The sequence below is a fragment of the Drosophila elegans genome, unplaced genomic scaffold, assembly GCF_018152505.1.
Source record: "Drosophila elegans isolate 14027-0461.03 unplaced genomic scaffold, ASM1815250v1 contig_476, whole genome shotgun sequence".
In the NCBI taxonomy this organism is placed as follows: domain Eukaryota; kingdom Metazoa; phylum Arthropoda; class Insecta; order Diptera; family Drosophilidae; genus Drosophila; species Drosophila elegans.
In genome coordinates, this window is record NW_024545863.1 from 7,314,944 (window position 1) to 7,855,339 (window position 540,396).

General features: G+C 43.5%; 81 protein-coding genes across 146 annotated transcripts in view; 46 read left to right on the plus strand and 35 right to left on the minus strand.

The window, feature by feature from the left end:
* The first annotated feature begins 18,274 nt into the window (after nt 1-18,274).
* Nucleotides 18,275-28,693, plus strand: LOC108140634 (abscisic-aldehyde oxidase). Of its 3 annotated transcripts, XM_017263553.2 has the most exons (8): nt 23,424-23,671; nt 23,738-23,843; nt 24,581-24,735; nt 24,798-25,532; nt 25,589-25,822; nt 25,880-26,971; nt 27,033-27,741; nt 27,800-28,693. In XM_017263553.2, exons 2-8 carry the CDS (start codon nt 23,804-23,806, stop codon nt 28,597-28,599), a joined length of 3,765 nt encoding a protein of 1,254 aa, XP_017119042.1. In that variant the 5' UTR covers nt 23,424-23,671; nt 23,738-23,803; the 3' UTR covers nt 28,600-28,693. The 3 variants fall into 3 exon arrangements, with proteins under 3 accessions (XP_017119043.1, XP_041565054.1, XP_017119042.1); XM_017263554.2 differs by lacking the exons at nt 23,424-23,671; nt 23,738-23,843; nt 24,581-24,735; ... (3 more) ...; nt 27,033-27,741; nt 27,800-28,693 and adding exons at nt 18,275-18,362; nt 18,413-18,567; nt 18,630-19,370; ... (2 more) ...; nt 20,862-21,570; nt 21,623-22,436; XM_041709120.1 differs by lacking the exons at nt 23,424-23,671; nt 23,738-23,843; nt 24,581-24,735 and adding an exon at nt 18,495-18,898 and having other exon boundaries at nt 25,067-25,532.
* A 392-nt stretch (nt 28,694-29,085) lies between these two features.
* LOC108140358 (indole-3-acetaldehyde oxidase-like) lies at nt 29,086-33,973 on the plus strand. The gene is made up of 6 exons (XM_041709119.1): nt 29,086-29,328; nt 29,523-30,257; nt 30,792-31,025; nt 31,080-31,524; nt 31,575-32,612; nt 32,711-33,973. The coding sequence occupies exons 1-6, from the start codon at nt 29,116-29,118 to the stop codon at nt 33,841-33,843; spliced, it is 3,798 nt and encodes a 1,265-aa protein (XP_041565053.1). The 5' UTR covers nt 29,086-29,115; the 3' UTR covers nt 33,844-33,973.
* A 501-nt stretch (nt 33,974-34,474) lies between these two features.
* Nucleotides 34,475-39,050, plus strand: LOC108140357 (indole-3-acetaldehyde oxidase-like). 2 transcript variants are annotated; one of them, XM_041709533.1, is made up of 6 exons: nt 34,475-34,693; nt 34,888-35,622; nt 35,891-36,124; nt 36,187-36,631; nt 36,682-37,719; nt 37,779-39,050. In XM_041709533.1, exons 1-6 carry the CDS (start codon nt 34,481-34,483, stop codon nt 38,909-38,911), a joined length of 3,798 nt encoding a protein of 1,265 aa, XP_041565467.1. In that variant the 5' UTR covers nt 34,475-34,480; the 3' UTR covers nt 38,912-39,050. The 2 variants fall into 2 exon arrangements, with proteins under 2 accessions (XP_041565467.1, XP_041565468.1); XM_041709534.1 differs by having other exon boundaries at nt 37,772-37,953.
* Nucleotides 39,051-39,615: 565 nt separating this feature from the next.
* On the plus strand, nt 39,616-45,020 carry LOC108140678 (indole-3-acetaldehyde oxidase). Its single transcript, XM_017263624.2, has 6 exons — nt 39,616-39,865; nt 40,567-41,495; nt 41,617-41,850; nt 42,077-43,892; nt 43,957-44,577; nt 44,637-45,020. The coding sequence occupies exons 1-6, from the start codon at nt 39,826-39,828 to the stop codon at nt 44,816-44,818; spliced, it is 3,822 nt and encodes a 1,273-aa protein (XP_017119113.1). The 5' UTR covers nt 39,616-39,825; the 3' UTR covers nt 44,819-45,020.
* Nucleotides 45,021-45,784: 764 nt separating this feature from the next.
* On the plus strand, nt 45,785-47,158 carry LOC108140449 (allergen Tab y 5.0101). Its single transcript, XM_017263180.2, is given in 4 exon segments — nt 45,785-45,910; nt 45,971-46,371; nt 46,449-46,504; nt 46,507-47,158. Coding segments are annotated over 4 exon segments (819 nt in total). The 3' UTR covers nt 46,743-47,158.
* A 21,506-nt stretch (nt 47,159-68,664) lies between these two features.
* LOC108140409 lies at nt 68,665-69,870 on the plus strand. Its single transcript, XM_017263125.2, has 2 exons — nt 68,665-68,882; nt 69,141-69,870. The coding sequence occupies exons 1-2, from the start codon at nt 68,718-68,720 to the stop codon at nt 69,660-69,662; spliced, it is 687 nt and encodes a 228-aa protein (XP_017118614.1). The 5' UTR covers nt 68,665-68,717; the 3' UTR covers nt 69,663-69,870.
* A 13,214-nt stretch (nt 69,871-83,084) lies between these two features.
* LOC108140447 (ELAV-like protein 4) lies at nt 83,085-84,340 on the minus strand. Its single transcript, XM_017263178.2, has 2 exons — nt 84,193-84,340; nt 83,085-84,121 (listed from the first exon to the last, which is right to left on the minus strand). Exons 1-2 carry the CDS (start codon nt 84,204-84,206, stop codon nt 83,239-83,241), a joined length of 897 nt encoding a protein of 298 aa, XP_017118667.1. The 5' UTR covers nt 84,207-84,340; the 3' UTR covers nt 83,085-83,238.
* A 1,146-nt stretch (nt 84,341-85,486) lies between these two features.
* Nucleotides 85,487-92,785, minus strand: LOC108140521 (activating signal cointegrator 1 complex subunit 3). Its single transcript, XM_017263331.2, has 6 exons — nt 92,559-92,785; nt 90,823-92,507; nt 89,794-90,769; nt 89,317-89,725; nt 86,368-89,256; nt 85,487-86,306 (listed from the first exon to the last, which is right to left on the minus strand). The coding sequence occupies exons 1-6, from the start codon at nt 92,699-92,701 to the stop codon at nt 85,842-85,844; spliced, it is 6,567 nt and encodes a 2,188-aa protein (XP_017118820.1). The 5' UTR covers nt 92,702-92,785; the 3' UTR covers nt 85,487-85,841.
* Nucleotides 92,786-93,922: 1,137 nt separating this feature from the next.
* On the plus strand, nt 93,923-94,773 carry LOC108140525 (trissin). Its single transcript, XM_017263334.2, has 3 exons — nt 93,923-94,047; nt 94,111-94,201; nt 94,471-94,773. The coding sequence occupies exons 1-3, from the start codon at nt 93,996-93,998 to the stop codon at nt 94,649-94,651; spliced, it is 324 nt and encodes a 107-aa protein (XP_017118823.1). The 5' UTR covers nt 93,923-93,995; the 3' UTR covers nt 94,652-94,773.
* A 45-nt stretch (nt 94,774-94,818) lies between these two features.
* On the minus strand, nt 94,819-96,445 carry LOC108140522 (opsin Rh6). The gene is made up of 4 exons (XM_017263332.2): nt 95,703-96,445; nt 95,524-95,649; nt 95,180-95,460; nt 94,819-95,113 (listed from the first exon to the last, which is right to left on the minus strand). The coding sequence occupies exons 1-4, from the start codon at nt 96,282-96,284 to the stop codon at nt 94,993-94,995; spliced, it is 1,110 nt and encodes a 369-aa protein (XP_017118821.1). The 5' UTR covers nt 96,285-96,445; the 3' UTR covers nt 94,819-94,992.
* A 214-nt stretch (nt 96,446-96,659) lies between these two features.
* On the minus strand, nt 96,660-98,031 carry LOC108140524 (B9 domain-containing protein 1). Of its 2 annotated transcripts, none has more exons than XM_041709593.1 (2): nt 97,409-98,031; nt 96,660-97,076 (listed from the first exon to the last, which is right to left on the minus strand). In XM_041709593.1, the coding sequence occupies exons 1-2, from the start codon at nt 97,804-97,806 to the stop codon at nt 96,701-96,703; spliced, it is 774 nt and encodes a 257-aa protein (XP_041565527.1). In that variant the 5' UTR covers nt 97,807-98,031; the 3' UTR covers nt 96,660-96,700. The 2 variants fall into 2 exon arrangements, with proteins under 2 accessions (XP_041565527.1, XP_017118822.1); XM_017263333.2 differs by having other exon boundaries at nt 97,413-98,026.
* Nucleotides 98,032-104,415: 6,384 nt separating this feature from the next.
* LOC108140476 (A disintegrin and metalloproteinase with thrombospondin motifs 20) lies at nt 104,416-140,932 on the plus strand. Of its 3 annotated transcripts, none has more exons than XM_017263215.2 (17): nt 104,416-105,640; nt 131,659-132,115; nt 132,658-132,944; nt 133,102-133,613; nt 133,678-133,827; nt 134,148-134,306; nt 134,364-134,944; nt 135,015-135,185; nt 135,267-135,404; nt 136,605-136,828; nt 136,888-137,168; nt 137,227-137,428; nt 137,488-137,652; nt 137,724-137,897; nt 137,954-138,322; nt 138,831-139,586; nt 139,672-140,932. In XM_017263215.2, exons 1-17 carry the CDS (start codon nt 105,266-105,268, stop codon nt 139,768-139,770), a joined length of 5,100 nt encoding a protein of 1,699 aa, XP_017118704.1. In that variant the 5' UTR covers nt 104,416-105,265; the 3' UTR covers nt 139,771-140,932. The 3 variants fall into 3 exon arrangements, with proteins under 3 accessions (XP_017118704.1, XP_017118705.1, XP_017118706.1); XM_017263216.2 differs by lacking the exon at nt 104,416-105,640 and adding an exon at nt 117,130-117,653; XM_017263217.2 differs by lacking the exon at nt 104,416-105,640 and adding an exon at nt 119,564-119,914.
* LOC108140478 (actin, indirect flight muscle) lies at nt 140,905-148,891 on the minus strand. 2 transcript variants are annotated; one of them, XM_017263219.2, is made up of 3 exons: nt 143,175-143,246; nt 141,576-142,516; nt 140,905-141,501 (listed from the first exon to the last, which is right to left on the minus strand). In XM_017263219.2, exons 2-3 carry the CDS (start codon nt 142,498-142,500, stop codon nt 141,296-141,298), a joined length of 1,131 nt encoding a protein of 376 aa, XP_017118708.1. In that variant the 5' UTR covers nt 142,501-142,516; nt 143,175-143,246; the 3' UTR covers nt 140,905-141,295. The 2 variants fall into 2 exon arrangements, with proteins under 2 accessions (XP_017118708.1, XP_041565199.1); XM_041709265.1 differs by lacking the exons at nt 140,905-141,501; nt 143,175-143,246 and adding an exon at nt 146,584-148,891 and having other exon boundaries at nt 141,571-142,516.
* Nucleotides 148,892-148,999: 108 nt separating this feature from the next.
* On the plus strand, nt 149,000-163,463 carry LOC108140477 (putative uncharacterized protein DDB_G0271606). The gene is made up of 5 exons (XM_017263218.2): nt 149,000-149,669; nt 158,890-158,983; nt 159,051-160,179; nt 160,255-160,464; nt 160,957-163,463. The coding sequence occupies exons 1-5, from the start codon at nt 149,603-149,605 to the stop codon at nt 162,394-162,396; spliced, it is 2,940 nt and encodes a 979-aa protein (XP_017118707.1). The 5' UTR covers nt 149,000-149,602; the 3' UTR covers nt 162,397-163,463.
* A 5,093-nt stretch (nt 163,464-168,556) lies between these two features.
* On the minus strand, nt 168,557-176,558 carry LOC108140644 (ataxin-2 homolog). Of its 3 annotated transcripts, none has more exons than XM_017263566.2 (5): nt 175,959-176,558; nt 172,757-173,157; nt 171,751-172,693; nt 170,281-171,686; nt 168,557-169,502 (listed from the first exon to the last, which is right to left on the minus strand). In XM_017263566.2, the coding sequence occupies exons 1-5, from the start codon at nt 176,027-176,029 to the stop codon at nt 169,054-169,056; spliced, it is 3,270 nt and encodes a 1,089-aa protein (XP_017119055.1). In that variant the 5' UTR covers nt 176,030-176,558; the 3' UTR covers nt 168,557-169,053. The 3 variants fall into 3 exon arrangements, with proteins under 3 accessions (XP_017119055.1, XP_017119056.1, XP_041565220.1); XM_017263567.2 differs by lacking the exon at nt 175,959-176,558 and adding an exon at nt 175,672-175,792; XM_041709286.1 differs by lacking the exon at nt 175,959-176,558 and adding an exon at nt 173,639-173,737.
* Nucleotides 176,559-178,067: 1,509 nt separating this feature from the next.
* LOC108140549 (sodium-independent sulfate anion transporter) lies at nt 178,068-182,651 on the plus strand. Of its 2 annotated transcripts, none has more exons than XM_017263398.2 (6): nt 178,068-178,225; nt 180,017-180,681; nt 180,946-181,282; nt 181,353-181,615; nt 181,834-182,019; nt 182,079-182,651. In XM_017263398.2, the coding sequence occupies exons 1-6, from the start codon at nt 178,195-178,197 to the stop codon at nt 182,430-182,432; spliced, it is 1,836 nt and encodes a 611-aa protein (XP_017118887.1). In that variant the 5' UTR covers nt 178,068-178,194; the 3' UTR covers nt 182,433-182,651. The 2 variants fall into 2 exon arrangements, with proteins under 2 accessions (XP_017118887.1, XP_017118886.1); XM_017263397.2 differs by lacking the exon at nt 178,068-178,225 and adding an exon at nt 179,814-179,946.
* A 78-nt stretch (nt 182,652-182,729) lies between these two features.
* LOC108140546 (RIMS-binding protein 2) lies at nt 182,730-213,046 on the minus strand. Of its 13 annotated transcripts, none has more exons than XM_017263387.2 (19): nt 212,692-213,046; nt 205,792-205,957; nt 205,144-205,242; nt 204,853-205,080; nt 202,995-203,115; nt 202,495-202,934; nt 200,516-201,029; nt 200,345-200,456; nt 199,485-199,663; nt 199,176-199,382; nt 198,751-198,941; nt 197,432-198,119; nt 196,586-196,824; nt 195,405-195,485; nt 193,714-194,316; nt 192,793-193,146; nt 191,690-191,978; nt 188,982-189,049; nt 182,730-186,105 (listed from the first exon to the last, which is right to left on the minus strand). In XM_017263387.2, exons 1-19 carry the CDS (start codon nt 212,796-212,798, stop codon nt 185,353-185,355), a joined length of 5,439 nt encoding a protein of 1,812 aa, XP_017118876.1. In that variant the 5' UTR covers nt 212,799-213,046; the 3' UTR covers nt 182,730-185,352. The 13 variants fall into 13 exon arrangements, with proteins under 13 accessions (XP_017118876.1, XP_017118874.1, XP_017118872.1 ...); XM_017263385.2 differs by having other exon boundaries at nt 200,516-201,059; XM_017263383.2 differs by having other exon boundaries at nt 202,450-202,934.
* Nucleotides 203,595-204,780, plus strand: LOC108140547 (FGFR1 oncogene partner 2 homolog). Its single transcript, XM_017263396.2, has one exon. The coding sequence runs from the start codon at nt 203,722-203,724 to the stop codon at nt 204,517-204,519; it is 798 nt and encodes a 265-aa protein (XP_017118885.1). The 5' UTR covers nt 203,595-203,721; the 3' UTR covers nt 204,520-204,780.
* Nucleotides 213,047-213,582: 536 nt separating the features above from the next.
* Nucleotides 213,583-216,074, minus strand: LOC108140750 (programmed cell death protein 10). Its single transcript, XM_017263727.2, has 5 exons — nt 215,806-216,074; nt 215,499-215,676; nt 215,286-215,418; nt 214,809-214,973; nt 213,583-214,425 (listed from the first exon to the last, which is right to left on the minus strand). Exons 1-5 carry the CDS (start codon nt 215,869-215,871, stop codon nt 214,341-214,343), a joined length of 627 nt encoding a protein of 208 aa, XP_017119216.1. The 5' UTR covers nt 215,872-216,074; the 3' UTR covers nt 213,583-214,340.
* Nucleotides 216,075-216,164: 90 nt separating this feature from the next.
* Nucleotides 216,165-217,207, plus strand: LOC108140356 (copper homeostasis protein cutC homolog). The gene has a single exon (XM_017263050.2). The coding sequence runs from the start codon at nt 216,255-216,257 to the stop codon at nt 217,038-217,040; it is 786 nt and encodes a 261-aa protein (XP_017118539.2). The 5' UTR covers nt 216,165-216,254; the 3' UTR covers nt 217,041-217,207.
* Nucleotides 217,208-217,212: 5 nt separating this feature from the next.
* On the plus strand, nt 217,213-218,021 carry LOC108140355. Its single transcript, XM_017263049.2, has 3 exons — nt 217,213-217,451; nt 217,508-217,779; nt 217,834-218,021. The coding sequence occupies exons 1-3, from the start codon at nt 217,213-217,215 to the stop codon at nt 218,019-218,021; spliced, it is 699 nt and encodes a 232-aa protein (XP_017118538.1).
* Nucleotides 218,022-218,390: 369 nt separating this feature from the next.
* LOC108140407 (coiled-coil domain-containing protein 149) lies at nt 218,391-220,602 on the plus strand. Its single transcript, XM_017263123.2, has 6 exons — nt 218,391-218,605; nt 218,662-219,246; nt 219,309-219,416; nt 219,555-219,642; nt 219,700-219,838; nt 219,896-220,602. The coding sequence occupies exons 1-6, from the start codon at nt 218,540-218,542 to the stop codon at nt 220,464-220,466; spliced, it is 1,557 nt and encodes a 518-aa protein (XP_017118612.1). The 5' UTR covers nt 218,391-218,539; the 3' UTR covers nt 220,467-220,602.
* A 198-nt stretch (nt 220,603-220,800) lies between these two features.
* On the plus strand, nt 220,801-224,837 carry LOC108140768 (colorectal mutant cancer protein). Of its 2 annotated transcripts, none has more exons than XM_017263755.2 (7): nt 220,801-221,302; nt 222,141-222,390; nt 222,448-222,780; nt 222,842-222,981; nt 223,037-223,338; nt 223,400-224,110; nt 224,181-224,837. In XM_017263755.2, exons 1-7 carry the CDS (start codon nt 221,015-221,017, stop codon nt 224,311-224,313), a joined length of 2,157 nt encoding a protein of 718 aa, XP_017119244.1. In that variant the 5' UTR covers nt 220,801-221,014; the 3' UTR covers nt 224,314-224,837. The 2 variants fall into 2 exon arrangements, with proteins under 2 accessions (XP_017119244.1, XP_017119245.1); XM_017263756.2 differs by lacking the exon at nt 220,801-221,302 and adding an exon at nt 221,905-222,073.
* Nucleotides 224,838-224,928: 91 nt separating this feature from the next.
* On the plus strand, nt 224,929-226,009 carry LOC108140641 (aprataxin and PNK-like factor). Its single transcript, XM_017263564.2, has 3 exons — nt 224,929-225,459; nt 225,520-225,683; nt 225,738-226,009. The coding sequence occupies exons 1-3, from the start codon at nt 225,017-225,019 to the stop codon at nt 225,944-225,946; spliced, it is 816 nt and encodes a 271-aa protein (XP_017119053.1). The 5' UTR covers nt 224,929-225,016; the 3' UTR covers nt 225,947-226,009.
* On the minus strand, nt 225,961-227,099 carry LOC108140640 (translin-associated protein X). Its single transcript, XM_017263563.2, has 2 exons — nt 226,265-227,099; nt 225,961-226,209 (listed from the first exon to the last, which is right to left on the minus strand). The coding sequence occupies exons 1-2, from the start codon at nt 226,987-226,989 to the stop codon at nt 226,026-226,028; spliced, it is 909 nt and encodes a 302-aa protein (XP_017119052.1). The 5' UTR covers nt 226,990-227,099; the 3' UTR covers nt 225,961-226,025.
* A 50-nt stretch (nt 227,100-227,149) lies between these two features.
* LOC108140638 (conserved oligomeric Golgi complex subunit 2) lies at nt 227,150-229,683 on the plus strand. Its single transcript, XM_017263560.2, has 4 exons — nt 227,150-227,324; nt 227,378-228,448; nt 228,513-229,198; nt 229,258-229,683. The coding sequence occupies exons 1-4, from the start codon at nt 227,232-227,234 to the stop codon at nt 229,538-229,540; spliced, it is 2,133 nt and encodes a 710-aa protein (XP_017119049.1). The 5' UTR covers nt 227,150-227,231; the 3' UTR covers nt 229,541-229,683.
* On the minus strand, nt 229,558-231,526 carry LOC108140639 (3-hydroxyisobutyryl-CoA hydrolase, mitochondrial). 2 transcript variants are annotated; one of them, XM_017263561.2, is made up of 4 exons: nt 231,402-231,526; nt 230,460-231,338; nt 230,020-230,288; nt 229,558-229,758 (listed from the first exon to the last, which is right to left on the minus strand). In XM_017263561.2, exons 1-4 carry the CDS (start codon nt 231,402-231,404, stop codon nt 229,752-229,754), a joined length of 1,158 nt encoding a protein of 385 aa, XP_017119050.1. In that variant the 5' UTR covers nt 231,405-231,526; the 3' UTR covers nt 229,558-229,751. The 2 variants fall into 2 exon arrangements, with proteins under 2 accessions (XP_017119050.1, XP_017119051.1); XM_017263562.2 differs by having other exon boundaries at nt 229,558-230,288; nt 231,402-231,525.
* Nucleotides 231,527-231,918: 392 nt separating this feature from the next.
* LOC108140677 (cysteine protease ATG4D) lies at nt 231,919-235,126 on the plus strand. Of its 2 annotated transcripts, XM_017263623.2 has the most exons (6): nt 231,919-232,008; nt 232,203-233,160; nt 233,220-233,415; nt 233,489-233,565; nt 233,733-234,208; nt 234,269-235,126. In XM_017263623.2, the coding sequence occupies exons 2-6, from the start codon at nt 232,203-232,205 to the stop codon at nt 234,575-234,577; spliced, it is 2,016 nt and encodes a 671-aa protein (XP_017119112.1). In that variant the 5' UTR covers nt 231,919-232,008; the 3' UTR covers nt 234,578-235,126. The 2 variants fall into 2 exon arrangements, with proteins under 2 accessions (XP_017119112.1, XP_041565620.1); XM_041709686.1 differs by lacking the exon at nt 231,919-232,008 and having other exon boundaries at nt 232,049-233,160.
* Nucleotides 234,910-237,739, minus strand: LOC108140676 (protein O-mannosyl-transferase TMTC4). The gene has a single exon (XM_017263622.2). It carries the CDS (start codon nt 237,530-237,532, stop codon nt 235,403-235,405), a length of 2,130 nt encoding a protein of 709 aa, XP_017119111.1. The 5' UTR covers nt 237,533-237,739; the 3' UTR covers nt 234,910-235,402.
* A 121-nt stretch (nt 237,740-237,860) lies between these two features.
* Nucleotides 237,861-238,535, plus strand: LOC108140664 (trafficking protein particle complex subunit 6b). Its single transcript, XM_017263597.2, has 2 exons — nt 237,861-238,027; nt 238,093-238,535. Exons 1-2 carry the CDS (start codon nt 237,959-237,961, stop codon nt 238,480-238,482), a joined length of 459 nt encoding a protein of 152 aa, XP_017119086.1. The 5' UTR covers nt 237,861-237,958; the 3' UTR covers nt 238,483-238,535.
* LOC108140663 lies at nt 238,483-239,192 on the minus strand. The gene has a single exon (XM_017263596.2). The coding sequence runs from the start codon at nt 239,171-239,173 to the stop codon at nt 238,538-238,540; it is 636 nt and encodes a 211-aa protein (XP_017119085.1). The 5' UTR covers nt 239,174-239,192; the 3' UTR covers nt 238,483-238,537.
* Nucleotides 239,193-239,361: 169 nt separating this feature from the next.
* LOC108140661 (zinc finger protein 26) lies at nt 239,362-240,828 on the minus strand. Its single transcript, XM_017263593.2, has 2 exons — nt 240,421-240,828; nt 239,362-240,364 (listed from the first exon to the last, which is right to left on the minus strand). Exons 1-2 carry the CDS (start codon nt 240,748-240,750, stop codon nt 239,363-239,365), a joined length of 1,332 nt encoding a protein of 443 aa, XP_017119082.1. The 5' UTR covers nt 240,751-240,828; the 3' UTR covers nt 239,362.
* Nucleotides 240,829-240,870: 42 nt separating this feature from the next.
* LOC108140660 lies at nt 240,871-242,711 on the minus strand. The gene is made up of 5 exons (XM_017263592.2): nt 242,214-242,711; nt 241,733-242,100; nt 241,478-241,674; nt 241,256-241,417; nt 240,871-241,200 (listed from the first exon to the last, which is right to left on the minus strand). Exons 1-5 carry the CDS (start codon nt 242,623-242,625, stop codon nt 240,978-240,980), a joined length of 1,362 nt encoding a protein of 453 aa, XP_017119081.1. The 5' UTR covers nt 242,626-242,711; the 3' UTR covers nt 240,871-240,977.
* A 350-nt stretch (nt 242,712-243,061) lies between these two features.
* Nucleotides 243,062-245,538, plus strand: LOC108140662 (surfeit locus protein 4 homolog). The gene is made up of 4 exons (XM_017263595.2): nt 243,062-243,318; nt 244,041-244,304; nt 244,369-244,779; nt 244,838-245,538. Exons 1-4 carry the CDS (start codon nt 243,268-243,270, stop codon nt 244,922-244,924), a joined length of 813 nt encoding a protein of 270 aa, XP_017119084.1. The 5' UTR covers nt 243,062-243,267; the 3' UTR covers nt 244,925-245,538.
* Nucleotides 245,539-246,236: 698 nt separating this feature from the next.
* LOC108140583 (N-acetyl-D-glucosamine kinase) lies at nt 246,237-251,029 on the plus strand. The gene is made up of 5 exons (XM_017263465.2): nt 246,237-246,287; nt 246,856-246,964; nt 249,475-249,685; nt 249,961-250,186; nt 250,374-251,029. The coding sequence occupies exons 2-5, from the start codon at nt 246,939-246,941 to the stop codon at nt 250,958-250,960; spliced, it is 1,050 nt and encodes a 349-aa protein (XP_017118954.1). The 5' UTR covers nt 246,237-246,287; nt 246,856-246,938; the 3' UTR covers nt 250,961-251,029.
* Nucleotides 247,109-248,518, minus strand: LOC108140582 (serine--tRNA ligase, chloroplastic/mitochondrial). The gene has a single exon (XM_017263464.2). It carries the CDS (start codon nt 248,418-248,420, stop codon nt 247,167-247,169), a length of 1,254 nt encoding a protein of 417 aa, XP_017118953.1. The 5' UTR covers nt 248,421-248,518; the 3' UTR covers nt 247,109-247,166.
* A 34-nt stretch (nt 251,030-251,063) lies between the features above and the next one.
* Nucleotides 251,064-256,135, minus strand: LOC108140580 (cytoplasmic FMR1-interacting protein). The gene is made up of 9 exons (XM_017263463.2): nt 255,809-256,135; nt 253,909-255,740; nt 253,557-253,849; nt 253,382-253,494; nt 253,128-253,327; nt 252,534-253,069; nt 252,378-252,472; nt 251,935-252,321; nt 251,064-251,871 (listed from the first exon to the last, which is right to left on the minus strand). The coding sequence occupies exons 1-9, from the start codon at nt 256,013-256,015 to the stop codon at nt 251,659-251,661; spliced, it is 3,876 nt and encodes a 1,291-aa protein (XP_017118952.1). The 5' UTR covers nt 256,016-256,135; the 3' UTR covers nt 251,064-251,658.
* Nucleotides 256,136-256,266: 131 nt separating this feature from the next.
* Nucleotides 256,267-257,829, plus strand: LOC108140811 (SET and MYND domain-containing protein 5). Its single transcript, XM_017263816.1, has 4 exons — nt 256,267-256,383; nt 256,435-257,049; nt 257,108-257,285; nt 257,351-257,829. The coding sequence occupies exons 1-4, from the start codon at nt 256,348-256,350 to the stop codon at nt 257,701-257,703; spliced, it is 1,182 nt and encodes a 393-aa protein (XP_017119305.1). The 5' UTR covers nt 256,267-256,347; the 3' UTR covers nt 257,704-257,829.
* A 419-nt stretch (nt 257,830-258,248) lies between these two features.
* LOC108140785 (transmembrane emp24 domain-containing protein eca-like) lies at nt 258,249-259,657 on the plus strand. The gene is made up of 4 exons (XM_017263776.2): nt 258,249-258,464; nt 258,523-259,070; nt 259,129-259,300; nt 259,358-259,657. The coding sequence occupies exons 1-4, from the start codon at nt 258,338-258,340 to the stop codon at nt 259,570-259,572; spliced, it is 1,062 nt and encodes a 353-aa protein (XP_017119265.1). The 5' UTR covers nt 258,249-258,337; the 3' UTR covers nt 259,573-259,657.
* Nucleotides 259,589-260,749, minus strand: LOC108140786 (DDRGK domain-containing protein 1). Its single transcript, XM_017263777.2, has 2 exons — nt 260,576-260,749; nt 259,589-260,512 (listed from the first exon to the last, which is right to left on the minus strand). The coding sequence occupies exons 1-2, from the start codon at nt 260,664-260,666 to the stop codon at nt 259,674-259,676; spliced, it is 930 nt and encodes a 309-aa protein (XP_017119266.1). The 5' UTR covers nt 260,667-260,749; the 3' UTR covers nt 259,589-259,673.
* A 727-nt stretch (nt 260,750-261,476) lies between these two features.
* LOC108140467 (5'-AMP-activated protein kinase subunit gamma-1) lies at nt 261,477-325,137 on the minus strand. Of its 8 annotated transcripts, none has more exons than XM_017263202.2 (13): nt 324,841-325,137; nt 319,951-320,132; nt 319,412-319,566; nt 296,842-296,957; nt 295,799-296,432; nt 295,615-295,737; nt 288,345-288,381; nt 271,587-271,720; nt 266,756-266,804; nt 263,336-263,626; nt 263,087-263,265; nt 262,816-263,019; nt 261,477-262,607 (listed from the first exon to the last, which is right to left on the minus strand). In XM_017263202.2, exons 2-13 carry the CDS (start codon nt 320,093-320,095, stop codon nt 261,816-261,818), a joined length of 2,859 nt encoding a protein of 952 aa, XP_017118691.1. In that variant the 5' UTR covers nt 320,096-320,132; nt 324,841-325,137; the 3' UTR covers nt 261,477-261,815. The 8 variants fall into 8 exon arrangements, with proteins under 8 accessions (XP_017118691.1, XP_017118689.1, XP_017118690.1 ...); XM_017263200.2 differs by lacking the exons at nt 319,412-319,566; nt 319,951-320,132; nt 324,841-325,137 and adding exons at nt 299,212-300,978; nt 317,156-317,365; nt 318,163-318,323; XM_017263201.2 differs by lacking the exons at nt 319,412-319,566; nt 319,951-320,132; nt 324,841-325,137 and adding exons at nt 299,212-300,978; nt 317,156-317,365; nt 318,206-318,314.
* Nucleotides 306,370-309,080, plus strand: LOC108140469 (sensory neuron membrane protein 1). The gene is made up of 7 exons (XM_017263209.2): nt 306,370-306,575; nt 306,643-306,800; nt 306,884-307,031; nt 307,556-307,810; nt 307,876-308,382; nt 308,442-308,620; nt 308,690-309,080. Exons 1-7 carry the CDS (start codon nt 306,465-306,467, stop codon nt 308,994-308,996), a joined length of 1,665 nt encoding a protein of 554 aa, XP_017118698.1. The 5' UTR covers nt 306,370-306,464; the 3' UTR covers nt 308,997-309,080.
* Nucleotides 309,652-311,118, minus strand: LOC108140471 (leucine-rich repeat-containing protein 15). Its single transcript, XM_017263211.2, has one exon. The coding sequence runs from the start codon at nt 310,981-310,983 to the stop codon at nt 309,697-309,699; it is 1,287 nt and encodes a 428-aa protein (XP_017118700.1). The 5' UTR covers nt 310,984-311,118; the 3' UTR covers nt 309,652-309,696.
* Nucleotides 313,790-315,711, plus strand: LOC108140470 (insulin-like growth factor-binding protein complex acid labile subunit). The gene has a single exon (XM_017263210.2). It carries the CDS (start codon nt 313,994-313,996, stop codon nt 315,644-315,646), a length of 1,653 nt encoding a protein of 550 aa, XP_017118699.1. The 5' UTR covers nt 313,790-313,993; the 3' UTR covers nt 315,647-315,711.
* Nucleotides 325,138-325,731: 594 nt separating the features above from the next.
* Nucleotides 325,732-327,354, minus strand: LOC108140472 (solute carrier family 35 member B1 homolog). The gene is made up of 3 exons (XM_017263212.2): nt 326,985-327,354; nt 326,470-326,931; nt 325,732-326,415 (listed from the first exon to the last, which is right to left on the minus strand). Exons 1-3 carry the CDS (start codon nt 327,187-327,189, stop codon nt 326,063-326,065), a joined length of 1,020 nt encoding a protein of 339 aa, XP_017118701.1. The 5' UTR covers nt 327,190-327,354; the 3' UTR covers nt 325,732-326,062.
* A 487-nt stretch (nt 327,355-327,841) lies between these two features.
* LOC108140754 (ubiquitin carboxyl-terminal hydrolase 8) lies at nt 327,842-331,808 on the minus strand. Its single transcript, XM_017263734.2, has 8 exons — nt 331,569-331,808; nt 331,018-331,506; nt 330,788-330,950; nt 330,251-330,733; nt 329,755-330,195; nt 329,135-329,365; nt 328,619-329,073; nt 327,842-328,557 (listed from the first exon to the last, which is right to left on the minus strand). Exons 1-8 carry the CDS (start codon nt 331,661-331,663, stop codon nt 328,227-328,229), a joined length of 2,688 nt encoding a protein of 895 aa, XP_017119223.1. The 5' UTR covers nt 331,664-331,808; the 3' UTR covers nt 327,842-328,226.
* Nucleotides 331,809-332,233: 425 nt separating this feature from the next.
* LOC108140798 (putative tRNA (cytidine(32)/guanosine(34)-2'-O)-methyltransferase 2) lies at nt 332,234-333,489 on the plus strand. 2 transcript variants are annotated; one of them, XM_017263796.2, is made up of 3 exons: nt 332,234-332,439; nt 332,500-333,149; nt 333,206-333,489. In XM_017263796.2, the coding sequence occupies exons 1-3, from the start codon at nt 332,319-332,321 to the stop codon at nt 333,431-333,433; spliced, it is 999 nt and encodes a 332-aa protein (XP_017119285.1). In that variant the 5' UTR covers nt 332,234-332,318; the 3' UTR covers nt 333,434-333,489. The 2 variants fall into 2 exon arrangements, with proteins under 2 accessions (XP_017119285.1, XP_017119286.1); XM_017263797.2 differs by having other exon boundaries at nt 332,384-332,444.
* Nucleotides 333,490-333,516: 27 nt separating this feature from the next.
* On the minus strand, nt 333,517-335,739 carry LOC108140797 (little elongation complex subunit 2). 2 transcript variants are annotated; one of them, XM_041709541.1, is made up of 2 exons: nt 335,122-335,181; nt 333,517-335,045 (listed from the first exon to the last, which is right to left on the minus strand). In XM_041709541.1, exon 2 carries the CDS (start codon nt 335,004-335,006, stop codon nt 333,612-333,614), a length of 1,395 nt encoding a protein of 464 aa, XP_041565475.1. In that variant the 5' UTR covers nt 335,007-335,045; nt 335,122-335,181; the 3' UTR covers nt 333,517-333,611. The 2 variants fall into 2 exon arrangements, with proteins under 2 accessions (XP_041565475.1, XP_017119284.1); XM_017263795.2 differs by having other exon boundaries at nt 333,517-335,739.
* A 443-nt stretch (nt 335,740-336,182) lies between these two features.
* Nucleotides 336,183-336,990, plus strand: LOC108140659. Its single transcript, XM_017263591.2, has 4 exons — nt 336,183-336,284; nt 336,341-336,478; nt 336,585-336,741; nt 336,794-336,990. The coding sequence occupies exons 1-4, from the start codon at nt 336,183-336,185 to the stop codon at nt 336,988-336,990; spliced, it is 594 nt and encodes a 197-aa protein (XP_017119080.1).
* Nucleotides 336,991-337,030: 40 nt separating this feature from the next.
* LOC108140657 (acylpyruvase FAHD1, mitochondrial) lies at nt 337,031-338,463 on the minus strand. Of its 2 annotated transcripts, XM_017263589.2 has the most exons (5): nt 338,329-338,463; nt 338,097-338,199; nt 337,932-338,028; nt 337,450-337,596; nt 337,031-337,395 (listed from the first exon to the last, which is right to left on the minus strand). In XM_017263589.2, coding segments are annotated over exons 1-5 (690 nt in total). In that variant the 5' UTR covers nt 338,330-338,463; the 3' UTR covers nt 337,031-337,053. The 2 variants fall into 2 exon arrangements, with proteins under 2 accessions (XP_017119078.1, XP_017119079.1); XM_017263590.2 differs by lacking the exon at nt 338,329-338,463 and having other exon boundaries at nt 338,097-338,306.
* A 185-nt stretch (nt 338,464-338,648) lies between these two features.
* On the plus strand, nt 338,649-347,411 carry LOC108140656 (F-box/WD repeat-containing protein 11). Of its 2 annotated transcripts, none has more exons than XM_017263588.2 (8): nt 338,649-339,184; nt 340,934-341,156; nt 344,017-344,288; nt 344,357-344,536; nt 344,682-345,136; nt 345,384-345,570; nt 345,633-345,768; nt 345,868-347,411. In XM_017263588.2, exons 1-8 carry the CDS (start codon nt 339,128-339,130, stop codon nt 345,885-345,887), a joined length of 1,530 nt encoding a protein of 509 aa, XP_017119077.1. In that variant the 5' UTR covers nt 338,649-339,127; the 3' UTR covers nt 345,888-347,411. The 2 variants fall into 2 exon arrangements, with proteins under 2 accessions (XP_017119077.1, XP_017119076.1); XM_017263587.2 differs by having other exon boundaries at nt 338,651-339,184; nt 345,384-345,573.
* A 486-nt stretch (nt 347,412-347,897) lies between these two features.
* LOC108140767 lies at nt 347,898-348,871 on the plus strand. Its single transcript, XM_017263753.1, has one exon. It carries the CDS (start codon nt 347,957-347,959, stop codon nt 348,815-348,817), a length of 861 nt encoding a protein of 286 aa, XP_017119242.1. The 5' UTR covers nt 347,898-347,956; the 3' UTR covers nt 348,818-348,871.
* LOC108140766 (protein Peter pan) lies at nt 348,841-350,508 on the minus strand. The gene is made up of 4 exons (XM_017263752.1): nt 350,121-350,508; nt 349,695-350,059; nt 349,209-349,636; nt 348,841-349,152 (listed from the first exon to the last, which is right to left on the minus strand). The coding sequence occupies exons 1-4, from the start codon at nt 350,448-350,450 to the stop codon at nt 348,872-348,874; spliced, it is 1,404 nt and encodes a 467-aa protein (XP_017119241.1). The 5' UTR covers nt 350,451-350,508; the 3' UTR covers nt 348,841-348,871.
* Nucleotides 350,509-350,606: 98 nt separating this feature from the next.
* Nucleotides 350,607-355,389, minus strand: LOC108140755 (ras-related protein Rab-11A). The gene is made up of 5 exons (XM_017263736.2): nt 355,318-355,389; nt 354,938-355,132; nt 352,758-352,879; nt 351,735-352,083; nt 350,607-351,490 (listed from the first exon to the last, which is right to left on the minus strand). Exons 2-5 carry the CDS (start codon nt 354,975-354,977, stop codon nt 351,357-351,359), a joined length of 645 nt encoding a protein of 214 aa, XP_017119225.1. The 5' UTR covers nt 354,978-355,132; nt 355,318-355,389; the 3' UTR covers nt 350,607-351,356.
* Nucleotides 355,390-355,726: 337 nt separating this feature from the next.
* On the minus strand, nt 355,727-358,300 carry LOC108140804 (major facilitator superfamily domain-containing protein 10). The gene is made up of 6 exons (XM_017263803.2): nt 357,687-358,300; nt 356,939-357,280; nt 356,810-356,883; nt 356,396-356,571; nt 356,034-356,339; nt 355,727-355,978 (listed from the first exon to the last, which is right to left on the minus strand). Exons 1-6 carry the CDS (start codon nt 358,116-358,118, stop codon nt 355,887-355,889), a joined length of 1,422 nt encoding a protein of 473 aa, XP_017119292.1. The 5' UTR covers nt 358,119-358,300; the 3' UTR covers nt 355,727-355,886.
* Nucleotides 358,301-359,036: 736 nt separating this feature from the next.
* On the plus strand, nt 359,037-361,893 carry LOC108140684 (TBC1 domain family member 22B). The gene is made up of 6 exons (XM_017263631.2): nt 359,037-359,495; nt 359,561-359,756; nt 360,301-360,469; nt 360,523-361,054; nt 361,352-361,575; nt 361,636-361,893. The coding sequence occupies exons 1-6, from the start codon at nt 359,126-359,128 to the stop codon at nt 361,768-361,770; spliced, it is 1,626 nt and encodes a 541-aa protein (XP_017119120.1). The 5' UTR covers nt 359,037-359,125; the 3' UTR covers nt 361,771-361,893.
* LOC108140683 (exocyst complex component 6) lies at nt 361,795-364,772 on the minus strand. The gene is made up of 3 exons (XM_017263630.1): nt 364,618-364,772; nt 363,470-364,560; nt 361,795-363,411 (listed from the first exon to the last, which is right to left on the minus strand). Exons 1-3 carry the CDS (start codon nt 364,691-364,693, stop codon nt 362,305-362,307), a joined length of 2,274 nt encoding a protein of 757 aa, XP_017119119.1. The 5' UTR covers nt 364,694-364,772; the 3' UTR covers nt 361,795-362,304.
* A 322-nt stretch (nt 364,773-365,094) lies between these two features.
* On the plus strand, nt 365,095-368,787 carry LOC108140742. The gene is made up of 6 exons (XM_017263719.2): nt 365,095-365,354; nt 365,421-365,604; nt 365,656-367,000; nt 367,221-367,425; nt 367,487-367,659; nt 367,726-368,787. The coding sequence occupies exons 1-6, from the start codon at nt 365,231-365,233 to the stop codon at nt 368,617-368,619; spliced, it is 2,925 nt and encodes a 974-aa protein (XP_017119208.1). The 5' UTR covers nt 365,095-365,230; the 3' UTR covers nt 368,620-368,787.
* A 388-nt stretch (nt 368,788-369,175) lies between these two features.
* On the plus strand, nt 369,176-383,578 carry LOC108140696 (filaggrin). 2 transcript variants are annotated; one of them, XM_017263646.2, is made up of 14 exons: nt 369,176-369,690; nt 370,469-370,562; nt 377,755-378,170; nt 378,262-378,338; nt 378,412-378,583; nt 378,689-379,029; nt 379,353-380,475; nt 380,535-381,377; nt 381,436-381,579; nt 381,640-381,820; nt 381,885-382,001; nt 382,070-382,193; nt 382,295-382,449; nt 382,512-383,578. In XM_017263646.2, the coding sequence occupies exons 1-14, from the start codon at nt 369,671-369,673 to the stop codon at nt 382,734-382,736; spliced, it is 4,032 nt and encodes a 1,343-aa protein (XP_017119135.1). In that variant the 5' UTR covers nt 369,176-369,670; the 3' UTR covers nt 382,737-383,578. The 2 variants fall into 2 exon arrangements, with proteins under 2 accessions (XP_017119135.1, XP_017119136.1); XM_017263647.2 differs by having other exon boundaries at nt 369,177-369,690; nt 370,472-370,562.
* A 1,838-nt stretch (nt 383,579-385,416) lies between these two features.
* LOC108140814 (hematopoietically-expressed homeobox protein HHEX) lies at nt 385,417-390,218 on the plus strand. The gene is made up of 3 exons (XM_017263820.2): nt 385,417-386,529; nt 389,385-389,605; nt 389,905-390,218. Exons 1-3 carry the CDS (start codon nt 386,037-386,039, stop codon nt 390,154-390,156), a joined length of 966 nt encoding a protein of 321 aa, XP_017119309.1. The 5' UTR covers nt 385,417-386,036; the 3' UTR covers nt 390,157-390,218.
* On the minus strand, nt 390,167-392,913 carry LOC108140354 (doublesex- and mab-3-related transcription factor A2). The gene is made up of 3 exons (XM_017263048.2): nt 392,653-392,913; nt 391,168-391,686; nt 390,167-390,462 (listed from the first exon to the last, which is right to left on the minus strand). The coding sequence occupies exons 1-3, from the start codon at nt 392,911-392,913 to the stop codon at nt 390,265-390,267; spliced, it is 978 nt and encodes a 325-aa protein (XP_017118537.1). The 3' UTR covers nt 390,167-390,264.
* An 834-nt stretch (nt 392,914-393,747) lies between these two features.
* On the plus strand, nt 393,748-396,713 carry LOC108140599 (uridine 5'-monophosphate synthase). Its single transcript, XM_017263505.2, has 3 exons — nt 393,748-393,993; nt 394,053-394,569; nt 395,456-396,713. Exons 1-3 carry the CDS (start codon nt 393,841-393,843, stop codon nt 396,265-396,267), a joined length of 1,482 nt encoding a protein of 493 aa, XP_017118994.1. The 5' UTR covers nt 393,748-393,840; the 3' UTR covers nt 396,268-396,713.
* Nucleotides 396,358-402,276, minus strand: LOC108140600 (annexin B9). 3 transcript variants are annotated; one of them, XM_017263507.2, is made up of 5 exons: nt 402,191-402,276; nt 399,940-399,993; nt 398,522-399,230; nt 398,278-398,459; nt 396,358-396,565 (listed from the first exon to the last, which is right to left on the minus strand). In XM_017263507.2, the coding sequence occupies exons 2-5, from the start codon at nt 399,967-399,969 to the stop codon at nt 396,512-396,514; spliced, it is 975 nt and encodes a 324-aa protein (XP_017118996.1). In that variant the 5' UTR covers nt 399,970-399,993; nt 402,191-402,276; the 3' UTR covers nt 396,358-396,511. The 3 variants fall into 3 exon arrangements, with proteins under 3 accessions (XP_017118996.1, XP_017118998.1, XP_017118995.1); XM_017263509.2 differs by lacking the exon at nt 396,358-396,565 and adding an exon at nt 396,612-397,029; XM_017263506.2 differs by lacking the exon at nt 396,358-396,565 and adding an exon at nt 397,562-398,024.
* A 1,023-nt stretch (nt 402,277-403,299) lies between these two features.
* LOC108140760 (hematopoietic lineage cell-specific protein) lies at nt 403,300-406,046 on the plus strand. The gene is made up of 5 exons (XM_017263746.2): nt 403,300-403,318; nt 403,421-403,490; nt 403,671-403,873; nt 403,932-404,335; nt 404,413-406,046. The coding sequence occupies exons 3-5, from the start codon at nt 403,707-403,709 to the stop codon at nt 405,495-405,497; spliced, it is 1,656 nt and encodes a 551-aa protein (XP_017119235.1). The 5' UTR covers nt 403,300-403,318; nt 403,421-403,490; nt 403,671-403,706; the 3' UTR covers nt 405,498-406,046.
* Nucleotides 406,047-407,191: 1,145 nt separating this feature from the next.
* On the plus strand, nt 407,192-416,764 carry LOC108140671 (protein Malvolio). 4 transcript variants are annotated; one of them, XM_017263614.2, is made up of 12 exons: nt 407,192-407,310; nt 409,477-409,693; nt 409,754-409,938; nt 410,003-410,167; nt 410,236-410,374; nt 411,133-411,288; nt 411,351-411,509; nt 411,575-412,020; nt 412,082-412,197; nt 412,267-412,358; nt 412,562-412,632; nt 414,364-414,783. In XM_017263614.2, the coding sequence occupies exons 2-12, from the start codon at nt 409,478-409,480 to the stop codon at nt 414,449-414,451; spliced, it is 1,833 nt and encodes a 610-aa protein (XP_017119103.1). In that variant the 5' UTR covers nt 407,192-407,310; nt 409,477; the 3' UTR covers nt 414,452-414,783. The 4 variants fall into 4 exon arrangements, with proteins under 4 accessions (XP_017119103.1, XP_017119105.1, XP_017119104.1 ...); XM_017263616.2 differs by lacking the exon at nt 414,364-414,783 and adding an exon at nt 414,075-414,324; XM_017263615.2 differs by lacking the exon at nt 414,364-414,783 and adding an exon at nt 412,939-413,334.
* A 299-nt stretch (nt 416,765-417,063) lies between these two features.
* LOC108140444 lies at nt 417,064-418,195 on the plus strand. Its single transcript, XM_017263175.2, has 3 exons — nt 417,064-417,169; nt 417,222-417,705; nt 417,762-418,195. Exons 1-3 carry the CDS (start codon nt 417,112-417,114, stop codon nt 417,955-417,957), a joined length of 738 nt encoding a protein of 245 aa, XP_017118664.1. The 5' UTR covers nt 417,064-417,111; the 3' UTR covers nt 417,958-418,195.
* Nucleotides 418,196-419,387: 1,192 nt separating this feature from the next.
* LOC108140432 (protein takeout) lies at nt 419,388-420,654 on the plus strand. The gene is made up of 3 exons (XM_017263158.2): nt 419,388-419,535; nt 419,598-420,084; nt 420,261-420,654. The coding sequence occupies exons 1-3, from the start codon at nt 419,469-419,471 to the stop codon at nt 420,472-420,474; spliced, it is 768 nt and encodes a 255-aa protein (XP_017118647.1). The 5' UTR covers nt 419,388-419,468; the 3' UTR covers nt 420,475-420,654.
* A 111-nt stretch (nt 420,655-420,765) lies between these two features.
* Nucleotides 420,766-421,775, plus strand: LOC108140455 (circadian clock-controlled protein daywake-like). Of its 2 annotated transcripts, XM_017263188.1 has the most exons (4): nt 420,766-420,881; nt 420,935-421,253; nt 421,333-421,424; nt 421,479-421,489. In XM_017263188.1, exons 1-3 carry the CDS (start codon nt 420,812-420,814, stop codon nt 421,385-421,387), a joined length of 444 nt encoding a protein of 147 aa, XP_017118677.1. In that variant the 5' UTR covers nt 420,766-420,811; the 3' UTR covers nt 421,388-421,424; nt 421,479-421,489. The 2 variants fall into 2 exon arrangements, with proteins under 2 accessions (XP_017118677.1, XP_017118676.1); XM_017263187.1 differs by having other exon boundaries at nt 420,935-421,424; nt 421,479-421,775.
* Nucleotides 421,776-422,019: 244 nt separating this feature from the next.
* On the plus strand, nt 422,020-423,107 carry LOC108140415 (circadian clock-controlled protein daywake). 2 transcript variants are annotated; one of them, XM_017263133.2, is made up of 3 exons: nt 422,020-422,145; nt 422,220-422,703; nt 422,758-423,107. In XM_017263133.2, the coding sequence occupies exons 1-3, from the start codon at nt 422,073-422,075 to the stop codon at nt 422,978-422,980; spliced, it is 780 nt and encodes a 259-aa protein (XP_017118622.1). In that variant the 5' UTR covers nt 422,020-422,072; the 3' UTR covers nt 422,981-423,107. The 2 variants fall into 2 exon arrangements, with proteins under 2 accessions (XP_017118622.1, XP_017118624.1); XM_017263135.2 differs by having other exon boundaries at nt 422,033-422,149.
* An 81-nt stretch (nt 423,108-423,188) lies between these two features.
* LOC108140416 (protein takeout) lies at nt 423,189-424,174 on the plus strand. The gene is made up of 3 exons (XM_017263136.2): nt 423,189-423,274; nt 423,332-423,815; nt 423,883-424,174. Exons 1-3 carry the CDS (start codon nt 423,205-423,207, stop codon nt 424,091-424,093), a joined length of 765 nt encoding a protein of 254 aa, XP_017118625.1. The 5' UTR covers nt 423,189-423,204; the 3' UTR covers nt 424,094-424,174.
* Nucleotides 424,175-424,458: 284 nt separating this feature from the next.
* LOC108140353 lies at nt 424,459-425,154 on the minus strand. Its single transcript, XM_017263047.1, has one exon. It carries the CDS (start codon nt 425,152-425,154, stop codon nt 424,459-424,461), a length of 696 nt encoding a protein of 231 aa, XP_017118536.1.
* Nucleotides 425,155-426,817: 1,663 nt separating this feature from the next.
* On the plus strand, nt 426,818-445,787 carry LOC108140604 (dynein beta chain, ciliary). Of its 3 annotated transcripts, XM_017263515.2 has the most exons (31): nt 426,818-427,626; nt 428,515-428,667; nt 428,723-428,934; nt 428,996-429,237; nt 429,307-429,589; nt 429,651-429,916; nt 429,974-430,425; nt 430,612-432,188; nt 432,419-432,691; nt 432,956-432,985; nt 433,123-434,064; nt 434,185-435,231; nt 435,425-436,137; nt 436,367-436,719; nt 436,794-437,617; nt 437,854-438,215; nt 438,270-438,426; nt 438,494-438,613; nt 438,854-438,944; nt 439,032-440,170; nt 440,240-440,409; nt 440,474-440,971; nt 441,033-441,543; nt 441,601-441,771; nt 441,833-442,149; nt 442,209-442,623; nt 442,838-443,218; nt 443,410-444,030; nt 444,093-444,241; nt 445,005-445,137; nt 445,359-445,787. In XM_017263515.2, exons 1-31 carry the CDS (start codon nt 426,903-426,905, stop codon nt 445,521-445,523), a joined length of 13,491 nt encoding a protein of 4,496 aa, XP_017119004.1. In that variant the 5' UTR covers nt 426,818-426,902; the 3' UTR covers nt 445,524-445,787. The 3 variants fall into 3 exon arrangements, with proteins under 3 accessions (XP_017119004.1, XP_017119005.1, XP_017119006.1); XM_017263516.2 differs by lacking the exon at nt 432,956-432,985; XM_017263517.1 differs by lacking the exons at nt 441,601-441,771; nt 441,833-442,149; nt 442,209-442,623; ... (3 more) ...; nt 445,005-445,137; nt 445,359-445,787 and having other exon boundaries at nt 441,035-441,193.
* A 542-nt stretch (nt 445,788-446,329) lies between these two features.
* Nucleotides 446,330-449,344, plus strand: LOC108140607. Its single transcript, XM_017263518.2, has 3 exons — nt 446,330-447,764; nt 448,781-448,960; nt 449,076-449,344. The coding sequence occupies exons 1-3, from the start codon at nt 447,737-447,739 to the stop codon at nt 449,108-449,110; spliced, it is 243 nt and encodes an 80-aa protein (XP_017119007.1). The 5' UTR covers nt 446,330-447,736; the 3' UTR covers nt 449,111-449,344.
* Nucleotides 449,345-449,693: 349 nt separating this feature from the next.
* On the minus strand, nt 449,694-452,695 carry LOC108140759 (ralA-binding protein 1). The gene is made up of 4 exons (XM_017263745.2): nt 452,518-452,695; nt 452,302-452,434; nt 451,428-452,243; nt 449,694-450,920 (listed from the first exon to the last, which is right to left on the minus strand). The coding sequence occupies exons 1-4, from the start codon at nt 452,612-452,614 to the stop codon at nt 450,158-450,160; spliced, it is 1,809 nt and encodes a 602-aa protein (XP_017119234.1). The 5' UTR covers nt 452,615-452,695; the 3' UTR covers nt 449,694-450,157.
* Nucleotides 452,696-453,218: 523 nt separating this feature from the next.
* Nucleotides 453,219-454,505, minus strand: LOC108140418. Of its 4 annotated transcripts, none has more exons than XM_017263139.1 (3): nt 454,378-454,505; nt 453,856-454,014; nt 453,219-453,776 (listed from the first exon to the last, which is right to left on the minus strand). In XM_017263139.1, exons 2-3 carry the CDS (start codon nt 453,963-453,965, stop codon nt 453,515-453,517), a joined length of 372 nt encoding a protein of 123 aa, XP_017118628.1. In that variant the 5' UTR covers nt 453,966-454,014; nt 454,378-454,505; the 3' UTR covers nt 453,219-453,514. The 4 variants fall into 4 exon arrangements, with proteins under 4 accessions (XP_017118628.1, XP_017118627.1, XP_017118630.1 ...); XM_017263138.1 differs by having other exon boundaries at nt 454,373-454,489; XM_017263141.2 differs by lacking the exon at nt 454,378-454,505 and adding an exon at nt 454,264-454,334.
* Nucleotides 454,506-455,861: 1,356 nt separating this feature from the next.
* Nucleotides 455,862-491,676, minus strand: LOC108140551 (sodium/calcium exchanger 3). 8 transcript variants are annotated; one of them, XM_017263401.2, is made up of 12 exons: nt 483,974-484,183; nt 483,659-483,902; nt 476,156-478,341; nt 462,285-462,376; nt 460,980-461,018; nt 459,785-459,814; nt 459,043-459,191; nt 458,399-458,498; nt 458,212-458,334; nt 457,991-458,149; nt 457,753-457,924; nt 455,862-457,373 (listed from the first exon to the last, which is right to left on the minus strand). In XM_017263401.2, exons 3-12 carry the CDS (start codon nt 478,033-478,035, stop codon nt 457,169-457,171), a joined length of 2,949 nt encoding a protein of 982 aa, XP_017118890.1. In that variant the 5' UTR covers nt 478,036-478,341; nt 483,659-483,902; nt 483,974-484,183; the 3' UTR covers nt 455,862-457,168. The 8 variants fall into 8 exon arrangements, with proteins under 8 accessions (XP_017118890.1, XP_017118894.1, XP_017118892.1 ...); XM_017263405.2 differs by lacking the exons at nt 483,659-483,902; nt 483,974-484,183 and adding an exon at nt 491,336-491,676; XM_017263403.2 differs by lacking the exons at nt 483,659-483,902; nt 483,974-484,183 and adding an exon at nt 490,746-491,676.
* On the plus strand, nt 463,504-465,293 carry LOC108140552 (membrane-bound alkaline phosphatase). Its single transcript, XM_017263409.2, has 2 exons — nt 463,504-464,767; nt 464,825-465,293. Exons 1-2 carry the CDS (start codon nt 463,526-463,528, stop codon nt 465,161-465,163), a joined length of 1,581 nt encoding a protein of 526 aa, XP_017118898.1. The 5' UTR covers nt 463,504-463,525; the 3' UTR covers nt 465,164-465,293.
* On the plus strand, nt 482,080-483,304 carry LOC108140352. The gene has a single exon (XM_017263045.2). The coding sequence runs from the start codon at nt 482,513-482,515 to the stop codon at nt 483,302-483,304; it is 792 nt and encodes a 263-aa protein (XP_017118534.1). The 5' UTR covers nt 482,080-482,512.
* A 2,000-nt stretch (nt 491,677-493,676) lies between the features above and the next one.
* Nucleotides 493,677-521,742, minus strand: LOC108140511 (sodium/potassium-transporting ATPase subunit alpha). 6 transcript variants are annotated; one of them, XM_017263299.2, is made up of 10 exons: nt 521,660-521,742; nt 507,859-507,939; nt 506,344-506,475; nt 506,010-506,276; nt 504,161-505,942; nt 503,525-503,740; nt 499,179-499,273; nt 496,809-496,983; nt 496,154-496,386; nt 493,677-496,079 (listed from the first exon to the last, which is right to left on the minus strand). In XM_017263299.2, exons 1-10 carry the CDS (start codon nt 521,681-521,683, stop codon nt 495,959-495,961), a joined length of 3,126 nt encoding a protein of 1,041 aa, XP_017118788.1. In that variant the 5' UTR covers nt 521,684-521,742; the 3' UTR covers nt 493,677-495,958. The 6 variants fall into 6 exon arrangements, with proteins under 6 accessions (XP_017118788.1, XP_017118791.1, XP_017118787.1 ...); XM_017263302.2 differs by lacking the exon at nt 499,179-499,273 and adding an exon at nt 503,243-503,337; XM_017263298.2 differs by lacking the exon at nt 499,179-499,273 and adding an exon at nt 501,641-501,735 and having other exon boundaries at nt 521,660-521,741.
* Nucleotides 521,743-538,021: 16,279 nt separating this feature from the next.
* LOC108140351 overlaps nt 538,022-540,396 on the plus strand; it is a 21,613-nt gene continuing 19,238 nt past the window's right edge. The window contains exons 1-2 of the mRNA XM_041709092.1: nt 538,022-538,115; nt 538,660-539,409. Of these exons, the coding sequence (XP_041565026.1) occupies nt 538,037-538,115; nt 538,660-539,409 (829 nt within the window). The 5' untranslated portion in view covers nt 538,022-538,036. The remainder of the gene's footprint in view (nt 538,116-538,659; nt 539,410-540,396) is intronic.
* Nucleotides 540,120-540,396, minus strand: part of LOC108140579 — an 18,521-nt gene continuing 18,244 nt past the window's right edge. For all 5 annotated transcript variants that reach the window (XM_041709090.1, XM_017263460.2, XM_041709088.1 and 2 more), the window contains one exon: nt 540,120-540,396. This exon is cut by the window's right edge and continues 73 nt beyond it. In XM_041709090.1, the coding sequence (XP_041565024.1) occupies nt 540,306-540,396 (91 nt within the window). In that variant the 3' untranslated portion in view covers nt 540,120-540,305.

Sequence of the window (540,396 nt, forward strand, 5' to 3'; positions counted from 1 at the left end):
CCAACTGGGGCCAGACAAATATTGGAATTTGCCTTTCTGCCAAGCTTTCCGATAAGATTGCAAATGCACATGAATCTACATCTATACACAAGCTTTACATATTCGTGCGCTTGTTTGCCTGCCTTATTTATTTATGCTGGCCAAAACTTAAGCATTAAAAATTGAATTAAAGCCTCAAGTTTGCCTCTAGATCCTTTTGACTTTGCCGTCCGGTAGTTGGCAATTAGCAAAATTTCATTATTTAATTAATACATAAAGCAAATTGTTGTTCTCCGATGGCAGTCAGACAAATGCAGCACTTATCTCAGCTGTTGTTGCTGCTTGTCATCGTTGGCCTGTGCATTCAGGCAATTAGTTATTTAATATTTGCAATTGCCACACTGTCGAAATTATTGGCCTTATCCCCTGGGACAGACTGAGGGCATTGTCCATTAAGCGTAGAGCTGAGTGAATTTTTAATATCTTAATGAGTGGGATAATGAGGACAAAGTAAAATAAATGAACAGAAGATGGCTTGGTTACCAGAATAAAATTTTTGAGAATTGAAAAGCAATTTTCGACACTTAAATTTAAAAGCAAATTCAAGGTATTAACACAGAACTGTTAGTGTGAAGCTAGAAGCTAATAAACAAATTAAGCTAAGTAAACTCTAATTAGATTCTTAGTATTTCAAAGTTAATTTCAATAACTAAGTTCGTCTTTCACAAATAAAATAGTTAAATTCCATTTACCCTTCTAACAGATCACTTGACTCTAAATGCCCAACCATCCAATTTTTCCAACCCATTCAACCATCAGTAATCCACATCATTATCACGAGACGTATGACTTTTATGGAGCTCTCTCTGTTGATAGTTCCTTCGTCTGTCTCCAAAGAGACCTCTTCATGCTGTTCATTGTTCTCAGCTGTTAGTTTAGTGCTCATGGGGCATGCCAAAAATGTGAATAATAATTTTATTTGCCTTTCAATTTGCATACACTCGTGTGTCTCCGGCAGAGCTTTTTTCACTCTGTGGCTTGAGATTGTCCCTACAACACCTCCCCTGCAGGCCAGCTGGACTTTCAGCTCCCCGGACTCGCCTTCACTATTCTCCTTGCCGGTTTCCGTTACACTGAGAAAGAATTAACCAAATATTAATCACAGTAAATAATAATAAGTTTTGACCAAGGGCAACATATGTGAATAATAAGAAAATTTAATTAAGTATGTAAACTATAACCATTCGGTTTTTGAAATATTATTATTTTGTATTGTAATTTCAGTATTTCGTTTGTCAATTTATACACAAATATTTGTGCATCACAACCATAAATCTTAAGCACCTTATTTTCTTTTTATATATTTACAAAATTATTCAAATACAAAAGCGGTGTTTGTTATCTTTTACAGTGTACTCTTCACATTTGTGAATAAATCCTTAGCCCCCTTCTCCTCTCTGCTTGCGTACATTGTAAGCTTTTGGGCAGTTTGACTTTTCGTCCATCAAGTTGTTAACATGTGTTCACCACGGGCGGGGGTTTGTGGGTTGCAAGGGGTTTCTGGATGATTCGGGTGGATGGGTTTGGTGGCGGCTGGACAGAGCGTAGGTAGCAGTGTCGTCAAGTGTCTTTCGGTTTATTTATTCATGCACTTAGTGAGGCATTCAACGCTTCAGCTTCATTTCAACCGGACCTTTCGGATGGATTTCTCTCTGCTAATTGCCCAGTCTCGCCGGGAAAACCTTCCCCTCTCCACCCCCTCCTCCACCCTTGGTCTAGTCTCCTTCTTGCCAATCAAAGCTCAAGTGTTGTCAGCTGTCCTGGCCAAGAGACGTCCTTCGGCTGTCCCGTTCCGTTCCGATCCGTCCAGGTCCCCTGTCAAATCAGTGCGTGCCATTGTTGTTTATCTTCCAACTGTTGTCACACCCCCCGCTCACAACGTTGGAGTCTTCCCCCCGTCGGCTAAATGAAGCGTGTTCTTTGTATCTGCATCCGAACCTGAACCTGAAGTCCAACTTATCGAATGCTTCTGCTTCTGGTTCTGCTCCTGCCGCTGCTGGCAAGTCAACTTCAAATGACTACCATGCAAATGAGCCCCGACTTGACTTCGATGAGTGGCTGTTGCTGTCGTCGGGTTCCCGGACATTTATTGAAAATGCAAGTGCTAATATTTTGACAACAAAAACCGTAACTTAATTGCGAATTCATGTTTGAAGCTTGGAATTTACAAGACCGAGGAGTTCAGTAAATTAAATGGAAGCATATTGTTTGAATGGCTGCACATTGAACAGACATTTTTGGAATTTCGAAAGCTTTATTATAAGCACACCCTTTAGATAAAGGAAGCTTATTTCCAGTACTTAACCAGCGTGAGGTGACATTGATAATGAAATTTAATCAACAAAGGTTTTTGAGGCTGTTTTTGAACCCTAAATTACAAGTCCAACAAGTTTTATATAAGGCGATTTACTTAAAAACTGTTCAAATATATATGTAGAAAAAAGTTTAAATTTTTCAATAGATTTTTATTTTATCGTTTTTCAAAAATTCTTTCATGTCAACTATCAATCATGGTAAAACCGCGAGGGAAATCCAAAACCGAAGCCGACCTCAACACGAAACATCTTTCGATGGTTTCACGGCTCCAGTCGAACCCATTAGCTTAACCAAATGTCCTTTCCCACAACGGAAAAAACGCAGCCAGAAATCAAAGGCTAGACAACAAAAGAAGGTTTGTTTCCACAGACTAAATACCGCTACGCCCACAAATCACGCCCATCAGGCTAACCTCAGATACAAAAAAGCGAAAAAAACAGTAAAAAACATGCCAAATAAAACGAAGTAAAAGTACAGGCAACAGCAGAGAAGAAACCGAAATTGCAAAAAAAAAATGACAGGAATTTTACAGCCAGTCAATTATGGAAGAGCCAGTAGAGGACAATACGTTTGTACACTGGAAAAAACCAATATCGAACATTGATATGATATTGATATTGATATATGTTTTATATCTTATTTAAGATACTTTTTAAATACTTATAAGTATACAGTCCGTTAAAATAAATTCACAGTAGTTTTTACCTAAAAGTAATAAAAAAAACAATTTTTATTAAATTAAAAATGTAAAAAAAAATATTATTCATTTTTTGCGAATAAAGGTATTCTTAGCGACGAAAAGCAAAAGTTGGTATTGTTACTGTTCCTAACTGATGTTGCTGTTGTAAGTGTTGCTGTTGTTCCTGCTGTTGCTGCAATGGTAGTTGTAGCAACTTGTTGTTTTTGCTGGCGTGTTTGTAACCAAAACGCGCATTTTGTAGAGAAGAGAAGCTAAACGAAAAAAAAACATTGGGAGGAGGAAGACGACAACAAGGCGGGGCAAATCGACATATTGACAGACTAAATGGAGTTGTGGGTTTTGAGTAGTAAATCAAGTTAGCCACTCACACCGGACACACACAGACATTTCTGTGGGGGTACCAGACCCACACACTTGCCTGCATAAGCGAAAATTGCATACCGCAGAGAATTTACCATTCACAAAAAGCAAATCACAAAAGGATAAAATGCAAATATATACTCTATACCTAGTTTTAATACTCTAGTTGTAAAAAAAAAAAATTATCGATAGAAAATTCCTTAATATACTTGATTTATTTATTTCAATATTAATTTCAACAAAAATCTTATGTTCAAGAGTTTCCAATAGCTAGGGAAAAAACAACTAGGAAAGACAATTTTCTGATTCAAGCATTGGTAGAAAATAAATTTATTATATTTGAAAAACTTTCTATGAAAAATTATTTTGAATTATTAAATAACTCAAAACAATAACAAGCTGACAAACTTTAATTAAAAACCAAGCTACTCTAACAGAAGTTGGCAAAACACAGACAAAAACCTTACAACAAGTTGGCAAAGTCAAAGGGGATACTTCCCGATCCAGTGGCTAGCAAAATGTTTGGGGCGTTGCGGGCCAAGTCGGGTGGCATGTCTGATGTCGGTTGCTGCTGGTAGACTGAGACTGGGACTGGGACTGTGGCTTTTTGTTGTCTGTCAAGCAGAGTGGCCAAATATGGTTGTTAGATTGGCCAGAAGAGGGAAGGCGGAACACGGCAGGAGCTGGCATTTGCATATTTTTTTTTTGAGAGAGAGAGAGAGTGTGTGTGTGCTGCCGTCTTGTCCTCCTCTTGGGACCTGTCTTCGGTCACTCTGTTCTCTGGTCTAAAGGAGTTGTCTTTTTGGCCAGCCAGCCATGTGCTGCTGCTGCTGCCTTTTTGCCAGTTAGCTGGGAAATCAAAGGCAAAGTTCGTTTACTGCCAGCGAAGTTTGCTCGTCAATGTTGTTTGGGTTTTGCGCCCCGCGAGACAGCTTAGAATAGAGGATGTTGCCGCCGTTGATGTTGCTTCTGCTGGTGCTGCTGCTGTTGATGTTGCCATTGTCATTGCCATTCCTGCTTATTGTCTTTGGGCAAGCACTGTATTCGCAAAACCCCCTTTTCGGGACCCCCGGGGGAGTGGATGCCCTGTAACGATTGCTGTTTGCACGCAAATATGAAAATCACTGCTGCAGCAGCAGCAGCAGCAGCCACATCCATCGACAACATCGTCAATTGTTGTGGAAAATGTGTGTTTAGCCCGTGGACAAGGCTCCAAAAGTCCCACACTCAACTCGTCATCATCCTCTCCACATTGGGGAATATTTATGCAAAATGCCAGCCGATTCCATCCGACTGCGATTGACGCCAGACCGGAGTATTCATGGTTCACAGTCACATTTGATCCATAAAACATGAGTCGATTTCGATTTGCGATTTAATGCAATCAGGTTCTATGGTTCGAGAGTGTGGAGATAGAAAATCGGACGGGGAATCGAGGGGGTTGCGAAATGTTTGCTGATATATGGTTGTCTGTCCAAATGTGTGGCGCTCTGCAATTGGTATTGTCTCTTGTGGTAGAGCAAGTGCAGCAGCGTTCAATGGCATTTATTTCGGATTAGGTATGGTGATCGGATGACGGGAATGAATAGTGAGATCAAATTGGTAAGAGGTGGATTGTAAGGAACAGAAACTTAATAACGTTGCATCGATACTATTAAGAAAACTTTGTTGCCTTGTTAAATTACAATTTTATATTTATTTTATAAACAATGTAATTTAGAAATTATTTACTTCCCTAGAGCACTAGTTACTAGACATTTAAGGAAGATTATTGGAACTGAATTTGATGTCAATACCCTTTAAGCAAATTAAGGCAAATAAATTTGCCTTTTTTATCTGCCGCCTTTGAATAGTTCCCATGTGTTCTCGAAAAACGTTTGTTTAACCCTGTCCTCCTGCTCCAAAACACTCTTTGTTTGGTATGGAGCCACAACGAAAATCCTTTTTGCAGTTTTGACAATAACTTCATTAGCAACAAACCGACAATCACTCGACTTGACTGGGCCCTGTGTCCATGTGCTTCACTGTACCCCCTGTACACCCTAAACTTCACTCCGTTGTCCCTCTTCCAACGCCGGCGACGACGACCATTTAGCAACTTTTAATATGGGAGTGTGTGTTCATTTGGGTAGTAAAAATCAACAGCTCCTTCCAATGGACTGTCTGGATGGACTTTGGTTTCTGCTGTCGAACTTCCACCTTCTAAGGCCCTCATTCGGCACCCAAAAAGTGCAGCGAGCAATTAGGCAGAGGTCGAATGAGCACACACTGAGAAAAAAAATGTTGCACCTAAAGCTCTTTTGCATTTAGTCTATTTATTTTTGAAATTGCGTTTTTAGAACTAAGAAATATACAAAGTTGTTGTCTAAATTCTCAACGTCTACGTTCTGAATAATAATGACAACTTTGTTACTAACGAAAAATTATTGAAGATCTTAGAGCTCTTTTTTCACAACGGTCTAAGTTTTGTATACATGATGAATTTTGTTTTAGAGCATTCTTGACAATTCCACTTTTTCCAATACTCGCTAATTTTTAACAGTGCTATAACACCGTTCGATTCATACCCCTGAGTAGTTAACAGAAGTGTTCTTTCAACCTCAAGACTTGCTCTCGCCACCCGATGGTAGTCAAATATTTCTCAGCATTTATTGACATTTGAGGGGCGTGGTCGTCTGCAAATTTACTACAAATTGGCAATCAGTGTTAGGTGGAGAAGTTGCTGGGATGCTGGGAAGAAAGAGTCATCTTCACGTTCATTTAGCGTCGAGTGGGTGCTGCTTTTGTTCCGGCACTTCTAGTATCTGCACTCCGGGGTTCAGGGTTCAAGTGGCTCGGCTGGCCAACGGCATCGTTACTGCCCGTACAAGTTTCCAATTTAATTAGACAAATTTTTAATTGATATCATATGGCCAAAGCCCGCAATTGTCGGCGCCCGCGCCTCACTCCTCGGATGGCTCTTCAAAATAGTCCCCGAAAGTTTCCCGTAGAAGTTGTTAAGGAAATTGCGTTGCAGGAAGAGTGACGGCAGAAAGCCGGCAACTGAGGTCCTGCCTGCAAATGCAATTATTTGCGTCAGCCAGTATGGAAATTCTAAAGCTGGAGTTGGAGCTGAAGCTGAAGCTACACTCGAAATGTGAACCGCTGCCCCGGGCACTCAAACAATTCAAGTTTGTTGGGGATCTCTTGTCGAGTGATTCCTTGGAAGGTGTGAGCATAATGGAATTTGAATGTACTTCAAACGGCAGCAGTTGAGATGGCAGCATGTTAACATAGTTGGTAGCTCAGTGCCACTTCATAAAGTTAAGGGAAGACAAAAGAGTATCAGGTAATCTTGCACCTTACCAATTAGTTTAACAATGCCTGGTAGTTAAATTAAAATCCGGGTCTTGATAGTTTTTCTATGATGTTTTAAATAACATTTTTAGCCAAGGAACTGTCAAGCTTTTTGCACATTAAAAAAAGATAAGATAGTATACTTAACTATGAGTGATTTGCTTAATAATTATAAACTCTTAATTATACGTAATTTACTTATTTTTAATACTGGAATGAATTGCCTGACTGACTTACTAAAACATGAAATTAATAATACGTTTTAAAAATGAATATTTAACTAAAATAGCTTTAATATTAAGCCTATCCTGGCCCCTATAAAAAGGAATCTCTGGTCATTTATAGCAAAAAATATTCAAGCCGGCATTTCTATCAACACTGCCGGCAGGTGCCCAACTATTTAGCCGCCCCCTTGTTTCCAGTCTATTTCCCCAGAAGCCCTTTAAGCGCATTTTAGTGTTAAGTAAACAAGTGCATAATTAAGGGGATTCTAAACCAACAAAGAGAAGGATACCAGCCAGGCAGCGGGACAGGGCCAGCATTTAAAAGGCAAGCCGGGAAGTCCCAGCGCCCCCTTTACATTCGTTTCACTCAGCATTTCGCCCTTTCGCCGCGATGTCAGTGTCAGGCGATAGGCAAACACACAGGACCAAGGATTCGTGGGGACTGCTGGGTGGATAATGTGCCTGCAGGTCATAATATTAATTGTTTTTACCGTTCGGCACTTAAACGGGGCAAAGGGTTGTGCTGTTTACCCGTCTGTCTGTCTGTGTGTCTGTCCACTTTACAACCGAGCAAAATAAAGGAAGGGGAAAAACAAAGTGAAGCCATATTGAATGTCTTTGACAGCCGCTGGCACGCCCAAAAGTATGCTTTCCAATTTTGCAATTAATCGGACGCGTGTGCCAGGACCTTGCTTTGATTCAATTAGCCGGAGAAGCAAAAGGCGCTGTTGGAAAATCAAGAGCAGCAGCCTAAGCCACATGATCCAGGTCCTTGGCTTTGCTCCTGCGCGCATTCCTCCGCCTTTTCATTAAGTCGCCGAACTTCTATTAATTGAGCATTTGTGCGGCTTTGGGGACTGCCCACAGCGCCACTTGTCGCCGGCAATTGCCGTCAGTTGACGGGCCAAGTTTGTTATCCCAGACCTCGACCCCGCCCCCTTTTCCGGCCACATGTCCACCTTTGTGTCAACTACATTTCCGGCTTTGCCTGCGACTTAATTTGATTAAAAGTTTGCGGACAAACAAGGAATCTCCCCCAAACAGAACAGCCCCCAGCAAATAATTGATGGAAGTGGCAGCCCGCCAAAATCCAGAAACAAAAGAACTTGTTTCCTCATTGGACATTTTAATGATTTAATTGTCCAAGCAATTAGGTGGAAAATAGCTGATGAAGAAAGTTGAAAGTTCCAAGAACAAATTGAAGGTAAACTCTCGTAGACAATGTAAGCCCCAGGATGAGCGCTTTGTAAGGCTAATTAGGGGGGCAGTTTTGGGGGTGAAAGATAGATTGGAGGTGGAACCGATTAAAGTTCAATGCCTTCAATCAAAGTTTTAAGTCTCTGAGAATTTGGGAATTGTTGACTCAAAGAAGACTTTTAAAAGCTTGTGAGTGGTGGCATTTTCATATAATTGAGTTACATTTTTATGAATTCAACTGGAACCTATACAAACTTTTTGTACGGCATATGGTTTAGTCTGGTAATAATTTGTAATGTGTAAACAATTTAAACTGATTACATAAGATGACCAAGAATTTGTTTTCTTAACTTTCTTATATTTGAGTACACACAATTTAAAGAAAAGCCTTTTTTCTTGCAAAAAAGCAAACTAAGCAACCACATTGTAACATTGGCAAGCCAAATAAGAGAGTCCTCAAAACTTGTTATTCAAAAATGAAATCCAAAATTCATCTTCCCATGCTTGTATCATGATTTTAGTGCGGTTTTTGCCATTTAAGCGCCAAATAATGTTTTAAGATGTACCCACAATCCCCGTACAAGCACTTGCCATGCCCATATCTTCCTGACTTGCATATTCATGCCGTTGAAGTGGACTCGGCTTATAACTTTATGCACATGTAACTGACATTCAAGCAAGCGTCAAAACAAAAACACGAGCGAAAGACAAAGAAAACTGCTGGCAAGTAAGACTGTGCTGGAAAAACCCCAGGATGCGAAAGCCAAGAGTGTTTGTGCTCTCAACTCTACGACACTCCAGGGTCCTCCTGACAACTCATGGATTGTGAGGGGCCTGTGTGTTAGGATTCCGGGGGTTTTCTTGTTCGTGCATGGGCTGCTTAAATGTCAGGAGCACAACAAACGCGAATGTTAGCCAATGGGAGTGGAAGGCAATGTCAAGAATTCAAATTATCCGGTACAAAATAAAAAAAAAAAGGGAGATCTTCTCTATATCGTGTTTTTTGTGTGGCTCCGTTGCTATTACTTAATTGAATTGACTGCAAATACTTGCCTTTGTTTTTGCCAGGGATTTTTCTGGTCTCGACTCCTTTCTACTCGCTTTTCATTCGATGATTACAAAGCGCTGCCAGAGGAATTTCTCATTATTGACCACAAAAGTCGTCGCTGGATCACCGCTAACAATGTCTCTGTTACAAACGGCATTCCACGTCTCGCCCTCAGTGGAAAATCATGGGGGAAATGGAATTAAAAATCGTTTGATGGCAACACTCGATGGCTGGATTAATGTAAAATCCAGTACAAGTCTGCATAGATACTCGACTAGTTGCAGCTGAAAAAAAATTAATTAAAATCCGAAAGCCATCGGGGAATTGACATCAAAGTGTTTCTTTGTTCTGGCTTCTGGTTCTCGGCTCCTGAGCAAATACCAAAAACTTCAATTAATGTAAGCAAATGAAGCTCGAATCATTCGCACTGTCCAAGTGTCTGGAACAGTCAGTAAATGAAGTCGGTTGGAAGTGGCAAAAGAGTACAAACTGTAGATACGTATATCTACCTCCCCAATCCATTCCAATTTCTAAACTCATAGGCGAACACGAAGCGAAAAAATAGATAAAAGGAAAACTCATCACTCGAGCTAATTTAAGCTAAACAAAAGCACAACAATTTTCTCATTACATGAGCACACACATTTCATTTTCCGGCCGACCATAATTTTCCTCCATAAAACGTGAAATTTGGCACTTAAAGTGGCCCACACCACACCCAAGACGTGGATCCTCAATTCAGAATCCTGTCCCACAGGTGTTTCGACCGTCCGGACGTTCTTCAAATTAAATGAAATGCTTAAAAATGGCAACAATTTGATTTTGTCAGATTTTCCAGGGGGAAAAGGCCCCACTCACAGACACAGATACACGGGGCGGATACTTGACGGGAATGAGCGTAGGGGAGAATCATAGCTGAGGCACGTAAACATCTCGGGATGGTCGACCAACCCCTGAAACGCATGTTTTATGCAATATAGCCTCCCCTTGCCCCACTGACTTACCACAATCTCCACTCCTGCTTCGAATTGCACGCGCTGAGCTCCCAAGTTGCTAATTTAAGTGTAATAATCCTCAAAGCCATGGAAACGTGAGCCAATTTATATGCAGGCATTAGGGTAAGTATTGGCGTGGTTGAGCGGGGCTGTGAAGAGGGAGAGTTGAGATATGGCAGCAGGTCCATTTACCTGATGGTCAGATTTGTTCTAAATTACTGTGGAACTAGTTCATTCAAATAGATGGACAGTAGTGTTCTTGGTATAAATAAATAAATTATTCATGACAGGATGTAAACTATACGATTTTTAAAAATATACTAAGTTAATACTGTACAGTTCGTTTAGTCGGAGAAATAGATAATTCATTCATTTTACTTGAATATTTTAAAGGATTTTTTCAACTTAAATCAAAAATTCTATTAAAATTACTTAAATTAAATTCGTTTGTTTTAGCATTTTCATGTAACAATATTAAGTGAGCCCTAAAAATATTTATTTGTTGTTATCACAACAACAAAGTCTTTTATGTTGCCACCAAAACTATCAACATCCCAGTGAATTATGGAACTAGAGCCCTCAGCTCATGCTGAACCTTCAGCTCTATTGCCAATCTACATATCCCTCGGCTTTGGCTAATAATTGCTGAGCTCACGTAGAGGACGAAAAACCCGCAGACAATTGTTTATTAAGGCCCCCCAGTTTTCCACCCACTCTCGCCCAAAAATTATGATGCAAACAACCACAACAAACAAACCCCGTGTTCGTTGTTAAAATAAATTTAATATTGATTCAGCTTTTGTAATGAGAAACGCGACAGCATCAAAAGTCCACTTAAAGGCCGACAGCCTAGTTGGAGAGCATAGTGCGCTAATGTAGGCTGGGGGCAAAAGCACGGCGATGTTGTCCGGGGTTACCCGCCGTCAAATGTTGCTGTTGTTGCACTTTGGCTGCCCCGAAATTAAAAAGCATTTAAATTATGCTGATGACCAGAGAGAAACAGAGAATAATCGGAGAGGGGAGCGGTGGAGGGTTGGGTGGAAGAGTCCTTTCCCATACCTCGAATGGGGCACAGAGGGCGGCATTTCCTACTTGTTATCCCTAACATGGGGCCATTTCATTATAATGCCTGTGCGTCCATCGGGCAGACACCAAAAGCACTTTACACGTTTCAGCCGGCCCTTTCATTAAGTTTGGCATATAACATAAATGATAAACAAGAAGGTGACGTGGGGCGGGTAGAAATTACAATAGAGTACTTAAATTTCACATGCGGAGCTCTGGCAAATTTTTGAAAATTTTTTCCTCTTTATTACAGTGAGTTGAAGGGTTAAATTCCATTCCGTTCCTGGATTTATTTTTGGAATACGGGCTTCTGTTATATTTTCTGGCTGCTATAGTAGCAGAGCATTATTATTAAAATAATAACACAAAACTTTAAAATACGTTTCAAATATATTAAAGTTTTGCAGAACTCAAATCGATATACTATTTTCTTAGTAAATTAGTTTTATATAAAGTCAACTCTTGTTGTTTGTTTGTTTTTAAATTTCTCCTAGTTCTTTGGCAAAACCATTCCCCCTCTATTCTTAAGAACACTTATTTTCCGAGCAGCTCATTAGGCTGAAGTCAAAGTCCCATTTTGAGGACTTGACGAAGGTCACCCAACTGAGAGGACATCAAGGCTATGGCCAGTTGAGACTGCCGCACTTAACATTTAATTTTAATATTTAGACCGCCTGCAGAGTCAGCAAGAAAAGAGCAAAGGGTTTCAGAGAAAACTATCATCCTTTTGGCGAAGTCTTGCCTCCTATTTTTGATAAATCTCGGCAGGTGAGGACTGCTCCTCCATCCCTGCTGCTTACCCGACTCTCGGTCGACATTGAAATGGAAATCTGCCCAAAATTCCGGAATGCAATTAATTTCAACGCCAAAACTCATTAATATCCAGCGTGGAAGGACACTCGAGCGAGTCCTTTTTGTGTGTTAGCCCTTTTGCTATTTACCTTGGTTTATAATAAAGCAGCCAAAGGCTCGCTTCCTTTTATTTTCGTCGACAAAGATGAAAACAAACTCAAACTTGTTGCTCGCCTTGAGCTTTTCACGTAAAAAATTCCGCCTCTAACTTTATATTTACCCCTTTTTGTTTTTTCCTTTTGCGCTGCTTCCTTTGAAGCAATGGCAATGATTTATGGCCAAAGGCCAAAAAGGTCCCGGCCAGGAAATGAAGTTCAAGGCATCGTAAGTAGTTTCGGAAACGTCGGGGAAACGCTGAAGCTCAAAAACTGCTGGACGAAAGTGTAAAAACTCATCCTTTCCTTTGGCACTCGTCCTGGCTCGTTACCTTGCTCAAATTGAAAGGCTCACTCGGGGCTCACGCGAAAGGATTTGCAGTGGAGTCGCCCCTCTTAGGCAGTTGGAAAAAAGTTTCATTGTTGTCCCAGGATTTGGGCAAACAAAATTAAGCAGTCTGCAAGTTTTTAATTAAAAAAGGACGAGCGACGTGTGCCTTAAGCGACCAAGACGCGATGCGGGCCATTCCTTAAAAGTAAAGGTGGGGAAAGGATTTCTTTAAGGATGAAACTCCATTATATGTTTTCAAAATTCATTTATAATTTTTTTTAGCCCCGAGCAGTACTGTATGTAAGTATTTAAGTCTTAATCTTAACCAAATTAAACCCAACACAAAGTTGTTCTCGAGTTTTGAAAGGTAAACCCAATTGAGCATTATATCTAAAAACAATTTTTAGAATTAATATTGCTTAAATATGATCTTTAATCCAAGACACACTTTTTTCTTGCTTACAATAAGACATGAAACTTGGAAAGAGAAATCCAGCAACTGCGATAATGATGCCAACAAAATGTTATAAAATTGTTAACAAGCAGCATGGCATCTAAACAAAAGTAGTGGGTCCCACCTGTGGGTCCCAGGCTATATGGAAACATACTGCGTGGCTGTTGGCAGGAAATTTGTTTAATCTTCCAACAAATTGGCAAAGACACGCAATCCAAGGAAACCGAATCGCCAGTCAGGCCAATCGGTCGACTCGAGCAGAGTGTTAAGCCAAAACTTGATGAGATGCAAATGGATTTGCGAGATAAAGAGTGAAGCTGCAGACGGAGACTGGAAATGGTAGGAGGAGGATCGAGGACCAGTTCGCAGACGGAGACTGGAGCCGAGTCCAGACCCAAGCTCCAGACGTGGGCCCAGTCCATGCCGGCTTATTATTAACTGTATAATTTAGTGTGTAGGCAGGAAATTGATTTATTATCAACGTCAGTTAATTTTTTTCTCATTTTATAAATTAAGCAACTCCACAGCAGGCAGCATAAATCTTGCAACTATTCCTCGCCGAAAAACAACGGCAAAAAGTAAATCACAAATTAAGTTGTTGGCTCCCACAGTTAACAGGATCGAGGGAAAGGCAGTGGACTAGCCGCCCGAAATAAATAAAATAAAGCCAAACAGAAATAACGCCCGTCATCCGGAGATAAGGCCAGCCAACGTCTGCCTTCTTGTTCGGGTGACAAACTCCACACCACGGGAGGATGACTGGCATCCACTGAAATGGGAGGAGCAGGAGGAGGAGGAGGAGGATGTCAGGGGGACTTGGACGAGGAGCAGGAAAGCTGCGCCAGGAGTCATCCCGTCACAGTCACTTAATAATTTATCGGGCCTACTTTTTATGTGCGTTTCTGTCTCATTCACTTGATACTCTTACCGAAGATTACAGAATAGTATAAAATATAAATAAATAATAAAACCAAAAACAAAACTTCCTCGTGAATAGTCATGCCGAATCCTTTTATCTAAATTGGTTCCCAAACACTTTTGCTTGGATTCTAATCAAATTTTATGTTGATGTAATTCAGACTAATTTAAAAGGAAAAGCGTTAGGGAAATTAAAAATTCTTAAAGCTGATACAAGTTATTTCCAAAAAAATAAATTTAAATGTTATTTCTAATCATTTTTGTTCGTAGACTTGGTAATTAAAGGTTACATATTGAAACAAAAAACTTTAGAGTATTTGGCTTTCTACTGAATAGGAATCGAGTATACTCCGTCTTGTTTTATATTATCTTTGTATCTTAATGTCTTGCTGTTCGTCGTTGCCTGAGTTATCTCGGGTTTTATCTGCTAGGTAGGCGCCTTGCCAAGTTGTGCAAAAAATGAATATTTGTGTAGGCCCAGACAAAAACAAATCAAATAAGAGCCGAAAAGTAAGTAAGATAACTGGGGGACAGCTATATTTTAAATACGATATAGATAAAGATTAAAAAAACATGAAACTTTAATTATTTTATCTTAAGTGGACAATTAAGTTTTTTTTATATTAAACCTTTGGGTAATTGCGTACTTTTCCTGACTGCATTTTTACATTCGTTACCAACTCCACTTAGAACTAAATAAGAATTGCTGGCCTGCGATTAAATTGAACCCAATCAACTTTCGGTTGCTGATCGATACTGTCCGTTATTGTTATTGTCGATTTTACCATTGTTACAATTCGGACACGGAAGTGAGTGGGGAGTGCAGAGAGTCAGTGGACCCGTGACAAGTTTCCAATTTCATTTCGTCAAACTTTCGTCAATTTTCGGGTTCAGCAGCAAATTGCTATTAAATTGCCGCACAATTGCGAATGCCATAAATCGAATGGAATCGAAACGAGTCGAATCGAATCGAAAAGTGAAGTTGCCGCTACTCCAAGTCCGATTCCATAACCATGTCGGTGGAACCCGACCAATTCCCACTCTCCCGGTTGGAATTTAATGGCCTGGTTTTCCGCTTGGTTAACTCAATTTGCGTGGCTTCTTTCAATTAGGTTTCCGCTGTCTGCTTTGTTGGCTGCAAAGCTCATTTCACTTAAATATAAAATTCGTTATTTGTTTATTTGTCGCCAATGGAGCTGACTGCGGGGCAGTCAGCAGCCGAGGGTTCCGTTCAAAGAGTTTTTATGGATTTTCCGTTGAACTCGTAAAATAGAAATGTTAAATAGTGTTTTAATTTCCATTTGTCTGCCGCAAATGAGTTCGACGACAGTTTTTGGGCGAGTTGTGAGGGAGGCACGGCAGGTGCATGCCGGTCCAACCTTGTTTCGATCACAAACCGATCCCATTTGCACCTGGGTGACTCCATCGAAAGGTAACCCGAAACCGAAAGCGATACCGAAAAGACTGCTAATCAATAATGAAGCGCTGATGAATCAATTAAATGGCATTTCGGCCACAAAAACATATCCGAAGCGCAATCATTTAGCTCACCATCCATAAAGAAGCTGCCAACCAATGCAGCAAAAGTCATTAAAATGCGCCATCCCGAATCTCGAGCCAACATGAAACAGTCAAGGAAGCTGGCCCAAGACGATAAACGCGAAATTTTTTCAAGCAAATAATCCGAATTTAATGTGACATCCGACAGGCGACAAGAGACTCGCCGAGGAAAGGACCTCAAGACTGATCCGCAGTTCGAGCCAACAAGCCAATGAAAGCCAAGGAGTTGGCCAAAAACAGACCTCACAAACACTCGGATTGTATTTGCGAGAAGTGAGTAAAACTTGAGTACTCTTACTTGCAATATTGACAAACTATCAAAATATAAACGTGTTATCTAAAAACTAACCTTCTTTAGGGTTTTCATATTTCTATCCAATTTTAGCTTGAGTATTTATATTTGTATTTTTGAAATGTGGTGTGCTTCCTTTATATAAAAGTTATAGCTTAAATATAACTTTGTAGCTTGCATTAATCTTAATAAAATAAGTTTTAGTTAATATTTTACAGAGATAATTTACTAGCATTTGGGGGCTACAATTCTACAGCTATTTTATACGGGAATTCAAAAGTTTTAAATTAATTAAAAAATTGAACTATTTAAGAACAAAGCTTAACACAAAAGGAGAGATGGTTAAATAATGATTCTATACCAGTAACAATACAAATTCCGAATAAATTGCAGCTCAATTACCTCCTAAGCTAACTAATAAACCCGGCTTTACCCTGCCAAGAGGAGGATTCTTGATACCTGCTGGCAATTTCAAGTCTTTCTTTTGTCCAGTTTGATGTGACAGCAGTGTGCGCCGTTCTCCCCCCTCTTACTCCTTGGAAAAAAGGAACTCGTAAAGTCCCATCTCAACAACCCTGACACACACCAAATGACGCATTATTGAACTGTCAATGGAAGTGACAAAGGGTTAACAGTGTCACCATGGAGTAGTTACCCATTTATTTCTGTCTCCCCTACTTGGCTCGATATAAAGAAAATAAGACTGGTTGGATGGTTACCCGAATGAGCTAGGGATGATGGGGAGTCTAGTTAATGTCATATTAAATGAAGTATATTTTAGCAAGCACCAAACTTCACAATATTTTTGAAGTCTTAATTGATGCATGTGTCTAATTTAAATTTATACACATAAATAAAAAGAGTTTACTTTCGTGAGAACAGTATTCTTCTCCATATCGTATGCCTCCTTTTAGCAATCATCACTGTTATTCTCTGGTATGTTACAGTTGTGACACATGACTTTGCCAATACATTTTACGATTATCTGAAAGAAGTTCCACAACTTTAGACTTCATCTATTCACTTTTTCTTTCCCTATCTCTGAGCGAAAAGTTTCCCCACAAACTTTGGCTAATCTCAAGGCCCCGAGGCGAGCTAACATTTCAAGCTGGCATATTTATGGGATGAGCTGAGCAGCTTCTCACCTTGCCTTCCTGACCTGGGCTTGGTCTGGGCTCGAGCTTGGGCTTTGGCATTGGAATTGGCTTTGGCCGACTATCAGTGGGTCAGTGTCATCATCCGTGCCGCTTTGCTGAGCATCAAATGGCCGTTGGCCAATAAAGCCCAACACTTTGTTCGGGTGTGGGGCCGACTCGACTCCTCTGTTCGTGCATCATCTTTTGGGTCGGGTTCCAAGTCCATGGCTGAGATGGAGGGAAATGGAGGGGCTCACGTCACCTTTCTTGTTTGATAAGGATCCGCAATCGAGAACGAGAAGACAGGGCGAAGGCGTACGGTCGAATATATTGGAATTTTATTATGCATGACAGCTCCAGAAAAGAGAAGAAACAACAATGGACACTCCCCCAATAGCAACGGCAACAACAAGGAGCGGCTGGGTCGGTGTCGGGGTCTCCAGAAACCCCCTCCGCCGCCCTAACCCTCTGCATACCTGTTTGACAGCGGGTTGCCTCCGATTGCTATTACCAAAATGCTTAGCCATGTGAGAAAAGATTGCGTTATTCATATTTTAATTTTACTTGTTTAAGGTCTTCTCATAATTTTTCCCTCGATTTTTTGTTCGGTTTTGATTATTATTTTGTGTGTTTGGAAAACGATTCTGGAATATCGATAAGGTGCAGAGGCGGAACGGCTGCTTTGTTGTTGGATTGGTTCTTGTTCTGCATGTTTTGTGCATGATTATGTAACATTTTTTTGTGGCTGACCCGTCCAACGTCCAACCGTTCTCCGAAAGGAACCATCGATTTATATTTTGACAAATGATTTACCAATGAGTTGACAGTTTTTATTCGGCTTCTTTTCACCTCTTTTTTTTGGGCAGGGTTAATAAAAGAAACAACGAGGAGGCAACATGTATTCAATTAATTAAGTCGCGTCAAGATACAAAATCCGAAAAACGATAAGAGAGCCAATAATGAAAAACATTAATGCTTGTTAGGCATCAAGAGTGCATGATAAAAATGCTTATACCAAAATGTTTGCAAATCAAACTTTCAATGATGCCCAAATAAATAGAGCCTTTATTAGCCAGAGTTAAAATACTCTAAATACACTAATGGAATTAGTTACCTCTTCTAATCGGTATATCAAATAATAGAAATGGCGTTCTAACAAAAGCGAAAAATATCAACATTTTAGTTGAATGAAATCAGTAAAGCAGGAAAATGCAATTTTTAGCAAATTACTCTTTATTTAGCAGTTGACAAAGGCAAATATTGCACAAGCCTATGTCTGGCCAAATCCCATATTAGGAGGTTCTGAACCAGAAACTGTCAGTTTAGCGGCGATCGTTACTGCAGTTAGCAGTGACAGAAAAGGATTACAAATCATTTGATAAATAAAATTGAATTTCAAGGAAAATGTCTACTACATTTACCATTAATGGGCAGCCGTATACGGGTAAGATAGAAAATACAGGACATGCCTTACTTACCCATTTTTTGTCTCAGTCAACCTTAGCGATCTGCCACCGGACACAACTCTGAACACTTTTATCCGGGAGCACGCCCAACTTACGGCCACTAAGTTTATGTGTCTGGAGGGCGGATGTGGGGCCTGTGTTTGTGCAGTAAGCGATGGGAAAGGCACACGGGCAGTGAATTCGGTGGGTCAGAGGTCAGCCGGATCATTCCACCACTAACTACCACTCCTCCAATCGCTTCGCAGTGCCTCAAACTGCTGAATACCTGTGCCCAGCTGGAGATCATTACATGCGAGGGTCTGGGCAACCATCTGCACGGCTACCATCCGATTCAGAAGCGACTGGCCAAGATGAATGGCACCCAGTGCGGCTTCTGCTCCCCGGGATTCGTGATGAACATGTACGGACTGATGGAGCAGCACGGCGGCAGGGTGACCATGGAGGAGGTGGAGAACTCCTTTGGGGGCAACATTTGCCGCTGCACTGGCTATCGTCCCATTTTGGATGCCATGAAGTCCTTCGCCGTGGACAGCAATGTTGAGGTTCCCAGAGAGTGTGTTGAAATTGAGGACCTGCATATGAGGGCTCGAAACTGTCCAAAGACGGGGAAGTCCTGCAAAGGATGCTGTAGGCATACCAAACTAGTCTACGAGAATGGATCCCAGTGGTATTGGCCAAATACTCTCGCGGAGTTGTTCGAGGCGATGGAGAATATCGAGGACTCAGATGAGTTCATGCTGGTCGGAGGCAATACGGCTCATGGTGTTTACAGGCGATCCCCCGATATCAAGCACTTCATCGATTTGAATGGAGTGGAGGAACTGCATCAGCACAGCTCTGAAAGAGAGAAGTTGACATTAGGTGCTAATCTTACTTTGACTGAGACCATGGAGATCCTTCGCTCTACTTCCAAGCAATCAGGCTTCGAGTACCTTGAGGTGCTGTGTAATCACATCGACCTGGTTGCCAATGTTCCCGTTCGAAATGTAAGTGTACCTGTATCACGTAACTTTGTTTTAATGGCCTAACTTTTAGTTAGGCACTTTGGCTGGCAATATTTTGGTTAAAAAGCAACATCCCGAGTTTCCATCGGATATTTTCATAACTTTCGAAGCTCTGGATGCGAAAGTAGTTGTCCTGAAAGGGTTAAATGACGAAAAGGAAATTTCACTAGAAGAATTTTTAGGAGATGCCGATAGAAAAATTCTGCTCAAGGCTTTTGTACTGCCTGCCTATCCAAAGGATAAGTATATATACGACTCCTACAAGGTAATAGTAATCACAAACTGCGAAATAGGTTCTAAATGAAAATCTTTACTTCCCTGAAGATAATGCCTCGTGCCCAAAACGCCCATGCCTATGTCAACGCAGGCTTTCTTCTGGAGCTAGATTCGGACTCCAAGGTGAACTCTGCTCGTATTTGTTTTGGAGGCATTCGTCCAGACTTCGTCCACGCCTCAGACATTGAGCAGTTGATGGTGGGACACAGTCCCTTCGAACCCAATCTGGTGGAGCGGACCTTCAGCAAGCTGGAGAGCCTGGTCCAGCCGGATGAGGTTCTGCCCGATGCCAGTCCCGCCTACCGATCCAAGTTGACCTGCGGACTGCTCTACAGGTTCCTCCTGAAGCACGCCCCCAACTCGGAGGTCAGTGGGAAGTTCAAGAGCGGGGGCGAGCTGCTCCAGCGACCACTCTCCTCCGGATTGCAGTTGTTTTCCACCCAGAAGCAGACTTACCCGGTAACCGAAGCGGTGCAGAAGTTGGAGGGCATGATCCAGTGCTCCGGCGAGGCCACCTATATGAACGACGTGCTGACCACCACTAACTCGGTCTACTGCGCCTTTGCTGGTGCCACCAAGGTGGGAGCCACCATCGATCAGATTGACGCCTCTGATGCTCTCCAGTATCCGGGAGTGGTGGCCTTCTACTCCGCCAAGGACATTCCCGGAGCGAACACCTTCACCGATCCCAGTCTGGGCTACGAGGCGGAAGAGATCTTCTGCTCGGGATTGGTGCGCCACTCCGAACAGCCGGCGGGAGTGGTCGTGGCTCTGACTGCCGACCAGGCTCAACGGGCGGCCAAGCTGGTGAAGATCAGCTACAGCAATGTCAAATCGGACTTCAAGTTAAAGGCGACTTTGAAAGATGTCTTTTCCTCCGAAACTCCAGATCCCTCCCGCATTCTTCCCCTGGCCATATCAAAGTTGAAGCATGTCAAATTGTCGGACAAACCTGATTTGGAGGTGAGGGGCATCTTCGAGATGGGCCTGCAGTATCATTTTACCATGGAGCCCCAGACCACGGTGGTTATTCCCTTTGAGGATGGACTCAAGGTCTATTCGGCCACCCAATGGATTGATCAAACGCAGTCTGTGATTGCTCATACGCTCCAGATGAAGGCCAAAGACGTACAACTGCAGGTAGTATTGGTTACTTTGATGATTTCGGATTTAGTCACTGAGTAATAATCATTGCAGGTTCGTCGGTTGGGAGGTGGCTATGGGTGCAAAATTTCCCGAGGCAACCAGGTGGCCTGTGCTGCTTCCCTGGCTGCGTACAAGCTAAATCGTCCCGTTCGGTTCGTCCAATCGCTGGAGTCCATGATGGATTGCAATGGCAAGCGATGGGCCTGTCGCTCCGAGTATCAGTGTCACGTCAAGGCCAATGGCAGGATTGTGGGGCTTTCGAACGACTTCTATGAGGACGCTGGCTGGAATGCGAACGAGAGTCCTGTGCAGGGACACTCCACATTTACAGCTGCCAATTGCTATGAGTTCACCGACAGCAACTTCAAGCTCAGTGGACATGCGGTCCTCACGGATGCCGCCAGCTCCACTTGGTGTCGTGCCCCTGGATCTGTTGAGGGCATTGCCATGATGGAGAACATCATTGAGCACGTGGCCTTTGAGTTACAGAAGGATCCAGCCGAAGTGCGACTGGCTAACATTAGCAAAAAGACTAGGATGGCCACTCTGATGCCGGAGTTTCTCAAGTCGAGGGAGTACTATTCCCGGAAGAAGGAGATCGATACGTTCAACGCCAATAACCGTTGGAAAAAGCGAGGATTGGGCCTGTCCGCGATGTATTTCCCCGTCATCTACATTGGACAGTTTCCGGCCACAGTGGCCATTTACCATGCGGATGGCACGGTTGTCGTCACCCATGGTGGCATAGAAATGGGACAGGGTAAGGAAAAGAAACTGGTTTTGGTCTTCATTTTACACTGATATCTCGATAGGTATGAACACGAAGATAGCGCAAGTGACAGCCTACACCCTGGGCATCGATTTGAGCTACATCAAGGTGGAGTCCTCGGACACCATCAACGGAGCCAACTCGATGGTCACTGGCTATGCCATCGGCAGTGAGAGCATCTGCTTTGCGGTCCGCAAGATCTGCGAGACCCTCAACGCTCGTCTAAAGCCAGTGAGGAAGGCCAAGGCCACTTGGGAGGAGACCGTGCAAGCCGCCAACGCCCAGTTGATCAACCTGATTGCCTCGGATCACTACAAGACCGGCGACATGCAGAACTACCATGTGCACGGACTGGCCCTCTCCGAGGTGGAGGTGGATGTGCTTACCGGAAACATTCTGATCCGGCGCGTGGACATCCTGGAAGACGCCGGCGAGAGCCTGAGTCCCTGGATAGATGTCGGCCAGGTGGAGGGCGCCTTTGTGATGGGGCTGGGCTACTGGCTCAGCGAGCTGCTCATCTTCGAGGGCGACAACGGGCGGCTGCTGACCAACCGTACCTGGAACTACAAGCCGCTGGGGGCCAAGGACATACCCATCGATTTCCGCGTGGAGCTGGTGCACAATGCGAAGCCCGGTGGCGGAGGATTCATGGGCTCCAAGGCCACTGGGGAGCCACCCTGCTGCTTGGCCGTCAGCGTGATATTCGCCCTGCAGCAGGCCCTGCAATCAGCCCGCCAGGATGCAGGACTTCCGCGGGAGTGGCTCCGCCTGGGTGCTCCCACCACGCCGGAGACCTTGTTGCTCAATGCCGGTCATCAAGTCTCGGAGTACAAGCTGAAATAGATCTATTTCAAGAGCCGTCTTCTCGTACACTGTACCCACAAATGCGAGTATTTTATTTGCACTTCTTGTTGAATCTGCAATACAAATATATTCAACATATTAGAAATTGGTCAGTTCTTTTATTTAATTTTAATTTTCTTAAAGAAACAGACCTCGTTCAGCGTTTTTTGATTCACATTTTAACACCACATTTTTCTAATATTTAAAGCTTGAATTGCTAGTTTTTGCTAAAAAGCCAATTTACAGTTAAAGCTTTTAAAATTATTTATTTGTTCTGAAAACTGAGAGCTTTCAAATTTGCCAATGAAACCGAGAGAGAAAATGTGTATGTTTTGCCGGCCGGCTTTCTCATTCTCTTGTTTATCTTGCACTCTCTTTTATTTTTAGTGTACAAGAGATTCTATTCGGCTCTTTGTTTTTGTTTTTTATGGTGTTCGACGCAAATTAAAAGCAGATTAGTGAGTCTGCCTATTTTGTATAGGCATTATAACAGCCATCCAATTTTGAATAGGCAGTATGATATCCAGCCTAGCGTAAAATATAATTGTAGTTCTTTTAAAGCCCAGACAAATTACATATGTGCATTTGCAATAAAAATACATACATACATACATATATACACGCTTAAATTAAACAAAGGCCTGCTCTGATCGGTTTTTTTTTGCGTCAGCATAATGTTCTTTTGCATTCAGCTTTTTTTGGTACTCTAGAGTATAGTAGTATAAGTTTTTTTTCAACGTTACTCTTTTATTTTTATTGTAAACTTAAAAAAAATAAAATGAAAATACGTTTTTGTACAACAAATTTCGGAATGTATTTTGTTTTTTACAAAATCACTCTGTAAATTGGTAGGGTATGCAAAGCTCTCTTATGCCGAAGCTATGCCCCTTTTCCCCGATTTCATTTCAGCTATTCTTTCCAATATCGTGACTAGTTCACAGCTGCCAAAATCGACCGACGAATGGGGTGGCGAAGCAACAAGCTGAATCCGGCGCCGGCAGTTTTGAGGCAGAGGTTCGCGATCGAGGAGCAACCAGTCCCCAATCTGCAATTAACGTCGATCGTCAAGCTCGAAAATCTACTCAGACCGTTGTTAGCTTACACGGAGTGTGCATGTGTGTCGAAACAAACTTTTGTTTTGTTTGTCTACGGCAGCCGAGAAAATTGCAATCTAAAAATCGGAGAACGGGCCCAAGACGTGATTTTTCGATCAGTTGAGCAACGGCACTCGAAGCGACCGGAGCCAAAAGTAAGCAGCAAACGGAAAATAATGGAAAACCCCAGCCAGTGTCACAACTAATTGAATTATTTATAGAAAAAACACTTCAGCAGCTGACATTTGAGTTTTTGTTGCCCTGTTATTGTTGAGAACAGCAGCAGAATGTCGACGAAATTCACTATCAACGGGGTGTCGTATGCAGGTGAGCTAAATTCATAATAGTTTTCATTAACTCGTTATCGTTTTAAGTAAGCACATTTTATTTGTTAATGAGTAAGTAAATTTGTATTCACAATTCTATATCCCTAAGTGTCTGGCAAATAGTGATGTTTTTTTTACTTGTCATTGATCTATTAAGGGGTTATATACAGTTAGAGGACTGACTGTATTTTAAGACTTAGTATTAGAGAAAATATGAATTTGAAAAGGAGCTGCAACTAATCTCCGAAAGCTCCTCTCAAAAAACGCGTTTTGCGGTGACCACTATATCATTGGTCTGGATCCGCCGAAATTAAAAAACCAAACAGATGTCGTTAAATTATAGTCAAATCGAGCAATAGAAGGAATAACCGATTTCTCAACCCAAAGAAAATGATTTTTGAGCAAAATTTCGGTCTTAAATTGATTATAAAAAAAAATAATTATCGGAAAAAAAATTGCGTCCGTAAACCATCATTATTTCCGCTAGACACACGAGAATAAGGGCAGTAAGATCACATAAAGATAGCAAGCGTTACATATATGTATTTCGGAATCCAACAGGCAAATAAAATCCAACAGGCAATTAAAATTCAACAGGCAATTAAAGTGTACATTGTTTTCCCATTGCTAATGGATTTTTTAACGGACTTACAGACAGGTTTTTGTTGTTAGACTTGTAATAACTTTATTGTGCACAACTTCTAATCATCTCCCCGCTTCACCGCTTTTATTCCGCAGTGAACTTAACCAATTTTCCCCCGGATATAACTCTGAACACCTTTATTCGGGAGCATGCCCAACTTACGGCCACCAAATTTATGTGCCAAGAGGGAGGATGTGGCGCCTGCATTTGTGTGGTGCGCGATGGAAAGCGCAGCTGGGCCGTCAATTCGGTAGGAACAGGTCCCCAAACGCATTTCATCCAATTGATCGCTAATGATTCACCCACTTTTAGTGCCTCACTCTGCTGAATACCTGTGCCCAGCTGGAGATCGTGACCGCCGAGGGACTGGGAAACCAGCGCACGGGCTACAATCCCATCCAGAAGCGACTGGCCAAGATGAACGGCACCCAGTGTGGCTTCTGCTCACCCGGATTCGTGATGAACATGTACGGACTGATGGAGCAGCACGATGGGAAGGTCACCATGTCGGAGGTGGAGAACTCCTTTGGGGGCAACATTTGCCGCTGCACTGGCTATCGTCCCATTTTGGATGCCATGAAGTCCTTTGCCGTGGACAGCAACATTCGGATTCCGGCAGAGTGTGCGGATATTGAGGATCTGAAGGCTCGAAACTGCCCAAAGACAGGGCAGCCCTGCAGTGGCAGCTGTCAGCCATCCAATTTGGTCTACGACGACGGAAGTCAGTGGCACTGGCCCAAGAATCTGACCGAACTTTTTGAGGCCCTGGCCAAGGTCAAGGACTCGGATGAGTTCATGCTGGTGGCTGGCAATACAGCTCATGGAGTCTACCGCAGATCCACCGATATTAAGCACTTCATTGATGTCCACGGAGTGGAGGAGCTGCATCAGCACAGCTCAGAAGGGCAGCAACTGAAGTTGGGAGCTAATCTCAGTCTGACCCAGACCATGGAAATCATTCGCACCACATCTAAGCAAGCGGGATTCGAGTATTTGGAGGTCCTTTGGAATCATATCGATCTGATTGCTAATGTTCCAGTTCGAAACGTGAGTAAATATCTTCTTTTAAGAATGAACAGAATTTGCATTCCCTTCTCTTTCAGTCTGGAACTTTGGCCGGCAATATATCGATTAAGAAGCAGCATCCCGAGTTTCCATCTGACATCTTCATATCCTTTGAGGCCCTGAACGTTAAGGTTCTGGCCTTGAAAAGTGCCACTGAGGAAAAGGAAATGTCCCTGTCAGAATATCTAAGTACAAGTGATGGGAAACTGCTGCTAAAGGCATTTATTCTCCCTGCCTATCCGAAGGATAGGTACATATACGAGTCCTATAAGGTACGAACTTTTCATAAGCTTAAGATTATTTTGCTTTATACAACATCCCCTCCGTAGATCATGCCTCGTGCCCAAAACGCCCATGCTTATGTCAATGCGGCTTTTCTCCTGGAATTGGAAACCGACTCCAAGGTGAAGTCTGCCCGCATTTGCTTTGGCGGAATTCGTCCCGACTTCGTACACGCTACAGTGATTGAAAAATTGCTGGTGGGTCAGAATCCCTATGAGAGCAACATGGTGGAGCAGACATTCACCAAATTGGAAGACCTGATTAAGCCAGATGAGGTGCTGCCCGATGCCAGTCCCGTCTATCGCGCCAAGTTGGCATGTGGACTGCTCTACAAGTTCCTGCTTAAGCACGCTCCCGAAGCGGAGGTTGATGAAAAATTCAACAGTGGAGGCCAGATCCTACAGCGACCTCTCTCCTCCGGCCAGCAAGTTTTCCAGACCCAGAAGAAAAACTACCCGGTCACTGAGGCTGTGGAAAAGGTGGAGGGCATGATCCAATGTTCGGGGGAGGCCACCTACATGAACGATGTCCTGACCACTTCCAACACGTTGCACTGCGCCTTCGTGGGGGCTACCAAAGTGGGAGCCACCGTTGACCAGATCGATGCCTCGGAAGCCCTCCGGCAGCCCGGAGTGGTGGCCTTTTACTCTGCCAAGGACATTCCCGGAACGAACACCTTCTGTGAGCCCACTTTTGGCTACGTTGTGGAGGAGATCTTCTGCTCGGGATTGGTGCGCCACTCGGAACAGCCAGCGGGCATAATAGTGGCTCTGACTGCTGACCAGGCCCAACGTGCTGCAAAGCTGGTGAGGATCACCTACAGCAATCCCAGCTCGGACTTTAAGTTGCTTCCGAGCTTGGGAGATGTATTTGCAGCTCCTACTCCGGACCAATCCCGCATTGTGCCTGTATCCAATTCGGACTCAAAGATGATCAAATTCACGGATCAACCTGACAAAGAGGTTAGTGGCATTTTCCAGATGGGTCTGCAGTATCACTTTACCATGGAGCCCCAGACAACTGTGGCCATTCCCTTCGAGGACGGACTAAAGATCTTCTCGGCCACCCAATGGATGGATCACACTCAGTCCGTGATTGCTCATATGCTGCAGGTAAAGGCAAAGGATGTGCAGCTGCAGGTAAGGCTAACATCGGTTTTGCTATGTATCATATTGCAATAACCTTCGCTTTAAATTAAAGGTCCGAAGACTGGGAGGCGCCTATGGATCGAAGATATCCCGTGGCAACCAGGTGGCCTGTGCTGCCTCACTGGCTGCCTACAAACTGAATCGTCCCGTTCGATTTGTCCAATCGCTGGAGTCCATGATGGATTGCAATGGCAAACGATGGGCTTGTCGCTCCGACTATCAGTGTCACGTGAAGTCCAATGGCAAAATTGTGGGTTTGACAAACAATTTCTACGAGGACGCTGGCTGGAATGCGAACGAGAGTCCCATCGAGGGTCACTCGACCTTCACGGCCACTAATTGCTATGACCTAAATGGAGAGAACTTCAAGAACAACGGCAATGCTGTGCTCACAGATGCGCCCAGTTCCACTTGGTGTCGGGCTCCGGGTTCCGTGGAGGGAATCGCCATGATGGAGAACATAATCGAGCACGTTGCCTTCGAGGTGCAAAAGGATCCTGCCGAAGTGCGACTGGTCAACATTCCGGCGGGAAACAAGATGTCCGAATTGTTACCCCAATTTCTTGAGTCGAGAGAGTATGCACAGAGAAAGAAGGAGATTGAATCACATAATGCCAAAAATCGCTGGACGAAACGGGGACTTGGACTGGCTGTGATGGACTACCCCATCTTCTACTTTGGCCAGTATCCGGCTACAGTGGCCATCTATCATGTGGACGGCACGGTTGTGGTTACCCATGGAGGCATCGAAATGGGACAGGGTATAGTTGACAGTCCATGGTACAGGTGTACTTCCATTAATTTCCCTTTAATTTACAGGTTTGAACACAAAAGTGGCTCAGGTGGCTGCCTATACCCTAGGAGTCGACTTGAGCTTTGTCAGGGTTGAGTCCTCGGACACCATCAACGGGGCTAACTCAATGGTCACCGGAGGAGCTGTGGGCAGTGAAAGTCTGTGCTACGCGGTCCGTAAGACTTGCGAGATCCTCAACACTCGCTTGCAGCCGGTGAAGAAGAAGGATGCCAGTTGGGTTGAGACCATTCAGGCTGCCTACATGAAGTCCATCAACCTGATAGCCTCGGATCACTACAAGGAGGGCGACATGGAGAACTATCACATATACGGCCTGTCCCTAACCGAAGTCGAGTTGGACGTGCTCACCGGAAACAGTCAGATCAAACGCGTTGATATCCTGGAGGATGCTGGAGAGAGCCTGAGTCCGTACATAGACATTGGGCAGGTCGAGGGGGCCTTCGTCATGTGTCTGGGCTACTGGATGAGTGAGCAGCTGGTCTACGACCGCGAGACAGGTCGTCTGTTGACCAATCGTACCTGGAACTACAAGCCGCCGGGGGCCAAGGACATTCCCATCGACTTCCGCATCGAGCTGATCCAGAAGCCCAATCCGACTGGAGCTGGGTTTATGAGGTCCAAGGCCACCGGAGAGCCACCCTGCTGTTTGGCTGTGAGTGTGGTGTTCGCCCTGCGACAGGCCCTGAATTCCGCCCGCCAGGATGCGGGGCTTCCACGGGAGTGGGTGCGGCTGGGAGCTCCCACAACTCCAGAAACTCTGGTGGTCAATGCAGGACACGATGCAGCGGGCTTTAGGCTAAAGTAGATTTCTGGTTGGAAGGTCATTTTATATACTTTTTATACTTATTATTGTTGTTCTCCAATATATGTTTGAAATATATATTATACTTTAATACTTATACCACTGCTTGAGGTTTTTATATAAATATATCACCATTACAATATAAGTCAGAAAACAATTGGTGTTTGATTAGAATATATTCTCGAGCTAACTCTTATAATATGATTATCATTCATACGCGACATTATATCTATGATTTGCCCATTACTGAAATCTAATTTATCTTTTATTTGTTAAAAAATTGTTTTCCATCAACGTCTAGATTAAAAAAATGCTTATCAAGAAATCAACCAAGCAACACACTGAAAAACACAAAAATATTATTTCAAAAATGCAATATTTCGCACAGTGTCCGTTTTTATGGCACTTTAATCTGCTCGAACCCGTTTGGCCTTATTAACGCGTAATCTGGTTTCAGCTGCGCTTTGAAATAGAAACGCCTGGCCAAAAGAGCTCCATTCGAGCGACGACTCCGCGACGATGAGCATCAAATTCAACGTTAATGGCTTCCCCTACGAGGTGCAGGCGGCGGACTACGCCCCGGACACCACCCTCAACGCCTTCCTCCGGGAGCACCTCCACCTGACGGCCACCAAGTACATGTGCCTGGAGGGCGGATGCGGCTCCTGCATCTGCGTCATCCGCAGGCGCCACCCGGTCACCCAGGAGGTGCAGTCTCGGGCAGCCAACTCGGTAAGTGACTTTCTCTGTTCGAATTTTAATGGAAAATTTCTAAAAATAACATTTTCTTTAAAAAATATATAATTTTCAAATGCATGCATATTTGATATACTCTTATTCACGAATGATATCCATTAGAGAACTGAATTTCGATACAAGATCGACAAAGTTGCAACTAAGCTAATTTTTTGTCAACGTGATTTCAGTGTCTAACACTGCTGAACACCTGTGACGATGTGGATATCATGACGGACGAGGGACTGGGCAACCAACAAAGCGGCTACCATCCGATCCAGAAGCGCCTGGCGCAGATGAATGGCACCCAGTGTGGCTACTGTTCCCCCGGATTTGTGATGAACATGTACGGACTACTGGAGCAGCATCGTGGTCAGGTGAGCATGTCGCAGGTGGAGGATGCGTTCGGTGGAAACCTCTGTCGCTGCACTGGCTACCGACCCATCCTGGATGCCATGAAGTCCTTCGCGGTGGACAGCAACATAGAGGTGCCGCCCGAGTGCGTGGACATAGAGGACTCCTTCGAGCTGCTCTGCCCACGAACTGGACAATCCTGCAAGGGCAGCTGCTCGAGACCTCCGCTGAGGGATCAAAGTGGTAGCCACTGGTACTGGCCCAAGTCGCTGGCGGAGCTCTTCTCGGCCCTCGGCCAGGTGGGAAACGGAGATCTATACATCCTGGTGGCAGGGAACACGGCCCACGGAGTTTACCGGCGACCCAGGGACATCCTCCACTTCATCGACGTGAACCTGGTGCCGGAGCTGAGGCAGTACAGCATCGAGGCGGATCACCTGCTGCTGGGCGGGAATGTCACTCTCACCGATGCCATGCAGGTTTTTCTGCTGGCCGCCAAGATGCCCGGATTCGAGTACTGTGCTCAGTTGTGGCAGCATTTCAACCTGATTGCCAATGTGCCGGTGCGAAATGTGAGTAGAGCAAGCCATAAAATCCCAAACACGTTTTGGAGATTGACAAAGACGAAGATAAGCGAAAATAATTGTAGTTGGACATGTGAATGCTCTTTTTTCTTAAATGTATATAAGCATTCAGCTCAAAAATAATTTCAAATGAATTATAGTTTTTTTTTAAACATAGCTTCAAAGTAAGTTTTTAGAACACATAATAAATTAACTTATTTTTTGTTATTTATTCCAATGGCCGTTACGAGTTTACTGACAAAACCAGGCAACTCCTTACTGGTTAAGAGAAAACTTTTGCTTAAAAACTCATTTTACTTTCACAGCATAGATAGTAAATCAATTTAAGTAACAAAGACACAAAGAGAAAAGTTTTTCAAATTGACATTTGCAGAAATCATTAATATATATATTTTCTATTAATAGGAGTACAAAACAATTAAGCAAACTTATAAGTCATAGTATATACTTTTCAATATTTGTAAGCCTTTGCATAATTTTTTATTTGTATTTGATGATTTTCATTTACTATTATTTAAACAGAATGGCACACTGGCGGGCAACATAAGCATTAAGAAGCAACATTTCGAATTTCCCTCCGATGTGTTCATCACTTTCGAGGCTTTGGATGTGCATGTCCTGGTTTACGACAATCCCAGTTCCCAGAGGGTAATGACTCTCCTGTCCTATCTCAGCGACACAACACCAAAACTAGTGTTGGGTGGATTCATCTTAAAAGCCTATCCCAAGGACAGATACCTATTCAGATCTTACAAGGTGAACTATGAACTATGAAATGATGTTATAAATTTTGACTTTAATTCTTAACAGATCTTGCCAAGAGCTCAGAATGTCCATGCCTATGTGAACGCAGGTTTCCTCATTGACTGGCAGGATATACAGCGCAGGACTGTACGTTCTGCTCGTATTTGTTTTGGCAACATTCGACCGGACTACATACACGACGACCAAGTGGAGCAACTGCTCCCAGGTAGGGATCTCTACGATCCTGCAACAATTGCACAGATCTTTCAACAGCTGCCAGCTAGCCTTCAACCCGAAGAACGGCCACCGGAAGCCTCTCCGGAATATCGACAGATCCTGGCCTGCTCCTTGCTCTACAAGTTCCTGCTGGCCACCGCACCTAGAGAGCGAGTTCGAGAGCGATATCGCTCCGGAGGATTGCTCCTGGAGAGACCTCTGTCCTCTGGCAGCCAATCCTTTGAGACCATTAAGAAGAACTACCCGGTCACACAACCAGTGCAGAAGCTGGAGGGTAAGCATAACTACTAATAGTTATCTTTTTGTAACTACTGTGCGTTTCAGGTCTCATTCAATGTTCTGGCGAAGCCATGTACATGAACGATTTGCTGACCACCTCAAATGCGGTGCACTGCGCTTTTGTGACCGCCAAGCGGGTAGGAGCCACCATCGAGCAGATCGACGCCTCCGCTGCCCTCCAGTGCAAGGGCGTGGTGGCCTTCTATTCGGCCAAGGACATTCCTGGAGCCAACAACTTTGTTCCTGTGGATCAGTTTACCCCTGAGGTGGACGAGATCTTTGTTGCTGGGCAGGTCAAGTACTTCGATCAGCCCTTGGGAGTGATTGCTGCTCTCACCCATGATGCAGCTGTGTATGCCGCCACTTTGGTGGTGGTCACTTATGCCAGGGATCAGCGCAGGATCTTTACGAGCATGAACCAAGTGCTGGCGGAAAAGCAAACCGATCGCATTGTGTGCTTAAAGAAGGAACACCTGGAACCCCTCATGTCACCCCCGCTTGCTCCTGGCGATGTCCTTGGTAGGGGGATCCTTGAACTGGAATCGCAGTACCACTTCACCATGGAACCTCAAACGACTATTGCGGTGCCCTTGGATAGCATCCTGCAGGTATTCTGTGCCACCCAGTGGATGGATGCCACCCAGGGATCGATTGCCAAAATGCTGGGTGTGAGTGTGAACTCCGTTCAGCTCCAAGTTAGACGAGTGGGAGGAGCCTATGGAGCCAAGGTCACCAGGTGCAACATGGTGGCCTGTGCCGCCGCCTTGGTGGCTTCGAAGTTGAGAAGACCGGCCAGATTTGTGCAGACTATTGAGGCCATGATGGAGATCAACGGCAAACGCTGGGCATGCCGCTCGGACTACGAGTTCCGTGCCCGAGCCAGTGGTTTAATCATCATGCTGACCAATAATTACTACGAGGATGCCGGCTGCAATCTGAACGAGAATGTCGTGGACTTTCTTACGCTGCCAATCCTTCGAAACGTTTACAACCTGACCGACTCGAACTATAGGGCTAAAGGCAGTGCCATCAGAACAGATGCACCCAGCTCCACTTGGTGTCGAGCTCCGGGATCCGCGGAGGGTGAGTTTAAAACTATCAGAAACGACCATTATAAAGACATTTACATATGTGTATAACTATAGTACCAAGCTAATATGACATACTTTTCCCATTCGCAGGCATTGCAATGACAGAAACCGCTTTGGAGCACATTGCCTTCACTTGCCAACTGGATCCTGCGGATGTTCGACTGGCTAATCTTCAGCCCGGAAGCAAAATGGTGCAGCTGTTGCCCAAATTTTTGGCCTCCACAGAGTATCGCAAGCGTCGGGAGCAAATCAATCTGTACAACTCCCAGAATCGATGGCGCAAACGAGGTATCGGCTTGGCACTGATGAGCTTCCCCCTGAACACGACCGTGGCGTTCAATTATCCCGTAACGGTGGCCATTTACCACGAGGACGGATCGGTGGTGATCTCGCACGGGGGCATTGAGATCGGTCAGGGGGTGAACACCAAGGCGGCCCAGGTGGCGGCCTTCGCGCTCGGAGTTCCTCTGGATCAGGTGCGGGTGGAGGCCAGCAACACGGTCAGTGGAGCCAACTCCATGCTGACGGCCAACTCGATGACCAGCGAGATGATCGGACTGGCGGTGCGGAAGGCCTGCGAGACGCTCAACCAGCGACTGGCTCCGGTGAAGGAGCGACTGGGACCAAGGGCCACCTGGCTGCAGGTGCTCCAAGCGGCCTACTTGCAGTCCGTCTTCCTTATCGCCACGGAATCGTACAAGCTGGGGGACATACCCAACTACAACATATACGGGCTGAGTCTCACCGAACTGGAAGTGGACATTCTGACCGGAAACCACCTGATCCGACGAGTGGACATCCTGGAGGACGCTGGAGAGAGCCTGAGTCCGCACATCGATGTGGGCCAAGTGGAGGGAGCCTTCACCATGGGTCTGGGCTACTACCTCACCGAGCTGCTGGTCTACGACCGCCAGACGGGTCGCATCCTGACGAACCGCACCTGGAACTACCACCCACCCGGGGCCAAGGACATTCCCATCGACTTCCGCATCGAGCTGCTGCAGAAGAGTCCCAACCCGGTGGGCTTTATGCGATCCAAGGCCACGGGGGAGCCAGCTCTGTGCCTGGCCGTCGGAGTCCTCTTCGCCATGCAGCACGCGATCCAGTCGGCCAGGAAGGATGCGGGGCTTCCCAGGGAGTGGGTGCGACTGGGGGCTCCGACGACGCCGGAGACGGTGGTGCTGAATGCCGGAAGTCAGGTGGAGGCATTCTCAATCCAATAATGGAATTCATTTGAATCCGATTGATTTAGCTTCGTATATTTTTTGGAATGGCTATTGAAATCCGAACAACTAATCTTTAAATTTATCATACTGATTTTTTACCAATAAATAAAATGAGGGTTACAAAATATTTTATGTTCTTTTAGTTTTTCAAGGAAGATTTAAATCATTTTTAAACAATTTAAATAAATATCCATTAATCCTCGTTTAGCTTTACATGGAAATTAAAATGTTTGAAATTTTTTATTAATATTCAAATTTTTATATGCTGCATTTAGTGTAAAATATTATCTAAAAATAAAGCAAATATTGCTTCCTAATTATTTTTGATTGATATTTCTATAAGCTTTAACACTATTATTATATTGACTGCAACTGTAAATGTAAATCACACAAATTACCAAAAAACTTAAAAAATAAACTGAAAATCTTATTTGAAAATTTTGATTTCTTAAAATGAGTAAAGTTTATTAATATGCAATTAGCAGGGTACCAATATTTTGCACAGTGTCCGTTTTGATGGTATATATCTGCTCGAACCCGTTTATCCAAATTATAGTGTAATCAGGTTTTAGCAGCAATATGAAATAGAAACGCCTGGCCAAAAAAACTCCATTCGAGCGACGACTCCGCGACGATGAGCATCAAATTCAACGTTAATGGCTTCCCCTACGAGGTGCAGGCGGCGGACTACGCCCCGGACACCACCCTCAACGCCTTCCTCCGGGAGCACCTACACCTGACGGCCACCAAGTACATGTGCCTGGAGGGCGGATGCGGCTCCTGCATCTGCGTCATCCGCAGGCGCCACCCGGTCACCCAGGAGGTGCAGTCTCGGGCAGCCAACTCGGTAAGTGACTTTCTCTGTTCGAATTTTAATGGAAAATTTCTAAAAATAACATTTTCTTTAAAAAATATATAATTTTCAAATGCATGCATATTTGATATACTCTTATTCACGAATGATATCCATTAGAGAACTGAATTTCGATACAAGATCGACAAAGTTGCAACTAAGCTAATTTTTTGTCAACGTGATTTCAGTGTCTAACACTGCTGAACACCTGTGACGATGTGGATATCATGACGGACGAGGGACTGGGCAACCAACAAAGCGGCTACCATCCGATCCAGAAGCGCCTGGCGCAGATGAATGGCACCCAGTGTGGCTACTGTTCCCCCGGATTTGTGATGAACATGTACGGACTACTGGAGCAGCATCGTGGTCAGGTGAGCATGTCGCAGGTGGAGGATGCGTTCGGTGGAAACCTCTGTCGCTGCACTGGCTACCGACCCATCCTGGATGCCATGAAGTCCTTCGCGGTGGACAGCAACATAGAGGTGCCCCCCGAGTGCGTGGACATAGAGGACTCCTTCGAGCTGCTCTGCCCACGAACTGGACAATCCTGCAAGGGCAGCTGCTCGAGACCTCCGCTGAGGGATCAAAGTGGTAGCCACTGGTACTGGCCCAAGTCGCTGGCGGAGCTCTTCTCGGCCCTCGGCCAGGTGGGAAACGGAGATCTATACATCCTGGTGGCAGGGAACACGGCCCACGGAGTTTACCGGCGACCCAGGGACATCCGCCACTTCATCGACGTGAACCTGGTGCCGGAGCTGAGGCAGTACAGCATCGAGGCGGATCACCTGCTGCTGGGCGGGAATGTCACTCTCACCGATGCCATGCAGGTTTTTCTGCTGGCCGCCAAGATGCCCGGATTCGAGTACTGTGCTCAGTTGTGGCAGCATTTCAACCTGATTGCCAATGTGCCGGTGCGAAATGTGAGTATTTCTCTACATTATTTAAAAAAGTTATTCGCTGATTAACAAGCATTAAGATAAGTTAAGTATTTTACCCAGGCTAAAAATCATACATAAACAGAAAATGAATGCTATATGCGCAGCATATTTGTTTGTTGATGTAGTTGTTATAGGAAAGAATGATCTAATCTCAAGTTAATATATACTGATTGTTAAAATGTTGCACAAAACCTCTTTGAACTAGGTGTTAATTTTATTAATTAAAATGTATTGCTTATTGTTTGGACAGAACGGCACTCTGGCAGGCAATATCTGCATTAAAAAGCGGCATCCCGAGTTCCCTTCCGATGTTTTCATTACATTCGAGGCTTTGGATGTGCATGTCCAAGTATTCGACAATCCCAGTAATCACAAGATAATGAGTCTGCAGTCTTATCTGAGTGACAACACTCCCAAACTGGTACTGGGTGCATTTGTCTTGAAGGCCTACCCAGAGGATAGATACCTATTCAGATCGTACAAGGTGGTATATATGGCTGACCCCACAAAATTGTACTACATGTGATTTTCTCTCAATTAATCAAGATCTTAGCGAGAGCGCAAAATGTTCACGCATATGTGAATGCGGGATTTCTCATCGAATGGGATGATATTCAGCGAAAAATGGTTCGCTCTGCTCGGATTTGTTTCGGCAACATTCGGCCGGACTATGTGCATGCTGAAAATGTAGAGCAGCTAGTCCCGGGAAAGGCTCTCTATGATCCTGCAACAATTGCACAGATCTTTCAACAGCTGCCAACTAGCCTTCAACCCGAAGAACGGCCACCGGAAGCCTCTCCGGAATATCGACAGATCCTGGCCTGCTCCTTGCTCTACAAGTTCCTGCTGGCCACCGCACCTAGAGAGCGAGTTCGAGAGCGATATCGCTCCGGAGGATTGCTCCTGGAGAGACCTCTGTCCTCGGGCAGCCAATCCTTTGAGACCATTAAGAAGAACTACCCGGTCACACAACCAGTGCAGAAGCTGGAGGGTAAGCATAACTACTAATAGTTATCTTTTTGTAACTACTGTGCGTTTCAGGTCTCATTCAATGTTCTGGCGAAGCCATGTACATGAACGATTTGCTGACTACTTCGAATGCGGTGCACTGCGCTTTTGTGACCGCCAAGCGGGTAGGAGCCACCATCGAGCAGATCGACGCCTCCGCTGCCCTCCAGTGCAAGGGCGTGGTGGCCTTCTATTCGGCCAAGGACATTCCTGGAGTCAACAACTTTGTCACTCTGGGTCAACTGACTCCTGAAAGCGAGGAGGTCTTTGCTGCTGGACGGGTAAAGTACTATGATCAGCCGTTGGGAGTGATTGCTGCGCTAACCCACGACGCTGCTGTCCATGCCGCCACTTTGGTGGTGGTCACATATCTCAAGGACGAGCAGAGAGTCTACACAAGCATGAGCCAAGTGCTGACGGAGAGGCAGGCAGATCGCATTGTTTGCTTCAAGAAAGAACGTGTGGAGCCTCTTAAGCTACCCCCACTCGCCCCAGGCGATGTTGAGGGAAGGGGCGTACTTGAAATGGGGTCCCAGTACCACTTTACCATGGAACCTCAAACCACGATCATGGTGCCGATGGACGACATCCTTCAGGTGTATTCATCGACCCAGTGGATGGATGGCACGCAGGGAGCCATTGCCCAAGTGCTGGGTGTGAGTGTGAACTCCATTCAGCTGCAAGTTAGACGCGTGGGCGGAGCCTACGGCGTCAAGGAAACCAGGTGCAACATGGTGGCCTGTGCCGCCGCCTTGGTAGCTGCCAAGTTGAGGCGTCCCGTCAGATTTGTGCAGACGATCGAGTCCATGATGGAAACTATCGGCAAACGCTGGGCCTGCCGATCGGACTACGAGTTCCGAGCACGCGCCAACGGATCCGTCATCCTGCTGACCAACAACTACTATCAGGATGCTGGCTGTAGCCTTAACGAGAATGTCGTGGACTTTTTGACACTGCCAGCCCTGAAAAATGTTTACAACCTGAATGACTTGAACCTCCGGGCCAAGGGCAATGCTATTCTAACAGACGCCCCCAGCTCCACGTGGTGCCGAGCTCCTGGAACAGCAGAGGGTAATTACTAATGACCAAAATTTTACAAACAGAGTAATCTCATATATTCTAGCACACAGGCATTGCAATGACGGAAACAGCAATGGAGAATATTGCTTTCACCTGCCAACTAGATCCCGCCGATGTTCGTTTGGTTAATCTTCATCCGAATAGTAAAATGGTTCAGCTGCTGCCAAAGTTTCTGCAATCCACAGAATACCGGAAAAGGCGGGAGGAGATCAACTTATTCAACGCCCAGAACCGGTGGCGCAAACGTGGTCTGGGATTGGCCCTTATGAACTTTACACTGAACACCACCATTGCCTTTAACTACCCCGCCACGGTGGCCATTTACCACGAGGACGGATCAGTGGTGATTTCGCACGGGGGCATCGAGATCGGACAGGGGTTGAACACCAAGGCGGCCCAGGTGGCGGCCTTCGCGCTCGGAGTTCCTCTGGATCAGGTGCGGGTGGAGGCCAGCAACACGGTCAGTGGAGCCAACTCCATGCTGACGGCCAACTCGATGACCAGCGAGATGATCGGACTGGCGGTGCGGAAGGCCTGCGAGACGCTCAACCAGCGACTGGCTCCGGTGAAGGAGCGACTGGGACCAAGGGCCACCTGGCTGCAGGTGCTCCAAGCGGCCTACTTGCAGTCCGTCTTCCTTATCGCCACGGAATCGTACAAGCTGGGGGACATACCCAACTACAACATATACGGGCTGAGTCTCACCGAACTGGAAGTGGACATTCTGACCGGAAACCACCTGATCCGACGAGTGGACATCCTGGAGGACGCTGGAGAGAGCCTGAGTCCGCACATCGATGTGGGCCAAGTGGAGGGAGCCTTCACCATGGGTCTGGGCTACTACCTCACCGAGCTGCTGGTCTACGACCGCCAGACGGGTCGCATCCTGACGAACCGCACCTGGAACTACCACCCACCCGGGGCCAAGGACATTCCCATCGACTTCCGCATCGAGCTGCTGCAGAAGAGTCCCAACCCGGTGGGCTTCATGCGATCCAAGGCCACGGGGGAGCCAGCTCTGTGCCTGGCCGTCGGAGTCCTCTTCGCCATGCAGCACGCGATCCAGTCGGCCAGGAAAGATGCGGGGCTTCCCAGGGAGTGGGTGCGACTGGGGGCTCCGACGACGCCGGAGACGGTGGTGCTGAATGCCGGCAGTCAGGTGGAGGCTTTCGCCTTGCAATGAAGTTGTATACTGTTTGTCTTGAGCATTTTTGAATTCTGTACTTCGTTTTTAAAGGATTATCTCAATGAACTTACTTTGGATTCTGTTAAATGGTTATATCTTAAAACCGAATTTAAATACAAATTAACATATTCAAATACTTACATTCTTGTTAAAATTTCGTACACCTTATCTGGATAAATCTGAAATCGTTGGGAGTAAAACTCTTATTTTCATGTTTCGAAAGTTTAAAGTTCTCTTTAATTGACTTTATTTTCATCCAATTAAATATTTGTCGATTTAAAGTAATTAAAAATTGCACTGCATAGCAAAACAAAAACTTTTATATGAAGTTATTCTCTGGAATACGAGTTATGAGTTGAAAAAAGCTGTCGGCTCTTTCCAGTTCACTTTATGTTCACATCCTCTCCCTCTTTCGTTCATTCCAAGTCAGTATTCCATTAACTTGTATTGTTTAGAAAACTGGGCAAAACAAAATCGTCCAAACAAACTGTTTACTGATAAAGCGCTCTCCGCTTTGAGAGAGTGAGCGTAATTGGAAGCGGGCGATAGATAACGTTTTTGAGTGTTTTTATGCTCTAATGCTGAATGGTGAGCGCGGACGAGAGCACGGTAGTTAAGAGCGGGAGCAGGTGAACTTGAACTTGGAAAGCGAGATTCTCTTTCGGGGTCCGGAACGGACATATACGGGAGCCCAGAAGGCCCTACCCACAGTCGCTCGTAGATCGGCGTGGAATTCGCCACCAACGGACAACTAGACCTGCCTTCCTTACATGGTGAAATACCATTGTTTCCAGAACCCACTTGAGAACTAATTTTTGGAACATTGGCTTCAATTAAAGTCGAGAAAGGCTCCACTTAATTTCACAACAATTCATCGACGGTGGTTCGAGAACTTATATAACCAACAGATAATGGCTGGAACAATAACAATCAACGGCACTCGCCACGAAGGTGAGTATGCGTGTGTGGGCAGTTAATTGCCGATTCGATTGATGGGGGTTGTCATCTACGAGATTGTATAGAAATTCAACTTCAAAATACCTGCTTGTTAAAATAAATTGTGCAAAAAATAAGTAGCTATGCTAAGTGGAAAATCAGTAATATCAGTAATGCTGAAAGAGTAACAACAAGTCAATATTTTTTGGTCTTGACGTAAATTGTACTGTTTTATATTATTCATGATGACTTAAAGTGACTAAAAAGCTTTGTATAATTGGGCGTCATAGCTTGGACTTCGAGCTACTACAACTATCTAATACTGAAATATCATTTCACTAATTTGTAAGAATAGGTTTTCAAATGAAGGAGAGTTCTATACCCAGCACTGTTCATAATAATAAATTGTTTACTCACACGGAAAAGATCCACTTTCGTTTCTAGTAACGTAAATTAATAAACACAACTCAATTGGCTATAAGATATTAAATTTACAGACAAGCTTTTGCCTAATCGATTTCTTAACGTAAACAATTAAGAGTAAAAATTTGCAGTATGATCAGTCCTTACAGACTGCATAGGACAGTATTAATTCGTTTACGATATTAATAGGTATTAAAAAAGGTTGTTTTAACATGTTGTGAATACTAAAATAACCTGATAAGATAAGACCTCAAGTGTATGGCCTCTGATTCCCCATTTTCTCTTCCCCCTAGTAAATCTGGCTGCCCTGCCGGCGGATATCTCGCTGAACACCTTTATCCGGGAGCATGCCGGACTGACGGGCACGAAGTTCATGTGCCAGGAGGGCGGCTGCGGGGTCTGCGTCGTCACCCTAAGCGGACTGCATCCGGAGTCCGGGGAGCCGCTCACCTGGGCGGTCAACTCGTGCCTCACGCTGCTGAACACCTGCCTGGGACTGGAGGTGACAACCTCCGAGGGACTGGGCAACAAGCGGACCGGCTACCACGCCATCCAGCAGCGACTGGCCAAGATGAACGGCACCCAGTGCGGCTACTGCTCGCCGGGCATCGTGATGAACATGTACGGCCTGCTGAAGTCCAAGGGCGGCAAGGTCACCATGGCGGAGGTGGAGAACTCCTTCGGGGGCAACATCTGCCGGTGCACCGGCTATCGCCCCATCCTGGACGCCATGAAGTCCTTCGCCGTGGACAGCAACATCCAGGTGCCGGCTGAGTGCGTGGACATCGAAGACCTGAGCACCAAGCAGTGCCCCAAGACGGGCCAAACCTGCTCCGGCAGTTGCAAGAAGCAGCAGCCGAAGGGCAGTCAGCTGTATCCGGACGGCAGTCGCTGGAGCTGGCCAGCGAATCTGGGGGATCTCTTTGCCGCCTTACAGAGTGCAGTCAAGGATAAGCTCCCCTACATGCTGGTGGCTGGCAACACTGCCCACGGAGTCTACAGACGTCGACAGGATATTAAGGCATTCATCGATGTATCCGGCTTGGTCGAGCTCAAGGGCTACAAGCTGAGCCCCGACAACTCCTCCCTAACCCTCGGAGGCAATCTGAGCCTCAGCGAGACCATGGAGCTGTGCCGGCAGTTGGAGAAAACCAAGGGATTCGAGTACCTGTCCCAGGTGTGGCAACACCTCGATTGGATCGCCAATGTCCCAGTGCGCAACGTAAGTCAAATCAAATCAGAGTGGTGCTATCACCCGTAAGCCCTCCAGTCCTATCTAATCAGTCCCCTCAAAAATTGCCTTGAGTACACTTTGTTTATGAACATGATTTGCATTATTGCAGGCCGGCACCTTGGCGGGCAACCTGACCATCAAGCATGTCCACCCCGAGTTCCCCTCGGACGTGTTCATCGTTCTGGAGGCCCTGGACGCCCGTGTGATTGTCCAGGAGGCGGTGGACAAGCAGGAGACTGTGACCTTAGCCAGCTATCTTGGCGCTCCAATGGAGGGAAAGATTATCCGGGGTCTGATGCTGTCCGCGTACCCCAAGGAGCGCTTTGCATTCGACTCTTACAAGGTGAGTTTTATTGACAGTCAACATGGAGTGATGCAAGTGAATAGAGTGTCTTATCAATAAAAGTGCTAACAAGAGTTTATATTGCTATTTAATATTCCTAAATGCAAAAAGAGTATTGAATGCAATCTATTGATCCCTCTAAGACTTGATAAGCTTAAAGCAAGGCTTTCTAGCAGCATAGTAATTATTTTTTTTTTTTTTTTATTAATGGTCTTTTTCTCCACAGATTATGCCCCGTGCCCAGAACGCCCATGCCTATGTAAACGCGGCGTTTCTCCTGGAATTTACAGGGGACTCCAAGGTGAAGTCAGCCCGAATTTGCTTCGGAGGAATCAATCCCGAGTTCGTGCATGCCACGGCGATTGAGAAGTTGATCCTGGGAAAGAATCCCTTCGAGAACGGATGGGTGGACAAGGCCTTTGAACAACTTTCCACCCTGCTCCAGCCCGACGCCATTTTACCGGATGCCTCTCCCATCTATCGTCGCAAGTTGGCCTGTGGTCTCTTCTACAAGTTCCTCCTAAAGACAGCGGCCCAGCGCAAGCAGGGATTGGCCAGTCGATTCCTCACAGGAGGAAACCTCCTCGTAAGACCCGTGTCCAGGGGGGAGCAGAGCTTCGAGACCTTCCAGGAGCACTATCCGGTGACCAAGGCCACGGAGAAGCACGAGGGTATGATCCAGTGTTCCGGCGAAGCCACCTACGCCAACGATCTGCCCACCCAGCACAACCAGCTGTGGGCGGCATTTGTTACCGCCAAGAAGGTTGGCGCCAAGGTCACCAAAGTGGACACGAAGCCAGCTCTGGATCTGCCCGGAGTTGTGGCCTACCTGGATGCCAACGACATTCCGGGTCCCAACTACATTGGGCCCAAGATCAGGGATGACTTTTTCTTCGGCCAAGACGAGGAGCTTTTTGCCACGGGTGTGATTAGATTCTATGGCCAACCGGTGGGCATGATCCTGGCCAGCTCCAACGCCCTGGCCAATCGGGCCGCCGAGCTGGTGAAACTGAGCTACGAGGGCGAGGCGGAGGAGCTGCTGCCCACCTTGAAGCACGTTCTGGACCAGGTCGGATCCCAAGCTGGCAACAACAAGCGCATCGAGCAAAAGGTCAAGTCCACCATCGATATCCTCGAGCTGGAGGAGTCCTTCGACGTAAGTTCCTCCGGGCAGCTGGACATGGGTTTGCAGTACCACTACTACATGGAGCCGCAGACGACGGTGGTGCTGCCCTTCGAGGGCGGCATGCAGGTTTACGTGGCCACCCAGTGGATGGACCTCACCCAGGACATCATCGCCAACGTGCTCAACCTGAGGAGCAACGAGGTGCAGGTGAAGACGCGTCGCATCGGAGGAGGCTATGGCGGCAAGGCCACCCGCTGCAACGTGGCCGCCGCCGCTGCCGCCGTGGCTGCCCACAAGCTGAACAGGCCCATTCGATTCGTCCAGTCGCTGGAGTCCATCATGACCGGCTTGGGCAAGCGCTGGGCCTTCCACTGCGACTACGACTTCTTTGTGCAGAAGTCCGGAAAGATCTCGGGAATAGTGAGCCGATTCTTCGAGGATGCCGGCTACCTGTCCAACGAATCGCCCATTGGACACACCGTGATGCTGTCCAAGAATTGCTACGAGTTCAGCGACAACTACAAGCTGGATGGCTTCCTGGTCTACACCGATTCGCCAACTAACACCCCCTGCCGTGCTCCTGGTTCCGTCGAGGGCATTGCCATGATGGAGAACATCATCGAGCACATCGCCTTCGAGACCGGACTGGACCCGGTTGATGTGCGCTTTGCCAACTTGCTGCCCGCCCACAAGATGGGCGACATGATGCCGCGCTTCCTCGAGAGCACCAAGTACAGGGAGCGCCGGGCGGAGGTCATTGCACACAACAATGAGAACCGTTGGCGCAAGCGCGGACTGGGGCTGTGCATCATGGAGTACCAGATCGGCTACTTCGGACAATACCCAGCCACCGTGGCCATCTACCACAGCGACGGCACCGTGGTGGTCTCCCACGGAGGCATTGAAATGGGACAAGGTGAGTGTTTGGGTTGAAGGCCAATAAAAAACGCAGTCTTAAACTATGAATCTCCATCCGCCAGGCATGAACACCAAGATCTCGCAAGTGGTGGCCCACACCCTGGGCATTCCGATGGAGCAGGTGCGCATCGAGGCCAGCGACACCATCAACGGAGCCAACTCCATGGTCACCGGAGGAGCGGTGGGCAGTGAGACCCTCTGCTTTGCGGTGCGCAAGGCCTGCGAGACCCTAAACCAGCGGCTGGAGCCACTGCGTGAGGAGCTGAAGCCGCAGGACTGGCAGGCGCTCATCAAGGAGGCATACGACCGCAAGGTGAACCTCATCGCCAGCGACCAGTGCAAGCAGGGCGACATGGATCCGTACTCCGTGTGTGGCCTCTGCCTAACGGAGGTGGAGTTGGATGTGCTAACGGGCAACTACATTGTGGGGCGGGTGGACCTCCTGGAGGACACTGGCGAGAGTCTGAACCCCAACGTGGACATTGGCCAGATCGAGGGCGCCTTCATGATGGGCTTGGGCTACTGGACCAGCGAACAGGTGATCGTGGATCCCCAGACCGGCGAGTGCCTCTCGAATCGCACCTGGACGTATAAGCCGCCAGGAGCGAAGGACATTCCCACCGATCTGCGCATCGAGCTGCTGCCCAAGAGCCACAACAAGGCGGGCTTCATGAGGTCCAAGGGTGAGTTGGCACGATTGTGGTCAAAAAAACCAACCTAACTGGGATTCCTTTTCGTTTAGCTACTGGTGAGCCCGCCATCTGTCTGTCCATCGCGGTGGCCTTTGCCCTGCAGCAGGCTCTGCAATCAGCTCGCGATGACGCCGGCGTGCCCAAGTCGTGGGTGACCCTCACCGCACCGATGACGCCCGAGCACCTGGTCCTCCACTCCGGCACCGAGCCCAGCCAGTTCAAGCTGAACTAAGCGGAGCGGGAGTCGGAGTGAATGGCAGCGTATTCCAGAGCGTGGGACACGGCACGTGGCCGCGATGGGAACGCTCCGATAAGCACGCCCAGATAACCTGCACTTACACCCCCACTTAACCTGGCGGATCCGCCGACGGTAGCATAGACTAGCAGACATTGTGTTGTGTGCACAATAAATTAAAAACTTATCCAACGCTTAATCCAAATGACATTCATTGCGGCCCAGTCGACGGCCTGGGTCAACAGGAGCCCCTGTCCCTGTGCCTGTCCAGAGCTCCAGGCATTGGGAATTTACATTTTTCCGGGCTCGTTTTAATGCTTAACACCTCAACACCCCCACACCCGGACACACCCCGCGACGAGCTCTTCATTAATTTTAACATAAATTGTTGTATAGAAATTTTATGCCACGCGGAGCGTTAAGTTTGAGCTGGCCAGAAGAAGGGCGGAAGCGGTAAAAGTAAAAGTAAAAGGAAAAGGGGGCGGGGAAGAAGTTGCCTTGCGGTTGTGGCCGACGGACAGGCGTCTCTAATGGATTTTTCAAATATCACCAACTGCTGTGCTCTTAATGAGCACATCCCTAACAACATTGTTTGATTGACACACTCCACAGCCTTAACCGTTTCTATTTATATCGACTTGAAAGGCTTTAGAAGAAAACAGACACCCATTGTTTTTATTACAAAAGTTTCATATGGTGTACATAACAAACTTACTTAGAAAGGGTAACAATATCTCACGATTTAAGCTTTCAGGTGTGCAAAGACGCTGGAAACTATTGTATTACAAAATTTCATTAGAATTGTTTGAATATAATATTATGGGATATGGCATATAAATTTTGTGGAGCAGTTTTTCAGTTATATATTTTTCTTGGAAAAAAATTATACATACGTTTTAAGCTTTAGAGCGTAGCAATAAATAAGCGAACATTCTCAGTAACACTGGCATTCTTTGAACAAAAATGAAGCATTATTGGTTGATACTCGTAGCACTGCTCGAATGGAATTCCCTTGGATGGAGCGAGCTTATCGACTACTGTCAGATGCCCTACTGCGGAATGAATAACCTAGCCTGCAACAATCCATCTGTGAGCGGATAACCATAGCAAATGTAGAAACATAGCCCGTTTGATAGTTTGACCCAATAGAAATACAGCATAATGTGCCCGCCAAATGCCAGAACCATTTCCATGTCGAGATACCGAAATGCGATACTGAATGCCTTCAACGAGTTTCGCAACTATACGGCCAGTGGGCAGCAGAAGTATCTCAAGGCAGCCGCGGGCCGAATGTCCCGGCTAAGTTACTCCAACGATCTAGAGGATTTGGCCCGACTGGCGGTCATCACCTGCTCCGCCCACAAGTTCTGCCTTAGTTCGCCGGAGTTCTACTTCGTCGGAACCAATCTGGGATCCACCTCCTACCAGGGCAACTTGAACGACTACGAGGACCTCGAGCTGATGCTACGAACAATCCAGGACTGGACCAAATACGTGGACAACATCAATATGAAAATGGCCCTTTATATGCCGACTACGTTGGAGAAAAGGTATTCTCCATCAGAGAAGACACCCTCTTCAGAAACTTAAATACTATTTGCATCTCCTAATCATTTATTAATTCCAGTGGCACCGCCAAGGCCTTGCTGCTGTTAGCAGACCGTAATACCCACGTGGGCTGCTCGGCGTCCACTACTTCATCTTCGTGTGCACCTTCAGTACGGATCTTTTTGTGGAGCGGCCCGTTTACCGGATGTCAATTCGACCGGGAAGCGCCTGCAAGCGGCTTGATACCACTTATGTAGCACTCTGTGCCGTTGGGGAAAATTACGAAAATGAAAAGCCCTGGCCCAATGCTGCGGTCTTCCAGTTGCCCCTTGACATCTCCAAAGGTCGGCAAACTTATGTGCCGGCCAAGTAGACAACGCTTTAAGTAAACTTTTAAATTTGCCACACAAAAATGGTTTGAGTTTTGCCACCTTTTTAAGAGTGCTGATGGCTAGACAAAAGTACACGCCCCAGTGTAGCCAAACAAAATCTGCGCACAGAAACAAATAGTTAACACCCATGGACAAAAGGACGAGGAGAAGGAGGAGGAGCAGGAGCAGCAGGAACAGACATTTCAGGGCAGCCTCGATAATCACAGGACACATTTGCATATAAACTCGCTTCCGGGCTGATGTCCTTCGCATGCAAATGAAAACATTAGCGAGGCACACGCGCATCCTCATCCGCATCCTCATCCGCATCCGCATCTGCGAGATGCAGATACACGGACAGCGACAGATACAGATACAGATACTGCTACAGCTACAGATACAAATGACATTCGTCGCTGTCGCCTCTTCCCTGCTTAAATATATATTTCAATTAAAATTTTACACACGAATAAATGCAGAGCCACGCCCAGCACATTAGATGCCCCCGCGCGCGTGTCCTTCCGCCAAATCCCAGTCGCAATCCCGCCCAGTTCCAGTTCCAGTTTCAGTGCCACTTTCCGCCCCAACCACTTTTGATGATGCTGCGCTGGCAGTGTCCAACTTGTGTCGCTTGTTTATGAGCGTCTGAAGGCCACGAGAGCAGACACGGACATGGCCATAAAACGGTCCGAGGGAGTGGGAGGTGCCGTGTGGATGCGGATGGGGCTCGGGGATCAGTCCTGGCTGGCATCGTTGCATTCTGGGGCGGGCTCCAATGGAGCATGCTGCTGAATGTCCACGGAATTATTCAAAAGTTTCGCCAGGGCCAACAGTCAGCCGAGCAGATCCCATGAAGCGATGAGTTTGGCATTGTGACAAGATGAACTGGCTGTCCCAGAAGAGCCAATCATGGAGGCCTAGAGGGGAAGTGAAATTCGACATAAGCTGCTTTTGGGATGAACATGGGGGAAATTCGATTCCTACGGTCTTGATTTAAGTTCAGACAATAACTAGCTTAATGAAGAAAAATCTTTGAGAAGAGGTAGTCACAGACATAATGATCCTCAAAACTATATTAAGCTATTTAAAAGTCAGAAAGTCCTCATGACTACAGCTGTCTTATCCAGTCATTACTCTGTGTGTGCCCCTTTCTTATCCGGCAGTCTCTCAATGTCGCATTACGAGGGTTTCCATTTCCCGAGTCAACCATGAACTTGAACTTGCGACTGTAATAATAATAATAATGCAGATCCCGACTAACAATTTGTGCACCAACTCCACTCTCCACTTTCGGCTTTCATTTCTTTTTCATAGCCAGCGCATCCCCATTCCGTCCGTCTCCTTCTGTCTGCGGCCATTGTCTGGCTTGCATTTTGAAATTCTAAGCAAATTTGTCGACCCTGGGGAAGGGGGAAGGTGGGTGGTGGATCTGATTGCGGGGTGTGAGCAGGCGCAACATTTTATGAGCGTACCCGCGATGCAGCGAGTCAGATATGGCCAGGCAAACGTCTGCTGGGCGAGTACAGCTCCGTCTGTCCAACACCAACTGCTCCAGTTTCCCGGGCAACCTTTTCAATGGGTTTAACTCTTACACTCGAAAAAAATACGAACATTTTAAATCTAAAGTAAAATCCAAAATAATCTATTTTGAGCTTAAGCCACTAGGTTGGTAAAATTTATTATAATTTATAATTTAAATTAGCTCACTAGTAAAGGCTAGATATGTCAATGAAATAACATTTTTGGGTTCAACTAAAATCGAGTGAAAATAATTTTTCGAATAAGTGTAAATACCTGTTCGGCTCCACCTGTTTCACTTTCCAACCTTAATATATTCCTGTTAGGAGAAAAAATAAAATTTTAACCAATTTTTTTACAAGCTGTTTTCAAATGATAATTTCCAAAAAATAAAGTTTTTTTGAGATTTTGATTGCCGAGTTTTCGCTCGGTGCTGGTGGACTGCTGGTGGTCTGCAATGGTGTTGCGTCTGCTGCTGGCACACAAAGATGTCCCGGTGTGATTTATCGCCGGCAGAGCCGGGATAATGGCCACGTATTATAATATCTGGCGCGCCCACAGGGCGTATGCTTATCGGAGTCGACACCGTCGACAAGGACGGCGATGCGGCCGTCAAGGTCTAGACTCTAGACTCCTGTGGTGCAGCTGGTGGCAGCGCCAAGGATTTTCTGCCGCCCTTCCTCGCAGTTTCGTTTGCATTTCGCCAGAGCAGAGCGGAAAACTGCATGCAGTTTATTAAATAGGAACGGCACGGAAAAAGGAGGCTGCGATGAATTAAGTACATCATTTCGGGCTGGCGTGATTGTCGGCTGCCTTTGGCGCATATCCTGTGGGTAGGACACACTTGCATTGTCGAATTTCATGCCGCAGCGAATGTCTTCTCCGGCTCGGGCTCCGGCTCCTTCTCCTTTTCCTCAGCAGCTTAAATCGTGAGCCAAATACATAAAATCTACGCATGCATGTCTGCCTATCCCTGGGCATGTGTGAGTGTATCCTTTGCCGCATCCTTTTCCACTTAATGCCGACTGCATTGTGCCCAGATACACACATGGCTCTGCTTCGTATGTATTTGATATCATTAAAATTTTGAGCTTGCCACTGCAGTGGCAGTCGAAGAAGCAGCAGCACGAGCAGCTTGTCCTTGCCATTGGTCCTTCCCATTGTCCCTGGGTCCTTTCCATGGCCCATGATCCTTCGAGCGTCTGGCCAAACATGAATAGCAAAGTCTGGCAGTCGCCCCGAAAAAAGAACGAAAACTATGCATTTATGATATGTATTTTCAAGTTTATTTGTTCAACGGACTTTCCACTGCTCGAGCGGGTTAAAATATTTCTGCATGTATGCACAAGTCCTGGAAATAAGGAGAAATTCAGTTTGGATAAAGATGCCTTTCGTTGTCACAGCTTTAAAGTTTATTTAATGCTTAAGCTGTCGAAATAAGACCGGCTTTCGTTCATCAATACCTCAAAGACCAAGAAAAAGGCAACACGGCCAAAGTGAAGTTTAATTAAATTTAAATCCAAATGGGACTTAATATCCAGTCTGCTCGTTCATAATTAAAAAATACGCAGCATCCGATTTTTCAATAACCAAACCAAAGTGCCGCACAAAGGGGGAAGCCCAGAGCAGTCATCGCAGGATCCCCCTGCCAGGACGAGTATCCGATTCGGACGAGTGCGACTGATAGGCGACGACAAGGACATCGACGCCAGTTGCAAAGGACAAGCGGGCGTAACGCAATCTGTGGATGGGCAAAAAGGAATACGCAACCAAACGTACTGCCGCAGGACAATGATAGCAGAATGTGCTCAGTCCAACAGTCCACCAAAAAAAACTGTGTAAAAACCCACACAAAATAAAACCAATGTGGTGGTCATTTGCTTATATACCCTGTATAAAATTGAGCCATATAAGTGTACTACGTTCTTGAATATAGTTTGAAAGTCAACTGAGAAATGAACAATGCTTATAGGATTTTCCATATTTAACCTCACATACTCATATCAGTTTCAAATTTTACAATTTTACAACATTGAGATTTAAACTAATAACAAATAGTAGGTATGCAGCATATTCTTTTATATGCACATTTCTTAAATAAATTAAGAGGCAGTCAAAAGTCTACAACCGTGACAGCCTTACTAAGCCGCATTAATTGTTTTTCGTTTTTGCCCGGCTTTCTGAGTAAATTAAAAAGTAAATTTCAGCACAGAGGACGCATCTTCTGGTCCAGCCAATAATTCAATCAATTTATTTGCACTTTAATGACGGAATCGGCATCAATGGAAAGGGCTGGTTACTCGAGGGTGCATGTACTGCACACGCCATGACCGTAAAGCTTTCGCTGGCCGCCGGAGAAAGCGAGAATAAAAACGAAATCAATTATGTTGAAACTTTTTGAGCGCCAATACCGCTGGCTATGTTGTAATTAATACAAAATGCTCTGGCCCGAGACGGGAAACGGGGCTGATGAGGGTGGGGGGTGGGGAGGGGGAGTTGTATATCGTTATAGCCGGGGGCATGCCAAAAGTTGAGTCTTTGCCGCAGTGCCGTTGCCCGAAACTCAATTTGATAAAAATTTCATTTACAATTGCCGACGCTATCGTGGCATTGTGGCACGAAGGATGACCCCATCCCTGCTCCCCTCGAAAATGTGGGAGTGGACAGTTGGCCAGAGCTGGCAGGACTCGGCTCTGCCAATTGTTGTGTTTATTAATTTAATTTGACAGTCGCGAGTCCCTCGCACGTTGCCACTTCGCCTTGGGCCATTGCGCAGCAGCTGTGGACGCTTGTGGTTTTTCAAAAGGTTCTGAAAGGGGATTTTCTGGCGCTGGGGGAACGGCATCATCGTTTTGTGGCGTCTGTTGCGGTTGGCCTTAGTATCAGTTAAACCAACAGAGGGTTACCTCACTCCGGGCATTCTTGTATATTACCGATGGCAGGCATGAGTGGTTTATTCAATATCCGTTAACCATTTCCATACAGCCATTTGATAATCAGGCTCTAACTGCCATTTCATAATCGCAGAGGCAGTCATTTGAAGTCTCATTCAGCAGAACTGTTCAATAAATCAGCTGAACAAGTGGGATACTCAAGGGAAAGTATATTTAAAGATGCGAAGCTAAGTATACTCTTATAGTTGTTTACACTTGGACTTGTTTTAATATTTTTTTATCTTTAGTTTTTATGTATGTTTATGTATGTTTTAATGTTTAATGTTTTTAAAACCGTTTAAATATGAAGTAATAGAAATTAGAAGTAATTTTCATTTATTTTAAAGCTAACATTTTATGGTATTGTACAAAAATCTTGCACATTTAGACAACTTTAACAACATAGCCAACCATCCGTTCAGTTTTGTATTCCTTCAGATCTGCGGCTGTCTGAAACAGCGCACTTAGTTGTGAATTAACTTCGCACGTTTGCCGCATTGATTGGTCGGCATCGAGGTAGGTAGAAACCTGATAGCCAAGGCCTCATTCCTTCTTCCTTCTCCCGACCATTAACCAGAGTTAGTCCCGACCGGCTGGGCCAACACTCTTAGTTAAGCGGCGCATGTGGCTGGCACATTTGTCAACCGGCAGCGAAGTCGGCAAAACATCAACGCCAACGCAAACGCAGCAAAGCTGGGCAAAAACTTCAGCTGCCCGAGGAGCGAGTGTTAAATGGCAGATATAAATGCCCCATCCCCGCGGCCCACCTTTCTGGGCAATAAACAATTTATGGGTTTGGGAAGTCTCGCGCCGGCGACATGCGATGCATGCCAAGCGCCTTTGCAATTGCTGTCAATTGGCCTGGCAACATGTTGGCCGGGTCAAGACGGGCCAGCAAGATGCGACTGCGGCAACATGTTGGCATTTGGCATTGCATTTCAGTCCGACAACACCGTGAACTAGTTTCATGCTAGTCTTACCTCGGCTGATTTGTCTATCACTTGGTGGCAACTTTGTTGCTTATGCTATAGTGGCGCAAAACTTTGTTGCACTTGAACTTATGCCCCACGGTTATTTGGCTAATTATTCTCCCGGGCTCTTGGCCACTTTGTTGTCGCTTACACCTCCTCGAGTAAATTACAAACAAAATTCGGAACAACAATAGCGGCAGCAGCGAGAAGAAGAAGTACGATCTCGTTGAAAGTTTAACAAGTGTTAACTTTGCCATTCTCATTTTCATTTCTTTGGACTTTATTCTGTATTCATTCTGCAGATAAGCTGGGGGAAATGAGCAAACGAAAATGGCGTGAATGTTGGTTGGGCATTTGGGCGGTTGGACGGTTGGCTGAAACAAGGGGGACGTGGATTCTGTGGCAGCTGCCGCTGAGCAACTACAGTGAAATAATTTTAAATGACCACAAGTGTGTAATTAAAGTGCAGCGCGTAATAACAACCGCAGCAACAACTATTATAATGGAAAGGGAATCAACAACAGCAGCTACAAATGAAAACCATGGCAATCAGCTTTTCTTAGCTGGAGGGAAATTCGCCTTGGCTCAGTCCTCAAGGAGTTGAACTTTTGGTCGGATAATTCCCAAATTGGGATTTCGAGTCGGATTTCGACTGGCTTCACTTGGAGTTCAGCTGATACAAAATTTAAATTAATTAAATTCAATGGCTAAATGCCGAGTGTTTGCATTGTTTGTGGACTATAATTGAAACTGGGGGGATTGGAAAACGTGGCTGAGTTCGTTGATTTCAGAAAACCGATTTTAAGGCGAGAACAATTGAATTCATTTAAATTTGCCGTTTCCATTTGATATTTCTAATTATCAAAATGTTAAAATAAATCCAAAATAAATCAACCTAAAATCAATCTAATATTTGGCAATACTTCCGTACATCCCTTGCTATTTTAGCTATTAAATTTGCCGTTCCATGGCTATCAATTAGTTTATTATACAAATGCTACTTAATTTTTCGTTTATTCATCTCATGCGGGTGGCATGATCATGAATGAATGCGCATTGCCCAGTAGTTGACAAATTTAATTGCGAGTATTTGCATTTCTCTTTGATTGGGGTTGAATAACTCACACCGTGGGCTTAGTATCTTTTGCCGGGGCTGCCTGAAACATCCATTCGTCCAGCTCAACTTCCGGCCTGTGCTGCTGCTGTTGCAGCTTCCGCTCGGTGGCCAGAATCCCGAACTCGGAACCAGAATCCGAAAAACCCCTGACCAGACTATACGTGTGTGATCCATTGGGCAGACCGCGACCCGAGCATCAGGGCCACTTTTATGTGTATTTAAAATCGTTAAAAATAATCTGCAAATTGTGAATTTTTAATGCATTTCGCGTCTGCTGCATACGCCTTTATTTTCATAGCCAACAGGGGGGGGGACGTGGCCCCAGGGGCAATAATGGTGTCTGGTGGGCGAGTCGACGTCTGGTCCTGGACCTGGTCATCATCGTCATCATCATTATTATCATTATTATCCTCCACAGCGGCATTGTCGCAGCTCTTCCTCGACATCATCGTCATCGCCATCGTCATTGTCATTTGCATTTATTGTTTTTGTGCCTTTGTGTGCGAAAAGTGATCGGCGATTGCCTTGGCCCAGGATACTGGACCCTGGACACAGGACATGCATAAATACACATACACGAGGAGCTGCCTCCATAAAAGGATATGTATTTACATGTATGCATATGGTTATATGTCTCATTGTGCCTGCGCATGCATTGATTGCACAGCGGAAGTGTTGTGGCGGAATTAAAATAAATAAATGCATTCGCATTTCCCACTGCCAACTGCCAACGGTCGGCTGAATGTCCTGGGCAGGACTGGGATCTGGATATGAGGTCTGATTCTGGCTTGTTGCTTCATTTGTTGCACATTAAACAAGGCCATAAGTTACCGCCACTGGCACAGCAGCTGACAGCCTTTAATGGTCAAAGTAAAGAGGATAAAATCTTGGGCAAAAATAATATCTGTTAAGGGCTGAAGTTATAAATTAAGTATAAACAAAAATGTACAATTTAAAATCTACTTTAGATGCAACCCCTTTATATTTGTCAGGCACTTTCTAACTTAGGAAAATGAATTCTGAGCATCAATTCCTGGAAAATGCCTCATTATGTTGCCGAACTTATAGACTTTCTAATTAAAGTTCCTTGAGTGTTTTCCCAGTAAGACCGCAACAACCCCGTTTGCCTGTCCCCAAAACCATTTCACCCTAAACAGAGCTCTTTAAGGTGGAAACTTTCTCCGTAGTATTGATTTCAGGTGAATGTAACCGAATTTTGCGGCTCATTTAATCCGCAACACGTACATCTGAGGCGAACACGTATCTGCCAGATACGCTGGTCCCCGGACCCCGAAAAACCAGAGCCAGAATGAGAACCAGAATCCTGGCAGCCGAAACCAGAAACAAATCAAATCGAAGGCTGCCCTTGCTTTGATGTCTCATTAGATGGGCGGTTGCCAGGTGATGACGAAAACGACGACGACGGATGCTGGAGTCTGGATGCTGGGTTCTGGTGTTGAATGCCAGTTGGCAATCGGGACATAGTTACACGTATTGCAAATGTATCCGGATTCATATCGGTTTCACCTGATTTTGGCTCACAAACCGATACTTGTACTTGGCTTGTTTGTCTTTGGCTGGCGGTGAAGCGTATCCTATAATCAGCTAGCTGGTTTCGGATTACCCATTAAGATCATTTTGGTTTGCTAATTGCCAGCAGCAGGTCATGCGATTTAACCACCTGAACTCTGGTACTCGAAATACGACAGCCCTTAATGGCCGAATTAATTAACGTAAAAAAGTCGATGGCCGTTGGCCGTCAAACGGCCGCATATCGGAGGTTCGGAGAATATGAATATGGCCGGAATATACGCATATCCGAGTGCACTCCGCACTGAAGTGTTGCGGTGCGGCACTTGCGATAATGAACCGCTGGCCACATTTGCATATCGCCAATTTGCAATCCGTTTGCGGTTAAAATGTCCTGGCTAAACCCGAGTCCATGGACGGCGCCTTTAAGTTAAAGGGCAGCCACTTCATCAATGATGTATTTTCTCTATAAACACAAATTCCTCCTACAAATATCTTACCTCAACAACAATTACAACTTTTTCCTTGTTTTCCGGTATTCTCGTCGAGTGCGCAAACTTTTGCAGCCGGCCAAGGATGTTTTCAATTCGGCCGCATATTAAACAAAATATAAGGAATATATTTTTATACCACCCCCGTCCAGAAAAAGGAAAGTTCTGCATTTTTTGGGATCTAAAAGTTGTTTGCCTCTTGTGCTCGGCTACATGTTTCTCTTGCGGCATTTTTACTTTAATGCCCGGTGGTAGGAAAAGTTTACGAGAGCTCGGTCATCTAATAAACCAGGGCGGGACGAGCGGCGTTTCTGGACTTTGGCTAAAAACTCAACTTTTACTACAGCTAATATTGCCGCATAAACTTGGAACAGGTTGGCAGACCAAGCCCGGTTTTACGATCCCCACAGCACCTCAGCACGGCACGGCACGGCACAAAAATATGAAAGCCTCCTTCGACCTGACCGAGGATGCCTGCCTGGAAGGCATTCGCTCCTAGAAGTTGGATGCGTGACTTTGCATTTGGTTTTATGCGGCCCTGCGGCGAGTCCTTGGGGTCACATTAACATGTATTTTGTGCTAAAAGTGTTATTAGATTTTAGTTTCGAGTCAAGTGCGAGTCTGCGAGTCCTTGGCATTTCAGTCATTCCAGCACTAAAGTTTTATTCGGTCGGGCATAAAGCAAAAGTGCCTTCGAGCCGGGCAGCAAACATATCGCCGAGAGCTTTATGGCCACCCCAGTGGGTGGCCCATTGGGTGTGGGTGCCAACATGGGTGGTGGATCATGGACAGCAGCTGTGCGGATGTCACTTTAAAGCGTGCCAACACTTAACAATGCGATAAAGATAACACTCCTCACAACCCACTGAGTGATGTGCTTGGAAAGAGCCTGTTCTAGCGTAACTTTGAAGCGAGTGCCAAGCCAAACTACATCACGATTATCGCCCCGCGGGAGCAGTATTCAGTTGCAAGCGTAAGGCAATTTTAATTGCAAAACAACTTTTCTATCCCTAGTCTAGACGCCCAGCCACAAAGTGTCAATCATAAACAGATTCCGATTGCAGTTATTACAGGCTTGGCCGAGGGATATTTTTATTGCCTACACAGGTACAAAAACCACTGACAATTTTGTACTTAACAAATATTATTTACAAACAAATTTTATAAAATATTATATAAATATATATCTATTTATTTTTTTTAAATTGTCAACAAAGCCAGAAATTATGCAATAAGTGCAATCTAAATGCCACTGATAATTTTGTACCTAACAAATATTATTTACAAACAAATTTTATAAAATATTGTTGAAAGTTTTATGCGGCAATATATCTATTTCGAATTAACAAAAATCAACAAAGCCAGAAATTATGCAATTAGTGCAATCGAAATGCTAATATTTCTCTGTGTATTCTCCAACTTTGCTCTGGCAGTTAGAAAAGTAATTTAAAGCCGTCAAATGAATGCTGAAAAGCGAAAAAGAAAACCGAGTCTGAAATCAATACGATGACATTCATCCATTGGCTAGACAGTTTGGCCCTGAAGTGGACAGCCCGGCCAGAAGCTGACTTAATGCCAAAGGACAACGCTCGCTGGAAGCTGTACTTCTTTTTTTTTGGCGCATTGACACGTCAGTGTCATTAAAAACCGAAAACAGAAAACTTCAGATTAAATAAAAAAGTGATTATCCACAGAATAAATAACGTAATGGAGACAATGACCCGTGGTGAATGGTTTTTCATGGCGCATTATTGCTTGGATAGACATTCAATTCTTGGCTCTGAATCATGTCATGTACAACTATCAAAACTTAAAATTACTTTTGGCACTTAGGGCCTCACAATATTTTGAAATCTGTTGAAAACCGTTGAATAAGATTAGATTTCACTTCACTAAGCGAGTTTTTTTTGTGGAGGAGCACCTGCATAGAAAGTGAAATTTATTTGGTTATTTAATCTAAAAGTTTCGGTTTTCTAACGATGCCCTATCGCCTTTTAATTCGATTACGTTCTATATGTTTTCTTTCGCCCCAAATCTTTTATTCCTGGAACTTTCATCCCCAGTCCCCCACCTAGTCTTATAGATACCTATCTGGCGTGTAAAAATAACATCTTCCTTGGACCCCGACCCCAGAGAGAATGCAAATGATGTACACCCCGGTACAGATCCTGGGGAAATTCGTTTGAAGTCTCACTTTAAAAGTTGACAACATTTACATAGAGCTCGGAGTGCGTCGGGCTTCTAATTAAATTAAGAGTGTCCTGGGCGCAGGCGGTTGATATTCAATTTTGGCGGGCGCCAAGGCGTTAATAGCATTGAATTAGGTCGGTCGGGAGTGGCCCGTTCCGGACTGGGAGGTGTTGGCAATTCATGTTTACAAGTAATTAAGCAATTTCCATCCATTAGGCAAAAAAAATGAGCCACTTTGATGTCGCTCGAAAAGCCATAGATATAACATTCTTTTTCAGCCAACTCTTGATAAGAACAGAATGGATTTTTTGATGACGCCGAGGAGAGAGTGCCGGGGGCGAGGCCGCCACTAATTTGAGCTTTGTACGCTGTCAGACAGCATCATTTGCATCTTTTGCATCTTTTGCATCCCTTGCAGCTCCTTGTGACTGTGGGAGGAACCTTGGCCAGATTCCCACTATTCCATATTCGCCGACAGCTTGTGGCTTTGTGGGAAATATTTAAATGTCATTTGAAAAGCTGCGATAACGGCAGGGACAAAGCAGGAGCTGCTGCTGAAGCTGCAATAAAGTATCTGCCAGAGTGACGCTATATCTGTACGTGTGTATCCCTGCTGCGAGGACTTTTCTTGCATTTTGCATTCCGTTTTCTGCTGATATAGCTGATTCTCGGAAATGGAGATGCTGAAATGTGGTTGGCTGGTTGGGATTTAGTTCGGGGTTTGTTGGGGATATCCCTTAAAGCGCGGCTGACTTAGCTGCGAGCCCATTCAACCTGACACTTCGCAATCAGCTTTCGATTTCGCAATACCAGGCAGACGATCCCTACTCCAAGTCCATCAATCTTTTCGTGCTGGCTGCCAGCTTTCCACTCATTAGACGCAAATCCCCGGATCCCCTCCGAATTTAGCCCTATAGCGAAAGGAATTAGAACCAGCTTGAACCCCGACCGCATCAATCATGCGGCATAGGCATATAACGCTTTAAAGCCTCCAATTCACCCAAGTCGAGAGTGTTGTGACAAAAGCATTTCGCTGTCTGAGGTGAAAGTCTGGGCCCAATTGATTGATTGATGGATTGATTTGTCGCGGCAAGTTTATGAATGCGAAATGTGCATGATTAATGAGTTGTTCATTAAGCTGGTTAAGGTGACAGGATGGCCGGGATAAACGGGATAAACGGGACGTCGTGGCCTGTTGCTGCTCCTTGTTGCGGAGGATGCGACAGAACAAAATAATGTAACGCTACCGTGAACCTGTCACAATGTGGTGGTGCAGGAGGTGACGGGCAACGGGCGACTGGCAACTGGCAACCCTCTCGCCTGCCCATCAGATTGCCAACGTTATCCTTGACACACCACGTCCTGGCTGCCGGTGACTGGGGTTCTTTTTTTCCCCACTCCTGCCAGCCGAAAAATGAAGTGCAAAACAAAATCAAATATTTTGCTTTGCCACGGCCCACACACAAAAAACGAGCGAAAACGAATTTTCATAAATTGGGTTAAGTCCTTGGAGGATTCACCGTGACAGCGCGAACAAGTGGCAAGCTGACTGACGCTGACTGACTGACACCGAGGGTGGATTGGGTGGATTTGGTGGTGCGGTGGTGGCTCGCCACCCCTAAATGGCGGCGCAGTTTAAAGCCCGTTGCTGCCACCTCCACCTCCACTTCTGGTTACTGTGTTTCTTTTTTAAAGGATGCAAGAATCCTGCCACTGCTCGAGAATTGCCCAACAATGGTTGCCTAATTTGGCCTTTTGAGGCATTTCCCCTGTGCATTGCCGCGCACGCAGAACGCCGCCACCTCCGGGCCACCATAATTAAATCATATTTTGCATATCCCGAATCGAGCTCGATGCTCATTAACCGTTTGCCAATCAAGCCATGAGAATCAACGTTATTATTGAGACCACCAGTGGGGATTGGCAGTCAGAAAGTGAAAGTGAGGGCTGAAGATTGAGTGGAGGGGGCAGTGTTGCTGGACTTGAGAACACAAAGTTGTTAAAAGCTGGTAACCAGGATTACAGGCGAGTGGCTTGAATCGCATTTCTTCAAGCCTGATATCTTGAAGCAAAAAAAACAAATCGTATTATGCTTGTCAAAAAGCTCTCATGAGAGGCTTCTTCTTTTGGCCTAAAGTATTACAAAATATTAAAATGTAAGTGTATTGCAAGAATAGACATTTTTTTCGGAGGTAAGTTAAACCACATATTTTGGAATCTGTGTTAATTAACATTCACAAGCTTTTGAAAAGGGGAATTTAATAATTAAATAATAGATTAATTAATTCATTATAAACTTTATTTGTATATAGCTGCAAATATGTCTTAAGTAATTTAAAAAAATTGTGGAACTTTATTTAATAAAATTAATTAATTTTGCAATTACTGAAACCTTGCACAATATGGTTTCAAAGATTATTACAGCCTAAAAGTTTTTGCTTTTTAATTTTAAAATACAATTGTTATTATTATTGTCATCATTTTTGATTATAGTTTGTTTTGAAAATATACCATTGTAAAACTAGTTTCTTATATATATGTTTGCCATTGTTATTTGATATTTCCGGAATAGGGTGTTTGTGATATTTAAAAAACATTAACATTAAAAATTTGCATTTAATGACTTCCCTTACTTAGCCATTTAACATGTTTATTTTAGACTTTTTTGAATGATGGTTTCCAATTACATCCGCACACCGGCGTAGATAAACGTTTTCTTTTAATAAAAGAAAATGGGCATCGCAATTAATTACAAGTTCAAAGTGCAATTGCCATTATCCAGCCATTTAGCCGCTAGCTAGTCAGACACGTTCCGCAGAGGAAAAACACATTATGTGTAAAACAAAGCTCACGCACACTCTGGCACGGCCTAGACAGCCAAAATGGCTGTTGGCATGTCATAAATTTGCGGATTAACTTTTAACCAATTTACAGTGGAAACAAACAAGCTGCAAGGCCAAGATGCCGCATATCCTGTTACCCCATATTGAAAGTGTAATAAAAAGCATCTGTGCGCCACTCCACACGCACACACACAAACACACACAAGCACGCACATAAACACACAGCAGATCACACGTACGAGGGAGTCAAGTTTCTGATAGAGCAACAAGGAGCAGGACCAGTCCTTGGATTCCTCTTGGGCACCTCAATGAGCACCACGTGCAGCCCACTTCCGTTTCCGTTTGCTTGTTTTAAACTTCGACCGCCCTCCCCCTGCTGCGGGTAAATCAGGGGAGGGGAAGGGGGGGAGGTGACAGACAAAGTACATTGCTTACACAAAGCTTAACAGCGGCAACGACAACGCACAGCCGGCGGCAAGGACCCCTTTTCCATGCCCACCAGCACCACCGCCCATTGCGAAGGAAAAAACAAAGCAGTGCATAAAAAAAGTAAAAGTAAAGCTCTGTCGCATCCGCCGGAACAAGATGCGGAGCAGGAGCAGGAGCAGGAGCAGGAGCAGGAGCAGTAGCAGGAGTCGCGGCATCCAGAGCCACTCATTAAGCTGATTATATTGTTATCCTTTTTATGATACGTGCAATACGTGTGCGCATATGGCTGAGGCCCAGCAAGGACATCAGCGAATCCGCCAACTGTCAATGTCACCAGACGCCATACCCCAACAACCATCACCCATACGCCCCCCCCCCCATCCACCGCCCATCGAGCGATCCTTTGTCGTTGCCCTTCTCACAGTTAATTTTTGCAAGTGTAATTATATGGGTGGCTCAGCAAGGCGATTATTTTTATGAACCGGGATGCAGACAACAGCAAATTTATAAGGATCTTCCTGCGTGGAAATTGGCAAAGGAATGTAGGGAAAGAGTGGAATAATAAAAAGGTTTCGAGTTTAATGATTTTGCATGCTGATTCTAAATGATGCTAATGATTTTTACAGCGTAACAGGCTTTTCAAATTCACATGACTCCTGAATAAAAGTATAAAGAAGTAATTTAACATATTAAATGCAACAATTCCAAACAAATTTAAGCTCAAATTTAAATTACAAATAATATTAACTATATCTTATAAATACCAAACTTAAAGTGAACATATACAACACAAAGATCAAAACAAATAAATTTTGAAATTCCAAGTATCCTTTCACTGCATAATTAACTAAATCACTTTTGGTAACAATAAATACACCAAAATTACATGCAAATACTGTTCATCCTGCGCTGCTCAAAAGAAAGTTGAGTAAATTAATTTGGAAAACGAAATGGAAATACAAATGTAAGCAGGCGCGGCAAAGAAGTGAAAGCACACAATGCGAAAAGGGGGGAAATTTGTTGGGCAGACAAAGCCGGCGAATGCAAATGAAAGTGCACACAAAACGACGGGCGGATTTATATATAAACAAATGTAATTTAAATATGAATTTAAGTGGCGGCGGCGACGGCGAACCCGTGACGAGCCGGTTTGCAGGCGAGTGCCGCGGCAGAAGTACAGCATTGCGTATACGCCGCGTGCGCCGACAACGAGCCATGTAAACAAAACAGGCGGCTGCCAATGGAAAAGGAGTTAAGGCGGAGGGCAGGGATCAGGGGCCAGGGCCAGGGGGCAGGAGGAGAACTGCGGAAGGAAGCTGGCGTAGAAGCCAACAAAATTTCATAATCATAATCAAAATGGCATTAACAACAGCAACAAAGGCAATGCAAATACGAGCATAAAACCGACAACAGACGCGCCGGAACAAAGTGTAACCGAAAATGCCACAATAAAATGCGAAAAAAGTTCGCAGAGCAGCAACAGCAACTAAATAGTTGTTGCTGCTGTTGCCATTGTTGTGCATAATGCAGTTTCAATTTCAATTGTTGTCGCCAGCCAGGACTGCGGCAGCACGGTTCCTTGGAGCCCCACAAAAACAGAGTCATCACACCCATCATCATCATCATCATCACCATCATCATCCTCGTCGCAGTCATCGTCATTGCCATCAGGGCAGCCAAATTATGCTAATTAGATTAAAGCATAATTTCATGCAACTTGCAGTCACAGTCGCAGCTCCACTCGCAGCTTAGTCCGTTTTGGCCCTTTGTGTCTGCCATCCTGGCTGTTGTCGCTGAGTACTTTCGCCAAAGGATGTGTCAATTTGTCCCATGTTGATAGAGGATAATGTGATTACGAAACTGAAATAATTTCCACCAGATACGTTAAGGTGCATTTAATGTGTTAAATGCAAGAAAATATACAAAATGTCCACTACACCATTAAACTTTTAGTAACAGACTTTCACAGCAATGGAAAGACAGTTCCAATTTCAAATTGATTTGCGCATCCCATTTTCTCGCCAAAACTAAAGCTCATTTCGCCAAAGTTCTCGGAATGTGTCAGTGGAAAACAAATGATTGCAGACGAAAACTAAGGGAGAAGTTGGGAAAAGCTGCGAGCTTCCATAATGCCATCAAAGGTCAACACTTGATAAATAGTTGAGCTGCGCAAATCCTTGGCGATTCATAAGCGAACGCAAAGCGGAAACGGAAACGCAAACGCAAACGAAAGCAATAATAAACTTAGCAATCAACTGTCAGTGCGTAATGGAAACTTGGTATTTGGGGCTGCAGTTTTCCACTTTTTCTCCAGCCCCCGGCACTCCGGTGGAAAATGCAGTCGAGGAAGACAAATGATTAGCCGGGACTCACGTGCTTTTCGGAGGAGCACCGGATCTGGAACTGGGCTAAAGCCAGCTGCGTTATGTTCGGAGGGCGCGCGTGATCTTTGGCATATGTCGGCGTGCTTCGATATATCTATGGCTCTGGGTAAGTGGGCCGTAGGACCCGTCAGCCAGGTAAAAACAGGCAACAACTTTTGACCATTTTTCAAATTTCAGCAATGCCCCGCCCTGCTGCATGCCGCATGCAGAAAGTAGCTCGTTGGATTTCGGTGAGCAATTTCAATATGCTCGGCACGTTTCCGCATGGCAGCAGCAGCAGCAGCAGCAGTAGCTCCGGCAGTTGCTGTTTACGGCCATCTCCATCTCCGGACAAGCGTCGTGCATTACCTTGTGCTCGGCCACGCCCATCAGCCGGGGCTAGGTCGTAAAGTGCCCGCTACGAGTATTTACTCAGGACCCAGAAGTTGAGTAATGATGACCATGATGCAGCAGCGGCACAGAATGAAGGACGAGGAGTCAGAGGGCAGGCATGCTCGTGGCTGACGCTTATGCAAATATGAACAACACATGCCGCAGATGCTTTCAGTGCGGGCCAGGGATACCCATTCAAATAGCTGCTCCGAAAATCCTGTCTTGCGAGCGGGTCAATCGCAGATCACCAGATGCAATTCCCAGGGAAACCCGAGTTGTGACTGCAAATTATATTATTTTAAAATCTTGGTGGGCAGAAGAGAAGATTGGCAAGGGTGGCCCCAATCCATTTCCAAAATATATCACCAGAATCTTATATTCTGCACATTTGGCAAGAAGGGATGTGCAAGGAATGCTCACAATGAGCATTAATAAAATCTTTCACAACTTTTATTTAATATCATTTTTGGCATTTTTAGTGCCTTAAATTTCAATATTTTTTAAAGAAATTTTATAGCAAAATTTAAGTTTATTAGATTGAAATTGAAATCCCTCAGTTCGACTGCCGCAAAGACTCCCATGGCAATCCAATTAGATTAATGCAAGGCAGTATAAACAATTATGACTCCCATGATTGTTTTTCAATGGCTGACGACATGCGCTCTGTCCCCCGATCACCCCCCTGTCGCCCATGACACCCCCTCGACCATTAATCAGCAATGTTGTGTGTCCAAATATGAATTTAATTAAAGGTCTCTTTGTGACAATAAGCGTCGTCTGGGTCGTGTGCTCGGGCCCACTTTAAAATATTACCAATATTGTCAGCTCTCTGGTGTGACCTCCGCCTCCTTCCACTTTCCCATGCATTAGGCTTATTAGAAGGACACGCGTTCGGGTTTGCTTAGGGGCAATGTGCAGCGCATGCAACTTTCGGTTGTCAAGGTTGGTTGCCGGTTATCGTTGGAGGATGAGACGTCCTTCCCACCCCTGTCCCAACTTTATTTGCCGCAAACAGTTCACGCATCAAAGGACCTGCATCGCATCCATCAGAAAGGTGGTTGCTACCAGTGATTACCGACTTTTCGAAAATAAGATACACAGGGGAAAATACGATATATGACCCAATCTCTAAGGTCAATTTTGGTTCTGTAAAATGATCAAAATAATCCAAGTTTGTTTAGTTTTTAATAAAATAGGATTTATGTGAAATAATACATATAAAACATGATAAGGGACTTTGTATTTTTTTCCGTGTGTTTTCTAGAAGATGGACCAGGCAGTTCTTGTCCGGTTCCTTTTGATGATGAATTTGCTAGGGCCATCGTGCCGCTACCGTTCCAGTTGATGCATGCAAATCCCGATTATGCACAGGACACGCGTCACTAGGCATCACCCCTCTCCGGCCCTCCAGTCATATATTATATATCTCCTTCTGGGCGTCACGTGCGTCTGCGACAATATGGCAACAAACGTTTGATTGTCAGGGTTACCAATATGCGTGGTGGATTTCCTTTTTTACGCATCCATTGTGCCAAGAACTCCCCCGGAATTTATTGGCGTGGAGTGCCGACTCGGCAGAGTTTCCTTTTGATACTGCTTATAAACAGAAATAGAATCGACTCACAGACTGTCTGTTGCTATTAGATTCCAATCCGATTGTGAAGATACAGTCAAACGTCCACATCTCGAAACACCTTCTGCCTCTAAAAGAGCTCGAGTTTCATAACACGGCTTTCAGCTATGGAATTGAATTCATTTGCATTTTATAATATAACGAGCTCGACTTAAAACAAATTCAAGTTAAGAATAAAGCTGTTTGCCATTAAATTCTTTTTGGTTTTTAAACCAATTATATTTATTTTTATGGTGTAATTCTACTGATCGTATCTCCTTGCCATTGAGACGGCTGACAACTCTGCTAGGTCACACCTTCACATTGATGGCTGTAAACTCTGGACAACAAGCACTCGCCCTTTGTTTATGCAAAGCTTGAAAACGCTTGCAAATTATAAATCAAAAGTGACTTTTAATTAAAAGTTCAAACCTCTGTGGCAGTCCCTGGGAAGGGGGGTAGTCAGAAGTGGCTAAGATGCTGACGCCAAATGTCGTTCGTCCGCTGGCTTAATTTTGTTTTGCCAGCGCACCCTCATAAATCACAAAAAGAGCAAAAGTCAGGGGGACGAGGGACGAGGGTTGAAGTCGGGCCCAGACTGCCAGTATATTAATTGAAGGTGCAAATGCGACGCACTTGCACCCCCGAAACCAGAAAAAGACAGCGGCTGAAAACGGAAAACAATAAAGGATGAGGACGACGCGTCCTGGACCGAATGCAAAATACGCAACAGTTTCATTTTAGTTGGAGTTTTTCATGTTCGCCCTGGGAATCGCCGCCACAAAGGAGCGGAAGTCTCGATTGCAGTCGTCGGAACATAAAACCCACTTGCCCACATTTCCACCCCTCAGGGGTTGTTTTCCCAACCTCCGGCGTTTGGTGTTGTCTTGACGGCATTTTGCTTTCCTTTTCGGTGGTGGTGTCAAGTTCCTTTTGCGCCGTCAAGTTGAATTATCATAAGTAATAATCATAGCCCAAGTATCCGGGCAAGGTGCACCGAGGGGATGGGTTGGGGTTGGGTGTGTTTTGTTTTTCCTGGGCGGGTAAGGGGTTTCCCTTATTGGGGAGTTTTTTAGAGAGTCGCTCAGTTAATTGCGCGACTCTTAGGTCTTTACTGGGATTTCTGGCCAATCTGGGGTGGCTGGATTGTCACTGGGATTGCCAGCCAGGAGCTCCCCCCGATCTCCGATAATTAGCCAGGAGTTATGAGCTGTATCTCCATTACTGGAAAACAACTTAAAACAATAGTGCGCCTAAATCGCACCACGCCCACATGGCCCAGGAAGCGGGTATACACCAGTTCAACGGGGGATACAAGAACTACAAGGACACGGTGAGAGTGGTGAGTTGCCAAAACCAAACACCACAGCAATTGAATGTCAGTCACAAAAATGCAATCACAGTTTGACACAATTTTACCGAGGCGCCACTTCAACACGTTGCAACTGCAATATCTTTACAGTTACAAAAGCCAGCCCACACAGACACAAGGACACACACGAGGTCCGACACACGAACGACAACTCTGCAAACAACACAATGACAACTCTTTAACACATTTAACTTGGCAGTGCTGCTGATCATTCGATGGGAGTCGCTGTAGAGTTATCCATTTGCTGGTGCCCAGTAGAGTATCGGTAGTATCGCATCGAGATAGTACGCGATAATGTAAACTTATCGGAGGAGCATCGACTGCCTCGCATTACCCCTTAAAGATAACGTTATCTCTGAAGATTAGATTTGTGTAATAATAAAATTGTAGTCTGGCATTACAAAATGAACAAAATTAAGAAACGAATTGTAATTGCTTTCTTATTTCATTCGTAAATATGTTCTGTTAACAATACAATCTTCGCACACATTAATCCAGTTCACAAATTAAGCCCTGTAAAAGGGTACGCAAATATTTTATCAGACTATCGGTAGTTAGACATCGAACGCTCTCCGCATAATATTAACTTCAATGAACCACACCTGTTTTATGGCTCTAGGCTTATCTACCATACGATGATATTAGTGATTAAGATTAAGAAGTTTTTCATAGCTGACAAAAGCAAAGGATGTTATACAAACAAACATAATTATAGAGACATATATGTTATAGAGTTTACACGATGTGATTATTTGATTTTCAGCAAAACTGAAAACGGAAGCCTAATTAAATACAAATAAAATCAACGGTCTAATTTTTATATTAATTTGTTATCCAAGGGTATTGGAAGCTTCCATAACTCCTTATAATGTTGGATTCCTTGGATGTGCGTGCTCGAGTGCATTTGCTCACACTTGCACTTTGTGCCAGTACAAATACAAACAGTTGCCGCTGCCATTTTAGCCTTTTTTTGTTGTTGTTTGATTGCGTTTTTATCTTCGTCAGTTCAGCAGTACCTCCTGAATCTGGAAATCAGGACGAGCTGCAGTGTGCTGTGCAGGAGAAGTGCAACTGCAAATCTGAAAGGAAAGGGGCTGCAGCGATATTTTACTGCGACAACATTTCATCGCAAACATTGTGCAATTTCACTTTAAGCGACAATCGAATTTCATGTGATTTTTACAAGCACTTTTTCTTATTGTTCGACAAACTTTAGACTTCTCTTCAATGGAGCAAAAATGGATTGGTTAGTTCATAATATCGATAGAAATATGATTTGTTCAAAGGATGGGATTTTGTTGAGCTTTTCATCATATAACTATTCCGCTTATGTTTCTAATTGGAAAACTGTTTGTAAGGCATAAAACTAAAAATTCTATTGTTGACTTGACCAAGCGATTATTCTCCGTGTATCTTCGTATCACCAAACTAATAATCAAATTTTACATTCCAGACAAGGGGGACTTATTTTTAAAGCTATGGGTGTGGTGACAGATATTTTACGATTTACGATGGATTTCATATCAACAATTATTGATATATATTTATTATATTTATTTATATTTATCATATTTATTACCTTAAGAGGTTATATTTTTTTTTTCTTATTCACTGCCGTGTGTTTAATGATAAATCGGCGCACATTAGAAGAGCAAAGAGTGGAAGAACTTCGGAGGGTAACTTTATACTGTGTTTTCTCAGTTTGGTTTCTACTACCTTTCATAAATCAATAGCTTTAAATTAACCTTTCCAAACTGACATAAAGACTATATCTGAAGACTAAATAATTTTGTATACAGATCCTAAACCGAACAAGCATACCACGAGAGTCATAAAACAGACATACTAGAAAAACCTTAATTGATCAAGAATTCTTTTTTAAAACTTTGCGTGCAGATGTGTCGAAAGACACAAAAAATAATAAAAAATAATAAAATAAAATATGCAACTATAAGCTATGGAAGTACGATTTCGTAGAAAAGGATCTCTGTATTAGGAAGTGCACGTGCAAAAATCTATAGATAACTCAGTCTGATAGCGGTCTAAACCTTATCAGCGAAAGTGACTCATAGATATAAAACACGAACGTTTATTTACAATTTTTTCATTAATATGTCAGCGCAGCTGATAAGCACGTCATTAGAGAAGCAAAAGCTACTGAGGGATTGGCATAGCGCTTTAGTTGTCTAAAGGTTGCCACCGCGAACGGATCGAAATGCAGGCTCAAAAAAACGTTTTTACGATTTTGGCAGCCTTATGCATCTGCGGAAATTTATTGAGTGTTACCGGGAGTCGCTTGAGGATGCCCATGTTGCCTGCGGCACTCGAAGGTTTTAGCTGCCGAAACGACAGCATCGGTTTCAACTTTAACCTGAAGCGAGTGAGTAATCACACAATTTATAAAGTTTAAATGGAAATACTTTGCGGTATACAGATTCAATTGTATGTTAAAAAATAGTAAGAAAATTCTTTATTTAAAGTAGATTCATATTCTTTTACCAATACAATTTTCCCTAAGACTACTGTTCAGTTTTTAAACATATTTGAAATTTTTGAATAATGGTTTAAATCTTTATACTTCGTCATGTACAATTTTAAGGTTTGGATAAGCCTACTAATTTCCTCAATTTACTTTTAGCTCTCTGGCTACTGGTATGAGGCTGCCCGAGTGCCCAATGTCCAGGTGCTGGAGTGCCTGAATGTGTCCGTTCCCGCTGAGATCGAGGACAACACCCTGTCGCTGGACTTGAACTTCATCAGCACAGTTAACAATGAGTGGCACTTCACCGAGGACTCCGTGGACTTTCCCTGGGACAACTCGACCCAGTTCGGGATCTTCGACCTGCATTACGATACGGTCACAGTCACCTACAAGTTGATGTACACGGACTACAAGACCTTTGCCCTCATCTGCGGATTCGGCAGCATCTCGCCAGTGCCGCTCTTCAAGCTCTTCACTCGGCAGCGGGAGATCAACCAGACGATGATTGACTTGGTCCAGTTAATAGCCGAGCAAAACGGCGTTGCTTCCCAGATTGCGTGGGACAAGCAGTCCCCGGATGAGTGCAATGGATCCACCGGTCCAGCTCCTTTGGCCATTCTCATCGGCTCCATCACTCTGCTCTGGGGCCTCAGCTGGGGAAAACGAATTTGTACTTAGGCTATGTTATTTACTCACTTGTGTTGTTACAACTATCAGTACAAACTCTTATCAAATTCGTCTATTTAATTTCAAATGCACTTTGCTTTATTTGGGGTCATTAAAAAAATACGGTCGACGTTTGTTGTCTTTTTGGTCACGACAAACAAATTATGACATAATTAGACACGCAATTAAAATAAATTGAATCTATTTCTTACTAATTAAATTACGGGTCCTCTGACTTTAATATATAAATACCATTTTTTTTTTCTTTTTAAAAAACGGAAGCCCTATTATTCTGTATGGGTTTTTGTTTTCTATTCTCTTACCTATTTTTGATGCCTCCCTTCGGCTGATAATCGATTTGTATTCCGATTAAATCAGGCAAGCATATCTGAGGGAGATGTACCGGCGAAAGTGTATTTTTCTATGCACTTTTTAACGTTGATGGGGAGGGCACATCGAGGGCTTGTACTGCAATAAGCTCGAACAAGTGCAATAACGAAGCCCAAAACTCCAAAGGAAAATACTGTGAAATATGAACTGAGCTAGGGCTAAAGAATTTGTTGGTTGCTCGATTTTCTTGGCAATTTTCATTTTCATAAACCCAATGCAGCAGAGTGGGTGGAAAATAAAGAGAATGAAAATGCTTTAAGTGGAGATCGAACCATTGTTGGCTTCACTGCGAGAAGTAATGCAGGTTTGGTATTTATTTTGGAAAGTAAAGCCTTTGTCAATATAAGTAATTTTTATTTTGTTTAGTACGTTGTGAACTGAGTTTAATAATTTTAAAATTACACATTTAAATTTGGAATAATAAGTTTAAAATAAGATACAAATTTAATTTGCTATAAATCGAGTGTATTAGTTTCAAACCTAAAACTTGTTTCTTCCGTTTTAAACAATATTTTCAGGAACTTCCCTATTAAACAGAATTAGTATTGCTTTCGCTTTCAAAGCATTCTATGTGAAAGAAAAAATATTTTTTCCTCTGTGCCATTTGGCTTTCAATTGCCTCCGTTCTTGGGCGAATCAATGAAGTGCAAACCGTGGTCAAATGAGCCGGAGTTGGGCGTCCTGAGCGGGCATCGATGGCCAAGGCACTTTCATTGATTTGATGCGTTTGCGTGCCGCTTGCGGTGGTTGCATGCTTGACTTGAGCGCCACCCAAAGCCAACTGGACGAGGAGCTGCAAAGCTGTTTACTTGCAGCTAACCAAGTGAAATTGAAAGCCCTTTTGGCTCCGATAATTGTGTCCGGTCCTGCCACCGATTCCGCTCCAGCTCCTGCTCCTGCTCCTTCTCCTAATGCCGGTCCAAATGTTATCCCGTGTAATGGGATACTGGGATTGGGGTGTGTGCTCGTGCACCACATCATTACTTGGCCCCGAAATCGACGTAATCATGCGATGACGCTGCAAAAGTATCCGCAGACTCGCCAGACGCCCGGCCACGCCCACTTATAGCACACAAAACATAGTGGAAGGAACTGAAAGGAAAGGAAAGGAAAGAAAGTCGAGGGAAAGCCAGCTGAAAACGAAAGTTAATGTTGCACATCGGTGGAAGGGTTAAACGGAGCCAACAAGTGAACCCCAGCGTACGTGTTCCAATTAATTTTGACATTTGCTCTTAATAGATGTGCAACAAGGTTTCGATTTCGATTTCGATTGAGTTACGCCCCGAAATTGTGTTCATAAATAAGGTTCTCCTTCTCGAAGGCTCATAGATGAATAGGCTTCTTATCTTGGTATTAAAATGCTTAATAAAAAAGGAAAATTGCCTACTATTCGAACAGCGATGTGAAATACAAGTTTTACAAGGCTCTGCTTATTTCAGAGGAAATTTAATATTTCATTTAGTTTGTGTTAATCTAAAATTTAATAAGTTCACTACTTGAAAGTCTGCTTGTGTCTGGTTGAGCTTTCTGCGGATAGTTTTTCAAGCTACCCCATCCCCCACTCATTACGATTAACCCATAGCAGGCCCACAACTTGTGCTCTGCACCACGAACTGCTCAAAAATGCAACTATTCAAAATGCAAGCGCAAAAATCTGGCCAAACTTTGCGCATACTGCACACAATCGGAGCTAAAAAAGGGGAAACTAAAGGCGGGCAAAGGAGCCTTCGGAGCCGAAAAAAAACAAAGCCTGCTGCTGCACAAACATGCGAAACTATTAAAAACATGTCTTTGTCCTTTGGCCCGGGGTGCATATAATGAAATTCCTGGCTGCTTTGTGCCCACTTGGCGAGATGTCCCGGTCCCTGATCCGCTCCCTTCTCTATCTATATGTATAGGTATATGTATATATATGTCGCCTGGTGAGCCCGCTCTGGTTTTTTGCAGTATCAATCTAGGTGAAATATTAACAAGCGGGAGTCGGGACTGAAGTTGGCGCGACTGAGAGCCGAAAGACAGAAGGACGACGGCAAGGCAGCTCATAAAAATTCCTTAGCTGACGACAAAAGCTCAGGACTCGGAGTGTGGGGCCTGTGGAGAGCTTAAAGCGAACCAAAACAGCGTTGAGACAATAGACTCGAGTTAACTCAAATTGATTCGTCGACGATCCCGGCGAAATGAAACTCAACTCAGGCAGCGCCATTTTGTTGTGACTCCAAAGTTAGTTCCCTTTGCCATCCCCTTGCACTCGGCCGGCACTCCTTGTACCTTGATTGCAAGTTATTTGCAATTTTGTGCAAATTTAAAAGCAGAAAAGGGACAAAAATAAAGCAAAAACCAGCCAGACAGCACCCCCAACCTTTAGTCGTTGACTTTGGCACTGCACTTGAAAATTTTTTAAGTGTGCGCGAAATTTTTCATGCAATTTGTGCCGGAAAAGCGGGGTAAGGCGTTGAGCATTGAGAATGGAAAGCGGATGGGCCATTGTTGTGCCCAGGAGATTGGCAGACTCCTCCTCCGGCTGCTCAACTTGCTGGTTCATTTTTGCATTCGGGATATTAAAATTGACACTTCATTTGTGTCACTCACTGTGGCAGCGAAGTTTAAGGGATTTTAAATGATTTCCAAGCTCTTGTCGATTGCAGTCGATTGTGCAGCAATTTGCATTGAAGGAATCAAAGTGGAGTCGTTGTTGTGGTTGAGGCTTTGACTTAAGCTGGTTTGAGTGCTTCACTATTGGGCAGTGGAAGTGCACTTTAATGGAATGTGTCAGATGCGAAAGGATTAAAAAGTTCTTAACAAATTCCGACTTTAAGGTACTCTTTCTTTTTAATTAAGCTAGTTTTTAATAGTTTTGAATATAATGAAATGGTTCTGAGAACCCTGAAATGTTTTTCCTGTTTATTAAAAAGTTCAAAGCCATCGCAAAGTCTTCTTAGCCAGTCAAGTTATATTTCCCGGCGAAGGGAATACCTTACAAGGTGTCCCAGTCTGCTGTCTTTACTTACTAGAATCCTCCCTTTTTGGCCGAAAGGACGAGGCCCAAGAAAGATTTCATTAAGTGCCGGCCGTGGAAGTCCTGCAACATGCAACAAAGGAGCTGCAACAATGCCCCACCAACAGCAACACCAACACGAAGGTTGCACTTCAAGTCATTCAGCCTCGTACTGGCAGTGCAAACTTTTTAAGTGAATTTTTGATTAGATCGGGACGAAACTTTTTGTCGCACAGCCCAGTAAGTGGGGCTGGCGGGAGGGGGAGCGGACAGAGGGGTAACGGTCATAGATATAGTTGCCTTTCCAACTTAAAGTCACCAGTTAGTTGCGCCCTTTTGTAATTTGCGCAAAAGTATATTTATTTGTGCGAAAGGATAATAATAAAATATGCGCTCCAGATAGTGTTGTGCCAGTATTGCAAAGTTGTCCCTGCTTCAGCGTCCGGCCCCGTCCTTTCTAGACCCCTCAGATCCTCAGTCTGTGGAGGGCCAACGAAACTGCACCTACTGCAACTTTTCGCGAACAGTTCACAGTCTGTCTGGCCCATCCCCTGCATCGCTGAAGTTTTGCGCAAAAGTTAATAAAATTATTTGCCACAGACGTTGATAAATATGAAACAAGTCTCTGGTAAATGGCAAATAAATACAGCCAAGGCACCGAAAGGTTCGGGGGCTTTGTCTCTGATATGAAATATTTGCCAAAGTTTTATTGCAATTTTGTGCAAGTAGCTTTTAGTAATTGCTGTGCGGCTGGGAATGGTTTGAGTTCGAAACCGGTAGCTATACTTCTTTATACGATTTCTTGTAATAATATTTACTTAATATTCAATGGCATCTCTCTTCAATCAAATATCGAATAATAAAAAAGGAGAAATTCTTTAAATCGCCAAGCAAATTCCGCTCAACCCTTCTAGGATTTCCATGAGTTCGTCCTTTTTTGCTAGCATATGCATTCCGTGTAGTTATTATTCATTGTCGTGCTTCAGCAAATATCAAATGGAGTCCGGCGAGTGGCTGCCGGGGATTCTTGTTCCCTGCTCTTTCCGCTTCGCTATCCGCCGTATTTTGTTTTCCCCGTTACTTACACTTTGCACATATGACCGGGGCGGAGTGGATTGACGAGGATGGGGGTGTGGTTGCTTTATTGGCAACCCCATAACGACCTCGGCTCACAAAAAAAGGAAATTTTTAATCGAAACATTTGTAGCGTGAAATTGTCGTTATGTTTGTCCTCCTTTTTTAAGCAGCAATATGTTAGGATTTAAATGTGTGCACAGGAAAAGTATCGAATATTGATTGCTTTCTGCTTTATAGAAAATTTCAATAAATTTGCAACTCTGCCGAGCTGCGAAATCTGCTGATGTGTGACATTGATACGCCGGCGAAGGGCGAAAACAGTCATTAGACGGTCGTTAATCATAATTAGCTGGGCTCTGCTCAATCCGCTCAACCCGCTCAGCCCTAGATTTCTTTAATTTGTTAGCCAACAACTTTAAGAAGTAGACGAATCGAATTGCTGTCCATAAATCTCAATTTTCCACAAATTAAGCGACGATATGCCAGGCCGGCCAAACCGAAAGACCTGGCCAACTTCCGAAGCAGGTAACTGAAAGTCACACATCAAGCCCAACTATAACTCAACTCAACTCAACTCAACTCGGTAGTTTCGGCCTCTCTTCTCGCCCGGTGACATCTGCTCAATTTATCGTTATTTTTGGCCTGGTTCAAACAAAAAATCAATTTGCCCCATGATAAAGAACCAAGAGGAGCCAAAAAAAAAAAACATCCGTCCAAAAGAAGACAGCGGCAGAGGGAGCTGCAAAACTTTTGAAGCTGGCAAATCGAACTGTTCCCGTTCCCGTTCCCGCACTGGCAAATCTTCAGACTCCTGGAGCACTCCAGTGATTTATGCCCTGGAAACTGTTTTTGAAATGTGGCTTCAGTCTCGGCCGGCGAGCCTATTCTTCGCTGCTCAGTGCTCCACTGCTGGCCAAAAGTCAAGAAGGGAACACCGAACACAAAACTGTCCAAAGTGTACAAATTGGCCTGGCATGAGTTATTGATGATCTGGGCCGTGAAATGGATGACCGCAGCTCCTCGGCCTCCCAAAGGCAGCCAGACTGAATGACTGACTGAATGACTGACTGACGCTGCGACTGTCCTGGATGTGGGAACAAATGTCAGCCATTTACCAGAAAATAAGTTAAGTTCCACTGGGTCCCAGCTCCAAATGAGTGGGAGTCTGGCTAATTGAGGAATACTTTTATGTAAGAGGACTGCGTTGAGGAAGAGGGAGAGTGATCCATTGAATGGGAAGGTAACATGCCTAGATTTCCGTAGTTCAAATCTTTTTTTGAAGATTACCTTATTTTGTTGTTTGTAACTTGACATAGATTATTATAACATTTTGGAGCGCGAAGAGTTATCCAAAATAATATGTTAACTAAGCTCGATGAGTATATGGTAAACTTTAAGAACTGACTATGATCAAGATATAATATTTTTACGAACATTAAAAGCTTTTTAAATAAAATAAAATATTATATCTAATAAAAAATAACATTAAGTTACAACGCTTGGACTTTTTATATGGATTTATTCTTCAAAATTTTTTAAGGCATACATTTATTGGTTCTTTTTAACTTCATTATAATACCTCGGGTTTCGAAACTTGTCCAAAAGCGTCTTAACTAAACTCAAAATTTTGTGTAAGGTGAAGTCAGACTAAAATCAAGTTATATATTTTAAGAACTTTAAAAGCCTTTTTAAATAAAATAATATAATATATATAGTTAAAAAGTAATACAAAAAATTACAAGGATATCTTCAAGTTTGGATTTGGTCTTCAATATTTTTAAATATCGTTTTTCGGTTATATTTGTAAAATTGTAATTCCGTAAGCATAACTAGGTCTTAGTCCAAAACTACCTTGACCCCTCCTCACAGCGTTAACCTAATTAGCCCAAACCAACTCGGACTAAGACATAACTCATCCGCTCGGCCCATTAAAGCAAATTCCATAAAATATGCATGGGGTGCGCCCCCTTCCCAATTATTACAAGATCATAACTCATGTCAGGGCAGGTCAACGCGAACAAATATGCGAGACTCGCTTATCACGGCGACAAAATCGTGTTATTTAATGTTGTGCTAATTTCTGGCCAAGTCAACAGGACGAAAACACACCCCAGGTGAAAGGATGGGGGATTCCCCATCCAGGTGAAAGTCGTGACACTTTCGTGCGGTCGAACAAACGGAGGCTCATTTCTTGGCCATTTCCGTCAAGTGCCGCGTCTGCGGCTGTGGGACACGAACTATTTATAAATGACCAGACATTTAAGCCAAATGCTTCCGGGTTGGCCAGGCTAAATGCTTGAAAATTATGCTGCCTTGACATGAAAGGGCCAAAAGTCGTACAACACAAAAAATTAACGACAAGCAGAGTGTGGAAAACTGTAAGGTTAGGTTGCCTTTTAAATACGCTTTAAGTGTATAAAACTTTGTTTTAAAATGGTCTGAAACTAATGCTTAGTATTTGTATTTATATAAAATATTTCTACTTATTTTCTGAAGATTCAATTTAAAACTTTCTTCTATCAACAATATATTTTTCATTTTTAAATATATTTTTAGAATTTCACAGAATTGTTAATCAATATTCAAACAGTAATCCTGCACCCTTGACACAGCTCAGCATTAAGTATGCATACCCTTCCCCTTCCAACTTGCACAAGAAACGACGAGTTATGTAAACATTGTGGCCATGCACGGCCAGAAACCGCAGGACAGTGGCTCCTTGGTGTCACTGTGTCAATTGCTCGGCTCCTGCCCAAATAGCAGCTGCTGGCCCGCCCAAATCGACTCGGACTTAATTAAGTTACAACCTCGGGGCGACGGAGTCGAGGACGATACAATTTCACTAATTTCCGTGCAAGGCGACACCAACAATCAGCGGCCGGCGAATGTTAAATGCTCGGTCCACTAACTGGTCACGAGTTAATAAATATTGTCCGTCGGCGCACCCAGACGAAGGCGGGCAAACAGAAACAGAAACAGGAACAGAAACAGAGACGTTCCAGGCGTTAAAAGCCCCGAAATGAACGGTCAATATATGGCGGGGGGGGCATAAATAATATTTAGGGGTTGGCTGCCACCCCCCAAATTGCCACTTTCCCCATCCCGCTTTCGCTGATGTCGTCTAGCGTGTTTGAGCAGCATTTCCGCTGCGTTTTGTTCTGTTTGCTTTCAATTAACCAAAACTGGACATGGACATCGCTTCGCCCAATTGGACGCTGCCCTTTTTGTATTTATATGCCAGCCTGGTTTGGCTGATGGTCGCGAACTGCCTGCTAATTGAGTGCTTGCCAGACATTATGTTTTCGGAAACTGAGCAAACTGTCCGATGAAATATGATTGAAAGTGTAAATAGATATTTTATTAGCATGGGAATCTGCTGGGGGCTATTAGGTTGGGAATTAAATTATAATTTTTGTATAATGGGATAAAGATTTGTTTTTGATGGGCGTTAGATGCTTGTTTTGCATTGAAGTTTATTTTAACTTCTGCGGCTTTAAAATAATAGAAATTAATAATCCTTTGTTTGGCATTTGTAGCACCCCATAGCCCAACTTCTTGACATGTCAGTGCCCAGTTCATCATCTCACATACAACTCTTGTCGCCTTTAATTGTCCTGCCAGCTAATGAATCCCCGCTGACAGTTTAATAAGTCCAATGCTGCAAGCGGAATTGGATTTATCGGACACTTTCCAGCTCATCGCTTCGACACCGCTCTTTGGGGGTTTCAATGACCACTTCCCGGAACCGTAAAGACAGTCAGTCAGTGGTCAGTGGTCGGTGGATAGCCGCCAGCACTTCCAACCGACCGGCCAGGGATAAACTTCAAAACCCCACCCGGATCCTTGGGAAAAGGAGGCCAACTGTGGTCCGAGTGGCCAGCCCTTGCTTGACTTTTGCACCACCCACTTCAGCTCTCGAGCTCGTACAATAATCTTGATTTCGTGGTCAATTGAATTCTTAACTTTTCAAAGCCCGACACACAACAGCCAAGGATATCTCGAGGGCGTGTCCTGCCCACGGATGACAGTGCAAAGTAGCTGGCCAGCTGGACCAGCAGTTGGGCAGTTGAGCATCGCTTGCCAAATTGCGATTACTCAACAACAGAAGAGGCGGCTGACTGAGTAGGAAACGATTTGGCCATTGCCTACTTATTGGCCATTGATTTCTGAAAAATGGGCCAGGCCAAGAGGAGGCCAATTTGTGGGCCAATTTAATGCGTTATGATCTTTACGAGGGGAGCTGCTCCTTGGATCCTTTCGCTGGCCTTGCCTGGTGCCGTCGATTACATTTCGAGCCCCTCCACCGAGGCGAGACCGAGTCATTTGCCATAACACTTTGCTTCCACCCTCCGTCCCCTTCCATTGTAGTAGTTTTTGTTTCGTGTTCGAACATCTTTATGGGTAATTAAAACTTTTGCCCATTTTTGCCTGAAAGTTGGTTTTTGTTTTGCCCATTTCCCATCTGATTCTAAATCCCAATCCGAATACCAATCCCATTCCCAGCCCTTGTCCCATCCACATTCACTTCCTGTGTTCTAGGCAAATTTATTGCTGTTCAATAATACCAATTTTTGGCCTTTCTTTTGCCCGAGATGCCAACAGATGTGTTGGCGAACTATTTCGCCCAGAATAGTTTTCGGAGCACGTTTGTGTTCACACTCGAGTGTTCCACATTATTGAAATTGAAGCGCGGTAATGTGTCTGCAATATTTGGTCTGGGCTTCCCGTTCCGGCCAACTTTTGGCATTCCGCGTTTGGCAAATTATTTTCGCCTGCCAATGTTCCGCGCTTATCTTCCCAACTTTGGGGTTATTTGTGGCTCCGAACTTCGTGTAACGTTCCGCCAAGTGCATTTTCTTCATATCGATAAGAAGGGCTAATAGTGGGTGGGAAAACTCCATTCAGAAAGGTCTAGGCAAAGTATCAATACCAAAGAAATCAAATACAACCGAATATTAAGCTGAACATTATATTATATTATTAATTCCTTAAATGCGAGAAATTTCTGAGAGCAACAGATAATGCCCAAGCATTAGCTAAAGCTGAGTTTATTAAGCTGAGATGGAAATTCTCCTTAGATCTAAATATAGGCACTCAAAGTTTAAATCTGCTCAGCTCAGAACTGGGTCTGAACCCACTGAAGCATAGACCTGTGAATGAACTTATTGTCGTAATCAGCAGGCAGTCGTGGCCAACTCTTAACCCATTCTCAAACCATAGGAAAACGCCCAGCATCCAGCTTTCCGGCATTATCTTTCGGGTGGAAAGGGAACACGGCCTTATCGGCCAAATTTTCGAGTATTAACGCATCGTGGGGAAACTTCCGCTTGTTTGCCGAGCGGCTTAAAAGACTCACAAGCACACACACACACACTCACACTCACATACACACCAACACTCGCAACACACACCCACATCCGCCAGAACAAGACAAATTGCAGATTGGTAGACTCGCCTGCTCCGCCAACTGGGATTCCCCTTCGGGCGCGTGGAACAAAGGTAAATCCATATTTTATTTTGATTATTTTCCGGCGCCTCGGCAGGTGTCGATTTCGTATGATTTTTCTTTGGGGCGAAATTAAATTTAGCCAGGGACTTGCGCCGCCCCTCTCCCCCGCCCGCACACTCAAATCAGCGTCAATCAATTTTGGTCGCTTTCGTCAGAGAAAAACAAGCCTCAGACGCCGACCAAAAAGTCTCCCTTTGTGATGGGAAAAATTATTGAATTTGTCAACGACTGCCGCAGGCGGAGCCGGAGTCGAAGTGAGGGCTTTAAGTTTACCGGCCCAGGACCAGAATTAAAGAGCTGCGAGATTTATGCGACTGTTGTAGGTGTCAGGCAAACAGAATTATGTTTGGAAACGATTTTCCACCTTTGCCGTCATACATCATCAGGGGGTTGTGAGTTGTGTGTGGGCAAAACAACCCTCCAACGTTAACAAATTTCTTTGCGACGTTTTTAAATTTCGTATTTCTATTTTTTTTCATCTTTTTTTTTTTTGTTTGTGTGATGTCGGAGGGAGCGGCTAATGTAAATCGCATGTGTGTGTATGACCTACGCCTTATTTAGTGAAGCGCCCCAAACGCCAAATCCCAGAGCCAAGTGATTTGTTGACAAAGAAATTTTTTAATAATTCAGCAAAGTCAGGAGCGAGCGGAAATCTCATTCAGCATAAGTGATGATGTAATTTTCGCTAAAAATTGAAAAAATCTCCACGCAGGCAAGAGCGATTTGGGGTAGTAGCTACGGTAACCCCTCACGTAAAATATGTTGCAACAATATGTTGAGTTAGAGCTGCGTGTGTTGTGCTCCTGACGATGATGAATGGGGCACGCATGCACTGATTCCACTGACGGACTGGCTGACAATCCCGTCACGAATCCTGGCGAATTATATGACCCTTCGAAGGTCCTCGTAGCTACTTTATCATTTGGAAAAGGAGTTGACGTTGGAGTTCATAATGAACCGGAGAGCGAGAATCGTCAGGTAGCTTTTAAACATCTATGTATAGTGATTGTTCCTCACAGTTTTTATCTTTTTATCCAGTTTCTATTGTCATATTTACTGAAGTACTCAGAGAAATGATTTCCTATACTATTCAATAAATGGGATATCCATTACTCCAGGTTTGTTAACTAGAACTCAATAAAACAGAAATTGCAGGCGAGTGAACTCTGTAATAGTTAGCCATTACCAAACCTGCAATGGTTGAACACTTCCCCAAACTCAGGAAACACCCTTGATGATTCAATGTTCTCCGCAGGGGAAAGAAAGACTTTCTCGCCCCTTCAAACGTAATGCCCCCTTGAAAATGATAGTCGGAAGCTGGACAACTTTTAATGCCTGCTGTCGATGGTCATGTGCATAGCTCATTAGTTTTCGCCTAATTTGAAAGGCAGGCGTTAGGTTTGGATCGGTTCCTGGCCTGGCCAAATGGAATTCAATCAATTTCCATTTATTTCGATAGCGAGTGTCGCACCACCAAGGGCCACAAAAGTGGGGTCCACAAGCGGGAGCTGAAAAATTTCTTAATTATCCTGACGTGACGCTCGTGGGGGCGGCTTGGTTGACAAGCTTTTTAGCCTCCGCCGCTTTTTCCTCCCTTGCCAATTTGTGGGCAGTCTGTTTGCTTAATGCTTGCGGACAAAGCAAGACAAATGAGTCGGAATCGCTAAGGGAAAATGTGCAAGTAAAATACTTTAGGCTGGTGAGAAATGCAAGGAAAATCTGCTAAAGTAAGTCCTGGACTTCGCTTCTTGACATTCGAACATAATTTAAACGCATACAATTTGATTGAAAGCAAATCGCTTCTCCGAAAGTAATCCCAGTTGAAAACAATATGCCATAAATGTCAATACAACAATAAACTGAGCCATGGAGCCAATGGAAATCCCCAAAACATTCTCCATCAGAACCGCCCAAGGCGGTAAAGGATGAGAATAGTGAAAAGCGTATAATCTGCTTATCAAGGGGCTGCAGCCCTTTTTGTCCAAGGACTCCATATCCTGTTAGGGACGAGCGCCTCTCTGTCAAGGAAAATGAAATGAAAATTTTAAACAAAAGGGAAGTGAAAATTTGATTTGCATTTCTAGCATAAGATGAAGTTGAAATACAATTGTTCTCAATTTTAGGTTTCATTACGCCTTTGTCTTATTTTCTTTTTTAATACATCACAGGGCATTCAATTCACAAAAGAGCAATCTCTTCAACTTCCGTTTAGTTTTTGTTTGAAAAATTGGGTAAACAAATGCATTTGCATTTTTCTTTTCTAAAAAGTTTCGTAAATTTTCACATTTTTTTTCATTGTATGAAAAGGAGTCAAGGAATTTGCGGTTGGGTTTTTTGCTCAAAACAGTTGTTTCTTTCCGTTTAAAAGGGGTTTATTATGCATTCCGTAACATATATGTTACTTAAACGTGTAGCTCATGGACAAGGCAGGTAAAATAAAATAAAAAATAAATATACCTATGTCAAAATAAACATTTTTGGAGTTTTGTGGTATATGAATACTGACAATAAGCAATTAATATTCAGTGCAAGATATTTCTGTAAATTATTCCCTTTCAGCCAACACTTGATTATGCAAGACCATTTATACCTCGGGTACAAAAAAGTGCATCTTGCTTCGATAAATAAAGGGCACTTGTAAGGCAAAGGGAAGTGAACAGAATCTGTAAGTTAAATCTGAATGGACCAAAAGCTGAAACAAGAGCAACAGTCGAAAGGGAAACAAACTGAGGAACTGGACAAGATACCGAATCCAAGATGCAGAGGCTTTGCGCCTCAATTATAATGAGAAAAGCAAACGAATTGGAAATAATTTTCAATTCACTTGTTTCCCACCTACTTTCGTGGGTCTTTCCTGCTTATTCGGTTTGCGATCTTCAAATATTTATGCGCCCTTTGTGTTCATTATTTATTTGCATGCATCCCGAAATTGAAATCAGAAACAGAAACCCCGAATCAGACGCACCTTTTGGGCCAACTGGCAGCCCCTGGGTAAGTCGAGGGTACCAGGCGATTGATAAAGCCGTTAATGTTTTTAAGGGACCGAGGATCTCGTGTCTGTAGGAGTGGCTTGTTTGCCAACGATAAACCAAACTCCTGCGGCAAAATAATGAATTATTTATGTAAGCCAGAAAACGGAGGGCAGCCAAATGCATAACTGAATGAAAACGTTAAGGCAGAAATTAATTGGGCTGGACTACCTAAAGGAAGGCGGGTATAAATCCAAAATGCAGCTCACAAGAATTTGATTTGATGGTCAAGTGTTTCTTAGGCAAACGAAATAAGCATTTGGAAAACGAAATACAAAATAATGCTTTGAACTCCTTTGGCTAGTAATGATATAAAAGAATGATAGCACTTTTATATCTGATATAATAAGTGTATTAATATCAATATACAAAATCTAAAATGCATTTTGCAAAATATATTACAAACTATGTCATTTTTATACTTGATATGATATTATATATAATTATCAACATACATAATTAATATGGCGAAATATTGCAAACATTTGTTCTGAGTTAATTCTGAATATGACACGTAAGATGCATAGATTATATAGTGAAATGTTGAAATAAATTTCAATTGTATGATTGCTGGGATTCACAGGGATTTCAAACTCGTGGACGCTTGGGATCCCTCTCAGGCTCCGTCTCCATGCGGCGATTGGAGATCGGTGGAGATTTTAGACGTCGCTTGTTCTTCGGCTGGGTTAACTTGAACTGGAGGCCATTAGAGGTTTGGTTCGGACCACCACGGCCCTGGGAAGGGTGTTCCTTCAGTTGGCGCTCGTAGAACTTGACCGTGATGGGCCGGTAGGCCCCGTTGATGCGGCGCTGGTCCATGGCGAGCTTGGCCGCCTTGGCGTCCTTGAACTGCTCGTATCGCACGAAGGCCACGCCACAGCCCTGCTTGGTGACCTTGTCCCGCATGATATTCACGTCCAAGATGGGGCCGTAGGGGGAGAAGAGGTCGTGCAACCCTTGCTCATCCATGTAGTTCGGCAAGTGGGCCACGTACAGGTTGGCGTTCCTGTTATCCTGCCCCGAGGGCCTGGCGTGGGACACTTTCAGGCGCTTGCCGCGGATCTGGTGTCCATCCAACTCGTTCTGGGCCGCCGCCGCCTGGCGATTGGACACGAAGTCCACGAAGCCGTAGCAGCAACTTTTGCCCGTGACGGAGTTGCGGATGATCTTGGACTTGCGGATCTCGCCGAATCTGGAGAAGATCGCGTGCAGCTCCGCCTCCTTCATGTCCTGCGGCAGGAAGTTGATCATGAGGTTCGTACGGTCTCCACGTCCGGCGAATTGCGATACCTTGGGCGCCTCCTGACTTCCGGCTTGGAAACTGCCGTATCCGGCGTAACTCCATTGCACCATCTGGATTTTGGGCTCCTTGGAACCGGGCACATTAGTTATTTTTTGCTTCCGGCCATTGGTGTGCCGACCAGGTGGAGATGAGAAGTTTATGAATGACTTTATTCTGGAGCTGTCCACGCTTTCAAGCCATAAAATAAAAAATATAAAACAATTGCAAATTAAAAGTTTTCGCAAACACAAAACACCTACTTAGAAGAACCCATTTTCAATATTTGACAAAATCAAAAATAAATTGCGACTGAGTGAAAGCTCCTCACAGATGTAATTTTTGCTTTTTTTTCCAAAGCTTGCCAATACTGTCGCTGGATTTCTATATGTCAAAAGTTGTGTGGTGGTGGACATTGTCGAAAAAACAATGTTAGAAAAGGTAAGAATATTAATTAAAATATTAGGCAGGACTATTTAATTTCGAAAATAGAGTCGAAGATCCTAGTAAGATGTAGTGTTGTATATCATATCAAATGTTATAAAATAAAATAATAACAATGACATTATTCACCTAAACATTCACCTAATAACGGCAGTGCCTTTTCCTACTTTTGGAGGCTGGATGCAAATTAAATGAAATCAGCTGGATGCCATCGCTGATTGGGCTAAAAAGTTAGCGTGCCAAGACAAAATGAAACCCTTTATGTGCGCAAGGTGCAAAAGTTTCTGAAAAGTTTTCCACCTGTTATTTATTTGTTTGCTGATTATGGAATTTCAACGTTGCCGATTCGCGAAGTTGGCAGTACTGCACTGAGGAATGCGAAAACTGGGCAGGTGAAAATTAAATTAAATTGGATGTTTTCAATTGGGAACACTCGAACTTATTGAATGGGCTGCGTGGTGATCGGCCATCGAATATCCACTGAGTTTTCTGCCACGATTTGCCAAAGTAAACTTGTTCATTATTTATTTTTGTTTTATTTAGCCTCATATTAATTAATTTCCATTTCCGTTTTGTTATCCTGGCCACGCCGATTTTTACCTTCATGCTGACTAGACAATTAATCAAGTTTAATTACTCGAACGGTGCGGTGCGTTAGGAGGCCGCCGGCTCCTTATCCGCCCGCTGCTCGAGGACTCCCCCAGGAGATCAGCCCGGTGTGGTGGGCATCTGCATTAATCACCGGAATATGCTTACATTTCTCAGCGCCATGTGTGGGGGTGGGGGAGCGGGCCAGAACTGGGCAGGGCGCAGATAAAACTCGCCATTAAAAGACGCCTCACGTAAACAATACATCTGGACGAGGTGGGTCGTTTACATATTTTCACAGCGAATAGCTTAGCGGCGGTATAATTGTACGATTTAAAACCTTTTTTCTGTATACCAAAAAACTGAAGGACAAATGATTTACAGGGATATATTTTACCTGATTCTGGAGATTTTAATTCTTTAATCTTTTGTTAAATGTTTTTTAGGTCAGTTTATAACTTTTTTTCCCTTAATTTCACTTATACTTCAAACAGGTTTAGCTCCTAAAGCTTTTACAACTCCAAATCATTTAAATACAAATTTTATTAACTTCACATAATGGAAAATCATTACATCATAAATTCATAGAAGGTTATGCATGCTAGTTCTACATGGTTGTTTAACAATGGAGCTTCGTGTCGAAGCAAGTTACTAATAATAAAAATGTTATACATATTGGCGGATCACACAACAAATACGCAAGTTCAGTTTTCAGTTTGACTACAAACTTAAGGTGTGCTAACAGTGGCTGTGAAAAATGTTCATAGGTCATATGAACCAACGGGAAATTCATTTAGCATTTACTAAAAGTTAAGCCTCAAATCTACAGAATGCTACGTAATTTGTCTTAGCTATACCATCTAGACCCCATCCGGGATTCCTAGACTTCCTTAGCATCGATGATCTCGAAGTGCAGATCGTACTGCTGGTCGAAACCGATCAGACAGTCGGACATCAAGTACAGAGTGAGCTGCAGACGTCCGCGACGCGGCGTTGCCTGGAACGATATGCGGTTGGAGCAGCGCTGGCCGCGAATGGACACCCGCTTCATGGCCAGCAGCTCATCGCTGGCCTGGGAGCCGAGGGTCAGGAACCAGGCTTCGTTCTTGGGCTTGGGGTATTTGGGGCAGTGCACCGTGTAGCTTTGGCCGCCAGTTCTCCGCTGTCCACTGGCATTGAGACGCTGCAGATTCACTGTGAGGACGTAGTCCTCGTTGGCATGCAGTGGCATCCATTCCGCCTTTGTGCCGCCGGAAAGTGACAGCGGTCGCTTGGCGTACTCATCCTCCATATAGCGACCCTCTACCGATATTTGCAATGCTATCTCGGGCAAATCTTGAATAACCTGCAAGGTTTACATGGACTTTTTAGAGATTTATCCAAGGTTAAACGTATGGTAGACTTACCTTGTACATCTGTTCGATCTCGTGCTCCTCGAAGGCATCTCGCAGGGGTCTGGCCAGCACTTCGTACTCCCTTCGGCACAGCTCCTTGAGCACGGGCAGCGTCAAGTAGTCGTGATCATCGTGTGGTATGTTCAAAAAGGCGTCGAGATTGTCCTCGTTTACTGACGGGAGTGTGAGGAATTCGCTGCCGTCGAACCAGCGCGCCTGGATGACGCACTGCATCAGCTGCTGCACCACCAGCGTCGTGGACAGCCATCCACGTTCCGCCGTGTAGTCCACCATGGCCTGCATCACTCGGGTGGCATTGTCCAGCGCCGACTTTGTGTCCGTCAGGTAGTCCGAATTGGGAAGCGACTGGCGGCTGAAGTGGGCCTGGAGTAGCAGGAACGTCTTGGTGTACGGCGAGTCCCAGGAGGCGGACGGAGGCCTGAAGCGACTCATCTCGGCCAACTGCTCGTTGTACTTGTCCTCGTTGTGCCGGACGGGTTGCTGGTCGAACTCGTAGGAATCGGCAATGGCGAGCAGCACCTCCTTGGTGCTCATGCCCGGCTGCAGGTCCTCCAGAAAGTGCTTCATTGTGCGGTACGACAGGTAGTAGTAGGAACTGATTCGCCCCAGGAAGGTGGGCACCAGGCATCCGTCCCGCTCCACCAGACAGGCGGCCCCCGAAAGTTCGTAGACCACGCGCTCCACCAGGCTGGACATGAAGGCGTTCACATTCTCCGGCTCCACGCCCTGCAGCTGGTAGTACGAGGGATTGCGGAGCAGCCGCCTGAAGAAGTACGTCCACGTGAGGTAGTCCAGGGCAGCCTGCTTTGACTGCACCGTTCCGGCCACAATCTCGGCGTTGATGTGCTCCGGCAGCACTCCCAGCAGGCTGGACTCCACGGGGAACGGATCGTAGAGGAACTTCTTGTAGAAGTTCTTCTTTTCGTCGTGCACCAGGACCACGGCCACGCCTTCGTTGTCGAACTGCGGTCGGCCAGCGCGGCCCATCATCTGGAGCACGTCCGTGATGGGCATGTCCACGTACTTCTTTACCTTGCCGTCGAAGTACTCGGTGCCCTTGATCACCACCAAGTGGGCGGGCAAGTTGACGCCCCAGGCCAGCGTGGCGGTGGCCACCAGCACCTGGATCTTCCGGTTGAGGAACAGCTCCTCCACGCACTTGCGGTCCTGCTCCTGCAGACCGGCGTGGTGCAGCCCAATGCCGAAGGCCAGGCAGAACTTGAGGTTCTGGTCGCGGATGTTCTGCAGGATCAGCTCCATTTCGTGCTCGGCGATGTGCAGGAACTGTTTGGGATTGGAGTCGCCGGCCACAAACGTGATGAGGTCCAGGGCAGTGAGTCTCGTCTGTCGACGCGACGAGACGAACACGATGGTCGGCTCACACGGGGAGTAGGTGCGGATGGCCTGGAATGTGGGCCGGTTCATGGTAGCCATGCGGGGGCAGTAGTGTTTTCCCGGGAAGCCGTTGATGTGCACCTGCAGCGGCACCGGACGCACCGACGGCTTGAAGTTGTACAGACCCATTTTGGTGATGCCCAACCAGTTGGCCAGGTCCTGGGCGTTGGCCAGGGCTGTGGACAGTCCAACGATTCGGATGGACCGCCCCGTGTGGGAGCTAATGAAGTTGGTGCGCGAGACAATCACCTCGATGACCGGTCCGCGATCCTCGCCCAGCAAGTGAATCTCATCGATGACGATCAGCGACACATGCTGCACGTACTCGCGCGTCTGCCAGGAGCGACTGATGCCGTCCCACTTCTCCGGCGTGGTCACGATCAGCTGTGACTCCCGGATGGCCTGGATGTCTGGCGTGACGTCGCCCGTCAGCTCCACCACCTTCAGGCCCAGCGAAGAGCGCTGGAAACGCTGCTCCCAGTCCGAGATGCGCTCCTTGACCAACGCCTTCAGCGGAGCAATGTACACCACCTTGCACTTGGGGTTCTGGTTCAGGGCTCTGAAGATGGCTATCTCCGCCACAATGGTTTTGCCACTGCCGGTGGGAGCGCCCAGGAGCACGTTGTTGTCGGTGTGGTAGAGGCAGTGGAAGATCTGCGTCTGGATGGGGTTGAAGTGCGAGAACTTGTAGAGGGACTCGTAGAGGACGTTCTTGAGGCAGCTGACTGGCAGCGGGCGGAGGGGCAGAAGTTCCGTCAGCGGCGGATGGTGCTCCGGCAACACCAGATGCTGGAAGGACAGTGGGATGCAGGTGGTGCTGCCGAGCCAGCTGTCGCTGCTCACTCGGATGTAGTATTGCGGCGGCAGCGGCTCCTTCAGCGGGATGGTCATCACCAGCTGCTGCGCCTGACCGCTCATCACCAACTTCCGGGTGACCTGGAACAGCTCCGAGTGGTAAATGTAGTTGGACTCGGGATCCTCGATCCACAGCCAGAAGCTCTGGCTCGTCTTGCCGTGAACGCGATCGTTCCACGTGAAGCTGGGCCAGATGTCCACCTTGATGCGCAGCACCGTCCGGGTGATGGGCTGCAAACTGGCCTCCACCTCCAGCATGGGCAACTCTTGGGCCGAGCGGATAACCAGCTCGGCGTAGCGATCGCTTCGCAGCCACTCCTTTAGTTCCCGCTGCTCCATGTCCCGCAGTCGGTAGACACTCAGGCCGCGTCGCTCCAGCTTGTCGATGGTTTCCGCATTGATGGCTGGGAACTGTCGCAGGTGGCTGTCGAGGTCCCATTGCCGCCGCTCAAACATCTTGCACAGCTGCAGCATGCGCCCGGCCAGGACCGCATTATTCTGCCTCAAAACAATCGAGAACAGGGCCCTGGTAATTCTGCCTATGTTTGTGGTGATGTAGGACATGTCGGAGCTCAGTGAGAAGGACTTCACGTACCCATTGGACAGGTATGTCTGGATGAGAATGTTGACCTGGCAAGGAATGGAATAGTTATAAAAATGTAAGCACATTATGTAAAGTTTGGTGGTTACCTTGCCGTGGATATTCTCACTGCCTCCGTAGGGCTTTATCTTGCAGTAGTAGCTCCTCAGCTCGTCCAGCTCCTCCATCTCATCGTCGCGCACCTTGAGCTGCTGGAACTCCTGCGCCTGAGAAATCATGGCCAATATCTCAGCCTCGTTCATGAATGGCTTCATCAGCTCATTGAAAGTCTCCACAGTGTCGTACTTGATGTAGAAATGCGAGGCAGTGCGACCCAAGTCGGTTATATTCATGTCCATGGTGCGCTGGTTGAAGCGCATCATCCGAGCCTTGTCCAGACTCATCGAGGCAGTCATGATGAGAGCGCGCCGTCGGGCTTCTAGTGTGGGATCCTTCTGCAGTTCCGCATACTCGATGCCGTACACATGGGGATTGATTCGCATTCGCACAAACAGGTAACTAAAGAGTAGTATTCAACCAAAATAAGAATGATATTGCATGGAAAGTGCAAGTACAGATCAACTCACGTGTAACTGAGCCACTCGATTGCTTCCTCCACATTGGTAATGGTGCCCAGACCGATCTCCGCATTGAGATTGTCAGCCAGGCAATTGACAAAGTTGGACTCGATGGGGAATTGATTGGTCAGCAGCGAGAGATAGTGGTTCAGTTTGTCATAGCTGGTGATGATGGTGCCCACTCCGCTCTTGTCGAATTGGGGGCGACCGGCGCGTCCGAAGATCTGCAGCACATCGAGAATGCCCAGGTCCACGAAGCTGCCGTGCTTGGCATCGTAGATGTCCGTACCGCGGATAATGACGGCGTGGGCCGGCAGATTGACGCCCCAGGCGAGGGTGGCCGTGCAGACTAGCACCGAGATGTGGCCTTCGACGAAGTACTTCTCGACCATCTGACGGTCGGCGCGCAGCATGCCCGCATGGTGCATGGCCAGGCCGCAGGAGAACAGGTCCACCAGCTGCTTGTTCCGGCTCCTTTGAATCGAGCGCATGGCCAGGCCGTGGGCCACTGAGTCGTTGGGCAGGAATATGGCACTGGTATTGTTCTGCTGGGCCAGCTCGCGAATCACGTTCGCCGTTCGCACAGTGGCGTTTCGGGCGTGCACGAAGACCATGACTTGGTGACCCTCCTTCACCATCTCGGCGCACTTCTGGTAGCAGCACTGGTCCATGTCGGCGATCTGCTGCAGTGGCTTGACCGACTTGATGCCCACGAAGTTGGTGTCCAGCGGAACAGGGCGGAAGCGGGAGTCGAAATAGAAGAGGCCCTTCATGGGATTCACGCGCAGGAAGTGCGCCACATCGATGTAGTTTGGCAGGGTGGCCGACAGGCCAACAATGCGGATCATGGACTGCGAGGACTCCACGAGGCGGAGGGTGCGTGCCACCAGGGCCTCCACCACCGGACCTCGTTCGCCGTGCAGCAGGTGAACCTCATCAATAATTAGCAATTTTACCAGGCTAATCAGAGCCACATCGCCGCTGCCTGATAAGGAAATTGGGTATTACCAAACTCTCATTTCGATTAAGATAACTTACCCTTCCTGGTGACCACATCCCACTTCTCCGGCGTGGTGACCAGTATCTGGGTGGCGGCCATCTCCGCCTTGGTCAGCTGCATGTCGCCCGTCAGTTCGCGCACAACGATTTGCAAGGATTTCAGACGCTTGGAGAAGTTATCAACCATTTCGGAGGCCAGCGCCTTCATCGGCGCTATGTAGACGATCTTGAACTCGTCCCGGTTGATCACTCCCTGCTCCAGGTGACAGCGGATCGTGTGCACAATGGACAACATGGCCACGTTGGTCTTTCCGGCGCCCGTGGGCGCACACACCAGCATGTTCTCGTTGCTGTGGTAGGCCACCGGATAGACCACTGACTGGATGCGATTTAGTTCCTTGCAGTTGGCAAAGGCCAGTCTGCCCACGTCGTCCAGTTCCTCGATCTTGATGCGCTTGTTGCCGACAGTCAGCGGCGGAGGTTCGCTCGCCGGGATCTTGACCTCCTCCCACTGCTTGCTGTCCACCCGCTGGGCATTGTCGGGCAGGGTTATCCGACTGCCGCCAATGAAGCCGGCGTGCTGCTTGGCCAGCAGCTGGCTGTCGAACACATAAGGGTAGTGGATGGGCTGGTTGTGCGAGGAGTGCTTGTAGTCCGCCTTGGCCGCTTTGGTGCTGAGCAGCAATGGCTCCCGTTGGGCTGCCTCCAGCAGCTTCCGCTGGTGCTGCATGCGCAGTTGCTGGACGGACACGGCCACCGCACAGTTCGGGTCGTCCTCGGGCTCCTCGTCCTTGATGCTGCGCATGATGCGCTGCAGCTTCTTCTCCTCGCGGCGCTGCATCTTGCCCAGCTGCTTCTCCTGGGCCGACTGCACCACCACGGCGCTGGCCACAGTGGGCCGTCTTTCAGCCGCTGCTCCTCCACTGGCCGCCGTCTGGATGCGCTTCTGTTTCACCTCCTTGACGCGCCGGGATCGAGTGGCAAACTGATCCAACTGCCGGGCCACCTTGTCCCGATCCTGGAGCAGCTTTCCCACCAGCTCGAAGTGGTCGAAGCCCAGGAGCTCCATGAGCTCGTTCTGCAGCTCCTCACTGCTGCGCTTGGAGCCGAGAATGTCGCCCACGCGGTTCAACAGGTGCTCGTCGTCCAGTTTCTCGGAGATCCCCAGCAGGGTCTGCAGCTCCGGACTCAGCTTGGCGGCCTCGGAGCTCTTGGACGCCGACGGGGCGGACTTGCATTTGTACTTCATGGAGAACTTGTTGACGGTGCGGTTCTTGAGCAGGGCATCCGGGGCGAGGTCCGTCAGCAGGCCGATGTCCATCCACTCCGAGGGCGTGCACAGGACGTGGATGTGGGCGCCCCACAGGGGACCCACTCCGGGAGCCCGGCGTTGCGCCTGCTGCCAGCGTTTCAGGGCGGCCCGCTCGTGCTCCTCCAGCAGATCGCCGATGGCCAGGACGCAGTCGTGGATCTGGGTGCGCTTGCGGTCGAAGGTCTGGCCGAACATGGCGTGCAGCCGGTGCGTGGTGGCCACCAGGAGCACACGCTGCTCGAGGAGCAGCCAGAAGAGGTAGAGGGCGGCGTGCTCCACCACCTGTGGCTGCTCCTCGTAACCCATGCACTCCTGGACCAGGTTGCGCAGCTTCTGCAGCTGCACCTTGGCGGCGGGCTGCTTCGACGGTGGCACCTGGGCCAGCAGCTTGGCAATGGTCTGCTCCTCCTTGCTGCAAACATGTGGTTAGTGCAATTTCACAGCTGGTGAAATCATAACTTACTCATGGTTGTGGCTGTGTGTCGTCGTGGACGCGCTGGCAGTGGAGGAGGTTCGCGCCTGGCGCAGCACGCTGAAGCGGCGGCTCCGCGCCTCCAGCTCCGTTTTGGTGCGCAAGGATGCACTCAGTCGCGGCGGCTCCCACATATCCTTACTTTTATCCTTATTTATTTATTGTATTATTTTTTTTATTTTTTAGAGGTGGACACATCTATGCCAATATCGACATGCCAATATCGATGTCATCGATGTTTCCAAATACCGGTTCTATGGATGTTTGGCAGAGACTATCGATATTTACCAGTCTCCTCTATTAGTTCGACGCTTCGCTAACTTTCGCTGTTAGTTCGACGTTTCGCTAACTTTCTCTGTTAAAGGTGGATTAGCATCGATGCCAACATCCATGTTTGGCGGACATTATCGATATTTATCCAACTCAAACGACATTTTATTGCTTATTTATTGCTCACTCAAGTTCTTGCACAGTTAGCCTTGTTTCACTCCATTTCTGGAAGATTGGGAAACCGGATAGCTCGGACTCAAACCTTCAACTACTGTTAATTTAACAGCAACGAATGTAAGTAACAAATATTATGTTTAAATTGTATATATACATAAATTATATTTAATCAAATAATTTATTGTAAAAACAGCAGTTAGGCATTTTAAACATTATAGAATACAAAAGTTACATGAGATTAAAAAGTAATCTTTCAAAATAATCAAATGAATCGAAATTATTTTAGCTTTAATATTTTGTAAACCTAGTCTTTTTGCGTTGCCACATCTTAGAAAATATGTGCAATATCGTATATCATAAGCGGGAATTTAAAGCAAAGACGTTACAAAATAGCAGTGCACCTATAAATAAATTGCAAAGTTTATCTGTTGCGTATCTAAATGATTTAAGCCTAAAAAAACAATAATGCAACAAAAAGTTTTCGTTGACAAAGACAGAAGAAATTGAATTTCGTTTCAGCGAATATCGTAAATTTTGTAAGTATACATAGCCCCTTTTCTTGGTGCCTCTTCTAAACATTTTAAATATGCTTAACTTGTCGCTTGCCAGCTCGATTAAGAACTTTTACAACCTGTGTGCAGCTGCTTGGCTTTGCGGCTCCCATCCACCACAGCCCCAAAATAACCCCATAAACTTGTTGCGCAATCTGCAATTGTCTGCGAGCTCTTGTTTATTATGCACTGCGTGTACACATACTCGGTGAAGTAAGTCCTCCTGGTAATTCATCCACAGCCACATGCTTCATTGACCACTTTGAAAGCCAGAATCCCAGAAGTGGGCGGTTGTCCAGCGACAGGCGTGTATATAAGCTCGGCGGCCGGCATCTCGGTCTTTTCAGTTGCGATTTCTCTGGGACTCGGCACAGGACTCCAACAGAAGATCACATGAGCGGCACAAGCTTTTGAGCAAGTCCCCGACCAAATGACCAAGACAAGCATGCATTGGCTGGCTCATTTCCAGATCGTTTTGCTATGTAAGTCTAAAGCTAACACCTATAACAGGCATTTAACTTTACATTTTATTTATTTTTTGCAAGGCATTTGGTTGATGTGCCCCAGCTCACAGGCCATCAAATGCGACACTTGTGGCAAGGAGTGTGCCAGCGCCTGTGGCACCAAGCATTTTCGGTGAGTATATATTTTAAAAGAGTTTTCTTAACTCACTCAGATGGTCCACATTTGCCTAAAATAAATATTAAAGTAATCATAATTTGAAACCTTTAAAATTTCACAAAATGAAATCTTGTCGGTATTTAGAATTTTAAATTTTATTTTGGAGCTCCATTTGCTTAGATTTCCAGAGTGTCTTAAGTGATTTTGTAACGATTAGGGATTAAAAATGATTTAAAAATGAAGAGTTTTGAATTTTCAATTATTGCAACACGATTCCATCTTAGGACCTGCTGTTTTAACTACCTTCGCAAGCGAACCGACCCGGATGCACTGCGTCAGAGCTCGGACCGGAGGCTCATCGACTTCATCCTGCTGCAGGGACGGGCCCTCTTCACCCAGGAACTGCGAGAGAGACGCCACAATGGCACCTTGATGGACCTCGGCCTACAGACCTACTACCGCTGATCTCTCCATTTGTACTGATACGAAACTGGCCTTGACTCCGACCAACGATTCACACGATCCACTGGCTATTGAAATGCTTGAAATGTTAAATTACCAATAAAGGCACTAACTTCTTTGGGGCACTGTGCTGGATGAAGCAGTCTAGTAAGTCACGGCACTGGGTTTACTTTGATTTTGTATCAATTGCAGTTATATTTTTACGAGATTTTTTTTACATTTTCTAATGCCATCTTTTTTTGTTTTTTTTTTCCTTGAGGTGTCTTTGCGAAATGGTTGAGTCTTTGTATTGTAGATCTAGAGCTGTCAGTTCCCTACGTCTGCAGTCGTCGTCTCCGATGCGTCTAAGCCTGCGATTCGCTGATCTCCGCGGTGGCCTGAGTCCTCGAGTCCGCGGCGAGGTCGTCCTTTCCGCAGGCCAAGCAGGGCATCTTCTCCCGCAGCACCTGCTTGTACTTGGGGTGGCTAAGGATGTTTTAGGATAATTAATATATCAGAAACTAGTTAGCAATATGATGACTAAAAGCCCACCTCAAGCCGTAGACAATGGGGTTGCACACCGCATTGGCCTTGGCGAACACGGAGCCACAGATGGTGCTCAGCGGACTCAGGTGCATGGACTCGAAGATGCCCGCGTAGTTGATGATGGTGTAGGGCGTCCAGGCGAAGAACCACAGCGAGATGGTGGTCAGGGCCACCTTGGCCAGCTTGATCTCGATGGCCTTGCTCTTGTCGGCCTCGCTGTTGCGCAACGAGGCCACGTTCATCTTCTTGGCCTGCTCCCGCATGGCCTTCTCATGGGCAGCCACGGCCTGGAATGCAGTGTAATGTAGCTAAACCCATGCCCTACCTAGCCAGCCAGTCAGCCAACTCACCTTCATGATGTGCCAGTAGGAGAAGATGATGGTCGACAGTGGCGTGAGGTAGACCCACAGCGAGTAGACGATGATGTAGGAGCGGTTGAACCAATCCTTGGCGAAGTAGTCAGTGCCACAGGCGGTCTGAAAATTTATACGTATATAAGTGATACGTCCTATGGTGATGGCCGACTAACCATATTGCCCTCGGGAACGTAGCGGTTCCAGCCGAACATGGGCATCAGAGCCCAGGTTCCGCAGATGGTCCACACGACCACGAGTCGGAGCGCCGCCGCAGTGGCCGTCAGGGGCTTCCTGGCCATGCCCTTCACAATCACACAGTAGCGATCGTAGGCAATCAGCGTCATCGACCAGATGGACACGCAGCCGAAGAGCGAGCCGAACAGGCCGTACAGCTCGCAGAGGAAGGGACCCATGATCCAGGTGCCGTAGAAACCGTTCAGCACCACGGGCGGGAACATGGTGAACATCATCATGAAGTCAGAGAAGGCCAGGTTGACCACGAACATGTTGGACGGGGTGCGCAGCCCCTTCGACGAGGTGAAGATGTACATCACGACGAAGTTGCCCGCCAGCGACATAATGCCCAGAATGGTGATCACGAAACCAATGATGCCGAACCACATGGGCTCGAGGGGCGGCCACTGGTACCAGTACGGGTCCACCATGTGCATGATCTCGGCGGGCACGCTCTCCGCCAGGCTGAGGTTGCGGCCATCGCGCATGAAGCCGTAGCTGGGCGGACTCAGGCTGGCCATTTCGGGAGTATAGCTATAGTATAGTATGGTAAGTACAAGCTGCTTCGGTGGAACTTCGGTGGTTCAAATGGCTACTCTGCTGCGGAGCTACTCGCTGTCCATAGCAGGACGACTGACTCTCGGGACACGGACTCGGCGGCAATGGCTGCAGCGGGTCCCTTTGCCCGTCTTTATATGGCCACTTGTGTCCAGCCCGTCTTAGACTAATTGCCCTAATCCAATTACCAGGCACTTGGCCAATCCAAAGCCGCGCAATTTGCTGCGTCGGATTACGACTGGTCGCGTCACTACGCCAATTGTCTTAGCGGACAAGGTCAAGTTTGAGGCAGCTCCCAGCGGCGGGCCACCACCCACCAACCACCACCCACCCAGCAATTAGATTAACACAAACGCTTTACTGCCTCGCCAAGTTCACGTTAACTGACACACCACATCTGGGTTGGAATGCTCCTCCTCAGGAATGCCACTGGTAGCCCAGCTTGCGGGCGCCCCTCATCACGGAGGCCAGCTGGAACTGCAGGCTGCCGTAGGACTCCATGGACAGGCCCTTGCACTTCTGGCTGTCCAGCAGGACCTTGGGGTCCTTCAGCTCCGGCTCGCGGCGCAGCAGCCAGCTGGTGATGTCCGCCATCATGTTGGGGCACTTGGGCATCAGGATGGGCGCCTGCAGCAGCTCCGTCTGCTCCGCCGGACGACGAGCCCCAAACACAGGCAGGTGGATGTGGGCGTAGCCAAGCAGCACTTCCCGACCCGCTCCATTGCGTCCGAACACGCTCGCCAGGATCTGGGGCCCTGCAAAAAGAACGGGAGGGGGAAGTAAATCTTTAATTTCACATATACTTTGTTTTTACTCTTATAAATTAATTATAAATAAGGATCTGGAGCCCTAAAAAAGAACACTGGAGTCAAACAAATCTTTAATAGTAGAATATAGAATACAATTAAAAAATAGAGTTAGATGAAAAATGAAGATAAAATATTTTTATAATTAAAATAATTTATAACAGAAATGCATGAAAATCAAACCGAAAAATATCTAAATTACTACGTTTTTTTTCACCAGTGTAGGTATACTGCAAAATAAGTGTGTGTGCCATTTCAGTTGAACTAATACACATTTTTACCCACAGCCAAAGGGACTGGTGCTCTTGTAGGTCACCTCGATGGGCATGTTGAAGACGATCGGTTCGTTGAAGTGGCCCCTCCGGTTGGTGGCCATCTGGGTGAGCCCGTGCCGGGGTCCGGAGGACAGCTGCCAGTCGGGACCAGCGACCAGCTCGTAGCGCAGGAAGACAAACTCCTTGTCGGGACCCAGGGGAAACGTGGCCGAGACTATTTGGCCCGTGATGCTCAAACTGAAGTAGCTGGCAGTGGCTTTCGCGTCCATCGGACTGGGAACTGGAACACTGTTTTTGGCACTTCTGGACTTCTTTCTGCCCTGCTTGGGCTTTTGTTTATGTTTTTCAAGCGGCGGACTGGTGTCCTGGTTGCCCGGGAGACTGATGCCCTCGCTGGCACTCATGGTGGTGGTTCTCGACTCTCAACGGGGTGTGTTTCCAATGGAAAACTAAGTATTTTCCACCTGACAACTGCCACTGACACTGGCTCCAACTGAGTGTTGGAAAAGTTGCACAAATTTGACAACTTCATGCAGGGCTTTAGATATATTACAAATACTTTATTTTGCTTGCCCAGCATAAAGCCCATTCTATGGATTTATTAATACCTCATAGACTTTTTGCACACGCCAAATGTTTTGCATATTAAATAACACAAACAGAAATTGTCATCGTATTTCTAAACAACTTTTGATTATCGGGCTCATTTATGTTGGTGGAATTCATATAATTTCTTTATTGCTTTATATACAATATATAATTTATGATATTTAAGTGGGCTATTTAAAACAGAAAACCACTGCTGTTTCTGCTTTGTTTATGTTGATTGTAAGAAACTGAGGAATTCTTTAGAAAATCTCTACGCTAATTGATTGTAAAGTTGGATAGTCTACGACCTGGTCATGCCTAATAATAGTTTAGATAAAGCTCTGTGGATAGTTTCTATTAGTTGCTGATTTAATGAACTAACATGTTCATAAATCACATTAATAATATCTTTCGGTATGTATTGTAAGTACATTAGTCGTGTTTGGCCGTGGGTTTGCTTTGTTTCGTTAATTTAGTTAGGGAAATAACTTATTTTATTCCGGCGTCTGGTCATGTCGACGCCAGTGTAATTTAATACCATCGGAGTAACATGCTCGTTACTTGGACACTGAGTGGTTCTGACTTTTCGACCCGTTTCTGTTTTGCATACTTTGATCCAGCTCGGAATGTATCGCAGTAAGATATCTACGTGACAATTACAAGATAATAATTCATTTTCAGTCGGCAGTCGAGGCGGGGCTAAAGGTCAATTGCGATCGACATGGCTCGAGGCTCTGACTCAGGAGGGGTTCTTCGGCAGCCGTGTAATTAATTCTGTAATGGCCATTTAGCAATTTATAGCTGCCAACGCGGTATGCTTGTAAATCATTGTGACAATTGTCGGCGCTACCGAAACGGGAAGTCGCGCCTCCGATCACCGATCTCCGATCCCCGATCCCCGATCTCCGGTGCCGCTCCCTGCCAGCAAAATGTATTATGCAATGGAAAACTGGCCAGCAGCCAGCAGCCAGTTGGCCAGTCAGCATTTCCATACCTCTGGGCGTAATTAAAATGCGCCACAAATAATGTCAATGGTTCAAGGCGACACAACTAATCTAAACTCCTGGCATCTTCTCGCAGAGCCGCAGAACTTGAGAAATGGAGAACCACGCAGATGATCTTCGCACCAATCGGATGGGATTGTCGCTGCAGCTGTGGTGCAGCCGGTGGCTCAGAGTGGTGCAACAGCTGCGTCAGTCAAGTGGTGCCATGTGCTTACACTGTGAGAAGAAAATAAATAAATTTAGATTTTTTTTAAAGATTAAACGTAAAGTAAGTCCATCCATTTAAATTCTTTTATCTATAATTCTTTACATTTTTGGGATCGCTACCAAGATGTTTTTTTTTGTAAAAATATCTCTTGTAAGATATACTTTTTTCCGGTTTTTACTTTCTAGCTTGACTGAAGTGTTAATAAGTCTTTCACGAATTTCAATAACTTTAGATCCGTATTAATATATTTAATATATAATATACTTTAAATTAACAATTGTGCTACTTGAAACCGAATAAATCAAAAGAAAAATATCGCAACAGGCCACATAAACATGTTAGTTTAGTATAGATTAAAGGTCTACAAACATTTTACTTATTCATCATCATAATAAAACCAACAATTCACAAAATTTTATGATGTTTGTATGTTTTCCCCATTTTGAGAACTTACTCATGATTGTCGTACGATTTTTGCAAGCACAATGAGATTGTGTGCGGCATGTGCAGTTCCACGAATTAAGCCCCTTTGATAGCTAAATCAAAAGCTTAGGCTTAGGAAGCCAGCCAAAAGCAAAAGTAAGGCCATCACAAATCGACATCAGGCCATATTCTATAAGCCATATTCCATATTAACCGAATGCCGAACGCCGAATGCAATCGGAGAGAGTGCTGACACAGCGCAGAATCGACATTATTTCGACTCGAGTTTAGCATTACGGCATTATGCTCCGCTTCTAATACTGCAGAAGCGGAGTATGCCTGCAGGCACACTCATTTTTGCATAATTCATTACTCGTACCCATACTCAGAGCATTCTCAATGCAATGGCTGCATTCAATTACGTTTTCGGAATCAATGAACAGCAGAATTATTCAGAAAGAAATATAAATTTTGGGCCTTATGTAAAACCGATTCATATCCATTGAATGGCCTGGTGTAAATGAAAATGTTCAATTAAAGCATTTGGCCGTGCCATTGCCAGTGCCAGTTCCAGTGCCGGTGCCAGTGCATTGGCCACCCCGAAAAGGGGCGTTGCATTACTGAAAGCCGATCGCCGTGTGTTGAACCGCTTTTTTGCGCAAAGCGAATTTCAATTTCGGGAGCGGTTCAGCTGGGGCCAATTAGGGCCGGAACCAACTGCAGATGTCTAATGTCTTTCTCCAACTGACAGACAGTTCAAAGAGCCCGTTCAGATCCAGGAAGATTGAACTGTGCACGCGTATGTACTTGAATTGTAGTCCATTTTTATGATCTTGCCTTTCAGCGGGCACTCATCTTTTATGGCGATAGAGCGGTGCTTCTCCTTGTACTTCTGCTACTTTTAAAATGTTTTAATTTCAACTCACTCTGCGTATATTCCACATGATACCATAAATATTTGCAAGCCTTTGGGATACGTTTTGCATGCCATTCGGTCTCCATCTCAAGGAATAGAAGTACACTGATCATAATAATGGGTATTAAATAGGAATAAAATGTAAAAATCAAAAATTAATTTATTCAAAAGACAGCTGAAATTAATTCAATATATTATTATCCAACAATTTGTTAAGAAACATATATATATGTTGCGTGTTAAGTTTTCCTCAACACAGAAAATTCAAGGTTAGAATAAATAGTACAAAAATTGTGTGTTCTTTAAGGTGGCCCGTTTCCCCCTGTGCATCTATATATAAGTTAATATTAGTTTATGTTTGGCGCGTTGCGTGGGCGAGGTCTAGTCTCAGGGTCAACGCACGTCGGCCAGCTCCCATGGATCCCCATCCCCAACCACATCCCCATTCCCATTCCCATTCCCCATCTCCATAGCCATAGCCCGATTCCCATCTAGATCGGCAATCGCCATCTGTGTGTGCTGTCATTGTGGCCGGTCTATGCTGTAGTTGAATGGATGATATATGCCATACAGTTAAGTGAAATGTATCTTTGAGATACGAAAACTATGGGAGCACAACAAATGCCTCTTACGCATGTCTCGCGATTCCCATTCCGATTCCGATTGCGATTGCGATTCCGATCCGATTCGAACGAGTATTCCTGCCGCTGATTGACAGCGCAAGTAATTGAGTTTGATTTTTGCGAATTTCCAGAATTTAGACATCACCGACGAGGGCACGGAATTGCCGAGGGTGAGGAGGCTCTTTAAGAAAGGTTTGTGTTTAGTTAGCCCAAATATTTGATTCGATTTGATTGAGCAGCTGTCAGGGGAACTTAAAAGCCTGAGCTCTCAATAGTTGCAGAGGTTTGCGGATCGCTGGAATGGCTGTCTCGGGCTTTCGCAAGCTTTCGATCATTCAATCAGGATCAATATTTATCAATCAAGTGTGTGGGTGAGCGAAAATCGGCTGAATGAAACCGAACCACTCACGCACCAGGCACACTGGCACACTCACCCACAAACATACCATATGTATTCGCGGACAGACGCAATTGACTAAGAGGGCTGCGCGTGTTGGACGCACGGACGGATAAACAGACAGTCGGTCTGACATCGAACATCTGAAGATACTGAAGGTACTGCGGATTCGATACTGATCCGTAGTCTAGGGCCCTTCACAGCCTCTCGCTCGTTGATCTTCGAACCGCTTGGAGGCCGTCTGCCGATCGAAACTCACTTGCATCACATATCCGAAAGTGACTCTGCATCCGAGTTCGGGGATCCCATCTGATGTGTGGCTGTGAGGCAACAGCATCGCTGCTATTTTGGCGTTTTCTGCTAAACAAAAGTTTATGGCTGCGCGTGCTGCCGGCCGCCTAATGATCTGAATGCGTTAATTATTGAGATGATACAATGCGATGCTGATCTGGCCAGAGATGCCACACATAGATGGATAGACGCATAGATACGTTGCGGTCAGCTTCGGTGGGTTCCGCCTAGAGATCTCAGATCGCCAGTGGTTCGATCATTAGCATCTGAAAGGCAGCGCGGCGCCTCTTTGAGCAGTATTTCCTAATTTGGACAGCATGTTCACCCCTTATTAGTAAGGGATTTGCTAGACTGAACAATTAATTAGTGACCCGGTATAAAATATCCAGGCAAGAGGGTATTTATTTAGTGGATCTGTAAACAAATCACACAGGGCATGGCCAGTTCGGTCTAATGAAAACGCTCTTGCAGAACTCACTTGCCTCGAGACTTTTATGGCCCTGTGTTGTAAGATCTGCTGTTCTGGCTGCTGTTTTATGTTGGCTTCGTTCGGGAGCCGGCAGTTTGTTGTCGATTACAAAACAAGCGTTGCCGATTGCACAGTTGCTGCCCCATTGCAACGCCCCGCTGGCGATGGCTCTTCCCGGAATCTTTTGAGCTGTTTTTCATTTGCCGGAGGAAGGCACAGCCACAGCACACAGCACACACCCGTCCAAACGTCCATACCAGGCGTAGACACATATATCATATTTTAGAATACTTTAGAATTTTCGCTGCCGAAAGCCAGCGAAATGGATTTTTAATTTCCAACTATACTTTAATTTGGCAAACGAGCTCTCGTCTTTTAATTGATTAATTCTTATTGCTGCGTTTGATTAAGGAAAATATTTAGTATACAATAGGGTCAATTGCTACATATGGTAATTTGCCATAGAAGACATTTATATTTATGTGGCAGAGTTGAGTTCTCGGCGCACAAATAATGGAGCGGATCGCAACTATTTTTGTCCACTGACGCGATCAGTAGATTGATCTTGACCCACATCCAGCAGATGTCGCACGATCTTGGTATGAATGGCCCAAAATAATGCATCTTAATTGTCCATGAAAGTTTAGTACGTTGAAATTGTCTTGTTTTTAAAAGATTGCTCCCAAAGTACGCCAAAGTTCCGTAAAACACTTTCTTTGTCAAATGTGAGCTGGTCATTTTTGTTTTTGAATCATTTCATAATGCAAAAATCCACTATGACAAGAACGGAAGTCCGGTTTTGGATTTTCCTGGAATATCTTAAATATTTTCCTAAATTATGTTTCACAGTTGTCTATAATTATTTTTTATTTTGAAAAGATTCCTTAAATATTGGTCACAACATGACATATTGGATGGAGAATTTAATATAATTTACAACACAGATGGCGTATAAAAATAAAAAAATCTTCAACCGTTCATGGAATATCCCAAAATGTTTCAACTTCATAACTTTTTAGTAATGCTTCAGACTATTACATCACTCTTCATTTATTGATTCACAACTATACGTTAAATAACTTTTACTTTCCTTTAGTTAAATCTTATTTGGTTTTTTTTACATGAGCCAATGGTAGCGTTGAGAAGTGCTTAACATGATTAAGAAATCAGAATTAACTATAGTTCTTAACTAATAATAGTTATAGGTAATAGTCTTTTTCAAAAATCAGTACCGTTTTGTAAACTCACGTTTATTCCCGTTCAATAAAATTCCAAACAAAGTTTCATTATATAATGGTTGGAAATTGATTGATAGAGATTTGCGGGACACCCCGAGTCGAAAATTATAAAACTAATAAAACTGATCATAATAAATATAAAAAAATCAAACATAATCATAATCGCATAATCAAAGATGATCATTCAAGAGTATGATCAATAAATTAATAAATAAAAAAGATATAATATTTCTTATGAAATTACTTAATTTAAATTTTCTTCTATGAAAAAGGATAAAGTTTTATAATCAAATAACGATCTTTGTCAACTTTCCTGATTTATCGGCCATGTTAAATCGGATTCTGGATCATTCGCAATTTGGACCAGTCGGCCGGATGCGAAAATTGTTACTATGTCAAGATCTTATCTGTTTATATAAAGATAAGAAAATTCGTTACTCTAAAGGTTATAGAACCTTGCGAGCAGCATGTGCGGATTATGTGTGCGAAAGTATCGGATTATAATAGTAAAGAGGCACGTTAAGAGAGGGTTCGAGCGCTCTTTTAAGCTAAGCTCGCTGGAACTCTCTTTCATTCTTCTCTCTTTTTTTTTTATACCGGTATGTTTTGGTATGGGGGTACGTGGTTTAGAGAGCCGATAAGAACAATTTGGAGATGTGGAACTCCAGATTCTAGATTCCAGAATCCAGACTCCAGAGACCATTTCCTTGGGAATCTCAAGCTCACTGGGTTATGGTTATGCCATATCCCTCTATATACATATGTATGCGGCATATCGGCCGAAAGAAGAGAGCAGCTTTTATGGCTGTGTGAGCGATCGCAGATCGCTTGGCAAACTGCGACCGCTTGCCGCGCGGTCGCCGAGCGTTCGCATTCAGTCCGCAGCGGGTACTCAAGCGAGCCGAAACGAAACATCGCCAGATAGATTTACATTTTGTCTGGTTTGAAGCACTTGGTCAGCCGCCTCGTTCTCGTCTGTTTCGTTTCTTTGCGCGCGCGGCAATTTGGCAACTTCTTGAGTTAAATTCCTATACCCATTTCGATTCCGATTCCGAATCCGATTTCGACCTAGATCCTGTGCAGCCATGTCGGCAGTGGCGCAGCAATAATATGCCATCCGATCGGCGCGTTCTCGTGAACTCTGACATGGTGCTGTTGTTGAGCAGCTCTGGGACAACCTTCGCCGCCACCGAAAAGCCAGCAAAAAGAGCCACTGGTACTGCCGAAAAGAAAGCCAGCACAGAATGCCAAAGGTGACCAAGTTAATGGTGCAGCTCGAAAGTGAATGCATTTAGCGCGATGTGTGAAGTTTAAGTTTAACATTGGCCCCCGCCACGAATTCTGTGATTCGGCAAAAAGATTCATCATGAGATCGTACAATCGTATCTAGTATTAAAGTAGTTTATCTTAACTAATCGCAGCCATAAGTGTGAGTCGTTTTAGTACCCACGAGCCGTTGTCTACGCGTTTTTTTTCCGTTTTCGTTTTCAGTTTCGGCGGGTGCGGTGCCCACGGCAACGGAACGAGACAGTCGCATTTCAATTAACAAAATAAGCAAAGCCAAAAAGCCAAAGAGCCAACAAAAGTGTACACAAACGCACAGTGGATTGTGGTGCGATTTCGCGCGCATTTTTGCACGTGCCACACGGCGATTGGAATCGCCAAAAGTCCGTGTATCGACTCGGTTGTCTGTGCATCCGATCACCATGTCCCAGCCGGAAGCCGGTTCGCCGGGGACTGGCGGCCATCGACTGCTGGCCGAGCAGGTGGAACACCCGAAGTCTCCCGCTCACTCGTATGCCAGCACCACGCTCCGCTCCACCACTTCTGGCCACAGCATCCGTACCAACAGCACCACCATCTGCGAATCCCCCGGAGCGGGGGATCCCTTCTCCTACTCCGCCTGCTCCTCCTCCTCCGACGACGATGACGAGGGGGTGGACGCCCTTGAGCGCTGTCTGCGGGGGGCGGCAAACGACCTTGGGGATGCCGGCCTGCGGTACTCCTTCAAAGGACCACCGCCAGAGCTCTACTCGCCCAAGAAGGACTTCATCAGCTCGGGACCGCTGCTGGACAGACAGGTAGGTCCTAAGCCGAAGATATTTGAATTTTTATCGGGAGGTCTAGTCTTCCGCCTCGTGTTTCAGGGCGATCGAATTTGGAGACCGGCCTTTTGTCTTACGATTTTTCATTTATTTTTGTTTGTATTCCTCTCTTTTTGCTTCATCGAAATCGGCTGGCCAAGCGAAAACCAAATTCAAGTTAATTTATTGCATTGATTCCACATCGATGTGTCGAGTTCTTTCCTTTCTTTTATAATTTCGGTTGATTTGTCGATATTTTGGTGTGCTCGTCTCGTTTTTGTATGCCGCATTGTCTTCTTTTTTTTTTTTTTTTTGATTTTTGGGGCTCTCTTTTCGATTTTGATTAAATACCGCTGGGACACAAAGAAAGCGACGACGACGACGCCGTGGCCATCACATTTGAATTCACACGCTTCACTGCACACGGAAAAATAGATCTCGATGTGGATTTGATTTGATTTTCGGCGACCTCACAGTTCGACCGCTGAGTGCACTCTGTGCAGTCGGCATCACTGGCCCTTCGTTGCAGTTCGGAGTGCTTATCCACGCATACTCGAAATGAAAAACTATCTCAGGGGTTATTGTTCTCCATCTGACTGTGACTCACTGGACCCATCCATTTGCGTCAGGGACTGCTGATATTTTGGACGTGTGTTTCCGCCAATCCTTATCGCGATTGCTCTGCAGCAACAATTTTCGGGAAAGTTGATTCTGCAACTAAAGCACATGTCTCACCGCAGATAAGAGGTAAAAGTTATCTAAGCATTGGTGGCAGATGGATAAAAAATAAAAACAATTTAAGACACTATATATAACAATGCTGGTGAAAGAAAGACGCCCCTGCCTGAATGAGTTGCTATCGCAGAGTAGGTTGTACGAACGTTGTTTTACCCATTAGTCGGAGCAGCCAGATTTACATGCAAATGCAGCACACTTTCAAGTTCGCATTAGGGAAATGCCATTGCAATTACCCGAGCTGGGTGGAGACCGCAGATAATTGAGACTTACAAAGCCCAACAAGGCGTGAAAACTAGTCGTTCGGGACGTGTCAACAACAAATGTGGAAGCATGCCCGAAACATGGCTAACTCAACTGACTTACAGGCCATTAGAATTTTATCAGCGTGCGACGAGCGGGCAATGTAAAATTTGAAAAACAACACGAACTCGAACCCGGGACTCTTGAATACATAATACATAATGTTGGGTGCGAATTAGGAAGTCCGTAAGCCCGCCTATAAATGATAACGACGCGCTGCCGGTGCTGCTGGCCATGTGTAATGTATGTAGACCCCTTGGGACAGGATGGTGTGTTCTGTCTATATTCTATTTTATTATATATACCCGACTTTTCGCTTTGGGAAGCACATGACAAATTGTGACATTTTCAGTGCGCTTATTTCGGAGCTGGCTGTGTACTGTGCACTGTTTTCGAAAATAGATTTTTCTAATTCTTTATGTGGCGCCTTGTTTTCGACGGGTCGTGGACACACTTGCTGTAAGTAATTCTCCCTGTATTAGGGTGCGCTCTCCAATTTGTATTTCGTCGACGAAATTTGCACAATGTGTAGAATTTGAATATTTATTTTTTTTTGGTTTTTGTTATTGTTTTGTTTTGCCTTTTTTTTTTTTATTTTTTGATTTTTTTTTTCGTTTTTTGGTGAGTCGTAGTCGTTGCTTTGCGCGTGTTTCTCTGTCCCCTTGGCTTCTCGTTATTCATTTTGTCTTCAATTTATTTCGTCTACTTTAAATAAAAATGAAGACAATTTTGAGCGTTCATTGACATTAAAAATGAGAAAAATAATGCAAAGAAAAGAAGTCTGAAATTGAACATTTGTCAGTCGCCAACATGTTTTACTGATCCCAGCGAAGTGCCACTTAATATGTGGGTGTTGACGAATTTCTGATGAGTATTACCACCCGAAACTCTAGATAGATGACCCGCAAAGGGTCTGCAGAAAATCGGATTGCGGCCTACGTGTAATGATCGTGAATTATTCAGCTCGGCTCTCAGTGATTAATGATATTAATAACCATTCTGAATGCCGATTCGTATGCAAATGAGAAGGGCGTGGACCTGCGGCCCTTTGAATGGACGGGGTGACAAATAATTTGTCGGAATATTAATGCCGTCAGTGAATAAAAAAGAAACGAGATACAATAGCAAAAAGCCGCGAAATTATTTCAACTAAAAAATGCCAAAAAACGACCAAATAATTTTAAGTGTGATGGCGGGGCGTGACTTTAGGGTGTTGTGCTTATGCTTTTCGTTGGTTATTTTCAATTTAATTTATATTTTTTTCGGCAAAAGATATATACGTGATCTGCATGCAAACACTTCTGCGAAGGCCCGCATCCCCTGCCCCTCCCCTCGGAAAACCACCCACGTTTCCCACAAGAGCAAAGTCCCAAGTGCTCATTTCCAGCAAACGAAAACTGTCAAAATGATGAAAAAATGTTTATAAAAATCTTAAGGTTTAATTAACTGCAGAAAGTCAAATGTAGTATGCTCTTTTTTATTATTCAGTTTTTTTAATAAGAAATAAAAATTTATTTGAGTTCTATTTGGCTGAAACCATATTATTGTAATTCTTTGCACCCATTAAAATGAGTTTTTGTTTTACATGTATAATATGAACTTAATTATTATGATAAAAATCTATATTTAGTCAACCTTTAAAGTATGAATATTTTATTTATTGGGTGTAATATTTGTTAACAAAATTCAAATTAAGCATAAGCCACAGAAAGAGTATGGGAAAACATCATAAAACCATTTCGCACCTGACAAGTGATTGCTCATTTTAATTAATTCTTTTTTAATTTATCAGTCAAGATTAATGTTAAACATGTTCAATCTGGCTAAGAGTTGGTTTTGGAAACCGAATTCGCTGTTGGCCTAGCCGGGGTTTCTGTGTTAATAATTTAAATATGGATTTTAGCGGCCTTTTTCGGCGGGGTATTAGCATAATTGGGGGCCGGTGTCCATCCCCGTCAGCCAAGCTAATCCACTCAAGGCGAAAACACCTCTAATAATTACCTATCCAATTTTTCTTCACATTCGGGTGATTTTTCTATCGATTTTGTATCTTGTGTCTCTGCCGGTCGTCGCAGGTCGTGAATGAATTCTTCAACAAATTATTTGAGTATTTTTGGTCAATACAAATTTGTTAAACTGACTCGTGGGCTTACATCAAACGCCGGAACCGCCCATCGAGCACAAGCTGGTTTCATCTCGACTTGAATGTCTTCGGGCCTATTTCAATGCTTTATTTGGTGTTTAGTCTAGGCCCCATCCCCATTCCCCATCACCATTCCTAGTAGGACGGGTCCGACCAGACGGACCAGACCGACCGACCCGACTTACCTGCCTATCTTAATGATTTTTATTTATATGCTGCCATTTGTTGTGAGCCGTCTTATCGCGTTTGTGACCATTTCGAGCCAGAGCGTGTAACATCGCTTTACATAAATCCATTATATTTTATTTTTAACGACACTCTTTTAATTATTTGGCCCGCTGGTGGCATCATCGCTCCCATCTTCACGGTCAAGGCAGCAAATGCTGGAGATGGAGGTGGAGATGGAGCTGTATCATCACGGCATTATCGATACTGTCTGTCGCTTTGCATATAAATTTGGGACTCGGAATCGGTCGAGACGAGGACGTACTCTTTGGGGCGGTGTGTCTTTATTCATATGCTAAACTCTTCTGAATTCAGAAGTCAGAAGTGGTTTGGCTGGGCCGACGGGCCCGGCATTTATTTGAAAGCAATTTGGAAACCTTGGGGCATCATCACTTTATCATCGCAGGCGGATGGGTGCAGCATAAGCCGAACGCAGTCCGCGATCTAAATACAAAAAGAAGGTTCCCTAATGGCATCGCTGTTTTTTCGTTATTGTTTTATTATTGTTCTCTGGCTGCTTTTTTATTAATATTTCAAGGAGGAGGAATTCGGATATCTGCTGTTCTGTGCTTTATATGTGTCTGTGGTGCCATTGTTTCGATTCCTCGGAATTAGACGAGGCATTGCGGTTCTTAAACTGCGATCTATGCGGGGTGTTATTCATACAAATATACCCTTTCGTTTATGTGGCATGATTTATGGAGCAAGTGATGGCGCATCACGTATACGCCCAGTGGTGGCTACCATGCAGTTCCTGGTCTCCTGGCTGACTTATGGAGTTCAACCACAGCCTCAGCTTCCATCCCAGACCCGTTCTTCTGGGAACCCCGAGCGATACCTGACATCTATAAATATAACGTATAATCGCATTATTGCCACACGCCCTCTGTTTGGTGAAATCGAATATTTGCCATCTCTCTGCCGCAGGGCATTTGCCTAACGGTTTCGACAACTGAGCGGCAACCTAAAACAAAACAGATCGTCATTTGCATAGAAAATCACTTCGAAGTCATTAACAAATCGACCTGTTTTATTTATTATTTATTTACATTTGGCTAGTGGCTTTATTTAAATATTTCCGCCTTTTAACATTGTATCCGATTTATGGTGATAGCTAAACAGGCTAATCCCGTCCAGAAACACACATGTTGGTTTTCTTACTCTTAAAGTGATGTAACAAGTATACTTATCTTAGATTTTCTAACCTTAAAGTGTATTTTGTTGCAGACAATGTAAAAACATGGTATCATAGGCGGCAATGCAGTTTGTTTATCACAGTGTTATCTTTACTCTTCTAAGACTCAAGATCACTCATGGCTTTTGTGTGCCTTGTGATTACCGTGTATGACAGGCTTATTAGAGACATACTTGAGAGCTGGTAATTTGTAGACAAAGGCTTCAGCCGGTATCAGGGGATTTCCAATTTGTATCTGTTTAATTTCACACGCGTCCCGCAATTTATCTTACGTAGACCTAGGACCACACACGTGCTATCTAAAGTTCTAGGGCTTTACGTGAACCTACTCGTAGATGCCAGCTCGCTCAGCTGGCAGGTGATAGATAGGTGTTAATTTGCAGGGATAGAAGTGCACGTCACGGCAAATTTGGTATTTACCCAAATGTTTAGCAATACAAAGCACACATCTAAAACCATGCTGCTTTTTTATAAGCGGCAGCTTACAGGGCATGTGAATACACAGAAACATTTATTTACAGAGAGTGTGTTTTTTTGCAATTGAAATTCATTGGTTCTTTCATTCAAAATATAAATACATCATCCTTTGAAAATAAAAAAACATGTTTAAATGCTTAAAAGATACGCTTGTTTTTTTTATATCAAGTTGCCAAAATATTTCCGCTCTATATATATAACTTTTATTTTTATATGTAGTTTTTATTGGCTCGGCAAGACAAGAATATCACACTATGAAAAAAAACAGGTTTACAGCCAATTTATGTTATGACAGTCTTTTAGTTAGTATGCGATATTGGGTTGAAAATATGCATAAAATATTTGGATGAGTGATAAAGTGCTTTGTATTCCGTTTTTTCTTTTACTGTGTACTTAAACCTAATTTGTGTGCGTGCGATCGATGTGATCTGCAAACGATCTACGAGGTTTTGCTAATTAATGCTGATAGCAACAAGTTCAGCTCCCTTATCTGTATTACGTTGCCTGACTTGCTGCACGTTGGCGTTCAGCTCAGCTACTCGGCTAGACAAACACGCTTTTTGTTTCTTTTTATAACATTAAACACAATTTAATAAAAATTATTATTTCTATTTTTGGCAGCTCTCACGAGCTGATAAGCATATTGAAGCTGGAAATTAATATTCTTTAACCTGTTTGGAAATATATTGGGCTGTTTAGACTCCCGAGAAAAACGCTCGATTATTATTTGATTGGACCTCCGTTTTCAACATCTACAAATTTAACATGTACTGAGTGAACTTGGCCCGTTCTATTTATTATTTACGCAACTGCACTTACCCATATGTTGAAACAAATATATTTTTAACACGTACAATTGTCTGTGTGCCGGGGCTATATCGCCCATTTCGTTTTTATATAAAATGCATATACTATACACTCAGAAAAACACAATTCCTTGATTTTAGGAACAATTCCCTAAGTTAAAGAATAATGGTATTATACAAAAGCCTTATTTTTAAGGCCATTTTTAGGTTTAAGTTAAGTTTTCTGAGTGTATAAACGAAAAACGAAATTCTTTTTACGCAAGCAGGAACATGAGCACAGTGATGCTCGGATTCCGGCTGCCAAATAGCCTTTGGCAATTAATACAGAGGCGTGTGTAAATGGAAATCAAATTTAGATTAAAATAAACTCCCTGCCATAATATATCATGCATTACGTACACTCAAACGCAAACAGTTGCTCGGCGCTTTGCTTCCATTTCCATGGGCAAAACTTAGCCTTTGCCGTAAAGATAGCGCGTCAAAGGTGGCAAAACGTAAAAATAAACTAAAAAAGCAAAAGCACCCTTATTAATTTTAGCACTCCAGACAATTGCCACAAATTTCGGCAAAGCAGGCGTGTCAATTGCTGTACAATATAAACAAATTACTGTGTTCGGTAGTAACAACTTCAGCCGTTGGTTTTCTTTTTTTTTTTGCTGCCGGCAGCAGGCGTGAATTTGTCAAATGCCAAAGACGATGATGGCCACTAGGTGGCGCTGCCAATGGTGGAGGAGACAACGTTTAGTGTGTAATTACGATTGTGTTCGCCAGCGAATTAGTCGCTTGGGCCAATACAAATACAATTACCCGCTCCCCTCCTTGTTATTGTACAATTAGTTGTATTTATGCTGCTGCTTGTGCGGCGACGGCTGTCGCTGTCTGTCATACAATAATTAAACGACCATTAGGCGTATTTAGCTCACCGCTCGGAAATTTGGGTCATTACCAAAGCAAGAAATCAGCCCAAACGGAGCCCCACACACGTGCTGACCGTCGATCGGATGTGTTTATTATGATTATAGTTATGATTATGTTATATTGCCTGTGGGCCGTTGCCTGTCTGGCTATTTCGCTGTTTGGCTATCTGCCTGCAGTCACCAGCCCACCACCCACTGGCCGAACGCATCTGGTCTTCATAAACATTATGGAATTCATTATTTAGAGCCTGTTGGCCGCCAAACCAATTTGCATCAATATCCACAGCCCCAGCAATATCAATGATACATATAAGCCAAAAGGCGAAAGTCCGGGGCTGTCATAGATTGCAGCTGTACGGATCGATGACTATCCTCGGTACTGGTCAGTGAAAAAGTAAATTAAAGTGTATTAAGATTTATGAGGGAGTCAAAACATAACACATAAAAATGCGTGGATGTAGGGAGATCTTAGACTTTATGCATCACCAATATAAGTACTTCTTTTAATTGTTTCTGAGCCATTGAGATCTTATTAATTCTCAAGGAAGGCACATTTTAGAATAACCTAAACACTTTAAACTTAATTGTTATAAAGCACGAATGATTATAAAAATAAATATTTACTACCAATTTATTATACAAATATGCATGTCTTACTCACTATAACTCTTAATTTTCTCTCAATAGGATATTATGATATATATGCTACCTATACAATGCAATAAAGAACTGCATCTTGATGCAAAATAGTTAGCACCTGTCTAAAGTGCCAGGTATCTAATAGTCGAGGTTGAGTATGAAACACTTTTTTGTTTCCAATTATTGAGGCGTGCGTGAACAATTCGAGGCGTGGGAACTCTATGGCTCCATGGGTTCTCGATTCACAATTCACAATTCGCAATCGGCCATCCGCAGATCTCAATGAACGTGGCCGCAAGCTGGTGGTGCTCTTTAGCGCCAAAACCCGGGTCTCCAGCGGTGGTGTCGAGGTGGCTTGCCCGGCTTTTGGCCCCAGGGCGCTTGTCCGTGTTTATGGGCTCACTGACAAACTGACAAACTGACAACTAAACTCAATTATGGCCTAATGAAATCGGCAATAGGCAAAAAAGAGACAGCGGCCGGGCCGAATAATGAGAACTGCCAACGCCCGGCCGGAGCTCGCAGAAACAGAATTAATTATTGTTAACCGTAACAGTTTTTGTTTGCAAACCTGCCAGGCATGTGTCAAGGAAATTGGGTCAGATTTGGTCGCTGGCCCAGGGCACCAGAGAATCGCAAAACTAGTTTGGGGCCCAAGTGAAAAGACTGGCGGGCTTGACAAAACATATCCACCCGCAAATGAACTCTTGTTCAATTTGTCATGCCGAGCGTGACAATCGAATCGGTATTCGATCGATGGCCACTGGCCATGCTAAGTAGATTGATGGCAGACCTATGCCAAATTAGAAAAATTAGAATAAGAACGTGGTAGCTGTTTGCTGTTAGCTGGTAGCTGAAAGCTGAAATTGGGGGTCATAAATACGCGCGGTTAACGAACGCCGTTAAACGGCAGAGACAATGCAAATCGATAAACGAATGTCTGGCAGTGAAACACATTTGTATGGATAGTATGACCCATTGATTTCGCAATCCATGGCTTTGCGAATCGATCGATCGATTGATCGAACGATACGATCGATGGATCGATGGATCGATGGGTCTTTATAATCCGGTCTCTAAGCAGATGTGCGTCGTCGAGAGCTGTGCACATAGTGCATGGTACACAGTACTGGGTTACGGCACACCTTCTGATCAAGAGTGGCCACGACTCTGAAGGTGGAGGAGCCAACTAGTTACTTGTGAAACTACGGCACTACCCACTAAGAAAACAACGTCTGTGACTAAGTTCGCGTATGTGGGTCTGTTTGTTCAACAAGAGCGTTCGTGTGTACACTCACCGCTTTTCAAGTACATCAACCTCGAGCGGATCTCGCTGGCTTACCAAATAGAATACACTTGTGCCCGCCATGCCAAACGGCATAATTATTAATATTCAAAAATATTAAATCGCGTCTATAAAATGCCTTATTTTCCTCACCTTCCACCTTCCATCTGCCATTTTCCCCCATCAGATCACAACGAAACAAAGCCTTCGACTGCACTGGTTAGCCCACTTGCGGGGCAAGCTTCCAAATAGGTAGTGATCCGCAGACGAATCGATAGACAGATAAAAGCCGAAGTGGTTTCATTTGCCAAATTTGCATGATGAGCTCGAGCGGTCGCTCCTTTTCTGGGCTAAACAGCGTGCAATTAAAATTAAAGCAATAATTGCCTCGCCATTGTTGCGAGCAATCAAACTTAAGTTTGGTCCCCCCATTAATAATACGTTTTCGTAGAGCTCCAAAAATCATTTCCTCATTTGTCGCCGAGGTCGGGCTGTAGAAAAGCACAATGGCGCGGCCCTTTAGGCAATTGTGTTTACCAATCTCTTAGGGACGATCGCTTTTTACGCATCCCCCAAAGTCTGTGAGGCAAACCATCTGCTGCCCATAATTATCGGACTCTAGACTGGGCCAATAGCGTTCGGATCTTGTAAACATGTCAAAGTGAAACCAAACTAATTGCCTGAGCACATCGGACAGCTGCAGGAATCTGTATTTAAATCTGGTGGATCTGGGATCTAACATATAAGATCGGCTGGGTGGCGCCCAAGGCCACTCGTTTTCGGATGACCAAACTTTCATAATTTGAATGTCAAGTGCGTTAGGCGTTGACTACTCGAACAGATGCTGCCAAATTCAGAGCGGACATTAATTTTAATGGCGTCTAATTGTCAGAAATAAAAACGGCCTCTCAATGGAGTCCACAGATCGCGTCTATTGGATACCGAGAATTTCGTCTCGTCATGCGCCCCAGTGGAGCTGTTAGATGATTCTTGTAAAACCCCTTGCGCACCCAGCAGCCAAAGATACAAATAATAATAGCAATTTCAACACATTTTGATGAGAACTGTCAAGAAAATTAAGAAATTCCAGCAGTACAGTGGCCATCAGCGTCTCGTTGCCGACCGCTCTCGCCTAGTTAATGAATATAATCTCTTTTGATGGATTGAACAGTCGCAGCAGCCCAAAGCCCACAGATCAAAACCCAACCCAACCAGGCCCAAAAGCCAAAGCCGAAATCTGAAAGCCGAAAACCGAAAACCGAAAGCCCCAAGCGCGGCTTTCAATGGCCAACTGGCAACGGACAACGGACAACTGACAACGGACAACTGCCAACTGCCATCACCATGAACTTGGCGCAGTTTTGTCTCTTACCCATTTTTCTGTTTGGTTTTCGGTTCAATTCATTGTCTTTGTTGTGTGCTTTTTGTTTCTCGTGCGTAATAATATAATACGAAAAATTTATTAATTTTTATGGTTTATATTTTGTTGATTTCTTTTCGGACCGCAATCAGTTGCGTATGAGAAGTGTCTCACTGGTAATCATCAGCGGCTTTTCGCAGCAGCTCGACTTCATGAGATACGTAAGCGCCCACTTGCAGATACCCTATAGAAACCAGAATATTTGCTTTTGCCCTGCCATCTAATCGCTTAAATGCTCGCTCGATTATCTCGGCTTAATTAGTTCGGCCATAGATTGGCCTTACTGGTTATCAACAATTAGCATTTTGGCAGTTTAAATAATTTAACAATTAGCAATTAGCTGGTCTTATCCGATCCTGTCGCTGGTTAATACAAAATGGTCAAAAATTCCTGATCATTTGGTCTTTGGGCCTAACAGTTCCGGTTCAAAGTTTTGGCCAGGGCACTTGCCAGTCTCAATTAACTTGGATCTTATCGGGGCCCAGCTCTCCCAAGGAATCCGCCTTATCGCTGGCTTCTTGGCAAAACCAGTTTTCCCCACTCCGGCTTCTTAACCTTCTTGGCTGCCAAACTTCATGGCTGTCGGTTCGCATTTGCTTTGTGGGCGCAAACGGAGATTTAATGAAGCGTTAATAAGTACCCAAACAGGCCCTTCAGGCCAGCCAGAAAAAGGGTCTTAAATACCTTCTTGCCATTCTCATTCTCAGTCCCATTCCCATTCCCCTCTGATGTGTATCGATAAAGGCCGGAATGTCATGTATGTTGTTAATGTTAACCCTCCAGGGCCCCACTTACTTGTATGATTGCTTTTGGCATTTGCATATGCCTTATTCCATATCCCATATCCCATGTCCCAAGATACTCCGTCCAATCGGCATGTGCTCGACCTATGTGGGGTATGCAAACACCAGGCCTAAGTATTGTATATGGATATGCCATGCTGAGCCCGCGAATTGTTAAATCCATCCAGTGTTCTCATTAGTGTTTGTACAGTTGTTGTAATTAAGATCGGCGATCGGCGAGTGCTGTTGTTTTCAGCCACAGACACAAAACTTCTTCAATCAGACGCCACGAACCCGTAATTATTTCAGCCCATTTTTCATTAAACTGTAATAATTCATTAGGGTATTATAAATATACAACATATACCATCCACAAATCGGATACTGCAGATGACAGCGGCAGCGCGCCCTTCCTTGTCTTGTACATTGTGTTGCTGTTGCCGTTGATGTTGCTGATGCTGTTACTGTTGTTGCTGCTGCTGCTGCTGATGCTGCTTTTGCGGCTCTTGTTGTTCTTGGTGGAGCAGCTGTGGCCGAGGCAAAAACCAGCATCTGCGCCATCCGCCTGCCACCAACACAAGTGATCTTTCAGTCGCTTGCGTGACGCAGAGCCGTTCATATTTGCCTGCTCCTCCAACGCGGATTCAGACGCGATCCAGAGTTCCAGCGATCCAGCAATCGCAACACCATTGACTATACTACATGTTTGCCGCAGAGCAAGGACCTCCTAATTTGTGGCGAGGCTTGGCCGCTTAAACGCCTTACAAATTGCGCAGGCGCAGCCGATGCAGCCTCAGTTTAGTGAACCCGAGACCGCGAGTTCGTTTCTTTTTTCGGTGTTGCTGTTGTCGCTGCAATTCTGCCGAGATCGTGGCATTGTGATTGCATGTTGGCGTTGCGTCTGCGCGACATTTCAGTGCTAAAACGGTGGGCACAGAGTGCAGAGAAAGGAAGTGAACAGTGAAAAATAGGCGCAATCAATTAGAGACAATGTATCGCAAAATGCTGGTTTCTAGTGGGGATTTTCCCGCAGAAAAGCAGCAGAAAGCACCTCCACCCACTGCATTCGTGGAGGTCATTAAGGTAGGCGAAAAGCTTTAGGGCTCTTCCCCATCAAGAGAATTTAAATTGTAAATCCACCAGCAGTAGCAGCCATTTATATACACAGTGGACCAGTGTTGTCGTAAATAGTCCGACTCTCAATTATTTTTTATGGTGGCCAAGTTGCGACCTCAATTGGCAGGCCATAAAACTGCCTGCCACAATGTCTAAATACTAATATTGCTCTCGTTGCCAAAGTTGCTAGCGAACTTATGCTCTCTAATCGCGCAGCATAGAGTTATTGCCTTGTTTTTAAATTCTGCAAGTAGTTGCAACAATAAAAAACACTTTTAGTGCCCAATTATGATTTGATATGCTACTAATTAGAACATCAAAACAATCAAAGGCAAAGCTAAGAGCTTTTTTTATTGGAGCGTTTGCCATTTAGTGAACTAGGATCTCCGCACTCAGATCATCGACCAAAACAAACCCACAGCTTTCGAGGTGCAATAAGACAAGAAAATTAAAAAAAAAAAAACAAATTAGCGAAATCATTGCTGGTTGAGCAAGTTTGATCATCATTAAAGCCAAAAATCTATGTTTTGTATATATATGTTTATAGCTTTTATATCGAATTAATGTCACTGATTCAGGGACAATGCCATAAATTAGAGTTAATTTGAGTGCAAATAACGCAGGCCAGTGGAAGCTAGAAAAGCCGTTTGCATAATAAATTGCATACTTCCTGGAAGACCACCACCAAGTCAATGGTCCGAAAATACCCGCCGAGATCAACGCTCCCACATGACGCACAGTGGGGTAAAAGGGGTCAAAAATGTAGATCAAGTCAACCAACCAAAGATACAACAACCAATACATTTGTTTCTAACAAGTTTAATGTGTATAAATGACATTATTAAAATTATTCTATTATATTATTTTATCAGGTTATTAAAACTAATTATTAGTTGGCATTTAAAGGGGTTTTTGATTTTTAAATTTCGTTTTTAGCATTAGCTCTCAAAAATGGAGCCTGTTACCCTACTGTGAGTCGGTTGGATCTCAGAATTATAGCCTTATGTCACAGAGTGCGGGCGAGGCACGAGCGTCTTTCGTGTGTCATAGACATTTGGCAATTAGAGCCAAAAAGCGGAACAGCCATCGGCCGAGAAGACAGACGACGTCAATTTTCAGAAAAGTCTCAGAATTTGTCAGGGGCGTTCCGATTTTATTTGGTCATAAATTCGCACGAATAGGGCGTTGCTGGCAGTGCCAAGCTAACGAAGCACAAAGCCACTCCCAGGCAGGCTCCAGATCCATTATTCTTAGCATTCTACATACCTCCCAGAGCCCAGACTTGCATTTTAGTTTGGGAACACCGCCAACCGCCAACTGCCAATTGAAACAATAAACTTTTCCGGCGGCGCCGAGGTCAAGTGCAGAGCGACGGCCACAGGGCGCCAGAATAGCTGGGATTCTTCCTCCTCTTGAGAGATATCTTCGCTATTTGCATCGCATTTATCAGATTGTCAAAAGCCGCTGCAGATGGTTACAATCGCGCACTGCGATATTATTAGTCGTTGGCACAGTGCGGCGGCCTGCTAGAATAAGTCGAATAGTAGATAAAAAGCATATTTGAGAATGCCTGTGTGTATAAATGGTATTCTAAAATTATTTTCGAGAGATTAAACTTTTCGACTAGAGGTGGGTGCGTGAGCCTCTAGATTTTTGGGAGAGGGAAAGCTCTTCTAAAGAGTTTTCGTATAAGTATTAGCTACACCTTGGCTTGGATGAAAAATCCCCCGGCGGTGCCTCACATTTCGTCTTACCTGCTCTCTTAATCATATGGATACGCACAGCTTCATCGTTGGATTGTTTACACAGGCCAAACGCTCGCTGAAAACTAAAGCAGAGCGGGAAAATGCCAACGGTTTCTGAAATCGTTTCGTCAGTCTATTTTCGAGTTTCGCACAGGATCTGCACAGCCGCTGCAAACGGCAAACGATCGCGAAATTTTCTATATGCCGAGAACTTTGCGAAAATTATAAATATCATAATTCGAGTGGGATAACTTAAATTCAAATGATAAGAGATCTTTTAGTGCAGCGGAAGTGCAAAAATAATTTCGTACACAGTCAAATTAAATTGCATAAGATTTATGTGGGAAGATTAATTTAGTTCCCAGCGAAGACAAACGAATTTTTAAAAAACTTTTGTATTAAACTATAAAAATTGTGAATAATTCGAGTGAATAGAAAAATCAAAGTGTGAAGAATTGTCGTTTCCGAGCTGTTGACTCATAGGTGAATATATTTTTGGCTTATTTTCTGATCTCTCTTGCACTAAATATAAATGCTTATGGAAGTTTTAACAAAAGACCTACCGCAACAGAAAATTCAAAAATTAGAACTACAATATTTCGAATATTTTTAAAGTAGATTTAAAATACGTAATTTCGAAACAAAAGATATGTCTTAGATATCTAAGATATCTTTCATCGGAAGGAAAAGTACATAAATTTCTGAATCCCATAACTCGTAACTAATTTTCTTCTGATGCTGAAGAGCAAAACAATATAATTTGCTTACACGTGCCTACTACTAGGGCCTACTTAAATTTATGTTTAAATTCTTGAGAGTAAAGCATTTGATAAATATTTTGTACTAAATGCCGGCGGGCATAAGAAATCTATTTTTAATAGATATTTTACAGGGCGAATATAATCGAATTGAAATTGAAGCAATGTTTATGCCAAACATTCACAGATTTCAGCGCCACTGTTAAAATAAAATGAAATCGAAGCACAATAAAAATCGAAAATTAAGTAAACATGCCCTTTACTAAAAATAATTATACCAAGCGAATTGCTGGCTCTGTAGGATGTGGGCAAGCAAAAAGAAAAAGAGCAAAATTATTTTGTTAACTTTTTTCAAGCGTCCGCGTAAGCAAACAAAATAGAAGAAAAATGTGCGTAAAGAAACTGTTGGAAAAATAAACAAAAAAATGCAAAAAATGTGCTAAAAAAAATTTAGACAAATGATGAGTGCGAGAAGCTTTGAGGTTAAATTTATGGGAAAATAAAATTTCCAATAGAAACGACCCGCCGAAAAAAAGCAAAAAAAAAAAGAAATGCATGGAAACAAGAGCGATCGAGGACGCCGATGCCGGGTCTAAAAATAGCTCAGTCAGTTTTTTTTTTAATTTCCCATTTTTCTTATGTTTATTTACCATGCTGTGTACTTTCTTTTTTGTTTCTCTTCTGTTGTGTGTATTTGTGCCAATAGACAGAAGCGTGTCAGAATTTTGATCTATGTATTTTTTGAAATTAACTCTTGTGTGCAGCGAATTGAACGTTTGTCGACTCGAGAACGGCCATAAAAATTATGATATAACACAGGCAGAAAACAACAACGAGGAAACAATAAAACTGCTTAATTAACCTACCAACAAAAGCAAAAGCAAAAGAAACGAAGCGAAAGCAGCAGCTAAATGCTCAAAAAAATGCAATAAAAAAATGTGATATATACAAGACATAAACAAAAAATTATAAAAATACACCAGCAATTTGACAATAAATAAAGCACAAGAAAAAGTATAGCGGCAAAAACAATGCCAATAAAATATATATTAAATATGTAAAATAAAAATAAATAGCAGACAACACTAAAATAATAACTGTGGCACATGTGGGCCGATCTGAGTGCTTGTCTGGGGAAATATTTTCCGTTTCTGTTGGATTTATTAGCTGCTACTAGACATCTTCGGTTTGACTTACACATCTAGATTCTAGAATCTAGATCCATGTGCGAGTGTATAAAGATATTTCTCAAGAATTTTCTTCCTCTTCGTGTGACAATTTTTTGTGCTTTTGGAATTAGGAGAACAGCCGGCGACAAATAAATAAATGTTTTGAATGACACCAAAAAAAAGAAAAATAAACCGAGCCAAGGCGTTAATTTTTAGCAAGCATCGCTGAGCCGTAAATAAATAACAAAAAATGTTATTATGGAATCCGAGCTAAGTGGCGGGTGTTAAAATCATCCAATTCTGCATTAGCATAGTGCATTGGTATGCGATTAGGAAGCACTTTTAGGCGATCCGAACCCCACATGGCTATCACAATGGAAAAGTCGTACTGCAAAAGCGTTAATAGACACATCTAAGTGTTGTTGTTTGCTGACAACTACGCAAATGCAAATGCAAAACAAAAGCCGTCAACAAAGCCGGAGAAAGAAACGTGTCGGAAGTTGCACGACAGCAGAACACGCTGATATTCCCATAACTCTCGTTAAACATTAATATAACATTTGTCTGATTACTTGCTTTACTTGACCTGTTCGTGTTTTCAGTCTTGTTGTTTATTTCTTTGCCTTGCCCCTCCTTTTGGAAGACCTTTTGTTGTTAATTTTTTGGTGCGACGCACGCTTTTCGATTGCGCTTCCTTTGCTTCCGTTTATTGTAAGATCGATTTAAATAAGATCCTCCCCTTTTGGTAGGGCCATCAATTTTAATTATCGAACATATTAATCAGTCGCAACTTTCGCATCATTAAGATTAATGATGCCGGTCAAGCTGGTGGCAACGGCAACGGCAACACCAACGGCAGCAGCAACATTGCCGCCACAGCAGCAAAATCAGCTGTACAGCAGCAACCATAGTGGGCAATAACAACAAATATGCAAATAGCGCACTTCGTTGAACTCGAACTCGAACTTGAGTGTATCGCCAAAAAAAACCAAGATCAGGCAGGGGATCAAAAGCGGAGCAAATGAGCTGTGGCAAACGTGATTAGATCGCCTATTAATTGCTTGTTTAATTAGAACTCAGATATGGGAAAACGAGCGTGGAACAGGGTTTTCCCCCATTCCGTTCCCATTCCCCGTGCTCCATGCTCCAAATTACCAACACCCAATCTCGATTCGGAACCATAAATAATGTCGCGTTTTGAAAAGTGCAGTGACCCGGCCAAATTTTGATATGCTCAGACATGCAGACGTACTCACACGTAGAACTGCTTATGCGGGTAAAATACTTGGCTCTGGCTGATTCATATTCATATGTCCCGTTGGAGGGCTTTCGGGGAATAAGTGAAACGGGAATCGCCGTCAAAATCAAATTCCCAAATGCAGTCGGGGGTCAGTGACGCGCCTCAAACGTCAGCCAGCCGTCAAATGTCGACGCTCCTGACGTATCTGGCAGATACAAAATGTCCGCGCGCCTCGCAAGCAATTTCGCAGGGATTCGCAATGAATAATTTATGAAATGCAGAGAAACTGCCTCCGAGATCTGAATGAATTGACAAAGGCACACAGAGAAAACAAATGTAACAATGCTATATGGAAGCTGAAGGTTTACAAATGCACCAACCAAACAACACGACATTTTTATTCAAATATTTACTTTATACGCAATGGAAAATATTATTTAGAAATGCTCAAAATTTTGCTCAAATACCTATAATAATTACATTCACTTTAATATTTTATTTATTTTATGTATTAATATTAATATAGAAATTTACATTTACACACTCTACTTTAAAAAGAAGACAGAGAAAAGAAGTTTAACTTAAGTTTTTAAATGCTGTCGAAAATTTGTATAATTTAAAATTTCATATTTTAGAAAATTTATAATATTAAAATAAAAATTTTTAGTGATTTATATCAGTATTATAAAATTAAATTTTCTATTACATCAATCTATTTTGCAATGTGATATTTATAAACACAAAATGTAATGGCTTTCTTGTTTCCGAGGAATTGTTTCTCACTGTGCAATTGTGACTTCTTCCTAAACTCAAACTTCGCCGTTGGCATGCACTTCGAGTCATGGGCATTCACTTAACTGGAGGGCCTGCTTATGGGGCGAAGTTGGCTGACTGACGGACGGACGGACTGACGGACAAAACCGACTGAAATACGAGCACGAGCCCAGCATATGCTCATGCAAATTTTCAGCGATTAAAAAGCCATAACTTACAGTATCAACGCAAAGCGTTGAGGTTAATTGACAGACAACCAGACAAACTCGCCCAGACACAGAAAGACATACAGATACACTTTTAGCCAGTGCTCTGAAATTAACACTGCACATAAAGAAAAACAAAAATGACAATAATTAGAATAAATGCGAATGGAGCTCGAAGGTTTTGCAAAGCTTTTCCGCATAGCTCGCGGAATGCAAGTCGCCAGACGGAGCACATGTTCTTCGGATTTCACATCTGCTGTTTCCTGGGCAAAAAGGGTCTCATTGAGTATTCGGCTTCGCCGGAACCGAATTTAGTGCAAACTCGAACTGCTGATGGCTGTTTCCGTGGAAGTTCCTTGGCTTTGAATTCTTGGCGCGACTCGGTGTCTTGTGAGATTCCCACAGACATGCTTGGTCAGGAGGAATGCGAGCCATTGAGCATCGACGAAATCGATACGGCCACTAAGCGGTATCCTTTCCTTCAAAACGAGAACAAGATTGATATTCTCCATTCCTTAGATCTTTTTAATCCGATGATTGATGTGGCGCCATTCCACATTGCCGAAGTGCAGTGGAATCCCGCTCCAGGTCTCCTTTTTTAAATTCTCTTAATGCCAAGTGACTGTGACTGCGACAGTGACAGTGACAATGACGAAGGCGCCCCCACTTGGTTTCAGAATACGGAACGCACTGGGGGTGATCTTCCAAATACCAATAGAATATTATGAAATTCCAGAGCCCATTCCGATTTGTTTGCTTTCAAAGCATAATATGCGGAATGGGAATGGGCATTCCAATCCATTTCTCTTGGCTCCCAGTTGGCTCTCGATATTGTACTTTGAACGAATCCCCACCAGGCCACCACAATTCTCGACTAGGCGAGCATATAAAATTAATGAATCTCACCTGCGGGTATGTTTTCTTTTGCCCGCCGCAAGTCTTAATTGCCGAAGTGAATTTTCCAATCCATAATTCCTCGGCGGTTCTTGTTCGTTCTATTCGAGCATGCTTGCCATTGCTATTTTCAATGGCTTTTTCAGGCGAGTGTGCCTGGTCAATGAGTCAGACCTTGGCCATTTACCTGTGAGTAACTTCGGGCAGAAAAATCACATAAACGTCTGACTATTTTCGTTTAATTAACCCAAATATTTCACTCATCATAACCGCGAAAGTGTAAAAATAGATTTATGGCTATTTATTGACTTGATGAATTAAACTGCCCTGCCTAATAAGTCAAGCAGGGAGGACGTGGGTCGCTCAATGGATGTGCACCAGTCCGATCGCGATGCACGTCACGTGATGCTCTTGGCCAGGGGCTTAGATGGGGCTGGTCCTCATGAAATACGGGCTGGTTGTCCCCCAGTGGTCACTCCACTGGCGCCATGGGAATGCAATTCATCAAACTGCTCGTTTGGCATTCAATTGGTATTGCTGATCGACTCAACTGTCGCATCAAAAAGGCATCCCATTCGAAATAAACGCCTTCATCTGTAATTTGCCAACGCATTGTCGATGTCAAGGCGGGGAAGACCCCTCCGATATCCAATCAAACTAACGACCGCGTCAACACAATGTTTACATGACTGCTGAAGCTTATGCTGATGATGATGATGATGATTTCGATCGGCGCTGGCGACAAGGATGAGTTTGAGTATGGGTATGGGTATGGGTATGGGTATGGGTATGGGTATGGGTATGGGTATGGCAGGGGCTCAATTGAATTGTCAGACTGGGACTCGTTACTCAAATGCATAATCAGAAACAATTAAAAACACTGCACTGCCAATGCCAAGCTCAACAAGATTGTTTAAGAACAACAGAACAGCAGAGTCTGCGCCAAACAAAAGCAAACAGTATGAGATCGTGCCACTGAATCACTGGCATTTCAAGTTTATTCACATTTCCTTGCTTGCAAACACAAACTACTGGCTAAATTTACCCCTGATTGTTTGTTTGCCTGCCAGCAAAAGCGAGAGGATAACACATGGTCAGCCGGCCGGCTAATATATTTCCGCCAAGGCGGCTCATATCAGAAATAAATCTCTTGTATAGATATGTTTATCCAAAGTGCTGCATACACAAAGGCGTTTGCCAGTGCATCAGGTATTCCGTGTGCGCACCTCTGCTCTTTGTGATATTTTTGAGTTTTTAAATATTTATGAGTCGCCGCCAGCCCACAATGCAAACAGATACACAACATTGCCGCCGTGTCATTGACATCGGCGGTCACCAAAGACAAGGACGTCGATTTGGCCCTGCTCAGTTTCAGCCGTTCGGCGGATAAGACAAGATCGTTAACGCCAGCGAAATAAGCACTTTGTTCTGATAGTGCGGGGAAAAGTTCTGCGCTTTTTTTTTCGGAATTTATGGCATACCTGATGCCAATCGCGTTTGTTTAGACTCAGCTCGGCGATTATTTAACCCAATAGCGCTTTTTAATTTGCAACCTCAGCGAACCACATAAAAAATAAACAAGAGAAATGGCTGCTCTTCCGCTGCCCTGCGATCCACTCACATTCCTCCGAGTTGCCAGGCCATTTAGGCGCAATCCACATCCACACCTTGCCGCTGCGAATGGGCCATCTGTTCTGTGCCGCCCACCACCCACCGGTTTCGCAGAAGAGCCGCCTTCCTTTGAAGTGGCGGGCAGTCGAGTAAATTCGGTTAATTTACAGCGTTTTTTAAATCATTGCCCCGAATTTAAATTTCTGAAACGAAACGGCTCTCTTAATTGTCTTGTGATTGAGGCTCGGATTTCGTATTTCCGAAGGTGTGCCAGGTGCAGAGCCTGTTCCCATTCCCATTCCCATTCCCACTCCTCGCCGCGGGGATTTCATCTCGAGCTGTCCAAATAAACACGCACACACTTTGTAAGCGCCGGAGAGCAAATAAATATTTGTAATTTATATGTTTCTGACCGGCGTGGGCAACACACCGCAGATACAATAAATAAGTCGGGTGTGAGAATGTGTTTCGAAGGCGTAAGGCTGCATGGAACCGCGAATGCACTGCACTCCACCCGGCCAAGGTTTAAGTCAGGAAATCGGCATAACCAGTTTTGAGAACCCAAATCGGAGAATTTATGGCAAACATTTAAACAAAAATTCCTTAATTTACCAACTAATTACAAGCATGCTGCTGCAGCGCATAACAAATTGCCAAATGTTGGCACATTGCGCATTGCTCATACGCAGTGTGTGCCCATAGAGATATATTTGCTTGTCTACGCTTTTATATCGCACGCCACTCGCAAAAGTGTGCCGAATAAATCAAAAGCAAAGCCATTAAACCGTGTATTAAAATAAAAAACCGAGTAAACAAACAAAACGGGCTTAAATCGAATGACAAAACCCCAACCCAATGGCCGGGTTACAATTTAATGGGCTGTAAAATCTTAACGACTATTTCGGGACAAGTGCAGCCTGCAATCCCTGAGTCATCCGCTCTTCCCACGTTCCAAAATAAACAGATCGAAGTTGCCCAATGCTGCATACATAAATGTAATTATTTAAACTAATCTCTTCGATCGCCATGGGGACGGTCGGTGGGAGCTCGCCGGGCCAAGTTTTTTCTGTTTCTGTTTTTTGCACACATTTTATGGAACGAAAGCTAAACAATGTTGATTATTTTATAGTTTTGAAACGATCGAATGTGTATATCATAGGATTTCAAGGTTACCACGCAGCAATTAACTTGGTCTTCGGCATGTGCCATGTGCTCCTCGGGCATAGAAAGCATACACTGGTAAAAAAAAGTAGTAAATCCATATAGTTTAGTACTCAATTAAAATATTATTAATATCTGAAAATTAAATTTCAACTGAAGGCACTTTAAACTCTAATAAATTGCATTTTGATCAAATAGAAACATGTTTAATATGTTTAGTTAAATATTTTAATATCTAATCATGCAGTTTAATATGGATAGTATTTCATAATATGATTTCATCTAGAAATTGAGAAGTAAGATATTTATATTTACTATTCCCCTTTTGTCTCAGTGCAGAAAGGGGAGAATGAGAAGGAGGAGGCATGGGTGGCAGTAAACAAACAGCGCTCCAGATCTCTGCAAGGAACACACCCATTGCCCTTGAGACGGCTGGGCCAACACATGGCAAAAAGCAGGCGTTGTCCAGCCAGCCAGTCAGGCGACCAAGTGCCAGTGCCAGACGGCTGCTCGTCAAGCCAAATGGAAGCCGATTACGAAGCCGCTCGATTGGCCGATTCTGTCTAATGCATTTTGTAGCCCATTTTCAATTAAATTTTTGCACATTTTCGTTTTGGCCGAGGTTATTGATTGAATTTGCGATGATGGCTTTCAATTGTGAATTTGAAGTTGCCAATGCACTTCACCCGAATGTTGATTTCAATTTAGATATCTGAATGCAGCGCAAATGCATTTCCATGAACTATTTACTCCGAGTCTGTGCGGTCATAGACGGAATTAGCTTGGCGCGTGGGGGATTCACCGAATGCCCAAAGTTTATCCATTCCAATGGGGGACCAAGACTTTTTCCAGGGAAGACCATAGAAAATGATTTTATGGCCATGTTTTTCGCCGGCTGTTTACCGGGGTTTTTGTTTTCGTTTTGCCATTCGATTTTTGGCGAATTTCAAGGGCCAAGCGCATCTCGCTTCCCCTTTTCAATTCGCAAAAGGAAAATGGTAAAAACATTTCCACGAAATGTTTGGCTGCACATTGAAAATATTTACAAATACTTTCGCCGGTCGTGACCAATCTAATTCAACGTAATTCCTGTGTTTTTAAATAATTGCTTGACTGCAATTGTTCTTCGAAATATTTGCCGTCGTTTAGACGCATATATGAAGTCCACATTTTTAATTTAACGAACACTAGTACTTTGTTAGCTTTCTGAAATTTCTGATATCAAACTATGTGACGACAAATGATTATACATTCGACTAAACAAAAAACAAAAGTTTTTAAGGCGTTTAAACTAGCAGAAAATTTGGCGGGAAATATTTTGGAAACCATTTGAAAATCTTGTATGTATTTGGCAGTTGGCCATTTATATAAGGTTTTTGATTTTGTTTGTGGCAGTCACGCATCGCACATGCATAACGGCCCCAAAAAGCGCACGCCCATAAAGTGTACAAGTTTATTTATCATTCGCCAGCAGGCACTGTAAACACACGCGCCCCAAATTATACAAAGTGGAAAAGTTTTGGCAATACAAAGTAAGAACGCCAAAATGCATGTTGCAAATAGCATATAAGGTCAGAATGGCCTGGATATTAATAATTGTGGGAGGAGTGCGAAAACGTAATTGAAATCTCGATCGACGAATGCTGTGGATTATTCCAAATATGTGGCTACAAACGTGATAATTTGCAGTTGCGGTTAATTTCCTTTCCATTCGCGGTTTACGCTGCGCATGCGCAAACTCCAATTAAATCGAGTATACGTCGCGTTGGCCAAAAGCGGCGCAGGGCGCCAGCTTAGTCGGCCAGCACTGCAATTAAGTCATTAAATACAAATTAACAGCAAACAATTGCTGGCCAAGCCACAATCTCGGGCATTAGGCATTGGGCATCGTCCATAGCCATGTAATTAAGCATACGCCGCGTTGTCTGGCCAGACGGGCCACGCATTCGTCGGTTAACACCTCCGATTCCATCGGCCGGAGGTGGTTTACACGAGGGATCGAAGCTGCGGCCTTCACGGGGACAGACTGAACGGCGACGACCGCGGCTCTGCAGACTGTGTGTCGGCCACGGAGCATAAATTATGGCACTCGGCAATATAAAGCAATCGACTGACACACAAATCGCTTGTTTGTTTCCATTCCCAGTCAAGTGTAAACAGGTTTGGCTTGGCCAAGATGTTTCAGCCTCTGCTTCTGCCTCGGCCTGTTCCTCTGCCGCTGCCGACCCATCGAATTGGTCAATTAGTCAGAGCGTAGTAATAAATTAAGCAGCGTGGAAATGACCCATTCGAAAATATCCCAAAAACTACAATACAATGGGGGGCCCTAAAATAAAGAACGGCACAGGCACTTACAGGCCACTTAACCAGGCGACGCTCCGCTGGCAAAAAAGAGAAGAAGGCACGCAGTGCATTTGCATATTTATAAGGCAGCCCGAAACAAGTTAATAAGCAGCTCCCCCAACGCATGCATAACTAACCAGCGAGCGATAAAGCCGAGATCACCAGAATGGCGCTTTAATTAAGTATATAAAGACCCGGCGAGGCAGCGGATATCTTTGGGGCATCGCGGCATGCGCGATTTGCATTGCAAATTGTGCACAAGCATTTAAGTACTGGCTGAAGTTTATGATAAGCCTCACACCAATAGATCCAGATTCTGGTCGCCGGATTCGCCGAGCCAAGCCATCGATCTTTTCGCAGAACAACTTGACCGATAAAATCGGATCAGGGTAACCCCACCAATACGTTGATAACCCGGGCAATTAATCATTAACCGTTGATTATGTTTTGGAGCTCATTGAATGATTCGGTATACAAAAGTTTATTGAACCAGGGTAGCTATAACTAAATAAAAGTGATTGTGCCAAAAGTGCCTTTAATAAAACAATTAAAGTTTTAGGGATCTATGAATTACTGTCATATCCCTTAACAGGAACAAGCTATTCCTGAACAACAAGGTCAACATATATAAGCTGATCCTGGCCACTGTCTGGGGATATGGCATCCAAAGACGAGAAAATGCAAAAAATTCATCCCATTGAAATTTGGTATCCCTTTACACGTTGTTCTCCTTAGTTAGTAAATAAGTATGTAATGATGTACATTTAATTTTGCATTAACTTTTACAATAAAAGAAAAAGCACTCGATATTAACTGCGCTCAGAAGTAGGCTAATAATTATATGGAAAATAGCAAAACTAATTTCTAAGCAGGCTGATTTACTGACATTTATGCCTTTTAAAACGGATTTAGTCGCTTTCTGGGACAATCACTTTTCGATCGTGAAATGAGCTTTTAATGTGCCAAAGAGCACCGACTCTAAAACTAATGAGAATTTTATGGCACAATGTTCTAAGCAATTTGCAAACGCAATTAATTTGTAACTTTCGGTGGCAAGGTCAATAACAATTAACAATTTCAGGGACAAGTCTTTCTTTTTGTTCAAAATGTGCTCAGTTATAGTCAATTTGAGTTTGAGAAATAGTTTCCCCTTTTGCGGTTTCCAATTCTCATCAGCGCGAGAACCGCAAAAGTGCTTCATTATGCGCCGGAAATGTGATCAGCCGCTCCTCCAACGGAATCACACGGCACGCCAGATCGGTGTTTGGGCAGAAATCATAGTCCACAGACTTTTTGGCAGGCCACAGCAGAAGCCGTTGAGGCGACAATATGGCCAATGAGCATAACGAATGTGTCGGCGGTTGCAGAGTTCACATAGCTGCCATAAAATTATGTAAAACAGCTCATCATTTAGCGGCATTAGTTTGCTAATTTCGCGGGGGAATTTTAATTTGTATGCGCTGATGTATGAATTGGCTAAAACAATTTTGGCGGAGGTGCAAACAAAGAGCTCTCACATAAATCTACAAATTAGAGGCATTAAAATTTTGTTTGCCTGGCTGGGTACTGAATCTTTTTATTCGCATTTTTTTGTTTGGCTTCGCTTGGCTTCGTTTTTGCTTTTGTTTTATCTCTTGAGCACAAATTGCCGTTGGCACACTTTACACCTCAGCGTTTAAGCATTTATTTTAAACAAAATGTGCAAAAATGCGCGGTGCGAGGAAGTGTTTTCAACAGCTTCTCCTACGGTCTGGCTGCATTCAAAGGCCATCCGCCTGCCCGCTCCTCTCGGCCCCTGCATCTGAGTGCTCTGAGTGTCTCACAGGTGGTCAAGGTATCTGGCCGCCGGCGGCAGTTCATCAATAATTCCCTCAAAAGTCAATCACTCACATAGGCAGTTGGGGAATGTGGAGCGTGCCCAAGCACTTATCTGGCCAGCTTACCAACTTTTCCAGCCTTTCAAGGTTTGAGAGAATGCCGAATCGCATCTTCAGCTCGCTGGCCAATAATCTATAATCTGCGTAGAACACGACACACGAGCTAACCGGCCGATCCCCTTTCTCCATTGCAGCTCGTGCTGAAGAAGAGGTGTGAATGGTGGTTCTACAGTTGCAAGTGCAGCCAAAAGATGTCCACCCACTGGCGGCAGCACGCCTGTGTGTATGCCTGCAGCATCGCCTTCCTGCTGGCCATGTTGATCATCTTCTACGGCGTGCCGAGTGCCCACAAAGCGGCACGACTGGAGCTGCCCCAGAGCAGCCACAGCGAAAACCACACCCACAACCACAACCAGTCGCTGCCCCACCCCACTGTCATCACTATGCCTGCCCCACCAGTCACGTTGCATCCCAGGAACTTTGATAACGACACCCAGACGGAGCCGGGCGAGGCGGACGGATTTGAGGACCTGGGCGAGGAGGACCACAGCACCTTCGTAACGCCCACCAAGGTCTACAACTACAGCCTCAGCGAAGGCGATCTGCTTTACGAGTCGAAGCGGAACAGCGACCTCAACAGTTTTCTAAAAGGTGAGATATCACAAGACCATAGTCCAAAGATATAACCAATGGAAGGGGTAAAAGGGTAAAGAGGAAGTGAACTGATAAATTAGTTAAAATATATATCTGACTTTTGATAACAAAATTATATACCTATGTCGTATTAAAATTAAATATTAAATCATTATATTAAATACAAGGCATGATTAAATACTAACATATTTGAGTTAAAGTAAAAAATATAAGAAAAGCATTAAGTTTAATATGGCTTAGGCTCAAATGAAATTTTCAAATACTAAAATCTATTCCGAATCAAATTAAATATGTTTAACAAAATGTTAAATAAATAAAATATTTAAATTATTATACTTGGACTTACAACGTTTTTTACCAGTGTAAAAAAGCTATTGTGATGTAAAAGGGTAATATATTTTAAGACTTTAACCAATTTACCAGTAAAAGTGATATACAACTGTTATTGCCTTGGAAGGCATACACTATTTATAGTGTTCTTTGAATACTACACCTATAAATAAATTAATCCATTTTGGACAATTCCCATCCCCGAATAGACTCTTCGACGGCCTTCAGCATGACGGGAACGTATCGCAACAGGACGAATGAGATCTGGGACCCGCACCCGGAGTACAACCTCAATGTGTTCGGTCGCCAGCTGCACTTGGTGCTGCGGCAGGACGCCTCGTTCGTCCAGAACCACACACTGCAGCTGGACCAGGATGGCGAGCAGGACCAGGAGGCGGACTCAGAGCCGGAGCAGCACCACCTGGGCTGCCACTACACCGGCCACGTCGACGGCGATCCGCAGTCGGTGGTGGCCGTCTCACTCTGCAGCGGCATGGTAAGGCCAACTTGACCCTCGCTCACATTTCAGTTCAGCCACTCGCATCGCATTTACATTTCGCACAAAATATGCTTATCAATATGCCGCCGAATATGACTACTAATCAGCGTTTCCTCGTTCCTCCATTTCCTCGTTTCCCCGTTCTCGGCTCCAGACTGGTTATATCAAAACGAGTTTCGGCGCGCTCCTCATCGAGCCGTACAACCGGACCAGCAACGACGAGGTTCTGCACCGGGTGTGGCGGAAGTCGCAGCGCAACGCCAGACAGGCTGTCTCCAGCTTGGAGCTGGGCCTGGACGCCCTGGTGAGCCAGGTGGAGCGGGAGCTGCGCAAGCCCGAAGCGCCCAAGCTCACGCGGCGGAAGAGGCACTACACCGAGGTGGACAACCAGCTGTACACCGTGGAGGTGCTCATTGCCGTGGACTCCAGCATGGTGCGCTTCCACGGCGACGACCTGAAGCCCTACATCCTCATCCTGCTGTCGATCGTGTCCAGCATCTTCGGCGACGCCAGCATCGGCAACTCGATTCGGATCTCACTGGTAAAGCTGATCGTGCTGCCACAGACCAACGATCAGCACAAGTCTAGCAACGACATGCTGAGGCGCTTCTGCACCTACATCAACCAGTATGGGTATCAAAGGGACACCGCAATGCTGATCACACGGTGAGTGGGGATGGAGTGGGGTATAATTTAAGGGTATGCTAAAGGAATGTTCTTAAAACTCCAGCGAACCGATCTGCGGCAGTGTGCCGGGCAAAATCTGCCACATGCTGGGACTGGCCGAATTGGGCACCGTCTGCAGCGACAGGTCCTGCTCCATTGTCCAGGACACAGGGCTGCCCACCGCCTTTACCATGGCCCACGAGCTGGGACACATGTAAGTTATCCCCAAAGGGCAGAGATCTATCTAGTTTGATTTATGTTTTAAAACCATTTGAATTGTATGTTCCTTGCTATTAGTAGGAAGTCCCTACCGACCATTTTTGAAATTTAAAAAAAAAAATGTAATAGGCAAATAAGATATTATTTGCATATTTAAAATACATGTTTTTCCAAGTTTATATTTGTAGGTATTTTGTGTTACATTTTCATCTAATTTTGTTTTATAAATATAAAAGTAATTAATAAGTGTGGCTTAATCACCTTAGATTTTCGACATGTATTTACTATTTGCTGACGATCCTAAATATCCCCCAGCCTAAGCATGAACCACGACGATGACGACAAGTGCGTGCCCTACGTCACGCGGCACAACAACAACAAGCAGCTGCACATCATGTCCAGCGTGATGGGCATCCACATGCACCCGTGGTCGTGGTCGAAGTGCTCCCGCCACTTTGTGTCCGAGTTTCTCGAGTAAGTCCGTCTTGAATTGCTCTTCAATTGGGTTCCGTGACGAGTCTCTTTTCCCAGGAAAACCGAAAAGTCCTGCCTGGAGACCTCCGTGGGCGAGCACATACCCTATGGAACCAAGCGGCTGCCCGGGGAGATCTACTCGCTGGACAACCAGTGCCAGCTGAGCTTCGGCAACGACTTCGGCTACTGCCCCACGGACGAGGAGTGCCGGCGCCTGTGGTGCAAGCGGTCATCGGGCGGCCCCAACGAACAGTGCCGCTCCAGCAACTTGCCCTGGGCGGATGGCACGCCCTGCGGCAACAGCGGCCACTGGTGCCAGAAGGGCAGGTGCGTCTCGAACAAGCACGGCTACGGGCGCAAGGTGAACGGCGGCTGGGGCCCGTGGACGCCCTACACGCCCTGCAGCCTCACCTGCGGCGGCGGGGTACAGGAGTCGCGGAGGGAGTGCAACCACCCGGTGCCCGAGCACGACGGCAAGTACTGCACCGGCAGCCGCAAGAAGTACCGCTCATGCAACACCCACCAGTGCCCGGAGGGCAGCATGGACCCGCGCGAGCAGCAGTGCTACGACATGAACGGACGCGACATGAACATTCCGGGCGTCAACCCGGCCACCAAGTGGGTGCCCAAATACCAAAGTGAGTGTGGATCAGTGTTCCCAGGTGTCAGTGGTAATCGAATGCCTCCTATACCTTTCTCGATCCCCAGAGGACGCCTGCAAGCTCTTCTGCCGCATCGACAAGAAGGTCACCTACTTCATGCTGAAGAGCAAGGTCACCGACGGCACCTCCTGCGCGGTGGACAGCTTCGACAAGTGCGTCAACGGCATCTGCCGGCCGGCGGGATGCGACAACGAGCTCAACTCGATTGCAAAGCTGGGTAAAGAGCCCGATTTCTAACTCCAAGCCACTGAGTCACTGCCAATGGCAATGATAATTAACCGATTTCCGCTTTTTGCAGACAAGTGCGGCGTGTGCGAGGGCCGCAACGATACATGTCATGAAATTACCGGAAATCTGCTCGTCTCCCATCTCCGGGGCCTGAATGACGGGAATGATCCGAACAAGACAACCTACTATGTGACGACAATACCAAAAGGTGTGTACTCCCCCTTGTTCCCAGGTATTTGCGCAATCACATTTCTTAAATTAATTGTTAGCTAATAATTTCCTCAATGAATGCTAATGGTATCTGTTTGTGCCCCTTTGGGACTTAATGGGCGAGTCGCTTACCTACGTGTGCGTGGTGTGGTGTGGGCCCACCAAGTTTGTGGCCGGAACGGAGGTCGTGACTTGGGAACGGGGTGGTGGTGATAGAGCGGGATCAGCAGGTACCGGCGCCAGGTGAACGCACTGCACCGAATCACGTACGCCGAGATTGCGCTTTTCCGATGCCACGGCTATCAGCCGACACACGCGGGTCGCCTCGATGCGAAATTGGCCATTAACAATATTCCAATCAAAGTTCCTTATCTGCCTCTGGCGCCACCGTTAATCTTGTAAATTGCAGCCCTTGTGTAAAGACACTCGCGATCAACTGCATCATCAGTGATTTCAGATTTGCCTTAATAACCTTTTCCTTTATCACTTGGCATTGCGATTTCTTATCTGCTGTCCTGGCAATATTATTAATTCATTGCGTTTTCAATGCACTTCACACAATAACTTTTTTGACCAGTCACGCTATGGATGACTTCACTATAAAATGTTTATATAGTATAAATGCATGCATGCACGTTGCCAGAGGAAAAGAGACAATGAGCTCCTAAATTATTCCAAATTTACCCTTCAAACATTTTTAGTATTCTGTGAGAGTGCGAGCAATATAATTTCGGAGAAGCCAAATTAATATCAAGATTCTATCGATATATTTATGCACATTTTAAATTTAAATGTGTCTGATTTCATTGGCGCATATTTGCCACCGGAAATGCAATTTAGTCACTTAAATATTCTTTGAAACATCTAAATTTCTATTATGTGCGTAAATGTTTGAAAACATTGAAGCCATGATGATTTTCACCAGCATTTCATGATCTCGAGCTCCAGCCGGCTTACAAAAACTTTTAGCAAGTGGAAAGGTGGTTAAAAATAATCAATTAATTATTTTATATTCATTCAAAAGGTTAAACAGCCTGTTTTAATTGTGAACAGAAGACGACATCTCATCATCGTTTTAATTATTGTATGTCAAAAATGCAGACTAATGGAAAAAATGCTTACTTCTATGTTTAAAACAATTGACCACTTAATTTGATTTTTCTAACAAGGTATTAACGTTTTGTGTATTTAATTGCAGGTGCCTCCAACATAATGATTACGCAGCCTGGCTATCCCGAGCAAAACTTCATAGTGCTGAGCGATGACAGGCAGAAGAACCTGCTCAATGGTGAGATGGTGAAGACGTATCCCTTGAATTTTGTCTATGCAGGGGTAACGATGCAGTACAGCGGCTCCAGCAGCCCGGTGGAGCAGGTGAACACGACCTACTCATGGAAGCTGTCGCGTGATCTAATAGTTCAGGTAGTCCCTTAAAGTGAGCCTGGACATGGACAATTGATGGCATAGGTATTCTTTGGCAGATCATCTCCCTAGACGTGAGTTCCGCTGTGCGACAAGATGCCGTACTCATGTCCTACTCCTACACCATCGACAAGCCACCGACTCTGGAGGCAGAGGTGGAGATCTACCGCTGGGAAATGCAGGCGCCCACCAACTGCGATTCGCTCTGCGAGGGCAGGAGCCATCGGCAGCCGGCCTGCATCAGCACCACCCAGGGTCTGAAGGTGGCCCCTCAGTTCTGCGATAAGTCCGCCATGCCCAAGGTCGAGGAGCGAGCCTGCAACACGGAGTGCCGCCTCAAGTAAGTATTATATCATTAAGTTTATGCTTAGAAAATGTTATACCAATTGTTCTATTAGTCTCACTGTCACGAGCATTTCGGAGTGCTCCGCCGCCTGTGGAGAATTGGGGACCCGCGAGAAGACCTTCAACTGCATTCAGACATTCCCGAATATGCAGCGTTCGAATATTGTGGACATGTCCTATTGCAAGCTGAAGTTTGACGTGGCTCACCATGAGGAGTGTCGGGAGGGCTGCTGGATGCTATCGGAGTGGTCATCGGTAGGTTGAGATATTCCAGTCATCTGGGCAACGATCTTAAATGCTTCCATCCATTGCAGTGCTCCAAGTCTTGTGGCACTGGGTCACGGCAACGTGAGGCCCACTGCTATCTGCACAACTCGCGAGTCAGCGACGATCTTTGTAACCCCCGGACCAAGCCTCAATTAAGTTCTCTCATCGATTTCTGCAACACCAAGCCCTGCCCTACGTACACCGAATCTCCTGTAAGTCACTTGGACTATCCATAGACCATTTACTTTACTATATATCTATACCTTTTACCTGCAACCTTTAGAACGCCATAGCACTTAGTAGCTGGGTGACTGGAGAGTGGGGCGAGTGCAATGAGTGGTGCGAGAAGAGTCGCTCCGTGAGCTGTGCCAATCCCTACGGAACCGGTTGCGAAAGCAGGAAGCCCAAGGACGTGCGCAAGTGCTGCCACATCAAGTACACTAGCGAATGGACCCAGGTAAGCCCTAAATACATTCAAAAGGAAATGCGATATTGACTTATTGTTAACAACAGTGTTCGGTGCAATGTGGCGAGGGCCAAAAGTGGAAAAAGCAGCGCTGCACGCGAGTCTACAAGCCAGAAGTTCCGGGAACGCCCAAGCGTCGGGTGTACATCGATGAGTCCTACTGCGTGAGCCGCAACATACGGCGGCCCAAGCTGCGCACCACCACGAAAACCTGCCGTATTAACTGCAAGTGGAACGCCTCGGACTGGTCGCGGTGTCCTGCCGACTGCTCGGAGGACTACCAGACGCGCTACGTGCGCTGCGAGTCCTGGCAGGGCGACAGTGTGGAGGAGGGCCACTGCGACGCCAAGAAGCGCCCTTCGAAACGCCGCATCTGCAGCAACTGCATGCGCCGCCAGTCAAAGGTCATCTCTCAGGTGAGTGGATCACTAAGTCTTTAACTGAACCCAGTAAGGCTACTATAAGAAAAAACGAAATATCTTTAAAACTACATGACAATTTTTATTTGGAATTATCTATAATTCAAATTTATCTAAAAAAAAATGGTCAATATATTTTGTTGTCGACCGACCTTAAAATATTTAAATATGAACATTTCTTTATTATGAAAGGCATTTAATTATGAAGGGTAGTATTTTATGTATTTATATAATTATTAACCATTTTTAATGCAATATTAAGTTATTACACCATGAAGAAAAACCAAATTATCTATAATTCATTGTCTAAGAAAGATTGGCTACGGCTATCAACTGTATCACTTTTCACAGAACTTGTTTTTAAATGGGATATTGATTATTCGGGAATGCCAAAGAACTTGGTTTTTATTGTTAAAGTGTTACATACTTTCAGACACCTTTATAAAAACTTAGTGATTGTCTATATTTTCTTTGTTATTAAAAATCCCTATTTCCGTAATTTCAGTGCAACTGCGATGGGGTAGAGAAGAGGCGGGACATCTGCTACAACTCGCACAAGGTTCGCATCGCTTGCCCAACGCGATCCAAGGTGGAAAGACACCGCTGCACTCCGCCGCCGCAATGTCGGAGGAGGAGCGCCATCGGGAGCAGCATCAGCAGCAGGCCCAGTAATACCAACAGTATCAGGAGCAGCAGCAGCAGCAGCAGCAGCAGCAGCTCCAACAGCAGAAGTTTGAATGCCATCAGCGGTCTAAGGAGTCAGGGGAGACCCAGGAGCTGTGCGGACCTGCAGAGGATGCACGGCTTCAACCAGGACGGCAACTACCAGCTGGAGGTGCGGTCGCGGATCGTGCGCGTCTATTGCCACCAGATGAACAGGGCGGGACCACGCGAGTACCTGAACGTGGATCCGCAGGAGAACTACTCCATCTACTACGAGTACAGGACGAAGCAGACCAACAGTTGTCCGCCGGAGTCGCGGGACCACGAGTACTACAACGACCAGAACTCCGGCCGGTCGCACTTCAGCAAGCTGCGACTGAACATCACCGATCTGCGGATCCTGGACAACGACTTTGAGTTCGCCGAGACGCGGGGTCAGCCGCAGAAGCTGGGCTCGGCGGGCGACTGCTACAACCGCAATGGTCAGTGTCCGCAGGGCGACTTCTCCATTAACCTCAAAAGCACGGACTTCACCATCCGCCCGGGCACCGTGTGGACAAAGCATGGCCGATATTCGGTCATGAAGCGTGTCAGTGAGGTAGGTTGACAACATAAATAACATTCAATCATATTGTATTTTTTCAAATAAACCATTTTTCTTTACCAATCTGCTCCTTTTCTAGTTTGATAAACCCTCGGCGATGCGAAGAGGCTTCTGCGGTGGATACTGTGGGGGCTGCTATATAGCGCCTGATTCGGGCCTGTACCTGGACGTATTATGACGGGAGCCACTGACCTTCCCACGGTAATCGGGTCTACGTCCCGGGAAGGACCAAGGGTTAGCCTCAGCATCGTCATGTTCGAGGGTTAGCCCAGCCAAGTATTACCAACCAGAATACAGTCCCCGAGGCTCCGACAACTGAGCGCAGCACCAGAACCACTGACGATGGTTAAAAGTATTCTCGAATATTAGTTAGGATATGTATACCTTAGGAATCGTGTCGAAGTAGCCCGAACAAAACCGAAATTTGTGTACATATAATTTTATTTCACCCGAAATTAGAACCTAGTTATAATTGCCATGTAATGTATTAAGCATTGTAAATACCAGAGGACTTAAGAGCCTTTAAAGTAGCAAATAAGTGTAATTGACCAAAATACAATCCATAAGTCGGACGGTAGCCGTTAGGTAATTAAGGCCGCTCAGTTAAACCCGTATTTATGCTAACGATATACAGTGATGGGAAGTTCCAAGGTGCTCGTTAACCTATACTATGAACATTTTTCTTGACAAAGGAATGCATTTTTAATGAATTGTGTAGATTTCAATATTGATTCGGCTTGCTTTTTGCCGATTTTAAAATATACGAGTGCTAGGTTAACATATATTTACACTTCCCGTTTACCCATACCCTATTCTATATTCCTTTTAATCCAGCAATTTGTATTCTTTCGAGAAACAAACGAAAGTGGTACATTTTCCATCACTGAAGATTTCCGAAAACTAAGAGCTCGACTAAACTAGTGCAATGCCGGTCTGTACAATAATTGTATTAGCTAAGCTTTGCAATTAATTAGTTAAGAGAACGATTCGGAGATATTGTATGTGTAACTAAAACAAATACTCATATTATTTAGGACACCCCGACCGCACAAGCCAAAACCAAACTATTCATCTAATTAACACTGCTGAAGGAACATTTTCGATTTATAACAGTCACTGCCAGACTCTTAATGTTCAATCCACCATATACCTAATCCCTAATAGCCTAAGTCCCGGTACCAAGTATCCTCGCTGTATTTTCATTTAACTAGCTAGGCTAATGCAAAACCAATGTTAACAATTTATTTAATGTCAACTAAAGAATTTTTAAAGCTGTTACCAACCAATCGTCGTTCGTACACTGGGAAGCGGGTAATAGAAAAATGTATTTATTTAAAGTATTTAATATTTTTAATGGAAGATATATTTGGCTTTCAATTCACTGACTAGGGTTAAAAGCTCCGCATATACATTTTGTAATGTGTCCTCTGTTGTTAGTCGACATGGGGGCACAGCCGCGACTCTTACAAATAGTTGTTCAAAGTAAAAATCCTCTGTGCCATGAAGGCCATGAAGCTTCGATGGCTGTGAATTTGAATCTGAATCTGAAGCTGAAGCTGAGTTGGATGATAATTGTTGTGCGATGGGTTCGCTGCTTTTGTCTATCACTGTGCGAGCCGTGGTTGTTGAGAAGCTCGATGGGTTGTTGCTGTTGGTCGCTGCTGGTTGTTGCCTTTGAAGAGCTTTCGCAACGGGCGAAAGACTTAAAAGCACTTGCGGTGGACGATGCCGGGGCCGGACTCGTCGTACTCCTGCTTCGAGATCCACATCTGCTGGAAGGTGGACAGCGAGGCCAGGATGGAGCCACCGATCCAGACGGAGTACTTCCTCTCGGGTGGCGCAATGATCTTGATCTTAATGGTCGAAGGGGCCAGGGCAGTGATCTCCTTCTGCATACGATCAGCAATACCTGGAGGGTTGGAAAACCAAACAAAAAATAGGGCTTAGAACGGATTTCTCAAATGACTAGATTTACAAACTAACCAGGGTACATGGTGGTACCGCCGGACAGCACAGAGTTGGCGTACAGGTCCTTGCGGATGTCGACGTCGCACTTCATGATTGAGTTGTAGACGGTCTCGTGGATGCCGCAGGACTCCATGCCCAGGAACGAGGGCTGGAAGAGGGCCTCGGGGCAGCGGAAACGCTCGTTGCCGATGGTGATCACCTGGCCGTCGGGCAGCTCGTACGACTTCTCCAGCGAGGTGGAGGCGGCGGCGGTGGCCATCTCCTGCTCGAAGTCCAGGGCCACGTAGCACAGCTTCTCCTTGATGTCGCGCACAATCTCACGCTCGGCGGTGGTGGTGAAGGAGTAGCCGCGCTCCGTGAGGATCTTCATCAGGTAGTCGGTCAGATCGCGACCGGCCAGATCCAGACGCAGGATGGCGTGGGGCAGGGCGAAGCCCTCGTAGATGGGTACGGTGTGGGAGACACCGTCGCCGGAGTCCAGCACGATGCCGGTGGTACGGCCGGAGGCGTACAGCGAGAGCACAGCCTGGATGGCCACGTACATGGCCGGCGAGTTGAAGGTCTCGAACATGATCTGGGTCATCTTCTCGCGATTCGCCTTGGGGTTCAGGGGCGCCTCGGTCAATAATACTGGATGCTCCTCGGGGGCCACGCGCAGCTCGTTGTAGAAGGTGTGATGCCAGATCTTCTCCATGTCGTCCCAGTTGGTGATGATGCCGTGCTCGATGGGGTACTTCAGGGTGAGGATACCGCGCTTGCTCTGGGCCTCGTCACCCACGTACGAGTCCTTCTGACCCATGCCCACCATCACGCCCTGGTGGCGTGGGCGGCCCACAATTGAGGGGAAGACAGCGCGGGGGGCGTCATCACCGGCGAAGCCGGCTTTGCACATGCCCGATCCGTTGTCGATAACTAATGCACCCGCATCATCGTCACACATCTTGGCAGTTGATTATCTGCAAGGAATAGTGTGGGGCACTCTGTCAGTTTATTCTACTCATCGGTTGGAAAGCTTCAAAAGCCCTAGCCCCTAAAAAATGCACATTCTGATATAAATTTGTTTGTATCCCTTTAGAACAAAAACCATGCTATGATATAATGGAAAAACAAACCAATTTGTGCATCACAAAAAGTTCCTGATCACAAAATATAAAATAACTTTCAATTGATTTATTTTGCTTAAGTTTATTTTCTTTTAACTTTTTAGAATAAATCTAAATTATTTTTTTGAACTATTTAAATTGAAAATCAAAAATTTATATAAATTTTAAGGTATAATTAATTTCTCAGTTACCAAATGTAAGTTCCGTTTACTGTTGTCTCGTGTTATTGAATTATTTACTTGATCTTAAACGATCTAAAAATATCTCAAATGTTCAGTTCAGAGAACTCAAATAAAACCGACCAAATTAACCAGATATTCATTAAGATTCGATTACTCCTCACTTTAAAAATAGAAATTGAACTTTAGGAATGGAGTGAATTATAGCTAAATCCATTGACACAATAAATATAGTCCAAAATATTGAAGAAGTATGTTGATATCCTTTGGCTTTATGGTTTCGGTGATAATCCTTAATTTCCTCGACATTGGGGTCGCACACACACACACACCTTTTAGGTCAACGAAAGGAGGTAATTTGGATAAGCTCGCACGTTCGAGTCTTGTTGACGGCTAGACTCAACAACAAATGGCACGCCGTGCGGTCTGTCCTGCCTTTATATCAGGGCTCTCGTCGAAGCGAGTTGAGTTGGATGCCTGGGCGACACTCAGAGAAAGAGATGAGCGAAAAAGTGCGAAGCAATCAACTCGAATCGATCCATATAAGCAGTTTTCTTTCTTCTAGTTAGGTATGACAGAAGTTCGCCTGCAAATGCACACGAATGCGACACAATAATGCGCTGCACCTATTAAATTTTCTTAATTAATTATACAAATGAACCCAAAGGCAACAGTAATCCTAATTTCAAAAATAGAAAATAATGAAATGGTCTTATATATATATATATCAATTAATATTAACCAAATTATGTCAATTTTTATCTACAAAGTTTAATTCACTTAATCGAAAAATATAAATATTTTTAAAGTTATATGAAAATCGGGACTTGTAGTACCTTTTCAAAAATGCACTCCTAACATAATCTTTAATTACTCAATAAAATTGAAAAACCAAATAATACCAATTTTTGATATGCAAATACAAATTTACTTAAACAAAAAATATAAATATGTTTAAAGTTAAATGCTGATGACTATAAAAATGTATAAAGTGAGTCCAATTGGTACTTTATGTACCTTTACAAAAAATACAATAACTCCTTAATTTTCATTTTAATATCAATACATTTTTGACCATGTTTTTTATACAGATGCATTAAAATAATCATAACCACTATTTTAGCCCTGCAATCATAGCAAAAATAAGCAATAGTTCTTAGGACACTCCCGAGTCATTGTAGGGAGTGTCCCGAGAGAAAGCTCGGGAAAGATAAGAGAACGGTATGTACGAGTGATTAGCAGATGTGCGTGACAGTCGGAGAATCGACCATCCCAGCGGCAATCAGTGCTCTCGAGTGGGCAATTAGTCCCCGTTCCCAGCCCCGATCCTCCTGCCAACCCACAGCCTCATTCGCCGCACAGAGAGATCAGAAAATAGAAACGGACCTTAGAAGGACCGACGCAAGACAATTGGCATCCGCGACAGGGACTGGGAGGATGAGGATGGGGATGGGTATGGGTATGGGACATCTCAACGGGCACGCAGCGAGGCAAAACCGAAATAGACGAGCCAAGCAGAGCGGCACCTATAAATCAACATCAAGGTTGATCGAGATCTCCGCGCGCGGCGCTTGAGGAAGCTGCATTTGCAATTAAATTGGCGGCGCCGATGCAGCCACGAAGTTTCGAAATCACCGTGCCGACCATTTATCAGAGCAATTAACCATAGCCAGCCATTCCAACGTAAAATGCATGTCGCTCGGTATTTTTGTTTTTCTCAGTTGAATTGTATTTATCCTTTTATGTAGATTTGATTACTTTTTAGTTCTTTCTATTTTTATTTTTATTGCTTGGCTGCATGTATAATCGAATGCAGTTTAGCTAAAAATAATCTCTGATAGTTCGGAAGTGAATAAGTGGCATTCCCAAAGTTTTTATTCTGTAATTCATTTGGTTGTCATCGTTTGTTGAGCTAGAGGCTAGTGGATATGCGAAAATGGTGGGCATTTAAGTTATTACCTTTCTATTTTTCAATTAATGTTTACATCACTTAGGTCAGTTTTCTGAACTGTATTTTTGCTTACTCGAAAATGGTTTCTTACTTTCGGACTTTTAAACTTTATAGCCAAGATATTGATTGATTTAAATTAAATTTATATAGGTCAATATTTTCGTTTTTTGTTAAGTTTTTATATAGACTCTGTCATTAGCTTACGGAAAACTAGCTCAGAATACCGAACAAAGGATTTCTAAAACTTTTTTGGAACAATATAAATATGTAACACATCCCGATTCCTAACAGTTTTCTTTGCAAATCCATTTTTGACAACATTTCATTAAACCCATTTATTTTTGGTTATAAAATCGCTTTTTGTAAGTGAAAAGATCAGAAAAACTACATGGGAAAGACAATGTTTTTACGACTCAAAGATTATGAAGATTTTTCCCAAGCTTTTGCAAAATTTTTGCTGACAACACTTAAAAAAAAAAATAAGATTTCTTTTCTGACAAGAATAGATTTATTGTTTTAAAAAACGGTCAAAAACTTTAGTTTATATAGTGTTTGAGTTTATTGTCTTTAAAGGACTTCCAATAGAGAACATGAACAATTTTTATGAGATACATGTCTTTCACCAATGATTTTATTCAGAAAGGTATTTTATTTTGTTGCTACGAACATAACAAATGTTTTAAGTTTTACTGATAGTCGAGACAAAAACCAAAGCAAATAAAAAGAAAGCACACTTTTCGGCGTCTAAAAAGTTAGTTCCTCAACTGGCCAAACTGATTATAAAGGTGGCGACACAAAGTAACACAAAATGTCTTATATTTTGATGATTTATAAAAGTGTATTCTTTAGATTTGCTAGATAGAAAGGTAATTTACGTTTGGGCCTATAACTTCTTTAGTCAAATAAACTATTGAAATACTTTCAGCTCGGGCCCCCAAAAGCTCGACAGAACCCGTTTCCTGCTGGCACCAAGTCGGTGAAAGAGCGCAAAGCGAAAGCCAAGCGAAAGAAACGTGCTCCCCGGCCAAAACGAAAGACTTAAGACCCGAACCTGAGGCAGCGGGAGCGGCAGAAGTAGAAGCAGAAAAGAATAAGAAAAGCAAAACCAAGCCGAGCTCGAAAAAGAAAGTGCAAGTGGACGCGGATGCTTAAGTATTCCGTCAGCGGAGTGGGGTTTATTTTGTTACTTCGTCTTACACTTTTTGTTCTTCGCGCCTGTGTGTTGGTTTCACGGGCATATCGCACCGCTGGAGACTGAGACCAAGACCAAGACCGAGACCCAGACCCACAGCCACTATACCAATACCACTATACCACCACAGTCACCACAATCACCGTCACCAGCACAAAAGCAAAGTTTTAAAATAAAAAACCTGAGCCACGAGCGTGTTGGCGGTGACGACGCCGACTGAGGCTGCGACTGCGCAGCGACCGCGCTGCTTGACCCACTTTTGAGCACATACAATCAGAATGTTTCATGTTTCGATTTTATTATTTTATTTTCTGTTTCTCCTTTCGTGTATCTTTTCGATTTGCTGGTCAGCCACTATAGTACACTACTATAGTATAGGTGTGTGAGTGAAGTTACTTTTTCTTTTCTTGCGGCTTTGCTGCTCTCATTGTTCATGCTGCTGTCCGTCGTAGGCCTATGCGAGATACGTGTGTACATACGAGAACCATTTATTTCGTGGCATGACTTTCGAAAAATTGTTTTATATTTACTCCTCGCCTGTTGCTGTGCGGGGGGAAAATCCACCACAGATATTACTTTCAGATTTTTAACTTCTTACTCATTAAAGAGGGTAACGGAAAATCAAACTGGATTGATAATTTCAGGAACGCACCATCTGCTTAGCGACGGAAATCGGATTTTCGACTGCATGTTGATGTTGCTTCTGATGTTGCTGTTGCTTTAGCTGTTGCTTCTGGTGTTGCTGCTGTTGCTGCTGCTGCTGCTGCTGCGTTGCTGCCGGCAGCATGACATAAACTTTCGATTGTCTGCCCGTCACATAACTGTTACTCGTCTTGTGCCTCGGTTTCCCCACATTTCCATTTCCATCTTCTCGTTCTTTGGGCCATTTCTTCTTTCTACCACAGCAATTTGGTCTTTGGGCTTAAATGGGTAATTGGGTCAGGCCCCGCTGGCCGCTTTCTGGAAAAACTTTTCAGACTCATTTCACTTAAGATTCTTTGGCTTATATTTGTAGAAGGTCTCCGGACTCACGGGCTGTTAGTCATGCGGCAGCTGGGTCTTGTTCTTTACGAGACTTTATGAAATTCAGAAATCTCTTCTCTCCTCCGACTTTTTACAACTTTCGTGGCTTATTCTTTTTGTGACTGGGCGCTTAATGCGTTTGGCATCGTTTTCGGCTTCTTCGCTGGTTCTGCCTCGCCCTCTGCAAAGTTTCTTCTTCGTGCCTTCTTGTTAATAATTTTATGTTAATTATTAAAAAGTGAAAATACGATTTTGGCTTTTGGGGTCTCGGCTTTTGGCTGCATTAATCATTTGGCCGCGATACATCTTGGCTCGTTTCCTTTGCCCCAGCAGTGCAAACGGTTCTGGCCCGGCCGAGATTTATATAACGAACCGGCCGTCCCATTAAATCTATTAGCTCCCCATTTGACGAAGCTCATCGTTTGGCAATAAAATGCGTTTTCGTTTTCAGCAGAAACAAAATATTCCGTTGCTCATTAGCATGTAAATAAAAATTCGGGCCTATCTGTTGGTCGAAAGTCGTTGGATTGTGACACAAGATTGAGCACTGCATGACTAAACGGCCCTCGGACGGGTTCTGCATCCCTGCTCCGTGGGCCAAACTTGCAATGGAGAGATGATTTACATCTCTATAACAACGAGTCTATATGCAACAGTCGGTGGCTTTATCAGCCAACTTTCACCCAGCTGGGCGAGGGTAAAAGAATCGATCAATCGGCAACGGTGTGAGCTGACATGCATAGAACTCAGCTTTTACAACTTTACAACATTGAAATTCTCGCCGACAATTTATCAAGCTTGGGAAAATCTCGGAAGAAAGAAAACGCTGACAAACTGCGAGTAAATAGTGGCCTACTACAGGGCAATTCAATCCGAGTACAATGGGCTGGGGGGATTTCTGCTACTGCAGACATCTTCTACATTAGAAAGTTTTCTACAACTACCAGGAAAGCATCGGGCGTAAGACAAAAGAAACAGTTGTAAGTGCAGAGAGCCCGAGCCCCCTGAAAGCCAAGCCACCCAAAAGCCCTAGCAAGATACTCCAAATGGAGCCTGCCGAAGGCACAGCTTGCAACGCTTACTGCGCACGGCTTAGAGACCAGTGGAGGTACCAGCCACAATGCAACAAGAAATGCAGCGGTGAAAGATTTCCAAATGCAAGCAGCCACGATGGTCCAAGTTAATTTCTACCCGGCTCGTTGGGTGCTGCTCTCCACATTATTTCTGCGCAGGCAATTAAACTATAATTAAGAATCTAATGGAGTTTCACTCTCCTTGTGCGTAATTAGCCATGCGGTTTATGCAAAGAAAAGTAAAAACGTTGGCAATGGAGACAATGGATAAGCAGGCGGAATAAGATTGCCAGCCAAAACGTAGGCCAAAAATGTGCGACAAGAAGAAAAAAGTTTAAATTATATAATTAAACAAAAATCTTGACAAAAATAGACGAAAGTCGTCATTTGCAGCGGCGGAGAGGGAAAAGCTGAGCACTGTAAACTGAAAACCAAAAACCGAAAACCCGAAGCAGGCTCAGAAGCAGCAGCGATGAAAGTTAAAGTTATAAAAGCAGTTTGGGAACGCACTGGAATCGAAACGATGGTAAGCTGTAAATAATTAATCGTCGTCGTCGTCGTCGTCTGTGTGCGAGAGAAACAAGGCAAAGGCACCCAAGACGAAACTCTTACTCGGAGCACATGGCAAACAAACCGCGGACCAAAACAAAAGACTTCAACGAAGAACCAAACTTGAACGGGCCCCCGAGATGGTGTTAGTGCGCCGACACGTATACGTATACGTGTTGGGTGAGAGAAAGAAATGGTAAAAGCACTCCTGAGCCGAAGAACCAACGGCAGAGCTTCCACCTGGCGAATGTGTGAGTGTGTGAGTGCGGCAAGCGAAAGCGTCGCTGCCGCCGAGAAACGAAATGGAATGGCATGAAATTTCTTAGCGATCTTTGAGGATAAGCGCTGGTTTCACTGCGCGCTGCCGCACAGACGTCTACCGCGTTTCGAGGCAGACGTTACGTTCCAACGTTCGGCGCGCAAGAATCGCCAGCCAGCCAGACCGTAGAAAGTCGCGCCTGCGCAGAAACTACTACTACTACTTCTGCTACTACCAAAAACAGATAGAAAGAAATACTTCTAAAAACAAGATCATAACAAAAGTGCGGAAAACAGAGTGCAGCGAGTATCCAGCCCACAGCATCATGCTGCCCAAGTGCAATCAAAATGTTTTCTCCTCTTGACTCTGCGGTTGGAATTTAAGTTTCTCCCCCTGCCGTTTACGAAGACCACGAATCCGTTTTTATTAACTGCCTTGTGTTCTCTGCATATCAAAACGCAAAAGTGAAAGTGAATTTTCGGTGTTTCGGTGCGTGAGTGCCTCTCTTGAATGACAAATATTGATATGGTACAATGAAAACCAGGCAATTTCAGCCAACCAAATAAGCGTCGAGAGAAACTATCTAAGAAATACATTTATTTTTGTGCCCATTGGATTACGGAAAGTTGGCGACCAGCAGTTCAAGGATACCCAGCGGGATCGGAATAAATCTAGGACACAGCGCTATTATCAACAAACTACTCTATTTGGATATGGCTGCCAACGAGATTATGACACCCACAGTCAATGCGAATTGTCAATACTCGACCAGATATTGTTGTAAGTTGGCTTGAACTTGGGGTACCCACTAACATAAAGACGAACTTTTTATAATACTATCGAAAGTTCGACTGTACTATATTCCAAACTATCTTATGAACAAAAGCTTCTTGTAACCCTTCTTCTTCTAAGCTTCATCTCCCACATTGTTTACTAACCCATCAAGTTCTATCAATTAGAGGAGACTAAACTCCAATCACCCACACACAAGGGGCTTGGGCTTTTGATCCCCCATTGAAGCGCAGAATGCCCAGCGAAAGCAACAAACAAACAAACCGTGTGCATTCGGGCAACCTGCGCAGCAAGAAAGAAATTTTCAAAACAAAAAGCAAAAGCTGCTTTTTATAGAAAGTTTCCCCAGGAAGGGGCCCCAAGTGGCTGGAGTTGCAGCCAGTTTGGAGTCGCCCAGCACTGTGCGGTGTCTTACCGTCGTCGAGCATCGACGGCGACTAGCAGTCGTTGTCGTTGCCGTTGCTTCTGCTTCTGCTTCTACAGTATCTGAGTATCTGTATCTTCCGACTGGCGATACATCTGTATCTCTGGCCGTCCCTGTCTTTTGGCCTGGCTTTAGCTTTGGCTTTGGCTTGGCAGCTCGCTTCTGTCGTTGCTACGACACGAATATTAATAGGTGAAAGTTGTTGCTTCGTTTCTTCGTTTTTCTTTCTCGTTGAAGCCGCAGTCGCAGTCGCAGTTGCTGCTTCTGCTTCTGCTTCTGCCGACGTCGCAGCCACTTCTACAGCCGCAAAAAAAAAACAAAAATCCCTTTTCGGGTGCAAAATTTATGTTTCCTTAGAGTCGTCCAGTAATTTCTCTGCACTGCTAGTAAAATTGGCAAAATCTTTAGCTGCACAAAAAAAAAAAAAAAAAAAAAAACAATATATTTATAACTTTATTTCAATTTAATTTGAATATTTCTCTATGGAAATGTTTAAAACAGTTATTTCACCAGCAAATGAATAACCATTTCATGTCGAACAAATTTCTTTCTCTGTGGGTGAATGTTGTTGGTTGGCTTTGAATCCTGTCATAAGTTGACCCACTTTGTGGCGCATTTCATTGCCATGCAAATGGGCTTGATCGCAAACCAGAAACGAATATCCCTACTTCAAGCGCAGCCTTCAAGCTTGTTTACCATTACCAAACCAGCAGACATTATTCCCATACCCAATCCCAGTTTCTTACTGTCGTTTTGGCATTTTCATTTCCATTATAATTAAGCGCTTACATAACCCAGGTTTGTTTACAAACTCGGTTGGGCAGGTTCGCGTTTCGAGTTCAATGTCCCAGCGTTGGGTCTGCAGATTGCAACAGTTCCTGCGCGACGCGTGTGGATCTCTCTCGAAGCGTATACGCAATATTGTTTGCTTCTGCTCTAGGGCTCGATTCCGATTTCGATTTCGATTTGTGCTCTACACACATATGTATGTACTTATGAGTAGTTAGTTTCATAAATATTTATTATGCCCAGCTCTCTGGCACGCGCAATTATCGAGAATGACGCATCGGATTTTCTGTTGGCCAAAAATCGATGCCAAAACATTGCTGAAGTACATAACAAGAAAATAGTTTAAATGCTGGCGTTGGCGAGCAAAATGTTGGAGTGGAATTGGAATTGGATTGGAGTGGAGGTCGCCCAATAGTGCCGTTAGATGATAAACCGCTACAAATTATTTTTTACCCACAGACATACATCAATTTCTTTAGTGTTATTTCTCCGATTGTTTTCTATTTTCGTTTCGTACGTTTATTATGCAACCCGTCAGCTTGTATCTTGTATCTTGTCGTTCGTCTCGAAGCTTGACGAAAGTCACAGATGCGAAGATGGGCAGCGTAAGATGATCAGATCAGCAGATGATCAGATCGGCCCAATGCCAAATCTTGAAATCTTGAAAGTGAAAACACGGTGGCCTCAGTGCCCGAAACCATCGCAGAAACTGGCCCATTAGACAGCGCTCACTCGGGGCTTTCTACTCTGAACTTGCGTGAATTTCTCACATTTTTCCGCCCTGTCTAGTTTGGCTTCCTAGTCCGACACGTAGCCGCCGTTATGCAATTGCTTATTAATTCTTTTATAATGCCTGCACTGTGGGTTAGTGCTTTTTCGGCCGCCGTTTAATTGGCCATCCGACGTGTTGGCAGAAGTGCTGCTGGAAGCCAGGAAACGCTTCAGATGAATGCCCGTGGCTGGGGGCAAAATGCCTTTATGCAACTCTTAGCAACCGAAACCAAACTGCCCAGGGGCTCTCAAAAACCAAAACCGAAAGCCCATGATCGATGGCAGATACATTTCTCCGCCAGAGCTGCAATTAATTCGAAATTACCTGTGGAAACGGCCCATGATAGAATCGCACCCGCCGCAGACATCATTGTTTGCCAAAAAGAAAAGAAATATAATTGAACCATTTGTATTTCGCACGAACAGAAGAAGACTGCCGCAAAAAAAAGGCAAAGAAGAGAAAGAAATGCTTAATTTTATTTTTACATCCACCATTCATCTGGTTTTTCGTACCGTCGTATCTTGCCTTTCTTTTGCACTAACCATCGGACTACCGCAACATTGGCGCCCTCTGTGCAGCCGTCTCTTTCACACCTGAGCATGCCGCCTCTTTCGCCCGCAGTGTTGCATATTTTGATTAGAACTTTCACTTTAGGTCCGCTTCAATTGGGGCTGCTTTTGTATCGCTTTTCTTTCGGCCGAGGAATTGAATAATAGGTGGCGAGGAAGAAGTGACCCAGAAAGTGAAGATGCCGAGATGTCCAATCAGTGCTGATGAGTAATAGTTTCCCGACACATGGTGGGCTGTCTTGGCCCCTCGATAGAAAGTTACCAAATCAAGTTCGCGCCGCTGCTAATGCACAACCACAAGTCATCTCACTTGGAGTGGATAATTGCATGTGAGGGCGCTGAAATGATCAAGAAACTTCGAATAACAAATAAAACACATTTTGGCTAGCGTGTGGGGAAGGTTAAGTTTTTATGTAAGATGCCACAATTTAATTTGATTTTTATTTTCTTGGCTGGCCAGGCGGACAAGACATCTTGAGGTTCGCCAACATCAACCCAATAGTTTTAATAAATGATTTGTTGTTTGAATATTTTTCGTGTTTTTTACTGTATATTTACAGCCGCTTTGAAGCTTTGTTTCAATATCTGCCCTGATGTATCGACAGCACGTAATGCCATGCGTATATACCCACATAAGACACATGTAGGTGTGTATGTTGGCTCTTACCGCTATTTACATTAACATTAGAGCTTTAGGTTTACGGCTTCGTTGCTCGTTTTTCTTTCTTTTTGCTGCTGCCGCTTCTGACAGCGCAAAGTGAAAGTTTTTCGACTGTAACTTGAGCCAACTCAAGCTAAGCCGACAACGAATCGTGCGAACGCACCGAAATCAGGTGGCTATATCTGTCCACGGCGATTGCTGGTTGCTGGCCAGCCTCGATAAGAATATTAATGCGAGGGACTGAAATCAAAAGTGATTTTCTCGGTGACACATTTACCGCTGGCTTCTCGCTTTCAGATTATGCCCCACTCATTAGCCAGGCGTTAAATCATAGCGTCAATTACTTGGAAAACGCAAGCATGCAAATGTTAAATGGTAAATGTTTGCTGTTGGCCTCGCCACACAGACTCGGCCAGAAATCGCTCAGCCGCCGTGTTGCACTTTCGAAAAGTAAGAGACTCGGTAGAAAATATGCAGCAGCACTCCAAGTGCATGACAAACAGCGTCATTGGCAGAGGCAAAGAGAAAAATCTTTTGTAAAAGTTCATAAACCTTCTCGCCAACAATGGCATTACTACCACAACCACTACTACTACTACTACAAATACGACTTTGGCTTCTGCCAGTGCTGGCTGCAGCTGGAAAAGCAAAACAGCTAAAGCAAAAACCGAACTGCATACATGAAAAGTTAAACAAAATTTCCCAAAGCAAGCAACGGCAGAGAAATGCACAAAGCAGGCGCATAAAAAATATTTTTCCTAAATTACTTCTGACGATGTCGAGGATAATGATAATTGCCACGATGATCGTAATGCCGATGATGATGATGTTGCTGATCATGGTTATATGTAGTGCGGAATTTCCACAGTTGGTTAGCGTACATTCAACTGCAAAATGGAAAAGCAGAAAGCACAAAGAGAAAAGCCCGCTGGCGAAAGATAGAAAATTCCCCGCAACAAGTTGCTTCGCTTGGTTCCACGACTCCGTCAGTTTCGGTTTATATCATCCGAGGCTTTCCCGCTTTTCCAGCCTATTAGCAACTGCCCGTCGTCGTCTTTCGCCTTTGTTTGGCTTTGACTTTCTTCTAGGTTTTCGCTGGAAAAATCATAACAAACAAGAGTGTTTCTTTTACGGTTCGCCCGGTTGTTACTGCTATCTCCAGACTCATTTGTGCATCATTTGGGAGAAAGTAAAAGCCAAGAATTAAATGCCACTAGCCGTTGGCTGGAGCTGGAGCTCGAGCTGAAGCTGAAGCTGCAGCCTGGTCGATGACTTACACGGTAAGTGCAGCCACAACCGCTTGCCACACGGGGCGTATGCGCATTATAGCCGCTGGTCGCTGGTCGGTGGCGTGCGGAGAAAACACCGAAAGAAATGCAGCGGCAGAAGAAAACCGAACCGAAACTGCATCTGATGGAAAGCCACATGATGGTCGGCTGCAATTTCATTGCAATCGCAATCAGATTCGGATTCAGAGTCGAATTCGGAGTCTGGTTACCGTGGTTTTTGCCCAAGTTGAGACCCACACGAATTCTTGCATTCGTTTGGGCATCGCAACGAGATGGTGTGCATTTTCCAAATGGCTGGCAACGAAAGTCTCGGCAAAGTGCAGCAGTTTGAAGTTCAGGGTGAATTAAGCATTGAGTCAGCGAAAGGAAAAATACATGTATCAGTTAAGAAGGCAGGAAATGCAAATTAAAGACTATTTTTATAGAGCGTTCTTTTGGTAAAAAAGGCGCTATTTTGTTTGTAATAAAATTTAAATCGAGCAGAATTGGAAAGCCATCGGTACTCTCTATTGTCCATTCGTTTTGATCTTTGGAATTGTAAATTGAAGGTAGTCCAGAGCCATTAAGAATCGTACTCTGCCAATCCAGCTCCCATCAATCAATGTCGCCCAACAGACCTTATCTCTGCCCAATCTGGCGTAGAGTGGCATTCCATTAATCCAATCCAGTTCCATTCTCCGGCCTCTGCGATCTTCCTATCACTTTCAGTACGGCTATCGGGAGTAGGGCACGTCAAATGCTTCATTAATTCCCGCTTGCAGTCGGGCTATATGGAAAAAAGTTGGGAAAGACAGACGTACACAAATCCTGACCCAATTAGAAATTCTCACGCAAAGAGGAGACTGAAAGCGAAGAAACGCTGGACACACTGAAGAGGCCGAGCAGAAGAAAAAACGAAACGAAACGAAACGTCACGGTTAACAATTCCACGTTTAATCAAACAAACAAAGAATTAAGCAAGAAGAAAACTTGCCATCGCCTTCACATTTCTGCGCCTGTGTGTGGCCGAGTGGCTGTTGGTGAAAGAAAAAGAAAAGTGCAGGAAGCCAAATAAGCGTGGCAAAAAGAAAGCAAGCGAAACGAAACGAACGCGGCAGCACAATGGAACCGACCCAAAAGAAGCTTACCAACCGACAGCCATTCTAAGTAGCCATAGTCCGCGGCAATAAAAATTCGAATTCGAAGTAGCAGCCAATTATAAAGGCAACGTGATTGGACCCCCAAACATGCCCAAAAACGAAAGAATCATAAAGATCCCCGAAAGAAATGAAAAGACCCAAAGCCCATAAAAAGCATGCAGAGAAAAAATTTCTAATGCTTCCTTAATAAACTATCTTATATAGACAGCCAAAGAAAATAAAAATGTTAAGAAAATGTAGTTGAATACTTGGTATATATTGTGTTTGTTCTAAAAACTGGCTTGTTCTTATCTTCATGGTACGTTATTTTAAGGCTACCAAAAATAAAAGTATCCTAGGATATTTTTTTCATATTGTTTGATGATAACTATTATTTGTATAAAATGTTTCCTTTAAAACTAGCTTTAAATAATACAAAATGTTAAAAAAAAACTTATAATATTCAATAGTTATTTTATTTATTTTCTTTTTTATTTGCTTCTTATCTTAGATAATGATCTTGTTAAGCCAATATAAATTTAAATTGTCTTACTGTTACTATGATCTAGAATTTAACTCTTGCAGTATAAATTCTTCAGAGATCAGAACCGAGATAATGGAAGAATCATACTTATATTTCTTAAGTGATATGCAATTTTTTTTCCTCTGTATCATGCTTATGAGCTACGATGGGCCTGCATTTCCGAGCTATAGAACCGGTTCTCGACCCACGAAAGTGCTCCAAACGGAAGTGTAGCACGGCCAGCATAGCGATGGTGATGGTGATGAAGAGAGGCTGATAAAGAACCGTCATCGGGGCAAGAAGACTCGGCTTGAAGACTCGTCTTTGGCTTCGGCTATGGCTTCGTCCAAAAATATAGGCCAAAAGAGAAACTAACGGTAGACGTTGTTTCTTCGGCTGCTTGGCAAGCGAATTGGATTGTCTGCGCAAGAAGCGACCACAGCATCAGTATCAGCATCCGAGGATTTGGGTTACATAAAAGGGCGCAAACGGAAAGTAGAAACCGAAAGAAGCGAGAAGTGAAGAAGTGAAGAAGTGAGCCCAAAGGTCTCACAAAGTGGCCAAAACCAATACTTTCAAGCTCTCAAGCACTCAAGCACTCGAGCAACCACTCACACGCACACGCACACGCACACATATGATCGACGCATAAAACTTGTTGTGAAGAAAGTGAAACTTTTGTAAGCCAGCGCTGTCTTCTGTCTTCTTTCCTCTATCCCCTGTTCCCTGCCCCTTGGCCCCTGCCCCCGCGAGAAACCCCTGGATACACGAGTATATACATATATGCATTGTGAGCGGTCTGCGAAAGGGGAGCGTGGAACTTAAGCGTGTCACGATCAAGCGCGTAGAGCAACACAGAAGGTTGAGGTTGTTTTGCAAGCTGCCTGCGAATTTTTATTCCGACTTGTTATGTTTACTTATTTGGCTGGCCCAACTATTTTTGTTTCGTATTTCTCTCGACTCTGACGCAGAGATTTCTTAACGAGCGATCTTTTGGGTTGGGCTAGGTTATATTGCTGCTTGTGCTGTGCTCTGCTGTGCTGTGCTGCTGCCAAAACATTAAACGATCGAATGGGGGCTTGGGAATTGCTCAACCATCAGCAGACCGATGTCGATCTAATACCCTTGCCTTGACACAGAGCAGGCCAGTGAGTAAGCGAGTTTCACAAAGCCAGACCCCGGGAGACCGAAAATTAGAAAGTTCAGCAATGCATTCTTGCAATCGCTTCGAGGGAAAAACCAAACTATTTTTGATTACCTACACTTGAAAGTAATTTTTAATTACGAATTTATTCAAATTTTATTGGGAAAAAACTGTTATTTAAAATCAAGTCTTACAAATTTATACCCGAACTTTTCATTGAAAAATTTAAGAAATAAATAATAATATCTACTTCACTGAGAAAGACGTTTCTTTATGTATCAAAAATACGAATTCTGAATCTTAAAACTTATAAATCCTTTATAAAAATAAAAGAAATATAATTCCAATTAATATTCTAGTCCAAACAATTTGAAATGTAATGGAAATTACTTAATTTCCATTAAACTTGAGATTGAGTTGTGATATTGAGAAGTTTCTGGTATTTTTCGCAGTGTACTCTGCAGAATCCAGAGACCAAACTTTACTCAAGTTGCTCCCAGCCAAATCAAAGCAGCCGCCGTCGAGTGAGCTTTTTCTTAGATCCGGCTTTGAATGCTCGACGCTGCATCGGCAAACAATTTTCTCTCGGGGAAAAACACTTGGAAAGCCCAGCAAGGCTGAAAAACGAAAAGCGGCGCTTGTGCGACTTCTTGAACGCAGAGCAGCCATAGCACAGTCATAGCCACAAAACAAGAAATCAACCGCAGCCAAAGTCAAGAAAAGTTGGGGAGAAACACCAAGAGCCGAAAGCGCGCTGCCGACAGTCGACAGCCAAAGCCGAAAACTTGGCCCGAAGCGGCCAGCGGAAAAAGTGAACGAGTAGAAATTACGGTAAATAAATAAAGAAAGACGGCTAAGAGAAATAAGCGAACGCGAACGACGTCGTCATGAGCGAAAGTGAAATCTGCTAATGAATTCTTCAACGTTGAATAGTTTTCAGTCATTATGGACAACGTACAGCCGTTGTATGTGGCGTATACTTGATGGGTACTCGAGTGTGTGTGCCTGAGAGCCATGTAACCGGGCACAGTCAGCCATTCCGTTCCTCCAATCCAGCGATCACTTGACGGACCTGCGCATCTGCAACTGCAAACGGAGATGGAAAAGGCTGTACAGTGAACAAAAAATATACAATTATTTTATTTAAATTTTAAAATATCAACCATTCAAATTGGTATTCAAAAAAGGTCTTATCGATCAATTAGATTATTAAATTAAAGTAAATAAATAATAGCTTGGGCATTTGTGGGCTTTTATTGTAAACTATTGTTTCTTTATGCTAGGCCTCGAACTTTACTTTACTACTTACGTTATTGTTCATATTAAATCAACTTCTGATGCAAACAAAATTTCAACTGAAATGTAAATAAATGTTGGCAAAACTTGTCAATTCCAAATATTTCTTTGTGTGTGGCGGCCAATAGCTACTGACGCTGCTTTGGCTCTACCTTGAGCTGCAGCTTCGATTTTTTGGCTCTGGTCCGCGGGCTCAGCGGGTAAGAGTTGCTAGATTCGTTATAGCAATTAACCACAAAGCACACGGCGTACAGTCGTAAATGGCCGAACGGCAGGCATCGATGCCGATCCGCTGCCAGATGATTGCAGTGATTACCCGATTCCGACTGCAATTCCGACTCGCGGCTCGGGTTCATTGAAACCTGGTGCAGTTTTCTATAATTCGCCGCTGCCGACGCCGTTATGGCCAGAGGTCTTTATCGATGGAGCGCGGCTTAAACTTGAATTGCATTTGGCAGGTGGAAAGTGGCTGCCAGCCAGAGCAATGCCCCTCGATTGCTCTCCCTGATTGCAACGCGCTATCATCATCATCATCCTCGATTCTTGCCCAATGCCCTACTCGAAATAGAAATCGAAATCGAACTCGAACTAATTTTGTATTGTGTCTCTGTTTTTACTTGCAGGGGAGGCGGAAAAAGTCAAATCATTGATCAGATTGCGGGCGGAACTATCGCCTCTATTCACGGGCAAACGAAATGCCTCCAAATATGCCTGGGCGTAAGTAGTGATGCCGTTAGCAAGCCCATTGCTCAACTCCCAATAACTCTCGATTTCTAATCCTTAGCGTGGTGGAACGGGAGCTCAATGTGCCGCTGCCGCTGTCGAAGATCATCAAGAAGTGGAACAATCTGCTGCAGGAGTACAAGGCCATCAAGATGTCCGAGGAGCCGAAGCGGCGCGAATGGCCATTCTTCACCCTGATGGACGTGTACTTCAGCGACCAGGTGAACGATCCCTCGCTGCGTCTCTTCTCGTCCACGAAGACCCTGAAGGAGACCCTGGACGACAGCGTCTTCGAGGACGATCCGATCATAGCCTCGGCCATTGCGGCGGCCACCAGCGGGGCCTACATGGACATCGATGAGCTGATCCGGCGGCAGAAGGAGCGGGCCGCCCTGGCCGCCGAGCGCAAGCTGGCCGCCGCCGCCAGCGGAGCCAGCGGCGACTACAAGTTCGAGCTGAAGCCCATGCTCTCGAACAGTAAGTTCAACAGCAACAGCGACATGGCCAAGTTGTCCAAGAGCGTCGACGACCTCTCCATGCAGCAGTACAAGATCAAGCAGGAGCTGATGCGCCAGCGCGAGCAGGAGCAGCAGGAGAACATGGTCAAGATCAAGCAGCATGCGCGCCAGCAGCAACAGCATCAGCAGCAGCAGCAGCAGCAACACCACCAGGCCCAGCAGCAGCGATTCCTGGGCCACCAGCAGGCCCTCTCGCCTCATCCACACCGTCTGTCGTCCTCGTCGACGCCGCCGGCCCTGCAGCATGCCCTGCAGCAGCAGCAGCAGCACATGCTGCAGCAGCAGCACCTGCAGCAGCAGCTGCAACACCAGCAGCAACAGCATCAGCAGCAACAGCAGCAGCAGCAGCAGCAGCAGCTGCAGCACCACCAACTCGCTCACCCCCACCAGCCGCCCACTCCGCGCCCCAGTTCGCCACCAACCACGGCGCAGCAGATCCACATCACGGCCACCCAACACCAGGCCGCCCAGCAGCAGCTGCACCAGCAGCAACAGCAGCCCCACAAGCAGCAGCAGTCCTACACAGACCCCAACACCATCGACCAGTACCTTCTGTCGTGGAACAACTTCCACGGCAACATGTGCCGCGGCTTCCACTCCCTGCAGAAGGACGAGAAGATGGTGGACGTGACCATCGCCGCCGGCGGCAAGATATTCAAGGCCCACAAACTGGTAAACTAGCGGCTCAGCGCCCGGAACTCCCGCACTCATGCCCCACACCCTGGTTTGCTCTCATTATCGTTGCAGGTCCTGTCCGTCTGCAGTCCCTACTTCCAGCAGATCTTCCTGGAGAACCCATCGAGTCACCCCATCCTGCTGATGGCCGACGTGGAGGCCAGCCACATGGCCGGCCTGCTGGACTTCATGTACAGCGGTCAGGTGAACGTCAAGTATGAGGATCTTCCCGTCTTCTTGAAGGTGGCCGAGGCCATGAAAATCAAGGGATTGCACACAGAGGTGGGTTTTCGTAGACTAAGTATCAAACTTAGGGTATGCTACAAAAAGAAAGAGTTTGATTCGAAGAAAAAGAGAGTACAATCACATACTATCTCGAAATGGCTTTTTAAAATGCCTTTAGAAATAATGAAAATATTGTGTAATCACTAAATTTGAATAAAATTAGTCTAAAAAATGTATATGCAAATATTGAAAAATATCAAGGAATTGCACACACCTCAGATAAAAATATTATTTAAGAATAAAGTAAGAATAAAAATAAATCAAATAGGTACCCAAACATGTCAAATAGATTTTGAAAGGTTTCAAATTGAAATAAATTTTGACAAATTTATGATAAGAAAGGAAATCTAAGTTGACCGTGCTTTGAAACTGGTTTTCTACCTTAACTCTAAAACTTTCAAAATAGGAAGAGATTAAAAACTTCAATTTACTGCAAAACGTTGTGAAAATATTTTTTCTAAGTGCTCCTTTTGACTTTCACTTTCGCAGAAGAACCTGGACAGCGATGCCAGCGACATTAGTTCGCCGCACGAGAGCGACGGCACCGAGTGTCGTTATGAGCGCGGCACGCACAGTGTGAACATCACGAGCGGACACGCCGCCGGCTACGGCGGAGTACCGCCCCCGCAGCAACCGTCGCCGTCGCCCTCGCTCAACAACGGACCCAACCGCTGCCCCACGCCCCTCTCCAGCGGAGGCGGTGGCTCCGGCAATCCCAACTACGCCGGATTCCGGGAGCACATCAAGTCGAAGGCCACGCTGGCCGAGACCTTTATGAAGAATCTCAACAGGAACAACAACAACAACAACAGCAGCAGCAACAACAACTACAACCACTTGGGCGGCAGCAACGGGAGCCTCAATCTGACGGAGGCGGAGAGCAACTCGTTTGCGATCCTGCAGGCGAACAGCAAAAAGATGCTGGACTCGGCTCGGAAGCAGCACAAGTACCTGGCCAAGCGCAAGATCCTGATGCACTACAACACGGAGTTGGGTAGCGAGAAGCGGCTGAAGGAGATGGACCGGGATCGCTATCCGAGTGCCGAGCAGCACGATGACGCCTTGAACAACAACCACAGCCACGCCCAGGACAACATTATGGAGCCGATTATCACGACAATTGTTCCACAGACGCCGCCACCGTCCACGCACAACAACAACTTCAAGATCCGCCTGGTGGAGAGCCATCACCTGACCAACAGCAACCAGAATCAGAACCAGAATCAGAACCAGAATCAGAGCAACAACAGCAACAGCAACAGTAGTCCCCATTCGGGCAGCAACAATTGCCACGATGACAACGATGAGGAGGCCCTGAATCTGGTGCAGATTCCCAATGCCAACGGGAGTAGGGCCCGGGAGCAGACCCCCGCCCGCACCCCCTCCACGCCCACGCCCACGCCCGACATCCAGCTGATCAAGAGGGAGGTGGAGCAGGACATGTCGCCGCCAGAGACCATCCACAACAAGAACGGACACGACGAGGAGCTGGCTGCAGCTGCAGCAGGGTATGATCGCAAGTACGACGACAACAACAACAACCGCGGACTGGACATGGAAACGGACTCGAACAACAACAACAGCAAGCCGGGAACGGACAATAATGGGCTAGCACTGGCGCTGGGCAAGCACAAGATGCTGAGGAGTGTGGAGCAGGACCAGGATCAGGACATGGATCAGCAGGCGGATCAGGAGGCGGAACACGGCGGCAACAATTGCAGCAGCGACGACAACAACAACAATCACAGTCCGCACCTAGACCTGAGCACCATCAAGAACATAGCCACGGCGGAGATCCTGTGCGGATTGAAGAGCAAGGTGCTCAAGCTGGAGGAGGAGCAGCGCGAGCGAGAGCGGGAAAGAGAGCGGGAGCGGGAACGGGAACGGGATGCCTGCCGCAGCCACAGCGAGATCAAGAATGCCGAGTGATCACCCAAAACCCCAGTGGGTTCAACCCACACAGCCCCAGACAATTATGCATTTGATAAAACCTAACATAGAGAGGGACCGAACCTATGTTTGCTAATTATAGTTATTTATTATACCACTTAATATCGTTAATGTAATTGTAATGACCTGACCCCACATGAACATTGGTTAGTTTGGTAGGCCTAGCATTCTCCCAGCACACCATTTAGAATCCCTAGCAGCTAAGACTCACGAATCATTAACGTATCGAAGCGTATCGGTTTGTATCGTATCGCATCGCTGATCGAAATACAAATTTAATATTAGCACCTTGGAAATTGGCCCTGTTGCAATACGAGTTAAGCCCATGCTAAACATATTGATATCGTTTAATAATTATGTATGTGTAGAGCAGTATGTTGTAGATTAATACGCCCCAGCCGCACTTTCGATTTTCAGCGAACGCTTACCGTTCTCACATTATTTATACATATACGCATACCGTACTACGAATGTATCTCAACACCAATCACGCATGCATATAAACACCCCACACCCTATTCCTATTCCCCTTCCCCTCCCCCGCCCTCACATACTTACATTGCACCATATACCCCACGCGTATAGTAATAACATCGGCCCCGTTCAGACCATGTACCACTGGAACGGGCCATCTACAAAGGATCAAAAAGAAAGGAACAATATATGTATCTCGTTTTTAGTTTTAACTTGCCAGACCTTTTGAATGAGCACTACTCAGATAATTCGGTTGCATGCGATCGTATTTAACTCGGCGCGCGTAGCTTTCACCCTGAAGCGGTTCCGGATCTTGTTAATTGTTGTACATGCCCGTGTGCCTGGAACCCAGCCCCCAAACGCACGATATCCATCCACTGGGAGGGTATCGATCGATTTGGCACCGCAATCGCCCAACTCCAGGTCAACCAGAACCAACAATGCACAGTGTAACTCGTACAATATTTATTCAACTTCCTTACATTTAACAAAAATTGTGTAATGTTTTTGCTGTTGAACATTTTTTATTGTAAAATAATTAACGAATGAATAAAGAACCCAACACATTCAAACGCATTCTCTTTAATTGATATTCTCTACAATAAGAATACCAGTATTAAAATGGAGCTTGGTAATTATTTTCTAAATTTATAAAAATTTAATTTCGCTTAGCTTAATTTTTTCCGTTATTCTTTTGTTCTCGTAAGGCTTTTTAGCAAGTTAATAAAATTACTGTGTTTAAAGAAGTAATTTTCCTCAAAATGTTGAGAGATAAGCATTTGGCGAAGAGCTATGGCTATTTTAACAGTTAAAAGCTAGAAATGGTGACCCCAATCACAACAAGTACTTAAAACTTGTACAATTAAAACTATGTTTATGAGAATAATACCAGCTATTTCTATTTTATTTACTCCTCGATCTGATCCTTGTTTTAGGGGCAAGTTCAATGACATTGCTCGAATTCAGACGCAAGCCAAATAATTTAAAAATAAATAACCAACGATACACTGAAATAAATAATTTTCGACAGAGTTGTAGACTTGTAGCAAAGAGGCTCCTGTACAACAAACCCATTCACACCCATACAAGCGCAGCACACGGGTGCTCTCCCTCTTTTTCGCTCTCTTTTGGGCGCACATCCCTGCCGCGTGAGAGCCAGAGAAAGAGAGCAGTTTAGGGAGAGTGGTTGTGCAGCGCTCTCGTTGCGTCGACGCAGAGCCGTCGAAAGTGAAAAGGAAGAAACAAGGACGAAACTCATTTTGTGTATTTTCGGCGGTCGACGGGTGGGAGCGCGCCGCTTTTTTGCCCTTTTTTCGCGCGCGCACCCATCGGGCCGTTGTTGTAATTGAAAACTACACCGCGGCACGAAGGCGGCTCGAAGTCCTGCCCAAATCTTACACTCACGCATACGCGCACTGCGATACAGATACACACATACACACACACACACACACACACACACATATACACACGCACACCGGCGCGAAGGAACACGCAGACGAGCGAAAGGACGAAAGGCAAGCCGAAAAGCAAACGAGGACCGCCGCCGCGGCAGTTCTCTATGCTCCGCTCTGTGTGTGGTTGTAAAAAGGCGAAAACGTCACGAGAAAAACCGGTTAATATATTATTGCTAATCGAATGTAAAATGCACAATAAATAAATAAATGCGAGTGCAAAAAATCGAACAAACTGCACGGCCCCGAAAAGTGTGCATGAAAAGGTCGTAATAAAAGGCTAAGGTAGTGAAAAACCCAAGTGAAAGACAAACGGTGAAAATTTCCCCGGAATCAACCTACGCTCGCTGGCGTTTTTTTTTTTCGTAGTCATTGTTTTGAGGCCATTTACAAACGGCGCAAAAGGCACAAGATACGTGAAGCGAATGTGAAAAGTTGATACGCTTTCAAGCCACAAGCGATACGCTTGTGTCCACAGTATACAGACGATGCCGTAGTGGATAGAGATGCGCCATTGGCACATGTGCTGTCCAGAGGAGCACCCTGGGAGCACCCTGGGATTACCCGGTAGAGGTCCGAGATTAAAGCCCGTAATTAAATGCGCATTTAGTACATCTCGCCGTTGGGCGGAACTCCCAAAAAAGGATATGCTTCTGAAGGTGAAGACAACGACAGCGGCGGCGGCGTCGGCGGACGTCGCCCTGAAACAGGAACAAAGGCGAAGGATCAAGGAGCGGGAGTGGCTGAACAACAACAATCAGCTCTGGCTATAAATGAATTTTACGTATTTCGGTATACACACGACAAACGCCGACTAGCGCCAGGACCAAAGTCCCAGGACGATGGGTTTGAGTTTGAGTTTGTGCTCGAGGATGATGATGATGATGATAATGCTGAGGAAAAGGAAAAGGCAGAGGGAAATGGAAATGGAAATGAAATAGGAAGGGTCCTATTCCCCTTCCTATTTCTTTTTCAGTCCTATTCCCCTTTCCATGGGAAAATGAGAATGAACAGGGTGGGTGGCTATAGCCAAGTCGTCTGCGGTTGTACGAGTAGTAATACCCACACAGGCACAGCAGATGGCGTATAGAGAAAGAGTGCCAACAGGAAGAGGAAAAAGAGAAAGAGCTTAGGGTGTGTGTGCGTGTGCGGGAGAGAGGAACATAAGGGATGGTCTCTTACTTTTCATACTTATTTATGTGTATTACACTACTCGACTGCAAAAACTGCAGAAGACGCAGGAAGGAGAAAATGAGGAAAGGACCAAAGCAGCGAAAGAGCGGCAACAACAAACCGAGACTGGCCACAAATCAATCAACCGACCAGCAAACACACTGCACAGCAAACAAAATCGAACCATTTATTATCTAATTTATTTTGTATAATATCAAGAGCTTTGCTTATTTAGATATCAAAACTACGCCCTTAAAACTATATTGAAAATGTCTTTTTGTTATTATTATAAATGAGTTGTAATTAGACTCCAGTCTTCGCAAAAAAAAGTTTTTATTTTATTTTTTTTTGGTTTTATGCCGTCTTCTTGTTTTTTTTTTATTAAACTATAATTACCTATTATTCTAAATTAATTAGGATTTGTTTTGATAGAAGACTGTCATGTAGTTTTCGCAGTGTTTATTTAAACTCAATTACCAAAGATTCTTACTAGCAATTAATAGGGTGAGAACAGTCCTTCCCTTAAATATCTCGAAATGTATCTAAAATCGAATGTGCCTTGGGCCGCAGCTACATACACAAATTCAATTTCGAAAAATTCGTCCTTTTCGGCGGTGAAGTGGTGGTGGTTGTTGTTCCTGCCGCCGTCTGATCCTGGAAAGGGCATGTTAAGGGTGAACCGGCCGCACTCATACACACACGCACACACACACCTATATCTGCCAGACGGCATAGAGACGGCTGGAAACACACAGTTAGACTGGATGGCAGACGTTTAAGCCACGGCAGAGGGCGGTGGTCGACGTCGGCGCTGGCGTACACACACACTAATGGGAATGCAAATGCACTTACACATATGCAGGCTCGTCCTGCGATGCATATATGTATGCAACATGCAAGGAATTTCGGCTACTTAACCTACAGAACAAAGGAGGATACAGAAAAAATAAAACGCAAGAAAGTAGGACTGGGAAAAATAAGCCTGCGCAAGGCGCGTAAAAGGACACGCGCCACTCACACACACACACACTTTCAGACTAATTTAATCCTCTGGCTCAGTTGAATTCTGCTCCTGTTCCCTCGGCCATCGCCCCACTCAGCAGACGAATCACACGAGAGGCCGGAAATAGGAAAACTACAGGATACAACCTACCCACACCAGCACTCACACAGATACTCTCACTTACACATATACACACACACGAAAGCCGCTTATGTGTTACGTTAGTTACTTTACGTTGTGCGCTTAGCGACATGTCCATGGCGTTATTACGCCCTAAACGCACTACGTAATCGCCGGTTACGTGAATACATCGGAGTACGTTGAAGTAATACCCTCTTGTATCTGTGTGTGTGTGTTTGTGTGTGACGACGTTACCTCGTATCTTACTTTCAATGTCATCAAAAAGGGCTGAAGAAAGATATTTCTGCATTTGAATCGTATCACAGCCAGCTTTGATGGGCATTGCAATGAGCATCGATAGCATTTTTGTGACCGGTGAACTGCGACCTGTGACCTCTCTCCATGCCAAATCACGTAAACCGTATAACGAGATAAAAGCTCAACCAACAAGTGTTCGTGATCCGACATATAATTCTTACGTAACTCCTCAAAGGGTTGTGAAATGTTCCCACTATCTACTCATATCACAGCCATTTTGATGAGTTTCGTGCGAATTTCAGCAACTGGATAGACATAAATCAGTTTTTATAAGCGCTTGCTTCGCATCTTTCTTATACCATGTCGTTAAAATGCTTGTGACCTTATGTATTCGCAATCATATCACAGCCATTTTGACGAGTTTGGGTAAAGAAATCTCAACATTTAGGGAAGTTCGTTTCACATCAACCAGACGTCAACGCCCAAGAACCATCTGAAAATCAGTGATAATAAGGATACACACAAGTTTTAGATGTTTTTTTTTTTTTTTTTTTTTAGTTTTTGTTTTTATTTAAATTTATAATAATTGTTATTTTTATATTTTTTTTTCATTTAAGGAAACTTGAAGGTTTACAAAACAAAACAGACCACAACAGATGCTTCTAGATCGTACGAAATATAATCGAACTGATTTTTGACGGGCAAATTAATAATACGGATTGCTTTTCGTTAATTTTCTTTAATTTAGGGACAACGAAGGCACTAAAACCCAAAGGAAGCCTGGCTCAAGCTCTTGCTCTTACATTAACTTTAGATTGTAAGGATAGCAAGGAAATTTCTTCGAGAAACATCAAAACAATAAATTAAAGCGATGTCAAACATTTCTGGTAAATGCTAACGAAAGAAGTGTAACAAAGGCGGAGAAGTGAAAACAAAATTCAATTTAAATAAAATTAATTAGTTTTACCGAATTTTGAAAAGAATAAATTTGAAGCGCTCTAAAAACTCACATTCGTTTTTCATTTCCCTCAGGGCAAGCAAAGGGCATTCACGTCCATCCAGCTTTTGGCCTCGGGCAACTCTTCCCGAACCGATTGCACATTATATGCTAAAGTAACTCAACAATCGGAATGCTGTATGAAGCTTGGCCCTTTCCTTGCACCGGTGGAAAAACTATCTTGGAATGATGACTTGGGTTTTTGGTGTCTGTCGCTGCCGCTTTGCTTCTAGGGTTTGTGTTTGGGTGGGCGTGTGTGTTGTGTGTGCAGGGCTGGGCGTGTGTGCCTGTCGGGGTGTGCCGGTCGATTGCCAAAGCGGATAAAACTATAGATAGCTGGAGCGCAGAAGTACATCAAAGAAATATGTTTAAAACAATTTTACAAAATTTCGCTCTTATCTTAACTCGACTTTTAGCTTTTCTTCTTAAGTTTTTGATTCTACTTCATTTGCTTTTCGGTTTACAATGTGATTGTATCAATTTGGTAGCCAATCAATTTTGAAATTTTCGCCTCGGCTTACAGGACTTGTGCGGGGCAGGAAACGCTCCTTACAAACGCTCATTGTTCTCGTATTATAATTGATTCGACTGTTGCTTTTAGCTTTCTAAATTTTTTGTTTCTCTCCTTTGTTTTTTTTCATACGTTTTGGTTTTTGTATTAGTGATTGTTTGTTTCATGCTGTTGTTGTGTTTGGCTTCCGTGCGCTGTAGAAGTCTTGCAATTTCAAAAAATTTACTAGTTTCCTTTTGTTTTAATTGTATTTTATAATTTCCTAGTTGTTGTTGGTGTTTTCGGACTGTGAGAGATGTGCTACAGGATGAGCCGCTCGTGCACATGGCATAAGGATGTGGGTGGATGTGTGGCTTGTGTGAATTGTGGGGCGAAAATCGCTTGGAGCGACAAAGAAAGCCGCGCGTTTACTCGAGGTTGATGCGAATGCTGGTGCGGACTTGGATGCGGATGCGGGTGTGGTGAGTGCTTCATGTTGTGTGTGTTGAGTCTGTGTGTGTAACTGTTGCTTAATGACGGCTGCCCGTATGGCTCCCATTCGCTAAGGCGACATTACCAAGCCGGAGGAGCCTCCGTCTTCCTGTCCGTCTCCCCTCGCCTTCCAGCTTGCCAGCTTCCCTTGCTCCATTGCCCAGCTGGCGGTTTCTCACTGCGGTTGATGCTGCTGCATCACGATCTGATACTGCTGTTGATTCTGCTGCGGATGCTGCGGCGTCGGCGGCTGGAAATAGTGATTGGCTAAGAGCGACTGGGGGTGCAAGCACATCAGCTGGAAGGTGGCCGCCTGCGCCGGCGGCGTGTACGCCGGCTGGGGTCCCCCGCCGGCGGGGGAGGGCTGTGGCGGCGGATGGAACTGCTGGTGCGGCTGGCCCGGCGACGGCGTGGTCGACTGCGGCGTCTGCGGCATGAACTGCAGCTGCTGCGGCTGGTCCTGGTACACACGCATCTGCATCGGCGCATACGTATGCGATTGGAATTGTTGCTGGTGCGGTGGAGGGCCGTACTGGATGAACTGCGGTATCGGTCCGGTGGCCATCAGGGGCGCTCCTGTGGCCGTAGTGGCCGAAACGTGCATCTGCGACGCGGCCATTGGAGCTGCGGGAGATCGGATAAGAAATTGTAATAATTATCACAAACATGTCTAGTATACCTTTAAAATTGTGTGGACTTATTTCCAAATAACCTGCATTACAATTTTGGGTTTTAGTTATCAGTCATTTTTTGGTTATTTAATTTTATAGGTGATTTAAAAATTAAGAAATAAAACTAATTTAATCTTCAATACATACAGCATGTTATATCTTTAAAAGTTTAATTTTGAATTTATCTTTTTTAATAATTTTTAATAATTCTCAGCTGTTTTAATGATCATTTTTTATATCGTGTGGAATAATTTAAAAACAATTTGCATAGGGTTTTAATTTTATGTGATTTTTGAATATTTAATTTTGTAAGACTATTCTCTAATGGGTTTTAATCACTTAAATTATGTGGTTTAATTTTAAATTTATCTGCATCAATATTTTTCAAATCTAAGCCAATTTAATGATCCCATTTAAAATAAATAAAAAAAAAAGTGCAGCCAGTTTTAATTTATAATAACTAAACTGTACAGCAATTCATTTGCCAAATCCTTAAAATGGATTTATGTGTATAAATCTTAGTTATAGACTTAGTCTATTCCAAAATTGAACTTTTGATTTATAAGGATGCTCTTAGTTAACAGTTCGCTTTTAGTTTAAAACCTAAAGCTAGCTTTATATAAATATATAAAATAAAATTTAAATAATAAATTTTGAATACACTGACGAATCAGAATTATTTGGAGGAATAAATTCTTACTCCAATAAAAAAAGATCATATAATTACGTACCGTAGTTACCACGGCGTAGGCGCGGTGGCTGTCCGGCCTGCGGATGTGTGGGAGGCGGGAATGGGTGCTGCGGCTGCACCATGTAGATCTGCTGGTTGGTCGCCGGGGCCGGCACATGTCCTCCTGTGGTCGTATAAATGGGCACAGGCGTCTGCGGGGTGTGGGGGCGCGATGGATTCGGGGTGCTGGGCCCGCGGGGCGTGAACGGCTTGGCAGACGGGTTGAGCACATGTGGCTTCTTCACCACTGGCGTGGTTCCGCTGGCACCTCCGGCAGCGGCGACTGTGCCAGCAGCCACCGCTGTGGAACTGCTCGTCGCACTGGGAGCTGCCGGAGTGGACTTCTCGGATCCGGCGCCTGCAATCACCCCGGTTGTGGGCGTACTGGCTATGCCAGTGGGCGTTGTCGTGTTGCTGCTCGGTGCCGGCGAGACTTCCGGCTTGGGCGTAACCAGCTGCTGAGGCTGTTGCTGCTGCACCACCGGCATGGGCTGTGGCGGCGGCGGCTGCTCCATCAGAACCGGCGAAGTAATCACCACCGGCGAGGTCTGCGGTGGCGGCATTGCATGGTACATGGGCAACGGCTGTTGTGACGGATCCTGGATCAGCTGTGGCGGCGGTTGCTGCACTTGTGGCTGCGACTGGTGCTGCTTCGGCACATGCTGATGCTGAGTCTCCACCAACTGCTGTTGCTGTTGCTGCTGGGCCTTCTGTTGCAAGTGGAGCGGCACATGTTGCTGCTGGGGTGGCGGCGCCTGTTGAGGCTGCTGCTGAGGCACATAGTGTGGCTGAGAGAGGTGCGCCGGTTGCAAGTGCGTCGGCGGCAGCAAGACAACGTGTTGCTGTTGCGGCTGTTGCTGCTGCGGCGGCGAGGCAGATTGCTGCAGTGCACGCTGTTGCTGCTGCTGTTGCTGCTGTTGCTGTACTTGCTGCTGCTGCTGCTGCTGCTGCGGCTGTTGTTGTTGCTGCTGGGGCGGTGAATTGTTGCTGGGAGCCAGTTGAAAGTCCTGGCCAAATTGTCGCAGCTCCTGCATCTGGTTATCGCGCGTTCGCACTTGGCGCGTCGGTTGCGTGTTCTGCCCCTGTGACTGCAAATTCTGATGCTGCTGCTGCTGTTGCTGCGGCGGCGGCTGTTGCTGCTGCTGCTGCTGCTGCTGCTGCTGCTGCTGGGGCACGCCCGTTTGCAGCGGCGGCGAGTTGCTGTTCTGCCCGGGATGACCTCCATGGGAGCCGTGTATGGGCTTGCCCAGAGACTGGGGCTCACCGCCGTAATTGAGCGACGAGTTGCTCTGCGAGCCCTGGTACTGGCGCAGCTGGCGCTGGGGCAGCGGCTTGTTAGCGTTGGCGTTCGCATCGCCATTTAGCTTGGAGCCGCTCATGTGAGATTGGTTGCGGTACTGAGAAGAGCTGCGGAAATACGGAAGAAGTCAGTGCTTGGCAGAATGACTGAATCGCTTGTCGTCGCACTTACCCATGCATGATCTGCGAGTTACCCTGGTACGAGTACTGACCCGGCATGCCCATCGACGGCTGGTAGCCGCCCTTGCTCTGGCCCACGGAGTTGCCGTTGCCGCCCTGGGACACGGGCACGTTGCTGCCACCGGTAGGCACATTGTTGCGCATCACCTTGCCGCCCTGGGGCACTGTCTTGCGCTTCACCATCGAACCGCCGCCATACTTGCTGGACGTGTCCGCAGCCGCGTTGGCGGACGGGGCCGGACCCGCGCCCTTCAGGCCACCGGCCAGCATGAGTGCTGCCGTGGACTGCGTGGAGCCGCCTTGGCCCGCCCCGGCGCCCATGCCGCCGCCCTGCATCATCAGGTTGCCATCACCGCGAGTGTCGCGGTCACGGCCGCTGCCCTGCGAGGACATGCCAACATGCGATAGCTGCGGTCCGGTGATGCTGCGCGTCTGCTTGGTGATGTAGCGGTCGCTGCTCATGGTTTCCCGCAGCTGGAAGTCGGCGGTGCCGCGCGGCTTGTTGCCACGATCGCGGTCACGGTCCCTGTCCCGCTCCTCGCGCTCCCTTTCGCGGTCGTTGCGTTCGCGGTCACCACGATCGCCGCGTTGCTCCTGCTCCGCCGACGGACGCTCCACGGCCGCGAAGAGAGCCTCCTCGTCGCCGTTCTCCAGATCCAGACGGTCGCGGCACGTCGGATTGTTCTCGATCTCGGCGGCCAGCTTCTCGGCCTTGGCCTCGGCCTCTTTGAACTCCAGGGAGTCACCCTTGTCCAGCGGCACCGTGTACGAGGCCAAAGAGTCATCAAATGTGGAGGTCACGCCAAACGTGTTCTCGTTTTTGCGGAACATCTCGTTGGGGTCCCAGCCGTTGGCGGCATTATCCAGTTCTATGTCAATGTCGCCATTGGCGCCAGAGTCCCACGGTTCAAGCTCCTTCTCGTCCAGACGCGCACCTGCAAAATAGTGTTTGCTAAGTTAAGATATTGAGTACACATATATATTCAAATGGATCTCACCGTTGCACTTGTCAGAGATAGCGCCATCCGTCTGAAAAGCGCCAGCGGTGGCGTATTGCGAGTCAAAGTCCTTGGCCACGATGGTCACCACAGTTTCGGCCGGGAATATAATGTGATTTGGCACCTTGCCCTCCTCCGGCAAATTCTTGGACTTAATGCACGCCGGTAGCTCCAGTGCGATGTCAAAGTTGCCCGAGAATGTGCGGAAAACGCCCTCGTAGATGTTGCCCGACCGCAGGCGCACCTCTACCACGCTGCCCACCAGCGCCGTGGCCGAGTGCATGAAAAACGTGTTGTTGTAGACGCCCTGCGCCAACGGACGCACTGATCCGCCTCCGTTCCCGCCTCCTGCACCTGCCTTGTTGTTAGCGGGCCTCAGGCTGTTGTCGTTCGAGTTGTATCTGCGAAAAGGAGGGAAAACAGGAGAAGCGTTCACCACACGAGTTAAACTAGACGTTAGCGTTGCGGTTTGATGGCTGGGGACTGACTGAAATTGGAAATTCGATGGCGTTCAGGCAAGGTGGCGATATCGATTCGTTGCAAACTTTGAAATGACCCCCGCATCCCCGCATTTGTGCATTTTAGCTCACATTTTTTAGTACAACCAAGAGACACTATTTGACTGTTCAGATCAGACAAAGACACATTGGGGAATCACCTTGCTGAAGTTGGAGTCACTTGTTCAGTACCAGCATTAAGATATCATTTTTTGTTTCAAACAAAGACTATAGGGGAATCACCAAGCAATTAATTTATGATTTAAGTTGCGTGCCACTGTTCAAAGCTATTATGAAAAACTATGTTTTAAAATTTGAAATACAGTTAATACAATCAATTTGAAATCAGGCAAGAGTATGATGGTTTCTACGAAAAAATATTTACCAATATTTATAATAGTGAGTTTTTATTATGATACCGCTTTAAACTACTTCCTAATGATTTTCAAGTGCTATCGATATGCGTTCCGCGAAAGTAATCAGCCAAATGAAACCTCTTTGACCGGCTTTGTCGCTGTCGCAACCCGAACCGAACTCATTCCGTGGACGCCGTCCTCTGTGCTTTTCGGGGGGTGTTTTGGCATTGGTTGCGTGCGGACAGGATCGACGACCGTGAAATGCGCAACGCAACGCACAATGAACCCGCGGTGGGTGTGGGTGTGGGGATGGAAGCAGGGGCGGAGCGGAACCAAACGGAGAGGGGCTAGAGGGGGGTTCAAGCAGTAGCTGATTCACGGAGCGTGCACTGTGCACATTTTCGTGAATGAAAACAAATGATTGAATGCGCTCAAGAGTGAATCATGCGTGAGGTGAGGTGCTGGCAAGGCAGATTGGGGAACGAGGATCCGGGAAATAGGCTGCGACGGAGGCAAACTTAAAATGCAAGTGTGCATGGCCGAGCGGCGAATAAATATGCATAGACGTCGAGCGGAAAACAAGAGCGAGGTGGTGTATCGCTCGGCCAGCAAATTGTAAAGTGACCCAAATTTCAAACCCCCACTGAGGGCTTTTGGGGCTTTCGGGGGTTTCGGCGGGCGGCCAGGGGGGTTCGAAGTGTGCCAAAGAACGAAACGAAACTTAGCGCAGTCGCCGCACGTCACAGCAACTGAAAACTAAAAACTGAAAACGGCGAGCGGCAATCAGAAAGCTGCAAAATGCTGACAATGCAAGAAAATGCATTCGAAAAAAGGCAAGCAACGAGAGTAAAAAATGTAGTGCGCTACGTGAGCGAGTGTGCGTGCATCACTATCATGGGCATTGGTTGCCGCACAGTGGGCCTGAATCGCAGAGAGAAGCACCACTGTGCCAACCAGCTTGAGTTCGTGTTGCTGCACAGTGAATAATGAATAATGAACGCGAAATTCGCACAGTTTTGGGCAAAAGTATGACTCGACGAGCGAGACTCGTCTGATAAAGCAGCACTAAATGGCACTACAGTGGCCCATCAATGCTACTTGAAAACAATAATATCATATTTGGGAATTTTGTGTATTTACCCCAATAATAATTGATTTTTTAAGAATCTTTGAAATGAAGAAATTCATATATTCTCTTAAAAATGTAAAATATTTATGTTGATATCTTAATGCTAATCTTCCAAGAAGGCGACGGACTCATGATATTAATAATAACACTGGGTTATCCCTGTTTTTAGATTTTTGAATTAACAATGGTTTCAATTTCAAATTGTCACGTCGAGTTATCAACAATTTCCATTTCTGCAGATACTTCTAAAATAGATTAAACCTACCTACATACATATGTGTGTTTCTAATCTCTACTTCATCATTTAAAGAGATTTTGTAAACAACCGAAAAGAACTGACTGAACCGTGTTTTAAATTGCTAAATGATTATTCTATTTGGGTAACCTTTTCCATCAAGCACTATTTTATGTCCGTTGGATGGTTCTTTCGCCCAGATAATGATACAAAAAACTGGCCAACGTGCCGATACTTATGCACCGCACTGTGTACAAATGCGGATGGGGATGTTGATGTGTGTTTGTGTTTGTGGATGTGTGCGCTGCAGTCATATTTCAATTGAACATTTTAAGGGCGCAGCAGCAAGGGGAGCGAGCAGGGGAGGGGGCGGATGGGGGCCAGTGGGGGGTGAGGGGATTGGGGTTGGCATGCCCCTGGCAAAGGGGGTGGCGATATTCGACACATTGGTGCGACAAAACGGAAACCTTTAAACAAATTATGTTCTCTACTCGCATTTACCGTTGTGAAAGGGAAATGTAAACAAAGCATAAAAAGTTCGATGCTGAGAACACACACACTCACACACACAGGGGCACGCGATGGCCTATTATATAAGCGCCATTTGCATTCCAAAAAAAAATTTAAGAATGGTATTCCACGAGATGCTGCAGTGGCTAAGCAGAAAGAAAAATAAACGACACGAGACGCGCTTTCACCTTTATAATTTTTTCTTTTTCTTTTTTTAGTCAACCGGACCGGGAGAGAAAAGAGCTCTTTGTGGCGCTTTTGGATGTCGCGGGTTTTCAATTTGTCAGGGCAACGGCAACGGCGAACGGCGAACTGCAAACTGCGACGGCAAAAGCAAAAGCAATGGCAAAAGCAAACCAGCCCCAAAATGCAGTGGTGTGCGTTGGTGGCCCCTTTCGCCCGATGCGCCCCGACGCCCCCTGCCAATCGACGTCCCTGTCTCTTTTTCGCCAGTGCAGCTGGTGCTTCTTCTTACCTGGCGATGCCGCCGCTGGCACCTCCGCCACCGCCAGTGGGTCGGGTTTTCCGCTTGCTATTGTTGTTCATGTCGTCGATTGGATGGGATATGGGATTGGATCGTCGAATGCCGATTGCCAATTGCCAGGAGGCAGTAGTACCAGTCCCAGTACCAGTACCAGGAGTAGCGAAGAAGTGGCAGTCGAAACCTGGCGTTTTCTTTTCCCTGCCTGGGCTAATTATCCCGATTTACCGACTTTCCGATCGAACGATCCTCCTCCGATGGTCGCGAATGGGCGGGCGAGGCGTGGTCTAGCCAAAATATACTATTTCGGCGGCGTTTAGCACTGATACTTGGCTGCTAAATATGCTTTTGTTGCTAATTTTATTTTTTCCCTGCGTACTGTAGCGATAACGAGCAAGGTTGCTTGACGAGTTGCTGCTGTCCGCTGTCGATATTTTTTTTGCACATCCCTAGCGCTCGACGGCGTATTTGTTGGCAAACGAAAAACGGAAAACACTGCGAAACGGCCGACTAACTGCGCGGCGGGGGTGGTGAACGGTGAATTTTGTTTCGGTCAAAAACTATTTAGTTAATTTATTAACTTCAATTAGAACAGGGGTGCGTGTGTGCAGCCACAGAGTTCGGTATCGAATAGCTATCGCACCCACACTCGATATCGCGGAGCCTGCCAATTGTCTATCGATTAATTTGGTTCTAAGGCACACTTAAAACAGTGTTGGGCAGTGCTGGTGAGCGCGAATTTTGAACTATTGCTTAGATTACGCATTTTGTTTTGTTATTAAACTGCGCGATCACCCAAATATTTGCCTTGGATCTAGTTCACAAATATGGGCGGACCTATTAATAACCCTCGCTATCTTCGGTGTCTCACATAAGGTAAAAAACATCCGCATATTTACCATCTGTCCAGATAAGCGCCAGACACCTATCGACCTTGGTCGTAGAGGAACTCCTTTTCCGAGAAAGCTGGTGGCAGCTTAATCATTTCAAAGTCAGACAGTAAATCCACTCTTTTCCAGCTTATGTGCTCTTTTATAAGGTAGTAGTACCCGAGCTCCCGTATCAGATAAACTAATAACGATACAATCTCGTTTACAGCCGACCATGTCATATAAAGAAGCCGTTTATCTGCCAGGCCCACACGCCAAGTAGAGGGTCTCTGTAACGCCTGATAGAATAGTTAACACCTTCTGAAATTTCGCGGCTAAGATATGATCAACATCTGAGTCTTATAAGTACAATAACTTAAAAAAATGTATAAATTGGTTTCCATTTTGATATTTTTTATGGTGGGTACTTTAAAAGTATGCATGGTAATTTTTAAGTCTATCCTTATTAATTTCCGATCATATTTAATCTTTAAAAATCAATAATCATTTAGATTATATGTATATTAGATATTTATGTATACCAAAGATTAATATAACTTTGTAAGTGTTCGTAATTTTTTTTGCTTATTTTTGAAGGATTATGATAATTATAACATATGTATTAAGTAATTTAACAAATTTCCTTTCTATCTAGAAATCAGGCGTTCTTTGATTATTGTGATTTTCTAATATAACATATATATGTAAACGTTAAAAATAACCCTTTGGAGTAACTGTCACAAGGTGTCGCTGCTTAAGATAAGATAGGTAATTGGCTGATTTACTGAAGATCATTTGATCTGTCTAAGTCTTTATCCAAATATTGGTCCATCATTTATCAATTGAGATGCTCGGAATGCCACTTGGCCGGCAGCCAAAGGTGGAAAATTACTTCGAGTCCATTGGGATGATTCCCCCTGTGCCACTGCGCACTTGGAGTACGGGGAGTTGATAGCGATATCGCGGTAGTTTCTGTCACCGGTGCCGTTGACATTTCCAGTTATATATTCGTTTGTGCTCCAGCCGACGGATCCTCCAGCCGCCCAACCCGCCGCAATGTTTGCTCGCCCATCCGCCTGCCGAATGCGCGTTAAGTATGCCATTGTTGTGCTGATCTCGAGCTGAAAATAAAAGCGGACTGTTTGTCGCCTTTTTCTTGACTCTTTTCATTTTTCGTGTTTATCAGAAAAATCTGCCCGAGCCCACTTATTTATCATTCAAAAATTCGCCTATTCGGCAGTTTTCATTAGATTGCGGAGCGGTGCACTTGGCTCACTCAAGGGTATAGGATAATCAGTATCATCAGTGCTCCCGAATGTCCTTCAGCTAGTAACTTAAAGGCTTATGTGGATACGTGAAACATGTCAATTGTAAAGAAACTATCATTTGATGGTAAGGATAATACTTGGCTACTCATGGCCATCGTTTTTTGTGAAATGTGGAATTTATATAACAATTTATGGAGGACTAGACATTTTAACAATTACTACAGTTACCTGTCACCATTTTAGTGCAAATTCCTTGAAAATTCAGTGATTCATTGGTTCATCTCGTGATCACTTTATAATCGTTCCATTTACACTACTTCGCCGATTTTACAACCGTCATATATGCCACCCGCCGATCTACCGCTTTAATTAGCAGCGAACAACAGCTGGAAATATGCTCGACGTAAGCTGTTAAAAATTTTGGCCTATTGTTACAAATTAGCATTCATTTGGTGCTTCTGTTTTCGCCCATCATGACCGATAACACTTGTGTATAAAAATATTTAACTTGCCCAACCGTCAACCACAAATATTAACTTTTGCCGACAAAACAAAATGAAGAAATAACTCGAAAAGATTAATTTAGAGAATATTATATTTAAGCAGACTCTATTTAAAGAAGTAGTATTACAAATTAAATTGAGTTTAGAAGGGAAGTAAGTAAAAAAATAGATACATATTTTGCACATAGAAAACCTTAAGAAAAAATAGTAAGCCTTTGATGAAAGAAGAAAATAACATAATAAATGTAATATTATATATAGAAAATGTATAAAATAATTTAAATCTATAACTAAAATTGCTAGTTGCTTAGAAATATAAATTATTATTATTAATTTACTAATTAATTATTATTTTTAATAAATTATTGTTAACAATAGCATTGATAAGTTAAACCAAAAGTATGCTATTCCTTTTCAAAACCTTTGATAAAAAATACTATAATTGCTTTTACTCTATAACTAAAAATGAATGTTGTTTAGAAATAGAAAATCTATTAATAACATGCATACGACAACGACATTGATAAGTAAGACACTAAAATTTGCAATTCGTGTGAAAGGTAGCACCTATGATCAATGACTTGTACTATTAACTTAGATCTATAGGCAGAGAGATGACTAACAGTCTCCGTCTGGACCCAATACGCACTTGTACCTATCCGGATTTGTTTTCGATATGAGTAGCACTCAATGTGCTAATTTTTCGATTAACTTCCCGTGAATTTTAACTAAAAACCCTAATCACTTATTTTATTTTGACTCCACTCGGACTTTCTTTTGATAACTATATAAAAAAGTGGGTAACAAATTGATTTTAAATGGGATTTATATAAAGAGCGATTGAGGAAGATATAACAGGTTTTAGAGCTCGGCACATACATATAGAGCTCTACAATGATATGATATGAGTGTATATGACTCTCCAATAGTTCCCCCTCAATAACAGCTAAGAATCTCAGATATTTAAACAAATTACCGGACACAGTCAGAGCGAGAGTACGCAAACAAACATATGTGCTTAATAACGAATTCACACAATTAAAGTTTTGCGCTTTTTTTCGCTGTGCTGGCGGCTGAGCTCGGCAGCGAACAAGCCGGACTGTTCGTTTTTATTATTAAAATGCTAAAAAAAATCCCCCAGACAAAATCAAACAATTTCGGCTAGCAGAGCGATTGTACCTGGCCATTGGCGAAACTGAAACAGAAACCGAAAATCAGTACACAATGCGTTGGCCGCGAAAGCACACGTTCGGCTTGTGGCCCAAGGGCAGAAGTGGTCGAAATCGCCGGAATGGAGAAGTTGCCGAGCAACCCCAGGCCACAGTGGCCACCATTTACGATCGTAGGAGCTGCGACTTAGTTATTTCCGACTCCAAGGCCCACTAAGAATCGCTTTTTCGTCTCGATTTCAGCCAGCTGCGAGGAGAAGGAGAAGTACACGGCTCAAAATGACGAGGACTTCTACAGCCAGGCTCACACCGTCGACTTGGATGTGGCCAGCAAGTACTCCAAGCCGAAGGAGGCCCACTGGCTGGTGCGCCGCATCTTCTTCCTCAGCTGGATCACCAGCTACGATCGGGAGCAGGCCTTTGCGGACTTGATTGCCGGCATCACCTTGGGTCTGACCATTATTCCGCAGAGCATCGCCTATGCCGCCCTGGCCGGTCTCTCCTCCGAGTACGGTCTGTACTCCGCCTTCATTGGATCCATCATCTACGTGTTTTTCGGCACGATACCACAGGTGTCCATCGGACCCACCAGCCTGATGGCCATTCTCACCCTGCAATTCTGCGCGGACAAGCCGGTGCAGGTGGTCATAGTTCTGGCCTTCCTCGCCGGCTTGGTGGAACTGGCCATGGGAGTGTTCCAGTTGGGATTCATCGTGAGCTTCATTCCGGCTCCGGTGACGAAGGCGTTCACCTCGGGCACAGCAGTGATCGTGGTTTTCGCCCAGATAAAGAATCTTCTGGGGGTTCGCCTGAAGGGTTTCCCCTCGTTTGGAGACTTTTTCACTAACATCCGCCCAACGGATGCGGCCATGGGAATATCCTGCATGGTGGTCCTGCTTCTCTTAAGGGTAAGTAAAAAGTATAACAAAAATCATAAAGTTTTATCAAAATATAAACACTTTTAATTGGATTAGAATGATGAAAGAATAAATTAATAATAAGTTTATTAATTCAAAATACAAAACAATTTGCTTGCTACTGTATTTTTTTTTATTTTATTTTTTTTTATTTTTCCTATTCAAAGTTCTTTAAAATACTCTTACTTTAAATATAATTTTGATGGTTAAGACAACGATTAACTGACTAATTTGAGTGATCCTTTTCTTGTTCAGCTTCTATCGCAGGTGAATTTCAAGATAGACACGCCAGTCACGCGCCGTCTGAAGAAGATCCTGTGGTACATCAGCATATCGCGCAATGCTCTGGTTGTCTTCACCACCGGACTGATTGTGTTTATCTGGGTGAAGAAGAGCTCAATTGAGGCGGTGCCCTTTGCCCTTTCCGCAAAGGTTTCCTCGGCCATGCCCACGGTCAAGTTGCCGCCCTTTGCCTTCGAATACCAGAACCGCACCTATGTTTTCACGGATATCCTGCACGAACTGGGCAGCGGAATCGTTGTGGTGCCAATTGTGGCAGTACTCGCCAATGTGGCCATTGCCAAGGCCTTCGGTGCGTATGCGTAATATCGGGGTGTTCCTATGAGTTTGCCTCTATTTTTGCGTGTTTTGATTTGTTTCAGTTAAGGACGGCAATCTGGATGCCTCGCAGGAAATGCTGACCCTGGGCCTGTGCAACATAGCCGGTTCCTTCTTCAGTGCCATGCCCACCTGCGGGGCTTTCACCCGCTCAGCTGTGAGTCAAGCATCCGGAGTTCGAACGCCCATGGCCGGCATCTACACGGGATTGATAGTGCTCTCTGCACTCAGCATCCTGACCCCCTACTTCCAGTACATTCCCAAAGCTTCGCTGTCCGCCGTCCTTATAGCAGCGGTCATCTTCATGGTGGGTACTGCACTTATAAAAACAAATAGATCTAGAGTATAGATAATTGAGGTACAATATTTGTCCTTAAAGTTTATGACAATTACAACTATATTTTTCTAAACTTGAAAAACTCTAGATTATAAAATGAGCACTTAATTTTAAATTATTTTAAGGACCAAATTTTTCAAACTTGCAAAACCAATCTCTAGTTTTGTATCTGATTTTCTTTTAAACAGATTGATCTTGCTCCGGTTAAGGAGCTGTGGCAGACCAACAAGAAGGACTTCTTCAGCTGGGTGGGCAGCTTCATCATCTGTTTGGTGGCTGGCGTGGAGTTGGGCCTGCTCTTTGGAATTTTACTAAGCATGGTGTTTATTCTGCTTCGCCTGGGTAACCCCAAATTTGAGGTCACTTTGAAGCAGGTAAGGTTATCAGCACAAAACAAAACCATTTTAAATAATTATGTGAATCTTTCCCGCAGCATGAATCCACGTACTATGTCCACGTGGTGCCCCAGTCGGATGTGTACTACACCGGCGTGGATGCTCTGCGATCTGAGCTTAGGGGCGCCTGTAGCCTGTACCACAACGATTTCCCAGTGGTTCTCGATAGCGCACGCTTCATGCAGTTCGATGCCACCTTCAGCGAGATGCTGATTTCAGTGGCCAAGGAGATGGCCACCCACGATGTCCTGCTGATCCTGCAGAACATGAGCCTGAAGGTGCAGCAGATGCTGCCGGTGATGAGCAATGTGCGCTTCTGCCAGGAGGACAGCCAGCTTTCCGGCCACCTGCAGGCGGAAAAGGAGGCGCCTCTGCTGGAGGCCAAGCTGTAAGCATTCCTATCTGATGTCAGCCCTCCGTTCCAGTCTGTTTGATCCGGTTATGTCGGACGTCATAGGAATTATCTCCGGATCTACTACCGCTTGACGTTCACACGCAACTTGCACAACTTGACAGCGGCACCAGTTAGTTAACTACTTAGATTTATATGTTTAGTTAGCGTGTTTGTATATACTTATATGCATTATTAAAATATAGTTCTCTTCTACAAATATATCACATGATAGCCCAGACGAAAGTATTCTGCAAGCGGAGATAAACAGGTGCTCCAAAAAGACCATAAAGCACGCCTCGTGCCGCGACATTCAGATATATAGTCTGGCATACGTGTCGTATGAGTAATGCCATGGAACTGCGCTGAAAACTCAATTGACGCCTCATTAAATCAATTGAAATGCCGGTTGTTTTTTTTGAAATTGTTGTTTAATTATTATTTTTTCGCTTTTTTGTCGTTCAATAAGGAAATTATAATTTATAGAAAAAGTATAATAATACAGTATAACAATTTAGTTTGTTTTCATTTGTTTTGTTTATCCATTTCATATTGCATAGTACACTTTGCCATTATCATTGTTTTTTTGCCAGTGTGTTTAATGGGAATTTACGTTTTCATTTATTCTATATTGATCGCTTTGTTTCCGAGGAAATAAACTGTTGTATAGTTGTATATGTGTCTAGTAAATGATTATAGAGTGTGTCTGTGTGTCCTTCTGTCTGTATCTGTGTGTTTCCGGTCCGCCCCCGCATTCCGGATGCGATATTTGTTCCGGATGCGGCGGCTTTCCGGCTTCGGTGGACGCCGAAGTTAGGCTTGTAGATTGTAATTGTCTATCCGATGTGGCTGACTAATACAGTGACTTGATTGTAAGATTTAAATCATTTACGTGGGAAAAGTTAACGCTTGTTTCGATTTCGGTTTCAGTAAGTCCTTCTGGGTCCATCCCCTTCAACATTCCGGGCTATTTCCGATACCTAACATATATGTCTGCCCGCCTACTATTTGCCAGTTTACAATTTACAGTGTTTCCATGTGTTCTGTGTGGTAAGTGTGTGTCTAAAGTAATCATTTGCTCACAATTATTTCTTTTGCCGGCCAAGCACATGTACATATGCAACTCTATGCGCTCTTTAAATATGCCTTGTTTAATATATTTGTTTTGGTTTTGATAAATTTTGTCATTAATATATTTTATTTGTTTATCTTTATACTTTCCATTTCTTGAATGTTTGTATTTTCGTAAAGCAAGAGGTACGCGATGTATTTGTTTGTGTATGCTGAGTGTATGAAGGCTGAGTCAAAGCAATTTTCAAACATTAGGAAACAGCTTAGTACTTTCTTTTCTCGAACCGGATAAAAGCAAAGTTCCCCGAAAGAGGGAAACAGAAGTAGTCGTATGCGGCGTATGCAAGTAACTAACTATCGGTATTAGGTAGTATTAAAATAACGATCGAAAGGGTGTATTTTGATAGGTGTGGGGTAGACAGCGATGGAAAGTAGTGGCAAGTGTAAGCCGCCCCTAAGTTGATAAAGTAAGTGGGAAAGGGTCTTCTGGCTGAATTTAGTGAACATGTCTCCTGGGTCTAACGCTACGATCTTGTGCTTAGTACATTATATTTGTATTTGCCATTGGGTATCCCATATATGTATGTATGTAGGAGTGGATCTCTCTTGGTCTTTGGTTTGCTTTAAGTTACACTGATATTTATCGCATATGGCTTCTATGGACATCAAACACTGAAAGAAGTGGGGCGTAGAATAGATGTTTAAGTCGAGCAGTCGAAGGCTGGAATTGGGGTTCATAGGTGTTGGGTTTTGGGTGTTTCGGGACTTGGGATTTGGGATTTGGCTGGAACCATCACTTGGTTGGAAACGAGGGGAAAGTTCTCTTCTTGTGCTGGACTGGAAGTCAAGGTCTTGGAAGGTCTTGGAAATGCGCCCGATTGGAGGTTGGCTTGAATGCGAAATCGTATTTAGTATATGCGAATATATGTAAATATGTACCATATCGATTTATTTATTTAATTTAATGTATGCATTTTTGTTTTTTGTTCGGCGTCTTTCCGCTTGTCTGACATTGCTCAACATTCGTTTGTGTTTTGATTTATAAATGTAATTTAGTTTTCAATATACTTTAAATATATACATATAATATATGTATGTTTATGTTTATGTTCGGTTTAGTTTACCTTATGTGTTTGCTTTATCTTCTTTTTCTTCTCCTCCTCTTTTGGTTTTTATTTATAAACTGGTCAGCAACAGTAGCAAATTTAACAATGTGCGTTAACAAATAATTGTAAATATAATGTATGTATATAATATATTTCTCCTCCTTTCCTTGTATTTGTATATGTATTTTTGTATTTGTATCTGTATAATATATGTGTGTGTTCCGTATCTATGTGAGTGTGTATTGCATCTGTGTGTATGGATGTAGGTGTGGCTGCAGGTGGAGAATCCACCTGGCCTTGTATTATAGAGCTTTTCCTTTAGTGGGTAAGTGGAATCTTTATCGAGTTGCAGTCACCTAAACCGGCAGGCAATTTGTTAAATAATTTTACAAAAATTTATTTGGGCCTGTGGCTTTGTTTCTGTCCCGACTGTGCGGCCGATGCTGCTGTTGTCTGTCGGTCACTCATAATATTTCTATCAATTTAATTAATAAAAAATATTACCATTAGTACTATTAGTCATATCATATCATATCAACAACAACATATGCATTGGCCTACAGCGGACCGGGTATGGGTTTTAACTTTAGCATTGGTTTGTCTGCTTGCCTACTCCTCGTCAGTGTTTCTTTCTTCATATATATTAGCTTAGTAATCGTAATCAATAGCAATAATCATAATCATAATAGTAATAATAAGTCTAATCTACGAATAATATAACAGGACCCTATAGAATGACCGGGGTTATTTGCCAAAGCCGAACCCGAATTTTCCGAAGAGATCTTTGCCTTTCGATAGGACGTCGCCGCCGGGCGCCGCTGCCGCGATGCCCTTGAGCCCGCCCAGCAATCCGGCGCCCGGTCCTTGAGGCGGAGCCTGGGCTTGCGGTGGCACTTGTTGTGGCTGCTGCTGCTGCTGCATGCCGGGTTGCATTCCGGGTTGCATGCCGGGTTGCATTCCGGGTTGCATGCCGGACTGCATGCCGGGCTGCATTCCGGGCTGCATTCCGGGTTGCATGCCGGGTTGCATCCCCTGCTGCATGCCCATTCCGGGCTGTTGGGCACCGAAGGCGTTTGCTTGTTGCTGCGCTGGCTGCACACCGCCGGGTGGTTGCATTGGATCCGTCTTGGGCGGTTGCTTCGACCCAAATAGACCACCGGTGGCAGCCGAGGTAGCACCAGAGAGCAGGCTAGTCGCGCCGGAGAAGAGGCCGCCCGTCGGCGCCTGTGTCGTCACCGGCGGTTGCTGTTGCTGCTGCTGGCCCATCTGACCCATCTGACCCATCTGGCCCATCTGACCCATTTGGCCCATCTGCCCCATCTGTCCCATCTGCTGACCCATCATTCCAGGTTGTCCCATTTGCTGTTGTTGCTGCTGCTGCTGTCCCATCTGCGTCTGTTGCTGACCGTACTGTTGCTGCTGCTGCTGCTGTTGAAGTTGCTGCTGCTGCTGCTGTTGCTGCTGCAGGCCGACATTACCAACGCGACCGATCATCCCCTGCAAGGTGGCGTTGGTCCAAGGACCACAAAACACATGTTAGTTGGGCTTCCAATCAGGCAGTGGGCGCATTAAACGAATGGCAAACTAATTGTTAAGTATATATATGGTACGTATATTTATGGGGGTTTCTTAATATTTTCATGGAAGTCTTTCGACGCCCTCTCAAGTAAGTTAGCCGGGGATAGTTTGGTTAGTTTAGCGAGATCCTCGAGCATTTGCCGCCGAGTCACTTGAGATGGATTGGTTGTGTGTTAGTAGTAATGGCAGCTACGTTCGTTAACTACGGAAAGAGGCTAGTCAAAAACCGAACCGGACCCTCTGGGGGATCCTCGCTAGATGAAACTTAGTGTTCAGAGTGGACCCAATCAATGGACTCCAAGTCCCGCCAGCTCCGTGGGAGCGGGGGAAGCAGGAGGCTTGATTTCAGGCCTCAATTTAAATGAGTAACAGTAGCATTACGTGATTTGATTTTTATACACATCCGTTGATTAAAACAAAACAAAAAAATATGTAGAACTAGCAACGTTTCTCAATAGTTGTCAACTGAAAATTCAAAGGGCCTAAGGCCAAAGGACAACAAAAGAACTTGCATGGCAAAAAGAAAAAAAATGTTTAAAAAACTTTTAAGATACGCATTCTGACAACAGATTTCAGACAGTGCCGGAGCACTCTCGATGTCCCCGTTGTGGATCGGACTTCTATAGTTCTAAAGCTCTATTTATTTACACTACCTTGATTAGGAGTGACATGGACATCGCCTGACTTAAAAGTGGGCTGACATGTCGGAGGGCTTGTTTTGTGAGGGTGTCTAGGCAATCATTGAAATCATAAATATTCAGCGGTTTGTTATCATCCGGTATGAGTTCGTGTTGATGAACTAAACAAACCAAAATAAATTTGTTCTTTTGAGTCATTATTTGCCTATATTGTCATAGGTGTTTGATCATTGTTTAAAGCAAAAGCTAAATGCAAATCTATTCAGAAAATCATAGTTGACGAAGGTGAGCCAGAGGAAATCATATGAGGGAAATGTTGATAGTAATTTAAAGCAAATACAGTTGGGATTCAACCTAGGCGGGGAAAAGAACTAAAACGCAACTGACGAAACCAAAAACTCAAGGAATTACACATACAGTGAATCACATAGAAATTTGTACACATTACATCCAATATTCCATATAGTAGTAGTAGCAATTAATTAATATAATTAGTAGCGTATACCAGTAAGAAAACAAAAAATTTTTCATATATAGATATATATATATATATATTTATGGGTGTGTATGTATCACGTTTTATCAGCAAGACGTTTACTTGAGTGTGTATTTTGTATCTGGCATATGGTATCTGGTATTTGGAGATTCTGAGATAACGAGGTTCGGATACTGTGTGAATAGATTTGTACACATTTTTTTTTTTGATTATTATCACATTTTCCGGAATTGACTTTGGGTGCTCTCCAAGCTAATTTTAAAGCAAGTATATCTAGCACAATTCGAATTCAAATGCCATCCCGCAAAAAATAATGCTGCTTAAAGCATTTATACATTTCACATATGTTAAGATATGTGGCTCATCCAATTGTGTTTATGATCATGTTTTTATAACTGTAAGAAAAAACAATTTGTAATGCAGTCTTTTAATGCAGTTTCTAAATCACCCTCTCATTAGCTCAGAGTGAACCTATTCTGCCACTTTTTGAGGCTTTATTTATTTGCTGAAAAGATTAGGAAGTCTGTAAGCTGAGAAGGTATTGAACAAAAAACCAAAAAAAATCTTAACATAAATGAAGAAGCAGTGAAATATTGAGTTGAACAAATGATATTTGAAATGTATGTAAAACAAGTGAATAAAAAACTTAAGAGAAAACGATTTGAATGATTGTTGCTGTGGAAATTGTTGCTGATATTTGTTAAAGATCCTTGACAGATTTTATATACAGTCTATACACATATACACGATCTGTTTGTTTAGCTTTATTCTGAGTTTCTTTTCAATAATAACACCAACGTGAAGTGCGGTATTTGCAGGCTATGAATGCTCAACGATCTTGGGATATATTTTTACACGGACGAGCCTGTTGCTTATTCGTTTTAATGTTTGTATTTATAATGTCGTTATTGTCTTTGGATGTTAACTACAAGATAAACATGTTGCTAGCTATACATATGTACGATATAAATATATATATATATATATAGGTATATATAAATCGGTTGATTGGTATCGTTAATTGGAATTTTCATGTACTGTACTGTAAGCGTTTGAATCAGTTTTTGAATGGGGATACAAATAGACATAGTGAGATAGGTAGTAGCTATAGACATAGAAAGAGAAAAGAGGACGGAACAATGGACGATCGAGTCTAGAAATGGCGAGTGTGAAAGAGTCCGCACAACACAGCTGGCGCGTGTGCAGGAAAGCGATAGCAGTATGTCATAGGAAAGAGATGACGTGTCCCTCTTTTGTCTGAGTGTCGGGATAATACGTTGTTTCCGGGGCTTACTAATTTGTTTTTTGGCTTGCCCGAGAATCGGAACCGAAAAGTAATGAGTGACAGAGATAGTAAGTGAAGGCATAGGTACAGGTAAAGGTACAGTTAGAGGTAGAGGTATAGGAATGGGTAACTGTTGTTGTAGTTGTAACTGTTGTAGCAATAATAATATGGTAGTAGTAGTAGGTTGCATCTTTTTTTAGGTATTAGGTGAACAGTTGTGGTAACATTTGGCGTATTCTTAACTCTTTTTTTTTTTAGATTAGCTTTAGCACTTATTTTCACAAACAAACAAATGAAAATATTGTATATCTTTTCTTTTTTTTTCATACGTTCGATATATCAAAACAAAAGGAAACAAAAGAGAAAGAGTATTTACCTGCGTTTGGTGATCGGGGGCAGGATGGCCCGTGTTGTCTAACAGTGTAGGGGAAGCAGGGCGAGCATCTATAGCAACGAATATAACATAAAGACTTCACATTTACCACAGCAGACCATTACAAAAAATTATTTGAAAGAAGTTGTAGTAGTCAAAACGAAAAAGATCGTAATTTAAACTTAGGTCAAACTTAGGCATCGAAAACAAATCAAAACCAATTGAATTATTGAATTTAGTCGCGTTTTATCTTCAGATAGTTCGGAGCTGCCTGTTCGAAAACTGTGATTAATGTTGATTGGAAAGAATGGATATATATTTACTCATCTTCGCACGGGTGGGGTTAATCAAATAATCGTTGTTCTATATAATTCACCGCAGTTCACGAACAAATCAATGGACAACTCAAAATAAAAGGGTTAAATAAAACTAGTCCATAGACCCAAGGGTCTCACATCACTTCCAAATTTAGTACGGGCTTATTGAAAATGTTCTGTTTAAATTTGATTTGCGCAAAGACATAATTGAAACGAGAGGAAAAGGCGCCAAAAGGAATCAGATCGAATCGGATTAAAAAAAGTGAGAGAGATAGAGAGTTTAGTTAAATGGTAGCATTTGATTTGATTGTGATTATTGGTCCAGACGTAAGTAGATTAAAACTGTATTAAATATTACCTTCTTATATAGCCCTATTTTTCCCCCGATTGGGGGCTTCATGGAGTTTCTGAATTATATTCAGATTTCGGTTCTTTGGTTGCATTTGCTCAAGTTTTTGTATGCAGTTTACAAAGTATTTTATATATATATATATATATATAGAGGTTATATAGCATTTGGACGGGCACTTAATCGGCTTATACATATGACGTTTGATATAAGTAGTTATATGGAAATAAGTAGTTAAAAGTTAAGTTAAGTATTTTACAATATAAAATGTACATTAAATACAAAACACTGCTCGTATTTATTTAAGAATTAATATATTTTGGATTTGGTGCTTGGAGCCCTTGCTGATGCTGTTGTTGTTTTTGTTGTTATATCTTGAACAAAAATGAACATATATCAAATATATATCGAAGAAGCTAATTGGCAAACAAACAAGACCAACATTCAGAAAACCAGAAGGAAAGAAGTCAACGAAAAACAAACAGAAAATCCAAAATCAACGAGAGGAAACAACGCTAAAAGAAATATTTGATTCGAAAAGCAGATACTCGTACTCGTTGAACGTTATAGGGGATATATGGGGGATTCGGGTATCCGGGACTCAAGAGGTTCATAAGTACCATACTGCTGTACTCGTAGTTCCCTACTTCGATCGGATATGTCCTGCCACTGGCCACCACTAATCTCTGGCTTCGACTCCATCAGTGACCATCAGTGAATCAAGGCATTCTGGGTGACTTTTCACATTAGCACTACTTCTTCTTCGGTTCAAGGCACATTCAGATTTGGCTTGTGAACTATGGCACGGTGGTGATCAACTAGGCAGTCAATATCAATTCATTCGGCAATCAGGTGCAAGTAATTCGTATCGTTAAGGCAAACCATTGCTTCAATACTAAAAACCAAATGAAATCAAGTGAACCAAAAAAATCGAACTATTTTCAAATGTTTTTTAGTTGAATATCATGCAAGAGACCATCTATAATGTTACACGTATAGAAAAAGGCACGCAATACAAGAGAGAGAGAGACAGGATACCAAAATTAAGTAGAAAATTAAACAGAACATTGGTACAGAACAAGTTAAAGGAAGCTAAGTGAAGAGTTATATACAAAGGTAGGGCGGTATATGAAATGAGCATGATGTTATGGCCACGATATCTTCAAAAGATATCATCACTTTGGGATGTTAGATGATTGATCAACGGGTATGCATATACTGGGGGAAATATGTTATATTGTGTGTGTACAACAACAAGAACAACAACTATCTATTGTATATTTTTATTGGATTAGAAATATATCATTGGAATCCAAACAAAAATCGTAAAAAACAAGAAGAAAATATTTATTTATATAAAGTTGGAAAGATCGAACTGATTGGTGCTGAAAATTATTTAATTTGTACATTAACAAAAATCGCATTAAATATTTAGAACAAATTTGGGAGAAAAAAGTTGTACAAAAGATCGCTCGGAATCGTAATGAAAATCAAATTAGCGGCGTTCAAAATTAGAATTTGTTTTCAATTTGTAACTGTTTTGTTTCACTTGAAATTTTTGCGATAGAGAGTTAAGACAGAAAGAGAGAAGGAGTGAAAATATTCTCTGTGTTCGCTGATTTGTAATATATATCGTTTGGTAAACATAAACGAAAACAAAACAAACATTGGGGTATCGGAACAGAAATGGATTGCTATAGTATAGTATATATTATCCCGCTGGTGGAATTGTTTATGTAGTCTGGAAGAACCTGCATAGTTATTCATCATCTTATAAAGTGCTTTCGAGATTAAAGTACATGTTTTGTATTATTTTGTAGTATTGGCTTTCAAGTTTTTTGAAAACGAATCAACCGAAAAGGAACCGAAAACGTGAAAAAGAAACTCATGTAAGCCCGTAATAGTTTTTCGAATCGGTTTTCAGTATCACTGATTACTGATCACTGGTTAATTCGTATTCAATTCAAACAAAAAAGAACTCAAGAGAACGAAAACGTAAAATGCGAAAGTCCACTGGCATTTCGGTCTGCACAAAGCCTACTTACTTTTGCCCGGCTGGCCGCGACCGCCCATTCCGGGCATCATGTTGTCTCGTGGCGGGGGCGGCGGACCCCTCGCTCCTGGCCCCTGACCCCTGCCCCTCTGGCTCAGCCCGCCGCGGCCGGCCACTCCGCCTGGACCCATCTGGTTGTTGTACTGGTCGGGTGCGTCCGCCAAAAAGTTTGACGGCACCAGGCCGCGCACGCCGTCCAGCTCGCCCATGTAGAAACCGTCTTCATCCATATCACCATAAACGAGTATGATTTCGCCCGTCTTGAAACACAATTCCACCTGCTGCAATTGGGAAAGAAGGTTCGGTTGTTAATAATTATTTAAGACTTTTTTGTAATCGTTAGATTGTCAATTAAAGCAAAACTACTTTGAATTCATAAAAAATATCTTATAACGTTTAATTAAGAATCATAATTAGGTATCTTTTCTCAAGCTTTTTAGATATTTACTTAAGCTAGGCTAAGTATGTCATATCATAGGGTGTCTCAGCACTTATAGCTGTAGATGCTAGATAGTATTTTTAAAACCATTAAAAACCGTGTAGGTATTTTTTCATTTTAATCATAAACAAAATGGAACGCTATAGGCATAACTAGCATCTAAATCCCAAATCATTAGCTTATATAGTTTTAGAGATATCGACGTTCATATGGACAGGCGGACATGGCTAGATCGATTCGGCTATTTATCCTGATAAAAAATATAAATAATTTCCTCTACCTGTTACATAATTTTTAACAAATGCAATACACAATTAAACTCTGAGAGTATGGGGTATACAAATTACGCATACGCAATGTGAGCTCATTTGGGTGAAGTCAAACTAAATTTCGGGATTCACTCTACTGATTAATAAGATGATAAGCTTCAGTGGCATTAAATGCTTTTAGCAATAGTTTTCTTCTCAGTTTCTTGAGCTCTTACTATAGTCACTGACTCACTTCACTCGCCACAGCGGCTACAATATCTTGTTTGAAGCCCGGCATAATGCTGCCAAATAGACCACCCATGAGACCACTTCCCGCCTGACTTTCCCGGCGCTAGAGAAGGCAAACCGTAAGGAAAAACTGGATAACGATCAAAGGACTAGACTTACCTCGGCATCCACATTGGGACTCAACTCCTGGGGATCGTAGTCGTAGAGCGCGATCATCCGCTTCACCGGCATATTGGCATAGATATCGCCCCAGCGGTCGCGGCTCACGTTGCGCATGCTTTGCTGCGGAACACCCTGGCCGGGCATCACCTGGGCGGTACCGCCCACGCCCACGCCCGCTCCTACTCCCTGACCTTGACCTTGACCCTGGCCCATTTGGCCGGCCATCTGGCCACCGGCCGTCATGGAGGCGGTCGTGTCCTCCACCTCGGAGACCATATTGTGCGGCACATAGCCCCTGCGACCACGCAGCTCGCCCCAGTAGAAGCCATCCGCGTCCTTATCACCAAATACCTAAAGTTGAACAATAGAGATTGAAGGGGAGTTCCCAAAGAATGCACTCATTAGCAATGACCAAACGACAATCCGAAAGTGGTGATTATTGTAGTTGTTATGTGTGTTGAGTGCATAACACTAACTTAACGAGTATTTATGGAACTATTAGAAGAGAGAACAACGTCTACATAGTGAATTATAGAGTACTGTTTGGTTAGATAGTTGTGCGTTTGGTCAGTTCGGTGGGAGGGAGGGGTGGTGACTTGGTAAGGTAAATCTCAACGAATCTGATTCTGATGTGGTACTGGGTGTGAAGAGTTCGGGGCGAAGGAAAAACATGCACTGATTCAATCAATTAGCGCAACAAGCAAGCGCAGCCAATTCTGGACATAGATCGGTCGCCATAGCATCCAATTTGCACCATCGATTGGGTTTGCGGATCGGATCGGAACGGTTGGTGGGGGGTAGGGGGCTCACCACGGCTGGTTGCTCTGAGTCTGGGAGACTGAGGCTGCTGGAACTGCGGCTGCAAAGTGTCTTGGTGGTTCTGTGTGGACTGGGTGTGTTGGGGATCTGCGGGCTTACCTTGATCGTGTCGCCCTCCTGGAAGGGCAACTCTTCGTCGCAGCCATCGGGATTGGGACTCATCGTGGATGGGTCGTAGTCGAACATGGCCACGAAGTAGCGTGGTTTCTTCTGGGCCCCGGGCATCTGGCCCGCTTGTCCCGGCTGTCCGGGTTGTGTCTGCTGTTGTCCTGGCTGCTGGCCGGGCATCATCTGGCCCTGTTGCATCTGCTGCTGCTGTTGCTGCTGCTGGTTGAGCGGTCCTCGTGGTCCCATCATCTGGCCAGGCATTTGACCGGGCAAATGTCCTGGCATTTGACCGGGCATCTGTCCCGGCATTTGACCGGGCATCTGTCCTGGCATTTGACCAGGCATTTGTCCAGGCATCTGACCCGGCATTTGACCCGGCATTTGACCCGGCATTTGACCCGGCATTTGCCCAGCCATTTGACCCTGCATATTCAGCTGGCCCGGAACTGGTCCTCGAAAGCGTGGCCCGCCCATGGGACCCTGTTGTCCGTAAGGCTGTTGCTGCTGCTGTTGCTGCTGCTGCTGTGGTCCCTGCGCCCTTCCCGGAATCGGAACCATGCCCCGCTGCGCTCCTGGTGCCCCTGGCTGGTAGCCCTGGGTGCGTCGACGATCGCAGGAATTTAAATCAATTTAAATGAATTTAAAATTTTGTTAGCGTCATTATTTTTGGACTCTTTTTTGGGGTGTGGCAATTATTAATTTGTACTCTGTTTTTCATTCACATTGTCTTTAGAGAGGTTTTCGTTTAGCAAAGTGGCGGCGGCGTCTGCGTTTAGCTGGTTTGCTTTAGCGTTTTCTCTTTAGACAACTAAGGAAGTAAAGTACGAAAGCTGTATGTGTGTGTGTGTGTATGTGTATGTCTATGTTTAGTGTATGTTAATGGAGCATTACGAGCTATGGTAAATACATTTAGGAACTGAACTGAAGAGCCAAAGATCTATAGCTGATAGTCGAGTACGAAGCTATACGAGTATGTACTGAGGGGTTAGGATGTTATCGGAAGTAAGAAAGCACGGATTCGAGTCTGGAGTTCTCTGTGGGTGGAATCTGTGTGGGTGTGTACACATGTTTCTAGCATTAACTGCGCATTTACATACGTATTTACATATGTATAGTTAGTACGGTATTTTACATAGATCAAGATTAGATTTACGGATAATAAAGCAGTATTAGATGTAGTTAGCACTTGGACAGATAGTCGACAAGGATTTGCAAATGTTTGTATCTGCACCGTGTCTAAGGGCCTTTGAAAGTTTTTCGATCTTTCTAAAATTACTCAATGTAAGTCCAGAGATAGTCATGCAAGTTATACCTTTAATTAATTAAATCTTTTCCAATCTTTCAGACTTTTTGAATACTTACAGACCAGCCAAAATATTCAAATTTGTTCCCTAGAGGCATATACTTATGTATTTACTAATAAAATCAAACGAAAAAAACTACAAACAACTGAAACCAAACCAAAGACATCGTTTTTCTTCAATTTACAAGCTCAATTAGCCAGTTTTCAGCTATCAGTCTAAGCGCAATTTTCGGCTAAGCTAACCAAAGAAATAGGCATCGAGCACTTAAGGTATGTCTAAAATCTAGATACTTGTACGCAAAGTGTTACAGATACTTAAGACTAGTGTGGTGTGGCGAGGTGTGTGTAATATGCGAGAGATGTTGTGGGTAAAACTTACATTCTGGTTCACTTGAGTCTGTGTGGGTTTCGAGAAGAGGCCACCGAGCAGGCCACCTAACAAGCCGGAGCCTCCGTCGGGCTGTTTGTCGGTATCGAAGTATCGAGGTATCGAGGTGTACGGGTTCGATTTCAGTTTTCAGTTTTGGTTTCATATAATGAAAATGAATATGTACTTGTTTTGTTTAAAATTGTTCGTTGCATTGCGTTTTCCTTAAGACAATTGTCGGCATTTCCGCTCAATACTTAGTTAGACCTCTAGTTTAAATCTGAACAACTCAACATAGTTCAAAATCTTAGATATATTTTATTGTTATTTGGAAGTTGCAATTTGCTGCTGCAGTTTAAGACATGCTAATTGTGAACTATACTCGAACGAACTGAAAACCCAAAAACCGAAGTAACTCATAAGGTTCTAGCAAAAGTGGCATACTCTGGCATATCTCTTCAAACCGAAAAAAAGAAAGGTAAACTAAATTATAACAAACGAAATAGGAGTAACTTTACATACATACAAGTTCTTTGGGTGGGAGAAGGTCTCAATTCAATTGCTTTGGTTCTTATCACAAAGATCGGGGACTAAACTGTCTCGCAGCTCTTTGACATGTGAAATTTGTGTGAATTTTGTGCGATTGTCTTAACAATTTCTCTCAGTGTATGTATATAATAGGTTCATTTGCAAAACAAATCGACCGAAAGTAGTAGGAAAGTATATGAAAATAAAGGCAGTCCAAAAGATATAGGAGGATAAACAGAGAGAGAGAAAGTTATAAGGAAAATGTAGATGTTAAAACAAATAAAGATCAACATTAAACTCTTAAAAAGATATATACATGTGGGAAGTTCACAAAAGAATCGATGCAATGGAGTATTTATATGGGGGATAAGTGATCTTGGGAGCTCTGATTCAATCATTTTAAAGATGGTGCGCGGGTTTTACAAGCAATGGATTTCATTTGTTTGAATAGCAATCAGGTTGGGAGAGTATGTCGAAGATTTCATGAGAATATCTTATGTACACTCTTCGATGGTGTGTGGGCTTCGAGGTATAGATAAAACAGAATTTAGAAGAGTTCTTAACCAATTGCTTCGAAATGATCAAACGAAACGAGTTCACAGAACGTTATTTACAGTGTACGCGTGGGCGGACTCCAAGGCGTCGCACCTTCGCCGGACACTCACCTGGTGGCCCGGCTGACCCGGCTGCGGCTGCATGCCCTGCTGCTGCATCTGGTTGGGATCGTACTGGCCGTGATCCTGCTGCCCCATCATGTGCTGCCCCGGCTGACCTTGCTGACCCGGCTGGCCGGGCATCCCGCCCATCTGCTGCTGCATCCCGTGCGGTCCCTGCGGCAGTTGCGGACCCATGCCCATGCCCATCTGGTTGGGAACCCTTCGGGCAACGGCATTGCGCACAGTATCTGCGGAGGCACAGGGAAAATATGTAATTTATGTAATTTTAAGTCAATTAGAAAGTAAATCATATTTGTTCTAATTTCTACTGAAGTTTTATTTTGTTTCATTTTTTGACTGCCTATTATGTGGATCAAATAAGATTAAGTTTAACGCAAGTCTTCACAGAACAGTTTTAGTTATCTAAGGGAATGTTTCTCAAAATTTTTTAAGCAATAATTTCTACTACACATATACTCTATACTTCTCTTTTAATTTCTTATCTGGAATAGTTTCATTAAACTAAGCGAATTTTTCTCATAATTTTGTAAGCTGTATGGCAAACTTTCTATAATCTATACATTCTTGTCTTTCAATATAAATATAATAAAAGATTAATTGCCTTTATAAAGAGTGCATGTTATTAATAATTAATTAATTTAATTCCTAAAATAATCAATTAAATCTACTGACAGCAAATGAATAAATATTACAAATAACTTATCAATTAAATTATTTTTAGCAAACTGAACGGAATAAGCAAGCAAGTTAAATTCTAATGTTTTTACGAATTTGTACGAAATTGTATGAAGTTCTCTATCATTAATCAAATTTTATACTAAATTCTGCACTTACTGGGTATCAAGATGGGCGCGCTGTCCGCCGACTGGGAATCGCGTGACTTGGTGCGGATGGTGACGGCGCGCGGATTGAAGACGCCCAGCTTGCCGATGTCGATGAGGGCGTGGTCGCCGGTGGGCGAGTTGATGTCGGTGACCTTCTTACCATCGGCGTACACAGCGTAGCCGGTTACAGGCCCCGTCGAGGTGGGCCTGTTAACCGGCTGCCATGTCACCAGAATGGTACCGTCCTGCGGGCCGGCCTCGAGCTGGATCTCCTGCGGCGGATCGGGCAGTCCCTTAGTGAGGGTGCGGAAGTCGGCGTACGCCCCGGGCGCCTCCTCCTGTCCCGGCCTGCCGGCAATGCCGGGCTGGCCCACGTTGGCCGCATGCTGGCCCACGGCCCGCAGGTGTTTGGCCCGCACCGTCACCCGGTACTGGGTGCTCGGCGCCAGGCCGGTGATCGTGTGCCTATACATGCCCGGCTTGACGGTGCGCACCTCCACATTGTTCACACACACCACGTGCTGGTGGTTCGAGTTGGCCGGCAGCCACGAGATGACCGCCGAGGAACACGTTATGTGCGAGGCGCGCACCGCCGAGGGGCCCAGGTGGGCGGTGTCCCGCCCGATGATCATCGTGCAGGCGGCGTCCCTCGAGGTCTGCCGGTTCTGGGTGACACTCCGCACGCTGATGCGATGCGGCTGCAGGTAAGACACAATAGTGTTAGTAAGCTCAAATAAATGGAGAAAAGAGCTAGTGACAAAAGGCCCTATAAAATCAAGAATAAAATAAAGTTCTTCTTTCAATAATCATTTGATTTCGACATAGTTTGCCGATTTTGATGGTCTTTTTAAGTTCAGACATATTCACAAAAACTTGTGAGAAATATTCGGGACCAACTTGGACTAATTTAGGGCAATATTTCTAGTGACAAGTACCAAAAAAGGAAAAAATTTGATAAATAATATTTAAACTTATTACAAAATTAGAAAAAAGTGAATTATAGAAAAAATTAATATGTGAAAAGATTGAGTTCATTTGGGTTTACTATAAAAGTAATTTAATAAAATTAGAAGGGAACAACTTTATGAAAAAAGATGTGAAAGATATGAAGTAAGTAGTAACATGCAAAAATTAGGGAATGTGTGAAAAATGTATTTAAATCCGAATAAATCGTCTAAAAACAAAATGCTGACATTTTGTTCAAAGACGGTTTATTCGCAATCAAACGATCCTCAGGCTTAGAGACAGACTTAAGAATGCCACTGATGCAACAACCCTATTCTTGATTTTACAGCCGACTTCTGCTCCAGGTTAGGATGCGGATCTCACCCGCGTGGAGTCCACGCCCTCGATTAGCGCGCGTGTGCGTTCGTTGGCCTTCACGGTGACCTTGAGCACGCCGTCCACGTAGACGTGGTAGCTGTCGATGAGGTTGTAGCCCACTGGCTCCGGCGGCGACCAGCCAATGAGCACGCTCTTGTTCAGCTGCCGTTCCAGCGTCAAGTGCTTGGGTGCTGGAACTGCGGGGAGGAGCAAGAAGTGTGTCATTAGCCAGCTGAGATTGACCCAGGGACGCGTGTCTAAGCGGACTACTAGCAAAGCCTCTACGGCGGATTAAAGTCGGGGTTCGAGATCGAGGGGATCTAGGGTTATGCTCACATATTCATGCCATGCACGGCGACGCGTTCGAAGATCGCCACAAAAACCAAAAGATTAAACTTGACAGGACGGAAAGGGGGACCGGGAATAGTTACCATTGTCGCTGATGTCGTCCTGGTCGTGCTCCAGATCGGTGTGCGTCTCACTCAAACGAGCCAGGTCCTCGTGGGTGTGTGTGAGCAATGGATTGTGCGGCGGCAAGGAGGGCAGCGATGTGGTGTCGCACTGCAGCGACCCGGATCCGTCCTCGGCATCGCGCAGCGTCGACAGCACCGCCTGGTGGAACTCCAGGAGGTCGTCGCCTAGCAAGTACAGAGGAGTGGGTTAATAGCGGGCTCTAAGTGAGAAGTACCCAGATCGGGAGTGGTGTCTTTGAATGGTCAGTAGGCTAGTGGGCCACCCACCTACTAAGCGCTGCACAAAGGACGCCGGCACCAGGCCGCGTCGTCCGTCCAGCAGCTCCGCATCCAGGTAGCCACCTTGGGGCTCCCCGCTGGTCCACACCAGCAGATAGTCGCCGGCGCACAGGGAGAGCTCGCCCTCAGCCTCCCTGCAAGGCATGGAAAGGAATTCATTATGAACACTGTAAATGACAAGAGTTAATCTGGGATGTTCTTGAAGTTGATTCGGTGTATCATACAACCATTGGGAAGATCGTTTGGGGGATACGCACAAGGAAAATCGTTAAGTTATTGTAGTTTAAGTAAAAGGATTTTACCCAAAAAAATGAATTCTATAGTTGTTACAAAATTGTTATAACTGTTATCAAATTGAAATTCTTATTTTAATACCCTTTAATACCAATAGAACTTCTTCAACTTATAAAGACTTTAAAATACAAAAGTTCAAGCTATAAACTAGTTAATTTTTCCATTTACAAATGTTGGATATATAAGATTAAAAAGTCGAGTATGTAAAAATAAATTACGCATTCTACTAGTTGATCGATAAGACTAAAAAGAAATCACGTATACGACTGGTTAAATAACTTGCCAAAATATTTGAAATAAATTGTTGCATACTTTTAAGATGGTAAATTAGACGTCATATTAAAGTGGTTTTATCGATTAAAGTTATTCGGTTGAGTATAATCAAATAGAATTTCAGTCTGAGAACCTGAATATTTTTAATTATTATTAAAGAAAATAATAATAGGTTAGCATAACACTACAAAAAATATATTATGTCTAAAATGACTTTCATGACTTTATGCAATGGGGAAATGGCTATAAATATTATTTTTTAAACATCCCTTGATACTTACTCTGGAGGATCGTAGGGAAAGCGGGCTATGAACACGCAGCAGCGGCCTTTTCCAGGAATATCCAGCATGTCCACCTGCGGTTCGCTGGCGCCATTCAAGCCATGATTGCGTGCTGTTCACAGAAAACGTTGTTAGTATTTCAATTAAGAACTAGCGATCAACTAAACTCACTGTCCAAATCAAGAGCACCCAGTGCCAGACCGCCGCGGTTGTGCATCATGGAGACGCTGAGGCCGTCGGTGAACTCGTCCAGTCCCCAGTTGCTGGGCGGTATAGGTGAGCAGGGCGAGCTGCGGTTGTACCGCGTCAGCGGAATGTCGATCTCGTCCAGCATCTTCATCTTCGAGGCCTGTCGCAGGGCGGCGGCCGTGAACGGATACGAGGCGCTCGAGGCGACGTCCAGGAAGGGCGGGCCATAGGAGCTGCCCAGTCCACCGGCCGTCCCGCCACCGCCGCTCAATCCGTACAGCGAGGTGGCTCCGGTGATGCCGCCCACGCCGGGTCCCACGCCCAGGCCGCTCAGACCGGCGGCTCCCAGCAGGGCGCCGGTGTCCAGCAGGCCCAGGTTGGCCATGGAGGGGTGCGTCAGCGAGGAGCCGCCGCCGGCGCCCAAGGCCGAGTAGCTGGTCGAGCCGGCGGGCGGCAGGTTATGCGAGTTGAGTGACAGGAGGGGCATGGTTGTGCTCTGCAAATTGTACAGTTGTATTGTTCCGCGCTTCACGATTCAATTCGATACGAATTTAATTCCGTTTCAATTTCAGTGGCCGTTTGTGTGTTGTTTTTTTTTTTGTATATGTGTGCAATTTGGAATTTTCGGTTTGGTTTTTTTAGAATTTACAGTTATTATTTGTGGTGTATTTTAATTTTTGTACAGGTGTCGTTACACAAACATAGGATTTCACGCACACACACAGATACAGATGCAGACATACATATATATAGATCGATTGATTGACATTTTTCAGATCATAATCGGAGTTATGGCCCAGGGAAAAGAGATCGAGTCATCATTAAGTGCGGATAATAGAGAGCGAGAGAGAGAGAGAGAGAAAGGGAAGACAGAGAAAGCACATAAAACGGAAAGAGAGATCACAGATACACGTTTATTCGACTGCGATTGGCAAACGCATCTAGTAGAACGTCTTAAATGGGCATCTATGCATGAACAACTGAACATTTTGGTGGTGATTCTCGGCTGGTCATGAGTTTTTGGCTATGGTTTCTGCAATGAACTTAAGCCGTTTCCAAGCGAAGTTTCATGGTTGTGCCGCACGGCTAGCATCCAATCATCACCATCAAAAAACGTTAATCAACAAGTAACGGAAAGCTTTCAAATGTAACTCCTTCAAAACAAATATACTTAGTATGCATGTTTGTATGTCTGTAAATGCAGCAGATGCATGTGTACCCGCAGTTTAATATTTCATGAACTTTCAAATTCCGATTACATATTTAGCCATTACTAACTATTACAATCAGTTTTTAAATTCGAGTTCAAAAGATATTAAAAGAGTATCTGAGCTTTGTTATAAGTACAAGGCTAATTGTACATGGGAGATATATTCATGGGATATATAAACGACATTAAGGACATTTTAAAACTATCCTTTATGTCTTATTACAATGCAAGTGATTGAGGGACTTATGTGATGAAATTTCTACCATGCCAGCGAATGCGATTTAAATTATACAAAGGCATTATTCAAAGGAAATCGGATGCAGAAACAGAAACAGATACAGATACGCAAACGATCTAGTCTGAAATGGGTGAGTGTGATGTCGTGTCATGTGGTGGTTGGTGGGTGGCTTACAAGTGGGTGGCTCTGTACGTAAATGTTTATTTTCATCAGTAATGAGACTACAACCAAAACGCAATACGTGAGCTTTGCACAGATGGCTGGCGGCTGCCGCAGCGACGATCAACGAACTATATGCTATGCTATATGGATACTTAAACGGAATGAATTTACATATAACATATAACGCATTGCAATTGCACTGGCACTAGCTAGATGTGGCAAGCTTGAAAGCATATCGATCGGCAGCGGTAATAGCTGTAATTGCTGTTGTTCGTAGTTCATTGCGATTGAAAATAGCTGGTTTACCTGACTTAATGCCGTCGGCATAGCCTTCATCGTGTGAATATTTACCGGCAAGGGTGGAATGCCAGTGATTCCACTAGTTCCGCTCAGCAGCTTCTCTACGGACGTCTGTCCGGTTCCGTACTGCATCGCCTGAATGGCATGACTGCTCAGGCTCGAGGATATGCCGCTGATTGAGTTGGGCACCAGGGCCGATATGGATGACAGGCCGCCGACTCCGCCGCCCCCGCCCCCACCACCGGCCATGCCGCCCGTACCAGCGGCGGCAGCAGCGGCGGCCACGCTGTGCGAGCCGAGGCTGGTGCCGCTCAGGCTGGTGCTGGCCCCTCCGTTGGGCAGCGTGGAGGCCAGCGAATGCGGCAGGCTCGAGTAGCCGGAGGACAGGGCCGAAATGCCGCCCCCGCCCCCGCCACCGACACCGCCCCCGCCACCGCCACCGCCACCGCCTAGAACGGCCCTTTTGTAACGGTTCAGTTCTTCTTCGAGTTCTGCAATTTACCCATCTTAGTTAACTGCCCAAGCAAAGGCTTTGTCGCTGCAGTACTCACCACTCTTTGATATGGTTTTAAATTCGCTATTTACCGTGCTCAACATGGAACTGGGCGGAACTGACATGCTGGCGCTGGCTGACGTACGAGGCTGTTCCAGCTCGGCCAGCACGCGATTATCCTGCAACAAAAAAGGATTAAAAGGGTTTCAGTATATATGTAAAGAAACTATAGCCAACCCCACCAAGTATATAGCTCTTAAATCATCCTCACATTCTTAGAAAATTTCCAAATTAATTTCCAGTAAACCAAAAAAGGTGTATATGTATAAAACTATAAGTAGCTTCAAAAACCTAAATCTAAATATAATACTAAGCTACTCTATGAGCTGAAGGCCTCTAGCAGCTGTAGCTCTGACCATTTTTTGTTAGCTCTTAATTTTTATTTATAAGTAAGCATTATATAAATAAATATATAAAATAAGATGTATGCTTTTAAACTTCATCAGCACTGCGTTCGAAGAAATTAAACGTTAAATGTTATTTACTTATTCTTATTCATGTTTATAAAAAATCTACTTAAACTAATTAGTATTACTATAAGTGACATTCCTTTAAGTGAATATTTCCAAAACTGAATCCCAGAAGGCATTTGCACAGTTGTGCTTGACACTTTCCTCAACTTGCCTTGACAAGTGCCAAGTGCATGGAAAAGATTTTTACTCGGAAACAAAAATTCCAAATTGAACGTTAGCGATCCAAACAGCCCGAACGATCGGATTGTAAGGATGGACGGTCTGAAGTTCTCCACACCCGGTGGCGTTTTAATCAATGGGGCCAAGCACATGACAGAAAATCTAGGAGAGCTGGAGATAAGGACCGACGAGCTGCTGAACGAAGCGGAGCATGTGAACCAGGATTTGGCCAACTGCCGAATGTTCCGCGAAGAGCAGCTGCTGAAGCATCTGGCGACGAACAACAGCGACGAGGAGCAGATGGAGATGCTGCGCGACAATATGGAGCTGAAAGTGACCGCCGAGGAGTTCCACCAGGGTATCGAGCTGATCATGGACAAGTACCGGCAGCACTGCGAGGGCGACATGTTCGTCGATAGCTATCAGCTGAGGGAGCGCTACATGGCCCGGCTGGAGCAGGTCGTCAAGGAGCAGGACGCCCGGATCGAGCACATGGTGGAGGTGATCAAGCTAACCGCCGAGCTGGAAGATCGCTCCAGTGACGAAAACCAGGGCATTATACGCCAGTTAATCGGCGAAAATGAGCAGATGCGACGTCAGCTGCAGATCAGTAGCGCCGATCAGATCTTCCACCAGGGATCTCTCGGTTCCAGCGAGAGCAGCACCCAGATCGAGCTAAGCGCGTCCACTGATCCCGACGCCTCCGGCACGAACAGCATCAGCAGTCTGGAGAGCTTTCTATCATGCCTCTCGCCGGTCAACATGGATGATGACGATTGCTCCTCCAGCAGCTCGTTGGTGAGTCAGCTGGAGGTTAACCGCTTCATCGAGGAAGCTCTGGCCGAGGATCCCATGGAGCTGCCGCCCATTCAGGCGGAAAAGGCAGAATAGGGATACCAAACTTGCACACCCAACACCTAACACAAACATTAAATATTGGCACTTGCGTTGATTTACATAGTCTTGACGTTGGACCCTCACCTTTGAAATAAATTATAGTTCGGGATGGGAACTCACTTTTAATTTAGATATCTTTAGTGAATTCCCCATCCGAAATATAATTTATTCAACACCACACTTTCTGTATGATGTTTTCCCACTGTTACCTGTTGCTGTTTGTCACTTTCATAAATATATATATATACCATTTTATAACGTTTGGTTTTCTTGTTTAAATGCTGTAAAACAAGTCTTATGGGAGATTAGAAACCACCAAGTTTGTACCTGCTCTATCTTCGCCATTATGATATCAATCTCGGAGCCTTGGTCTTGGTGACTGATTGTCGGTGCCCAAGTGACGGTGGAGCTGCTGGCCGATGTAGGAATGGTTGCGCCGGTCCCGGACGACATACTGCCCATTCCGGAGCAGGCCGAGCGGGATGCCTGTTTGGCCTTCAGGGCCGAGGTCAGTTCGATTTGCAGCTCCTCGCAGCGCACATTTTCCAGTGCAACCTAGAGGCAAATGGTTTAGTGGGATCAGTACATATGGGATATTGGGTTATATCAATCAGTCACCTTCTTTTCCAGTTCACGAGCTCTCGACTGCAAATTCTCCACCGCCTCGGCATCGGGACGTGCGCTTCCGCTTAGATTGCGTATTTGTGCCAGGGTTTCCTGCATGGAAAAACAATGTTTTTACTTTATAAAAATATTTTAACTTTAAATAAGTATAATTCTATTAAGCCCATTAGGGTACGTTGCATTCGAATAATTTTAAGAAAAAAAAATGCCGAATACAATGTTTCAACTCGAAATGTCTATGTTATGTCTTTGCTTTAAAAGTTTAGCCGACTTCCAATGCGAAGTTACGAATGAAATGTCAATGCAATTTCTAAAAAAAATTTAAAAATATCAGAGCTGCACATAAGTTTTATTTCTAAAAACAGTAGACTATTCCACCAGTGCTAAACCCCCCGTATGTTTCCCCAAATGTTTTATTTTCAAAACATACCATGTATAAAGTATTTATGGAATATAACAGGGATATTTAAATTTTGTATTCTCTTTAAGATTGAAACTATTCCTTTAAGAAAGCTTTGAATTAATAGCGTGTCCTGTTTTGGCATTCAGTCTGATAGACCTTCAAGATTCGTTATATTGATAAATCAATTTGATCATAAATAATATTGTACAATTTATGATCAAAATGAAAAAGGCACTCACCTGATGCGCCCGCTCGATCTCCGTGCGCCGCATCTCCGCATCGCGCAGCTGCAGGCTGAGGGCGTCCAGCATCCCGTTGGGGGCGGTGCCAGCGGCCACGGCAGCGGCCGCCGACTGACGGTGGTGCATCGACTCGTACGGCATGCTGTGGCTGCCCCTCGGACGACTGCAATGGAAACGATAATCGCACATCAAAATCAGAATGGGGCCAGACCGGAAAATCTGCAGCGAGCCGAATGGCCGAACTGCCGCTGAGCCTCAACTATAGCTACACTTGGTCCCAATAAATAGTTGCTGTTTTTATTATCCTTCGCGTGACTTCCTTGCTTATTTATTCATTGGCCTGGTGACTGTGAAAATAGGTCAGCTGCCTGGCTTTTGGCCACAAAGGGCACGGCAAGCACGTGTCCCTCTGGTGTGTAGCGAACTTTGAACTGTGGGTTAATTGCCTGCCTGACCGTATTTATTGTTCACGCACAGCCCACAAAAGCTGAGATTGGGCAGCCTGTTCAGTAGAATGCTTATCCCTGCCGGCAGCTGGGCAATCTCTCAATTTGCAATTAATGCTGTCGCTTAGAGGCTACTCTGGTTAATGGTCATCGGTTAGATTTATGTATGCAATCGAAGTAAGTAGTCAGCACAGAAATGTGTATTATTTGATATCTCTTCCGTTTATATGGTTCAAAATTAGATTGATATTTCCGTCGAGGTTTCCATTTGCTTGCAACCAAAGACGTCAACTGAGCCAAACAAAATATTACGCATACGCCACCGAAAGCATTTAAGTCAGTTGCATTACTCATACGCCGCCCTTGTTCGATGAGACAATGAAAGGCGCCAGTTTGTCTAGACGGCGGCATGACTAGATATAGCTATCAGCATCGATTCAATGGAGGAAATACAATAAGAAAAACAGTTAAAGTTTAAAAAGTTTTCCAACCCTCTGGAAAACTTTTTAAACTTTAACTGTTTTTCCACAACTGAAACCCTAACCCAGTCATTAAATGCAGGATATATAAAACTGAAATCCATTTACCGGAGCAGCGCCGCATCGATAAATTGTTATTAATACATCAAAGCTCGCATCCATCGGAAAGCAACCATACACCTCCCACTGCACCACCAACTCCTGTGGGCCGTCAATGCCACTGTTTATGGGGTCCGATGGCTGGGCTGCCTGACATTTAAAAGCTATGACAGCGTTTATCCACTGCTGATGATGATGATGCTGCTGATATTGCTGCGTTGTTGTGGCTGCAGTTGCTGTTGCTCTTGCCTTGCCTTTTGGCATTGGTGTTGACTGAGCCCCGCCCTGATGGGCGTGTGCATGACAGCATCTAGCCGGAACCAAACGAAAGTCTTTGGCATTTGCAAAACGCCTTCCGGCACCAACCACTGCCCACTAAAACGATTTGAAGGCTATTTCAAAAGGGCGGATGAGCACCTTGTTGCACCGATATCACATATGTATGTATATTCCTGCAAACTGATAAACTCCCATGGGTTTAGCAGGTGAAAAGTTGGTATTAATACTGAAGTCACAGAGAACACAGAGAACCAAATATTAGAATGAATTTGGAAATGTAAAGTGGTTCGGGGTTTTGTTAAAACAACATCTGCTTATATAAACCTTTACGTTTTTAAGAACTTCAAAAACTTAGTTTTCAGATTCAGAAAATTTTAAGATATTGAAAAAATCCAGTTTAACAAAAAACTATTCGCACATCAAGGGCACTATTTACGCTTTTATCTCCTCTCAAGTTTGCATACACATAATCTGTGTCTAAATTTCTTAGTCACATTTTCATACTCATACTCATCTCTCAGTTCTGTAAAAGGTTTAAAAGTCGCGTGAGGATGGATCGATTTGTTATTCCAGCACATTAATTATCTCATTAACTGACAATCATAGCGGCTTGATATCCTGTCATTTCACTTTGCACTAAGCACTATACACTAAATGCCATAAATATTAAGTACTCACTGACACAACTGCAGTGCAGCGCGACTTGGATGTGAATGTGAGAGGGAAATGGAAAATGCGAACTTAGAAAAGCGAAAAGCAAAAAAGAAAATCCAAGGCAAAAGCACAGCCACTAGTTGCTGTTATGCACTGTGTGTGTGCGGGTGTATGCGTGTGTTACAATTGCAACAATAGCAAAAACAAGTAGAAACACATTTGCCCTACTACTGTTACTGTTACTTTGCCGCTGTTAATGGCTCTAGTTTATCTTTTGGGTGTGCGACGGAGATAGCCGTGAGTAACTGTGTGAGGGAGTAAGCTATATAAGCGGCGAGAGAGCCAGAGAGAAAATGTCCCTTCCGAGAGGAAGAGAGTTGGCGCATGGGCAAAAGGACTTGACCTGTTAACAGTGCTGTTACTGTTAAACCTTAACTGTTAGCATTAACAGCCAGTGTGGCCATGTTTGCTCAGTGTGTGTGGGTGTGCCTATCCTTGTGTGGGTGTGCATGTGGGCCGCAGGATTTTTTAATTATGATAAAGCGCATTGCGAGCATTTCGCAATAGAAGTATATGTGGGCGGCAAAGGCCTCTGTTGGTTGATGTGAGTAGTAAAAGTGCACCAAAAAAAAACACAAAAACAAATCTTTAAAAGTAGCCAAAGCTTCCACTAAAGTTATAATACTCTTTAAAAGGTTAGACGTAAGCACACATCATCATTTTTGCGCCTCAAAGTATGCAATAAAATATAAATTATTTTATAAATACTTCTGATACCCTATTTAAATTTCTACTTAACATACAATAGTTTATAGAAATTACTGCTATTGAACTAAAATGTATACAAAAAAATTTGACTATTATTGGTTTAACTTATGTTTTCTTGGCCACCGTTTAGCTGTTTCTTTCTTGACAGCAGGAATCTTTTTTGGTTCCGTGTACAAGTTTGTGAGCAACTGAGCAAAAAGAGTTTTTTCTTATATTTGGCGTGTCCTGTGTCCGGCAGTATCCCTAGATTGCTATCCGGCCGCTGTCGTTTCCTTGTTTGTCTTCAAACACAATAGCAGCCCTAGCTACTTGCGACTTCCATCGAGTTCCCTTAACTCCTTCCTGGCCGCCCAGCGCTAGTGTCTGTCTGTGCCTGTCGGTGACTATTTTAAGCACCACACTGCTTGCCGCACACTTTCGGGGGCTCGAGCAGTGCTTGGCACCATTTATCTCCATACACACTACCCACACTACCCACACATACAGGCGCGCACCAAGCGACATGAGCATACGTCACAGTCGACTTGTTTGCCATCCTCTCAGTACAACATTAAAGTCACCATCAATTAATTATCATCTGGTTAAAAGGTCAATTTTGTCAAGCCATTAACATACCAAATCTTCCATCATTTAGGCTCCATCAGTCAATAAATACACAAGAAAGATAAAAATTCATCAACTCAGAAAGTTTAGGTTTAATGAATTTAACTTCCCAAATTTGTCCTTTTTGCAAATTAGGTATCTATGACTTCAGTGTACCTTTAAAATGTTATACATCGATTCAAGACTTCTTTACATTAAGAATTGAAGCTCAAAGCTTAATTACAAAAATTAAATTACAAATTTATCTCCTTTCAATTCTATTTTTTTATAAACTCATTAGTAAACCCACCACCAATGCACCAATAAGAAAATATTTACTTAAATTGCTAAAGGCAAATAAAGCAATCTAGTTGACAATTAAACATTTAACACAGACTCAGTGCGTGCTGCAAGAAGTAGGCATTGATGTCTGCCGCCACCGAGAGGAGGCTTGAAATTTTAATGAGTTCTTAAAGTGCAGATTAGCTCAAACATCAGACTGCGCACCAGGCAGCCTCTCAGGAACCCACCAAACCACCCGAAACTGGGTTGCGGCCTGGCGCTGCTTTACACTCTATTAACCCACATTCTGGCCAAAGTCGTTGCGGCCATCGGAGTAAATTAAATGGAAAATTCCCATTCACTCGGAACTGAGCCACGTTATCTAATAGGGCGAGGAGATACCGGGAGCGCTACGCCAGTATCTTAATTTTCGCACAACGTGGTGTATGCGTAATATCATATACAAATGTCAGGAATAAAGTGAACAACTCGCAGTTTAAACAATATTCGGTGAAATTCCGTGGTTTAAAAAGCTAGAAAGAATGGAGACAAGGAGAAAAATGTCCAGCTCAACTTTTGTTGGCTACTACGAACTAATTTAAAAACTTTGTTTCGTTTTTCGGTTTTTGGCGCTTCAACTTTGATTTACTCCGAAGTGAAGTTGCCAGAGAAACCAGGGAAAAATAACAAAGAACAAAACTGAACTACGAAATTGCTAATTTTACCTTGTATATTGACGGAAAAGTTTGCAAAGAAAAGCAATTAATTAGCATCTGGCGTCGGTTGCGTTGACAAAGTCATCGAAAACGCAAAAGTTGGCAGTCCAAAACTAACATTTACTGAACATTTTCATTTCAAGATCGGAGAAGGTTTAAAAGCACCCTTGCCTACGACTCGATGCCTTAATGAGCAGTCGTTCAATTAATTGAATTCTCACACACTCGTCGTAACAATTAAGTGCTTCTAATTGCAGCAATTACAGTTAAGGAAGCCAAGAGTTAGCAGCCATTGCCAACAATTACATGCATAAATAGTCGCACATAGGACCGTCAAAGTACTCGAGCATATGACAAGTGGCAAGTTCTAAAAATAGCACTGCGAACAGAAAGTTTTTAAAGTCAAGCAATTACATTTAAGATGTTGGAAAAGTTCATTATCCTGCTGCTGGCTTGACCTCAATCGCAGAGCCAAGGAAAAAAGCGGAACCAGAACACGAGCACAAAAACTATCTCGCCTATTTATAACAAGATGCACACACACAGCCCCCAGCACACAAATACTATAGCTTTTCTATAGAAAAACCATAGCACAGTTATGGGATGGGGTGTGGTGGTTGAACCGGGAAATGGAAAGTGGGTGAGGATTTTTCCCAGCCAGTGGACATCTCATGGTCGCAGCTTGGCTGGCTGCCCAGCATATAAATTATTGATTACCATATGTCAAAATTGGCCAAATTCAACGATTAATCCTGAGCGAAAAATGTTTACTCAAATTTGTATTTATTTTTAAAAAGAATAAGAGTTTTATGTTTTTTCATGTTAAATAAAAATATTCATACAAATAAAAAACTTTATAAAAATCTGCCAATTTAAAACCTACAACCATATAATTTGTTTTGAGATGATACTGTAGATACTGTAATCAAGTTCTTATTCTGCACAGCACAGCACCAAATTTGGAAAATAATATTATTAAAAAACAGCAGGAAACGTTTAGCCAACAGTTTGGTTTTAAATTTAGGTTGTGTTAATAATGGATATGGGTGTATCAATACGTAAACAATCTGACTTCTAATTACTTTCGCCCTTCTTCAAGTAAAGCCACTGAAGTTAGCAATGACTTAGGTAATGTTCATCGAAGTAGCACTTATATTATTAATTTTTGGAACTAATGAAGGTTTGGTTCGTCCCGATATGGATTTTTCTTGCCCAAGACGAGATTTATTTTTCGCTTAAGTTCCACCTAAAAGTATACGATATTTCATATTTCGTCCAATGACCAATCTCTATTCCTGTTTTAAGTCCCACTTTATTTAAAAGTCAATCATGCAAATTTAAAAATAACCTGTAAGGATTTTGAATCCGCACATACTAAAGTGTGGAAATTCTTTTTTTTTTTTAATTTAAAATTCCTTTTTTTTTTGTTTTATTTGTGGATACCCTTAGATTTCACCAACCGTGTTTGGTTAAGTACCCGCACCGTGTTCCTGAATTTTAGCGTGACTTAAGATCATTGCAATGGAAACTGAGAAAACCTGTCCATAAATAAAAACAAATAGAAGCAACAACAAAGGGTCGGAATTAAACGTCGGTGGGCAACGGGGTAGTTTACACCCACAAACGTAGAAAACTCCGAAACGGAGAAGGTAACGTTAACCACATGTCCCTTCTTGGATGTATGTACGTGTATAAAGGTGTATGCAATATCTGTGTTACGCACGCAGCAGCAAACAACTTTAACACTGTTGTTGCGCAGGCTGGGTGAAAAGTGTGAAAACCGCCCCCAGAGTCAAAAAGTGGGACTTTTCTTCTGTTGGAAGCTTATGAATATGAAACGCTCACAGACACACACACATGCGAATGCGACACATGCTGCTCCTGGCGTTATTTCACTGGCATGGGTATTGGTGCTGCTCCAGTTTTGCTGGCCATTTACATTTCCATCTACTATACTTACTTGCCTCTCGCTCTTTTTGTTTCCCTGCGTGTGTGTATGATTGTGTGCGCGCCGTTTTATGCCCAAATGCAGTTGATTTCGCCTATTTCCTTATATCAGTTATTTTATTTATGCATTTTTTCATAATTTCGGTTTCATTCAGGCTTTCAGTATGTCTTGGTATTACAACTATTACCCGCATTTGCATATTGTATGAGCATCAGCATGTGGGTGAGTATATGTATATGTATGTGTGTGAGTATGAGAATGCGTGTGTGGGAGTGTGTAGTTTTACGTTGGTTGCTCTTTTTTTTCTTCCTTCATCGATATGCTTACACTTTTACTTTTCACTGGTCCACCATTTTTTCCGGGAATTATATCTTTTGGGTCTTTCACTGCACTCGCGGCGAGTTTTTTGTTGTTAGCGAGAAAATGGAATTTTCACGCAGCAGCGGTGCTGTTGGGAAAACATTTGGTGTACAGCGAAATTTTTCGTAAGCTCACTCGCTCGCATAACGGCTCTTTTTTTTAGCTTGCGCAAAAAAAGTATTTGCCCCACGATTCTTTTCACTTTTTTCTTAGATTGCGAATTTTGATTTGGGTTTCGGAAGCACTGGTTTTATTTTTTTGGGGGAATTTAACGGGTTGCGAACCTTTTTTGCTGCTTCTGCTTCTTGCTCGCTGCTGCTGGTGCTGCTTTTTCAGGTCGCCTCAGGTTTTCCTCTTCCACGTTTGCGCTGGGAAATTCACATAAATGCATAGAGTTTACACTAGGCTACATAGGCTGTACATAATATCGGAAAAACGCGATCGGTTGGCTATATATGCTACTGCTATATAGAAAAAACTCCGCCTAGTTGTCCACTTTCTGTGGGTAGCAGTTGGGTCTCAGTGCGAAAACCGAAAAGTGGGTCATCTCGGTCGCGCTGCTCGGCTGGTTTGTACTCTGATTTCTACCCAACTGCCAGCTCGATGCTCAGTGTGCCAGAGCAGAGTGTCCCAGTACCCAGAACCCAGTACTCAGTATCCAGTGGTGGCCAGTGTGCGGGGAATCGATTTTTCTGCGATATGACACTGAAAAAGGGGCAATTTTCTCCCGCTCACGTTTTCTCCTTTGGGGTTGCAAGTGGGAATGTTTCTGCTCTGGCGCTGTTAGCAAGCTAATAGTTTCGGCTGTTATCCACTAGCAGGACTTTACTCTGTTAACTACATACATGTGTGTTGAAATCCATTACTTTATTTTTTTCTAAGTTCTATCACGATCTGTTCTTAAGGTTTCCCAAATTATGCATTGGAATTTTTACCCTGGAAATATGTATTGCTTTATATTAATGATATCATTTTTTAATTACCAAATAAAATTTAATCTTCACTTATAGAAACTTTTCTAACTTGTATTCTTTTTTATTCGAATTACTTTAACTTAAGATTTAACTAATTATTTCAACATTCAGAAATCAGTGCAGTAGATAGCTATTATTTTTTCATCTACCAAAATACATAATTTCAAAACTCAGTTCTCCCAAACAAAATATAAAACAAGGTTTTCAGTTTGGAATATAAATACATTTATTTGTCGTTTTGCCTTCGCTATTACTACATTATGAGTTTGTTGCTTTTTTTGTTTTTAGTGTTCGTTTTTCTTGTAACATTTTTTAAATAAAATAATTTCTTTATTCATCCTGTTGATAGTGTTGTCGTCTACTAATGTCTTTCGCTTCCGCATTTTTCAAATCGAACATATCATTAAGTAAATGATTATTATTTATAGTGTTTAAATTTCCAACTCTAACAATTAAAAACAGTTAAAAATTTAAGTGTCTTCCGTTTTCGTTTTTGTTTTTATTCTCACCGTAGTACATACATTTCCTGTTTCTCTTTTTTTTTTACTAATTTTAAATTTATTCGTAGGGGCTTTGTTCTAAACAAAAACAAACTAGCCGATGTTGTTGTTAACAGAAAAAGAATGAATTATTTACAATAAATTGTAAATCATAAAGAAACACTTGCACACATCATCTCGATAAATAGTTGCTCACTAGTTAATTACAGTGCTTAGTCTTCGCAGAATTCAGTGTCCGATTATTTGTTATATATATTTACGATGTAAATAATTCCTGTGCTTTAGTTTCAACAGATTTTCATTTACGATCAAACATTTAACTTGGGCTGTATCGGGCGATTGGATATCTTAAGTGTGTGTTCTCTCTTGGATTTATTTGAATTGTGTGTGGTTAAATGGTTATTTAAACATAAAATTAAAATGCCACTAAAATTTGCCATAATTAAAGGTTTTAATTCTCTACTCGCATTTACTCTTAACTGTCAGCATTATTTGATTCGTTTGCCGTATTAGAAAAAGTGCACTTATGAATACTGCATTCGGTCTGAAAAAAGAACAAAACATAGTAATTGGTCAGTCAATAGGTAGAAAGCCTTGCTGAAATATGGTAAATTAATGATTAAATTTGGTATTGATTAAGCTAAAAGGTCAACTGTAATAGCCGTCAAAGCCTAATCGAAGCAATTTAGATGTGATTTACAATTTAAAATCGCTGAGCCCCCGCCCCAGAGAATCTCCGCTGCAAAATGCTAAACCAAACAATACCCGGAACGCCAATGGCATGACATCATCCCTACGGTTGTTCCGAAACGATAAGAAACCAGATATGAGACGATTAAAGAAACCGGCTATCTTGGCGTTGGCCCGTATCGTGTGATAACAACCATGTAAATAACAAGTATGTAGCTGCAGCTGGTTGACACTTACTGTCCTTCCTTGAAGTACTCCTTCAGCGTTGTGCTGAACTTCTTGGAATATTTGACAAACTCCTTTTTGCGCTGCTCCACAGCCTGCTTGCCTGTAACGCCCGGTATGAACGAGCCGATTTCGTTGACCACATCGAGCAGTTTCTTTATGGCGCTGGCGATTTCCCTGTAAAGTTAAACGAAATTTCATTAATTTGGTATTGTGTAACTGAAAGTTAAGACTGTTTTTATGGTTGAATCAGGACTATTGGTCATAGTTCCATTCCATGGTAATCCAAAAGTATGTATTAACCTTTTAAATTGCTTACGTTTTACCAGTTTAAAACATACACTTAGCTCACCACGAAGAGAAAATAGCCAGCCTTTTGAAACTCTGTTCTTCTGTTCCTTAATTAAATATATTAGAACTTTTGTAACTCACAGTAACCCACAAGCTTTAAGTTTAAGAAATTTAGATGTTAGCCAAGAATGTGCTTACTTGATGGTCTCCAGGAAGGTTTTCCTGTCGTTTATTTCGTCGGGTATGCGGCTGAGAATAACCTTGAGGGCCACCGACTTGCGGTTTAGCTCCTGGAAGGGCTCCTCCGTGCGCGTCAAGCGGTATTCATTGACTATGGTAGATGGAAGGGGGAATTGAGAGTTAGTGTTGGCTACGGGAGACTGCAGCTAAGGTGCTGGCGTGGCTACTCACGGTCCGCTTCCGTAATGTTGCCTTGTAATCTGAGCACGGCCTCGTTTAGGTTTACGTTCAGATCGGCCCGCCGCACAATCGTGGCCACGAGGTCGTAGCAGAAGCCCGGATTATTCTGCTCCGACTTGAGAATGGCGGAGCGCAGAGATTGGGCAGCGCCAACGTCGCGTCGCTCCAGCTGCAAGTAAATGGGTAAAGCAATTACAAACCCGAGTATGTTTACGCAACACACAGCCGAATCTAACGGGGCTGAAGGGTCCGGATTCGGATTTGGATTCGGATTCGATTCAAATTCCGTTTCACATACCTGGGAGAAAATGGGCCGCAGTATGACGGGCAGAACGAGAGACGTGGTTGGCTCGCCCATTGTCATTTCTAGGTAACTCCAAGTGCGCTTGGTCTTCTACTGCTGCCTATGTGTCCTGGCGCATGCTGCAGGATTCCGCTTCAGAGTCCAGTTCCGTGCGATGTCCGTTGATCCGCTCGCACGACTCTCACAAATCAAATTAACAAAATTAACAAAAATTGTTCACAACAAAATGAGCACAGTGTTTCTTTCGTGCTGTCGAATTACTCAACACTGGATATGAACTGGTTTGTCATCAAACCGTCTATCGTTCTGGGATAGCTTCGATAGTTTCTGGTGATGGCCCGGGAGGAAACAGCTGATTGCAATCGGTTTGGGTTCATCATCAGCTGAACTACCCTAGATTTGTTTATGTTTGAAATTCGAACATTTTGTCAGTGATAAAAGAAATGTCGGGTCATATCAGCGATATAAAACTGGAGGTCTGCGTTGACTCCATACGATCTGCTTTTGCCGCCGAGGCTGGCGGAGCTTCCCGGATTGAGCTATGCTCGGCCTTAGGCGAAGGCGGCTTGACTCCCACTGTTGGCACTCTGAAAACTCTGAAGGAAACCCTCACACTGCCCATTTTCTGCATGCTACGGCCCCGACGAGGCACCGACTTTGTCTACAGCGACGAGGAGATGTGTGCGGTGCTCGCGGACATGGATCTGCTGCGGGAGAACGGCGCTGATGGCTTCGTTTGGGGATCCCTGAATCCGGATCGCAGCGTCAATGTGGAGCAGTGTCGACAGGTGATGCTAGGGTCGGGGAGCCTGCCGGTGACCTTTCACCGCGCCTTCGATCTCACTGACCAGAAGCGAATGGACGAGAACGTCCAGCTGCTACGGGAACTGGGCTTCAAGCGACTGCTGAGCAGTGGGTTCCGTCCCTCGGCCGCCGATGGCGTCGATTGCCTGGCGCAGCTGATAGCCAAACACCACAGGGACTTCATTGTGATGCCCGGCGCCGGCATCAAGGTGTCCAACTTGGAGGAGATCCTAACGGTCAGCCGCTGCCTGGAGTTCCACGCCTCGGCCATGGACACGGCCGGGGAGGACTATGTGGCGCCCAGTACGACCCGCATGGAGTGCGACGTAACTATGGGCAAACAGGATGTGGACCCGTACTACGGAACCAATGCGAACGTGGTGCGCAAAATGGTTACTATCGCCAATGCCATGAGCTGCCGCTAAAGATCACCCTTAGTTCTTAACCTAATCCTAAGTCCAGCTTTTATTCCTTGACCATAAACCTCGGTATCGTCTATATAGTTTGTATATAGCTTCTAGTTCTTGTTACTACTTAAGTAGTCCTGTCTCTAAAACTCTAAATCCTAAAAATACAACAACATTGCACTTAAGCAGCATGATTGAGGAAACTAAACAGAGCCCATCTGCTCAAAGCCTCCAAGCCTTTAATCAACACATGGAGAATGCGGAAAAAATATTGGACAGAATAGAAGCTTACAGATTTAAGCTAAATAACCACATTCATGGCATAAAGAAGATGGTGGCAACCAATCAACGATTAATTGCTCGGCTGCAGGTCAATGAGCTAAGAATGAAGTCGCTTCTGGACGATAAAGCCAAAGATAAGCAAGGGTGGTAAGGAAAGTATGGAGATCTGATAGACTCCCAATTTAGCTTCAATATATTCCAAGTCAAAAGCACCGGCCGACTGGGAGGAGGTATCATCTACGTAGGACCTGCAAGGTGACCAACATCAAGGAGATATGTTGGACGCAATGCAAGGCCCACAGCTTGCCACCGAAGGAAGAGAATTCCCAGGACTTTGTGATACCGCACAGGGAAACGAATACATTGCTTAGCTTACACAGCAAGGACTTGATCCGGCATAGAGGTGGTCAGGAGCGTAAAACGAAGATAAAGCCAGTTCCCGATCCTAATAAATACGAGGAGATTGTATTTAAAGGTATAAAAGTGTGCTTATTTCAGTGACACTTTCACCTTTTGTGTACTTTTCCAGTAAAATGCATTTTAAAGCTGTTTGAAAAGCTGGACCTGCCAATAGCGTCAATTCCAGGTGTGAAAACATTTTGCAGGCGAGTGCTGGGTGCAATGTCCGACCATCAAATGCCCTGTAGTGAGCAAAAAGAAGTTATGTCCCATCTCACTTTTATCCCCGTAAATCCCTATTTATCTTTTTTTGAATAAACTGATAAATTTTAACTTGATTTTGAATTTTATTTTTAAACTGTTATAGTGCTTAATTATGAGCACGTTTGGAGCTGATCCAAAATAAATATACCTATTACGAGAAATTAAAATCAATGATTTTTAGAAATCTAATGCAAGATACGAAAATTAAATATGTGGTGCAGCTATAAAGAAATTGGTTAGAAAAATGGTAATTTTTTAAAGATGATTAAAACAAAGTAAGTAAACCATCTATATAACAATTTCTTGCTAAAAGAGTAAAATTTACTTTTAAATTATTGAAAAGAAAAATTATCGATAAGTCGAAGAGCAAACATTTGTAGCATACCTTCTGGCGCACACCGCGCAGGCGCTGGTAATAATTGATTGACCCGAGCTGTGTGTTTGGCCAAAATGAAGTCCTTGGAGGCCAAGAAATTTTGATACAGCTGGTTCCGGATAACCCCACATTTCCATTCACTGTCAATGTCAACAGTTAAAGCTCGGCGTACCGAAAATCAACTGAACCATTCGTCATGGACTTCGAGGAGGAGGCAAGTCGCCATGGACTCGATCAACATATGGCCACGTACAATGTGGAGGTGAGCTTGCAGTACCCCCAAGCTAACTATGTGACTTATATGACCCACCCTGGCAGACCTCGGCGGTGCACAGGAAGCTGCAGAGCAAGGTGGAGGCTCTGAGGATTCTGCGCCAGGAGCTGGAGCAGTTCCGCGTGGAACGCGACCAGTACAAGCTGGTGGCGGAGACCCTGCAGCTGCGCTACTCGGCGCTCAAGAGCAACAGTGAGCTTCTGGCTGTGGGTGGATGCGGAGCCCTCAGCGAGAACTCCAGCCTGGCCGCCCTGCTCCATGAGACGCGGGAGCAGAACCTCAAGCTCAGTACCGAGGTGGAGGCCTTGAGGCAGCGGCTAAACGAACTCCAGGGCGACATGGAACTCCTCCGTGAGACGGAGGCCTGCAACAAGTCCCGCGTGCAGGCGATGACCAGCGAGAACGCCGCCCGCAACAAGGATGAGGTGCAGTGGCGCCGGGAGCGGGCCAACTTTATTTGCCACCTGGAGGGACTTAAAAAGCGGAATGCCCAGCTGGCCTTCGATCTCAAGGCGGTCATCGATGAGAAGGAGGAGCTCATCACCGAGCGGGATGCCTACAAGTGCAAGGCACATCGCCTCAATCATGAGCTCTTTGTGGCCCTCAGGGCCAAGAAAACGCACCCGAGAGTAAGTTTGGATGATATAATGTATGATTAATGGTACATATTTAACTATCCTTGGTTCTTCAGCTTCTGGACATCGATGGCGTGTTGCTGGAGAACAAGTACCTGCATGAACGTGTAAAGATCCAAGACAGCGAACTGGAACTTACCAAACAGAGCATAACAAAGTACAAGGTACTACTCAAGACTTTTAGATATATTTACTTATTTTATGGTACAGTTTAATTAAAAATCATTACACTATATATGAAAAAATACACTAAATTCAATAAATATTTTTATTTGCTTAACCATCTTTTTATTTTTATGCAGGCCATGCTAGATCCTAAACGGAAAAAGGGGATTGTAAAACTAGGAGGTGGCGGCACAAATGAAGACACCATACTAAGCCCTCGGCAAGGTGAGAATTAATTAAAGTTTCAGCTCTTTCACCCCAAATAATGTCCGCCTCACTTAGTGAAATCAATCCTGGAAAGTGGCATCGATCTGCCTCAGAAAACGGAGAGCTTAAGCGACCTAAAATCCTTGTGTCTGGCTTTGCTGGACAACCTAAACGACAAGAATTTGGCTCTCTCACACCAGAAGAAGACCAACAAGTATACAACAGGAAACATGCATCACTACAACACTATAATATGGTGTTTTCTCCACAGAATACTGGCTGGCAAGATGACCGAGCTGGAACAGCGCTGGCAGCAGCTCCTTTCCGAGAACAATGATAATGCAGAAGGTGAGGAGGAGGACGAGGAGTACGGCTATGCACCCTCGCAACTGCTCCTCAATGGCTATTGCGCCGCCATGGTAGATGATGCCGACATCAGCAGCACTCCGTCCATTGCTCCAGAAAACGAAGGAGTGGTCATTATCCCAGATCCTAGAGATTCCGGGAAGCACAAGTCGCCCGAAGTCCTGCACTCGGACGATGGCATGTCCTCTCTTTCGACCGAGTCGGTGGATTCATCTGTGTACGGGGTGGACGTCCAGCCCGAAGATTTCCAGAAGTCTTCGTCCGCCACGACAGATTCGGGTAATTGCGGTCTCAGCAGTCGCTGCACCGGCACACCGCGCATCTCCAGTGCCGTGGCTCGGGAACGGATGGAGGATCTGAAGGATTTGCCACCTCACCTGGCCACCCTCGTACAGAAGGCACTCCACGATCTGGACATGCGGGACTACGAGGCTATGGTGACGATAAGGGCCGAGAATCTGGCTGCTATTCCTTAGATAAATACTAGTTCAATTAAGGACTCTCGAAGAAATAGATGGAAACCATATCGCAGTGTTGACAAAAGGTATAAGAATATATATATATATATATATATATATATATATATATATATATATTACCGCAACAGCGTACAATAAACAGGTTATATGACAGGATAAACATATTTCTCTTTTTGGATTTCATGTTCTTACGGATTTTCAAATGAATAATTTATATATTGTTTAAATTTCGCGCCCAATAAATTTGTGTTATCGATTAAGGATTATTCAGAGTGTTGGATACCGTTAGCAAAAACACATTCCCAGGCCTTTTCCAACACATGTCTGGGTATACATTTTCTGATAAGGATGCAATAAACATCACGACTAAAGCAACTCCAAGTTAATGAATTAAAAATGCCTTAAGACACTTCCGAAAAAGTGCCATGTAGAGTTAACCCAGTGCCGCAGAAAGTGGGAATGGAGCACCAATCAAAAGTCATCACCAAGCGGCCCCAACAAGGCCTATTCTAGTCGGAAAGTCGTTGCAGCCGCCCATCGCCAGAATGTCCAATGATGTGCAGGTGGCCCGAGTGGCCAGGATAGCCACCGATGTGCCTCGTCGCACTGGCAAGCAGCGGGACTCCAGCGGGTTCCAGGGCAAGCACTCCGGCAGCGGGGCTGGCGAGGATTTCGAGTACGTCTTTGGGAGCATTTCTCCGCGGGGCGGGGGCCCGATTAACAGGCATCTGGTGGGATCCTGCGACCTGGACTCCCCGGAGCACGCCCAGCGGGACACAACCGAGAGCGACAACAACATATCCAGCTGCTCCACGCTAGACATTGTCAACAAAGTGAGTGATAGACTTTACACAGAGAGAAATAACTTTATGTTTGTTACAAGGAGGGGGTTATAAAAGAGTTTCCGTTTAGTGTCTTTCCATTGAAAAATTAAAACATTAACTTTTTAATTCACTGCAAAGTTTTTATTTGAAAAATACAAATTTTATATTAAAACGTTTTAGGGGCAAAGCTTTGTCCTAAAAAATACAGTAAAGATTACACATACGACACGTAATCCAGTTATAATATCGTTGCAAACTATCCTATTTCTAACATTGTACATACGTACTTCAAATGATATTATTTTACTAAACTTTTGCTTATTATTTAAATGGGTGAAGCATAGCACTTAATTTACAATAATTTAATTAACTATAAACCTATTAAAACTATGAAAGAATATTTCAAAGAATGCAACCGTTATATTTCTTTAGAATTTAATTATTAGGGATTTCCTGCGTAGGAAAATTGATTTTAGAAATCCCGAATTTTTGAGGTGTTGCGTATGTGGGGTTCCGAAACTCGGGTGGGCGTCCAGTGCGCAGCTGCGTGTCGAAGACTGAGGGTCAAACTGCAGCGGCGGAGAGCGCGGATGCACCAGCGGTCGGATGACGACGTAATCGCCAGTCGAAATTTTCCACTGGACCATGATTTCGGAGCAACTGCTTCCGCGCAGCCTGAGCTGCCTGTGCTGCAGCGATACTCCTTCGGTGCCCACCGACAAACGTCGCAGCTGGGAGTACACGCTGATGGCTCATCCGCTGGCCAGACGACCAATAAACGTGATGTCCCCAGGGCTAGTCCTCCAGAAACTTCTAATCCGCCTCTTTCCCTCTCTTCCTCCCCCAGGTTGAGCAACTGTCGGTGCAGCAGCTGGAGAACCGGGTGCGGGAACTGACCCAGCGTCTGCAGCAGGCGGAAAGACAGCTCAAGGATAGCAACACTGAGCGGGAGACATGTCACAAGCGGCTGGAAGTGGTCAGCCAGGCACACGAGTGCCGCATTACCGAGATGCACTGCGTCATTGCCGAGCTGAGCAAGAAACTGCGCAGCAAGCAGGAGCACATCATTATGGAGGAACAAGAACCTGAAGGCAGTGGTAAGTAGAGGTACTAAATGAGTCAGACAAGTGCCTAATCCTCAATCCCACTTGCAGAACTAAGCTATCAAGAGGGTTCCGTGTACAACTCCGAGCTGAACCTCAGCAATCCCGATGCCGAGTGCCAGACTGAGCCACTGGAGGACCTGGAGGGCGCCTGCAGTACCACCAGCGTGGGCAACATTGCCCACAAGCCGCAGGAGTTCAGTCACAAGGGACAAGTGGAGGCACTGCAGGAGGAAGTGCTCCACCTGAGGGCTCAGATTGCCCTGCTCCAGTCCGAAATTTCCACGAAGGATGCATTCGTAGTGGAGGAGCAGACCAAGGTTGCCTTCTTTGGCTGCGAAACAGAGGTCAACGAGTGTGGGCAGCGGCTGAATGATTTGAATGGTATATACACCGGTCTTACCGAGTCCCATCTATATTTGCTTCTAAAATCCACCCTTTCCAGCTTGTGTTTCCTTGACCAGCCCGCAGAAACGTGTTCCCGCCGTGCCGAAAATGGCGGAGAAGGTCAAGTTGCGATGCGCCAGCAAACATGAATCTAGTAAAGATCCATCGCCCGAGCAGCACACTTCATTAAGCAACGAGGTGAGATGATCATCCTATCATTTTAAGAACGCATTCAAATCGTTTTTCCTTGAAGCACATCAACCTAGTGGAGCACTTGGTGTGTGAGCTGAAGGAGCAGAACCTTTTCATGGAGAGCTTCATGGAGCCCCTGCAACTGAGCAAGGAATTGGAGCGACTGCAGCGGCGAGTGGAGCACTTGGAGATGCGCAACACCATGTTGGCACTGACTCTGGACGAGTGCAAAGAACACACGGAGCACCTGTATCTGCTTTGCGGCAAATACGAGTCCAATGCAGTGGCCTTGCAACTGGCGCTGAATTGCAGTGATCGTGCCATCGAAGCCTATGACGTTATGCTAGCTCTGCTGGAAAGCAAGTGAGTTCTCCCAATATTACCCTTCATTGAGTCTCCTTTTCTATGAAAATATCCTTTTTAGGTTGGCTCTTTTGGGCGAGAAGTCAGCGGTGACGGAGGAGAGCCGTCGATCGGTGGAGGCGGTGGCCAGGCATCTGCTTGCCCGTCTGGACAGCGAGAAAAACGTTTGTGAGAATAGTCTGGGGCCGTGGCAGCACAACATTAACCTGGGCCCAGAGGATGCCCCCAAAATTGGACGTACCTGGTGTTCCGATGACGACAATCGCCTGCGCTACCACGTCTCAAAGCTGAAGGCACGCCGCTCAAGCGTCCAGCACACCATCGTCAGTCTGGAGTCACCATTTAGCGACATATACGAACAGAAGCGTCTGGCTTTGGAGAAAAAGCACGAACTGCGCGGCGAGGACAAGAAATCACCCATCGACCTAGAGACGGCCGTAATCATGCAAGAACTCATGGAGCTGCGGGATGCGAATATTCAATTGAAAAGTAAAATGGACGAGGCCGAGCAGGAGCGGCAGAACGCCAACGAACGGGTAGGTGTACTCCACGAAGCTCTGAAGCAACTCCAGGTCAGCAACCGGGTATCCTATTCGGAGGCGGAGCACGCAGCCCTCACGGAACAGCAGTTGGTGGAGGCTTTGACGCGGGAAACGGAGCTGAAGAGCCGCATCCAGACGCTGTTGGCCAATGTCACCGCCTCGCAGAAGGCATCCGACGAGAAGTACGAGCAACTGCATCGGAATGTGCGCGAACTGCAGAAATCTAACCAGTAAGCTTCCCTTCTATCATCTTAATATTCACTATGCTTCACTGCTGCATCTGAACTTCATCTTCTTCAGCAACTTGGGACAAATGTTGGACCACAACAAGCGCAAGTACCAGCTGCGCGTGAGGAAGCTGGAGCAGAAGATCCTTGACCTACGGCTGGACCACGAACAAGGCCGCAATCATGTTCCTGAGACGACTCTGTAGGTGTAAGGACGTACATGTCGGCCCACCAGGAGGACTGTACAACTGGGTGTGGTGCGGGCGCGCTTGTCACATATCCCGCTAAAGATCTTTCCCCTTGATCATACCGCTTCTTTTACCTTCAATGCAATGCCCATCTAAATCGGAAACATTCGCCCAGTAGACGCTCCTGGATCCGACATGACCAAGACAGTATCACGAATGTGCCATGCGACTAATTTGCAGCCGGCTGGGACTAGGACTATGTCCTTCCCCGCAGATCAAGCTGCAGCGACTACATACTCAAATAAATACATATTCAGAGGTGCCATGAGCAAGGCTCCAACCTTTCCAGATATCCGTGGGATTGGAGCATCCGTCTCTGGGCCACAAGCAATTACATATACACATACGACTAGGCAAACTAAGGAGTTACTCACGACGCATACACGGGATCCTATATTTATACAATGTATTCGCATTTTGCTTGTTATATGAATTCAATATGTATTTAAGATTGTACAAATTATAACATCTCTACTGGAAAATTGTTTGATTTTTAATATTCAACGGCGCCAATAACTTATCGATAAGCTACAGTAATCGAAAATCAAAGATGTCCGTCTCTATATCGCGGTACAATGTTGCAAACTACCAAAAAACAAATAGCGTTCTTGTGAAATACAAATGTTTTGAAAATTTATTTAAATTGAGTGCTCTAGAAAAAATGGAAATCGTGGCACCTATTGTACAGGGAACTAGCGAATCAAATGCAGATAGTGGGGCAAAAAGAAAATCCCCTGCAGAAGCCTCCATCAGAGGAGATGAAAATTCTGAGACTGAAAACAGCCAAAACAAACGAATAAAATCGGAGGAACCTGTGGTTTCAACTAGGGACGAACCAAAACGTGATACTCCTGTTAAAATTAAAGCAGAGCCAGCGGATGAGGATGCAGGGGAAGAGGCTCTTCCCTCTTCGGAAGCCACCACCATTGATCCAACAATCCAGGTAAAAGCAGAATCAACAGTTAACGGAAACTCACCTGCAGCGGCGGCAGTGGTAAAAACCGAACCCAACAATTCCAACTCCAATGGACAAGTAGCGGCTGATTCATCTGTATCCTCGAGCAGCAGTAGGATTTCTTGCCGGTTCGGAATTCGTTGCTACAGGTACATACATAGAAATGGAAAATTTGAATCTATTTAACTCAACCAACCGGCGTTTGACAGACGAAATCTAGCTCATCGGAGTGCTGAAGCTCATCCAGGAGACCAGGACTATCGTCGACCCGACTTTCCGGAGCCTCCGCTGGGAACTCCTGCTTGTCCCTATGGAAACGCCTGCTATCGCCGTAACCCAGTTCATTTCCAGCAGCACTCCCATCCGCCGGATTGTAAGTAGGACGCTTCCTTTGCTCTGGCTTCAAGATGACTAAAGGTCACTCTAGTCAATTCCGCCCAGAACATCCGCAACCGTCTGCGCCAACGAAAAGCTCATCGGCAGAATGACAACGCCGGGACGGATGAGGAGGATGACCCTTTTGGAGGCGACAATGATAACGATGCAGACTATCGTCCAGGCGCAGATATCGACGAAGACGAGGATGATGAGCTGGAGTTTGAAAGCCAGCGCATAAATAGCGATGATTACGATTAGACTACACATTCCCATAACTGGTTTAATATATATATATATATGTATTCGTTTGTTGTAAACTTATGCCTAAGAAGTTTTTCTAGTAGAAGCCCTCATCCACATCTTCGGCTGGCTTTTGGTCAAAGGTGGCACCCCATTTGGCAGCCTCCCCGCCGCGTACTTTCACATTGTAGCAGACGTTCTCGGCCTTCAGGACGCTCTGCCTCATGGTGGTGATCTTGCGCCAAAGTTCTCGGGCTCTCTGGCAATTCAGACTGATGTAACTGAAAGGGAATGGCAATCAGCCCTGTACTTGTTAAGAGAAGCTACTTTATTTACCCAGTGTAGAAGTGCTGCAAAGTCTTGCAAGTCTCCAAACAGGTGTCGGTATCCCCGCTGCCCAGTGAATTGATACAGCGGCGCATCAGCTCACCAGTAAGATCAGACAGACCCAGAATATACTCAGTAGGGTCTACGAAAAACTGGAACTTCTTGGGATTGTGGCTTTTGTCTGCCGTAAGTGCCACCACCTCCAGTTCCTCGCCTTCCGTTGGCTCCCCCTTGGGCTTGCTACTCTCCTCGACGTACTGCATCACCGACTGGATGGCCTGCCAGTCGGATACGCTCTTGGACTGATACTCGCCTTCCCCGTCCTCGTAGCACAGGTACTCCATATAGGTATACGCCTCGATGAACTCCTGCAATCCCGGTGAGTACGCGCCGCGGAACTGGTAGACATCCTGGTCACGCAGCTCAAGGGCCACGGCCCTAAAGTTCACCTCAATCAACTTGTCCAGGCGCTGGCGTGCCTCCTCCAGGACCTTCTCCTTGTTCTGCTTGCGCGAGTCGATGGAGTGCAGCAGGAAGATTATGCGCTTGGACTCGATGGTAATGTCGCGACTCAGCTTGACAATCCGCTCGTGGCGATCGTGTTTCATGGTCAGTTCGTTGGAGTAGTTGCGAAAAGCCTGAACAATAGGATTCTCCTCATCCAGTTGCACCGGTGGCATTGTGCGCTTCCTGGGTACATTATTTCGGTGAGCAGCATTTCCGTTTTTCGGCATAGTGAAAGGTTTTCTTACTTTTCTAGCAAAACTGTTTAATAATTACAGAATGGATAGATAACTCCGTTTGTTTTACGTTGTAAACAATTTGTCGGCTTTCTGTAGTGTTGGTAAACACACTTCAGCTGCAAGTGCTGGCAACGCTTGCTGCCGGCTAACATTTTACAGCACTGATTTTGTGTTTATTCACTTTCGTGGCAGAATTTGTTTTAGTTATTAAACTTGTATTCCAGACAAAAGCAATGCATGATCCCGTCAAAAAGTCGGCGCACCTGACCGCCGGCTCGACCAGTACGGCGGAAAAGCTGTGCTTCGACAAGAATGAGTTTATGAAGGTGTGTAATCCCGGCCAGAATTTATGTGTTCCTCTGCTCACCTTTCCTAACAGGCAAACTTCTCGGTGGACGAGTTCCTGCACAAGAATCGCAATGCGCCCAGTCTGGAGCAGCTGCGCGACAACCTGGGACTTTACCTAAAAGGCCTGCGAGCGGCGATGATCGATCTGATCAACGAAGACTACGCAGACTTTGTAAACCTGAGTGCCAACCTGGTGGGCCTGGATCAGTCCATTGAAGCCATTCAGCGGCCGCTGGAGCAGTTTCGCAGCGACATCGAGAGCATCCACGGACTGATCGACGAGAACGTGACTGAGCTGCGGGTCCAGCTGGAGGAGAAGCGCCAGCTGCGCGAATATAAGAGCGGACTGCAGAGCTTGAAGAAGGTCTACGAGACCATCAGCAAACTCCAGGACCTCATCGACCGGAAGTTTAGCGGAGAGCAGCCCATCAAGGCCGTAGACCTGGAGCGGGCTGCCCTGGACTTGATTCAGTTGCGCTTTCACGAGAAACACTGTTCCAAGCACTTGATTGCCGAAAAGCAGACCCAGATCCAGTCGCTGGAAGAGCAGATGCATCAGCATCTGCGCCGCTTCTTCAATGACGCCCTCAGCCAGGCCCGCAACTCTTCACCGGAGCCGTTGGAGCGCTGCCTGCGCATCTATATCACACTGAATGCCTGTGGTCAGGCTGAACGCGTCTTTCGCGAGGATGTCGTGGCACCCTACATGACCGGCGTCATCGGGGAACAGCAGCTGCAGAACTCGCCGCAGGGCCTGGCTGGCATTTACAGCAAGATCCTCAATTTCATTTCCCTGCACATGACCGACCTGCTCCGCCTAACGCTCTACTCCGACAAGTTTCCGGGCTTTAACTTTGTGGTGAACAGTTACTGGGCCGATGTGGAGTCGCGGCTTGAGCTTTACATGAACTCCATATTTGCTCCCGGAAACTCAGAGGTCTTCTATGTGAAATATAAGTGCACCCGCGACTTTCTGAGTAAAATAGAGGAGCTGTTGACCAGCTCTGGGGAGCAGGCGGTGGTTCTCTATCGCCAGCACAAGCAAACTAAGAGCTTCGAGGCCCGCTGGAATCTCCCGGTTTACTTTCAGATATGCTTTCAAGTATGTATAATTTAAAACTTACAGCCAAAGTTTATTCCTTTACCATTGGGCTTGATGTTTCCAGGAAATTGCTGGTCAATTTGAAGCCAAGTTGGAGCCTGTGCTGCAGGACGACACTTTGAAAAACAATCTCGGTGCAAAGGACTACAAATTAACGCCTTTTATTGCCGCCAAGGAGGCCATGTCACGATGCTGGGCAGAGGGAGTTTATTTGCCTGAGGTGTTTCCCAAGTTCTACAAGCTGAATGTACAGATAGTGCTCCGTCTTTCCCGTTGGATCACAGATGCCATCGCTGTGTCGAAGAGCACAAACTTCACGAGGTCGTTCACTCGACACCAGTTGCTTATTGCTTTGCATGCTGATATCCGCAAACTGGACGCTTACCTGCCTGAGCTCCAGCAGTTGATTGTTCAATCCGTGCCCGCTGAACAGCGTACAAAGGCATTCAACGATGTCCTGGCCAAATCTATGGCTGCCTTAGCCGACACACTGGGAGCGCATTTGACCAGTATACAAAAGACCTTGGTAGAGCTGCTGATCGCAGAGTGCGAGACGGAGAATGTGCGCCAGGTGAACGACTTGCCGCGATTGTATCGCAAAACCAATCGGGAGGTTCCCTCCCGCTGCTCAGGCTACGTGGAGCAAATGCTTCGGCCTCTCAAGGCTTTTGTCCAGCAGCATGAATCCCAGCTGGGTACTCTAGTGGTGGAGCAGATTCTGTCGGAGGTTGCCAGTGAAATTACCAAGGCGTAAGTTGAAATGGTTGTTCACAAAAATGTGTGCCAACTGTAATCTCTTATATTTTTAGATATTTCAATGTGGTGAGTGATGTGCTCACATCAGTGCAGAAAACTGAAGAGTCCTTACGTCGGCTACGGAATGTTAAAAGTGGCGGATCCGCCATGCCGTCAACAGGAAGTTCAGCTGTGATGTCCGACGATGACAAGATTCGCGTCCAACTGCGAGTGGATGTCACATCATGGAAGCAGGAGCTCTGCAAACTGAACTTCCAGGCCACCCAGATCGAAAAGCTGGTCGAGCTGACCAACATGGTGGAGGACAGCATCAAGCTGAAGGACAACAGTGCTTAGACGCTAACAACGAACAGTTATTAAACATATATACTTCACTTTATTCTTGTTAAACGAATTCTAACGATTCTTTAGGCACGTTTACTGATTGTTTTAGGACTACGAATTGTATATAATATATATAGGCATATATGTATATCATATATAAATGCATTGATTTTCACGATCGTTATTGGTAAATACAGACGGTGTCAGGGACTTTCCCTCGAAGTTATTCGCTGTTGGAATGAAACAGAACAGAGATTGCGGATAATTAAGCGGCTGCGGTCGTCAACATGTGGCCATAGAACAGTAAAAGTAAAGTTAACGAATATTGCAAAAAATAAACGGCAGGCAAGGAACCATGCATAACATAACTCAAGCTTGCAATGTTATATACAAAGGTGTTCAGGAGTATGTATATAAAAATGAGCGGCCTAACGGAAGACAAACAGGATTGGCTTGCTCAAAAAAGAACACAACAAGGCCTGCTACATTACAGCTTGAGTTCCTCAGTGTCCGGCAGTTTGCGGAAGAACCATTGCACATGTTCCTCGGTAACATCGGCCAGCTGGGCTGGCTGCCACTGCGGCTTCTGGTCCTTGTCGATGAGCAGGGCGCGCACTCCCTCCTTGAAGTCGCTGCGCTCCAGATGACGCACGGCCAGACGATACTCCATGATGAGGCACTGGGCCAGCGAAAGCTGCGAGCCGAGCTCCAGTTGGCGGAATGTGACCTTCATCGAGGTGGGCGACACCTTAGAGAGGGTCTGCCAAAAATAAACAAGCCATTACGTATGTGTATGTGTGCCAGTTATGCATCTAAAACACCGCTAATTGACTGGGAGCAGATCAAATATGAGGCGCTAAAAGCGTGCCAAACGTTGATTAGCCCAGCCAATTAACATCCGATTGTGTTCTTATCACTGTGAACCGCTTACCTCAAGCGTCTTCTTGGCCCACTCGCTGCCGTCGTTCTGCAGGTTCTCCAAAATGCCCTCCACTGAGTCCGCCGAGAAGTTTTTGTTGATCTGTTCCAGCACGGGTTGCAGGGAGAAGGGTTTCTCCGGCGTGGAATGGAACTTTTGAAGCAGATCCGACACATCATCCGCATCCGGACAGTTGAGCAGCGCCGTCTCGAGATCAGGAACCTTGCTGCTCTCACAGAAGTGCGTGGCAATGCCCGAATAGAAGACATCCCCACCGCGCAGGCGATATCCTGTGAGTCCTAGGTAGAGACCCAGCTTTCCCTGCAGTCGGGGCAGGAAGTAGGAGCCACCCACGTCCGGGAACAGTCCGATGGCCGTCTCTGGCATGGCGAAGAGGGTCCGATCGGTGGCCACACGGTACTTGCCGTGCACACTGAGGCCCACGCCGCCGCCCATGGTGATACCGTCGATTATGGCGATGTAGGGAATCTTGTAGTTGCCGATCAGGGCGTTTGTGCTATACTCCTCCCGAAAGAAGCTCTTCGACTCGTCCGTGGGACCAGCCTCGACCAGGGCACGAACATCTCCGCCGGCGCAAAAGGCTTTGTCGCCTGTACCCTTGATGATTAGCAGCGACTTGGACTTCTCACACTTTTTCAGGTGCTTGTAGATCTTGCGCACCATCTCGAGGTTGATGGCGTTCAGCGCCTTGGGACGGTTGAGGATTATCATACCCTTGTTGGACGACTCCGTGGCCAGCACGGAGGAGGAGGATTGGCGGGCTGAGTAGGCCATTGTCGATGGTTTTGTGCTTGATATCGCTGCGATCAGCGGCAATGGGCTGCAGGTGCGATGACCGAATGTGTACACCAACCTTTGAATTGGGCCTTGCTGGGCGGCAAATTGTTTTCGATTAGCTAAGCAATTTAATTTGCAGGAATTTGCATTACTTACCATTTTGAACGGCTGTCTGTCGCTGTGTGTGGCGTGTGTTTTGTGTTTCTCTCACTGTTGCGCAATAGAATTTTAACACCCGCACAGCTGGTTGTTCTTGCGGCGGCGTTGCCAGACAGCTTGCCTGCCGGACGTGATTTGGGGTGTTCCAAAAACGTATTCTTCACAAACCGTTAAAAATCTCTCAAAAGAATTTAGATCATTGCAAGAGCTGATTTGACAAAGAGACATTGAAAAAATGTTGACTCTTTTATCTAATTTAACATGTTTATAAGATTATGGGCGTTGGCAGCTCTCATATTGTATTCAACTCGTATAGTTACAGCTATTAATGATAGTATTGAGAAAACACAAATGTAAGAAACAAACTAATTAAAAATCAATAAGAAATAATAATTAAAAACCATTAAACGAAGTATATCTCCTTTTAAAATTAATTCACCAAAGCTTTAACCATATTTCGGAACACAGTTGACATACATACTGACAATAAAGCCAATCGAGCGGTCTGGCAACACTGCGATTGGCAATTGTACTTCTCGCGAATAAGAATAAGAAAAACAAATTTCGTATAGTTACTTTATCTTATTTTGTCAACAAATAAACGGTGAGTAAACATTTGTAATTAGCACGCAATCGGTGGTCGGTTGTCAGTTGAGCCAGGGCCAGCAAGTGGCTCGCACCGAGATTGCCATGCCGCAGTTCTTTAAGTTCTCCAAGCTGCGGACAAAGCGTCGTCGCTCATTATCCACTTCCACTTCCGTCTCTGTTTTCATGTCCTCCCCCCCGGCCACCAAACAGATGAACTATGACGGCCTCCTTTCCAAGTTGACCGACGAGAAACTGATGCTTTTCGAAGCCGCTGGCGAGGGCAGCATTGTGGAGGGCAGGCGGATGTGCGGCCAGGATGCAGACCCACTGTCCCTACCGCTGGTCGAAGACGGCGCCATCGAGGAGGAGCAGGTGGCTCCCATTCAGACTATTCCCCGCGACACCGTGTTCGCCGTTCCACGCGCACCCTCGCCCTCTCCCGTGAGCACATCAGGTGCGAATTTGAACCTCAAGTCGGAAAACGCTGCGACAGCAACACCGCAGCGCAAAATATCGACGTCATCACGCTTTATGAACGCCTTCAGTCAGCTTTATGGCGGCAGCAGCAGCGCTCCAAGCTGCGGTCACGTGGAGCAGCACAGCGAGGAGCCAGGTGACCTGGCGGCCAATCGGACGCCCACCAAGGGCATGGAGTCCAAACTGGTGGCCATGTGGCACAATGTGAAGTACGGCTGGAGTGGCAAGATGCGTCAGACCAGCTTCTCCAAGGAGCAGCCCGTGTGGCTGCTGGGACGGTGCTATCATCGCCGCTTCACGCCACCCGTTAGCATGGAGAGTTCCATCAGCGAGCTGCCCAGCGGAGCGGATACGACGCCCGACAACGCCACATCAGCTTTCGACAGCATACAGGCCACATCGACGTCTGGCTCCTTGTATCCAGCGCTAAATCCGCAGCAAATTGACGAGATTGTGGTGCCCCAAGAGCTGGGAATGGACGCTGTCGAGAACCAGGTGGGCGAACAGCCCTGGGAGGAGGGAATTGAGGGATTCAGGCGCGACTTCTACAGTAGGATATGGATGACCTACCGGCGGGAGTTCCCCATAATGAATGGCTCCAACTACACCTCGGACTGCGGCTGGGGCTGTATGCTTAGGAGCGGTCAGATGCTCTTGGCCCAAGGACTCATCTGTCACTTTTTGGGGCGGAGTAAGTTGATCGGGCCATCGCCAGCCAACCTGATTTTAATAAAACTCGTCTGCTTACAGGCTGGCGCTATGATTCAGAGTCTCAGTTGCACTCCACCTACGAGGACAACATGCATAAGAAGATAGTCAAGTGGTTCGGGGACAGCTCCTCAAAGAGCAGCCCCTTCTCCATACACGCCCTGGTGCGGCTGGGCGAGCATTTGGGCAAGAAGCCAGGCGACTGGTATGGCCCCGCCTCGGTCTCCTACTTACTAAAGTAAGTGCAGACTGTTATCATATCGAGAATTGAGAATCTTTATCATGGCTAATAAACTTTTACCCCACCGCAGACACGCCTTGGAGCATGCAACTCAGGAAAATGCAGACTTTGACAATATCAGCGTCTATGTGGCCAAAGATTGCACGAGTGAGTACAAAAAAAAAGGAATACCCCAAATCGAAGATTTACAAGATAATTACCATGACACATTGATACGCCTATGAGTAATTGCTGCAACCTTGTTACTGAAGCTCATTACTCATGGAATTATTTGATAGTGTATTTGATTTGATAACCAAGTTTCTGTGTTTCAGTTTATATGCAAGATATCGAGGACCAGTGCAGTATACCGGAACCAGCCCCCAAACCCAATGTGCCTTGGCAGCAAGCAAAGCGACCGCAGGCGGAAACGCCTAGGCCGGAGCAGCAGCAGCACTGGAAATCCCTCATAGTACTCATACCCCTGCGACTGGGCAGCGAAAAACTAAATCCAGTGTATGCTCATTGCCTGAAGCTACTGCTGAGTACGGAGCACTGCCTAGGCATCATTGGCGGCAAGCCGAAGCACTCCCTGTACTTTGTGGGATTCCAGGAGGACAGGCTCATCCATCTGGATCCCCATTATTGCCAGGAGATGGTGGATGTGAACCAGGAGAACTTTTCCCTGCACTCCTTCCACTGCAAGTCTCCACGAAAGCTAAAGGCCAGCAAAATGGATCCCAGCTGTTGCATCGGATTCTACTGTGCCACCAAGAGTGATTTCGACAGCTTTATGGAGAGTGTACAGCTGGTAAGCCAAAACCAAACCCTTATGCTCGCAACATTTCACTAACTATGTAAAATGTTACAGTATTTGCATCCAATGCGCTGTGCCTCCGGGGCAACTGTGGACAAGGCGGCCGGAAGCCATCAGGGGACGTCTCAATCAACAAGCCATCAACAGAGCGAGCAAACGGAGATGAACTATCCGCTGTTCACATTCTCTCGCGGTCGTTGCCTGGATCACGAGCGGGATGAGATGAGCGATTCACTATACAAGCCGCTTATAAAGCAGGTGGCCGCATTGGCACAGGAATTGGGCGCCCAGTTAACGCCGCCGCAGCATGGCGATGACAATGATCAGGATGATAGTGAAAGCGAAGAGTTCGTGCTGCTGTAGAACGTTACCGCCCCATAACCTTGTTGCTGTGCTAGCTGTGTTATTTGCTCATTATTATTTGAATTAGTTTCCAACCGCCGTTGCTCGCTTGTTCGCCTAGAAAAACCCAACAGACCCGTATCTCAAACACAAAGACTTTGTTTTACCTTTACGCCTACGCACATAGTACATAGACGCATGCATGTATCTTGAATATTTACTGATGTCCACGTTAATCTCTCTTTTGTTCGACTTGTAGTCTCGCATTCTGCCAAAGTGTTTCAGATTTTTCCATGTTCCAGCAGCCCGATCTGTTTATATGTGTTGTATATAAACTTGTGTTATTTGCGGTATTATTATTTTAAAATCATGAAACTTTAATGGAATTGAATATCATTTTACAATGGTGCCACAACTGTCACTATCTTCTGAAGTATTTCATGTAGTCCTTACGTTCTAGAACTTAGTTAATTTATGTAAGTCGCCATGTAATTGTTCGATCATTAATTAGTTGTAACATTAATTGTATATACCCTCGAGTAAATTAACAAATAAATAAATTATCCTAAACTTATACTAAAAATAAATAGGGTTTACTGAGTGGTCGCTGATGGGATATGGATGCATTGCACTTTAGTTTTAATCGTGCTGGATTGATCAATTTACAATGTTATTTTGAATGTTTTTCATTAGTAAGTACATGTATGTATATGTTTCCGGGACTAGTGACTGAACGCACAACCTCAGTTTTGGTTCAGGATTGTTTTATTGTTTGCCTTTTTGCTTTCTAAGACAAACAACTCTTGGCTGGTTCCATAATTTGCGATGAGACTTGGAAGCTAATGCTTATCTTTGGATGACCTGCGCCTCCCGCTCCAGGCGTTTCAGAAGCTTGCTGAGATTCTCCCGCGCTGTCGTTGCCCTCGCCGCATTAATACTTATCGCCGTTCGATAAGCCTCTATAGCCTCCTGGGTTTTGTCCCAACGGTGATAGAGCACCCCGAGATTCGTGTAGTAAAGCATGTTACGGGGCTCCAGCTCAATAACACGCTTATAAACCGACTCCGCCTCAATGTAGTGTTTCAGCTTGCCAAGGACATTGGCGCGAATGAACAGGATGCTCACCTCGTTGGGCAGATGCTGCAGGGCCTGATCCGAGAGGCGCAGGGCGTCGTCCTGCAGTCCTCGATTGTCCAGCATTGTGAGTATGTTGGCCCAGGCTTTTGGCTGGCGGGGATTCAGCGCCACAGCGTGCTGCCAGTGATGCAGAGCATCGGCGTAGCGTTTCTGCTCCAGATAAAGATTTCCCATATTGTAGTAACAGACGGCAAAGTTGGCCCTGTACTTCAGTGCCTTCTCATAGCTGGCCAGTGCCTTGTCAAACTTTCCCTGGGCCGATTGCACAATGCCCAGATTCATCCACGCCGCCGGAAAAGCTGGATACGCCTTCAGAGCCAGTCGAATATAATCTTCAGCTGAGGCCAGTTGACCGTGCTCCCTGTAAAGATTTCCGAGGTTCATCAGGGCTGATTCATAACTGGGATACAACTCAATGGCCCTGTGATAGTGCTGGAAGGCTTTCGTATTGTTTCCCGTATCAGTGGCCAGCCGGGCGATGTTGTAGTGCACCTTGGCGTTGTCGGGACACACCTGTAGAGCGGATTTGAACAGCTGCTCCTCATTTAGCCAGTCGGTGGTCCGCTGTCGCGTCCGCAGCATCATCACGGCGAAGAGCAACATCAGGAGGATCCGCAGGGCAGTGCGCCAAAGTGATTTACTCGTGCTGCAGTCATACCAGTATAGAAATCCATAGATGGACACAAGACAAAAGCCGATGGAAGGGACGTAAAGAGTCCGCTCTGCGATCACGAATCCCACGCAAATGATACCCGACGCCGGTAGAAACGGAATAACCATCAAGCCCATAGCTAACATCATTCCAGGCAGGCGGCGGAAGTTCATCAGAGCCACCAGCACAAGGGAGTAGAACCCGATGACGCCCTGCAGTCTCAGGTCCCAGATGCTGGTCACCAGCTTGACGCAGCCCAAAGCCCAGTCGTAGCAGAGCCAGTGGGGGCACAGCATCAGCCAGATGTTCATGACCAGCAGGTACTGCTGTGAAAGTCCACGGGTCAGGATGTGCTCGTTGTGGGCCACCGGGTTGTCCACTTCCTTGAATGTTGGTGTCTCGAAGTCTTGCCACCATAGCCGAACCATCAAAAGACCCAAAGTGCCCATCAAGTAGGCCAAGTAGCTAGTCCGCGTGCGCAATAGATTCCACTGATCCTTAAGCTGCAGATGGAAGTAGCCATTCTGAAAGTAATCCAGCAGCACACACGACATGGGTATGGTCACTGCGGACTCCTTGAAGAGAATTCCCACGGCGGTTAGGAACATAATCAATGCGCCTGTTTGAGGACCATGTTTTCCGGAGTTGGCCACGGTCAGCAGAAGGCAGAGCAAGTGTATCATGCCGAACATTAGCTCTGCCCTGCCCACCACACCCGAGACCGCTTCTGTGTGGATTGGGTGGGCGGCAAACAGGGCTGCGGATAGAATGGCCCATCGCTCCGTGTTCACTTCTGGCACGTACAGCGAGCGCACCAATCTCCACATGAGCAGCGTATTGACGCAGTGCAGCAGGAGATTGAGGAACTTCATGTGGGCGGCAGTCAGGCCCAGCAGGGCGTACTCGCAGTGGAACATCAACGTGGTCAGTGGCCGGAAGGACTTGTGCGAATCGGCACTGAGCAGGGAGGCGCCCCAGAAGTCATGTGTGAATATCGCCGTCCAGTTGGTGGGCAGGGTGTTAACATCCCGGTTCTTGACGATGGCCACCGTGTCATCGAAAACGAATTTGGACCCACTCAGACCTCCACATCCGTAGCAAACCAGGCAAACCAGTACCAGGAGCGCCTGGCACACCATGCTATGCAGCGCAGCATTGTGAGCCAGGCCCAACATCCTGGGTTGCATTTTTATTTGCTGCTCTGCCAGTTTTAATTCACTAATTTCGCTAATTCTAGGCTGCGTTGTTTTGTATACATTTTTTGTTGTGGTTCTGGCCACTCACTAGTAATGCATATTCAGCGATGGTGATAAAAAAAATGTAGCTATAAAAAAGCTAGACAAATATATGGTATTATGACTAAACCATATTACTCCAAATATATCATTAAACTTATAGTTGCTTGGCAATAACAGTAAAAAAAAAAAGAAATTAAAAAACCTTAAAAACAAACTTAGATGTAAGAGAAAAACAAAATAATAAAATTTATTTAAAATTTAGCTTGACATTCGCGCGTTAACGTAAACTACAGCAACAGCTGTTCATCTGCAGATAAAAACAAATCGTTGGAAAATTCTGTGAAATCGCAAGGAAAATTTAGTTTGGTCTCTAAAATGTCCGAGGAAATTCTATTTGATTGCCTGCATGCAGAGATAGTCAACTATTGCCTGGATAGCAACAAGGTAGGAGACCCATTAAATTGAAAAACAAATGCAAGCAAAGATATCATTTTGGTTCCGCCTATTAGGAGCACGACCTGGCCACTTTAGAGTACATAGGCTTCACCACCGGCTACCGCCTGATTGAACGTCTCACCCGCGAGGTTTCACGCTTCAAGGACGAGCTGGAGACCATGAAGTTTATTTGCACCGACTTCTGGACGCTTATCTACAAAAAGCAAGTGGACAACCTGAGGACGAACAACCACGGCATGTACGTGGTGCAGGACAAGGCGTTCCGCTTCCTAACGCGCATCTCGCCGGGCACCAAGCAACTAGAGCACGCGCCCAAGTTCGTGGCTTTCACCTGCGGGCTGGTGCGTGGAGCCCTCAGCAATCTGGGCATCAACAGCACCGTGACTGCCGAGGTTCAAAGCATTCCCGCATGCAAGTTCCACATAGAAGTAAATAGAAACTAGTTAGGACATAAGGCAATGTTTTATTACTACAATTATATAGTTACTAAAGACTAGACTAAGCTATTTTCTCGTAAAACGTCACAACGTTGCAGTCAGTCCAGTTGAGGCGTTCTCGGAGAGTCCACTGGTCGACGGGCAGTTGCGGCTGGACGGGATTGGGATCTGTGTGGATACCCAGAGCGGGCAGTGGTCCAATCAATATAAGCCACTTTCCTTGAAAGACCCCAAGATAGTCCAGAAACGCCGGTCGATTGTTAAAATAGCAGAAGAGCAAGGCACAGGGAGAGGTGGCATTGCAGCAGCTGGCCAATAAATCCGTATCCAGTTGGCTAGCCTCCTCCACATAGTTGAGCGGTATGAAACTCCGAACGGAGTATTTACTCTGCCACCAGTTGCGATCGACTTCTAGGCCAAACATAGTGGTTTTCCGCCCACCAGCTGCAGTTATCAGCCATTCCAAAAGTCCGCTACCGCAGCCTATGCTCAACACACTCTGGATGTGGTGCATGGTCAGAAGCTGATTGAAGTAATCCAGATCTACCGATGTGGGCCACACCCAGAGTAGTTTGCGCTTCAGTTGCTGATCGAGGCAGTCGCCCAGGGCGAGCAACTTCCGCCAGTTGGCCGACGCACCATCAGTTAGGTAATAAATTTTCCGCAGAGTCTCGAGTTCCGAACGCTCGTCCAACATATTGAATACTGATAGCTAAGAATTAAGTGATTTTGCTGCTTCCGATGGCCGGCGAACTTGGCAATGACGTGGGCACGCGGAAATATGGCTAGCGGCCAAAAAGGCGTTTACGGTTCGCTTCGGTTCGCAGCACCTGACTTATCTCTAATAAATCAGAGGGCCTGCGAAGAAGGGCCAACATAATAGAGATCAATTTGTGTGCTCGTTTTCGTACCAGCATTTGTAATTTTTGCGCCAGTGCATCTCGATAAATTTGGAGCTGCCTTGGCCCGGGCCACACGGCTGACGTTGCTGCAAGGTGGATTCTTGGGTCTCGTCGAGACTTAGCTCATTCGTGTACTCTTCGTTGTCCAGGTCCAAGATGATCTTGCGGTAAAGTTGGACGTTCTTCTCAGGCATGACATCTGGCAGTGGCAGGTGTTCTGTTACCACATCTGTTGGATCCAGCTGCATCTCTGGAAGTGGAACTGGTAGAGTCGGCTGTGGTGGTAGCATAACTGGCTCCACGTTGCCCACGCTCTGGATCACGCTATTGTAACGCACGTTCTCGGCTGGTCTTTCCACCGCCGCTGTGGCCTCCAGGGCCCTGGATCCCGGTGTGACCATCTCCACACTGCTGTCGAACGCACAACCGGGATGCATTGACCGCAGGTGTCGCAGCATGTTGTCCTTCCGGTTGACTGTGATTTCGCAGTGCATACAGCGGAAGCGTTCCACACCCTTGTGCTGCTTCAGGTGGCGGCCCAGTGCATCTACATCGTTGTAGCTCTTGCCGCACAGGGAACAGGATAGGCGCTGGCGATTCGAATGACGCTTCATGTGCAGCCGCAGCGTGGTCTGGCGCAGAAAGGACTTTTCGCAGACCTTGCACTTGTGTCGGATGCTGTTCTTATCGTGCTTCTGCAAGTGCTGATTCAGATTCGCCTTGTTCTGGAAATTTTTGGAACAGAGTTCGCACTTATAGGGTAGGCCTAAATCGGTGTGGATCGCCAGGTGGCTTTTAAGGGAGCTATTGCGACGGAAAACCTTCTCGCAGTGCGGGCACACATGCTGCTCCTGGTTGTGGGTTAGCATGTGGCGCTGAAGAACGACTGGCTGTTTGAATCTTTTGCCGCAGGCGTTGCACGAGTGCTCCGGTAGCTTCGCATGGCTGCTGAGGTGGTACTTTAAATGGGAGCGAGTGGCAAATCTCTGTAAGGAGTGTGAAGTCGTGACATGTTTAAACAGAAAGGAAACCTTCAACTTACGCGACTGCATTCCTTGCAGCTAAATTTCTTGAGAAGATCGTTGCCGCAGGCCAGGTGATAATACTGCTGGGTGCGACTGCGGAAGTCCTTTTTGCATACCGTGCAGTGATATCCCCGATCGGTAACTATGATGCGTTTGTCTGCAGATGTAATTGCTTTGGGTTCCTGTTGCTTTGGTGTCCTGGCACCTTGCTCGCTTGCAATTCGGCACTCCAGGCAATCGGATACATCCGCCACAAGGCAGAGGCGGCACTTCATGTGTCCACAGCTGTCGGTGACCAGACGATTCTCCCCAGTCGCCTCACAGTTGCAGCGAGGACATTTAGTCATCTCTTTAGTTAAAACACATTGATGAAGCACAGAAAAGTAAAAACTGCAACTGCAGCAGTTCTGCTTCTTCTTGCATTACATTTTCAGACATTCACCCCGAAACGTAAACAAAATACACGGTTAAAAATTCATGTCTTGTTTTTAATATCCTTTATCTTAAAACTAATAATTAAGAAGATCTTTATATACGAGTACTATGAGCTGAGTTTTTCTGTGTCCACCCTGGACTATTCACACATATTTTCCAACTCCAGGCCGGCCACGTGACCAGGAAACAGGTGGGCCTTCTGCATGGGCACCTGCACAAAGTAACGTTCACAAAACTTCGGATTGCGTCCGCACAGAACCTCCGTGAGTATTCTACTATAGCTGACCTTCTTGGTGATCAACAGGCGGCGGGTCTCACCAGTACCATAGCTGCTGGATTTCAAGCCAAATCGGCTGGCCATCCTGCAAGGGAAAACATTATAGTCTGACAAGTTTTAATCACGGATCAAGAGCTTACTGGTGAAAAGAGGCGCGTTCTTCCTTCGAAAACGTGGGCTCAAACTGCATGTCACGCATGTCGTCCGATTTCACATAGTTTTCTATCAGTTTGCGGTAGTCAGCGAGATTTCCCTGTGGATTTATGGAGCCCAGGCCATTGCGATTGCTTTTCAGCAGGTAACTGATAATTTAAAGAATGCTATAGGGCATTCATTAATTTGAAGTGGAGTCTAGAACATACCCAACTGGCTCCTCGCGCCCCTGCTTCAGGCGACCCAAGCCGCCGCCCGCCCAGCCCATCAGACGCATCATACGATAGCCCTTGTTGCTGGCATCCAATTTGGGATCCCCCAGGCTGTCGGCTGACTCCTTGGTAACATTGATGTTCACGCCGTTCTTGCTCTTCTCCACCTTGATGGTCTCGCGCGTGGCATTCAGCTGGAGAAAAGGGGTGAAAGTTTACATCTGGCATCAATCATCACCGGACTATTTATACCTTAATGCTGTAGCAGTGGGACTGGAGAAGGAGCAGTGCCTGCTTAAAGGCCGCCAGCTTGGCCGCCTTGAGGTTCTCTCCCTGCCCCGAACTTATCACCGCGTCATTTAGCAATACTTCGGCGTATTTTGTCGTGTCGCTGACTGGCTGATCCTGGCTTGCGCGCTCCTCGTACTTCATGTTGACAGCGGTGCAAGAGTTTCGCAGGCAGCTGCGTCCACCGGCCAAATACAATATGAGGTGGCCGAAGCGCAGGCCCTGGAAGAGATCGATTGGCTCGCCGCCCCCGAAGCACAGGCGTTCTCGTGTGAATCTGTTTGAGCTATCCTTTGCGGGATCCGCTGCAGGAGCGGCTGCAGCCCGACGCCCTAGTTGTTGGAATTAGGCATTAGGCAGGCTGTGGTCTCAGGCTCTTATAGTTACTAGTGAAATAAAGAATCTCCTCCTCCGCCTCTGGGCCACTAATTGTTCTTCCGTCTACCTTTGGCACGCTGCTCCGCCGCGTCCGAGGCCGAAACAAAGGTGCGCTTCAGGCGCTGTTCGCGTTTGCGCCGGAACTCCTCCGCAATTTCCTTTGACATTTCGGCCACCAGGCGCATCGTCTCGCTGGGATACTTGCAGCCCATGAACTCCATATTGACGAACGTCTGGGCCAGGCAAACCAGGCGGTCCTCCTCGAAGCGCTCCTTGTGGGCCAACATGAAGCTGCGGCGCAGATCCCAGTGCTCCTCGCTCTCGTACTCCGTGCGGTAGCTGTCCACATCCCAATCCAAAGAGAACTCCCCTGATCCGTAGCCGCCATCCTCCTGGGCCTTGGCTTTGACTTTCTTCTGTTTTGGATTTATGTTGGCTCCTGCATTCTCGATCTTCTGACGTTTGCTTGTAGCAGACATTTTAATAAGATATTTCAAGCGTTTTTTCCGGTGGGCATATAAAATGGGGCACGCTGATTGTTTATCGATAGCCCTTAATGTAATCGATTTTATTTCATTTTGACCATTATGACCTTATGACATTGCAGTGACGATTTCGTTTCATCGCGGATTCATTTAAGCTCAGAAAGAGTAGTCTATATATGAAAATTGTAAAAATATGTTTATTCCGCTGACTTAAACGTTATAATTTTATCTTTAAACGATAAAACATATTTCTAATACTTATTTACATTTTCCGTCTCAGTGTTTAAATTTTAAAATTGAGTTGGGGCTGTTTCTACCAATTGACCGTCTTTTTATCTTCAGCAAGCAATTAGTCTCCTTCCAATTTAATGTCATAAGGCCATATACAATAGTATTTATTTTCAGGCCGGGTGGTATTTGTTGTCATTTTCGACGCGGTCACACTGATCACGGCTCCCACAGCCATTCCGTCGTGCGTGTGTGTTTTTAAGTTCCTGCTTTTAATTCATGATTTTTTGGTAACTTGACTATCATTTAAAGAGCGACGCGACGCCCAGGACCTCAGAAACCAATTGCCAAAGTGTCTTCTCCACCAGCGAGTGCACTAAGTGAGAGATCAGTGAGAAAACTGCCAACATGAGCATACCCAACGAGTATATAGCGAAAACGGAGGATGTGGCGGAACAGGTAATATATAATGGCTACTGCGGATTATGCTGCAGACCAGGAGGCCCCCATAAATCTATATGCTCCCCGGAGTGGCTTAATATAGCCAGAAAGTGGTTTTTACGGGCAAGCCCTGGCAGCTGCCGACTGGGAAAACTGCCAACGTCACCCAAACGCGGCAAAGTTCGAGGGTCTTGGCTGCACTATAATCTCGATCCGCTGACATGGAGACTACGTCCCAGGTGTAAACTTGCAATATGGAGCACCTTGGTTGATTGCTATCCAATCTCCAGTACTTCAATTAACAGTTGTTGCGTCTGCCGCAGGGAAAACTCTCTCGCTTCCTCTTTCCCACCTGCGAGTGTATGTGTGTGTGTGAGTGCGAGAGAGCTGTCTCCGCAAGTGAAAGTGCTGAGAGAGAGTGCGGGTTAGGTGGACGCCAGCGACCAGGTCGAGTTCCGTAATAGTCACTAACAGCGAGAAAGCCAGATGAACTTGCCCGCGATTTACATATATACATTTATTAAAATTACATGGAGAGGCCAGGCAAAACCCGTTAGCTGGCAGATAGCAATCGCCAGATAGAGCGTCTAAAGACACGTCACAGTCAGCGCTCGATTTCCACTGACTACGCGCAAGCCACGCTCAATAGCATTGTATATTTGGATCTGTTATCACCTTGTCGATGGCCGCCTTATCATCCTATCAGCAGCCATCCTGATCGCACTTTTTCGCTTTTGCAGGTTATCAAGCGCGGCAAGAATGTGCTGCCCACGGTGGCTCGTCTGTGCCTCATCGCCACCTTCTTCGAGGACGGCCTGCGCATGTACTTCCAGTGGAACGAGCAGCGCGAGTACATGGACATGAGCTGGGGCTGCGGCAAGTTCCTGGCCACCGTCTTTGTTCTGGTCAACCTGCTCGGACAGCTGGGCGGTTGCGGCATGGTGATGGCCAGGTTCAAGGTGGACATAGCGGTGGGCCTGCTCTTCTTTATCGTTGTGCTGCAGGTGAGTCTGCCTCCCTACTCTTGCGAGGAAACTTTGTTTTTTAATCAGGATACTCCGCTTGCAGACCGTGGCCTACTCCATTCTGTGGGACTTCCAGTTCCTGCTGCGCAACTTTGCCCTGATCGGCGCCCTGCTGCTCGTCCTGGCCGAGGCCAGGATCGAGGGACGCAGCCTTTTCGCCGGCGTGCCATCGATGGGCGACAACAAGCCCAAGAACTTCATGCAGCTGGCCGGCCGCATCCTGCTGGCCTTCATGTTCATCACTTTGATCCGTTTTGAGCTGAGCGTGTGGCAGGTCATCCAGGACATCATCGGCTCCATTCTGATGGTGCTGGTCGTGCTGGGCTACAAGACGAAGCTGTCCGCCCTGATTCTGGTGGCCCTGCTCACCATCCTGAACCTGTACCACAATGCCTGGTGGACCATTCCGTCCTACAAGCCACTCAGGGATTTCTTAAAATACGACTTTTTCCAGGTCAGTCATTGATACAAGCTTGTGTATGGTGCCCTGTTACATTGTGTTATATTTGCAGACTCTGTCGGTTATCGGTGGTCTCCTCATGATCGTGTCCTTGGGCCCTGGCGGCGTTTCCATGGACGAGCACAAGAAGAAGTGGTAGAGGGACTCGGCACCGGTCGCTCCTTGCACGAAACACTTTCAACAATTGACTTTAACCGTGTTTTACTCTTTCCGAGAAATGTTAGTTAGGATTTACCATAAAATGGGACAACAACAGGAGCAGCATCAGCAGCACAACACCGGCACGTATAAGAACTTGACAATTTTCAATAAAGGGACTTCCGCAATACCCTTTCTCCACTGGCTTTATCATAGGGATCATCCAACCCAACCCAAAAACATTTTCATTCGCGCACATTCAACGACAAACTTCGATTACATTTAAGACATTTTCTTTTTGTACATAACGAGAAAGCAAGAAAAAAGTGTGGCCCCTTTTATAGCCCCTCCCAAATGAGGGACATAACTGATTTTTGTATCTACTGCTTGTCAATATCCATATTTTTCACCGATTTTTTTATATGATTTGTACGCTCTTATAAATAAGTTGTAACCTTGGTGTTTGCGTTTTGTTGTTTGCTAGAAGTTTGAAAATGAAAACGATGTATAAAATATGATGTACCAATTGACAATGATTTGTTTCTTTCGTTTATAAGCAAAAGTGTAATAGAATTAAATTGTAACGTTTTAATAAACCTAAAGAAGAAAAACCGACGACTAAGTGTTTTAAACTTGGCGCCATTTGGCCGGTGAATGGCAAATATATAATTTGTTGAGCAGCACTGAGCACACAGCTGACTGGCTTGTTCACAATAAAAAGCGGAAATAACGATATTCGACTGGGGGATTCCCGGGGACGTGCCCAGAATGAAAGTCACCAGCCCACAGTAACAGAGAATCGCTGTGATAAAAATCATGGTCGTTATCCCCGGGATCTGACAAATAGCAGGGAAAAGGGAGCAAACTGATAAGGTGAGGCTTGTATAAATAACGCCGGCATTTCATCGTCATCATTGTTTTTGATGATTAAAAAAAATAAAAACAAGAAAGCAAGATCAATCCATGTGTGACGTAATATCAAATATGTCCTCTTGGGCAAACAAAGGAACTCTATTTTAAGATCTTTCTTAAGAGTGTAGAAAAAATTCAGTAAAATGCGAATACTATGTTAAATACATAAAGTAAGGTATAACAAAAAGTTTTAATAATTATTAAAGTAAATTTGAATTAAAAAATAAAGTCAATGGAATAGAACAAAAAAATAACACTTATTCCAAACTTTATGGAGACATTATAGGGGCGGAAATATTTGTAGCATAGGCAAAAGCAATATACCCCTATATTTTGTGAATCCAGGGTACACAAATATCAATGAGTGGCTGGGCTCGAAAAGAGAATGCGCCCAAACACAACACATTTGGTGTTCAAAGCGTTCGGAACGTGGACGATTTTAGCTCTGCCGGGTAAGAGTTGGGATGTCGTAAATATTAGTAACGTTCCTGCCTCTAATCAAAACCTAATGAGTGTTTGGAGTTGTGGGCGAAAGGGGCCTGGTGTGGCCAATCAAATCAGCAACCGCCGTTTTATTCGAAATATGTGTAACGTAAGCAAAAGTGAGCGCGGATACATTATAAACTAGTTTGGCTGGCGCACGCTTTTCACTCTCAAATTTGCGGGCAAGAGCTGAGATACAGGAGAACCTATTGAGAAGGGAAATGCTACGCAAATATTTCGATCCGCTTTATTTCGGACACTATTAATAAAGGCCGCGTTGATCTAAAATTGCACTCTTCAAGTGCATGCACCTCTTGCTGTGTTGCCTGTTTTGGCTTTGGATTTCGCTATTTTATTTATATGCTTATTTCACCTGTGTCAGCGGTATTTTCTTACCTGTGCGGTTGACAAATGTTTTGGGGCTAATGAAACGCGATAAGGTTGATCCGAGTGCTAACAACCCGCTGGGGTGCTAAATTTAATCGTGCAATTATTTATTGCCTAATTACCTCTCGTTTTTTGTTTTGCCTCTTGCAGGAACCACCTTCGTCACATCACCAATCCTCTGTACTCACATTCCAGTTGGGGATTCGTTCGGGGGCCCAGCCAACTAAATCACGATGAAGTATTTCGGCGGAGTCGAAGGGTACGTAAAAAGGTCACCCCACAATTTGTAATTCAATAGCCAAACGCGATGATTAACGAGCGTGATTAAGCGCAGGGTGTTGTTTGTTATCCCCTGATCAGCCATATATCAGCCATGGGGAGTGCTTCAAAAGATTCCCATCCCTTCGTCGATAACTCCAACGCTTTAATGATAACAGTCAAAGGTACAGAATGTGATTAGCCTAGGCCTTGATAAACTTGACCAGCTTCGTCTCGGGTATTCGTTTGTTTCGCGTGATCAGCTCCTGGCCGTCCATGAAGGATCTCAGCACGTGGGGTATCTCGATGGCATCTCCCCGCTGATAGGATTCCAGCAGGGCAATCAGCAGGCGGGGAATGGCCGTCGCCGTTCCATTGATGGTGTGGGCATGCAGGATCTGCCCGTCGCTGGAGCGGCGGTACTTGATGCCCAACCGCCTGGCCTGGTAGTCCGTGCAGTTGCTGCAGCTGGAGATCTCGCCCCACATCTGGCGACCCGGCATCCAGGCCTCGATGTCGTACTTCTGGTACGCCGGCGCGCCCAGCTCGCAAGGCGGCATGTCGAGCAGCCGAAAGTTGAGGCCCAATCGCCGGAAGAGATCCACCTCAATGTTCTTGAACTCCTCCAGCTCGGCCTCTGACTGTTCCTCCGTGCAGATGGCAAACATCTCCACCTTGGTGAACTGGTGCACCCGGTAGATGCCCTTCTCCTCCTGCAGGCCCGAGGTTTCGGCCCGATAGCAGCGACTCACGGCGGTCACCTTCAGGGGCAGCTGCTCCTGGGGCAGTAGTTTATTGGCAAAGTAGCCGGCCAGGGCCATTTCCGAGGTGCCCGACAGGCACTCTCCGGTATCCAGTTTGTAGACTTGTGTGCGCTCCCCCTCAGTGCGCATTCCGCAGGACTCGATCACCTCCCTGGGCAGGATGTCCGGCACGGAGATCAGCATAAAGCCCTGACCAGTGACCACCTGCAGGGCATACTGTATGATGGCCTGCTCCAAAGTGGCCAGTTGCCCGGTTAGATAGTAGCTCTTGTGCCCCGTGTAGTTGCCCAGGTGATCCATGCGGTAGAGATTGAGGGCGCGTGCGAGTTCCGAGAACTCCTTGAGGCTGGACTGCGGTGGCAGCTGTCGGTGCACGTACTGCGCCAGTTCCCGTGGCTGTTCACCGTAGTCCTGGAGCCGTGGATGCGTGCTATTGGGCAGTTGCTCGAGCTCCGCCTGAAGTTGTCTCAATTTGTCCTGATCCCCAGCCACTGCCTCCTGGACGAGGGAACGAATGAGCGGCATGTTGTTTCTGTGATGGCGCACAACCACATTCCGCTCCAGCTCGTCCAGCTGGGCACTGGTTGGAACCGGTCGTGGTTTTGGTACCTCCGCCGCCTTTGCGTCATGCGACCTTTGGCGGCGCAGCAGCAGCAGAGGCCTCAGAAGCCGGGAATTCGTCAGCAATTTCATTTTAATTAAAGCGTCTTTTTGAGGCACGCCGGGGATCGCGGGTGGCGGTGCGGTTTCAGTCACTTTTCAACGAAAACATTCAATGTTTTTGCGAACAATTGGTTAATATTTCCGCACACCCGCACATAACACAATGTTATCTCATGTTAGGTGCTAACATTCTGTTAAAATTCGATTATTTATCGAAAACTTTCTTTGTTTTGTATGTTTAACGTTACGCTAAGATAACGTTACGTAACGGAACACGGTTTGAATTGGCGGCAAAGATATTTTTATGACCGAAATAAATTGGACTATAGTTAAGAATAGTTAAGCAGCGATAACAAAACATCTTTTGTTGTGCCCATTTTGCATGGACTATCAAATGATTGCCTCAATTGAGCGTATTAACGTGCATTTTTGTTTCGTCAGTTTCTCTCTCTCTCTCTCTCGCAGTTGCTGCAATATGCAATATAACGGTAGTTGCAAACCCCTATGATTTGCTGGATTAGAATCTAAGATTAGATATTTTTCTTTTTACCCGCATTAGAGCTGGGTTGAAATGAGATACTTCACACATAAAGAAAAATGTTCACAAGATGGTAATTAATTTGAATATAAAAATATTAATTGGTCAAAAATATTCTTAAAACCGCAAAACAATCAATAAATATGAAAGGTCATTAAAGAGAATGGAACTTGTTACTAGATGTTCTACTATTAGATTAATTTAGGATATTTATCTGGCATGATTTACAAATGAACTGTTTAACTTTTTTCCCTGTGTACATGTACACTTTCTTTATGTTTTCCCGCATTTGGACTCGGTTTTATTGAGATCCGTGGGTTGTCGAATACTATTTGTGCGTGTGACACGTTTTTTCCAAATGAATTTGTCAATTGTGCGGCTCTTTAATTCCAATTTACAGTCGCCAGATCGGTTAATTCAATTTGATTCAATCGCGTTATTGTCTGCGGTCACGGCCCCAATAACAATCCAATAACTCCTATTGTGTAATGATCAAGAGAGTCCGGAAATAGAAACCATTTGCTTCTTCTTCTTTGTCTTCTGCAGAGGAGCCACCCACTCCAGGCTGGTCATCTGCGACGAGAGTGGCCAGTCCGTGGGCTCCACCAGCGGCCTGGGCACCAACCACTGGGGCATCGGCATCCCGGAGTGCGCCCGCCGCATCGCCGACATGGTGGAGCGGGCCAAGGAGGAGGCAGGCATTTCCAAGGATACGCATCTCACGAGTCTGGGATTGAGCCTCAGCGGTTGTGAGCAGGTCAGTTATTGCTAATCCTTTTAAGTGTTTTGTATTTCTTTCCTACAATATGCCTTAAACTCTGTTTTTAAATCGGTATCCACTTAATTTTAAAAATCTATCAGTCCAATTCTTTGAAAATCTTTGTGCATAAGATGTATGACAGAAAAAAAGAATTTTAGATTTTATATTTAAACTATTTAAAGAATGTTTAAAATTTAATAAGCACAAAATAAGTTCGTACCCATGTAGCCCATTAGAGAGTTTTATTTAAAAGTACATTTGAATTTCAACAGGAGGCCACCAATCGCGAGCTGGCGCAGGAGCTGCGCAATACGTTCCCGGGTCTATCCCTAAGCTATGCCGTCTCCAGCGACACCATGGGTAGCATGTACACCGCTTCCTCGATCGGGGGAATGGTCCTTATATCGGGAACCGGCTCCAACTGCCTGCTGCGCAATCCTGATGGCTCTACGTTCAATTGCGGCGGCTGGGGTAACTTCCTCGGCGACGAGGGCAGCGGTAAGTCGCAAATCGGGTTGGCCTTATCAACTAATGGTCTACTAATGCCGGGCCAATGTCGAGATTAACGGCTGCAACTCCGATTAGGATTGCCTGATAGCGTTGATTGCCATTGACTCATAGCCGCCCCTGTTGTTGATGATTTCGCAATTATCATACTGACCCCCAAAACCCTTCTACCCGGCAGCCTGGTACATCTCATACCGAGCAGTCAAGGTGGTGTTCGATCACATGGACAACTTCGAAAAGTCGGCGGCTCCTGTGGAGAAGACCTGGGCCCTGATCAAGGAGCACTTTAGCCTCGAGACGCGGCTGGACATGCTGCCGCACTGCTACGCCAAGTTCGACAAACCCTTCTTCGCCAACCTGTGCAAGAAACTGGCCCAGAATGCGGAGAACGGTGACGAGCTGGCACGTGGTCTGTTCCGGGAGGCCGGCGTGCACCTGGCCCGAATGATCCTCTCCCTGCTGCCCAATGTGCACAAAGATCTAGTCAAGTCCGGCGACCTGAGCGTGGTGTGCGTGGGATCGGTGTGGTCCAGCTGGGACCTGCTGCAGGAGGCCTTCATTGCGGAGCTGTCCAAGACGGAAATCCACTTCAACCTCAAGCTGGTGCAGATCACCAAGAGCAGTGCCTACGGAGCCTGCTATCTGGGGGCGGACAGCGCACACTTCGATCTGCCGAGGAACTATGCCGACAACGTCACAGTCCTATACACATACACTGATCCGCGAAAGAAAGCCAAGGCTAGTAACGGCGTATCAGTTAGATAGTATTACTATTCAAGTATTCAATAGAAACACTGAAAAAATTAAATGAAACTATTTGCCTTTACCGTTCCATTTTCAAGAATTATCAATTTCAACAATATATATATTGGGTTTGTTAGAAATACGTATGAAAATTTTATTCGATAATGTTCATTGTATTAATTGTATGTGTCTCAATGTTGGCTGTCACTGTGCGGCATCTATTTTGTAATACTTTGATTGTGTTTAAAGCCAATTCGTTTTTATTTCGCCGTGCTGTCATCAATTCTTTGGCTAATTTGATTCTCAAATCGGAGAGCAAAACAATAATGTTTCTATTTGTAGCAAAGAAATACAGGAGGCCAAACATAATATCTTAGGGAGCTTAGAGTAAAGTATTTGGGATAATGTACGAGTAGTTGAATCGAACGCCGTGGCTTGGGAATCAATATTATATCTATGTATAATTGCTTGGATAATACATTTCACGTACTGTATGATTGAATGCGACATACCAAAAGAGATTTCCAATAAAATCGAATTCAAATATAACCAAAACTACCCAGACAAATGGTCAAGATGTGGGCAGCATAGCCAATTAATTGGCTCTCCGGCTCTTACATTGCGACGCTTACCTCTTGGCGGAGTGTTTTCAACTGCGATTAAATATAACCTATTTGTATGCGATCGGCTTAAATGCATGCCTTGCCAAAGGGGATTATTCAATTGTTCATGCTCTGGCGCAGCTTCTGGGGATCCTGGTAATGCGACGACGACGAGATGACCGAGGGATGCTGCGGCGGCGGAAAGCACCGCACATGCTCCACATTTGAGCCCTCGCCGTCACCACCCTTCAGATACTTATTGAGTATGGAGAAGATTTGTGAGTTTAGTACCTGGAACCGACGAATCCGATCCACCATGCGCTTCAGTTGCTGCAAAGTAAGTATGAAATCGTCAACATATTGCCAAATAATCATCAAGCAGGGTACACTTACAATGCCCTTGACATCCTCATCCTTGCCATCAACGCGTTGCACCCGCAGAATGTGGTAGCAAAAGTCGAGAGCTTCGAAGCGTCGCTGCTGGCCGAGCAATACGATCATGACGCAGCCCGCCCAGTTGAGACCCTCGCCAAAGAGTTCCTCAATGGTGTACTCCGTTCCTCGCACTGGAATGCAATAGACGAACTGCAGAGCCGACCACAGGCGGTGGAATTCCGAGCACTCGTCCACATGGATTATTCCGTTGGCCGGCGGGGGACCACACCACACCGGATCGTCCAAATAGCTCTTTACCCGGTTGAGAATCACCTCGAAGATGCTGAGGCCGCAGCAAAGGCGTTCGCGTGTCAGCAAATCACCCTCGCGGGCAATCATGGCTTGCTGTTGGCGGATATTTGTTAGAATATTTCGGCAATAAAATTGGGTAATCTTCTCACCTTTGCAGTGCCGATCTTTTCAACGTTTGAAACTATCTGCAGGTTGGCAAACTGGGCTTCAAGGCGCTTTTGCTTAGCCTCTGGCTTCTCATTCTCTGCAGAAAGTAAAGACACAAGTGTTATAAAATATTCCTGCAATTTGCCACCTTTACATACCTTTGCAAAACGGCCTGGGAAAGATGTTTTGGAAGAGGGCCGCGTGCAGCAGATCGCACACCTCCTCCTGAGAGAGGGCCTGCTCAATCAACAGGCAGAAGATTATGCTGTTGCCGAACTCCCGGAACGACTGGAACAGTTCTGTCTTGGCGTCCGGATATTGCACGATGTCTGTCAGATGCGCCTGGTAGTAGCTCAGCACCCCTGGAGAGCCGTACTCGCAGCGGGGAAGTTTGCAGGACTTGGGCATGGCAATCATTAGCGTCTTGGTGAACTGCAGCAGCGAGCCCTGTATCAGCGGCTTCACAATGTCCTTCAGTATAATGTCCATGACTACTGCGATACCCTGGTAGCCTAGCAGGCGGCACATGGCATGGAAGTGCGGCGATCCTACGAAGCCAGTATACTGGCCATACTGTGTGGAATAGGCGGCATTAAGTTGCTTGGAGCCCCACAGATAATAGTGCGACATTTGAGGCGGCTTCTCACGCTGTATAGCTTGTGACGACGACAGATTTACTTTGGTTCGAATGAAACTAAGGGGGAAAGAAGTGATTAGTGATTTTTACCTTTTGAATAAACAAGCAAACTCACCGATTTGTGGCTGCATTATAGCAGTAATTGACCAGGAAGTCATAGTTTAGTTCCACAAAGACGTGCAGTGTGATCCTGCCGTAGGGCGCCAGGACATTGTGGTTGGCCTCCTTGACCATTCCGTCAAAGTTGTCCAGGGCCAAATATTTGCTTAACAACTTGTGGCAAATTCGATTCGCCTCCAGCAGACCTTCAAGTTCCTGCAATTAAACATGTGAGAGACAACATTTTGGTATCCATCTGGTTTAATCTACCACAATGCCGGTTATGTCGTTGCCCTCGAAGCGGCTGATGGCCAATTCAATGCTTTTGTGCATGTTGGCGTTGATGCGTTGTGTGATCAGTTTGTTCAAGTCAATTGAACGGCCTAAAACACAGAGTATAATTAAATGTAGGCCAGATTTGCTAAAATGCAGGATTCGTGCTTACCCAACAGTTGGACATGTCGTTGCTTTAACAAAGTCTCATAGCGGTTGTTGCGCGGATACGATTGGAAGTTGAAACCGAGCACCTCGCACTCCAGCCGGAATCGCTTGTCCAGAAAAATACTGCCCGCCAGCTGCTTGTAGTGGGCAAATATTTGCTCGCTCAGCTTGTAAACAAACTGGTCGAAGCACAGATTGACTTCGGCCTCCACCTCGTCGTAGAGGAACTGCTTTCGGAAGACGGTGAGGGCGTAGTACGCCGAATCGTTGTACAGATCCAGGGGATACAATACAAATCTGTGGAATGATAAAAGTAATTAGTATTTTGCTATGCCAATCGCTAGCCCATCACTCACTCCATCATCGAGGGCTCCTTTGTTTGCAGAATGTGATCGGTAAGAATCCACGGCATGGACATCTCAATTGGGAATTGAATGCGCTTCTCCATGGTGATGAGATCCTTGCACTCCTCGTTGTGCTGATGTCGCACCAAGCACTTGTTAACCTTTCGGCCCATGGTCATTTCCAAGTAGAACTCGCGGTACCACAGCTGCGACAGATCGCAGCACTTTTGGAGCGTGTCGCTGAAGTTGAGCAGGTAGCTCCAGTAGAACGAGGTCTTGTGGAACGTGTCGATCTGCAGCAGGCAATTGCCGTCGATGTCCTTGCGCAGCGTGCGCTTGCCGCCGCTCTTATCGGCAATCAGCGACTCCAGCATTGTGCGCACCATGTACAACTGCGTCGAGGAGGGGCCGACGTTTAGGCGTGGCACCTGGATGCGGAAGCCGCCGTCGGGATCCTTCTTGCCCTTGGCCACCGGGTCGTCGGTGGGCTCGTAGCCCTTTTGCCAGTCCGCCGAGGTCTCACGCACCGACATTATGATGCTGCGGATCAGATCCTTCTTGTTCTTTACCGCCTTGCGCAGCGGTTCACGCAGCGAAAGCTGGACAAAGTCCTGCAGCTCCGAGTAGATGTTTCGCCGGATGGCCTCGCACAGCACGGTCTCGATACGCGCCATCAGCACTTGCAGTCCCTTAATCATTGCAATCACCTCGATGAGGGCGAACTTTTCCTCCGAGGTGTAGTTGTAGCGGGTGGCCCGCTCGTACTCCTCGGCCTCCACGGGACACTCCTTGTTCTGGTGGTGATCGGTGGGGTGCAGTAGCTTCCAGGAGTACAGCTCGGTGACCACACTAGTCCACTCCGACAACAGCTGTAGACCGCGCAGGGCCAGATCGCCCGTAATCCGATTCTCGGCATCGGAGGGATTCTCCTTGACAGTGGTGGTCACCTCGTTTGTGTATCGCGCCAGCTCCGAAATGTACTTGACGTGATCCTCGCGAATCTGCGGCAGATGCACCATCAAGTCCGCCTGGGGACTGATGGCGTTCGAGCTGGACAGTGGCCACTTGCTGGAGTCAAAGTGCTTGCTGCGCTTTATGTAATTAAAGGGGGCGATCTGCATGTCGCCGAACAGAGGCACCACCTCCAGGTTCTTGAAGATGCGATCGATGCGATCCAGCCGGATCTTCTTCTTCTGATCGAGCTTGTTGATATTGCACGCGTCACTGTCCATGAGAAACAGGCCGAAGCCCATCACCTTGACCAGCATATGCTTCTCCTCGGGGGTCAAGTACATCTTTGTCTCGAACATGTGCACGCAAATGTTGACCACGTCCGAGAGCAGATCCTCGTAGCCGACAATCTTCTCCAGCGTGTCCTTGACCGTGTCGCGAATCTTGTTCTGCGTGGCCAGGAACATGGAGAGATTCTGCGATTCCTGCAGGGTGTGCGAGTCGGACATCACCTTCAGAAACTGCGCCGCCCTCCGATACGTGGAGTAATCGTTCTTAACGCTCGACTTCATGTTCTTCAGCTCGTCCAGCACGGCGAACATGTTGATGAACTTGCCCAGGGTCAGCAGGTAGGCCTCGGACACGAAGTCCTTGCGCTTCTCGGCGTGGCACAGGCGCTTCACCTCGCCGGAGAACGCCTCGATGGCCTTGCGCTGGAAGTACATGAAGTTCAGCAGCTTGTTCACCTCCGGGGCCAGGACCTCCACTGTCTTCTCGTAGATCTCCACGCGATTGGGCTGCTCGTTGGACTTGGGCTGTGGAATGGCGCGGGAACAGCAGCGCCAAGTGTACAGCATGACTGCATGTTTCTGCCCCTCATCCAATAGCACATTCTGCGGGCAAAGGCAAGGGGAGGAGTTGTGAGTAACTTGGGTGATAAGGCGAGTGTGCGCTAACTCACCAAGTTGGCGTGGGTGGTGGCCTCCTCGATGTACTTGGCAATTCCTGTGACAAACCCATTGCGATCCTCGAAGTTCGTGTCGAAGTTTGCCTTGTAGATAATCGAACAGGGCTGTGCCTCGATGCAGGGCTGCTCGTCCGGCAGCGAAAGCTCGTCCAACACCTCCACATTGGACAGCGCGTCGGCTAGCGTAATCTTCTCCGTCATGCTGCGCTCCTTATCATGCCTCCAGCAGCTCGAATTAGGTAAAAATTAACAAGGCGGGGTCCACAATCCAATCGACACACAAATTTTTTTCGCCACAAATACAACACGACTCATTGACATTCGCATGGACACGTCGCCAAGCGGCCATATTTAGGGAATTTTTGATGGGATTTTGATGTATTTAGTTTCCTACCAATGGTTTGAGTATTGGGTTCAGGGCTGCAGTATTTATTTATAGTGTATTTTTCTGGGCGAATGGTATTTTTATCGTTATCGAGCTTTTTGTTGCACGTGCAGTTGGTCAAAACAAAACACAGCGTAAATAAACGGCAATGAATAACTTCGAGATTCGGGAGTTGCCCGGAAAGGTAAGTGGAGTGATAGAGCCCACGTCACCATAATAACATGTATTTCGGCAGGGGCGAGCCATGATCGCGACCAAAAGCTTTGCGACTGATGAGGTGATTTTCGAGGAGGAACCCTTTGTGTCCCGTCAATTTTCATGGAACGTGGCCTACGGCTACGCAGCCTGTGACCACTGCATGCGGCCGCTGGAGACGGTGCTGGAGAACGTGCGACGGCTGGCCAGCGACCCCAAAGTTGAGGTGCCTCTGCTGCAGCACGATCCAACGGCCCAGTGGGTGGGCCAGTTCACCCAGTGCTCGCGCTGCAAGGTGCGCTACTGCTCCGAGGACTGCCTGATGGAGGCCCAAAAGCGGTACCACCGGGTGGCCTGCATGGGCGCCTTTCGCTCCGACGACACACATCCCATTAACGTGCTGAACGAGACCTGGAAGAAGATGCACTATCCGCCAGAGACGGGCAGCATCATGCTGATTGTCCGTCTGATGGCTCTCTACCAGCAGAGCGCCAAGAAGGCGGAGTTCCTCGAACAGTTGCAGTCCTTCCAGGCACTGATTGTGAATCGCGAGCAGAAGATCTACCACAAAATGCTGGGCGAGAACTTCGAGCAGCAGATGGAGCAGCTTTACCTCGCCTTCTGCAATGCTTTTCCCGGCGAAGAGTTCGCCATGGTATGCATTTTCTTTTGCCAAAGGTGGTTAAACTTATTCTTTTAAACGTTCGCAACAGTTCACCACGCCAGATGCTTTTAAGACCCTGATGGGAATAATGGGCACCAATAGCCAGGGCATTGCCACCAGCGTGCTGTCCCAGTGGGTGGTCAAGGTGTCGGACCTACCACTGCCGGATGATGACAAGACGCAACTGGACACGGTCATCGACGGACTATATGCCAAAGTCGGAGAATGTAACTATTCCTTCAGGACATTTATTGAATTAAGTATCTATATGGAGTGTTTTCATATCAAACAGTTGCTGGCGAATTCCTGAATAACGAGGGCTCTGGACTGTACCTTCTGCAGAGCAAGATCAACCACAGTTGTGTGCCGAATGCCTGCTCAACGTTTCCCTATTCCAACGACATTGTTGTGATGAAGGCCTTGGCTCCGATCCAAGAGGGCGACGAAATCTGTATCTCCTATTTGGACGAATGCATGCTGGAGCGGAGTCGCCATTCGAGGCACAAGGTGTTGCGCGAAAACTATATATTCGTCTGCCAGTGCCCCAAGTGCCGGGCCCAGGCCTCCGATCCCGATGAGACCAGCGAAGACGAGGAGGACGACGATGATATGGACGATTACGACGATGATGATGAAATGAATTAGGCTAAGACTATACTCTTACAACGAAGTTTGTTTATTCAATAAGTAAACAGATCATATTTGTAAGCATATGTACATATGTATGTGCAACTAGATGTTAGAAGAATATATGTTATTTTGGAGAAATAATGAAAATTAGTTTTTAATGCAAGCTATGTGGGTGTATAAAAGTACTAAAACTAAACATTTTATGAAAAGCGGTAGCATAGTGGTGGTAAGTTTAAATATAACTAAAGTTCTACCGGGTTATTAAGGGTTCACTTGTTATGGTCGCAACAGTAAGCTCAAAAGTCAATTGTTGCTTAAAAATCTAAACGATGTTTCTGGGCGTGCGTCGCCCAATTGCATCTATGCTTGGATATAAAAAAATGTGGAACTATTGGTAACTATGAGAAAAACAACACTTTATGTGCGAAGAGTTCTTAAAACTCAGATACAATTTTTTCGTTTTATCGAGAATGCACTTTATCTACATATACATACATACATAGTTAGTCATCCTGGCATGGAGAACGTTTCCCAACACTTGCAAATTCCATAAGCTTTGTAGCGCGATCCGCTTTGTGTGCACTTGCATTTCAACAAGCTGTGCAAAAAACACACGCATGTAGAAAACTTTAGCCGGAAAACGTTAAATATGGAAAAGAGATTTATTTGGCTGGTGCTATGCATCCTGCACAGCTCTAATGGCCTGTACTTCAAAATGCGGGAAAAGGAGCGAAAGTGCTTTATTCAGGCAACGCCAGAAGACGAAACAGTGATTGGTAAACAAACCTCCTCCCCTTTAAGCTTTTTGAACTGCTAAAGATTACATTTATTCAGTTCAATACAAGGCGGAGGTGGAGGATCCCAGGTCCGGCGGCTTTATGCCCATGTCCCCCGGTATTGGGATGCATGTGGAGGTGCGGGACAGCAATGAGAAGGTTATAATCTCCCGCGTCTATGGCTCGGAGGCTCGTCTCATGTTCACAACCTTCTGGCCAGGCGACCACCACATCTGCCTGCAATCAAACAGTTCCGCCTGGTTCGAGGGCGCCCTACTGCGCGTTCACATGGAAATAAAGACGGGCGAGCGCACCGCGGACTACGCAAGGATTGGGAGGACGGAGCCCCTGGATTACATGCAGTTGCGGGTTCGACAGCTTATGAATAAGGCAGATGAGATTGTCAAGCAGCAGAATTTCCAGCGCTATCGGGAGCAGCTCTTTTTAGAGTCTCACAATAACCTCTACTCCGAACTGATCTTTATTTCCATAGTCCAGGTTGTGGTCCTCCTTACTTTTATGGCCATTCAGTATCGTCTACTATTTGGTAACAAACCACTGTTCTTGGCCTACTGCAAAGCTCTCAGTGACGAAGAGCTGACCAGGGTAAGTCTTTGCAAGAAGGTCCTAGTTAATTTAAACCAATTTTAACCAAACAATTTAGTTCAGGACACCAGAGGCGTACAGGGCACTCATGACCCTGCTGGGTCCCAATGGTCAAGGGCTTACCACAAGCGCCATTTCAGAATGGGTATTCCAGCTACAAGATCCAGAGTCAAGGGATGAGCAAGAGCAAATTATTATCAGTGAAAAGCTTCAATCTAGAGTGACAGAATGTAAGCCGGTTCCCTTTTGCGTAGGCTAACTGATAACATTGCTTTATCTATTCACAGTTGCTGGGAAGTTCTTCAGAAACAGAGAAACCGCAATTCCGGGAAATCCATATGGCAGCCACTACGCATCCAATGTCCAATTGACGAATATCCTGGCCGATGTACAGCGTAGTCGTAGTGGCCACTTGAAGGGCGACACCTTCTTATTGGTCTGCGAGTGTGAAGATTGCAGGGTCAAGGCTCCAAAAGGACTAGACAAGAAACCATTAATGTAATCGTTTAACAATCATGTGCAAGTTGTCACTTTGTTCTTGTAATTCTACCAACAGATCGCTTCTAAATATAAATTTAATTTATAAATGGCTAACAAATCTCATCAGGAGTTGGCTTCGCCGCCGGCGGAGACGGGCGTCAGGTTAATCAGGTTGTTACTGCTCTCGGCCAGCTCGGCGATGGAAACGCGTCCGCGCTGCTTGATAAACTTGGCCACGGCCGCGAGCTCCTCCTCCGAAACGTAGATGAACTTGCCGCGATCGTCGATGACGCCGGTGAGAGTGCCATTGGCCTGCAGATCCTGGATGCGATCGATGGCCTGCTGAGTCTTCAGTTTGAAGGCCACAGCCAGGTCTTCCAGCACGACCACCTTGTTGTCCCTGATGTACTGGATAAAGTCGGCCAGGAGGCTGTCCTGATCGTCGGCGTCGCCCTCCTCGAAGCCCTCCTCCTCGACGCTAAAGGCGGCCTTCATCTTGAGGTACTCCTCGTGCTCCTTCCGCTCCCGCTCCTCCTTGGCCAGGCGCTCGGCCTCCAGCCGTTTCCGCTCCACCTCGGCATCGAGATCCTCCTGCTGCTTCCGTTCGGCCTCCTCCTTGGCCTCCTTCACTTTGCGCTGCTCGCGATCGTGCAGCTCCTGTTCGCGCTGCACACGCTTCTGCTCCTTGGCCTCCATCTTGGCCCGCTTCTTGGCGCCCATCTTCTCGTCCAGCACTGCGCCCTGGGGCACGCGGGCGCCATCGGCATCCACCTGGGCATCGGCATCTTCGTTGTCCGAGTCGCCGGGGGCCACCGGAGCAACTGCAGCAGGAGCAGCTCCCGCCGCGGGAGCATTCTGACGCAGTCGGTTGCGCTGATTCCTGGCTATTTGGGCCCGACGCGGCACTCCCTCCTGGGCGCGTTGGGGGACGCCACGTTGTGGGGCTGCAACTGGCTTGGTTTCTGTTTTGGGGTCAACAATGTTAAGTCGCCTTCTGGAGAATGTACAAATCTTTCCCGTCTCACCTGGGCTGGCATTCTTCTTCTGCAGCAGGTAAAGCGTGATAATAACGACCAACAGAGCCGTGGCAATTCCCGCGAGAATGATTAGATCCATTTCTGACACGAAAAGCAGCGACTTTAGGTTTTTCAACCTGGTGCGCAATGTTTTTGCTAAAAAAAGTAAACGTCAACAAAATGAACATATGGCGCGTCAAGATAGCAACGACATGTGCTGCAAATTTAGCCGTTTTTTAGCCATTTAGCTATTTTTAAGGCGCCTGCTTTTTGGGCTCTAAATTAAACTTTCATTCTTTTTAACTTCTTAATAATTTAAAATGTATTAAGTATGTATTAATACTGACTGACTTAATTCCAAGCAACACATGAAGAAGTCTGGAAATGTATTCACATGAAAAGATAAAGAACAAAAACATGGGAAAATTGTATTTAAGCATATCCTGCAATTTCTTACCTCCAATTTTTTATAACGGCTTGGGAGATAACAGTTTAAAAAAAAAAATTGTAAACATAAGATTACATGGAACATAGAGAGATCTTTAATTTTTAAATACATATATTTAAAGCTCTGTTAAATCATCAGAGATAAGAAATAAAGCAAAATTAAAGAATAAACTGAAGTTCAAATTTAAATATTATTTAATTGTGAATCTAGTCAAATGGTCAAAAGGATTGATATCGATAAAGGATTAAATTTGCGTTGGTAGAAAATAGAAATACCGCTACTTTTGACAATCCATCGAAGTGAAATTTTACGGGTATATAAAAACTTATTTTATTCCGCAAGGTTACAATTTTTTTGATGCCTTATGCTCCAATTAAATTCAATTTTGGTTAAACATTTGTATCTCATTCCGCATCAATACTTTATCCCCGACCAGTCGCATTCCCATAAAAAACGCCATCCTTGACTTGTACTGTACTATCCATATAATAATCAATTACATCGTTTAAAATTTAAAGACATTCTAATGTAATTTGTTGTTTTGTTTTCGTTTCTTGTGTGTATATATAAACATCTTGTTAACAGCGTTTTGTTTTTGTTTTGCTTTTTAGTTTGCTTGTTGTAAAATACATAATATTTCATAATTGTAATAATATATCCTTAACAACTATTAATATTCAAATATAATTTTCTCTGCTTTATCATTATTGTTGTGTTTTGGGTTCTTAGTTCTTGTTAAGCAATTGTTTCTGTTTCTGTTGTTGCAGCTGTATCTGTTTAGCTTGTGTTTAAATTAAGGTTTTATTCACTAACCAACGCCATTTCCCGCGCCGCAGGCGTCAGTGACTGGCCCAAAGCGGAGGCGGCTGACACCGCGCTGCTCAGCCCATCGTCGTCCACATCCGCTGCTCTCGCAGCAGCAGCTGCAGCTGCGGATGCCTTTTTGCGCTCGATCTCCGCCAGCTCCACCTGGTCATCATCATCACAATTGCTGCGCTCCACCTGGTCGGCGGACTCCTCTTCGTGCGCCTCATCGGCGAAGGACACTTCCACGGGACTGTTGCTGCTATCACCATTAGCCGTCTGATCGTGCTGATTGTTGTTGGCCTTATCCTCACTGGCGGACTTGTTGTTATCACTGTCAGCATCGTCACTTCTCGTCGGCGCCGGCTCCTCCTCGGGTATGTCCTCGATGAGGCTGCGGTTTCCGGATCCGGCCGACGGACTGCGAGGCGGGGGCGTTGTCGTCGTCGACGCTGTGGCAACCGTTGGGATCTCCACCTCGGCCACCTTGCGCAGCAGGACGGGATCGGAGGCGCGCAGCGAGCTCTCCGAGCCGCCGACGCCCTCGCCGCTTGGTCGCAGGACCAGGTAGAGCAGGATATCCGACAGCGAGATGATGCCGATCACTTTGCGGTGCTCGTCGACCACCACCAGTCGATGCACCTCGGCGCGGACGATGCGCTCCATGATCGTGTAGAGCGATTCATCCAGATTGCACTTCTGCACGCCCTCGAACCACTCGTTGCGGTGCTCATTGGCCTTGCGCAGCGACACGTCGAGATCGTTGTAGGTTTTCTCAGCGGCGAGATTCTGAACGAAAAGAAAATAGATTTTAATCATTTGTAATCTGTCGCAGGTGTCCCTGAAATCTCTTTCCATCATATTCCACCCAAATTTGTTTTGAATTTGGAAAAGTGTATAGTTGAAAGAGTTTTAAGCGGTAACTTATTCAATCTACATTTGCACTTCTCAGTAAAACTTTTCTATCTTTCTATCTTTGCGATCAGTGACAACTTACAATCACATCAAACTTTGCGTAGATGTCGACGAGCCGTCCCTCGGCATCCACCAGTGGCAGCGCCGAGACCCGTCGCTCCACGAATTTCTTGAGCGCCGTGATGATGCTCGTCGTCTCGTCGGCGGTCTCGATGTTGTTGTAGGTGCCAATCTTCAGTTCGCGCAAACTCCTTTGCATGTAAGCGGGCTTTGGTAATTCATTAATCTGCGCATAGACAACCTCACGTTAGTCAGCTTGTAACTGCGTAAAAAATAAAGCTAATTCAACTTACGTATAGGAAAAGGAACCTCAGTATGCGTTTGTGTGTCAGGATGTAGAGAACATTGCCGGTGGCCGGGTCGATGACGGGCAGACGATGTATGCGGCTGTGGATGAGAATTTTGATGGCATCGTATAGGGAGGCATCCGGCCCGATGCTGACCAACGGCATCACCTGGTTGTGCAGCACACCTGGCAGAGGAAAACATTTACATTTAGCTGGGAATCTTAATACTGCATTGCTTAGCTTAAGATCACTTACTTCGCCACGTGTCCAGTTTGTGCTCCTCCAGCTGCTCCATGGACGCATTTGGCGATTTGTAATACATTTGCAGGATCTTGATAAAGTCCGTGATGGTGAGCATGCCCACGAACTGCTGCTTCTCCGAGTCCCAGAGCGGCGCAGCCCTCACCCCGTTGTAGACCAGGGCGTAGAAGGCCTTCTTGACGAGAAGCTGGGTGTCGAAGACGACCAACTTGGCGGAGGTGGGTATCAGATCATAGCACTTGTGAAAACGGAAGAACTTCACGAAGATTTGTGAGTCGTCCTCCTCTGCAGAAACAAGAAAACAAGTGGGTTAGAGAATTGTATATTATATATATATAATATAATAATAATTGTATTTGAGGTGCAGATTTGGGATTCGTGATGGGCACCTTTCTTTAGTAGCTCGGCTAGCAGGCGCTTCCAGGCTTCAGAGATCTGTTCAAACTCTTTGATGCTCTCCAACGGGTAGCAAAGGACGTCGGCCTGGCGACCGTTGCCACCTCCCAGCACCAGGCGACCCGCATGGTTCGAGTAGAAGTGCAACTGTAACATGCGTTCTGGGCTCTCTGCGTGCTCTAGTTGTGCGCTTCACTTTTTTCTGGCTGCCTATTGTTTTTTTGCGATCCTCAGTGTCGCATTACGCTAGTCTGATCCTATCCGATCTGATCCGGTCTTGTTTCTGAGGTCTGTGGGTGCTAACAATTAACTGGGCGACTCGATTAGCTCTGCTAATTGGTTGGCCTAATTGGTCAACCAACTACCTAACAGGCTACGAACACAGCAGCGCCGCTCTAACGCAGCGAAACTGATCGAAACTGTGCCGAAAATAAGAGCAACCCTCTGCCATAAGTTTCTAGGCGCACGCGTTTCGTTAAATTTAATTAAGACATTTTTAATTAAAATAAATTTAGCGTACGACAAAACCAACAGTAGCAACCACAAACAGGCAAACACACTAGAATAGAATAGATTCACCAAATTGTTCAACAATAAATATTATTTCGATTCTCATCGAGACAAAGAGAACCCAAGATAGAGGGGTAGGTTGTAGACGGCTCTGCCACAACGTAAGCAAATAAATATTGAGGCGGGGCCAAAAGGTGTTAATCAAAAACTATATAAAATCACACATACAATACATGGGCTGTAGATCAGTCTTGTCAGGGGCCTGATAAATCCAAGCCAAACATTCACCGAATCAGCATTTGTCGGAGCCATTATAGCGACACATAACAGATATTGGGACAGACAGTTGTGCCAAGAAATTAATTAACCACAGCATAAGGCCTCAACACTGAACATTCAAATGTCGGTGAGGATTATTTAGCCAAAATGCATTTGGAAATCTATTTGGGAAATCTTTAAATTTGTTTATACGAAAGTCAGAAAATTTTTCCGCAAATATTGTTTTTTTTGGCATGGATTGGGATCAAAACAAAACTTTTAAATTATGGAGAAAAAAAATGTCTATGAATCGTGAAGTTTAAAGTGGAAATAAATTTCAAAGCTCCTTGCTGTTGGTCGTCTAAGGTATTAATTTCAATACAAACTTCAGTCAAATGATTGTTTATTGAAAAATACTTTACTTGAAACTAGTTGAACTTTTAGTTGGATTAATTAAAATAAACTATTTTAGCCTATAAAGAAAAAACTGTCCACCGCAAAATGAGGAAAAATAAAAAGAAAATTTAAGAAAGAACCAAAAATATTAATGAAAAAAAACGAAAGCCCAGATACAGCGGCAGAAAACATATATACACCGGAATAAATTGTAAAATATGTGGAGCTATAAGCAAATAGTAAAAGATTTTCCGACTAAGCTATGTACACATTTAAATGCTGTTTAATAAATGGAATTTACTGCGGTTGCCGGGCGGCGAATATTTCGATAGATAAAGAAAGGCTAAAGTTATCGAGATAAAAAGCTAGGAGAGATGGGTTAAAGTCTCTTCGTTCTATTTCGTACTCCTCTCTCTTTCTCAATAATATCGATGGGTTTGATTATGTTTTGATTGGTTTTCAATGCATATTTATATTTAAATGTGAATGCAAAGGTATATATGGGTTATCGATTCCGATTCTATACGTTTCTGCCTTTTGCGTTTCTTTTGACAGCGGGCAACGGGCCGCACGAATTAATTGAAATGCTCCTTGGCATTGTTGGTTTTGTTGATTATTTTGCTAATTCTCTTCTGCTGTGTGGGATCAAAACAATTGAAAACCCATTTCCACAGTGGGTGGCAATGGGCGGTTGTGATGGTTCAGTTGCTTTTGGCGTCGCGGCGCTATTCGAAAATTCTTAACGAGTGACTAAGAGAGAAGCGAAGACCTTCGATGGTTCGACTTTGCTTTTCAGTTGGTCGAATCGATTGTTGGGCTGGGAAGCAATTCCTACTCTGGGACTCTGGGCAATATCTATAGACACACTTTTGCACATATAGACACATATAGATTGAGGATGGTTCCTGCTGCCAATAATTCCACACGAAAAACACACGGAAAATAGCCGAATTTTTGTCGTCTGCCCGTCTTCGTTGGCGACGTTCTAAACGATTCGAAATTTTATCATAAACTGATCTGCAGTCTGGGTTTTTCATCTCCTCTCCCTCTCTCTCTAGCTCTCTGGGTCGGAAAACTTTTTCGTCAGGGAAAAGCGCAAAAACAAATAAATGATACCCTGAACAAAATACAAATGGGAAATGCTCTGAGCAGAAACCTCGCAACGAAACTGAAAAGTTCTCAGAGCACTATATAAATTCAGTATAATCTTTTGGTGAGAGATCGCTTCGGATCGGATCGGATTGGTTGGGAATTGACGTTAATGAGGATCATGAAACGTCTGAAATTGCCAACAAATTACATGCACTATTTTTCTTCCCCTCGGCTCCCAATTGTATCTACATTTATGTATTTTTCCCCGACAGGTCTCCGGCGTACTTGGAACATATAATTAGCTTTGGTAAAAAATTAAGATGAATACGAAACATTTGGGGGTGTGTGTGGCCACGTTAAGAACTTTCTAACGAGTGTGTTTTATTATTCTTAGCAGGAATATAGGAGAGTATAAGTTTGTACATTCCCTAACGATTATGTTCTATGTGGCATTTGAGATCTCCCACGTTAATAACCAGGTCGGCTATTGCTGCCACCATAATCCCTGTGAATTATGACTTCGATTCCATAACTTGTCTTCTTTTTCGATCTATATATATATATACGTATATACTAGGTTCTATTCTATTCTGCCGATGGCGTCGTGTGCCCAAAGAAAATCCTCAGAGGCCGACTCTTGATCGAATGCCAAATGTGTTTGCTAATTTATTTAAATTAAACAATTTTGTTTGTCTCAAAGAGGAGACAGGTGGCGCAACAGGGGATAAGAGTGTAGAATGAGAGGGCGGTTTGAAAACTTACCCAGGTCCGAAAGATTTACTTTTTCTAGGAAGGGATCAGCAACAGGCAACTGGAATGAAACATAAAAATGACAGGTTAATAAACAAGGTACTTAAATAAAGTCATATTACTTTACTTCGTGTTTCTTAAAACTTATAAATAATAAGTTTATAAAAGTTTTAAGTCCAGTGTAGATATTATAAGCTTTAAAATCAAGTTTTCTGATGCCCCGTTTATTTACTTTCGAAATGATATAACTTAATTTAAAACTGTTAACTACATAAGGCGTTGTAGAGTGAACTATAATTAAAGAAATAAACGAGCAAACTTAAAAAATCACAAAAAGTTCATACGTAGAGAGTTATTTCAGACGTAATTTTATTTACAACTTGTTATCTCATAAACTACGCTTCTTACCCATTTTCCACACACCCTTCGGATATTATTCGCGATTCTAAATTTATATGTGGGTCACAATGATTGGAGCTTTTTCAAGGATTATTAAATGTGTACAATTCTATTCCAAAAGTAAACAATAAGGGAACACTCCGTAAATAATAGTCCAAATTGCGCTGATATAGTTCTCGTACACGTTATCTGCTAATCAACAAGCGAAATCACAGATAAAACCCCAAGAAACAAAAACAATTCCAGCGCCAATGAAATATTTATAAGCAGGACGGGAAGGGGTGAGGTGTATGCTCACTTGTTTAAGTAGCTTTGAATTAACATTGAAATGTGCAATTGTGGAATTATGACACATTAGCGAGAGAAGGGACGCGAGGGGACCGGAGAGTGGCACAATTGCCCCATATCAGATACGGCAATTGAAAAATTACGCTCGCACACGAGTACAAGCCAATTTTGGTTTAACCTAAACGCTATTGTGCTCTTGTGTAGTAAAAAATGGGGTCAAGAAAAGTGTGCACAGAGAAAAATGGAACCATGTTCTGAAATTTGCTTTGAATCGTTTACATTTTTTTGCAGCAAATTCTAAACCTAATACTGAAAACAATATTAAAAATATAAACATATACAAAAATCCAAGAAAAAAATATAGCAACCACGAACACACTAAGTTAAATCACAATTTTTTTGAATAGTGTGTAAAATCAAGATCTGTTAACCAACTTGAGCTTAAGACCTTAGGTAGCTATACCTAGCCCAATAAAAAATACCAATAGGTGGAAGAATAAATTTATATGTTTATTATATCACAAATAGTAATGCTGCTATATGGTCCATATATTAAAACAATAAACTGATCATTACATATATCCCACTCATTTTTTCTTGCCGTGCACTTACGCTAATCTTGCGTCCGGATCGTGGCAACAATTGCTGTTGGCGTTTCCACTGCTCGATCTGCTCCACGCTGTAGTCGCTGCGCCGTCGCATCAGCAGGCACTGGTGCACCGGCGAGTGGTGGCGCGGGGAGGGGGAGGTGTGGGCGCTGCTGACGCGTCGCCGCTCGTAGACGAGCGTCTGCTGCACTGCAGCAACGGCGGCAGCAGAGGGTGAATGACCCACAGAATGGCGGGCAGCAATTGCAATTGTGTTGCTGTGGTTCCTCAGTTGTTGTTGTTGCTGCAGTTGTTGTTGTTGCTGCTGCAGTTGTTGTTGCTGCTGCTGTTGCAGTTGCTGTTGCTGCTGCTGTTGCAGTTGCTGTTGCTGCTGCATTTTCTGTTGCTGTTGACTGTGATTGCTATGCGCCTTGCGACGCAGCAGCGATGATGACATGGCCGCCGTTAAAGTTGCCTTTAGCTTTTTGCCATCTTTTAGCTTGCTTTTGCCACTTGGGATGCTTTGGTTACTTTGGCTAATATCACTTTGTTTTTGGCTTTGGCCGTTGTTGTCATCGCGCCTGCTTACGTGCTGTGAGTGGCGTTGTCCGTCGACGAGATCGCGCAGATTTGCACTGTTTAACAGTTGATAGTTGCTGCTGGCCGTCGGCCCGTTATTCGCCATTAGCGACGGCAGATGGCCATAGCGCTTCTTGCGATGATACTGCGGCGAATTGCTTAGCGAACGGGCCTTTCGGCCGTTTTTTGCATTTGCATTTTCACTGCAAAGATTGTTGTTGCTATCGTTGTCTTTGGGCAAATTGGGGTCAAAGTGTACACTCAATTTGGGTGGTGTTTTTGGGGCGATTACATGTTGGGGTGGCGGAGAGGGTAGCACACCCACGCGGGGAGTGCTCGACTCGAAGGCAGAATAGCGACGGCGATACATGAAAAACCCACTCTCGAAGAATAAACACTGACAAACGGATTTATCAAGAGCCGAAAAAATGATGACACCACTTCGTTGGATCCCCGACTATACGGCCGTGTTCCGTTTCGTTCCGCTTCACTTTGCTTCGCTTCCGTTCGGCTCGTTTTCCGGACACGTCTGCGCTCACGCAAATGTAAACTTAAACTGGTTAAAAAAAAACGCCAGTGGTTAAGAGTTTTGCGAACGAATCCCCACACATGATCGCCCCACAACAATGAACGAGCGAGAGGGAAGCGAGAGAGCTGGCCTAGGAGAGCGTCAAAAGTGCGCGAGAGTGCTAAAGCTTGAGCAAATACAAGAACACGACGAACGCGACGGGCAGCAATGTAAGTGTAACGAAGCCACAACACTCTAGAATGCACTTACACTTGAATAAAATTGAGATGGCAACTTGTGGAAACAAGCTTTTCAAAAATTAATCTTGATTAATATGCAATATTTTCAAATGTTTGTATTAATTAATTATACAAAAACTATGAGGCTCTTCATTAAAAAACATTTGAATTATTTATTCTACCAAATACTTTGTGGCATTCAAAACCAAGAAGAATAAGTTTTATTTCTTTAAAGCTGAGCTTAAATCATTTAAGTAAGCCAAGTAATCAAAATACTCATATATAGTTATCAAATTTCTAGAATGTGTTCAATGGAAGATCGTCTATCCTCCTTAAAAATAAACGTATATAAGTATGTAAATGTGTGTGCCATGTAAAACAAAAGTTTTAAATATATCGAAAATGCTAAATGTATAGCATTTGAGAATTTGAATTGTGTTCACTTTATTTTTCAAGTGCAATAAATAAACTGGGTTAGCTGCATCAAAAATAAACTTTTTATTTGTACAACGGTTCACTTCTTACACCTTGTTTGCTTTGCTTATCATTTGGCTGGCTCTCTCTCTGTGCGGTTTCTTCGAGAGAGCCGACAAACTAAGTGAAGAATCAATAATACCTAGTTAGCTGGCTTAGAGAGGGTATCAAAGGAAAGGCGCTTTTCGTATTACTCGTTTAATGGTTAAAGCAAGCAAACGATTAACAAAGAGGCATACATATGTTACATATGTGAAAAGGAACAGAGAAAGGAGAGCCACTTGGACACACCCGCAAAAAGCTCAAGAAGGCTGTTGCAGGCGAAAAAGAAGAAGCGCAACATGTACTCCACTCAAAGCGAAACCACTCAATTCAAGTCAAGTAACTCAGAGTCAAATACGCATCAAAAAAGCAAAGAGCTTCTGTGTACATTTGCTGTTTTGTTTGGGCGATAAGTAAAGCAAACGGTACTGCAAGATTGCGGCCTTGCTAAAGAGAAAAGTCAAGACCGGGAGAGAGAATAAGTGGGGAATCTGACATGTGAAGAGTACTTGGCGCATTAATCATCATCATTAGAGGGTATATACCAATAACAAATCAATGGCACAAAGAATTCCACAGTGAAAACCCAAGTCGCTGACGTCAGAATACAGAAAAGTTAGAAAGAATTCACAAATTTTCAAGCATATGCAATCGAATGTATTGGCACTTGATTCTATCTATAGATATAAACCAGTTTTCATCGGGCGACCACGTTGTGGAGTGCGAAATAAACAATAACTACGGGCTCCAACAATAAAATAACCATATATTTATAGTGGCCATTAGCCCGGTTAAGCGACCTTGGTTATTGCGTGGGTGTGGGCGCAAACCCGAGAGAAAGTTAATTCTTTAACTAATCTAAAAATCTATGAAAAACATGCGGGTTATATTTGTGAGTATACGGTGATTCATTTATTATTGTTTATTTCGTCATTATCCGTTGAATTTCACATGAAGTCTTGGATCTCTACTGGCAAATTTAATGAATATAATGTGGATACATTACGTATACGTTATATGTACGTTTAATACACAGTGTGTAACTCTACATGTAATCTACATACAATGTATCATACTGTAAACCTCGAAGTATGCAATAAGTTTTAAAAGAAGTAATTATTCACACGACACCGTTAAGATCTCATCTTTGAACAGGTGCACGTAAAGGAAGAAGATTTATGACTGCTCATGACCTTGGGGAAAAGCAACTAAGAAAACGCATTTCTCAACAGTTAGAATGTCAAGGTGAAGCGAACTGGATGAGGTAAACAAAAAAGGGGAGTCAAACAATTAAAGTCTAACAGAGAAGGGGGAAAATGCAGATGCGTATATTTAGCTATTAATAGCTTTTAATCAGAGAGGCGACCAAATTGCCTTTTAAAGCGGCAAGAAAAGGCAAAATAAAAAAGGAAATGGAAAATACTTGCGAGATAACACAAGCAAGATGACATACGATTACGTATAGTAGTATACGTATATAGAAAGATAACTTCTTGAATAAGTTGAGGCGCAAAAAATATTCATAGTTTGTTAAATGACAACGTTTGTTGACTTTTCTTTTTCTCAACTGGACCTAACAAAATAAAAGATAATTGACTAATGTACCTTTAGAAATTAAGAAACTATTTTTAAAGATTTGGTTTAAGAATTTTTGTTATGACCTATTTTATTTATTTATGATCTATTTTAATTGCCTATTTTCATTTTTATATAAATTTGAAACTTACCCCTCTGGAGTCTCTGAAGAGGATGGCTGCATGGTGTGGATCTAAGGTACCATCGCCTCGCAGCCCTCGTCCGGCGGCGCCCACTGATGCTCGGCGTTTCTCGAGGTCAGCTGAGGCACGACGCATATGAGCACCTGAAAGGTTTAGAATAATCGTATATATACACATATAGTTTCAAATGAAAAATTATAAGATTAAGCCAAGACCTAGTCGAACAGCAAGTACCAGTTCAAAGTTACCCGCCCCAAAACCCTTTACCTTCTTTGACTATCCGATCAAAGATCTTGTAGGTGGCCCCGCAATCATCCAGAATGCGATTGGGGCGACTGAGCGTGTTCACATCCAAACTCTTGGATCTGGTGCGGAAATTCTCTTGCGGATCGTTTTGCGGCGAAGTGCAAACGCTTTGGGCATCGTGATGCTTCCTAGGCCACAGGTGCATCTTCTTGCCAAAATGCTTGACCAGTTCGTGGATCGAATGGTGGTGGTGATGATGGTGATGATGGTGCTTTCCGTGCTTGCTGTGTCCTTCCTTATGCGGCGAGTGCTGCTGCTCCTGCTCCTCGATGCTGATACTCTTGACAAAGGACGAATTGTCGAATCGTTGGCGACTGAATGGCCCGCTGCTGGTTCCGCTGTCCGTACTGTTCATCGACTGGCGCGAGGACTCTCCAGGCAAGGTATAATCATCTAGCGAGGTGTGGGCGGCACTCACGCGATGAAATATCGAGATGGCTGTGGGCCGCTGCTGCTGCTGTCCACTGGCACCCGTGTGTGTGAAATACTGATGGTCTCCCTGGCTTTCGTAAATGTCGTCGAGATCGTGGGGGAAATAACCGCCTCCACCCACTGGCGCTGTAGATGGAGGCGAGCCGAAATCCGGAGCTGCACTACGACGCATGCTCTGCAAGGTTATTTATATAAGATTACCTTGCTTTGGAAAATTTTCAGTTTCAGGAAATGCAAACCGATTCTCAATTCATTTTACAGTGTTTATCTTCTGCCAAAAAAAATGTTCAATGGGTACTTTGTGTTTATATTACTATTACAAGATTGTAAATAAACCTTGCATTACAGACATAAATTCTTAAAACAGCATTTTTTTTTCCTAATTTCCAGCTTTATTAGGCACTTTATCTGCATTTCTGATCGGTTTGCATCCTTGTATTTATATTTTTACTCACGCCATAGATAGCCGGACTATGAGATCGTTCCAAGAAGCTGCGCTTCGAGGAGGGCGTCCGCTTGAGACTGCCGCTGGTGGGCTGCTGCTGGTGGTGAGCGTGGTGGGTGGGCGAGTTTCTGTAGTGGTGGTTGGCCAATGACCTTGGGGCATCGGGCACTGCCTGTGGCAGCGAGTGGCGATCGCTCTGCCACTGGGCGTAAGCGCTTCCAGTGACTCCGCCCAGGTTTTCACCAGCAGCAGCACCGCCTGTTCCGCCTCCAGAGTTATTTGAGTTGGAGCTGGAACTGCTGGAGGAGTCAACACTGTAGAGGCGGCTGCCCTGTGAGGAGGCATCGGCGCTGCTGCCGTAGCCCGGGTAGATTTGTCGGGACCAACTCTCGCCTCCGCTCAGCTGTTTTTCCACGGCATGCTGGCGGTACAGGTGCGTTATTCCATGCATTTCTAGGCCGTTATTACACTCTGTTGTCAATTTTTTGTTTGTTTTTCTTGAGTTCTAGATGTTGTTACACTTTTGTATCGCAGTGTAAAACAGATGTTGTTATTGTTGTTGCACTTGTCAATTTTGTTAAAGAGAACACTGTGATCCGTTTGTCCCGTCTCTGTCTCGCCTTGTAAAAGTCACATAATAATCCTTTAACTGTAAATAAATATCACAAAATCACTCTCTTCCACTCTATTTCGCCCACTATCTATGCACTTGTAGGAGAGCTTTTGCTCTGCATCAACCTATCTCCATCTCGCTCGCTCCTGGGTTGAACGCACTGAAATTAAGTCAAAGCTGCACAACACATCGACGCGTTTTATTTGTTCTTACTGTTGCTTTTTGTTAGCCACGACGCGTTTGTTTATTTTTAACATTTTTAAACACTTTTTTGTGTCTACATTATTGGCTGTAATCGACAAAAAAAAAGAACGTTTGCAGCCGCCAGCAGAAAAGTATTGACTGAATGAATGCACTTGAGCAAGTTCACCACACCACCCACAAAAATGGCAGCAACGCGGAGTCAATGCGCGCGTTGCTTTATTTTTATTTATTTCAATTCATTTAATTCGCTACGTTGCTGTCATTATTGCGAAGCTGTTGCAAAATACTTGAGTAAATAAATAAATGCCTAATCGATCGAATCGATTGCCACAGAAAACGTTTGCGACACTTGCATCGCCTGTACGCACTGCAACCTGCGCTCAGGGTCGGATTTCTAGGTTTGTAGTTGGGTTCAGCGACCCAGGCGACAAAAGTTGTAAAGTTCAATGCCACGAGACCATAACAAAACTCCCAATTTAGTCACTCAATAAAAAAAAACGATTTTCAAGTTTTTCAATGATATGGGATCTTGTAAAGATATAATCAAATTGCGATATTTTAGGATTTTGAACAGCAAGTGAATTGATCCTTTAAAACTTTAAATCTCCTTGTCCAAATTTAATTTAAAAGCCCCTTTCTCAAGAAAAATGTTGAAGAAGAGCTTAAAAGGTCAAAATTGATCGGTGCATTTATTCATTGGAGTTATGAAATAGATTTAATTTTAAATTACCAATACCACATTTGCCGCCTGTCTAGCTTAAGTCTGATATCCTCTCTCTTGTTTCTAGCCTGTTCTCTTTCTAGGCCCGCCGCACTTGCGGTTTGTGTCTGGCTGTCAACCCCTCGGGTAATTAAATTATTTTATAAAGCAATAAGCACGAGTGGCATCTGTTCGAGAAAAGCGCCCTGATATGTAGCTTTATAAAATCGCTCACTTTACACACCCACACACTCAAATCGTATGCTTGATTTAAATAAACGGCCTTTATCTTTATCGCTGTGTGTAAAAACAAACAGCAAATAAGGCAGAGCGAGAAAGAACGATTCAGGAGGGAGTAAGGAAGGCGGGGCATTTAAGAAGCGAGTCAAAGCAAAGCACAGAAAAATAAAGTTAAATTCTATTTTTATTATCAGCGCAACAATAACAACGGGTCAGCGATTTCAAATGAAGAAAGAGGAGAAGGCGCATTGATAAAAACAAACGGGAATGATTGAATTTAAAAAAGGCAGAACACTGAAGACTATTAATTAACTTTTTTAAGTGGCTTTCAGAAATATATTTCTCAATTTTTGGTCATATTTAATGCAATTTACGTTGACAGGCGTAGAACAAAGTAAGTGAACAGAGCAGTCGGTTCATTTGAGGTTAAGTCCCCAATTTATTTAGCGCCAATCAAATTTGTATAAATAATGCCAAAATCTATATGTAAAAACCTATATATATACATATATATAAATATACGACCGGCCGCCCACGCACTCAAACACACGTACAACGTTACGCACACAACCGCTTGGCTACGAGCCCCAAAGAAGATTGAGAACGAGAATGAGAATGAAAAGAACAAACGGTGCACGTGCTGGCAGCGAAACAGAAAAAGAGAGAGGCTGCTACTCAACAGCACTGTTAGCGATAACAGGGAGGTTTGGGGCGTCCTTGAAATCTAAGTACATAAATGCAAAAAGCGAGAGTGAAGGCATGAATTGAACCATTTCCCCATTTCCCTTCAGTTCAGTGCAGCTGGCACTCGAGTATGTGTAATCCATTAGCAAATATGCCCGAATTAACATCTGAATTAGATGGGGGGCATCTAAAGGGCACACACATAAATCGACCATTAATCACTGAAAAGTGAAAGAAGTCTCTCGGGCAAATATGTACTTGCTTTTTAAGTGCCGAAAAAAACCCATTAACAGCGCACTTCTGCCACAAGGATTCAAATGCCCTTCTAAGTATGCAAAATTTTGAAACGTGATATGACGAAAATATGAACGAAAAAAATGTCGCACTAGGGTCAACTCCCTTTCAGACTTTCCCTTTTAGGTCTCCATTTATGACGCATGCGTGCAAAGAAAGTGAAAGTATATAGATGGTACATAATGTTACGTTTACTATATACATACGTCAGTAGTGTAGAGAGGGGACCTATGAGGCGTAGTCTAACACCCTCTTCAGACACTCCTTTTTTCTTATTTTAACAATTATACAATAAAGAAAGCTAAATTTAATCTCATTTATAAAAATTCCTCTCTAGAACTAAACACCCCACAAAGAAATATTATTCACTGCACTGATATTCGCTTATGTAGTATACAGTAGGTTCCAAAAGTCTATAGGTCTCAAAAATTGCGCATTTAGGTCAAGAGTGTCGCAAAAGAACTTTGATTACGGAGTGCAAATTTTTAAATGTTAATTATCAGGCAGACCCCCACTAGACAAGCCCTGGTGATAAGAAAATATAATACTACGGCAATATTTTCGGCTGATAAGTGCCGTGTTTGTTTGCGTTGGGCTTATCGCAAAATTGATATGATTGACAAGCAACCATAAATAAAGGCCAAAAATGTACAATCAAAATGTTTAACCGTCAATGGGGCGTATGCTTAATGTATCTTTAGTAGCTCGAGTAAGTGTAAAAAATTCAACATCTGTTCCTTCTTTTTTTTGTACTGCCTGGCAGTTAAGACTGTGACTTTATGCGAAATTCGGTCATCATTTACCTTGAACGTGATTGGATATTGGATATGTGTAAATAAGAATCGAGTATTCCCCCGATTCCCTTCCTTATCGCCATGCTCTGGTCATGTGGGGAACATTCTGACGGATGTGCAAAGGTGTGCAATTTAAGTAGCTTTTTTTTATTCTTGTTTCTTGTTTTTGTTTTTAGCCTTCTCCAATTTCGCGTTTGGCTTTAACTTTGGCTTGTTAATGTGCTGACTTCTGTTTGCGCTGAAAACAGATAACCCGATGATTCAGCTCCACACAGGAGAGTCGGGTGGGGCGGAGATTTCAGGGCAAATATTTGAACTTGCCCACGGATTGATGCGGGGAAAGGGAAGAGGCATTCGAAATGCGAGCAGTTGATGATATAACACTTTTAAAGGCAACGTTCTTGATCTTCGAACGTCTGATTTGAGAATGAAAGTACAGCTTTCTAGCCGCCTTCAGATCAGAAGAAAACTGACGGCAGCATGTTTGTTATCGAAAAAAATAGTTCTCCCGCTGTACAGTCAAGAAAATTATCTTTGGTTTCTTCACTTTTTTTTTGTAACTTTTCTTACTGACTACAATCGCGCTTTAAAGACCACTACAGATAATTATTGATCATAATTAAGTACTAATTTGGCTTAGAGTAACTTTATTTGCTTTCATAATTTGAGTAATTTCGTTCTCTGTTCATTTCGTTAATAGCGTGAAGCCACTTGGCTATCAAATTTAAGTGCCACTCAAATAACTGACAATTATCAACTTAATCGATTCGACCACTTGTCACCTTAAAATGAACAGAACCGTGGCACGAAGCAACCTTCAAATGAGTCGCTGAACCCACTAACTTTCTTAACTTTTCTTTAATTTACCCTTAGGACAACAATAGTACATAGGCGGGAATGCATTCGGGTCACGACCTTGGCTGAAAACTTTGAACTTGTAGGGGGGACAATCCTTGACTTAGCGTTAAGTTGCCACAAACACACAAGCCCCTGACAAATGTCCTTGCATTTCCAGAACCCCCACTTATTTCCAAGAACAAACCCATAAAACTGTCACTAATTTCCACTTGCGAATTACTTGTGCGACTGATGTGAGGCATGTGCTCGTCCACGTTTTTGCGGGCCATGTTTACCCCTACCTGCGCCATTTTTTTGTTGCTGTTTCCGCATCATTAGAGCCGTGCAATTAAACAAATGCAATGAATGTATACCTAACGTTTGCGACGACTACAACCGGAAGCGCAGTCATCCGCACCCGCACGTTTAACAGAACTTTGCACGCATTTGCCATCCGTTAATTAGTTTTGGGTCGGGAAAAGAAACGGAACCTTGAGGGTTGGGAACTTTCCGCTGTATCTCGCCGAACAGAATACAAAATGTCCCTCAATTACATCTTTTTTGTTTCTTGGCTAATGCGATTTTGGCAACGCACTTAGTTCAAATGTCTGACTAGGTTTGCATTTCGCTGACAGACGGTTGAAAAGCAGAAAATCGGAACGTATACTTTAGCACAGATCATTCTCCAAAAAAATTGATAAGACACCATAAAGATATTAATTAGATGTTAGGAAATTGCGAAATTGGCTTTTTTAATTGGCCCTGATTTAAAACCGCATTCATTAATGACTAGTGCTCGACCAAAAGGCGAAACTTTGTGCATATTTTAAAACCAAACACCCCATATTCTGATCCGCATTTCGTGAGTCATTCCACAGAATTTCACAAGTCTTCCCGTATAAGAAACTCCAAGTTGACCACGAAACACGGTAAAAACAATTGCAAGGAATAAACATCGCCGGGCGGAGAAGACCTTTGACGCCCTCTGCGGATGACTCGCTTCCAGTGGCAACTTAACGTTGACTCGACTCACGCGTTTGACTTATATAACGATTTAATATATAGTATATATTGTACGGACGTGGTCATACGGATAGGTGTGCATGTGGAGCTTCCCTGGTGGCCGGTGTTTGCCGTGTGCAATCGCTCGTAGCCGGTGAAATTTGCAAATGAAATTAGCCGGCAGTCAAGATTTCCTCGCAGCAACAAGTGCAGTTCATACACAAGGGCACCCACTCCTACTCAGACACGGGGAGAAATACTTTTAAGTTAATGAAATTATTTTGCATATTAAATCGAAACTACAAGCAACTGGAATGAGCCTGAAAACAAATAAGCTAAACCAAGTAACCAATTGAAAAAGTAATAAAAGTAAACTTTCTTTTTTAGCAAACATGGAACTAAAGTAAAAGTAAAACGATCAACAATCTAGAACTAGCTGTCCTAATTTATATTGCCCCACGTATAGTTATGAAATGAACCCGGGACCACGATTCGGAATTATACAAATTTATTTAGCTCCTTTGATACACAAGTTTTATTATTATAAAACTCGTCTCATTCAAAAAATTTTGAATATTTTCCCAGTGTACACTAACTTGAATTCAATTAATGAGTGCACCCCTGATGTGTTTTCAGCCAGTGTGCTTTTTGTTTACTGTTCTAATGGAGTCGGACATCTGATTCACATTTGCAGCTCTTTGCATAACCAACCGGTGAAGTAGCCCCCTGAGCAAATGGAAAGTAGAAAGGGGCCAACGACAGGGGCTCGACTTGGGTTTTCCGCGCAATTGAATCTATATTATTTGTCGATCTTTAACCCAACGTTGGCATTGAACGTCGCTCAACAAATATGTGGAATATATATGTAGATAAAGACTTATTTCTGAACTTCTTATATATGTATTGTTTCGTTATCTCCACGCTTACTTTCTTTCTTGCTTATTTGGGCTTTCAAGGCACCATAACAAATGAGATTCATGCGCCCAAAAACCAACAAATGTTCGTCACAAGTGCTATTTATCAAAACAAGTCACGAAAGTGGAAGCAAAACTGACAAGAAAAGAAGTAGAATAGGGAAAGAACTTAAACTAACAATAGGAAATAGGTTGGGAAAGTCTCTAGCCTACGGCTAAGAAACAAACTTTTGTGGCCGTTACATAACTTGTTGGCCTTTTAAAAGAAGCAAAACAAAATGAAAAAAAAGATAGATCCTAAATAACCTATTTATATTATTATCAGTTATATCACCACAAAACGAAAAGAAAAAATCCTAATGACATTCTCTGTAACAACAATGTACGATAATGTTTCATATCACTAGGCAATTATTAAGTGTAATTATTTTTAAACGAACTGATGGGAATTTCAAGTTCTAAGGGTTTTATCTTTTCAGACCTTTTAACTCCCGTTCCTGTTCCCTCCTCTTTTCTCCGTCCTTGAAATTGTGTTATTTATTAGCTCCCACTTGCTGACGTCAATGGAAATTGTATGTGGGCTTGGAAAATTATGCAAATGAGTGAGCACGAGTCTCGGGATCGGATTTTGGCAGGTTGTGCGGAGTTGCTAATTAGATTTTACGAGCCTATTTTGTGGCTTTAAGGCGTGCCTGCGGACGCGATTGACCTTAACTTTTTGGCATCTGGCCAAGATGACGTTTAGAAATTGCAGAACTCTAGTAAACAAGGAAGATAACAGCGCATTTTTTCATTTAGCCAAGGACAATGGCCAAAATAATACAAAATAAGTGAAGGAAATACAGACAGCTGTGGGGACAGGCAATGAGAAATGGAAATTGGAATGTCAAGCATAATGAAAAAGCCTGCGGCCAGGAAAATGCTTTCTACGCACGCAATTTGAATGGGATGGGGTATTCGAATAGAAAGCATAAAAGGCATAAATTATTGGACGTGGGTATGTATCCTGAATGATATATTTCATTGTATATACTAGTAAATCATATATGCTATAGAAATCGCAGGGTCTTTTTAAACAGTCCTACAGATTTTAAATACTCTTGTCAATTCGCTGAACCTTGATTTCTGAAAACAAACAGTTTAACAGCTTCCGCATGCAAAAACATAAAAAATTCACAATAAGCTACATTAACAATTATCAACCTGTCTTGCCGCAAAGCCTCCTCAGAAAAACATTATTAATTGCTCACAGGTTCTCAACAGATCTTACAACGAATTAATTTGTTGACTGTAGGAAAGTATACTTGAATATCGTATGTGTGTACCTGTATCTATATTCATATATATTCATAGATATATCCATTCGAATGTGTGCATATCTAGCGGGGCGAACGACGAACAAACATTTGAATTGTTATTCTTGTTTTGTTATCAACGGGCGAAGCAAAGTCTTGGCTGCACACTGAACGTACGATTTCTGTATAGTGGCGATATATAAAAACCGAGTGTGTGCCCGGGGTAAATATAAACTATATTCCACATTCTGTGTGCATAATATACATTTAGGGGGGAGTGCGGTGAGGACGCGGCACTGCAAGTTGTTTACCCACTTGAGTGCGACGCGAATTTGAGCATTTGCTGTTGACCAACTGATGTACATATCTCGATGGCAATCGAAAGCTGTTTGATTTGGCACCTCCCTCTGGACTGCCAGTCAAGGTCACTCTTTTTTCGATCTCATCGAGGGGATATAGTGGGCGGAGGAGCAAGCATAGGGCAACCATCGTGGATAGTCACTCGTGCATGCTAATTATCAGCTTTTAAGGTAGGTGTGTTTGATTTATATACATATATCTATATCTATATGTACCCCTAATATAAATCACAATAAAGAGCTGCGTGCTAAAAACCGTAAATTGCATTGGAAATTTGTATTTTAAATTAGCAGCTCGCAAACAGCGAACAAAGAAGAGGAGCAAAAACCAAGAATAAGTCACGTTTTAGGGGCTTACACTGCATTCGAAGTATGGGAGATGATTATTATCATTATCTTTTTTTGAAATATTGTATATTTCAATTTTAATAATGTTTAATAATTAGTAAGAACATTTTAAATACAGTAATTCTCTTGCTTTATTAGTCCCCATCCATTTTCCAGAGTTAAATGAATTTTAAGGTTTTTTCGCACGAATATTAGTAATTTTAAAGAAATACAATTTAATTTATCATTAGAGAAGTGTTTTTTAAGGCCCCATTTTTAGAGAAACACTTAAATAAATCATAACGCTTTCAATTCTATAACCTTGTTAGCTGACCTCCCTTGTTAGTATCCATCGTACGTGTCACAAGCTGGACATTAAGCTCGTTTACTTGATAATGTGGCGCTTCGATGGTCCAAAGCTACGCAGATGCCTTTATTGTCCATATGATACAGGATTAAGTGACTGAAAGCAGTTCAAGGACAATCGCTGCCGCGTGTATGGGCTGAAATACACTCGTGTTTGTATTTATACACGGGCGTGGTCTGGAGCTGACGGGCGACATTCAACGAAGTGGCAGAGGTCGTTCCGCGGGACTTAACAAGCTGGCCAGGAAAACGGCAACGAGTCCAAGACGACGACAAGAGGAGACCGCCTGGGGATCTCATTAAGTTCGCTGGCGTGAACGCAATTAACGGAGAGAAATGTCCTCGAATTACCAAGAATACTAAGTTCGACTAATGGTGAAATAGGAGCGGCTTTAAACAATTAAGAGCAAAAGTTAATTGCCTCTTACAATGTACGGTAACTTAAGAAGGATGTCATGAATACTTTGTTACGAAAAGTTACGATCAGAAATCTAAGGGTAAATATTATAAGCAGTTCTTCGAATTAACATATTAAAATCAAGAATTTTAAAACTAGCGACACGACCTATTAAACGAATTTATTCCAAGTTCAGTGTCAGGCATAATCTGGAATTCTGGGACACCCTGTATGCTAAGTGCACTATAAAATTTATGCGGCAACAACAAGAGCAGAGAACTGCAATTGCAACGTGTTGTAATTAAGGCAACACAGCATGAACAACAATAAGACACAACGATCATCAGACAGGGAGGCAATCTGAAATATTTATGTTGTTGCGGGTTGAGATTATAATTAAACAGCTCGGAAAACAACAAAATAAATGAAATATACAGAAATTTAATTGCCGTTTAGAGTAAGTTCCTAGTCTTGACCCAATTCTCAGGCGACCCCAGCACAAAAGCAAACAGCAAACATCCAAAACAAGCTTGTAAAGTTAAGATCTAATCTACAAGTACAAAAAGGAAAAATGTATTTACAAGATTTCTGTAACAAATTGGGAAAGCGCCACGGGAAAAGTTCTAGTCTAGTAATGATTGATGAGCAAAAAAAAAAGCCCTTGGGAATAAAAAAATGCATCTGAATTACTAACGATGAAATCCATAGCATGATGTAAATGTTTAGAAATTTCTGAACTAGTCAACAGAAAATAAACATCTATAGTTTCACAACAAGAAAGAAAAGTTTAATTAAACTTGTTAGTTTGTTTTTGAAGTCGTTTGTAAAAAGATATAGAATATTTATATATTCCGTCACCGATTACAATCTTTGTTGCATTCTACGCAGTCGAAAAATATCAAGATCTTGTTTGCTTTAATTAATTTCATTTTCGGAAATTTTTTACAACTTATTTTGGAAAAATGGAAACATACGGCCAAAATAAACGGATATTTGGTTATCAGAGGAAGAAAAGCTGAAATATATTGGGTACAAGTATTCTAGTTCTAAAGTTATTCTATTAAGTTGTTTATTAGTAAATTATAGCTCTAAATTATAGCTCATATATAAACAAAAATAAACACAAAAGAAAATAAAATAAATCATAGGCAATCTCTTGCATAACCCCTCTAAAAGTGAATTACAGATACCTCCAACCATATAATGCTGAGACTAGTTGATCATAAAAGTTTACGACCCACTGAGTGTATTTACATCGATAAACTGTTTTCCCTTTTGCACTTGTAGGCATCGACAGAGCTCTTAGCACCTCAACTCTCTCGATTCCTAAACATTATCCGCATAAATCTAGGCAAAGATGTAAAAACAAAATGTATCACAAAGTGCACCTGGAGGCTAGTCTTGTTTGGAGGCTTTTGCGTCGCACGCAGAAATCAAAAAATTAAGAAAAAAAAATTCCATTATTATCTCTCTTTCTCTCGGAGAGTGCGAAATGTTCTCTTTTTCTCATGTGGTGGTTGTCCAAAACCCAAAAAAAAAAAATTCAAGTGGGAAAAAAAAAACAAAAATAAAGCGAAGCGAGAATATTTTTGCTGCGCAATTTCTTCTTCGCCGTGTTTTCATTTCTTCGTTTTCGGCCGATGTTCTCTCCCCTTTTTCCAGAAATTCGAGCGAGAAGAGTGACTTCCCACATGCTGTTGTTGTTTATCTCGTTTTGAGCCGGCTGCCTGAATTTAATTTCATTTATGGAGGGTTTTGCACAAACAAAAAACATAAAAAAGGGTCTAGAACACTTGCATAACATTTGAATGCAGTACGTAAATTTCAATTAGATTAGCTGCAAAACAGATTCATTCAGAATATGGCGAGTTTTCCGATGCCCAACATGTGCGTGAATTATGTATTTTTCTGGGGTGTGTTCTCTCTATTTGTTTACCCCTCGCACAAACTAATATCTCAGCAAACAGATTGTTTATGCCTCATAAATGCTTTTTGAAGGAAACCGAATCTGAAACTGACCTATTCCAAGTGGATTTCAATTGCCGTTTCGCTATTGAAACTGATTGTGGAAAGCTCAGTGGCTCTGTGGGGTTATCAAGCCCCCCAACAACTAATATGTGGGTTAGTGCTTATCGCGGGAAATCCGGGTGAACATCTGTGATCGCATCCGAGTCAAGCCAAAAATATACTTTTGTTATTTTTAAGAATTTATTAGCTTTGCATTCGCATTTCATTATTGACCATAAAAAGAACTTCGGGTATATTTATAAACATCTCCGAGGAACCAGGCAGAAAAGAAAGGCGAAAGAAGGGAGCAAAGATCAAGCAAACACCTGCAGAGCTCGTTTCCAGATCATTTGACTTTATCCAACTTTAATTATGGTTTATTATGCAAAACAAACCCCCCAACACCGCACAGAAACAGTCACCAACTGTATTATTGTTCGGCTCATCAAAATATCATCCTCCGCTGACGTCACAACAGCAAAACAGCAGCCGATTGGCGCCTCTTGGCTATAAATCACATCCCATATTCCCTCTTTTCAGTTATTTAAATAAGATTTAGCGAAAGGAAAGAACAGAAAAGTTGTGCGGCAAGAAAACAAAAATTTAATTCAATCAATTCTAGGGGAACTGAAAAATATTCGCCAGTTTGATGTAAAAGTATAGACACAAATTCCTCAACTAGATATCCGCAGTAAAAACACATCTCCTATAAAAGTTATTTAAATGTTATGGATATAAGCATTTTTCATTTAATAACAATTGTGTAATCTCTCTTATTCTGTTAAGACTATCAAAAGTTTTTGAAATGAATTTGGTTTCAATTTTAGCACTTTAAACAAAATAAATATTTTCTCTCGCCTTTCAAAAAAGTACGGTCACTCTTTCCTCACCCACTGTTTTTCTGTATTTCAATCTATTTTATTTATAAGAATCAGTCACATGGCATGGTTTTTTCCTGTTGCTTTAAGCGGCTGAAATTATTTTATCTGTTTAATTTTTATGGCAATTACACGTCCTTGGGTTTGTTGTTTAAATTCAATTTTAAGTTATGCAAATGTTTCTCACAGCGTTTCGAATTTCGGTGTGTGCTCAAGTTTTTTGTAATTTGTTGTATTATCTTGTTAATTAAGCGAGACGGTTTATCAACTTGTTTATTTGGGCATTAAGTTAATATGCGTTACTTTCAGCTTCTTATATATAAGACACTTGCTTTAATTGTTGCTGTAAATGTTTCACAATTTTTATGAAAATTTTCTCGCGATGTAAAATGTTAATCGAGAATCGAGATGTTTTTCCACGCACATTCAGCTGACTTTGCGGTTATTTTATTGTTTGATTTTGACCATAAATTGCCTGCTCATGCATATTTATAGTCGAGAGCTTGAAAATATTTGTGTGGTGTAGAAAATCCAGTTTTCTTTGTTTGAAACTAATTATGTTTTCGCGTCTTAAAAATTAATAATAATTCCCCCATGTCTGCCAACCGTTTAAATATTTCACTCTGAGCGACCGCGAGTTTTTGGTAAAGGTAAATTAATTAATAATTAATGCACAATTCACAAAAGTCACTAGTGGAAGATCACGTGGCTGAGCATCCGACTCTGCCGGCAGTTGGAATCGAACTGAATGCGGTTCGCCGCCCATGTGGTTCGCACTCGGTCTATATCTGTATCTATATACTTTCGTATCTGTGTGTAAAACCGGCAAGGCGGTCCGAGGGTGTGTGTGTGAGTGCGCGCCTCTCTGTTTTATATATTACACACAGCGCGAGAAAAAGGTGAGCACAACAGAAAATCAAGCGAGCAAAGCAAAACGCTGAGCTAACCAAAAAAGAAAAGTTAGGCCAACAATTGTGCCTAGATAACCAAGTCTGAGTTGATTAGGGCCCTGCCAAGGGCGGTTAGGGGCGTGACACGTGGTCAACTAACTGTCTGAACCAACTTTAAACCACTTTCTGTTTTTTGAACCATTTCTGGAATTTTCTCCGCCGCTCTCGGTTGCCCAACGGAATATGGAATTACAGTCCCCCTCCGTTAACTCAAACCACCATTTACCTTACATTCTGTCTTTTGCAACTCGAAACTTGCTCTGATAAATTAAAAAAATCATAGGTAAAGTTGTACTCAAAAAAAAACCTTTACTATACGGAGACTGAAGAGATTTATTTGTTTTCCTTGTCCTTTATTTTTTAAATATAGAATTTAGGAAACAGAAAATTATGGCTTTCGGAATGAAATAAATTATCTACAATTTAAGACCACGAAATTTATAATTACATTCCCAGTAGTACATATGTAGTTTGGAAGTTTATTTTTACTTTGACTTTTTTCATGAGTGCGTTATCTAAAATTCAATTTATAGACTAGGCTAGTAACAGTGTGACAGAAGGTCGAATGGCGTAGAGGTTTCACTGTACTGTTACTGTCTTGTTGTTGTCTTACATGGCATTAACATTTACATTGCCTTTATTGTGATTATTTTGTTTTTTTGCTCGTTTTCTTCGTTATGTCAATTCTAATGCTCTTTTTGTCGATTCTTGCTGTGCGTGGCATAACGCACGTAGGCCGAAAAGACCAACAACAGTCCAAATATTTCGCCCTTAGCATGGGTGGTGCTCACCCCCTCACCCACCCCCCGAAAATCAGTCTCTCTTTCTCCCAGTTTATTTATCTCACTCTGGTTGCAGACACCGAGTCTGTTCTACTTTTCTAGCTGCGCGTCGATGTTTTTATGGTATTGGCTCGAGTAAAAAGCTTAATTGTGTTATTCCACAGCTATAAAAAAATATAATATAAAACAAGCCCACACAATATTGTCACTGTCTGGCCTGCCTTCAACATCAATGTCGGCTTGAGATTTGTTTGTGGGCACAAAATCTCCAAGCTCGACATCCTATCGTACTCAATCTCTCTCCCTCTCTTACCCTCTCATTCACTCATTTCAATTGTATTACGTCATGGGCTCGAGACACTTGATACGGAGGCAGTTAAAGGGGTAAAGCAAAATAAATGATGAACAAAAAGGCCAAAAAAATATACCAAATAAAAATGCATCAACGAGGGAGAGAAGCAACGTTGCCCACTCTTGCCTTCAACATGTGTCGAAATCTGATCTTAAAAGTAGCTAAACAGCGGTTGAAAACAAGCATTACATAGATGAAACACTCATTTTTTTTTGTTTTATTAAACCTCAATCATTTTAAAAACAAAACAAAATTAATTTAAATATTAAGATTATCCATATAACATTTTTTATTTCTATACAAAGAATGTGCATTCAAATAAAACGTAAATTTTAATTGTTAAATTGATTTTTCTAGTAGTTCCATTTATAGGAACCATGTATACAGATTTACTAGGACAAACTCCATTTCCTCTTCTGCAATTGATAAAAAATATATTGTCTATATATGTATATTGAAAATAGCTAAAGTTTCAACACTAGGAAGGGAGCCTGTTTGCTTTCTTACTTTTGCTTTTTCGTCTGACATTGAAACTGCAGCTTAGCGTAAGGAATAAAAGCAACAAAAAGTGCAGCCTGTACACGAAAACTTTCAAGGTCAGCCAAAGGGTAAACACATCCCAGCAACAGTTAGTTTGGCCTCTCTCGCTCGCACATTGCAGTGGAACAAAGGTCTCTCTCTCTCTCCCTCTTAATTATTTATTTTTTTCGGCGTTTCATGTAAATAATATTTTTGGGGCTTTACGGTGACCGCATTTCACTTTTGTTTTTGGTTTTCTATTTGCTGATAATAGTTGGTTTTAATACAATTTCAACTGTGTAGAATAAGGAAATTGTTGTGACGGCGCATTAATATCGTATATTTATTCAGTTGTTAAATTGGTTAATTCGTAACTTAGTTGTAACGATTGCAAAACGAAAAACATTTATACTTTCATAAACAAATAAAAGATATCTAACAAATTCAGAGGGTTAAGTGTTTGAAATTCGAAGAACCTTAATTTAATTAAAATGTTAATTACCCGAAATTCTTTGAGACAAACGGGTTTTGTTATTTAAAAGCTAATTTATTAAATTACCCCTCTTATGCTGCCGTTTATAGGGTTTATCAATGAATAGCAAAAGTATTCCACTACGACAGATGTTCCCACACCCACGCAATCGAATTTGGTACTTTCCGGCTTCTTGTTTATTTATTTTGGACAAGCTTCTACGTCCGTTCTTGTGCGGTTCCAATCGAAATGAATAATAAATAAAAGTGTTAAATGACTTTAGCATTTGGCATTTACATATGTAAAACATTTTGCTTGCCTATGCGCAGCTAGCTACAACTCCACTTAAGCTGCCGCTGCTGAATTTTATTCGTTTATTTGTTTTGTTTTACTTTTCGCAGTTTGTTAAAGGTTTATTTTTCGGTATTGCGTTGTTTTCAAAGTCAAGGTTAATTTGACTTTGTCGCTTTACTGTGGAACGTTTAAATTAAGTTCTGTTTATGAGTTTTGTAAATGATTATTTTTTAAATTTGCAACCTGGTACTTGCTGTTCTAATAATATTCGTAAGTTTGTTATTTAGTTGTAAATGGTACTCACTTTGTACAGCCAACTGTTGTTGATGCGCCGCCGCGCGCTGTAAATAAAAAATAAAATAATTTAGTTGAATATATATAAGCTAATTTGAATGGATCGTAACATTTATTTAAAAAAAAAAATGAGATAGGGTTATACCACTTCATTTTTTCAGGATAGTAAATAGTTCGATTTTGCAGATTTTTGCAAATTTTAAATTTAAAAACAATTTAAAAGATATATTATTAACTTCCTAAAAATAATTTTACATTTTGTGAGAGATTATTTATTTTTATTTTAAGTAAATAAAATCTAAAGTAAATTTAAAATGAATAAGTAATATACTCAGATATTTAAAAACAACATTTTAATAACAGTATTAATAACCGCCAAAAGTAAAATTATTTAAATAAAAAAACATTAATATTAATCATTAACGTAAAGATTCTTATTTCTAGTTCTTATTAAACACTTTAAACTAGGATGTTACTAAAATATGATATTCAATGGGCTACAGTCCTTACATTATTGACCATCATGGTCCGAATTCCTGGTAGGGATTGCACATCAAGGGAGTGGCTACGGCCCCGCCTCGTTTTTATGGTGGGCGAGACGGGCGGTGGGCCGGGTGAGGTGGGCGTGGCGGAACTGCTCGAGTGAGTGTGGCGATATATCCAACGCTTCACCGCAGACATATTGTCACAGTTTTTTAATATAAGTTGTTGTTTTTTTATTATTATCACCTTAGGTGATTCATTTTCACAAAAATTCACCTTTTGTTTTTATTAATCAATTGATAAAGAATTTTATCTGCTCAAGAAACCAATTTTTAATTTGAATTCAGATAGTAACGGTTTGGTTGACCGCATTCACTGCTTGATTTCCAACTGCTTGTTATGTTTGCTTTTACTACTCAACGCTAGATGGCGCCTGTGGTTTCGTTTCTTAATGAGTTGTTTCTGCTTTTATTTTGTATCCATAAATATAATTAAATTTGTTAAGTGTTTATATGGGTTTGCCCATGTCAGCCATAAATTATGTAAATTTGTCTGCTCTTGCCGCGGGAGAGAGTCAATTTATGTATATTTTTTAATTACCCGGCAAGAATTTTCCCTGATTTTTCGCCTTTGCGGAAATGAGAAATAAATGAAATAATGACAATGTCGCAGAATTTTACTGGAACAGACATAATTTTACCCAGCTGTCTGCATTTTATCACCTTTTCCCATCACCCCACAAATTAATCCTTGACCCCGAACTCTTTTAATTAACATATAAGTACAAAACATGCTCATTCAAAAAAGAAGAAACTGATGACGCATTCAAGTTGATTGAACGCGGCAGAAAAGTTCAGTGGATTTGAGGGAAAGCGTGTTTTTCTTGGTTGATTGCCTGCTGTCGTGTGTCGTCTAATTGAAATTGACAAAAACTTTGATTGAAAGGTGCACACAATAAAGAAAGACTCAATAAAAAAAATGCAGTCACGAGACTAGAAGATGGCGATTCTATGCAATGAAAACCAATTTATACTGGGACACAAAAAAGAGTTTTTCGACACGGAAATATCTTAATTGTGCCAATGGGTCAAGGGCGTAAGACGACGAACAATGGGAGTAGAACAAATATAGATTTACTTAAGAATGGGTAGAAGGAGTTAATGCTTTTAGGAACAATAAACAAAGCAGCTCTTGCTTCTAACTGACATTATCAACACTAATTCTTACATAATTTTAAACATTATTCCCAAGTGGCTTAAATAATTGACGTAGAGCTTAAAAATGTAGGTGCTACATAACAAAATTTCTACACTCAAAATTGTCGAGGGCCAAAACCGCATATTGAGAGGAAAATAGAAAAATCCCAGATGGAATATGTATATTATATTCTCAAAGCAAGTGAGGAACAGACTAAATGCGACGCGAGAAGCTCATGCAAATTTATAAAGCCCAAATAAATATTACACAATCTTAGTTAATTCTCTTACTTAACACCTGCCAAAGTCTCAAGATATTGATAATTTTTTAACAAAGTTCTGATTTCTACACGCCCGTAGACGTATACTTAATATTGTCAACTGTAGCTTTTGCGTTCTTATCTCATTTTGATTGTTTTGTTTACCTATTCCGGTGTAACTTTGTTTTTAGCACGACAAACAAGCTACGAATATAATACACGTAAATAATAAAAGTATAATTAGCCTTTATGCGTTTTTTTTCCATTTGGAAATACTTAGTTTGCTTTCATTTCTATTAGCTTTTCTTTGCTATGATCGTTAATATTGTTAGAGAAATGCGCGGAAAAATTTATAAATAAATAATGGACTAGCAAAACAGACTCTGAGATCAGACAACGAAACGCAAACAGAATGTAAAAGTCATTAACGTTAATTAGCTGTTCGAGCAAAGGCAAACACAGCAAAAGCAGAAAGGAAGCAATAGTGCTTAAAAGGGTTTGCCGGAGGCAGCAGATGGAAAAATGGACAGGGAACTGCACCAAATATCACTATTTAGTTATAATAAAATACAATGCTGTGTGGTTCCATTTGGCGTTCCATGTGTGGTTGGAATTCTGCCAGGTCCACCAGATCCACCAGATCCACCAGATCCACCAGATCCAAATTCAAGAACATCGAATTTAGAAGCTTTAAATTAACATTGCGTTAACAGGGGCGTGTTAATTTCCAATTGGCATGTGACCAACCACGTAAAAGATTTCTACTAAACCAGAAGAAAGAGAATCGCATTTATGTAATTCTTTCCGGAAATTAAATATTTTTTTTTAGGTTAAATCACTCGACCACTTATTTGAATAAAGATTATTTAAAATAAAAATAAGATAGGGCCAAAAGTATTGTAAATACAATAAGTTATGAATTTCTTAAATTTTAAAATTTATGTGTAAAAAATTTGGTTGCCTAGATTTTGATTAAGGAAGGAACTGGAATTATAACACTTCCCCGACTTTATTTGGTCAACGAAATTTCGAACCCAATCAGAAACGCTTATAAACTCTATATATATCCGAAGTAATATATATTTTTACACATTCCTAATCAGGCTTCTCCCACCATAAATAAACTTTCACATTAACAAACAAGAAAGAAAGCAAACTTCGGCAAGCCGAAGTTCATATACCCTTGCAGCTATTGCAAGAATTAAACATTTTTGAAAACATTAAAATTATGATTTACTTTCGTATATGTTTAAAAACATTGAAGCTATGATGATTTGCAGCTCAATTATTTGATAGTTATTTTATATATTTTTATTATTTCTGAGGGAGCTATATGATATAGACGTCCGATTTTGATAAAATTTAAACCATAATTCTGAAATATTTAACCATTGCTATATGTTGAAGAACTACACAAAAAATTAAAAAACAGAAAAGTTATAATTTTTTTCATTTATTTTTCCGATTGTTCCTATGAGAGCTATATGATATAGTCGTCCGACTTTGATGAAATTTAAACCGTAAATCGGAAATATTTAACCATTACTAAATGTCGAAGAACTAAACAAAAAAATAAAAAACAGAAAAGTTATAATTTTTTTTCATTTATTTTTCCGATTGTTCCTATGGGAGCTATATGCTATAGTCGTCCGATTTTGATGAAATTTAAACCGCAAATCGGAAATGTTTAACCATTACTAAATGTCGAAGAACTAAACAAAAAATTAAAAAACAGCAAAGTTATAATTTTTTTTCATTTATTTTTCCGATTGTTCCTATGGGAGCTATATGCTATAGTCGTCCGATCCGGCTCGTTCCGACTTATATACTACCTGCAATAGAAAGACAACTTTTGGGAAAGTTTCATGCAGATAGCTTTAAAACTGAGAGACTAGTTTGCATATAAACGGACGGACAGACGGACAGACGGACAGACGGACAGACTGACAGACGGACGGACAGACGGACAGACGGACATGGCTAGATCGACTCGCCTAGTGATGCTGATCAAGAATATATATACTTTATAGGGTCGGAGATGTCTCCTTCACTGCGTTGCAAACTTCTGACTGAAATTATAATACCCTCTGCAAGGGTATAAAAAGCTTCTACACCCGTCAAGTGGTTGACCTCTAAGCAAGTGAGATAAAAATCTAAGTAAAAACAAATAATAAGCACTAAATATTAGTACATAAAGAGAACAGAGAAGAGTGTTCACTTTTGACAAATGATTGATTAACAAGCACAGCCCAAAAATAATGAAGAGAACAAAAGCCAAATACAGAAATAGAAAAAATTAAATAGGCAGACGCAGAACAAGAGAAATGTTTGCCTGAAATAGTGCACTTTCTTTTCACTTCCTCGCGGAAGATAAAAACGGTCAGAATCCTAAGTGGGCATATACCATATAGGGAAAGCTGATATCTGGTAGTCGAGGTATTCAATTCGTTTTTATTTTCAATCTATTCAATTATCAAGGGCAATTATATATTGAGTGTATTCCCAAGTTATCTGCCAAAATTCTTCATTTAATTTAACCGCCCTTACTTGCATTTATCTTATCTGCCCGTCCGCTTTCCGTTGTATATTTTAAATTAATTCAACGCCGCTTTCGCTTCCCAACTGAATCTTCCTGATTGTTGATTTTATGGCTAATACTGATAAGTTGTAGTTTTTTCGACCATTTTCTTTTTGACAAATAATACTCTAGAGCTTATCGCAATGCTAAGTAATCGTAGGAAAAGTGCCAGAAACTAGTGATATCATCCATTGGGATGCCATAAAGTAGTCAAAAGTCAGTCATAAGTAAAATTTCCTAGTATGAGCAACAGCTGCGGATTCTCACAGAAAAATTTCAAACAACTCTAATTTACTTTTAAAGTTCGGCAAATTGCCATTCGACCAAAAAAAAAATCTACAAACAAAAGTTAACCCCTGCTCACTTTTTAACACATGTCTCGGCATTCTAAAATTGGACACTTAACAAATTAGCAACCAAAGAATTGGCTTAAAGGCTTCAAAAACAACGTACCCAGCAAAAACCACACCAGCAGCTATTATTTAGCGAATTTCATGAATACGATAATAGAACAATAACCACAACAGCAACAGAAATGCTGATCACATGCTGGCTATTTATTTTGTTGGCTTTTTCTTTTCTTTTCTTTTCTTTTTCTTTCCGCACTTCGTGTTTATTTCCATGCCTTTGAGATTGCTTTTAATTAAATAAGAGAATTGCATGAAGATGTTGTAAAAATTATGAATTTGCCGCGTGAGTTTTGCCAATGAACTTGAAAATTAAAAACACAAATTGTCCGCCAAAAAAACGGAAACACACAGTGTTTAAGTTAAATTAATTGCTACGGCACATAAGAACTTAAATGGCAACAAAAATAAAACGGCACATATTTGGTTGATTTGAAATAAAATGTTGATTTGAAAATAAATAAATCTCTTTTTTTTTTTGTGCCAGAAATATAAATATTGTTTTGTTTATTCTATGGGTTTTCTATTCTAAATTTAACAATATAATATCATTGCAGTCCTTTTATTTTATTTTTTAAATTCCAAACGTTTTCGCACACAAACATCCCAAATTTAATTTGTAATTTTTGCGGAAATTTACTAACTGGTAAATTTAGTTTCATTTTACATTGTCACCATTTTTTTTTATTTATATTCATTTATAATTTACATTCGCTTTAAACAGCTTTTTGGTAATAAATTATTTAAAATAGCACCCCAGACACACATTTTATGTCATTACAAACATTTGGTATTCAATAGCTTTCTTGCCAAAGAAAACAGTAAATAAATATAAACATTCGATGTCAACACACGGACGCGATTGACTCATCTCTGTTTTGGACAACGTACAGATTGAATAAATACACTGCTACTAATATTATTATTTAATATCGAGGGAAGAAGCCGAAGGAATCAGAAGGCAAAAAAGACGCGCACAATTCGTCGCTCGGCCCGTTCAATTGGAAATGCAAGTGAAAATAACAACACAGAGCGGATCGGCGGCGAAACTAAAAAAAAAGTTGAAATGACGACGACAGTGGCAAAAGCGGCGGCGCTGGCGTATACGTAATATACGTATGTGCGCGACTTTTCCGCAAAAGTCCAAAAAGTGCTAGAGAAATGAGAGAGAATCGAAGAAAGTTGAGAGCGTGCGTAAAACAGCTGTTGGCGATCACCTGTTAACGAGCTTTCGCTCTCAAGGATTTGATCATATTCTTTACACTTAGAAAAAACTAGAACTTTTGCTTTCAAAAAGATAAAGGTTTTTTCTTTGAAATAGATCCTAAAGTTGATGTTTCTTAAAAAAGAATTTGATTTTTCAATTCAATTCGAAAAAATTAAAGGCTATAACTAAAATCCAAAATATATTTCTCCATGTGGAATAATTCTCTATTTAATATATTTCTTAAAAGCTCTCAGCACGCGTTCAGTTCTGTCGCCTCTTTTATGATAAGCGATAAAAAAAACACAAAAGCGCACCTTATCAATCAAATCGCTTCGGGCCTATCGCTTCAAAATCAATAATGGCGCATAATTATTTTTAGGCTGGATGATTATTAATGACGCCTCCTTAGCGCTGATAAGACTCTCAAGTGGACTTTTCGAGACAACATGGCATTTGGTGATGACAGTCCGGAAATTATTTAATCTCACTCTGCTATCAATGAAAATGGATGTGATTAGCCTTATTTATGAACTCAGTGTTTTTGCTACTAAATAAAATGGTTCCGATTGTTTGGGATCACTTTATTGTGAGAGGTCAACAGAAAAGAACCATTTTGTAAATGCTATGATGGATATTTTCAATCCGATTACTTCCAAGATACCACAAGTCCCAGTTAGCCTGCTGTACATCCTTAGTAAATGCTAACTAGTCTCAAAATCTTTGCTATTTTAATGTTTTATATTTCTTAAAATAATATAATTGGCGGGCTGCCAGACTGTAAAATAAAGAGCAAGTTCCCCTGGGTTGCCAGACTTGCAAACTTGAAAGGAATAGCGTGGACACACACCGCCAAAGTTTGTCCCGCAGCAGACCGGTAGGTGGCGGGCCTGCGATAGTGGAGACGCTTACCGATAAATAGCCAAGTCAATCGATAAAACTATTTAAATTTAAATTTTGGCGGTAAGGGTAAAATAAACCTAATTTAACCATTTTTTAGCATACATGGTTTGAATCGGTCCTTTTAGTTTGTACCTTTATGCAGCAATGTATCGTGCCAATAGTATCGTTTGTTCTTGTAATACTAACATTTGTGACAACTCTTTAGACTACACTAACTTAAAGTTCTTTAAAAAGTGATCAGTAACTTACCGCTTTGCGTTTGTCGGCTTCGCTGACGACTGAACTGGAGCGATGCCGGAACAGATCCATTACCTTGGTCATGGGGGACCGTTGGGAAGCGTTTGGTCTCACCGCCGTCACCGTGTGGTAATACTGCCCGGAAAACAAACAAAAAATTAGTAAGGGGAAAATCCAGGATTCGAGGATTACTCACCTGCGCATCGCTGCCTTGATGCGGATGGGCACTGCCGTCTTTGTACTTGCTCTTTGCGGTAGACTGAGTGCCATCGGCACTCGTTATCGTCACGGCGGGGTGCTGTCGATGGCTAAAGTTCTGCATGGCCACCTTCATGGAGTTCATAAGGCCACCGGCTCCTCCCGCTCCGCCTGACGCCACCGCCGTCGCTCCTGCCGATCCTGCTGCTCCGCCGGCTGCTGCAGTGCTCGGGGCAGGAGCCGTGCCTCCGGATACGGAATATGTGCTGCTGGTAGCGCTGCTGTCTGCGGAGGACGGGTCCAACAGGTGCTTCTCCTTCTGCCGCTTGGCATCCGATTTCGCCCGCGGCCGGAACACATCGAATATTGTGGGTCGTCGATTGGGTGACGCTATGCCGTGCACCGTCGACTGATTGAGCACGGGCGAATCCTCGCCGCTCCGCCTCCGCTCCAGCGAACCGGATCGCGATCCAACGCCCGCCATGGCCATCCGCTCGGTGCTGCGTGAGATCTTCTCGCTGTGACGGTTGAACTTCTCCAGCTTGGCCGCCTCGCGTTCGATCCGTCTCGCCGTTTCGCGTTCCAGTTTGCGGGCTTCCTTCTCCCGTCGCGACTGCTCCTTCTCTTGGCGACTGTGGGTAAAAGAAGATATTTCATATTTTAATAATCTCGAATCTTGATGACATGGAACTAAACGCTAAGCATGATGCTTACTGTGGACTTAATAGTGAATGAGCACACTATTAGATTATACATTTACATTCATTTTTAAAACTTTTTTATTAATTGCAACAAATTTTTTAAAAAATACTACAAGAATGTACTCCTTTTCAACTTTTTTAGTTGAAAGAAATTTTGGTATTTTATTTACCCAATTAAGTTCGGTTTTGGGGAGCTGATGTTTTAATTGCTTCTCTTTTTATAAAATATCAGAAACAATTGTCTGATAAGCCATTACGGTCGGTTTTAGAGTAATGAAAACATTTGATCCAGAGTTAAATTTCTATAATTAGTTCAGTCTTATTTTTTGTAGCAACTCACCGCTGTTCCTTCTCCATCTTTTTGTAGGCCTTCTTCGCCGCCTTGGCATTTGGCTCTGCGGGGGCGCTGGAAGGTCGGGATCCCGGCATCCTTCCTCCGAGGCTGCCATCCTGCTCCTGAAAGCGAACATGACGTTTTTGCGAATTAGTTTGCGGTTGACATGGCTGAATTGGTGGATTCGAGTTAGCATCTAGTAGTTGGCTTTCGATTTCGAGAGTACTTTGCATGTTTCTGGCGCCGCTGGCCAAGGCAAACTAAAGCTAAAGGCTGATAGGAAAGACCAGCAGAACACCATTATCCATTATTCCGTGTATCCTTTCACCTCTCCCACTTATTTGTCCCATCCGTCGCTCTCTTTCCAGCAGCTGCAATTATTGCCGAATTGTTTACAAATACAATTTATTCGCCGCAATACACAATGCTCAATAGACAATATAGTGGCGTAACCGGAGGGACGACAATTGGAGGAGCAGGCGACACCCGATGCGCTCGTTTAATTGAGCCAAGACGGAGGCAAAAGGAAGACCTATCCCGCCTGTTGCTTGCCAATCCTGCGGCGCCTTCAATTGAACTTAATCAATTTATTTATGATTACGCAAAATTACAGTCGAATGTGGGCTATGACAACAGTTGCCACGAAAGCAATATCTCAATTATACTAGGAATTCATTCATGAAAGTTTGATCCGAACAAGAAGTTAATACATGTAGATTACACTTTTGGGGCATCCCCCTTTCAAAAACAATGAACAATGAAACAATAAACTAAGTGTGCATAAAATAAAAACTGGCTATGATCAGTTCAAAAATGTAGAGAATAAAATATTTTAAGACCATTTGATTTGATATGAAACTAAGTTCACAAAGAAACTGAACCGCCCATTTCCTTTATTTGTTAAAAACTTTCACAGCCATCAACTAGCGTTTCCCTATATTAACAATTCTTCATTTGAAATGAAGCCCAGATGTCGAAGAGGGAAAAGATTTTGATCGGAGGCAGCAAACACCTGTATTTGAATTATTTTTAGCAAAAACTACAAAGAGATCGATGCCGAAATGTTGATTTTTGTTGGTTTTGCTCAGCTTTATTTTTATGGCCAAAGGTTTCATTACCAAAGTGTCGAGTCACGTGCCCCGAGGGACGCAGACCACTTTAATGAGCTAACAACAAAAGCGGGCTAACAAAGTACAAAAAAAAGGCCAAAACAGAAGCTCACATCTTGGCTAAATGTGGAAAATGAGTGTGATTCAGCGGAGCAGTGGCATGGCATAGTCTAGTTCAATATTTAAACAGTTATCAAATAATTTAGATGGTGGGTTCGGGAAGGCTTCCCTTTTAAGTTATGGGAGTGGCGAACTGGAGAAAATTGACGTCATTGTTTGCCAAGACCAGGTAAATACCTGCCTATATATATATGGAAATGTTATACGCGTATTTAAACGTACGCGATATGTCCGCGTTCCGTCAAAACAAATAAGAAGCAGCGAGTTCCAGCTCGGCCCGTGACTGTTGACAAATTGTGTCATGATAAGAGAAGAGCTGCCACCCAGCTCACGGTGTACAGATACAGATAAATTCCCCGACTATACTATATACAGCCTACATGTGTGGCACGATAAAAACAAGCCCCGAAAAGCTGATTTTTCGCCGTGTTTACCTTTCGCTCAGACAAATAAACTCGAAAAGGCCGAAGAGGCAGCTATAGACAAAGGTAAAACATTTCGTATGCCTCAACTACCTCTTTCTTTTTCCGAGCTATAAATAGAAAACTGTATAAGTATCGTAAAAGCATCGGCGCAGTCGAATTATTAATATTCAATAATCAAAAGTAAGACCGCAGATCCCAACAAGAAGTGCAGGTCAAGTGGCAGCTTTCCAGAGAGCTTTTATGGATTGTAAATAAAATAATATAATAATTCTTATTACTTAATGGGGTCCACATAAACTATCGCAATTTATATTGATGATAAGGAACACTTACAAAATGCAGTGAGTTAAAAATACGTTTTTCGAACGATGTATTGGACCAGTTCTTATGACATCACTGACTCAACGCCCTTCCCTGTTTTCTGTATCAGATCTTTCACTACCCAGTTTATACACGCTAAATGATTTAATAATGAAAACTGCACATTAATCGAATGACGTCAGTCATATCTGTGAATATAAAGATTACACACAGCCCCGTTTAGCTCCTATGATGCTAAGGCTCTAGTTCAGCGGTAGATTTTATGGACATTGGATTTTTACTACCTGGCTGCCATCTATTTTTAGTAATATTGTCAATTTCTGAAATAGCACACAATCTTTCTTCTGATTGTGTATAAATGTATACATGAAGTCGTTAGATTTTCAGGCGCCATCACTTACATCATCTGAGACAGAAACCGAAACGGATCCCGAATTTGTCAGCTGGCGAGAGGGACTCGTGGTGGAGGCACCGCTTTCGTTCCTCAGCAAACGGGGCATGGTCGACGCCCCTCCCAAGGAGACGGGCCTCTGCTGCTGCTGCTGCTGGTGTTGCAAAAAAGACGGAGGAGCTGCCGGAGCAGTAGTGGCCAATCCACCATCCTGCCGCCGTATCCAGATCTCGTCGAGTTCCCGTTCGCTGGGCGTGCGCGGTTTGTTGGCTAAACTATTTGTATCACAAGTGAGGCTTTGGTGATTGCTTGGGCCCAGTCCAATCGTATTCAGGGCCACATTGCTTTGCGCCGGCGTGCGAATCTCCACCAGCGATGGCTCGAAGAACTGCTTGGACAGATGCGGGGCGGCGACGGGAAACCGATTGGAGCCATAGCGCTGGGAAAACAAACCCTGCACCGAAGAGTAGCCCCCGAAGCTGGAGGGAAAGCTAATGGTGTGGGCATTGGAGCTGGCCTTCAGCTTGCTCAGTTTCTGGGCTTCCACCCGCAGTTCTGGTGTTTCTTGGGCGAGGGTCACCTTGAACTTGCCCTTGATGATCAGCGGCGGCTCGGAGGGCAGAGGAAGTGGGGAAACTGGGGGTTCCTGAACCACAGGAGCCGGCGTTTCCTGAACCACATCCACTCGTGTGGGCATGGGACTGGGTGGATTAACTGGAGGTGGAGGCGATGGTGGTTCCTGGGTGTGTAGTAAAGCCTTCAGTGCCTTTGGCAGAATCGTAGCCGGGATGGGAGGCGGCGGCGGAGGTGGCGGTGGTGGCGTCTCACTCTCCTCTATGTTCCTCGTATTGATCCTATCGATTTTGTGCATAAATTGCTGCCTCAGGCGCTCCAGATCCTTGAACTTCTCCTTGGAGGCCTCATCCTGAGGTGTGGGCGGCCGTGGTGGCGCCTTGGAAGCTCTCTCGGCTTTAGTTAGCTCACCAAGTGTCGTTCCTCCGCCCAACTGGGTTTTGTCACCCTCATCCTCGTCGTCCTCCTCCTTGCACTGCGACAATCGGCGACGTTCGATATAGGGAGGTAGCAGGTAACCAGGTCTTTGGTGACCCGAATAGAGATCGACCTTGGCAAACTTGCCGCTAAGACTGAGTCCCAGACTGGGATGCACCTCGTCCCCCTCATTGTCGTCATCATCGTCATCCGGATCGTCCTCATCGTCGCTGCTGCTGCCACTGCTGCTGTGAAAGTCAAAGGAGTTCGATCGGGGTAAGCACTTGAGCATCTCGGAATCGATGTGCTGGCCATGTAGTGATCCTGGCAAGCCCCTCATCCGCTCCTCCCGCTGCTGCAGCACTTGTCCCAGGCTGCCGGAGGAGGCGGAGTCCGTTATCTGCCCACTGGCACTCGCCTCCGAGTCCGATTCATAGCCATCGAGGACACCCTGCTCCAGGTCATCCATGGTGGACTCAAAGGCGCACTCGAAACTGTCCTCGTAGGAAGGGGCAGCTGGCAGCTTCTCCGGCTGATCCTGCTTCTGCTCCTTGGCCTCGTGGCACCCATCATCCTGGGTGCCCATGGCTGCTGCATTGGCCAACGGCTGCTGCTTCACTTGCTCCTCGATGAAGTCGCAGTTCGTGGCCATTTGGTTATTATGGGTTATATCTTTGGATTATTGCTCTTGATCTTCTTCTGTCGTAACTCACGATGGTTTATCTCTCTGCGCTATGCAAAATATTTTCTTTTGTACGACATTGATATGCCGCCTTTTTTTGGAAATCTGAAAGAAGAGTTTTGGATATCAATTAGCTGCCCCAAAGCTCAACGCTAAATGAGCCTTCGATTATTCCCTTTGTGTTGATATGAGCTGTGTGACACTTTTTTTCCACCTATCAATACCAGTCAGTTTATCAACAAAAAAATTTCAGACCAACAAAAGTCAGCAAACATTCTTCAAGAGGTGAAGGTCGTCCAATTTGCCCCATGAAAAAATCGAGCAAAACAAAAGCTAATTTCATTATTTACGCTTCGTCATCGGCGTGGTTGTTAACGGAAAAACAAAAGTCAAACACGAAATTAAACAAATGGAAAACTAAAAGCAACAACAGAAGCTGGATGGAAGGCAGTGTTCAACATATAGCAAATGATGGATTGACAGAGCAAAAATCAACCATATACTCAACCATACTTTAATATTGAACAAACAGACAAAATTAGAACAAAAAAATGGTATTAAAAAAATATGTATTACTATGCATACTTTTTGTTAGAACCAATTTAACGGGTTTCCTTTTAATATTTCAACAAAGAAAAATTCTGTATTTATGCGTATTTTAAACCGAACAACATGTCTTCGTTCGCATTTTCATTTTAAATATCATGTATAACAAATAACAATTTCTCGGAAAGACTTACGAATAACGCAGACAGACTATAACACAACAACTACGAGTTAACTAAAAATATTTAAGATAACGTTGCAAAACAGAATCAAAACCTGAATCATAATAACAACTTGTATATAATAAATGAAATATTATAAACCTAAATATGTGCCCACAATATACATATATCAGCATATCTACACACACGCTTTTGGAGCAACAAGTGGCAGAAAGCGTAGCGAAAACCGGGTGGGCCCAACCCAAAACAAACCCCCTTTGGTGCCCCTGAACAGCCCCATCAATGAAAAACCGCAAGTTGTGTAATCGAGCATATGGCGTACGCATCTAATAGATACCAACCGCAATTAATGGCAATTAGATACAAATGTATTTGGTATCCGTGCATATGCTAATAACGTCAACATTTATTTTGCGGTCTTCGTCTGACAAACGATGACGCACGTGGGTGGCGGAGCGAGTGACTCAAGCCAAAAGGTCGCCGAAAGTATTTTTTGAGTACTGGGTTAGAGATACTTAGATACTTTTAAACGCTCACTTCAGCGGAATTTCACTTAGCGAGAAAAATTCGCATCAATTACCTCGGCACGATATTTTTTCTGACTCAATCCCAAAACGAAATTGATTCCAGTTAGCTGGCATTGTTGCACTGTATCTAATGCATACTAGCATGCAATTACGCGACCCCCAGAGCTCCACCCCTCTCATTTAATTGCATAACTCAACCCATGAATCAATTGCAGTCAGCTGATCACTTGCATCTATTAATTATTAGCCGCAGCCACCGATTGACCCGCCTAGCAATTGTATCTATGTATCTCTGCCCGCTGTTTCCGAGTATCTTTGCATCTGCGGTCGACTTTGCCAGACACGATGGCGTCTCTAGTGTGACTTGTGGTTTTTATAGGGCGAGTCTTTAGTTTTTAATGTATTTAATCTCTAGATTTGAGTTTATTTTATTATTTGCCCCACAGCCCCTAAAATACAGACGCACAATATACGTGACTCTCGTCCACATTTTCCGGCTTCCATTTTGAATTTCTAACGCATTGTGTTTGCACTTTGCTTTCAAACATCAATTGCATATTGTATTTAAGCATTGAACTCTCGTCACGTAATCGATATTATTGTTTAATTGAAGAAACCGAACTGCCAAGCCATCCAAACCAAACCAAACAAAGCAGCAGCGAAGGCAACCGCAAAAATATCTCAAGCTAACTTTTAGCAGCAAAGAAAAAGAAACGTTTGCGACGACAAACGACAAACGGCAATAATTAAAAGCAAAGCAAATGCAAAGATGGCATTCAAACAATTTTCTGTTTCATTTAAGCATATTAGCTATCGCACGAGAAGCAAACAAGATATAATTGCAGTTTTGCTGGGTGTAGTTGTGAAGGGATTATCCAGTTCCAAATATCAGAAGGCACGTTGGGAAATTACTAGCCAGCAATAAATTATACACACTAAAACAGTGGCTTAATATCACTGTAATACCGTGGAAGGTTCTCAATGTTTATTTAAGGTTCATTTTTGGCACCATTGTGCAACGTACAATAAAATAGGTTTATTCCGATAGCATTCATTTCCAGTTTCTCTTTGGTTACAAATAATCTTCAATTTAGCATCTAAGAATCCTCAAAAGTTTTAAGTTCTACATTATATTTATGCATAAAAATGCACTAAAATATAATATATTACAATATCCCTAAAGCACGCGGTTCATATGCAGATATATATATATGCTAAATGCATTTGCTTTGGTGAGACTGACACTTTTTATTAGGTTGGTGCACAAACAAATAAATGAATATATAAACAGGGCGTCACACAATGAGTGGGTTGTAATTGCTGTTAAATGATGTAGGATTGCCAGCTGCTCAAGGCACTTCCACAAGTGATTGAATGATCGTCACAGTGCTCTTTGGAGGTTTATGCAATCAATCCGTTGACACTTTCACGTGATCGCATAACAGATGATTCACATCACTTGTCGCTTCGATAGCTGATAGTGCAAATGTCACTTGCTTTTCATTGACTTTAGAGCAATTTATTAAACGCTGTCAGTTGGCTCATAATTGATATTCCAATCGTCGCCAGGAATGAGAACCAAGTGGGTTAAGAATTTAGAAAGCAAATGCCACAAGGTTGAAGACATTTCCTATTTAAGATAAGAACTCGAACTCGAAACAAAGAACTCCACCGCCAGTGCGTCAGGAAATTCGCGTTGCAATGCCAGGGGGATTCGAGTGGGTGGAGGATCGTGGGACTTCGCAGTTGCCTGCTAATTGGCAAACTTTTCCACTTTCAAGTTGCCGCCAATTACTAAATGTTTGCGGAGTTATAAAGTGTTTTTTTTTTCGCAACATATGCGCGGGTGTTCTGTTATCAAGTTGTTAAGCACCAGTTGCCACTTTGATGTCAGTACTCTTTCTACTTTATAAGTAAAAAAGAAAATCAGTCAGAAATAATTATTCTGATAATCAAATTATTCTTTGTTATTGCATACTAAAGTTGTTCCCAATGATTAAGGCAGTTTTCCATGAGAACAACTTTTGTTGGACCGCTTGACAGTTTAATATTATTATTAATCAAGCAAAAACAGCAGTTATGACAAGCAACTTAAGGCTACATTTTTAGTAGTACAAACAAACTGAATAAAGTTTATAGAATCTATTAAGTTTAAGCCAAAAAGATAAATAAATAAATTTTATCATTTATTTTTTATAGTTAAAAATGCATTTGCAGAAAAAACTTTTTAGAAAACATCGTCAGTCAAAAGGAATACAGATTATAAATAATTATAAAAGCCTGATTTAAAGAGTGTAAGGTTACTTAAGAAAAGACCACAACTTATATAGATAAATTTGTCTTCTAATTTAGTGTAATTCTACAAAGATAACAGAAAAAGCAAAGTATTTAAAGCCATCACTCAAGATAACAGTCGTAGAGCACAAAGTAGAACGCGAATTTAAGTACAATAATCCGACGTTAAAGTAAAGTCCAATCTTAAGATCCGGCACTTTTATACGACTTAAACGGGGCAGCAATTATGGGCGGCGATCGAAATTGAGAATTTCCTCTTTCACCCGGTTACTCAATGCCTCGGGAGCTCGAAGCGTAATCAAATTGTTGGCTGCGCTGGCATTAATTTTCAATTTTCAATTTCCATTTGCTCAGCAGAAAATCGAAGAGACCTGGGCCTGACTTTGCGGCTGTATCTGAATTCTATCCGATCAGCTGCTGTTGTCAAGCGCACTTCAATTTGCGTTTTCCACTCTCGTCTCTCTCGACTCGTTTTTCTGTGTCACTTTGGAGAGGCCCTGTCTGTCTTGCCATACACCATATATAGGTATATATGCTTCTTGAGACGACGGCGGCAGTGTCACGTGTTTGTGTTTTGCCATTGTTTAAGTTGGTTTCTCTGTTTTTACTTTTTTGCCATTGTTATTCATTATGTTTTGCACTCGGTTTCAGTTTCGATTTCTGTTTTTGTCAACAAACGGCAGACTGAAGGGGCGTGGCCAGGCGGAGCAGAGCCGGTCAAGGTGGCGGAGCATCAAAATTGATATGATCTATTGGCTAACTCAAGATCGCTTTGCCAAGAAAATTTAAGTCAAGTAATCATGAATATTCCAATTTTCAGGGGAAAATGTTAGTTTATTTATCAATAAAATTATAAAGAAACATCTGACAATGTAAAAACCGAAACAACCAGACAATAATCCTAAAATATGTACACTACAAGGGCAAACTATCTACCTATCATTTTCTTCTATCTTATGTATTTAACTTTGCCAGAAAATGTAGTATAAATGTTATGTTTATATAACTACAAATATTGTATTCATAAGAAATAAATATGGCTATTTGTTTAGCCTTCTCGTAATTAGCCATCAACACTTGCATTGGTTCCCCTTGAAATTGGCAATGTAATTGCCACAATTACAGATAGAACACTTCCTTTGGAAATTGCAGAAGAGCTAACAATGGAATATAGGCCAGGTGTCGCAGAAGCCATTTAGAAATTTCAATTACAGAAATACATAAATAAGTTTTCCAAGTCCAAGTGCAAAACGTTTAAGTAGGTGAGGGCAGGTTATTCTGTTTCCCATTAAATCAAGATTGTAAATATCGCAGCAAGTATGGGAAAAGGCACACCTATACTTTTTCTTTATATTATAAAACATTTAATAAATAGGTCACTTCATTTACGAGACAATTATTATAAAATTGTGAGATTTAATGAAGTAGATCGTCAGATCAAAGGATCTTCAAACAAGATCACAACACAACTTTGAATAAAATAAAGGCAAGCATAAAAATATCCTGAAGTTTTTTGAAATGGGTTAATTATTAATATTTCTTACTTGATGTACAGCAAGGCACTCAAACGTTTATGATACATTATGACCCACACACAGAACCCTAAGATCGCTCAACTAGGCTCCGTTTTGGGGGTTTGAGAACCATTAAGTCAGATTGCTAGGTGCATGATCAAGTGATGATCAGAGTCCAGAACAAAAGCCAGTTAAACCGCATTTGTATATCCGACTATGGCCGAATCTGCGTAGAGCAGAGAGAAATAAAACAATTTTGAATACTCAAATACATGCAATTATTGATTTTATAAGTAATGCCGTGATATCTGATTGTTTTGCGATGCGGCCTGCCCCTTTCCAACCGCAAAACGCCACGCAGTGAGCGAAAAATATTCGCACGTTCCCGGCCAAATGGGAGGGAATCCGCACTCCGAAGTCGAGACAATTCAGTTGCGTCGCGACTTTCGAAGCTTCAGGTCTTCTGCTTGAAGGAGGCAATCGGATTAAAAAGGATTTGGCTGGGGCAAACATACGAAGGCCCAGAGATGCACGTACCTCGGGTGAAACTCTTGATGGGCTCGGCGACCATGTTCGTTTTTGCCATCATCTATGGCTGGGTCATCTTCCCAAAAATACTCAAGCTAATGATTTCAAAGGTGCGCCCGTTGATCGATCAAGGATTATTCTCTGTGCCTTATCTAATGGGGGCCTTTCTCTCAATAGCAAGTCACTCTGAAGCCGGGCTCGGATGTTCGAGAACTGTGGTCAAACACTCCATTCCCACTGCACTTCTATATTTATGTTTTCAACGTCACCAATCCCGACGAGGTCTCCGAAGGAGCTAAGCCACAATTGCAGGAAGTGGGTCCTTTTGTGTTCGAGTGGGTTTAATTACCAGATTTTAATTTATGATATATAATTAAAAAATTTTTTCGTTGTTCCCCCTTTTTAATAATATTTTGAGTGAGTGGAAAGACAAGTATGATTTGGAGGATGATGTCGTAGAGGACACGGTCAGCTTCAACATGCGTAATACTTTCATATTTAACCAAAAAGATTCGCTTCCACTGACGGGAGAGGAGGAGATCATCCTTCCGCATCCCATAATGCAGGTAAGACATGGCGACTACTTTTAAAAAACAAAAAATAATGGTTTAACACAAAGTTTAGTTATTTTAAGAAAAGCTGTTTTTGGTGTAACCATTTTCACTATTAAAACTATTTTTTTACTTAAAAAAATATGGCCCATTTATTTAAAACTTAATTCTTGCATTTAACGAAAACATTTTGGAATTGTTAAATATTATTTTCAATTTAAATAAATTCGAAACATGTCGAATTTTATAGCAACAATTGGCAGAACATTACAGATTCAGTCAACGCATGGTCAGAGCTATAGGCAATTGCATTTAAGGCGCCCACTAATGAGCACGTGGCTCATTGTTATCCCATGTGAATTATGCAAATCACATTCCCAGCCCCAAAATAGCGCACACAAAATTAACCCATCAAATGTGAAAAATAAATTGCTGTGTGACTGTGTGTGGCTGCAGATAGCATCTTTTGTGTTTGCCAAAAGCATTTATTTGAAGATTTATTAGGGTGCGAGTTTTATTTTCCGTAACTTATTTTACAGCCTGGCGGAATCTCGGTTCAAAGGGAGAAGGCTGCCATGATGGAGCTGGTTTCCAAAGGATTAAGCTTAGTGTTTCCAGGTGCCAAGGCCTTTTTAAAGGCCAAGTTTATGGACCTGTTTTTCCGGGGAATTAACGTTGACTGTTCCTCGGAAGAGTTCGCTGCAAAAGCTCTCTGCACGGTCTTTTACACGGGAGAAGTTAAACAGGCCAAGCAAGTGAATCAGACGCACTTTCTGTTCTCCTTTATGGGACAGGTGAGTGTTAAACATAAAAACAAAATCATGAATGCTTTTTTATATAACATATTCTTGTGTCACAGGCCAATCACTCGGATGCTGGTCGTTTTACTGTTTGTCGTGGAGTGAAGAATAACAAAAAGCTGGGCAAGGTCGTGAAATTCGACGACGAACCGGAGCAATCCATTTGGCCGGATGGCGAGTGCAACACATATGTGGGCACTGACTCCACAGTTTTTGCACCGGGCCTGAAAAAGGAGGATGGTCTGTGGGCCTTTACCCCGGACTTGTGTCGCTCTTTGGGAGCTTATTACCAGCGAAAGTCTTCGTATCATGGAATGCCATCGATGAGATATACCCTGGACCTGGGAGATGTACGTGCTGACGAAAATCTGCACTGCTTTTGCGAAGATCCCGAGGATTTGGACACGTGTCCGCCCAAGGGAACCATGAATCTGGCTGCCTGTGTTGGAGGTCCATTGATGGCCTCCATGCCCCACTTTTATCTTGCAGATCCCAAGCTGCTGGCTGATGTGGATGGCCTTAATCCCAACGAAAAGGATCACGCGGTCTACATAGACTTTGAACTTGTAAAGGAATAGCTTTAATTTGAGGATTCGTGTAGTCTTATAACTGGAATTATTTTCAGATGTCCGGAACACCCTTTCAGGCTGCTAAGCGACTGCAGTTTAACCTGGACATGGAGCCAGTGGAGGGCATTGAGCCCATGAAGAATTTGCCCAAGTTGATATTGCCCATGTTTTGGGTGGAAGAGGGTGTTCAACTCAACAAGACCTACACCAATTTGGTCAAATACACCCTGTTTTTGTGAGTTTTTATTTCCTACATCGATATATATTATAGTTTTATATAACTTGTCATTTCATTTCATTTCAGGGGCCTAAAAATCAACTCTGTTCTGCGCTGGTCCCTCATCACATTCTCCCTGGTTGGCCTGATGTTTTCCGCCTATCTTTTCTACCACAAATCGGACAGTCTGGACATTACAAGTATCATGAAAGAGAACAACAAGGTGGAGGCTGTGAGCAATACAAAGGATCCCGATCCCGATCCCATGCCCCCAACTAAGTCAAGGCATCCGACCAACAATTTGCAACCAATTCAAGGGGTCAATACGCAAATTCCAGGCACCAATCCCCCCGATCTCAACAATCTCAAAGTGCTGCAACGAGATCGTTTCTAATCCCTGATAAGCGATCTCTTCACCATAGTCGTAGTCTTTGCACCTGTAGTCCAACAAGAGCTAATAAATTGTGACAGATAAAAACAGAATCGTCTGGCAAACTGGTCGGTGGCCAATCGAGTGCTCGCTAATCGATGATCTTTGATCGCAGGTGACAAGTTCTGTGCGCTCTACTGACACCAATCAACGGAGATCAGCGAAATCGTCTAGCAGCGAAAAACGCATGACCAGTAATTGAACTTCGAGATCAGCGAACGCATGAGTCTGTAAATTGACAAATCGTTTTTTAACAAACGTTTTTTAACAAAAACGAAAATAATTGCGGAATCAGACTTTTGTTTGTATGGCGTTGATAAATGGTTCGCAAACAGAAAACAAAATTTACTTGTTTTAATAATGACTAAGGCAGGTAAATGGTAAGAATTTGATTTGGAAAAAGATTTGTTATATGGCAAATTCTATACAAGGAAAGTCTGACAGGTCTCTTAAAGATATTCTGAATTTACTGTGCTCTAAGTTAATAAGTAAACAATGGACCAAATTCTCAATCAAAAATTATTTGAATAAGAATTAAAATACGACTAATTTATTTGTTTTTTGGTCAATTCAATTGTATTGCTTTGTTTCCTAAATATAAGTAAATATGCTAAATGTCTCATGTTTGTATTGAATAATTTATTTTGGATTTAAACATTAAATTTTATGCGGCTCCACATCTAAGTGGCCGTCGAGGATCTCCTACCAATCGATCTTCCAAGATGGTTGTGTCCTTCGGCAGTTCGACAAACTCCAACAGATCCGCCAACTGTCCACAATCAAGTTCCGCCTCGTCCACAAAGAAATCTTCATCCAGATCTTTTATAAAGATCTCCCTTCCCTTGTCATGGGAAATCTCCAAGTAGTTGAGATCCTTCAATTGAGGCAGCATGTCCATGTGATCAGATGTTATGTTGTCGTAAGTAAAGCTCAATCGTTCCAATCCCTTGGCTGAAGAAATTTTAGGCAAGTCCCAGAGATTCTCAATGCCTGTCAGATCCAGGTCAACTAACTTACTGGCCTTGGGCAGAAATTCAAGTCTGGTCAGATTGGTATTGGCCAAATAGAGTTGCTCCAGATCCTGAGGCTGGGATATTTTTAACTCTTTCAAATTGAGGTTATCCTCCAGTCGGACACCAATCACGCGTCCATCCAACTTGACTGATTCGAGACCACAATTGGTGGCCTGCAGCAGATCAATATTGGCTGTTAAATGGAGACTTTTCAGTTGAGGATTGAACGAAAGAAAGAGACCCTCTATTTTTGAAAATATATTTGAAGGAATTTCTTCTAGACGATTACTTCTGGCTGAGAATTCTGTTAAATGTTTTCGCTGATCTCTGAATAGTTCACCGGGCAGTTCCACCAGCTTATTGCTGTCCAGATTTATGGATTTTAGAGATCCTAGTTTTGAAAAAGTATTCAATGAAATTGTCTTCAGCTGATTGTTGGACAAGTTGATCTTTTTTAGCTTCTTGAGTGACAGGAATATATTGACAGGAAGTTCCTCCAGCTGATTGTCCGACAAGTTGAGCTCTTCCAATTGTGTGGCTAGTTCAAAGGTGTTGCTCTCCAAAACTCCTATGTTATTTCCACCTAGATTGAGTCTTTTTAAGTAATCGGCACCCTCAAAGCACGCTCTTTCAATTTGTTGAAGGTGACACTCCAAGACATCAAATTCCACAAGTTGAGGAAGGTTAAGGAATACTTTTCTGGGCAGATTGGCCAAATGGGAGCTGTGCAGAATGAGAGATTCGTAGTCCCTCAAATTGTTGGTCACCTTTTCTGAGAAGTAGGCAATCTTTGAAACAATAGGAAAATCCAATCCCATACAAGTATTTTCCAGGCAATCCAGACTCTCAACTTCAACTTCCTCGGGCTTTTGTGACTCACAGATCGCGAGACCGATCAGGGCGATCAAAATATAGTTCAGATAGTTTAGTTTCAGCATCTTGGCAGAAGAAGACTGAACGTATAACTGGCTTACAGAGCCATTTTAATACGAAACCAGAACACAACCTTCAAAAACAACCCTACACGAGCCAAACAGGTCTTTAGTGTGTTTCAGTGTTTTGTTTTCTTTGCATTCAATTTTTATTTTTTTTTTTTTGGAGCTTCTCCACAACCCGGTTTGATTTTGGGCTAATAAAATTTTATGATTCCTTTCAATGAATATTAGCAGTGGGGTTTTATTTTGTTTTCGCTTGCGAGCACTGCCGAACGATAATTTCGACTATTAGACATAATACCCGGGCGATAAGCACGTTCTCTCGATTCTCCGAGCGGATCGCTATACCATAGTTATTGTTTATGGCACCAGTTGTATCAGCTGATATGCGACTGTTTGTTGATGGTGTACTTCCATTGCAAAAGTATGCCAAGTCGAGCTACGTTGGGTCTGGGCGATCTCTAATAAACATGAGAGCTGACTCCTAGTAGTTGCTTTCGATTTCAATCTTTTTATGGGCGAAGGTCTAGACTGAAGGTGGTGCTAACAATGCTAACTTATTTATCATAAACATAAACGTTTATCAAAAGGAGGCGAAAATAAAACTAAAGCAGTCCATTTTTGAGTTTTAATTTGTTATCTTTAAATCATTATGAATTGTAATATATATATTTTATAGGTTTTATAACAATGTATATTGCATTATCCTGCATTTGTTCTACAATAAAGTTATAAATTAGTTTAGCAAATCTGATTCCGTATCATCTGTCAAAACTTAGCGATCGTAAATTTGTTTTTTAGATTAAATAGTTTATACAGATATACATATAAAATTTTTTTTTTAATGAACTTAAAACAAACCATATATATTGTTTAAGCCATAAACATTTTCGCCTTAAAAAAATATCAGAAGCACTTAGAAATAAACTGTCATGTTAAAACGACAAGTTAATTGTCGTTTAAATCTGTTATTTCATCTACCCATTACCGATTTCGTCATCAACGCAGTCAAAAAGTTAAAACAACCTTTGAATCCCCTAAAAATTTAGCGCCAGAATGAACAATAAACCTAATGAAATAAATCAAGGGCCATAAACCAAAGGCGCCATATAAAATCACCCACAATAGATCCTCATTTGTACGTGCGGCGTGACCGATTGCCCGCTATATATTCACTTATATATATCGTATTTGTTTACCCTGCAAAACTATTGGGGAAAATTTGATTTGAATAAAGTGCAGACGGAGGGGACAAAGTCTCTCGGACGTACAAAACAACGCTGGTAATTCTCATTCTTTTTCTCGAGGCTTGTATGCAAAGTAATTGCGGCAAATTGAATTGGACAAAGGGGGCACAGACGACAAAATTTATCGCTAAACGAAGTCATGCCGTTTCAATTGAGCCACAACAACTAGTAAGATATGGTAAGTGCCTTGGCAACAACAAAATCACTCTTGTATCAAATAATTTAAAAACCATTGGCTTATAATTAGCCCAATGCAAATAGGCAGAGGAATTGTCGGACATATATAAGTGGAACACTCGCTATTCAAATTGTTTGCCCAAGCCTAGGCCATGAAAACGAATGGAAAATAAATTTTATAAATTTCAACAGGCAAATAAATTTGTTTGCATACAAATTAATAAAGCTTTGCTTAACTTTGCAGTCTTCATAATCTTTTTGTTTTCACTCGCTAAGCTGTAAATAACAAATTGAGCGACTGAAAGCAGGTTGAACGTGTTCTCAGCTTGTTCGATAATATATTGGTTAAAATTTTTTTTCCACTGATATGTCACCAAATTGTATACGCTGACCAGGCAAAATTTCTAGATTAATTTAGTTTATGAGTGTTTTTGGTGTAAAAGATGCGCAAAAGGTGGCATACATTCTTGCTAATAGTTGTTGAGTCCATGCCATTATATATAAATAAAAACAAAACGGCAAACAAAGCATGAAGTCAGTTAACGGAAGTACCAGTACCCTTATCAAGCCGAATCCCGAATGCCCTTCTCTAAAACAAAAATCTTTGCATTGATAAATAATGAGTCATTCGGCCAGCAATCAGTAAAATTGTATATTCAAACCAAAATATAGCCCATGGCAATACAAATGACTTTTACGATCAACAAAATTCTGAATTGGGTTATGTGTAGTAAAAAATATATATTTTAAGAAATATTTCCACGCGCCCATTTTTGCACTTAATTAAATGAGAAAAGCCATTGAGCCAACGTGTATATACACTTACATAAGGGTGTATTTCAATGGCCAAGACTGGGCAAGTGTCTGGCCTTATGTCCATTATCAGCAGCCAAGAGATTTGCACCTTTTGTTCAGCAAATCGCTGAGTAAACACTTCATGATAAGGGAACACAGGGACTGGCTGAAACTGTTGAGCAGAAATGGAACAAAACATTGTTCGGATTTCGTAGGTCTCGGCAGATCGCTGAATGGAGGCAACAGAGCGGGAACTTCACAGAGCAGCGAAAAATAATGAATAATAAATGGGAAACCACAAACATATGTCAAAATAATGATGACAGCTAAATAAATCTGATTTTTTTTGCTTCCACATACAGTACTAGACATTATTAGCATTCCTACTTGTCCCTTTGGGAAGAATAAGTTGTTAATGGTAAATTTTGGTAAACCAATAATTTTAAACTTAATAACGGGTTTTACAATGAAAAAGGTTTTAAAAGCTGATTATGATTCTGATTTAGGATTTCTTATTAAAGTGATATCTATTTAACAACTCGTTTAGGGAAATAGTTATCATCAGCTTCGCAAAAAAAGCTTCGACATAAAATCCCGCAACGAACTGTACTAGTTATATATAAAACATTTTTTTTTTTTTGCAAAATCAAAACACCATGAATAGAATGAAAATTATATAGAACTGATGATCATTATTTGAGCATTATAGGAGGGGCTTATCTGGCGAGGCGTTTGGCGGTCATCGTTTGGAATCAGTTTCGGGTCGAACGTGAAACGTTGAGCACTGTTGAACAATGTACGTCCGGAATTGTTTGCTGTTGCTCTGGATCTGTTTGCTGATCTCGTTGGCGGTCATCTTGGTCGTTGTCGCCGAGGATAAGGACGCTTCATCGAGAATCGTGCTGGTGTCCAGTCTGGAGGGCAATTGCCAAACTGAGGGTGCTGTGACCCGTTGCAGTGGCTTCAACTTCGACAGTGAGGATGAAAGGGCTACGTTTGATTTGCCCACTGAGGTGCGGATTGCTGAGGATGGCACCACCTATGAGGTGGGCGACGAAGAGCCCTCCAGAACACTGATCTTTGAGAACTGCACGTTCACGAACTTTCCCCTGCGACTTTTCTACACGCTGGAGGTGACTGAGTTGGACATGCGAGTGTGTAGCATCCGATACATCTACTGGGAAAACTTCTCCATTGGTGCCGACAAGTTGGTGATCCTTCTGCTATCCGACAATAAACTCGAGGATCTGCCCACAAGCACCTTTAGGGGAGCAGGCAACCTGCAGTTCCTCTTCCTGAATCGCAACAAACTAAGCAAAGTGCAGGAAGGTGCCTTTGAGAACCTGCAAAAGTTGCAGTATCTGGACCTAACGGACAATTACTTGGAGGATCTGCCGAGGGATATATTTTCCGAACTGAAGAGTCTGCGGCATGTGGGCTTGGCCAATAACCAACTGACCACCATTGAGAGCGATTTGTTTGCCCAAAATCCGGGACTTTTATCAGTTGCCCTCCAGAACAACCGACTTCGGGAGGTGGGGGAGTATGCCTTTCGGTCCAAGGGGCATGATCATCAGATGCAGTACGTAGATCTGTCGCATAACCCGCAGCTGGCTGTGCTGCTGCTGAATATTAATGCCACTAACCTGACCGTTCGCAATTGTTCGCTGGACCGTGTCAATTTGTACGGCTCGGTGAGGAATGTCGATCTGAGCGATAATCGCGTGCGGGAGCTGTACTTTCCCGCCTCGGAGGCCCTAGAGCATTTGGTGCTGCGCAACAACTCGCTAACCCAGTTGGCCTCGTTGAGCCGGGTGCCCAGGCTGCGGCACCTGGACGTGGCCGATAATCCGCATCTTGGGCAATTGCCCGAAGGCTGGCAAACGCCGCACCTGGAGATGTTGGTGCTGCGAAACACTGGCCAAGTGGAGCTGCCGCTTGGGGCTTTGAAGGGAATGCAAAACCTGCGAAATCTGGACATTTCAGGCAATAATCTTACCGATATCGATCCCTCCGCTTTTCCCACACTCTCGCAGCTAACTCACTTCTTTATACACGGCAACAACTGGAATTGTTTTAGTCTGAGAACCCTAATGGACGTAGTCATCCGTCCCAATGGCATTACCTTTACCGCGGACGAGGACGATCCGAATTATCCGGGGGAGTACATTCGAGGCATAGCCTGCATGTATCGCATGTCTGAGAAGGAGCCTCTAGACTCCTCCTCGGAAATGTCGGCCAGTGTGGAGTCCTCACCAAAGCTTAGTTATTCCCCTGCTGATCACCAAGAAGTGGAAAAACTGCGTCAGGAACTGAAAACGGTGGTGCAGCATTTTGAGAGCAAGTTCGATTTGGTGCTCAGTCAACTCGGCAAACTGAATGAGCAGATGCAGGCCTTCGAGGTACTTAACAAAACTGTTTGGAGTCAGGTCACCTTGTCAGTCTAAGCCATTTCTTATGTTTGGTTAAAATTTATTGTCTTTTTCATGTGATCAGTAAATTTTAAAAATAATACTCAGTTGTTTCTTTCCTATCTTTGTAACGACGTGTTTATGAAAAATAGTATTACTACATTTAAGATTTTCAATTTCGTCAAAAAAAAATGTAAGGATTTTTTAAATTACTTAAATTCTTTAGTTGTATCTTTCGGTTTTCACCATGGTTTCGTTACGTTCACAAAGACTTTTATTTTAAAAACCAATACTTGCTGACCATGCCCTAAATCTCAATGGTTTTTCCATCCCCAACCCACAAAACCAATGCAATTTGCAACATGAGCACATGGTAAATATTTTTTTGTCGGTTTGTCGTATACTTGCCATAATATTTATACAAAAATATTGATTTTCGAGCGAAGCAAAGTCGGGGCTATGTGTTCTCTTTCTGAGAGATATTGAAAGAGGTTCATTCAACTCGGGCAAACAAACAAACAAATAAGTAAGGAAAAACTAGGGGAACAACAAATAATTGAGGGGCTCAAAAAACTTGCGTAATTGGAAAAAGACGTAGACAATTACAAAACAAATACTTCTCGAAAGCAAACAACAATATTGAATTCAATTGAATGGTTTGAAAATTCAGTAATTTTTCGCTTGCCTACAATTCTGCTCTGCTATACCAGCAGTTTGAATTATTTATGCTTTATTCCTCGGATTCGTTCGCTCACAATTTATGGCTAACTAATAGCTAAGATAAACAAACAGTTTCTATTTCAATGCAGCCACTTGGAAAGGAAGCGAAACAAACCCAATCCCACGGAACATGACGATCACTGGGCGAACTGCTGATCCATAGTATTGTGTGCATGCGATTAGGAATAAATATACAGATATATTCATTTATACACGAATATCGAATAAAGTTTGTGTATATTGGAAGTGCAATTTGTTTTTAACAGTAATTGGCACACAACTCGTGCCGATCGGGCAACTGTAAGTGCGAACATTCAATAATACCATGCTTTGCGGTTTTAGTAGGTATATCCGCAGATCAAAGTTCGGAATTTCCTACCTGATAACTTTAGGTAGATGTCTTCCAATTCTGGGAATTCGCTCAGTTAGCCAATGCCAAGATAAGTAATTGACAGTCCTTAATGATTATTTCATCTTTAATTTGAATATTATTCTCGAAATTATATATTTTTTTTAAAAACAAAAATATGTTTTTAGAAAAAAAAAGTCCTGAGAAATATTAAAACTAAAAAAATATATGTTTTAAAAAAACAAGAGCAGTTGAAATCCAAATACCATGAAGATCTAAAAAAACAAGACAGGGTAATTTTCCAAAGTTGCCAAATCTGGGGAAATTCCCACCCACTCAACTTAGTCACAAATACAAAACGAAGAAGAAGAAACGGGAAAAAAATAAACGTCACGCGCTCATATCAACACAAAACAAATGTTAAGGCATGAAATAAATCTAATTTTGGCAATTAGAAAAGAGAAAATGGCACCAACCTTTTGTGTTTATTAATCAGTGACTGAATGTATGTTGATTGGATTGCAGAATCGCGATCGCTCCCGGTTCTTTGGTTAAAAAATTAATTTAACACGCTCACGGACACATAAACACATACTCATTCACATCCACATTCACGTTCACGGACACATGAACGGGTAAAAAACAAAACTTTTGTAAACAATTTTGCGATTAGGCATTTAGCTGCGCTAAAAAATATTGTAAATAAGAAGCAACGTAACGAATTAGCAGGCTGTGTTGGCATTTTATATAGAAAGAGATTAGAGCGAAATTATAATAACTATTTTTGCTGGATGTCCAAACACTTTGGAGGTGTTGACTTTTCAGATTAGATTACACTCATTTCACTCGGCTAATTATCAGCCATTTTGTTCAACACTAAATAAATCACAAACACGAAAACAGCAGCAACAAAAACCAAATCGATTAAAATAAAAAAGAATTCGCGAGAGAGAAAAAAAGTAAAATTATTCAGGCGCGCTATTCCACTTTGGACTCTACTTCCAATTGGAACACGCACCAAAGCTGATCGAACAATTGAAAGGGGAAGAGGAGAAGAGCAGGATGTTGGACATTCTCTGCTGGATACGTCACTCTCTCGATCATTGATTTGATTTTATTGTATTTTTATCCAGAACCTATTCTATTGTTACAAGAAAAACAACCAGAATCAGTAATAAAAAAAGGACAGACGATCGGGGTAAATAAAAGTATTTGTTCGTGGAAAATTTCCAGCAGGCGACGCCATGTGTTTGTTTGTGTGTGTAACAGCTGATCGCGGATTATTGATTTTTTATATGTACATCCAGAAGTAGCAAAAAAGATTAAGGCTTTCATTTATGAAACAAGGAACATTTTTTTGCGCACTCGCATTAACAAAGATCGATTGTTTTATCGTGGTGTTTTGTTGTTGCAATCCATTCGCGCACAATTAAAAGCTTTGTAAGCAGCTCAAATCGTAACAATATTATTCTTAAGCACCCACTTGTCCGATATGCTATCCTGGGTTCACATCGAGAATTCTTTACATTGCATTAAAAACTGCTGACACAATTACACGCACTGATCGCGAGTTTATATTCCAGGCGCAGGCGAAAAAATTGTTGAGCGAGAAACGAAAACTGGCAACAACAAAACCGACAAAACAAAACTCTAGAGGTGGGAAAATGTCGATGCCAGCATCGATACCCTTAATGATTTCAAAAAATCGGTCTTATCGATGTTTGGCAGGGTGTTGTTTATCCATCTTTAATAATTATTAACATTACTGTGGTCACACTGAAAAAGTACTCCATTTCAAGCACAAACATTTTTAATATCAGCTATACTGCACTCATTATTTAAAATTTTTATTCTATACGAATGTTTAGACCTTAAGAAATAAAGCCGTTTTAAATTTAATATTAAACATCGACGAAACATATATAATGTCCGCCTTCGAATACTCTTGTTGTTATTTTAGTCTTTTTCAACTTTAGTTTTTAGTATTTTTACCGTCGCAATAGGTGGCAGCGCGGGCGTGGATGGTGTCTCTGCTAACATGTCAGCCGAGTGTGGAGGCGAACCCCGCTAGGTGACAATGACAACAGTTTTAATTGAAAAAAACTGTTAGACTTGAACTGTAACTAAAAATACATTAAGTATTCAATAATTAAAGAGAAAGAGAACTTTAGCAAGCTTTATGAATTTTTTAAAATATAACTTACTTATCGAAATATAAAAAATAAGCAAAACCATTTTGTAGGTAATAATTTCCTTAATTCGAGTCTAAAGTCTATAGTCTTTAAAGAGCAAAAAATATACACTAAAAACAGTAATAGTAACAATTGTTATATTTCCATTTCAATGATAAAAGTAGAATTTATGACCCATAAATAATCTGAATTAGTTGCCTTGGCATGCCGTTCACACTTTGAGGGCCCACCAAAAACTCGTTAGCAACTTCAGTTCAGCCTGCGAATCAATAAAAGTGGCGCAATGCACTGAGGCCACCAAGGAACACAATAACGACACCAAAAACAGCAAAGTAGGCAAAATCAGAGCCACTGGGTTTCCCACTCCCACCATGACCATCAAAAGCACTCAATCCTTAAGGTCTTTACCAAATCCATGGTTACCAACGCCCAAGAATATTATAACAATTAAAATGTGATTACTCTTTGGCATATGAAAATAAGTACATCAAATGGTACTTTCCTTGCCTTTGCCTTTAATAATATAAAATCGGCACTCACCTGCTCGATGTCGAAATCCCACTCGGGAGATGGAGAACGTGCTGTTCGGCCGCCTGGAGGCGGCGTTCCCAATGCGGGGGAGCCAGCTTGGGGCTCTTCAGGAATCACGGCGAATCGACCCCGCTGGAGGATGGGCGAAATGGCGCCATAATTAGCTGCAACAGATTAGAAGAATGTCACCAATTAGCACCAATTATTTGCAATCGAGCACCTCGACCACAGGGTTCCAAGTACAAGGTTTGTATACACAATTAAATTAAATCCCAATACATTTAAGTAAACATGTATGCATAATAGCGGACTAAAATTCCATACTGCTACATTGTTTTGCAAATATTTTCAAGAAACAATTTAAATAAGAAGTTAATTTGGACCCTGAACTGCTTGTAACTTAAAATAGTAAGCAGGGCATATAAGCTTACTTCTTTAATTTTGTGCATGATAAGCGAGTGAAAAAAACGCGAAGATTGTAGTCGGTTGTCTATGACAACCTTTTAACATTAAGATTACAAAGAATCATAAAAGTTGCATCGACTTACATGTGGGCATGAGACGGAAGCGGCCAAGCGTTGTTTCTGGCGGACCTTGTGGTGTGGAAGAGGTGACGCGGAAGCGGCCACGGCGAGCGGCGGCCACGTCCTCATAGTTGCCACCGCCTGCCGTCCCGCCAGCACTGCTTTGCATCCTGTTTCTGCTGCTTCCTCGTCTGCCTCAGCAAAAACTGCAATGAAGAGTGAGAAAAGGGTGTTAGCCAAAATCAATATACAGCTTACACTGGGCCAGATTTATTTTGGTATTAAGATAAAATTTATTTAACAACCTATTTTTCCAGAATTTCAATAATACTGAAGCATATTGATAATGTATATCTGATCGATAATCCACAATATAGAGCCCTATCTGTATGATTTGTTGTATAATTCTAGTACACGCAAACAGTAATGTTTCTTTACTGGCGGACTTTGGAACTTTTAGCCCAATGTGCAATGGTCAGAGGCAGTCGGAGAGTTGGCTTAACGGGCTCATTGCACGCGAGTTTATTTAAGCTTTCTTGGCGCCCTAAAGCAGACTACATAGTACACACAGTGGACACACTCTCTCTCGGTGGAACTCATAATTGAAAATCTTGAAAAGTGCTCAAGCGAATGCTTTAAAAGTATGCCATCCAAGTCATTCAACTGCAGAAAGATCTAGGTACGGGGGTGGGTAAAACAGCTGTCTGCGCGACACGCGACAACGCGACGTATGTGTGATATTATTCCGTGATTGCCTACTAACAAAAAAAAAACGCTAGCCGAACTTTTCAGATATCTTTTATCGTTTGTTTTTGCTTCCTTAATTGAAATTGGGACCAATTTAAATAGAAATAAATTTGTTTACAACATTTATGTCAGTAATTTCAACTATCAAAGAGGAATTTTGTGATGCCGCCAAGTTAGACAGAGAATTGGGAAACTAACGATCTATATGTACAAATGTACGAATGGATGAACTTAAAAGATAAATCGGTTTTTTCTAAAAGAGAACATACAAAGTATTTAGCATTCTAGTGTCGGTTAACTGTGATGTTTAAACAAAATGTTGTCAAGTATTTTATTAATTCAATCTCGACTTAAATAAAAAAACCTTTCAATGAATTAAAGTTTATTTACCTACGCTGAAATTATATGTCAATTGTTTTTTTTTCAACCAATTGAAGAACTTTAATGTTGTTGATTAGAAATAATTAAAGTTAATTAGGATGTCGTTCACTTTAAATTGGGCCATTTTTATGTTATAATTGTTACTTTTAAGCACTTTTTATTTGTTAATATTTTTAATTTTTTCACTTGATTTTCAAAGTCTTCGACAAAAAAACGTTTGCATAACACGCACAACCAAACATGCGAATGATATATATCACTCATACGCCATATATACAGATGGTCTGGTTAGTTATTGACTTAAGCATGGCTCTGCGTGCTCCGAATTGTTTTATACTACTTTATTGATTTTTGCGGCTCTTTTAGTGCCTGACAAATTAACACCGAAACACTAAAATAAAAAAATAACATTAAGAACGCGCAGCAATCACTTCTCGACTGAGCACTTGGAATAATAAAAACAAAGAGAGCACATTGTGAGAGAGCTAGCTGCTGCGGAATTTATTTCGCGTTTGTTTTGTTTTATGCAACTGCCAAAAACGAAATTGGCGAAACAACAACAAACAGGGCCCGAAAGCGAAAACGAAACGCGGCCAAAATGAATGCAGCACCAAAATAAACCAATACCGAAGCCAAAGTGAGAACGAGCCATAAACGAGTAGCCGAAATGCAATGAGGAGAGCAGGTTCATTTACTTTTTGAAACAAAAAAATCCACCATGCTAAATTTGTTGGAAAGAGAGCAGCAGCGAGAGAGAGCTGCATTATATTCAATTCATAAAATGGTTGTACAAGACCGAACGTCCCGACCATTTGATACTTTATTCACTTACAAAAAAAAAATTAACAGCAAAAATCAGATTATTAGAAGTTTTGCTTTATATTTAAAATAAATACATTAAATTCTTTTAAGTCTTAACATTACATGAATTTTAGTTAGAGAAGGTTTTTTTCTGATTTAAATAGATTTCTTATCTTAAAAATCTATTTAAATACGGTTAGTTTTAATTACATTAAATATAATAATAATCGCACGTAGTGATAAGTCCCAAATCGTTTCTTGTGGATTGGACGAAATTACTGTGGATAATCGTGACTCAATCAGATGCACAAATAGAATATACCCTCGAACTCTTTGATTACCGGGTATAACGAGAGAAAATGCATGAGAAAGAGAGAAATTGGCATCTGGCTGTTGCCTTCAACCCGTAGAACGAACCAGAAATTGCGTATACGCCACAAGAGAAAGCTCAAAATCAGCTGTTAGCCAAACACGTGAGCGCACCCCCCAAAAAAATTGGAAGGGATATGTGGTGCATAACTGGTAACTGAAAACATATGGAATGGTGTGGGCGGAGGATTTGGAATTTGAAGAGTACAAAAAGAAACAAAATCACTGAGTGAGTCATCTGCACATTGTGCCGATGTGATGAAATAAGGTTCAGAGAAACCTTTTCTGTCATAGAATTGCATAAGAATGTGAAACATAAAGTCTGCCAGGAATAGAAAAACAGAACATAAGACGTGATTTTTTGGCCTCCCTAACACTTTAAGACCATTTGATAAAATTATGAATAATTATGTTTTGGAAAAAATACTCCTTGACTGCCAAAAAATAAATACCAATCAGCATTTTAAATAAGAAGTAATTAGAAAATATAATAATAATAATAACACTAAATAAAGACGTAGCTTAAACATACATAATCTATATTTTTTATTTAAATTGTTTTCACAATTTGCCCCTGTCAATAGAGTGTTCTTTGTTGTCTGAACAAGAAAATGGTTGATCAATTAAAATTGATTTGCAACTCAACGAGCTTGTGAATCAAAAACAAATGCTTATAGAAACAGTAAACAAAACTTTATTATACTGTCAATGAAATTATAAACATTATCGACGAGGAACAGACTTACTTTAATATTTTGTATTGGCACTACACTGGTAAAAATGTTTTGATGATTTAAGTTTTGAATTTTGAAATAATTAGTAAAGTATGATAACCTTTTTAACAGGCATTTTTACTGTCACAACTTAATTAAAATTCGCAAATATAAAGATGAAAAATTTGACATTATTTGGGTTGTATTTTTCTTTCTGTGCATTAATACTTATACTTAGATCGGCCATCTATCATTTTTTTCAACAGCTCATATCCCAACAATTTTCACGTTTCGCTTGGCGGAGAATTTTACGCGATTTGCGTCTGAAGAAAAGAACTGTCTAAACTTTTTCTCGGTACAAAGGAAATTTCCCCTATTATTGTTGTATTGCTTTTCTTTTGGGCGCACATCCAAACATGTGACTTGAAGGCCCACATAGGATGACATCATGGGCAGTGGGCGTTGGTGGGAGGTAGGTGGTGGGGCTGAGTAATGTTTGTCGGGCAGACAGTTGGGCACACACGAACTTGACAAATGAATTATGAAATGCAGGAACGGAAGGGTGTGTATAAATAGTCGCCGAAAAGCTTTTTTTTATTGCCCGCTAAATTCGCTTTGCTTTTTTTTCGAAAATGTCAGAAGCGTTTATTGGCCTCAGGTGATTCGTGACGACTGAGAGACGAAAGTAAGAGTGATTGGGTTCGCAAGGGGTCAAGATGGAGGACAGTGGAAAACGCATTTTTAAGGACATTCTTTCACAAGATTTAATGATTTTGTTGTTATGGAAGGTCTCAGAAAAACGAAAGCAGATCACGCTTTAGCAATTAATGGTAATTGACTATATATCCAAGTGCGCTCCCGCAATTCTGGGTCGTGTGTATATTTCTAAAACCTATGAGAAACGTTAATTTGACTCAAATTTAACTTATCAAAGTACACCAAAAAAACAATGGGCATATTTATATTACATATATGATGTCAGTTTTAAGCTGATATAAACAACATTAACGCAAAGACTATAAAAAGTTAAATTACAGATTCTGCAGTACTCACTATGAAGCATGTTAAATTATTTGGGTTTATTAATTTTTAAAAAATCAAAAATCTAGTTTAGAAAATTGTTTTAGATCAAATAATTAGCTGCCCCCTTTAACAAACAGATACGAAGTAATGTTTGTGTTTTACAGTTGAGTATTAAGCAACACTTGATAAAAGAAGAACTTTATAATGCACTTTTCAAGCTTAAAAAATACTTTAATCTACACGTGACTTTTAAAGTTGGATACCATCATGTTAAAGAATACTTTTTAGATAGCCTAAAGATTTTAAAGTACTAATTATATGTACTTGCACACCACTCTCTCTCTCTTGTTGTGACGTTAGCAGTGTGAAAGTCGCATCTGAATTGCGTACTTTTGTATTTGTTGTTGCATTTGGCGCCTGTGGCTCGCCTGTATTATTTATGCATGTGCTCATTGTTTTGCCCGACAGTCATTATTTTATTGTTGAATTTGTGCGGGCGATAAGGGGCTCTCCATTTCACTATCTGCCAAAGAGGGGGACGGCAAATCGCAAGCATAAATCACTTTTCCACAATTATTCCGTCTGACGCCACGCTGATAAGTGGGAGTTTAACATTAAATTAGGGCGAAAATTTAAATTTTACATAATGCATTTTGCCGGCTTCTACTTAACCGTTAGTTCAAGAGAACAAAAAGGAAGAAGAAGAATGACCGGCAAAGTGTTAACGGTATATATGACAAGCCACCCCCTTAAGTGGGAATGAGAACGAGCGACATTGGGGGTGTGTATTGGGGTCTTTCTCTCCTCTACATGTGAGCAGATTTTATTTTTACAACGCCCGTATTTTGCTATATCTTTAAAATTTATATATTTCACTTACTTTGCCGCCTTTGTCTTTGCGTCGCAAGAATCCCCTCTCACTTTCGATCGTATTTAGTTGCTAAAATTAAGCCAAGGCACTAAAGACACTCACACATACATACGCGAATGGACGTCACCAGGGCAAAAACAAATACAGGCAAAACAGCTGGCGGCAGCAGCAACAACAACTAGAGAGCGACTCATCCAATAAGAAAATATTTTATTTGATTTATGCAAACGAGCAGCGAATTTTTTTATTATTTATAATACCACAGCCTAAGCGTACTCGTTCCACTCAAAAACTGAACAATTTATGCAATTATTCGCCTTTTTTGCAATTGCATTGCATTTCCCGCGACTACAGGGATATCCTTTTTTGCAATACTCGATCAATTGTGCCTCTATCGTTTTCTGTTTTACAATCAAACACATAAATTATTTTATTTTCCGCACTTCGCGTTCCGTCGCGTTAAATTTATTGTATAATAACCATGGCGAATACTCGATTTATGCATTTTAAAAACATTCCGAAAATTTCGACCATCTGCAACGGCAACGACAATAAACCAGAGTTGCCAGGGTCTTTAAAATGCCTCTATCGATTGTTTACGTCCAATTAGAGAAACATATCGATACTAGCAGGAATTTGTACTCGTTTTGTTCGTTTATATTCCGTTATTAACGAATTCATAACAAATGCTAATTGGAAACGACAAGGATATATAATTAGTTAGAAATAACTAAGTTTCGTAGCAATTTCCTTTTGAATGGGAATATCTTTTAAATTCATGAAGGGGGCAACTCTAAGTGGGCGCTAAATATTTAAAAATTACATAAAAGAGAACCAAACTTTTTATACAAATTTAATAAATACATTAGTTGCCTTTACAAGGTAAAAACTTTCTAGAGGTTATTTTTAATAATTGTAATTTAAGACTCTAACAAATTGTAGCAGTATATGATTGAATGATCCTGTAGTAAGAAACCCTGCGGTCCGAAGTAAACTTTTGCACAATATTTGTTCCTTTTTTTAAAGGTAGGTTTCAATAATTTAGTTAACTTAAATCGACTGTAAATGGTTTGCAGATCAAAATCGAATGATGTGTTCGCTATAGCTAAAACCCTTTGTACGATTAGCAGTTCCGGGAAGTGGGGACACATTGGCGCAGCCTGGGGCGAAAGCGTTGTCTTCTCTAAATGTGTGTGTATGTACATTATGCTACGCAATCATCTAGTAAATTCTACGAAAGCATTTTCTTTTTCTCCTCTGAAAGCTTTCCCTCGACGGGTGGCTTTTTGGTCGCCGGCACTGGCGCCTTCTTGCCATAAAGCATGTCCACAAATAAAGCGGCGAAGACGAGTACAGCTCCAAGCCACTGGCGGGCGATCAGGACGTTTCCAAACAGCAGCACAGAACACAGGACGGTGAAGAACTTGCGCGTGGTGGTGACCACGGAGCAGGCCAGTGGCCCAAAGTTGGCCACCATTAGAAAAATGAAGAACTGACCAAGGACGCCACACACAGCGATCAGCGACAAATGGGTCCAGGACTCAGGATGGCGTATTGTGAAGTACAGGAACTCCTTAGCCTCACCTGTCGAAAGGAAAGCCGTGTAACCATTCAAGTGTCAGACTAACAAGTACTCACCTGTGAAAACCATGGCTACGCCCAGCATTATAGTGCTCCAGAAGTTCATGGCCCTCATCATCTGCTGACCAGATGGCGCACTAGCCGCTCGGATGCGCTCCTGCACTGCCCCAGTCAAGCCATCCATGGCGAGGCTCAGGAAGAGTAGTACCTCCCCCAAGAGCGTAGTCTCAGCCGGTAAATTGGATACCTTGCCCTCCTTGTACATAAACAGTATAACGCCCAGGACAATGGTCAGTACACAGGCATAGCGCGTCCAACTGTAGGACTTGCGGCCAATCAGCACTCCCAGGATCATGACAGGAATGGGCTTGGCTGACTTTCCCACCACAGCAGTGGGATAGGGAACCCAGCGCATGGCCATATTGGTGGAAACCATGGCTAGCAGATAGGTTAGTGAACTTGCCACGTAGGAACCCACGTTTGTGGTGTCCTCCTTCTGAGGACGCACCGTTAGGAGCACTAGAAGACCAAAGATTAGTAACTATTCGCCGGAAAACCCAGTAATTCCTTACCCTTGGCAAACACATAGTTGCAGAGGCACTGCACCCAAACTAGGGCCAATGCGTAGGTGAAGCGTTCGCCCACAGATCCATCCGGCTGGACCTCTTCGCCATAGCGACCCCGGGTCAACTTCTCTTGGACAATCCCGTACAGGAAGTAGCAGACGAATATGCCCACGGCAAAGATCAGAAAGCGGCTGCGTTCCGGCAGGTTCATGGCGGGCAGATGACGGTTTTTAGGAGCAAGCGTTTGCGATTCGGTTGGGTCGGGACTCAATGCACGATCTTAAACGGTTGGCATTCTCCGGCGGCGGCTGCAGGTGCCGTGATTTGGCGACTATCAAATACTCAAATCAAATACGTGGTCAGTGTTGCCGATTTAGCTGTGCTGTAGCCAGATTGGGCTTGGGAACGATGGCTTTATTTTTCGTGGTACATTTCTTTCTTGGTCCCAAAATTTAAAATGTAATGTCATTCTAAAATCCAAAATCTTATTCCGAAAAAGAGGCTTACTCTACCTTTTTTTAAGCCAAACTTTCTAAAAAACGGATATTAATAGCTGATTTTAACATTTGGTCTTTTTTAAAAGTTATAGTTGACAACACTGTTAGTGGTAAATGGCAGTGAACGCTTAACAGTGTGACCATAAGTCATTTAGCTTATATCGACAAATTGAACTAGGAAGTTACGTTTCTTTCTAAAGCGCAAAAATTTTAATTCCATTGCCAGAACCTTTTTTGATAATATTTAGCCCCCTAAATTCCTTTAGTTATTAAAATAACTTTTAGATATCTCCCCTAATATTAAATTAATGATGCCAGCAGAACAGTAATGAATTTTTCCTTTTTACAAAATGTATATCTATTGTATCAGAAATTTAATTTCGTTTATTTGGTTTGAAAATATAATTGCAAAATACAATAAACTATAGTCCCACATATACGAGGGTATATATGATCCTCTCTTTGTTATACTGGTAATGCACTTGAAGTTCTCGGTTTAAGTGAGTGCAACCCGCACTCATAGAAAATACGCCCCCATGCATAATACTATCCATCCATTCGACCTAAGCGCCTAGACAACAACAAACATGCGATTATCCTCTTAAATAGCAACAGTTAAATGGTAATTGGTAAATGATAAAAAGGCGTGGCGACTAGACCTTAGAAACTATAAAAATGTGAAATAAAAACAAAAACACAATTAAAATGAAAAGTGAAAAGTCAAAAGCTAAAAAGAAATCGAGCGAAGTGCCTACAGAGGAACCTGCATGGGCGGTAGCCAAGTGTAGAAGAGAATGTATGCCGCGCTGGAGACGACGTTCGAAGAGTCCAGAGTCGAGACGACCTGATCGTCAAACTTAAACCACTTTCCGTAGTTGGCGCTCTTGCAGAAGGCGGTGTAGTGGCCGCCCTCCATGGTGCCGTAGTGATTGGAAACGGCGTAGAGCTGATAGGTCTTAGGCGTAACCGCCCGTGATTCCGCCCGGGCAATGTAAGGATTCATATCTAGATTTTCCAGGGGGAAGCGCAGATAGTTTTGCTTCTTCATGTAGGCACCCGAATTGCTGGGGTCTGCATAGAATCTAAAATGGATTCAGAAATTATGGTGAACGCACGTTGGGGTAGATATTTAGCTTCACGTACCGCTTTAGATGCACCACAAGTACTGGCGGCAGCTTCGATATATCAAGCTTCTTGATTGCATCCCTTTTGGTTTTACAACTTGGACAGTTCCAGCCGTGTATGCGCTCCCCACTAAAGTACATGTCCATGCACTGGTTCAGCTGGCACACATTCGAGTTGGGCGGTAGCTCCAGGCTGAGATTCGAGAAGCTCTCGTACGTGGCCGACTCCTTGTGACAGGCCACACACTTGACAGTGCTTTTCATCTGACCATAGAATAAATGCAGAATCATGCTCTCCTTGGCCTTGGTGAACTCCAACCAAGCCTTCTCCGAGGCACTGATCAGCTCGCGCTGACGGGCCACCTGCAGCGTTTGGAGGTCCGAGTGGAGCCAGTCCATCAGGATGGTGAGAAACTCGTGCGAGTCCTGCTGGTCAACGCCGCGAAAGATCTTCTGGTACTGACCCACGACATACTGCAAGGGGAAATGCCTTCGTTAGTAGAGGTTGCAAGAAGAGTTTTTGGAAGTTACATACTCTTAAATCCCGGCTGGCCACACACTTATACTGGCCTTTCCATAGCTCCTTAATAAGTGCAGCAACCTCCTCGATCACCTGGCCATTGGTCTTGTTACTTCTGCTAATATAGTTCTTGTATTTATCCGAGATGCAGTATTCCGTCAACTGAGGCGTGTTGCTGAGACACTGCAAGATGCTGTTCATATAGCACGTGTTGCCCAGGTTCTTGAGACCCGTCAATCCGCGACCCTGAAAATTGCAGAAGAAAAAGTTTTGTAGTACCATTCTGGCGCTTATCATTCCTAAAAGTTACTCGTCGCAGCGGAAAAATGGAGCTATAAATGCTATATGTAGGTGGAGCTGCTGGCAGCTGGAGCTTCACCCCCGCAACACAAATCATTCGCGGAATCCTGTCTGCTGCTGTTTTTGCTCAACAGTATGGCGAGTTTACGTTTATTTGTTTTGAACATTCTTTGAGTGCGGACGGCGAGCGACTGAGAGTGGGAATACCCACAAAGCAACGGCAATCGTCTGGGCGGGCGTCTTTAAAACGTGACCCATTGGTTATTGATTCGGCTCGTGGGGTGGCTATATTTAGGCGGCCGGTGTGAGTCAACCTCCCCCAAACCATTACTCACCACATTCTGACCCATTACGGGCGAGAAATCCCGGACCCGTTGCGATGTTCTCTCCACACTCCTTGGCTGCGGTTTCATCGCCCTATCGAATGTGGGCTTATCCACCTTGTTGTCGGCAAGCGGTGGATCCTCGGTGGTCAGGTGGAGAAGAGATTCCAGGCTGTCGGAAAGATCCTGTGTGTTCTCCAAATCTCTGCTTGGCGATGGAGGACTCGGAGTTTGGGGTGATTTGTAATGCTTTTTCGTCTCGCGGGCGATCTCCAGCAACCGCTCGCGCTCCTTGCGCTCCAGCTCGTGCTGTTCATCCAACCGTTGACGCTCCCGGATCTTGGATTCGATGTTCCTTGTGGCCTCAACTTCATTTTGCGTAAGTTGCTGCGAAGCATTCTGCTGCTCCTGTATGCGACTTAGCTCTTCTCGCAATCGATTGTTTTCAACTATCTGCAGGACAATCAACCATTAATTTTTGGGAAATAAAGTAGTTTGGGGATCTTACATAGTCCTGTGCCTTGCTTTCCAGCTGCAGGATTCTAAAGTGTAATTCCTGCCCTTCGGATGCATTCAAGGCATCGCCCTCGGCCGCCTGCCGCTTCCACATCTGGGAGGCCTTCTCCAGCTGCTGATCATTCTGCTCCGCCCGCTGCAGAAACTCCGCCTGATCACGCATGATCTCGGCTATGGGCTTGGCCTGTGAAGGAGGCCTGGCCACTCCTCGATCGTAGGTGCGCGAAGCCGCCGGCTTGTTGGCCCGATTGATGTCCGGTCGTGGCTTGAAGTCCTTCGCACTGATGTCCTCCTTCATGGTGATGTCGTTGATTGAGGGATACTCGATGTCATCAATAGTATCGATGTCATTGTTGTTCTGCTGAGGCGCTTGCACACTGGGGTTGGTGCAGTGGGTGGGGTACATCATGATGAAGTACTCGTAGCCTCCCTCAACGATCTGAATGGGGGCGCGGTACGTCACATCCGGGTCCCACTGCACGGAAAGACAATTATTTATTATTTCTTGTTCCGATTTCACTATATTTACATTCTTCAGGATGTCCAGTAGTGTGGCAATGGCGGAATTCGCCGCCGGTTGTGCATCCTTGGTGTTCCAATCGATAAGAACCACAGAGTCCTTGACGGAACGCGAAGCCCACGATGCCTTGCCACTGCTGCTGAGTCGAGCCTGCAGTCTGCCAGCCGACATCCTAAAAAATATTTATATTATATTAAGGAAATGGAAACATACAGAGATCTAAGTGGGGAACCACTCACCCCAGTGTTATAAGCTCCTCGGGCACATTGAATGAACAGTAGTAGGTGAGGTGGGAAGCCTCGTAATCGGCGCTTGACCGACAGTCCATGACCAGGACCGATTTCGCCTGCATGCGCTGGAACAGCTCCTGGCAGGTGATCAGCCCCATTCGGGCATAGTCCGTGGGCTGTGGAGCCGGCGCCTCTACGCTTCCTCGACCATTGCTCACCTGATCGGAAGCAATTTGTTCTGCCGGCTGGTATTGCTGAGCATAACGCTGCCGCAGGGAGTTGATAATCACCTCCAGTGTGTCCATAATGCGCCGATTCGACTCGGTGTCGCCCAACATTTGGCGCACCGTCGACTTGTGGCTGGCGTAATCGGACTTTTTGTGAATTGCGGTCAGCATGTTGAAGTACTTCATGTAGGTGATGTAGGCCAGTTCCTCGTCGCCATCCAGTCTGTATTCCTCGGCCGTCATGTACAGCTTGCGGGCGGTGTTCAGCAGGCTGCGAAAACAAGCCATTTAAATTAAATCAGCCGCATCAGCACAAAAACGGTGTCCACTTACATTTTCATGCCCTTGTTGCGCAGATCCGGAATGATGGACAACTTCTCCAGCTCTTCCAGATTAGAGCTCATGTGAAGCTTCTTCAACTTGGCCATTGTTTTCGTTTTTTGTGTTATGTGGGTCTAGGGGCTTGGGAAATCTCTGGTTTTCCTGTTTTCATAGCAGAAATTTCTCAATCTGCGGGCTGGACTGCAACAACAAAAATCACTTGTTATTGGCAGAAAAAAACTCAAAACGATGAGAAAGCCTATCGATTTGTTCTGTCAGAAAAACCAGCTGATCTAGATGGAAAAAAAAATAGCTAGATTTTGAGGAGTGGAGCAGGACTGCGTGATTTAAGGAAAACATTAAACTAAGAAGATTTAAAATATATATATTTTAAAACGGAAACATAAAGAATTTAAACTAAAATGCTGTATCTATTAATTTATGTTTTTATCTAACCAGCTTAAATACCTGCACCTTTAGTTACTATAGATACTACAACTATTTGTTAAAAAAATAAAATATAACTTTCTAAACTTGTCGTATTCTAAAGATTTAATTTTTGTATGTTTAATCACCAATGTTGACAGAAAACAAACTGAATCCACAACATATTTTTTCGATGTTCAAGCCCCGCTAAAATTGGCGGGAAACTAGCTGAATCGACAACATTTTAACTCATCTATTGGGAATAGATTTGTTATTTCCCAGCTGATAACGATAGCGTTAACAGTTTGTTGACTAGTTGTAAAATAAGAGTTTTAAATGGGAAGGACTTCGAAGGATAAACGAGACATCTTCTACAGACTGGCCAAGGAGCAGGGCTGGCGGGCGCGAAGTGCTTTCAAACTGCTCCAGGCAGAGGAGACGTTCCACTTGTTGAGCGGTGAGGTGCGGTTCCAGCCTCGTGTTTCCCGCCCTAATCCTAACTATCCACTAATTACAGGTCTCACCCGTGCCGTTGACCTGTGTGCCGCTCCTGGTAGCTGGTCCCAGGTGCTGGCCAAGCACATGTATGAGCCACTGCCGCCAGAGGAGCGGGATAAAGTGAAAATCATTGCAGTAGACCTGCAGGGAATGGCTCCCATTGAAGGCGTCACACAACTCCGGGCGGACATCAGCAAGGAGTCGACAGCGGAGGCTATCATTGAGTTCTTCGGCGGCGAGAAGGCACAAATTGTGGTCAGCGATGGAGCACCCGATTCCACGGGCATGCACGACTTTGACGCCTACGTTCAGGGCGAGCTGCTCCTCTCCGCTCTGAGCATCTCTACCTTTATCCTGGAGACGGGGGGCACTTTTGTGTCCAAGATTTACCGGGCGGACAGGACCAGCCGGCTGTACACTCAGCTCAAGCGCTTCTTCAAGGACGTGTGTGTGTTCAAGCCATCCGCCTCGCGAAACTCTAGCATTGAGGCATTTGTAGTGGCCCGTCAGTTTTGCCTGCCCGAGGGCCACAAGCTCTGCAACCTAACCAACGAATGGCACGATCATCCCGAGACGTGGGTGTGCAGGAAGAAAGAGAACCCGCCCGTTGTTCACGTACCCTTTGTCGCTTACAAAGGTGATCTGGACTCGGATCGCACATACGACCTGGTAGAGTTCTTATATATATTCATCCCTTGAAATTCCATTAAACTCTGGTCTTTCAGGGCGAGGACTATGTTTACAAGGATCCAGTGCAACAACCATTGACTGCCGCTTATCAGGATATTCTGAAGAAAACCAGTCAAATCAATATTAAATATGAAGGCATCCGAGTTATACATGACGAGGAATTGCTTAAGGAATGGTATGCGGCAGGAGAAGGCCTGAATTCTTCTAATGACAATGATATTGGTTCTAAGAATCCAGAAACTAAGAAAGTTGAAACTAAGTAAAGAAAGTAAGGATAAGGGAACTGACTGTTGAGAATAAAAACATCAACTTATCAAAATGTTGCGCATAAGGGCACATCGTTGGTTTGTATCATTACTTTAATAACAAACTGCTTTTTTTTTTAATAAGTAACTTAGGGTAAAGTATTTGAACTCAGCATGTGCATTTAAAGTGTTGTTTTTACAGCGTCATTATCTTGTCCAACTGGAGCTTTTCATCATTGGCAGCTGCTTTTTTGCGCTTCCTTGCTCTAATTTTTTGCCCGGTTTTACATCGGCGTCGGAAATCTTCAGTTTGAGCATCTGTATACTTCTTGAACTGCCGCCTCGCTGGAACTCTTCTTGTGGGCTGTGTTTTGGGAATCGCCACCTTACGTCGATGAACAGCCCTTCCGTCGGCCTTTGCTGGAAATGCGCAGGGCAGCAGCTGGAGTTCCGTGTGCAGGCGACCACAGAGCGTGGGCGAGATGGGAAGGTAACTGCTTTGGGTAAGGAAGATTTGGTCACTGGGAGAGGTTTCTGTGAGCAGCTGGTGCAGCTGAAAGCTCTGGGCCGTGGCCTCCTTGGTAGCATTGCACAGCAGGAACTTGTCTTTGTACTTGGGTGAGTAGCGAAGCAGGTATTTCCCAATGGGTACAGTGTCTAACAGCTTCAGGAACTCGCACAGATTGGACAGTAGCTGCGGCATGCTCGTGTTGTAGTAATCGTGCAGCTGCTGCTCTAGCGAGATAAGCGTCAGTTTCTCCTCCAGCATGGGCTCAAAGTCCCGCAGGGAGATGCGGGTGCAGTGGCCCAACTCCGCCCGCAGCAGCTTTAGCTGCAGCCAGGCACTGATTAACTCGTACTTGGACATAATTTCGCAGCCACAATCGGGCTTGTTCTCCAGCTTAATAAAGTGGCATCCAATTGGCACCTTGTCCTTGCAATCTCTAACCGCTGAAATGGGTAACGTGCTGAAGATCTGAAAGTCCTTGTGCTCTACACCTTCGCCCTTGCACCTCAGACTCCAACTAACTAAGGCGGCGTTGGTGCTGCCATCTACAATGTCAGAAGATTGCTGATCAATTGGTTGGGGTTTGTAGGCCATGTGAAGATCGATAGATGACATTTCAGGGTTAGACTTATCTGGGACCTCTTTGACTGCTCCATTTGGTTCGAATTCCAGCCACTTTGCTTCTCCAGGCTGGGATGCGTATGCCTCGTAAGCCCGTTTTAGGACCAAACTGTTTGTATGCCAGCCACAATTGCGGGCAGGAAACGGAGCCTGGAATTCCATACATTTGTGTTTACTCTTTGGGCATTCTCTTAGGCTGACAAACATTTCTGTGGGTAGGTCAATATATGATCCGGTGGTTAACAGCATTAGCAGTGAGTCCAAGGGCAGCACGAAGATATTGCCAGCTTCCAGTTCCAAATCCTTCTCTTCATCCCGCAGAAGCTTAGCTTGCTCCTTAGTTTCCCTTACCGCATAACGATCCAAGCGCACTCGTAAAGAGCGCAGTGCTTCCTGGCGGAGTTCCACCTGGGGCCAGAGTCTCACTCGGCCCAAAATCCGCTCCAGTTCCACATTTTCCATGCTAGCGGTCTGGGAATTGAGGCTCTTGCACTGGGACAACTGTGGGAGTCCGGAGAAGGTTACATAGGACTCGTTGGGATATGCTTCTAGCAGTTTCTTAACGTTCAGCTCATACCACTTCCTGTAGACCGCCACCAGGCTCTTCATGGGGGCATAGATGACTTCCTTGCGTCCTTGCTCGTGGTCGTGGATGTGTTTCTGGACACGCTGTTGCTCGTTGCAGCGTTTCTTTTCCGTGGTCTGCCACACCACGAAGTCCTCCTCATCGACGGGCTCACTTCGCTGCCAGGACAGGAGCACTCGCATGCAGGCGGCCTGTTGCTTGAGATTCAACTCCGAGTGCAGCTCCAGGGGATTGGGAAAACTGTAGCCGGATCCGGGGCTGGAGTGGTCGCAATGCGGTTTCCCCGGTACCTCCTCGGTGCGAGGATCCCTCAAGGCTGTGTTGCGGTTAAAGGACATAAAGACATCGGCGGTTTCTCGGAGCTCCAGTCGCAGTACCTCGGGGTCCACCTCGTTCAGAAATGAGTAGAGCGCATCGTCCACATGCTCGAAGGATTTGTTGAAGACTTTATACGACGGTTGGTTACGAAATATGCCATTTCCTGCATACAAAGGAGGGTCCTTGTCCATATCGGATTGGGAAACTCCTTTTCCTTAATATTTCTGAAAGTTTGCGGAATTGTATTTCATTTAAAAAGTGGTGTTTTTGATTTAAAGCGTGTAAGTACGACCGTAACACGTTGCTCCAAAAATACCTTTTGTTTTGGTTCTTGAAAAGGAGATCACGGGCATATTAAAAAATAATTAGGGGACTCAATTAATAGGATATATGTACAATTTGAAGCGATTTGGAAATACCCTAAAAGGTCGCATCCAAAAATCTAATTTAACAACATTTCGTGTTTTTCTAAAGTTTAAGAATTGGGAAAAACACAAAAATCAAAAAAAGAAAATGTCCATTTTAATTATTTTTAATGTAAATATTTGTATGCAGCCTATTAATTTAAGTTTGTTTTGTGCTCATTCTATGCTCCCTATTCAAATAAAACTGAGACTATTAATGATGTTTAAGGAACATTAACTTTGAAATTGAAGCTAATTATTTTGTGGCCTTAAAACTCATGCCCGATTCGTTTTGACAGTCAGTTAAATATTCAATTTTGAACAATTAATATGTTCTTACCCAATAATCTGCTTTTAATTCTGGTGGTTTTTGGCTCCAGTGTCAAATCCTTTAATTACACCAACTGTGACCAGGCGAAGCAACCGAAATTCGTAAGCGATTTGTAAATAAAATCGAACTATTACTTCATTTATCCAACATTCGTCAGATGAGCTCCTGCTGTGATGTCCAAAAAAATGATAGGGCAATCAAAGCCTGTCGAAAGTCCTTGCTGACCAACAACTCAACCACCACAAATAATGGGGAAACGCGAAATCTTAAAACGGATAAAGTAGCCCTGCATGCAGTTAGTTGGTTTTTAATCTACAATCAAATATTTAATCTTCAAATCAATACAGTCTTGTAGAAAAATTGTATTGAACAATATTTATTCGAAATGTTCATCTTTCCAGTGCATTGCGGAGTGTTCCTTTAAGACCAATGGCTTTTTGCTAACCAATGGAAGCGTCAACGTAGAAGAATTAAAGAAAAGCTACCAGCAACGCTACAAAAACGATCAAACCATGACACAACTGATGGTGAGGAGCCTAAGTAGCTGTACGGATTACGGTGGGTTTTGAAAAAATAGCAAAACATTTTAATAATATATAAAGTAAAACAGCGCAGAAGAAGGCTCAGCAATTTCAATGGTTGCACACAAAGGGTGAATGCAACTACTATCCTGCCACCTTGTTGGCCTGCATTATGGAGCAGGTATACGTCAACTGCCCGAGCACCAAATGGAAGAACACCAACGATTGCACAGCGATGCGGAAATATTTGATTGCCTGTGATGACGTCGAGGGCAACCGGAAATAATGTCAAATTGTGAGCATCCAAATATAAAGCTGGACCAGCGTAAAAGCTTAGCGTTTTTTTTATTTATTCTCCGCACACTTGAAAAGACAGTTTGGCTAGTTCCGCCATTCCGCATTCGATCACATCTCCAGACTTGAATGCATCCGAGCCATTTGGAGTTCCGGTGAGGATCAGATCATTGGGCTCCAATGTCATGTACTTGGACACGTATGAAATGATATCTGGAACCTTAAATATCAAGTCCGCGGTGCAGCCCTTTTGCTTCACGACTCCATTGACGGTGAGCCAAAGCGGCAGGTTGTGTGGATCCTTGACTTGGTCGAAGGGTATGAAGTTGGAGACGGGCGTGGAGGTGTCGAACCCTTTGCCCAGGGTCCACGGATGACCAGCCGCGCGAGCTGCCCCCTGAAAGAATCGTTATTTATATTGGTTTATAATTGAGAATATTAATTTTCTAACCAAATTGCACTGAGCCGTCAGATCCAAAGCCAGGCAGTAGCCTGCTACATAACTCATTGCGTCTGCCTTTGAGACGTTCTTGCAAGGCTTTCCAATCACCACGCCCAGCTCCACTTCGTAGGCCACCTTAGTGAAGACTTTGGGTATCTGGAAGGCATAGGAAATGTGGAAAGTTTGGAAAGCGAAATGAAAGAAAATCATCTTACATTGTTTTGGCCTTAAATCATCTTACATTGTTTATCTAACTAAATTCTGATACTTGGTCTACAATTTCAAAACTTTAAGCAATCTTTTTAATCTTCAAGATTCTTAAGTGCCAAGATCTTTTGCATTTGCCAATTTATCAGTTTTCTATAACGTACATTGCTCTTGAAAATAATAATACAAGCAAATAAAAATATTTTTATGAGGGACCAAAGGTATAACTTAACTGCCTAAGATAACTTTAAGCTCTCCAGATTCTTGGCTTTTCTAAAACTTACGACTATGGGCTGGCCCTCCTCAAGATACGATGAGGTGGGTTTAAGGAAGACGAGCGGTTCGCTGGGCACCGGTACATTTCTGGCCTTCACAACGTCCCTGCGGCAAAATAGGATGTGGGGTGTTATCCATTTCAGAACCAAGATTACAAGTTATCACTAATTTACATGTAATTTAGAGCCACTCCCACAATCTTTTTGCCTTCGTTCAAGAAGTTGGCGGCACTCTGGTTGCCGCAAGCCATCCTAAGGATTTGGGTTAGTTGAACCACTGCAAATTTTGAATAGAATATGTTTACAAGGCGATGATTCTGGAGGAAATGATTAGAATGGGAATATAGCCCAGCCTGCGGTCAAATGAAAGTGAACGTTTAGGCATTGACAGCCGGACGGCACTTACTTGCGCAATGTTTATTAATTTAGAAGTGGGGGTTATCTGGAGAGGCGCCCCCCGCAGAAAGTTTATCAATTAAATAACAACAGAAAATCAAGAGAGCGATCGTATCGTCAGCTGATGTTTAGGGTTACCAAGACTGACAAAGAGTGTTGGGCAGTTGCAACACTATTTATTGAGTACATTTTAGAATTCTGAAAATAAACCAAATGAATAGCAGTGCATAAATAACAGTCATGACAACTACCTGTTTGAAAATCTAGTGTTGGCAACGGCGTTTTGCAGCACTGGCGCGCCAGTGTGACCGGCTGCCGCCAGACAGATATCGATATAGATAACACACATCTTCAGTCGCTTTGTGGTAAAGTATTTTTGGGCGGAAGCTCGTGAAAAATATAATCTTCCGTGGGAAAAGTTCGTGCGGTGCAGTTGCGCGAACTAAAAAAAACGAACTAAAAACAAGTGCGAGCAGGCAGGAGCAGCAAAAATAATGACTTGCAAATCAGATTCACACAATTGGTGTGGTTCTTCGACGTGTTGAGTTTCCACTTCGCGTTCGCCGTTTTCGCGCATCCCGCCTGTGGTCATACTGACAACGAGACGAGGCAAATTGTAATTTTCTTTTGAGCTAAAAATTATAAGAAATTAAAAACGAAAGGCGATTTGCAAACCGTGTAATCGAAAAGTCAGCGAAAAGCCCTACGTGGTGCGTCAGTGCGAGTGCGACGGAACACATCCAAAAGATAGCGGGAGTCAGAGAGAGAAAAGACGAGCCAGCAAACTCTACAAACACACAATCAACACAATGATGAAAATGGAGACTGACAAAATAATGGACGAAACCAACTCCAATGCACAGGCCGTGAGTTTTTGCCCAGTTACTTAGTTTAAGCGCGATTTCTGTCTAGTTATGTACCCAACATATAAATTCCCAAGTACATAAAGCCCAAGGTGTCGCCTCCACACACACACACGTACGCACACACAGTTGCGCCACCTATATATCACGGTTGTGTGCGTGTAATAGTGCTTTATTTTCGTATATACTACAGATTTTGCACTCGTGCACTCTATTAAATTCGGACACTGTCGCCTAGCCTATAGGCTATAACCTTAAACTTTGGCGGATTCAGAGGCATTAGCCTAATTATTCATCGCCAGCATCATCATCATCATCACATTTTTCACCATCCCCTTGGTCCAAACATCCGTCTCTATATATCCCCCAATTTCCGATTTTTGGTGGTCCAATTACAGATTTCAGATTTCGTTAATTGGCCTCGAGTTTGTTTACACAATTAATAATAAAAACCTCACACAAAGTACACTTTGTTGCGGCCGTGTACATTTCAATCAGTATTTATTTTATTGTACGGCTATAGTTATGGAGTTAAATGTGATAGGCGGCTTACTGAAGGTCAGTTCCCGCAAAACCATTAAGCAATGTGCCGAAAAATTGTTTTTTATTTTTAATTTTTTTGCTCGTCAAGCAATAAAGTTTAGCTTGAGTCATCTGGCTTGATGTTGAGGGAATCAAGGTTGAATCAGATAATCTGCTTCTTGGCTAAAACATTAATATACAGTTAAACTTTCATAATTCAAACCATATTTGACAAAAAAATAATATATGTTTTATGTCCAATAAAACACTTTTAAACTAAAACCATTACTTGCTGTTAAATAAAATTATACACTCAAAACAAAATGACCTACATCTAAGAAGTAATTACAAAAAAAAGTGAGAGAAGCATAATTTTTTGAGGTCAGTTCACTGAGCGTCGCTACAGAATCTTCGAATTACAGATACTTCTTATTACCAACAGAACCTTATAATTTCGACTGTGAAATTTGTAGTCAGAGCAAACTGTGGCATCCTTCATATTAGCTCAAAGTTACCAGGCAAAGGCAAACAACTAAAGCTCACAAAAAACCATATTATGGCAATTAAATTAAGGCAACCGAACCGAATACTTATACACAACACTTACTACACTCGCACATAGTGTTAATACGCAAGGTTTTCGCGTTGCTGGCATTGCAGTTAACTTAATTACTCAAATCACTCACACTCGATAGTCCGCTTTGATTACGTTACTCGAATTTGTTTGCTGAGATCTTTAGCATTTAATTGATGACGTTTAATTAATGGGGTTCGTGGCGATCTCATTGGCCATCAATGGAATTGTCTATATTTAGAATGCGCATAATGAGGATGGAACACCAAATAAACAGCGATACAATTATTATTTATAAACTGTTCCGTGTGAATGATCTGCCTGTGTTGCTAGTCGTCAGGTTTTTTCAGAAATCCGCTCTGCAAACTCTTTCGCCGCCTAATAAAAACAAAACGAGAAAATTTCGAGTAGAAAGAAACTCGTAGCAGAGTCGAGACTAATTGCCTAATTGTAAGCCCCCAGTTTGGGTCGTCACTTGCCTAAAATAAAGAAAAGTTGCACAACCCGCAGTTACCTACTTTTTCAGTTTTCAGTTTTAACGATCGCCCCTTGACATCCAAGCAGCAAACATTGTATCATCGCCCCGACAAACCAAACAAATGCAATCTCATAATTAATTTCCCCATATGTTTCTCCCTCCCATTTTCCCCGTACAGTTCACAACCACTATGCTGTACGACCCGGTGCGCAAGAAAGACTCCTCGCCTACCTACCAAACGGAGCGGGATCTCTGTTTTCAGTACTTCACCCAGTGGAGCGAGTCGGGACAGGTGGACTTTGTGGAGCAGCTGCTGTCGCGCATGTGCCACTATCAGCACGGCCAGATCAATGCCTATCTCAAGCCTATGCTCCAGAGGGACTTCATCACATTGCTGCCAAGTGAGTGCCGATATCTAATACATTTCAGTCTCTGAAATAAGTGAGCAATTCACGCACGGGTCTGGTTCCTTAATAACGTTTTCTGAGAATTTTTAGAATTTTTTTGTTGTTGATGTCAATTGGACTTTAATAGTTTTCCCTTGTAATTATCTAGTAACAACTATCGGGTATTACCACAAATTAGACAGAAACCTTATCAAGAAAAGCATTTAAATTATATCTCTCCTCAATTATGACAATTAAACACAACATGTATTTAGAACTGAGACAAAAATCCGTTCCTGTAAATTATAAATTATTAAATGTTTCCAATTTAATAATACTCATATCAAATTCTCCATAATATATTAAATACTTTAAATTGTCATCAGTCTAGTCAGTAAAGTTTGAAAGTAAGAAGGCATATCAAGTGGATTGAACATACCTAGTGTTTAATTCTATAAATATCATCTAATGCAGATTAAGGGGTGTTATTATTGTTATGTTATTTATTGCATCTTATAATAATAGTTACGTTTCAATAACTAATCTAAGGTGATTACTGAAGATGCAAAAAATTTTTACAGTTGAGTGGAGCTTTTACAGTCTATAAAGAAAAACTCTTAAGGCTTGAATATTACCCATCAAAGAGATAAAGTTTTGAAGTGTGTGTAATTTATTAATACTAAAAATACGTCACTTACGAACACACAGGCGTTATCAACATCGCACGTTGTATGGGAGGTCAGTACTCCCAGATGGTCAAAAAACCAACTGGCAACCGTTGATAAGAAAGCGATAGCAGCCACCAGAGTGAAAATCCCACGCTCGTGCAGTGCCGAACCTTAAGCTTTTCTCCCAAAATAGAACCTAAGAACAGCTCCACCACAGCAAAATCGTAGCCATGTTTAGCAGCGAATAGAGCACAGAAGCCATGCTTAATCTCTAGACACGCAATAGCTAAAACAATAATAAACGGCAGGTACAAAGTTGAACAACATGAAAGGTAAATCCCGCTCAGAACCCAGTGCGATTCAATTCGTTCCGCGTCCCCCGACCTACACCCTTTCTGCTCCGAATTGTTGCCGGGCATGTTTCCAGCGAGAGGAGCCAGTGGGTGGGCCAGGGCCAGGCGCTTTAGGCTGTTGGCTGTTGACTGAAAGGTCGTTGCTTCCATTAAACGCGCTTTACCGGAACACAAACAGAACGAAAGCCAGCCGAAGCGAACCCTGTATATTATTCATAAGAAAATGTGAATCGATATTGCCATTGATTGTCGGCTAACAGATGTTATTAACTAATAACGAAACTGTTGGCCAAGTTATAGGGTGTTTATTGGATGTTTTTGCTATTGATAAACAGGTTTACAATGACTCGGAATAAGTGAATAGGCGAGCACATCGATTGTCAATGCATTAATACGTGATCGTATCGATGACTCAAGTAGTCATCAAAAATCTGTGCGTGCAATTCTAGCCTTTGCAAGGGCATTGGTTTACAGAATTTTTATATTTGTTTATATTTATTTTGCTTCCCCTTAAGGCTTGTTCGTTGCGTCTCTGATTGCCAGCTGAATTTCTATAGAGTGCATATATACATGTACATATGTATATGTATGTTATAATTGTCTTCGTGGAAAAGTCGCTTTAATTTGTAAGCCTTTCTTTCCTTGAATTACCAGTCTGGAATAACTTCTTTGAGGAAGTCGTCGGTTGTTTCCGTTGGCTTAATCCCCAGCATGTCCTTCTTGTCCATTATGACTGTAAGCTATGCCTGTATGTCTTTTTTCTAGATAATATACCTACTACTGAATTGGCATGTATATTATATCTTAAATATTGAGCTAGTAACTGCCTTAACCTTAAACTTTATTACAAAAAATCGTTAAATAAAAATTTCTAATAAACATTTAAAAAAAAAAGTAGTAATAGTAGTAGAAACAAGCTTATTTATTACATATTATTCTCTAAGAAAATGGCTTTCGAGTTACTCTTGTCTACCTTGTAAACATTTCCTGTTTTCCCGTGTTGTAACGATTCGTTGGCATCACTGATTGTTCTAGGAAAGAAAAAGAGTTGAAAGTAGGCAACATTGTCTCCTCCATTTACATTGTAATGCACTTCAAAGGCAGCTAACCGGGGGGGACAGTCAGACCGACACAACGACGGACGGAGGGACGGATTCACAGACCGATAGACACTCTTACAACCGTTAGTTGCCGGCGACGGCAAACAACTTGAGCCAAATAGATGCCGCCCGCCAAACAGCCTGCGCCTGCCTGCCACTGCAAGTTATGCACATTTTTAATTGTGTTTGGCAAAAGCTGCGAACAGCGAGCAGTGAATACTCGCATGCACTTCAGACTATGACTTGGCCCATTCAGTCGGGTTGTCAATGCAGATGGAGACGTGCCTGTGGATGTAGATATCGCCACCCACACCTCACCCGGTGAAGGCACCCAAACCCAACCACTCCTTGCTATGACACATGTAAATATGACGGTCTATTGGTTGCGCCTCTTCCACAGTCACTCCCACTCCCACTTACTGGGCTAAGTGCATTTAAATGCCGTTAGGTGCATCATTTTGCCTCTTGTTCGTCTCGCAGTTAAAGTCTGTTGACGGAGTTGGATTGCATTGAATTTGATTGGGTTGGGTTGGGTTGCGTTGGTGTCTGACAAGAGCAGTAGCAGCTACGGTTGCTCCACATCATATCTGATGGAAAATTTGCCATGGGTCGTACGAGAGATAACTGGGTGTCAACTATAAATAGCTGTTTAAGTCATAAACTTGTGTATAGAGATGCTAAGTCACGAACTAATCTCTTCACAGCTTCATGGGATTTACACTTATTAAATGATATTATCTGCTATCACCTGCAGTCAAGGGTCTGGATCACATCGCAGAGAACATTTTGTCGTACTTGGATGCCGAATCGCTCAAATCGGCCGAGCTGGTCTGCAAGGAATGGCTACGCGTCATCTCCGAGGGCATGCTCTGGAAGAAGCTCATCGAACGCAAGGTGCGCACAGATTCTTTGTGGCGCGGATTGGCCGAGCGGCGTAATTGGATGCAGTACCTCTTTAAGCCAAGACCGGGCCAGACCCAGCGGCCACACTCATTCCATCGCGAGTTGTTCCCCAAGATAATGAATGTGAGTTGTCATCGAATTGTGCTGATATGTGCAATCAGTCAACTTAATCTTACATTTTATGGTTTCAGGACATTGACAGCATAGAGAATAACTGGCGGACTGGTCGCCACATGCTGCGGCGCATTAATTGTCGGTCCGAGAATTCGAAGGGTGTCTATTGCTTGCAGTACGATGATGGCAAGATTGTTTCCGGGCTAAGGGACAACACCATCAAGATCTGGGATCGCACGGATTTGCAGTGCGTTAAGGTAGGTGCCGGTTTAAGATAAAAAAACACAACATAAAAGTAAGCCTTAATGTTAGTAAAACTAATTTAAAACAAATAAATGTTTTAGATTCTAGCACAAGATAATGTAGATTTGCTTACTTATTTATTTCTCATTTGCTCTGCAGACCCTCATTGGCCACACTGGATCGGTGCTGTGCCTGCAGTACGACGACAAGGTGATCATCAGTGGCTCCAGCGATTCCACAGTCCGCGTGTGGGATGTCAACACCGGCGAGATGGTCAACACACTCATCCACCACTGCGAGGCGGTGCTGCACTTGCGCTTTAACAACGGCATGATGGTGACCTGCTCCAAGGATCGCTCCATCGCCGTCTGGGACATGACCTCGCCCAGCGAAATCACGCTGCGCCGCGTTCTCGTCGGCCACCGAGCTGCCGTCAATGTGGTGGACTTCGATGAGAAGTACATTGTGTCCGCCAGCGGAGATCGCACCATAAAGGTGTGGTCCACCTCGAGCTGTGAATTCGTGCGCACCTTGAATGGCCACAAACGTGGCATTGCCTGCCTGCAGTACAGAGATCGCCTGGTGGTCAGTGGCAGCTCAGACAATTCCATAAGGTAATGGGTGTGCATTTAACCAGATAAGTGATAAATGATAAGTGATGTTTAGATTAGTAGTAGCAGCAGTAAAAACCGATTGACATTGACTTCCAATATCTTCGATATAAAGTTTGTTTCCTTATTTTACATTAGTGAATGCAATATCATTTAAATATAAGGGTTGTAAATGCTTACAAATTATTACTTTTTATAATTTCTAACCCAATCGGCATTAACTTAAGATTGCTGTTTTGCTTGTTTTCAGACTTTGGGACATTGAGTGCGGTGCCTGTTTACGAGTCCTGGAGGGACATGAGGAATTGGTTCGCTGCATCCGTTTCGACACGAAGCGAATCGTCAGCGGCGCCTACGATGGCAAGATCAAGGTCTGGGATTTGGTGGCCGCCTTGGATCCGAGAGCAGCCTCCAATACTCTTTGTCTGAACACACTTGTGGTGAGTCACCTACTTGGTCATTTCCCCTTTTGTCTAATCCTTGTGGTAAACCCTTTTAGGAACATACTGGTCGCGTTTTTCGTTTGCAATTCGATGAGTTCCAGATTGTAAGCAGCTCGCACGATGATACAATTTTGATTTGGGACTTTCTAAATTTCACACCCAACGAGAACAAGACCGGACGCACACCGTCACGTAAGAAAAGAAACTTTCACCTCATTGATCTCTTGAATTATGCATAACGGATTCGTTTTGTTTTCTGATTTTCTTTTGCGCTTGATGCTGTTGCTATAGCGGCCCTGATGGAACATTAACATTTTGTGCAACGGCAGCTGCGTGAGTTACATCTACAATCGTCGAGCGAAGACGAGGAGGATGATGACGAGGACGATGGCGAGTTTTACGAGGAGGAATCTAGAGATGATGCTGGGGCGTTTATGGGGGGATATGTTAGGCATCGGGATGCTGGTGGTTCGGGCTCCGTCACCGGTTCCGGGTCGGATCCGGAATCGGATGACCTGGATTTTGAAGTAGATGTTGAGAATATAAACGATTATGATGAATGAAGAGTGAATGGTTTTTAGCCAGCATTAACAGCATATACAGCATTGCGACTCGTCTATTTAAAAACTATGTTGAACCCAAGATAAAGCGATCTCTGAGCGTCTATTTTACAATCGCACACAACACTACACATACTACACTACACTACACCAAACAACACAATACATCCGCACACACACAAACACCCACACACAATACACGCATAATATGAATTAAATGAAATTATAAAGCAAACAAACAATAAATGCAAAAGGAGTATACAAAATATTTAAATATTTTCGCAAAACTGGCTGTTAGGTTTGTCATGTACGAATGAAAATGAAACAAAACAAAACATAAACATATAAAGAAACTATGTATTAGTTATTTAGGCGCTGTAATGCTAATTGAGGGTCAGTCTTTAAATCGCGCCTCGGATCGGTGGATCGATCCGGCGTTACTTTAAGTGTTTCTTTAGCTCAAATACACAAGCATCGCGTTGAGGCAGCTGCCGCCTTAAGAAAAAGGAATATTGTGAAATGGCTTGAAACATTTTCGCAGAACGAATCTGCAAAGCGGCCAGAGGAATCAGTCTTTAGCATAAATGTTAGTTAGAGTCGCTTCATTCAAATTGGCAAAGCATCATTTTCGGTTCGCATTGCACATTTGTAACCTATTTTATATGCCTATTGCCTAATGTTTGTGTTAATTGTAAAGTTAAATTTAAGCATAGTATTTTATTGGCAATTGTAATCTAAGTTACCCAAATACAAATAATTTAAATTAAAAGTTACTTGTGTTAAGAACGACACAAGCAGTGTCTGCAATTGGTAGTTACAAAACTTTCGAGTGAAGATAAATACAAAATGAATCCATTGTACTGCAATATATAACCTATTCTTTGATTGATCAACGATAACTATAGATCCTAGATATAGTTTTATGTAGAAAATAGCAAATTTCCAGGAAGATTCATCAATATATTTATATGTATACAGTTCGTTGATTGTGATCAATGGATATTTTACTATATGTATTGCTATTTGTAAGTTAAGTTCCAATGCTATTCTTGATCTGGATCACGATCGCCGCTTCCGCGTTAACTAATGTATGTACATAACGTTTTACTTTAACAAAAAGTTTATGAAATATGAACACATACTCCGGAATATGTAAAACTGTTAGTGGAAAGAGTGCAGCTTGTTAAACGATGGCCGAGCAACTGCTAATGCGCGAAGGGCTTAGTATAGGTAACAGATAACTAGAAATAATAATAAATTGTGTATAAATGCTAATTCTTTGCCTTTTTTGATTTGTTTTGGGGGGTTCCCAGTACGCCAAACAAACCCTTGGTAGAAATTAAGGTTTATAATTTTTCTCAAATGAATTTTCACATATTTTATGATTATTAAACGATTAACGAAGGCAATAACCTTACTTTAATTATTAGTTACCCCAATGATTGCTTAAGCCTTTATAAAATCGTTGTATACATATTTTTTTTCTAATCTTTAATTTTTAAAATTAAGATACTAAGTTATGTTCATGTAAGGAATAAGCTTAAGCTTTCCTGAATTGGCAATTCTCTTATTATATCCGATTTTAAAAATTGTAATTTGATTTTTATAACTGATGACTTTTTTTGAAATCTTTTGAATGGAGACTCAAGATATAGAGATTGCGCGCCATGATTTTAAAAATGTATGTGAGTGAAGTATTTTTCCGCGGTATTTTTTGCTATAGGCACATATTTGGAGGAAAAGTATTAAGATCACCTGGTAACACCGTCCAACACACATTTCCAAGTTCATTAAGTTTTCTTTGTTGTAATTCCTCCAAAATGGACTGGTACGTGGGCACAGAGTGGGAGGACAAGAGCCGAGGTCTGGCCAAGAAGGTACTGGACGTCCAGTTTACCGAAATGGAAAAACCTACGACAGTCAGCACGGTGGAGTTCAGTGTCAACAAGAAGTGCGTCAACTTGGGAGGACGACCTAGCAAGTACTTGTCCAGCGATGAATCCTCAAAGTATCCCCAACTGCACAGCTTGGAAATGGGCACCAGTCTGACCGCAGTGGACTGTTATGTAGAGCTCCTCCTGCAGCAACTTGTTCCCGGCGAAACGGCAGCTTGCAGCATCACAAGCAAAACCGGCGAAATAATTGAGTTTGAGCTAAAGCTGGAGAGGATTGTTAAAAACACGCAAGTGGAGAAGCTGGACGCTGCTCAGATCTACGAGGTGGCACTGCGCCTCAAGGAGAGCGGCGTGGCCACCTTCAAAACGTTCCCGAAATTTGCCTTTGATTACTTTGTGCGGGCCGCCAAGCTGCTGATCACCTACAAACCCTTCAACCAACTGACCAAGAAGGCGAATGGCATCAACGGCCAAGAGGTGGAGACGCTTTTCATCCAGATACAGACCAACTTGGCGGCCTGTCTGCTGCAGGAGAAGCGCTATGAGCACGTCATCTACCACACGCAGTTCGTGGAGACGGAGGAGGGTCCCAGCGAGAAGGGCATCTACCGGCGGGCGCTGGCCTACTACCACATGAAAGAGTTCGCCAAGGCGCAGGCTACGATCGAGCGGTTGCCCAACTACGAGGAGAAGCGAGAGTTCAGCAAGCTGCGCGACAACATAGCGGCCAGCTGGAAGGATAGTAACGCCCATTACAAGGAGGTGGTGCAGCGCATGTTCAGCTAGTTCCCATTGATAACATCTTCATGTCAGTTTATAAAATAGCCTATGTTTAATGTACTACTTTGATTTCCTACTCTTTTTGTGGTCGAACTTGGCCCTCCTGTTCTTGGGGTCAAACTTGTCCTTTCTGTTTTTATGGTCGAACTTGTTATTCCTGTCCTTGCGGTCAAACTTGTCCTTGCGCTCAAACTTATCCTTGCGGTCAAACTTATCACTGCGTTCAAGCTTGTTATCCTTCTTTTCTTTGGGATCCAGCTTAGCCCGCTTGTTCTTGTATTTCATGCCACCGGTCAGGTTGGGTCTCTTGCGAGAGGACTTTTCTTCCATTTTGAAGAGTTCTACAAAGGGAATATTTTTACTTTTGTTATAGTGCAAGAACCATGTGGCACCTCACCTTCATCAGGATCCTCGCCCACTTCCTCTTTGTAGTACTCCGCATCGTCCTCGGGATCGCTGTCATTGCGTCCCTCCGCCGCGCGCTTGGCAGCCCACTTTTCGTCTTTCTTAAGTTTCAGATTGCGAGCACGATTCTCAGCCTGTTCCTTCTTACGTTGCTCCTTCTGCTTTCGCTTCTTTTCCACCAGCTTGCGCGTGGTTTCTTTCTCGTCCTCCGTCTTGACCACATGGTCGTGGTAAAGAACTTCGCCGGTCAGAAGGCCCTCCTCTATTTTGATGAGCTGCAAGGTTAGGCGCGGTCCGATCTCGTGCAGCTTGATGGAGCTCTTGTTGTCCTCCAGGTTGCCCTTGCTTTTGAGCGTTTGCGCCAGGACCACATGCGACTGCTCGTCATCCTCGGCCTCTGATTCGGAGGCATAGCCGTCTCTGGAAGAGATGCAGATAAATTAGTGGATGAAATGGGCATACCGCGGCAGCTCATTACTTTGTCACAAAATCCACCACTTCGTTGCACTTGCCCAGATTGGGTACTGTGCCTTTGACGATCTTCTGGACCGCTCGCTTCAAGCCCACGGGCACCACCTGCACGGAGTAGTGTCGCATCTCGACCAGCTTCGTTTCCGGATTGTACGAGAAGAGGACACAGCGACGGATGGTGCCTATGTTCACCTGGGCCAGGTTGATAGAGGGGAACATGTTTTGGAACGTTGTGGCCATCAGCTTCAGGTGCTTGCCATCGCCACTGAAGTTGTTCATGATGACCAAAGGAGCGTGCTTGAAGTGGTCGTTGTCGATCATCTGCTTCTTGCTCATCGAGATCACATCTCTGGCCAGCGTGAATTGGTGGACCTGTTTGAGGATTTAACACCTGTGTTATGAAATGCGTTTAACTAAGGCGTAAACATACTACCTTGAAAGTCAGGGAGGGACCGCGCGGCAGACGAATCACTTTGAAGGACAGCTGAGTGGAGGCCTTGTTAAAGATGCCCATGTGCGAGACGTGGAAGAAGCTGCTCAGGCTGACAAAGTCCTTGATGCGGTTCATCCGCTTCTCGCGCAGGTTGCTGGCCGTGAAGGGCTCCATGATGCGACGGAAGTCCAGGGTGAGATCCGTGATGTACGGACAGGTCAGGCCGCGGTGGATGACAAAGGAGTGCGGCGCCTCCACAATTTCACTCGGCTCGCTGGCCTTAAAGGCCGCCGTGCGCGTTTTTGGATGCACTTTCTTTTTGCCGCCCATGTTTTTGTGTTTCTTTCTCCACTTTCCTGCCGCACGTGTTAAGAACAGTGTGGTCGCATATGCGGAAAATACCTACCGCGCGAAAACCGGCCCCCTCTGGTCACTCTATTTTCATTTAAATTTGTTTCCCTCCAAACCAACACCCTTCCAACTTTCTTTTATTTAAATTATATTTATTTAATCACACTTAACATAGCAAACACAAATGATGTTTTTTCGTTTCATTTATGCATTTAAAGTTTTACAACTGTTCTTGTTTGATTTCTCTTTATCAGCTAGTTTAAGACAAATTTTATTTTATTTAGTGGCCAATTGTTGAAAATGTAGTAGTGAAAACTGAAGAAGAAAGTCCGCAAAATTGCTTACGCCGAGCTGCAGTGTTGCGAATATGAATTGCGTCATAATCGAATATTTCCGGTTGTTTGTTGTTTTTCTCGAAAATTACAACTATATATTAATGTTGCGAAAAATTAATAATATTAATATTTTTAATATTAGCATATATGTATATTTATATAAATTATAGTTCTACAGCTTAAACTGAATTTGGAGTGTTTAGTTTTGCTTGCTTTCTTTCTTTCAACGGCGATCGATTTATGCGATATTCTTTAAATCTGTATATATAAAACTTCAGTTTAAACCGCAGTTAACTACAGCCGGATGTTGTTTTCGATTCTGTTGCTGCTGTTGGTGGTGGTGGTGTTGATTTGATTTATCAATTTATGCACATATGACAAACTGTGTTTGAATAACACAAAAACATCTTATGCGGTCCATCAGATATTCGCTGCTTCTGATCTTGTAGTTGTTGCTGCTGCTGCTGTTGTTGTAGTTGTAATTGTTGTTGCTTCTGTTTATGTTGCTGTTCTGGCGGTTGCGGGGGATAGCGAAAGTTGCTTGGGGCGGTCACTGACAGCACTGCTTGCGCACATCGGCGGTAACCGTCGGCTTTACATCGATGGGCTCCACATTCGACGGACGAATGACATCGCCTTCCGGCGGATCTCTGATCTGTTTCTGCGACACAATGCGATAGATCTCTGAAAAACGAATAAAAAAATCTATTAGTCAGTCTTCACTTGCAGCGCTTTCTCGTTTCAACTACTAGTGTTTAGTTAGATGACACATTTGTTTGGTTTACAATAACTACAACATAAATGAATGGATTTGAAAACAAGAAAACTTCCCGATAAAATAAAGCGTTTCTTATATGCCACTTAAGGATATGTTAAAAATTAAGGTAATGCTACATCAAGCTGAAGAATCTTCAGATGAAGGACTCACCTGTGAGTATGTTCTGGAATGCCGTTTCAACGTTCGTCGAGTCTAGGGCCGAGGTTTCTATGAAACTCAAGCCGTTGCGCTCGGCAAACAGTTTCGCCTCGTCCGTGGGCACGGATCGCAAATGCCTCAAGTCCGACTTGTTGCCCACCAGCATGATGACGATGTTCTGGTCCGCGTGGTCGCGCAGCTCCCGCAGCCACCGCTCCACGTTCTCGTAGGTCAAATGCTTGGCAATGTCATAAACGAGCAGGGCTCCCACGGCACCGCGATAGTAGGCAGAGGTGATGGCGCGATAACGCTCCTGGCCGGCCGTATCCCAGATTTGCGCTTTAATTGTTTTTCCATCGACCTGTGTTGGGTAGGCAAAATAAGAAACAAAGGAAGAGCATTAGAATAGCGACAGTAATTGGCATAGTAAGACTAGTGGTGCTTTTGCTTTGAAAATCAATATTAAAACTCGACAGAGTGATGTCAGCAGCTAGGTCCAAATGAGAGCTCATGGGGATATTACCAAATGGGACATTTGGGTACCCAATCCTGACTTTAGTTGAATTATTTTAGTTTTAACCGAGTTAAATGACCCATGATACTTTCTTTCTTTTGGTTACTGGAAAACAACTAAGCTTGATATTAACTTACTTCAAATTGCTTGCCAAAATGTTTAAAAGAGCGTATGATTTAAATTTAAAAATAGAAAAATATAAGAATTCAATAAATTGGTTTTATTTTAGTGACATTTTTCGTTTAAGTGGAAATTGTATGATGTCAACATTTAGGTTGCCCTCGCAGGATTGCTCAATAAATTATGCAAGAACACCAATTGGCAATCCTTTATTTAGTGAAATTCTCAGACACTTACTGAAATTGAACGTAAGTTTACCCCCATTTCCTGATAGATGCCATCAATACGCGCCCTCCCTGCAAAACGCACACGCAATTTCTCCGTGACCCACTCAGTGGGTGGTGGTTTGTGTGGCGTTTCCAAACCCCACTCCGCCTTCTACTTTTCCGCCTTGTACTCACCTCTATGCTGCGCGTTGCAAACTCAACGCCAATCGTCGACTTGGACTCCAAATTAAATTCATTGCGCGTGAAACGTGAGAGCAAGTTACTTTTACCAACACCCGAGTCACCGATAAGGACAACTGCAAAGGATTAGAGAGCATTAGTGACGCTGGCGACATTGGCATTGGATAATCGAAAGATCCCAAGTTGCATAATATATGTGGGTGTGTGTTTAAGCCAGCGGTTTGTGTTTTACGGAAGGCCAGGAGTGTGACTTGTAGCCCGCCTAGGTCATGTCCTCCTTTTGCTGCTGGCGCGGCGCCCCAAGGTCAGCAAGTACATAAAACCGCTATGCTCGGGGGATTTCAGCCCATAGGCCATGGAAACAAATATTTTATGATTGTGGGAGTTGACGTTCGGGAGTTCGTGTTATTGTACTTTATAGTCGATAGAGTAAACATTTATTAAACAATTGAGTGGGGGTGGTTTGAGCTTGCTCTTTAAGCTTAGGCTCTTAGAAAATACTTGGTTCATTTATTCAGTATCACTGGAAAACCAGCCTTTTACTTTAAAGAAAGCAAATTGTTTTTATTTTTTGTCTACAAAATTATCTTTTATTTTTTTGCTAGAATCTATCAAGCTTATATCATGTGTGAATTCTTCTGCATTTAAAAAGCACAATTTGACACTTTTTTCGGATATTATTGACTTTATTCGAAATAAAATAACAATAACTCATCAAACACCTTTTTGCAATATCAATCTCTCCGTAGCTGCACAGAAAAAAAAAGTAGCTCAAAATAAATCGGAATGCCCCAATGAATATAAAAGATCCACCTTTCATATTAATCAAAACAACAATAACAATAGGTAAATAAATATTAAGATGATCACGTAAAGCGTTTGCCTTAGTAAACCGTTCTTAGTTACAATTTTTAAAGTTGTAATTTTTAAATTTTAGTTTCAGAATTAAACAAATTAATGATGTAACCAATCAAATTATTCATAATATCGCATAAATTTTCTCTCTGTGTGGACAGCTGAGAACAGCCTGGTTACACTTATCAGCGAGAGCGCTGAGTCACTCCGTTTGCTACTCTCTATCTCTTCGTTTCTAACGATCTTCAAAAGAAATGGCTTAGTTAAGCGGATGTGACGAGAAATTAAAAGGGGAGTAATCGACGGTTATTACTTACTAGGGGAATGGCTCGAACAACCCGAATATACAGCCCACTTTGGTTATGTGATTATGTGCTTATCGTCGAGTGGAATTCTTCAACAATTGTTGGCAGGTTCCGTGAGTCATACATTTTTAATATCGTTTGTGTGAAATGTGAGGCCTAATCATGCATATCGTATCGTCTGTTTTTGTACTTTTTTTGGATACTTGACCCAAAAACGGAACGGATAAGGGTTTAAATATTTGACAAAATATGCCAGTTCTAAATTATTATTAATGGCATTCAACAGTTGCTCAGCTGTGATTGTAGTTTTTCAAGCGCAATACGAATATATATATGGCGTAGTAGCAAACAAAGGAGAACTGCGAATTGAACAGAAAAGATTCTTTGTAAAATGGGACAAATGGTTACCCCCCATGATGATTTTGTTCCACTGTGCCACAAACTTTTAATTGGGAGCGGGAGCGTTGCTCTCTCACTAAAAGAAGTTGCAAAAATTCAATGCAAAAGCCAGCTGTGCAGAAATCATAAGAAATCTAATCAATTACGGAATATGAGTGGGTGGCTAAGCAATGAAAAAACTACTTTTAAAAAGCGATTAGAAATATGATTTGCCTTTGCTTTCGTTTGCAACGTGGCGAGAGCAACGGTATCGTAATGACAAAACAGACAGTTAACGGCAAAGTACGCGTACTTCAATCCGGAAGAGAGAGAGCTCCAAAGAGAGAGAGCGGGAGAGCACATAAAGGGCATCCAACTGCAGCAGCAAAAACAACAACAACCAACTCGGGGGGCGTACTTCTTGGACTTATTTTGGGAATTAATCACACAAACACACAGAAACACACACACGGGGACATGAACTTTGGGCTCTTGTAGTGCACTTTTTGTTATTCTCCAATTAGTTTCAATTAGTGCAATTGAGAGAGGAGCGAGCCTGGAAATGCTGCTCCTCCTTCTTCGCCCCTTCCACGATCTTCGACTTCGACCACCGGCTAGTGTCATGTTTATAATTACCTTTGAACAGATAATCGTACTCGTCTTCTCTTGCACCCATTTTCCTGAATTTGTTTTGCTATCGCTCTCTGGATTGGTATCCTTGGCTAATCCAGCTCCGTCCTTTTCTATATGCGGGTGCTAAACGAAATCCAATAATCTGCGCGCCGCCGATTTCTTTAATGCGTTTTGTCGTAGGCTCTCACACACTTTACACTTTTATTTGCAGTTGTAGTTGTAAAGAAAAAGAAAAATGTATATCAGTATTTTGGTGGTCAAATCGATTGGGTTTTCAGCTCGGCAGCGTGAAAATCTTTGGCCAGAAACTGTCCGGCAACTGGTGCGGTATTAGTTTGGCAATTGAAGCTGCATCAGCGCATTTATTTGTAATTTTTTCTTACACAAAACTTAGTCACTCCCAATATTAATCGAAGTGAAGTTGGCTGCGGCTTGTAGGTTGAGGTGTCATCGATAACATCGACGTTTGGCAGGTATCATCGATGTTTATCCATCTCTAACTGCGGAGGAAGTCTTCGCTACCGGCGGAGGGTATATGTCTGCGCTAGTCCGGAGTAAGTATTCGCTAACTGTGGAGGGTGTATTCACTAGCTATCGATAACCAGGAATAATTAAACGTCACGTAACGTAATTCCCGCCATGCTTTAGGGCTGCCAACTGGACGCGTAAAAGCTAAGTTTAGCGGGAAAAGCAAATATACAACTATTATAACAGTTCAAACATTTAGAAGTAGCCGACCCGAAGTAGCAGCATTGGGCTGGTTACTTTGACCAAAGTTAATTAAAAAAATTATCCCAGTAAATAAAACCCCCTTTTATTTTGAGTACAAAATATAAAATGGTATGTTTGTTTTAATATAAAATACTTGTATAAAACAATAAATTAAGTATAATGTGCAGCTAATACTTGCGTTGATCTCTTAAGTGGTTAATGTACTTTGTTCTTATTGCACTTAAATGCGGGCGCGCTGCAAGGCCAAGGCTGGATAAATGAGCAGGAGACCGCCAGAAATATAGGTTATCCTCGAGCCCACGCACCAGAAAGCTATAGGGATTAGAGAGTTTAGAGGGTGTAAAATCGAAAAAACATCTCCCATTACCAATGCAGCCCACAACGGGACCCAAAGCACGAGCCAGGGCTCCCAGGGAGCGGAATATGCCTAAGACGGAACCTTTCTGGTCATCGTTGCCATACTTGGACACGAGTGTGGTCAGGCAGGTGACCGCAAAGGCGGTGGAGATTGCAAATAGGGTCATGCCGGCGTAGAGCATCCGACTGCCCTCGGCCAGTCCAACTAATACGAAGGCGGGCACAATCAGGTACAGACTAAAGATGGCATAACTCTTGATCTTGGCCTCGGGTAGACGACGAACAACTGAACCCTGCAGCAAAGTCATAATGACACCTGCAAAATAATTTTCAATTAAATATAGTTTTGAAAACATCACAATATTTCCATACCCGTCGTCAAAAACATCCTGGCCTGATCCATCGAAGTGTAGCCAAATTTATGGTACATCAAAAAGGTGACGGTGAACTCCAGGCCGGAATACAGAAAGAGGTATAGGAAGTATATCAGGCCCACGGATCGCAAGGCCTCGATATCTTTCTTGGGCACATTTTTGATAGCAGCAAATCTGGCAATACAAGTATTACATTGAAATATGATTTGGCAATCCACGCATAATCATAGATAGCTGGACACTATTCCTCGGAACTTCTTTTAATCAGAAGCATTACCGGCGTTTGTCAACTGATAGGTTTATCAAATAAACGTGAGTACCGGCACGATAATGTCTATCAAACCAGTCCGGTAATTCCGGTTCGAACTCACTACAGTTGCACGACGAACTGCTAATTAAAACAATGAATTACCTAAATATGGCCGAGAAGTTGAGCAACTGCAGGCCATATGAAAGCGCGGATGAGATCTCCTTAACACGTTTCTCCTGCGAAAAGGTCAAACAATGAATTATGGTCTGTGGATAATTACTTTAGTCAAACCTTGGGCAAAGTCTCGCGCAGGCAGCAGCCCAACACCAATAGATCTCCGATAGCCAGACCAAAAGCCAGCAGCGACGGCAACACAAACCAGGCGCCTCCACTTTTATCCGAGAAAATGGCGAAGAGAGCTCCAATCATGGGACCAACAATAAATCCCAGCGAGAAAGCCACGCCCACCAGGGCCATGCCCCGCCCCCGGGTCTTGACACTGGACACATCCGTGATGACGGACATGCACAGCGATATGTTTCCCTTGCTAATGCCTCCCACAAAGCGAGCCAAAACGAACAGGGCAAAGTTGCTGGAGCAGGCCCAGATCAGATAGGATAGCGCTATGCCAGACTGGGAAGGGGAAAAGATTTCCAATGTATATAGTTCACAAAAATATTTTTTACAAAATTCTTATTTAAATTTCCCTTCAAACTAATCGTCGTCGTAGAATGACTTGTTAAAAATTTAATTAAATAAAAAAAACATAAAGTAGGCGGAATATTGATTTTGGGTATGATAACAAAGGAGCTTGAAATATTTTATCTTTTGCCGGAAATACTCTTTTACTTATGGCTTATCTAAAAATTTCTTGAATTGGGCTGCTGTTTAAGATAAACACAAAATTCTGAAGAAGAAAGGTGACTGCTGTTTCAGATATGTAGATACAAATTCAGCATAAAATACGAATAAATGTAGTGACTTAAATTGGAAGGCAGTAAGTCACTGATTAAACCACTCAAAAACATTGATTTCTTACCGCACAAACCATCAGGACAGGTTTCCGGCCATAGTAATCCGAGAGTCCTCCGACGATTGGACTGGCCACGAACTGCAGGAAGCTGAACATTGAGCCGAGGAAGCCTCCAAAGAGCACCGATATATAACGCTCCGGAGCACCGAGGAGCTGCTGGAACCATCGCACCCGATCCGTGAGCACAGCATAAAGCCCGGAACTATCGTTCTGGCGGTAATACTCCAGCAGCGAGGGCAGCAGCGGCAGAATAATGGTGAAGGCCAGCAAATCGAAGAGTAGTGACACGAAGATGATGTATATCATTGGGTCACTCTTCTCCGGTTTTCCGTTCTTAGATCCTTCCTTTTCCAGCTTATTGTTATTGTTGGGATTGCTGGGTTGACCATCCGTCTCCACGGCACTTGTACCATTGTGGCGACTCCGTAGGGTGGCCATGTCTGCTGATTCCGAGTTTGGGTGTTTGCTTATGCCGTGATTGCGTGCGTGTACGGGTATTACTGCAGCATAACTGTATCGACGGAACCACAACTCCACCGACAACTTTTGGCCCCTCAAGAAGTGCTCCAAAAACCGCCACACAAAGTGAAAGTTGAAAAAGCAACAGCTGATGGCAGGCGGTCTACTACGTTCAGACAAGCATTTAAACCTGTTGCTTGAACGTGCAATAGAATATGAAGATTTACATTTGTGCAATCAAAAAAGCTTTTTGGAAAATGTAAAGTCCAAAAAATAAATAAAAATAAAATTGAAAATTTCTTTCAAACAATTGGCGCAAATATATGGAACAAATAGGTTATACCACAAGATATTTCGGCTTAAACAATTTTTACAAATTTACAGCTTATATTCGCAAGCTCGATTCCTATTACAAATTTGTCCCCCAATGGCTTAAGTTTGGAAGATACAAAAACTTTATTTGTTGCACCATTCTAGATGTTTGTTTTCAAAAGTTTTTGGGATTTTTTTTAAATAGAAGTAAAAATGAAAAATAAAATGTTCCCGACCACATATGTTACCGACCAAAAACTCTATAAGACTATTAGAGTCTTTGGTAGAACAATCCCTCAAGTGTACATATATTGAAGAAAAAACATTTGTTTTTGTAATTTAACAATGTCGTTGATAGTTTTTGTGGTGATTATCTGCAAAGAAAATGTACTTATATCTTTTGCCCTATACATTGCGGAAAGTGGTCAACTAAATAAGAGACATTGAAAACCGATATATTAAGTTTTGTTCATTTAGAGGGTCCTTTTTGCAGCAGTCACGGAATAGGCAAGTTTGTCACTACTTAGATCACTCCGTGTTGGCATCACTGCTAAAAATCGTCGTGCGGCGACAGCGGCTTTAGCTGCAACGGTCACACTGTTTGTAGATGCAAAATAATGACGCTGACATACATCACATCGAATCGGACCTATTTATATTTTATTTCTTTATAAATGGATCAGCAATCAGCAGCAACGAGCCAAACAGCAGACTCCACAGCAGCAGAAATCGCAATCGCAGCCGGATCAGCACCAGGACCCGGAGCAAGTGCCGCAGGACCAACGCCCGGCGCAAACTCTTCGACCTTTTGGAAAAACAGCGGACGACGGGTGCCCGGAAGGCCCAGTCCCAAGCGCGAGCTCGAAAAGTCGGCAGGAGTTGGGGTAGCGGTCGGACGAGGCGCTGCCCCCGGAACTGGCATGGTGTCCACCTTCACCGAGTATCAAAAGTCGGTCAGCGATGCCTGGGACATGGGCGACGACGAGTTCTGCATCATCAGCAGCACGGAGGCGGCTGCAGCGGTGGCAGCCGGTGCCGGCGGTGGTAATGCTTCTGCCACCAGGACTCCTTAACGCCAATGTTTACATCACCGGTTTGATTTCCCACAGATGCCACTCGCTTTTCGCGGCAAGTGTCCCAGACGGCGGCGCTCAATGTGATCGAGACGCACTCGCGGAGCAACCAGAACCACCACGCACCCCGGCCAGCCAACGAATGTGGCACGGACTCGATCCAGGCCAGCAGGAGCTCGGCGGACGACGGCAAGGAAGACCGCAGATCGCTGCCGGACAGCAACGAGAACAGGTGAGCGGCGCCAACGCAACTGGGAAGTCAAAAAGAAAGTTGAACCCAGTGCCCGCAGTTGTTCAAACAAGCCAGGGGTGGAGCAGGTGCCAACCAGGGTTAATCAGTGGTATAAGCGGAGGAGTGCTTTTCTTCTATATTGCTTCAATCAATTGGTTCTATTTTAAAGTAAAAGCTAGTACCACAAATTTTCTCAGTTCTCAGTTACATTTAAAATATTTTAAATAGTTATTGTTATATACTTATAAAAAACAAAACGAATTTTAACGTTACGTTAAAATTACAAATTTTAACTTAAGCTAAACCATTTTTTAGAAGACCAGGAATTAATAATAACCATACTTGAATTATTTTTCACTAAGGTGTTCCCAGCTTTGTAGTGTCTTTTCCCATGTTTTAACAAGTGTTTGCTTGGTAGCCGCTCTTAAAGCATTTCACTTCCTTAACTGATAGCCACTCCCCGCAGAGCCATGTCAGCAGAGGCAAAGCGAAGACCGCAAGCAGGCAAGACCCCTTCGGCTAGTAATCGAGGTTGCATTTTCAGATCGCGCTTGAGAAACTACCCGGGCAGACCCCAGCTGCAGAAGATTAGCTCGAACTGCCAGGACAGCGAGTACGAGACAAAAATTGAGAAGTTTCAGGTGGTGTTAGACTTGCCACAACTGGATTTGGTGGCTCTCAAGAAGATTAGCTGGTCAGGCGTACCGAGGAAGGTAAGAATCACCAGAGTAACCGGAGCCGATGCCTAATACAACTCCATGTTTAGATGCGCGCTGTCAGCTGGCGACTCCTTTCGAAATATCTTCCTCCTTCGAGCGAGCGGCGGATGGCGGTGCTTGAGAGCAAGAGGCAGGGCTACCAGGACCTCAGACACAACTACTTTCGAGTTGATAGCCAGGACGAGACGCAGCAGGACACCTACCGCCAGATCCACATTGACGTGCCACGCATGAATCCGCAGATACCACTCTTCCAGCAGCAGCTCGTTCAGGAAATGTTCGAGCGGATACTGTTCATCTGGGCCATCCGCCATCCTGCCTCCGGCTACGTGCAGGGCATCAACGACCTGGTCACGCCCTTCTTCATCGTCTTTCTGCAGGAGGCCCTGACGCCGAACACGGATCTGGAGAAGTACGACATGGCCACGCTGCCCGAGGAGACGCGCAACATCATCGAGGCGGACTCCTTTTGGTGCCTCTCAAAGTTTCTCGACTGCATCCAGGATAACTACATCTTTGCCCAGCTGGGCATACAGGAGAAGGTTAACCAACTCAAGGATCTGATACAACGCATTGACGGTGAGTAGGAATGTTTTGCTTTTGGCAGAAGATAAGCTTAATTAAGAGTAATCAAGTATAGATAGAGATATGTATGTTGATGGACTTAAGATAAGATAAGTGGAAACGACTAAAGGCAAGAAAAAGCTTAAAGGTAAACCTCCCGTTTAAAATTTGTTCTAGTGTTAATTTATATGTGCCATATGACATATACTAACAGCATTATGACCGCAACTGATAGGATTAATTACTATGTACAATTACCCTTCAACCTATAAGTGCCGAATGATAATACAAATATTTAATTCCCATTTTTAGTGAACCTACACCGTCATCTACAGGCGCATGGCGTCGACTACTTGCAATTCTCATTTCGCTGGATGAACAATCTGCTGACACGCGAGCTGCCGCTGCATTGCACCATCCGACTGTGGGACACATATCTGGCGGAGTCCGACGGCTTTGCCCTGTTCCATTTGTACGTTTGCGCGGCTTTTCTTCTGCACTGGAAGGAGCAGCTAATGCAACAGAATGATTTCCAGGTAATTCGCTGATAAGGCTCAATCAAGCGTCTACTGATCAATGATAATTCCCGCCAACAGGGTCTCATGTTGCTGCTACAAAATCTGCCAACGCACAACTGGTCCGATCGCCAAATCAACGTTCTGTTAGCCGAGGCATTCCGCCTTAAGTTTACGTACGCAGATGCGCCCAAGCATCTGGAGACGAAGAGTTGACAAAAGCAACACAAACAACGCATATACGTAACTTAGATGTTAGTTTAATACGATTTGCGGAATATACCTACACGATACACGTACGCTACATACATTTAATAATTATATACAATTTGTTATTTAGCCGTTCCTCTCCATTTGTTTTCATTTTTTTGTCGTTTTCGTTTTGTATTTATCAACAATCCGTACGTAGGCAACCGCTAAAGCTCTGCGCTTTTTGTACATACGAATCAAAATTCAAAATACAATTTTACACGTTCAACGGGTCGAGCAGTTTCAATTGAAATTTGTCTTTTATAAAAACAAATCGGATCAAAAGTGAATGCGAACTAAATACTTTTTCCATGTGAAAACTCAAATTAGCCTAAATAATAAAGTTGAAAAGCTATAAAGTGGAGGATTATACAAATATAACTTGAGTTAGCAAAGAAAATCGATCAGTGGATGTAAATTGAACTCATGCAGCACATTTTTAGCTGTAGGAATAATAAAGTTCTTTGCTTAAAGCTCTGACTAACTAACCGCCTTCTTATCCTAACTCTGTCTATCGGCGATGTGCTTCAGCTGTTTTAGCACCGTCTCCAGTAACTTCTTCTTGTCGTTTTTTCGCACCAGCGAGAAAATTGGCTTCTTATCCGCCTCGCGGATCTTCTCCAGTATCACAATGATGGACTGCGGTTGCACTAGGTGGTAGCGGTTCTCCTGCTTTCCATAGTCGTGGAAATACGTGCTCCACTCCTCGAGGATTAGCAGGTCCAGCAGTTGTCGGTTACGCAGAAAGTACTTGCTCAGCTCCCCTTCCTTTAGGCCAGGAACTGGCTCCGAAGCCGCAAAGAACTCGCACTGCATCAAATCGAGGTTGATTTGTGTTAGCGCTCCGGTGGAAATCTGTTTCACATCCTCGTCGTACATAATTGAGTAGATCTTTTCCGCAATGTGCTCGAAGGTGCGGCGGCAGGCCGCCTGGGCGATGTGAGGCAGCTTGAAGGCGAAGTTGTCGAAGGTGCTCTTTAGGTACGAGATCATGTCCGTAATGAAGGCGGAGGCAATGCCCGGCGGTTCCACCAGTAGCCAATCATAGGCGCTCAGCTCGAAGAACTCGTCGATTTTGGAGCAGATGCGCAAGCCCACCTGCTTCTCGGCATCCTGCCGGGCCACATGGAACATGGCCGATGGTGTCTGTGACACACTCCTCTCCGTGTTGGTCATGTGACAGACGAACTCGTCCAAAAACGGACCCGCCTTCTCCAAGTACTGCGTGTCGATAATGATTTGAATGAGCTGCGTCAGCGTAATGCTTGGCTGGCGAAACACTACCGAAAGGCAGCCGCTGAAACTCCTAGTCAGCAGCAGGTTGGCCGCCTTGCGTACCATGGCAGCCACCTCGTTAGGAGAAAGGGTCAACTCCTCGGCAAACTTCATGCAGGCGTACATAAATTCTTTGGCCTGGTGATAGACCTCGGGCACCATGCGCGAAAAGGGGAACTTCTTGGGAAACGGAGCATTCTCCAGCTGTTCCGAGTGGAAGGGGAACCGCTCTATGATGCCCTCGTATTCCTCCACATTCTGCACAACCATGGGCAGGAACTGCTCCTTGTCGAGGATTTCACGAAAAACATGCACCCAGCGTTGCAATAAAACCTGGCATAAATAAATTATGGTGTTATCAAGTATTTCGAACAAAGCACAGTGTTTTTACCTCATTATAATGATCCCGCATGTTGTGCAGCAATTCCCAGAGGATGCTCACTGTGTAACCGTAGCACTTGAAGGTGTTGATGGACAGCATAATCAGGTTCTTGATGCGCAGCAGTATATTGGGATCGGTGCAAGACGAAGAGCTCATGCTGATCTCGTTGACAAACTTGGTCAGCGAGGTCGACCACAGATCCTCCAGATAGCTGCTGGTCACCACATCGCCAGCCGTGTTCTTCACGTGATCCTCAACCACAAAGAAGCCAACGATGGCGCAAATGTAGGTCTTGTAGGCCTCCAAATTGTCGTGCATGTTGGGCGGCGGCTGGAGCACAAGTTTGGCCTGATCTCGACGCTGCTGGCGGTAGTCCTTCTCAAAGTATTCGCGCTGCCCCAGCACCATGTAGATGTGTAGGCAGCGGTAGATCGGCGAGAAGTCTATTAGGTCCTGGGCACTGACATTGGCGCCATCATCATCCCCTCCGTTCACCTGTTGCATGTGCTCGGCAATAATGGCGTTGATGTCCCGCTTTTGGAGCTGCTTGGTGTGCGTGATGGCCAGTTCGCCAATGCGCGGCGAGAACTTCCTGATGTTCTCCAGAAACTCCCGGAAATCCGAGGCTGAGGAGCGACGTATGTTCTCCTTAATGATGGGTATCTGTATCTGCATCTGGGTGGCAAAGCGGTAGTTGTGCGTCTTTAACCGCAACAAATGCTCCGTCTCAAGGGTTTCTAGAGTCCTTAGAGCCTGGTAGTACTGCTTATTTTTGGCCTGCTGCGTGAACTTTATGTAGCACTCCAGCGCAGGCAGACAAGACTTCAGTGCCTCAATGGCGCTGGCCAGATTGGATTCAATTTGGCGGGCCCGCACCAAGTCATTGCCCTGCTGGATCAGGGAGGCACTAATCTGGCGGAGCGAGGTGTCCAACGAGTGCACCTCGTCGTGTAGTTGCTTCGCTTGGGTGCGCACTTGCAGCAGCTCCTGTATGGAATCGATGAAGCCCTGGTAGTACAGGTTACATATCCGTTCGATCTCCTTGTCATGACTCCGAATCCGCTGCTCCAGCTGCTCTCCAATCTGCTTGGTGTTGTTTCCTGTCGGGAGAAAATCAAATGAAATGGGCGTAAACAAAGTTGAAAAGCGACAGTTACCTTCTAGTATCGAACGGAATGTGGGCCCCCAGTAGTCATCCACCGCCTCTATGTCTTGCACGGTCACCTTGGACATCTTGTTCCCTCTGTTCGCCTACTTTTCTAGCGAATTTGATGAATGAATAACAAATTCTTATTCCCCTAGTGTTGATAGTGTTGGTAACTGTCTAAGACGCAGAGTGACCGTGTAACATTTACCATTTGTATGATTTTCATTTACAAATTCCTCCACTTCTCAACACTGATAAGTTTTTAACAACTCATTCCGCGCCGTTTTTCAAATTCATATATTAGCGAAAAATAATATGATAATAATAATTAATGATTCCAAAACTATTTCAAAGGTGCAATGCTTTTGGGCTTTTGCGCTCAAATCCTCTCAAAAAATTCATGCAAAAATACAGATGTGTATCACATACCGTGACTTTATCCGCGGCTACAATTTGCACACCTGGCAACTCTATCTATTGCGCACGGTCACTCTGAATACAAAACAAGTCTTTTCGGCATGATAAGAAGCTGCAATCAAACGATTTCATTATTCAGAGGTACAATTGCAAGCTTCAAAACTATGCCATAGAAGGAATCATCAGAAAGTCAGTCTACCAGCAAGATGCAAAAGCAAGAGGAGGTGCTGTCGCGCCTACGCCCGATACTCGACATATTTTTGCGCGAGAATTTTTCCACGACCAACAATGTTTACTTTGAGAAGCTCCTCACGCACTTGCAGGCCAAGGGTAAGTAGACAAATCGGAGTGGGCGTGCTATCTTCCAATCACCGATCGACTTGTATCTCTTCGCAGAGAATGTGTTTGTGCTGCAGGCCCCATTTGTGGTGGACTGGGTGGACAGGTGCATCACAGCGTTGACGGAGGACTTCAACAGAATCCACCCGAAGGTGGTGTCTTTTATGTTGAATCTGACCAGCTATCTGGCGCACAACGAATGGATGATTGTGCGCCTAAGGGAGCTCGATATAGTTAATAGGTAAGTGGCCTAAGCAAAAGAAACGCCGGGCTTATCCGCTTATCATTTCAGAGCTGTTAAACTGCTGCAGGGTGATCACAACTTAAGTCCTTCGATTAAGCTGGGCGGGATTCGTCTGATGAAGTCCGTCACCGATTACAGCATGGGTCTAGCATTTCTGCGTATGCATCGAATCTGGACGCTGCTCATCCAGTATTCGAACAACGATCACACTCTGTATGTGGTGCGAGAGGCTCGACAGGTTCTTTACAATATGCTGTACAAGTTCTGCGACAAGCTGCACGACAAGGCTGTTACGCTGGAGATCCTCATCGAGATCATGCAGCCGCTTCACGACAATCTATACAAGAACACCGCCGGCGAGGAGCGCATCCACATCAAGGTGGACGACAACGAATTGCTGCACAAGATCTCGGCCACGTTGGACCTGCTCTCCTACATTCTGCAGCAGACACTGGTGCTTGAGGAGCGTACCAGTCTGATAGCCCTGCTCAAGGAGTATCATGACTTCGAGATAACCATTTGGAAGCTGATCGATATGACTCACAACCCGTACTTTATTGAGAAGATCTTCACCACGCTGAGCAGCTACAACTTCGCCCTGCTGATGCACGAAAAGCTGCTAAATCCTGACGCTACCGAGCCGCCGGAGGAGTTCACCGAGTTTGGGCTGTCGTTCTTCAATCTCATGAAATTCTTCATCACCCGCAAAGACGGTATGAGCTTTGTGAAGTTGGCTGAGCTGAATCACGTGCTATGGAAGAAACTGGGAGCTCGGGCGCCCAAGGAGATCGTAATCCAGCAGGAGCGCGTGTCGTTCGAAAACCAGTTAATATGCTTTCACATGTTGCCTCTGCTTTTCTCCATGAAGTATGCTCAGAAGATCGCCGACGAGGAGAACAAGGTCGAGCTTTTCGACGCCTATGTCGTCAAATTGTTGGAGATCTCCTGCGAGCAGACCCTTCGACTCTGCTACACCATGCGGGATACCTTTTTTACCGCCGACGGAATGACGGCGGAGTTGGTGACCGCCGGGCTGGCGAATAAATGCATACATAGCCTGCTGGCTCTGGAGAATGTTCTCGATCGGGAGCAAGCAGTTACTGTGTGCCAAGCTCTGCTCTACGTCCTCCGCGAAGCTGTGGCCATGAGTGTCATCACGAACAACACGCAGGATGACTGCCACAGCGTGAGCAGCGCGGGTAGCTCGTACCTGGAATTGTATCCGCGGGGCACCGAGAAGGTCGTCAACGATCCCCAGGTGCTGCACTCCGTCATGGTGGGTTTGCGCACCCTAATCGAACGCTTCAAGATCACTTGGAAGGAGTCGGTGGAGACAATTGGCCTGGTGAATTGTCTGGCCTTTGTCCTGGAGAACACGAACATGGACTCCAGGGTAAGTATCATCAACTGCCTTCATTAAATGGATAATAAATTCAATATGCCTCTTTCGTGTTTTCAGACATTTTTAAAAGAAAATTTTATTATTTTTTTACTTTTACACAGAATTGTCTGTTAATACTTATATACAAATTAATTTTTACTCCAAAAAATAATTGTGTTCTAGAAAGCTAATAACAAATTGGATTTCCAATGTTAATTTTTCATTTTTTCAGTGTACTGTCCAAGCACTGAAGCTCGTCCAGTTGGCTGTGGAACACTTCCTTTCTCCCAACATGGCTCTGCTGGTTGACAACCTGCAGGGTTCTGCTTTGGTTTGCCTGGGTCCCATCATCGTTAAGCGGATGCACGACACAATGTGGGAGGTGCGGGACACAACGCTCGAACTCACCACCTCCATAGCCAGTATCTCCCGCATCAGTAAGCATATTATTACTATTTAAGTACTGTCGATCTTTAATGATCCCTTGCTTTTCTTCAGAGTTTCCCGCCTTTCAACGTTTTCTGATTGACGCAAAAATACCCCCTATAGTCTACGAAATGGCCAAGAATGATTCGGAAGTCTATGTGCGAGCCTCCGCCTTTAAATGCCTTTCGCAAATGGTTTCCATAAATCTCTTGTGGGAAAACTGTCTTAGCCAACTCGATCTTGTGGTGAGTAGGCCGATTTCGATGTCTAAGTCTTGCTACAGGTCTTAAATATAAACTTCATCTCCACAGGACCATCTTATGTATGTGATGTATCGGGAGACCGATGATATTGTGCGCGCCGAAGCCGTAGTTACGCTGATGAAGATCTACGAGCACCGCAAGATCCATAACAAGTATAAGAACACGCTCTTCTCAACCCTAAACTATTGTGTGGTCGGGGATCATCACGCAGAGGTAAAGATGAATGCACTAAATTTTTGGCGCCGGGAGTTTTACCGTCAGTTCAGCAACCAGGGCATGATTGATGGCTCCTTTCCTACGGTAACCTTTTCCAAGGAACAGAAAAAGATTGTCACGCTGACGGAGAAGGAAATCCAGACTAGCATTGCCAAAGTATTTGGGGAGGTTCAACAGTACGGATATTTTGGCATTCTACTCAAGAGCCTGCGGGAAGAGACTTCGATGGAGGTACTGGAGCTCCTCATTACCGGCGTCAGGATAATGAGAGAAAAGTTTGAGCGCCACAAAGGCATAATGGATGAGATTGAAATGAGATCGCCGCTCTCTCACAGCGATAGCTCAACATTCAGTTTTCCGGCCGAACCGCAGGCATCGCCAATTCCCCAGCAAGCACCGGTTAACCCCAGCGAAGCAGACGAGATCATTGAGTCCATACTAAACTCGCAGGATGCCCAGCTTCTGGAAAAGGCGTTTGAAACCCAAATGCAGATAAATGAGGAGGCGGAAAAGGTGGAGAAACGGCACATCGATGAGTTCTACTACAAGCAGTTCGCGATGCCGTTGCGACAGTTCTTCGAGGAGCTGAAGACCATTGACCTTGACCAATTGGTCAAGCAGCACCAGGAGTGGTTCGAGTGCAAGGAAAACTTCACCTCCCTGCTGGATGATATCCTCGGAGCGTTAAAGCGCGATGATGAGAATATGATATCGGACTGTTACTAATCCCGGGGCTTAGCCGATTTCAAGTCCTTAACCGCTTTGTGAAGTAAGCTAAAAGTGTTTTTCCTGAAATAGAAAATATTTTTTATAACTTTTTAAGTGTTGCACACGAAATGAGATTTTATTGCGCCTCGGCAGACAAATAATAAAATAAACGTAAAAGCAGTATAAGATAGGCCCACTAATGGGTTATCTTTTCTTTTATTTTTCAAATGTTTGCCGCTATTTTTAAAGCGCTTATACTTTTTCTAATACAATGGCTGGTCACACCATTCCGGTAGAGTTTGTTTTGGTTTTTCTGTTAGGGGTGGTACATGCTGACAGCGATGACAGAGGGCTCCATATCGATACTTCCCTAGGAACTGCAAGCAATGCAACTGTGGATTGCTGGACTCTCAGAAAAAAGTACGAAACAAGAGGTGTGCCATATTTAATAAAATCAACACAAACTTCGACATTGGCTTATTATTTATGATTTTATATATTAACTCAATACTATCGCAAGCCACCGATAGTCATCAGCGTGAACGCACTATCACATTATCGATGGTACCATCGACTTTCACCCATCCCCAGCATAGATGCAGCAAAGAGCGGATCATCCGCGTTCGAATTTGCACGCTGCAACATAAATATTTAAAATATAAACATAATACAAAAAAATATGGCCAGTAAATTATGTCATAAATGTGAAAGTGTTTCAAGTTGCACTGCAGCGGCAGCCCCAACAAAAACAACAGCAGTGGTAGCAACAAAAAAACTGCACGCATGTGAAAAAGGAGTGCGGGTGTGAAGCAAAAAAATCAATTGAGAAGAAAATTGCATTTTCGCTGGCGCGACCGAAACGAAAATAAGTGAAAGAAAATATATATATTTATAATTATATATATATAAAGTGCGTTCGGGGTGTGTGCGTGTGTGTAAGGAAAGGAGGAAGAAGCAGCAGCAGCAGAAATAGCAAAAGGAGACAGCAACAACAACAAAAGCGAGAGAAAACCGCCAGCAACGACAACAACAATAACCAGCAGCCCCCTTATAAAGAGCAGAGAAAAAAATGAGTTCAAGTTGTGAAAGGTGTGTGCCGTTAAACTATAATCAACTGCCATCAGCGGCAGCAACAACAACAGCATCTCCAGACAACGCGAATGTCGAAATTGTGTATTCAATTTATTAAGAAAGCAAAAGCAGCAACAAACTGCAGATGCTTTTGTTAAATAAATTGTCTTGAATGCAGAAAATTTCCATGCAACGGGAACGGGTGGGTGGCAAGGAAGGGAGTGGGCGTGAGAGAGAGAGGGAGAGGAGAGGAAAAGGAGCCGCATGTGTGCGTGAGAGTGCGTTCTTGAGTGGGTGGCTAATCACCTTTCCTCTTTGTTGCATTTTCTATTACCTTGATTTAATTCCTGATTTATGCATTTTTTGTTTTTTTTTTTTGTTTGGCCTCAGGCGCCTGCAAAATCGATTTTCTGGCAAGGCGCGGCAACAAGCTTCGGCCGCCAAATGTGCCAAAAAGAGAGGGCCAGAGAGTTACTAACACCCTCTCGAACTCACTCTCTCCCAACTCCCATTCTCATCTATGTGTGTGTGTAAGGACTGCAATTTTCAAATAAGGAAAAACCGGATAATGTTTGACTAAATATGTTTGTCTGCGTAGAGAAAAGCCCAATTGAGGGCGTGTTTCCACCAAGTTTCGTATCTGGTACTTTTGACGTACACGAAATACTCGGCCGGCATTCCTGAGATGCTTTTGTCGGGCGCTCGAAAATAGAAGCAATCGCATTTTATGTCTTATTTATGTGTATTTCTCGCCCTCTCCGGATGGATCTCCATCTTCATCTTTGCTCCGGACCAGCAGAATAGAATGGGTAGAAATCATCGAGCCACGCACCAAGGAGCACATGTACGCCAATCTCACCACAGGCGAATGTGTTTGGGATCCACCAGAAGTAAGTACATATTTCTTAATTTGAACATTGAACATTTCTAGCAAACTTCACTAAGTTTTAACTTTTTAACTGGACATATCTATAAGACAAATCCAATTAGACAGCAAATTTTAAAACGATATGAAATAAGAATAAGCTCACGTTTAAAACGATCTTGCTTCAAAAATATTTATTAAATTGACATAAAATTTGGGATGAGGGTGGTAATGCCAAAAAGTCTTGTCTATAAGCCAGAAATCTCAATTTTTAATCTGTTTTAGCTATTTTTGGTTGATATGGGCTTATACGTTCAAACTCACAAAAATGAAAATTAGGGGTCAGATATTAATCAACAAAATTTTACTATTAAAATGATCTATTAAAATTCGTATGTATTTAATTATTTTGATATGACTCGAATTTAAGTATTATAAGAGTTATAAGTTAATCATTAAGTTTTGTAAGGTCTTCTGTTTCTGATCTTACTATCCTGTTATCTTAATGGAGTGCATTGACCACACTCGCGGGGGTTACTTCATTGATTAGATGAGTAACTTGTTGTGCGGCTAGTTGTTTAATTATTATTCTGGGTCACTTGTTTGCGCAATTTTCTTGTTTGTGTTTGGCTTGCAAATTTTTTCGTAACCCACTTCGCCAAGTGGCGTGACCAAGGTTAATTATATTAAAATAACTGTCGAATGATGAGCACATCATAAGCATTCTGATATAACAGCCAAGTAAAAGGAGGAAATGTTGCAGTCTTTCATGCCTCAAAACAAATATTTTCCCCTATCCAAAGGCAAAACTTTTCCTTTTCAGACGAACTCGAAAGAAAAACCATTAGTTTGGACGTCTGTTTGCTTAAATGCTTTGATTTTTTGCTTGTATTTTTATGCTCTTTGGTGAATGCGGCAAATCCAAAAGGTGTTGCAGGCTAATAACTTTGGTCTCGCCTGCAGGACGAAGCCGAAAGCAAACATCGGCCAGACGAACTAACCAGGCCACCCTTCTTTCGTTTGGATATTTTACCTTTTCCTAAAGGAAGTAGTGAAAATTTCATTGATTTTGTTGTTGGCCTGCAATGTCCTCGTTTCGCTCCTGATTGCACACACATGGCCAGGAGTTGGCTGTAGGTATTGGTGTGCAAGAGAGTGCATGTCCTGCTTCTGTAATGAAAGGGACTGCATGCAGAGCCTACACAGAAACAAATCAATGGTCAGACTTAACTTTAAAACAACCAAACATTTATCTAAAGATTTTACATTTCTGTTACTATGTCATATAAAAGTAAAGCTAAAAATTAAATTGTGAAAATTAAAGTCAATGAGATTATAATAGATTGACCGGTTAATTTTTACTTTATGGTTTTGCTTATTTTAAATAAAATAATCTCAAAGAAATAATATTTTTTTGTGTGTTGGTGGACGTAATGTCCGCATGGACGCCATGATTTACTGCTCGTCCTGCGTCCCTTCTTCCTCTCTGCCCCGTTTCCCCCTTACCCCTCAAGAGGCACTGCAGCAAAGCCATCGCTCTCTCTTTTCGCTCTTTGAGTGTTTATTTATGTGCATTTCATTTCGGTTTTTGACACTCTCACTCTCCGTTTGAGTCATCCACTACGTCATCCGCAACCTGCCACTCCGCCCACACAAACATTACTTTCGACGAAAAAAAATCAAGAAGAAGACTTTAAAAAAACAAAATTTAGGTAAATATCAAACGACTTTTGTTTAAAAACTTTATCATTTAGTTAATTAATAGTGGCTCCCTTTGCATCAATGATTTTCGAAGGCCGACAATATATTTAACGATTCCAGAGCATCTATTGTGAATTAGCAGCATAAAGTCGACACTTCCGTCTTCATTCTTCTTTTTTCCAAAGTGCCAGATAAAGTCTATTAAAACCTGCCCTCGATTTAGTATCTGATTGCAGCTACTGCAATTGTGGCTGCTTCCCCTCGTGACGATGAGGAAGTGAATCCTTTTCACTGCGCCATATAATCCAAACAATTTATGCAGGGCGGCGTGAAAAAGACATTATTAAAGATGGGGTGATTGCACCACCTTGCCGTGCATCCCTTTCCGTAGTCGTTGTTCCACCCTCGCTCTTTTCTAACGTGCGTTAAATTAGCAACATTCTGTTCTGGTTTTTGTTGCTTGTTGGCCAACTTGCAGCTTTTTGTTTTAGCCTAGCTCGCTTTGGTGTCACCAACACAAGCAACAACAACAATGCTCGCTGCTGCGTTCATTGTACGTGATTTGAAATTTATTCACAGTTGGGACACTGTCTACTTTTTTCTCTGCTTTTTATTATAACTCGAAATTACCGCCCCCTTCCTCACCGGCTTTGTCAACTTTTTCATACTGTTTTTCGTCTCTTTTTTGCCCATTTGCCTTTGTAAAACTTCCGGTTGGCAGGGCGAAACAGAAAAGAAAAGTTGTCCACAAGTTGCACGTTCATTGCTCGTTTCATGTTTCACATTACGAAACCCGACTCAAGACCTCGACTGCCCTGCCGAACCAGAATCCGGAGTGCCGACGACGAACGTTGGATATTCACGTGCGTCCGCCGGCGTCATCCAACTGCTATCCCAATCCCCACCACAAAAGGGGTGGTGCAATCCCCCAAGCAACCAAATGCGGCGCCTTCTACAAAACGGTCAGACCTCGATCTGGGTCTTCTTTGCTTCAATAGAGGGTCTTGTGCTACGCAATCGTTCAAATATTTCAACTCTGGCTGAGACTTTGGTTGCTCATTTTACGTTGGGGATATTAGACCCAAGACAAGAGAAACTTTATCGAATTTAACCACAGAAGATCATTGTTCAATGATTTGATTTCGTGTTTGGAGTGCATACTTGGGATAACATCTGGCATTAATGATATTATAAAAGTTAAGATTTGTAAACGAAGAACCGATCCCTATTTATCGCATTGTACGATTGGATTATATCGTTGTTGTCAAAGTTTTTTTTTAAATAATTTAATATTGTTTTCTTAAAAAAATTTTGTTTAAAAATAAGTTTATAAATAATATAGATTTGCAATTAATCACAAACAGTTTAGCTTGGTCTTATAAAATTATTATTCATATACCTAATCGCTGGGTATGCATGTCATGCAATATCTATGACTCTAGACTTTTGGTATCCCGTACCACCTTGTCTTTCTCTTCCTCGTTTAGCTATTGACCATTACCTTCTTAGGCACGGTTCGGTTTCCTGTCTTTTGCGGCCAAAGTGTGCTTTTGGGCTACACACAGATACACAGCAGAGTACCGACTTCTTCCGCTTTGCTTGGCACAATTTAAAAGCAATTACCAAGGCAATTAAATGTGCATAAATATTGCTAATGAATTTTAGTTATTTTAGCTTCTAGCATGCAAATACATCAAGATAAAGCTGTCTCAAGTCACTTCTGTTCTCAGCTCTGCAAACTTAAATTTGTATAAAAATTAAACCACAAAAGCAAATATTGATTTCAGATGGACAAAAATCGTGCGCTTTTATTTGTCAGTAAGTGGAGTTGATATATGATTTAATTTCGATTTCAGTTCCTCCATAATACATTTAAAGTATTGCTGCACTATGGGGGAGATATAGAAACCATACCATAAATAAGCCTTAGACTAGGCTCTTTCATTGCTCGCTGGTCTATAAATAAGTATCTGAATTGATTTTCTCAGAGATCTGCATTCCAATTTCCTCGCGGGAATGTGAAACATGTGCCCAACTGATCGATAACGGCAATGCTGTTTCTATAAATCGGGCTCCATAATTGTTATTGCTTTCGTCTGGTAGAAGTTATTGAGGTTTTTGCTTATTCAAAGTTAAAAATGAGAAGGCAAACGTTAGATTGAAGTCAGATCAGTATTTGCTTAATTTCAACAACAATATAATTCCTCTCATTGGTTCTCAATTTTGGTGACACATTCCATTTGAATTTAAAAAGACGTGGTAGTTGCGATGTTATCGCCTCCATGGGGTCTATTTCGGGATTTGTGCTGGGCTTTAAAATTGCCGAGATGACCCAATTATCTTGTTGATTTTCTGTTTGTTTTTAATTCAGTGTGTCTGCGTCTCATTTAAAATCATTTGACTGTTTTCTCGAAGTATGATTCACAGTTGAAAGGAAGAGTAGAGCAGTCCAAAACTAACCTCGGCTATAGTCTTCTGAACACATGGAATGCTAGACTCAACCCGATAAGAAATCTTGTGCGTGCTCGCTTCATTTTTACTTCGATCGACCCACTTGCCGCTGATTAAAAGTTGTAATTCTTTTTCAATAAGCGCCAGACGCAGATCTCCACATGCCCCGTTCTGTATGGTTGGCAAATTGAATGGCAGATAACGAACGAGAATGCATTATGCGAGGAATCTATATATAAATCATCGGCTCAATTGGAAAATTAATGGGGTTTCAATAAAATCATATCAATTAAATAATTTGCCAGCTCTGTTGAGAACGTATAGCTGAATTTCCTTTTCCATCTCAACTCACACAAAAAGTATGATTAACCATTCTTAGAAAATGTGTTTTCCCTAGGAGCAAAACATTCTGACACTTTAATCTATACAAATTGCACAATTGTATAAGAAAAGAAAAAAAGCTTTTCAAATTTTTAATTTAACACAATCATATTCACAATAACACGGCTTCCCAGTTAATTAAAATAGTACATATTTCATTATGCTTATTATGTATTCAACATTCGCGATTGCATAAAATAATATTTTAATATTTACTGTCATTAACATTTAAATGACTGTCCTTTATTAAAAAATTAATTAATATTTGTTTTTATATGATAGATTGGAAAAGAAGGGATAACAAAAATAAAATCAACGAAAAGTGTAAACTAGACATTCATATACAAATGTGTGTTTTAATGATTTAATTAATTGATTATAGTCAACCCTTCAACAAACAAAGCAAATACAATGCGCAAAATTCAGTTGTCTGTTTTGTGATAAAGATGTAGGCCAGTGTCGTCCTCACCTCCCTTCCATTGTTGTCCATATTCCATAATTACAAAAAATATTTGGAATTTTGTACAAGGCCAGAAATGAGGTCGAGTCGCTTGATGTGTCTTTTTATAGACCATCTTATTTAACTGGAGGCAGCGGGGAATCAGTTTATTGGTGTCGGAGAGGACTATCTGGATGACTGAGTGACTGACTGACAGTTGGAAACGCAACAATGCAAAAAGCGTAACGAGGCGACATGGCATCTGAGTGGCCCATCTCCGCCTGGTGGCCTTGCTCCCAGCCCCTTCCACTCCCAATCAGCGTCTGGTCGCGCCCACAAGTTATGCAACATGCAACGCAATCGGGGGCGCCGCTTGGAAATTGAAATGAAAACCAGAAATGAAAAGCAGCCAAGCCGAAAGCTTTCATTTGCAGCGGGGGGCGATGGGCGTTGGGCGTTTGGCGTTGGGCGGGGCTGGCATTGTTGTTGTTGCTATCAGAGGCCAGTTGCAACCACAAAAGTAAAAGCAAAAACAGCCTGCAGGCAGCGGATTAAAAGGGGGCATGGGTCAGTCCCCCATCCCTCCACCCCCACTCATACACCGACCAACTGGCCCTGGAAAATGTAACTAAAGCATCGTCGCTGGCAGTGGGCATCTGCAGCGCAAAAGTTCAAGGTCAACGCTGCTGCTGCTGCTGCTGCTGCTGCTCTTACTGCATGCATTTTGCAGAAATAACCCTGACTTCTGCGCGAGACAGAGATGGGGAGCACGGAGTGAGCGAGATGGAGCGGATTAAGCATACACGCTTCGCCATCAAGGCCAGATATTAAAGAGATGATTAAGTCAGTGGTGGAAAGTACACAGATAGTTGTACCTAGATATAAAACCTTTAAATTTATCTAAATAACAGTTAATCCTATACAGTATTAAAGGATTTAAAATAAGACCGCTGCTCTTATTGGCATCAGAGTCAAATAAGAATAATAGGCTAAGTATTTACCAATTAGAAGAAAGATTAGCAAATCAATGACCAACTAACAGCCAATATAAATTCGGTGGCAGGAGATTTTAGAACAATATATCAAAGAATTTCATTTAAGAAGTGCACAAGAAATTCAGTTCTTAAGGTAACTTAGGTAAACTTTTTCATTTTTATGTATTTGTACATAAATTACAATAATGCATTGTACCCCGATTGAAAACTTTTACCATCACTGAGGAGAGGTACGGGCACGAGCACGGTAGCCATCGACAATCCCTGTTTGTCGAGCACTTGTTGTATTTACTCAGCAGATAAAACCCTCCAGATTCAGATTATAAGCACTCACACTCACTCGCACCCTTTGTACACTCGAGTTTGCTGATTAAGCCCGAAGAAAAGCTCTCGAGCTGAGATACGAAAATAAATCGGCTTTTGTGTAATTGTTGGATAATTCAAGAGGAAGAATAAAAGCCAGAGGCGCAACAACGGCAAAAACAACACCGGAGCCTCCATAGCTTAAGCGGAATGAAAACTTATCATTGCCAAAGCCAGAGCTGAAAGTCATTGGGTCCGGTGTCACTTCTGGTGAAACTACGTTTATGAGACAGATGTTGAAACGTGCCGAAATTCGTATGCTTAAAATATGTGAAATTAGCTTGGACTTTTCAGAGGATTAAAGAAATCTAATCAATACATTATAAATATGTATAACAATAATTTGGCACAGAATACTGATGTTTTGTTTTGCAGTTTTTTTTTGTTAAACCCAAATCGATCAGATACCGGGTACATTATGGTCAAGCCATTTGGCGCTAGACTTTGTTCTTTGTAAAATATTTATTTATATTTTATCTGCGATAAGAAGTAATTCTAAAAACTAATTCTGAACAAAATTAAGTTAGTTATATGAGAATGAAATCACTTCTTATGGTAGTGAGCTGCAGAAACAGGTGGAAGCATATCCGGTGTGGAAATATGCATCGATCACCTTTAACTTCGTTTTAGGGCATATTTATATTCATGAGGGTTTATCTAATAAACGCACGTTGATCTCACGGCCCACGTGCTGTCCCTTGCCCCGACTCCCATCCCCATCCCCATTTCCACCTCCACACTCATCGGACCCACACAATCCCACACACATGAGTGCTCTCTCCGACATGATGACAACGATCCAAACTAATTTTGCCACGCGTACCGCGTTCTGTTCTCGTTCCCGGGCTCAATCCGTAACTCATTCCCGTTCCGTTCTCGCTTTACAGGATGTGCCAATTAAGCGGACCGACTCATCGCAGTGGTGGGAACTGTTTGATACGAATACCCAGCGGTTCTACTACTACAATGCGGCCACGCAGAAGACCGTGTGGCACCGGCCGAGCAAGTGCGACATCATTCCGCTGGCCAAGTTGCAGACTCTCAAGCAGAACACCGATCCCAGCGAGCGTCGTGAGCAGACAACGCCCCAGAAGCAGCAGCATCAGGTGCAGCAACCGCAGGTACAGCAACATCCTCCCCAGCAGCTGCAGCAGCAGCAGCAACCCTCACCCATGTCGGGGCCAAACAAGAAGGGGCGTGGCCAGCAGCGGATCAGCGGAGGCAATGGTACGGTGGCCAGCTCCGAGGAGAAGCTAACCAGCAGCGAAGTGATCTCTAGTCCACGTGGTCGTCAAAGCTTTCGGTGAGTTGAGTAACCTCATTTGGGGCCCACACCCACTACTTTTGTTTACATCTCGCATTTGTTTACATTCCGTTGCGGGCCTCTTTTGCAGCGTTGGCACGGGTGACTCATCGCGCTCGATGGAACTCCAGCAGCATCCACAGGGCTATTCCTCAAGGCGTTCGCAAGGTGAGTGCTGAGCCTAACCCCTGCTTCCTGATGACAAGGATGACTCATCGCGGCATTGTTTTACCCTGAACAGACTCCTGCAATCAGTACAAGGAATCGGGCAAGTCCAGTGACTCGAGTCTGTCGAGTGCTCATAACTACAGGCGCTTCAACGACGGCGGCATTCCGGGTTCAGGGCATCCGGACAGCCTGCGTGTGGGCTCCCTGCAGAAGCATCAGCGGGGCGGTGGCAAGGATAATGGAGCGTAAGTAGTTGAGGTTCGGCTTTTATCACTTCATTCGCTTTAAATCGCTTCTATACCCCATCCATCTCCATCTTCGCTTGCGCTTGGGTTGCGGACTTCCATCAGTTTTGAGATGTTGCAAGAGAGCACCAGTTCGCATAATTTACCGCATGGCAGCACCTCCACATCCTCATCCTACGCCGGTGGCAGTGGCTATGGGGACAAGTACTTTGATCATCAGCTGCTGCCCAACCACCTGCAGGGCTACTCCTCCAAGTCGGCGGACATCGCCTCGCCCACGCACTCCATTCACACGCCTCAGTCGCAGAAGAAGAAGATGTCGCCGGATGCAGCACCCGCTGCCCCCTACAACTACGCACAACAGCAGCATCAGCAACGGAACGCACAACGGAGTGTCGGAGGAGGTGGTGGCGGCGGAGCACCAGTGGCCAAGTCCTACGGAGGCGGTAAGAACAGGAAACCTTGCTATACCAATTGCTTAGCTGCGCGGACTTTAGGTTGTTAAATATTTCGAAAGATTGGCCATTGATATAGTAATGAAAAGTACCTTTTTGTTTGATTGTAAAGATTTTCGAAGTCACAAGGCCCTCTTGTTTCTTTTAAACAATTTTATTAAAAATATAATATGTATTATAAGGATTTGTTTTGCGAATCCCCTTCTTTGATTTAATTTGCTAAAAGTCAACCATAAGTTTAATGCAGCCAAACGAAGTTTATAGCACTATCATACAAAATATCATATTTATAAATTGGTTTTATACCTCTATAGACCGCGAGTACAAGGTGTCGCTGGCCCGCTCGGGAAGTTTCATGTCCTCCTCCATTAATCCCGCCGCCGCCGGTCATCACAGCAAATCTTACCGCAAGAGCAGCGCGGAAGCGGCGAACGGAGGAGCCGCCAGTGATGATTCCATGCACGAAAAGTACTTCAAGTCGGTGGAGAACACACCGCTCTCGCGCCGTCGCCACACCACCAATGCCACCAAGAGTGGCGGAGGACCAGGTGGCGGTGGGGCTAGTGGCAGCAACACGGCCACCAGCACGGCGGGCAGCGGCAGCAGCAGCCACAAGAAGCACTCGAGCGACTCAAGTCCGCAGAGTCCGATCAGTCCGCAGACGAAGAGCTCGCGCCAGGCCAAGACGAGCGCCACCAGTGCTCTGCCCCAGCTGCAGCATTCACCGCGCCTGCAGGAGCCGAACCACAGTCTCGATCTGCTCAGTCTGGAAAGGATTTCACTGGGCAAGGCGGGACCCATCTCGCCGGGTGGTGGCACTGAGAACATTGGCCTGCTGACGCACTCATCGCGCGGCTCGAACGACTCCGCCCGCCAGCGTCAGAAGTCCAACAACTCCACCGCGAATCGTTCGCAGTCGCATCACTACCCCGGCCAGAATTCGTTGCGGCACAGTGCCAGTTCCAGTCTGGATAAACGTGGCTACCATGTGGGAGGAGGCTCTGGCGACGGGAGAGGCGGAGCAGGCGGAGAAAAGCGGCGCTCGAAACAGCATCAGTACCAGCAACAGGCTGACAACAGCGACGTGGAGTACGACAATGGGAATACCTCGCCCCTGTACACCAATTGGGACCAGGAGATGCCCCACCTGTTGCCCCTCAAGCACTACATTATCGAGCAGGCCAAGTTGTCTGGTCGCTACGAGTACCGTGGTGACGATGGCGGCGATTCGGACTCGTACCACTCAGACAGCCAGTCGGAGCACTCACTTTCCGGCCACGAGCCGGACAACGAGGACTCGGACGGCGGATCAGACACGCATGGCGGTTATCTGGAGCACAACTACGGCATGATTGACGACTACGCCAATATGGGTGACAGCGTCTCCTACTATGCGTACATGTATCCGCCGCACGATCCAGCCGGCAGGGAGGACATGTAAGAATTGTCGATCACCACTCCTTACCCATTATATGTATTCTAAATCTCTCCCTTAGCTCCGACAACGTGGAGGCTGTGTTGGAGGGCATTGGCGGCAATGTGACGGAACCTTCGGCCCCAACCGCCAACGTTCCCAAGCCAAAGCCTCGTTACCAGATCTCATACTATGACACCGTATCGCACAGTCCCTCGGCCGGAAGCGGTTACCACGGTCAGCAGCTTTACTCCAATACGCCTCCCTATTCCGGACACGGACATGGTCATCACGTGCCGCCGCCGGCAGTGCCCCACCAGCAGCAGCTGCACCTGGAACCGGGCGACGCCAAGCAGAAGCAGTCGCAGACCCTGCCCTCTCCCAACCGACAGATTTCGCGCCTGGCCGGGGTCGGGCACCAGGGACCAGCTGGATCAACCAAAGAAGAGACCGGCCATGGACACAATCTCGTTGGCGGCCAACAGCAGGCTGCGGTGGGCAGCGTAACGCCGGCCAGTCTCTCCCGGCCTAGTCACAAGATGGCTCCGCCCTCGCTGAAACCCACCATCCAGCAGATCTTTCCGCCCAGCGAACGGGCGCCGGGAATGGGCGGCATGGGCTTGGGTGGGCCCACGTTGGCCTGCATGAAGGAATGTGATATCGAGAAGTTTGCTGCCGACAATCTGAATCTGCACTCCAAGGGAATCTTCCGGAAGAAGGCATCCGTGCGCGACATGCTCAGTTGGACGGCGGAGGCGATAAGCCGACCCATGCTGGCCTTGTCCCGGGACAAGGCGGACAAGAAGACGGCCATCGAGCTGTTCAAGCTGGTCCAGATCTACATGGCTGATCGCAAAGCGCGCATGGGCATGACTCTGAATTCGGTGGCCATAGAAATTATCAGTGCATCTTTGCCGCAGCAGCAGTGAGTTCATTAAAGTAATTCTCTTCTATTATGATTTATGTTGGCATTTTGTTCGCAGGCTAAGAGATGAGTTGTATGTTCAGTTGTGTCGCCAAACAACGGAGAATCCCAAGCGAGAATCGCTCATCCGTGGCTGGGAGCTGATGGCCATCTGTCTGTCCTACGTACCTCCTTCGCCCACGTTTCAACCGACGCTGCTCAAGTGAGTAACTTCAGCTTAAAGCTAACGAAACTCCTTCAATTGAGTGTCATCCCATTGCAGCTATGTCAATCGGCATCGCGATCCCTCGTTTGCCACTAGTTTCATGGAGGTGAGCAAGTGGCCCATTCACGTGCAGATCTCGCACTATGCCACCGTGTGCTGTCGCCGCTTGGATCGCATTGGCAGCAGTGGACGACGTCTGGCCAAAAAGCCCACTGTGGATGAGGTGGAACAGGCGCGGGTAACTATAAACAAACGGAAAACAAGGAGAAATCTGTAACAATTGCTATAATCTAAACTTTTAGCAACAAATCCTGAGGAACAGCATGTTCGGAAACACGCTGTCCGAAGTAATGGAGCTCCAAAAAGATAAGTTTCCATTTCGCAAGCTGCCCTGGATACAGACCACCCTTTCAGAGCATGTATGTTTCTTATTTGAATAAGCTAAAAATATAGTTTTAATTCAATGGCTTTTTTGTTTTTTTTTCAGGTGCTGTTACTCAATGGAAAGCAGACTGAGGGAATCTTTCGCGTCTCCGCGGATGTGGATGAAGTCAGTTGCATGAAGAATCGCCTGGATCGGTGGGATGTTCCTGATTATAACAACACATTGGGTAAGAGAATACATTTACTGATAAATAAAGTTTTCAGGGAGCAACTCCCAAGCTACTGAACTACGTTAACTTATTTAAATCGATTTAACTCTATTCTTCAGTTGATGCACATACGCCAGCCAGTCTGCTTAAGCTGTGGTACCGAGAACTCTACGATCCGCTCATACCGGATGCCTACTACGAGGATTGCGTGAACACCGAGGATCCCGATAAAGCCAAAGAAATAGTAAATAAGTTGCCCGAAATAAATCAGCTGGTAAGTTGGTAAAACAAAATATTTGTGTATATATATAAACACATAAATTTGCTTGCTTTCAGGTTCTTACGTATCTAATACATTTCCTGCAACAATTCTCCATAGCCGATGTAGTAAGCTGCACAAAGATGGACTCCTCAAATCTAGCCATGGTGTTTGCGCCGAACTGCCTGCGCTGCACGTCTGAGGATCCCAAAGTGATTTTGGAGAACGCGCGCAAAGAGATGTCCTTTATGCGCACTCTTATCCAGCACATGGATACGACGCATGTGGCCAATCTGGTGTAATGGATACGACGCATGTGGCCAATCTGGTGTAATGGATTGTTGGCCAACCGCAATTAGCAACTACCTACCTACCAACCTACGAATATGTAAACGTTAATAACCTACCCTAACTTACTACCTACCAAATCTAACTTATTCAAAAGATTATGATGAAGAGCGACGAATCTTAACTCCTACTTTAACTTTAACTCGTTTTGCTACTCGAATTTTCTTACTAATTGCTACCAAAACCGAAAGTCTATGAATTTAATCTTATTTCGTAATGTTTAGGAAGCTTGTTAAGAACAATGGCAACAACCACAAATACTCGAAGAACTTGTAACTCGTAGTGCTTTTTCAAACCAAAAATAACAGAAAGATGAATCCAAAACCGAAAACTCAATGTGTGCATGCCTAGTTATGTGTCAAATTGTAGTTCAATTAATTTATTTTGCATTTTAACAGTTGTTTTTCTTTAAATGGAATTTAAATCAAAGCAAACAAGCAAATACTCAAAGAAACTCTTAACTCTCAAATAATGCAAAGCAAAGCAAACCTTGAACAACTCCTTGCGAAGCCTATAAATAGTTATAAAATAAAGCTAACGATAAATTAAATTAAACTCTATATATTATTATGTAAACTGTACGAAAAAGGAAGATCAAGAAGGAGAACCGAGAGAGAGAGATAAGTGAATCAAATGCAATAAGAGGTCAATGATGGAACTGCTTATTAATTACTTGCAGCCAACGTAGTGCTATATACAAAATATTTATTCATTTGCATAAATAAAAGAAAGAAAATAAATTAACAAACCAATGTTCAAATCCAACGCAATTTTATGGAGAACAAGTCAACTGAAAGTATATAAATGTGTATTTAAAACCGCCACTTTCGAAGGAGATCGAATAAAGTTTTACATGTATAGCAGAACTGGAAAATACTTAGACCAACATTCCTTATTGATACACATGCCCATAATAGTATTATAAATTCAGTTAGCTCTTCCTTGCCATAATGGAATATTTATGCCCAATTTCGAAGTCATTTCAAACCGTTTGTCTCCTGATAATTGCTAATAATTTAGCGTCACTTGACGACCATAAGCCCCCCAGGCCATGGCACATTATCGAACAGCGTAGTGTGCGGCAGTAGACCTCGTCAATGCCTCGAATTGGGCGCATTTACTTATCGCTTACCACCGAAAAAAGCTTTTCTCCTCAAAAGAACATGGCGTTTTCTACTTTTATCACCATTCATTATTCATTATTTTGGTTTTCTTTTGTGTAAAGTACAAAATATTTGTTGAATGGCCGTTTCTGCCTTACCATTGAGAGCTCCCTCTCCACAACACCCCATTCGAACCATTCACATATTGATCAATTTGAATACTCACCTTGTGATATGTCACGAAATGGCCGTCAGGCCGGGTGCAAAATGTTATATCTTGTCGGTGGGCTGGATTTTGTCAGGGATTACACAACTGACTGTCTGATAGCAGAGAACAAGTGTCTGCTCATGATGAAGCGGCGAAGTGTTAGATCCGGGGATTACAACTGCACTCGGGAGTATAGATTTCCTCCATATCTCTGAAAGTTGACTTTGCATAAATTAGTTCTTTAAATATTTTGATCTTTTTTTTAAGCCAGGGGCTTTAAAAAAACCAAATAACTTATTATAAGTAAAATACATACATATATGTCTTACAGATATACATAACTTAAACCCTAATAATAGTGTAGGTTTCTAGTTTTGTACAAATATCGAAATTCCCAGAATATTCACAGGATTCTTTTAAAAAACTATAAGAGAGTTTTTGTATAATTCATATCTTCACTGCAAAATTCTTCGAAATTTATGTATGACTCTTTTCCTATTTCCAGCAGTCATAAAATATTAATCGGCAATCCATTCACTATATTTTACTGCCTTATTCGCAAATATCCCCAAAAAATACTGTAGTGGCAAATCGTTGTATCATATTTCAACGAACGCTATCAAATTGAATTCATTTATTGGCCTCAATCACATGAAATTGAGTCATTCATTAGTAAAATCAAATCACATTTATATCAAAGTCCCACCAATTTGTAATAGCCCCCATTTTAGCCCATTGCAAATGAATGTTTTCAGTGTTTTTATAGCGATTCATCGTGAGAAATGGAAACATGACAATTTCTCCACCAGTCGCAACTAAAGATTTCCATTGTTCTCCGAATATCGTTGAAATCCAAAACTTATCTCGAAGATACAAATTTTGGGGGCGACCTGAAAAGCAATATCACAGAAATATCTATGCAGTGGTAATGTTGTTGAATCAGCAACAATAACAACAATTGGTGGCATTTATGGGCTCTGCCCTTTTTTTTATCACCCAACCCAAAGGCCGAAATCAGAAGTAATCCATCATCTGGGAGGCTTTACGAGGAGCCCGAGTACAACTGATAAGACACCCCCGAAATACCTATTCACGACTACAGTCATACAAACGCATAAATTGTTCCCGAAAAGCAAAAATCATAACACAAACTCGATTACTCAATCAAAGCGATATCTACCGAAGGGAAGGACGCCTCCCCAAAAAGGGGGGGGTGGTAGAAATGGGGCTCCACTAGAGCAAACGAGAAAGAAAGAAAGACAGTGAGAGAGAGCTTGGTAATTTTAATTTGTTTACAACAACAATCAACAGAACATAATAACTAAACAGTAGCTGCGAGCTGAGAGCCGAGAGCCGAAACCAGGTAACGACACCGATAAGACGTGATTAACAATTACTCGATCAAACGCACCGCTCCCGCCGAGTGGGAGGGTGGGTGTTTGGGTGGTTGTGGCTGTGAGAGGGCTGGTGGAGGAACCGTGATTTATACGACGGTCGGGATCGGATCGCCGATTGGGTGTCCCGGCCAGACTGAGACGCCCGGTGTCGAGCTGTCGTTGTCTGCAATTGGAAATCGAAATCGAGTGGAGTGGAGTGCCATCGAGCCACTGGAGCGCCCACCAACCACCACTCGCTTATCAATCGATGGTCGGTAGCAGGGCTTTATCTATCCTCCCAGGCCCGGGCCCGGCATATCTACATACCGCTCGATTATTGTTAATATTGATATCTACCCATTAGCACAACATTATAGGTACAATCTATTATATTCTGTGAAATCAGATTTGGTACAATTTATTGCGCCCTGGGCTCTGCGACAACTTCTTTAGCCGCCGGTTGCCATTAGTTCATCGCCTGCGGCCAACGCAGTCGCTTCGATCGCTCCGGAATCGAGTCGCTAACGTTTTTGACGCTGATCAAGTTTGCCACTCGGAGGAACCAACATGGATATTGGCACCAAGTCGAGCAAGGCCGCCTTCTCCATAGAGAATATCTTGGAGCAGAAGACGAGAACAACAACACGGAGTCCGGCTATCGAAACACCCCATCGAACCCAGTCGCGTCGGGGCTCCTCCCAGAGTCCAGTGGCTGGAGCGGCAGGAATACCTTCTCCACCAGCACTGGCCATGCCCAAGGCAGCCCTGGCCACCGCATCCGCATCCACCGCCAATATTTATGATCTGTCCCGCGAGGCGGCCGCCACCCAGTATGCGCTCAAGAATCTGGACTCAAGTACGGTGCTGGCGCCCACCTCGCTGCGATTCAACCCCATCTATCCGGATCCCGCCTCGCTGTTCTACCAGCAGGTGCTCAACCTCCAGAAGAACCCCTCGCTCTTCATGCCCCACTTCCAGGCAGCCGCAGTGGCCGCCGCAGCCGCCGTCCAGCCGACAGCCTATTGTGATCAATACAGTCCTTTCGCCATGGACTGCGAAGGTTAGTATTCACATATTTGGTGATCATATTGCAATATGAATAAATGCAATGTATAAAATGCCTTTAAAAAAATTTGATTAAGGTTACAGATTTATTTGTTGTTTCTGTATATATACCCAGATTGTTTCATATTTCTTAACACATTTCCATTAATAACTAACAAGTAATTAGTATAGTTAAATATACATATTACTTAAAGCTTATAAGGAAATTAGCACAATACGTTTTGTTTTATGGACATCACAGGATCATATGGTATAATCCTGATTGTTTATAGAGACTTAGAAAAAGAAAAGTTGCATGAAGAAGTATCCATTGAAAACTTATTTTTAAACTTATTCCTTTTTGAAATATTATTGAAAATGTTACATCATTACCATTTTAATCATGGGTATTTTTAAACAGACCGGAAATGAGTCACAAGTTGCGTACACGAAAATATGAATAAATAAGCTCTACAATTATCAATTAAAAACTGAACTGCTGATAAACATTAAGACAATCATATCTATAAAAATGATATGTTAATTCCTAAAGGAACAAAAATGAATGACTGAAATGTAAGAACTGAAAGTACCTAACACCGTATTTTGTATGACTTTCTCACAGTTTTAGCCACAACTTAAGGATTAAGAACTTACCATTCTCGACAGTTCCAAGTTCAAGTCATTGAACCTTTCTTTGCTGAAACCCTAATCCCTTCAATCAAACTGACACATGGAAATTGATCGACCACGGGAATGGTCCTATGTAAAAAGTGCTCATTTAAATACAGTCTTAACTAGCCTAAGTCCAAAGTGTCCAAACCACCAACACTGCAATGGGGATCCCTCACTAAATGGGCCATAAACATGATTAATGTGCGTGTGCAGCTTGGTGTTTAACAAAGTCAAGTGTTGGCGCCAATGCCACTTGAAATCTCACTTTTCCACCCCCAAACAAACTGCATTCCATGGTAAAGTCTCAATGCAATGTAACGGTAGATTAGCCCCAGAAAATCGGGCAGGGAAACACGAAAGCTGATAACGTCACAGACCCTATTCCATCCCATTTTTCGGATCGGAAAACCCACGAAATATTTTCGGTGGCTTTATCACAATGACAAATATTTGAAATTGAGTTTGGGATCCATCAAAAGCTAAGCAAAAGACATACGAATGCAGTGGAAAGATAAGTTATATTTGGATCGTATTTTAAATGGGAGAAAAACAAGAAAGCTATTATACCCTTTTGTTTAAACAATTTAAAATTAATTAAATAGTTTTTTTTATATTTTTCCCTACAGTTACTATAGCTTTTTAAACACACTACTACTGTATATGTATATAAAATTAGCAAAATTTGTATTAAACCATATCTACTTTATAGTTCGCCATTGACTAGTTTAGTATTCCCATTGATCAATACAATTCAGATAGTTATATTTGTCCGTATAGCCCACTCAATGTTCATTGCTATCCCGATTTCCGATTTGTTTTGGCTTATCTAAACGAAAAATGCTATTAGAGGCGATTAATAGGCGCTGTCCATCATCTTATAGCGACAATTGCCATTTGATTACGATAAGCTCGTCCGTTGTCGACACTCGGTCGACCTGGAAAAGAGTTGCAAGGGGAAGTTCGACAAGTGTCTGATATGATTTTATTTATTCTTTTGGACACGCACATTATAAAATAATAACAAATCCAATTTTCAGCGATTAAACACCTTTGGAAGGTGGAGAATGGCAGTCTACCCGAGGGGGGCAAGTTCTTATCGCTGGGTACGCCACTTAATAAAAATAACCGTTAATAAGTCTATTTGTTAAAAATTAAAATATGACATCTGAAATCGAACGTTATTTGTTATACGGCATTTGGCAAATTCCGAAAGTTTTTAACAATCTGTACTGTAGATTGCTTGCTTCTCTTATGAGGTAACTGAGTCCCGAAATACCAGATTAGTTCAGCACTGTCGAACGAGGGCAATGCGACAAGTGCGAATTTCCGTTACGTCAAAAAAAGTTCCTTTTTCCTTATCGACATATACTGGACATATATGATAGAACCATAATCGGATTGCTTGTCGGGAGGGCAATTGATTCGCTCGATTGCCCCTGGAATCTCGACTCTCAGGCTCAGTCGATCCATTTCGCAGTGGCCACAACTCGTTACCCACTTGTAAAGTGGGCGTTAACATATCCCCCAACACCGATACTGGTGCTGATATATACCCGAGCACTCAGGCACATGTACGACTCGGAATTAATGTGTCCGATTACTTCGATAAGAATTGGTGGGCGGAGATAGGGGAATCGGGCCACATAAGCCACCAATCAAAATCAAATGATTGCAGCACTTTATATCGGGCATATTAAGAATATCAATTATATACTAAATGTTATCCATCGCATCATAATGAAAGGGCTTTTTAGAATTTGTATACCCTTGCAGAGGGTACTATGTATAATAATGTATGAAAGCTTCGCAGTTTTTGAATTTGTTTTAACATACTTTGATATATAGTAATGTTTTACTTTTTTCATTCAAATCTAAAGACTATTTCATAAAGCTCCAATAGGAACATTACATCGTTGTTGTTAAATTTATACGGATAGTCTGCAGGATTTAGAAATAGTTTAACAAGTAATCGATACTACGCTATAGTATTACGAAACTTAGCAGAAAGTCAACATAGCTTTATTGTTTTAAATTTGTAAGCATAAAAATCGAAATAAAGTTTTATATAACATAATATTTATGTAAATAGCTGCAACTGTATATATCGTTGGGCTTGCCAAAGTTATAAAGTTTTTATAAAGGTTCTACTATTTTATTCAACCCATATCATTAACATTTTGTCCATTTCCTCCGTAGGCTTTCCAAATCCGGCAACCGCTGCTGCCGCTCTCTACTGCAATGCCTATCCGGCGGCCAGCTTCTACATGTCCAACTTCGGCGTGAAGCGAAAGGGCGGCCAGATACGGTTCACCTCCCAGCAAACAAAAAATCTCGAGGGCCGCTTTGCCAATTCAAAGTATCTTTCGCCGGAGGAACGTCGGCACTTGGCGCTCCAATTGAAACTGACCGATCGCCAGGTATGCAGTTAAAATAACACCTATTTAAAATGTAAGCTTAACATACCTATGCCATCGTCTCGTGGTGAGCGGCACAACAAATATAAGAAATAAAAAAGAAAATAAATAAAATAAAAGCTTAATTTTCCCTTTTTGTAAATAACTAACAAACAATACATTGAGCTAATATTATGTATATATGAATTAATATATTTTATAATATATTATTCTTCTGTCGTTCTTTTTCGTTTAATATTATCAAACTCTTTTTATACTTTTATTAATATCTGTATAATTTTTTTCATATTTTTTCTTCTCAGGTCAAGACTTGGTTTCAAAACAGGAGAGCCAAGTGGCGACGTGCAAATCTCAGCAAGCGCAGTGCCTCCGTCCAAGGAGCAGTGGCCACGGCAGGATCCCCCGCCTCAGGTTCCAATAGTAGTGCACCCGTCCTGAATCTGGGCAGCGGGAGCAGGAGTGGCCAGCAGAGCGACGAGGAGGATCGCATGTATCTATCCGAGGACGATGAGGAGGAAGACGAAGAGGAGGAGACGGAGGAGACCCCCAAGTGAAGCCAGGAGATTGCCCACTTACTCATAAGATAGTTCAGCTTGTAGTTAGGTTAAATAAATTTATTTCAATAGAATAATGTTTAGTTTGTGATAGAGGTGCTGGTGCTCCTAGTGGAACTGGTAGCTGTCCAAGCAGGCACAGTTGGGCAAGGTGCAGCGCGGTGCCAGGTTGGAAAGGTGTCCCATGGTCACCGGAAACGAGAGCGGCACAAACCACTTTGGGTAGGCACAAATGGCGGCAGCCGCCGCCGAGGCGCTGCTTCCAAAGACCGGCGGCTTAAGCTCCACCATCGATTTGCTCTGGTACTGAAAGGTAAGTTGTATGTTATCAAAGAAAATACTTTGTACGACTGTAGATAAATAATTCACATAAACATAAAACAAAAAAAATAATGTGTCAATGAGCTATTTTGATTTTAAAGAAATTGTAAATATTATAACCAAATGATTTTGGATAATCGGTTAATAAAACAGTACATAATAAACTGGAAAAGGACTTTATTGCACAAATGCTTTTATAATGAATCACTCTCATTACTCGTAGGGTTATAAAGGTATTGTAATCTTTGAAAAGTATGTAACGGGGTAGAAAGATTCGTTTCCGACCCCATAAATTAAATATATTCTTGATCAGAATTAATGGCAGAGTCGAACTAGCCATATCCGTCTGTCCATATGAACTTCGATATCTCGGAAACTATAAAAGCTGGAGATTTACGAATAAACAAACAGATTCGAGTTATGCCTACGCAGTTTACTTATAACCACTTCCACTTTGACGCCCACAAGTCACTGAGACATAGTAGAGTCCATATATGTATGTTTATTAAGCCAATAACTATCGAACTATTATTTTAGAAGAAACAAGCATAAATGTAAAGGTTCAGTTATTTTGATATTAGTGACTTCAGTATCGGGTATCTAATAGTCGAAGCTCTCAACTATAGCGTGTCCTATTTTGGCTGATTGTTAGTTAAAAATTAGTTAGTTAGATCTTGTTTACCAACTTACCTGATCTGTTATTACAGGCCTAAAGGCGCTGCTTCTGGACGTGATCTGCGGCACACTGGGAACTACTCCTGGCTCCTGGCTTGGCAACTGGGTGCTGGTGACATCCACTGGTGTGTTTCTGCCCGAGGGCGAGACATTCTCAATGGCCCGGATCAGGTCGAGATCGCAGCGTTTGAGGACCAACTCCAGGACAGATCGCTTGCGCTGGGGAAAGAGCTGCGACAGCATATCGATGGCCGTTTGGGAGACGTTATCCCGCCGGGGAGCACTGAGATCTTGGGCTACCGCCGGTTGTTCGCCGTACTCCTCCTCCTGCGGCTGATCCGGCTGCTTCTGCTCCTCCGGCAGAAGCTTCTCCGACTGCACATCTTCCCGCTTGGGATGCGGTGAACTGGGCTGGGTCACGGTCAGACCGAAGATGTTGCCCGGCGGCAGAGTGTCAATGGATCGACCGGTTTTGTTGGCCACCAGCCGCATGGCAATCGCGTCCTCCACGGCCTGCTGGCGCTTCAGGGCAACCTAAAAGACCACAATGGAAATTAATATGCGACAAGTGAACATCTCCGTCTGCTGCTGTTTGACTTTTCCGCAAACAAAGACCACAGCAATTCCTTGGGGTATCGCCCACACTCACATCCCAGCCACACTGATCTAATGAAATGCGAGACGGAGCCACACTTGTGCAAACAGTTTTGGTAAGCGGATATTTTGGTCGATTTGTTCCTACGCTTTGACAACTTTCCATCATCATCATCGCCCCGGACTGGTTGTGCTGGCCGAATCTGTTCCCCGTATTCCGTTTCATTGGCTGTTTGATTTGGGTTTGGAGTGGGGCATTTGCGGTTCGCGGGGCTCACCCGTGGGCTATTTGTGTTTCGAATTGAGCGCTTGGCCAGCGCTTAATCTAAAGACAATATAAATGGCATAGCTAACTATTTTCCTAAGGAAGCTGGCAATTGAATTCAGCTACACAGATTGATTAAAACAGGATGGGGAGGCATACATATAAGGTCCTAGATACAATTAGTCAACTTTCAGATTTCTTAGTTGAACTATGCTTCAAATTAAATTGGTTGCAATTGCTCTTTACATTAAACAAAAAATCTCTTTTTTACATTTTAAAGATCACAAGGACTTAACATTTTAATTTTAATTAAAAATAATAATTAATTAATTTAATTTATTAATTAAATTAAAAATAAATAATTTGTATTTATTGTTTGGATGTTTTCGTTTAATAAATGAAACTTCAAAATGTAACTGATAATTTAAAATTATATTTAAGTTTTATAAAAAAAAACATTAAGCTTGATTATTGATCAACGTCCTGAATAAATGGATCGCTGCAAACGTTGTAAGTCAACTTATAACGAAAAAGTATGCATGTTTAGTTTTCTTTCCGAGCAAAGATGTTTGTTTATATAAATTCTTTAAAGTAAGTATATTTTAGGGTTCCTTTATTATATTTATTATTGTTAAACCCACCTGAGCGGCCATGATGCGTTGCCTCTCGAAGATCAGCACACACTTGGCGCACTTGCAGTTTTTGTAGGTGCACAGCTTCTTGTGTCCTCGTAGCTCCGAAATAATCCCATGGTTGCGACAGCGGGCACATTTGGGAACCCGATTGGCGACCTTGACCGCTTGGGACTCAACTACTTTGGGACTCTTGGAAGTGCCCACCAGTCGAGGACGCTTTGTAGCCACTTCGCCAGCAATTTCACCACTGACACTGACATTGGCCATCGTGAAGCCGAGAAATGGATTCAATTAAAACCGATAATTGCACTATAAAGTTGCTGCTTTCGAGCAGAAAACTGCGACTTAGTTGGGGGCCAGCGAAAAGAAACTAAATTTTGGAAACACTTTGGACCAAAGGTTCTGGGAATTGTTTCAAAGCCCATGAGTTGATGCGGAAACTTTGTTGACTTACGCAGGCGCTTTTGCTTCGAATTGCTAGTTAAATTTCGAGGACTGCTATTGGTTGGTAAATGCCTAGACACCACCCCTTAAAGCCAAGGCTGGGGATTGTGGGTGGAGCCAAACTTTTCAGAGCCTTCCTCTGCGAAAATATATAATATGAGTCAAAAATATCTAAACTTATTGAAATAATGTGAATTAAACATTTCTGTTTTGGAGATCTTATGTTGGAAAAAGTATTTAAACAGATGGAAGTATTAATTTCATAAGCAATTCATTTATTTTTCTGGGGTGTATGTTATATAATCTAAAAGGGTATAAAATGCGCTATTCTCTAGGAAAAGTGTAAATAACCCGACTTAATATTAATTTTTATTTAATTCGTATTTGTTCCGTATAGTTTTTCTTTAAAAGGCATTTTTCTCCTTATAAATTTTAAAATGAGTTTGTAAATCATTCTCTTTTAAAGAGAATTCAAGCCGTTATGCATTGATTAAATCTTAAAATTATATTAAATCTAACGATTTTATTTTAAATCAAATTTGAATTATTTGTACTGCTTAGCGAAGTTCACCACCCGCCAGCGTTGCCAGATGTTCAACTAAATTATCTGCCACGAAAAATAACATACGCACGCAGCAAACGTTCACACTGGCCGCATATTTAAAAAAAAGTGTGAGACCCCCAATTGGACTGTTCTTATTGGAGCTGAGCTAGCACGTGCACGGAGATCACAGATCGAATATCAGCACCATGGTTGCCCAGAACTCGGACAAAATGCGCGCCCTGGCCCTGAAGCTGTTCGAGATCAATGCCTTCAAGTTCGGCGACTTCAAGATGAAGGTGGGCATCAATTCGCCGGTTTACTTTGATCTGCGGGTGATCGTCAGCTATCCGGATGTGATGGTTAGTATTTGGGATCCAAGCCTATGTAATTATCCTCATGATAAATATACCACCCTCAGCAAACAGTATCCGACCTCCTAGTGGATCACATCAAGGACAAGCAGCTGACCGCCAGACACGTGTGCGGAGTTCCGTACACGGCCCTTCCACTGGCCACCATTGTATCCCTGCAGCAGGGTACTCCAATGTTGGTCCGGCGCAAGGAGGCCAAGGCCTACGGCACCAAGAAGCTGGTGGAGGGCATCTTCAATGCCGGCGACACCTGTCTGATTGTCGAGGACGTGGTCACCTCCGGGAGCAGCATCCTGGACACAGTCCGGGATCTGCAGAGCGAGGGCATTGTGGTCACCGACGCCGTGGTCGTCGTGGACCGGGAGCAGGGCGGAGTGGCCAACATCGCCAAGCATGGCGTCCGGATGCACTCCCTCTTCACGCTCTCCTTCCTGCTGAATACCCTGCACGAGGCGGGTCGCATCGAGAAGTCCACCGTGGATGCGGTGGCCAAGTACATAGCCGTCGTCCAAATCAACAGCGATGGAACCTTTGTCGGCGGCGATAAGGCCGACGTGGTCGGAGGTGTGTATGCTCCAGATCCCCCTAGATATATAGTAGATAGATAGGCAGATGGACAGATAATGGGTACATGACACTCGGGCAGCGCATGGCCTCGAACTAAATTCAATTAGGGGAGCTCCAGTCGCAGTGTCATAAAGTTCGTAAATTTGCTTTCGTTATACAACGGGCATAAACAGCGGTAAGCCGATCTGGGTTCCACACTCGGACCGGATCAAGTTGCCGGCTACACGGCACGTGATTCCGCCCAATGCTCCATTCAATTATGCTTATCAGGGCACTTGAGAGCCAGTCCCAGTCCCCTCCTCCAATCAAGCCTATCTCGTGGCCGCCTCTAAAAATAAGCATTGGTTTTTTTTTTGGCCTGTTCAAATTTATGGCAACCGGTTCTATTTTATTTCCACCTAAAAAGTTAATAAACTTTTAGTTTATCTTAATAAGTGAGGGGCTACGGCTTGTCTTCTTATCTTACCAATAAAATTATTATAGAAGTAGCACCATATTTAGTATATATGCTTGATTAGAATTAAGTATAGGTCGTTCTTTGAATACTCTATTTCAGTTCCAAAAGTTTAGCCTTATATAAAATGTTAATTTGCTCATGTTACCATGAGGAAGAAGGAAGCAAAAGTAAGTAAGATTTCTATTCTGTAAGGCATAGAATGGATGGATCTAGAAATGTAGATCCAAGAAAAACATTTATGACAAAGAGTAGGTAGGTATAGATCATATCCGTTTCACAAAGTTTGATCATATGAATAAAAAGAAGTAGCGATAATAAGAATATTTGGGACTAAAGAAAAGTAGGGTAGGTTTTTGTCTAATGATAAGCGATAAGTTAGGTTTCGCTTATATAGTGGTTACTAATTTGTTAATAATCTGCCCACAGCCAACGACCTGCAGCGCACCAAACTGACCTACGAGAGTCGAGCCAACTTGGCCAAGAGTGCGGTGGCCAAGCGGCTGTTCAACTTGATAGCCAGCAAGCAGACGAACCTCTGCCTGGCCGCCGATCTGATCCGTGCGGATGAGATACTGGATGTGGCCGACAAGTGCGGTCCGTACATTTGCCTGCTCAAGACGCACGTGGACATCGTCCAGGACTTTAGCGAGAAATTCATCAGCGACCTGCAGACCCTGGCCCAGCGGCACAACTTCCTGTTGATGGAGGACCGCAAGTTCGCGGACATTGGCAATACAGTGTCCCTGCAGTACGGCAAGGGAATCTACAAGATTTCCAGCTGGGCAGACCTGGTGACGGCCCACACTTTACCTGGACGCAGTATTCTGCAGGGTCTGAAGGCAGGCCTTGGCGAGGAAGGAGTCAGCAAGGAGCGCGGAGTCTTCCTGCTGGCGGAGATGTCGGCCAGCGGCAACTTGATCGATGCCAAGTACAGGGAGAACAGCAACAAGATCGCCACAGAGGGCGCCGACGTGGATTTCGTGGCCGGTGTGGTGTGCCAATCCGCCGAAGCCTTTGCCTTTCCCGGACTTTTGCAGCTGACCCCGGGAGTGAAGATCGACGAGAGCGTGGACCAGCTGGGCCAGCAGTACCAGAGCCCAGAACAAGTGGTCAAGGAACGAGGAGCCGACATCGGCGTGGTGGGCAGGGGCATCCTGAAAGCCACCAATCCGGAGCTGGCGGCCCAGACCTACCGCGATCGCCTGTGGGCAGCCTACCAGGACAGAGTAGCCAAGTAGAAGATACTGCCATCATTTCCTCTATACAAATATTCCCACACCCCCATTCCCGCGGTTTCGGTTACCTTAGTTAAGTGAAAAACTTCCAAATTCTTTTCCATGATTTTATAATGCATTTATGAATTGAATATAGGCTATGAATCTTCCACAGAAAAAAGGCAAACGAGGTTTGCCTTCAGATAAGAGTTACAACAAATAGAATGGTTAACAATCGATGTGAAATGCTTCGGCGAAGAGAAAGTCCTTAGTAGGAGGCCAGGCACTGCAACACGTAGCTGTAGTCGCCGGAGAGGTCGTCCTGCAAACGAGATCAAGAGGGGAGGAGGATGATGAGTCTGACCCAGTTTTGCCGTCAAATGTAAACCAACTTTATTAGTTAATACGAGCACAAAACATACGAGTTCGATGCAAAATAAATTACAGTAAAACATGTATACAAAATAAAATATATATAAAAATGTTAAATAATCGTTGTCGAACAAATCGACTTGGACGTTAGACGTTATTGCACAGAGGGTAAATACTAAAGGTTTTTTTTCAAATCTTTTTTAAAAGAATAGAACATGTCTAGATAATTTCATTTGTTCTCCGCTTTTGTTAATTTTTTCTTTTGGGGAAATGCAATATAATCGTTTTGATTTTTTGGCGTTTTCTACTTTAGCAGTGGGAATATTGCTCATATATTGGTATATTCTGGCCTGAATCCATCTACCAAGCCGTAAGAGTGACCAAAACATATCCAATATCGGTCTCGGCATCCTCCTGTTGTTGTTCGTTTGGGTTTAACGGTAGAGATAAAGCGTGAAAAGAGCAGAGGGTCAGAGCATTAAACTCATTTTATTTTGTATACATGGCTTATGTATTTATTAATACTCGGAAGCTTCTCATTTCAGAAATGGGAGGATGATTAGGATTATGTAAAATTGATCAAGGAAAAGCAAACTATTGTTTAAGTACTTGATCAGCAAAACACAAGTAACAAATTGTATTTAAAACTACTGAACTATTTTGTTTTAAGCTCTACATATTCAAAGTGAGATTTTACATAATATTTACATTCAACGGAAATTTACTAACAGCAAGCAGTGCAATCAATTTAAAGTTGAAAATAAACCAATTCAGTTAACTTTCTATAGCTGATCAAGTTCTTATTACTAGACCAATTTTAGATGATTCTTGCATTAATTAAACCAATGCCCTAGTTAATGTTATGAAGTTAACCAATGTAGCGCTGTTATTTACATGACAAGCAGTGCAGATTCCTCTGCTATCAATAACGAAAACTCAAATTGAATTTTGTATTTTATTTTTGTCATATTTTTTTTATTTTGTTGCGTTTTTAAGTTTAAATATATTGCAAATGAGACTCGAAACAAAACGAAAACTATAAGCTACATAGCAGTGTATATAGGCTCATGTGTAGTAAATATAGAGATACAGTTATGTGCATGTGGCGTGCATAGTCATAATAATAATAGTCACAATTTATAATAATTAACAGGATGCGAGACTTGGGATTCTGATGCTAAGGCTTTAAATGCACTGTGTGGTCTCGATTTCGCTAAAACTTTTTCCAGTTTAAAATCTGTACATTGTCAACTATTCGATATCTGAACTTCGTTTGTACATTCTGTTATTTATATATAGTTTAGGGCGTGGAACAGACGAAAGTGACAAGTTATTGTTGGATTGGGATTACTTTTTTAGAAGCCAACAATAGCCAATAGGGCACGCTTATAATCGCCGGATGTATCGCCCTAAAAATATATAGAATATGCCAAGTTTTAATGTTTTATGCACACAAATGAAGTAATCGGGCGGGAAAGGATAATGGCATCAAAGAAACGACAACAAGAAAAGCCAGCTGGATGGTTTTAGATCTCCGAAGGTACAGCGATTAATGAAAGTTATTGCAATAGACAATCGAATGCGAGTTAGTGGTATTAAACAGGGTGCAAAGTAGAAAATTCAGGCACACACATAAAAACACAATTGTGAAACGGTATTTACCTTAATCCAAGACTCCAAGCTCTTTCCGTATTTGTTTTGGAATGCCTCCTTGATGTCACCCAGATCGATCTCCGAGCGGCTCACGATGATCCGGATCAGAGTTTTGTCCTTGGTGCCCAGGCCGGCCATCGAATCGTGGAGCCGCTCCGAGAAGTAATCGATCTTAGACTTGCAGCACTTGACTGGAGGAGAATACAAAAATAAGAAGGGATTCCAATGAGACGATGAATATATTGTAACTCACCGATGGCCAGGAAGCCCTTCTCCACGGAGCCACTGAACTCCCGTTTGATGGCCTTCTCAATGTCGTTGCCCGACAGGTTCTCGTACTCCAGAAAGATCTGGCGCAGCTGTTGGTAGGAGCGGGTGATCAAGATCGAGTTGAAGGTGGACTCGTCGGTGCCCCACTGTCCCTCGCCGGCGTCGTGAAGAGCCTGGGCATCGGCGATGGCCGCTGCCTCATCCACTCCCTGGTTCTCATCCCTGTTGCCCTGCACCAAGGACACGCACAGCCGCTTGAAGTGGCCACTGGTGTCGCCCTTCAGGTCGGATTCCAGGGACTTGCCGAAGCTCTGCTCGTAGAACTGGGCAATGGTCTTGATGCCATAGTTGGACAGCGTGCAGAGGATCTCGATGATGGCCTCCTCGTCGGTTCCCAAGCCCGAGATGGCGTCGTGCAGCTCCTGGGCATAGAACTGGGGCAGCGGCGTCATCAGCGCCATGATCACATCCTCGAACTTGCCACCCAGCTCAGACTTCAGGTCCGAAATTAGGTCCTTGCCGTACGAGGTCTTGAAGGCCTCAGCGATCTCCAAACGCTGGACGATGCCACGCCTGGCCAGGATCTCGATGATGGCCTTCTCGTCGGTGCCGAAGCCCTTCATTGCCTTGCGCAGAATGGCCGCATCCTCGACGGGATCAAAGGGATCCGCCGGGTAGACGGTGGGTGTGCACTGCAAAATCAAACGCCAAGTAAAAACCAATCAGCATGTGAGTAATAAGTGGGCAACCATGAATAATATGGTTTATTTTAATGCTTGGCACGTAATCCCAATAAGGGTGCTCCTGCTCTGACTCAACATTCGCCATCGGTATTCGTACTATATGTGGTTATTTCTGTTTTTTATCTCTCTTTTGCATAATTTCCTATTTAAATTTGTCATGATAATGTGGTTTTTAAGTTAACTTTTATGAGAGACTCTTGTGTACATATATCAAGCTTTCTTATCACTCTCTTTTCCTATCAGTCAGTAACTTGTTTTCAAAAATTATCTTCTATACTGTACATTATTTGATGATCATTTAATAGCCCAATTAGAGATAATTACTTGGCATCTGGCTGGTGTTTGTATGTTTCTAGATAGAAAAGATTCGCTTCTAGAATATTTTATTCTCGCCAAAAAAGAGAAATAGAGTGCCTTTTAAAATAATTCTTTGTACATGTACTTCACAATTTCAAAACCTTATCTTATCCATTATATTGTTTTGCTAATTACAGATAGAAAATTAGAATTAATAATTGTAATTCAGTTGTAGTTAAGTTTCCATTTGTCTATTGAGTTTGATAAGCTGCTTTAATAAATTAATGTGCTTGATCAAATGAAATAATTAACTTTGATGAATCTATAGCTCATCATCCAATACAATCCATTCTAAACTTACCTTGAATGGGTAGTACTCAGCGGAACTCATTTTGATTTGGTTGTTGTGGAAAATCTGTAAGTAGGAAGTAAGAATTAATAATGAATAATAGCTCAGCGATTGCTAGGAAGCCAAAAACGTGATAGAAAATTAACCCCCAGTGAGGCCAACCAGAATATAGCCCTCCGAGCATTAAGCCCGGCCTTTATTTTTGGGCCATGCCTGGTGACATCATCAACATCGTAAAACCCTCCCATTACGCATACTCCCCGTAGCCAGCCTGACGCTTGCCTAAAAACACTTTTCCCATTGATTTTTTCCCTAGTTTATTTACCCAGATGTTTATGTAGTTGTAGTTTCGGATTGGAGACCAAGCCAAGTTCAACGTACTACCGGGGAAAGTGAAAGTTACCACTTTTCAGTTGGGAGGAGGTGGAACGCAGAAATCGGGTGCGTCTGATAGCCAAATATCTTAGTTCAGGTAGTTTCGTGATAGACTGAACCCACACGAAATGGCCTTAGAAACGGATGAGCTCATTGCGTTCTGGTTTGAAAAACATCGGGCACGGCTCGTTTGTGGCCACGAGAAAGCTTCAGGGAAATGTCTTTCACCGTCCACTCCCCCTTTTTGTTCTAGACCTGCCCACTTAAGTTGTCAAAAGGGAACACTACCTCGAGGGATTTGCCACAAGCCTACATAATTACAAAAATCAATAGGTCCAAATGACTTTATGATAAATTGATTGAAATTTCTGATCGCTCCTGAATTAGTACCTAAACTACGGCAGAAAATATGTTTGCCTTTCTATGCTGCCGCCAAAGTAGAAAGTCAACAAAAGGCAGCTGAAAAAGACTTGACGTGGCGACGCTACAAACAGGCCAAACAAAAAAAAAATAAACAGAAACAACTACGCACGCCTCTGCAGTCAAGCTATAACCAAACAAAAATGTTTTGGACAAAGCTAAAACTGGTTCTTATATGTTTATGGTACACAGCTCCAGTCAAAACAATAGTATTTATTTAAGTTAGCATAACCATTATATGTTCGTTGAGTATCTCACTGTTATTGATTCGTTTATAAAGACAAATTTTGTGATTCATTTAAAGAAACTTAGTCTGTTAGAACACGATTGGAATTATCAGTGCTATTATTTTTACCTAAACTGTATCTGTACAGATTTCTGTTTGGAAACACCCTCAAGTTTAAATTTTTTTAATCCATATGAGACAGATGTGAATGGGGCTGGACACTGGAAAATGCTAGATAGAAGATGTACCCATGACGTATCTGATGATGTTTTTCTATTAATAGCTTTCACACTATCGTGGCTTGTGATACATTTGAAATTACAGCACTTTATGATTCACAAGACTTGTGACGTCAATTGGAAGATTTGAGCACGGCTTGAATAATAGAGATACACAATCTAGATTTATGGGAGGGAAAGCCCTGGAACTTTCCAGTTTCTCGCGACTATGTGTGAACAACTTCATAAACAAAAGCTTTAACTAACTTCTTTTGAAGACCCTGGTGGACTGTACCTTGATTATAAATTCAGAAATGCTTTACAATTGTAGAGGGCAATTTAGTCGGTAATAAACCTTGGTGACACACCTATTCTAGTATACTTGCCCGGCCTTAAATGCACTACCACTAGTTATATGAATGGAATGTGGAATGTGGCCACAACCGATGAGTAATGGAAACCCAAAGAGCTCTTATTCCAAAGATTTACCGTAACTGGAAGTCTCTATCAGAGCAATTGAAGTTGATTGAATTACTAAATTAAGCAGGGAAAATGGCACAAGAGAGGCCTTTTTGATGGACGCTTCTTCAAAGAATTCCGTTTCTCATCCCCATGTAAAAAAATAATCGAACAAAAGTCACACGCGTCTACGAATGGGGAGAGAAAACGCCATAAGAGAGCCGCTGCTGATGATGTCATCTCAGTTTTCGATTTTATACTTTTTGCTCTGCGATTCTTTTATTTGAATTGCGTGTAGAATTACGAAGTAAATAGAAACATTTCGTTTCACCCTCACTCTTAAGCAAGATTCTGGAGAATTCTTCTCATGCCGCGCCCAAAATTCTACAACACGCCCTTGGCACCAAAAATCTTTGATAGCTTAGCACACACTTTCTTTTCACTTTTCTAATTGTTTTTGCATTTGACTTTGCGATTTCTGGCGCAGCGAGAGTAAACAAAAAGTTTTATCTTCAAATTCCTATACATTTACCAAACGATATTTTTATTTTGCTTTCGAACGTACAAGTCAGGCGATGCGAGCTGCAAGCGATGTGAAAAAATACTTAAGCTTTTTGCGCTCCGCAGTCCCTTTTATACTGCCGCTCTCTCGTTGGAAAGTGATGGGAAGCGAAAAGCCGGCGATTGGGATCCAAGAGAGCCGGAGAGTTTTTAAATGTGGGGTTGTGGGATGTCTAGAAGCAGTCAAAAATGCCGTCCAAGTGTAAATACTTAGTAGTGGGATTTGAATTTAGTAGATTTCAGCAAATGCCGCCTTGGCTAAAAGTTTGGTGTCTACTACGCCTTAAATGAGCACCTGTGCCTCTGAAGCGTTGTGAGAACCAATATGAATCACCATTGGAAGCTGTTGAGACATCAAATATGACGAAAGCGCATTACGGGAGTTCAAACATTTGCACAGTGATAGTGACGACATTGAGAAAATAAAATTGATTACGCCTTTTATTTCAAAATATAACCTAATTATTTCACATGCTAATACAAAAGCATTGGTGCAATAAAAACGGTTTTGCATTTAAAAAAAACTTGTTATTAATGTTAATGGAAACAAATATGTGCTTAAATATATGTACATTTACATTTTATATTATTTTCTTATTGATTTGTTTCAAGCGAAAATGTAAAAATTATGAATTCGAAAATTCATTACAGAACTAATCACATTTATGTTGATAAAAAAGTGTATGTTTGTATTGTTTGTATTATATACCATAAAGAGATCGTTATCACTTACTATTTTACAATTAAAATTTTAAATAATCTTTCAACCTTTTTAATGCGAAATGTAACGGTTGAAAATTAAATAATTTGTTTGCAATATTTCTGTTTACAATTTTTCAAAAAAACGGAACCAATTTCAAGTGAACTATCACATAACCAGAATCGCGAACTAGTTCCCATTGCCCATTTTTTGAACCGAAAACAGCTAGATCATTAAGGGCATTCATGTTATAGTTGTATTTTTTTAGTAAAGAAACCGTATATTTTCTTGTTTTTTGCGGTTAGTGTGACCAGTGGCTGCTATCAGTACGCCCAGTCGAATAAGTAGTGCGGTAGTGCCATGTGCTGCCAGACTTTGGCAAATCGAAGAGAGTTTGAGAAGGTTGCCACATCGGCGGAGGACATTGTGCGTGTAAGTGTGCGTGAAAAGAAATTTAATAAACAAAGAGCTGCGCTCGCGGGCAGAGCACAAATTGCCTTGTACGCTCGTCAGTAAACTCCTTTCTCTTCACAGAAAATTGCAGCTACCAGAAAGCTCAAGCGGCACCAATTAAGCAATATCCATTGCAATTAGTCACCGGGCCGTGAGTATACACCACATTAACAGCGTCAGAAGCGTCTTGTTCTCGATCCGGCGTCGGCCCCTCCCTTCTTCGGCGTTTTGTGACCTGTTATCTTGGCCACGAATCGAATGAGAAGCCGGAGCCCCCTTAAAAACCTGCCCCGACCACTCACACTCGTTATGGTGTTTATCTACCCAGCAGATAAGGATAAGCGAGTAGTCAGTACCCGTTACCAGAATGTGGAAGGCAAGTGCCGGTCACCAGATACAGGCCTCCAGTGCCGCCTCCGCGGAGGACGATGACTGGGAGACGGATCCGGACTTCGTGAACGATGTCAGCGAGCAGGAGCAGCGCTGGGGATCGAAGACCATTGACGGCAGCGGCCGCACCGCCGGCACTATAGAGTGAGTCATCCGGTTTTCTTACGAATCGCAGTCTCGGGTTCATTGATCCCACTTGCAGCATGGACAAGCTGCGCGAGGAGACGGAGCAGGCCGATCTGGACAAGAAGAAGCAGCTGCTGAAGGACCAGAACGCGGGATACGGCTACGGCGGCAAGTTCGGCGTGGAAAAGGACCGTATGGACAAGTCGGCCGTGGGCCACGACTACCAGGGCAAGGTAGTCAAGCACGCCTCGCAGAAGGACTACAGCGATGGCTTCGGAGGAAAGTTCGGAGTGCAGGAGGATCGCAAGGACAAGTCAGCCGTGGGCTGGGACCACATCGAGAAGGTGGAGAAGCACGCCTCGCAGAAGGACTACGCCACTGGATTTGGAGGCAAGTTCGGCGTGCAGTCGGATCGAGTGGACAAATCGGCGGTGGGCTGGGATCACATCGAGAAGGTGGAGAAGCACGAGTCCCAGAAGGGTAAGATTCATTCTAAATTGCATTGCGCAAAGTTTCAGTAACTCTTATTTTGATAATAATCATTTTCCACATTCCAGATTACTCCAAGGGCTTCGGCGGCAAGTTTGGCGTACAGGAGGATCGCAAGGACAAGTCCGCCGTGGGCTGGGACCACATTGAGGCTCCGCAGAAGCATGCCAGTCAGGCCGACCACAAGGTTAAGCCCGTGATAGAAGGAGCCAAGCCATCTAATCTGCGCGCAAAGTTTGAGAACCTGGCCAAGAACTCCGAGGAGGAGTCGCGTAAGCGGGCAGAGGAGCAGAAGCGCCTCCGCGAGGCCAAGGACAAGCGGGATCGCGAGGAAGCCGCCAAGAAGACAGTGGCTGAGAACACACCGCGCACCTCGACGGACACGCCACCGCCAAAGGGTAGCAGGGCGGCCATTCAGACAGGTCGGACAGGAGGCATTGGCAACGCCATCAGTGCATTCAACCAGATGCAGTCGCCTGTATCGGAGACGCCACCGGCACGCAAGGAACCCATCGTCATTCCCAAGGCACAGCCTGTTAAAGTAGAAGCAAAGGAAGAGCCAGCGGTAACTCCAATTCCAGCGGCGGTTGTTGCTGCACCTGCTCCTGCAGTTGTCCCTGCTCCTGAGCCAGAGGCAAATCCAGTGCCTAAGGTTGCAGCTCCGCCACCGGATGTAGTTCCCCAGATTGAAGTGGAAACCGTGGACACGCCTCCCAGAAGCGAGCCGCCATCTCCAGTGCATGAGCCAACACCCCAAGTCCAACCACAGCCCCAACCGCAAGCCAATCCTGAGCCAGTAGTCGAAGAGGAGCCGCTGTACCAAAACCAGGCCGAGATTAAGGCCGCCTCCCCGCTGCCGGCCACGAATGGAGCAGCTTCCGAGGCAGTCGCTCCGAGTGCCGCAGCAAACGGGTCCCAGGAGGCCATCTATGCCAACTCTGACAATCTGGCCGACTACCTGGAGGACACCGGCATCCATGCTATTGCCCTGTACGATTACCAGGCGGCGGACGACGACGAGATATCCTTTGATCCGGATGACGTGATCACCCACATCGAAAAGATCGACGATGGCTGGTGGCGTGGATTGTGCAAGAATCGATATGGACTCTTCCCTGCCAACTACGTGCAGGTGGTGGGACAGAATTCTTAAATGCTTCCAATTGAAATTCGCGATAGAACAAAATCAAATTGTATTACTAACGAAAACTATAATACTGATGTTGGATTATAAAACCGTTTCGCTACTAACCTATTAATTTCGCGTGCCCCTTCCCCATCCATTGTTTCCCCTCTTCTCCCTCCAAATTATGTGCAACGAAAAGCTAGAGTTTGAAATTATTATTGTAACTTGTTATGCTAGCATTTTAACCAATCGAGGTATTCCATATTTTATATATCATTTACTGCATTTTACATTCTTTGTATTTAACACGTGTATTTGCCAAGAAAATATGCCAAGCTATTTATGTTTCACTTGAGCAATTTGTGGGCAAAACGTACATAATGCTCAATTCACATTTTATACTTTAGTTATGAAGTTTAATGTGTCAAGTAACGATTTTGCTCTATTTAAATTGTATAAAGTCTACGAGAGTTTCCCGCGTCATGTGAGATCTAATGTTGAAGACAGTCACAACAAAAAGTCTGCTCTTTTGATAAAGAAATACATAATTAATAAAGTTAATTAAAAACTCATTAAGAGTTATTGTTTTAATGGGGGACTGTCTTAGCCCAAAGAGAGTCTAAATGATCAAATTATACAAAGAAATCATACAATCTCATAAGTAGGAATCGCAACGAATATTTATTGTTAATAATTCAGAACGGCGTAAAATTTTATAAAACCCAATACTTAAATTTATTTTAAAAATGTTTTATTGAAAAACCTGAAAATTTAATTAGTTTGAGGTCTGAATTTACCATGGTTAATAGACATGTGCTACAATTTTTATTTATTTATATGTGACTTTCTGAATTATAAAATGCATTTGCGGCAGGGAACTTTACCAAGTTTGTTTGGAAACACGTTAGTTTGGTGCATACAAGATCTAAGTATTTGTATACATTAAGAACCTACCAATTTTTTGTCTAGTATGGGTCAATGCAATTGTCAAGGCCTTTCCATATGAAACGCATTTCTTATCAGCCGCTTATTAAGTGCAGTTTAATCTGGAAATATAGAGAAAACTACATGAACCCACTTACTGGTATGAATCATGGTATGTTGATACATGTGTATACATACATACATATATGGGTTTAACAAGGAAAGAGAACTTTGCATTGTGCTGATTTATCAGTTAAAAAACATAAGTTATAAATTTGAACGACAGCCAAAAAGAAGCGGCGACTTGATAAGTTGGTCGCGACCATTGGTCGACGGATCGCAATCAAAAGAAGTGCCAGACAAAATCAATGATACAGACCAAAAAGATAATTTATATATTTAATTTACAGCAGGTATTACGATAAAGTGTGCGTGCTGGTAACAGCGTGAGGAAAATTTAATTTTGATTGTCCATTGAATTGAAATGAGTATAGTACTAGTAATTTTCTATACTCACTCGACTAACGGTAATCCTAACCTGTGGTTAGTGATAAGAGAGAGAGAGAGAGGGAGAGAAAGAGAGAAACTGGCAAGGTCTTTGGACAAACCGGTATTTGAAGTGTCAAATTTAAATCTTTGGCGGCATTTCAGGTCACTCAAAGAATCCTAAGGCATTATCAAAAAATCCCCTTTCGAAAACCACTTTTCTCTCTCTCTATCTCTCCCACGCGCTCTCTCCCGCTCTGTGGCTGCTATCAGTACGCGAACTCGAATAAATAGGGGCTACGGGCAAATGCTATAGCCACTCGAAATCTTTGGTTGAACCATAAACTACTGTAGTGCCAGGTGCTGCCAGATTTTGGCAAAGCAAAGAGAGTGTGAGAAGGTTGCCACATCGGCCGAGGAAATAGTGCGTGTAAGTGTGAGTGAAAAGAAAGCAGCTGGTGCCCGAATCACAAATATTGCGAGAAAAATTAATAAACAAAGAGCTGCGCTCGCGGGCAGAGCACAAATTGCCTCGTACGCTCGTCAATTGCCGTTAACTAAGTCAACAATTGGCAGTCGAAGACGCCTTCTCTTCATAATTTTTTGTTGCTATTGTTTCTTTGTCGTGCCGTCCAACGTCACCGAATTCGTAAATTGGTCCGCGAGAAAAGCTCGGAAAATGCATTTATAAGCAGTAAAAAGTGCCGAGTCGCCTCTTCTTTTTGTTCTGAGTGATATAATAAAGACGAGGGGCTTCAATTAGTTATATCCACAGCTGCAAGTAAGCCCTATTTAAATGTAGGAAGTAGTGCTAGCCATGTTATCCAATAATTTACATCTCCATTAATATTTCGTGTTTTTACACGTGTGTGTGTGTGAGTGTGCGCAGGTGTGTGCTAATAACAAAACGTGCTCTCTTTCTCTCTCCCCCAAAACTCCCCCTCTCTTTTCTTTGCCGGCAAAGCGAGTGATGTATTATTGTTAAGATTAGTTCTTAGCCGTAAAAACAAGGTTTTCGCACTTTTAAATCCTCTAACAATAGCTTAGTTTCCCACAGGCAATTTCGTTTTATTGCCTGCGCACTCCCATAGAAAAAATTTAAGAACCCAATGAATCTTAAACAAAAAGCAAATAATTAAAGTTTCAAAACAAACGAATTAACAATCTGCTGCTGATAAGTAAGCTCTTCTATTTTCACATTACTGTTATCTTTGCTTAGAATTATGTTCGGTTTTGTTGTCAAGTGTTTTATTTTGGCCTGCTACTTATTAATTTGTTTATTCGCGCTGTCAGCGCAAAATGGTACGCAGTTTAATATATATTTTCTCGAAATAAACATAATTTTTTGTCAACACAAAAAGGAAAAAACTTTTAATTTGGACACTCAATAGCCCGCAAATTGTAGCAGATTTGGGTGTTTTTTTCGCAAAACAACTATCAAAATGTACGGTACATGATTTGGTACAAAAATGGTAGACGAACACGTAGCTAGCTGATTATATGCTTATCGGCTTGAATTCTGTTTTGGGGGCGTGGGTATTGCCGTACAACTGGGTAAACAGAGCGTAATGCGACATAAAATATTCCATTGAACTAGACACTTTCCGTTGATTCGTTACACTTTGCCTTAAAAAAGTTGCACCGAGCAATGGGCCCCATTAAAGCTCCATTAATGGCGCCTTGATTTGGTCATCTCGGTTGCTATATACTATACATACACCCGATTAAATGCCACATCTAAGTAGACATTTCGCGATGCTCTCGGGCTCTTTGTCTTTGTTTTGCTCCGATCCGTCCGTCATCGATGAATCGATGTGGAAAGCCTTATAGCAGATATATAGGCATCAGTGGGGCAGCAGCGCTTGTCAAGGTGAGCCACTTGGCTCTTTTTTCAACAATACATATGGTTTGAAGAGCTCTCGGCTGCTCAGGCATCCCATACAACCTGCACTTGTAATCGCTTGTATCAAATAAACAGAATACCAAAATTCATATCGATTTGCAGGTCAACAGTCTCATATTTCCGTACAGTTGTCTTGTTTTTTTTTTTTTTTAAAGATATATATTTGCTTAATGCAAATGTGTTTAAACAATAAATACTCGCTGTGGTAAATTGGATAAGAGAATTTCAATTACTGGACGGTTGAGTGGAATTAAATGTGAGTCACAAACCTCTGTTTTATTTCCTCAAAAAGGCTCACAAGTAAATACGACAATATGAAATTCATATTATTCCTCCGTTATCAGTTCCACCAATCAAATGCCTCTCAAACTATTTTTGTTTTTAATTTATGTACTTGCCACGCAGGTTGAATTATGATGAAATTCTCTTAATACGAAAAAGAATATATGTATGCATGCCAAGAAGTTATATGGTGCAGAAATCACAATCTCATATATCGCGAAATTTATTTGTTTGTTGTTTGCATTATGATAATGATAATTAAGTTGAAATCACAAGCAGATGCTCAATTAAATGGAAATTGTGAGAACTTTTAGCAGGTGAAACAATCATAGATTCACTTAGAACAGTCGGTACGAGTAGTGGACGGAAATGGGAGCATGTGTTTAATTTTAATTCGATTCTCCGTTTCAGCATGTCTTCAAATGAGGCGTACCACCGGAATAACGAGCCTGGCGCTGGTGGAGATGGCCCCTGTGAATCTGCTAGTGGATCCGCCGGAGGCAGTCAGCGGAGCAACCATCTGCACCACCAGCAAATACTCAACGAGACGACCTATCTAAAACCCGCCGCCAAGCAGGCCTACTTCAGCGATGAGAAGGTCCTCATACCCGATGATGATCGCACAAACGTGAGTTCAACCTAAATGACCAAGCTAAGCAAACTTAAACCATTACCTTATACTCTCCAGGTGAGTTTCAGCTTTCGCAAGCTGTGGGCCTTTACGGGACCCGGTTTTCTCATGTCTATTGCGTATCTGGATCCCGGTAACATTGAATCCGATATGCAGTCTGGTGCGGCAGCCAAGTACAAGATCTTGTGGGTCTTGCTCTGGGCCACTGTCTTGGGTCTGCTCATGCAACGCTTGGCTGCAAGGTGAGTGGGTCTCCACAGCCCCCCAATAAATGAAAATTAAAACTGTTTATGATTTCCCTTGCAGGTTGGGTGTGGTTACTGGCCTGCATCTGGCCGAGATGTGCTACAGACAGTACAAGCGTCTGCCGCGTTGGATCCTCTGGATAATGATTGAGATAGCCATTATTGGCTCCGACATGCAGGAGGTTATTGGCACGGCCATCGCCATATACTTGCTGTCCAATAAAGTGTAAGCAAATCTAATGCGCGTTATATTGCAATACTCAGTACTTATGCGGGTTTTCCCCTCTTTTGTAGAGTGCCTTTGTGGGGCGGCGTGCTGATCACCATTGTAGACACGTTCACGTTCCTGTTTCTGGACAAGTACGGCCTACGCAAGCTGGAGTTCCTATTCGGTTCCCTCATCACCATCATGGCTGTCTCATTTGGCTATGAGGTAAGTTCCAATCGAGTGCAAAAAAGTACTCAAATTTAGGTAGCCTCTTTGTTGTTAAAAGTAATCCCCGAAAACTGCGAAAAATTCCCCTGGCTAAGCGACAATAAAGTTGTCATGAGAACAAATTGCCAGACGTGAGTGCAAAAATAATTTGTTTAAACAATTGTGCTAAAGCGTTATGGAAAAAACACAGCAGTATCATTTTTATGCCTCGTAAATTTTAAATTTTCAGTTGGTAGCGGTTTTTTGTAATATTACTAATTTTCTGAAGCCAGCCCTTAAGCAAACTTCATTTACTCTTTAATTTACGACAGCGTCATGTTTACAGCCCAGATAATAAGTAATTGTACTTGAGCTGTCTGTCTTCAGTCGGTCATGCAGATGATTAGATAAGCAGCACTTGCACATTTTAAGGGGCTATGTACTGGGGATTCATGGTATTTCGTTTGTCGCTGGCCAGGCACATGATGCTGCCGGAAATGACAAACAATTCTATATGGGATAAATAATACCAGACCTTATCAATTTGATTATACAATGCAGAATTTTACAAATATCCATTGGGGATTTTCAGCGATTGTAAAACCAATGCAAAAAATATGTAAACCCTCGGGACTTTGAAAATATTTTTACAAATGAGAAAATTGTTTTCGTCATCCTTTGAGTTAATAAGGAGATAACTTAGAGGATTTCTCTTGTTCCCCTATTAATTGCATAAAGCTATTGATTCATATTTTATGTTATTTTTTTCATTTTAGTATATTGTATCCGCCCCCAACCAGGGTGAGGTTCTTGAGGGGATGTTTGTGCCCTGGTGCTCTGACTGCAATTCGAATGTGTTGCTGCAGGCGGTGGGCGTAGTAGGTGCTGTCATAATGCCCCACAATCTCTACCTCCATTCGGCCTTGGTTAAGGTATAAAACCACTCACCACTTACTTTACGTTTTTGTGTTAAAAACTAAGTTTCCCTTAACAGTCCCGAGATATAGATCGTCGCCAGCCAAAGAAAGTAAGCGAGGCGAATTTCTACTTCTTCATTGAGGCCTCCGTAGCTCTTTTTGTGTCCTTTATCATCAACCTGTTTGTGGTGGCTGTGTTTGCCCATGGCATGTACGGCAAGACGAACAAAGATGTGGTGAGTAGAGGATCTTGAGATTCAAATGAACAAGAACTAAGGGCTAGCTTTTACTTATTCACTAGCTCGATGTGTGCACCAACAAGTCAATGTACGAGGATGCTAAAATGTCATTTGTGGACAGTGTGAATGGAACTGCAATAATCGATGCGGATCTATACAAGGGTGGACTCTTCCTTGGTTGCACCTTTGGCGCTGTGGCCATGTACATTTGGGGCGTGGGCATTCTGGCTGCGGGTCAGAGCTCCACCATGACAGGCACCTATGCCGGCCAGTTCTCCATGGAGGGATTCCTCAACCTGCAATGGCCGCGCTGGTGTCGCGTGCTGGTCACGCGCTGCATTGCCATCATTCCCACCTTCTGCCTGGCCATGTTTAGCAAGATGGAAGATCTGACCAGCATGAACGACATCCTAAATGCGGTGATGTCGCTGCAGCTGCCATTCGCTGCCATACCCACCATCGCATTCACCTCGTGTGCCGCCATCATGGGCGAGTTCGTCAACGGATTGTGAGTGATATTGACACGTTAAATTGACTGTCGGGCAGCATTTAATTTTCTGTATTCACAGGGGCAACAAAATCGTTTCTATTCTGCTGACCATTGTGGTGATTGGCGTTAATTTGTACTTTGTAGTGGTGCAGGTGGAGAACATGGAAATTAAAGGCGGTTTGCTTGCCCTAGTCTGTGAGTAGTCAATGGTTTTTATTACTTTGCCTTATGCTTATGATTTTCCTTTTCTCTACCTTATTCCAGGTATATTTGCTATTCTGTACTTGCTGTTTAACCTATACCTTGTGATACACATGGCCGCTTGCATGGGCAATCAGCGCTTGATGAACAGTCGGGTGAGTATTTGGGCCACTTATCAAGTGGGCTTAGCGAGTCACAAATTAGACGAACGTTTTGACACATTTTAAAGCATCACTGATACTGTCATCAATGCCCCGACTTTATCAATTTACGTGACTGACCACATATGGTTCTTGGGGGCTTTGGAGGGCTTTTGCCTTCTTCATCTACTGGTACTCAAGGTATTCTCTGTTTACAGTGGGTTCAGCGCTTCGTGTTGCCAAGCCAAAACAGCTTTTCGATAAAGAACGCCAACTCGACGTATGCCAGGTATGTTCCAGATTGTATTTACCCAACAATATCACCATTCGCACCACACTCAAATGCACAAACTCTCTCACTCTGCATCTCCCTCTTTAGTAGCTATCTCTTTTAACCTTTTGCTTGGTATTAAGTTTCTATCCGCACTGTTCTTCAACCGAATTGGCTCTACTTCTTCCAATTAATCCTAATCCTTTCCCCATATGTAAGCTCTAAGCCTGTACCTAACTAATCCACATCTGGTTATGATCTCTAAACCGAAACTAAACTCCCAAATCGTATCTTGCTATGCTCTCTTCTCTCGATTCTTCACAGTGATGTAACCTTAGTTGTAGGCGAATCAGCTACTAACACGGTGAAAGGTCTCGAAACCGTCTCGGAGAAAGTGCCTAACTGAATCATCCCAGTGACTCATTCAGGCCCGACTCCCCCACACACAACCTTGTGATATTAACACTAAATCACACGCTTAATACTACTAACAAGTACCTAGTAGGGCTCTACGAAACCCTTAAATTTGTAAGGCATGTCTTTAGGGAAACTACGTTTGTAAATAGAAAGCATTTACCCATCACAACGATGGGGTCCTATAGATAGTAAGCGTGTCTCCGGTAAGTCCACTGATTGCTTTATCGAGCAATGGGTATTATGTACTCATAAGGCTTTGGCGCTTAGCATGTTAAATAAAGTTGCATTTACCACTAAGTATTACTCGAAGTCTTTCAATTTATTGGTAATTGGTATTTGGCCATAAGTGCGAGGTGAAGCCGTTCCATAAATGGTAGATAATCGATATTAAAAGGTCTTACTACAAAAATGGAATTACTACGAACAGAAATAAAATTTTTAGTTCTATTAATATAATTTAAACATACATATAGTGTTTAAGCATTTTGTAAGTAAGTTATAAGACGCCTTAAATTATTTTAAGCTTTGTGTTATGGAAGTGGGCATTAAAACACTTTGGGCGTGGCTCATTTATCATTCTAATCTCAAAGCACTTCGAATTTGTGGCTAATTTTCAAATAATTTTGTATCATGACATTTCTCTTTTGTTATATGTACTTGGAAACCCTGTACTCTCTGTATGTGTCTGTGTGTTTCTCCACCGTCCCTCTCTATCCGTACTATCTTATACACCCTACTCTTATACTCGGTGTCGACTACACGACTGGATTGATTGATGTTTCCCGTTTCCCATTCAATTTTGTCTAATTGAAATGTGCGATACAAATACACAAAACAACAACTACAACAAAAACAACCAACTTTTTCAAATTGACACACAAAAACAAATTTTAACTTGAACACACACAAACACACACGTGCACAACAACCACAAAAATGTATTTTCTTTCTATGTGGAAATGGATTACTTGGCATTGATACAAACAAATTGAAATTACTTTTCGAAACTTTTAAACGAATTTGTTCAAAATTGATTTCTGAAGAATGGCGCATAACATGCAAAATTTTAATGCAAAACATAATCGAAGGCTAAACGAAAGCGAGACTAAATGAATTTTCCAAATTTCAATCGATTGAAATCGTGTGCCATGACCATTGAAATAATCAAAAATACATTTTTCTTCACTTGACTTTAAATATCATGGCCAAAATGCGGCGCGCTCAAAGTTGTGCTGGTCAAAACTGATTTTCTTTTTTTTTGCTTGGGGCCTCATCAACGTGAAACTACTACCACTTCAATTCTGGATCGGATTCTGCAAATAATGTAAATAGCGAGCTGACGCTTAACGATAATGGAATCGCAAGAAACTCGATTCAAAATCCAAATCAGAATCTCACTCAACGAAACCAATTAAGATAGTCTTAAGTCAAATTTCCTCAGCTTTTTTAGCTTAATTGAAATACTTAAAAATTCGCGTCCAAATTTATGTAAAGAATTTAATCTCCTAAGTCCTGCACTATAAGTATTTTCCTATAGATGTCCTTATCAATATATTTTTTAGGCGAATGTACGTACTACTCTTCTGAAAACATTTTGTTGATATTAGAAGCTTTGTATAAATCATTTTGTTAATGTTAGATTTTGAATGTAAATTATGTAGACATATTTATTAACTGTAGAATTTCTAGACTAGAAATAAATAAATTTCCCAAAACTTTCCCTTCTTCTTTTCCAGACAATAAAAATACAAATTTCGTTTGTGTGTTCGCTGGTGGTTTTTTACTTTGTTTGCTTTTAACTTAATTGTTTACCTGTGTATTATAATGTGCTTTGAAATTTCATGAGGTGATTTTTTCTGTATGTTTTGCTAACTTTGTACGAATTGTAAATTTAATTTTACGTTGATACTTTTTTTTCTATTGTTAAGCTAATTGTGTCACTATTAAGGGAGAGCTTCAGTGTGGCTTTAAACCGATTATAAATTTTAATGACAAAGCTTTTAGTTATATTTTACTTTGAATATTTTGATAGCAAAATATTTTGATTTTACTTTTGCTCAAATATTAAAAAAAACAAGAAGGGAAGCTTTACTTTACCTTAATTGTAATATTCTATAAAACGACTTTGTATTGATGCAAATATATATTTAAAAACAAAAAACATGATTTTTCGATAAAAATGTGGCTTTTTGTAAAATTAAAAACATATGTATCTACGTAATTTGTATGTTGAAAAAAAGCGTAATTATTTTTATTTTCTTAAAATTCTTCTACTCCCAAAAACAAAAAATTGTCATAGCTATTGTTACATGAATTTTAAATGATAAGTATTAAATGAATACCACGAAAGTATCAAAATAAAACTTTTGTAGTGTAAAAATAAGAAGTTACACTACAATTTTAGGCTCTTCCGTTTAGAAATGAAACCAAACAGTATAAAGGTTATGTTATTAAGTATTGAATTAGTACTTATACTTTAATACTGTCTGTAGTTTATTTTCAAGACACACCTATTACAATTGAATTTTCAGTTTTCTTTTTGGGTGTATTCATTTTCGGCTTGTTTCTATGGGAGCTGAGACACTAGTTTGCGTAGAACTGGACGGACTAACGGACACGGCTAGATCAACCCAATATATATTCTTTGTAAGGTCCTTTACTGCGTTTTAAACTTTTTATCAAACTATAAAACCCTCTGCAAGAGCTGTGTGAAATAGGGGTGAACGGCTTGTACATACGTATATATAATTGAATAAATTTAATTAAATTTAATTTGCATTGACGAGAGATTTGCACTCAAACCAACATTATACATACCCTCCATCAACCATCAATCATTTATACAATTTTTCCCATAACTTTTCTTGCAGGATTGCCACGAGTGCCGAAAACGAGGTAGAGGGTATTGACGGTGAGGACGCGTAGCCATTACTGTGCTGCACTGATTCCGATGGCAGTGAGGACGTTTGTTTCACGAACAGCAACAACAACGAGGTCGGCTGCCCAAGCAGCAATCTGAACGGAACTGGGCGGCATCACGTCGTCCTCAGCTAGCGGTGGCGTTCGAATTGGCTCCGGGAATGCCGCCGGCGTAACAAACTACTCGACAAGGGACACGATGTGGCAGATTCTTCCGGGGCCAGACCGGGGTTCGATTCGGTCTGGCTGGCGGGGAATAGATTGGCGTCCGTTGTTGCTTCGGGTATTATTTTTTAAGAGGTCCTCCGAGAGGACCTGGGATCAGTGTAACATAATAACTAAATTTGAATGCATACCAAAAATGGGTAATGAACACTACTTACTGAAAAGCGCAGAGAGACAAAAAACCAAATCCATGAGATCGTCGAAATTAACACTAATTGAAAGCACTTTTAATTAATGCATATAGTTGTAAAATCTATTATTGATAAGGCTGTGAAATTAACTGAGCGTAAATCGAACCACATCAATTGTCTAATCGTTTTTAAATTTTCATGTCAAAATTATATCAGTTTGTGTCTCTATATTGAATGTGTGTATGTAATTATTTATCAAATGTTTTAAAAAAGAAACCTACTACTTTGTATTTATTTTGTACTATTAAACCTTAGAACTCCTTCATAAAGCTGCACTTTAATGGAAAGTAAAGGTCCACAGGAGTCTTTCATCTCCTAGCTAGCTACAAACAAATATTTTAAAAATTGTTGTGTACAAAAATTGCTATAAATAAAGATTTTTATTATATTAAGGAAAATATTTATCATAGGTCATTATTTTTATACCTTAAATTTAGGAGTGTTGGTTTACGTCAAAAACTGAAATTATCTAAGAAAACGTGTTGCAAACGACCGTAACATTCAGTGTAATGATCAATTGGATGAATGAAAGTGAAAATTATAGCCCGAAACGGATAATAAGCTACTCATTAAATCTACTCATAGTGTTAGGTGTCGGGTGTGGGCGTCTATTTACTTAGGTTTCAATTATTCGATTTGCATATGCATGTAACCGGCAATTATTTGCTGGCGTTAATGGCCTATAAAAGCGAATAGTTAGTCGCAAGCTCATCCATTAATTAGCTGACCCCCAAACCGAATTGTGATGAGGTTAATCCTATTTGCGAGTAGTCTGTGGATAGCTCTTGCCCTGGGACAGCTACGTAAGCTAAAGAATATTCTTTGGTTAACCGAAATCATTTGTAAATCGTTTAGCTCCTGAGATTGAAAGATGTGAGGCTGGCGGTTCAATTTGCATAGCGAAAACCGTGACCAGTATCTTGCGATTGTATCCCAAGGGCCTGCCCTCCATTGGATTGGATGCTCTCGATTCGATTGGATTCGATAATGTGATCGTTAGCCGTATGGAACCAGATGGGCCGGCAACGTTGGATCTCAGATTCTACAATTTAACCGTAAGGGGATTCGCGGACTCTACAGTGGCGGAGGCAAAAGGGTTCGATGGGGAACTGCCGCGAGTTCTGGAGATTAGTGGCTGGATTCCATTGCTGCAACTGGATGGGTATTACGAGATGCATGGCAGTCTGCTGACGATGCCCATTCAGGGCAGGGGCCAGGCACAGGTGGAGATCAAGGAATGCCGCTTTCGCTGCAAGGTGAGGGCAGTGGAGCAATTCCGAGGAGATGGCAAACGATATGCCGACATAGCCAAGGTCAAGTGCTTGCTGGAGGTGCAGGGGTAAGATTACGTTTTGTACTGATTTGCACTTGATTTAAGAATTTCTTCCTCATCAGTATGCATCTGAATTTTGAAAATCTTTTCAATAACCCCGAGTTGAGCGATGCCATGAACGGTGTGGCCAACACCAAGTGGCTGGATATTTGGCATACCCTTCGCAAGGGTATCACATCGGCAGTGGATCAACTGGTCGAATCCCTTCTAAAACGAGTGGCCAACAAGTTGCCATATGACAATTTCTATAGAGATTAGACATTTAAAAAAATCGTTTTTTTGTATTTCTTTTGTTTTTCAGTTTTACACAAATTAGATATAATTTAGAAATTTTATTTGGTTCATTTGTTTTGTACTTTCATTTTTAAAACAGTTTTTCAAATTCTATTTGTTTGATAGCTAAACAATTATTTAATTATTTAAACCTTTTTTTTATCAGAAGTTAGCATGAAATGGTTAAATGATTTACAACCCGAATAATATAAATATACCCCGGTGTTTCTCGCCCAAGCCGTTCTTTTAATTTATAGTTATTAAACTATGAAAAAGGACTGTGAGTTAGAAGCTCAAAAAAGCTTCTTAAACCAGTTTAAGTTTTAAACTTAATAAAGTAGCCGTTTAGCTTTAAGTGCTTTTCAGTGGAAATAATGCAATTAAGTTAGCTATTTCTCGCAGCTAATCAATTGCGTAAGATTTTTAACGTTACTAAGCTTTAAACGAAAAACTGTGTTATTATATTTCGAACAGCCTCTGATATAGAGAAGTGTCGCTGCCAGGGCGATAAATGTCTTTTGTGGGCATCAATATGGTGATCTGGTGACACGGAAAACCAGGACTGCCTGAGATAATTGTGTTACCACAGGATGCTTTTAAAATAGCATCTTTAAAATAGCAATCGAAATCTACACTTTTGGCACAACTGGATTGTGAGTTACCAATAGTCTACGGTTTTGAGAACACAAAAGTTACTAAGAGTGTGGGATTCGACCACTCGCAGGTAGAGATACCTTTATCCCAGTTTCCCTCGAAAGTAAAAACGACGGTCTAGGCCAAATTATTTTTGCTTACCGCGGACGACAACTTATATGCAAAACTATAGAGTTTAGTCTAACTGTTGATTTAGATCGGTAGAATGAATTTTATGCAGATTTATATTTCCAAAAGTAATCGAAGATTTCGAAAAACTAAACGATATTTTCGCTTCAGTGCCCTATTATGAACTGTTTAAAAGCTTATACCCTTTGTCCAATTTTTTTTTTATGAACTTACGAAATTATTCTGTTTAATACCACTTATCATCATTCAGGTGTGGTGAAAGCACAAATACTAGAAGCTTTTCAGCTTAGCTCTCATTTTAAGGAGAGAGAACGATCGTGCAAAGTTAATATAAAGCAGTAAATTATTTTATTGCAACACTGGTAAAAACAATAAAATTTATTTATGATACCTAGATGTATAAATGTATAAATGTATATGGATAAATTTAATTTTTTGGCATACACTTAAATGAATGTTAACCTGTTGTAGAAGAAATATTTACAGGGTATACATTTTATACAGTACAGACTACTTCAGATGTAGATGTTTTTCTCAGTGAGTATAGACAACACGTTATGATAATGGCAGTTGCTTAGATTTCCTCATGAATGTTACGTCCTAACAAGAAATCTGTTTTAATCACCGAGTAGTTGCCATCAGCTATGCAAGTGCATCGGACTATTGAGAGCTTAGCGTAATCTGTGGAGGATTCATTTTCATACCGCTGTGAGATGCGTTACTTGGTCTATCTGCTTATTAGCCTTCAGCTATACGTTGGACTGCAGTGTCAGACCTTGCGTGGGTGATTTATGGCGAATATCCTTGTAAGAACCAGAAAACTGACTTAACCTATTCCACAGCTGCCAAGATAAAGAAATGTCACTACGGCGACGGCAAGTGCCTGGTGGAATCGACCAATGCTCTGTTGAGGACCTACCCAAAGGGCATTCCCGAGGTCAGTCTGAAGCCCTTTAATGTGGTGCCCGTGCGGGATTGGCTGCTGGTCAACGACTCCCAGGTGGGTGGGGCCTGGTACTTCTTCGAGCTACTCAATCAGATCAACTACGGCTTCGAGAACACCACCATCACGGAGATCCTGGGCTTCGACCGGGACCCCACCTCCTCCAAGATAGAAATTCACGGAAAGATTCCCCGACTGGTCTACAAGGGCGACTATCTGGCCAAAGGTCGGATGCTTTGGTTCGTGGATATAAACTCACACGGAACCTCCGAGTCAGATTTTCTCAATTTCCGGTTCGGTCTTACGTTAAAAGTGCGCATCGAGTACAGGAACAATAAGCGATATCTGAAGATCTATCAACTGGTCCCGAATATAAGGCTTGACCGGTGAGCTTATTATGTTTTTTCCTAACAAAAACTTAAATTTAAACTTTTATTAAATATATATTTTTTTAAAACTTTAATCATTCTATTTAGAATATCATTAGTATAGATATATAAATTATTGGTGATTAAGAACTATGATCAGTTTTCATGATACATTTACTATGCTCTGTCAAAAGGTGGATTATGTGGCTGGACAACTTCTTTCCGGATAACTACGATCTGACCATAGCAATTAACAATTTGTTTAATCGCAACTGGGTGGAGTTCTGGAACGAATTGGAGCCGGGTATCCTGCCCCTGTTTGAAACCGTCTTTCTTGGCATGATCGAGGATCTATTTGAAAAAGTACCTTACGATGATCTGTTCCTAGCTGATGAAGACTCTAAGTAGACTTAAGCTTGGCAGCATTTACTTAAACATTGTTGGTAGTAAAATTGTAAAAATCTCTATAGATGTTTTCTTTAAATTATTTTTAGCTCACTTAACAAATGTGATAGCATACACCCCACAGATAAGCAGTTTGAAAAAATACACCTCTTTGTAGAATAAGAATAAATGAAATGAAAACTAGTTTTGGTTTGTGCACATTCCAACCAGGTTTGTTGGCCTTAAAAACTGCGAGTGAAATATGAGAGTCATACTGGTTGCAAATCGTAAGTTTAATTGCAATTCGACTGTTGATGCCAACACACGCTTACACTTTGAGCTTTTCATCTAACAAGGCAAAATGTGGGCTTGTTTCATAACGATCATAGGTCTGCTGCAACTGGTTGCCATTCGGAGATGTGAAGCACTGGGTGAGACATCAATACAGATCAAAAACAAATCTGAACTGGTCGATTTCTCCCAGACGTAACCAAGTACACTAAGAGATGTCACTACGGAGAATCCAAATGTATCATTCAGAGTATGAACCAAGTCATAAAGAGTTATCCAAAGGACATCCCGGTTTTGGGCTTGAAACCCATCGAAATTGTCGACATAAAGGACTTTAAAATTTGGAAAGACGTGGACATTGGCGCCGTGTGGTTCAAATTCCGGATGTACGACCAGCAGAACTACGGATTTGAAAACACAACGATCACCGAAGTCAGAGGCTTTGGCAGGGATCCTACTTCGTCCTTGGTGGAGATTCATGGCGAGATTCCCCGACTCGTGCACAAAGGAAAGTACGTAGTCAACGGGAAGATTTTGTTTATAGAGACGAATTCCATGGGCGAATCGGTGTCTGATTTTCAAAACTTTAAGTTCTTTCTCAAGCTTAAAGTCCTCATTGAGTATCGGAACAATAAGAGATATCTGAGGGTGCACCAGCTAGTGCCACGGCTTAAATTGGATCGGTAATATTATACGTGAGACCCATATTATCTTTGATAACAACTTGTGTTTTTCAGTTGGATTATCGGGCTGGACGACTTCTACGTTGAAAACTCCGACTTAACTATAGCCGTTAATGAAGTTATCAATAAGAATTGGGTGGAGTTCTGGAACGAACTGGAGCCGTCGATTTTGGAAGTTTTTCAAAGTGTTTTCACTAATCTTATTGAAGATGTATTCCAAAAGGTACCATATGACGATCTTTTCATCGAAAATTAGTAGCTTATAAAGTTAAAATAAGGCCATATCAATTTAATTGATTTTATAATTTTTTTAAGCAAGTTCCTATTAAATAAAAAGTTTAAAAAATCCTACTTTTATTATACTCCTATTATTAAATTTTAAAAAAATCCTACAATTGGATGGTAATTGTTTTATAGAGGGTTATCATCTTATAAACGAATGGTACATAACGTAGATTCTACATTCATTGATGATTTACAAATAGCTCGAGTTGAAAATGCAAATAAGACAAGTAAAGCTTGCAACCGGTTTAATATAAATGGAGGCGCATAATTACCTACCAGTTGTTTTCCACCATACGATTTCAAATGACAACCGACGGCTGAAGGCACTAGAAGTGCACCTAGTCAACTAGTTACACAAACTAGATGGGAATGCGTTATATACTATTCATTGTGCTGAGCCTGCAGCTCGTCGGATTGCTGCAGAGCCAGATGATACGTAGGTAACAAAGTCCAGGCTCCGGATGCCAAAATAATACAAAATAATATTTCGATTATTATACGCATTGCCAGCCAAGGAAATTAAAAAGTGCCGCTTTGGAGAATCTCAGTGCATCGTGGACTCGATGAATGTGTTAATAAAGAAGTTTCCAAGAGGAATACCGGCGCTGGGACTAAAACCCATCGATGTGGTGGACATCAGGAACTCAAAGTTCTGGAACGACGAGAAGGTAGGCGCCTTCTGGCTGCAGTTTGATCTGTTCGATCAGGTGAACTATGGCTTCGAGAACACGACGATCACCAAGGTTAATGGTTTCGACGAGAATCCCACCTCCAGCCTGATCGAAATACACGGCCGGATACCCAGTCTCATCCACAAGGGCAACTACTTTTCCCAAGGAAGAGTGTGGATTGTGAAGCTAAATTCCACGGGAGAATCCTTTTCTGACTTTCAGAACTTTCGCTTTGTCCTCAAGCTGAAGGTGATCATGGAGTATCGGAATAACAAGCGCTATCTAAAGATCTACAAGCTTACACCCTTTGTGAACATGGATCGGTAGGTTGTGCTCCTCTAGAGTCCGACACCATCTAAACGGATATTGTTTTTCAGATGGGTTTTTTGGCTGGACAACTTTTTCGAATCGAACACGGATATGTCGATAGCCATTAATCATGTATTCAATCAGCACTGGGTGGAATTCTGGAACGAGCTGGAACCCAGAAATCTAAAAATATTCGCCAGTGTTTTTCGCGATATATTCGAGGATGTCTTTGAAAAGGTCTCCTATGACGATATGTTCTTACCAATTGCTAAGGAATTCTCAAGTAAATGATTGAAGTCTTTGTAGACTAAGGCATTATATTTTTATCGGAGTCATAGAAGGACAAAGATTAATATGGCTCGCAAACCGGTTGTACCAATTGATTTGCATTAAATATGTTATTGTTGATAGTTGAAAAGCTTCGCTTAGAGCAGGTTCTAAGTATTTGAGTTGAATTTATTGTAGCGTGACCGAAGCGTTTATTGTTTTATAGTCAGTTAAATTACGCCACTGCAATGAACAAGTTGTACTCGCTGCTTTGGGTGTGTTGCTGTATCCTAGTTATAATCTCGGGAACATACTTACGTGCGTAGTTTTTCAGTGCCAAGTTGATCTGCTTTTCACTGAGCCCATCAATTCCAGCTGAAGACGTTGAACAGTGCCACTACGGAGACTCCACCTGTATGATTAGGTCTATCAATGCGTTGATCAAGCGCTATCCCAAGGGCATTCCGGATATTGGCCTACCGCCGTTGGACACCTACTACTTTCCCAACTCTTCAATTCTGGAATCACCGCATCGCGGGCCCATCTGGATGGACATTCGAGTGCGGGACAATATGTTCAAGGGTTTCAATAACGCTACAATAATCCAAGTGGAGGGATTTCTACGTGAGCCCAACCAGAAGCAGATTGTGCTGTCAGCTCGCCTGCCACGAATCCTCCAAGACGCCACCTACGACATGGAGGGCAGGTTCCTCCTCTTCGCCTTCAACACCACCGGCCGCCTGTCGTCCGACTTCCAAAACATCCGCATCTCCCTGACCATCAAGACGTTGGTGGAGTACAGAAATGGCAAGCGCTATCTGAAGATTTACAGCCTAAAGCCCACCTTGGACTTGGATCGGTGAGTGGATGGCGCCCAGGCAGGATTCCCATTCGCAGACTCCCAGAGTAACCCATTCAATTTGTAGCTGGATCATCTGGTTAGATGGCCTGTATAAGGAAAACATGGACGTGTCAATTTTCATGAACAAGCTGATCAACGACAACTGGGTGGAGATCTGGAATGAGCTGCAGCCCGGCTTAATCCAATTATTCACCAAAGCGTTTACTGTCCTTTTGAACAAGGTCTTTGAGAACGTTGCCTACGACGACATGTTTCTCTCTGATTTTGACATATGATTGGGGCAGTAGCATTACATTATGATTATAACAAAACAAGAAAGCTTATTTCGGCAAACCGAAGGTTATATACCCTTGCAGCTGTTACAAAAATAAAATATTCCCAAGGACTACTGTATTTCGATTTTTAAGAGTTATTAAATTGTTTAGCAAATTAAAAACGTATTTCTAAATTATTTATCTATTACTATATCTTGTATATTTAAAAATAATTATTTGCAAGGGTATAAAACAGGTTATCAGCCAAGACAAACTGAAACTAAACTAAGATATTATAATTTATTTTAAGAGTTTTGGTAGTCGATTTGTTTTATAGTTTCAGTTCGATGCAAAGCTTGCTCAGGTACCAGACAATAAATTTGCATTTAATTAGATTTTCCCTTGCCGAGGTTGTGGAACTCCCCGTCGTCCTGCAGTTCGTCGTAGAAGATGTGATCGTTGTAGGTCTCATCGCGATGGTACATGTGCTGGTGACCCTTGGAACGGCTGCCGCGCTTGAACTTTCGATGGTCGGCGGCCAGTTTGAGGAGCTTCTGGCGCTTGTGGGGGCGTCCCAGGTACTGTAGCGGACTGACCACCTCTTCCCCCGCTACTTTTGGGACAGCCCGATCGGAAGCCTTGATGAGTGGATACTTGTGATCATTATGCTGGCGTTTGCGTCGCTTGAGGCTGCGTCTCCTGGCCGGCGGTCCCAGTGGACGCAACACTATCCGGAATGGCACCATGTGGAAGCGCTTCTTGGGCTGTGGCTTCTTCTTCTTCCACAGTCCCCTGTACTGGTCCACCACTCTGCAGGTTTGCATGTCCTGCGGCTTGGGTATGCCCTCATCCAGCTTCGGGGGACACTGCAGCACATAGTAGAGATCCTTTACCTGGCCGCCCCTAAAATTGGTGATCTCCTGTGATTGTGAGTTGAAATCCGTATTCGTATCCGTATCCGAGGCGTGGGAGTAAAGTAGCTGGGCGGCCGGCACCTTGTAGTAGGCAAACATGTTGCGCTCCACCACGATGGCAAGGCTCAGCTGCTGGATTAGACCCAGTCCCAATGCCAACTGCCACATGGTTGCCAATCAACTGGTTGTGGCTAACGACTCTGGATTTGGTTTATAAGCTTATTGATTTTCAGGCATGGCTGGCTGCTTGCATAAATGTGGTGCGGTTTTGGTTTTGGGGCCTGGAGTTCAGTGAACCAACACCCAAAGCACGAGACACATTCCACGACCTAGGCCTTGTCCAATCTCCTCTGGAAATGGGAAAACTTTTACAGTCGGAAGTCATGCAATTATCTGTTGCTTTTCGGCCTTGGTTATGCACCGTGTTGCTAGCGTGGCAACAAGTGTCTTGATTTGTTTACGGCCACGTGTTGATGGCGCCTGCGCTTTTAGCTTCCATAAAAAGGGGTGAGAGATTATAGCAAGTGCGAATGATAAACGTGGACTCGGTTACCTGAGGAATTTCCCCAGACCAACTGTTGCGATTCGAATGCAACAGTTCTTGGCGTGCAAGGTAATCATTTAGCTTTGCAAATCTTAATCACTTGCGGACACGTGTTTGATAGACTTTTTCGGGTTTTTCGCGTGCTTGGTGTGTTGCATGTTGCAGATTCCAACAGTTTGCCTATAAATTCTGACATTTAATTGACCATTTATTGGTGCTAAATGGGCTGTAAAATATAGGGTACAAGTGCATATTGGTCATACTTTGGCCAAAACTTTGGGAAATAGGTTTTAATACATGCTAAACAAAATTGAAGCCATGAATAAATGTGGTTATTCAATTTAACCGAGAGTAAAATATTTTGTAAACAAGTTAACAGGGAAAGCCCATTCTTATATTTGCAATTGATAATGACAATATGCAGTGAAAAATTCATGTACATCTTCCGAATATATCAAACTCTACTCTAATATTAATTGAATAATTTTCACCTATTCTGGCTAATCAGTTAGCACACAATCAATTAATGGTAAGTGTGCAAATCGAATAAACTTAATCTGTAAATGGCGTGTTGTTCGCCATTTAAACGGAAATTAAGCGCAACAAATGGCCTCGGACTTGGCAACCAACCTGGCAACGTGCTTTATGGCACAGGGGAAATAACAGACAGTGGTAACAGGCCACAAAAGGATTCGACGGACAAAATCAACAACTCCTTAGCAACGGGTCCTGCCACGATCACTTTGGCACCTGAATGTGCGTGTCAGGTTGGAGTGCTTTGGCCAGCGGAAATAACAACCCATTCAGTCGCTTACCAGCAGCCGAGGTAAGCAGTCGCAATTGAAATAAGGAAAACTAGTGAAAGTTCTTTAAACGAAATTAAAATTAAATATATATTATATGAAAAACATTTAAAATGAATTAAATTTTAATAAATTCATTGATAATGACAATGTGCCTAATGAATTTAACCGGATACTAATACTCTGTGTTGGTTTTGACACAAAATATTGAGAGCTATAACTTTTGGTGGGTTATGTAACTAGTGAAAATTGTGAAAAAGGTTACATAACACTTGAAGGAAGTAGTTTAAGTTAAAAATGAAAATTAAAAACATTTAATTTTAAACAATCAAAAAAAAAAAAATTTCATAATGTTCCAAAAAACTCAGTGATTTGCAATTTTGTATCGATTTTATATACCTAGTTGTTAGTGGTAACAAGGTCAACCAAACACTAAGATATGCATGTGCACCTCCTTCCCATAGCAAACAACAGATAGCAGCAACAACCAGACAACAACTGCAACACCAAAGCAACCACCGCACCCAAAAGCACCACCACCACCGTCACCCACCAGCGAGTGGGTCGCGATGGAGCCATCCACCAGCGCCGAGGCCGCTGCTGCAGCGGCGGCTGGTGGTCCGGATCCACGACTGGAGCTGATGGGCTCCTTCGTCATCAAATCGCTGAAACTCAAGCCGGAGAAGTGGACGCGCGTCATCACGGTGGAGGAGCACAAGGGCATTATCAAAGAGTTCCTGGACAGGAACACCCCAGTTGTGCTGATTATCATCCTCACCCCGGCTGCCCAGCTGGTTCCCTCGACCACCTTCCCGCTGTCGCAGCTGAAGAGCAAGGGTGTGTACTTCATCAAGCGCTATGCCTTGCCCATTCCTCGCGAGGATTGCGGCAACTTCATCATCTACGGGGACTTGGCCACACGCACCATTGACCAACTGTCCGCCCTGGTCGAGGAGGTGCTCGTGCCACTGCTGTCCAACGAGGACAACTACCGCAGCTGGCCCATCATGGTGGCCCAGGATGTGCAGAAGCATGTGCACAGCCTCAAGAGCACCGTGCACCAGGTGAAGGGTCAGGTCAGCGGGGAGACCATCTTGGCCATGCCCGTGGGCGTGGAGAAGATCGTAAAGGCGGCCAAGGAGCTGGTCGAGACGGAGCAGTGTCAGTTCGATCTGTACCTGAAGAGCGCCATCGAGGGCGTCGTCATCAAGTGGGCCACCCAGATCCACGAGGTCATCAAGGAGAGTCCCTCGAACGCCTTCGCCAATGGCCAGAATCCCACTCCGCACACGGGTGAGTGGGCGGTGCCATGTGTGCCGGTTTATTTTTTGGCTCCCGCCCTCCATTTATTATTTATTGATAAAATTCAAGACTCCCCTTATATCCTAGCAACCCCGAAATTTGCATGTTCGTACTCGTCCAAAAAGTTTTGTCTTTCTTTATTATCTGTTCGCGAATGACATTCCTCAGCGTGCATGCAATATTTATAATGTTATGACTACGAGTATGGGACCAAAGGGTTTTTTGGCTTTTGTTACGCGTTCACATTTGACATTGACAATTGCGTTGATGGGTGGATAGAATGGCGGAAGCAAAAGGTCTGATTTGCCTAAATTATCTGCGAATTTTACGATTTTACGAATGACATTCATTCTTAACTGAGACCGAAAATATATTATGTATATAGAATAACAGAAAAGAAATCCGCAGAATATTTAACAAAGTCCTAAATGGTTTTGCAATCTGAATTACAAAAGACACAAATTCTGAATTCTAATTTGAGATTGTATTCAAGTTTGGCTTTTTTTATTAAATTAAAAAAAAACATAATTGATATATAGATAAGTTAATTGTTCTTTGAGCAATTGTGCAATAAGTAACGATTATCTGAGCTTTATACAAATTTAAAATTACGAGTATTTCTGTTTCATATAAACACAAATATCAAATATCTATTTTTTTTGGAACTTTTTTCAACAAGGCTCGGTCGTTTCAAATGATGTTGATAGAATACAATTATAGATTCAAAGCTAAATTTTGTATGTAGTTATTATTAAATTTATTCCAAATAGCTTTTTGTAAATAACACTTTCGCGAGCCCTATCATTTAATTCTCCTAATTCGCTTAATTACTTTTAAAAATTGGCAATCAAGAATGTCTTATCTTACATCCCCTACCAGAATTTACATTTTGGAACAATCGCCTCAAGAATCTGTCATTCATATACGACCAACTGCGCAACGAGCGCATTCGTGCCATGGCCCTGATACTGGAGTACTCGATGAGTGCCTACCATCCGTGCTTTCAGACCCTCTTCAAGAACGTCGTTACGGGTGAGTGTCGTGCCGCTAAATGTGAATTTTGCATGTCAATATACGATTTCCGTAGCACTGGCGGAGGCAAAGGACATAACACTCTATCTGAACCCACTGAAGCGCCCACTCCAGCACCTGGAGGAGATTGATTTCGCCGAATGCAAGCCGCTGCTCATTCCGTTCATGAACACTGTGGGCATTCTATGGGGCAATTCGCGTTACTATTGCCAGTCGTCGAAAATAACAGTGCTGCTGCAGGAAATATGCAACTTGATTGTGCATCAGGTTGGGAAAAAAGAAGGGGGGAAGTGGGGGACAGACATCTGATATATTTGATCGATTTCAGGCCAAGCGGTATTTGGATCCCTCTTCCATATTCCACAGCGACATCGATGAGGCCATGCAACGGCTCACGTTATCCATTCAGATTCTTAAGTTCTTTCGGGAGTTATTCGACTACTATAAGGAACGACTGGCCACGTTCTTCACGGAACCCGAGGAGCGGCCTCCGATTTTATGGACTTTTCATCCAAATTCAGTTTTCAAGCGCTTTAATGCCTTCCTCGAACGTCTCACAACCATTCAGTGGTAAGTTTTGTAGATAAATTCTCAGAATAGTTCTAAGATAGCTACCACTAATATTTGGCCCCCACCAAGGTTCTTCTTTACTGTGATTGAATTCCTGAAATTAGAGAAAGTCGAAATCGGTGGGCTGCGGGGTCGTCAGCTCAGCACACGCATCACAGATGTCTACGTGGAGTTCAACCAGTACTTCACGGCCTTTGCCTCGAAGAGCTACGACGTCCTCGATCCCGATGACCATGAGTTTGATGAGGACTTCAGGGGCTTTCAGACCCGCATTCTCGAGTTGGACATGAAGCTGGCGGCCATTTTGTGCCAGGCCTTTGATGATTGCCATAACCTGGAGAGTATTTTCAAGGTATAAATTGGGGAATTCTACATGTCTACCATATTTAACTAATTTAATTTTGAAATACCAGCTTATTAGCATTGTGGGTAGCGTACTCGATCGACCCAAGATCAAGGAGGAGTTTACCCAGCGTTATGCTGAAATCGTACGCATGCTGGATGATGAAATGACGATCTGCGAGTCCATCTACGATAAGCAAATGGAATTGAAAAAGGTGGGAGACAATCTGTATCCCAACTACAACTGTCCACCTGTGGCCGCCTTTATTCGCTGGTGCCATCAGCTGGAGACGCGTATCACGGCCCCGGTCAAGCACTTCAAGGCCTTGCAGCATGAGTAAGTTTTAGATACCTATAAATACTTCAAAGTATTTTAATATTTAACTGGGTGCAGGATTACCAAGTCGGAGAAATCACTGGAAATCGTAGAGCGCTACGAGGTCCTCATGGTCAAACTGGGATCCTGTAAAACCCAGTTCTTCGACGACTGGGCCAAGCAGCTTGACGGACAAATCGAGGAGAACCTGAAGAAATCCCTGATAGCCCGCGATCGTCGCCACAATTCGCTGATCCTGAACTTCAGTGCCGCTCTGTTCTCCATTCTGAGGGAGGTGCACTACATGCAGCAGATGAAGATCGAAGGCATTCCCCAAATAGCCATTGAGTTTGCCGAAAAGAGCGACGTCTTTCGATCCTATACCCTGAACCTGGAGAAGACAATCGATTGGTACAACAGCATCCAAGAAGGCAGCTCGCCAGTGGAACTCAGGCTGATCGAACCCGAGATAAAAATGATTGATGATCTGGTTGAGATCGGCGTGAATCAGCTCGTTTGGAATTCGTCAGGTTCGTCTGCTCAGTCAAATGAATATTGAAAACTGAATAGACTTGACATCAAGTCAACAGGTCAAAACACATTAAATCAAGTTTCGCAAAACTTAATGGAATAAACTTATCTTGTTTTAGATATACTTTAGAGCATGCATTAAGCCTTTTCTAAGTCACTTGTTATTTTGTCAATACCTCTTTTAGATATTCTGAGCTACCTGGATAAGCTGCGAAAGCCCGTGGCCGCTCTTCAGAATCGCATGGACCACACGCAGGGAAACCTTCGCCATATTCGCAAAATCATGGGCGTTTGGGCCAAGCAGCCGCTTTTCGAGAGGCGGGACTGCAAAAAGGACAGTGTGCTGTCGATAGACGAACGCCCAGATCGAACGGCCAAGCGCTATGCCGAGATCCAGTCGGCCTCAGTAGAGATCCACAAGCTGCTGCAGGACAACATGCTGCAGTTTGATATGGAGCGCAAACAGGACGATGCAGTGTGGCTGAGTTACGTAGACTTCGTCGACAACATTGTGTATGAGAACATCTTGAAGACGGTGGGCGTGAGCGTGGGCTACCTAGCGGAGAACATGGATCCGGAGAACAACTATGCTCCACTCTTTGAGTCGCGCTTGGAGCTCGTTGAGCCCAATCTGGTGTTTGTACCCTCGCTGGATCCCGAGGATCCGATGGGATTTAACAACATGCTGATAGAGCTGATGCGGGACATCATGAAAATGGGGTCGTTGATCAAACGCCTGAAGCCCAAGGAAAAACGCAACTATGTGGAGATGATCAAGGAGAACCAGGACATTATCGACATGCGCCGCGAGATTCTAAATGGGGTTGACCTTGTCATGGAGGAGGCCTCTCGTTTCTGCCGCCAGTTCGAGCGGTACTCCTACCTCTGGCTTGATGATCGCGAGGAATGCATGGAGTACTTCCTCGAGTACGGACGCATGCTGGATCCCGATGAAATTGAGCTGATCCAGATCAACGATCCCAGTCAGCCGCCACCGCAGCCCTGCAAGCCGACTATCGAGGCGTTCAGGGAGCAGATCGACAACTACGAGTCGCTGTTCAACGAGATCGAGGACATTGGACCCTTTCAGGTGTTCAGTTCGTGGTTCCAGGTGGACGTACGCCCCTTCCGCCAGGCCCTGCTCAACACAGTGTGCAAGTGGGGCAACATGTTCAAGGAGCATCTGGTGACCAACGTCACCTCCAGCCTGATGAATCTCAGCCACTTTATTCGCAAGGCTGACGAGGGTCTGCTGCAGACAGTGAAGGAAAAGGACTACGAGGGACTGGTCAGCATTATGGCATACCTGATGCAGGTGAAGGAACGGGCGGCCAAGACAGACGAGATGTTCGAGCCCATGCAGGAGACCATTCAACTACTCAAATTTTACGACATGGACATTCCCGAGGAGGTGAACGTGCTGCTGCAGGAGTTGCCGGAGCAATGGGCCAACACCAAGAAGATCGCCAGCACCGTGAAGCAGCAGGTGTCGCCACTGCAGGCCACCGAGGTGGTCAGCATCCGGAACAAGATCGCCCTCTTCGAGACGCACATCCAGCTCTTCCGCGAGGTGTTCAAGACGTACAACTTCTTCCGGTTCGATTGTCACAAGCCCTACCTGCTGATGGACCGCATCAACGACGACATGTTCCTTTGCGAGAGCGAGATGCGGGACATTCAGGAGTCCGGCAGCCTGTTTGAAGTCAATATCCCGGAGTTCAAGGTTCTGAAGCAGTGCCGCAAGGAGCTGCGCATGCTCAAGGTACCCCCACTTTCTATAAACTCACCAATCTCCAATTTCTTCCCTTTTATCTACCCCTTTGTCTGTGCATGTTTAATCTACTACTCGTACCAAATTTATGCATGCCACATGTGGAACTTTGAGCCTTTTCTTTTTTCCTCCGCAAGCGATTTACTAACTCTAATCCTAATCAATATCATTATCTGTACTAATCCCCCCGCTTGTTCCAATAACTCTTTGACATCGCTCAGCAACTTTGGGACTACGTCAACATTGTGGCCACCTGCATCGACGATTGGAAGACAACGCCCTGGCGCAAGGTGGATGTGGAGAACATGGACATAGAGTGCAAGAAGTTCGCCAAGGACATCCGCCTGTTGGACAAGGAGATGCGACCGTGGGACACCTTCATCAACCTGGAGTCGACGGTCAAGAACATGCTGACCTCGCTCCGAGCCGTCGGGGAGCTGCAGAATCCGGCCATTCGGGAGCGTCACTGGAACCAGCTGATGAACTCCACCAAGGTCTATTTTGTGCTTTCCTTTCCAACGATTCTTTTGTTTTAGGCTATTATAGCCCAAATCCCAGCTATTTGGCCTGATGTATATAATCCGTGTAAATCTCTCTCCACTCCCCCAGCACCCGAGCTCCCCAATCGGAGGCTCTTTTGTATAGCAATAACGTTTTAATCGCTTTTCTTTCCCAAACTCGTTTCGTTTCCGCTTGTTATCCGGGATTTTGTGCCCGGCCCAAACTGTACAGTTCTTGTAAATACCATTTCATTGCAGAGTCTGGCCGCCCTGCCCAAGGAAGTGACCGTAAGTGGCTTGGCCGAGGCCAGCGTATGAACCCAGTCCAGTAGAACCCTAGTCGTATTCGTAGTTCCACCGTAGTTGATAACACTGCACCCCATTAATCGCCCGATTTGTAGTACTTAAAGGGAATATCTTTGTAGGTCAAGTTTATCATGGATCACGAAACGACGCTGGCCGAACTTTTGGGCCTGAATCTGCACGAGTGCGAGGAGGAGGTGAAGAACATCGTGGACAAGGCCGTCAAGGAAATGTCCATGGAGAAGATCCTGCGCGATCTGAACACAACGTGGACGGCAATGGAATTCGACCATGAGCTGCATCCGCGCACTGGCTGTAACCTCCTGAAGGCATCGGAAGAACTCATAGAGACGCTTGAAGATAATCAGGTTTGCCTACAGAATCTAATAACATCCAAGTACATCGCCCATTTCCTCGAAGAAGTGTCCACTTGGCAGAACAAGCTAATGATCGCCGATCAAGTGATAACCGTATGGTTTGAGGTGCAACGCACTTGGACCCATCTCGAGAGTATCTTCATGAGTTCGGAAGACATACGCAAACAGCTTCCCGTCGATTCGGATCGATTCGATAATATCGACTCGGAGTTCCGCGTCCTCATGGATGAGATGTCCGTCTCGTCGAATGTGGTGGCGTCCACCAATCGTCCCGGTCTAATCGAACGCTTGGAGCATTTGCAGAAGGAGCTTACGCTATGCGAAAAGGCATTGGCAGAGTATTTGGAAACGAAACGCTTGGCTTTTCCTCGCTTCTACTTTGTGTCCTCGGCCGATCTGCTGGACGTGTTGAGCAACGGCATCCAGCCGGAAATGGTCACCAAGCACCTGACCAAGCTCTTTGACTCGATAGCCCGGCTCAGGTTCAACCGCGATGAGTCCGGCGAGATCAATACAGCGTCGGGAATGTACGCCAAGGACGGTGAGTACGTGGAGTTCAACGAGTTGGCCAGCATTCGGGGACCTGTAGAGGCCTGGCTAAACCGCATCCAGGCGGCGATGCGTGCCAGTCTACGGCACTACGTCATGGAGGCGGTGATTGCCTACGAGGAAAAGCAGCGGGAACAAGTAAGTCTCAACTACTCACTATGACTATGACTTTATTTGTTTGTATATGCATCTTAGCCCTTTTGCGTTTCTTTAGTTCCTAACACAAACAAACTAATATAAGTATTCTTTTTTTATCAGTGGTTATTCGACTACCCTGCCCAGGTGTCCCTCTGCGGATCACAGATCTGGTGGTCTACGGAGGTAAACATCGCCTTCAGCCGGTTGGAGGAGGGCTATGATAATGCCATCAAGGACTACTACAAGAAACAGATATCGCAGCTCAGTTTGCTTATAACGCTTCTGCTGGGTGAGCTTAGCAAAGGCGATCGTCAGAAGATAATGACGATATGCACCATTGATGTGCACTCTAGAGATGTGGTCGCCAAGATGATTCAGGCCAAATTGGATTCGGGCTCCGCGTTTATGTGGCAATCGCAGTTGAGACATCGCTTCGACGATGTGGAGAAGGACTGTTTTGCCAATATTTGCGATGCCGAGTTCCAGTATTGTCACGAATACTTGGGCAATACGCCACGCCTGGTCATAACGCCGCTCACAGATCGTTGTTATATTACCTTGACCCAATCCCTTCACCTGGTGATGGGGGGAGCTCCAGCTGGGCCGGCCGGAACCGGAAAAACCGAAACCACCAAGGACTTGGGACGAGCCATCGGCATCTCGGTCTACGTCTTTAACTGTTCCGAGCAGATGGACTACCAGTCCTGCGGCAATATCTACAAGGGCCTGGCCCAAACGGGCGCCTGGGGCTGCTTCGACGAATTCAACCGCATCACCGTGGAGGTGCTATCGGTGGTGGCCGTTCAGGTGAAGTCTGTTCAGGATGCGATCCGGGACAAGAAGGACAAGTTCAACTTCATGGGCGAGATGATCAGCTGTGTGCCCACGGTGGGCATTTTTATCACCATGAATCCGGGCTACGCGGGCCGCACTGAGCTGCCGGAAAATTTAAAAGCCCTCTTCCGGCCCTGTGCCATGGTCGTGCCCGACTTTGAGCTCATCTGCGAGATTATGCTGGTGGCCGAGGGCTTCCAGGATGCGCGAGTCCTGGCCCGCAAGTTCATCACCCTGTACACGCTTTGCAAGGAGCTACTCTCCAAGCAGGACCACTACGATTGGGGCCTTCGGGCCATTAAATCAGTGCTCGTGGTGGCGGGATCACTCAAGGTGAGATAATAGCTTGTTTTCCTTTCCTAAAAGCTTTGACCAAGCTTTTCAACTCTGAAGATTTAAATTGACTATCTTTTAAAGTCGCGTCTTAGATTTACCACAAGGCGACACTTGTCCTTAAGTTCTCTAAACTAATCATTTACTTAGTAAAATGATCGCAAAACTAAGCCAAACTTTTATTTCTTTTCAGCGAGGTGATCCCGGCCGTCCGGAGGAGGAGGTGCTGATGCGCGCCCTCCGAGACTTTAACATACCGAAAATCATTACGGACGACATGCCGGTGTTCATGGGGCTGATCAGCGACCTGTTTCCCGCCCTGGATGTGCCCCGCAAACGTGATCAGGATTTTGAACGCACCGTAAAACAAGCGGCCTCCGATCTCCTACTACAACCAGAAGACAATTTCATACTGAAGGTAGTGCAGCTGGAGGAGCTGTTGGAGGTACGTCACTCCGTGTTCATCGTTGGCAATGCGGGCACCGGGAAGACCCAGGTGTGGAAGACGCTGCTGCGCACCTACCAGAACATCAAGCGGAAGCCGATTTTCAATGACTTGAATCCGAAAGCTGTGACCAATGATGAACTTTTCGGCATTATCAACCCGGCGACACGCGAGTGGAAAGACGGCCTGTTCTCGGTGCTGATGCGGGATCAGGCAAACATAACGGGCGATCAACCAAAGTGGATCGTGCTCGACGGCGACATCGATCCCATGTGGATCGAGAGCCTCAATACCGTGATGGACGACAACAAAGTCCTGACTTTGGCCAGCAACGAGCGCATTGCGTTGACGCCTTCGATGCGTTTGCTCTTCGAGATCTCCAACCTGAGAACAGCAACGCCGGCAACCGTATCCAGGGCTGGCATCCTGTACATTAACCCCCAGGACTTGGGTTGGAATCCGTGAGTATTGCTGCTAGTGAGGGTACAGATATTTTAGGGCTTTTCTAAATCTGATCTTCATATCATTTTCTCAATTATTCGAAACTGCCACTATTATAACTTATGTTCTCGTTTTGCATTCCTCTCAAAATAGGTGCAATCGGAACTGATCCTATTTGAAACACTTAAAATGCTCAGACCTATTGCTTTCTAGTCCACGATATGTTCACTAACCGATTTGGTTTTTCAGCTATGTAACCAGTTGGGTTGAAACGCGAAAAATTCCAGCCGAAAAGTCCAATTTGGTCATGTTATTCGATAAGTACATACCGCCTTCATTGGAAACGATTCGCGTGCGTTTCAAGAAGATCACGCCTGTCGCCGAAATGGCACACATCCAAATGCTGTGCCATCTCCTAAACTGTTTTCTAATACCAGCGAACACGCCTGCCGACTGCCCAAAAGAATGGCACGAACTGTACTTTGTTTTTGCCTGTATTTGGGCCTTCGGGTCGGCCATGTTCCAGGATCAAGCCATTGACTACCGCGTGGAGTTCAGCAAATGGTGGGTAAATGAGTTCAAAACTGTTAAGTTCCCGCCAGGTGAGTGCCGCCCCCCGACTATTTTGCCTAACCCATGAGCTTTACGAATCATATCCCACTGCTCGCTTAAAAAGGTGGAACAGTTTTCGACTACTTCCTGGACAGCGAGACGAAGACCTTTGTGTCGTGGACCGAAAAGATACCGAAGTTCGAGCTGGACTCGGACCTGCCGCTGCAGGCTGTCATCGTGCACACCTCCGAGTCGATACGCCTGCGTTTTTTCCTAGATCTCCTGATGGATAAGAAGCACCCGGTGATGCTAGTGGGGAATGCCGGCTGCGGCAAGACCGTACTGGTGAACGAGAAGCTTCAATCGCTTTCTGAGAATTACGCTGTCACTACAATACCATTCAATTACTACACCACGTCCGAAATGTTGCAAAAGATCCTCGAGAAGCCGCTGGAGAAGAAGGCGGGTCGCAACTACGGACCGCCCGGCAACAAGCTGCTCTGCTACTTCGTGGACGACATCAACATGCCGGAGGTGGACGCCTACGGCACGGTCCAGCCACACACGCTGATGCGGCAGCACCTGGACTACGGCCACTGGTACGATCGGAATAAGCTCACGCTGAAGGACATCCACAACTGTCAGTACGTGGCCTGCATGAACCCCACCTCCGGCAGCTTCACGATCAATCCGCGCCTGCAGCGCCACTTCTGCGTCCTGGCCGTGAGTTTCCCCGGCCCCGAGTCCATCACGGTCATGTACTCGGCCATCCTGGCGCAGCACTTCGCCAACGCGGAGCAGAAGTTCACGCCGATCGTGACGCGGATGACGCCCAACATTGTGGCCGCCACGATCGCACTGCACAACAAGTGCCTGCAGGTGTTCCTGCCCACGGCGATCAAGTCGCACTACATATTCAATTTGCGCGACATCAGCAATGTATTTCAGGTGAATTCCAGCATAGATTTATGGACATAGATTATGGGACAGTTTAAGTTATTTTTAAATTTCTCTATCTACAGAACTACAGTCAATTCAAAACTTAAAACTGTTTTTTCTTTTTTTTTTACAATTTAAAACGTGTAACTAGAGAAAAATGTTGACTATAACTAAGAGTCTTTATTTTTTTTAAGTGTTTTATACTTTTACTCCCCAAAGATTAATCAGTCCCAATCTGTTTTCAGGGATTGCTGTTCAGTTCGACAGAGTGCTTGACGGGTTCCACAGATCTTATACGCTTGTGGCAACACGAGACACAGAGGGTGTACTCGGATAAGCTAACCGACGATAAGGACATCGATAGCTTTACCAAAATGCAGCATGACATTGTCAAGAAGTCGTTCGAAGAAATTGACGAATCCGTTATATTCGACAAGCCGAATATCTACTGTCATTTCGCTGGAGGAATTGGTGATCCTAAGTACATGCCCATCAAGGGTTGGCCTGAGCTTCACAAACTCCTTCAGGAAGCAATGTCATCGTATAATGATCTAGTCGCTGCCATGAATCTGGTGCTTTTCGAGGATGCGATGATGCACGTGTGCAGGTGGGTGTCCCCCAAATGAATGTTACTTCCAGATGCAAAATGGGTTCTTTTCAGGATCAATCGCATATTAGAATCACCGCGTGGCAGCGCCTTATTGGTTGGTGTTGGTGGCAGCGGGAAACAATCTCTAGCGCGCTTGGCAGCATTCATATCCAGCTTGGAGGTCGTGCAGATACAGTTGAAGAAGGGCTATGGAGTCAATGACTTGAAGGTTTTTCCATTTTTCAGTAGCTTTAGTTTATTTAAGGAGTCCAATAATCTGATTTTACCTTTTGCAGAATGAATTTTCAGGACTTTACCTAAAGGCCGGTCTCAAAAATGTGGGCATAATGTTCCTCATGACGGATGCCCAAATCCCAAGCGAGGATTTTCTTGTCTTAATTAACGACATGTTAGCGGTAAGTGAATGTTTTTAGATATTTCCTTTGAAGGTTTTTGAACGACTGTTACAAAATTGTTGTCATTTGTTTTGCTTTAGAAAAATAATTAGATATCTAAATTATTTAGCATATTCACAAAGCGTTAATGTAACATTTTAACAATGCTTTAGCAACTACAGTATCATTGACTGTCTCGAATCTTAATCATATTTTGTTCCTACTTTACATTTAATTCATTCTTTCTTGATAAATCGACAGACTGGCGAAATCCCAGACTTGTTTCCGGACGACGAGATCGAAAACATAATAGCTGGCGTTCGTAATGAGGTCAAGGGTGCGGGACTAAATGGTATGTTCTTGTTAAATTGGTTTTCCTTTATGGTAATACATAGATCATTTTACATAAAATAAATTCCCGATAAATCAACAAATCAAGATACGCGAGAAAACTGCTGGAAATTCTTCATCGACCGTGTGCGCAAGCAGCTGAAGATAGTTCTGTGCTTTTCGCCAGTGGGTTCAACACTGCGTGTTCGGTCGAGAAAATTCCCCGCCATTATTAATGCCACATCGATCAATTGGTTCCACGAATGGCCTCAGGAAGCGCTGATCTCGGTGGCCATGAACTTTCTCGCCCAGAACAAGGTGCTGCCGGAGAGCCACCGCGATTCTGTGGCCAAGTTCATGGCCTACGTCCACACGTCTGTGAACACCACGTCGAAGGTCTACTTGCAGAACGAGAGGCGCTACAACTACACCACCCCGAAGAGTTACCTGGAGCAGATTAACCTCTACATCAAACTGCTCAACCACAAGCACGAGGACCTGCAGAGCAAGATCGAGCGCCTGGAGAACGGCCTGGAGAAGCTGCGATCCACGGCCCTCCAGGTGGCTGACCTGAAGGTGAAGCTCGCCGTCCAGGAGATCGAGCTGAAGGAGAAGAACGAGGCGGCCGACGCCCTCATCGAGATTGTGGGCATCGAGACGGAGAAGGTGCAAACGGAGAAAGCCGTGGCCGACGAGGAGGAAATGAAGGTTGCTTTGATAGCCGACGAAGTCAGCAAGAAGCAGCGCGACTGCGAGGAGGATCTCCTCAAGGCGGAGCCAGCCCTGATGGCCGCCCAGGACGCCCTCAACACGCTGAACAAGGCCAATCTCACCGAGCTGAAGAGCTTCGGTTCGCCGCCGGGTGCCGTTACCAATGTGACCGCCGCCGTGATGGTGCTGCTATCCCAGGGCGGCAAGGTGCCCAAGGACCGCTCCTGGAAGGCGGCAAAAATCGCCATGGCCAAGGTGGACACGTTCCTGGACTCGCTGATCAACTACGACAAGGAGAACATCCACCCGGAGATCACCAAGGCCATCCAACCCTATCTCAAGGACCCGGAGTTCGAGCCCGAGTTCGTCCGCTCCAAGTCGGGCGCGGCGGCTGGCCTGTGCGCCTGGGTCATCAATATCATCAAATTCTACGAGGTCTACTGCGACGTGGAGCCCAAGCGCAAGGCTCTGGCGGCGGCCAATGCAGAACTGGCCGCCGCCCAGGACAAACTGGCTGGCATCAAGCGGAAAGTGATGGTAAGTATTGTTTTAATCAGTAAAATTAATATGGAGGACCTCATTGAACACTATTCCTCTCCTTCATAGGGCCTCGAGGAGCAGCTGGCCAAGCTGACGGCGGACTTTGAGAAGGCCACCGCGGACAAGTTGCGGTGCCAACAGGAGGCAGATGCTACCCAAGCCACCATTGCGCTGGCCAATCGCCTGGTGGGCGGACTGGCCAGTGAGAACGTTCGCTGGGCCGAAGCTGTCAACAAGTGGGTACCCTAGACACTTCAACAATAGCTATCCCACTAAGTACCTCTGGTGTCTTTCCAACAGCTTCGTCAAGCAGGGCATTACCTTACCCGGCGATATTCTACTCATTACCGCCTTTATTTCCTATGTTGGCTGTTTTACGAAGGGATTCCGCATCGACCTTCTACTCAAGATGTGGACGCCCTTTTTGAAGAGCATTGATCCGCCCATACCCACAACCGAGAATCTCGATCCCCTATCGCTGCTGACCGACGACACCACCATCGCCGTGTGGACGAATGAGGGTCTCCCCAGTGACCGCATGTCCATTGAGAATGCCACGATCCTGTCCAACTCGGATCGTTGGCCGCTGATGATCGATCCCCAGCTGCAGGGAGTCAAGTGGATCAAGCAAAAGTACGGCGAGGAGCTGAAGGTGATTCGGCTGGGTCAGCGTAGCTATCTGGACATTATCGAGAAGTCCATCAACGCGGGCTGCAACGTGCTGATCGAGAACATCGATGAGAACTTGGACCCAGTGTTGGACTCTCTGCTGGGTCGAAATCTGATCAAGAAGGGGAAGTAAGTGCGGGGGGGTTGTGTGCTAATATTCCAAGCATAATTCTGTATAATTACCCCGCAGAGCCATCAAAATCGGGGACAAGGAGATCGAATACAACTCCAACTTCCGCCTGATCCTGCACACCAAACTAGCTAATCCGCACTACAAGCCTGAGATGCAAGCACAAACCACACTTATCAACTTTACCGTGACTCGCGATGGCCTCGAAGATCAACTGCTGGCGGAAGTGGTGAAAGCCGAGCGTCCCGATCTGGAGGAGCTCAAAGCTGATCTCACCAAGCAACAGAACGACTTTAAGATTATGCTGAAGAAACTGGAAGACGATCTGCTGTCGCGCCTATCGTCGGCGGGTGAGAATATTTTAGGTGACACGGCGCTGGTTGAGAACCTGGAGACCACGAAAAGCACGGCCTCGGAGATCGAGCAAAAGGTGGCCGAGGCGAAGATAACCTCCAAGGAGATCGACAAGGCCCGTGAATACTACAGACCAGCGGCGGCCAGAGCCAGCCTCCTTTACTTCATTCTCAACGAACTAAACACTATCAATCCGATCTATCAGTTTTCTCTGAAGGTGGGCAAATACATTGTTTTGAACAAGATCAGTGAATATTAATACTTTTGCTCACAGGCTTTTAGTGTAGTGTTCCAAAAGGCCATAGCCAAGGCTGAACCTGGCGAAACTTTGGATTTGCGAGTGTCCAATCTGATCGATTGTATTACGTATTCGGTGTTTCAGTATACTTCGCGTGGTCTTTTCGAATGCGACAAGCTGATCTTCGCCTCGCAAATGACATTTCAGGCAAGCCGATCCCCTTTGCCATTCTAGCTTTGTTTAACAAATTTTGTTTGATCCTCGGCAGATTCTACTCATGAACGAGGAGGTTACATCGGCGGAACTGGACTTCTTGCTCCGCTTCCCGATCAAGCCACATGTGACAAGTCCTGTGGACTTTCTGACCAATCAATCGTGGGGCGGAATATGCAGTCTAGCGTCCAAAGATGAATTCAGGAACTTGGACCGCGACATCGAGACCTCCTCGAAGCGCTGGAAGAAACTGGTCGAGTCGGAGCTGCCGGAGAAGGAGAAGTTCCCGCAGGAATGGAAGAACAAGACAGCTCTGCAAAGACTGTGCATGATCAGGGCCTTGAGACCGGATCGTATGACCTACGCTTTGGCGTGAGTAACTTCTCAGATTATATCTCATAAGTATATTTGTATAAGTAACTTTCAAACAGGGACTTCATTGAAGAGAAGCTTGGATCCAAATACGTGGAGAGTCGCGCCATGGAGTTCGCCAAGTCCTACGAGGAGGCCAGTCCCTCCACCCCAATATTCTTTATCCTCTCGCCAGGTGTAAATCCCCTCAAGGACGTGGAGGCGTTGGGCAAACAAATGGGCTTCAGCATGGATCTGGGTAATTTCCATAATGTGTCTTTGGGACAGGGCCAGGAAGCCATTGCAGAGGCCGCCATGGACACGGCGGCCAAGCATGGTCACTGGGTGGTGCTGCAGAACATCCATCTGGTGCGGAAGTGGCTGCCAGTGCTGGAGAAGAAGCTGGAGTACTACGCCGAGGACTCGCATCCGGACTACCGCATGTTCCTGAGTGCAGAGCCAGCCTCGACGCCCTCGGCTCACATAATACCACAGGTATAATAAACAATTCATTGTTTCAAAAATAAAGAATAAGGTCGTAATTATAAAAATACGTAATTTGGAATATGAGTCAAAATACTTTTTCCCTTCAAAAAGTTATTAAAATAATTATTCAAGATTACTTAAATATTTTTGTTATCTTTTTTGTTGCTTTAAGAGAAGTTGTTATTGTAGTTAAAACTCATTAATAATTTACAATCTATTTTAGGGCATCTTGGAGTCATCGATTAAGATCACCAACGAGCCTCCTACTGGAATGTTGGCCAATCTGCACAAGGCACTGGACAACTTCACCCAGGAAACGCTGGAAATGTCGGGCAAGGAGGCAGAGTTCAAGGCCATCCTATTCTCCCTCTGCTATTTCCATGCGGTGGTCGCGGAGCGGAGGAAGTTCGGTCCTCAGGGATGGAACAAGATCTATCCCTTCAATGTGGGCGATTTAAACATAAGTGTGTCGGTGCTGTACAATTATCTGGAGGCCAATGCCAAGGTCCCGTGGGAGGATCTGCGCTACCTTTTCGGCGAGATCATGTACGGTGGTCACATCACGGACGATTGGGATCGACGACTGTGCATCACCTACTTGGAGGTTGGTTTAACTTAAGTATAAGAAATAAGAAGCTTAAATAAGGGAATACCAATTTAATTTTGATTGTGGTATCAGGCAATTATTTCCTTAACAAATTCAAAATCATTTTAAAGTCAAAGCATTATATTTATTTTCACTGCTGCTTGTCAATGCTGAACTTAAACCATTTGTTTCTGCTCCCCCCATTTTAGGAGTACATGCAGCCTGATTTGGTGGACGGCGAGCTCTTTCTGGCGCCCTCATTTCCGGCACCGCCCAACACGGACTACCTGGGCTATCACACCTACGTGGACGAGATGATGCCGGCGGAGTCGCCCTATCTGTATGGGCTGCATCCCAACGCGGAGATTGGATTCCTCACCACCCGGGCGGAGAACATCTTCCGCACGGTGTTCGAGATGCAGCCGCGCGATGCCGGAGCGGGCGGAGGGGCGACGGTGACCCGCGAGGACAAGGTCAAACAGATCGTCGATGAGATCATCGAGAAGCTGCCCGAGGAGTTCAACATGGTCGAGATCATGAACAAGGTGGAGGAGCGCACGCCGTATGTGATAGTGGCCTTTCAGGAGTGCGAGCGCATGAACTTCCTCACCAGCGAGATGAAGCGCAGCCTGAAGGAGTTGGACTTGGGCTTAAAGGGTGAATTAACCATTACGTCGGACATGGAGGTGCTGGAAAATTCGCTGTTTTTGGATCAAGTGCCGCCCATTTGGACGCAGCGTGCGTATCCTTCGCTCTTGGGTCTCAACAATTGGTTCATCGATCTGTGCCTGCGCCTGCGCGAATTGGAGACCTGGTCCACCGATTTTGTGGTGAGTGTCTCGTAACGAATATCTTCTCAATAGGTAACCGAAAACCAACCCTGCATTTGCAGCTACCCTCTTGCGTCTGGTTGGCTGGGTTCTTCAACCCGCAATCTCTGCTCACGGCGATCATGCAGAGCACTGCCCGTAGAAATGATCTGCCGCTGGACAAGATGTGTCTCCAGTGTGACGTGACCAAGAAGCAGAAGGAGGAATTTACGTGAGTAGTGCTCGCAATGTTCAATTGACTTTTGATGTGACCCCTTCCCGGGAATGTTTACACTTCCATAAGCAAATGTTGTTTTGCATCGATCTCCGATTCGCGACTGTCACAGATTCCAAGAATAGGAAATTATTGTTTTTTTGTAACAAGCGTATGGTTAGTAAACAACTTAAGTCATTTATCTTGACTCGATAGCAATTCTTAATTCCGTAAGCAACAAACAGTCATTTTAAAGCTTATGAGAATGCAGTGACCATACTGATGGGTGGGAAAAGTATACCCAAATATTTCGAATTAACTTTCTAGCGCTTGTTTGGAAAGATAATCCCATGCTCCGCCTGGTCTTATCTGGCCTTAGCCCCCAGAACTCTTCCCTCCGTCGCATAATGTAATGTTGTGACATGTAATCAACGCTTCGTGCCAGCGACCGGCTTGTAGTCGGTCTATAAATAGCCACAATGCTATTTCATAAGAGCTAATTTTAAACCAGCACTGGAATATAAATATGTGGGACTGACTTATTAATAGCCGGCAATTTACAATTGTCTATTTACTGACGAGCCGATTGCTTATTAAGTGGCGCCCCGCCAGCCACGTTTCACATGGCGTCGCTACCGGGCAAACAATGGAGTAACGCGGCTCCGGCGCGTCGTCTCCCCGGCATTAATATGTACTTTTGCATGGCGATTAGTCCGCCCCTCTAATTGCATTGGGCCATAGCTATCCACGAGCGATTTCTAACCAGATCTCGTAATTACAGGACGGCACCGCGCGACGGCTGCTGCGTGCATGGGATCTTCATGGAGGGCGCCAGGTGGGACATCCAGCAGGGCATCATCATGGAGTCGCGCCTCAAAGAGCTCTACCCCTCGATGCCGGTGATCAATATTCGGGTGAGTTTGTAATGCAAATCGGGCAATGCTAAAATGCTAAAATCGGTGAATTGGCGAATCGGCAAATCGTCAAACCAAACCGAACCGAACCGACGAATCGAGAACGGATCTGTGGCGTCTCAGTGCTGGCGCATGTTGGCATAAATTCGAAAACTAGATTCCACTCTATTATTCCACTTAATGCGATTCCGATTTCATATAACCTCGTCTATGTACTGCAGGCAATCACCCAAGATAAGCAAGACCTGAGGAACATGTACGAGTGTCCGGTCTACAAGACCCGCACTCGAGGCCCCACCACCTATGTGTCCAACTTGAATCTGAAGACCAAAGACAAGCCGGGCAAATGGATTCTGGCGGGCGTAGCCCTCCTATTGCAGACCTAATTTAGTTGCCCAAACCTAGAATTATTCGAATTACCTAACCAAGTGCTAATTTCAGCTAATTTCGTAGAAGTTTTCTAGTCCGTAGCTCACCACCTAGAAAGACATCTCTTTAGAACAATAATAGATCTAAGCTAAACCAATGTAACAAGTTTTCTCGTAGTTTTCAAGTTTGACTTTAGATTTGTTCCTTATAAAGCACTTTATTTCGTAATAAAACACCTCCTAAGTAGACTTGCCTTAGGCGCACTAGCATAAAACCGAAAAGAGAAGCTGAATTTGTTTTGCCTGGTAAGGGAATTATCGGTGGTCAAATTGAGGTCTTCATTTATTAAGGTAAGAATGCTGTTTATCACTTTGATTGTGACTTATTTATTTTTTTACCAAGGAATTGTTTACATTTGGTAGGTAATACCCCATGGAAACCACCGTCATTTGGCCGGCAATTGATAATTATTGAGCTGTGAGATAATCGTCCGACGTCGCAGCCGATAAGTCAGAAAATCCCAAAAATCTTAATGAAAATTCTAAATCAAAAGCGTCGCGTATCCATAAATATGAAGCATACATATAATACATGGAGGGGGGCAAGCTTCAGCAAAGAAAATTCATAGACATTGCTGAGTGGAGTGAACTCGTGGCCGTCGCCAACCGAATCAATTTTCATACTTTTGCCTTGCTTTTTATTTTTTATTCTGTGTGCTCGACCTGACTCTCGCGCTCCCGGGCCCTGCGATAAGCGTGTGCCGATTCGGTTCGGTTATGCTGACGAAATTTTCAAAGATTTTCGAAGATGCCCCAGCATCCCGAGCATCTCAGTATTGAGCGGTACGTGAACCAATTGACAGCGATCGTCGAGGAGGAGACTTTTTAGTGGCTGCATAAATACATGAATAATTCAAACTCAAAAAACCCCAGCGGCAACAACAAGTTGGACGGCGACAACGTGACCTGCCTGTAGAGTTATCGATCAAACGACCGACCCGACCGATCCACCGATCTTCCGATCTGATCTACCCATTCGATTTTGGTGCCCTGCCCCGTTCATCTGGCGTATCTGACGTATTCCAGTCCAGCTAACAGCAGCAGAAGCAGCAGCCGCAGCCACAATACAAAGTTACCAATACCCAATACCCAGTACCCAGTACCCAATAACCAATACCCAAGAAAAAAAAACACACAATAAAACAATCAGAAATCAGAAACAACTACAGGCGAAATGTGCGGAGAAACAAAAAGAAAATTGAAGACGACGACACGAGCGTAAATCTTTTTAGCATGAAAAAATTCTATAAAACTAACAGGCACTGTGTGGTCGGACATCATTCGTGCGCTACGACGGCAGACGACAGCCGCAGATACAGATACGGATACAGATACAGATACCGATACTGAGATACAGATAGCCGGTCGGACGGACAGGCCCTGATTCTGATTGATTGATTGCCGGGCCCCAACTCCAACTCCTGCCCAAAACCAAAGCAAACCCCATAGCCAAACCCAAACTCGAAACTGAAATTGAAAATCAAAGTGCTGTGCAGCCCAGTATCTGCAACAGCAACAGCAACAGCATCGTCATCGTCATCGTCATTGTCTAACAGCGGTCAGCGGTCAGCTTCCCAGCGGACAACGTCCAGTCGCCAAGCCATCAATCAGTCACCGCGTCAGTTAGTCAGTTAGTCAATCGAATCGAAATCGGAATCGGAATCGCCCACCCGACTTCTACTTCTGGCTGGAGCTGGAACTGAAACTGGAGGATATCTTTGGTCGGCGCTTTAGTTTCAGTTCGCATTTGGACGCGTGCTGTGCGGCCTCGCCGATACAGAGAGTCGGATCGGAGAACGCAATTCTGAATTCAAAACTCTGAATCTGAATCTGAACCTGAAGCATAATCGAAGTCACTATCAGAATCGTGCGCGTATTAATCTATAAACGTATCAAGAACCAAAACACTGGAGCACACACGTGTCTGAAGTTCAGTGACAAGCCCCAAATCAAGCGTCTATTCTATATTCTATATTCGATTGAATATATATATGGTACAAACCGTGAAATCGTAAAACACTTTTAATCAACTCGAAACCAAGCGCTGGCACGGCATAATTAATTCGTCTGACCCGCAAAGTTCACGCCGAGCAAATACGGTTGTGCGAAGTGTGCTCGATAAAGTGCGAAATATCCCAGCCAATCGCAAATCTAAACTAACTAGTAACAACATGAAGCTGATTGCAGTATTGTTGGCAGGTACGTACAATATTTAAACAAAAATGACTGAATAAAAAAAAAAGAAAAGAAAATATTTTGGTATTCGGTGTATTTCAAACCATTAGAAATTATTACTTTTCGGGTGAATTTAGAAAAGTTTCAAATATGTTGAAAAAAAAAACTTTTAATAATTTCTATTTAGTTCAGATTTTTATTTTATAACGGAGGGGCTTTCCTTGAAATCATTTTAATCTCAATCTTTAATTTATTTGGAGTTTTCCCATAAACAATTATTTTAAGCAGTATAGATTTTTTAGCTGCTGTTTTGTTTAATGTCTCCATAGAAAAATAATCTAATTGAACTCACATATTGATGTATAAATATGGAACACATGCTGACTCATTCAGTTGTTATAAATATTCTAAATAAGAAATGTGAGATGATTAGATCCTCTGCGTCAGAGCAACAAGAACATGACCCACTAAAATACTGGCCCATAACTTAAGAAATAACTTTTATAAATGGCGAAAATTTCAAGGTAGCTTAAAGTAAAATAATTTTGGTAGATAATTACAAGTATTAATTACAATCAGAATTTATTCTTCACATTCATTCATATGCAATCGCAAAAGTTATGAATGGAAAATTTTATACTTGATTGAGTCACTAGATTAGACTCCGCAGCAAGGCAGTTTGGCGGGTTTGGTTTCATTGCGTGCCGACAAGGCTAATTAGGCATGCAGCGCTAGTTCCCGATTCCCAATGCTGGTTACTGCGAACGTCAATGGAACATCCACAGCCACAGCCACAACCACATCCACCATTCCCCCGTCCATTTGAATCTCGGAATCGTTTGCATTGCCAGACGCACTGGCGTCGCCGAGAATCGATGGGCGTAAGTTGCCGATGTGGTGGGGATGTGGATGTGGGTGATATCATGGGTGATGATGGGCTGATCAGGGCAGTTTGTATGCGGGCCTGGTTAACGGGCAGTGATTCTCTTCGCACGCCTCCTGCCTAACTAATTGGCTCTGATGCCTCCGTCTATTTATAGTGGCGCTGTTTGCCCTCTCGCTGGTCCAGTGCCTCAGCCTGCCCGATCCCAGCACCAAGTGCGGCATGGAGTGCGACACGCAGGAGTACGGAGCGATTTGTGCCGCGGACGACAAGGGCAGCACCAAGACCTATCGAAATCTATGCATTATGAAAACGGAGAATTGCCTGCAGAACGCAAGTGAGTGTAGAAAAAAGTTTGACTATCCTCATTAGTTTCAACATTTTTTAAACGGTATCTGCAAGTTATTAGAAACCCGTTAATAAACAAAATCTTTTCTCCCTCATTTCCTTAGACTTTCAAAAGATCAGCGAAAAGGAGTGTCCGTAGAGCTATGGATTCATCCCTCTGTAGTCCAGCAGAAAAAACTTAATCATGGAGGAGAACGAGTGTACGCGGTTTGGCCTGCTGGAGGGCTCTTCTTTCTCGCGTGGTATTTGTGTGTGATATTTTTAAGTTGTACTTCAGCGGAATACAGAACACGCCCCGAACGTAATGCATAACGATAATGTATTCTATAATTATTAATAATAAATATTAAATAAAGTAATCGTAACACGCAAACACAGGCTTAGTTCCTTGACCATCACAATGTTGATGATTCGTAATTAGCGATGATTTCATTTCCGCTTTACCCCAGCGAACAGCCAATCCGTAGTCAACAAACGACACCCTGATCTTCTAATCTGTGCCCTGTTTGAATTGAAATTAAGTCATCAGACCGATTTAGAAAATCGAATCTTGATAGTCAGACGAACACAAGCGATGTTGCATTATCCGATTTACAAAAAAAAAAATTTTACGGAGGGATTTGTAGATTTTGTACAGGGAAACAAATAGAAACAACATAGGCTTATTTTAATGCCCAAGGACAAAATATTAAGAGTAAAATAACAAGGTTTGCAGCTTTGAGTCATTTCAACAGTTTAACTTTAATTAAAACAAAGCATTTGATCGTATTTAGACAATGAGATTTAAAATTGGTTAACCTATGTACATACATATATTTTGCAGGGGGTTTTTAGGACAAACTCGCTCATTTTTAAACGAACAGCAGACTAGTAATTTAAACTTTTTGAATGGATGATACTAAACGAGTACCAAAATTATCTCTTGTTGTAGAAAATATCATTTTAGATAACTTTTTACTTTAAGGTATACTTTAATCCATCACTTAAAAGTGCGAAATATGAATTTTCAACGAGCTCTGTAAAGAGTAGTCGTGAGAATTCTTCGATAATAGTTGAAATTGAATAGAATGCAATTTAAAACCTTAACGAATGTCTGGTAAAGTCATTCGACTTTCGATAGAGGAGCTTTTAGTTTCTGGGATAGGAAATTGACCCATCCTAGTAATACATTAATCATATTAATACATTAAAACTGCTGCAGTCGCAGCTCCACTTGCAGGGCAATGCAGGCCCGCCGTTCCTCCTTGAGCTCCATGCCAAGCATGTTCTTCTTGTGCTCGAGAAGCGCGTTCTCGCGCGTGTAGTGCTCGATTATCCGCTCGTAGTCGCTCTCCGGAGGAGCCTGCGACTCCGTAGCCAACGCGGCCATTTGGCTGTTGATCGACTGCTTCTCGTACAGCTGCTTGAGCCTGTATACTTCGTTGCGCTCGGCCACGATGCGGCTCTTTAGTTCGTTCTGCCACTCCATCAGCTCGTCGTATTCGATTTGAAGTCGCAGCAAGTTCTCGCGGTGCGGATTAGACTTTGGGAGCAAAATGAAGCCAGTGGCGGGATCAATGGAGAATTCAATAGGGACCGGTTTGGGGGGTCCTGCCTCTGCCTTCGGCTCTTCGAGAGAAATACTGTTGCTAGTGGAAGCGACTGCGACGACTACTGGCTTCGAATCCGTGGTGTCCTCACTGACGACCGTGGGCGGGGCACTGCTGATGTTGTCCAATTCTTCGACGGACTTATCCGGTTTCTTTTCAAAAGTACGCAACTTGCGCTTGAGCTGCGTAATAATGCGTTGTACTTCCCAGAGTTGCTCCTCACGTTTCTTGGTAATAAAACCGGCATTCATCTCGCTGTGTATTTGGTTGAGCAGGCTGTCCTGCTTACGCAACTCCGTCTGGATGTCCTCCGGCGTATCCGGAAGATTTGGGCTTGCCGATGTGAGCGGGGGCACATACCTAAGAGATGACAAGTTAGTAATGCGATAACTGTGTTTAAGTATCTGCCTTTCTGCCTGATTAGGAAGCTGGCGATACGCGGAAAGCGCTTCTGTTTGCGGGTTACGGCAGTCATCCTCGGCAGCTAAATAAACGACTAAAAATTCCGCAACTCTTTAAGTCAGAATCTTATCTATAGCCTCAGTGATGGGAATTATCTGTATGGCTTTAGGTACTTCTTAATTATTGTGGTTTTTACTCATTTGGTTTGGATTGTAACCCTACAATACAATGTGACCACTAGTTAATAACTAAATTAATTGAAAACCGATTTCAATTTAACTAATTTAAAGGGTAACGTGGATTCAGAATAGAGGAAACGGATATAAATTAAGATAATTCTAAGGGCAAAATCTTTATACGGGAGAGGTGAACAGGCAAGATAAGAAGCACCACAAAATAAGTACCTATCCCTGCCCACTTGGATAACGCCCATCACTGACATCCGGCGAGCCGGTGTTTGCTCACTTTATCAGTTGGACGTCCGCGAACAAGGTGCTGCAGTGGCAGAGCAGGGCCACCATTAGGCGGTGGGACATCTGGAGCGTCGGACTGAGCAGCATGGCCAGCGACTGAGCGTTGAGCTTGTTGTGACGTTCCTGCTGGATCACCGCCTCGAAGTGCAGCAGCACCCACGCCAACACAGTGCGGTTGCACTTGGGCAATTGCTCGAGCAGCTGCTGCAGCTCTGCCTGCTGCGTAGTGGCCTTCTTATGGGAGGCGACCTCCTCGAAGCGGGCCACCAGATCGGTGGTCAGCAGCGGTTCCGGGAGCTCGCGCAGGAAGAGCTTCAGCAGACTGCAGGCGGTGGGCAGGTTGAGCTCATCGACGGCGGAGTCGTGCTCCCGGTTGTTGTACAGCCGCTTGAAGTGCATCAGACGCGTCTTGATGGGCTCAATCTTGTAGATCTGCTCGCATTTCAGGTGATCCTGCAGGAAGTCGATGCAGTCGCGCACCACCAGTGGTATGTCCACGCCGTCGTGGCAGCGGGATCGTTCGGTGGCCAAGCTGACGGATACACCGAACACGGGATATCCCAAAGCCAACACCTCCTCCGCGGCGGAAGCCTCGTCCTGCTGCTGCGACAGCTGCTTGCTCTTCTTGTCCTTTTTGTCCTTCTTGTCGGCCTTCTTGTCCTTGACCTTGGGAGCCGGTGGAGGGTGAGGCTCCTCCTCGGCGTGCTTGGCTTCCTTTTCGGCCTTGTCCCGAGACTTCTCCCGCTTCTCCTTGCTCTTGGAGCTGGTGAACTTGAAGGTCTTGGACTTTTTCGACTTGGAGGGGCTCCTGGGGGTACACATGAAAGGGATTTAAGGTATGTCTGAAACAGGGGAACGTGACCCACTTGGTTTCCAGCTCCTCCTCCGGCGAGCTCTCACCGCCCAGGGCGGCATATCCACGATCCTTGCCCTTATCCTTCTTATCCTTTCGACGGCCAATCAACAGGTCCTTCTTGCTGGGCTCGTGGTCCTCGCTGACTGCCAAAGGAAAATCCGCTCATTGATTTTTCACCATTGCCACGCCCACGCATTTCACGCCCTCGCATTTGGACTCCACTCACAGTCGCTCTCCTCCTTGCTCTTCTTCGACTTGGCATCTGCCGCCTCCGAGGCGTACAGCCCGGGAAACTCCTTCTCCTCTGGACTGTCGAAATCCATGACGAAAAAATCACTTCCCCAGCAGTAAATAAACGATTTCCGTAAACAATTTGGGTAAACAACAACAAGCGCAACAAATAAATCAATTAATCGAGTTATCGAAAATGCGGTCGGTTAACAACACTTTTCCGCGCGGCGCTGGCAGGTGGCGCCACTTTGCGATGTAGCAAACATGTAATAACGGCCATATCGCATTTTACATTTTTATTGTCAATTTTAAGATTTAAGTTTTTGGGCGGAAAATATTGTTATAAAAAGAGCCGCATTTTGCTTATAATATTTTAAGACAACGGATATTTTCTACAATAATTATAAACTGGCTTATATGACATTACAGTATAACAGTGTTAAAACAAAAATATTATTAAATAAAATATAATTATTTGAATTCGTTTAAAGTTGGCAATCGAATGGCATTCACAGCTAAAAATATTTAATTTTTTGAAATTTTGTAATAAAACACCCCCTTACAAAACTTATAGTTCAAAATCGACCGGGGATGGATTGAATAGATCGCAAGTTGCACGAAACTGCTGACGATAGGAATAAGTCCATAAAGCCCATTGTGCGCCTGGCTTGTTCAAAATAAAATGTTGTCATGAACTTAAATTATTCTAAGCTTTGTGGCTATGATTTTATTTTATTAAACGTTTCCTGAAATATGATATACAGTTTATTTTCGAAAATCAATTAGAGTAATCAGCTGGCAGGCAAACACAATTGCCCCACAATCAGTCGGTACCGCGGTGCATAGCTTATCGCACGGTTGGCAACTGGGGTAAAGGCGGGAAGGAAAGCCAAGCCAAACAAATGCGAATGTGCGTGCTTGATGCAGCTGATGCAATTCTGGCTGGCGGATTGCAGCATCTCCAAAATGTTCCAGAGATTACCCGACGGCAGCTACAAACTGGCCATCAGCAGCTGAGTGCCGTTGGAGAGCAAGGCCAATGGGGTGGCCAGCGTAGCCGTGGTCGAGTTGCCGCTAATTGCTCTATTTGCCTCACAGACTGACCGACTACCCGAATAGGCCAGCGACAGGGCGGCAATGAGGGTCAGCAGGAAGGCCAGTCCCAGGACCCCGCAGCTGAGGCGCCGCACATTCTGCCACCAGGGATCCAGCGCAAAGGGCAGCAACTCCTCCAGGGTCAGGCCGTAGGAATAACTGCAAAGGGAGCGGGGCGAAAATGAAAACACTGTGTAACGAAGTTATTTTTTAATGAAATGCGACTGAAAGCGTTTACTCAGCAGTTGTGAGAATGGGCTCCTTCCGCGTCACAGGCACGACAATGATGTGCTGCTGCTGATGTCCTTGTTGCGTTGCCAGCAGCGCTGTTTTCTCATTGCAGGACATATTTGCCTTGTGCTACCCGGTAGTTGTGCAAAACAAGGATGTACAGTTTCTGTGAAGAGGTAGGAGTCCGCTTATTTAATCTGTAACTCCTAAGTATTTTTCCGGCTTCTTTACTAGTAACAAAAAAAAATCCATTTTAAATAATCGTTTTTTTTTGGAAAACTTAATCGTGAAAATGTTTGTTTACACTTTAACTAATAAATTTGAATTTGGTATGCTGCACTTAAATCTCTTTGCTTTTAAAAAAAGTTCAATTTATTTTTTCATTTTTTTTTTAAGTATTTATAAAATTGTTTACCTTAATAACCAATTTAAGAACATTTAAATTATAAAACAAAGCCCAATGCTGTTAAACCCAAGCTACTGGTTTCATCGGGAGCCGGGTATCTAAGTTTCGGGATTCTTACTCAACTTTTCTTCCTCTCGGGACTTTCACGGGGATTACAAGCACTCCAAGTCGTGCAGCTAGTGCAATCGCTCCGTGGGGAACTGGCGGACAACTGGCGACTGGTTTTCGTTTTGTCGCAACTTTAATTAGCCTGCAGCTGGTTGTCTCATTGCTTTATTGCTGTTTGCCTTTGTGCTCGGATTCCTGTAAACAACTTTATCTCCGCGGCTCTAGTCGTTGTCTCTCCGCCGCTCATCTTCCGCAACCGGCGGCCTTATCTTGCGGCGTTTTTTGGGGCATTGCATAACTGCAGCCGAGCTGTCGCTTTGCCCAGTTTCCCATAGCGATAAGTCCCCGACTTCAGGGAAGTAAGACCAGAGTACAACAGTCGAGAAAAACGATGGGTCAATCAGTTAAATGTGTTATTTTATTGGGTTTCGTTTGGTAAACATGCACGGAATACATATACAGCACTGCTGAGAGATGCCAGTAACTCTAGGCCTAGGCTCTATTCGATTCGATTAGGTAGAACGTTAAGCTGTCGTGCATCTCTGCTCCTGGCTTACGATACGAGTACGAGTATTTTCTCTTAGTGAGTATATTCAAATGTGTAGCATTCGTCGGGTATTTTCTTTTAGCGTATTGAAGTTGAAGTGAGAAGAGATACGGATAGTGAGATCGATGGATCTTCACCCCAAGCATATGCTACGCAAACTACATATGTGGTAGTCGATCTATACGATTATTTGCATACTTTATCGGTTTAGTTCTTGAATACATTTAAATGGGTCTCTGGATGTTCGAGTATATGCTTGTAGTTTATTTGGTTTTTGGATAAAATCACATTCATAGGTATACATATACAAATGCAGGTATAATTTGAATTCGAAAAAACACGATAACAAACAGGCAATTATTAATATTGTACAATACACATACATATTAGTTGTTTGGTTTGCCCATCAAAACATATAGATTCGAATTCTATTAACTATCGTACATCTATAGAACTTAATTAATCGAAAATTATAGAAATCATAAGAGTGAAAGGGAACAAATAAGTTTCCAAAGTAATCTGCACACGCTTCTTGTCCCATTACGTTTTTTACTCCTAGTTCTTTAGAAGTACCTAAACCCTATGTCGGAAGCACTTTAATCGTTTTATTTGCCTTTGCCATTATAGATAATCGTCTATGGGTAATTGTTTGTATGTCTGGTTATCCTCTGTATCGTATTGTTACATGCACTGCTCCCCGGCACTTCTTCTTCGTTCACTACTCGATTTATTCCTACGCTTCTCGGTAATATATTGATTTCCTTGCCATGGATATAATAGTGTGGCTACATGCCTACCCTGACCCCTGATCGATTTCTTCGAATCGTCTGTTAACTGCATTCATTTTGCTTGCCTGCGCTTCTTGGATCTATTAAAAACCTAGGCGTACTATCATATCGTCTAAAAGACGATATTTGGCTCGAATAGGGAAATAAAAAGGCAATAATTGAAATAAATTTAAAAAGAAATTTAATGATAATATCTAGCGGTAAACATTGATAATATTTCATACATTATTTGTTCATATTTGTATATTTATTCAATTGTTTCATATGTCGTATATGTATGCGGTATTTAAATTTGGCGCAGTTTTCTCAACGATTTCCCCGTAAAGTTGTGTGACCCCAAATGTATAATACAAATTTATGCATGTGGCTATAAATATTGTTAGGCTTCCTCTTTGAATAATTTGCTAGAATTTTGCTATATGAAAAATAGTACAACATTATACAAAAAATATGTACTTGCGCGTAACTTTTGGATTACAATCAATTTTAGTTATTTTCGGTACTGCTTTGGTGTTTGCCTTAATATCCAGTTTTTCTGCTTCGATCACTGCCAGCGACGTAAGCGAATAGAAAGTCTTTTTTAGGTAAATCGATTAGTGCTCTCTTGAAGTTCTGTAGTGATGGTCTTTCTTGCTAATCACTAGTAAGTAGTACCGCCATTTGCTTTGGTCAGAGTTGATGAAAACGTGAAGTGACTAGAACTAGTTGTCTAGGAGGCTCCTATTCAGTAATAGTACCTAGTTGTAGTAGTATTTGTATTATATGGCTAAGAGGGATTGCGTTTCTTGTTGGCTAAAACCTTTGGATTTTTCCTAAAACTTACACATGTATTAAATTAACAATGGTATTCGGCAGATGGAGAGACAATATCGAATTCGGAGAGGGGAACCCGATTGAAACTCTAATTTGAGACCAATCCCGACATTCCGCCTTGGGTTTTTGGGGGTGGAGTAAGTACAGCTTTAACAAACAACAACAATAATGACTTAGGTTGTACACAGAATGATATAATAAATATAATGGTATTTTAGAAGGTAAATTAAGTATATATGGCATAACAATAAATGATCTTGTTACAGTTACAAGATTGCTGAGCCGTGGCAGCCTTTCTGTATTTACAATTTATATATGAATAGAGATAATAATCGTAAAAATGGTTTTTGTATATAAGCCTCACTTAAACCTAGTTAAACATTAAAATTTTACTTTTAGTATTAACATAAATTTTACACAAGAAATATTTATATATAGCGCCGAGCACATTTCATATATATAAATCAATTTCATAAGTTTACATATAAAAACTGCATCTACAGCATCATACGACAGCTTCTCAATATCGTTTAGCTCTACTGTCTTCTGTCTTCCGAATACTCGTCTAACTTTACGGATTCTGCCAAAAATCCAACGCCAATGCGAATAACAAAGCCAACGCCAACGCCAAAGTCAAATCAATGCAGTTGCCAGCTCTCTAGACTTCGATGACATCGTAGGCCTCCAGTATGCAGATGACCACGTAGAATACCCAGAGGAAAACCAGGATCGCGGCGCTAATGTATTTGGAGACCTTCGGGCCACCTAGTTCGGCGCCAATGCCCTTGTGCCAGCGCCGGAACATGATGAGGAAGATGGCAATCAGGGCCTCGCCGCAGAAGAGCGCCACGGCAAATCCAATCCTTAAACGGAACAGTTGTTAGTTCGGGTTATATATAAGGAAACGGCCAAAATAACATTTAATTTTCAAGATCGTTGCAAATATTGCTAATGCAAAAATGACAAATGAGTATTTTCTTATTTAACCGTTTCAAAAAGTATAAAAAGTAAATTATTAAACGATACAAATAAAATGAATAGTTGAAGCTAGATTAAAGATTAATGTAAATGTTTAACTTTTTAAATTATTAAATAATCGACACAAAATTAAAAAAAAAAATGTGTCAATTGTAAATTAAATTTAAAATACGTCTTTCAATGATAATTTTTTAAGTGTCAAAATCAAGATACAAAATATAAATGTATATTGATTTTGAGAACATTTTGGCTAGGGTTACTCACGTTCCCGGCTCCACGTTGAAGGTGGCTCCATGGGAGCTGTGGTATACGGCGGCGATGGTCCAGGCCAGGCCAATTCCCAGGAACACGTTGACCGCATTGCTGCCCGTGACATTGCCGATGCAATTATCGGCGCCCTCGTCGTGCTTGGCCGCTATCATGCTGGCGAAAGTATCTAAAGGGGCAGGAGGAAATACGGTGACAAAGATGCCAATTTTAGTTGGGGCTTCGGCTCACTCACCTGGTATGCTGGTGCCCAGGGCGACAAACAGGATGGCCGTTACCGAGTCCTTGATGTTAAGAACGCAGCCGAAATAGGAGGCGGCATCTCCGATGATGGCTGTGATGACGCCAATCACGAATATGGATACCACAAAGGTCACATAGCCGCCGCAAATGTCTGCGGGGGCGTGAGATTGGTTAGCTGTTGACCACTGAAGACGGACTGCGTAGGATGCTTACCAGTGGGCGGCACAAATGCAAAGAGAACCTTCCAGAAGAGGCAGATGAAGTGGCTGACATAGCTGAAGCAGCTGGGCACCTCCTCCTCCGCATCGTCGTCGTTATCGAACTCACTTTCATCGGCTGCAAGTGTTTGTTTTGCACTTAAAAAGGTTATCTTAAAATTGAAAAAAATAAGCTAGTCTACCTGGGATGACGGTGAGGGCATCCTTAAACTGTTCCTTCCAGGACGAAGTGCCAAGGACGGCAGAAACGTTCGCTTTGGCCACCAGCTTGTCGACTGTAGCCTAAAGGTTTTTGGAGAAATGCCAAATGATTATGATAAGAATTTAAGGTAGGCGATTATCAGCCAATTGAAAAAGTCTTATCTCCATTTCAAAACTGTCTGATAAACATAGACAAAAAACACCGGATTGATGACCAACTTTTTTTCTGCTCACATTACGTATACGCCACCGACAACAGACAATGAACAGACGGTCATAAAACCCACACAGACATAGCGTAAACAGAGCACTCAACGTGTCATTTTGAGATTTGCACACAATTAGGTGCTTATTTGCCGTGCACCTGAGCGGTTGACAGTAACTCGATCTGGCGCGAGGATAAGGATGGCTTTCCACCTGGGAATCATTAAGGGTGTGACTGCCTCGCCCACGCATTCACTTGGCTTGCAAATGCGTGTGTGTGCTGGGATTTGTGCTGAAACTTGTTGTTTTGCTCGTCATCGTCACTTGGACGTCAAGTGAATGGAATTGCTTTTCATTAGCATTGTGGAGCTATTTGGGTATGAATCCGGTGTTGGAGCATCCGATCAGTGGTATTGCTTACCTTGAATTCCTGGCTCTCTCGAATGCGCACGTATGCGGTGGTCAGTTCTCCGTTCCTTGGCTTACTCAGCAGCAGGATGCGATCCAGTTCGGTGAGATCCTGAACGGATTTCTTCTCGACCTCCATGATTTTGGCTGCCATTTCATCGTCTGATCGGGGAGTAAGCTCAGAATTAGTTATATGCATCGTTGGAGATTTTAATCACACCGTGTTGCATGCAGCCACACCCCCACAACAGAGTATCTTAGTATAACATGTTATTATAAAGTATAACTAGACAGACACATGGTGATACGAGATAGATAAAGAACAGAAATTAAAGCAGTGTCATACACTAAAATATAAAGTTGGACTGGAACAGAAACTAAAGCTCGCATACGCCCCCCATTAGTGGGACACTAATTAGAAGCATATGGTGGTAATGGGATGCGGGCTTCAAATTGAAAAGGGGAAGACAACCGAAGAGGGGGATAGCTAAATCAAATCGAAGCCCATTGAAATGTCAAGTCCTATTGGAGTTCATTTCATCTTTAAGCTTTTTTGGCTTGGGCCAGCGACTTCAATGAGCTTGCAAAATGTTTGTGGTAAAGTGCCATCAAAATGCAATTGAGCGGAAAATGGAAATTGATAAACTGCATATTAGGTAGACAGAAACAGAGGCAAGAACAGAGCACAGATTGACAGAACCAGGCATGCATAAGGTCACAGATTGACATTAGGTCCCCCGATATTGATGACTCACGAGTGGGATCTCCGGAGTGTTCGTGTTTTTCTATAGACATCGACAATCGACAATTGACAATTGACAATTGACAATCGACAACATGACAAGTACGTGGTGGATGGGGTGTTGGGGGTAGAGTTCAGAGAATCGTTGTTTAATGGTCGCAAACATGTTTGATATTGCTTCAACAATCACTTTCTAAATATTCAGTTAACGAATATGCGATGCTTACTTAATGACTGTGGTGATTTGTTTTTTAGCTTTGCTACATTTTTGATGTTCTTGAGTCGGGTTATTACATTTAGCCTTGGTTTTTGATTCTTTGTTTCTACAGATACTTGACAGCAGAACAACACATAACTGAATACATCGACATGGTCTTAAGTTTAATCAGAAGCCGTTCACGATAATATTAAATATTGCCTTAGGTCTAGAACACACATAGATAATACACGGTAAACGGAAAAAATAAGAAAACACAAATTACGGAAAACAAAAGCCAAATATCAGGTACTCATCAGCGTTTACGTGTATTACTTACAAATCGATTTGGCGATGCAGAGGCATGTTTGAGTAATACCGATGATATCGATATCGGAACGGTGCGAGATCGGGTGTTCGAATTCGAGCAGCAATTCAAGTCGGGGCACAGGCACACAACGAATGTGGGAGATGCGGGCACAAGCGCGTTTTACAAATGTCCGCCGAGCATAGAGATAACCAAATCATTACCAAAAACTGTGGCCCTGGTCTAACTTTATTTCAATTGAAGACGAAGCCCGATTCGCTTGCTTGCTTTGGGTTTTTATTGGTTTTATTACTTTACACGAAGCTTGAAGCTTGCATTTATCAAGTGCGTGGCTGCTGCGTCGAAAAAAGCGCAATTGTTTGGGATAAATGCAGATGCTGATGCAGATGCAGATGCAGATGCACACACACAGATACGCAACGCCTAAACATACAGATACAGATACGTATACGACACTAAAACGCACATATAGCTGAGATTATGTATACGACGTGTGGGTTAGGGGACAATTGAACGAACAAAACAATAAGACACATGAAACGATAATGCCGACCGGTTGCCTCCATCTTTCTCTATCGTTCTCACTTTGTGGCATATTCACAATTAACTGAACACTTGAAATGGTTGATCGATCGCGCAATATGCAAAGATATGAAGATATGGCAAAGAAAGACGTTTACATACCAAAAAATCGATTGAAAAATGATTCCTTATTAGTGTCATCTGCGTGGGGATTGAACGTGTGTCATTTGGCAAATACGGAGGCGAGTGGATCGTTTGGATTAGAGAGACAAGTATGGACAGTGGTAATGTTAAGTCTAGATTATGTTATGGTCACAAGCAAATGTCGATGGTTAGTACTTGGGTGGTGCTGGGGATCGTGGAGGGGGAGGACCTGATAGTTAATCGTTCTTGGTGGGCTAGGACTAGCATTCGACATGAAGCTACAGGGATGAGAGTGAGGTCGCCAAACGTTAACTTCCATAAAGTATCACATACAGAACAAAAAAGGGAATTATCCTGCTCATCACCGATAAATAAATACCCATAAGGTACGTACAGAAAGGAGGGGGAAATCAATATGTATATAACAAAAAACATTAACGGGAAGAGGTATCTTCTAAGATGAAAACATACACAACATCCAAGCGAAATACCCAATTTAATTATGTTTATTGCTTATTCTCGTGGAATGGCAGAATTGGGTTCAACCGAAAAGGAAAGAATAAAATGAATTTGCACTTTTTTGCCCGCAATTTCCGCACTCGGTGAGGGAAAGAAATGGAGTAGAAACTAAATGTTACTGTCACGGCAACGAAACCCGAAAGTGTTGGCCAATCGCAATTGGACTCTCACTTTTCCCATTTTCCGTTTCACGTTTCAGCGCTTGGCGCCTTCACGTTCTACGCTTTCGTGTTCAATTAAAATAAAATTAATTAATGCACAATTCAAGGCTTACGGTAGTGAGTGGAATCTAGAAGCATAAAGAACACAAATTAAAAGACCAAAAAGTATAAAAAGAACCCATGAGTCGATAGGATGCGCAGAAACAATTTCGTTCAATTCAAATTGGAATTTCCAATTTACAAAGTTTTCGTGTTATCGGTTTTTTTTTCGATTTTCGTTTTTTGTTTTTTCTTCAGCTGGGCTTTCCCACCTGTTTGTAATATTTTGGGTTCAAAGCGAAAGAGTCAAAAGGGATATAGGGGATCTTTTTAAGGGGTTTGGCGATGGGGGTCACAAAGTTGGAGTGCTGGTGTGTGGGTGTCCGGGTGTCGCAGGCCAAACTCCTGACCAGGACAGAGACAAGAGCAAGTGCCATCTTCGGTGCACTGCTAGCTGGGCTGCTTCACGTAATTTGGTTAGCATTTTCAGTGGTTTCGGGGTGGCTTCGGGTAGTTTTCGTTGTACTTTTGGATTTCGGGAGGTTGGGTTTCGGGTTTCGGGTTATGGTGCTGGTCAATGTGCCTCAGTGTGGCCAAAACTCACCTGGCGCCAATCGAGGTTCTCCGATGTGCACCTTGAAGCTGACGTCCTTCTCATAGCTGCTCTGCTCCAGGATGTACAGATCGATGAATTTCCTGCAAGGGATTAGGGCGCAGGGATTAGTGCTTATCCAGGATATCAAATGGGTGAGGTGTGAAGTGTGCAGTGTGTAAACGACTGCACATAAGCCAAGGGCTCACTGTCAGGTTTTGGCTAAATGGTCACAATCTTGACACTCGAAACAGAGCCCCGAATTTATTAGGCAGCATTAAGTGTGCAGCTTGCTGCTGCGGCATTGCCTACTTAATCTCAAAGCTTTTTTGGTGTGTTGTGTAAATAACAAATATTACGTATCCGCCTGGTGCGCCTGATGCGAACATAAATATTTGCATTATTCATGTGTGCTTGCATGTGACTCAACCTATAATAACTCCAAAGAACTTATGATTTTTTGCCATAGGTTCGGTATTTTGTATGCTTTCGATGCGAATGCCCAAACATTTATTGGCCCCAGCGATAGCGATAAGTTCAAATGGCCAAACACTATGGTAGACCTTAAGATTTGTGTATTCAACAGTTGCAGCTTTAGCTGCCCGCCACTCACTTTACTTTGGCTAATTTCCCCGCTGCCAAGTGCAAACCAAGGTCAGCACTCGCCCGCCCAGCTCAACTTTAACCTTTCCCGCGGATGGCAGCTGCCTTTCTTCCATTCCAATGCCTTTGCATTTCTCAGCTTGATATTAAAAAGAAAAACCACGGGGCGAAAACAGTCACCTGTTTATGACCCGGCTTTTATGGCAGCAAATAAATGTGAAATGGGAAATGTGAAATGTGAACTGATGCAAACCCACCCACTTCCTGCCTCAACTGGTTATACTGCCCATCAAGTCGTTCACGTGCCTCAGCCAGATTTTCTGTATTGATTACGTGTTGGCCATAGGCTTTCCCGGGCATTTCGCTGGAACTCGCTCCGCAACAAGTCCCACTACTCACGTGCCCTGCTATTATACGATTCGAACCCCCCGTTTTTCAATAAATCTATAAACTTTGTCGCTGGCCATCGTAAATAAAAGCACGCCTCGGACTAAGGGAATTAGGTGGCGCATTAGATTTGATGCGATTTGGCATTTATGGGAGCTACACGTCGTCCCCGCCTTATCGTATCTTATCGCAATCGATTCCAACCGAATCTCTCGATAGGCCAAAGTCGGAGTAGCCGCCAACCAGGGTCAGTCTAGAGCAAGATGTTCTGCAGGTTGAACGCACTTCTGATCCCCATCGCCATCGCCATCGTTCTGCTGGCCCACTCCAGTTGGTCGGCCCCGGAATGTGGCCGTAGTGCGGAGCAGTGCAAGGAGCACAGGATGCATCCGGATATGCCGGAGCCGGAGTTGAAAGGACGGGCATTTCGGGTCGTTGAGGGCGACGAGACCAACGCCTATTGGCGCCAACAGGGCGTCCAGTTTGTCCAGCAGAAGCTGGCCAGTGAGTTGAACAAGCGGCGGGCCAAGAACGTGATTCTCTTCCTGGGCGACGGCATGGGTGTGACCACCACTTCGGCCGCTCGCAATCTTCTGGGCGGCGAGGAGAAGTCGCTCTCCTTCGAGCAATTCCCCTACACGGGCCTCTCGAAGACCTACTCCGTGGACAAGATTGTGCCGGACTCGGCCTGCACGGCCACCGCCTACTTGTGTGGCGTGAAAGGTCAGGAGGGCACCATTGGCGTCAATGGGCAGGTGCCGCGCACCGACTGCAAGGTCATGCTGGACGAGAGCACCCACGTCGACTCCATTGCCAAGTGGGCCATGGAGGCGGGCAAGTGGGCGGGTCTGGTGACCACCACCCGCGTGACCCACGCCTCGCCTTCCGGCGTCTACGCCCACATTGCGGAGCGCGACTGGGAGAACGATGCGGAGGTGGCCAGCGACTGCGGAGTCAACTCCGGCATCCAGGATATTGCCTTCCAGCTGGCCCGCGGCGAGGTGGGCAGCAAACTGCGGGTGATTATGGGTGGCGGACGCAAGCATTTCGTGGACTCCAGCCTGGCATCGTGGGGCAAACGTAGCGACGGTCTCAACCTGCTCGACGAATTCAAGGCGGCCAGCGAGAGGAACGTCTATGTGACCACCGCCGAGGAACTGGCCGCCGTGGACGTGGCCAAGACCGACCGGCTGCTGGGCCTCTTTAACGACGATCATCTGCAGTACCTGATGGAGACCACGCCGGAGAGCAGCCAGCCCACGCTGGAGCAGATGACCCGCAAGGCCATCGAGTACATGAGCCAGAGCGAGCAGGGCTACTTCCTCTTCATCGAGGGCGGTCGCATCGACCAGGCCCACCACATCAACCAGGCGCGGATGGCCCTCAACGAGACGATTGAGTTCTCCAAGGCCATTGCCGCCGCCCAAGAGCTGACCAGCGAGGACGACACCCTGCTGGTGGTCACCGCTGACCACTCGCATGTGTTCACCTACGCAGGGTACTCGGTAAGTAGACTATGTTTGTAGTATCCAAGTAATACCATTAATTGTCTTGTTGTTTAGTACCGCGGCTCGGATATTTTTGGCAAGGCCCCTGTCAACGGACACGACGGTCTGCCCTACATGGTCCTGAGCTACGCCAATGGACCGAGCTACGAGAACTTCTACGACGAGCAGACCAAGGAGCGCAAAGATCCCACCACAGTGGTGACTGGTGCCCACGACGATGAGTTTCCCTCGGGAGTGCCGATCGACATGGACTCCCACGGCGGTGACGATGTGCCCGTCTATGCCCTGGGTCCCTGGGCGCACCTCTTCACTGGCGTCTACGAGCAGAGCACCATCCCCAGCCTGATGGCCTACGCATCCTGCTTGGGCCACGGCCAGACCATGTGCAAGTAGGATGAGGCAGACGCTGGCGAGGGGATGCCAAGCCGCCTGGCCATAACAATTAAGTTTGAAGCTCATTAAATCCAGCCAGCAAGCGGCATTTGCATTCGCCTGCACTCGACTTTATTATGCGAACGCAAAATGCAAATTGAATTAAAGCGAGTTTACAGGGAAATTCCTAACTGGGTTACTCTGCACCCTGACGCCCACTTTGCGCGCTCGTCAGCAGGGTGATGGGGCTTCCCATCATCACCCTCGTAATTCACAGTTTGAAACTCATCAGGGCTCTGATGTGGGAGCAGGTTGTGCTCCTTGCCCGACTTCTTGGCTCTCTGGGATTGCTGGGTTCCCTTGCGTGCGAACGCCAAAAGTTTGGAGCCCTTGGAAAAGTGCAAATGAGCACGTTCGTTTTGGCTCGTGCATTAGAGAGATTAGCGGGCAGAATCCGTGTAGTGCGAGTGCAAGTTGTAATTGCAACTTTGCAATCCCAATTTTCCATGCGCCATCAAAGGGTAATTAAAGCCATTAAACCCAGAGATGCGTCATCGCCGGGCTGACTAATTTGAAAAATTACACGCAAATTGCAAGCCAACAAGGATTCCAATAACATTCTACCCTTGTGCGAGAGCGTTTCCACCTCTATTTCCGATTCGATTGAACGCTAAATTATATCCGCCACCCACAAATGGAACAGTGTGTGTTGCGAAGACCTCATTTCCCCCATATGACAGCTATTAAACCAACAACGCCGAAGCGCCAACCTCAGAACTTAACCGCCCCACACCCACCAATCGGTTACCCTGGCATTCAATGCTAATGCTGTCGTATTGCCGATGCCTGAAGCACTTCCGCCGTGTGATTTCAATGGCAACGACCACGTCGTTGTCGCCCCCTGTTAACCATACCCATACCCACACCCATACCCCTACTCACACACCTAATCCACTCGAAGGGGTATGTAATGGGTCTATTGATTTTGCAAAACTAACAAGTGGGCTTCTGCCCAGAAGCAGACATGGTCAAAGACCAGGTATCGTGGGCTCAACCGGAAGGTCGGACTTGGCCTACCGTCGTGGTTGTTGGGGTCTGGTGCGGGTTGGTTAGCCAACAAGTGCGGTTCCAGGAGGTCATTACCAAGCAACGAAATGTTTTTAGTGCGCCACAGCTGCTTGGGACTTCAAACACCCTTTCAATTATAACATGGAATGGATATGGGAAATCAAGTCTTATTAGTCAAATCAAGTCTTATTAGACTTAATTATTTTTAAAGTTAATTTTTTTTGGGCAAAAGTAGTAAAACAAATATTGATATAACTCAGGATTGGTAATACTCACACAACAGTGTGATATTTTTGCGAACTCTGATCACAATATTCCCAAAATAAGAACTTAAGAAACCAAAAAGTTTGTTTTAATTTTTATGTCCTAAGCCATTACCCAAAAACTATCTTTAATCAGAATAAAAGCGATTAAAATACTGCGGAGAACAATGCAACGGCTACGAAGCCACAGAAAATGTTGGGAAAAGTTAAACAAAAGGGGAGCGATTCACATTCCCAAAGTCTGACAATTTGGTTGGATGAGCTTGTAAGCCGGCGATTACAGTCCGCACCTCCGCATTCCGGATGGCTTTCGGCATCCGGCAGCTGGCGCATTTCCCACAGACAACAAAGTCTCAACTGATTGATGCCACAGCTCAGGCTAATAATCCTGCTCCCTGGCTCCCGACACCCTGATTTCACGGCTCCTGCTAGGCGCCTCAATTACCTGACCGAGCTTGGCCACTGGCTCCCGTTCGGTATGGGCATGCAAACTCACTATACCCGTATGGTCAAGCACACATAATAGCATTACTTAGTCAACGCAAGGGCGAGGTCACCCCTTAGAAAACTGGGTCTGCCAATGGGAAATGGCGGTGGTGGAAGGTGGCAAAACTGGTGCTTGAAAATAAAATTAAAGAAAAATACAGCAATTTGCATAGCAATGAGCGGTGCACAAGTCCCAAGTTGGAGGGGCGGGAGGGTCTTCCTTGCGGGCGGGAACTAACCATTACAAACTTTTACCTTTGCTTGTCTGTGGGAGTATCCTATCTGCCCACTTGGCAATCCCAGCTGAGCTGGCACGACCCAAAAGAGCCATCCACCCTGCGGCGAAACGTCGCTTTTGGTTGGGAGTCTTACGAATGACGTTCTCGCTGCATATCATATTATTGGGGACGCAGTGTGGCATTTCAGGTTTTGAATTTTAAATTCCAATTCAAGGTAAAAATTCTAAGTCACACTGTGCGAAACTACAAATGTTTAAAGCAGTGAGTGAGTGTATGTGCAAAATCTAAACCTGCCGGTGGTGTTGATTGCAATATGCATCCATTAGATTGGCAGCCCCCGGCCAGTGGGTCAATTAATAATGCTCTCTCGATAATTATTAAAGTGTTTTTCGCCAGGCGTCGTTTTAATGGAATTCCCAGGAAAAATTGCAGGATGGGCGACCGGAAATTTGACAAGAAAAATCAGCGTCAGATTGATTGCCACTTCGGGGAATTCAATTACGTTGGCGTCCGCTCGAAATTAAAGGGGAGTTAAATGGCCATTAACTGTTCGGCACGTAGAAATTACCACGAATCTTTTTGAAATTCAATAAATGCGGTAACTTCCTCAACAGATTGATTCAGTGGTCAATTGTGGACCGCTCAATAAAAAAAGGTTTAGTCGGTATTGATATGCAATGAGTTTTTCAGAAATATCACGTTGTTCGAAACACCAAAAATTTGTACGGTGAAGTTCAATTGAATTAATTTAAAGAAGTATGTATGACCGAAATTATTTTTAAATAAATAAAATACTGTTATGTTTTTTTAGCTCAACCTTAGGCTTGAGTGAACTTTACAAACTGAAAAAAAGGGACCGAGCTAATTTTGTTAATGACAATTGCATTTTAACTTAAGTCCCTGGGTGATTAAGTCAATATTTCTGCATCTCGGACATGCATACTTAATGTCTAAAGTGGCTTGCCATTGCATGTGAGTTCTCAAGTGGAGCGAATTGGTGTGGGAGCAGCCACCGCTGGCTAAAGGCAAAGGTCAAGGGTACTATACCCTATAAATTTAATAAATTGAAAGCAAAAATGTGTTTGTTCTCCGAAAGACCATCATCGGTTCATAGTCGTTGCTATACCGTTCTAGCAGGCTGCCAATTATTGACGAAGTGAACGCGAGATTCATTTAAAATTCATCGAAAATATCTGAGTTGCTGTTCAGTGTTTTCAGTTCTGCCCGATTGCGAGGGTTCGTAATGACCTCTATGGACTTTAGACTGGCAGTAAAATTGAGCCCTAATTTGGCCAGTCTATCAAAACGTCAAGTTTGGCTGACTTGCGCAAACATTTCATTGAAGGGCAAGCAAAACTGGTAAGCCCCTAATAATTTAAGCTTAAACGGTTAATTAGTAGAGTTCTTTGCAGTGCTAAAAGTGGTGCAGAAGTTAACAAAGATTTATTAAGATTTATTATTAGTTCAAGCACACTATTAGTTTTTAAGGCATATTTGGAATAACAAATAACCTGTTTTAAAATTCTATATATTATTACAAAACTGTTTATTTTCGCCATTCTACAACGGGTAAGCATGGTCTTTAAAACTCTTAAAATCAAGTCTTATCTCTGGCTTGTCACATGAAATATAAAAGTGCGATCTGAGCGTTCTGATAGCGACAAATTGAATGCATGTTCGACAAATGACCGTGACCGGGGTGCAGAACAATGAGTTGCCTTTTCTTTTCAAATTACACTTGTTGAGGCGCGAAATTAACAACAACACTATCTCTCTGACCCCACAATAGGTTCGAATAAATAATAACCCACCAAATGCGGGCTATCCGAGCCATGTCGCATGCAGGTGGTGTAGGTGGTGCTGTGTATGGAAGGGTGGTGCTGGGTAGGGTGGTCCCCCAGGAGGGGGACGTATGTCCTGTCGTATTTCCTGGTTCCGTGTCATGTTGGATTAACCATTTCATTTTTCGCTTCTTTATTCTCAGCTTAAACTGAACCGTTTTTAGAAACACGCAGACAAAACGTATATTTTTGTCAAAATCTAAAGTAGCTACTTTTGTGTGCAACTTCCAATGTTAGTTGTTTTCAGTGAATCATGTGAAGCCTTTAAATCCCCGAACTGTTCACAAAGTGATTTGAAACGGAGAATGGACTTTTCAACTTTCTTGCAGTTAATCGAATCAATCTCGAAAATGGTCCCCAGTAAAATCACAAATTAATTCTGCGGGCGTTGTTTCCCATTTTTTGTTCTCTTTTTTAAGGATCTAAGGAAATACGGCTGGCCATGACAAAAGTTTCCACACAGTAAATAAACGTGAGATGTTTTTCTGGAATTTTAAAGTACCGTTTAATTGGCCACAGCCCCACAAGTTTTTCCCCCATTGTCGGCACGTGTGGTTGTGCCCAGATCTGGCTGTAAGGCCACAGAACAAACTCACATTTCGTATTTGTTTTTTTTTTTCATGTTTTTGTTTAGACAATTTCGTTTTTCTGTTGGTGCAGCCATGTCGTATGAGTAATAATTCATTCATTAAAAGGCCGTAAACACACTCTGCTTGGGGGAAAACATTCGGCGGAAATGTCGGAAAATAAAAGAGACCCAGACCCGCATCGCGTTGACCGTCGTAGATACCTACTTATTGAGTTGTAATTGCAGAAGTTGGAGTAATTGCTGAACAGAGCTGAGCATTTGCCAGCCAAAGTTCTCACTTCCCCCAAGTCCAAGGATCCGTATTCATTAACTTGCTGACTTTTTGAGCCACAGGGCGTTGAAAACTTCTTCCATTCGCCTGGCCGAACGCAAAACAAAGACGACCAGTCAAGGAGCAATTAATGAAAAAGAAGCTTCCAAGTTCCTGTTAACGAGGGGAGCCGTTTCTTTTGTCTGGCAAGTCTTCGGCATGAATGCAAATCGAGTGGAAACCAAGTCATTCTGCCGAGTCCATGAATAGCCAACAAATCCCTCAATCCTATTTGAAAAGCACGAAAGGATGTGCAGGCATTGGATTTAATGAAACGCACTTTCATTGAAAAAGAGTACCATATTTTCCGATTTTAACTACCTTACTAACTAACTAGCCTTACATTTGATGTTACCTATAGGTTAAGATATTTTCAATGAATATACATGATTTAAATATTTTACGTTTTAAATTTACCTTAGCTAGGTTCTTATTTATATAAATATATGAACGGTTTACTTTTACAAAACGCTGAGCACTTTAAATGAATTTAGCCTTTTGACCTTTTACCTTTGTACTTAATCCTGCAAAAAAGTGAACCTTTACCTAGACAGAAGGTTTCTTTTTACCATACTTTACATAATTAAAACAAATGAATTTCTCTACCCATCACCGGTTATATGTTGCACTGTAGATGGGAGCAGCGTTAATTGAGTTCTTTCCGGAAAAATACCTCCTCTGCAGGTTGACGGGTAATTTTTAATGACCCCACAGACCTTGTGACTCATAATTAGCTGGGAGTCGGGTCATTTTGGGTCCTTACCTTGCCTTTCTCTTACCCAATTTCCCTGCCGTGAGTCCAACTTAGGTGACGTTTTAATGAAGAAGCCAACGAGAAAGAGATCAAAGTGCCCGTGAACATAACTCACAATCGGTTCTGACATGTGTGGCTGGGTATCTGCGGTTTGGCGCCTCTGTGTGCGTTTGCCTTGGTGGGGTGTGGGCTGTGGGCTGTGACCTTTGACATTGGCTGGGTGCTTTGTGCGCTTCTCATCATTTGTCATAGCTGCTCTGTCACTTTCAGCTGCCTGCCGGTTTATTGAGATGTAAGTTGGCAAAGTTGGCATACATAAATCAGCCGCATGTTGAGATGCCACAAACACAGTGCTGCTTATGCACTTGTTTCAGTTGACATTGCCACAGAATCGATAATCAGAATTCCCTAAAATATATATTTTGCTCTGAAGACTTATAATTATGTTTAAAAATAAACGCGCTTAACTGTCATCTAGCTTTTGGCAAATATAGACATTTTGTAACTGACGCTGCCAGAATTACTTAAGCCAGCGAAATTGCTTTCCAAATTGAACGCAGCTTCAGCAGTACTTTCGCTTATTAGAAAACTTTCCCTAGGTGCGGGATGGTTTTATTCAATTTGCGTTGCAATTACAGGAGCAAATCGCAATTTTATTACTTTTACTTGGCAGTTCAACGAGTTTTAAAGAGCTCTAAATCGAACTCAGAGACGTTTCAATGGTGGGTGCTTAGCAGCTTCTTTGGTTTGGGGAAACTTAAAACTCGAAACCCCTTTGAGCAACAGTTGAGGGCTGGCCTCAAGAGGATGAACATCTCGGTGCCCAGGCGATGGCGATGATTAAGTTCACCAGCCCTTGTTTTTCCTGTTGATGTCATAATAATAATAATAATAATAACAACAAGCGGACAAACGAGGCAAATAAAAACAGAGGTAACCAAAATAAAGGGACCTGATGAACCAGGGGATTCGGGGGCAACCCCAGAAGAAACAGTTCATGCTAACGAGAACCAGATAAACATGAGATACCCGAGCCCAAGACTCAGCGGCAACAACACAGCACAGCACAAGCAACCAATTGACATTTGCTAGGACGAACGGACGGACAGTTTGCTGCCTGTTGCCGACCGTCGGCAATTTATACGCCGATCCAAGAGCAGGGGTCCCAAGCCCAGCCCAGCTCAGCCCAGCCCAGCCGCAGCCCCAAAGCAAATTGAATCGCAAATAAGAAACTTTGGCCTACCCTGGCACTCGGGCCGATCGAATTGTAGATACCCTTTGTGCATCCACAGGAATGTAAGCCGTGAATAACTTTGTGTGTATGTGGGCTGTTTAAAAGGCACACACACGTGAACCACAATTAGTGTTGGTTCTTTGCAGCCCGTCATTCCAGTGCTGCCATCTTAGATATTTTCTGGTAAAATGGTGTTATATATGTGTATACTATATGTATATTTATCATTGACATAAATATTCAAAATAGAATAATAAATTATGGGAAGAACAAAGTTATTATTTAGAATAAACAAAAGCGTTTTAATATGGCCCTTGTTCCTAAAATGTTTAAATAACAATAGTTTCCTCTCGTATTTTATGGCAATGAAAATTAATTTCAAGGTCAAAATAGTTGTTAACAAAAAGCGCCAGCCCATGCCCTTTTTTCACTCGTAATGCATTGTTTAGCATATTTTCAGAGGTAATGTATACTGTGAGGAATATCCAATGTCTGCAACCCATGGCAGGCAACACTGCTCAGTAATATTGCCACAAGGAATCAGCTCCTTGCGGATCGGGTTCTCAGGCTGGCAGACTCCTGACACAACCCAGTCGGTATTCGGCCAGTGCCTGAGTGCCTCAAAATGGGCTTAGCCGAGGGGCACAGCGGTTGTGTGCTCCTCTTCACGCTCACATGGATGGCTGGCAGTTAGGCAGCTTGCCACAGAACAGATACCGATATGGGAGGATGGCAGGATGACAGGATAGCAGGATGGCACTTGGAGGCAGACTCCGATTACTTGTCAGTCAGTGAAGCAGCTGGACCGTGCCGGGAAATTCCCCGCCGGCCACAGGAAATGCTACACGAAAAGTGAAAGCAAAAGCCGCACACGACGATGATAACTTGTAAGGTGGTTGGATTTGAAAATAGCATAAATTTCCATTTCAGATTATGTGTGCTTAATAAAATAAAAGCCCTCATCTGTATGTTCTCCTCTCCGGCGCTATGTGCATATTTTATGTTTGACTTTTATGTGCTCGAAGCTTCCTATTTGCGGTGCTCACAAGGGATTGTCTATAAAAACCTGGACAAGTCGTGCAGAACTGCAGAGTCTTCCATTTGCCAGTCTCGCACTCTCTCTCTCTCTCTCTGGGGAACAGCATTTAGGCCATGTGGCAAGCCGGCTAAACTGTGGCTAATTAACAAATGCCACGCACAGTAAAGTTGTCTGAAAAACCTGTCTGGCTTAGCTAATGGAAACGGTGCTTCTCCCCGAGGGGCTCATCTTAAATGCGGCCTCGATATGCGGGCTACGGATTTTGGCCGCTTTTTAATACACGTAGCGCGCTGCAAGAGTCGGTTATTTAAGGACCTATAACTCAATCCAAATGTGCCCACTCCGGCCCCCCAAGATTATACAAATTTATGCATCAGTGCTGGCACTTTGTAGCCCACTTCGCTCTTTTTTTTCATATTTTTTTCCTGTTTCGTTGGGGAATTTTATGGCATTACTGCCTACCGCTGCTGTTGGTGCTGTTTTTTATGACTACATGGCTGCTGCTGCTGCTGCTGTTGCGCATTTCCGCTGCCTGAAAGCTGGCAAATGTCGGGCTTGCTTGGGCCATACATATCTATATCTGTGTGGCAGAGGCGGCTCTTGATTTTCATTAAAAGAGAAGAGCGCAGAAAGTTGCTGTGGCGAAAAAAAATCTAATTCATTGCAGCCACAGCCACAGCCACACGCATCGACTTCAAAGTAGATTTGCCAGTAATTTAATTTGGCTCACCGCTTTGTTTTATTTTTTTGGAGTTCCCTTAAAGAGACCGCCGCTCTTTAAGGGCCATTTAAAAATACATCAAAACGCGCTTAATTGTGATAGCTAGTTTATGGCATTTCCGCTGGAAGAGCAGGGCAGACCGAGATCGTCATCAGTGTGTGGGAGTCGGCCGGGGTTACTTGGCTGGCTGGCAGTTCGCCAGCGAAACTGGCAACATTAAAACAAACATTATTACCAACGGCACCGCAAGGCATTCAACTTGAGTGGCTGTAAATGCCACAAAAGGCCCGCAAGGATCGCCACGGAGGGGCACTTGCTCAGTGGGGAAGCAGGAAATTCGCTCGGCCACTGGCGACAATGAAACGTTTTAAAAGTTGGCAAATAATTGCGAGACAAATAGAGCAAAGGCGGCAATTGCAACCATATCCATCCAGTCGGAACACAAACATTAAAAAGTATTCCAACTGTCGTGGCAAATGAGAAAACGGCTTAAGTGCCGACTTAACGAGCACTTTGGGAGCGTTTCACCCGGACACATCGCCATCGCAAGACATCTTCACACGATGCTCGGCATCGTTGCCACTTTATTCGTTTAAGTTTTCCCCCGTTGAAGTTCATGCTGGCCCACCCCTAATTGTACGCTCCGCTTTCGTTACCACTTAATAATGCAGAGATCCTCAAAAATTCATGTTATGTCTGTGGCGACGTGTTTGAAACAATTTTGCGCGAAACTGCCTCGGGGGGTTACAAGAAACCGGAGCGGGATGGCCGTTAATGAGGCTTTGTGCAGTGGAGTCTTAGGAAAAACATACATACAAATGTCCCAGTCCCAGAAGAGCTGTTTCACATAATAAACACTAAGTACAGTGAGCGAGAAATGTTATCTAAAACAAAGAATAAAATGCATTGCTCTCAATCGAATTTGCAGTTTTTGTTTCATATTCAAGATGGTTTTTATAATATATATAAGTTTTTTGCTTTGAAAACTACCAATACGTTTTATGACATAAGCAAGTACACAATTCCATGCAAATGCAGTTACATTTAGCATAAGCAAAATCTTTTTATTCTATTCACTCCCATTTAGTTAAGAGAAACCTGTGCAACGTTTGAAACATTTTTCTTCTCGCTGTGTAAAAGGTCCTGTCTATGCTCTAATTAAGTCAGCAAGTAAATCCTGATTAGTGCCCATCAAATTGAAGCCATTTCCCAGATTCTCGACCAGCCTAATTCGAGGCATATGCTTGGCCTTTTCTCGGACCATAAATCATCTTAAAAGGCCCGGATCTAACCGGGTCGACGAAGCCTGACCTATATGTGGCCATGTTGCGTGTCGCCCTGACATTTCGGACATGGCCATGAAAGCCACAAAAACATAAAAACATATGCAAACGCAGTTAACTTGCCATTGCGGCTGTCGTCTGGCAAATGTTTGTCAAAATGAATAAATTTTGCACAATTAATTACAGCCCGCAGGGTGTTAATGTCTGGAAGGGATGTTGTCCCCCAGCACGCAGCCAGGAAAATTGGGCCACCGGGCACCCAGCAGGAAAACAGTCACACACGCTCAACCACAATAGATTCGCGATGGGGTTGGAGGACTGGTGGGTAGGTGCTGCCCAGAAAAGGAGCAAAAGCGATGACTACGCAGAGTTTGCCATTTTGCGCTCCCGGCCACCACTGCCACTGCCAATGCCATCTGGCAGCTGGCAGCTGGTGTGTCAATTAAAAAGCCCCAATTATTCCGACTTTAATCGATTCGCAGCCTATCTATTCCCGGAGCGGAAATTGCGAGTTGGCCAAAAGACTCCGCCGGGAGTTCGCATTGCGTGACATCGGGTGTCGGGATATTCCGCCGCAATCGATAGGGCGGAGCAAAGTCCCGGGACTTTAGACATGCATGGCAAAGCACAACTTAACCCAGTGTTCCCACAAAGACCTAAAACAACAAATTAGTGATTTCTAGGCTATGACTTATGTAGGTCCAACTAACTATCAAAACAAGAAAGAAACTTTTTTCTACGAGCTTCCCATTAGCCAAGACTGTTTGGATGCTTAAATTTAGTTACATGGTAAAAATTTGCTAGTTTTATTTATTTAACTTTGGATATAAAGATAATGTTTAATGTTTACTCTAAATTAAATCTAAAGTATTCAAAAATATCAGAAAAAGTTCCTTCCATGAAATACCTCTTTAATAAACCTAAAAATAATGTTGTGTAACCAAACATGAGCTTAATTGTATTTTGGAAAACAGTTAGGAAATTACTAGTTTCCTCTATTATCGCAGCTTTAAGTCAGACTATGAAAATGAAGTTACTATCTGCTTTTTACTTATAATTTGAAATATTTTATGTCAGAAAGAGTTCCATCCGTCAAATAACTCTACCATGAGGCCATGCAAGATGCTGTGTAACTAACCCTGAGCTCGATTGGCTCATAAATAAGAAGGAAAAGTGCAATACTCACTCAGATTCATTGTTTTCGAAGATGAGTTCGCCGCGAGCCTCCTCATAGTCCTTGGCATCGGTGGCCGTGTCGTTCTCCGTCCAGTAGGGCACGATGACTGTGCCGCGGGCGCCGGAGTAGCGCATCACCTTCAGCTCGAACTTGCCGACGGACTCGGTGATCTCGAAGACGGAGTCCGTGAAGGCGAAGATGCCGGCGTGATCGTCGTCCAGGATCATGACGGTGGCGATCATGGGCACGGCCAGCTTGACGCCCTCGGAGGGATTGAAGAGGCGGATGTAGAAGCACTCGTCCTCCTCGAAGACGTCGTCGTCGATCACCTCGATGCGAAAGCGCTGCTCGTCGACGCCGGGCGGAAAGCTGAGCAGGCCCTTGCGGCCCACGAAGTCGGTGCCGGCGGAGGCGGTGCCGTCCTGCGTCTCGTACTCCACGCTGGCGTAGGTGGAGATGTCGCCGCGACGCACCACCCGCACCTCAAACTCGCCGCAGTTCTCCATGACGGTGTAGTGGCCCGGCTCGAAGTACATGCGGATGGGGTCGTCCGCCTCATCGTCGTCGCCGGCTTGCAGCTGGGCCTTGACCTCGGTGAGGTCGCTGTGGGCTCGCTCCTGAATTTTGCGCATCAGGTTGCCGCTGCCGACCATCTTGCGAGTGGCCTGGATGCGGTAGAAAGCGCGCGACTTGCTGCTCCGCGCCAACACCTGCTCCTGGGCCATCATCTCCAGCTGCTCGAGATCGGCGTCGGGGTACTTCTGGCGCAGCTCCGTCAGCACAGTGATGTACTCGCGACGGGCCTCGTCGAAGGCCTCGGCGTCGGTGCCGCGCGCGGATGTGACCATCGGGTGTTTGGGCCCCTTCTCCGCATCCATTTCCACCTGGTCGTGCTCGCCGGCCACCACGGTGCCGCGCTTGTTCACGCGGTAGTTCTTGTCCATGTACTTGTAGACGAGCATCCGCCGCTCGGCGATGTATGCCCATAGCACGGTCAGCGGGAAGAAGAGCAAGGTCACGATCGCCTCCCAGACCAGGATCACGCCGGGCGTGAACACGGACAGGATGAGCCACAGCCACACGTAGGCGAAAATCGAGAAGAGGGCGGTCACGAAGAAGACGCGCAGGTGCCGGATGCGTCGCACCTCGCCCGCCGGTATCCAGATCATGCACACGGCGATGATCATAAAGAGGTTGTAGGCGGCGGAGCCCACGATGGTGCCGGGCCCCAGGTCGCCACTCTCGAAGTCCTTCGCGTAGATCTCGATCACGGACAGCAGGATCTCGGGGGCACTCGACCCGAGGGCCATCAGCGTGAGATTGGCCACCGTCTCGTTCCAGATGCGCACGTGCATCACCTGCTTGACGTTGTTCGGCCCCTTGACCACCACCGCCCGCTCGATGGACGTGATGGCCTCGATGGCGGCCATGAAGCGGTCCGCTATGATGGACACGCCCACGAACAGGTAGATCAGCAGGACGAAGTAGACGAAGCCGCGGATGAGGCGGTCGCCCATGGATATGTTGAACTCCGGCGTCCACACGGGCAGCACCAGGCCCTCGCTGCACTTGCGCAGCTCCTCCTTGTCCGGCGCGTCCACGTTGGTCTTCAACTGCTGGTTGAGGTCGTCCTCCATCTGCGAGGGCGCCCCTTCCTCGCCCTCCTCGCCGTGCATCATCTGCCTCAGCCGCCGGCCGAGGAAGTGGCCATCCTGGCTGAGATTACTGGAGGACGAGGACGAGGAGGAGGAGGAGGAGGAGGTGGAGGTGCCATTGAGATACGCCCGCCGCGCCTCGCTCTCCTGCACTTTGAGGAGTGACTGGGCGGTGGCGTACACGAAGATCACTAGTAGTGCGCAGGTGAAGATTGACTTGAGGAGCAACTGCATGGCTGGTTACTGGCTGGGATGGCTTCTCCCTGTCCTGGAAGTGATTGGCTCTCCTGCTCTGGCCTCTGGACTCTGGAAGCTTTGTTGCGTTCGATTTGGCTGTGATTTGTGCTGCTTGTTAGTTGGTTGCTAGTTGCTCGTAGTTGGCTGCTAATTGCTGGTTGCTGCTGCTGCTGCTGCAGTTGCAATTGGTGTTGCTGCCGGGAGTGTTGCTCGTTGCTAATGAGGATGACTATGACGTGGGACCGCGAGAAGGCATTCTCGCACTGGCACGTTCAACACTCTGGCGCAGTTGGGCCGCTGCACCTGCGGAGGGAGAGGAATGGAGAGAAAAGAGCGTTAGTTAGTTGACTTGCGTCCATTACGAGTGCGGTTCCTATTCTCGGGCGCCTATTTCGGGTGCATTGCATCACGAGTGTGTCGCCAAGCGCAATGCCACTGCGAAGGTTGCGAAAGCCCGCAAATAGTCGCTAGCATTGCCCGCCCAGATCACCACCACACGGGTGGCATGGATATGCATCAGCAGATTGGTGGTACAATGGGTTGACCAAAAAAACTAGTAAACAGTTCCCATTGGCCCAATTAATCGAAATTAACCCGAGCCAAAGTATTAGAGTTGTATTTGTAACACTTTCTCCACGTGTACTTGTAATCATTTAGTTTTTGTTTTAAACTATTTTGTTCACAGATTCAGCAATGCCTCCATGCCAACAGAAAACAAATACCTTTCACTTATCAAGAAAAATATTGGCAAACATTTTGCAATGCTCAAATACCCATAAACAAAAACAACCATACACTAATCAAGCAACAAAATTGTTAAATGATTTGTTCTTTTTTTTGTTAAATAGCTTTCAGAATGAATGACCACACTTATGCAGAAAACACAAGGCATAAACTTTATAAAGTACTTTCTGAAAAACGATTGCCCTGCTCTCATATTGACAAAAACCAAAATTAAATTTAAATTGAGTCTGTATTTCGCCCTGTGTGGAGGTGGAGGTGGGCGTTTTGCTTGTTGCCTTTTTCCTTTGAGCTTTGCCAGGCAGTCGTTCAGCTGTTTTGTGTATTTACACGAACATGAAATTAAATGCGTAAATAGACAGCATAAAACATAAACAAAAGTGCAACTATTAAATTTGCCAGAACAGATGGAAAGCTAGAGGCAAACAAAGTTCATTTTCTGAAAAAATTAAAAACAGACTGAGATGAAATTTTCAAATTGATTTGTGAACCCAAGGAGAGGAAAATGCACCGAAATGGGCGTGCTTGACCGAGAAATCGATAATATATAAATATGTACATAATTCTCCAATGTCAATAACGGGAACTAGAAACGGAACCAAAAACATTTACGTTGGACGGCAACAAAAAGCCAACAAGTGATTGACAAGACAAAGAGAAGATAAATGCAGAAAATACAGAAGGGGGAATATGGGGGAATATGGGGGAATATGAGGGAATTGCACACATGCAGATAAAAACTGTTGATAACTAGGCACCCAACTTTTAAAACTGCAAATATCACCAAGTCAAGCAATTTTTTTATTGTTTTTAATGGTGGGTTTTGACAGGAAGACGATAATTCTTTAAAAGGAGAACTGACTCTAAAATCCCATCGTTCACAGAGCTCTGGCGTATTTATAGTTGAGTTTTTTTTTTAATATGCACATTTGGATCACCAGCACACACAATCGGATGGCACAACACTTTGGCACTGGCTTCGAAATCCAATAAATCAATATGCCCCATGGTTTATGGCGAAGGGGCTGAGATAATCATCAACGTTTGCATTAATTTAGCAATTACAACAAGAGCCGACAGCAGCGCCGATATAGATAGACAAAGAGCGGGACAGACTTATAGCGAGCGAGGGAGATGGAAGGCAGATGGCAAGGGGGTAGAAAGAGGAGAAAGTAAATGAAGATGAGACAGGCAGACGCCCCTGGGAGCACGGAACATATGCTGGCCATTTCTCCTCTCCGCCATCCGTTTTTCATTCCAGCGGTAAATTGCATTTGGCCATTATTGGAAAACGGTTGCACGTCGGGTTAAGAGATTGCAAATTAATTAAAAAGCTTTGCCCCCGGGGCTAAAAAAAAATACAGCTCCCACGTTGCTTACACTGCACTGCTTATTGAACGTAACGAACTGATTTTTCAGCCAAACTCGTTATTGGGCGTAAAACTAAAATTAACGCGGATTTTTAAATTTAGCACAAACAAAAAATAATATAATCGTCTGGCGATCGAACGCGCTGCGTTTCGCCAAGGACTGCGACTGAGAATGCGACTGAGCGAATATGAAAGAGTATGAACGTGGGAACGGGAATAGAAATACAGACAGAAAAAACAATCTAATATCTTTTTGTTTATTTACTAAAAAGTTTTTAAATTACTATATGATTTTTTCTAGTTTGAACTTTCGAAAATAATGCAGGAAACCTACCGCATATGTTAACTAAAAACTTAAATGAGTTTTATAAATATTCCCAAATTATATTTTAAAGCATGCCAAAGTTACAAAATTTGAAAGATAATTTATATGTGTTAGTAATATTATTAATAATAAAAAACTAAAATATTGTTAAGACAAAACAGGATATAATTTGAATATCAAAGTCTGACATTGGTCAATTTTTGGCCTTAAAATCATATGTTCCGTTTTCTAGAAAAAAATTGTATATGCATTAATGATTAATATGCATAGTTCTCTGTGTAAAAATGAGAATGGGAAATAGTTGAGGAGACGAAGCGAGCAACACATATTTTGTTTACGTTGCGCTGGCGCGTTACGTTGCGCCATATTTGCTTTACATACGTTTTTCGACGGGTTGAAGTCGATCCAATTTTTCGGTTTGGTCACAGGATCAAGAAACATTCCCATTCGAAATCGTCTAGCAAATCAAACACAAAGTCTAATTGGCTGTAAAGTAATTCCACGTACAGATGTTTTTATATATAGCCCAGTGAGCTGGCACTGATTTCGGATTCCATTTTTTCCCGATTCGCAATCGCATTTGGCAGCCAGCGCACGACTAATCCACCGCCAGTATCCCCATATTACCACCTGTCTGTCTGCCTCTGCTACTTTTTTCTCTCTCTATCTGTCGGTATTTCTCTGTCATGTCTCTGTCCCCCGGTTCATAATTATTTGGTGTGCACGGCTTTTGCATTTGTTCTCTGCTCAATGTTTTTTTTCGGTTTTCGGCTTTTGCCAGCCACCTACTATCGGGGGAACTCAGGCACTGAAAGCATGGCAAAAAAAATGGGGTGAAACGAAGCTATCATCCCCACTGTGGTGTTGAAATGTGAATGACCATTAAAGGGAAGTACTATTTTTTTCCAAGAACATAAAAATGTATTTGTAAATGTTGTCCAAATATTAAATTAAAAAGCCGATAATGATAACTTATTCAAGCTTATAACGACTATCGTTTGTTTAACAGTTCCCCTTATGACCTTCTCTTTTTTTAAATTTTTTACACAGAAGAAAAAGTTGACTTCTAGTGGGAATGCTATTTTAAATCAGCGTAATATATCAAGAAAAACTTTCGATTTCAAGCCTTTTCTAATACATACGATGAATTTAAATCACAAATACATATTTTTTTGTTGGTTTATGGTAGTTCTAATTTGAAGAAACCTTCAACAAAAGAGATTGAGTTATATATTTATAAGTATGAGTATGAATGTGACAATTCCGCCTTTTCTCTGACTAAGTTTAACAAAATGCATACAATCATTTTGGTAGCCCTGCAATGGCTGTTCTAATTTTGTTGACCGTGAGTTCCTTCATTTCGAAAACACTTTCATCGCGAACAAAAGACGCTGGCACAGACATAGAACCAATATGCCGGGCAGACATGTGAGGATTACAGCAACTGATGTGGATATATGCTAGGTGGCCACACATAATTTATTCGCATATTTTCTGTCTCCCTGCTAAGCGGCTTTCCGTGCACATTTCATTTATATTCCCAAACCCACACCGCGTCATGAGTATACAGAAGTGATCAAACCTCTAGCACAATTTTCAATTGTAATATTTCAGGTGTTGTAACAAGAATTTTAGAGAGCCATTAAAACCATTCAAAGTTTCAGTGTTCAGTTCTTTGGCAACAGATTTTACTCAGATAATAAAAATAATTACTTTCATGCCTCACCGATAGTCTTCTTCGTAGTCAAGAGCTCTTTGGTTATGTTTACAAATAAATCTAATCTCGAACACAGCACCGTCATTCGTCATTCGAACTTCCAAGCTGCTTGTCGCATTTTATTTACGTTGCCGAGTATTTGGGTTACCAACTCTTCAAAGCCCTTTTGAGGGCTTCTTTCGTTCGCGTGTGTTATTCGTTCGCGATTTGCTCTTAAACAAACATATTGTTGAACCCAAAGAACTAATAAAGTTCCTGCTCTTTACCTTAAATTTTGTGGTCGTGTTTTTTTGTATATATTCTGATAGCAGTTAATTGCCAATGGAAATGTTGAGCTGCTGTATGGATTCGTGCGAATTCAACGACTTAACTTATGATCAGAGTGTTCAATGCTGGCTATGTGACAAGTATGCTCATTTTAAATGCGCGGGTATACCTGATCGTGATTTGAAAAATGGTCTGAAATGGTCCTGCAAAGACTGCAGACTGATAAAGTCTCAAATGGGAACGTTTATTAGGCAAACACGTATGGAAATTAATGAGCTCTTTAAAGAATTTCGAGTCATTCATGACAAGTGTATGCAGTTGGAATCAGCCTTTGCTTCGCTTAAGATGCTATGTGATCCCGCGTTTAGATCAGAGCCTCCTGGAAACACCAGTTCTAGTGATGAAGACGACTGTACTATTGTTGAAAATAACATTTCTGAAGGGAAACCTAAAACATCGGAAACATGGGATCTTGGCCAGCAAAATCCTGCTATTTTACCGGTTCATTCAGTGAGAAAAAAGCCTCCCAACGCTTTACCTCTTCCAGAAATTCTAACAGCGGTTCCTCCATTGAAGGCTGTGTTCGTGTCTAGACTTATTCCATCAACTACTGAAGATGCCCTTAAACATTACGTAGTTACCAAACTTTCGTATCCCTATCCCGATGAGATACAGATCAGAAAAATTTATAATAAACAAAAGCGAAAGATTTCATCGTTTAAAATCCTGCTTCCTGATCCGCTTTTTAGCCAGATCTTAAATCCTGGATTCTGGCCTGAACATATTGTTGTACATGAGTTCATAAAAAAAAATGAATCAACCGGTTTCGTTGTGAAAAATGTATGATTAAAAATGTTATTCCTTAAAAATTTAATAAAAATATAAACAAAAATAAGATAACAAAACAAAAGAGACATTTTTACTTATTCGGAGCATAGATTTCGATAACTGATAAACGCACAATGGTAAGTGAATTTAATCACTGAACTTGTAGATAACAAAACTTTGCATACGCTATATACAACGCTAAGCCCTATGCAACCAATAAATATTTTTGCCTCGGAAGTCACAGGAAATTTGTAACTTAAATTTCCTGGTCTTATTTTTCCGACCGTCTCTGTAAATAATCTTAGACATCTCACTCACCACTCTAATGTAAGTGACTGAAAAGCTGAGGGATTTGTCCCCAAGGATACTCACTCCGGGATGGGATTGACAGTGCGGCTGATGGGGATGGGAACTCAGGTCTCTGGACTCTGGAATCAGGACTCGACGGGGAACCGAACGCTGGAGACTCAAGAGTGGATGGATTGTGGAACGCCCTGCGGTTCGCCTCAGTGGTGACAACTCATAGTTTCTCCCGCCCGTCGGGTGGGTGGCCTTCGCTTGCTTCCTGGCAAGCAACTGAGCCGCCGCTCAGCCAGGTGCACAGTTCTGCTGAAAGCTGCGCGGTCGTCGAGATAAGGTGGCACTTTGCACGTTGCACGTTGCGCGGTGGGAGCGGCACACACTCACCTGGGATCCGGATTCGGTCCTTTCGGTGTTTGACTCTTAGAGAAATCGATAGCTCTGTCTCGATTTTGATTTTCATGAAGTATAAATCAGAGCATTCGCATTCGCACTCGCATTCGGATCGCGTGTCATCCAATCAAATCGCCACTTTGGCAGTTGCAGATATCACCTGGCTTTCCTCGCTCCCCTCTGTTGCGATCGTTCGTATATAAAATTGTATATATATGACGCACGGAACGGCCTCAGAAAAGGCGACTCGATAGGGAGATATACAATAGTGGGTCCGAACAACTGAAGATAAGTCGGAGCAATAACGTTTGTGCGACCACACCTGATAGCTGTCCTACATCTTGATATTGTAGCTCTCTGGTTTGCTGTGTTATACGATCCAGTTTTAATAAGCGCTGCCGGGTATAGCTATTATCACGTCATCAACTTAAAGATACTATCCGCCATTGTGCAATCGAACGTTGGGCAAGCGTCAGAACTAAGCAGATAATGAGACAAAATAAGCCCATCGTGAAGTGCTTCCAAAGTGGCTATGCGGGCCAAGCAACTGAATTAAATATTTAGCAAAAGCCAAAAGTAGCCACAACATGCACAGGCAGGACAACCTGACACTTTTACCGAGATTTAAAGTCCTTGGCTAAAATCTCAAACCGAGGAAATCTGCCAGTAAACGTTTCTGCACACTTTATTTAAGCCATAAATCGCTTTGCTCAAAAACCCCCTTTGAACGGTGTTGAATCCATTTCACTGGCAGATAGGGATCGCTGTAGTTTGCTATGTCCTTTGTAGGGGCTTTGTTTCAGGGACTAGATTTGTCAGGCTTCCGTGACAGAGGTATTTAGATTCGTTATGCTAACAAGGGGATGTCAGACAGGTTTCGGTGTTCGGTGTTCGGTGCTCGAATCCAGGAACGTCAAATGACATGTTTAATACGGCACCGAGTGGGAACAGTTGGCGATGTCAGCATATTTTATCCCCCCGGTTATTGGCGACATTTTCATATTGTCCTTGTTGCTGTAGCTGCGACGTTATAACAACAAGTTTGATGACGGTCGTTATTCGAATCGTCGATTTGAAATGCCTTCTTGTCACAAAACTTGTGAGTGGTATGGTGTGGTGGTTTCTTTGTGTGTGTGGGTTCTTATCTGGTGCGAGTGTGTGTATATGTGGATGTGGTGGTGCAGATGTGTATCATTTTGTGTTGACAGTTGAACGGCCACGCCCCCACCGCATTTCAATTTCACGCCTGTTGTATGTTGTCAGAGCGTAAACTGTTTATTATTTAACAATATCCTTTTTTATGTCTGTCGCCCTTAGAATGAGTGCGAGTGTGTGAGTTTTGAGCATTTTTATTTATTTATATCTGTATTTCACACTTCTGCAAGGATACGCACACAAAGCAGAGGACATGGCTCTGGGTTAAGATTTAAATAGTCGGGTGTTTAGCGAAAGTTTTTGCACTGCGGGAAAATTAAGGTTTAAGCCTTTACATCACTTTGCAACTGATTAAGTTTACAAGTCTCAAAATAACGCTTTGTATTATTTTATTTTAGAACCCCGCATTCCACTTAAATCTACTGATTGCCAATTCCTTGGGATTAAAACAAAGTAAAAAAAATTAACAAATGAAGTGGTTTATAGGGCCCTATCAATGTAAAACCTTCAGTCTTTGTTATTCCGAGAATTAATAACTTTTAATAGCATAACAAATACAAGTCTTAGTATTCTTTTCTGTGTGTATTACTGAAACTATTTTGGACTGAGTGGGCGTGAGCTTGCCACTTGACTGCGAAGTGGACGCAACAAGGCGTAAATTATCGTGTCACCGAAAACAGGCTTTTAGCCAGCCTGCCTGAAAGTAGACTACACATTCCCGGTCGCTTGCCTGTTGGCCTGTCAATTATGCGATTCCATATCTGCCTTGGCGGACTCACATCACTGGTCAATGGCAATCAGGCAGCGCAATCAAGGCCAGTATCACATCCATCGCATCGCGAGCAGCCATCAACTATGGCTGGCATTGACATTGATTTGATTTGAAATCGCATGGGACTTGAATGTCAGCAAACCACAGCACAGCATAGCATTTGCCAGGGTACTACACCATAGACTGGCACTGAGCTTCGGATGCAGCAAATACACGCAGGAAAGGTCATTGGGGATTTCCATTAATCTGCAAATATACTGCTCGAAAAACAACTTGAGGTCCTTACCTTGGTGAACATTAGTCACGTCTCGCCCTGACTAATAGTATTTTCTTGTAGGGCTTCCATTGTCCCGAAACGAACATGCAGTCATCTAGCTGAAGTTAATGTCAGTTGTCAAGCAAACACTCTTTTCACAACAGCCAATCTGGGGCATAACGCTTTCATAAATAACAATTAACAGTGCTCTCCAAACAATCCCCTAGGCCATTAAGTTGGAAAATATATGGGAATGTATACTACTTAAACTACTTGCCGTAGTTTTCTCTATTGCTTTCAATGCTTAAAACAATATTCTATGAGATAAGCATAGTTTCGATGAATAATCGCACAGCTCGCGAACAGTGTCAAATAGTCGAGATTTCGGGCACGATATTATCACTTGCTGGCCATGATTTACGGACTGAAGCAACGGCAGATGGAGTTGGAAAATGGAAAATGGGGGAAATAGGGAGTGGGGGCCAGCAGCTGCGTGCCGCATAAATGTGAGCGTGGGCATGTCGCAAGGCTGCTATTGATTTTCCATCCTCAAACCAGTTTTCACTTCAAGCGGGTGTTGCTGAACGCGGAGGAGTCGAGGCCCCGACATTCCAAAGTTGGTTTAGATAGCGTTGTTAGAGTTGTTCGCCACAGCCATATCAAGTGGGCGGGCGGGTGGCACAAACTATTTGCTGCGGTTCGGCTTCCGCACGGGCTTTCCCAGCTCCCCAGCCCCCCTGGAAAAACTTTAACTGAAACAAGCAGGCCAATTGTGTTTGCCAAAGAGTTGCGACTGGACTCGACAATTTGCCGTGTGTGTCAGCAGAAGGTTCCGCTGCTGGTCCTCGATGGTGGGTGATGGATGGTTGACCAGTTGTTTGCCCAGAGGCGGGAAAAAACTAGCAATCGGTCAGTGCATCAATCAATCAATCGTTCAATGAAAACGTTGACGCACAGCTTGATTAAGCCGTGGCCAATCAGCAAAGCAAACATTTTGCCAAATGATTTTAGTTTTTTTTTCCCCCCAAAGTTTGTCGCTGATTTGCGGAACGGTTGCTCTCCTCATAGCCGACAAACACTGTGCTGCTCTTGCCATTGTCATGTAATTTGTATGCTTGCCTTGGCACGAAAACGGCAATGATTTTACAGGCTGCCTCAAAATCGCTGGGAAAAATCATATTATCCCAGAGCCATCATCATCAACATCGTCGCTGTCGTTATCATCGTAATAATCATTGTGGCAGGCTTCCCGGCCAGAGCAACAGTTTCGGCCCAGAAACAAATTGTTATGCTCCGCCTTGGAAATCCATTAGAGGCGGCAAACAGAGCCAAAATGGCGCCCCCAGCTTACTAAATACTAAACTGAGCAAAATCCGTTGAAGATATAAGATCTACATTTTGATTCCTTTTATAACTTCCACTTAAAGAAACTTCTACTTAAAGAAAGGAGTTTTCTTAATTTACTATAATTTAGTCCGAGAGGCTTAGCAAAAATTGATCAAGTAATTTTTTAAAATCTCATCTTTTTTAAATTGAAAATTAAGAATATAATTTAAAATACCAGTTTAGTTGCACTGACACGGCACAACACTAAGATATAATTAGTTTAAAGAATATTTTGTATGTTTCGCAGAACTAAGAACGTTGAGATAATTTATAAAGTTTGATTTTCTATAAAAATTGAAAATTTTTAATTTTTAATAACTGCTTTTCCCTAAAAAGCTATTAATTTTGTTAGTGTATCTATGTAGTTTTGGTGCGGAACGAATAGGGTCAGGAGGCAAGGCTTTTTTGAAGGCAGAGGCAGAAAAAGGACCTCAAATTAATGAGGAAAAATGAAATGGAAATTAAGTTCGAACGGGTCCACATGAAGATTTTCCTGACATGTTTATTATCCGGCTCGTATCTCTGAGATGCTCCCCCTTCACTTTTAAATTATTCACCTTTACGCACCTGATTATGCCCTTTGCCGCCTTGGCTCTTGGTGAATATTGCAGACACGCGTCACTTTGTCTTAATTGAAACCAGACTGAGAGTTCAAGCCAATGTGACAAGGATTAAGTACTACCCAATGTGAAGAGTTAATTGAAAGCGTTTCAATTTCATTTCTTGGCAATTTATTTCGACAACCAAATCCACACACACACACATTTACACACGTTCGCACGAGTGTGTGAGTGTGGGTGTTTCTGTGGCTGTTAAGCGGAAAATTATCATTTCCTTGGCCTTTGTTCGCACAGTCAATGGATCTCGACCATCTAAAAGAGGATGGGGGGAAAACGAAATGAAAGGTTTTCACTTTGGTTTCCGTGCTGACACAAAGCCGACATTGCTATGTGTATGTGTTGCGAATGTTTGTGTGCTTAGGTGCGTGACAACGGTAATTTAGATATCCCAATATCTTGTTCTTTTCGCGCGTCTTTTGTTTTCGCCACAAAAGTTGACTTAAGGCTCGCCTGTCAACGCCACTGCCGCCATTTTGTGATTCTGCCGTTCCCTGTCCTCCTTTTCAGCTGTTTTTTCGTTATTTATTGACTCTGCCTCTGCCTTTTCCTTTTCCTTTTCCTCTTTCTTTTTAATTTTTTTCGTCCTCTTTATGGAATTTTTATCTCTTTTAATTTATATATTCTCCGCCTGTGCCGCCATAGCAGTCACAATTTAATTGCCGCTCTGGGTTTATCAAGAAGCAAACTTCGCGTATTTTTCCCAGAATGCTGCTTGCATTTAATGCTCGACTTGGCTGGCTTAGAAATAAGCCTTATTTCAGCATTTCTCTGTATTCTTTATGGCTCGCTGGCCTTAAGCAAACTGCCTGCAGATCTGACCACCTCGACGGTTTACGGGGCGTATGCGCAATTTGATGGCACACACACGGTAAATCTAGACAGAAAATATGAAGAACAAAAAGCCCCATAGCTGGCGATTTTTTGTATTCTCAGACGTAGGATTAACTCTACTGCATCAGAGTCCTGCATAAACTTTACATTCATATGGATCCTTTTTTCGGTTTTTATTTTTTACCGGCAAAGATGAAGCTGCTGATTCTGCGGCATTGTGTGAATTGTTGGCTTTCAAGTGCCATGGCCAATGCACCTGCAACTGCAAATTTCTTTCCCCTATTGTTGTTCAATTGGGTTAGGGGTTGGTAGCTGCTGCCGGTTTCATGAATCAAACATGACCAAAATCTTGTTATTTGCAGTTTTCTTCCTCTGGTTTCTTTTATGTACACATGTGCGCGGCTTTTTTTTTGTTAGTTGGAAAAGTTGGAGCTCTCACAAAAAAAATACCAAGTTTCGCCACTGTTTGTGGCTGCTACGTATGCATGGCATAAGCTTTTGAGTGCCTGCCACTTTGCTCTAAGCCTTTAAAGCGCTGAATTTTCATTTGGGAGTTGTGCTGCGGTTATGCTGTGGTCTGTTGCTTTTAATTGGCGAAGCCATACATTAAATTAATTTCCCCAAAATGCTGTCTCTTTGGATCTTCTGTACTTGCCTCGACAAGCTGAACACTCAATTTTAAATAGACTGACCTATGAATCTTATCAAAAAACCGAAAGTCTTTCGAGTGCTTCGAGTCATGCTGATGATTAGGTACTTGATTGATTAGTTGCTAATTGCCGCCATTTAGATTGATAAGATATGAGATCCCAAACACAATTCTATTGAAACTTCTGGGAGTCCTGCATTTGTGTCGAATTGACAAATTCCTTCCATTCCATTCACTGGCCAGTGAATGGAGTCCCATAAATGAATGAGTGGCTTTTTATTTGTACAAAGGGACACAAAGTGAACTCTAAACTGAAATGGTAAGCAAATGTCAGGCGAGTGAAGCGAACAGTTTGAGTGATATTGACAAAGGCAAATCCCACTGCCCACCCTCGCAACTATGATGGGAACGAAACGTGACGGAAAAACTCAAGTGGCTGGCAGACTTGACTGGAGTCGCGAGTGCTCCGCTTTTCAATTGTTTACTCGCCCCCGTGTTGATTGCTTTCCTTGGCTATGTCTTTTAATACCCTAGCAGTGAGTAATACCATTTTATCAAATAGCTATGCAAAACCTAACTCACATGTTTGCTTGATGGCTAACATTAAACATGTAAATCTCAATTTTATGTTTGCATAAATATTTCCTAAGGTCCTGGTTATTGGGGCTCAAGAAGAACAAGTGAAATTAAGGTATTGTTAGAGTTAAACTTAGTATAGTCAACGTCCTGCAAGGGTAAACACTTTTGTTTTCCTCTGCGGTGATGCATGTCTTTTGAGTCGCGCAAAAGACTCAATTAGGCGTTAGACAAAAGACGGTGGACAAAGCCATGTGCTGCATGGCCCAGAAGTTGTCGCTAATTCGCAGACAAAGGACAACTGGCAAGACGAGGGGCCTCGGCGGGCTTAATCGATAGCAAAAAGAAACGAAACGAAACGAAAACGGAAAACAAACTGACGATTGTCACGGACTGCCCCCGTTCGTTGTCAAGGTAAGACCGCCCGCACACACACGGGCCGTATGCGTAATGTCGACGGGGCGTATGAGTTGAAGTAAAGTGTGAGCCAAGCTTGAAGCGGGCAAAACTGAATACATTACCGGCAATCAAGGATGGTGGCGCCAGTCTGGCGAGCTGCAGGATCCGCTGCCGATGCTGCTGACACAATTTTCGCCGCTGCAGAGCTGCAGCTGCAGATACAGACACACAGATACACGAAGCTGCCGCCGAATTTGCAGTTGAGCTTGCCACGAACACCCGGAGGCTGTTGAACCGGACCACTCTGAACTCTTTCGCCCGTGCTTTCACCCGTGCTTTCGCCTGATTTTGTGGGTCTATGCAGTTTTTGTGCACATTTTCCTTTATCCTTTTTCCTTTTTAGAGGCTCAGGCACAGGCTCGGCAGCGGCAGCGGCAGCTGCAGTTCGCTTTGCCAAAAGTGAGAAGCGGTGGCCGGTGCGACGCTCGGTGGTCGGCGGTCAACGGTCAGAAAACAGGTTCAAATGTCGGCGACCGCAGGCGCAGGTCCTGCCGTTATTCACGTTTGTGTGTATGTGTGTGTGTGTGTCTGTAAGTGCCGCACAACTTTCCCAAAAGTATGCAAAGATATTTAGCCTAGTTTCGGCTCTTCAACATCGTTGGTGCTTTTCTTGCTGCTGCTACTGCTGCAATTTCTTGGCATTTTCACTTACATTATTTTCTCAAATTTATTTCAAATTTTATTTATGGAAGATCATTTCACTAGCATTTAACACTGTTTTTGTTTTTATTGTTTTTCCTAACACAACTCACACCAGCAAATACCTCTGCATCTGTGTGTATTGTTGTGTAGTAAAAATAGTAAAACGCTCGGCACTTAAAATAGGAGAAGCGCAGCAAAAAACCGTTTGCCGCTGCTCTCTTTTATTGTTGGTGTTATTGTTTTGGTTGTTCTTGTTCGTGCTGCTGTTGTTGTTGTTGTTGTAATTTCCGCTGCTGCGTGTGGAAATCACGGGAAAAACGTTACACGCTCATACGCCGGATAATGAAAGACTAACCTGCGAAGCGAGCCACTAACCGACTGGCCGACTGGCCGATTGCCTCTGAAAAACCGAGTGCGAGCCGAAGGGCGCACGAAGCGCAGCCGAGCGGCGGGGGAGAGGTCGAAAGATAAGGATACCGAGTGCACAGGATAAGGAACGGAACGGCAATGGAACACGGGTTAGCCGATAACAACACTGCGTCGCTCTCTCGCCGCCGCCGCTTCACTCTCCGCTCTCCTTGGTTCGGTTTCCCAGTTTTCTCTCGGTGCAGTGGCGCATTTGACAGGGGGATCAGAGTTCGAGGCGTTGGGGCCAACACCACCCCTTAGAAGCAGCACCACCACCACCCAAAACCCCGCCACCCGCTGTCTTAGACAAGCAAGCGCGTAAGTTTTTGACGCCCGTGTTAAGTCGGTTGGAAAAAGTTTTTGCTGAGTCCATATATACCCTATACTGCAGGCACGGTCTATCAACAATACACTAAAAAAGTTTTAAATTAAGCTATGGTAGTTTGACTTAATAATAATTATTTATTAGCCAAACTATCTTGACGTAACATATATTTTAGTAGCTAGTTTTAAACAGGACGTGTTAAACAATTTTATACGCTAATTTATTTTTTGTACTAAAAGTACGTGGTATACAAACTAAACCTGATTTAAAATATTTCAGACTGACTGTCTGCTGTCAACTTTTAACAATAACCTAATTGATAGGAGTACAACCGAAAAATAGCGTTCTCTCTGTATAATTTGCATTTAGTTGATTACGAAATAATTGCTGGTTTTTTTTATTCAACAACACGTTTAAAATAAAAATAAATTATGCACTCTCAGTATATATTATAATTGTCTTGCCTTAGTTTATCCAACAATAAAAACTTAATACACATTAATTTGAACAAAATGAATAAAAACGGAATATGGATATATTAAAATTAATATTTTATATTTTGTGTGTGTTTCTACATTAATTATATGAAATTTGAGCTTTCCAAAGAAATGCCAATCAATTGATGGATAACATATGTAGTCTTAAAGATGTCTTAGTTAAAGCGATGTTCTTTAAAAAATTACAAAATTATTATAAATACAACATGGAAAACTGATAGAAAACCAAATGAAAATATTATGAAATGTACACTGGGATACAACAATCTTTAACATGGATCTATTATCAGTAATTATTAAATATATAGGCATATTATATTTATTACAGAAATCCCACTCATGCCCGGCCACGGTGTCGTAGGGCATCGCAGTGCCTTCAAATGTGGAATCCCGAACAAATGCTCTTTTAGCGATGGCGTCTGCGTATGCGTTGGGGACCCCGACAGTTCGGCGGCGGACGGGGAGCGAACTGCGAATTGCGAGCTGTGCGAGGCGTCGTAAAAATAAATAAGCAAAACGGAAATTAATAAGACCCAAATGTTGCCGCTGTCGCAGCGACCTCCTAGGCCATAGCCTAGCAATGGCAACAACGAAAAAGAAGCAAAAGCTGCATGCCATTGCTGTAAATACAGCCGTAGGTACAGACACACAAACAAGTATTGAAAACATTGGGAGTGTGCAAGTGTGTGCTCACAACCTTTTCTGCCTTTGAATTTGGCTTCCATTTTTTTGTTGTGCGCCTTTCTATTTGTATTCGTTACGGACATGAACTCATTCGGCCGGGGTGCACACCGGGCGTATGAGCAATATATTTATGTTTATAGCCCCGTTTCCAGTTTGTGTGTAGGCATTAAAATGTCGCGATTTTTTTGATTGAAGATGACAATTCAATTCAGTGGATGAATTAATGAGATCGTAAAAAGATGGAACGTTTACGGAATAACAATTTAAGATATATGTGCTATTAAAGTCCATATTGCCTAAGTAAGTCATTTTAGACGGATAAAATTTAATCTAAAGGATAGAAAATTAAAGTTTACCAAGTTGTTTGTTCTCTTTTAACATTTTCCTTAATTTAATTAAAGAACACCGAAATACATTTGGGAATAAAACATCTTGAATTGTTTTTTTTAAGTTTTATTTATGTAGTTTTTTATTTTAATCATTGTTTAAATCTACAAATACATTTACAGCGGAGGGCGAAAGAACAAAAAATTAAAAATGTTTACTCATTGTTTTGTTGTTACATGCAAATTTTTACTTCTGCGTGTTGTTGACAAATTTTGTGTGGTTTTATTTTTGTTTCAAGTTCTTGCTTTTACCATCGAACGTTTATATAATTCTGCATTTGTTTATAAATATTTGTAGTCCATATTATGAGTTATTTATCTTTTGTTTTTGTCCTCGTTTGGTTTTTCTTTTGTTTTGCTTCGTTTTTTAGTTTAGTATCATATCTCTTTCACATCAGCATCCATCGATCAATATTATTAATTATTCAATATAATTTGTTAACAACTAATAATAATAATTTTGTTTAGTTTTTCATTTTCTTTCATAACTAACATGCCATAATTATCGTTATCTCCAATGCTAATGATCATATTCACTAAGTTAGAAAACAAGACAGTTGGAAAACAAAAACAGCAGCGAATCAAACTCGTATGCCTGGGCGTATCTCTCTGCGTGGGTGTGACTGTCGGTTGTTCTAGCCGATCTTATTGAATATCCACATATATCGCTTTCTGATTCATTTCTCACAGTTCAGATATCTCAATTAGCCAGCGGCCGCTGTGTCAGACCCACTCATTTGATAACGACAATGCCAAGCTTTGTAATTCGTTGAATTTCAATGTGGGTGGCCAACAATTTGACCGCTCAACCGTTCGTTACTGCCTCTGCGCCAGTGTTTATGTGTGTGTTTGCTTTTGGGGAGGCGTGTGCGGGCGGGGAAAGCGATAAAAACAAAGAAAAAAGTAAACACAATACTGCCTTGGGCTTGCCCCATTTTGGGGCGCTGTGCCGTGTAAAACTTACAAACATTTATTTTGAGGGCGCCTTTTTGTATTTTGTTTGGTTTTGTTTTGTTTTTTGTTCTGGGGCTAGGTTTCGGTAACGATATCTTTATCTCGACATCGAAATCGGGGGACTTAACCCCTCCGTATCTCTGCATCGGTTCTTTTGGGCTTAAATGCACACAAAGCATAATATTGCATGTCAATTGGTTTAAGGAGTTTATTTATAAACATTTAGTTGGTTTCTTTAGATTTTAACGAACTCTTCTCTGCAGATTCTCCGCGAATAGCCGGCGGGCCTCCAAACATCGCTCAGGGACCCATCTCCGGCGCAGATTCGTCGATTTCGTTAAGGATTCAATTTTGTTTTTCTTTTTCTTTTTCTGTTTTGGTTTTTTTTTGTTTTTTGGTGTATTGTATAGCTCCATTTATATAATCAAATTTTCCATATAATATATGTGTGTATATATATAAACAATTATATACCTCGTGTCGGTTCACATTTTGTCTTGTGGTTTTTCTGTTTATATATATATTTCGTTCTTCTGCGCTAAGCTGCGTTTTCACACACAAGTTTGCAAATTAAGTTCTGTTCATTTTTTGTTTTTGGTTGTTGTGGTTTTTATTGGGGTTTACTCTTCACGGCTTAATTGGTAACTACGCTAAGGTTTTTCATTGTTTTATTTTCCTCTTTTACTTTTTTATTTATTTCGTTTTATAATTTCTCTAAACTTCTTATATACTTTGTCTCGTCATGCGTTGTGTATCGGTGTGTGTAGGTGTTTGTGAGTGTGTCTGTGCGAGTGTGAGTGTGTTTGAGAATGCCTCTAGCTTTTCTTTTGGGATCTTGTTATTGTATAGATAAGCTTCGGCTTAAATAATCGTTTAATCCAGCTCGTTACGTTAATAATTTTACTAAAAACATGGTGTTGTTACTGTTTGCTTAGTTACTGGTTGTTCTTGTCTGGTTGTGATTGGTGTTTGCTTCGAAATTGTTGTTCGTTTTTGTTTTGTTTTGTTTTATTTTCATTTATACTTTATTTAAATCTTATTTTTAGCTTTAATTTATAATTTAAATTTACTTAACGTTTAAAATAATTATCGCTTGCATTTTTGTTTCTCCTCGGTTACTTTAAATAATTAAATTAAAAAAATAAAATATATCGTAATATGTTTCTGCCGTAGCTATCTGTAGCTGTTGTTGTTGCCGTTGCTGCTGCTGCTGTTGCTATTACTGTGGTTGTGTGGATTTTGTGGTTCATAAACATTACTATTTGTTGCTCTCCATAGTTTCTGGGTGTTTCTCCCTGTGGCTGAGGCTGTGGGTGTGTTTCTGTGTGGTTGTGTGGGAACATGTGGCTGTGTGTGTGGGAGTGTAGCAGTGTGGGTGTTTAATAGTATGTCTCCTGCTCCAACCAGCCTCCGGGGTTGCGACGCAAGTAGAAGCGACGGGTCTCGTCATAGATGAAGATGGCCAGCGCAAATGGAATAGCCGGGAACCACCAGACGAGTCTAGGTTTTCAAGGGAATAAATGATCATTATTTAGACACCTTTAAAGCGTTTCAACCTCTTCAGGATCACTCACTTTAGGGGGTACATGCGCAGACCCTTCTCCATGCCCGGGCAGTACGAGAGGAACGCGGCCAGCACGGTTTCGAAGATGAGGCCAAAGTTCAAAGCCCAGTTGCGCATGCCCTGCTGGAAGATGGAGTTACGACGCGTCTTACAGATGATCAGATCGGCCCATTGCACAACCACAATCGAGATAAAGAAGGCCGTGTGGCAGGTGTACTCCAAGGTCTTGCGGTCGCGGTAGGTCTATTGAAGTAAGGAAATACAATTAGAACTGCTTCACCAATATGTTCATAAAAACCGTTTTTGGTTAGCTATTCAAATATTTATCATATTATATACATTTAAAATTTCGTAATTTGCATCTTCTCGGAAGCGACTATTTAAATCATTAATCATTAATCTTTTGCTGATTTATTTTTATTTTTTTGTTGATGCTTGTACGAACAAGTAATTTGTGAAAGATGGATTTCGTTAACCAATGCTTTTGAAATATATAATTTGTATTTGTAAAACTCGTTTTTATTTCAAAATTGTAAGAATGAGTTGCATCACATATAAAAAAAACCAATATACAATATATATTTATGATCGTATAATCATGGCAATGCTTTGGATCAATAAAAAAAAACTTGCAGGTAAATATAAGAGTTTAGATACCAACTTACCCATTCTTGTCCGTAGGAGTCAGTTAGATCGTTGACGGCCTTAGAGTCCCACATCTTCCGAATGCCAAACAGTTTCCTGGGCAAGAAGCCGTTCTCAGCCATGATGACAAAGTACACAAAGAATCCGGCGGCGGCTTGGATCATTCCGATCTGTCCGTAGGCCATCGAAATCAACCTGGGTTAGTGAAGGGGCGGGGTAAGGTGGAAGTGGGGAGAAACAAGCAAATCTCGTTAGACAACTCTCAAAAGCAGGCTGCAGTTTTTCTTTTTGTGTGGGGTTTGGTTTGTTTTTCAGGACGCAAGACACTTCTCGTTACGGTTTGGCTAGCGGTAAAGTTTCGGGCATCGGACTGTGACAGGAACATGCGCGGCTTGGCCAAGGATTTTGTTTGTCGTCGAACTTTAAGGGCGTATAATTCTTTGTGGAAAGGCAATAAATGTTTGAAAATTTGCACACAGGAAGATAGAAGGGAAGAACACGTAAAACAAACACAAAACACTTAGGGAGGAACAAAACCCCTGCCCAAGGACCGCAACTGTCCGTAGAGTCCTCGATCCGAGTACTAATCCGTACTCGGGGTTAGTCAGTTAGATCGATGTTAGTGCCACTTTACCTTGAAGCTCTTTTATGGATTGTTTTAGCAAATGAATGTTTATCGTTTAGATTTAATGGTGTTATAATTTACTCTAAATAGCGTGAGTAGTGTCTGAGCAAATCTCATTAGAATATGTTGTATTTTTTTTCATCTTAAGAGCGCGTAAAAGCAAATCGTACTATTTATACTTGACAAAAAGCGTGAGGGCGCAGAATCGTTAGAATTTCTTTGTATTGTTTGGCTTTCTTACATTTTGCATTGGATGTGGATGTGAAAAGCAAAGTTATTGTTAATGCTAATTGAACATGCGATTAACTACAGGACATACAGTACTAAACATTCAAGACATAAAAGCGTGCCATTATAACTACGGTAAGCGAATGCAGTTCTACAACCTTTTCGTTTACTTACGTTTAAGGAAGTTTCAATCGAAATAAACATAAAACATAAACGCAATGATAAACTTACACTTAAACACGAACTTAAGAAGTATAAACATGTAAGAGTGTTGCACACAAAAATTATAACAAATCTTCGATGCCATTGTTGTTAAGTTGTACCTATTTTCAGCACACCCTCCCTCACATTCAGACTTACCGCGACTTGGCACTTGGAACCAGATTTCGGAACGAGTCTAAGTAAGGATTTGGTATATAACAATCATATGGTGTATCTAGAACACAACTTAAGCGATTTTATTTTTGTCGTTGGCTCGAACAAACTCATCTACAAGTAACGCACTAACTGGTCTAAGAGTAACGGCAGAAGCTTCGTTTTCGTGGAGTTTTTGTTCAGTCTTTTGCTTGTCTTTGAGCTTGTGGACATGCAAATATCCACATAATAAAGCTCAGTTGATTGAATGTTTGTTATTGTGTTTTCAGTGTGTGTATATAATTATTGGTTATTGTTTTTGCAGGTGAGCGTTGAGCGAGCGAGCGTTTTTCTTTGAACTAACTTTGTCAAATTCTCTAGAAGCAGCTGTTGGGCGTTTTTTCTTTATGACACTACAGTTTGCTAAACAGACACTTTTAGATTGGATACGAATTATGTTCCTGAATATTTTGAGCACACACAATAAAACTGTGTAAGGATCAAAGTTTGTTGTGCGAGTAACACGCCACAAAAGTAACACTTATAGTTAAGGATTTAAGTGTGGGATACATAAAGAGGTTATTTTTTATATTAAATTTAATGTAATTAAAAGATTCCAAATCGGAAAATATAAAAGATCATTTTAGGAAAGTAACTTCGGAATGGTTTTGCATTTTTGTTTTTGAATATATGAAAGATAATTTCATTCCACATTAAGAGTTTCAAAACAGAAACTGAAATCATAAGGAGAAACACTGGTAACATAGAAAAAGGAACGAAAGAAAACTATGTAAAACACAAAACCATAAGAAAGAGCAAATTTTTGAAATGTTCAAGAGTGTGGAATTTAAGTTCAAACAAAGAAAAACACAGGAACGCATCAGCAAACGAACAAACAGTCGCAAAAGTTTCAGGGTGAAATTCGGAATTTAGCATTCGATTGGTTGAATGTTATAGACTGATTAATGATCGGATCATCTGTTGCTTATTTGTTGGCCAAATTAAGATGCACAACACATCAAACAAAGATCAAAGTTGGTAAAGTAAAAGATGGTTGCATGTTTGTTCATTTTCTAGTTCTTAACTAATCAACTAAAAGACGGTAAACACTTGGATTTTGGAGTTTTTGGTTTTTTTTTTTGTTTTGTTTGTTATTAAACCTTAGCGTTAAGTTTGTCCTGACCTGCGGTTCACCAAGTTGTCGCGATACGGATCTCTCGGCTGACGCTTCATAATATCGCTCTCGGCTTGCTCGTAAGCGAGTGAAATGGCCGGAATCTTGCGGTATATGGCAATTAATGGTTATTGATTGTTCGGTTATCGGTATTTGTGCAAGTTGCAATTTTGTTAGTTGGTTGTTTGGTAATCAAAAGAAAGACATAACAAGAGTTGAAAGAATGTAGGGAAATACAAAGGAAAATCTGGTTAAAGTTTACAAATATATTTAATTATATTTGTATAAAATATTTATATAAATATGCTTGCGGGCGAGTAGAAAATACTTGTTCGTTATACGCTAATTAATATTCACTAAGAGATCGTAATAGATAGACAGAGTACTGAGGGGAGGACGGGAGGCAATGATAGTACCATCGTTAGGTATATGTTGTTGCATGTAAAATAGTATCTCTGTGTTTTTTTTTGTATAGCTCCCACGCACTTACGAAGCTAAAACTAATCTAGGGCAGAAAGAGCATAGAGCACCCAGTAACAATAAAAATCGATTTATAGTAAACAGTAGGTAGGTAGTTAAATGCGTAGTTATAGGGTGTATTAAATGGCTTAGAGCTTAAATTAAGCAAAGTCGTTGTAATGTATCATTATTACTAGGGGACAATTTTAGTCTGGTTTTTGATTGATTTCGATTGGGTTCGAAGGAGGTTTGTGTGAGTGTCGGTCAACTACAACTCAAAATACGTTTTAATGAATGACTGATTGAGAGAGAGATATAGGGCAAACTCTTGACTGACTGATTGATTGAAAGAATGATGCTGAATGATAGGATTTGACTCTAAGTTAAGAAAGAGTCGTGAATGAATTGATGTCGAGATCGAAGGATTTTCTACCGATAACAATAGAGTAGCATAAGTAGAAACGTACAGTATACAGACTCACTAAGATTACAATAGGCCTGCTCTTGCATAGAGTTAAGTTCTAAGATTTAAAAGATCTGTATTGGGATGGTAATAAACTATCATTTTACACATAGAAATGGACAGAAACCTCTGAGCTGAGCCCCCCATATTAGAAAACAACATGGTCATCACTTACCTTCGCACCGCAAAAACAAGCTCTTCAAATCAAACATTGAAACAAAAACCTGTAGAACTTCTACAGTAGGACATAAATTTAAATTAATAAACCAGGTTATAAGTTGACACAAATAAAAGTTAAAATTATATTCTGTTATCGAAAACAATAAATTCAGAGGTCACACGAAAGGTTTTTAGGTCCCAAAGTTGTATTTTAAAGCCCTCTAAGAATCATTGTAGAAAAAGAGAGAAAGTGAAGAAGAGAGCGAAAGTTGACCAAAATTAAGCAAGAAAGTGAAAGGCAAACTAACTGACTTTATGACTACAGGGATGGATTCAATTTTACTCCTAATCGAGTGAACAACTTCTAGTTATTTCAAGTGCAAAAACTTCCGAGATGTTAGGCTTTCCAAAAATTTGTTATTCTTTGTGGCTTCATCATCAAAAACTGATCAAATGTTTGAAAAATCTATTTAGATTGTATAATAAATATGTAGCTAAAATTACAAATACATACATCAGCGTATAATAATTGGATAAATTGCAATATTGCAAAAACAAATCAAAAGTGTTACAATATCCATAAATATTAAGAAATTACCAAAAAAGAAACCATACTTAATAATTTTGTATTACGTTTTTTTCTAGAAACAAATATTATATATGATTACCGTTGGACCTCGAGCCCAGATTTAAGTGTGCTTAGGAAGGACATAGCTTATTAGAAATGTTGGCGAATTCTCTAAGAACACACCTTGGATCAAGTACAATATTATTTAAATGGATTAATTCAATATTACTAATCAATTTGAATTACGCCTTGTACTATCTGAACGGATATATCAGAAACTAGAAGGATCTGTAGAATATTCAAGTAAATAAGGAACATTAAACAGAAACTGAACGAAAAGCTACCAAATCAAACATTAAACATAAAACATGGAAAACGTTTGTGGAATTAATCCAAATAATCAACATTCAACCGAGGAGTACTTAAGCTATTTTAAAATATGTAAGTTAGTATATAGAAAGACAGAGATATAGCGGATAATATAGAGATAAATAGAGTAAAATGATTTTAATTATCTTTGACTTGTAGATAGAAAGAAAGCGTACTTTGACTTTGGCTTGCTTTAAGGACTTTGGCCGACCAAAGTACAAATTTAGTTCTATGGTTTTCAATTTGCTTTTCATTGCGTGTTTTAAGAAAATTATTTGGTGGTTCAGAGTTGTAAAAAAATGCAAAATCTTGATTTGCGTTCGGATATGTGTCTTTTACTTTAAATCGATATTCGGTTCTTGCTGTTGTCTGCTTGCTTGATTGATAGTTGTTTGTTGGTTTTTCTGGTAATTGTTGTAATTGATTGTAGATCAGCACAGAGCGAAACTTTACCTTTCGTTGACCAGTTTATCTTGGAAGGGATTCCTCGGCTGGCGTTTCATAATATCGGATTCAGCCGTCTCATAAGCTAAGGAAATGGCTGGCACCTAAGCGTGCAAACGATCGTTTGTTGTGGGTTGGTTTATCGGTTGGTAGTTGGTTGAAGTGGAAAAAATAAATGAAATTAAATTCGATAAATTATGGAAACATAAACTCTCATTTGTGTGCTTCTGCTTGATCATCTGCCTGGGATAGTTTTACAAAAACTCTGAAAAATCCGCTGAGCTGAGGGAACGACAACGACCGCTGGTTCATTGGGATAGGGTATATCTTACAAGCTAAATTGCATAACTTAGGACTCCCCTTAAAACAAACTTAGGCTGTAGAAACTTCTTGGGCAATGGTTTATGTGTGGAGTGACGAACAGAGTTAAACATAAGGTAATGGAAATTCTCGAGTTAAGTTATCAAATAATATAAAGTATTCTGGGTTGGGTTTGTTGCTAAGGATCGTGTGCAATTGATAATTTTGATATTCAATTTTGCCAAATTTTACAAACTTAAATCCATTACAAATGCCAATCAATTTGTCTAATTCAAATAACGTCGAGAGGTGAATCTTACGGTTAACTCAGTGTTAGTTACACCACAAAACGAAAATCGTGAGCGATATGTTTCTGAGTTTATATTTTTGTGAGAGAATAACGAAATACGACGCACACCAATTAACATTTAGAGTAATTAGAGTATGGCAGATGAAGTCGGCATTCGTTTGGGCTAGATATCGAAAGTCGGGATGAGTGAATTGTACATGTGGGATCAGTTATATGCGTATGATGTATACATTTTATATATAACTTTCATGGAGAGGAACTTAAGAACGGTGGGCAACAAACTTGTACTTGAAATGTACAGAGCAGATGTTATTATGTATAAATGGGTAAATGCATGACGAAAGATCTGCCACCGAATGGACATATGTCACAGAGATGAGATTTGGGAGGAAAGCTGGTGGGGTGTGCATGTACGAGTGATAACATTCTTAAGAGTAAGTTGGGTAGTTAGTAAGCCATAAACGTGTCAACGGCTTGGTTAGATGTTTGCGCTGCCTTTCGTTTAGGCCAACTTATTTTAATACAATCCAGCCACATACACATAAGACATATGCTATAGTTATATGGTTTTCTCTTGATTTACGCTTTTCTTTACTTCAGACTTGTATTTTCTTTCTTTTTAGTGGTTGAGATTAGTGGGTGAGTGTGGCGGTGTGTGTATTAGTGTGGGGTAGAAATTGACTTGATTGGCACCTTGAGTTCACTAATTTATCGTTGAAGGGGTCACGTGGCGGACGCTTCATAATGTCAGCTTCGGCGTGTTCGTAGGCCAATGAAATGGCTGGCACCTAGGTATTGGATTATGGCAGGTAGTTACTTTAGCAACGGTTTACACAATTTCAGGTCCATTAAATCAATTCAGTTTGGTTGTGGCCTAGATCTGTGGGTAGCTAGAGGTCGGGTCAAGAGATAGAGCACTTAAACTACTCGATAGCCTAGCACTGGCGGCGTTCTCAAGCTCAAGCTGGAGCTTCAACTGGAACGGAGGCTAGGGCGGTTACCTCTCGTTGACCAGGTTATCGATTTCCGGATTGCGCGGCCGGCGCTTCATAATGTCCGCCTCGGGTCCCTCGTAGGCCAGCGATATGGCAGGAATCTGATCGCCAGGGCAGTCAGCCGCACAATTCACGTTCAATGCGAGTGTTAAAGAGGCTAGTTCTTAACAATTAACTGGGATGGGCTACAACTGTTACATTAAACTTGCCCGAGTGGCACTGACTTAATCGCAACATTAACTTTAATCTTTAACGGGTATCGGATTGGGGGCGGGGGCTAAAACTCACCATGTCAGTGCCCAGATCGATGCACAGAATCGTCACGGTTCCCAGTGGCAGTGGTATGTCGCAGAGGATGAAGGCCAGGAAGGGCGAGATTTCGGGAATGTTGGAGGTCAGGGTGTAGGCAATGGACTTCTTCAGGTTATCGAAGATAAGGCGACCCTCCTCCACGCCAGTCACAATGGAGGCGAAGTTGTCGTCCAGCAGAATCATGTCAGCAGCCTGCACAGGATCACATAATTAATTTAGACAATCGGGAAAATAGAGGAGAATATAAAATCCATATGGCGGCATCTCTCACTTACAATAAGATTGTCATAAACCAAAAACATGAAACTTGATGATGCAGAACGGAAAATAAAACTGTAATTTCCATGCTTAAAAACTTTTAACGCACTTTTAACATAATCCCTTGTTTTGTTTTAATAAGAAACAGCCTATCACTTCGATAAAAAACCATATTAAATGTTAACATGAAATCGTAAGTGTTTGGATAAGAAAAATATCACGCTCATATGTAAATTTAATTTTTAAATTTCGTTTAGAATGCCATCTTTGTGCGAAGAACTTATAAATTGCAGACCAATTTTCGTGATATTTAAACATCGCGTCATAACGTGCTCGAGTGAAACGATATCTTACCTGTTTGGACACATCGGAGCCGGCGATACCCATGGCAACGCCGATATCAGCCTTCTTCAGAGCTGGAGAATCATTGACACCATCTCCAGTCACGGCCACAATAGCACCCATGCGCTGGCAACCTTCAACAATGATAAGCTTCTGCTGGGGCGAGGTTCGCGCAAATACAATCTCAGTGTGGTAACGCAGGATTTCATCAAGTTGGTCGCTAGACACATCGCGCAGCTCGGCGCCATGGACGACGGCGGCCTTGGCCTCACGGGGATTGACTTCGGAAATGGGGATGTTCAAGCGTTGGGCAATGTCCTCGACGGTCTCATTGCCCTCGGAGATGATGCCGACAGACTTGGCGATGGCCTTGGCAGTGATCGGGTGATCGCCGGTAACCATGATGACCTTGATACCGGCCGAACGGCACTTGGCAACGGCATCTGGCACGGCGGCACGGGGCGGGTCAATCATGGACATGAGACCGACGAAGCGCAGGTTATCGATGGGGAAGTTGATGTCGTCGGTGTTAAACTTGAAGCCGGAGGGATATTTGTCGGATGGCAGCATAAAGTCACAGAAGCCGAGCACACGCTCACCCAGTCCTCCGAGTTCCATGTAGGCATTGTTGAACGCCTCCTTCATTTCCTCGTCCAGTACCTTTTCCTTGCCGTTGATGAAGATGGTGGAGCAGCGCTCAAGGATGCGCTCGGGAGCTCCCTTCATTACGAGCAAGAAACGCGGGTCGTTGGAATCCTCGCATTCGTGGATGGACACCTGGTACTTGTTGGTGGAGTTGAACGGCACCTCGGCGATTTTCTTGTTGCGCTTGCGAATGTTCATCACGTCGCCGAGGGCCAGTTCCATGCACTTGAGCAGAGCGGCCTCGGAGGCATCTCCACTGACCTCCTTCTTGAGGATGGGCACACCATCTTGGCCTCCCTTGAACTCGGCACGGTTACAGAGAGTGGCAATGCGAGAGAGCGCCTTGAAGCCAGGGCTGGTTCTATCGTATTGAACACCCGACTGATCCTCAGTGGTGTCGGCCTCGATGATCTGGTTGTCGAACCACATGTGAGCGACCGTCATGCGGTTCTGGGTGAGGGTGCCGGTCTTGTCGGAGCAGATGGTCGATGTGGAGCCTAGGGTCTCCACGGCCTCCAGATTCTTCACCAGACAGTTCTTGGAGGCCATGCGCTTGGCGGTGAGGGTCAGACACACGGTGACGGTGGCCAGCAGGCCCTCGGGCACGTTGGCGACGATGATGCCGATCAAGAAGATGACAGCGTCCAGCCAGTGGTAGCCCAAGATGAAGGCGATCACGAAGAAGGTGACGCCCAGGAACACGGCCACGCCGGTAATCAGGTGGATGAAATGGTGGATCTCCTTGGCAATGGGCGTCTCGCCGGTGTCCAGGCCGGAGGCGAGGCCAGCAATGCGGCCCATGACGGTGTGGTCGCCGCAGCTGATGACCACACCCTTGGCAGTGCCCTCGACGGCGTTGGTGGAGAAGAAGGCCAGGTTCTTGGTCTCCAGCGGATTCTCGTGGGTGAACTCTGCGCCGCGAGACTGCGGCTCCGACTCGCCGGTCAGCGAGGAGTTGTCCACCTTGAAGGTGCGCGCCTCGATGATGCGGATGTCAGCGGGGATACGGTCGCCGAACTTCACCTCAACGACATCGCCCAGGACGAGATCCTCAGCGCGCAGCGTGAGTTTCTCGCCCTCGCGGATGACGGTGGCGAACTGGGGTACCATGTTCTTGAACGATTCCATGATCTTAGAACTTTTCGATTCCTGCGGGACACATGCACTACCGTTAGTAACCCATTCTTATGCTGCCCAGATTTCGGGAAACACCCACCTGATAGTATGAGAAAATGCCCGTCACAATGACGACAGCGGAAAGTACAATACCCAGATACAAATTATCGTCGGCCGGTTCCTCGCTGGTGCTGGCCTGGATAGAATAGGCCACGAAGCAGAGAATAGCACCGATCCACAGCAACATGGCGAAGCCACCGAACAGATTCTTACAGAACTTCACCCATTCGGGTGTCTGCTTGGGTGGCGTCAGCGCATTGGGACCATCGCGCTCCAAGTTCTCCTTGGCCTTGGCGTGACTTAGACCCTGCAGAAGATCAGAGACGGTTCATTATACAAATCTAGTTCACATATCTACCGCAGACCAAACTCACATTCTCCGGATGTGTCTGAAAGCGCTGATACAAGTCCTCAGGAGAGATTTTATGAAAGTCGATATCCAACTCCTGTTTGAGATCATCTAAATTCTCCTTTTTGTTTACTTTGGCCGGCATCTTGCGTCTTGACTGTTCAATGCAGAGGGAAATTTTATTAGTGGGCGAAATTAATGAAGCACTGCAGTGAATAGACCCACAAGCCGACACAAAAATCGATTTACTTCATGCCTTGGTTAAGCCTTTGAAAAAGTGTAGAGTGTTCAGTATTACTCAAAGTGTTTGGTATTGGTTAGCGATTGAAGAAGGGAAAAGTTTACTGAAAGGGTTAGGATTCAAGAAACCTCCAACAGAGTAGACACCGTATACCATTATGAGTAAGGGATAATTTCAATGTTACCGGAACCATTGCTAACTACTTACCCTTGGTCAATCAACGTTATTACCTCTCAAAAGTTTTTTTAAACCTGTGCACGGGGACGTTATCGAATTGGGGCGAACCCATTCCGAACTGAGTTCGAGCGTGAGAATATTCAAAACGACCGGTCTAAACGTAAAGCTCTAGTAATCTAAGGCATGCGAAATGCGCGCTAAATGACGATCGCGATCGAAATGAGAAGAGCACGTAAATGAATTGAGGTGAACAAAACAAAACAACAGCAATTATACAAACCTATATTACGTATTCAAACAAAAGAAATTAAACAAGAATGACAAAATAAACGGGAAAAAATGAATGAAAATTAACTTTTCCTGTGTTGCCGATAAAAATATGTATATTTACTATGCATTAGCTGACCTCGAGAGCCTTTGAGTTAGCCAAAAAAGAAATAGAGTCGAAATAACATAAAATGAATTCAAATATTATATTATATATAGTCTTAGCAGCTGTCTAGTGTCTGGCATTCTATCTTTAACAGTGTCTATAAATGTTTCTCTTTTTCGAGAAGCACGCGCAATGTTTTTGGCTCTCTGACGTCATTGTTGGGGTTGCCATGCAATCAAGGCAAAAAAAAAAGAAACAAACAAATTAAAATTACTGATCATTTGGAAAATTTCTGAAAGCTGGCTAAAAACGATTCTGTATCAATACTTAACAATTCAGGGCAATATATTTTTTTAACAAAAAACTACTCTTAAGTGACTAGCATATGGAAAATGAAAAATGTTTCAAAAAAATTCAAAAAAAATTTGAAATGGCTAAGTTTATGGCAATATTATTGGCCACCGTTATACATAGCGAAGCATAGCTATTTATAGGTGCTGTAAACATTTCGCCAATTCCCTCTAAATGTCAACCGAACTAGGTAAATAACATTGGAAGAATGCCCAAAATTAAAAAAATATAATAAATAATAAGTGCAATTAAAGACCGGGAAAAGGGAAATCGATGGGATCGGAATGGGTTAGTAAAGCTCACAAAACCGAAAGGTAGCAGAGTGTGTGAAAAGTGAAAAACATAAATAAGGCTGATGAAAGATATGTATGTGTATGAGTGAGGAAAATTCGATTTACCTTGTACTGGCCATCGGCTGTGCGATTGTCGTCATCGGTGGCTATAACCGTGGCGACTCGATAGGAGTCCGCTCTCCCATGCTTCGCGCATGAATGTTGTGGTTTGGGTTTTGGTGGGTTGGTGGGTCGATTGGTTGTAGGGTGGTGTTTGATTGATGATGTCGATGATGGGCGAACAAAATAACGTATTTTAGGGGAAAGAGATAAAAATCAAAAATCGAACAAAACGAAAAACGAGCATAAACAAATACAAGACGTATACTATGGATATGGCTATATTTCTAAATAAAACTACCTCTGGTAAAGTGATGTAAATGATGTAATCAAGTCTTAAACAAAATATTTGAACGGATAAACTCACTTTCAAAGTCAATTACTATTTCAATAATTTAAAAGTAATTAGAAAAGTTTTGATTCCCAAAATTTTTAGATCGTTTTTTATAAATCAACAACAACTTGTATTTTTTTTGGTATTTTAAATTTTATTCATTTGAATTAAGATTTCGGATAAGTATTCTATTTATCATATTCTTGATTTCACTTTATCAGGGCTAGTCAATACCCTAATTACTTCTAAAGTACACACATGAAGATATAATAAAAATATGATATGTTTGGATGAACCAGATAAACTAAAAATACACTTAAGATAAACATTAATATGATAGGCTATGATGCATACAGTAATTCTGAACTCAAACTTTAGGCGTTTCAGGGGTCTTGCGGTTGTTGTTGGCCTGGCAACACACGATTTGATTTAATGATTCAGCGCAAATGGGAAATGGGAAACTTTTGCCAAGCTGCCAAAGGACAATGAATCATGTGTTATACACAGACTTCCAATAGAAAGGCTTTCCAGCAAGCGGTAGCCAAAATTCGACCCCATCGCATATTTCAGAGTGTTATCTGCTGTGCATCGTGACTCATTCATGGTGCGCTCCACTCTTATTATTTAAAAAATTACAAACAAAATGAGCAAAGAGCGTACAAATCAGCAAATACCGAATTCAAAAGATAAAGTATGCAATATAAGCACCATGCAAACTGAGGGGTCGAATGAAATCAAAACAAATCAAATTAATTAAAAATACGAATGTCTCGAGAGAAAAGTATGTATACACTAATAAATGCGATGGCGAGGGAAAAGGCGAGAACGCAAACCTGTCACACTCACATGGCAGCCAACGTACGAGAGTATTGGACTATATTCGAGAATCTTACGCTTTGTTTGGCTTTGCCTTTTTGGCCTGGCGTTTCTTGATTTATTTATTTTTATTATATGCTATTGCTTTCAAATTTTTTTGGTTCAATTAAGGATGCGACGCCAGCATGAAATAAATCGAATTGAGAATCGTGTCTACGGGGAAATGGCACTGAAAGGTTTCTCTACTTTTTGGCTTACGCTCTGTGGCAAGTTTTCAAGTAACTATCGATCAGCCTGCGGGGTGACTTTCGTATCTTTAAATCTGAGTCGCTGATTTTTCTCTCTCTAAGATTCCCTCTCAAGTGCTAGACAATCTGGTAGAGGAATTAAAGTTTAGATATCGAAGTTGGTTAGATTACGCCTTAAATGATAACTTAAGCTTACATACTACGCCTGCCTAGGAAGTGCAAAACAATTGTTAGCCGTGACTTTGGTGGGCGGAAAGAGCCTAGCTTTCCCACAATGGCGCTAATTCCGATTTTCCTATACAAATTAATTAAAGTTAATCGCGCTTTTCATGCTTCAGTTGATCCGAAACAATGCCAAGTGGCACAGCAAGTGGAAACAAGGGCCTGGGTTTTGGGTTTGGGGGCCAGGATGCAGATCGAGGCGATATATGTATATAAATCAAAATGCGACAATGGCCGGCCAGCCACAGAAAAGCTTACATAAGCCAGCGAAATGGAAAATAGCAAACTGAGAATTGAGAACTGCGAGCTGCGAGCTGCCATCCAGCGAGCCAATTAGGCGTACAGATACAAATGTATCTGTGGCTGCGCTCCAGCTGCTTCCCCGCCTGAACAGAACGGTTTGCGCACATTTCGCCGCAAACCATTTGGCATTTGAACTTGAATATCAATTTACAACAAGTCAACGGGGAAGTGGGGAAAGAGCGGTGCACCGAATTGACACGCTAATTGTTCAATCAATGCAAAAGTATCTGGGAAACGTGTAAAGCTGCGGGCGTAGCCAAAAACAAGCGAATTAAGCCGCACAAATTGTCGCCATCGGCACTTCGCTTTCGTTTCGTTACGTTACGTTTCGAAGGTGCATTCGCCGGCAGGTGAGTGCAAGCGTCGCTTTGAACCAGTTTCAAACCAGATTGAAGCGGCTCAGACGATCAGGTGCAAGGGGAAGGTGTCCAGTTGGAATTAATAGAATACAAAGCATTCGACTCGGAAATCAAAACCGTTTTCCTTGGCTCGATTTCCCCGAGCAACCGAAAAAAAAAACAAAAACCAGTTTAAGGGCATGATAACAGATCGTGTCTGGTATCTAGCATCTTAGAAATGCATTTTCACTCACCAGCTATCTGTGAACTCGACTTGTTTTTGTGAACCCCAGATACTGCTCCTCACTGCAAAGCCAGATGAGCTTTACTCACTGTTAATGATCTCAGTTCCCTGAGCATTCAATTGAAGCATTATTAACAATTCCTCGCTAATTGTTACCTTAATTTTCGCACGTTTGGCATGCTCTGTTTGAAGAACTCCAGCCCCCGTTTTTCCAAAACCCTAACGTCTCAGTTTCTTATCAAATTCGCTCTTGTAAAAAAGACAGGTTATGTAAACCCGACCTCGAGATTATGAAAACCTTAGATAAAGTTAACTTAAATTAATCATGCTTGCAGCGGTCAAGGTAAATTATAAATGATTTAGGCAAATACGTAAATGAGAGGTGAAATGTTTCTGAGCTTGTCAGCTTTGATTACCCACCTGAGCACTCATAATGGCTGCGGATTCTTGTTTAAACTTATTAGAGGCGAGACAGTTAAGCGATCAACAAACAAAAATGCAATCGACAAAAGGCAAATAAAACATGGGGTAACAAATAAAATCGGGAAAATAAAATAAAACAACTGAAATGAGAAAAGTTACAAAAGGGCAATATTAAAGGGAAGCGAAAAAACAATTAAAGCGAATCGGGCTTATGCAACAATCCACAGGATACGCGGGCGCTGGAAGGCTGAGGCGGTGGAGCAGCAAGTGGACCGCTGGAAGGCCACGGAGTCACGGGAAAGTTGTGGAATTAGACAATGGAAGTATGGAATTGCAGGCGGGCTGCAGTTTCCAAGATGCCGAATAACGGCACATGGCAAATAGAGAGACTGAGAGAGAGCAATCGAAATCCGAAAGTGAGCGAGCTTAACGTTAAACAGCGCAGAGAGAGAAACCCGCTAGGGGCGCAAGTTCACAGAGTGGCAGGAAAAATGCTCGAAATATTCCAAGACTTATTCCTGCCCCTCTTTTTTGCTGTTTGTGCGGAATTATGAAATCGTCAGCGGGGGCCCAAAGCTTTATAATGCTATATCCACTCATTCGTGGTGGGGTGGCCACTGGCCAGGAAATTACTGCTATTCCAAAATGTAAATCGCGTCAATTGAATCTAAACGATTTCATTGCCACAAAAGTACGACAGACGAAAGCGACGCGGAGGAAACGGTCAAACAGGCGGACGGACAGAAAAAAAACGGACGGACATGCGTTTGGCTTGCCATGAACGCCAAATTGAATGCCAAATCAAAAGGAGAAATAACATTATATCTGCATTCTCTCTCTATCACACATTTAAAATCACTCTAGATCACTTGCACACTGGCAAAACTTTTGTCAAATCCATTTGAAAAATGCATTTTTCCCATTTGCCCCGAGAAAATGCCTCAACATACAGTTCTTTTCGATCTGTGCTCTTTTCAGATGGTTACAAATGTATATATCCATTACGGCAGGCATGAAGTTTTGGAAAAATCGATTCCGTACAAGGACGTTGTCGTTTTCTCGACGCCCCTAATGGGGTGGTGGGCCGTCCGGTGGGTCGGTGGGCGCTGCAGTTGAGCAGACATGGAAAGTTCTTGGTTTTTTTTTGTTCGTTTTTTTCTTAGCTTTTTTCTACCTTTTACACGTTTAGGTGCTATTACACAATTTTTGCGCTTGGCGTTGCGAATTCTGTTTTGGGGACTTTCGCAGAAAACTACCCCGTTTAGCAGTATTGAACTTCTTTTCAGCACTAAAAAACCGATTCGATTCGATTCGCGTTGGAACGAGACAAAGACAACAAATACTGATCACACACGTTTGCTTTCTAAACGAAATCCTTTTGTCGAACGAGAGTTAGTCCTGCTGCTTTCTCTTCTAGCTGGACTCAATCGATGCACAGTTATTGTGTAAGCAGAGCAGCGGAGCACACACCAGCGCCGAGGGGGCGGGCGGGCGGTCGGCGGGGAGCTGAGCTGTACTGTACCACCCGACAAAGAGACGAGATAGCTGCTACCACAGTTGGACCTTCCCAGTTCAAATTCGCCGTTCGACTGAAACTTTTCGGCGCGCCGCGAGTGGTTAAGCTTTCTCGATTCTCGGATAGAACGTTCTGTCAACTGCGACGTTGGCGTCGCGGCGGGAGCTTTCGGCAGCGCCAGCAGATGTTGCGCTGCGACCCACTGCTCTCTTCCACTCGCAGAAAATCTATCCCTTTCATTACAGAAACTATTAATTAGAACATCAGAAAGATATTTTCGAACTGATAACAAATGACTTAATTTTCAAATTTGTAATTAAATATATTTAAATATATATTAAATACATCAAAAATTGTGATAAAGAGTTCTGAAAAAAGTTATGCGTTGTACTGACTGATTTTATTTTATTAAGACCAGCTGCGGAATGCAAAACATTGAATGAAAATGATAAGATTAGGAAAATATTTCAACCTTTGGAAAAAATACAACTAAATTGATATTTAAGTATGATCCTCTCGCATAACATATTTTGACCTCAAATATTGAAAATTATTGTTTTTCAATTTAGGTATATTTTTGTGTACTTTAAATGTCACAATAATATGTTCTTAAATTCGCTATACTATTTTTTTGACTGTAGTCTCTCGTGCGAAAAGTAGCAGAGAGCTTTCCAGCCGAAAAATCTATGGCAGTGTGACAAGTGGGGCAGACAACGAGCGGCAAGAGCGGAATGGAGCGCGGGCACTTCGAAACTGGAGCAGCGGGGGGGAAAGGGGGTTGTTTGCCTAGGGGTTGGCTGCGTAGCTCGGAGATTCAGCGAGCAGCGGAATGTGTGTCAGTTGGAGAAAGAGAGAGGGAGAGAGAATAGGGAGGCACAAATGAGGGATGGCAAGAGAAAAAGAGGGAGAGCGCAAAAATCTACATAAATTGTATAACGAAAACAAAGCGTTTGATAAAAAGGCAGGCCAACAACTTTGGCATTTTGGAAATGCCGTCTTATCGAGCCCTTGCATGACGTCACTCCAGCTGTACCCATCCCCCCAAAAGTGATGACAATTACTCAGACTCGGGTTAAGCATCGAGTCATATGGACAACCACCGAGGCTAAGTAGAAAACCTCCCCGTGGCCACCAGTAGTAGTGGTTCGTTTGCGACTCATATTCAAAATTATACAATCCATATTCAATCTAAGAACCGTATACGGTTCTAAGTATGAATATGTCTACCCAAGACTCCAAGCTTTGCCTATTCTTACTTAACACATTAATAGGCAAAGTGGCATGGAATGGGGGTGAAATTACCCCACAACTGGCTTAAGGACTCAAGTAATTTCCTTTTTGGACCTTGGGTTTATTTTGGGTCCCTTGTAACTCGGATTTAATTACACGTAATGTTGCCAACACAGATACAAAAAAAGCACATGGATACGCACTTGGTTTATGAAACTGAGAGAAAAATGTAGTATTGAGAATTTAAAGAATTTTGAACCTAAATTATATAAGAAGAGGACATTTCCTAGAAAATTTCACAATTTGTATAATCCCCACTGATAACATATACTGTACTACAAATGTACAAGATTAATGCTATAGGCTTAAAAAATTTTAATAAATCTTCTTAAATTCGAATAGACTTGTGTACACATATATTTTGTTGGTAGATTGCTGATAAGACCGCTCTAGTTTTTTCGTGTGCACAAAATTCAACGGAAAATCAATACGAAACATCGTGCCAGCAAAAGGCAGCGGGACAAGTTTCGGACTCTGGCTTACGGAGCTGAGGGGGTGGTGAAATCGCTCCCCAATCGATCCACTGGGGCCATACAGATTTCTGCCCGGAATCGTGCACGTTTTATCAACTTATCGAATCGCATGTGATGTCCGCTGAAGGAGTGTCTCGTCCAGATGAACGCCAACTCACTTTATGGGTCATCAACATGGCCACAGGCTCAGAAGTCAGGAGTCGGGGAGGAGGCCAAAACAAATAAACAAATGTCGAGTTAAGTGACCGTGTTGGCCAGTTGTGTCCGCCAAAAGTTCTCCCACTCGTGCTGGCCAAATATCAAGTTATGTAATGACACGACAAAAAACACTTGGCAACCGGAATGAACGTTGAGATACATAGATAAAGTTATAAACTTTGGCCAGATATCGCCGGGGTGACCCATAGAAATGTATGTGTCCATGTGAATATACTCGTAAGCGAATACTTATGTTAAATAGAGTAACGTCATGGCTCGTCAATGGGTTCAGCTGACAAATGGTCAACTGACGAGGGTTCCACAGCCCAGCCTATACCCCATCGGTCAGATTGACGTGTTCAGACGGCGTCCTATATCGCAGTCATTGCATATCAAGCTAGCCATCGATCAGTCACCTCCGGATATTCCACCTACCACGGCCACGCCCCACCGCCACGTGTCGCCTCCTTTCCGTGGAAACTGAGTGCCAGCATTCTGGAAAATCAATATGCAAATTATGGCTGTGGCTTAGATGTTTTTGTTACGCGGGGGTCTGCCTAAACAAAAAGGGTCTGTTCCTCTGCCAATTATGACTTTTAGGCAAAATCAATAAGCGAAGCAGTGCTGATGACTTTACCACTTTGCGGGTGCCAAAGTCAACTAGCCACTCTCGGTGCTAAGACCCCAATACAATTACAAATTCAAATAAAAAAACTGGATGCACAACGATAAAAACAGTATATTTTCTTTAAATCGAACTTTTGTGTTCTTTTCATGAAAATTCAAGCACATAATGGTAAGTCAAAACAAATATATGACCCAAGGTTGAATATTTCCAGATTACAACATATTGTGCGTTAACCTCACATTAAATATTGTAATTGTGCACATTAAAAATTAAAGTAGTTTATAGATAATACAGCACAATATAAAAATATATTTAAAGAGATAATGAATGTCCTTGCAATGAAGTGGAATTGATCTAATCTGGTATGCCACATTTGCTGGCTCAAATTCAGTTCTATAATTTAACATTCGATTTCGGAAAGTTCCACTATAGTTTGTAGGAGTTGCATTCGCACTTTGCATTCGAAAAGGGTATGAACGTGCAAGTTGGTTTGGCAGGCAGCCGCTAAAACTTTGGCCAGCTCGCTAATTGCCTTTGGCAAGTGCAGTCCTCCGGGCGGTGGGAGCTAGGGGGCGTGGCAGGGGAGGACCGTTCGGGGGGGAAGAGTGGGAGGCGGACCTCGAATCGGTTACATAATGCCGTTCATGACCTGGACCCTGGCAAAACTGGCAAAGCGGCGACAGAAATCAGAGACGGCGTCAGAAAGTCCGAGACCGAGTGCAGCATAATCACTCGCATCACGAGTGGCTGGCCCGAATGAGCCATAAAGCTGACAGCGGGCTGTTGTACTTGAGCATTGATTAAAATGTGTGACCCCCTGCCATTCCCTATGACCCCCGGGAGGTCTGTTCTCGCCATGAATGGCAGACTGCCTACAATGGTCGTGCGAGGAAAAGGTATTGCGATAAATTGCATATATTTCAAGGTAATGGAAATCACAGGCAATCATTTAATTACTGCGAATATATAATAATGATATTAGAAAATATCATTAACTTTTTTTAATTTATCAGATAAAATAAAATTTTTCCTATGCCTAATTAAAACAAACGATATTAAGCAGATTATATATGTACCTCTTAGGTATATTTAAAATATGGGTAATATCTTAAATAGCCTTTTTTGTATTAAGCTACTTCCCAGATCAAAATTCCACACTTTAGTCATGATATGGCATCGTATAAACTCGATTCGAATCCAAGTCGGTGTCCGCGGCTCTAGTTAGTCTATGATGCCATTCAAAGCAATTTGCTCGTCGCTCCTCGTAGGCGTTTATGACAATAGATTTACGAGCATAGCTCGTCTAATTTACGCCATTCCCATTGTAAAGAAGCGACCATCCATCCAGCTCATATAGTAGTTAAAAAGATGAGAAAAACCTTAGACAACGGCAACGATGAAGGAAAGTCACTGGCATCTCTCGGCGGGCAGCATTGAATGAAATGCCCCGGAAAAAACCAATTGTTATTCCACGTTTAATTTAGTAGAGCAATGGAAAGCATAAGCCTCTGCCATCGCCATCGCCTCCTCCCACCGCCCACCAGCCACCAGCCACCTTGTGAATCCGATTTCACGGTTTGCGGGAATGGACAGCAGCTGACTGGGCTGCATAGTTGTGGGCGGGCAGATCTTGGATCCATATAAATCCTATTTCAGCCCATCCCATCCCATCTCATCTCATCTACGGATACAGAGACAGAGACAGACAGCGCTTGGCTTTGAGTTTCAGTTGGGTAATGCGAAACGCCGGAGACCGCCCGTCCGAAAATGGAGCAATAAATTCTAATCAAAATTAAAATATACATAATAATAAAGTAAGCAAAGCAGCTATCTAGTATGGCACAAGCATTTTCTATAGCCCATTCAGCCCGTGTGTGCACTTGTCATTGCCTGTAAGCTGCCTGGGCGGAAGGGGCTGTCATGGGTTAGGAGGCCGGGTCCAATATGTTGGCCAAATGAGTTCGCACAGCGGTGGCTGCTGCTTAAGAGTGATTTTCCTCGTTTTTTATGGCGATTAAATGTATATGCGTGCCCTAAAACCGAGAACAAGTTGCCACTGTATCTCCATAAATTCTACTGATAGAGGAGTTCTTTTAAAAGATACATGAGACATGGGATAGAGTGCAATAATGGCTAGGCAACTTTGCATGTCTTTTAAGCAAGACTTCATATTAATAAAACATTAAGGGAAGTTCGGGATCCAGAAAAAAATTTAAATTCAAAATAAAAAAAGCTTTCAAGAAAGTATTTCGTTCTGTACTTTATTACACTAATGATTACTGTTGACCGGTTAAGAACTGGGAATGTAAAAAATTAGGTAGTTTACTTAAAAAACAGTAGTGTGCCGTTTGCGACCTAAATTGCATATTGAAAAAAAAAACAAATGAATACAAAACACCTTCTATTAAAATCTAATATTGGGATTTCGTTAACTACAGTTGGAATATACTTTGAAAGTCATTACCAAATGTATAAGATTAGTATTAAACAGTATTCTTCATTATTGACAAAATTATTTTTCAGGGAATATGTTTAGAGAGCGAACAAAACTTGTTTGTGTTTTTTGATGATGCGTTGGGAGTTGAAAACCCCATTTCGCCGTGATCATCACGTGCCTCAAGGGGTAGTTGTTATTGGGGACACCCAGAAATCAATAGTAGCCCCTTCTTTTCCAGAGTCTTGGAGTGGGCTAGGTGGGTGCATCGGGCTGACACGCGCCACCGCTCAGTGAACCGCTTTGCATTAAATCAGCCTCAATTGAGAGCGTGCTGGCGTGCTGGCTAACCTACTTAAGCGGCAGCAGTCAGAGCCAGCGATTTGTGGCACGTTGGCACGTCTAATTGGAAGACAGTAGGAATACATACAAGGGATCCGAACTGCGATTACTGGAAGGTAATGCTACCCAGATCCCCACACCAAGGTTGCCCGTCAACCCGAAGTACCTGTACTATGTATGTATGCCTCCAATGACAATCAGGAATCAGTTGGACCTTATCAGGTATTCGGGCTATCTATCGGAACCATCGCCCATCCACTGACGCACTTCATTTGGTCACGACGCAAACCAGTTCGGCTCAAGTGCCGCGGAACCCAAAACCAATTACAGCTGTCGACGGTTATTTGTTTACCCGACTTATTTGCCTCTATTATTTGTCATTATCGAGCAGTGCGATAATTTGATTCGACTCCAAAACCCGGTTATTTTCGGCTACCACCGAATAGCCGGCCAAACATCGCACATTGGCATTGGCCTGCTACTTATAGTAATTTGTTTGCATTTGCATTTCGGGGCGATCATGAATGCGAACGCCAGTGGAAGAGCAACGTCAGCAACGTGTATTAAACTGTATTTAAATTAAAACAAATTACGGACAGGCCGACCATTGTGCGAGTGTGTGTAAGTGGCGGCAATTGTTGATATTGTCGTCACATATGAGGCATTAAATTAAATAAAAATTTAATATGACGATTTAAGGAGCGACAAGCGACAGCCAGCCGCCAAGCAAAGTGCAAATCAAAAGAAACAGGCACAGATTCACACACAATTGAGTTACATATCATATCTAAAAGAGTATTCGAACAATCTTTCAATTGTCTGCATCGTTTGGAAAACATTTTCTTATCCATTTCCATTTCCATTTCCATTTCGACATGCCAGAATTTTCGCAGTTATGGCAGGTATGCGAGTGGAATACTTGTCGATATGCGCAAGTATGAATCTAGGCCTCGCTATTTTTTATAGATCTCCAGTGCCAGAAGAAATCTCACGGCCCAGTGGCGGCCAAATCCGATTTTAACGAGTTCTGGCGGGATATACAATATACATATCTATTTACTCGATCCGGAATAGTTGGCCAGACCCGCTGGGCTTCTGTGTTTATTCATTATTTATGCCTTCCCCATTTACCCGGCATTTGAATCAAAGAGTCTACGGAGTTGAGTGCCCAAACGAATATTTGACAGTTATGTCATTTCCTTCGGCGTTGCAGATTGCCCAGACGCACCGGCTTAATCTCGACCCAGCTCGTTTACTTCCTCCCACAATGCGTTCGGGTAATTGCGGTAATTGTTGTCGCTCAGACAATATTAAGTGCGTGACAGAAGGCGGGCTCAAAAGATCTCGTCTTACCGCTCGAAACTCGTTTGAACCGGTGTGGAACAATAGTGCCATTGTTGAGCTTCTGCCCTTCAATGGCCCGACCTAAACCTTGTTTTCAGGTAGCCACAGAAGGCACCCCTTCAAGTCCTAGCCACCCCTTCGAAGTCTATTGATCGATGGACCCTGAGAAACGAACGAATACAAACTCGAAAACAAACGAAAACGAAGATAAATCAACGTTCCGTTCTAAAACTTAATCTACAAGCGCTGGGGCGGTCGAGCGTTATCTGATAAGCAGACGAAAGGTAAATATTAGCGACAGCCAGCATATACAGATACAGATACCTGGGAAACTGAGTCCCAAACCCCTGGCAGTGGGTTATGCAATCGCGGTAATTAAAACCCTCCCCATTGACGCAAGCTGGGCCGGCAAGTGCCAAATATCGCACCGCATCGAAACAAATCGGAGTCCTTGTCAAGTGCAATCTTTGGATGTGACAGCAAACAGTCAATAGACGAGGTGCTAACTGTCCACGACTTGCGATGACTGCCAATTGATGCCGGACCACGATGCCTTTTTCGCCCCCTGCTCGCGAGAACAGCTCAAACGCCTAACGCCTAATGCCAAACGCCAAACGTTTCGCCATTGTCAGTTGATTAGATTTTTATTGGCGTGTAATTGAATTAAAACGGCCAATATTATTTTGTTGGCACGCTTTGATTGCCGAAAGCAAGTCACCCAGCCTGTGTCAGACGTTTTTCTGGTATTTTCCAGTTGTAATTATTATCGCTGTCGCTTTTTATGGCCATAAGCAAATTGTTAAAACGAAATTAAAATCTTCAAGCGAAGGCAAAAGCCGGGTGAAACTGGACAGAGAGAAGGAGGCCTGGCCCGTTCGGGAGCCGAAAATATCTTGACCGTAATATAAACATAACCACCATGTATGTATGTTCTGCAACGTGATGTCAATACTGATAGCTGCAGTGTTTAGTTAACTGGGGGCTAGCATAGAACCTGCCACGTTGGCGGACATTCTTTAGCAATAGTTGTCTGGCCATAAACTCTTAATTGTTTTAACTTCGTTTTTTGACTGATAAACGGGTAGATACAGACCTATACCAAGTAGTTCTGAATTCGGCTGGCCCTCAATTACATATCATTTACTCATGAAGCGCACATCTAAAGCAAGAAAACTTCATTATAGCGATGTTGGTATGCTTGTACTTAGAGCATCGTCGGATTGTAGTTTCTTGATTTTTTCTGTGCATTTTTAAATTGACTTAAATTGAGAGCGCATGACTCAGCATTCAAAACGAAGATACGACAATTGAGGGTGTGTGGATTTTAGTGGGGAGTGGGGAATGAGGTCCATATCTTAGCTCTACGCGGATTTTGTGCGTGAAATCATAATAGATTTTCCACAAAGCCTAATATCTCGTTCCACTGTGCGTTTTAAGCGAAGGTATGCTACTCGCAGATAGTTTTGCATACTTTCGGGCCGCCGTGGCACTATGCTTGTGTAAGTGCCCTGCCTTAAGTCAAGCCCCAAAATCAATAGAGCTGAGAAAACGGCCCGTAGATGTCAAGCCCTAGGAATAACCCAAAGCCAGAAGCCTGCATAGAAACAGCAGCCCTGAGAACAACTCATTAACGTCTGCGGTGTAATTAAGTGGCGTCATCGGTGGGGCATTTAGTTAGTAATCGACGGTAAGGGCGGGTATAAAGAAACACGGAAAAAGTACGCCGATTTACGCTAATGTTCGAGTGTGTGTAATTAGAACCGAACGACTCGGCCCAATGACACCAATTTCGGAAGGGGGAAAAGGGAAAAGCACCGAAAATGGAAAAATAAACTTTCAGTTCGGTGCAGGGTAGTTTCTTTTAGGGCTCGAGTTTCCAATAATGAAATCTGCGAGATGCGGCGGAATGGGGCGTGGTTCGGAAGGGGGCGGCAGTACCGGTTATGTAAGCCGAAAACTGGAAAATTTCCAGGCACAGAAAAGCGGAAAGCTTGCTAGCCTGGAAACTTGAAATTGGAAAACGGGAATTGCGCATGACAGCTAAGGGCTAACACGCGATTCGTGGAAGCCCGAGCGTACACAAAAAACGAAGCACACCTGGAAAACGTAAGAGAGTGAGAGAGGCTCAAAGCGAGAGAATCGCATTAGAAGTAAATCCGAATACGAATCCGAAAAAACACAAAAAACCAGGCCTAAGCCAAGTTATTTTTAAAGATCAGCAGGTAAGCAGATAAAAGCCGAACCAGATTCAATAGGATTACTAACTCCACCTTCACCCATTTTCGATTTCGTTTGAAGTTCCACTTATTCGAAAGCCCACGAACAAATTAATGAACTTCTTAGGGCGTCGCCGCATAATCGTTGTTGCTGCTTTTTACACCAGCAACGACAACAAAACAAATAGAAGCAGCACCAACAACAACAGTAACGTACACAACTCACAGATACACGTACACACACCCACACCAGCGCACACTGGCTTCGATTTTTCCCATTAAAAACAACGCCCGCTCAGCGTTTTACCTATAGCAATATGTTTTCGACCTGGTTTTTCGGTCCTCTAATTTCACGGTCTAACAATCTTTTGCACCTCACTGTTCTGGTACTTAACTAACTTAGTTTTCATTGGTAATTCTGGCTTTATTTCAGCTCACCTCGTAATCCGACCTTAACGCCATGTTATTTTAATTTAACTCGATTAATTTACTATCGTTCTCTTAATTTGTAACACCTTCTTAGTATCAGAAATAATCGAATGTCTGGCAACGCTGGAGTGGAGCTTGGCATCGCTAACGTAAAAATGGCAACGCTGGAAAGGAGGCTGACTCCGCTAACTGAATATAAATAAAATAGAAACAACATTTATTAATAGTTGACAGGATAAAAACTATATTTTTTAAAATCTATTAGGTTTTTGAATTTGAAGCCAATATATAAATATACCCAACCTAAAACCTACCCATGCAAAGAAAAGTTTCGTCTAAATAAAAAGTTTTTTTCTTTTTAGTGGAAGCGAAGTTTTGGGAACTTATCGGAACTGTGTATACAACGGTCTTACTGTCAGTCAGCTGGGCTTGTTCACAAACGGAAACCAATTCAAAATTAACCCACCAGCTTCCAACTATCTATAATCCGTAGTGTTACATTTATTTAGAATATAATATTTATCAGTGTAAGATTACGAATTACAATCTTTAAAAGTCTTTTCAGCAGTATTTTGCGACAAAGTAAACAAAAATGACATCAAAATGGATCGAGAATAATTTGTCGTCAACATTTTATTATTGTCAATTGACGAATGGATTTCGATGATCTGAGCAAGAGGTTTAAAAAATATATAATCTCGATAAATTACTCGCAACAGTCTGGCAATATTTGTTAGTGGTGGCTAAATTTGCGGGAGTGTGTATTTGCTAACCCAAAAGGTATGTAAAATTAGGTGTTTCCGGAAACCGTCGCAAGATGGTGTCTGTGTAGAATTAATTAATTAAAAAAATTGTTTTACCGGCGAAAGCCGCGAAAAAACCAATCTTTGGAATTTTTTTTGGGAAAGTACTTAATAGAATTGTTTGAAATTGTTTGCTTTTATTTGCAAACATAAGTTTTAAAATGGATAGTTTTGAAATTGTAACGACTAGGCAAAAAAAGCATAGATTTTTTAAAAAAGTTTCACTGGTATAATTGATAAATATCTAGTAATGTAAAGCAATCTAACTTTATAATTTTATGGTTACTTCATAGCAAAATGGTTTTCCGCTTTTACCTCTTTAAATTTTTTCAAAATGATTTAATGGTTTATATTTCTTATTAATTCAAAAAGAGCGAACTATTTCAATTATAACTCACTTAGTTGATTGTTCATATTTCTTCCACCTAAAACTCTAAAATTAAAGATTATTAAATTAAATATTTATTAAAAACAAGCAAATATGTTAACACACAAGGCAAAAAAAGCTTTCACGTTGTATCTTATTAGCTAGAATACCTTTCCTTGTTTACGGCCCCATTAAATGGAAGTACCGAATTTGTATCCATTTAAAGGAACGAGTTTTTTTTTTACCGTTTCCTGCCATTTGCCCCCTCTGCAAACCTCGATTGGCTTATCCGGTTAATTGATATTTTGAAATCAATTGTTGTCGACACGACCATCAACAAGGAAGTGACTCCAAACAGTCTGCGGTTGCTAGGGCCAAATAAGTTTTCCCACAGCCTCAGAGCTTACCTATGCTTTCCTTCCGCCTTTTCCCGCCCAGTCCCCACCAGTCCCGTCAATCCATTCAATACCCCATGGCCATTAGAAGGCACCGGCTCGACTACAAAATTGAGCCCACATAAGCTGAAAGGAAATCGCCTTGTTGCCGTTGCCTTCGGCTTTGGCTCGAACAACCTGAAAGGTCCAAGTCCAATCAACAGGTGTCTTCTCGCCGTGCGAGAACTGGTGTTTGTGTGTTTGTGGTTCAACAGGCGGGCCGGCGGCAAGAAGTCAGATCCCAAGGATGATGTCCCGGTTGGCTGGCACACACCAGGCCAAATGGCGAGAAATAAAATGGGAATAATTCAATAGGAGGCGTGACCAGCCCACTCAACCCCTGGACAAAAAAGGAGGGGGAGGGGCCATCGAGGTTGTGGAAAAGGCAGCTTCATTGCTTGCGTAATGAATGTCCTTAGCAGGCAGGGCACGTTTCATGTTTTTTCGTTCATGTTTGTTCGGGCAAGCTCCTGGAATCCCCCCACCTCCGCCTCCGCCACAGCCCCACCTTGCCACTGCCCTCTCCCCAACTGGGCGACAATTTGGAGCCAAGCGGAAAGACCAGAATGCTGGCCATTAAAGCTGCTCCAATTCTCTCTTCCTCCGCTCGGCATTTCACTTAAGTTCATTTGGCAATTTAACACTTCCCGGGCACGCATCACAGCGCTGGCGTCTTAATTTGTGCCGTTTTTTGTGCTTATGCCCATAATAAATGCAAAAAACAAATAAATTTCTAGCTAAGGGAAATACCGAAAATATTTGCATGCAAATTCTTGACCTCGTCCGCAAAAAAGCAGCAGCAGTCAACCGAAATTTGAGTAAATTTAATTGAAACCCCTTGCCCTGCTCATGCATATTTATTAAGTCCAGGCGGTATGGGATGGTGGCACTTAAAATTCGGGGGACAAGGGGGCCTGAGCAACAGTTGCCGCACATTGCGCATACGCCCCGTGTGACCCAGAGTAAGTTTCTGGCGCAGCACAGCCAGCTCCAACTCAATTTCCACGGCACTATCAGCCGATTATGCTAATGTCGAAGGAAAGGCAGAGCCAGATGAAAATTTGGGTATTTTTTTTTTTGGGATAGTGGGAGGACGACGACAAAAGGTGAGTTTGTCCTTGCTCTCGCCCTTCGCACTACCAATAAAAGACAGCAGAAATTTGCAGCTGTAAGAGCAGAGGATACCCCGCCCCTCGCTTGCTTATCACGCTGACTTTTTGCTTCCGGTCTTATTTCTTGCCTTTGGAGAGGACATCGCTGGCTGTCTGCCCCTTCTTTCCGTCTGCCCGTATGCCCGTCTACCGTATAACAAATAGCTGGCTATCCTGTCTGTCCGGCTGACTGGCTGGCTGGTTGGCTGGCATTCGTGGCTTCGTCCCGGCTCGTCAACAAATTGTTGCTCCGCCGCTGCGTGAGCTGAGTCGGCTGGCTGCTCTCGCTGGCTCTCCTGCATTTCGGGCATTGCGCATACGCCGTGTGTGCGTGAATTGGCCGACAGTAGACCACTGTGCCTGGGGACTTGCCGCCCGTGCCAACTGTGCTATGGCCTGTATAACAGCGCGCAGCAACAGCTGCTGGACGCACAGTTCATCCACAGTCCTCGTCTGGTTGGGTCCTTGGGTGAGAAACGCGGCAAAAGCGCAAAAAGCAGCAGGAGTAGCAGCAACAGCAGCAACAGCAGTACCAGCAGCATCAGCAACACCGGAAAAGCAACAGAGCAGTGCGAGCCTGGCGCAGGCAGATCCCTAAATTTTGTGGTTGAATTCCCGGAAATTCCTGGTGACCAATTCGCGAGTTTTCGAATCGAGTGCGGTTTAAGTCAAAAGCGGAGCTTCGCGTGCCACAGCAGGTCTAACCGGATTAATCCTAGCATTGGGACTTGCGCACCGCCCAGCGGCATAAAATGATAAGTAAGTGCACGGAAAACAAAGGAGCTAAACATATTTTTATCGGAAGAAGTAATTTTTATAAGTGGGCCTACAATAAAACTTAATTTATACCTCAATGACATTAATTTGAAATATATAAACATTGAACAGATTAAACCTTTTTTTCCTGCCACACAGGACTATAATCTTCTCTGAAGATCACAGATAATCACTTTCTAGACCAGACATAATTTTTAACATTTAGACTTATTTTTTTACGTTTATTGGGTCTTTAAATATTATATATATAAGGGTGGTTCGTTATTATATAGTAAAAACCATATTCGATATTAAAATGCTTATTTCAATCCTACTTCTTTCACAAACAACATTTCTTGCCAATATGGCAAAAATGAACAGAAAGAGGGCAAACCGATTTGCATCAAGTGTCAGGCTAATAAATATGCTTTGCATTGGCGCCGCCTTATGAATTTTTTCCGCCTCCAGGAATGTCCTGGCGTGCCTCTTCTCCGCTGGTCCACTTCACATGTTGCTGCTGTTGCACGAACGTCTGTTTAACGCCACTTAATGTCCTTTCTATTTATTTTCCGCTGCGGCGGTGTGTGAGCGAGTGTTGATGACTGCTCAAAACAGTCAAACTGCCAAAAAAAAAACACAAAACACACACGGTAGCACTTCTGTGTACTTGCCACTCAACAGTTTCGTGCGAGGGAAAGGTAAAAACGCTTTTACTGTGGCGTCGAAAAACGAGAAAAGTTTTCTTTGGCCTGCCTAGAAAAACTTTAAACAAAAGTTGAGTCGGGCAACAAAAACAGCTACAAACATTGAGAAACAACATTAATTTACGTGCTAAAGGCGGCCTTGAAAACTAATTGTGCTTGAAAATGGGGATCTCATCGCGGGGGGTGGTGCAAATGGCCAGGAAAAGTGTCCGGGAATCGTCCTTGTCCTGGTGATTTCCCATTGAAAACAAAATTCTACGTACCGTGGCGCTGCAATCAGGACAAAAGTAAATTGGAAAACTTCATTAAGATGACTCGCAGCCAATCTCTTGGCTTTCACTTTTTCTGCTTACTAATTAGCAGTAGACGCCACCCCACTTTTTACCATCTTCATCAAGCGATAGAGATTTCACAATTACAGCTTATTTCCTCATTCTACGGAGACTTACGAGATTTTCGTTTAAGCGAATGATGGGTAAGTCAACTCAAAATGCGTCAGCTAAACCGAGATGTACTCGAAGAAAAGTCTGCCTAGCAATAATGCAAATCTGTCCAGCTCGAGGGCGGATTCCAAGGAAAAATGGAAATGGTTTGTAAATTATAATTGTTATCTGCTCCAAAAATAAAATTAAAACGGGATTCGCTGGGTGTAAATCAATATAAATGGTCAGGGGTTAGCAAGGTGCACTGGAAAGAAGATTTGGCACTTAATTTATGATAAAAAAAGGGTACCCTGACATTTATTGGCTGCTGAAACTTAAAAAATTTAGTAAACATTTTTACTTATTTTATTTTATTTATTTGTCTAACTTATATTATTGTCTTACATTAAAAATATTATTTCTTTTTCTTTCTTTCTTTTTATAGGCCTACGTTATGGAGACTTTTTAAATCTTTTACAGTTTAAAACTTTTTGCGATGTTATTTCTTTAATCCAAAATGACTTACCTTATTTTTAAGTCATTTAATTCTCAAATCGTCTTTAATTTTTCATTTAATGCGGTTATGGTTTTGGTGACGTTCATCAAATGAAATCAGTTGACGTTTTGGTTTTCATTTTATGGTTGAAAGGTGTGGCTTAATTAATTAAATTAAATTTAAAGATAATGTTGTGTTGCTGTGGTTCATTTCGGTGGTTTTTCCAGTGCAGTTAAGCGTTCAATGATCTCGGTTTAAAAAGGGGTCATAAAATACTGTCAGGAAGCGCCAAAGAGGGGGGTGTGGTGCTAAAGCGCACACATTTTCCGGTCGGAGTTAGTGAAACAATGCAGCGGTGGCTTTAAGACATTTTCCATCCTCCGCCATCAGCTGTGCAGCAGTGCTCATGTGTGCGTGTGTGTGTGTGAGAAATTTTATGAGAGACGCTTTTCTTTCCGCTTTCCGCTTTTCGCTTTTCGCCAGACCCTTTGTCGGTTTTGCTTTTACTTTCGCTTCACTTCTGCCTTTATGTTCCGGCACTGCTCATTTGGACTCACATTTCGTTGTTGTTTATCCTGTTTTTGGCAGTTTTTGTTGTTGTTGTTGACTGCTACCCACCACGCCCATTGAAATCGTTAGTCGCACGAAATCGTCGAGATTTACGCATATATTTGCGTGGAGTTACCCACTCGGCAGCAGCATCCATCCCCTTGCCTTTCACCGCTTTCACCGCCTTTGCCGCTTTTCCCGAATTTCCCCTTCGGTTTTTCCGGGGGACGGGACAAGTCCAAAAACTCAATTGCGGCTTTTTATGTGTAATTCGCATTTTTGTTCGCCTTCTCCGCCGTCGATTTCATTGACGTTGCGCTCGTCGGATATTATTTTTTAATTTAACTTTTATATTCGGGGCTTTCGCCAGATCCACCCGCCTGTTTACTTTTATGGGCCAGTGTCTTTTGATTCTATAATTTGCTTGATTCTTGCTTTTTGCCGTTTTATTAAAATTAATTTAAATGCGACAATCAGCGCGGATGCGGAGTCGAGTCCTGGCCACTCGCTGAAAGGCAAACAAAAGCCCGCGAAGCCCCCGGAATAGCACCAATGTGCACAACGACATCGGCGGCTTATGTTAATGAGCACTTACAAGCTGTAATGACGGAGCGCGGGTAGGGGGAAATGTTGGGTGTGGGGCCGGTGAAAATGACCCGAAAAAGTAGAATGCGAAACAAAAAAAATGGCGGCGAATTCGCAAATTCTGCAGCAGCAACAGAATGGAAACGAGCTTTGTATGTTTAATTAACACTTTAAACCTTCATTTTCGGTCATAATTTATTTGATCAGCTTGCCGAGGAAAAACATAGCAAGGTGAAGGGAAAGCGATATAAAGCCGGAAGAGCAGAAATCAAGGCGAAATTCGAAAAGTACACCGTGTAACGTGTATATTAAAAATGCTTAATTCAACAGCGAAAGAAATTTGTAAGTCTCTCAGGCTCACTTTAAAGCAATTTTTAATATTTTATTTATATATATATATAATAATATATATTATATGCCTGTGATAAAACCTATTTAAATGTCAAGGGAGAATAAGAAAATCACTCAAGTCCCAGAGGTAAATGGTTCGCATAAATTATAATTTTTGTTACATAATACACAAATTCCGTTGGGCATGTGGCGATGGGTTGCTGCAATGGCAGTCCACAATTCACAAGTTAAAGACGATGGCAGCCATATTTGTCATTCTATCAATTCGAGTGTACCCGATGCCCACATAAGGACACATCTGTGTATCGATGTGTCTACAATACGTATCATTCATGTTGTCCTTATTAGACTTGTAGCCGTGGCTGCGGCAGACACATCGCTCAATTTTTGTTATCCTTTCTTCGCTTATTGGCAGCGGTTGCAATATTTCAACAGGCAAATCCCACGCCCCTCTGGCCGTGTCCCCCTTTCCGACACATACACATTTGTTGCTCCCTTAGCGCGTCGCATCGCATCGCTCGCTTGTTGATGGCACTTTGTCATGTGTTCGACAAAGAAAATTGAAAATAAAAATCGTTTCTCTCCTCCATTCCTTACAGCTCGTATCAAATTGTGAACTTTTGTAAGCAAACACAGCCCGAGGGGTGTGTGGATGGGTTTAGGGAAAGTATAAGGAAACCCAAAGACACGCACAGACGACCGTTTGTAAATAGTCTGCAAAAGCGGCTAAAGGTTTCTTTTCGAGATGGTTCCTGGGTGGATGAAGCACTCAGCTCGATTTTTCCTAACAATGCGGGAAAGAAAAATATGGGAGAATGGGAAAATATCTGTAAATTCATTTGGTTGGGAACCTATGAATTATCTTTTGCGTTGTAAAAAAACAAAAAGGCGGATATAGCCATGTAAATTAGTTAGTAATCACCTAAATCCGATTTAATTATTTGAAATTGATATTAAATATAAATGAAATGAAATACAACAATTTTTGGTTGCAGTAATTAATCAATATTTTATAGACTTTTTAGTTTTAGAATTGGTTCAATTTAGTCAATGGTTTGATTACCTGCTTACATGTATATTTTTGTTCATTTTAATATTTCAAACAAAGGGAAATTTAACAGAAAACAAATAATCTGAAATTGAAATAAATGAAAAACGGTGCCAGAAACAACAATAAAAAATAAACAAAATTTTTAAAATTTTTCATTTGTTTTGTGTTTTTGCAATTAAAAAACTTTTGTTAGCTTTCATATAAGAATTCCAAAATACTTATTTTTTTGTCTAGAAACAATTTTCACTTTTGTTAGAAGTCTTTGCTGCACATTTTTTTTTTAATAACTCGTTTATTCATATGCACTTTCGTTATTCATTTGTGCTTGCTTTCGAGAACTCTTTTGTTTATTCACAGTCCTAGTCAAATTGAAAGCGCTGTAAGCTATCGTCTTATGGGAAAATTCTTTCTATTGCAGCGGTTTACGTACGTCAGTTACATATCTCCTATATGGCGACATTTTCAAACGAAAGTTGCTTTTCAAGTTTATACACACACTCCCATTTGAGTGCGGATGCTGGCGGTTGATACTATTTTGCCACACTTTTCAATCCATTTTTCAACCCCTCCAAAGGACTTTCAAAGCGATGGCATGGAGCATCCCTTTTCCTCGGCTTGTCTTTAATGGAGAATTTTCAGAATATTTCTGCTTTTCACATTGCCGCAGATTCGCTGGCCGATGGTTAACTGCACGCTCATACACACAAACATACACACACTCATACACAGTGAAAGTGCACATTGCAATTCCTTTTTCCCGCACCATTTTCATTGTTCTTTGTGTTTTTTCTCTGGTCCTTTTGAAAATTAAAAAGCATACATTTGTGGGCAATTCCCGGTTTTTGCAACGCTTGCCATTTGTTCTCCTTAATTTCTTTTTTCAGTGATTTTTCGGTGACATTTTGATATCCTTGAATTTCTCTACAGTCCACTTTATTTGCTTCCTTTCTAGTTGTGGCTTGAATTTGTGGTTTTGGTGCAACCCTGATTTATAGCCGGCAAATAGAAATTGTAATTGGTTCTCGTTTGCCACTCGGGCGTTGGCTAATTACACGCTTTGCCACCGAAACTGGATTTACGTTGTGGTGCACTCTACTCCTTTTCTGCATTTCTAGCCCCCGCCTCCAGAAGTGTGCCAATTTTTGCCTGTCGGCCATAATGCAATGAGAACGATAACGAAGCGATGTATGTGGCAATGGGCGAAAAGCTGGGGTTTTTCTGATCAGAGGAAAAATAGAAGCTCTAACTCAAGTCCTCCAATTTTAAAGTGTTACCTCCTATAAAAAATGCATTAAACGCTTATTAAACTAGAAGAATGGTAAGACCTATTTATAAATTTAAGTTTTATCCAATTTTGTTTAATCCTTTTTATTAAAACAACTAAAATATATATAAATATATATAATTTTAACTAAGCAAATTTATTCGGACCCATTAAAAATTAAAAACAAAATCTATTCCCGCTTTGGTTTTGCCGGCAGGTAAAATAAATTGTTAGGCGATGTATTTATGGCATAAATAAAAGTTAAAGATATATATATGAATAACACCATGGATGTTGGATAACAGTAGCAGCTCTGTGCAAAATAAATAATAAAATAATTCAAAGCAAAATAAATCGAGTCAATCCATGATTTAATATTTTTTTTCTGTGTGTCTGAGTTCGGGACTTAGAAACTGCTCTGTATGCGTCACACAGTTTTGGCATTTAACGCAAAAGCAATTACGAATACAGCCACAAAAGCTCCGATTGGGACTACCCAATGCAAATGCCAACTGCAAGTGCCATGTTCATGTCAAAACTGACTTCGACCACGCATGCAATTAATAGGAGTGCGTTTTAGCCGTGTGTGCGAGGTTTTTTGTGTGCTGGCCAACTGTTGACTGACCCTATCGGTTGGGCGCTACCGCCCCCAATACCCAGCTAATGCAGAAAAAAAATCTGAGGCACCAACTGCGTTGCTCAGTGAAAAGTCACGTACCAACTGTTGAAAACATATCGTAAAACGTAAAACTTTGCTCCGCTCGGTTCGCTTAAAATGCACATAAAAAGCTGCCGGGGAAAAGGGTTGTCAGTTCCCCGCTTTGGCCCCACCTTTCCCCCGGATTTCCCAGCTTCCCCTGCTTCCCCTTGGAAGCGTTGTGTGCGTATGACGTGCAAATTTTCCAAAGCTATTTTCCCAGGGACAACTCGGAAGTGGAGTAGAGCCAAGGCGAAAAGGCTTAAAGGGAAAAAAGAAGGGACCAAACGCGTTATATTTTATGTTTGAAGCGGGCGACTGACAAGAACCGGGGCAGGTATGCTTAAATTGCTGTGCAGTGATAATGAAGTTAATGCACGGAGGGTTCGAGGACGGCAATGGCCGCCAAATAGCAATGAAAGTGTCGGCTCTGCCAACTGAAGCAGAAACCGAGGCTCAACGGCCTGATACACTATATACAAGTAATTAACTCGCACGCGCAGGACAAAGCTTACCCATATATGTGTATCTCTTCTGGGTCCTTATACCGCTGAATAATTTACGCTCCGGCAGAATGCGTAAATCGAGCGTGAAATTTGATTTGACTTCAGCTGGCTAGCAAACGACTTTAAACTGCTCAAATCAAGTTGTACGCAGCTGGGATAGCGAGCATAAGCGCAACAAAAAAATCAGAATTTAACATTTACATACCTTCTGGGGAATGTGATTTTGGCAGCTCTCACGAGTGGGGATACCCATCTCATATTTACAGACAATTTTCATTAAATTGGCAAAGGCAGAATCGTTATTCGAAGAACGTCTGCCATTGTTTTGAAGTTTCCCAGGCAACCTTTGTGTTTTAAGCTTGCAAATTAAATTAAAACAAAAGAACATGAGCACTCGCTTTTAATGCAACTAAAAAAAAGCTGGGGGAGGTTTGCTTTTATAAAATAGAATTAAGAAATAATTTGTTATATATTGAGTCTTAAGCTCCTTTTTGGTTTTTATCTTTCATGAGTTGGTAAATAATTGTCTTTTTCCATAAACTCATACTGGTCAGAGGTCAACTCTTTAAACTTAAAGAGCCAGGTTATCTTGGGGAACTATTATCGTTGCAACTTTTGGTTTCCTTAGGGATTTTAGTGCTGCATGTTGAATTGCTGCATTGAAATCACAGTTTGTAAATTCAATTAACTTGTTTGACTAGCAGGTGATGCAGTTGGGTGGCGGCAAGTTAATTTATCTGCGAATGAAAGCTGATAATTTAACGCTGCGTTTATTCAGGGCCTTAAACTCGATGCCATAGCTTTTCCCCGGCTTGCCGCCCACAATTTGGTGTTTGCATTTCCATGCCAGCGGCATTATTTAATTTGATTAACACCGACACTAAATCAACAGAGTCAAGCTGAAGCTGCCAGTTCGGCATGTTTGCACAAATCCAGTTTGCAGTTAACATAAAAGAGTGTGAAAAACATATCCCAACTGCCCCGTCATATGCGAATGGCCAACAAAGGTATTGCGCTTCATTTCATTAAGTTTTAATTAGAGTCGCAGCATTTACCAGGCATATCCTGCGGATGTTTTTGCCGCCGCCACTGCTTCACTGCTTATGCAGCAGAGTGTATAATATATAGCACTTTATTTTCAGGGGTCAGAGGTGGGGTGAGGTCGATTTCTGTTTGTGTTTGCATGTGTGCGGCATACACAAACAGCCAGCGGACTGCCAACGGACCCCACGAGCATCCGCCGATGCAGTTGTCAGTGGCCGCAGGTGCACAAAAAGCACCAGGTTTTCCGCGTGGAAAAAGTGGTGCAAAAGGTGGCGAAGGTGGGTAAGGTTGGCCAAGGTATGTCGAAACAGCCGCTTATCAGCATGGTGCCAGGTGCCCACGCACGGACACTCATTCAATCAAGCGGCCCTTTGTGCGGCTTCAGAATGATAGCGTCAATAGGGAAGAAATACCACCGCTTTAGGCTTAGTGGCGCCCCCCTTAGCCCGTTTGCCTCGTTTCCGTCGAACCACATGTTGCCACTTTCGCTCAGTGTCCTGGCATCGTTTTTGCCCTCGTCCTGCTTTAATGTCTCTGCCACGATGGCGTTTCTCCTACTCCTCGTGATCCCTTTGCCGGGTCGCAATCGATTTCGGGCTAAACGAGGGAACCACTGACAGCGGCGACAACGACAACGACAACAGCATCGGCACCTGCACGGACAAAAACGGTTTAGTACCATTATAAATATAAACCAATGAAATTCATTTAAGGTACTTCAAAAAATCGTTTAATCAAAACTGCTAGGTTATAATTTTTTTAGAGCTAAAGTTGACGTTTTACTAAAATGCTTATAGTTTTGAATGCCGTTTGCATAATAAATAACTTTGCAATAAAATTAATTTGTATCTTACTTTAACAGTTAGCTATTTAAACAGCGTATAAATGAACAGTGAACTATAAATAATAATTATTTGCATTACTATTGAGCAATCAAACGCATCCTAAACTATATTTTCTTAAAATATTTTATTTACTTATCAATATACTCTATACTCTAATAACAAAGTTTATGTCAGGGGGTTTTCTAACTATTGTTTATAATTAGTTAGTAGTTAGGAAACCAACAGAATTCTCCTTGATCTTAAGTCATTTCCATTTGGCAACATTTGAATTTGAAAAAGGTTTCCGCATAATTTATTTCCCTCAGTGCCGTTTACTCCAAGCAAGACCTTTGTTAATCTGGCAGTGACGTAGCCTAAATGGAATAAGGAATTCAGGAAATTCTTTAGACAAAATGCGAGCTTTCCTCAAACATAATTCGAGTATATGAATCTGAGTTGCTTAGCTGCACATTATTGGACCCCCTTTTTGGGGCACACCCATGCTTAGACGGTGGCGTTGGCACTGCCGGAAGAGAAGCGATCTCGGGCCAAGCTCCTGGCTTAGGCAATGCAACTATTTGTTTAGCCCGCAGTTAAGTTTGCCAGTCTCATTGCCACTTCCATTCCGATTTCATCGGAATCGGTACAGACGGCTGAATCTGACTTGCAGTTGACTGGGTTCGTGTTATTATTGATTTGATTTTGCAGTCGCCAATTGGCGGTTCGGTTGCCAGTGAATACATCATCACCATCATCATCATAATCGCAGTTCGCTGAACATGGTCGATAGTTCGCTTAGAGTCTAATAAATTTAGAACAGGTGTTTGTTCGCCTCCCGTTGGCATAAATCAAAATGGGGGTTTTTGAACAGCGCCACTGGTCGGGGATTAGGCTGCCCTTTCCATATCCTTTTTGTCGATCCGTGTCTCATGTGTGTGCGAGCTGCCGTTGAACACAAACTGCCACCACAAATATTTTTGAAGCCATGTGGCAAGGACAACCTGATGACGATGATGAAGACGATGACGACGTCGACGGTGGAAGTGTGGCGCATAAAACTTGTTGAATTATTCGGTGCCGGGACATGGACGTGGCTTTCGAAATTCTTTGGCTGCCTGCGTACCAGCCGAAAAAGGAATTTTTTATTATTATTGCAAATTAAAAAAGTTTACATTGGCTTAACTATGCCAGCTCAACTATGTAAAAGCCAAGTTTTAGCCGAGAATGACTGTAGTCAGGGCCATGGCCAACGGCTGCTGCTGATGCTGCTGCTGAGTGGAGATGGAGAAACGATTTTCAAAGTATTTTCAACAATTTCGGCCGCAGGCTCAACAAAAAAGCGCGTTAGCCCCAAAAACCCATCATAGGCAACTGTCTCAGTCTCACCTGACTACCTTAAATTCAGTGGCGGCCCCAATCCCATCGCCCAATTCAAAATTCCCACCACCGCCCTTCGTCGCCACTCAACGAAGCGTATTAGCAAATTAAATTCCATTTTAGCAGGTGGGCGTCTGCTTGTGATTATGAACTGCGGACTTGCAGCCAACAAATTTAATGCACAACAAGAAACCTGGCTCCGGTGGTGTCAGTGTGAGGGTGTGTCCTGTGGTCAGCCAGGCGTACGGTGCGCTCCATCAGTGAGAGCCCTCCGCTCGGCATTAAACGGGCTTTAAACCGGAATACAGGCACAGTTTATTTCTTTCTGCCAACTCACTAGGAAAATATCATTGTATAATCGTAAATATAACTTTATAAGTACGAGTACCTAATCTACTTTAATGTAACTATGATTTACGTAGATTTAGTATTTTAGGGCATGCTTTATCAACTTTAATTGGCATACATATTTTATATTAAAATGCTCTTGTTGATTTATTTCTGATTAACAATTTATATGCAAAATAGCAGTCCCTTTTAAACATTCAAGATGCTTCCAAATGAAATGAGTCTAAAAGTCGGTAAGTTAATTATTATGTAACCAGAAATGGGAATATTTCAATCACAAAAATGGTGAATAAAGCTCTATAAATACGTGCACTAAATCTGCTTAAATTGTAGTTACATTGCCCTGCCAGCTTATTCCTGTAAGTGGCAAATTAAAAATGCTCTCATTTATGATATTTTATATAAAATGGCTACCATCATATTCATTCAAACTGTTAAAAATTTAAATGCGGCTAATGGTCGGTAAGCTATTTATTATCTTTAAAAAAAATTAGTGTATTTCAATCACAAGAACGGCCCTTTAAATTTAATGCCGAAAAAGGTTCGGGCCTTATTTATTTATTTCTGCCAACTCATTAGAAAAATTGACATATACCAGACGCAAAAAGAAAAATGCCGAATGGCAGAAAATAAAAGGAAAGCACGCGCCGTCAGCCCGAAAGGAAACTCACATTTTCCGGGCCGCCCTTCGCTTATTGATGGGGCGACTCGGGGAATTGATTAAAAGGCATTGTCAGGGATGTGGGTTTAAGCCACGTCGCTGCACAACACACACACGTAGTCGCAGACGGACTCACATACATAACGGAGTGTGTATGCATACTACATGGTATATGCAGCGGGGCTTTGATCTTTCCACGCCCAAACAAAAAGCGGGGCCAAGAACTTGTCTAACAATTTGACGCCTTAATCCATGCCCCCAAATGGTCGGGTGGCGGGGAAAAACTCAACTCAGGCTCCTTGACTACGCTTCAGTTGGCCAAGTGCAAACCGGGATTCATTCAAACAGGCATGGATAGCCATTTGCAAGTGTGTGCCAGTGTATCTATGTTCTGGTTGCCTTTTATCCGTCCCTTTCTGGTGTTTTATTATGGTAATTCGCGTCGAGGACCATTAGACGCAACATGTGAAAAAAGGAGTTCTCTCCCGAAAACCAAACCATTGCAGCTGTTTTTTTCTGTGTTTTCAGCTGAATAAATACGCGGCATCGTACCAAATAATATTGTTAAGCAACAGTTGAATTAATACTCTCAACCTTAACTTTTATGTATAATGTAAATAATAAGTAATATATAGTTAGATATACAACATTTAAATAAATATAAAAAAAAAACAAATTTATTATTATGTCTCCGAAAATGGTATTCACTTTTAAATACATTTCGGCCCAAATAAAAGTTTAGTTAAAAAAAGAGATACGTTAATTTAAGCTCATTCTATAAATTTTTTACTTCCCAAAACTATTGAGTAAAAACTTTTGTTTAAATCTGGCTTATTAGAATACATTTTGATATCAAACAAAATATAACAAAATTTGAATAGATAAAATTACAGAACATGTTTTAGTTACACATATACTTGAAGCACGTTTTAAATATTTAACATTCCGAACTTATCCATTTTCAAATTAGAATCTGTCGAACTTAAGACCAAGAAAGCTAGCCACTGAGTGCCAAAAACACAGTGCCTCATTAAAGCGGCGAGTGAGCAGCCAAACGATAACAATTGTTGCCTAAGGATCTACTTTGTGTGTGTGACATAACACTGGCATGTCGCAGCCAGCTGGTGCTGACCTGGAGGAGACTCCTTTCCGAGGAATCCCATTAAATTAAATTGCATTTCACTCGGTTCTCGGTTCTCGGTTCTGGTACGCCTTTGCGCGAGCATCTGCCTTATTTGCTGTGTGCTGATTTGCCACCTAGGAGTGAAGTGGAAGGCTGGCCATAATCTAATATTGTGTCGCACCACTGAAGCTACAATTTCATTTGCATGGACTCGATTTGAAGCTCTCCCGGTTAATCAATTGATTTTACCTTCGCTGACTTGGCACACAACACACAACCTGTTGAACGGTCGTCAGTCAACGGTGGATGACTCGCCAATCGGTGCACCTAATTCAATATGCATCGATTCTATCGCTGAAGTCTTGGTTTTATTGCATTGACTGCTCGATGATTTGTCATGTTTGTTATGTGGGTAGTAAAAAGTGAAATGCACTTCACGGGCATAAAAAACTTCATCAGTTTCCTTTCTGCAGGCAAATTTATTTATTTGTTGCCGCCATCATCGGGTTCAACTTTTATGAGTTCGCCTCATTAAATTTTCAATTGTTTCCGGCGACTTAATCAATTTTTATTGGCAAGCCCCGACTAATCCTTGGCACTTACAAGTCGAACATAGATATTAATGGTCTCTCGCTTTGTGAATCTTAATGACCGACCATTAGGGGCGATTACTATGCGGTTGTGGGTGAGTGGGTGTGTGTATGGTCAGTTTTTGTGGTCGGGAATTTTACAGGAAATCAATGGACCGCCCAAGGGGCGTACAATTTTATTAGCGCAAAATGATTTCATGTGCCAAATATTTGGCAAAATTGACGCCGACGATGGCCGTGCTGTCCCAAATGGCCTTGCTAATGGCAGACATTAACGGGGCGTATGCGCAATCTGCGTTGTCATGCAGGACACGCGTCGCCACTGGAGTTGGCTTTAAGTGCACTTTGTCCTCAATCCCTGTGTGCAGTTAATGCCCGCTTATCGATGGGCTACATTTTCAGAACATCGGTTATTGTTACGTTTGCACACGGTAAAAAATAAAGTATAAGAATAATAACTGAGATACTGTTTCTTTTTTTCTCGTAAAAAAAAACAAAAATTTTGAACATTTTACTTTGACATCTAAGAAAAATTGGAGCTAGTTACATCTTTTTAAGAGATTGACAAAATTCTCTTGGACCTTGTCGGGCTACAACCTGGTTACTAGCAAGAAGGGAAAAAGCACTTCCGTGAATTTCAGTAGCCGACTCGTCAAGCTCTTTTTCGCGCAAGATTGAGCAGATACCGTCTTCAGCGTCGTCTTTGTTTGGAAATAGCTTGATGGAACAAGCTTTTGAAAGGAACAATTTGTTCCGCCTAAGAAGTTCAGTTTTTATTTAATGGCTTTTGGCTTGAATTAAATTATAGCTTGTTCTCTTTTTTGTTTTTAGGTATTTGGTACAACAGTGACCACCGCGATTGGGTACGCGTTGCCGGACGATAGTACCCATTGTACCCTGTCAAAGGGTTGAGACCATCATCGCTGCGCAAATCATCCTCCGCCAGCAACAGCAGCATCAACAACGCCTGCCCCCCGCCGCCGCCCACGCCGCACCAAGTGAACCCCGCCAGCAGCAGCAGCACTCCGCCCCACTCCCATCCGCATCATTACCCGCTGCACCACCATCCACATCCGCATCCGCATCCACATCCGCAGTACCAGAACCACAGCCAGAACCACCAGCACAGGAGAAGCAGCAGCCAGTCCAGTCACACCAGCCACGCGGATAACTCGAGCGGGTTGGCCACCAAACCGGCCATCAATTTGCTCGGCAACCAGCTGCAGACCAACTACTTTGAGTACCCGCCCATCGCCATCGCTCCTGGCCAGGCATTGTTGCACCACCGCAGTGCTCGCACCGCAGTCTCCACACCTTCGCTGAACTCGCAGCAACAGCAGCAGCAGCAGCAGCAGCATCACCAACGCCCAGTCGGTGGACAGTACAGTTCGGCCGTTGCCAAAGCGGCTGCTTCCACCGCCTGTGCGCTTCTCGCCACGTGCCACGTGTCCAGAGATTCCCAGTTCGATTGCGATTGCGATTGCCAGCAGCACCTAAAACAGAACCAGATCCTGATCCAGACCCAGACCCACACCTCGCAACACCAGGACCAAATCCCGGAGGAGCAAAAGCCGAACGCAAGCAAAATGGGTCGACGCGAGATAAAGCGCTCCAATACCAGTGGATCCACCACCAGATCCTACGACAGCGGCAGCGGTGAGTAATCCATGCACTGGCAAAAACAACTGACGACTTGCACATCATTTTCTGTAAAAAAATTGTGTTGTTGTCAATTTAGAATCCATGAAAAAAGAGTTCAATTAAGTTTACTTGACAAATTTTAAAGGAAATTAGTTTATAGGACCAAGTGCTGTGGATTTTAGGGCCCACCAATCAAAAAACATTTCCTGTCTAAGTGAAGTGGATCTCCCATTAAATAGAAAATACTTCAACAGTGGCGAACGAAGGGGCAGTGGGCGGGGCACTGCGTAATCGCCTTACGTCCTGCGATTGGGTCCCTGAATTCCATGGGAAATGACATTAGGCTGGCAAATTAACTCAGCGGAGATTTGTAGTCAAGCTGCCGCTGTCCTGCCTTTTTCTGGAATTGTTGGGCTGAGCAACTACAGCTCGAAATGAGAAAGAAATAAATTAAGAACACAGAAGTACTTCCATTGCGACAATCAATTGTTCGGAAATTACATTTATTAACTCGAAATGCTTTTAAATTATTAAAGATATAGTGGGTAATACATTGATTGCATTTCTTTGTTGCATTTCATTTTGCTAAACATTTCAACTGAATTATCAAAACAAACTAATAAACTGAATTACGTTTAGGCCACCCAAATAAGAGAAATAAGAAACATATTATACTTACCCAGCTGAATAGTTTATGTGGAAACAAAAGAGCAAACCGTACATTGTTAGTTTGAAACAGCATAAAATCTTTATTAATTAGGGCCAACCCCACAGGCACGACTAGAAATGGCATTTTGTGTATTCCAATGTTACCCTAAGGGTGCAAATGGGGCTTTCGAAACGCGAGGCTCTCGTCACAGACGGATTTTCAATGCATACATGGACCAAATAGAAGATTCATCCAGGGCATTTCAGGAGCAGCTGGATATGATAGCCGCGAGGCTCTCGTGGCAGTCGTAGTGTTGGAAGCAGTCGTACTGGGATCCATAATTTCTGAGGCCG

What these genes read in the sequence shown, in the direction of transcription:
- LOC108140476 (XM_017263215.2), top strand. Translation starts at nt 105,266, where the DNA reads ATGTCCCAGCCGGAAGCCGGTTCGCCGGGGACTGGCGGCCATCGACTG. An exon ending in GTGGGTGCCCAAATACCAAA is followed by an intron (nt 134,945 to 135,014) that starts GTGAGTGTGGAT and finishes CTCGATCCCCAG; the next exon opens with AGGACGCCTGCAAGCTCTTC. An exon ending in CAACTCGATTGCAAAGCTGG is followed by an intron (nt 135,186 to 135,266) that starts GTAAAGAGCCCG and finishes CGCTTTTTGCAG; the next exon opens with ACAAGTGCGGCGTGTGCGAG.
- LOC108140785 (XM_017263776.2), top strand. Translation starts at nt 258,338, where the DNA reads ATGGAAAAGAGATTTATTTGGCTGGTGCTATGCATCCTGCACAGCTCT. An exon ending in AGAAGACGAAACAGTGATTG is followed by an intron (nt 258,465 to 258,522) that starts GTAAACAAACCT and finishes ACATTTATTCAG; the next exon opens with TTCAATACAAGGCGGAGGTG. An exon ending in GTGACGAAGAGCTGACCAGG is followed by an intron (nt 259,071 to 259,128) that starts GTAAGTCTTTGC and finishes CAAACAATTTAG; the next exon opens with TTCAGGACACCAGAGGCGTA.
- LOC108140471 (XM_017263211.2), bottom strand. Translation starts at nt 310,983, where the DNA reads ATGCTGAAACTAAACTATCTGAACTATATTTTGATCGCCCTGATCGGT.
- LOC108140814 (XM_017263820.2), top strand. Translation starts at nt 386,037, where the DNA reads ATGGATATTGGCACCAAGTCGAGCAAGGCCGCCTTCTCCATAGAGAAT. An exon ending in TTTCGCCATGGACTGCGAAG is followed by an intron (nt 386,530 to 389,384) that starts GTTAGTATTCAC and finishes TTTCCTCCGTAG; the next exon opens with GCTTTCCAAATCCGGCAACC. An exon ending in TGAAACTGACCGATCGCCAG is followed by an intron (nt 389,606 to 389,904) that starts GTATGCAGTTAA and finishes TTTTCTTCTCAG; the next exon opens with GTCAAGACTTGGTTTCAAAA.
- LOC108140640 (XM_017263563.2), bottom strand. Translation starts at nt 226,989, where the DNA reads ATGCCGAAAAACGGAAATGCTGCTCACCGAAATAATGTACCCAGGAAG. An exon ending in TTGCAGCACTTCTACACTGG is followed by an intron (nt 226,210 to 226,264) that starts GTAAATAAAGTA and finishes ATTCCCTTTCAG; the next exon opens with TTACATCAGTCTGAATTGCC.
- LOC108140354 (XM_017263048.2), bottom strand. Translation starts at nt 392,913, where the DNA reads ATGGCCAATGTCAGTGTCAGTGGTGAAATTGCTGGCGAAGTGGCTACA. An exon ending in AACGCATCATGGCCGCTCAG is followed by an intron (nt 391,687 to 392,652) that starts GTGGGTTTAACA and finishes GTGGTCTTTTAG; the next exon opens with GTTGCCCTGAAGCGCCAGCA. An exon ending in GGCCTGTAATAACAGATCAG is followed by an intron (nt 390,463 to 391,167) that starts GTAAGTTGGTAA and finishes CTTACCTTTCAG; the next exon opens with TACCAGAGCAAATCGATGGT.
- LOC108140407 (XM_017263123.2), top strand. Translation starts at nt 218,540, where the DNA reads ATGGACTTCGAGGAGGAGGCAAGTCGCCATGGACTCGATCAACATATG. An exon ending in AGAGCATAACAAAGTACAAG is followed by an intron (nt 219,417 to 219,554) that starts GTACTACTCAAG and finishes ATTTTTATGCAG; the next exon opens with GCCATGCTAGATCCTAAACG. An exon ending in CATACTAAGCCCTCGGCAAG is followed by an intron (nt 219,643 to 219,699) that starts GTGAGAATTAAT and finishes CGCCTCACTTAG; the next exon opens with TGAAATCAATCCTGGAAAGT.
- LOC108140477 (XM_017263218.2), top strand. Translation starts at nt 149,603, where the DNA reads ATGGCTGCCAACGAGATTATGACACCCACAGTCAATGCGAATTGTCAA. An exon ending in GCCTCCAAATATGCCTGGGC is followed by an intron (nt 158,984 to 159,050) that starts GTAAGTAGTGAT and finishes TCTAATCCTTAG; the next exon opens with CGTGGTGGAACGGGAGCTCA. An exon ending in TCAAGGGATTGCACACAGAG is followed by an intron (nt 160,465 to 160,956) that starts GTGGGTTTTCGT and finishes TCACTTTCGCAG; the next exon opens with AAGAACCTGGACAGCGATGC.
- LOC108140671 (XM_017263614.2), top strand. Translation starts at nt 409,478, where the DNA reads ATGTCTTCAAATGAGGCGTACCACCGGAATAACGAGCCTGGCGCTGGT. An exon ending in TACTTGCTGTCCAATAAAGT is followed by an intron (nt 410,168 to 410,235) that starts GTAAGCAAATCT and finishes CCTCTTTTGTAG; the next exon opens with AGTGCCTTTGTGGGGCGGCG. An exon ending in AGCGCTTGATGAACAGTCGG is followed by an intron (nt 412,359 to 412,561) that starts GTGAGTATTTGG and finishes CTCTGTTTACAG; the next exon opens with TGGGTTCAGCGCTTCGTGTT.
- LOC108140599 (XM_017263505.2), top strand. Translation starts at nt 393,841, where the DNA reads ATGGTTGCCCAGAACTCGGACAAAATGCGCGCCCTGGCCCTGAAGCTG. An exon ending in TCAGCTATCCGGATGTGATG is followed by an intron (nt 393,994 to 394,052) that starts GTTAGTATTTGG and finishes TACCACCCTCAG; the next exon opens with CAAACAGTATCCGACCTCCT. An exon ending in TAAGGCCGACGTGGTCGGAG is followed by an intron (nt 394,570 to 395,455) that starts GTGTGTATGCTC and finishes ATCTGCCCACAG; the next exon opens with CCAACGACCTGCAGCGCACC.
- LOC108140696 (XM_017263646.2), top strand. Translation starts at nt 369,671, where the DNA reads ATGAGTTCAAGTTGTGAAAG. An exon ending in GTGTTTGGGATCCACCAGAA is followed by an intron (nt 370,563 to 377,754) that starts GTAAGTACATAT and finishes CTCGCTTTACAG; the next exon opens with GATGTGCCAATTAAGCGGAC. An exon ending in TGATTATAACAACACATTGG is followed by an intron (nt 382,194 to 382,294) that starts GTAAGAGAATAC and finishes TCTATTCTTCAG; the next exon opens with TTGATGCACATACGCCAGCC.
- LOC108140444 (XM_017263175.2), top strand. Translation starts at nt 417,112, where the DNA reads ATGAGGTTAATCCTATTTGCGAGTAGTCTGTGGATAGCTCTTGCCCTG. An exon ending in TCTTGCCCTGGGACAGCTAC is followed by an intron (nt 417,170 to 417,221) that starts GTAAGCTAAAGA and finishes TAAATCGTTTAG; the next exon opens with CTCCTGAGATTGAAAGATGT. An exon ending in TGCTTGCTGGAGGTGCAGGG is followed by an intron (nt 417,706 to 417,761) that starts GTAAGATTACGT and finishes CTTCCTCATCAG; the next exon opens with TATGCATCTGAATTTTGAAA.
- LOC108140355 (XM_017263049.2), top strand. Translation starts at nt 217,213, where the DNA reads ATGATTGAGGAAACTAAACAGAGCCCATCTGCTCAAAGCCTCCAAGCC. An exon ending in GCCAAAGATAAGCAAGGGTG is followed by an intron (nt 217,452 to 217,507) that starts GTAAGGAAAGTA and finishes ATATATTCCAAG; the next exon opens with TCAAAAGCACCGGCCGACTG. An exon ending in CGAGGAGATTGTATTTAAAG is followed by an intron (nt 217,780 to 217,833) that starts GTATAAAAGTGT and finishes GTACTTTTCCAG; the next exon opens with TAAAATGCATTTTAAAGCTG.
- LOC108140742 (XM_017263719.2), top strand. Translation starts at nt 365,231, where the DNA reads ATGCAAAAGCAAGAGGAGGTGCTGTCGCGCCTACGCCCGATACTCGAC. An exon ending in GAGCTCGATATAGTTAATAG is followed by an intron (nt 365,605 to 365,655) that starts GTAAGTGGCCTA and finishes TTATCATTTCAG; the next exon opens with AGCTGTTAAACTGCTGCAGG. An exon ending in AGCCAGTATCTCCCGCATCA is followed by an intron (nt 367,426 to 367,486) that starts GTAAGCATATTA and finishes GCTTTTCTTCAG; the next exon opens with AGTTTCCCGCCTTTCAACGT.
- LOC108140549 (XM_017263397.2), top strand. Translation starts at nt 179,829, where the DNA reads ATGCGTTGGCCGCGAAAGCACACGTTCGGCTTGTGGCCCAAGGGCAGA. An exon ending in TAGCAGCGGTCATCTTCATG is followed by an intron (nt 181,616 to 181,833) that starts GTGGGTACTGCA and finishes TCTTTTAAACAG; the next exon opens with ATTGATCTTGCTCCGGTTAA. An exon ending in TTGAGGTCACTTTGAAGCAG is followed by an intron (nt 182,020 to 182,078) that starts GTAAGGTTATCA and finishes TCTTTCCCGCAG; the next exon opens with CATGAATCCACGTACTATGT.
- LOC108140607 (XM_017263518.2), top strand. Translation starts at nt 447,737, where the DNA reads ATGAAGCTGATTGCAGTATTGTTGGCAG. An exon ending in GATTGCAGTATTGTTGGCAG is followed by an intron (nt 447,765 to 448,780) that starts GTACGTACAATA and finishes GTCTATTTATAG; the next exon opens with TGGCGCTGTTTGCCCTCTCG. An exon ending in GAATTGCCTGCAGAACGCAA is followed by an intron (nt 448,961 to 449,075) that starts GTGAGTGTAGAA and finishes TCATTTCCTTAG; the next exon opens with ACTTTCAAAAGATCAGCGAA.
- LOC108140467 (XM_017263200.2), bottom strand. Translation starts at nt 300,843, where the DNA reads ATGGCCACGAACTGCGACTTCATCGAGGAGCAAGTGAAGCAGCAGCCG. An exon ending in ATCAAGGCAGCGATGCGCAG is followed by an intron (nt 295,738 to 295,798) that starts GTGAGTAATCCT and finishes TTTTCCGGGCAG; the next exon opens with TATTACCACACGGTGACGGC. An exon ending in AGTAAATCTTTCGGACCTGG is followed by an intron (nt 263,627 to 266,755) that starts GTAAGTTTTCAA and finishes TTGTTTCTGCAG; the next exon opens with AGGAGGACGACTCACAAATC.
- LOC108140786 (XM_017263777.2), bottom strand. Translation starts at nt 260,666, where the DNA reads ATGGATCTAATCATTCTCGCGGGAATTGCCACGGCTCTGTTGGTCGTT. An exon ending in GAAGAAGAATGCCAGCCCAG is followed by an intron (nt 260,513 to 260,575) that starts GTGAGACGGGAA and finishes ACCCCAAAACAG; the next exon opens with AAACCAAGCCAGTTGCAGCC.
- LOC108140641 (XM_017263564.2), top strand. Translation starts at nt 225,017, where the DNA reads ATGGAAATCGTGGCACCTATTGTACAGGGAACTAGCGAATCAAATGCA. An exon ending in TTCGGAATTCGTTGCTACAG is followed by an intron (nt 225,460 to 225,519) that starts GTACATACATAG and finishes GGCGTTTGACAG; the next exon opens with ACGAAATCTAGCTCATCGGA. An exon ending in GCACTCCCATCCGCCGGATT is followed by an intron (nt 225,684 to 225,737) that starts GTAAGTAGGACG and finishes AGGTCACTCTAG; the next exon opens with TCAATTCCGCCCAGAACATC.
- LOC108140582 (XM_017263464.2), bottom strand. Translation starts at nt 248,420, where the DNA reads ATGAAATTGCTGACGAATTCCCGGCTTCTGAGGCCTCTGCTGCTGCTG.
- LOC108140662 (XM_017263595.2), top strand. Translation starts at nt 243,268, where the DNA reads ATGAGCATACCCAACGAGTATATAGCGAAAACGGAGGATGTGGCGGAA. An exon ending in TCTTTATCGTTGTGCTGCAG is followed by an intron (nt 244,305 to 244,368) that starts GTGAGTCTGCCT and finishes CTCCGCTTGCAG; the next exon opens with ACCGTGGCCTACTCCATTCT. An exon ending in TAAAATACGACTTTTTCCAG is followed by an intron (nt 244,780 to 244,837) that starts GTCAGTCATTGA and finishes TTATATTTGCAG; the next exon opens with ACTCTGTCGGTTATCGGTGG.
- LOC108140409 (XM_017263125.2), top strand. Translation starts at nt 68,718, where the DNA reads ATGCAGGCTCAAAAAAACGTTTTTACGATTTTGGCAGCCTTATGCATC. An exon ending in TCAACTTTAACCTGAAGCGA is followed by an intron (nt 68,883 to 69,140) that starts GTGAGTAATCAC and finishes ATTTACTTTTAG; the next exon opens with CTCTCTGGCTACTGGTATGA.
- LOC108140432 (XM_017263158.2), top strand. Translation starts at nt 419,469, where the DNA reads ATGCGTTACTTGGTCTATCTGCTTATTAGCCTTCAGCTATACGTTGGA. An exon ending in ACTGCAGTGTCAGACCTTGC is followed by an intron (nt 419,536 to 419,597) that starts GTGGGTGATTTA and finishes CCTATTCCACAG; the next exon opens with CTGCCAAGATAAAGAAATGT. An exon ending in CCGAATATAAGGCTTGACCG is followed by an intron (nt 420,085 to 420,260) that starts GTGAGCTTATTA and finishes CTCTGTCAAAAG; the next exon opens with GTGGATTATGTGGCTGGACA.
- LOC108140656 (XM_017263587.2), top strand. Translation starts at nt 339,128, where the DNA reads ATGATGAAAATGGAGACTGACAAAATAATGGACGAAACCAACTCCAAT. An exon ending in CCAACTCCAATGCACAGGCC is followed by an intron (nt 339,185 to 340,933) that starts GTGAGTTTTTGC and finishes TTCCCCGTACAG; the next exon opens with TTCACAACCACTATGCTGTA. An exon ending in TTTGTCTGAACACACTTGTG is followed by an intron (nt 345,574 to 345,632) that starts GTGAGTCACCTA and finishes AAACCCTTTTAG; the next exon opens with GAACATACTGGTCGCGTTTT.
- LOC108140660 (XM_017263592.2), bottom strand. Translation starts at nt 242,625, where the DNA reads ATGTCTGCTACAAGCAAACGTCAGAAGATCGAGAATGCAGGAGCCAAC. An exon ending in GGCGGAGCAGCGTGCCAAAG is followed by an intron (nt 242,101 to 242,213) that starts GTAGACGGAAGA and finishes TCCAACAACTAG; the next exon opens with GGCGTCGGGCTGCAGCCGCT. An exon ending in GAACGCGCCTCTTTTCACCA is followed by an intron (nt 241,201 to 241,255) that starts GTAAGCTCTTGA and finishes TTTCCCTTGCAG; the next exon opens with GATGGCCAGCCGATTTGGCT.
- LOC108140644 (XM_017263566.2), bottom strand. Translation starts at nt 176,029, where the DNA reads ATGAACAACAATAGCAAGCGGAAAACCCGACCCACTGGCGGTGGCGGA. An exon ending in AACTCGCAGATCATGCATGG is followed by an intron (nt 171,687 to 171,750) that starts GTAAGTGCGACG and finishes GTATTTCCGCAG; the next exon opens with CTCTTCTCAGTACCGCAACC. An exon ending in CCTACGCCGTGGTAACTACG is followed by an intron (nt 169,503 to 170,280) that starts GTACGTAATTAT and finishes GATCTCCCGCAG; the next exon opens with CTCCAATGGCCGCGTCGCAG.
- LOC108140768 (XM_017263755.2), top strand. Translation starts at nt 221,015, where the DNA reads ATGTCCAATGATGTGCAGGTGGCCCGAGTGGCCAGGATAGCCACCGAT. An exon ending in CGCTAGACATTGTCAACAAA is followed by an intron (nt 221,303 to 222,140) that starts GTGAGTGATAGA and finishes TTCCTCCCCCAG; the next exon opens with GTTGAGCAACTGTCGGTGCA. An exon ending in CTAGCTCTGCTGGAAAGCAA is followed by an intron (nt 223,339 to 223,399) that starts GTGAGTTCTCCC and finishes TATCCTTTTTAG; the next exon opens with GTTGGCTCTTTTGGGCGAGA.
- LOC108140661 (XM_017263593.2), bottom strand. Translation starts at nt 240,750, where the DNA reads ATGACTAAATGTCCTCGCTGCAACTGTGAGGCGACTGGGGAGAATCGT. An exon ending in GCTGCAAGGAATGCAGTCGC is followed by an intron (nt 240,365 to 240,420) that starts GTAAGTTGAAGG and finishes CACTCCTTACAG; the next exon opens with AGATTTGCCACTCGCTCCCA.
- LOC108140678 (XM_017263624.2), top strand. Translation starts at nt 39,826, where the DNA reads ATGGCTGGAACAATAACAATCAACGGCACTCGCCACGAAG. An exon ending in CAACGGCACTCGCCACGAAG is followed by an intron (nt 39,866 to 40,566) that starts GTGAGTATGCGT and finishes TCTTCCCCCTAG; the next exon opens with TAAATCTGGCTGCCCTGCCG. An exon ending in TTGCATTCGACTCTTACAAG is followed by an intron (nt 41,851 to 42,076) that starts GTGAGTTTTATT and finishes TTTTCTCCACAG; the next exon opens with ATTATGCCCCGTGCCCAGAA.
- LOC108140755 (XM_017263736.2), bottom strand. Translation starts at nt 354,977, where the DNA reads ATGGGTGCAAGAGAAGACGAGTACGATTATCTGTTCAAAG. An exon ending in TTGCAACGCGCAGCATAGAG is followed by an intron (nt 352,084 to 352,757) that starts GTGAGTACAAGG and finishes TACCCAACACAG; the next exon opens with GTCGATGGAAAAACAATTAA. An exon ending in ATTCCAGAACATACTCACAG is followed by an intron (nt 351,491 to 351,734) that starts GTGAGTCCTTCA and finishes TTCGTTTTTCAG; the next exon opens with AGATCTATCGCATTGTGTCG.
- LOC108140804 (XM_017263803.2), bottom strand. Translation starts at nt 358,118, where the DNA reads ATGGCCACCCTACGGAGTCGCCACAATGGTACAAGTGCCGTGGAGACG. An exon ending in TGCGCGAGACTTTGCCCAAG is followed by an intron (nt 356,884 to 356,938) that starts GTTTGACTAAAG and finishes ACCTTTTCGCAG; the next exon opens with GAGAAACGTGTTAAGGAGAT. An exon ending in CAGGATGTTTTTGACGACGG is followed by an intron (nt 356,340 to 356,395) that starts GTATGGAAATAT and finishes ATTATTTTGCAG; the next exon opens with GTGTCATTATGACTTTGCTG.
- LOC108140604 (XM_017263515.2), top strand. Translation starts at nt 426,903, where the DNA reads ATGGAGCCATCCACCAGCGCCGAGGCCGCTGCTGCAGCGGCGGCTGGT. An exon ending in GCAACTTGATTGTGCATCAG is followed by an intron (nt 428,935 to 428,995) that starts GTTGGGAAAAAA and finishes GATCGATTTCAG; the next exon opens with GCCAAGCGGTATTTGGATCC. An exon ending in CAAGGGTGCGGGACTAAATG is followed by an intron (nt 438,945 to 439,031) that starts GTATGTTCTTGT and finishes CAACAAATCAAG; the next exon opens with ATACGCGAGAAAACTGCTGG.
- LOC108140525 (XM_017263334.2), top strand. Translation starts at nt 93,996, where the DNA reads ATGACCAAGACAAGCATGCATTGGCTGGCTCATTTCCAGATCGTTTTG. An exon ending in TTTCCAGATCGTTTTGCTAT is followed by an intron (nt 94,048 to 94,110) that starts GTAAGTCTAAAG and finishes ATTTTTTGCAAG; the next exon opens with GCATTTGGTTGATGTGCCCC. An exon ending in TGTGGCACCAAGCATTTTCG is followed by an intron (nt 94,202 to 94,470) that starts GTGAGTATATAT and finishes ATTCCATCTTAG; the next exon opens with GACCTGCTGTTTTAACTACC.
- LOC108140766 (XM_017263752.1), bottom strand. Translation starts at nt 350,450, where the DNA reads ATGGGCGGCAAAAAGAAAGTGCATCCAAAAACGCGCACGGCGGCCTTT. An exon ending in GTCCCTCCCTGACTTTCAAG is followed by an intron (nt 350,060 to 350,120) that starts GTAGTATGTTTA and finishes ATCCTCAAACAG; the next exon opens with GTCCACCAATTCACGCTGGC. An exon ending in GGGCGAGGATCCTGATGAAG is followed by an intron (nt 349,153 to 349,208) that starts GTGAGGTGCCAC and finishes TTCCCTTTGTAG; the next exon opens with AACTCTTCAAAATGGAAGAA.
- LOC108140455 (XM_017263187.1), top strand. Translation starts at nt 420,812, where the DNA reads ATGTGGGCTTGTTTCATAACGATCATAGGTCTGCTGCAACTGGTTGCC. An exon ending in TCGGAGATGTGAAGCACTGG is followed by an intron (nt 420,882 to 420,934) that starts GTGAGACATCAA and finishes GATTTCTCCCAG; the next exon opens with ACGTAACCAAGTACACTAAG. An exon ending in CCACGGCTTAAATTGGATCG is followed by an intron (nt 421,425 to 421,478) that starts GTAATATTATAC and finishes TGTGTTTTTCAG; the next exon opens with TTGGATTATCGGGCTGGACG.
- LOC108140416 (XM_017263136.2), top strand. Translation starts at nt 423,205, where the DNA reads ATGAACAAGTTGTACTCGCTGCTTTGGGTGTGTTGCTGTATCCTAGTT. An exon ending in AATCTCGGGAACATACTTAC is followed by an intron (nt 423,275 to 423,331) that starts GTGCGTAGTTTT and finishes CATCAATTCCAG; the next exon opens with CTGAAGACGTTGAACAGTGC. An exon ending in CCCACCTTGGACTTGGATCG is followed by an intron (nt 423,816 to 423,882) that starts GTGAGTGGATGG and finishes TTCAATTTGTAG; the next exon opens with CTGGATCATCTGGTTAGATG.
- LOC108140683 (XM_017263630.1), bottom strand. Translation starts at nt 364,693, where the DNA reads ATGTCCAAGGTGACCGTGCAAGACATAGAGGCGGTGGATGACTACTGG. An exon ending in ATTCCGTTCGATACTAGAAG is followed by an intron (nt 364,561 to 364,617) that starts GTAACTGTCGCT and finishes TTCTCCCGACAG; the next exon opens with GAAACAACACCAAGCAGATT. An exon ending in TGCGGGATCATTATAATGAG is followed by an intron (nt 363,412 to 363,469) that starts GTAAAAACACTG and finishes TATTTATGCCAG; the next exon opens with GTTTTATTGCAACGCTGGGT.
- LOC108140659 (XM_017263591.2), top strand. Translation starts at nt 336,183, where the DNA reads ATGTTCTTACCCAATAATCTGCTTTTAATTCTGGTGGTTTTTGGCTCC. An exon ending in ATAAAGTAGCCCTGCATGCA is followed by an intron (nt 336,479 to 336,584) that starts GTTAGTTGGTTT and finishes TCATCTTTCCAG; the next exon opens with TGCATTGCGGAGTGTTCCTT. An exon ending in AAGTAGCTGTACGGATTACG is followed by an intron (nt 336,742 to 336,793) that starts GTGGGTTTTGAA and finishes AAAGTAAAACAG; the next exon opens with CGCAGAAGAAGGCTCAGCAA.
- LOC108140552 (XM_017263409.2), top strand. Translation starts at nt 463,526, where the DNA reads ATGTTCTGCAGGTTGAACGCACTTCTGATCCCCATCGCCATCGCCATC. An exon ending in TCACCTACGCAGGGTACTCG is followed by an intron (nt 464,768 to 464,824) that starts GTAAGTAGACTA and finishes CTTGTTGTTTAG; the next exon opens with TACCGCGGCTCGGATATTTT.
- LOC108140415 (XM_017263133.2), top strand. Translation starts at nt 422,073, where the DNA reads ATGGGAATGCGTTATATACTATTCATTGTGCTGAGCCTGCAGCTCGTC. An exon ending in GCTGCAGAGCCAGATGATAC is followed by an intron (nt 422,146 to 422,219) that starts GTAGGTAACAAA and finishes ACGCATTGCCAG; the next exon opens with CCAAGGAAATTAAAAAGTGC. An exon ending in CCCTTTGTGAACATGGATCG is followed by an intron (nt 422,704 to 422,757) that starts GTAGGTTGTGCT and finishes ATTGTTTTTCAG; the next exon opens with ATGGGTTTTTTGGCTGGACA.
- LOC108140657 (XM_017263589.2), bottom strand. An exon ending in GGAGTGGCTCTAAATTACAT is followed by an intron (nt 338,029 to 338,096) that starts GTAAATTAGTGA and finishes ATTTTGCCGCAG; the next exon opens with GGACGTTGTGAAGGCCAGAA. An exon ending in AGGAGGGCCAGCCCATAGTC is followed by an intron (nt 337,597 to 337,931) that starts GTAAGTTTTAGA and finishes TATGCCTTCCAG; the next exon opens with ATACCCAAAGTCTTCACTAA.
- LOC108140677 (XM_041709686.1), top strand. Translation starts at nt 232,095, where the DNA reads ATGCCGCAGTTCTTTAAGTTCTCCAAGCTGCGGACAAAGCGTCGTCGC. An exon ending in CTGTCACTTTTTGGGGCGGA is followed by an intron (nt 233,161 to 233,219) that starts GTAAGTTGATCG and finishes GTCTGCTTACAG; the next exon opens with GCTGGCGCTATGATTCAGAG. An exon ending in TTATGGAGAGTGTACAGCTG is followed by an intron (nt 234,209 to 234,268) that starts GTAAGCCAAAAC and finishes AAAATGTTACAG; the next exon opens with TATTTGCATCCAATGCGCTG.
- LOC108140639 (XM_017263561.2), bottom strand. An exon ending in GGGCCAAGAAGACGCTTGAG is followed by an intron (nt 230,289 to 230,459) that starts GTAAGCGGTTCA and finishes TATTTTTGGCAG; the next exon opens with ACCCTCTCTAAGGTGTCGCC.
- LOC108140470 (XM_017263210.2), top strand. Translation starts at nt 313,994, where the DNA reads ATGTACGTCCGGAATTGTTTGCTGTTGCTCTGGATCTGTTTGCTGATC.
- LOC108140754 (XM_017263734.2), bottom strand. Translation starts at nt 331,663, where the DNA reads ATGGCCAAGTTGAAGAAGCTTCACATGAGCTCTAATCTGGAAGAGCTG. An exon ending in GAGGAGCTTATAACACTGGG is followed by an intron (nt 330,951 to 331,017) that starts GTGAGTGGTTCC and finishes AATATTTTTTAG; the next exon opens with GATGTCGGCTGGCAGACTGC. An exon ending in CCGTAATGGGTCAGAATGTG is followed by an intron (nt 329,366 to 329,754) that starts GTGAGTAATGGT and finishes TGCAATTTTCAG; the next exon opens with GGTCGCGGATTGACGGGTCT.
- LOC108140634 (XM_017263554.2), top strand. Translation starts at nt 18,323, where the DNA reads ATGTCTACTACATTTACCATTAATGGGCAGCCGTATACGG. An exon ending in GCACACGGGCAGTGAATTCG is followed by an intron (nt 18,568 to 18,629) that starts GTGGGTCAGAGG and finishes ATCGCTTCGCAG; the next exon opens with TGCCTCAAACTGCTGAATAC. An exon ending in CCAATGTTCCCGTTCGAAAT is followed by an intron (nt 19,371 to 19,419) that starts GTAAGTGTACCT and finishes CCTAACTTTTAG; the next exon opens with TTAGGCACTTTGGCTGGCAA.
- LOC108140600 (XM_017263507.2), bottom strand. Translation starts at nt 399,969, where the DNA reads ATGAGTTCCGCTGAGTACTACCCATTCAAG. An exon ending in CTGAGTACTACCCATTCAAG is followed by an intron (nt 399,231 to 399,939) that starts GTAAGTTTAGAA and finishes TTGATTTTGCAG; the next exon opens with TGCACACCCACCGTCTACCC. An exon ending in GAAGGGCTTCCTGGCCATCG is followed by an intron (nt 398,460 to 398,521) that starts GTGAGTTACAAT and finishes ATTCTCCTCCAG; the next exon opens with TCAAGTGCTGCAAGTCTAAG.
- LOC108140663 (XM_017263596.2), bottom strand. Translation starts at nt 239,173, where the DNA reads ATGTTGGACGAGCGTTCGGAACTCGAGACTCTGCGGAAAATTTATTAC.
- LOC108140684 (XM_017263631.2), top strand. Translation starts at nt 359,126, where the DNA reads ATGGATCAGCAATCAGCAGCAACGAGCCAAACAGCAGACTCCACAGCA. An exon ending in GGCAGCCGGTGCCGGCGGTG is followed by an intron (nt 359,496 to 359,560) that starts GTAATGCTTCTG and finishes GATTTCCCACAG; the next exon opens with ATGCCACTCGCTTTTCGCGG. An exon ending in GGTCAGGCGTACCGAGGAAG is followed by an intron (nt 360,470 to 360,522) that starts GTAAGAATCACC and finishes CTCCATGTTTAG; the next exon opens with ATGCGCGCTGTCAGCTGGCG.
- LOC108140664 (XM_017263597.2), top strand. Translation starts at nt 237,959, where the DNA reads ATGTCCGAGGAAATTCTATTTGATTGCCTGCATGCAGAGATAGTCAAC. An exon ending in ATTGCCTGGATAGCAACAAG is followed by an intron (nt 238,028 to 238,092) that starts GTAGGAGACCCA and finishes TCCGCCTATTAG; the next exon opens with GAGCACGACCTGGCCACTTT.
- LOC108140580 (XM_017263463.2), bottom strand. Translation starts at nt 256,015, where the DNA reads ATGACGGAGAAGATTACGCTAGCCGACGCGCTGTCCAATGTGGAGGTG. An exon ending in ACGACATAACCGGCATTGTG is followed by an intron (nt 253,328 to 253,381) that starts GTAGATTAAACC and finishes GTTTAATTGCAG; the next exon opens with GAACTTGAAGGTCTGCTGGA. An exon ending in ATGAGGATGTCAAGGGCATT is followed by an intron (nt 251,872 to 251,934) that starts GTAAGTGTACCC and finishes CTTACTTTGCAG; the next exon opens with CAACTGAAGCGCATGGTGGA.
- LOC108140521 (XM_017263331.2), bottom strand. Translation starts at nt 92,701, where the DNA reads ATGTGGGAGCCGCCGCGACTGAGTGCATCCTTGCGCACCAAAACGGAG. An exon ending in ATCGAGTGGCTCAGTTACAC is followed by an intron (nt 89,726 to 89,793) that starts GTGAGTTGATCT and finishes ACTACTCTTTAG; the next exon opens with TTACCTGTTTGTGCGAATGC. An exon ending in GTGAGAATATCCACGGCAAG is followed by an intron (nt 89,257 to 89,316) that starts GTAACCACCAAA and finishes ATTCCTTGCCAG; the next exon opens with GTCAACATTCTCATCCAGAC.
- LOC108140797 (XM_017263795.2), bottom strand. Translation starts at nt 335,639, where the DNA reads ATGGACAAGGACCCTCCTTTGTATGCAGGAAATGGCATATTTCGTAAC.
- LOC108140583 (XM_017263465.2), top strand. Translation starts at nt 246,939, where the DNA reads ATGAAGTATTTCGGCGGAGTCGAAGG. An exon ending in GCCTCAGCGGTTGTGAGCAG is followed by an intron (nt 249,686 to 249,960) that starts GTCAGTTATTGC and finishes GAATTTCAACAG; the next exon opens with GAGGCCACCAATCGCGAGCT. An exon ending in CCTCGGCGACGAGGGCAGCG is followed by an intron (nt 250,187 to 250,373) that starts GTAAGTCGCAAA and finishes TCTACCCGGCAG; the next exon opens with CCTGGTACATCTCATACCGA.
- LOC108140524 (XM_041709593.1), bottom strand. Translation starts at nt 97,806, where the DNA reads ATGAGTGCCAGCGAGGGCATCAGTCTCCCGGGCAACCAGGACACCAGT. An exon ending in ACCAGTCCCTTTGGCTGTGG is followed by an intron (nt 97,077 to 97,408) that starts GTAAAAATGTGT and finishes TTCTTTTTGCAG; the next exon opens with GGCCCCAGATCCTGGCGAGC.
- LOC108140767 (XM_017263753.1), top strand. Translation starts at nt 347,957, where the DNA reads ATGGACTGGTACGTGGGCACAGAGTGGGAGGACAAGAGCCGAGGTCTG.
- LOC108140478 (XM_017263219.2), bottom strand. Translation starts at nt 142,500, where the DNA reads ATGTGTGACGATGATGCGGGTGCATTAGTTATCGACAACGGATCGGGC. An exon ending in CGGTACCACCATGTACCCTG is followed by an intron (nt 141,502 to 141,575) that starts GTTAGTTTGTAA and finishes CCAACCCTCCAG; the next exon opens with GTATTGCTGATCGTATGCAG.
- LOC108140356 (XM_017263050.2), top strand. Translation starts at nt 216,255, where the DNA reads ATGTCGGGTCATATCAGCGATATAAAACTGGAGGTCTGCGTTGACTCC.
- LOC108140352 (XM_017263045.2), top strand. Translation starts at nt 482,513, where the DNA reads ATGGAAATGTTGAGCTGCTGTATGGATTCGTGCGAATTCAACGACTTA.
- LOC108140750 (XM_017263727.2), bottom strand. Translation starts at nt 215,871, where the DNA reads ATGACAATGGGCGAGCCAACCACGTCTCTCGTTCTGCCCGTCATACTG. An exon ending in CAACATTACGGAAGCGGACC is followed by an intron (nt 215,419 to 215,498) that starts GTGAGTAGCCAC and finishes CATCTACCATAG; the next exon opens with TCAATGAATACCGCTTGACG. An exon ending in ACCTTCCTGGAGACCATCAA is followed by an intron (nt 214,974 to 215,285) that starts GTAAGCACATTC and finishes TTAACTTTACAG; the next exon opens with GGAAATCGCCAGCGCCATAA.
- LOC108140353 (XM_017263047.1), bottom strand. Translation starts at nt 425,154, where the DNA reads ATGTGGCAGTTGGCATTGGGACTGGGTCTAATCCAGCAGCTGAGCCTT.
- LOC108140357 (XM_041709533.1), top strand. Translation starts at nt 34,481, where the DNA reads ATGAGCATCAAATTCAACGTTAATGGCTTCCCCTACGAGGTGCAGGCG. An exon ending in AGTCTCGGGCAGCCAACTCG is followed by an intron (nt 34,694 to 34,887) that starts GTAAGTGACTTT and finishes ACGTGATTTCAG; the next exon opens with TGTCTAACACTGCTGAACAC. An exon ending in CCAATGTGCCGGTGCGAAAT is followed by an intron (nt 35,623 to 35,890) that starts GTGAGTATTTCT and finishes TTGTTTGGACAG; the next exon opens with AACGGCACTCTGGCAGGCAA.
- LOC108140638 (XM_017263560.2), top strand. Translation starts at nt 227,232, where the DNA reads ATGCATGATCCCGTCAAAAAGTCGGCGCACCTGACCGCCGGCTCGACC. An exon ending in ACTTTCAGATATGCTTTCAA is followed by an intron (nt 228,449 to 228,512) that starts GTATGTATAATT and finishes TGATGTTTCCAG; the next exon opens with GAAATTGCTGGTCAATTTGA. An exon ending in GCCAGTGAAATTACCAAGGC is followed by an intron (nt 229,199 to 229,257) that starts GTAAGTTGAAAT and finishes TTATATTTTTAG; the next exon opens with ATATTTCAATGTGGTGAGTG.
- LOC108140511 (XM_017263299.2), bottom strand. Translation starts at nt 521,683, where the DNA reads ATGGCGTTAAGGTCGGATTACGAG. An exon ending in GCATTTTCTCATACTATCAG is followed by an intron (nt 505,943 to 506,009) that starts GTGGGTGTTTCC and finishes TGTGTCCCGCAG; the next exon opens with GAATCGAAAAGTTCTAAGAT. An exon ending in GCTCCGATGTGTCCAAACAG is followed by an intron (nt 503,741 to 504,160) that starts GTAAGATATCGT and finishes GATCCTGTGCAG; the next exon opens with GCTGCTGACATGATTCTGCT.
- LOC108140546 (XM_017263382.2), bottom strand. Translation starts at nt 212,798, where the DNA reads ATGCATTTATGTGAATTTCCCAGCGCAAACGTGGAAGAGGAAAACCTG. An exon ending in AGGAGGGCGACACGATCAAG is followed by an intron (nt 193,147 to 193,713) that starts GTAAGCCCGCAG and finishes GTTCAACTTTAG; the next exon opens with GTATTTGGTGATAAGGACGC. An exon ending in GTCCCAATGTGGATGCCGAG is followed by an intron (nt 191,979 to 192,792) that starts GTAAGTCTAGTC and finishes TCCCAATTGCAG; the next exon opens with CAGGTGGAATTGTGTTTCAA.
- LOC108140551 (XM_017263405.2), bottom strand. Translation starts at nt 478,035, where the DNA reads ATGCAGTTGCTCCTCAAGTCAATCTTCACCTGCGCACTACTAGTGATC. An exon ending in AGAACCTCGATTGGCGCCAG is followed by an intron (nt 461,019 to 462,284) that starts GTGAGTTTTGGC and finishes ATCCCCACGCAG; the next exon opens with ATGACACTAATAAGGAATCA. An exon ending in CCTGGGCACCAGCATACCAG is followed by an intron (nt 457,925 to 457,990) that starts GTGAGTGAGCCG and finishes CTGCCCCTTTAG; the next exon opens with ATACTTTCGCCAGCATGATA.
- LOC108140469 (XM_017263209.2), top strand. Translation starts at nt 306,465, where the DNA reads ATGCACGTACCTCGGGTGAAACTCTTGATGGGCTCGGCGACCATGTTC. An exon ending in TCAAGCTAATGATTTCAAAG is followed by an intron (nt 306,576 to 306,642) that starts GTGCGCCCGTTG and finishes TTCTCTCAATAG; the next exon opens with CAAGTCACTCTGAAGCCGGG. An exon ending in GTGGGTCCTTTTGTGTTCGA is followed by an intron (nt 306,801 to 306,883) that starts GTGGGTTTAATT and finishes TAATATTTTGAG; the next exon opens with TGAGTGGAAAGACAAGTATG.
- LOC108140798 (XM_017263796.2), top strand. Translation starts at nt 332,319, where the DNA reads ATGGGAAGGACTTCGAAGGATAAACGAGACATCTTCTACAGACTGGCC. An exon ending in GACGTTCCACTTGTTGAGCG is followed by an intron (nt 332,440 to 332,499) that starts GTGAGGTGCGGT and finishes CACTAATTACAG; the next exon opens with GTCTCACCCGTGCCGTTGAC. An exon ending in CGGATCGCACATACGACCTG is followed by an intron (nt 333,150 to 333,205) that starts GTAGAGTTCTTA and finishes CTGGTCTTTCAG; the next exon opens with GGCGAGGACTATGTTTACAA.
- LOC108140418 (XM_017263139.1), bottom strand. Translation starts at nt 453,965, where the DNA reads ATGTCCTGCAATGAGAAAACAGCGCTGCTGGCAACGCAACAAGGACAT. An exon ending in CCCATTCTCACAACTGCTGA is followed by an intron (nt 453,777 to 453,855) that starts GTAAACGCTTTC and finishes CTCCCTTTGCAG; the next exon opens with TTATTCCTACGGCCTGACCC.
- LOC108140547 (XM_017263396.2), top strand. Translation starts at nt 203,722, where the DNA reads ATGGACGGTCTGAAGTTCTCCACACCCGGTGGCGTTTTAATCAATGGG.
- LOC108140472 (XM_017263212.2), bottom strand. Translation starts at nt 327,189, where the DNA reads ATGAACCTGCCGGAACGCAGCCGCTTTCTGATCTTTGCCGTGGGCATA. An exon ending in CAACTATGTGTTTGCCAAGG is followed by an intron (nt 326,932 to 326,984) that starts GTAAGGAATTAC and finishes TTGGTCTTCTAG; the next exon opens with TGCTCCTAACGGTGCGTCCT. An exon ending in CGTAGCCATGGTTTTCACAG is followed by an intron (nt 326,416 to 326,469) that starts GTGAGTACTTGT and finishes TCCTTTCGACAG; the next exon opens with GTGAGGCTAAGGAGTTCCTG.
- LOC108140676 (XM_017263622.2), bottom strand. Translation starts at nt 237,532, where the DNA reads ATGCAACCCAGGATGTTGGGCCTGGCTCACAATGCTGCGCTGCATAGC.
- LOC108140760 (XM_017263746.2), top strand. Translation starts at nt 403,707, where the DNA reads ATGTGGAAGGCAAGTGCCGGTCACCAGATACAGGCCTCCAGTGCCGCC. An exon ending in CGCACCGCCGGCACTATAGA is followed by an intron (nt 403,874 to 403,931) that starts GTGAGTCATCCG and finishes TCCCACTTGCAG; the next exon opens with CATGGACAAGCTGCGCGAGG. An exon ending in GAAGCACGAGTCCCAGAAGG is followed by an intron (nt 404,336 to 404,412) that starts GTAAGATTCATT and finishes TCCACATTCCAG; the next exon opens with ATTACTCCAAGGGCTTCGGC.
- LOC108140358 (XM_041709119.1), top strand. Translation starts at nt 29,116, where the DNA reads ATGAGCATCAAATTCAACGTTAATGGCTTCCCCTACGAGGTGCAGGCG. An exon ending in CCAATGTGCCGGTGCGAAAT is followed by an intron (nt 30,258 to 30,791) that starts GTGAGTAGAGCA and finishes TTATTTAAACAG; the next exon opens with AATGGCACACTGGCGGGCAA. An exon ending in ACCAGTGCAGAAGCTGGAGG is followed by an intron (nt 31,525 to 31,574) that starts GTAAGCATAACT and finishes TGTGCGTTTCAG; the next exon opens with GTCTCATTCAATGTTCTGGC.
- LOC108140522 (XM_017263332.2), bottom strand. Translation starts at nt 96,284, where the DNA reads ATGGCCAGCCTGAGTCCGCCCAGCTACGGCTTCATGCGCGATGGCCGC. An exon ending in ACGTTCCCGAGGGCAATATG is followed by an intron (nt 95,650 to 95,702) that starts GTTAGTCGGCCA and finishes ATAAATTTTCAG; the next exon opens with ACCGCCTGTGGCACTGACTA. An exon ending in CCCATTGTCTACGGCTTGAG is followed by an intron (nt 95,114 to 95,179) that starts GTGGGCTTTTAG and finishes AAACATCCTTAG; the next exon opens with CCACCCCAAGTACAAGCAGG.
- LOC108140759 (XM_017263745.2), bottom strand. Translation starts at nt 452,614, where the DNA reads ATGGATTTCGACAGTCCAGAGGAGAAGGAGTTTCCCGGGCTGTACGCC. An exon ending in GAGGAGGAGCTGGAAACCAA is followed by an intron (nt 452,244 to 452,301) that starts GTGGGTCACGTT and finishes GTGTACCCCCAG; the next exon opens with GAGCCCCTCCAAGTCGAAAA. An exon ending in GCGGACGTCCAACTGATAAA is followed by an intron (nt 450,921 to 451,427) that starts GTGAGCAAACAC and finishes GTCATCTCTTAG; the next exon opens with GTATGTGCCCCCGCTCACAT.
- LOC108140811 (XM_017263816.1), top strand. Translation starts at nt 256,348, where the DNA reads ATGAATAACTTCGAGATTCGGGAGTTGCCCGGAAAG. An exon ending in CCGGCGAAGAGTTCGCCATG is followed by an intron (nt 257,050 to 257,107) that starts GTATGCATTTTC and finishes CGTTCGCAACAG; the next exon opens with TTCACCACGCCAGATGCTTT. An exon ending in ATATGCCAAAGTCGGAGAAT is followed by an intron (nt 257,286 to 257,350) that starts GTAACTATTCCT and finishes CATATCAAACAG; the next exon opens with TTGCTGGCGAATTCCTGAAT.